The sequence below is a fragment of the Triturus cristatus genome, chromosome 7, assembly GCF_964204655.1.
Source record: "Triturus cristatus chromosome 7, aTriCri1.1, whole genome shotgun sequence".
Taxonomy (NCBI): Eukaryota; Metazoa; Chordata; class Amphibia; order Caudata; family Salamandridae; genus Triturus; species Triturus cristatus.
This window is the reverse complement of record NC_140590.1, coordinates 527966651-528543366: the sequence shown is the minus strand read 5'-3', so window position 1 is coordinate 528543366 and position 576716 is coordinate 527966651. Positions and strand designations below refer to the sequence as shown.

The window sequence follows — 576716 nt, the reverse complement described above, 5'->3', positions numbered from 1 at the left end:
AGACATGGGTCCTGTGCTCTCCATGCCGCTGGAATCAAGCTATCCTGGCTGAAGAGGGTGTGAAACCCCGAAACCTGTCCTAGGATGCTTGTTTCCTATCCAGAGAGGACCTGGCTTGGCAGTTCGGGCTGGACTGTTCCCATGAGGCACAGGGTCAAGACTGATTTGTATATGGCTGGGTTAAAACTGGAATGGCATGGAGAGCAAAGAAACTATGGATTTAGGCCCAGATCTCTGTACTGGGGTGATTGTATGACATTGTTCTGCATTCTGTCCATCAACTGTTGTTTTTGCATTTGTCACCCTGAGTGGGAAGGCTATGCTCAGACGTGGGTCCCGTGCTCTCCATGCCACTGCAATCAAGCTATCCTGGCTGAAGAGGGGTGAAGCCCCGTAACCGTTCCTAGGATGCTTGTTTCCAGTCCAGGGAGGACCTGGCTTGGCAGTTCGTGCTGGACTGTTCCCAGGAGGCACAAGGTCAGGACTGATTTGCATATTGCTGGGTTCAAACTGGAATGAAATGGTGAGCAAAAAAAACGATGGATTTAGGCCCAGATCGCTGTACTGGGGTGAATGTATGACATTGTTCTGCATTCAGTCCATCAACTGTTGTTTTTGCATTTGTCACCCCGAGAGGGACGGGTATGCCCTGACGTGGGTCACGTGCTCTCCATGCCACTGGTATCAAGCTATCCTGGCTGAAGAGGGGTGAAACCCCGAAACCGGTCCTAGGATGCTTGTTTCCAGTCCAGGGAGGACCTGGCTTGGCAGTTCGGGCTGAACTATTCCCATGAGGCACAGGGTCAAGACTGATTTGCATATGGCTGGGTTCAAACTGGAATGGCATGGTGAGCAAAAAAACGATGGATTTAGGCCCAGATATCTGTACTGGGGTGAATGTATGACATTGTTCTGCATTCTGTCCATCAACTGTTGTTTTTGCATTTGTCACCCTGAGTGGGACGGGTATGCCCAGACGAAGGTCCCGTGCTCTCCATGGCACTGGAATCAAGCTATCCCGGCTGAAGAGGGGTGAAACCCCGTAACCGGTCGTAGGATGCTTGTTTCCAGTCCAGGGAGGACCTGGCTTGGCAGTTCGTGCTGGACTGTTCCCATGAGGCACAAGGTCAAGACTGATTTGCATATGGCTGGGTTCAAACTGGAATGGCATTGTGAGCAACAAAACGATGGATTTAGGCCCAGATTTCTGTACTGGGGTGAATGTATGACATTGTTCTGCATTCTGTCCATCAACTGTTGTTTTTGCATTTGTCACCCTGAATGGGACGGGTATGCCCAGACGTGGGTCCCGTGCACTCCATGCCACTGGAATCAAGCTATCCTGGCTGAAGAGGGGTGAAACCCCGAGACCGGTCCTAGGATGCTTGTTTCCAGTCCACGGAGGACCTGGCTTGGCAGTTCGGGCTGGACTGTTCCCATGAGGCACAGGGTCAAGACTGATTTGCAGATGGCTCGGTTCAAACTGGAATGGCATGGTGAGCAAAAAAACGATGGATTTAGGCCCAGATCTCTGTACTGGGGTGAATGTATGACATTTTCCTGCTTTCTGTCCATCAACCGTTGTTCTTGCATTTGTCACCCTGAGTGGGACGGGTATGCCCAGACATGGGTCCTGTGCTCTCTATGCCACTGGAATCAAGCTATCCTGGCTGAAGAGGGTGTGAAACCCCGAAACCTGTCCTAGGATGCTTGTTTCCTGTCCAGAGAGGACCTGGCTTGGCAGTTCGTGCTGGACTGTTCCCAGGAGGCACAAGGTCAACACTGATTTGCATATGGCTGGGTTCAAACTGGAATGGCATGGTGAGCAAAATAACGATGGATTTAGGCCCAGATCTCTGTACTGGGGTGAATGTATGACATTGTTCTGCATTCTGTCCTTCAACTGTTGTTTTTGCATTTGTCACCCTGAGTGGGAAGGCTATGCCCAGACGTTGGCCCCGTGCTCTCCATGCCACTGGAATCAAGCTATCCTAGCTGAAGAGGGGTGAAGCCCCGTAACCGTTCCTAGGATGCTTGTTTCCCGTCCAGGGAGGACCTGGCTTGGCAGTTCGTGCTGGACTGTTCCCAGGATGCACAAGGTCAAGACTGATTTGCATATGGCTGGGTTCAAACTGGAATGGCATGGTGAGCAAAATAACGATGGATTTAGGCCCAGATCTCTGTACTGGGGTGAATGTATGACATTGTTCTGCATTCTGTCCATCAACTGTTGTTTTTGCATTTGTCACCCCGAGTGGGACGGGTATGCCCAGACGTAAGTCCCGTGCTCTCCATGCCACTGGAATCAAGCTATCCTGGCTGAAGAGGGGTGAAACCCCGAAACCGGTCCTAGGATGCTTGTTTTCAGTCCAGGGAGGACCTGGCTTGGCATTTCGGGCTGGACTGTTCCCATGACCCACAGGGTCAAGACTGATTTGCATATTGCTGGGTTCAAACTGGAATGGAATGGTGAGCAAAAAAAACGATGGATTTAGGCCCAGATCGCTGTCCTGGGGTGAATGTATGACATTGTTCTGCATTCTGTCCACCAACTGTTGTTTTTGCATTTGTCACCCTGAGTGGGACGGGTATGCCCAGACGAAGGTCCCGTGCTCTCCATGGCACTGGAATCAAGCTATCCCGGCTGAAGAGGGGTGAAACCCCGTAACCGGTCCTAGGATGCTTGTTTCAAGTCCAGGGAGCACCTGGCTTGGCAGTTCGGGCTGGACTGTTCCCATGAATGAGTGACAGGGTCAAGACTGATTTGCATATGGCTGTGTTCAAACTGGAATGGCATGGTGAGCAAAAAAAACGATGGATTTAGGCCCAGATCTCTGTACTGGGGTGAATGTATGACATTGTTCTGCATTCAGTCCATCAACTGTTGTTTTTGCATTTCTCACCCCGAGAGGGACGGGTATGCCCAGACGTGGGTCCCGTGCTCTCCATGCCACTGGAATCAAGCTGTCCTGGCTGAAGAGGGGTGAAACCCCGAAACCGGTCCTAGGATGCTTGTTTCCAGTCCAGGGAGGACCTGTCTTGGCAGTTCGGGCTGGACTATTCCCATGAGGCACAGGGTCAAGACTGATTTGCATATGGCTGAGTTCAAACTGGAATGGCATGGTGAGCAAAAAAGCGATGGATTTAGGCCCAGATCTCTGTACTGGGGTGAATGTATGACATTGTTCTGCATTCTGTCCATCAACTGTTGTTTTTGCATTTGTCACCCTGAGTGGGACGGGTATGCCCAGACGAAGGTCCCGTGCTCTCCATGGCACTGGAATCAAGCTATCCCGGCTGAAGAGGGGTGAAACCCCGTAACCGGTCCTAGGATGCTTGTTTCCAGTCCAGGGAGGACCTGGCTTGGCAGTTCGTGCTGGACTGTTCCCATGAGGCACAAGGTCAAGACTGATTTGCATATGGCTCGGTTCAAACTGGAATGGCATTGTGAGCAACAAAACGATGGATTTAGGCCCGGATTTCTTTGCTAGGGTGAATGTATGACATTGTTCTGCATTCTGTCCATCAACTGTTGTTTTTGCATTTGTCACCCTGAATGGGACGGGTATGCCCAGGCGTGGGTCCCGTGCACTCCATGTCACTGGAATCAAACTATCCTGGCTGAAGAGGGGTGAAACCCTGAGACCGGTCCTATGCTGCTTGTTTCCAGTCCACGGAGAACCTGGCTTGGCAGTTCGGGCTGGACTGTTCCCATGAGGCACAGGGTCAAGACTGATTTGCAGATGGCTCGGTTCAAACTGGAACGGCATGGTGAGCAAAAAAACGATGGATTTAGGCCCAGATCTCTGTACTGGGGTGAATGTATGACATTTTCCTGCTTTCTATCCATCAACCGTTGTTCTTGCATTTGTCACCCTGAGTGGGACGGGTATGCCCAGACATGGGTCCTGTGCTCTCCATGCCACTGGTATCAAGCTATCCTGGCTGAAGAGGGTGTGAAACCCCGAAACCTGTCCTAGGATGCTTGTTTCCTATCCAGAGAGGACCTGGCTTGGCAGTTCGGGCTGGACTGTTCCCATGAGGCACAGGGTCAAGACTGATTTGTATATGGCAGGGTTAAAACTGGAATGGCATGGAGAGCAAAGAAACTATGGATTTAGGCCCAGATCTCTGTACTGGGGTGATTGTATGACATTGTTCTGCATTCTGTCCATCAACTGTTGTTTTTGCATTTGTCACCCTGAGTGGGAAGGCTATGCTCAGACGTGGGTCCCGTGCTCTCCATGCCACTGCAATCAAGCTATCCTGGCTGAAGAGGGGTGAAGCCCCGTAACCGTTCCTAGGATGCTTGTTTCCAGTCCAGGGAGGACCTGGCTTGGCAGTTCGTGCTGGACTGTTCCCAGGAGGCACAAGGTCAGGACTGATTTGCATATTGCTGGGTTCAAACTGGAATGAAATGGTGAGCAAAAAAAACGATAGATTTAGGCCCAGATCGCTGTACTGGGGTGAATGTATGACATTGTTCTGCATTCTGTCCACCAACTGTTGTTTTTGCATTTGTCATCCTGAGTGGGACGGGTATGCCCAGACGAAGGTCCCGTGCTCTCCATGGCACTGGAATCAAGCTATCCCGGCTGAAGAGGGGTGAAACCCCGTAACCGGTCCTAGGATGCTTGTTTCCAGTCCAGGGAGCACCTGGCTTGGCAGTTCGGGCTGGACTGTTCCCATGAGTGACAGGGTCAAGACTGATTTGCATATGGCTGGGTTCAAACTGCAATGGCATGGTGAGCAAAAAAAACGATGGATTTAGGCCCAGATCTCTGTACTGGGGTGAATGTATGACATTGTTCTGCATTCAGTCCATCAACTGTTGTTTTTGCATTTGTCACCCCGAGAGGGACGGGTATGCCCTGACGTGGGTCACGTGCTCTCCATGCCACTGGTATCAAGCTATCCTGGCTGAAGAGGGGTGAAACCCCGAAACCGGTCCTAGGATGCTTGTTTCCAGTCCAGGGAGGACCTGGCTTGGCAGTTCGGGCTGAACTATTCCCATGAGGCACAGGGTCAAGACTGATTTGCATATGGCTGGGTTCAAACTGGAATGGCATGGTGAGCAAAAAAACGATGGATTTAGGCCCAGATATCTGTACTGGGGTGAATGTATGACATTGTTCTGCATTCTGTCCATCAACTGTTGTTTTTGCATTTGTCACCCTGAGTGGGACGGGTATGCCCAGACGAAGGTCCCGTGCTCTCCATGGCACTGGAATCAAGCTATCCCGGCTGAAGAGGGGTGAAACCCCATAACCGGTCGTAGGATGCTTGTTTCCAGTCCAGGGAGGACCTGGCTTGGCAGTTCGTGCTGGACTGTTCCCATGAGGCACAAGGTCAAGACTGATTTGCATATGGCTGGGTTCAAACTGGAATGGCATTGTGAGCAACAAAACGATGGATTTAGGCCCAGATTTCTGTACTGGGGTGAATGTATGACATTGTTCTGCATTCTGTCCATCAACTGTTGTTTTTGCATTTGTCACCCTGAATGGGACGGGTATGCCCAGACGTGGGTCCCGTGCACTCCATGCCACTGGAATCAAGCTATCCTGGCTGAAGAGGGGTGAAACCCCGAGACCGGTCCTAGGATGCTTGTTTCCAGTCCACGGAGGACCTGGCTTGGCAGTTCGGGCTGGACTGTTCCCATGAGGCGCAGGGTCAAGACTGATTTGCAGATGGCTCGGTTCAAACTGGAATGGCATGGTGAGCAAAAAAACGATGGATTTAGGCCCAGATCTCTGTACTGGGGTGAATGTATGACATTTTCCTGCTTTCTGTCCATCAACCGTTGTTCTTGCATTTGTCACCCTGAGTGGGACGGGTATGCCCAGACATGGGTCCTGTGCTCTCTATGCCACTGGAATCAAGCTATCCTGGCTGAAGAGGGTGTGAAACCCCGAAACCTGTCCTAGGATGCTTGTTTCCTGTCCAGAGAGGACCTGGCTTGGCAGTTCGTGCTGGACTGTTCCCAGGAGGCACAAGGTCAAGACTGATTTGCATATGGCTGGGTTCAAACTGGAATGGCATGGTGAGCAAAATAACGATGGATTTAGGCCCAGATCTCTGTACTGGGGTGAATGTATGACATTGTTCTGCATTCTGTCCTTCAACTGTTGTTTTTGCATTTGTCACCCTGAGTGGGAAGGCTATGCCCAGACGTTGGCCCCGTGCTCTACATGCCACTGGAATCAAGCTATCCTAGCTGAAAAGGGGTGAAGCCCCGTAACCGTTCCTAGGATGCTTGTTTCCCGTCCAGGGAGGACCTGGCTTGGCAGTTCGTGCTGGACTGTTCCCAGGAGGCACAAGGTCAAGACTGATTTGCATATGGCTGGGTTCAAACTGGAATGGCATGGTGAGCAAAATAACGATGGATTTAGGCCCAGATCTCTGTACTGGTTTGAATGTATGACATTGTTCTGCATTCTGTCCATCAACTGTTGTTTTTGCATTTGTCACCCCGAGTGGGACGGGTATGCCCAGACGTAAGTCCCGTGCTCTCCATGCCACTGGAATCAAGCTATCCTGGCTGAAGAGGGGTGAAACCCCGAAACCGGTCCTAGGATGCTTGTTTTCAGTCCAGGGAGGACCTGGCTTGGCAGTTCGGGCTGGACTGTTCCCATGACCCACAGGGTCAAGACTGATTTGCATATTGCTGGGTTCAAACTGGAATGGAATGGTGAGCAAAAAAACCGATGGATTTAGGCCCAGATCGCTGTCCTGGGGTGAATGTATGACATTGTTCTGCATTCTGTCCACCAACTGTTGTTTTTGCATTTGTCACCCTGAGTGGGACGGGTATGCCCAGACGAAGGTCCCGTGCTCTCCATGGCACTGGAATCAAGCTATCCCGGCTGAAGAGGGGTGAAACCCCGTAACCGGTCCTAGGATGCTTGTTTCCAGTCCAGGGAGCACCTGGCTTGGCAGTTCGGGCTGGACTGTTCCCATGAATGAGTGACAGGGTCAAGACTGATTTGCATATGGCTGTGTTCAAACTGGAATGGCATGGTGAGCAAAAAAACGATGGATTTAGGCCCAGATCTCTGTACTGGGGTGAATGTATGACATTGTTCTGCATTCAGTCCATCAACTGTTGTTTTTGCATTTGTCACCCCGAGAGGGACGGGTATGCCCAGACGTGGGTCCCGTGCTCTCCATGCCACTGGAATCAAGCTGTCCTGGCTGAAGAGGGGTGAAACCCCGAAACCGGTCCTAGGATGCTTGTTTCCAGTCCAGGGAGGACCTGTCTTGGCAGTTCGGGCTGGACTATTCCCATGAGGCACAGGGTCAAGACTGATTTGCATATGGCTGGGTTCAAACTGGAATGGCATGGTGAGCAAAAAAACGATGGATTTAGGCCCAGATCTCTGTACTGGGGTGAATGTATGACATTGTTCTGCATTCTGTCCATCAACTGTTGTTTTTGCATTTGTCACCCTGAGTGGGACGGGTATGCCCAGACGAAGGTCCCGTGCTCTCCATGGCACTGGAATCAAGCTATCCCGGCTGAAGAGGGGTGAAACCCCGTAACCGGTCCTAGGATGCTTGTTTCCAGTCCAGGGAGGACCTGGCTTGGCAGTTCGTGCTGGACTGTTCCCATGAGGCACAAGGTCAAGACTGATTTGCATATGGCTCGGTTCAAACTGGAATGGAATTGTGAGCAACAAAACGATGGATTTAGGCCCGGATTTCTGTGCTAGGGTGAATGTATGAAATTGTTCTGCATTCTGTCCATCAACTGTTGTTTTTGCATTTGTCACCCTGAATGGGACGGGTATGCCCAGGCGTGGGTCCCGTGCGCTCCATGTCACTGGAATCAAACTATCCTGGCTGAAGAGGGGTGAAACCCTGAGACCGGTCCTAGGATGCTTGTTTCCAGTCCACGGAGAACCTGGCTTGGCAGTTCGGGCTGGACTGTTCCCATGAGGCACAGGGTCAAGACTGATTTGCAGATGGCTCGGTTCAAACTGGAACGGCATGGTGAGCAAAAAAACGATGGATTTAGGCCCAGATCTCTGTACTGGGGTGAATGTATGACATTTTCCTGCTTTCTGTCCATCAACCGTTGTTCTTGCATTTGTCACCCTGAGTGGGACGGGTATGCCCAGACATGGGTCCTGTGCTCTCCATGCCACTGGAATCAAGCTATCCTGGCTGAAGAGGGTGTGAAACCCCGAAACCTGTCCTAGGATGCTTGTTTCCTGTCCAGAGAGGACCTGGCTTGGCAGTTCGGGCTGGACTGTTCCCATGAGCCACAGAGTCAGGACTGATTTGCATATTGCTGGGTTCAAACTGGAATGGAATGGTGAGCAAAAAAAACGATGGATTTAGGCCCAGATCGCTGTACTGGGGTGAATGTATGACATTGTTCTGCATTCTGTCCACCAACTGTTGTTTTTGCATTTGTCACCCTGAGTGGGAAGGCTATGCCCAGACGTGGGTCCCGTGCTCTCCATGCCACTGGAATTAAGCTATCCTGGCTGAAGAGGGGTGAAGCCCCATAACCGTTCCTAGGATGCTTGTTTCCAGTCCAGGGAGCACCTGGCTTGGCAGTTCGTGCTGGACTGTTCCCAGGAGGCACAAGGTCAAGACTGATTTGCATATGGCTGGGTTCAAACTGGAATGGCATGGTGAGCAAAATAACGATGGATTTAGGCCCAGATCTCTGTACTGGGGTGAATGTATGACATTGTTCTGCATTCTGTCCATCAACTGTTGTTTTTGCATTTGTCACCCTGAGTGGGAAGGCTATGCCCAGACGTGGGTCCCGTGCTCTCCATGCAACTGGAATCAAGCTATCCTGGCTGAAGAGGGGTGAAGCCCCGTAACCGTTCCTAGGATGCTTGTTTCCAGTCCAGGGAGGACCTGGCTTGGCAGTTCGTGCTGGACTGTTCCCATGAGGCACAAGGTCAAGACTGATTTGCATATGGCTGGGTTCAAACTGGAATGGCATTGTGAGCAACAAAACGATGGATTTAGGCCCAGATTTCTGTACTGGGGTGAATGTATGACATTGTTCTGCATTCTGTCCATCAACTGTTGTTTTAGCATTTGTCACCCTGAATGGGACGGGTATGCCCAGACATGGGTCCCGTGCACTCCATGTCACTGGAATCAAGCTATCCTGGCTGAAGAGGGGTGAAACCCCGAGACCGGTCCTAGGATGCTTGTTTCCAGTCCAGGGAGGACCTGGCTTGGCAGTTCGGGCTGGACTGTTCCCATGAGGCACAGGGTCAAGACTGATTTGCATATGGCTGGGTTAAAACTGGAATGGCATGGAGAGCAAAGAAAACGATGGATTTAGGCCCAGATCTCTGTACTGGGGTGATTGTATGACATTGTTCTGCATTCTGTCAATCAACTGTTGTTTTTGCATTTGTCACCCTGAGTGGGAAGGCTATGCCCAGACGTGGGTCCCGTGCTCTCTATGCCACTGGAATCAAGCTATCCTGGCTGAAGAGGGGTGAAGCCCCGTAACCGTTCCTAGGATGCTTGTTTCCATTCCAGGGAGGACCTGGCTTGGCAGTTCGTGCTGGACTGTTCCCAGGAGGCACAAGGTCAAGACTGATTTGCATATGGCTGTGTTCAAACTGGAATGGCATGGTCAGCAAAATAACGATGGATTTAGGCCCAGATCTCTGTACTGGGGTGAATGTATGACATTGTTCTGCATTCTGTCCATCAACTGTTGTTTTTGCATTTGTCACCCCGAGTGGGACCGGTATGCCCAGACGTGAGTCCCGTGCTCTCCATGCCACTGGAATCAAGCTATCCTGGCTGAAGAGGAGTGAAACCCCGAAACCGGTCCTAGGATGCTTGTTTCCAGTCCAGGGAGGACCTGGCTTGGCAGTTCGGGCTGGACTGTTCCCATGAGCCACAGAGTCAGGACTGATTTGCATATTGCTGGGTTCAAACTGGAATGGAATGGTGAGCAAAAAAAACGATGGATTTAGGCCCAGATCGCTGTACTGGGGTGAATGTATGACATTGTTCTGCATTCTGTCCACCAACTGTTGTTTTTGCATTTGTCACCCCGAGAGGGACGGGTATGCCCAGACGTGGGTCCCGTGCTCTCCGTGCCACTGGAATCAAGCTATCCTGGCTGAAGAGGGGTGAAACCCCGAAACCGGTCCTAGAATGCTTGTTTCCAGTCCAGGGAGGACCTGGCTTGGCAGTTCGGGCTGGACTATTCCCATGAGGCACAGGGTCAAGACTGATTTGCATATGGCTGGGTTCAAACTGGAATTGCATGGTGAGCAAAAAAATGATGGATTTAGGCACAGATCTCTGTACTGGGGTGAATGTATGACATTGTTCTGCATTCTGTCCATCAACTGTTGTTTTTGCATTTGTCACCCTGAGTGGGACGGGTATGCCCAGACGAAGGTCCCGTGCTCTCCATGGCACTGGAATCAAGCTATCCCGGCTGAAGAGGGGTGAAACCCCGTAACCGGTCCTAGGATGCTTGTTTCCAGTCCAGGGAGGACCTGGCTTGGCAGTTCGGGCTGGACTGTTCCCATGAGGCACAGGGTCAAGACTGATTTGCATATGGCTGGGTTAAAACTGGAATGGCATGGAGAGCAAAGAAACTATGGATTTAGGCCCAGATCTCTGTACTGGGGTGAATGTATGACATTGTTCTGCATTCTGTCCATCAACTGTTGTTTTTGCATTTGTCACCCTGAATGGGACGGGTATGCCCAGACGTGGGTCCCGTGCACTCCATGTCACTGGAATCAAGCTATCCTGGCTGAAGAGGGGTGAAACCCCGAGACCGGTCCTAGGATGCTTGTTTCCAGTCCAGGGAGGACCTGGCTTGGCAGTTCGGGCTGGACTGTTCCCATGAGGCACAGGGTCAAGACTGATTTGCAGATGGCTCGGTTCAAACTGGAATGGCATGGTGAGCAAAAAAATGATGGATTTAGGCCCAGATCTCTGTACTGGGGTGAATGTATGACATTTTTCTGCTTTCTGTCCATCAACCGTTGTTCTTGCATTTGTCACCCTGAGTGGGACGGGTATGCCCAGACATGGGTCCTGTGCTCTCCATGCCACTGGAATCAAGCTATCCTGGCTGAAGAGGGTGTGAAACCCCGAAACCTGTCCTAGGATGCTTGTTTCATGTCCAGAGAGGACCTGGCTTGGCAGTTCGGGCTGGACTATTCCCATGAGGCACAGGGTCAAGACTGTTTTGCATATGGCTGGGTTAAAACTGGAATGGCATGGAGAGCAAAGAAAACGATGGATTTAGGCCCAGATCTCTGTACTGGGGTGATTGTATGACATTGTTCTGCATTCTGTCAATCAACTGTTGTTTTTGCATTTGTCACCCTGAGTGGGAAGGCTATGCCCAGACATGGGTTCCGTGCTCTCCATGCCACTGGAATCAAGCTATCCTGGCTGAAGAGGGGTGAAGCCCCGTAACCGTTCCTAGGATGCTTGTTTCCAGTCCAGGGAGGACCTGGCTTGGCAGTTCGTGCTGGACTGTTCCCAGGAGGCACAAGGTCAAGACTGATTTGCATATGGCTGTGTTCAAACTGGAATGGCATGGTTAGCAAAATACCGATGGATTTAGGCCCAGATCTCTGTACTGGGGTGAATGTATGACATTGTTCTGCATTCTGTCCATCAACTGTTGTTTTTGCATTTGTCACCCCGAGTGGGACCGGTATGCCCAGACGTGAGTCCCGTGCTCTCCATGCCACTGGAATCAAGCTATCCTGGCTGAAGAGGGGTGAAACCCCGAAACCGGTCCTAGGATGCTTGTTTCCAGTCCAGGGAGGACCTGGCTTGGCAGTTCGGGCTGGACTGTTCCCATGAGCCACAGAGTCAGGACTGATTTGCATATTGCTGGGTTCAAACTGGAATGGAATGGTGAGCAAAAAAAACGATGGATTTAGGCCCAGATCGCTGTACTGGGGTGAATGTATGACATTGTTCTGCATTCTGTCCACCAACTGTTGTTTTTGCATTTGTCACCCCGAGAGGGACGGGTATGCCCAGACGTGGGTCCCGTGCTCTCCATGCCACTGGAATCAAGCTATCCTGGCTGAGAGGGGTGAAACCCCGAAACCGGTCCTAGAATGCTTGTTTCCAGTCCAGGGAGGACCTGGCTTGGCAGTTCGGGCTGGACTATTCCCATGAGGCACAGGGTCAAGACTGATTTGCATATGGCTGGGTTCAAACTGGAATTGCATGGTGAGCAAAAAAATGATGGATTTAGGCCCAGATCTCTGTACTGGGGTGAATGTATGACATTGTTCTGCCTTCTGTCCATCAGCTGTTGTTTTTGCATTTGTCACCCTGAGTGGGACGGGTATGCCCAGACGAAGGTCCCGTGCTCTCCATGGCACTGGAATCAAGCTATCCCGGCTGAAGAGGGGTGAAACCCCGTAACCGGTCCTAGGATGCTTGTTTACAGTCCAGGGAGGACCTGGCTTGGCAGTTCGGGCTGGACTGTTCCCATGAGGCACAGGGTCAAGACTGATTTGCATATGGCTGGGTTAAAACTGGAATGGCATGGAGAGCAAAGAAACTATGGATTTAGGCCCAGATCTCTGTACTGGGGTGATTGTATGACATTGTTCTGCATTCTGTCCATCAACTGTTGTTTTTGCATTTGTCACCCTGAGTGGGAAGGCTATGCCCAGACGTGGGTCCCGTGCTCTCCATGCCACTGGAATCAAGCTATCCTGGCTGAAGAGGGGTGAAGCCCCGTAACCGTTCCTAGGATGCTTGTTTCCAGTCCAGGGAGGACCTGGCTTGGCAGTTCGTGCTGGACTGTTCCCAGGAGGCACAAGGTCAAGACTGATTTGCATATGGCTGGGTTCAAACTGGAATGGCAAGGTGAGCAAAATAACGATGGATTTAGGCCCAGATTTCTGTACTGGGGTGAATGTATGACATTGTTCTGCATTCTGTCCATCAACTGTTGTTTTTGCATTTGTCACCCTGAATGGGACGGGTATGCCCAGACGTGGGTCCCGTGCACTCCATGTCACTGGAATAAAGCTATCCTGGCTGAAGAGGGGTGAAACCCCGAAACCGGTCCTAGGATGCTTGTTTCCAGTCCAGGGAGGACCTGGCTTGGCAGTTCGGGCTGGACTGTTCCCATGAGGCACAGGGTCAAGACTGATTTGCAGATGGCTCGGTTCAAACTGGAATGGCATGGTGAGCAAAAAAATGATGGATTTAGGCCCAGATCTCTGTACTGGGGTGAATGTATGACATTTTTCTGCTTTCTGTCCATCAACCGTTGTTCTTGCATTTGTCACCCTGAGTGGGACGGGTATGCCCAGACATGGGTCCTGTGCTCTCCATGCCACTGGAATCAAGCTATCCTGGCTGAAGAGGGTGGGAAACCCCGAAACCTGTCCTAGGATGCTTGTTTTATGTCCAGAGAGGACCTGGCTTGGCAGTTCGGGCTGGACTATTCGCATGAGGCACAGGGTCAAGACTGATTTGCATATGGCTGGGTTAAAACTGGAACGGCATGGAGAGCAAAGAAAACTATGGATTTAGGCCCAGATCTCTGTACTGGGGTGATTGTATGACATTGTTCTGCATTCTGTCCATCAACTGTTGTTTTTGCATTTGTCACCCTGAGTGGGAAGGCTATGCCCAGACGTGGGTCCCGTGCTCTCCATGCCACTGGAATTAAGCTATCCTGGCTGAAGAGGGGTGAAGCCCCATAACCGTTCCTAGGATGCTTGTTTCCAGTCCAGGGAGCACCTGGCTTGGCAGTTCGTGCTGGACTGTTCCCAGGAGGCACAAGGTCAAGACTGATTTGCATATGGCTGGGTTCAAACTGGAATGGCATGGTGAGCAAAATAACGATGGATTTAGGCCCAGATCTCTGTACTGGGGTGAATGTATGACATTGTTCTGCATTCTGTCCATCAACTGTTGTTTTTGCATTTGTCACCCCGAGTGGGACGGGTATGCCCAGACGTGAGTCCCGTGCTCTCCATGCCACTGGAATCAAGCTATCCTGGCTGAAGAGGGGTGAAACCCCGAAACCGGTCCTAGGATGCTTGTTTCCAGTCCAGGGAGGACCTGGCTTGGCAGTTCGGGCTGGACTGTTCCCATGAGCCACAGGGTCAGGACTGATTTGCATATTGCTGGGTTCAAACTGGAATGAAATGGTGAGCAAAAAAAACGATAGATTTAGGCCCAGATCGCTGTACTGGGGTGAATGTATGACATTGTTCTGCATTCTGTCCACCAACTGTTGTTTTTGCATTTGTCATCCTGAGTGGGACGGGTATGCCCAGACGAAGGTCCCGTGCTCTCCATGGCACTGGAATCAAGCTATCCCGGCTGAAGAGGGGTGAAACCCCGTAACCGGTCCTAGGATGCTTGTTTCCAGTCCAGGGAGCACCTGGCTTGGCAGTTCGGGCTGGACTGTTCCCATGAGTGACAAGGTCAAGACTGATTTGCATATGGCTGGGTTCAAACTGCAATGGCATGGTGAGCAAAAAAAACGATGGATTTAGGCCCAGATCTCTGTACTGGGGTGAATGTATGACATTGTTCTGCATTCAGTCCATCAACTGTTGTTTTTGCATTTGTCACCCCGAGAGGGACGGGTATGCCCTGACGTGGGTCACGTGCTCTCCATGCCACTGGTATCAAGCTATCCTGGCTGAAGAGGGGTGAAACCCCGAAACCGGTCCTAGGATGCTTGTTTCCAGTCCAGGGAGGACCTGGCTTGGCAGTTCGGGCTGAACTATTCCCATGAGGCACAGGGTCAAGACTGATTTGCATATGGCTGGGTTCAAACTGGAATGGCATGGTGAGCAAAAAAACGATGGATTTAGGCCCAGATATCTGTACTGGGGTGAATGTATGACATTGTTCTGCATTCTGTCCATCAACTGTTGTTTTTGCATTTGTCACCCTGAGTGGGACGGGTATGCCCAGACGAAGGTCCCGTGCTCTCCATGGCACTGGAATCAAGCTATCCCGGCTGAAGAGGGGTGAAACCCCGTAACCGGTCGTAGGATGCTTGTTTCCAGTCCAGGGAGGACCTGGCTTGGCAGTTCGTGCTGGACTGTTCCCATGAGGCACAAGGTCAAGACTGATTTGCATATGGCTGGGTTCAAACTGGAATGGCATTGTGAGCAACAAAACGATGGATTTAGGCCCAGATTTCTGTACTGGGGTGAATGTATGACATTGTTCTGCATTCTGTCCATCAACTGTTGTTTTTGCATTTGTCACCCTGAATGGGACGGGTATGCCCAGACGTGGGTCCCGTGCACTCCATGCCACTGGAATCAAGCTATCCTGGCTGAAGAGGGGTGAAACCCCGAGACCGGTCCTAGGATGCTTGTTTCCAGTCCACGGAGGACCTGGCTTGGCAGTTCGGGCTGGACTGTTCCCATGAGGCACAGGGTCAAGACTGATTTGCAGATGGCTCGGTTCAAACTGGAATGGCATGGTGAGCAAAAAAACGATGGATTTAGGCCCAGATCTCTGTACTGGGGTGAATGTATGACATTTTCCTGCTTTCTGTCCATCAACCGTTGTTCTTGCATTTGTCACCCTGAGTGGGACGGGTATGCCCAGACATGGGTCCTGTGCTCTCCATGCCGCTGGAATCAAGCTATCCTGGCTGAAGAGGGTGTGAAACCCCGAAACCTGTCCTAGGATGCTTGTTTCCTATCCAGAGAGGACCTGGCTTGGCAGTTCGGGCTGGACTGTTCCCATGAGGCACAGGGTCAAGACTGATTTGTATATGGCTGGGTTAAAACTGGAATGGCATGGAGAGCAAAGAAACTATGGATTTAGGCCCAGATCTCTGTACTGGGGTGATTGTATGACATTGTTCTGCATTCTGTCCATCAACTGTTGTTTTTGCATTTGTCACCCTGAGTGGGAAGGCTATGCTCAGACGTGGGTCCCGTGCTCTCCATGCCACTGCAATCAAGCTATCCTGGCTGAAGAGGGGTGAAGCCCCGTAACCGTTCCTAGGATGCTTGTTTCCAGTCCAGGGAGGACCTGGCTTGGCAGTTCGTGCTGGACTGTTCCCAGGAGGCACAAGGTCAGGACTGATTTGCATATTGCTGGGTTCAAACTGGAATGAAATGGTGAGCAAAAAAAACGATGGATTTAGGCCCAGATCGCTGTACTGGGGTGAATGTATGACATTGTTCTGCATTCTGTCCACCAACTGTTGTTTTTGCATTTGTCATCCTGAGTGGGACGGGTATGCCCAGACGAAGGTCCCGTGCTCTCCATGGCACTGGAATCAAGCTATCCCGGCTGAAGAGGGGTGAACCCCGTAACCGGTCCTAGGATGCTTGTTTCCAGTCCAGGGAGCACCTGGCTTGGCAGTTCGGGCTGGACTGTTCCCATGAGTGACAGGGTCAAGACTGATTTGCATATGGCTGGGTTCAAACTGCAATGGCATGGTGAGCAAAAAAAAACGATGGATTTAGGTCCAGATCTCTGTACTGGGGTGAATGTATGACATTGTTCTGCATTCAGTCCATCAACTGTTGTTTTTGCATTTGTCACCCCGAGAGGGACGGGTATGCCCTGACGTGGGTCACGTGCTCTCCATGCCACTGGTATCAAGCTATCCTGGCTGAAGAGGGGTGAAACCCCGAAACCGGTCCTAGGATGCTTGTTTCCAGTCCAGGGAGGACCTGGCTTGGCAGTTCGGGCTGAACTATTCCCATGAGGCACAGGGTCAAGACTGATTTGCATATGGCTGGGTTCAAACTGGAATGGCATGGTGAGCAAAAAAACGATGGATTTAGGCCCAGATATCTGTACTGGGGTGAATGTATGACATTGTTCTGCATTCTGTCCATCAACTGTTGTTTTTGCATTTGTCACCCTGAGTGGGACGGGTATGCCCAGACGAAGGTCCCGTGCTCTCCATGGCACTGGAATCAAGCTATCCCGGCTGAAGAGGGGTGAAACCCCGTAACCGGTCGTAGGATGCTTGTTTCCAGTCCAGGGAGGACCTGGCTTGGCAGTTCGTGCTGGACTGTTCCCATGAGGCACAAGGTCAAGACTGATTTGCATATGGCTGGGTTCAAACTGGAATGGCATTGTGAGCAACAAAACGATGGATTTAGGCCCAGATTTCTGTACTGGGGTGAATGTATGACATTGTTCTGCATTCTGTCCATCAACTGTTGTTTTTGCATTTGTCACCCTGAATGGGACGGGTATGCCCAGACGTGGGTCCCGTGCACTCCATGCCACTGGAATCAAGCTATCCTGGCTGAAGAGGGGTGAAACCCCGAGACCGGTCCTAGGATGCTTGTTTCCAGTCCACGGAGGACCTGGCTTGGCAGTTCGGGCTGGACTGTTCCCATGAGGCACAGGGTCAAGACTGATTTGCAGATGGCTCGGTTCAAACTGGAATGGCATGGTGAGCAAAAAAACGATGGATTTAGGCCCAGATCTCTGTACTGGGGTGAATGTATGACATTTTCCTGCTTTCTGTCCATCAACCGTTGTTCTTGCATTTGTCACCCTGAGTGGGACGGGTATGCCCAGACATGGGTCCTGTGCTCTCCATGCCGCTGGAATCAAGCTATCCTGGCTGAAGAGGGTGTGAAACCCCGAAACCTGTCCTAGGATGCTTGTTTCCTATCCAGAGAGGACCTGGCTTGGCAGTTCGGGCTGGACTGTTCCCATGAGGCACAGGGTCAAGACTGATTTGTATATGGCTGGGTTAAAACTGGAATGGCATGGAGAGCAAAGAAACTATGGATTTAGGCCCAGATCTCTGTACTGGGGTGATTGTATGACATTGTTCTGCATTCTGTCCATCAACTGTTGTTTTTGCATTTGTCACCCTGAGTGGGAAGGCTATGCTCAGACGTGGGTCCCGTGCTCTCCATGCCACTGCAATCAAGCTATCCTGGCTGAAGAGGGGTGAAGCCCCGTAACCGTTCCTAGGATGCTTGTTTCCAGTCCAGGGAGGACCTGGCTTGGCAGTTCGTGCTGGACTGTTCCCAGGAGGCACAAGGTCAGGACTGATTTGCATATTGCTGGGTTCAAACTGGAATGAAATGGTGAGCAAAAAAAACGATGGATTTAGGCCCAGATCGCTGTACTGGGGTGAATGTATGACATTGTTCTGCATTCTGTCCACCAACTGTTGTTTTTGCATTTGTCATCCTGAGTGGGACGGGTATGCCCAGACGAAGGTCCCGTGCTCTCCATGGCACTGGAATCAAGCTATCCCGGCTGAAGAGGGGTGAACCCCGTAACCGGTCCTAGGATGCTTGTTTCCAGTCCAGGGAGCACCTGGCTTGGCAGTTCGGGCTGGACTGTTCCCATGAGTGACAGGGTCAAGACTGATTTGCATATGGCTGGGTTCAAACTGCAATGGCATGGTGAGCAAAAAAAAACGATGGATTTAGGCCCAGATCTCTGTACTGGGGTGAATGTATGACATTGTTCTGCATTCAGTCCATCAACTGTTGTTTTTGCATTTGTCACCCCGAGAGGGACGGGTATGCCCTGACGTGGGTCACGTGCTCTCCATGCCACTGGTATCAAGCTATCCTGGCTGAAGAGGGGTGAAACCCCGAAACCGGTCCTAGGATGCTTGTTTCCAGTCCAGGGAGGACCTGGCTTGGCAGTTCGGGCTGAACTATTCCCATGAGGCACAGGGTCAAGACTGATTTGCATATGGCTGGGTTCAAACTGGAATGGCATGGTGAGCAAAAAAACGATGGATTTAGGCCCAGATATCTGTACTGGGGTGAATGTATGACATTGTTCTGCATTCTGTCCATCAACTGTTGTTTTTGCATTTGTCACCCTGAGTGGGACGGGTATGCCCAGACGAAGGTCCCGTGCTCTCCATGGCACTGGAATCAAGCTATCCCGGCTGAAGAGGGGTGAAACCCCGTAACCGGTCGTAGGATGCTTGTTTCCAGTCCAGGGAGGACCTGGCTTGGCAGTTCGTGCTGGACTGTTCCCATGAGGCACAAGGTCAAGACTGATTTGCATATGGCTGGGTTCAAACTGGAATGGCATTGTGAGCAACAAAACGATGGATTTAGGCCCAGATTTCTGTACTGGGGTGAATGTATGACATTGTTCTGCATTCTGTCCATCAACTGTTGTTTTTGCATTTGTCACCCTGAATGGGACGGGTATGCCCAGACGTGGGTCCCGTGCACTCCATGCCACTGGAATCAAGCTATCCTGGCTGAAGAGGGGTGAAACCCCGAGACCGGTCCTAGGATGCTTGTTTCCAGTCCACGGAGGACCTGGCTTGGCAGTTCGGGCTGGACTGTTCCCATGAGGCACAGGGTCAAGACTGATTTGCAGATGGCTCGGTTCAAACTGGAATGGCATGGTGAGCAAAAAAACGATGGATTTAGGCCCAGATCTCTGTACTGGGGTGAATGTATGACATTTTCCTGCTTTCTGTCCATCAACCGTTCTTTTTGCATTTGTCACCCCGAGTGGGACGGGTATGCCCAGACGTGAGTCCCGTGCTCTCCATGCCACTGGAATCAAGTTATCCTGGCTGAAGAGGGGTGAAACCCCGAAACCGGTCCTAGGATGCTTGTTTCCAGTCCAGGGAGGACCTGGCTTGGCAGTTCGGGCTGGACTATTCCCATGAGGCACAGGGTCAAGACTGATTTCCATATGGCTGGGTTCAAACTGGAATGGCATGGTGAGCAAAAAAACGATGGATTTAGACCCAGATCACTGTACTGGGGTGAATGTATGTCATTGTTCTGCATTCTGTCCTTCAACTGTTGTTTTTGCATTTGTCAACCTGAGTGGGAAGGCTATGCCCAGACGTGGGTCCCGTGCTCTCCATGCCACTGGAATCAAGCTGTCCTGGCTGAAGAGGGATGAAACCCCGTAACCATTCCTAGGATGCTTGTTTCCAGTCCAGGGAGGACCTGGCTTGGCAGTTCGTGCTGGACTGTTCCCATGAGGCACAAGGTCAAGACTGATTTGCATATGGCTGGGTTCAAACTGGAATGGCATTGTGGGCACCAAAACGATGGATTTAGGCCCAGATTTCTGTACTGGGGTGAATGTATGACATTGTTCTGCATTCTGTCCATCAACTGTTGTTTTTGCATTTGTCCCCCTGAATGGGACGGGTATGCCCAGACGTGGGTCCCGTGCACTCCATGTCACTGGAATCAAGCTATCCTGGCTGACGAGGGGTGAAACCCCGAGACCGGTCCTAGGATGCTTGTTTCCAGTCCAGGGAGGACCTGGCTTGGCAGTTCGGGCTGGACTGTTCCCATGAGGCACAGGGTCAAGACTGATTTGCAGATGGCTCGGTTCAAACTGGAATGGCATGGTGAGCAAACAAACGATGGATTTAGGCCCAGATCTCTGTACTGGGGTGAATGTATGACATTTTTCTGCTTTCTGTCCATCAACTGTTGTTTTTGCATTTGTCACCCCGAGAGGGACGGGTATGCCCAGACGTGGGTCCCGTGCTCTCCATGCCACTGGAATCAAGCTATCCTGGCTGAAGAGGGGTGAAACCCCGAAACCGGTCCTAGGATGCTTGTTTCCAGTCCAGGGAGGACCTGGCTTGGCAGTTCGGGCTGGACTATTCCCATGAGGTACAGGGTCAAGACTGATTTGCATATGGCTGGGTTCAAACTGGAATGGCATGGTGAGCAAAAAAACGATGGATTTAGGCCCAGATCTCTGTACTGGGGTGAATGTATGACATTGTTCTGCATTCTGTCCATCAACTGTTGTTTTTGCATTTGTCACCCTGAGTAAGACAGATATGCCCAGACGAAGGTCCCGTGCTCTCCATGGCACTGGAATCAAGCTATCCCGGCTGAAGAGGGGTGAAACCCCGTAACCGGTCCTAGGATGCTTGTTTCCAGTCCAGGGAGGACCTGGCTTGGCAGTTCGTGCTGGACTGTTCCCATGAGGCACAAGGTCAAGACTGATTTGCATATGGCTGGGTTCAAACTGGAATGGCATTGTGAGCAACAAAACGATGGATTTAGGCCCAGATTTCTGTACTGGGGTGAATGTATGACATTTTCCTGCTTTCTGTCCATCAACCGTTGTTCTTGCATTTGTCACCCTGAGTGGGACGGGTATGCCCAGACATGGGTCCTGTGCTCTCCATGCCACTGGAATCAAGCTATCCTGGCTGAAGAGGGTGTGAAACCCCGAAACCTGTCCTAGGATGCTTGTTTCCTGTCCAGAGAGGACCTGGCTTGGCAGTTCGGGCTGGACTGTTCCCATGAGGCACAGGGTCAAGACTGATTTGCATATGGCTGGGTTAAAACTGGAATGGCATGGAGAGCAAAGAAACTATGGATTTAGGCCCAGATCTCTGTACTGGGGTGATTGTATGACATTGTTCTGCACTCTGTCCATCAACTGTTGTTTTTGCATTTGTCTCCCTGAGTGGGAAGGCTATGCCCAGACGTGGGTCCCGTGCTCTCCATGCCACTGGAATCAAGCTATCCTGGCTGAAGAGGGGTGAAGCCCCGTAACCGTTCCTAGGATGCTTGTTTCCAGTCCAGGGAGGACCTGGCTTGGCAGTTCGTGCTGGACTCTTACCAGGAGGCACAAGGTCAAGACTGATTTGCATATAGCTGGGTTCAAACTGGAATGGCAAGGTGAGCAAAATAACGATGGATTTAGGCCCAGATTTCTGTACTGGGGTGAATGTATGACATTGTTCTGCATTCTGTCCATCAACTGTTGTTTTTGCATTTGTCACCCTGAGTGGGAAGGCTATGCCCAGACGTGGGTCCCGTGCTCTCCATGCCACTGGAATCAAGCTATCCTGGCTGAAGAGGGGTGAAGCCCCATAACCGTTCCTAGGATGCTTGTTTCCAGTCCAGGGAGGACCTGGCTTGGCAGTTCGTGCTGGACTGTTCCCAGGAGGCACAAGGTCAAGACTGATTTGCATATGGCTGGGTTCAAACTGGAATGGCAAGGTGAGCAAAATAACGATGGATTTAGGCCCAGATTTCTGTACTGGGGTAAATGTATGACATTGTTCTGCACTCTGTCCATCAACTGTTGTTTTTGCATTTGTCACCCTGAATGGGACGGGTATGCCCAGACGTGGGTCCCGTGCACTCCATGTCACTGGAATCAAGCTATCCTGGCTGAAGAGGGGTGAAACCCCGAGACCGGTCCTAGGATGCTTGTTTCCAGTCCAGGGAGGACCTGGCTTGGCAGTTCGGGCTGGACTGTTCCTATGAGGCACAGGGTCAAGACTGATTTGCAGATGGCTCGGTTCAAACTGGAATGGCATGGTGAGCAAAAAAACGATGGATTTAGGCCCAGATCTCGGTACTGGGGTGAATGTATGACATTTTTCTGCTTTCTGTCCATCAACCGTTGTTCTTGCATTTGTCAACCTGAGTGGGACGGGTATGCCCAGACATGGGTCCTGTGCTCTCCATGCCACTGGAATCAAGCTATCCTGGCTGAAGAGGGTGTGAAACCCCGAAACCTGTCCTAGGATGCTTGTTTCATGTCCAGAGAGGACCTGGCTTGGCAGTTCGGGCTGGACTGTTCCCATGAGGCACAGGGTCAAGACTCATTTGCATATGGCTAGGTTAAAACTGGAATGGCATGGAGAGCAAAGAAACTATGGATTTAGGCCCAGATCTCTGTACTGGGGTGATTGTATGACATTGTTCTGCATTCTGTCCATCAACTGTTGTTTTTGCATTTGTCACCCCGAGTGGGACGGGTATGCCCAGACGTGAGTCCCGTGCTCTCCATGCCGCTGGAATCAAGCTATCCTGGCTGAAGAGGGGTGAAACCCCGAAACCGGTCCTAGGATGCTTGTTTCCAGTCCAGGGAGGACCTGGCTTGGCAGTTCGGGCTGGACTATTCCCATGAGGCACAGGGTCAAGACTGATTTCCATATGGCTGGGTTCAAACTGGAATGGCATGGTGAGCAAAAAAAACGATGGATTTAGGCCCAGATCGCTGTACTGGGGTGAATGTATGACATTGTTCTGCATTCTGTCCACCAACTGTTGTTTTTGCATTTGTCACCCTGAGTGGGACGGGTATGCCCAGACGAAGGTCCCCTGCTCTCCATGGCACTGGAATCAAGATATCCTGGCTGAAGAGGGGTGAAACCCCGTAACCTGTCCTAGGATGCTTGTTTCCAGTCCAGGGAGCACCTGGCTTGGCAGTTCGGGCTGGACTGTTCCCATGAGTGACAGGTTCATGACTGATTTGTATATGGCTGGGTTCAAACTGGAATGGCATGGTGAGCAAAAAAAACGATGGATTTAGGCCCAGATGTCTGTACTGGGGTAAATGTATGACATTGTTCTGCATTCAGTCCAACAACTGTTGTTTTTGCAATTGTCACCCCGAGAGGGACGGGTAGGCCCAGACGTGGGTCCCGTGCTCTCCATGCCACTGGAATCAAGCTATCCTGGCTGAAGAGGGGTGAAACCCTGAAACCGGTCCTAGGATGCTTGTTTCCAGTCCAGGGAGGACCTGGCTTGGCAGTTCGGGCTGGACTATTCCCATGAGGCACAGGGTCAAGACTGATTTGCATATGGCTGGGTTCAAACTGGAATGGCATGGTGAGCAAAAAAACGATGGATTTAGGCCCAGATCTCTGTACTGGGGTGAATGTATGACATTGTTCTGCATTCTGTCCATCAACTGTTGTTTTTGCATTTGTCACCCTGAGTGGGACGGGTATGCCCAGACAAAGGTCCCGTGCTCTCCATGCCACTGGAATCAAGTTATCCTGGCTGAAGAGGGGTGAAACCCCGAAACCGGTCCTAGGATGCTTGTTTCCAGTCCAGGGAGGACCTGGCTTGGCAGTTCGGGCTGGACTATTCCCATGAGGCACAGGGTCAAGACTGATTTCCATATGGCTGGGTTCAAACTGGAATGGCATGGTGAGCAAAAAAACGATGGATTTAGACCCAGATCACTGTACTGGGGTGAATGTATGTCATTGTTCTGCATTCTGTCCTTCAACTGTTGTTTTTGCATTTGTCAACCTGAGTGGGAAGGCTATGCCCAGACGTGGGTCCCGTGCTCTCCATGCCACTGGAATCAAGCTGTCCTGGCTGAAGAGGGATGAAACCCCGTAACCATTCCTAGGATGCTTGTTTCCAGTCCAGGGAGGACCTGGCTTGGCAGTTCGTGCTGGACTGTTCCCATGAGGCACAAGGTCAAGACTGATTTGCATATGGCTGGGTTCAAACTGGAATGGCATTGTGGGCACCAAAACGATGGATTTAGGCCCAGATTTCTGTACTGGGGTGAATGTATGACATTGTTCTGCATTCTGTCCATCAACTGTTGTTTTTGCATTTGTCCCCCTGAATGGGACGGGTATGCCCAGACGTGGGTCCCGTGCACTCCATGTCACTGGAATCAAGCTATCCTGGCTGACGAGGGGTGAAACCCCGAGACCGGTCCTAGGATGCTTGTTTCCAGTCCAGGGAGGACCTGGCTTGGCAGTTCGGGCTGGACTGTTCCCATGAGGCACAGGGTCAAGACTGATTTGCAGATGGCTCGGTTCAAACTGGAATGGCATGGTGAGCAAACAAACGATGGATTTAGGCCCAGATCTCTGTACTGGGGTGAATGTATGACATTTTTCTGCTTTCTGTCCATCAACTGTTGTTTTTGCATTTGTCACCCCGAGAGGGACGGGTATGCCCAGACGTGGGTCCCGTGCTCTCCATGCCACTGGAATCAAGCTATCCTGGCTGAAGAGGGGTGAAACCCCGAAACCGGTCCTAGGATGCTTGTTTCCAGTCCAGGGAGGACCTGGCTTGGCAGTTCGGGCTGGACTATTCCCATGAGGTACAGGGTCAAGACTGATTTGCATATGGCTGGGTTCAAACTGGAATGGCATGGTGAGCAAAAAAACGATGGATTTAGGCCCAGATCTCTGTACTGGGGTGAATGTATGACATTGTTCTGCATTCTGTCCATCAACTGTTGTTTTTGCATTTGTCACCCTGAGTAAGACAGATATGCCCAGACGAAGGTCCCGTGCTCTCCATGGCACTGGAATCAAGCTATCCCGGCTGAAGAGGGGTGAAACCCCGTAACCGGTCCTAGGATGCTTGTTTCCAGTCCAGGGAGGACCTGGCTTGGCAGTTCGTGCTGGACTGTTCCCATGAGGCACAAGGTCAAGACTGATTTGCATATGGCTGGGTTCAAACTGGAATGGCATTGTGAGCAACAAAACGATGGATTTAGGCCCAGATTTCTGTACTGGGGTGAATGTATGACATTTTCCTGCTTTCTGTCCATCAACCGTTGTTCTTGCATTTGTCACCCTGAGTGGGACGGGTATGCCCAGACATGGGTCCTGTGCTCTCCATGCCACTGGAATCAAGCTATCCTGGCTGAAGAGGGTGTGAAACCCCGAAACCTGTCCTAGGATGCTTGTTTCCTGTCCAGAGAGGACCTGGCTTGGCAGTTCGGGCTGGACTGTTCCCATGAGGCACAGGGTCAAGACTGATTTGCATATGGCTGGGTTAAAACTGGAATGGCATGGAGAGCAAAGAAACTATGGATTTAGGCCCAGATCTCTGTACTGGGGTGATTGTATGACATTGTTCTGCACTCTGTCCATCAACTGTTGTTTTTGCATTTGTCTCCCTGAGTGGGAAGGCTATGCCCAGACGTGGGTCCCGTGCTCTCCATGCCACTGGAATCAAGCTATCCTGGCTGAAGAGGGGTGAAGCCCCGTAACCGTTCCTAGGATGCTTGTTTCCAGTCCAGGGAGGACCTGGCTTGGCAGTTCGTGCTGGACTCTTACCAGGAGGCACAAGGTCAAGACTGATTTGCATATAGCTGGGTTCAAACTGGAATGGCAAGGTGAGCAAAATAACGATGGATTTAGGCCCAGATTTCTGTACTGGGGTGAATGTATGACATTGTTCTGCATTCTGTCCATCAACTGTTGTTTTTGCATTTGTCACCCTGAGTGGGAAGGCTATGCCCAGACGTGGGTCCCGTGCTCTCCATGCCACTGGAATCAAGCTATCCTGGCTGAAGAGGGGTGAAGCCCCATAACCGTTCCTAGGATGCTTGTTTCCAGTCCAGGGAGGACCTGGCTTGGCAGTTCGTGCTGGACTGTTCCCAGGAGGCACAAGGTCAAGACTGATTTGCATATGGCTGGGTTCAAACTGGAATGGCAAGGTGAGCAAAATAACGATGGATTTAGGCCCAGATTTCTGTACTGGGGTAAATGTATGACATTGTTCTGCACTCTGTCCATCAACTGTTGTTTTTGCATTTGTCACCCTGAATGGGACGGGTATGCCCAGACGTGGGTCCCGTGCACTCCATGTCACTGGAATCAAGCTATCCTGGCTGAAGAGGGGTGAAACCCCGAGACCGGTCCTAGGATGCTTGTTTCCAGTCCAGGGAGGACCTGGCTTGGCAGTTCGGGCTGGACTGTTCCTATGAGGCACAGGGTCAAGACTGATTTGCAGATGGCTCGGTTCAAACTGGAATGGCATGGTGAGCAAAAAAACGATGGATTTAGGCCCAGATCTCGGTACTGGGGTGAATGTATGACATTTTTCTGCTTTCTGTCCATCAACCGTTGTTCTTGCATTTGTCAACCTGAGTGGGACGGGTATGCCCAGACATGGGTCCTGTGCTCTCCATGCCACTGGAATCAAGCTATCCTGGCTGAAGAGGGTGTGAAACCCCGAAACCTGTCCTAGGATGCTTGTTTCATGTCCAGAGAGGACCTGGCTTGGCAGTTCGGGCTGGACTGTTCCCATGAGGCACAGGGTCAAGACTCATTTGCATATGGCTAGGTTAAAACTGGAATGGCATGGAGAGCAAAGAAACTATGGATTTAGGCCCAGATCTCTGTACTGGGGTGATTGTATGACATTGTTCTGCATTCTGTCCATCAACTGTTGTTTTTGCATTTGTCACCCCGAGTGGGACGGGTATGCCCAGACGTGAGTCCCGTGCTCTCCATGCCGCTGGAATCAAGCTATCCTGGCTGAAGAGGGGTGAAACCCCGAAACCGGTCCTAGGATGCTTGTTTCCAGTCCAGGGAGGACCTGGCTTGGCAGTTCGGGCTGGACTATTCCCATGAGGCACAGGGTCAAGACTGATTTCCATATGGCTGGGTTCAAACTGGAATGGCATGGTGAGCAAAAAAAACGATGGATTTAGGCCCAGATCGCTGTACTGGGGTGAATGTATGACATTGTTCTGCATTCTGTCCACCAACTGTTGTTTTTGCATTTGTCACCCTGAGTGGGACGGGTATGCCCAGACGAAGGTCCCCTGCTCTCCATGGCACTGGAATCAAGATATCCTGGCTGAAGAGGGGTGAAACCCCGTAACCTGTCCTAGGATGCTTGTTTCCAGTCCAGGGAGCACCTGGCTTGGCAGTTCGGGCTGGACTGTTCCCATGAGTGACAGGTTCATGACTGATTTGTATATGGCTGGGTTCAAACTGGAATGGCATGGTGAGCAAAAAAAACGATGGATTTAGGCCCAGATGTCTGTACTGGGGTAAATGTATGACATTGTTCTGCATTCAGTCCAACAACTGTTGTTTTTGCAATTGTCACCCCGAGAGGGACGGGTAGGCCCAGACGTGGGTCCCGTGCTCTCCATGCCACTGGAATCAAGCTATCCTGGCTGAAGAGGGGTGAAACCCTGAAACCGGTCCTAGGATGCTTGTTTCCAGTCCAGGGAGGACCTGGCTTGGCAGTTCGGGCTGGACTATTCCCATGAGGCACAGGGTCAAGACTGATTTGCATATGGCTGGGTTCAAACTGGAATGGCATGGTGAGCAAAAAAACGATGGATTTAGGCCCAGATCTCTGTACTGGGGTGAATGTATGACATTGTTCTGCATTCTGTCCATCAACTGTTGTTTTTGCATTTGTCACCCTGAGTGGGACGGGTATGCCCAGACAAAGGTCCCGTGCTCTCCATGACACTGGAATCAAGCTATCCCGGCTGAAGAGGGGTGAAACCCCGTAACCGGTCCTAGGATGCTTGTTTCCAGTCCAGGGAGGACCTGGCTTGGCAGTTCGTGCTGGACTGTTCCCATGAGGCACAAGGTCAAGACTGATTTGCATATGGCTGGGTTCAAACTGGAATGGCATTGTGAGCAACAAAACGATGGATTTAGGCCCAGATTTCTGTACTGGAGTGAATGTATGACATTGTTCTGCATTCTGTCCATCAACTGTTGTTTTTGCATTTGTCACCCTGAATGGGACGGGTATGCCCAGACGTGGGTCCCGTGCACTCCATGTCACTGGAATCAAGCTATCCTGGCTGAAGAGGGGTGAAACCCCGAGACCGGTCCTAGGATGCTTGTTTCCAGTCCAGGGAGGACCTGGCTTGGCAGTTCGGGCTGGACTGTTCCCATGAGGCACAGGGTCAAGACTGATTTGCAGATGGCTCGGTTCAAACTGGAATGGCATGGTGAGCAAAAAAAGATGGATTTAGGCCCAGATCTCTGTACTGGAGTGAATGTATGACATTTTTCTGCTTTCTGTCCATCAACCGTTGTTCTTGCATTTGTCACCCTGAGTGGGACGGGTATGCCCAGACATGGGTCCTGTGCTCTCCATGCCACTGGAATCAAGCTATCCTGGCTGAAGAGGGTGTGAAACCCCGAAACCTGTCCTAGGATGCTTGTTTCATGTCCAGAGAGGACCTGGCTTGGCAGTTCGTGCTGGACTGTTCCCATGAGGCACAGGGTCAAGACTGATTTGCATATGGCTGGGTTAAAACTGGAATGGCATGGAGAGCAAAGAAAACGATGGATTTAGGCCCAGATTTCTGTACTGGGGTGATTGTATGACATTGTTCTGCATTCTGTCAATCAACTGTTGTTTTTGCATTTGTCACCCCGAGTGGGACGGGTATGCCCAGACGTGAGTCCCGTGCTCTCCATGCCACTGGAATCAAGCTATCCTGGCTGAAGAGGGGTGAAACCCCGAAACCGGTCCTAGGATGCTTGTTTTCAGTCCAGGGAGGACCTGGCTTGGCAGTTCGGGCTGGACTGTTCCCATGAGCCACAGGGTCAAGACTGATTTGCATATTGCTGGGTTCAAACTGGAATGGAATGGTGAGCAAAAAAAACGATGGATTTAGGCCCAGATCGCAGTACTGGGGTGAATGTATGACATTGTTCTGCATTCTGTCCACCAACTGTTGTTTTTGCATTTGTCACCCTGAGTGGGACGGGTATGTCCAGACGAAGGTCCCGTGCTCTCCATGGCACTGGAATCAAGCTATCCCGGCTGAAGAGGGGTGAAACCCCGTAACCGGTCCTAGGATGCTTGTTTCCAGTCCAGGGAGCACCTGGCTTGGCAGTTCGGGCTGGACTGTTCCCATGAGTGACAGGGTCAAGACTGATTTGCATATGGCTGGGTTCAAACGGGAATGGCATGGTGAGCAAAAAAACCTATGGATTTAGGCCCAGATCTCTGTACTGGGGTGAATGTATGACATTGTTCTGCATTCAGTCCATCACCTGTTGTTTTTGGATTTGTCACCCCGAGAGGGACGAGTATGCCCAGACGTGGGTCCCGTGCTCTCCATGCCACTGGAATCAAGCTATCCTGGCTGAAGAGGGGTGAAACCCCGAAACGGTCCTAGGATGCTTGTTTCCAGTCCAGGGAGGACCTGGCTTGGCAGTTCGGGCTGGACTATTCCCATGAGGCACAGGGTCAAGACTGATGTGCATATGGCTGGGTTCAAACTGGAATGGCATGGTGAGCAAAAAAACGATGGATTTAGGCCCAGATCTCTGTACTGGGGTGAATGTATGACATTGTTCTGCATTCTGTCCATCAACTGTTGTTTTTGCATTTGTCACCCTGAGTGGGACGGGTATGCCCAGACGAAGGTCCCGTGCTCTCCATGGCACTGGAATCAAGCTATCCCGGCTGAAGAGGGGTGAAACCCCGTAACCGGTCCTAGGATGCTTGTTTGCAGTCCAGGGAGGACCTGGCTTGGCAGTTCGTGCTGGACTGTTCCCATGAGGCACAAGGTCAAGACTGATTTGCATATGGCTGGGTTCAAACTGGAATGGCATTGTGAGCAACAAAACGATGGATTTAGGCCCAGATTTCTGTACTGTGGTGAATGTATGACATTGTTCTGCATTCTGTCCATCAACTGTTGTTTTTGCATTTGTCACCCTGAATGGGACGGGTATGCCCAGACGTGGGTCCCGTGCACTCCATGTCACTGGAATCAAGCTATCCTGGCTGAAGAGGGGGGAAACCCTGAGACCGGTCCTAGGATGCTTGTTTCCAGTCCACGGAGGACCTGGCTTGGCAGTTCAGGCTGGACTGTTCCCATGAGGCACAGGGTCAAGACTGATTTGCAGATGGCTCGGTTCAAACTGGAATGGCATGGTGAGCAAAAAAACGATGGATTTAGGTCCAGATCTCTGTACTGGGGTGATTGTATGACATTGTTCTGCATTCTGTCCATCAACTGTTGTTTTTGCATTTGTCACCCTGAATGGGACGGGTATGCCCAGACGTGGGTCCCGTGCACTCCATGCCACTGGAATCAAGCTATCCTGGCTGAAGAGGGGTGAAACCCCGAGACCGGTCCTAGGATGCTTGTTTCCAGTCCACGGAGGACCTGGCTTGGCAGTTCGGGCTGGACTGTTCCCATGAGGCACAGGGTCAAGACTGATTTGCAGATGGCTCGGTTCAAACTGGAATGGCATGGTGAGCAAAAAAACGATGGATTTAGGCCCAGATCTCTGTACTGGGGTGAATGTATGACATTTTCCTGCTTTCTGTCCATCAACCGTTGTTCTTGCATTTGTCACCCTGAGTGGGACGGGTATGCCCAGACATGGGTCCTGTGCTCTCCATGCCGCTGGAATCAAGCTATCCTGGCTGAAGAGGGTGTGAAACCCCGAAACCTGTCCTAGGATGCTTGTTTCCTATCCAGAGAGGACCTGGCTTGGCAGTTCGGGCTGGACTGTTCCCATGAGGCACAGGGTCAAGACTGATTTGTATATGGCTGGGTTAAAACTGGAATGGCATGGAGAGCAAAGAAACTATGGATTTAGGCCCAGATCTCTGTACTGGGGTGATTGTATGACATTGTTCTGCATTCTGTCCATCAACTGTTGTTTTTGCATTTGTCACCCTGAGTGGGAAGGCTATGCTCAGACGTGGGTCCCGTGCTCTCCATGCCACTGCAATCAAGCTATCCTGGCTGAAGAGGGGTGAAGCCCCGTAACCGTTCCTAGGATGCTTGTTTCCAGTCCAGGGAGGACCTGGCTTGGCAGTTCGTGCTGGACTGTTCCCAGGAGGCACAAGGTCAGGACTGATTTGCATATTGCTGGGTTCAAACTGGAATGAAATGGTGAGCAAAAAAAACGATGGATTTAGGCCCAGATCGCTGTACTGGGGTGAATGTATGACATTGTTCTGCATTCTGTCCACCAACTGTTGTTTTTGCATTTGTCATCCTGAGTGGGACGGGTATGCCCAGACGAAGGTCCCGTGCTCTCCATGGCACTGGAATCAAGCTATCCCGGCTGAAGAGGGGTGAACCCCGTAACCGGTCCTAGGATGCTTGTTTCCAGTCCAGGGAGCACCTGGCTTGGCAGTTCGGGCTGGACTGTTCCCATGAGTGACAGGGTCAAGACTGATTTGCATATGGCTGGGTTCAAACTGCAATGGCATGGTGAGCAAAAAAAAACGATGGATTTAGGCCCAGATCTCTGTACTGGGGTGAATGTATGACATTGTTCTGCATTCAGTCCATCAACTGTTGTTTTTGCATTTGTCACCCCGAGAGGGACGGGTATGCCCTGACGTGGGTCACGTGCTCTCCATGCCACTGGTATCAAGCTATCCTGGCTGAAGAGGGGTGAAACCCCGAAACCGGTCCTAGGATGCTTGTTTCCAGTCCAGGGAGGACCTGGCTTGGCAGTTCGGGCTGAACTATTCCCATGAGGCACAGGGTCAAGACTGATTTGCATATGGCTGGGTTCAAACTGGAATGGCATGGTGAGCAAAAAAACGATGGATTTAGGCCCAGATATCTGTACTGGGGTGAATGTATGACATTGTTCTGCATTCTGTCCATCAACTGTTGTTTTTGCATTTGTCACCCTGAGTGGGACGGGTATGCCCAGACGAAGGTCCCGTGCTCTCCATGGCACTGGAATCAAGCTATCCCGGCTGAAGAGGGGTGAAACCCCGTAACCGGTCGTAGGATGCTTGTTTCCAGTCCAGGGAGGACCTGGCTTGGCAGTTCGTGCTGGACTGTTCCCATGAGGCACAAGGTCAAGACTGATTTGCATATGGCTGGGTTCAAACTGGAATGGCATTGTGAGCAACAAAACGATGGATTTAGGCCCAGATTTCTGTACTGGGGTGAATGTATGACATTGTTCTGCATTCTGTCCATCAACTGTTGTTTTTGCATTTGTCACCCTGAATGGGACGGGTATGCCCAGACGTGGGTCCCGTGCACTCCATGCCACTGGAATCAAGCTATCCTGGCTGAAGAGGGGTGAAACCCCGAGACCGGTCCTAGGATGCTTGTTTCCAGTCCACGGAGGACCTGGCTTGGCAGTTCGGGCTGGACTGTTCCCATGAGGCACAGGGTCAAGACTGATTTGCAGATGGCTCGGTTCAAACTGGAATGGCATGGTGAGCAAAAAAACGATGGATTTAGGCCCAGATCTCTGTACTGGGGTGAATGTATGACATTTTCCTGCTTTCTGTCCATCAACCGTTCTTTTTGCATTTGTCACCCCGAGTGGGACGGGTATGCCCAGACGTGAGTCCCGTGCTCTCCATGCCACTGGAATCAAGTTATCCTGGCTGAAGAGGGGTGAAACCCCGAAACCGGTCCTAGGATGCTTGTTTCCAGTCCAGGGAGGACCTGGCTTGGCAGTTCGGGCTGGACTATTCCCATGAGGCACAGGGTCAAGACTGATTTCCATATGGCTGGGTTCAAACTGGAATGGCATGGTGAGCAAAAAAACGATGGATTTAGACCCAGATCACTGTACTGGGGTGAATGTATGTCATTGTTCTGCATTCTGTCCTTCAACTGTTGTTTTTGCATTTGTCAACCTGAGTGGGAAGGCTATGCCCAGACGTGGGTCCCGTGCTCTCCATGCCACTGGAATCAAGCTGTCCTGGCTGAAGAGGGATGAAACCCCGTAACCATTCCTAGGATGCTTGTTTCCAGTCCAGGGAGGACCTGGCTTGGCAGTTCGTGCTGGACTGTTCCCATGAGGCACAAGGTCAAGACTGATTTGCATATGGCTGGGTTCAAACTGGAATGGCATTGTGGGCACCAAAACGATGGATTTAGGCCCAGATTTCTGTACTGGGGTGAATGTATGACATTGTTCTGCATTCTGTCCATCAACTGTTGTTTTTGCATTTGTCCCCCTGAATGGGACGGGTATGCCCAGACGTGGGTCCCGTGCACTCCATGTCACTGGAATCAAGCTATCCTGGCTGACGAGGGGTGAAACCCCGAGACCGGTCCTAGGATGCTTGTTTCCAGTCCAGGGAGGACCTGGCTTGGCAGTTCGGGCTGGACTGTTCCCATGAGGCACAGGGTCAAGACTGATTTGCAGATGGCTCGGTTCAAACTGGAATGGCATGGTGAGCAAACAAACGATGGATTTAGGCCCAGATCTCTGTACTGGGGTGAATGTATGACATTTTTCTGCTTTCTGTCCATCAACTGTTGTTTTTGCATTTGTCACCCCGAGAGGGACGGGTATGCCCAGACGTGGGTCCCGTGCTCTCCATGCCACTGGAATCAAGCTATCCTGGCTGAAGAGGGGTGAAACCCCGAAACCGGTCCTAGGATGCTTGTTTCCAGTCCAGGGAGGACCTGGCTTGGCAGTTCGGGCTGGACTATTCCCATGAGGTACAGGGTCAAGACTGATTTGCATATGGCTGGGTTCAAACTGGAATGGCATGGTGAGCAAAAAAACGATGGATTTAGGCCCAGATCTCTGTACTGGGGTGAATGTATGACATTGTTCTGCATTCTGTCCATCAACTGTTGTTTTTGCATTTGTCACCCTGAGTAAGACAGATATGCCCAGACGAAGGTCCCGTGCTCTCCATGGCACTGGAATCAAGCTATCCCGGCTGAAGAGGGGTGAAACCCCGTAACCGGTCCTAGGATGCTTGTTTCCAGTCCAGGGAGGACCTGGCTTGGCAGTTCGTGCTGGACTGTTCCCATGAGGCACAAGGTCAAGACTGATTTGCATATGGCTGGGTTCAAACTGGAATGGCATTGTGAGCAACAAAACGATGGATTTAGGCCCAGATTTCTGTACTGGGGTGAATGTATGACATTTTCCTGCTTTCTGTCCATCAACCGTTGTTCTTGCATTTGTCACCCTGAGTGGGACGGGTATGCCCAGACATGGGTCCTGTGCTCTCCATGCCACTGGAATCAAGCTATCCTGGCTGAAGAGGGTGTGAAACCCCGAAACCTGTCCTAGGATGCTTGTTTCCTGTCCAGAGAGGACCTGGCTTGGCAGTTCGGGCTGGACTGTTCCCATGAGGCACAGGGTCAAGACTGATTTGCATATGGCTGGGTTAAAACTGGAATGGCATGGAGAGCAAAGAAACTATGGATTTAGGCCCAGATCTCTGTACTGGGGTGATTGTATGACATTGTTCTGCACTCTGTCCATCAACTGTTGTTTTTGCATTTGTCTCCCTGAGTGGGAAGGCTATGCCCAGACGTGGGTCCCGTGCTCTCCATGCCACTGGAATCAAGCTATCCTGGCTGAAGAGGGGTGAAGCCCCGTAACCGTTCCTAGGATGCTTGTTTCCAGTCCAGGGAGGACCTGGCTTGGCAGTTCGTGCTGGACTCTTACCAGGAGGCACAAGGTCAAGACTGATTTGCATATAGCTGGGTTCAAACTGGAATGGCAAGGTGAGCAAAATAACGATGGATTTAGGCCCAGATTTCTGTACTGGGGTGAATGTATGACATTGTTCTGCATTCTGTCCATCAACTGTTGTTTTTGCATTTGTCACCCTGAGTGGGAAGGCTATGCCCAGACGTGGGTCCCGTGCTCTCCATGCCACTGGAATCAAGCTATCCTGGCTGAAGAGGGGTGAAGCCCCATAACCGTTCCTAGGATGCTTGTTTCCAGTCCAGGGAGGACCTGGCTTGGCAGTTCGTGCTGGACTGTTCCCAGGAGGCACAAGGTCAAGACTGATTTGCATATGGCTGGGTTCAAACTGGAATGGCAAGGTGAGCAAAATAACGATGGATTTAGGCCCAGATTTCTGTACTGGGGTAAATGTATGACATTGTTCTGCACTCTGTCCATCAACTGTTGTTTTTGCATTTGTCACCCTGAATGGGACGGGTATGCCCAGACGTGGGTCCCGTGCACTCCATGTCACTGGAATCAAGCTATCCTGGCTGAAGAGGGGTGAAACCCCGAGACCGGTCCTAGGATGCTTGTTTCCAGTCCAGGGAGGACCTGGCTTGGCAGTTCGGGCTGGACTGTTCCTATGAGGCACAGGGTCAAGACTGATTTGCAGATGGCTCGGTTCAAACTGGAATGGCATGGTGAGCAAAAAAACGATGGATTTAGGCCCAGATCTCGGTACTGGGGTGAATGTATGACATTTTTCTGCTTTCTGTCCATCAACCGTTGTTCTTGCATTTGTCAACCTGAGTGGGACGGGTATGCCCAGACATGGGTCCTGTGCTCTCCATGCCACTGGAATCAAGCTATCCTGGCTGAAGAGGGTGTGAAACCCCGAAACCTGTCCTAGGATGCTTGTTTCATGTCCAGAGAGGACCTGGCTTGGCAGTTCGGGCTGGACTGTTCCCATGAGGCACAGGGTCAAGACTCATTTGCATATGGCTAGGTTAAAACTGGAATGGCATGGAGAGCAAAGAAACTATGGATTTAGGCCCAGATCTCTGTACTGGGGTGATTGTATGACATTGTTCTGCATTCTGTCCATCAACTGTTGTTTTTGCATTTGTCACCCCGAGTGGGACGGGTATGCCCAGACGTGAGTCCCGTGCTCTCCATGCCGCTGGAATCAAGCTATCCTGGCTGAAGAGGGGTGAAACCCCGAAACCGGTCCTAGGATGCTTGTTTCCAGTCCAGGGAGGACCTGGCTTGGCAGTTCGGGCTGGACTATTCCCATGAGGCACAGGGTCAAGACTGATTTCCATATGGCTGGGTTCAAACTGGAATGGCATGGTGAGCAAAAAAAACGATGGATTTAGGCCCAGATCGCTGTACTGGGGTGAATGTATGACATTGTTCTGCATTCTGTCCACCAACTGTTGTTTTTGCATTTGTCACCCTGAGTGGGACGGGTATGCCCAGACGAAGGTCCCCTGCTCTCCATGGCACTGGAATCAAGATATCCTGGCTGAAGAGGGGTGAAACCCCGTAACCTGTCCTAGGATGCTTGTTTCCAGTCCAGGGAGCACCTGGCTTGGCAGTTCGGGCTGGACTGTTCCCATGAGTGACAGGTTCATGACTGATTTGTATATGGCTGGGTTCAAACTGGAATGGCATGGTGAGCAAAAAAAACGATGGATTTAGGCCCAGATGTCTGTACTGGGGTAAATGTATGACATTGTTCTGCATTCAGTCCAACAACTGTTGTTTTTGCAATTGTCACCCCGAGAGGGACGGGTAGGCCCAGACGTGGGTCCCGTGCTCTCCATGCCACTGGAATCAAGCTATCCTGGCTGAAGAGGGGTGAAACCCTGAAACCGGTCCTAGGATGCTTGTTTCCAGTCCAGGGAGGACCTGGCTTGGCAGTTCGGGCTGGACTATTCCCATGAGGCACAGGGTCAAGACTGATTTGCATATGGCTGGGTTCAAACTGGAATGGCATGGTGAGCAAAAAAACGATGGATTTAGGCCCAGATCTCTGTACTGGGGTGAATGTATGACATTGTTCTGCATTCTGTCCATCAACTGTTGTTTTTGCATTTGTCACCCTGAGTGGGACGGGTATGCCCAGACAAAGGTCCCGTGCTCTCCATGACACTGGAATCAAGCTATCCCGGCTGAAGAGGGGTGAAACCCCGTAACCGGTCCTAGGATGCTTGTTTCCAGTCCAGGGAGGACCTGGCTTGGCAGTTCGTGCTGGACTGTTCCCATGAGGCACAAGGTCAAGACTGATTTGCATATGGCTGGGTTCAAACTGGAATGGCATTGTGAGCAACAAAACGATGGATTTAGGCCCAGATTTCTGTACTGGAGTGAATGTATGACATTGTTCTGCATTCTGTCCATCAACTGTTGTTTTTGCATTTGTCACCCTGAATGGGACGGGTATGCCCAGACGTGGGTCCCGTGCACTCCATGTCACTGGAATCAAGCTATCCTGGCTGAAGAGGGGTGAAACCCCGAGACCGGTCCTAGGATGCTTGTTTCCAGTCCAGGGAGGACCTGGCTTGGCAGTTCGGGCTGGACTGTTCCCATGAGGCACAGGGTCAAGACTGATTTGCAGATGGCTCGGTTCAAACTGGAATGGCATGGTGAGCAAAAAAAGATGGATTTAGGCCCAGATCTCTGTACTGGAGTGAATGTATGACATTTTTCTGCTTTCTGTCCATCAACCGTTGTTCTTGCATTTGTCACCCTGAGTGGGACGGGTATGCCCAGACATGGGTCCTGTGCTCTCCATGCCACTGGAATCAAGCTATCCTGGCTGAAGAGGGTGTGAAACCCCGAAACCTGTCCTAGGATGCTTGTTTCATGTCCAGAGAGGACCTGGCTTGGCAGTTCGTGCTGGACTGTTCCCATGAGGCACAGGGTCAAGACTGATTTGCATATGGCTGGGTTAAAACTGGAATGGCATGGAGAGCAAAGAAAACGATGGATTTAGGCCCAGATTTCTGTACTGGGGTGATTGTATGACATTGTTCTGCATTCTGTCAATCAACTGTTGTTTTTGCATTTGTCACCCCGAGTGGGACGGGTATGCCCAGACGTGAGTCCCGTGCTCTCCATGCCACTGGAATCAAGCTATCCTGGCTGAAGAGGGGTGAAACCCCGAAACCGGTCCTAGGATGCTTGTTTTCAGTCCAGGGAGGACCTGGCTTGGCAGTTCGGGCTGGACTGTTCCCATGAGCCACAGGGTCAAGACTGATTTGCATATTGCTGGGTTCAAACTGGAATGGAATGGTGAGCAAAAAAAACGATGGATTTAGGCCCAGATCGCAGTACTGGGGTGAATGTATGACATTGTTCTGCATTCTGTCCACCAACTGTTGTTTTTGCATTTGTCACCCTGAGTGGGACGGGTATGTCCAGACGAAGGTCCCGTGCTCTCCATGGCACTGGAATCAAGCTATCCCGGCTGAAGAGGGGTGAAACCCCGTAACCGGTCCTAGGATGCTTGTTTCCAGTCCAGGGAGCACCTGGCTTGGCAGTTCGGGCTGGACTGTTCCCATGAGTGACAGGGTCAAGACTGATTTGCATATGGCTGGGTTCAAACGGGAATGGCATGGTGAGCAAAAAAACCTATGGATTTAGGCCCAGATCTCTGTACTGGGGTGAATGTATGACATTGTTCTGCATTCAGTCCATCACCTGTTGTTTTTGGATTTGTCACCCCGAGAGGGACGAGTATGCCCAGACGTGGGTCCCGTGCTCTCCATGCCACTGGAATCAAGCTATCCTGGCTGAAGAGGGGTGAAACCCCGAAACGGTCCTAGGATGCTTGTTTCCAGTCCAGGGAGGACCTGGCTTGGCAGTTCGGGCTGGACTATTCCCATGAGGCACAGGGTCAAGACTGATGTGCATATGGCTGGGTTCAAACTGGAATGGCATGGTGAGCAAAAAAACGATGGATTTAGGCCCAGATCTCTGTACTGGGGTGAATGTATGACATTGTTCTGCATTCTGTCCATCAACTGTTGTTTTTGCATTTGTCACCCTGAGTGGGACGGGTATGCCCAGACGAAGGTCCCGTGCTCTCCATGGCACTGGAATCAAGCTATCCCGGCTGAAGAGGGGTGAAACCCCGTAACCGGTCCTAGGATGCTTGTTTGCAGTCCAGGGAGGACCTGGCTTGGCAGTTCGTGCTGGACTGTTCCCATGAGGCACAAGGTCAAGACTGATTTGCATATGGCTGGGTTCAAACTGGAATGGCATTGTGAGCAACAAAACGATGGATTTAGGCCCAGATTTCTGTACTGTGGTGAATGTATGACATTGTTCTGCATTCTGTCCATCAACTGTTGTTTTTGCATTTGTCACCCTGAATGGGACGGGTATGCCCAGACGTGGGTCCCGTGCACTCCATGTCACTGGAATCAAGCTATCCTGGCTGAAGAGGGGGGAAACCCTGAGACCGGTCCTAGGATGCTTGTTTCCAGTCCACGGAGGACCTGGCTTGGCAGTTCAGGCTGGACTGTTCCCATGAGGCACAGGGTCAAGACTGATTTGCAGATGGCTCGGTTCAAACTGGAATGGCATGGTGAGCAAAAAAACGATGGATTTAGGTCCAGATCTCTGTACTGGGGTGATTGTATGACATTGTTCTGCATTCTGTCCATCAACTGTTGTTTTTGCATTTGTCACCCTGAGTGGGAAGGCTATGCCCAGACGTGGGTCCCGTGCTCTCCATGCCACTGGAATCAAGCTATCCTGGCTGAAGAGGGGTGAAGCCCCGTAACCGTTCCTAGGATGCTTGTTTCCAGTCCAGGGAGGACCTGGCTTGGCAGTTCGTGCTGGACTGTTCCCAGGAGGCACAAGGTCAAGACTGATTTGCATATGGCTGGGTTCAAACTGGAATGGCATGGTGAGCAAAATAACGATGGATTTAGGCCCAGATCTCTGTACTGGGGTGAATGTATGACATTGTTCTGCATTCTGTCCATCAACTGTTGTTTTTGCATTTGTCACCCCGAGTGGGACGGGTATGCCCAGACGTGAGTCCCGTGCTCTCCATGGCACTGGCATCAATCTATCCCGGCTGAAGAGGGGTGAAACCCCGTAACCGGTCCTAGGATGCTTGTTTCCAGTCCAGGGAGCACCTGGCTTGGCAGTTCGGGCTGGAGTGTTCCCATGAGGCACAGTGTCAAGACTGATTTGCATATGGCTGGGTTCAAACTGGAATGGCATGGTGAGCAAAAAAACGATGGATTTAGACCCAGATCACTGTACTGGGGTGAATGTATGACATTGTTCTGCATTCTGTCCTTCAACTGTTGTTTTTGCATTTGTCACCCTGAGTGGGACGGGTATGCCCAGACGTGGGTCCCGTGCTCTCTATGCCACTGGAATCAAGCTATCCTGGCTGAAGAGGGGTAAAGCCCCGTAACCGTTCCTAGGATGCTTGTTTCCAGTCCAGGGAGGACCTGGCTTGGCAGTTCGTGCTGGACTGTTCCCAGGAGGCACAAGGTCAAGACCGATTTGCATATGGCTGGGTTCAAACTGGAATGGCATGGTGAGCAAAATAACGATGGATTTAGGCCCAGATCTCTGTACTGGGGTGAATGTATGACATTGTTCTGCATTCTGTCCATCAACTGATGTTTTTGCATTTGTCACCCCGAGTGGGACGGGTATGCCCAGACGTGAGTCCTGTGCTCTCCATGGCACTGGCATCAATCTATCCCGGCTGAAGAGGGGTGAAATCCCGTAACCGGTCCTAGGATGCTTGTTTCCAGTCCAGGGAGCACCTGGCTTGGCAGTTCGGGCTGGACTGTTCCCATGAGGCACAGTGTCAAGACTGATTTGCATATGGCTGGGTTCAAACTGGAATGGCATGGTGAGCAAAAAAACGATGGATTTAGACCCAGATCACTGTACTGGGGTGAATGTATGACATTGTTCTGCATTCTGTCCTTCAACTGTTGTTTTTGCATTTGTCACCCGGAGTGGGACGGGTATGCCCAGACGTGGGTCCCGTGCTCTCCATGCCACTGGAATCAAGCTATCCTGGCTGAAGAGGGGTAAAGCCCCGTAACCGTTCCTAGGATGCTTGTTTCCAGTCCAGGGAGGACCTGGCTTGGCAGTTCGTGCTGGACTGTTCCCAGGAGGCACAAGGTCAAGACCGATTTGCATATGGCTGGGTTCAAACTGGAATGGCATGGTGAGCAAAAAAACGATGGATTTAGACCCAGATCACTGTACTGGGGTGAATGTATGACATTGTTCTGCATTCTGTCCTTCAACTGTTGTTTTTGCATTTGTCACCCTGAGTGGGACGGGTATGCCCAGAGGTGGGTCCCGTGCTCTCCATGCCACTGGAATCAAGCTATCCTGGCTGAAGATGGGTGAAACCCCGAAACCGGTCCTAGGATGCTTGTTTCCAGTCCATGGAGGACCTGGCTTCGCAGTTCGGGCTGGACTGTTCCCATGAGGCACAGGGTCAAGACTGATTTGCATATTGCTGGGTTCAAACTGGAATGGAATGGTGAGCACAAAAAACTATGGATTTAGGCCTAGATCTCTGTACTGGGGTGAATGTATGAAATTTTTTTGCATTCTGTCCATCAACTGTTGTTTTTGCAATTGTCACCCTGAGTGGGACGGGTATGCCCAGACGTGAGTCCTGTGCTCTCCATGTCACTGGAATCAAGCTATCCTGGCTGAAGAGGGGGGAAACCCCGAAACCGGTCCTAGGATGCTTGTTTCAAGTCCAGGGAGGACCTGGCCTGGCAGTTCGGGCTGGACTGTTCCCATGAGGGACAGGGTCAAGACTAGACTGATTTGCATATGGCTGGGTTCGTACTGCAATGGCATGTTGAGCAAAAAAACGATGGATTTAGGCCCAGATCTCTGTACTGGGGTGAATATATGACATTGTTGTGCATTCTGTCCATCAGCTGTTGTTTTTGCATTTGTCTCCCTGAGTGGGACGGGTATACCCAGATGTGAGTCCCGTGCTCTCCATCAATCAATCAATCAATCACTGCATTTGTAAAGCGCGCTACATACCCGAGAGGGTCTCAAGGCACTGGGTAGGGGGTGCTACTGGTCGAAGAGCCAGGTCTTGAGGAGTCTTCTGAAGGCCAGCAGGTCCTGGGTCTGTCGTAGGATGGTGGGGAGAGTGTTCCAGGTCTTGGCGGCGAGGTAGGAGAAGGATCCGCCGCCGGCGGTGGTTTTTCGGATGCGGGGGACTGCGGCGGGGGTGAGGTTGGCTGAACGGAGGCTTCGGGTGGGGGTGTGGAAGCTGAGTCGGTTGTTGAGGTAGGTGGGTCCGGTGTTGTGCAGTGCTTTGTGTGCATGGATCAGGAGCCTGAAGGTGATCCTTTTGTTGACGGGGAGCCAGTGCAGGCCTCTCAGGTGGAGTGTGATGTGGCAGCGGCGGGGGGCGTCGAGGATGAGTCGGGCCGAGGTGTTCTGGATGCGTTGGAGTCGTCTCAGGAGCTTGTTTGTAGTTCCTGAGTAGAGGGCGTTCCCGTAGTCGAGTCTGTTGGTGATGAGGGCCTGGGTAACGGTTTTTCTCGTGTCGAGGGGGATCCATTTGAAGATCCTGCGGAGCATACGGAGGATGTTGAAGCAGGATGCGGAGACGGCGTTGACTTGCCTGGTCATGGAGAGAGTGGAGTCCATGCCACTGGAATCAGGCTATCCTGGCTGAAGAGGGGTGAAACCCCGAAACCGGTCCTAGGATGCTTTTTTCCAGTCTAGGGAGGACCTGCCTTGGCAGTTCGGGCTGGACTGTTCCCATGAGGCACAGGGGCAAGACTGATTTGCATATGGCTGGGTTAAAACTGGAATGGCATGGAGAGCAAAGAAACTATGGATTTAGGCCCAGATCTCTGTACTGGGGTGATTGTATGACATTGTTCTGCATTCTGTCCATCAACTGTTGTTTTTGCATTTGTCACCCTGAGTGGGAAGGCTATGCCCAGACGTGGGTCCCGTGCTCTCCATGCCACTGGAATCAAGCTATCCTGGCTGAAGAGGGGTGAAGCCCCGTAACCGTTCCTAGGATGCTTGTTTCCAGTCCAGGGAGGACCTGGCTTGGCAGTTCGTGCTGGACTGTTCCCAGGAGGCACAAGGTCAAGACTGATTTGCATATGGCTGGGTTCAAACTGGAATGGCAAGGTGAGCAAAATAATGATGGATTTAGGCCCAGATTTCTGTACTGGGGTGAATGTATGACATTGTTCTGCATTCTGTCCATCAACTGTTGTTTTTGCATTTGTCACCCTGAATGGGACGGGTATGCCCAGACGTGGGTCCCGTGCACTCCATGTCACTGAAATCAAGCTATCCTGGCTGAAGAGGGGTGAAACCCCGAGACCGGTCCTAGGATGCTTGTTTCCAGTCTAGGGAGGACCTGGCTTGGCAGTTCGGGCTGGACTGTTGCCATGAGGCACAGGGTCAAGACTGATTTGCAGATGGCTCGGTTCAAACTGGAATGGCATGGTGAGCAAAAAAATGATGGATTTAGGCCCAGATCTCTGTACTGGGGTGAATGTATGACATTTTTCTGCTTTCTGTCCATCAACCGTTGTTCTTGCATTTGTCACCCTGAGTGGGACGGGTATGCCCAGACATGGGTCCGGTGCTCTCCATGCCACTGGAATCAAGCTATCCTGGCTGAAGAGGGTGTGAAACCCCGAAACCTGTCCTAGGATGCTTGTTTCATGTCCAGAGAGGACCTGGCTTGGCAGTTCGGGCTGGACTATTCCCATGAGGCACAGGGTCAAGACTGATTTGCATATGGCTGGGTTAAAACTGGAATGGCATGGAGAGCAAAGAAAACGATGGATTTAGGCCCAGATCTCTGTACTGGGGTGATTGCATGACATTGTTCTGCATTCTGTCAATCAACTGTTGTTTTTGCATTTGTCACCCTGAGTGGGAAGGCTATGCCCAGACGTGGGTCCCGTGCTCTCCATGCCACTGGAATCAAGCTATCCTGGCTGAAGAGGGGTGAAGCCCCGTAACCGTTCCTAGGATGCTTGTTTCCAGTCCAGGGAGGACCTGGCTTGGCAGTTCATGCTGGTCTGTTCCCAGGAGGCACAAGGTCAAGACTGATTTGCATATGGCTGGGTTCAAACTGGAATGGCATGGTGAGCAAAATAACGATGGATTTAGGCCCAGATCTCTGTACTGGGGTGAATGTATGACATTGTTCTGTATTCTGTCCATCAACTGTTCTTTTTGCATTTGTCACCCCGAGTGGGACGGGTATGCCCAGACGTGAGTCCCGTGCTCTCCATGCCACTGGAATCAAGCTATCCTGGCTGAAGAGGGGTGAAACCCCGAAACCGGTCCTAGGATGCTTGTTTCCAGTCCAGGGAGGACCTGGCTTGGCAGTTCGGGCTGGACTGTTCCCATGAGCCACAGGGTCAGGACTGATTTGCATATTGCTGGGTTCAAACTGGAATTAAATGGTGAGCAAAAAAACCGATGGATTTAGGCCCAGATCGCTGTACTGGGGTGAATGTATGACATTGTTCTGCATTCTGTCCACCAACTGTTGTTTTTGCATTTGTCACCCTGCGTGGGACGGGTATGCCCAGACGAAGGTCCCGTGCTCTCCATGGCACTGGAATCAAGCTATCCCGGCTGAAGAGGGGTGAAACCCCGTAACCGGTCCTAGGATGCTTGTTTCCAGTCCAGGGAGCACCTGGCTTGGCAGTTCGGGCTGGACTGTTCCCATGAGTGACAGGGTCAAGACTGATTTGCATATGGCTGGGTTCAAACTGGAATGGCATGGTGAGCAAAAAAAACGATGGATTTAGGCCCAGATCTCTGTACTGGGGTGAATGTATGACATTGTTCTGCATTCAGTCCATCAACTGTTGTTTTTGCATTTGTCACCCCGAGAGGGACGGGTATGCCCTGACGTGGGTCCCGTGCTCTCCATGCCACTGGAATCAAGCTATCCTGGCTGAAGAGGGGTGAAACCCCAAAACCGGTCCTAGGATGCTTGTTTCCAGTCCAGGGAGGACCTGGCTTGGCAGTTCGGGCTGAACAATTCCCATGAGGCACAGGGTCAAGACTGATTTGCATATGGCTGGGTTCAAACTGGAATGGCATGGTGAGCAAAAAAACGATGGATTTAGGCCCAGATATCTGTACTGGGGTGAATGTATGACATTGTTCTGCATTCTGTCCATCAACTGTTGTTTTTGCATTTGTCACCCTGAATGGGACGGGTATCCACAGACGAAGGTCCCGTGCTCTCCATGGCACTGGAATCAAGCTATCCCGGCTGAAGAGGGGTGAAACCCCGTAACCGGTCCTAGGATGCTTGTTTCCAGTCCAGGGAGCACCTGGCTTGGCAGTTCGTGCTGGACTGTTCCCAGGAGGCACAAGGTCAAGACTGATTTGCATATGGCTGGGTTCAAACTGGAATGGCAAGGTGAGCAAAATAACGATGGATTTAGGCCCAGATTTCTGTACTGGGGTGAATGTATGACATTGTTCTGCATTCTGTCCATCAACTGTTGTTTTTGCATTTGTCACCCTGAATGGGACGGGTATGCCCAGACGTGGGTCCCGTGCACTCCATGTCACTGGAATCAAGCTATCCTGGCTGAAGAGGGGTGAAACCCCGAGACCGGTCCTAGGATGCTTGTTTCCAGTCTAGGGAGGACCTGGCTTGGCAGTTCGGGCTGGACTGTTGCCATGAGGCACAGGGTCAAGACTGATTTGCAGATGGCTCGGTTCAAACTGGAATGGCATGGTGAGCAAAAAAATGATGGATTTAGGCCCAGATCTCTGTACTGGGGTGAATGTATGACATTTTTCTGCTTTCTGTCCATCAACCGTTGTTCTTGCATTTGTCACCCTGAGTGGGATGGGTATGCCCAGACATGGGTCCTGTGCTCTCCATGCCACTGGAATCAAGCTATCCTGGCTGAAGAGGGTGTGAAACCCCGAAACCTGTCCTAGGATGCTTGTTTCATGTCCAGAGAGGACCTGGCTTGGCAGTTCGGGCTGGACTATTCCCATGAGGCACAGGGTCAAGACTGATTTGCATATGGCTGGGTTAAAACTGGAATGGCATGGAGAGCAAAGAAAACGATGGATTTAGGCCCAGATCTCTGTACTGGGGTGATTGCATGACATTGTTCTGCATTCTGTCAATCAACTGTTGTTTTTGCATTTGTCACCCTGAGTGGGAAGGCTATGCCCAGACGTGGGTCCCGTGCTCTCCATGCCACTGGAATCAAGCTATCCTGGCTGAAGAGGGGTGAAGCCCCGTAACCGTTCCTAGGATGCTTGTTTCCAGTCCAGGGAGGACCTGGCTTGGCAGTTCATGCTGGTGTGTTCCCAGGAGGCACAAGGTCAAGACTGATTTGCATATGGCTGGGTTCAAACTGGAATGGCATGGTGAGCAAAATAACGATGGATTTAGGCCCAGATCTCTGTACTGGGGTGAATGTATGACATTGTTCTGCATTCTGTCCATCAACTGTTGTTTTTGCATTTGTCACCCCGAGTTGGACGGGTATGCCCAGACGTGAGTCCCGTGCTCTCCATGCCACTGGAATCAAGCTATCCTGGCTGAAAAGGGGTGAAACCCCGAAACCGGTCCTAGGATGCTTGTTTCCAGTCCAGGGAGGACCTGGCTTGGCAGTTCGGGCTGGACTGTTCCAATGAGCCACAGGGTCAGGACTGATTTGCATATTGCTGGGTTCAAACTGGAATTAAATGGTGAGCAAAAAAAACGATGGATTTAGGCCCAGATCGCTGTACTGGGGTGAATGTATGACATTGTTCTGCATTCTGTCCACCAACTGTTGTTTTTGCATTTGTCACCCTGCGTGGGACGGGTATGCCCAGACGAAGGTCCCGTGCTCTCCATGGCACTGGAATCAAGCTATCCCGGCTGAAGAGGGGTGAAACCCCGTAACCGGTCCTAGGATGCTTGTTTCCAGTCCAGGGAGCACCTGGCTTGGCAGTTCGGGCTGGACTGTTCCCATGAGTGACAGGGTCAAGACTGATTTGCATATGGCTGGGTTCAAACTGGAATGGCATGGTGAGCAAAAAAAACGATGGATTTAGGCCCAGATCTCTGTACTGGGGTGAATGTATGACATTGTTCTGCATTCAGTCCATCAACTGTTGTTTTTGCATTTGTCACCCCGAGAGGGACGGGTATGCCCTGACGTGGATCCCGTGCTCTCCATGCCACTGGAATCAAGCTATCCTGGCTGAAGAGGGGTGAAACCCCGAAACCGGTCCTAGGATGCTTGTTTCCAGTCCAGGGAGGACCTGGCTTGGCAGTTCGGGCTGAACAATTCCCATGAGGCACAGGGTCAAGACTGATTTGCATATGGCTGGGTTCAAACTGGAATGGCATGGTGAGCAAAAAAACGATGGATTTAGGCCCAGATATCTGTACTGGGGTGAATGTATGACATTGTTCTACATTCTGTCCATCAACTGTTGTTTTTGCATTTGTCACCCTGAATGGGACGGGTATGCCCAGACGAAGGTCCCGTGCTCTCCATGGCACTGGAATCAAGCTATCCCGGCTGAAGAGGGGTGAAACCCCGTAACCGGTCCTAGGATGCTTGTTTCCAGTCCAGGGAGGACCTGGCTTGGCAGTTCGTGCTGGACTGTTCCCATGAGGCACAAGGTCAAGACTGATTTGCATATGGCTGGGTTCAAACTGGAATGGCATTGTGAGCAACAAAACGATGGATTTAGGCCCAGATTTCTGTACTGGGGTGAATGTATGACATTGTTCTGCATTCTGTCCATCAACTGTTGTTTTTGCATTTGTCACCCTGAATGGGACGGGTATGCCCAGACGTGGGTCCCGTGCACTCCATGTCACTGGAATCAAGCTATCCTGGCTGAAGAGGGGTGAAACCCCGAGACCGGTCCTAGGATGCTTGTTTCCAGTCCACGGAGGACCTGGCTTGGCAGTTCGGGCTGGACTGTTCCCATGAGGCACAGGGTCAAGACTGATTTGCAGATGGCTCGGTTCAAACTGGAATGGCATGGTGAGCAAAAAAACGATGGATTTAGGCCCAGATCTCTGTACTGGGGTGAATGTATGACATTTTCCTGCTTTCTGTCCATCAACCGTTGTTCTTGCATTTGTCACCCTGAGTGGGACGGGTATGCCCAGACATGGGTCCTGTGCTCTCTATGCCACTGGAATCAAGCTATCCTGGCTGAAGAGGGTGTGAAACCCCGAAACCTGTCCTAGGATGCTTGTTTCCTGTCCAGAGAGGACCTGGCTTGGCAGTTCGTGCTGGACTGTTCCCAGGAGGCACAAGGTCAAGACTGATTTGCATATGGCTGGGTTCAAACTGGAATGGCATGGTGAGCAAAATAACGATGGATTTAGGCCCAGATCTCTGTACTGGGGTGAATGTATGACATTGTTCTGCATTCTGTCCTTCAACTGTTGTTTTTGCATTTGTCACCCTGAGTGGGAAGGCTATGCCCAGACGTTGGCCCCGTGCTCTCCATGCCACTGGAATCAAGCTATCCTAGCTGAAGAGGGGTGAAGCCCCGTAACCGTTCCTAGGATGCTTGTTTCCCGTCCAGGGAGGACCTGGCTTGGCAGTTCGTGCTGGACTGTTCCCAGGAGGCACAAGGTCAAGACTGATTTGCATATGGCTGGGTTCAAACTGGAATGGCATGGTGAGCAAAATAACGATGGATTTAGGCCCAGATCTCTGTACTGGGGTGAATGTATGACATTGTTCTGCATTCTGTCCATCAACTGTTGTTTTTGCATTTGTCACCCCGAGTGGGACGGGTATGCCCAGACGTAAGTCCCGTGCTCTCCATGCCACTGGAATCAAGCTATCCTTGCTGAAGAGGGGTGAAACCCCGAAACCGGTCCTAGGATGCTTGTTTTCAGTCCAGGGAGGACCTGGCTTGGCAGTTCGGGCTGGACTGTTCCCATGACCCACAGGGTCAAGACTGATTTGCATATTGCTGGGTTCAAACTGGAATGGAATGGTGAGCAAAAAAACCGATGGATTTAGGCCCAGATCGCTGTCCTGGGGTGAATGTATGACATTGTTCTGCATTCTGTCCACCAACTGTTGTTTTTGCATTTGTCACCCTGAGTGGGACGGGTATGCCCAGACGAAGGTCCCGTGCTCTCCATGGCACTGGAATCAAGCTATCCCGGCTGAAGAGGGGTGAAACCCCGTAACCGGTCCTAGGATGCTTGTTTCCAGTCCAGGGAGCACCTGGCTTGGCAGTTCGGGCTGGACTGTTCCCATGAATGAGTGACAGGGTCAAGACTGATTTGCATATGGCTGTGTTCAAACTGGAATGGCATGGTGAGCAAAAAAAACGATGGATTTAGGCCCAGATCTCTGTACTGGGGTGAATGTATGACATTGTTCTGCATTCAGTCCATCAACTGTTGTTTTTGCATTTGTCACCCCGAGAGGGACGGGTATGCCCAGACGTGGGTCCCGTGCTCTCCATGCCACTGGAATCAAGCTGTCCTGGCTGAAGAGGGGTGAAACCCCGAAACCGGTCCTAGGATGCTTGTTTCCAGTCCAGGGAGGACCTGTCTTGGCAGTTCGGGCTGGACTATTCCCATGAGGCACAGGGTCAAGACTGATTTGCATATGGCTGGGTTCAAACTGGAATGGCATGGTGAGCAAAAAAACGATGGATTTAGGCCCAGATCTCTGTACTGGGGTGAATGTATGACATTGTTCTGCATTCTGTCCATCAACTGTTGTTTTTGCATTTGTCACCCTGAGTGGGACGGGTATGCCCAGACGAAGGTCCCGTGCTCTCCATGGCACTGGAATCAAGCTATCCCGGCTGAAGAGGGGTGAAACCCCGTAACCAGTCCTAGGATGCTTGTTTCCAGTCCAGGGAGGACCTGGCTTGGCAGTTCGTGCTGGACTGTTCCCATGAGGCACAAGGTCAAGACTGATTTGCATATGGCTCGGTTCAAACTGGAATGGCATTGTGAGCAACAAAACGATGGATTTAGGCCCGGATTTCTGTGCTAGGGTGAATGTATGACATTGTTCTGCATTCTGTCCATCAACTGTTGTTTTTGCATTTGTCACCCTGAATGGGACGGGTATGCCCAGGCGTGGGTCCCGTGCACTCCATGTCACTGGAATCAAACTATCCTGGCTGAAGAGGGGTGAAACCTTGAGACCGGTCCTAGGATGCTTGTTTCCAGTCCACGGAGAACCTGGCTTGGCAGTTCGGGCTGGACTGTTCCCATGAGGCACAGGGTCAAGACTGATTTGCAGATGGCTCGGTTCAAACTGGAACGGCATGGTGAGCAAAAAAACGATGGATTTAGGCCCAGATCTCTGTACTGGGGTGAATGTATGACATTTTCCTGCTTTCTGTCCATCAACCGTTGTTCTTGCATTTGTCACCCTGAGTGGGACGGGTATGCCCAGACATGGGTCCTGTGCTCTCCATGCCACTGGAATCAAGCTATCCTGGCTGAAGAGGGTGTGAAACCCCGAAACCTGTCCTAGGATGCTTGTTTCCTGTCCAGAGAGGACCTGGCTTGGCAGTTCGGGCTGGACTGTTCCCATGAGGCACAGGGTCAAGACTGATTTGCATATGGCTGGGTTAAAACTGGAATGGCATGGTGAGCAAAGAAACTATGGATTTAGGCCCAGATCTCTGTACTGGGGTGATTGTATGACATTGTTCTGCATTCTGTCCATCAACTGTTGTTTTTGCATTTGTCACCCTGAGTGGGAAGGCTATGCCCAGACGTGGGTCCCGTGCTCTCCATGCCACTGGAATCAAGCTATCCTGGCTGAAGAGGGGTGAAGCCCCATAACCGTTCCTAGGATGCTTGTTTCCAGTCCAGGGAGCACCTGGCTTGGCAGTTCGTGCTGGACTGTTCCCAGGAGTCACAAGGTCAAGACTGATTTGCATATGGCTGGGTTCAAACTGGAATGGCATGGTGAGCAAAATAACGATGGATTTAGGCCCAGATCTCTGTACTGGGGTGAATGTATGACATTGTTCTGCATTCTGTCCATCAACTGTTGTTTTTGCATTTGTCACCCCGAGTGGGACGGGTATGCCCAGACGTGAGTCCCGTGCTCTCCATGCCACTGGAATCAAGCTATCCTGGCTGAAGAGGGGTGAAACCCCGAAACCGGTCCTAGGATGCTTGTTTCCAGTCCAGGGAGGACCTGGCTTGGCAGTTCGTGCTGGACTGTTCCCATGAGGCACAAGGTCAAGACTGATTTGCATATGGCTGGGTTCAACCTGGAATGGCATTGTGAGCAACAAAACGATGGATTTAGGCCTAGATTTCTGTACTGGGGTGAATGTATGACATTGTTCTGCATTCTGTCCATCAACTGTTGTTTTAGCATTTGTCACCCTGAATGGGACGGGTATGCCCAGACATGGGTCCCGTGCACTCCATGTCACTGGAATTAAGCTATCCTGGCTGAAGAGGGGTGAAACCCCGAGACCGGTCCTAGGATGCTTGTTTCCAGTCCAGGGAGGACCTGGCTTGGCAGTTCGGGCTGGACTGTTCCCATGAGGCACAGGGTCAAGACTGATTTGCATATGGCTGGGTTAAAACTGGAATGGCATGGAGAGCAAAGAAAACGATGGATTTAGGCCCAGATCTCTGTACTGGGGTGATTGTATGACATTGTTCTGCATTCTGTCAATCAACTGTTGTTTTTGCATTTGTCACCCTGAGTGGGAAGGCTATGCCCAGACGTGGGTCCCGTGCTCTCCATGCCACTGGAATCAAGCTATCCTGGCTGAAGAGGGGTGAAGCCCCGTAACCGTTCCTAGGATGCTTGTTTCCAGTCCAGGGAGGACCTGGCTTGGCAGTTCGTGCTGGACTGTTCCCAGGAGGCACAAGGTCAAGACTGATTTGCATATGGCTGTGTTCAAACTGGAATGGCATGGTCAGCAAAATAACGATGGATTTAGGCCCAGATCTCTGTACTGGGGTGAATGTATGACATTGTTCTGCATTCTGTCCATCAACTGTTGTTTTTGCATTTGTCACCCCGAGTGGGACCGGTATGCCCAGACGTGAGTCCCGTGCTCTCCATGCCACTGGAATCAAGCTATCCTGGCTGAAGAGGGGTGAAACCCCGAAACCGGTCCTAGGATGCTTGTTTCCAGTCCAGGGAGGACCTGGCTTGGCAGTTCGGGCTGGACTGTTCCCATGAGCCACAGAGTCAGGACTGATTTGCATATTGCTGGGTTCAAACTGGAATGGAATGGTGAGCAAAAAAAACGATGGATTTAGGCCCAGATCGCTGTACTGGGGTGAATGTATGACATTGTTCTGCATTCTGTCCACCAACTGTTGTTTTTGCATTTGTCACCCCGAGAGGGACGGGTATGCCCAGACGTGGGTCCCGTGGTCTCCGTGCCACTGGAATCAAGCTATCCTGGCTGAAGAGGGTGTGAAACCCCGAAACCTGTCCTAGGATGCTTGTTTCCTGTCCAGAGAGGACCTGGCTTGGCAGTTCGGGCTGGACTGTTCCCATGAGGCACAGGGTCAAGACTGATTTGCATATGGCTGGGTTAAAACTGGAATGGCATGGAGAGCAAAGAAACTATGGATTTAGGCCCAGATCTCTGTACTGGGGTGATTGTATGACATTGTTCTGCATTCTGTCCATCAACTGTTGTTTTTGCATTTGTCACCCTGAGTGGGAAGGCTATGCCCAGACGTGGGTCCCGTGCTCTCCATGCCACTGGAATCAAGCTATCCTGGCTGAAGAGGGGTGAAGCCCCATAACCGTTCCTAGGATGCTTGTTTCCAGTCCAGGGAGCACCTGGCTTGGCAGTTCGTGCTGGACTGTTCCCAGGAGGCACAAGGTCAAGACTGATTTGCATATGGCCGGGTTCAAACTGGAATGGCATGGTGAGCAAAATAACGATGGATTTAGGCCCAGATCTCTGTACTGGGGTGAATGTATGACATTGTTCTGCATTCTGTCCATCAACTGTTGTTTTTGCATTTGTCACCCCGAGTGGGACGGGTATGCCCAGACGTGAGTCCCGTGCTCTCCATGCCACTGGAATCAAGCTATCCTGGCTGAAGAGGGGTGAAACCCCGAAACCGGTCCTAGGATGCTTGTTTCCAGTCCAGGGAGGACCTGGCTTGGCAGTTCGTGCTGGACTGTTCCCATGAGGTACAAGGTCAAGACTGATTTGCATATGGCTGGGTTCAAACTGGAATGGCATTGTGAGCAACAAAACGATGTATTTAGGCCCAGATTTCTGTACTGGGGTAAATGTATGACATTGTTCTGCATTCTGTCCATCAACTGTTGTTTTAGCATTTGTCACCCTGAATGGGACGGGTATGCCCAGACATGGGTCCCGTGCACTCCATGTCACTGGAATCAAGCTATCCTGGCTGAAGAGGGGTGAAACCCTGAGACCGGTCCTAGGATGCTTGTTTCCAGTCCACGGAGAACCTGGCTTGGCAGTTCGGGCTGGACTGTTCCCATGAGGCACAGGGTCAAGACTGATTTGCAGATGGCTCGGTTCAAACTGGAACGGCATGGTGAGCAAAAAAACGATGGATTTAGGCCCAGATCTCTGTACTGGGGTGAATGTATGACATTTTCCTGCTTTCTGTCCATCAACCGTTGTTCTTGCATTTGTCACCCTGAGTGGGACGGGTATGCCCAGACATGGGTCCTGTGCTCTCCATGCCACTGGAATCAAGCTATCCTGGCTGAAGAGGGTGTGAAACCCCGAAACCTGTCCTAGGATGCTTGTTTCCTGTCCAGAGAGGACCTGGCTTGGCAGTTCGTGCTGGACTGTTCCCAGGAGGCACAAGGTCAAGACTGATTTGCATATGGCTGGGTTCAAACTGGAATGGCATGGTGAGCAAAATAACGATGGATTTAGGCCCAGATCTCTGTACTGGGGTGAATGTATGACATTGTTCTGCATTCTGTCCTTCAACTGTTGTTTTTGCATTTGTCACCCTGAGTGGGAAGGCTATGCCCAGACGTTGGCCCCGTGCTCTCCATGCCACTGGAATCAAGCTATCCTAGCTGAAGAGGGGTGAAGCCCCGTAACCGTTCCTAGGATGCTTGTTTCCCGTCCAGGGAGGACCTGGCTTGGCAGTTCGTGCTGGACTGTTCCCAGGAGGCACAAGGTAGAGACTGATTTGCATATGGCTGGGTTCAAACTGGAATGGCATGGTGAGCAAAATAACGATGGATTTAGGCCCAGATCTCTGTACTGGGGTGAATGTATGACATTGTTCTGCATTCTGTCCATCAACTGTTGTTTTTGCATTTGTCACCCCGAGTGGGACGGGTATGCCCAGACGTAAGTCCCGTGCTCTCCATGCCACTGGAATCAAGCTATCCTTGCTGAAGAGGGGTGAAACCCCGAAACCGGTCCTAGGATGCTTGTTTTCAGTCCAGGGAGGACCTGGCTTGGCAGTTCGGGCTGGACTGTTCCCATGACCCACAGGGTCAAGACTGATTTGCATATTGCTGGGTTCAAACTGGAATGGAATGGTGAGCAAAAAAACCGATGGATTTAGGCCCAGATCGCTGTCCTGGGGTGAATGTATGACATTGTTCTGCATTCTGTCCACCAACTGTTGTTTTTGCATTTGTCACCCTGAGTGGGACGGGTATGCCCAGACGAAGGTCCCGTGCTCTCCATGGCACTGGAATCAAGCTATCCCGGCTGAAGAGGGGTGAAACCCCGTAACCGGTCCTAGGATGCTTGTTTCCAGTCCAGGGAGCACCTGGCTTGGCAGTTCGGGCTGGACTGTTCCCATGAATGAGTGACAGGGTCCAGACTGATTTGCATATGGCTGTGTTCAAACTGGAATGGCATGGAGAGCAAAGAAAACGATGGATTTAGGCCCAGATCTCTGTACTGGGGTGATTGTATGACATTGTTCTGCATTCTGTCAATCAACTGTTGTTTTTGCATTTGTCACCCTGAGTGGGAAGGCTATGCCCAGACGTGGGTCCCGTGCTCTCCATGCCACTGGAATCAAGCTATCCTGGCTGAAGAGGGGTGAAGCCCCGTAACCGTTCCTAGGATGCTTGTTTCCAGTCCAGGGAGGACCTGGCTTGGCAGTTCGTGCTGGACTGTTCCCAGGAGGCACAAGGTCAAGACTGATTTGCATATGGCTGTGTTCAAACTGGAATGGCATGGTCAGCAAAATAACGATGGATTTAGGCCCAGATCTCTGTACTGGGGTGAATGTATGACATTGTTCTGCATTCTGTCCATCAACTGTTGTTTTTGCATTCGTCACCCCGAGTGGGACCGGTATGCCCAGACGTGAGTCCCGTGCTCTCCATGCCACTGGAATCAAGCTATCCTGGCTGAAGAGGGGTGAAACCCCGAAACCGGTCCTAGGATGCTTGTTTCCAGTCCAGGGAGGACCTGGCTTGGCAGTTCGGGCTGGGCTGTTCCCATGAGCCACAGAGTCAGGACTGATTTGCATATTGCTGGGTTCAAACTGGAATGGAATGGTGAGCAAAAAAAACGATGGATTTAGGCCCAGATCGCTGTACTGGGGTGAATGTATGACATTGTTCTGCATTCTGTCCACCAACTGTTGTTTTTGCATTTGTCACCCCGAGAGGGACGGGTATGCCCAGACGTGGGTCCCGTGCTCTCCGTGCCACTGGAATCAAGCTATCCTGGCTGAAGAGGGGTGAAACCCCGAAACCGGTCCTAGAATGCTTGTTTCCAGTCCAGGGAGGACCTGGCTTGGCAGTTCGGGCTGGACTATTCCCATGAGGCACAGGGTCAAGACTGATTTGCATATGGCTGGGTTCAAACTGGAATTGCATGGTGAGCAAAAAAATGATGGATTTAGGCACAGATCTCTGTACTGGGGTGAATGTATGACATTGTTCTGCATTCTGTCCATCAACTGTTGTTTTTGCATTTGTCACCCTGAGTGGGACGGGTATGCCCAGACAAAGGTCCCGTGCTCTCCATGGCACTGGAATCAAGCTATCCCGGCTGAAGAGGGGTGAAACCCCGTATCCGGTCCTAGGATGCTTGTTTCCAGTCCAGGGAGGACCTGGCTTGGCAGTTCGGGCTGGACTGTTCCCATGAGGCACAGGGTCAAGACTGATTTGCATATGGCTGGGTTAAAACTGGAATGGCATGGAGAGCAAAGAAACTATGGATTTAGGCCCAGATCTCTGTACTGGGGTGAATGTATGACATTGTTCTGCATTCTGTCCATCAACTGTTGTTTTTGCATTTGTCACCCTGAATGGGACGGGTATGCCCAGACGTGGGTCCCGTGCACTCCATGTCACTGGAATCAAGCTATCCTGGCTGAAGAGGGGTGAAACCCCGAGACCGGTCCTAGGATGCTTGTTTCCAGTCCAGGGAGGACCTGGCTTGGCAGTTCGGGCTGGACTGTTCCCATGAGGCACAGGGTCAAGACTGATTTGCAGATGGCTCGGTTCAAACTGGAATGGCATGGTGAGCAAAAAAATGATGGATTTAGGCCCAGATCTCTGTACTGGGGTGAATGTATGACATTTTTCTGCTTTCTGTCCATCAACCGTTGTTCTTGCATTTGTCACCCTGAGTGGGACGGGTATGCCCAGACATGGGTCCTGTGCTCTCCATGCCACTGGAATCAAGCTATCCTGGCTGAAGAGGGTGTGAAACCCCGAAACCTGTCCTAGGATGCTTGTTTCATGTCCAGAGAGGACCTGGCTTGGCAGTTCGGGCTGGACTATTCCCATGAGGCACAGGGTCAAGACTGATTTGCATATGGCTGGGTTAAAACTGGAATGGCATGGAGAGCAAAGAAAACGATGGATTTAGGCCCAGATCTCTGTACTGGGGTGATTGTATGACATTGTTCTGCATTCTGTCAATCAACTGTTGTTTTTGCATTTGTCACCCTGAGTGGGAAGGCTATGCCCAGACATGGGTCCCGTGCTCTCCATGCCACTGGAATCAAGCTATCCTGGCTGAAGAGGGGTGAAGCCCCGTAACCGTTCCTAGGATGCTTGTTTCCAGTCCAGGGAGGACCTGGCTTGGCAGTTCGTGCTGGACTGTTCCCAGGAGGCACAAGGTCAAGACTGATTTGCATATGGCTGTGTTCAAACTGGAATGGCATGGTCAGCAAAATACCGATGGATTTAGGCCCAGATCTCTGTACTGGGGTGAATGTATGACATTGTTCTGCATTCTGTCCATCAACTGTTGTTTTTGCATTTGTCACCCCGAGTGGGACCGGTATGCCCAGACGTGAGTCCCGTGCTCTCCATGCCACTGGAATCAAGCTATCCTGGCTGAAGAGGGGTGAAACCCCGAAACCGGTCCTAGGATGCTTGTTTCCAGTCCAGGGAGGACCTGGCTTGGCAGTTCGGGCTGGACTGTTCCCATGAGCCACAGAGTCAGGACTGATTTGCATATTGCTGGGTTCAAACTGGAATGGAATGGTGAGCAAAAAAAACGATGGATTTAGGCCCAGATCGCTGTACTGGGGTGAATGTATGACATTGTTCTGCATTCTGTCCACCAACTGTTGTTTTTGCATTTGTCACCCCGAGAGGGACGGGTATGCCCAGACGTGGGTCCCGTGCTCTCCATGCCACTGGAATCAAGCTATCCTGGCTGAAGAGGGGTGAAACCCCGAAACCGGTCCTAGAATGCTTGTTTCCAGTCCAGGGAGGACCTGGCTTGGCAGTTCGGGCTGGACTATTCCCATGAGGCACAGGGTCAAGACTGATTTGCATATGGCTGGGTTCAAACTGGAATTGCATGGTGAGCAAAAAAATGATGGATTTAGGCCCAGATCTCTGTACTGGGGTGAATGTATGACATTGTTCTGCATTCTGTCCATCAGCTGTTGTTTTTGCATTTGTCACCCTGAGTGGGACGGGTATGCCCAGACGAAGGTCCCGTGCTCTCCATGGCACTGGAATCAAGCTATCCCGGCTGAAGAGGGGTGAAACCCCGTAACCGGTCCTAGGATGCTTGTTTCCAGTCCAGGGAGGACCTGGCTTGGCAGTTCGGGCTGGACTGTTCCCATGAGGCACAGGGTCAAGACTGATTTGCATATGGCTGGGTTAAAACTGGAATGGCATGGAGAGCAAAGAAACTATGGATTTAGGCCCAGATCTCTGTACTGGGGTGATTGTATGACATTGTTCTGCATTCTGTCCATCAACTGTTGTTTTTGCATTTGTCACCCTGAGTGGGAAGGCTATGCCCAGACGTGGGTCCCGTGCTCTCCATGCAACTGGAATCAAGCTATCCTGGCTGAAGAGGGGTGAAGCCCCGTAACCGTTCCTAGGATGCTTGTTTCCAGTCCAGGGAGGACCTGGCTTGGCAGTTCGTGCTGGACTGTTCCCAGGAGGCACAAGGTCAAGACTGATTTGCATATGGCTGGGTTCAAACTGGAATGGCAAGGTGAGCAAAATAACGATGGATTTAGGCCCAGATTTCTGTACTGGGGTGAATGTATGACATTGTTCTGCATTCTGTCCATCAACTGTTGTTTTTGCATTTGTCACCCTGAATGGGACGGGTATGCCCAGACGTGGGTCCCGTGCACTCCATGTCACTGGAATAAAGCTATCCTGGCTGAAAAGGGGTGAAACCCCGAGACCGGTCCTAGGATGCTTGTTTCCAGTCCAGGGAGGACCTGGCTTGGCAGTTCGGGCTGGACTGTTCCCATGAGGCACAGTGTCAAGACTGATTTGCAGATGGCTCGGTTCAAACTGGAATGGCATGGTGAGCAACAAAATGATGGATTTAGGCCCAGATCTCTGTACTGGGGTGAATGTATGACATTTTTCTGCTTTCTGTCCATCAACCGTTGTTCTTGCATTTGTCACCCTGAGTGGTACGGGTATGCCCAGACATGGGTCCTGTGCTCTCCATGCCACTGGAATCAAGCTATCCTGGCTGAAGAGGGTGTGAAACCCCGAAACCTGTCCTAGGATGCTTGTTTCATGTCCAGAGAGGACCTGGCTTGGCAGTTCGGGCTGGACTATTCGCATGAGGCACAGGGTCAAGACTGATTTGCATATGGCTGGGTTAAAACTGGAACGGCATGGAGAGCAAAGAAAACGATGGATTTAGGCCCAGATCTCTGTACTGGGGTGATTGTATGACATTGTTCTGCATTCTGTCAATCAACTGTTGTTTTTGCATTTGTCACCCTGAGTGGGAAGGCTATGCCCAGACGTGGGTCCCGTGCTCTCCATGCCACTGGAATCAAGCTATCCTGGCTGAAGAGGGGTGAAGCCCCGTAACCTTTCCTAGGATGCTTGTTTCCAGTCCAGGGAGGACCTGGCTTGGCAGTTCGTGCTGGACTGTTCCCAGGAGGCACAAGGTCAAGACTGATTTGCATATGGCTGGGTTCAAACTGGAATGGCATGGTGAGCAAAATAACGATGGATTTAGGCCCAGATCTCTGTACTGGGGTGAATGTATGACATTGTTCTGCATTCTGTCCATCAACTGTTGTTTTTGCATTTGTCACCCCGAGTGGGACGGGTATGCCCAGACGTGAGTCCCGTGCTCTCCATGCCACTGGAATCAAGCTATCCTGGCTGAAGAGGGGTGAAACCCCGAAACCGGTCCTAGGATGCTTGTTTCCAGTCCAGGGAGGACCTGGCTTAGCAGTTCGGGCTGGACTGTTCCCATGAGCCACAGGGTCAGGACTGATTTGCATATTGCTGGGTTCAAACTGGAATGAAATGGTGAGCAAAAAAAACGATGGATTTAGGCCCAGATCGCTGTACTGGGGTGACTGTATGACATTGTTCTGCATTCTGTCCACCAACTGTTGTTTTTGCATTTGTCATCCTGAGTGGGACGGGTATGCCCAGACGAAGGTCCCGTGCTCTCCATGGCACTGGAATCAAGCTATCCCGGCTGAAGAGGGGTGAAACCCCGTAACTGGTCCTAGGATGCTTGTTTCCAGTCCAGGGAGCACCTGGCTTGGCAGTTCGGGCTGGACTGTTCCCATGAGTGACAGGGTCAAGACTGATTTGCATATGGCTGGGTTCAAACTGCAATGGCATGGTGAGCAAAAAAAACGATGGATTTAGGCCCAGATCTCTGTACTGGGGTGAATGTATGACATTGTTCTGCATTCAGTCCATCAACTGTTGTTTTTGCATTTGTCACCCCGAGAGCGACGGGTATGCCCTGACGTGGGTCACGTGCTCTCCATGCCACTGGTATCAAGCTATCCTGGCTGAAGAGGGGTGAAACCCCGAAACCGGTCCTAGGATGCTTGTTTCCAGTCCAGGGAGGACCTGGCTTGGCAGTTCGGGCTGAACTATTCCCATGAGGCACAGGGTCAAGACTGATTTGCATATGGCTGGGTTCAAACTGGAATGGCATGGTGAGCAAAAAAACGATGGATTTAGGCCCAGATATCTGTACTGGGGTGAATGTATGACATTGTTCTGCATTCTGTCCATCAACTGTTGTTTTTGCATTTGTCACCCTGAGTGGGACGGGTATGCCCAGACGAAGGTCCCGTGCTCTCCATGGCACTGGAATCAAGCTATCCCGGCTGAAGAGGGGTGAAACCCCGTAACCGGTCGTAGGATGCTTGTTTCCAGTCCAGGGAGGACCTGGCTTGGCAGTTCGTGCTGGACTGTTCCCATGAGGCACAAGGTCAAGACTGATTTGCTTATGGCTGGGTTCAAACTGGAATGGCATTGTGAGCAACAAAACGATGGATTTAGGCCCAGATTTCTGTACTGGGGTGAATGTATGACATTGTTCTGCATTCTGTCCATCAACTGTTGTTTTTGCATTTGTCACCCTGAATGGGACGGGTATGCCCAGACGTGGGTCCCGTGCACTCCATGCCACTGGAATCAAGCTATCCTGGCTGAAGAGGGGTGAAACCCCGAAACCGGTCCTAGGATGCTTGTTTCCAGTCCACGGAGGACCTGGCTTGGCAGTTCGGGCTGAACTATTCCCATGAGGCACAGGGTCAAGACTGATTTGCATATGGCTGGGTTCAAACTGGAATGGCATGGTGAGCAAAAAAACGATGGATTTAGGCCCAGATATCTGTACTGGGGTGAATGTATGACATTGTTCTGCATTCTGTCCATCAACTGTTGTTTTTGCATTTGTCACCCTGAGTGGGACGGGTATGCCCAGACGTGGGTCCCGTGCACTCCATGCCACTGGAATCAAGCTATCCTGGCTGAAGAGGGGTGAAACCCCGAGACCGGTCCTAGGATGCTTGTTTCCAGTCCACGGAGGACCTGGCTTGGCAGTTCGGGCTGGACTGTTCCCATGAGGCACAGGGTCAAGACTGATTTGCAGATGGCTCGGTTCAAACTGGAATGGCATGGTGAGCAAAAAAACGATGGATTTAGGCCCAGATCTCTGTACTGGGGTGAATGTATGACATTTTCCTGCTTTCTGTCCATCAACCGTTGTTCTTGCATTTGTCACCCTGAGTGGGACGGGTATGCCCAGACATGGGTCCTGTGCTCTCTATGCCACTGGAATCAAGCTATCCTGGCTGAAGAGGGTGTGAAACCCCGAAACCTGTCCTAGGATGCTTGTTTCCTGTCCAGAGAGGACCTGGCTTGGCAGTTCGTGCTGGACTGTTCCCAGGAGGCACAAGGTCAACACTGATTTGCATATGGCTGGGTTCAAACTGGAATGGCATGGTGAGCAAAATAACGATGGATTTAGGCCCAGATCTCTGTACTGGGGTGAATGTATGACATTGTTCTGCATTCTGTCCTTCAACTGTTGTTTTTGCATTTGTCACCCTGAGTGGGAAGGCTATGCCCAGACGTTGGCCCCGTGCTCTCCATGCCACTGGAATCAAGCTATCCTAGCTGAAGAGGGGTGAAGCCCCGTAACCGTTCCTAGGATGCTTGTTTCCCGTCCAGGGAGGACCTGGCTTGGCAGTTCGTGCTGGACTGTTCCCAGGATGCACAAGGTCAAGACTGATTTGCATATGGCTGGGTTCAAACTGGAATGGCATGGTGAGCAAAATAACGATGGATTTAGGCCCAGATCTCTGTACTGGGGTGAATGTATGACATTGTTCTGCATTCTGTCCATCAACTGTTGTTTTTGCATTTGTCACCCCGAGTGGGACGGGTATGCCCAGACGTAAGTCCCGTGCTCTCCATGCCACTGGAATCAAGCTATCCTGGCTGAAGAGGGGTGAAACCCCGAAACCGGTCCTAGGATGCTTGTTTTCAGTCCAGGGAGGACCTGGCTTGGCATTTCGGGCTGGACTGTTCCCATGACCCACAGGGTCAAGACTGATTTGCATATTGCTGGGTTCAAACTGGAATGGAATGGTGAGCAAAAAAAACGATGGATTTAGGCCCAGATCGCTGTCCTGGGGTGAATGTATGACATTGTTCTGCATTCTGTCCACCAACTGTTGTTTTTGCATTTGTCACCCTGAGTGGGACGGGTATGCCCAGACGAAGGTCCCGTGCTCTCCATGGCACTGGAATCAAGCTATCCCGGCTGAAGAGGGGTGAAACCCCGTAACCGGTCCTAGGATGCTTGTTTCAAGTCCAGGGAGCACCTGGCTTGGCAGTTCGGGCTGGACTGTTCCCATGAATGAGTGACAGGGTCAAGACTGATTTGCATATGGCTGTGTTCAAACTGGAATGGCATGGTGAGCAAAAAAAACGATGGATTTAGGCCCAGATCTCTGTACTGGGGTGAATGTATGACATTGTTCTGCATTCAGTCCATCAACTGTTGTTTTTGCATTTGTCACCCCGAGAGGGACGGGTATGCCCAGACGTGGGTCCCGTGCTCTCCATGCCACTGGAATCAAGCTGTCCTGGCTGAAGAGGGGTGAAACCCCGAAACCGGTCCTAGGATGCTTGTTTCCAGTCCAGGGAGGACCTGTCTTGGCAGTTCGGGCTGGACTATTCCCATGAGGCACAGGGTCAAGACTGATTTGCATATGGCTGAGTTCAAACTGGAATGGCATGGTGAGCAAAAAAGCGATGGATTTAGGCCCAGATCTCTGTACTGGGGTGAATGTATGACATTGTTCTGCATTCTGTCCATCAACTGTTGTTTTTGCATTTGTCACCCTGAGTGGGACGGGTATGCCCAGACGAAGGTCCCGTGCTCTCCATGGCACTGGAATCAAGCTATCCCGGCTGAAGAGGGGTGAAACCCCGTAACCGGTCCTAGGATGCTTGTTTCCAGTCCAGGGAGGACCTGGCTTGGCAGTTCGTGCTGGACTGTTCCCATGAGGCACAAGGTCAAGACTGATTTGCATATGGCTCGGTTCAAACTGGAATGGCATTGTGAGCAACAAAACGATGGATTTAGGCCCGGATTTCTTTGCTAGGGTGAATGTATGACATTGTTCTGCATTCTGTCCATCAACTGTTGTTTTTGCATTTGTCACCCTGAATGGGACGGGTATGCCCAGGCGTGGGTCCCGTGCACTCCATGTCACTGGAATCAAACTATCCTGGCTGAAGAGGGGTGAAACCCTGAGACCGGTCCTATGCTGCTTGTTTCCAGTCCACGGAGAACCTGGCTTGGCAGTTCGGGCTGGACTGTTCCCATGAGGCACAGGGTCAAGACTGATTTGCAGATGGCTCGGTTCAAACTGGAACGGCATGGTGAGCAAAAAAACGATGGATTTAGGCCCAGATCTCTGTACTGGGGTGAATGTATGACATTTTCCTGCTTTCTATCCATCAACCGTTGTTCTTGCATTTGTCACCCTGAGTGGGACGGGTATGCCCAGACATGGGTCCTGTGCTCTCCATGCCACTGGTATCAAGCTATCCTGGCTGAAGAGGGTGTGAAACCCCGAAACCTGTCCTAGGATGCTTGTTTCCTATCCAGAGAGGACCTGGCTTGGCAGTTCGGGCTGGACTGTTCCCATGAGGCACAGGGTCAAGACTGATTTGTATATGGCAGGGTTAAAACTGGAATGGCATGGAGAGCAAAGAAACTATGGATTTAGGCCCAGATCTCTGTACTGGGGTGATTGTATGACATTGTTCTGCATTCTGTCCATCAACTGTTGTTTTTGCATTTGTCACCCTGAGTGGGAAGGCTATGCTCAGACGTGGGTCCCGTGCTCTCCATGCCACTGCAATCAAGCTATCCTGGCTGAAGAGGGGTGAAGCCCCGTAACCGTTCCTAGGATGCTTGTTTCCAGTCCAGGGAGGACCTGGCTTGGCAGTTCGTGCTGGACTGTTCCCAGGAGGCACAAGGTCAGGACTGATTTGCATATTGCTGGGTTCAAACTGGAATGAAATGGTGAGCAAAAAAAACGATAGATTTAGGCCCAGATCGCTGTACTGGGGTGAATGTATGACATTGTTCTGCATTCTGTCCACCAACTGTTGTTTTTGCATTTGTCATCCTGAGTGGGACGGGTATGCCCAGACGAAGGTCCCGTGCTCTCCATGGCACTGGAATCAAGCTATCCCGGCTGAAGAGGGGTGAAACCCCGTAACCGGTCCTAGGATGCTTGTTTCCAGTCCAGGGAGCACCTGGCTTGGCAGTTCGGGCTGGACTGTTCCCATGAGTGACAGGGTCAAGACTGATTTGCATATGGCTGGGTTCAAACTGCAATGGCATGGTGAGCAAAAAAAACGATGGATTTAGGCCCAGATCTCTGTACTGGGGTGAATGTATGACATTGTTCTGCATTCAGTCCATCAACTGTTGTTTTTGCATTTGTCACCCCGAGAGGGACGGGTATGCCCTGACGTGGGTCACGTGCTCTCCATGCCACTGGTATCAAGCTATCCTGGCTGAAGAGGGGTGAAACCCCGAAACCGGTCCTAGGATGCTTGTTTCCAGTCCAGGGAGGACCTGGCTTGGCAGTTCGGGCTGAACTATTCCCATGAGGCACAGGGTCAAGACTGATTTGCATATGGCTGGGTTCAAACTGGAATGGCATGGTGAGCAAAAAAACGATGGATTTAGGCCCAGATATCTGTACTGGGGTGAATGTATGACATTGTTCTGCATTCTGTCCATCAACTGTTGTTTTTGCATTTGTCACCCTGAGTGGGACGGGTATGCCCAGACGAAGGTCCCGTGCTCTCCATGGCACTGGAATCAAGCTATCCCGGCTGAAGAGGGGTGAAACCCCATAACCGGTCGTAGGATGCTTGTTTCCAGTCCAGGGAGGACCTGGCTTGGCAGTTCGTGCTGGACTGTTCCCATGAGGCACAAGGTCAAGACTGATTTGCATATGGCTGGGTTCAAACTGGAATGGCATTGTGAGCAACAAAACGATGGATTTAGGCCCAGATTTCTGTACTGGGGTGAATGTATGACATTGTTCTGCATTCTGTCCATCAACTGTTGTTTTTGCATTTGTCACCCTGAATGGGACGGGTATGCCCAGACGTGGGTCCCGTGCACTCCATGCCACTGGAATCAAGCTATCCTGGCTGAAGAGGGGTGAAACCCCGAGACCGGTCCTAGGATGCTTGTTTCCAGTCCACGGAGGACCTGGCTTGGCAGTTCGGGCTGGACTGTTCCCATGAGGCGCAGGGTCAAGACTGATTTGCAGATGGCTCGGTTCAAACTGGAATGGCATGGTGAGCAAAAAAACGATGGATTTAGGCCCAGATCTCTGTACTGGGGTGAATGTATGACATTTTCCTGCTTTCTGTCCATCAACCGTTGTTCTTGCATTTGTCACCCTGAGTGGGACGGGTATGCCCAGACATGGGTCCTGTGCTCTCTATGCCACTGGAATCAAGCTATCCTGGCTGAAGAGGGTGTGAAACCCCGAAACCTGTCCTAGGATGCTTGTTTCCTGTCCAGAGAGGACCTGGCTTGGCAGTTCGTGCTGGACTGTTCCCAGGAGGCACAAGGTCAAGACTGATTTGCATATGGCTGGGTTCAAACTGGAATGGCATGGTGAGCAAAATAACGATGGATTTAGGCCCAGATCTCTGTACTGGGGTGAATGTATGACATTGTTCTGCATTCTGTCCTTCAACTGTTGTTTTTGCATTTGTCACCCTGAGTGGGAAGGCTATGCCCAGACGTTGGCCCCGTGCTCTACATGCCACTGGAATCAAGCTATCCTAGCTGAAGAGGGGTGAAGCCCCGTAACCGTTCCTAGGATGCTTGTTTCCCGTCCAGGGAGGACCTGGCTTGGCAATTCGTGCTGGACTGTTCCCAGGAGGCACAAGGTCAAGACTGATTTGCATATGGCTGGGTTCAAACTGGAATGGCATGGTGAGCAAAATAACGATGGATTTAGGCCCAGATCTCTGTACTGGTTTGAATGTATGACATTGTTCTGCATTCTGTCCATCAACTGTTGTTTTTGCATTTGTCACCCCGAGTGGGACGGGTATGCCCAGACGTAAGTCCCGTGCTCTCCATGCCACTGGAATCAAGCTATCCTGGCTGAAGAGGGGTGAAACCCCGAAACCGGTCCTAGGATGCTTGTTTTCAGTCCAGGGAGGACCTGGCTTGGCAGTTCGGGCTGGACTGTTCCCATGACCCACAGGGTCAAGACTGATTTGCATATTGCTGGGTTCAAACTGGAATGGAATGGTGAGCAAAAAAACCGATGGATTTAGGCCCAGATCGCTGTCCTGGGGTGAATGTATGACATTGTTCTGCATTCTGTCCACCAACTGTTGTTTTTGCATTTGTCACCCTGAGTGGGACGGGTATGCCCAGACGAAGGTCCCGTGCTCTCCATGGCACTGGAATCAAGCTATCCCGGCTGAAGAGGGGTGAAACCCCGTAACCGGTCCTAGGATGCTTGTTTCCAGTCCAGGGAGCACCTGGCTTGGCAGTTCGGGCTGGACTGTTCCCATGAATGAGTGACAGGGTCAAGACTGATTTGCATATGGCTGTGTTCAAACTGGAATGGCATGGTGAGCAAAAAAACGATGGATTTAGGCCCAGATCTCTGTACTGGGGTGAATGTATGACATTGTTCTGCATTCAGTCCATCAACTGTTGTTTTTGCATTTGTCACCCCGAGAGGGACGGGTATGCCCAGACGTGGGTCCCGTGCTCTCCATGCCACTGGAATCAAGCTGTCCTGGCTGAAGAGGGGTGAAACCCCGAAACCGGTCCTAGGATGCTTGTTTCCAGTCCAGGGAGGACCTGTCTTGGCAGTTCGGGCTGGACTATTCCCATGAGGCACAGGGTCAAGACTGATTTGCATATGGCTGGGTTCAAACTGGAATGGCATGGTGAGCAAAAAAACGATGGATTTAGGCCCAGATCTCTGTACTGGGGTGAATGTATGACATTGTTCTGCATTCTGTCCATCAACTGTTGTTTTTGCATTTGTCACCCTGAGTGGGACGGGTATGCCCAGACGAAGGTCCCGTGCTCTCCATGGCACTGGAATCAAGCTATCCCGGCTGAAGAGGGGTGAAACCCCGTAACCGGTCCTAGGATGCTTGTTTCCAGTCCAGGGAGGACCTGGCTTGGCAGTTCGTGCTGGACTGTTCCCATGAGGCACAAGGTCAAGACTGATTTGCATATGGCTCGGTTCAAACTGGAATGGAATTGTGAGCAACAAAACGATGGATTTAGGCCCGGATTTCTGTGCTAGGGTGAATGTATGAAATTGTTCTGCATTCTGTCCATCAACTGTTGTTTTTGCATTTGTCACCCTGAATGGGACGGGTATGCCCAGGCGTGGGTCCCGTGCGCTCCATGTCACTGGAATCAAACTATCCTGGCTGAAGAGGGGTGAAACCCTGAGACCGGTCCTAGGATGCTTGTTTCCAGTCCACGGAGAACCTGGCTTGGCAGTTCGGGCTGGACTGTTCCCATGAGGCACAGGGTCAAGACTGATTTGCAGATGGCTCGGTTCAAACTGGAACGGCATGGTGAGCAAAAAAACGATGGATTTAGGCCCAGATCTCTGTACTGGGGTGAATGTATGACATTTTCCTGCTTTCTGTCCATCAACCGTTGTTCTTGCATTTGTCACCCTGAGTGGGACGGGTATGCCCAGACATGGGTCCTGTGCTCTCCATGCCACTGGAATCAAGCTATCCTGGCTGAAGAGGGTGTGAAACCCCGAAACCTGTCCTAGGATGCTTGTTTCCTGTCCAGAGAGGACCTGGCTTGGCAGTTCGGGCTGGACTGTTCCCATGAGCCACAGAGTCAGGACTGATTTGCATATTGCTGGGTTCAAACTGGAATGGAATGGTGAGCAAAAAAAACGATGGATTTAGGCCCAGATCGCTGTACTGGGGTGAATGTATGACATTGTTCTGCATTCTGTCCACCAACTGTTGTTTTTGCATTTGTCACCCTGAGTGGGAAGGCTATGCCCAGACGTGGGTCCCGTGCTCTCCATGCCACTGGAATTAAGCTATCCTGGCTGAAGAGGGGTGAAGCCCCATAACCGTTCCTAGGATGCTTGTTTCCAGTCCAGGGAGCACCTGGCTTGGCAGTTCGTGCTGGACTGTTCCCAGGAGGCACAAGGTCAAGACTGATTTGCATATGGCTGGGTTCAAACTGGAATGGCATGGTGAGCAAAATAACGATGGATTTAGGCCCAGATCTCTGTACTGGGGTGAATGTATGACATTGTTCTGCATTCTGTCCATCAACTGTTGTTTTTGCATTTGTCACCCCGAGTGGGACGGGTATGCCCAGACGTGAGTCCCGTGCTCTCCATGCACTGAAATCAAGCTATCCTGGCTGAAGAGGGGTGAAACCCCGAAACCGGTCCTAGGATGCTTGTTTCCAGTCCAGGGAGGACCTGGCTTGGCAGTTCGTGCTGGACTGTTCCCATGAGGCACAAGGTCAAGACTGATTTGCATATGGCTGGGTTCAAACTGGAATGGCATTGTGAGCAACAAAACGATGGATTTAGGCCCAGATTTCTGTACTGGGGTGAATGTATGACATTGTTCTGCATTCTGTCCATCAACTGTTGTTTTAGCATTTGTCACCCTGAATGGGACGGGTATGCCCAGACATGGGTCCCGTGCACTCCATGTCACTGGAATCAAGCTATCCTGGCTGAAGAGGGGTGAAACCCCGAGACCGGTCCTAGGATGCTTGTTTCCAGTCCAGGGAGGACCTGGCTTGGCAGTTCGGGCTGGACTGTTCCCATGAGGCACAGGGTCAAGACTGATTTGCATATGGCTGGGTTAAAACTGGAATGGCATGGAGAGCAAAGAAAACGATGGATTTAGGCCCAGATCTCTGTACTGGGGTGATTGTATGACATTGTTCTGCATTCTGTCAATCAACTGTTGTTTTTGCATTTGTCACCCTGAGTGGGAAGGCTATGCCCAGACGTGGGTCCCGTGCTCTCTATGCCACTGGAATCAAGCTATCCTGGCTGAAGAGGGGTGAAGCCCCGTAACCGTTCCTAGGATGCTTGTTTCCATTCCAGGGAGGACCTGGCTTGGCAGTTCGTGCTGGACTGTTCCCAGGAGGCACAAGGTCAAGACTGATTTGCATATGGCTGTGTTCAAACTGGAATGGCATGGTCAGCAAAATAACGATGGATTTAGGCCCAGATCTCTGTACTGGGGTGAATGTATGACATTGTTCTGCATTCTGTCCATCAACTGTTGTTTTTGCATTTGTCACCCCGAGTGGGACCGGTATGCCCAGACGTGAGTCCCGTGCTCTCCATGCCACTGGAATCAAGCTATCCTGGCTGAAGAGGGGTGAAACCCCGAAACCGGTCCTAGGATGCTTGTTTCCAGTCCAGGGAGGACCTGGCTTGGCAGTTCGGGCTGGACTGTTCCCATGAGCCACAGAGTCAGGACTGATTTGCATATTGCTGGGTTCAAACTGGAATGGAATGGTGAGCAAAAAAAACGATGGATTTAGGCCCAGATCGCTGTACTGGGGTGAATGTATGACATTGTTCTGCATTCTGTCCACCAACTGTTGTTTTTGCATTTGTCACCCCGAGAGGGACGGGTATGCCCAGACGTGGGTCCCGTGCTCTCCGTGCCACTGGAATCAAGCTATCCTGGCTGAAGAGGGGTGAAACCCCGAAACCGGTCCTAGAATGCTTGTTTCCAGTCCAGGGAGGACCTGGCTTGGCAGTTCGGGCTGGACTATTCCCATGAGGCACAGGGTCAAGACTGATTTGCATATGGCTGGGTTCAAACTGGAATTGCATGGTGAGCAAAAAAATGATGGATTTAGGCACAGATCTCTGTACTGGGGTGAATGTATGACATTGTTCTGCATTCTGTCCATCAACTGTTGTTTTTGCATTTGTCACCCTGAGTGGGACGGGTATGCCCAGACGAAGGTCCCGTGCTCTCCATGGCACTGGAATCAAGCTATCCCGGCTGAAGAGGGGTGAAACCCCGTAACCGGTCCTAGGATGCTTGTTTCCAGTCCAGGGAGGACCTGGCTTGGCAGTTCGGGCTGGACTGTTCCCATGAGGCACAGGGTCAAGACTGATTTGCATATGGCTGGGTTAAAACTGGAATGGCATGGAGAGCAAAGAAACTATGGATTTAGGCCCAGATCTCTGTACTGGGGTGAATGTATGACATTGTTCTGCATTCTGTCCATCAACTGTTGTTTTTGCATTTGTCACCCTGAATGGGACGGGTATGCCCAGACGTGGGTCCCGTGCACTCCATGTCACTGGAATCAAGCTATCCTGGCTGAAGAGGGGTGAAACCCCGAGACCGGTCCTAGGATGCTTGTTTCCAGTCCAGGGAGGACCTGGCTTGGCAGTTCGGGCTGGACTGTTCCCATGAGGCACAGGGTCAAGACTGATTTGCAGATGGCTCGGTTCAAACTGGAATGGCATGGTGAGCAAAAAAATGATGGATTTAGGCCCAGATCTCTGTACTGGGGTGAATGTATGACATTTTTCTGCTTTCTGTCCATCAACCGTTGTTCTTGCATTTGTCACCCTGAGTGGGACGGGTATGCCCAGACATGGGTCCTGTGCTCTCCATGCCACTGGAATCAAGCTATCCTGGCTGAAGAGGGTGTGAAACCCCGAAACCTGTCCTAGGATGCTTGTTTCATGTCCAGAGAGGACCTGGCTTGGCAGTTCGGGCTGGACTATTCCCATGAGGCACAGGGTCAAGACTGTTTTGCATATGGCTGGGTTAAAACTGGAATGGCATGGAGAGCAAAGAAAACGATGGATTTAGGCCCAGATCTCTGTACTGGGGTGATTGTATGACATTGTTCTGCATTCTGTCAATCAACTGTTGTTTTTGCATTTGTCACCCTGAGTGGGAAGGCTATGCCCAGACATGGGTTCCGTGCTCTCCATGCCACTGGAATCAAGCTATCCTGGCTGAAGAGGGGTGAAGCCCCGTAACCGTTCCTAGGATGCTTGTTTCCAGTCCAGGGAGGACCTGGCTTGGCAGTTCGTGCTGGACTGTTCCCAGGAGGCACAAGGTCAAGACTGATTTGCATATGGCTGTGTTCAAACTGGAATGGCATGGTCAGCAAAATACCGATGGATTTAGGCCCAGATCTCTGTACTGGGGTGAATGTATGACATTGTTCTGCATTCTGTCCATCAACTGTTGTTTTTGCATTTGTCACCCCGAGTGGGACCGGTATGCCCAGACGTGAGTCCCGTGCTCTCCATGCCACTGGAATCAAGCTATCCTGGCTGAAGAGGGGTGAAACCCCGAAACCGGTCCTAGGATGCTTGTTTCCAGTCCAGGGAGGACCTGGCTTGGCAGTTCGGGCTGGACTGTTCCCATGAGCCACAGAGTCAGGACTGATTTGCATATTGCTGGGTTCAAACTGGAATGGAATGGTGAGCAAAAAAAACGATGGATTTAGGCCCAGATCGCTGTACTGGGGTGAATGTATGACATTGTTCTGCATTCTGTCCACCAACTGTTGTTTTTGCATTTGTCACCCCGAGAGGGACGGGTATGCCCAGACGTGGGTCCCGTGCTCTCCATGCCACTGGAATCAAGCTATCCTGGCTGAGAGGGGTGAAACCCCGAAACCGGTCCTAGAATGCTTGTTTCCAGTCCAGGGAGGACCTGGCTTGGCAGTTCGGGCTGGACTATTCCCATGAGGCACAGGGTCAAGACTGATTTGCATATGGCTGGGTTCAAACTGGAATTGCATGGTGAGCAAAAAAATGATGGATTTAGGCCCAGATCTCTGTACTGGGGTGAATGTATGACATTGTTCTGCCTTCTGTCCATCAGCTGTTGTTTTTGCATTTGTCACCCTGAGTGGGACGGGTATGCCCAGACGAAGGTCCCGTGCTCTCCATGGCACTGGAATCAAGCTATCCCGGCTGAAGAGGGGTGAAACCCCGTAACCGGTCCTAGGATGCTTGTTTACAGTCCAGGGAGGACCTGGCTTGGCAGTTCGGGCTGGACTGTTCCCATGAGGCACAGGGTCAAGACTGATTTGCATATGGCTGGGTTAAAACTGGAATGGCATGGAGAGCAAAGAAACTATGGATTTAGGCCCAGATCTCTGTACTGGGGTGATTGTATGACATTGTTCTGCATTCTGTCCATCAACTGTTGTTTTTGCATTTGTCACCCTGAGTGGGAAGGCTATGCCCAGACGTGGGTCCCGTGCTCTCCATGCCACTGGAATCAAGCTATCCTGGCTGAAGAGGGGTGAAGCCCCGTAACCGTTCCTAGGATGCTTGTTTCCAGTCCAGGGAGGACCTGGCTTGGCAGTTCGTGCTGGACTGTTCCCAGGAGGCACAAGGTCAAGACTGATTTGCATATGGCTGGGTTCAAACTGGAATGGCAAGGTGAGCAAAATAACGATGGATTTAGGCCCAGATTTCTGTACTGGGGTGAATGTATGACATTGTTCTGCATTCTGTCCATCAACTGTTGTTTTTGCATTTGTCACCCTGAATGGGACGGGTATGCCCAGACGTGGGTCCCGTGCACTCCATGTCACTGGAATAAAGCTATCCTGGCTGAAGAGGGGTGAAACCCCGAAACCGGTCCTAGGATGCTTGTTTCCAGTCCAGGGAGGACCTGGCTTGGCAGTTCGGGCTGGACTGTTCCCATGAGGCACAGGGTCAAGACTGATTTGCAGATGGCTCGGTTCAAACTGGAATGGCATGGTGAGCAAAAAAATGATGGATTTAGGCCCAGATCTCTGTACTGGGGTGAATGTATGACATTTTTCTGCTTTCTGTCCATCAACCGTTGTTCTTGCATTTGTCACCCTGAGTGGGACGGGTATGCCCAGACATGGGTCCTGTGCTCTCCATGCCACTGGAATCAAGCTATCCTGGCTGAAGAGGGTGGGAAACCCCGAAACCTGTCCTAGGATGCTTGTTTTATGTCCAGAGAGGACCTGGCTTGGCAGTTCGGGCTGGACTATTCGCATGAGGCACAGGGTCAAGACTGATTTGCATATGGCTGGGTTAAAACTGGAACGGCATGGAGAGCAAAGAAAACTATGGATTTAGGCCCAGATCTCTGTACTGGGGTGATTGTATGACATTGTTCTGCATTCTGTCCATCAACTGTTGTTTTTGCATTTGTCACCCTGAGTGGGAAGGCTATGCCCAGACGTGGGTCCCGTGCTCTCCATGCCACTGGAATTAAGCTATCCTGGCTGAAGAGGGGTGAAGCCCCATAACCGTTCCTAGGATGCTTGTTTCCAGTCCAGGGAGCACCTGGCTTGGCAGTTCGTGCTGGACTGTTCCCAGGAGGCACAAGGTCAAGACTGATTTGCATATGGCTGGGTTCAAACTGGAATGGCATGGTGAGCAAAATAACGATGGATTTAGGCCCAGATCTCTGTACTGGGGTGAATGTATGACATTGTTCTGCATTCTGTCCATCAACTGTTGTTTTTGCATTTGTCACCCCGAGTGGGACGGGTATGCCCAGACGTGAGTCCCGTGCTCTCCATGCCACTGGAATCAAGCTATCCTGGCTGAAGAGGGGTGAAACCCCGAAACCGGTCCTAGGATGCTTGTTTCCAGTCCAGGGAGGACCTGGCTTGGCAGTTCGGGCTGGACTGTTCCCATGAGCCACAGGGTCAGGACTGATTTGCATATTGCTGGGTTCAAACTGGAATGAAATGGTGAGCAAAAAAAACGATGGATTTAGGCCCAGATCTCTGTACTGGGGTGAATGTATGACATTGTTCTGCATTCAGTCCATCAACTGTTGTTTTTGCATTTGTCACCCCGAGAGGGACGGGTATGCCCTGACGTGGGTCACGTGCTCTCCATGCCACTGGTATCAAGCTATCCTGGCTGAAGAGGGGTGAAACCCCGAAACCGGTCCTAGGATGCTTGTTTCCAGTCCAGGGAGGACCTGGCTTGGCAGTTCGGGCTGAACTATTCCCATGAGGCACAGGGTCAAGACTGATTTGCATATGGCTGGGTTCAAACTGGAATGGCATGGTGAGCAAAAAAACGATGGATTTAGGCCCAGATATCTGTACTGGGGTGAATGTATGACATTGTTCTGCATTCTGTCCATCAACTGTTGTTTTTGCATTTGTCACCCTGAGTGGGACGGGTATGCCCAGACGAAGGTCCCGTGCTCTCCATGGCACTGGAATCAAGCTATCCCGGCTGAAGAGGGGTGAAACCCCGTAACCGGTCGTAGGATGCTTGTTTCCAGTCCAGGGAGGACCTGGCTTGGCAGTTCGTGCTGGACTGTTCCCATGAGGCACAAGGTCAAGACTGATTTGCATATGGCTGGGTTCAAACTGGAATGGCATTGTGAGCAACAAAACGATGGATTTAGGCCCAGATTTCTGTACTGGGGTGAATGTATGACATTGTTCTGCATTCTGTCCATCAACTGTTGTTTTTGCATTTGTCACCCTGAATGGGACGGGTATGCCCAGACGTGGGTCCCGTGCACTCCATGCCACTGGAATCAAGCTATCCTGGCTGAAGAGGGGTGAAACCCCGAGACCGGTCCTAGGATGCTTGTTTCCAGTCCACGGAGGACCTGGCTTGGCAGTTCGGGCTGGACTGTTCCCATGAGGCACAGGGTCAAGACTGATTTGCAGATGGCTCGGTTCAAACTGGAATGGCATGGTGAGCAAAAAAACGATGGATTTAGGCCCAGATCTCTGTACTGGGGTGAATGTATGACATTTTCCTGCTTTCTGTCCATCAACCGTTGTTCTTGCATTTGTCACCCTGAGTGGGACGGGTATGCCCAGACATGGGTCCTGTGCTCTCCATGCCGCTGGAATCAAGCTATCCTGGCTGAAGAGGGTGTGAAACCCCGAAACCTGTCCTAGGATGCTTGTTTCCTATCCAGAGAGGACCTGGCTTGGCAGTTCGGGCTGGACTGTTCCCTTGAGGCACAGGGTCAAGACTGATTTGTATATGGCTGGGTTAAAACTGGAATGGCATGGAGAGCAAAGAAACTATGGATTTAGGCCCAGATCTCTGTACTGGGGTGATTGTATGACATTGTTCTGCATTCTGTCCATCAACTGTTGTTTTTGCATTTGTCACCCTGAGTGGGAAGGCTATGCTCAGACGTGGGTCCCGTGCTCTCCATGCCACTGCAATCAAGCTATCCTGGCTGAAGAGGGGTGAAGCCCCGTAACCGTTCCTAGGATGCTTGTTTCCAGTCCAGGGAGGACCTGGCTTGGCAGTTCGTGCTGGACTGTTCCCAGGAGGCACAAGGTCAGGACTGATTTGCATATTGCTGGGTTCAAACTGGAATGAAATGGTGAGCAAAAAAAACGATGGATTTAGGCCCAGATCGCTGTACTGGGGTGAATGTATGACATTGTTCTGCATTCTGTCCACCAACTGTTGTTTTTGCATTTGTCATCCTGAGTGGGACGGGTATGCCCAGACGAAGGTCCCGTGCTCTCCATGGCACTGGAATCAAGCTATCCCGGCTGAAGAGGGGTGAACCCCGTAACCGGTCCTAGGATGCTTGTTTCCAGTCCAGGGAGCACCTGGCTTGGCAGTTCGGGCTGGACTGTTCCCATGAGTGACAGGGTCAAGACTGATTTGCATATGGCTGGGTTCAAACTGCAATGGCATGGTGAGCAAAAAAAAACGATGGATTTAGGTCCAGATCTCTGTACTGGGGTGAATGTATGACATTGTTCTGCATTCAGTCCATCAACTGTTGTTTTTGCATTTGTCACCCCGAGAGGGACGGGTATGCCCTGACGTGGGTCACGTGCTCTCCATGCCACTGGTATCAAGCTATCCTGGCTGAAGAGGGGTGAAACCCCGAAACCGGTCCTAGGATGCTTGTTTCCAGTCCAGGGAGGACCTGGCTTGGCAGTTCGGGCTGAACTATTCCCATGAGGCACAGGGTCAAGACTGATTTGCATATGGCTGGGTTCAAACTGGAATGGCATGGTGAGCAAAAAAACGATGGATTTAGGCCCAGATATCTGTACTGGGGTGAATGTATGACATTGTTCTGCATTCTGTCCATCAACTGTTGTTTTTGCATTTGTCACCCTGAGTGGGACGGGTATGCCCAGACGAAGGTCCCGTGCTCTCCATGGCACTGGAATCAAGCTATCCCGGCTGAAGAGGGGTGAAACCCCGTAACCGGTCGTAGGATGCTTGTTTCCAGTCCAGGGAGGACCTGGCTTGGCAGTTCGTGCTGGACTGTTCCCATGAGGCACAAGGTCAAGACTGATTTGCATATGGCTGGGTTCAAACTGGAATGGCATTGTGAGCAACAAAACGATGGATTTAGGCCCAGATTTCTGTACTGGGGTGAATGTATGACATTGTTCTGCATTCTGTCCATCAACTGTTGTTTTTGCATTTGTCACCCTGAATGGGACGGGTATGCCCAGACGTGGGTCCCGTGCACTCCATGCCACTGGAATCAAGCTATCCTGGCTGAAGAGGGGTGAAACCCCGAGACCGGTCCTAGGATGCTTGTTTCCAGTCCACGGAGGACCTGGCTTGGCAGTTCGGGCTGGACTGTTCCCATGAGGCACAGGGTCAAGACTGATTTGCAGATGGCTCGGTTCAAACTGGAATGGCATGGTGAGCAAAAAAACGATGGATTTAGGCCCAGATCTCTGTACTGGGGTGAATGTATGACATTTTCCTGCTTTCTGTCCATCAACCGTTGTTCTTGCATTTGTCACCCTGAGTGGGACGGGTATGCCCAGACATGGGTCCTGTGCTCTCCATGCCGCTGGAATCAAGCTATCCTGGCTGAAGAGGGTGTGAAACCCCGAAACCTGTCCTAGGATGCTTGTTTCCTATCCAGAGAGGACCTGGCTTGGCAGTTCGGGCTGGACTGTTCCCATGAGGCACAGGGTCAAGACTGATTTGTATATGGCTGGGTTAAAACTGGAATGGCATGGAGAGCAAAGAAACTATGGATTTAGGCCCAGATCTCTGTACTGGGGTGATTGTATGACATTGTTCTGCATTCTGTCCATCAACTGTTGTTTTTGCATTTGTCACCCTGAGTGGGAAGGCTATGCTCAGACGTGGGTCCCGTGCTCTCCATGCCACTGCAATCAAGCTATCCTGGCTGAAGAGGGGTGAAGCCCCGTAACCGTTCCTAGGATGCTTGTTTCCAGTCCAGGGAGGACCTGGCTTGGCAGTTCGTGCTGGACTGTTCCCAGGAGGCACAAGGTCAGGACTGATTTGCATATTGCTGGGTTCAAACTGGAATGAAATGGTGAGCAAAAAAAACGATGGATTTAGGCCCAGATCGCTGTACTGGGGTGAATGTATGACATTGTTCTGCATTCTGTCCACCAACTGTTGTTTTTGCATTTGTCATCCTGAGTGGGACGGGTATGCCCAGACGAAGGTCCCGTGCTCTCCATGGCACTGGAATCAAGCTATCCCGGCTGAAGAGGGGTGAACCCCGTAACCGGTCCTAGGATGCTTGTTTCCAGTCCAGGGAGCACCTGGCTTGGCAGTTCGGGCTGGACTGTTCCCATGAGTGACAGGGTCAAGACTGATTTGCATATGGCTGGGTTCAAACTGCAATGGCATGGTGAGCAAAAAAAAACGATGGATTTAGGCCCAGATCTCTGTACTGGGGTGAATGTATGACATTGTTCTGCATTCAGTCCATCAACTGTTGTTTTTGCATTTGTCACCCCGAGAGGGACGGGTATGCCCTGACGTGGGTCACGTGCTCTCCATGCCACTGGTATCAAGCTATCCTGGCTGAAGAGGGGTGAAACCCCGAAACCGGTCCTAGGATGCTTGTTTCCAGTCCAGGGAGGACCTGGCTTGGCAGTTCGGGCTGAACTATTCCCATGAGGCACAGGGTCAAGACTGATTTGCATATGGCTGGGTTCAAACTGGAATGGCATGGTGAGCAAAAAAACGATGGATGTAGGCCCAGATATCTGTACTGGGGTGAATGTATGACATTGTTCTGCATTCTGTCCATCAACTGTTGTTTTTGCATTTGTCACCCTGAGTGGGACGGGTATGCCCAGACGAAGGTCCCGTGCTCTCCATGGCACTGGAATCAAGCTATCCCGGCTGAAGAGGGGTGAAACCCCGTAACCGGTCGTAGGATGCTTGTTTCCAGTCCAGGGAGGACCTGGCTTGGCAGTTCGTGCTGGACTGTTCCCATGAGGCACAAGGTCAAGACTGATTTGCATATGGCTGGGTTCAAACTGGAATGGCATTGTGAGCAACAAAACGATGGATTTAGGCCCAGATTTCTGTACTGGGGTGAATGTATGACATTGTTCTGCATTCTGTCCATCAACTGTTGTTTTTGCATTTGTCACCCTGAATGGGACGGGTATGCCCAGACGTGGGTCCCGTGCACTCCATGCCACTGGAATCAAGCTATCCTGGCTGAAGAGGGGTGAAACCCCGAGACCGGTCCTAGGATGCTTGTTTCCAGTCCACGGAGGACCTGGCTTGGCAGTTCGGGCTGGACTGTTCCCATGAGGCACAGGGTCAAGACTGATTTGCAGATGGCTCGGTTCAAACTGGAATGGCATGGTGAGCAAAAAAACGATGGATTTAGGCCCAGATCTCTGTACTGGGGTGAATGTATGACATTTTCCTGCTTTCTGTCCATCAACCGTTCTTTTTGCATTTGTCACCCCGAGTGGGACGGGTATGCCCAGACGTGAGTCCCGTGCTCTCCATGCCACTGGAATCAAGTTATCCTGGCTGAAGAGGGGTGAAACCCCGAAACCGGTCCTAGGATGCTTGTTTCCAGTCCAGGGAGGACCTGGCTTGGCAGTTCGGGCTGGACTATTCCCATGAGGCACAGGGTCAAGACTGATTTCCATATGGCTGGGTTCAAACTGGAATGGCATGGTGAGCAAAAAAACGATGGATTTAGACCCAGATCACTGTACTGGGGTGAATGTATGTCATTGTTCTGCATTCTGTCCTTCAACTGTTGTTTTTGCATTTGTCAACCTGAGTGGGAAGGCTATGCCCAGACGTGGGTCCCGTGCTCTCCATGCCACTGGAATCAAGCTGTCCTGGCTGAAGAGGGATGAAACCCCGTAACCATTCCTAGGATGCTTGTTTCCAGTCCAGGGAGGACCTGGCTTGGCAGTTCGTGCTGGACTGTTCCCATGAGGCACAAGGTCAAGACTGATTTGCATATGGCTGGGTTCAAACTGGAATGGCATTGTGGGCACCAAAACGATGGATTTAGGCCCAGATTTCTGTACTGGGGTGAATGTATGACATTGTTCTGCATTCTGTCCATCAACTGTTGTTTTTGCATTTGTCCCCCTGAATGGGACGGGTATGCCCAGACGTGGGTCCCGTGCACTCCATGTCACTGGAATCAAGCTATCCTGGCTGACGAGGGGTGAAACCCCGAGACCGGTCCTAGGATGCTTGTTTCCAGTCCAGGGAGGACCTGGCTTGGCAGTTCGGGCTGGACTGTTCCCATGAGGCACAGGGTCAAGACTGATTTGCAGATGGCTCGGTTCAAACTGGAATGGCATGGTGAGCAAACAAACGATGGATTTAGGCCCAGATCTCTGTACTGGGGTGAATGTATGACATTTTTCTGCTTTCTGTCCATCAACTGTTGTTTTTGCATTTGTCACCCCGAGAGGGACGGGTATGCCCAGACGTGGGTCCCGTGCTCTCCATGCCACTGGAATCAAGCTATCCTGGCTGAAGAGGGGTGAAACCCCGAAACCGGTCCTAGGATGCTTGTTTCCAGTCCAGGGAGGACCTGGCTTGGCAGTTCGGGCTGGACTATTCCCATGAGGTACAGGGTCAAGACTGATTTGCATATGGCTGGGTTCAAACTGGAATGGCATGGTGAGCAAAAAAACGATGGATTTAGGCCCAGATCTCTGTACTGGGGTGAATGTATGACATTGTTCTGCATTCTGTCCATCAACTGTTGTTTTTGCATTTGTCACCCTGAGTAAGACAGATATGCCCAGACGAAGGTCCCGTGCTCTCCATGGCACTGGAATCAAGCTATCCCGGCTGAAGAGGGGTGAAACCCCGTAACCGGTCCTAGGATGCTTGTTTCCAGTCCAGGGAGGACCTGGCTTGGCAGTTCGTGCTGGACTGTTCCCATGAGGCACAAGGTCAAGACTGATTTGCATATGGCTGGGTTCAAACTGGAATGGCATTGTGAGCAACAAAACGATGGATTTAGGCCCAGATTTCTGTACTGGGGTGAATGTATGACATTTTCCTGCTTTCTGTCCATCAACCGTTGTTCTTGCATTTGTCACCCTGAGTGGGACGGGTATGCCCAGACATGGGTCCTGTGCTCTCCATGCCACTGGAATCAAGCTATCCTGGCTGAAGAGGGTGTGAAACCCCGAAACCTGTCCTAGGATGCTTGTTTCCTGTCCAGAGAGGACCTGGCTTGGCAGTTCGGGCTGGACTGTTCCCATGAGGCACAGGGTCAAGACTGATTTGCATATGGCTGGGTTAAAACTGGAATGGCATGGAGAGCAAAGAAACTATGGATTTAGGCCCAGATCTCTGTACTGGGGTGATTGTATGACATTGTTCTGCACTCTGTCCATCAACTGTTGTTTTTGCATTTGTCTCCCTGAGTGGGAAGGCTATGCCCAGACGTGGGTCCCGTGCTCTCCATGCCACTGGAATCAAGCTATCCTGGCTGAAGAGGGGTGAAGCCCCGTAACCGTTCCTAGGATGCTTGTTTCCAGTCCAGGGAGGACCTGGCTTGGCAGTTCGTGCTGGACTCTTACCAGGAGGCACAAGGTCAAGACTGATTTGCATATAGCTGGGTTCAAACTGGAATGGCAAGGTGAGCAAAATAACGATGGATTTAGGCCCAGATTTCTGTACTGGGGTGAATGTATGACATTGTTCTGCATTCTGTCCATCAACTGTTGTTTTTGCATTTGTCACCCTGAGTGGGAAGGCTATGCCCAGACGTGGGTCCCGTGCTCTCCATGCCACTGGAATCAAGCTATCCTGGCTGAAGAGGGGTGAAGCCCCATAACCGTTCCTAGGATGCTTGTTTCCAGTCCAGGGAGGACCTGGCTTGGCAGTTCGTGCTGGACTGTTCCCAGGAGGCACAAGGTCAAGACTGATTTGCATATGGCTGGGTTCAAACTGGAATGGCAAGGTGAGCAAAATAACGATGGATTTAGGCCCAGATTTCTGTACTGGGGTAAATGTATGACATTGTTCTGCACTCTGTCCATCAACTGTTGTTTTTGCATTTGTCACCCTGAATGGGACGGGTATGCCCAGACGTGGGTCCCGTGCACTCCATGTCACTGGAATCAAGCTATCCTGGCTGAAGAGGGGTGAAACCCCGAGACCGGTCCTAGGATGCTTGTTTCCAGTCCAGGGAGGACCTGGCTTGGCAGTTCGGGCTGGACTGTTCCTATGAGGCACAGGGTCAAGACTGATTTGCAGATGGCTCGGTTCAAACTGGAATGGCATGGTGAGCAAAAAAACGATGGATTTAGGCCCAGATCTCGGTACTGGGGTGAATGTATGACATTTTTCTGCTTTCTGTCCATCAACCGTTGTTCTTGCATTTGTCAACCTGAGTGGGACGGGTATGCCCAGACATGGGTCCTGTGCTCTCCATGCCACTGGAATCAAGCTATCCTGGCTGAAGAGGGTGTGAAACCCCGAAACCTGTCCTAGGATGCTTGTTTCATGTCCAGAGAGGACCTGGCTTGGCAGTTCGGGCTGGACTGTTCCCATGAGGCACAGGGTCAAGACTCATTTGCATATGGCTAGGTTAAAACTGGAATGGCATGGAGAGCAAAGAAACTATGGATTTAGGCCCAGATCTCTGTACTGGGGTGATTGTATGACATTGTTCTGCATTCTGTCCATCAACTGTTGTTTTTGCATTTGTCACCCCGAGTGGGACGGGTATGCCCAGACGTGAGTCCCGTGCTCTCCATGCCGCTGGAATCAAGCTATCCTGGCTGAAGAGGGGTGAAACCCCGAAACCGGTCCTAGGATGCTTGTTTCCAGTCCAGGGAGGACCTGGCTTGGCAGTTCGGGCTGGACTATTCCCATGAGGCACAGGGTCAAGACTGATTTCCATATGGCTGGGTTCAAACTGGAATGGCATGGTGAGCAAAAAAAACGATGGATTTAGGCCCAGATCGCTGTACTGGGGTGAATGTATGACATTGTTCTGCATTCTGTCCACCAACTGTTGTTTTTGCATTTGTCACCCTGAGTGGGACGGGTATGCCCAGACGAAGGTCCCCTGCTCTCCATGGCACTGGAATCAAGATATCCTGGCTGAAGAGGGGTGAAACCCCGTAACCGGTCCTAGGATGCTTGTTTCCAGTCCAGGGAGCACCTGGCTTGGCAGTTCGGGCTGGACTGTTCCCATGAGTGACAGGTTCATGACTGATTTGTATATGGCTGGGTTCAAACTGGAATGGCATGGTGAGCAAAAAAAACGATGGATTTAGGCCCAGATGTCTGTACTGGGGTAAATGTATGACATTGTTCTGCATTCAGTCCAACAACTGTTGTTTTTGCAATTGTCACCCCGAGAGGGACGGGTAGGCCCAGACGTGGGTCCCGTGCTCTCCATGCCACTGGAATCAAGCTATCCTGGCTGAAGAGGGGTGAAACCCTGAAACCGGTCCTAGGATGCTTGTTTCCAGTCCAGGGAGGACCTGGCTTGGCAGTTCGGGCTGGACTATTCCCATGAGGCACAGGGTCAAGACTGATTTGCATATGGCTGGGTTCAAACTGGAATGGCATGGTGAGCAAAAAAACGATGGATTTAGGCCCAGATCTCTGTACTGGGGTGAATGTATGACATTGTTCTGCATTCTGTCCATCAACTGTTGTTTTTGCATTTGTCACCCTGAGTGGGACGGGTATGCCCAGACAAAGGTCCCGTGCTCTCCATGACACTGGAATCAAGCTATCCCGGCTGAAGAGGGGTGAAACCCCGTAACCGGTCCTAGGATGCTTGTTTCCAGTCCAGGGAGGACCTGGCTTGGCAGTTCGTGCTGGACTGTTCCCATGAGGCACAAGGTCAAGACTGATTTGCATATGGCTGGGTTCAAACTGGAATGGCATTGTGAGCAACAAAACGATGGATTTAGGCCCAGATTTCTGTACTGGAGTGAATGTATGACATTGTTCTGCATTCTGTCCATCAACTGTTGTTTTTGCATTTGTCACCCTGAATGGGACGGGTATGCCCAGACGTGGGTCCCGTGCACTCCATGTCACTGGAATCAAGCTATCCTGGCTGAAGAGGGGTGAAACCCCGAGACCGGTCCTAGGATGCTTGTTTCCAGTCCAGGGAGGACCTGGCTTGGCAGTTCGGGCTGGACTGTTCCCATGAGGCACAGGGTCAAGACTGATTTGCAGATGGCTCGGTTCAAACTGGAATGGCATGGTGTGCAAAAAAAGATGGATTTAGGCCCAGATCTCTGTACTGGAGTGAATGTATGACATTTTTCTGCTTTCTGTCCATCAACCGTTGTTCTTGCATTTGTCACCCTGAGTGGGACGGGTATGCCCAGACATGGGTCCTGTGCTCTCCATGCCACTGGAATCAAGCTATCCTGGCTGAAGAGGGTGTGAAACCCCGAAACCTGTCCTAGGATGCTTGTTTCATGTCCAGAGAGGACCTGGCTTGGCAGTTCGTGCTGGACTGTTCCCATGAGGCACAGGGTCAAGACTGATTTGCATATGGCTGGGTTAAAACTGGAATGGCATGGAGAGCAAAGAAAACGATGGATTTAGGCCCAGATTTCTGTACTGGGGTGATTGTATGACATTGTTCTGCATTCTGTCAATCAACTGTTGTTTTTGCATTTGTCACCCCGAGTGGGACGGGTATGCCCAGACGTGAGTCCCGTGCTCTCCATGCCACTGGAATCAAGCTATCCTGGCTGAAGAGGGGTGAAACCCCGAAACCGGTCCTAGGATGCTTGTTTTCAGTCCAGGGAGGACCTGGCTTGGCAGTTCGGGCTGGACTGTTCCCATGAGCCACAGGGTCAAGACTGATTTGCATATTGCTGGGTTCAAACTGGAATGGAATGGTGAGCAAAAAAAACGATGGATTTAGGCCCAGATCGCAGTACTGGGGTGAATGTATGACATTGTTCTGCATTCTGTCCACCAACTGTTGTTTTTGCATTTGTCACCCTGAGTGGGACGGGTATGTCCAGACGAAGGTCCCGTGCTCTCCATGGCACTGGAATCAAGCTATCCCGGCTGAAGAGGGGTGAAACCCCGTAACCGGTCCTAGGATGCTTGTTTCCAGTCCAGGGAGCACCTGGCTTGGCAGTTCGGGCTGGACTGTTCCCATGAGTGACAGGGTCAAGACTGATTTGCATATGGCTGGGTTCAAACGGGAATGGCATGGTGAGCAAAAAAACCTATGGATTTAGGCCCAGATCTCTGTACTGGGGTGAATGTATGACATTGTTCTGCATTCAGTCCATCACCTGTTGTTTTTGGATTTGTCACCCCGAGAGGGACGAGTATGCCCAGACGTGGGTCCCGTGCTCTCCATGCCACTGGAATCAAGCTATCCTGGCTGAAGAGGGGTGAAACCCCGAAACGGTCCTAGGATGCTTGTTTCCAGTCCAGGGAGGACCTGGCTTGGCAGTTCGGGCTGGACTATTCCCATGAGGCACAGGGTCAAGACTGATGTGCATATGGCTGGGTTCAAACTGGAATGGCATGGTGAGCAAAAAAACGATGGATTTAGGCCCAGATCTCTGTACTGGGGTGAATGTATGACATTGTTCTGCATTCTGTCCATCAACTGTTGTTTTTGCATTTGTCACCCTGAGTGGGACGGGTATGCCCAGACGAAGGTCCCGTGCTCTCCATGGCACTGGAATCAAGCTATCCCGGCTGAAGAGGGGTGAAACCCCGTAACCGGTCCTAGGATGCTTGTTTGCAGTCCAGGGAGGACCTGGCTTGGCAGTTCGTGCTGGACTGTTCCCATGAGGCACAAGGTCAAGACTGATTTGCATATGGCTGGGTTCAAACTGGAATGGCATTGTGAGCAACAAAACGATGGATTTAGGCCCAGATTTCTGTACTGGGGTGAATGTATGACATTGTTCTGCATTCTGTCCATCAACTGTTGTTTTTGCATTTGTCACCCTGAATGGGACGGGTATGCCCAGACGTGGGTCCCGTGCACTCCATGTCACTGGAATCAAGCTATCCTGGCTGAAGAGGGGGGAAACCCTGAGACCGGTCCTAGGATGCTTGTTTCCAGTCCACGGAGGACCTGGCTTGGCAGTTCAGGCTGGACTGTTCCCATGAGGCACAGGGTCAAGACTGATTTGCAGATGGCTCGGTTCAAACTGGAATGGCATGGTGAGCAAAAAAACGATGGATTTAGGTCCAGATCTCTGTACTGGGGTGATTGTATGACATTGTTCTGCATTCTGTCCATCAACTGTTGTTTTTGCATTTGTCACCCTGAGTGGGAAGGCTATGCCCAGACGTGGGTCCCGTGCTCTCCATGCCACTGGAATCAAGCTATCCTGGCTGAAGAGGGGTGAAGCCCCGTAACCGTTCCTAGGATGCTTGTTTCCAGTCCAGGGAGGACCTGGCTTGGCAGTTCGTGCTGGACTGTTCCCAGGAGGCACAAGGTCAAGACTGATTTGCATATGGCTGGGTTCAAACTGGAATGGCATGGTGAGCAAAATAACGATGGATTTAGGCCCAGATCTCTGTACTGGGGTGAATGTATGACATTGTTCTGCATTCTGTCCATCAACTGTTGTTTTTGCATTTGTCACCCCGAGTGGGACGGGTATGCCCAGACGTGAGTCCCGTGCTCTCCATGGCACTGGCATCAATCTATCCCGGCTGAAGAGGGGTGAAACCCCGTAACCGGTCCTAGGATGCTTGTTTCCAGTCCAGGGAGCACCTGGCTTGGCAGTTCGGGCTGGAGTGTTCCCATGAGGCACAGTGTCAAGACTGATTTGCATATGGCTGGGTTCAAACTGGAATGGCATGGTGAGCAAAAAAACGATGGATTTAGACCCAGATCACTGTACTGGGGTGAATGTATGACATTGTTCTGCATTCTGTCCTTCAACTGTTGTTTTTGCATTTGTCACCCTGAGTGGGACGGGTATGCCCAGACGTGGGTCCCGTGCTCTCTATGCCACTGGAATCAAGCTATCCTGGCTGAAGAGGGGTAAAGCCCCGTAACCGTTCCTAGGATGCTTGTTTCCAGTCCAGGGAGGACCTGGCTTGGCAGTTCGTGCTGGACTGTTCCCAGGAGGCACAAGGTCAAGACCGATTTGCATATGGCTGGGTTCAAACTGGAATGGCATGGTGAGCAAAATAACGATGGATTTAGGCCCAGATCTCTGTACTGGGGTGAATGTATGACATTGTTCTGCATTCTGTCCATCAACTGATGTTTTTGCATTTGTCACCCCGAGTGGGACGGGTATGCCCAGACGTGAGTCCTGTGCTCTCCATGGCACTGGCATCAATCTATCCCGGCTGAAGAGGGGTGAAATCCCGTAACCGGTCCTAGGATGCTTGTTTCCAGTCCAGGGAGCACCTGGCTTGGCAGTTCGGGCTGGACTGTTCCCATGAGGCACAGTGTCAAGACTGATTTGCATATGGCTGGGTTCAAACTGGAATGGCATGGTGAGCAAAAAAACGATGGATTTAGACACAGATCACTGTACTGGGGTGAATGTATGACATTGTTCTGCATTCTGTCCTTCAACTGTTGTTTTTGCATTTGTCACCCGGAGTGGGACGGGTATGCCCAGACGTGGGTCCCGTGCTCTCCATGCCACTGGAATCAAGCTATCCTGGCTGAAGAGGGGTAAAGCCCCGTAACCGTTCCTAGGATGCTTGTTTCCAGTCCAGGGAGGACCTGGCTTGGCAGTTCGTGCTGGACTGTTCCCAGGAGGCACAAGGTCAAGACCGATTTGCATATGGCTGGGTTCAAACTGGAATGGCATGGTGAGCAAAAAAACGATGGATTTAGACCCAGATCACTGTACTGGGGTGAATGTATGACATTGTTCTGCATTCTGTCCTTCAACTGTTGTTTTTGCATTTGTCACCCTGAGTGGGACGGGTATGCCCAGAGGTGGGTCCCGTGCTCTCCATGCCACTGGAATCAAGCTATCCTGGCTGAAGATGGGTGAAACCCCGAAACCGGTCCTAGGATGCTTGTTTCCATTCCATGGAGGACCTGGCTTCGCAGTTCGGGCTGGACTGTTCCCATGAGGCACAGGGTCAAGACTGATTTGCATATTGCTGGGTTCAAACTGGAATGGAATGGTGAGCACAAAAAACTATGGATTTAGGCCTAGATCTCTGTACTGGGGTGAATGTATGAAATTTTTTTGCATTCTGTCCATCAACTGTTGTTTTTGCAATTGTCACCCTGAGTGGGACGGGTATGCCCAGACGTGAGTCCTGTGCTCTCCATGTCACTGGAATCAAGCTATCCTGGCTGAAGAGGGGGGAAACCCCGAAACCGGTCCTAGGATGCTTGTTTCAAGTCCAGGGAGGACCTGGCCTGGCAGTTCGGGCTGGACTGTTCCCATGAGGGACAGGGTCAAGACTAGACTGATTTGCATATGGCTGGGTTCGTACTGCAATGGCATGTTGAGCAAAAAAACGATGGATTTAGGCCCAGATCTCTGTACTGGGGTGAATATATGACATTGTTGTGCATTCTGTCCATCAGCTGTTGTTTTTGCATTTGTCTCCCTGAGTGGGACGGGTATACCCAGATGTGAGTCCCGTGCTCTCCATCAATCAATCAATCAATCACTGCATTTGTAAAGCGCGCTACATACCCGAGAGGGTCTCAAGGCACTGGGTAGGGGGTGCTACTGGTCGAAGAGCCAGGTCTTGAGGAGTCTTCTGAAGGCCAGCAGGTCCTGGGTCTGTCGTAGGATGGTGGGGAGAGTGTTCCAGGTCTTGGCGGCGAGGTAGGAGAAGGATCCGCCGCCGGCGGTGGTTTTTCGGATGCGGGGGACTGCGGCGGGGGTGAGGTTGGCTGAACGGAGGCTTCGGGTGGGGGTGTGGAAGCTGAGTCGGTTGTTGAGGTAGGTGGGTCCGGTGTTGTGCAGTGCTTTGTGTGCATGGATCAGGAGCCTGAAGGTGATCCTTTTGTTGACGGGGAGCCAGTGCAGGCCTCTCAGGTGGAGTGTGATGTGGCAGCGGCGGGGGGCGTCGAGGATGAGTCGGGCCGAGGTGTTCTGGATGCGTTGGAGTCGTCTCAGGAGCTTGTTTGTAGTTCCTGAGTAGAGGGCGTTCCCGTAGTCGAGTCTGTTGGTGATGAGGGCCTGGGTAACGGTTTTTCTCGTGTCGAGGGGGATCCATTTGAAGATCCTGCGGAGCATACGGAGGATGTTGAAGCAGGATGCGGAGACGGCGTTGACTTGCCTGGTCATGGAGAGAGTGGAGTCCATGCCACTGGAATCAGGCTATCCTGGCTGAAGAGGGGTGAAACCCCGAAACCGGTCCTAGGATGCTTTTTTCCAGTCTAGGGAGGACCTGCCTTGGCAGTTCGGGCTGGACTGTTCCCATGAGGCACAGGGTCAAGACTGATTTGCATATTGCTGGGTTCAAACTGGAATGGAATGGTGAGCAAAAAAAACGATGGATTTAGGCCCAGATCTCTGTACTGGGGTGAATGTATGACATTGTTCTGCATTCTGTCCACCAACTGTTGTTTTTGCATTTGTCACCCTGAGTGGGATGGGTATGCCCAGACGAAGGTCCCGTGCTCTCCATGGCACTGGAATCAAGCTATCCCGGCTGAAGAGGGGTGAAACCCCGTAACCGGTCCTAGGATGCTTGTTTCCAGTCCAGGGAGCACCTGGCTTGGCAGTTCGGGCTGGACTGTTCCCATGAGGCACAGGGTCATATCTGATTGGCAGATGGATGGGTTCAAACTGGAATGGCATGGTGAGAAAAAAAACAATGGATTAAGACCCAGATCTCTGTACTGGAGTGAATTTATGACATTGTTCTGCATTCTGTCCTTCAACTGTTGTTTTTGCATTTGTCACCCTGAGTGGGACGGGTATGCCCAGACGTGAGTCCCATGCTCTCCATGCCACTGGAATCAAGCTATCCTGGCTGAAGAGGGGTGAAACCCCGTAACCGGTCTTAGGATACTTGTTTCCAGTCCAGGAAGGACCTGGCTTCGCAGTTCGGGCTGGACTGTTCCCATGAGGGACAGGGTCAAGACTGATATGCATATGGCTGGGTTCAATCTGGAATGGCATGGTGAGCAAAAAAACGATGGATTTAGGCCCAGATCGCTGTACTGGGGTGAATGTATGACTTTGTTCTGCATTCAGTCCATCAACTGTTGTTTTTGCATTTGTCACCCCGAGAGGGACAGGTATGCCCAGACGTGGGTCCCGTGCTCTCCATGCCACTGGAATCAAGCTATCCTGGCGGAAGAGGGGTGAAACCCCGAAACCGGTCCTAGGATGCTTGTTTCCAGTCCAGGGAGGACCTGGCTTGGCAGTTTGGGCTGGACTATTCCCATGAGGCACAGGGTCTAGACTGATTTGCATATGGCTGGGTTCAAACTGGAATGGCATGGTGAGCAAAAAACGATGGATTTAGGCCCAGATCTCTGTACTGGGGTGAATGTATGACATTGTTCTGCATTCTGTCCATCAACTGTTGTTTTTGCATTTGTCACCCTGAGTGGGACGGGTATGCCCAGACGAAGGTCCCGTGCTCTCCATGGCACTGGAATCAAGCTATCCCGGCTGAAGAGGGGTGAAACCCCGTAACCGGTCCTAGGCTGCTTGTTTCCAGTCCAGGGAGCACCTGGCTTGGCAGTTCGGGCTGGACTGTTCCCATGAGGCACAGGGTCAAGACTGATTTGCATATGTCTGGGTTCAAACTGGAATGGCATGGTGAGCAAGAAACGATGGATTTAGACCCAGATCACTGTACTGGGGTGAATGTATGACATTGTTCTGCATTCTGTCCATCAACTGTTGTTTTTGCATTTGTCACCCTGAGTGGGACGGGTATGCCCAGACGTGAGTCCTGTGCTCTCCATGTCACTGGAATCAAGCTATCCTGGCTGAAGAGGGGGGAAACCCCGAAACCGGTCCTAGGATGCTTGTTTCAAGTCCAGGGAGGACCTGGCCTGGCAGTTCGGGCTGGACTGTTCCCATGAGGGACAGGGTCAAGACTAGACTGATTTGCATATGGCTGGGTTCGTACTGGAATGGCATGTTGAGCAAAAAAACGATGGATTTAGGCCCAGATCTCTGTACTGGGGTGAATGTATGACATTGTTCTGCATTCTGTCCATCAGCTGTTGTTTTTGCATTTGTCTCCCTGAGTGGGACGGGTATACCCAGATGTGAGTCCCGTGCTCTCCATCAATCAATCACTGCATTTGTAAAGCGCGCTACATACCCGAGAGGGTCTCAAGGCACTGGGGAGGGGTGCTACTGGTCGAAGAGCCAGGTCTTGAGGAGTCTTCTGAAGGCCAGCAGGTCCTGGGTCTGTCGTAGGATGGTGGGGAGAGTGGTCCAGGTCTTGGCGGCGAGGTAGGAGAAGGATCCGCCGCCGGCGGTGGTTTTTCGATGCGGGGGACTGTGGCGGGGGTGAGGTTGGCTGAACGGTGGCTTCGGGTGGGGGTGTGGAAGCTGAGTCGGTTGTTGAGGTAGGTGGGTCCGGTGTTGTGCAGTGCTTTGTGTGCATGGATCAGGAGCCTGAAGGTGATCCTTTTGTTGACGGGGAGCCAGTGCAGGCCTCTCAGGTGGAGTGTGATGTGGCAGCGGCGGGGGGCGTCGAGGATGAGTCGGGCCGAGGTGTTCTGGATGCGTTGGAGTCATCTCAGGAGCTTGTTTGTAGTTCCTGAGTAGAGGGCGTTCCCGTAGTCGAGTCTGTTGGTGATGAGGGCCTGGGTAACGGTTTTTCTCGTGTTGAGGGGGTTCCATTTGAAGATCCTGCGGAGCATACGGAGGATGTTGAAGCAGGATGCGGAGACGGCGTTGACTTGCCTGGTCATGGAGAGAGTGGAGTCCATGCCACTGAAATCAAGCTATCCTGGCTGAAGAGGGGTGAAACCCCGAAACCGGTCCTAGGATGCTTTTTTCCAGTCTAGGGAGGACCTGCCTTGGCAGTTCGGGCTGGACTGTTCCCATGAGGCACAGGGTCAAGACTGATTTGCATATTGCTGGGTTCAAACTGGAATGGAATGGTGAGCAAAAAAAACGATGGATTTAGGCCCAGATCTCTGTACTGGGGTGAATGTATGACATTGTTCTGCATTCTGTCCACCAACTGTTGTTTTTGCATTTGTCACCCTGAGTGGGATGGGTATGCCCAGACGAAGGTCCCATGCTCTCCATGCCACTGGAATCAAGCTATCCCGGCTGAAGAGGGGTGAAACCCCGTAACCGGTCCTAGGATGCTTGTTTCCAGTCCAGGGAGCACCTGGCTTGGCAGTTCGGGCTGGACTGTTCCCATGAGGCACAGGGTCATATCTGATTGGCAGATGGATGGGTTCAAACTGGAATGGCATGGTGAGAAAAAAAACAATGGATTAAGACCCAGATCTCTGTACTGGGGTGAATTTATGACATTGTTCTGCATTCTGTCCATCAACTGTTGTTTTTGCATTTGTCACCCTGAGTGGAACGGGTATGCCCAGACGTGAGTCCCATGCTCTCCATGCCACTGGAATCAAGCTATCCTGGCTGAAGAGGGGTAAAACCCCGTAACCGGTCTTAGGATACTTGTTTCCAGTCAAGGAAGGACCTGGCTTCGCAGTTCGGGCTGGACAGTTCCCATGAGGGACAGGGTCAAGACTGATTTGCATATGGCTGGGTTCAATCTGGAATGGCATGGTGAGCAAAAAAAACGATGGATTTAGGCCCAGATCGCTGTACTGGGGTGAATGTATGACTTTGTTCTGCATTCAGTCCATCAACTGTTGTTTTTGCATTTGTCACCCCGAGAGGGACAGGTATGCCCAGACGTAGGTCCTGTGCTCTCCATGCCACTGGAATCAAGCTATCCTGGCGGAAGAGGGGTGAAACCCCGAAACCTGTCCTAGGATGCTTGTTTCCAGTCCAGGGAGGACCTGGCTTGGCAGTTTGGGCTGGACTATTCCCATGAGGCACAGGGTCAAGACTGATTTGCATATGGCTGAGTTCAAACTGGAATGGCATGGTGAGCAAAAAAACGATGGATTTAGGCCCAGATCTCTGTACTGGGGTGAATGTATGACATTGTTCTGCATTCTGTCCATCAACTGTTGTTTTTGCATTTGTCACCCTGAGTGGGACAGGTATGCCCAGACGAAGGTCCCGTGCTCTCCATGGCACTGGAATCAAGCTATCCCGGCTGAAGAGGGGTGAAACCCCGTAACCGGTCCTAGGATGCTTGTTTCCAGTCCAGGGAGCACCTGGCTTAGCAGTTCGGGCTGGACTGTTCCCATGAGGCACAGGGTCAAGACTGATTTGCATATGGCTGGGTTCAAACTGGAATGGCATGGTGAGCAAGAAACGATGGATTTAGACCCAGATCACTGTACTGGGGTGAATGTATGACATTGTTCTGCATTCTGTCCTTCAACTGTTGTTTTTGCATTTGTCACCCTGAGTGGGACGGGTATGCCCAGACGTGGGTCCCATGCTCTCCATGCCACTGGAATCAAGCTATCCTGGCTGAAGATGGGTGAAACCCCGAAACTGGTCCTAGGATGCTTGTTTCCAGTCCATGGAGGACCTGGCTTGGCAGTTCGGGCTGGACTGTTCCCATGAGGCACAGGGTCAAGACTGATTTGCATATTGCTGGGTTCAAACTGGAATGGAATGGTAAGCACAAAAAATGATGGATTTAGGCCTAGATCTCTGTACTGGGGTGAATGTATGACCTTGTTCTGCATTCTGTCTATCAACTGTTGTTTTTGCATTTGTCACCCTGAGTGGGACGGGTATGCCCAGACGTGGGTCCTGTGCTCTCCATGTCACTGGAATCAAGCTATCCCGGCTGAAGAGGGGTGAAACCCCGAAACCGGTCCTAGGATGCTTGTTTCAAGTCCAGGGAGGACCTGGCCTGGCAGTTCGGACTGGACTGTTCCCATGAGGGAAAGGGTCAAGACTGATTTGCATATGGCTGGGTTCATACTGGAATGGCATGGTGAGCAAAAAAAGGATGGATTTAGGCCCAGATCTCTGTACTGGGCTGAATGTATGACATTGTTCTGCATTCTGTCCATCAACTGTTGTTTTTGCATTTGTCACCCTGAGTGGGACGGGTATGCCCAGACGAAGGTCCCGTGCTCTCCATGGCACTGGAATCAAGCTATCCCAGCTGAAGAGGGGTGAAACCCCGTAACCGGTCCTAGGATGCTTGTTTCCAGTCCAGGGAGCACCTGGCTTGGCAGTTCGGGCTGGACTGTTCCCATGAGGCACAGGGTCAAGACTGATTTGCATATGGCTGGGTTCAAACTGGAATGGCATGGTGGGCAAAAAGCAATGGATTTAGACCCAGATCACTGTACTGGGGTGAATGTATGACATTGTTCTGCATTCTGTCCTTCAACTGTTGTTTTTGCATTTGTCACCCTGAGTGGGACGGGTATGCCCAGACGTGGGTCCTGTGCTCTCCATGTCACTGCAATCAAGCTATCCTGGCTAAAGAGGGGTGAAACCCCGAAACCGGTCCTAGGATGCTTGTTTCAAGTCCAGGGAGGACCTGCCCTGGCAGTTCGGACTGGACTGTTCCCATGAGGGACAGGGTCAAGACTGATTTGCATATGGCTGGGTTCATACTGGAATGGCATGGTGAGCAAAAAAAGGATGGATTTAGGCCCAGATCTCTGTACTGGGGTGAATGTATGACATTGTTCTGCATTCTGTCCATCAACTGTTGGTTTTGCATTTGTCTCCCTGAGTGGGACGGGTATGCCCAGACGAAGGTCCCGTGCTCTCCATGGCACTGGAATCAAGCTATCCCGGCTGAAGAGGGGTGAAACCCCGTAACCGGTACTAGGATGCTTGTTTCCAGTCCAGGGAGCACCTGGCTTGGCAGTTCGGGCTGGACTGTTCCCATGAGGCACAGTGTCAAGACTGATTTGCATATGGCTGGGTTCAAACTGGAATGGCATGGTGAGCAAAAAACGATGGATTTAGACCCAGATCACTGTACTGGGGTGAATGTATGACATTGTTCTGCATTCTGTCCTTCAACTGTTGTTTTTGCATTTGTCACCCTGAGTGGGACGGGTATGCCCAGACGTGGGTCCCGTGCTCTCCATGCCACTGGAATCAAGCTATCCTGGCTGAAGATGGGTGAAACCCCGAAACCGGTCCTAGGATGCTTGTTTCCAGTCCATGGAGGACCTGGCTTGGCAGTTCGGGCTGGACTGTTCCCATGAGGTACATGGTCAAGACTGATTTGCATATTGCTGGGTTCAAACTGAAATGGAATGGTGAGCACAAAAAACGATGGATTTAGGCCTAGATCTCTGTACTGGGGTGAATGGATGACCTTGTTCTGCATTCTGTCCATCAACTGTTATTTTTGCATTTGTCACCCTGAGTGGGACGGGTATGCCCAGACGTGGGTCCTGTGCTCTCCATGTCACTGGAATCAAGCTATCCTGGCTGAAGAGGGTGTGAAACCCCGAATCCTGTCCTAGGATGCTTGTTTCATGTCCAGAGAGGACCTGGCTTGGCAGTTCGGGCTGGACTGTTCCCATGAGGCACAGGGTCAAGACTGATTTGCATATGGCTGGGTTAAAACTGGAATGGCATGGAGAGCAAAGAAAACGATGGATTTAGGCCCAGATCTCTGTACTGGGGTGATTGTATGACATTGTTCTGCATTCTGTCAATCAACTGTTGTTTTTGCATTTGTCACCCTGAGTGGGAAGGCTATGCCCAGACGTGGGTCCCGTGCTCTCCATGCCACTGGAATCAAGCTATCCTGGCTGAAGAGGGGTGAAGCCCCGTAACCGTTCCTAGGATGCTTGTTTCCAGTCCAGGGAGGACCTGGCTTGGCAGTTCGTGCTGGACTGTTCCCAGGAGGCACAAGGTCAAGACTGATTTGCATATGGCTGGGTTCAAACTGGAATGGCATGGTGAGCAAAACAACGATGGATTTAGGCCCAGATCTCTGTACTGGGGTGAATGTATGACATTGTTCTGCATTCTGTCCATCAACTGTTGTTTTTGCATTTGTCACCCCGAGTGGGACGGGTATTCCCAGACGTGAGTCCCGTGCTCTCCATGCCACTGGAATCAAGCTATCCTGGCTGAAGAGGGGTGAAACCCCGAAACCGGTCCTAGGATGCTTGTTTCCAGTCCAGGTAGGACCTGGCTTGGCAGTTCGGGCTGGACTGTTCCCATGAGCCACAGGGTCAGGACTGATTTGCATATTGCTGGGTTCAAACTGGAATGGAATGGTGAGCAAAAAAAACGATGGATTTAGGCCCAGATCGCTGTACTGGGGGGAATGTATGACATTGTTCTGCATTCTGTCCACCAACTGTTGTTTTTGCATTTGTCACCCTGAGTGGAACGGGTATGCCCAGACGAAGGTCCGTGCTCTCCATGGCACTGGAATCAAGCTATCCCGGCTGAAGAGGGGTGAAACCCCGTAACCGGTCCTAGGATGCTTGTTTCCAGTCCAGGGAGCACCTGGCTTGGCAGTTCGGGCTGGACTGTTCCCATGAGTGACAGGGTCAAGACTGATTTGCATATGGCTGGGTTCAAACTCGAATGGCATGGTGAGCAAAAAAACCGATGGATTTAGGCCCAGATCTCTGTACTGGGGTAAATGTATGACATTGTTCTGCATTCAGTCCATCAACTGTTGTTTTTGCATTTGTCACCCCGAGAGGGACGGGTATGCCCAGACGTGGGTCCCGTGCTCTCCATGCCACTGGAATCAAGCTATCCTGGCTGAAGAGGGGTGAAACCCCGAAAACGGTCCTAGGATGCTTGTTTCCAGTCCAGGGAGGACCTGGCTTGGCAGTTCGGGCTGGACTATTCCCATGAGGCACAGGGTCAAGACTGATTTGCATATGGCTGGGTTCAAACTGGAATGGCATGGTGAGCAAAAAAACGATGGATTTAGGCCCAGATCTCTGTACTGGGGTGAATGTATGACATTGTTCTGCATTCTGTCCATCAACTGTTGTTTTTGCATTTGTCACCCTGAGTGGGACGGGTATGCCCAGACGAAGGTCCCGTGCTCTCCATGGCACTGGAATCAAGCTATCCCGGCTGAAGAGGGGTGAAACCCCGTAACCGGTCCTAGGATGCTTGTTTCCAGTCCAGGGAGGACCTGGCTTGGCAGTTCGTGCTGGACTGTTCCCATGAGGCACAAGGTCAAGACTGATTTGCATATGGCTGGGTTCAAACTGGAATGGCATTGTGAGCAACAAAATGATGGATTTAGGCCCAGATTTCTGTACTGGGGTGAATGTATGACATTGTTCTGCATTCTGTCCATCAACTGTTGTTTTTGCATTTGTCACCCTGAATGGGACGGGTATGCCCAGACGTGGGTCCCGTGCACTCCATGTCACTGGAATCAGGCTATCCTGGCTGAAGAGGGGTGAAACCCCGAGACCGGTCCTAGGATGCTTGTTTCCAGTCCAGGGAGGACCTGGCTTGGCAGTTCGGGCTGGACTGTTCCCATGAGGCACAGGGTCAAGACTGATTTGCAGATGGCTCGGTTCAAACTGGAATGGCATGGTGAGCAAAAAAACGATGGATATAGGCCCAGATCTCTGTACTGGGGTGAATGTATGACATTTTCCTGCTTTCTGTCCATCAACCGTTGTTCTTGCATTTGTCACCCTGAGTGGGACGGGTATGCCCAGACATGGGTCCTGTGCTCTCCATGTCACAGGAATCAAGCTATCCTGGCTGAAGAGGGTGTGAAACCCCGAAACCTGTCCTAGGATGCTTGTTTCCTGTCCAGAGAGGACCTGGCTTGGCAGTTCGGGCTGGACTGTTCCCATGAGGCACAGGGTCAAGACTGATTTGCATATGGCTGGGTTCAAACTGGAATGGCATGGAGAGCAAAGAAACTATGGATTTAGGCCCAGATCTCTGTACTGGGGTGATTGTATGACATTGTTCTGCATTCTGTCCATCAACTGTTGTTTTTGCATTTGTCACCCTGAGTGGGAAGGCTATGCCCAGACGTGGGTCCCGTGCTCTCCATGCCACTGGAATCAAGCTATCCTGGCTGAAGAGGGGTGAAGCCCCGTAACCGTTCCTAGGATGCTTGTTTCCAGTCCAAGGAGGACCTGGCTTGGCAGTTCGTGCTGGACTGTTCTCAGGAGGCACAAGGTCAAGACTGATTTGCATATGGCTGGGTTCAAACTGGAATGGCATGGTGAGCAAAATAACGATGGATTTAGGCCCAGATCTCTGTACTGGGGTGAATGTATGACATTGTGCTGCATTCTGTCCATCAACTGTTGTTTTTGCATTTGTCACCCCAAGTGGGACGGGTATGCCCAGACGTGAGTCCTGTGCTCTCCATGCCACTGGAATCAAGCTATCCTGGCTGAAGAGGGGTGAAACCCCGAAACCGGTCCTAGGATGCTTGTTTCCAGTCCAGGGAGGACCTGGCTTGGCAGTTCGGGCTGGACTATTCCCATGAGGCACAGGGTCAAGACTGATTTCCATATGGCTGGGTTCAAACTGGAATGGCATGGTGAGCAAAAAAAACATGGATTTAGACCCAGATCACTGTACTGGGGTGAATGTATGTCATTGTTCTGCGTTCTGTCCTTCAACTGTTGTTTTTGCATTTGTCACCCTGAGTGGGAAGGCTATGCCCAGACGTGGGTCCCGTGCTCTCCATGCCACTGGAATCAAGCTGTCCTGGCTGAAGAGGGATGAAACCCCGTAACCATTCCTAGGATGCTTGTTTCCAGTCCAGGAAGGACCTGGCTTGGCAGTTCGTGCTGGACTGTTCCCATGAGGCACAAGGTCAAGACTGATTTGCATATGGCTGGGTTCAAACTGGAATGGCATTGTGAGCAACAAAACGATGGATTTAGGCCCATATTTCTGTACTGGGGTGAATGTATGACATTGTTCTGCATTCTGTCCATCAACTGTTGTTTTTGCATTTGTCACCCTGAATGGGACGGGTATGCCCAGACGTGGGTCCCGTGCACTCCATGTCACTGGAATCAAGCTTTCCTGGCTGAAGAGGGGTGAAACCCCGAGACCGTTCCTAGGATGCTTGTTTCCAGTCCAGGGAGGACCTGGCTTGGCAGTTCGGGCTGGACTGTTCCCATGAGGCACAGGGTCAAGACTGATTTGCAGATGGCTCGGTTCAAACTGGAATGGCATGGTGAGCAAAAAAACGATGGATTTAGGCCCAGATCTCTGTACTGGAGTGAATGTATGACATTTTTCTGCTTTCTGTCCATCAACCGTTGTTCTTGCATTTGTCACCCTGAGTGGGACGGGTATGCCCAGACATGGGTCCTGTGCTCTCCATGCCACTGGAATCAAGCTATCCTGGCTGAAGAGGGTGTGAAACCCCGAAACCTGTCCTAGGATGCTTGTTTCATGTCCAGAGAGGACCTGGCTTGGCAGTTCGGGCTGGACTGTTCCCATGAGGCACAGGGTCAAGACTGATTTGCATATGGCTGGGTTAAAACTGGAATGGCATGGAGAGCAAAGAAAACGATGGATTTAGGCCCAGATTTCTGTACTGGGGTGATTGTATGACATTGTTCTGCATTCTGTCAATCAACTGTTGTTTTTGCATTTGTCACCCTGAGTGGGAAGGCTATGCCCAGACGTTGGTCCCGTGCTCTCCATGCCACTGGAATCAAGCTATCCTGGCTGAAGAGGGGCGAAGCCCCGTAACCGTTCCTAGGATGCTTGTTTCCAGTCCAGGGAGGACCTGGCTTGGCAGTTCGTGCTGGACTGTTCCCAGGAAGCACAAGGTCAAGACTGATTTGCATATGGCTGGGTTCAAACTGGAATGGCATGGTGAGCAAAATAACGATGGATTTAGGCCCAGATCTCTGTACTGGGGTGAATGTATGACATTGTTCTGCATTCTGTCCATCAACTGTTGTTTTTGCATTTGTCACCCCGAGTGGGACGGGTATGCCCAGACGTGAGTCCCGTGCTCTCCATGCCACTGGAATCAAGCTATCCTGGCTGAAGAGGGGTAAAACCCCGAAACCGGTCCTAGGATGCTTGTTTTCAGTCCAGGGAGGACCTGGCTTGGCAGTTCGGGCTGGACTGTTCTCATGAGCCACAGGGTCAAGACTGATTTGCATATTGCTGGCTTCAAGCTGGAATGGAATGGTGAGCAAAAAAAACGATGGATTTAGGCCCAGATCGCTGTACTGGGGTGAATGTATGACATTGTTCTGCATTCTGTCCACCAACTGTTGTTTTTGCATTTGTCACCCTGAGTGGGACGGGTATGCCCAGACGAAGGTCCCGTGCTCTCCATGGCACTGGAATCAAGCTATCCCGGATGAAGAGGGGTGAAACCCCGTAACAGGTCCTAGGATGCTTGTTTTCAGTCCAGGGAGCACCTGGCTTGGCAGTTCGGGCTGGACTGTTCCCATGAGTGACAGGGTCAAGACTGATTTGCATATGGCTGGGTTCAAACTGGAATGGCATGGTGAGCAAAAAAAACTATGGATTTAGGCCTAGATCTCTGTACTGGGGTGAATGTATGACATTGTTCTGCATTCAGTCCATCAACTGTTGTTTTTGGATTTGTCACCCCGAGAGGGACGGGTCTGCCCAGACGTGGGTCCCGTGCTCTCCATGCCACTGGAATCAAGCTATCCTGGCTGAAGAGGGGTGAAACCCCGAAACCGGTCCTAGGATGCTTGTTTCCAGTCCAGGGAGGACCTGGCTTGGCAGTTCGGGCTGACTATTCCCATGAGGCACAGGGTCAAGACTGATGTGCATATGGCTGGGTTCAAACTGGAATGGCATGGTGAGCAAAAAAACGATGGATTTAGGCCCAGATCTCTGTACTGGGGTGAATGTATGACATTGTTCTGCATTCTGTCCATCAACTGTTGTTTTTGCATTTGTCACCCTGAGTGGGACGGGTATGCCCAGACGAAGGTCCCGTGCTCTCCATGGCACTTGAATCAAGCTATCCCGGCTGAAGAGGGGTGAAACCCCGTAACCGGTCCTAGGATGCTTGTTTCCAGTCCAGGGAGGACCTGGCTTGGCAGTTCGTGCTGGACTGTTCCCATGAGGCACAAGGTCAAGACTGATTTGCATATGGCTGGGTTCAAACTGGAATGGCATTGTGAGCAACAAAACGATGATTTAGGCCCAGATTTCTGTACTGGGGTGAATGTATGACATTGTTCTGCATTCTGTCCATCAACTGTTGTTTTTGCATTTGTCACCCTGAATGGGACGGGTATGCCCAGACGTGGGTCCCGTGCACTCCATGTCGTTGGAATCAAGCTATCCTGGCTGATGAGGGGTGAAACCCTGAGACCGGTCCTAGGATGCTTGTTTCCAGTCCACGGAGGACCTGGCTTGGCAGTTCAGGCTGGACTGTTCCCATGAGGCACAGGGTCAAGACTGATTTGCAGATGGCTCGGTTCAAACTGGAATGGCATGGTGAGCAAAAAAACGATGGATTTAGGCCCAGATCTCTGTACTGGGGTGATTGTATGACATTGTTCTGCATTCTGTCCATCAACTGTTGTTTTTGCATTTGTCACCCTGAGTGGGAAGGCTATGCCCAGACGTGGGTCCCGTGCTCTCCATGCCACTGGAATCAAGCTATCCTGGCTGAAGAGGGGTGAAGCCCCGTAACCGTTCCTAGGATGCTTGTTTCCAGTCCAGGGAGGACCTGGCTTGGCAGTTCGTGCTGGACTGTTCCCAGGAGGCACAAGGTCAAGACTGATTTGCATATGGCTGGGTTCAAACTGGAATGGCATGGTGAGCAAAATACCGATGGATTTAGGCCCAGATCTCTGTACTGGGGTGAATGTATGACATTGTTCTGCATTCTGTCCATCAACTGTTGTTTTTGCATTTGTCACCCCGAGTGGGACGGGTGTGCCCAGACGTGAGTCCCGTGCTCTCCATGCCACTGGAATCAAGCTATCCTGGCTGAAGAGGGGTGAAACCCCGAAACCGGTCCTAGGATGCTTGTTTCCAGTCCAGGGAGGACCTGGCTAGGCAGTTCGGGCTGAAACTGTTCCCATGAGCCACAGGGTCGAGACTGATTTGCATATTGCTGGGTTCAAACAGGAATGGAATGGTGAGCAAAAAAAATGATGGATTTAGGCCCAGATCGCTGTACTGGGGTGAATGTATGACATTGTTCTGCATTCTGTCCACCAACTGTTGTTTTTGCATTTGTCACCCTGAGTGGGACGGGTATGCCCAGACGAAGGTCCCGTGCTCTCCATGGCACTGGCATCAATCTATCCCGGCTGAAGAGGGGTGAAACCCCGTAACCGGTCCTAGGATGCTTGTTTCCAGTCCAGGGAGCACCTGGCTTGGCACTCGGGCTGGACTGTTCCCATGAGGCACAGGGTCTAGACTGATTTGCATATGGCTGGGTTCAAACTGGAATGGCATGGTGAGCAAAAAAACGATGGATTGAGACCCAGATCACTGTACTGGGGTGAATGTATGACATTGTTCTGCATTCTGTCCACCAACTGTTGTTTTTGCATTTGTCACCCTGAGTGGGACGGGTATGCCCAGACGTGGGTCCCGTGCTCTCCATGCCACTGGAATCAAGCTATCCTGGCTGAAGATGGGTGAAACCCCGAAACCGGTCCTAGGATGCTTGTTTCCAGTCCAGGGAGGACCTGGCTAGGCAGTTCGGGCTGAAACTGTTCCCATGAGCCACAGGGTCGAGACTGATTTGCATATTGCTGGGTTCAAACAGGAATGGAATGGTGAGCAAAAAAAATGATGGATTTAGGCCCAGATCGCTGTACTGGGGTGAATGTATGACATTGTTCTGCATTCTGTCCACCAACTGTTGTTTTTGCATTTGTCACCCTGAGTGGGACGGGTATGCCCAGACGAAGGTCCCGTGCTCTCCATGGCACTGGCATCAATCTATCCCGGCTGAAGAGGGGTGAAACCCCGTAACCGGTCCTAGGATGCTTGTTTCCAGTCCAGGGAGGACCTGGCTTGGCACTCGGGCTGGACTGTTCCCATGAGGCACAGGGTCTAGACTGATTTGCATATGGCTGGGTTCAAACTGGAATGGCATGGTGAGCAAAAAAACGATGGATTGAGACCCAGATCACTGTACTGGGGTGAATGTATGACATTGTTCTGCATTCTGTCCACCAACTGTTGTTTTTGCATTTGTCACCCTGAGTGGGACGGGTATGCCCAGACGTGGGTCCCGTGCTCTCCATGCCACTGGAATCAAGCTATCCTGGCTGAAGATGGGTGAAACCCCGAAACCGGTCCTAGGATGCTTGTTTCCAGTCCATGGAGGACCTGGCTTCGCAGTTCGGGCTGGACTGTTCCCATGAGGCACAGGGTCAAGACTGATTTTCATATTGCTGGGTTCAAACTGGAATGGAATGGTGAGCACAAAAAACTATGGATTTAGGCCTAGATCTCTGTACTGGGGTGAATGTATGACATTTTTTTGCATTCTGTCCATCAACTGTTGTTTTTGCAATTGTCACCCTGAGTGGGACGGGTATGCCCAGACGTGGGTCCTGTGCTCTCCATGTCACTGGAATCACGCTATCCTGGCTGAAGAGGGGGGAAACCCCGAAACCGGTCCTAGGATGCTTGTTTCAAGTCCAGGGAGGACCTGGCCTGGCAGTTCGGGCTGGACTGTTCCCATGAGGGACAGGGTCAAGACTAGACTGATTTGCATATGGCTGGGTTCGTACTGGAATGGCCTGGTGAGCAAAAAAACAATGGATTTAGGCCCAGATCTCTGTACTGGGGTGAATGTATGACATTGTTCTGCATTCTGTCCATCAGCTGTTGTTTTTGCATTTGTCTCCCTGAGTGGGACGGGTATACCCAGATGTGAGTCCCGTGCTCTCTATCAATCAATCAATCAATCACTGCATTTGTAAAGCGCGCTACATACCCGAGAGGGTCTCAAGGCACTGGGGAGGGGGTGCTACTGGTCGAAGAGCCAGGTCTTGAGGAGTCTTCTGAAGGCCAGCAGGTCCTGGGTCTGTCGTAGGATGGTGAGGAGAGTGTTCCAGGTCTTGGCGGCGAGGTAGGAGAAGGATCCGCCGCCGGCGGTGGTTTTTCGGATGCGGGGGACTGTGGCGGGGGTGAGGTTGGCTGAACGGAGGCTTCGGGTGGGGGTGTGGAAGCTGAGTCGGTTGTTGAGGTAGGTGGGTCCGGTGTTGTGCAGTGCTTTGTGTGCATGGATCAGGAGCCTGAAGGTGATCCTTTTGTTGACGGGGAGCCAGTGCAGGCCTCTCAGGTGGAGTGTGATGTGGCAGCGGCGGGGGGCGTCGAGGATGAGTCGGGCCGAGGTGTTCTGGATGCGTTGGAGTCGTCTCAGGAGCTTGTTTGTAGTTCCTGAGTAGAGGGCGTTCCCATAGTCGAGTCTGTTGGTGATGAGGGCCTGGGTAACGGTTTTTCTCGTGTCGAGGGGGATCCATTTGAAGATCCTGCGGAGCATACGGAGGATGTTGAAGCAGGACGCGGAGACGGCGTTGACTTGCCTGGTCATGTAGAGAGTGGAGTCCATGCCACTGGAATCAAGCTATCCTGGCTGAAGAGGGGTGAAACCCCGAAACCGGTCCTAGGATGCTTTTTTCCAGTCTAGGGAGGACCTGGCTTGGCAGTTCGGGCTGGACTGTTCCCATGAGGCACAGGGTCAAGACTGATTTGCATATTGCTGGGTTCAAACTGGAATGGAATGGTGAGCAAAAAAAACGATGGATTTAGGCCCAGATCTCTGTACTGGGGTGAATGTATGACATTGTTCTGCATTCTGTCCATCAACTGTTGTTTTTGCATTTGTCTCCCTGAGTGGGACGGGTATGCCCAGACGAAGGTCCCGTGCTCTCCATGGCACTGGAATCAAGCTATCCCGGCTGAAGAGGGGTGAAACCCCGTAACCGGTCCTAGGATGCTTGTTTCCAGTCCAGGGAGCACCTGGCATGGCAGTTCGGGCTGGACTGTTCCCATGAGGCACAGGGTCAAGACTGATTTGCATATGGCTGGGTTCAAACTGGAATGGCATGGTGAGCAAAAAACAATGGATTTAGACCCAGATCACTGTACTGGGGTGAATGTATGACATTGTTCTGCATTCTGTCCTTCAACTGTTGTTTTTGCATTTGTCACCCTGAGTGGGACGGGTATGCCCAGACGTGGGTCCCGTGCTCTCCATGCCACTGGAATCAAGCTATCCTGGCTGAAGATGGGTGAAACCCCGAAACCGGTCCTAGGATGCTTGTTTCCAGTCCATGGAGGACCTGGCTTGGCAGTTCAGGCTGGACTGTTCCCATGAGGTACATGGTCAAGACTGATTTGCATATTGCTGGGTTCAAACTGATATGGAATGGTGAGCACAAAAAACGATGGATTTAGGCCTAGATCTCTGTACTGGGGTGAATGTATGACCTTGTTCTGCATTCTGTCCATCAACTGTTGTTTTTGCATTTGTCACCCTGAGTGGGACGGGTATGCCCAGACGTGGGTCCTGTGCTCTCCATGTCACTGGAATCAAGCTATCCTGGCTGAAGAGGGGTGAAACCCCGAAACCGGTCCTAGGATGCTTGTTTCAAGTCCAGCAAGGACCTGGCCTGGCAGTTGGGACTGGACTGTTCCCATGAGGGACAGGGTCAAGACTGATTTGCATATGGCTGGGTTCATACTGGAATGGCATGGTGAGCAAAAAAACGATGGATTTAGGCCCAGATCTCTGTACTGGGGTGAATGTATGACATTGTTCTGCATTCTGTCCATCAGCTGTTGTTTCTGCATTTGTCGACCTGAGTGGGACGGGTATGCCCAGATGTGAGTCCCGTGCTCTCCATCAATCAATCAATCAATCAATCAATCAATCAATCAATCAATCAATCAATCAATCACTGCATTTGTAAAGCGCACTACATACCCGAGAGGGTCTCAAGGCACTGGGGAGGGGGGGTGCTACTGGTCGAAGAGCCAGGTCTTGAGGAGTCTTCTGAAGGCCAGCAGGTCCTGGGTCTGTCGTAGGATGGTGGGGAGAGTGTTCCAGGTCTTGGCGGCTAGGTAGGAGAAGGATCTGCCACCGCCGGTGGTTTTTCGGATGCGGGAGACTGTGGCGAGGGCGAGGTTGGCTGAGCGGAGGCTTCGGGTGGGGGTGTGGAAGCTGAGTCGGTTGTTGAGGTAGGTGGGTCCGGTGTTGTGCAGTGCTTTGTGTGCGTGGATCAGGAGCTTGAAGGTGATCCTTTTGTTGACGGGGAGCCAGTGCAGGCCTCTCAGGTGGAGTGTGATGTGGCAGCGGCGGGGGGCGTCGAGGAGGAGTCGGGCCGAGGTGTTCTGGATGCTTTGGAGTCGTCTCAGGAGCTTGTTTGTAGTTCCTGAGTAGAGGGCGTTCCCGTAGTCGAGTCTGTTGGTGATGAGGGCCTGGGTAACGGTTTTTCTCGTGTCGAGAGGGATCCATTTGAAGATCCTGCGGAGCATACGGAAGGTGTTGAAGCAGGACGCGGAGACGGCGCTGACTTGCCTGGTCTTGGAGAGAGTGGAGTCCATGCCACTAGAATCAAGCTATCCTGGCTGAAGAGGGGGTGAAACCCCGAAACCGGTCCTAGGATGCTTGTTTCAAGTCCAGGGAGGACCTGGCTAGGCAGTTTGGGCTGGACTGGTCCCATGAGGCACAGGGTCAAGACTGATTTGCATATTGCTGGTGTAGGAGAGTAGGGTCTGCTATCCCATGGTCACCCCAAATTTTTGCTTTTTGCTTCACTGGTTTTTGACATATTGAGGCTGTGGGCCTGCTAATCAGACCCCCAGCCTGCTGTTCTCTCTACTAAATTGACACTATGCACTATAGGTGCATAACCAATTGGAATTGGATCACCCTGTGAGCCCCTGTACCAGTGTACACTAGGTACCCAGGGCATTGGTGTATCTAAGGCCTACCAGGGGCTGAAGCATGTATTGTGCCACCCCTGGCCTGGCCTAACAATTTGACACAACTGGCTGATCAGTCAGCTGGGGTAAGTTGGTGTAACCACCTCTTACTTAGGTGTAGTATACCTATACCTAACCTTAAATGGGACACATGTTAACCTATAAGTCACTCCTATGGCAGGCCTTAACAATCCTGAAGGCAGAGTGCTTGGTTCCATGTGAGATGGTGCTCTGGCATGAGCTGAGCCTGTCTGCAGTGGTCGGAACAACTTCCTTCTACCGTTTCCAGATATCGCCATACCATATACTCTTAAGTGCATTATAAACCTCGCGGTTAAATGCTATCTTTGGTTTGGCTTTATCAAAACATATCGAGTAAGGTGTCATACGAATTGGAATACTAACCCCTCGCCAATTCTGGCGACGGGGTTAGCATTCCACCCTTCTAGAGGGACACGACATGTACAGAACCTGAAACCCGGGTAAAATCAGACATAGCCTCAGCTCCACAAAATGGACGCTGCCACCACAGACACAAGTCTGCCCTCCTGCTGCTGGGAGTCCTTCCAGCTTGGGAGACGTGGACAAAGGGTTTCCTGCCAGGGGAGGTGCGTGCACCACCCCAGACAGAATTTTGTGTATTGGTCAGGTAGGGCTTGAATAGAATCAGACATGCCTGAGGCTCACAAGGAGCCTCGGTGCATATGCCAGTTCAAACCGGTCCTGGGGCACACCAGCCCCGGACCTGGGGCGAGCTGGACAAAGGATTGGGGGTGTAACCACCCCCCTTCCTGGTCCCACCCTTAGGGAGGGACCTAGCAGGTAGTCCGGCCCCTAGAATCCGCTTAAAGGTAGGAGCTGTGTCCTAAGACTTCAGACATCCAGGAATCAACTTAACACTAAGAAGAAGAAGGGAACTTCGACGCTCTGCTGCACAGAGGACAGAAGGAATTCTCCCCTATGGTCAGGGAGTGACCATCTTGCTAACGCAAGCACCAACCAGCGAATCGACGTCTGCTTTGCCACCGCCTCCTGCCGGAGCCCGAGCCCAGAGACCAACAAGAACTGGACCTCCAGACCTCTCACAGCCCGATCCACAGTCCCTGCAAAGAAGGAACCCGTGGAGGCACCGAGACCCGTGGAGCCAGCCATCTTGGAAGACACTCGACAAGCTGCAAGCGCAACAACAGAGGCTCCCTCCAAGTTGTGCTTTGGGACCCTAGAAGCCCAACATCCGAGCAGCATCTGCACTAAAGGTGAGCCCTCCAGCATCTCCACGATCTGCGTGGGGCCCCTCTGCACTTTGCATCTCGACGCGCCTGCCCGGTCCCTGGCCCGTTGGCTAGTGGCCATCTTGGCGACCAACTTTGAAAACTACAATGCTGGTCTGGTTGCTCCAGACTGGCCCCTGCTTCTCTCCAAAGGAGCAGCCCCTCTGACCTTGCTGGTCAGAGTAAACAGCTTTCTTCACTTCCTACGACTCCTGCTTTTGCCAAGGCTTGTTTGCTTCTCCTGAGTCGCCGACACCGCCGACAGCGAGAGCCTGCGTGGGACAGCTCGTGAACCGACTCCTGGATGTTGTCGCCCTTCAGGGACCACGTGGCTGCGGAGACAAGCTACACCTCTTCACCTGTTTGCACCCGACATCGCCTGGTACCTACCTGGTGCCACGCCGGTCACTGGCTAGTGACTGTGAACACTGTCCCCTCTGCTTACAGGTCTTCTACAACTCTGATCCATCCTTGGATCCACCGCATCTCTTCTGGACCGGCCGCCTGCAGCATCTTTGTCATCAGGCTCCATTGAACAGATAGACGAAACCCGACGCACTTCGAGACCTATGCACCCGCTTCCTGTGGGTGAGGTAAAGCTGGCACTCTGGTGCACAAGTATAGAGTAACATCTCTAATGTCTAGATCTGAAGTCTTGATTTCGTAGTTCAACCAGAAGACCCTTTTAGCAGTAACTTTTGAACTTTTACGCACCCATTGAAAACCTATGGGAGCCCGCGTGTAACTTTCCTCACTGCACATGCGACCCGTGGACCTCCTGGTCACTAACTGAAGTTAGCTCCTTGTAGGCCCAGCGATTCTAGAGGCCCTAGGCCTTGTTCCTTTCCTAGACGTGGTACTTATACCACTATTTTAGTATATGGTTTGAGTGGCCACCAGGGCCCATCCATATAAAGTGCAACTTCTGTATATTGTGATACTTTCTTGTTTAATGGTTTGTGCTCCTGTGCTCATAAAGAGTCTAGGGGATACTTTGAGTAATAAATACATATATATTTTGAATATATATCTGTGTGGTGTCCTTTCATTGGTATAAAGGGGGGTTGCATATGGTAAAACAGCTTGCTTAACACGCTTAAACGAGTTTAGCCTCAAAGACTGCTTAGCCTACGCTACCACTAGGGCAGCGAGTCCAAAAAGGTTGACTTACAACCACACCATAAGGGTTGCTTGGCATGGTACAAGGTGGTCACTTTAACTAGTGAACATCATATACCAGGCCAACTTCTCACATTGGTGAGCAGCGGTTGGATTTGAGCTTGCTGTGTTTTACCTCTGTAATCTCTTTGTTGCCAATTGAAAGCTCATACAGGTACCTTTAGGTACATATAAAACAAGATTAGTTATATACTTAAGTTCTACTGAACTTAGTTGTTGTAGAGCAAAGGGAGTAGGACACACTGACTACAACTGCTAGATAGGTTTAGTAGGAAAACCCAAGTGTAGGTAGTTGCAACACATCCACCCACACTTAAGAGCAATGGCTGGGGCAGAGGGGTCCAACGTACCCATCTCTGTCGAGAGTGACCCCCAGAGGGCACCATCCATCTTTGCTACCCTAAACCAGAATGAGCTCAGGCAGTTGGCAAATATCAGGGGCCTTAAACAGCCCAGAAACCCTACATCTGCTGAACTCAGAGAACTCTTACAAGCTGATGAAGATCAGAGAGCTCTCAAGAAAGCCTCCCAGTTAGACCCATCAGGGACTGGAACAGGAGGCCCTCCTTCTGAAGATGCTACTGAAGTACCCCTTTCTAACAGTCGCCCCTTAGTTGAGAATCAGACTACAGATGATGAGGATCAGCATAGGGACGGGGATGACAAAGGGGGTGAGTCTGACAGTAGTAGTAGTTCTGATGGGAGAAATAGCCCAGTGCCAGGTGCTATACCTGGCTCAGCTAACTTAAGACTACTTGGGACTGACAATGGGTTCCCCCCATTGAATCTCCCTAGTGGACTTAACCAGGGGTTTGGGAGACAGGGGAATCACTCAGGTGACTCTAATGCCTCTCATGCCTCTAGAGGCTCTCAAGGTCACTCCAAAAGAAGGATGACCAGCCCTCAAAGGAGGGAGCATGAGGCCAGAATGAAGGAAGCCCAGCTGAGGATCAGGAAACAGGAGCTAGAAGTAGCCCTGATGGAAGAGAAACTGAGCAAGGCTAGGCAACCTAGAGAGGGTGGGTCTATACCCACTGGTGGCAGCATTGTCCCTAGGGACAAAGATAGGGTCTTTGACAATAGGAACCTGTCCAAGGTTGTGCCCCCCTACAAAAGTGGGGATGATATCCACAAGTGGATGGCTGCTCTTGAGAGAGCCTGCAAAGTGCAGCAGGTTCCTGAAGACCAGTGGGCAGCAATCTTATAGCTCTCCTTTGAAGGTAGAGGCAGAGATAGACTCCTCACTGTTAGAGAGGAGGATGTCAGAAACTACAGAGCCCTGAAGAGTGTCCTGGTTGATGGGTTAGGGTTAACCACTGAACAGTACAGGTTAATGTTCAGAGATACCCAGAAGACACAGACTCAGAACTGGTCTGAATATATTGAATGTGCCACTAAGGCTTTGGAGGGTTGGTTGCTGGGAAGTAAGGTGTCTGATTATACAGGATTGTACAATTTGATGATGAGAGAACAGATTTTAAATAACTGTCAGAACCAGCAACTGCATCAACACTTGGTTGACTCAGATCTGACCTCTCCCCAAGAATTGGGAAAGAAGGCAGACAAATGGGTCAGAACCAGGGTTAAGCAAAAGAACCAGAACCAGGGCCAAGGGGGTGATCAGAAGAAAACAGACCAAAAGGGTGATCAGAAATCCAAAGACCAGAAGTCTTCAACAGGACCCCAAACTAGTACTAACGAGGGTGGGTCCCAACAACCTAAAGGGAGGAAGAAAGAAGGTCCAAAGAAACCCTGGTGCAAATCTTGCAAGAATACAACTCACTGGACTAGTGATTGTAAGAAGGGTGGAGCCCCCAACACTGTTGCCCCTAAGGCACCTGCTTCCAGTACTACTGTTAGCAGTGTTGGTCCCCAGACAAAGGGTGTAGTGGGAATCACTATGGGAACTGAAGGAGATTCTGACTTAGACAGAACCCTTACACAGGCAGTCTTGATCTGTGATGGGGACATGGATTTGTCCCTGACTGTGAGCCCCAGTAACCTGGGCAAGTAGAGACAGACTCCATTGATTAATACAAAAATGGCTCAAGCCTACAGGGACACATGTGCCAGTGTCACTATGGTGACACCAGGCTTTGTGGATCCTGGACAGTACATACCAGGTGAGAATTACCTGGTGGCCAATGCCAGCAATGCCACTACTTCTCATAGTGTGGCTATTGTTAACTTCTCATGGGGAGGGGTAACTGGCCTCAAAAGGGTTGTGGTTAGTGCAGACCTCCCAGTAGAATGTTTGTTGGGCAATGACCTAGAGAGTTCTCTATGGTCAGAAGTGGAGTACAGGACACATGCAGAGATGTTAGGTATATCACCACATGTCCTTGCTGTGACCAGGTCACAGGCCAAAAAGTGCCTTACTGAACCTCAGGTCTTGGATCCTGGAACAATGGACCAAGCACCTACCAAGAAGAAGAACAGGAGGGTTAAGGCTGTGCCTTCCCCCCTGCCTCCAAGTGATGATCAGTCTTCCCAGGAGGATGATCTAGAGAACCCTGAAGGAACTGTCCCTGAAGAGCTTGAACCTGACCAGGTTGAGTTTCTGGGGACAGGGGGACCTTCCAGGGCTGACTTGGGACAGGCTCAGTTATCCTGTCCATCTCTTGAACCCCTCAGACGGCTGGCTGCTGCTGAGGCTGCTGGAAATGCTCAAGGTACCCATAAAGTGCATTGGGATGATGGGCTCCTTTATTCAGAGGCTAGAGACCCAAAACCTGGTGCAACCAGGAGGTTGGTTATACCTCTGCAATTTAGGGGCTTCCTTCTTACCTTGGCCCATGATATTCCTCTAGCAGGACACTTAGGCCAGGACAAGACTTGGGACAGGCTTGTCCCTCACTTTCACTGGCCTCACATGAATGAAGATACCAAGGAGTTTTGTCGCTCCTGTGTGACCTGCCAAGCCAGTGGCAAATCAGGTGGCACAACAAAGGCCCCCCTAATACCACTACCTGTGGTGGGGGCTCCCTTTGAAAGAGTGGGAATAGATATAGTGGGTCCCATGGATCCCCCCACTGCATCTGGGCACAGATTTATACTGGTGGTAGTGGATCATGCCACCAGGTATCCAGAGGCAATTCCCCTTAGGACCACAACAGCTCCTGTTGTGGCCAGGGCCCTGCTGGGAGTATTCTCCAGAGTGGGGTTTCCTAAGGAGGTGGTTTCTGACAGAGGTACCAACTTCATGTCAGGATACTTGACAGCTATGTGGAAGGAATGTGGTGTCAACTACAAGTTCACCACCCCTTATCACCCACAATGCAATTGGCTTGTTGAGAGATTCAACAAGACCCTAAAGGGTATGATCAAAGGATTACCTGAAAAGCTCAGGCGAAGATGGGACATCCTTCTACCCTGCCTTCTGTTTGCTTACAGAGAGGTCCCACAAAAAGGAGTTGGCTACAGCCCCTTTGAATTGTTGTTTGGGCACTCTGTAAGAGGCCCCCTATGTCTGGTGAGGGAAGGATGGGAGTTACCTCTCAAAAAGCCTAAGCAAGACATAGTGGACTATGTACTTGGTCTCCGCTCCAGGATGGCTGAGTACATGGAGAAGGCATCCAAAAACCTTGAGGCAAGCCAGGCCTTACAGAAAGCTTGGCATGACCAAAAGGCTGTCTTGGTTGAGTTTCAGCCAGGACAGAAGGTATGGGTGTTGGAGCCAGTGGCCCCAGCAGCACTCCAAGACTAATGGTCTGGACCCCATACAATCCTGGATAAGAAGGGAGAGGTTACCTACTTGGTGGACCTAGGCACTCCCAGGAGTCCCCACAGGGTACTCCATGTTAACAGGTTAAAAGCATATGTTGACAGGGCAGACATGGGCTTGCTCATGGCTACAGATGAGGGACAGGAAGAAGAGAGTGACCCTCTCCCAGACCTGTTGTCTCAGAACCCTGAAGAGGGTTCAGTTGAAGGAGTGACCCTTGGAGGCAACCTCACTGAGCATCAGCAGATTGAATGTAGACAAGTTCTACAATCATTTCAGCATATGTTCTCACTGATACCTAGTCAAACTGACTGGTGTACCCATGTGGTGGACACTGGTGACAGTCTTCCTGTAAAGAACAAACTTTACAGGCAACCTGACCATGTCAGGGACTGTATAAAGGCTGAGGTACACAAAATGCTGGAACTGGGTGTCATTGAGCCCTCAGAGAGCCCTTGGGATAGCCCAGTGGTTCTGGTCCCCACACCTCACACCAAAGATGGCAAGAGAGAGATGAGGTTCTGTGTGGATTACAGAGGACTCAATGCTGTCACTAGGACAGATGCACATCCTATTCCAAGGGCAGATGAGCTCATAGATAAACTGGCTTCTGCTAAGTTTTTGAGCACATTTGATTTGACAGCTGGCTATTGGCAAATCAGGTTAGCTGAGGAGTCAAAGGCCAAAACAGCATTCTCAACCCCAGGAGGACACTATCAATTTTTGGTGATGCCCTTTGGTCTGAAGAATGCACCTGCCACCTTCCAAAGGTTGGTGAATCAAGTCCTTACTGGGTTGGATGACTTTTGCGCAGAATATCTTGATGACATTGCTGTCTTTAGCTCCACCTAGGAGGATCACCTGATCCACCTGAAGAAGGTACTTGAGGCTCTGCAAAAGGCAGGCCTCACTATCAAGACTACTAAGTGCCAGATAGGGCAGAGTAAGGTTGTGTACTTGGGCCACCTTGTAGGTGGAGGCCAAGTTCAACCACTGGAGAGTAAGATACAATCCATCAAGGACTGGTCTCCTCCAACCACCCAGACTCAAGTTCGAGCTTTCTTGGGCTTGACTGGGTACTACAGGAAGTTTGTTAAGAACTATGGGTCCATTGTGACTCCTCTTAATGATCTGACATCCAAGAAGATGCCCAAAAAGGTTCAGTGGACAGTAAGCTGTCAAAAGGCATTTGATGACCTGAAGAAGGCCATGTGCTCTGCACCTATCCTGAAAAGTCCTGACTACTCCAAAGAGTTTATTGTCCAAACAGATGCTTCTGAGTTGGTTGTGGGAGCTGTGCTGTCACAACTTAATGTAGATGGTCAAGACCAACCCATTGCTTTTATTAGCAGAAGGTTGACCCCCAGAGAGAAGAATTGGTCAGCTATTGGGCAAGAGGGAGGCCTTTGGTGTGGTATGGGCCCTGAAGAAGCTGAGGCCATACTTGTTTGGCACTGACTTCAAGATTCAGACCGACCATAAGCCCCTCTTGTGGCTAAATCAGATGAAGGGTGAAAACCCCAAACTGCTTAGGTGGTCCATTTCCCTACAGGGCATGGACTTTACAGTGGAGCACCGGCCAGGTACAGACCATGGGAATGCAGATGGTCTCTCCAGGTACTTCCACTTAGGACATGAAGACGAGACTGGTCAAGGCTAGTTTAATGTCCCTGCGTTTGGGGGGGGGGGGGTTGTGTAGGAGAGTAGGGTCTGCTATCCTATGGTCACCCCAAATTTTTGCTTTTTGCTTCACTGGTTTTTGACATATTGAGGCTGTGGGCCTGCTAATCAGACCCCCAGCCTGCTGTTCTCTCTACTAAATTGACACTATGCACTATAGGTGCATAACCAATTGGAATTGGATCACCCTGTGAGCCCCTGTACCAGTGTACACTAGGTACCCAGGGCATTGGTGTATCTAAGGCCTACCAGGGGCTGAAGCATGTATTGTGCCACCCCTGGCCTGGCCTAACAATTTGACACAACTGGCTGATCAGTCAGCTGGGGTAAGTTGGTGTAACCACCTCTTACTTAGGTGTAGTATACCTATACCTAACCTTAAATTGGACACATGTTAACCTATAAGTCACTCCTATGGCAGGCCTTAACAATCCTGAAGGCAGAGGGCTTGGTTCCATGTGAGATGGTGCTCTGGCATGAGCTGAGCCTGTCTGCAGTGGTCGGAACAACTTCCTTCTACCGTTTCCAGATATCGCCATACCATATACTCTTAAGTGCATTATGAACCTCGCGGTTAAATGCTATCTTTGGTTTGGCTTTATCAAAACATATTGAGTAAGGTGTCATACGAATTGGAATACTAACCCCTCGCCAATTCTGGCGACGGGGTTAGCATTCCACCCTTCTAGAGGGACACGACATGTACAGAACCTGAAACCCGGGTAAAATCAGACATAGCCTCAGCTTCACAAAATGGACGCTGCCACCACAGACACAAGTCTGCCCTCCTGCTGCTGGGAGTCCTTCCAGCTTGGGAGATGTGGACAAAGGGTTTCCTGCCAGGGGAGGTGCGTGCACCACCCCAGACAGGATTTTGTGTATTGGTCAGGTAGGGCTTGAATAGAATCAGACATGCCTGAGGCTCACAAGGAGCCTTGGTGCATATGCCAGTTCAAACCGGTCCTGGGGCACACCAGCCCCGGACCTGGGGCGAGCTGGACAAAGGATTGGGGGTGTAACCACCCCCCTTCCTGGTCCCAACCTTAGGGAGGGACCTAGCAGGTAGTCCGGCCCCTAGAATCCGCTTAAAGGTAGGAGCTGTGTCCTAAGACTTCAGACATCCTGGAATCAACTTAACACTAAGAAGAAGACGGGAACTTCGACGCTCTGCTGCACAGAGGACAGAAGGAATTCTCCCCTATGGTCAGGGAGTGACCATCTTGCTAACGCAAGCACCAACCAGCGAATCGACGTCTGCTTTGCCGCCGCCTCCTGCCGGAGCCCGAGCCCAGAGACCGACAAGAACTGGACCTCCAGACCTCTCACAGCCCGAGTTTTTGAACTAGGCAGTTGTATTTTTAATAGAAAATAGGCGCTTGTAGTGAGTACACCCGGTATTAGTGAAGTTCTAAATCAGTGACGGTGCTCAAGGGTAGGGGAGAACCACTAGCCTCCCTAAAGGATTGTGGCCAGAGCCACAAAAAATCATGAACAAAGGTACCCAAGCACACGCAGAAATAAAGTTTACATAGATTATTACGTCAAGTAAAACATGTAACACAATAAGTGAATCTCCGTTTCTTTCTTGTAACTTTCTTCAATTTAATGTTCTTGTTCCCATAGTAATTTCACAGTCTTCACAGTGAAGACTGTGAAATTACTATGGGAACAAGAACATTAAATTGAAGAAAGTTACAAGAAAGAAACGGAGATTCACTTATTGTGTTACATGTTTTACTTGACGTAATAATCTATGTAAACTTTATTTCTGCGTGTGCTTGGGTACCTTTGTTCTCTCACAGCCCGATCCACAGTCCCTGCAAAGAAGGAACCCGTGGAGGCACCCAGACCCGTGGAGCCAGCCATCTTGAAAGACACTCGACAAACTGCAAGCGCGACAACAGAGGCTCCCTCCAAGTTGTGCTTTGGGACACGAGAAGCCCAACATCCGAGCAGCATCTGCACTAAAGGTGAGCCCTCCAGCATCTACACGACCTGCGTGGGGCCCCTCTGCACTTTGCATCTCGACGCGCCTGCCTGGTCCCTGGCCCGTTGGCTAGTGGCCATCTTGGCGACCAACTTTGAAAACTATGATGCTGGTCTGGTTGCTCCAGACTGGCCCCTGCTTCCCTCCAAAGGAGCAGCCCCTCTGACCTTGCTGGTCAGAGTAAACAGCTTTCTTCACTTCCTACGACTCCTGCTTTTGCCAAGGCTTGTTTGCTTCTCCTGAGTCGCCGACACCGCCGAAAGCGAGAGCCTGCGTGGGAGAGCTCGTGAACCGACTCCTGGACGTCGTCGACCTTCAGGGACCACGTGGCTGCGGAGACAAGCTACACCTCTTCACCTGTTTGCACCCGACATCGCATGGTACCTACCTGGTGCCACGCCGGTCACTGGCTAGTGACTGTGAACACTGTCCCCTCTGCTTACAGGTCTTCTACAACTCCGATCCATCCTTGGATCCACCGCATCTCTTCTGGACCGGCCGCCTGCAGCATCTTTGTCATCAGGCTCCATTGAACAGATAGACGAAACCCGACGCACTTCGAGACCTATGCACCCGCTTCCTGTGGGTGAGGTAAAGCTGGCACTCTGGTGCACAAGTGTAGAGTAACATCTCTAATGTCTAGATCTGAAGTCTTGATTTCGTAGTTCAACCAGAAGACCCTTTTAGCAGTAACTTTTGAACTTTTACGCACCCATTGAAAACCTATGGGAGCCCGCGTGTAACTTTCCTCACTGCACACGCGACCCGTGGACCTCCTGGTCACTAACTGAAGTTAGCTCCTTGTAGGCCCAGCGATTCTAGAGGCCCTAGGCCTTGTTCCTTTCCTAGACGTGGTACTTATACCACTATTTTAGTATATGGTTTGAGTGGCCACCAGGGCCCATCCATATAAAGTGCAACTTCTGTATATTGTGATACTTTCTTGTTTAACGATTTGTGCTCCTGTGCTCATAAAGAGTCTAGGGGATACTTTGAGTAATAAATACATATATATTTTGAATATATATCTGTGTGGTGTCCTTTCATTGATATAAAGGGGGGTTACATATGGTAAAACAGCTTGCTTAACACGCTTAAATGAGTTTAGCCTCAAAGACTGCTTAGCCTACGCTACCACTAGGGCAGCTAGTCCAAAAAGGTTGACTTACAACCACACCATAAGGGTTGCTTGGCATGGTACAAGGTGGTCACGTTAACTAGTGAACATCATATACCAGGCCAACTTCTCACAGCTGGGTTCAAACTGGAATGGAATCGTGAGCAAAAAAAACCGATGGATTTAGGCCCAGATCTCTGTACTGGGGTGAATGTATGACATTTTTACCTTTGTTGTTGAATGTATGACATTGTTCTGCATTCTGTCCATCAACTGTTGTTTTTGCATTTGTCACCCTGAATGGGACGGGTATGCCCAGACGTGGGTCCCGTGCACTCCATATCACTGGAATCAAGTTATCCTGGCTGAAGGGGGGTGAAACCCCGAAACCGGTCCTAGGATGCTTGTTTCCAGTCCAGGGAGGACCTGGCTTGGCAGTTCGGGCTGGACTGTTCCCATGAGGCACAGGGTCAAGACTGATTTGCAGATGGCTCGGTTCAAACTGGAATAGCATGGTGAGCAAAAAAACTATGGATTTAGGCCCAGATCTCTGTACTGGGGTGAATGTATGACATTGTTCTGCATTCTGTCCATCAACCGTTGTTTTTGCATTTGTCACCCTGAGTGGGACGGGTATGCCTAGACATGGGTGCTGTGCTCTCCATGCCACTGGAATCAAGCTATCCTGGCTGAAGAGGGGGTGAAACCCCGAAACCTGTCCTAGGATGCTTGTTTCCTGTCCAGAGAGGACCTGGCTTGGCAGTTCGGGCTGGACTGTTCCCATGAGGCGCAGGGTTAAGACTGATTTGCATATGGCTGGGTTCAAACTGGAATGGCATGGTGAGCACCAAACGATGGATTTAGGCCCACAACTCTGTACTGGGGTGAATGTATGACATTGTTCTGCATTCTGTCCATCAACTGTTGTTTTTGCATTTGTCACCCTGAATGGGATGGGTATGCCCAGACGTGGGTCCCGTGCACTCCATGTCACTGGAATCAAGCTATCCTGGCTGAAGAGGGGTGAAACCCCGAGACCGGTCCTAGGATGCTTGTTTCCAGTCCAGGGAGGACCTGGCTTGGCAGTTCGGGCTGGACTGTTCCCATGAGGCACAGGGTCAAGTCTGATTTGCAGATGGCTCGGTTCAAACTGGAATGGTATGGTGAGCAAACAAACGATGGATTTAGGCCCAGATCTCTGTACTGGGGTGAATGTATGACATTTTTCTGCATTCTGTCCATCAACCGTTGTTTTTGCATTTCTCACCCTGCGTGGGACGGGTATGCCCAGACATGGGTCCTGTGCTCTCCATGCCACTGGAATCAAGCTATCCTGGCTGAAGAGGGTATGAAACCCCGAAACCTGTCCTAGGATGCTTGTTTCCTGTCCAGAGAGGACCTGGCTTGGCAGTTCGGGGTGGACTGTTCCCATGAGGCACAGGGTCAAGACTGATTTGCATATGGCTGGGTTAAAACTGGAATGGCATGGAGAGCAAAGAAACAATGGATTTAGGTCCAGATCTCTGTACTGGGGTGATTGTATGACATTGTTCTGCATTCTGTCCATCAACTGTTGTTTTTGCATTTGTCACCCCGAGTGGGACGGGTATGCCCGGATGTTAGTCCCGTGCTCTCCATGCCACTGGAATCAAGCTATCCTGGCTGAAGAGGGGTGAAACCCCGAAACCTGTCCGAGGATGCTTGTTTCCAGTCCAGGGAGGACCTGGCTTGGCAGTTCGGGCTGGACTGTTCCCCTGAGGCACAGGGTCAAGACTGATTTGCATATTGCTGGGTTCAAACTGGAATGGAATGGTGAGCAAAAAAAACGATGGTTTTAGGCCCAGATATCTGTACTGGGGTGAATGTATGACATTGTTCTGCATTCTGTCCACCAACTGTTGTTTTTGCATTTGTCACCCTGAGTGGGACGGGTATGCCCAGACGTGGGTCCCGTGCACTCCATGTCACTGGAATCAAGCTATCCTGGCTGAAGAGGGGTGAAACCCCGAAACCGGTCGTAGGATGCTTGTTTCCAGTCCAGGGAGGACCTGGCTTGGCAGTTCGGGCTGGACTGTTCCCATGAGGCACAGGGTCATGTCTGATTGGCAGGTGGATGGGTTCAAACTGGAATGGCATGGTGAGCAAAAAAACAATGGATTTAGACCCAGATGTCTGTACTGGTGTGAATGTATGACATTGTTCTGCATTCTGTCCATCAACTGTTGTTTCTGCATTTGTCACCCTGAGTGGGACGGGTATGCCCAGACATGGGTCCCGTGCTCTCCATGCTACTGGAATCAAGCTATCCCGGCTGAAGAGGGGGTGAACCCCCAAACCCGGTACTAGGATGCTTGTTTCCTGTCCAGGGAGGACCTGGCTTGGCAGTTCGGGCTGGACTGTTCCCATGAGGCACATGGTCAAGACTGATTTGCATAGGGCTGGGTTAAAACTGGAATGGCATGGAGAGCAAAGAAACAATGGATTCAGGCCCAGATCTCTGTACTGGGGTGAATGTATGACATTGTTCTGCATTCTGTCCATCAACTGTTGTTTTTGCATTTGTCACCCCGAGTGGAACGGGTATGCCCAGACGTGGGTCCCGTGCTCTCCTTGCCACTGGAATCAAGCTATCCTGGCTGAAGAAGGGTGAAACTCCGAAACCGGTGCTAGGATGCTTGTTTTCAGTCCAGGGAGGTCCTAGCTTGGCAGTTCGGGCTGGACTGTTCCCATGAGGCACAGGGTCAAGACTGATTTGCATATTGCTGGGTTCAAACTGGAATGGAATGGTGAGCAAAAAAATGATGGATATAGGCCCAGATCTCTGTACTGGGGTGAATGTATGACATTGTTCTGCATTCTGTCCACCAACTGTTGTTTTTGCATTTGTCACCCTGAGTGGGACGGGTATGCCCAGACGTGGGTCCCGTGCTCTCCATGTCACTGGAATCAAGCTATCCTGGCTGAAGAGGGCTGAAACCTGGAAACCGGTCCTAGGATGCTTGTTTTCAGTCCAGGGAGGACCTAACTTGGCAGTTTGGGCTGGACTGTTCCCATGAGGCACAGGGTCAAGACTGATTTGCATATGGCTGGGTTCAAACTGGAAAGGCATGGTGAGCATAGAAACGATGGATTTAGGCCCAGATGTCTGTACTGGTGTGAATGCATGACATTGTTCTGCATTTTGTCCATCAACTGTTGTTTTTGCCCTTTTGATTAAGCCATTGTAGAAAGCCATGTCGTCTGGTGGTGATGCTTTCAAAGGATAACTGCATACCTCCTCCTCTGGGCTTTCGGTGTCGAGATTGTTCCAGGAATCCTCTAAATTTTCGGAGATTTCCTCCTCATCAGAAAAGTCCCCTTACTCCTCCGGATCTTCGTCGCGAGGTTATGGGGTTGGGGGTGATTCGAAGATACCTTCTTCTCCCTCTGCGTCTTCCGCCTCGTGGGCATCGACGTTATCAGGGTCGGCAACCATGGCTTTGGGGATTCAAAAATCCTTCAGAGACCCATCAAATTCCTTTTTTTTTTTGAAGAGCGTTGCCATTTCGTCCTCGAGTCTATTTCTTTTTGACTTAGAGAGCCCTCTCGGCGTCGGAGGCTGGAGATTTCATGTTAGACCCTTGGCTTCGGCGTCTTCTGCGATTTTCCCTCCTCGGTAACCTTTGGTTGGGTTCTGTGCTGTTCTTTTAATCACGGCTGACCCTCGAACACCTTTTTGCTCGGCGTCGGGGTTGCTGTGGATTGCGCCTTCTGTCCGTGGCCCTTCGTTTCTGGCAGATGTATATGGTGTCTAACCTTATCGGTCTTCTTCGTTGGTTCGCTTACCTTCTTCTGGGCGTGGATTTTTTTCAGAGTCCCCTTCTAGAATTTCGACGTCCGATCCCTCATGTGTCAATTCTGCTGGTACTACACGTTCTTCCTCGTCTCTGGAGAAACCCAGGTCTCGGAGGGATGTCTTTTTCGCGGTCTGCGACATTGTGGCGTAGTGGACATCTCTTTGTTTTCGGAGGGTTCTGAGTGTTTTCAACAGGAACGCCGCGCAGGCCTCACAGTACTTGTCCTGATGGTCTTTGGGCAGGCAGAGGATGCAGACGTTGTGTGGGTAACGTTGACCGTACTTGTGGTGGCACTTGGGACAAAACTTGAAGTGGGTATTTTCCATGTCCCCTACATCGCCATTTGTGGACCGACGAGGTACTCTGTGGTGTCATAGCCGAAGCTCTAATCTTGTCCCCAGTTACGGCGTCAATGAACAATGAGATTTGCGGTTACCTTTTGTCGGTTTTCTTGATGTTTTTGGGGCAAAACCTGAAAAAACTTCGGAATTTCCTGTCTTGCTTCCAGACCCAACGGCGAAAAAAAGAATCTAAAGCATGTCGACCTCCGGGATACCGTGACGTCATACAGGGGACCTGACACCAAATGATGGTCGACAGCAACAAACACGAAAAAAAAAAAAAAAGACAATTGCGGATCCAACCACTAGATGGCGGAATAATGCACAGCATGTGAATCCAGAAAAGGATTCACCCTGCGAAAGTAAGATATTTCTTGGCATGAGTTATAGTTACTGTCTTCCCTATTCAAAACAGTTCAATACAGAACATTTAGGCCTAAAATCTCATAACATGGGTTCCTATGGGAGAAACAGGTCTATCTTTGGTATACCCCACCTTTGGAACAACTGTTCGACTTTTTGATTCGGTTCCCATTCGTGTGTGATGGATACCAGTGTGCTGAGTTTGCCTGCCTCCACGTAGTCTACCCCTCGTAGATGTACTGCTGTTAGAGTGATCAGTCTCAGGGTGGCACACTTGCATGTCTCTTGTGCTAGCTTCAATAGGATGAATGACTTTATTCCCCACCCACCCCCGCTTGTTGTGTGCTTTATAATTTCTTTCATTTTTCCCCGTAGGTGTTTCTGAAAGGCTTTTAAGGCTAGGAACACTCATGAGTTCCAGTAGGTTGATGGGTCGTAGTGCTTCCTCTGGTTTCCAGACTCCTGTGATGTTGAGTTTCTCCATGTGTGCTTCACATTCCGTGTGAGTGGCGCCTGTGATGATGGTCACTACGTTTGTACCCGGAAGGGTCTTACTATTTTTATGTTTTCTCTGTTCCACCACACCATTTCCTTCTGTATTCTTTGCACAACCACCACTAAACCACTAGATCCTCCAAACTCCCAGTCACCTGTGACCATTGGTTCTGAGTTGGTCTCATGTGCTGCCTCACATGTGGGATTAGTAGTATGCAGGCCATCATCCTCAGCAACTTCGCCACTGTCCTTACTGGCAGAGACAGACCCTTCTAGTAGAGGCAAACTTGTTACGCTATTGCTACTAATCTCTTGTCGGGAAATGCTCTTGCTTGCGTTTTTTTGCGATTCCTGCTCCTAGGAAGAGCTCTCTTTTTGGTGTTGGTGATGACTTTCCATATTTATGGATAACTGCAGTCTGTGGAGAATTCCGATCACTGTTTTATGTGGTCACTGCATTTTGAAAAATAATCCGCCTTAACCAGCCAGTCATCTAGGTATGGATAGACATAAATTCCAATTCTTCATATGTGTGCAGCTAGGGCCACTAAGCATTTTGTGTACAACATGGGTGCTGATTTATTTATTTTTTAAATGGTAATGTGACTTGCCCATCACAAAGCGTAGGAACTTCTTGTGTCTGGGGTTCAGTGGGATGTGTAGAAAGGAGCTGTTCAGGTCTATGGATGGCATGTAGTCTGCTTCTCAGAGTTGTGGGATTACTTCTTCCAACAATGTCATCTTGAATTTTTGTGTCTTCAAGAACTTGTTTAGGAAGCAGCAGTCTAGTATTGGTCGTAGTGATTCGTCTGGTTTTGGAACCAGGAAGTGTGTTGAATAATTTCCTTGCTATCTCCTTCAGAGGTACTTTTTCTTGTTTCTGTAACAATGCTCACACCTCCCGATGCAGGAACATTTTTTCCTCCTTCACAAGTGGTTTTCTTTGGTCCCCGCTTCGGCATTTTTATTTCTATGCAATAGCCATGCCAGATGATGTTGAGTATCATGTTTGATGTGACCTCCTTCACTCCTGGAGGAAGGCTCCTATTTTTTACCCCCCCCCCAAACATGTTGTGTGTGGAGGGAGGATCTGACTTTGCAAGTCATTCATTCTTTATTCGATCAGTTTAAAAAGATCATAAAAGCACATAATAAATACAAAGTAACAATTTCATGTCCATAAACTACTTCATGTACCTTGTATAAGAACAAAAAAAATAAGAGGATAATAATATAATAGAGGTACCCGTTTAACCACGACCTTATGTGAGCCACTATCTAAGATGCAGTAGTGGATAACTTTTGCTTGGCCCTTAGATACAAGCCATCCCCCTCTTCCTTTTTCTCATAGGACCAAAGAAAAGAAGCCAGTGAAAAACATGTTAAAAAGTCGGGTAATGATTTTAAAAAGAAGAGTGCAACTCGACACTGCCTAGTGTTCTTCTGCTTTAAAAGGGGCTTAAGAAAGTGATACCTCTCTTTCTTGTAGAGCATGGGTACTCACAAACTTTCTCTCGGGGGCCAAATTTACAGTGTGCTTTGTGGTCGAGAGCCGCACCGGTGGGAGCAGGGTCAGAGGGGGTGGGGCGGGGCTAAAGCAAAAAATAATTGTGACCATGAGGTTGAACACAGGGCCCTGCAGCAGATGCCTTCGTCCACTGAGCCACCAGACCCGGCATACACACACACATCTCTCTCTCTCTCTCTCTCCCCCTCCCTCCCCTTCCCCCTCACTCTCCCTCTCCCTCCCTCCCCCCCTCAATCCCCCTCCCTCCCTCTCCCCCTCCCTCTCTCTCCCTCCCTGTCTCAATCTCCCTGTGTCTCTCTCCCCCAGTCTCTCACCCCCTGTCTCTCACCCCCCGTCTCTCACCCTCTGTCTCTCGTCTCCTGTCTCTCTCCCCCTGTCTCTCTCCCTGTCGCCCTCCCTCTCTCTCCCTCCCTCCGTCTTCCTCCCTCTGTCCCCCTCCATCTCCCTCCCTGTCACCCTCTGTCTCCCTCCCTGTCTCCCTCCTTCTCCCTGTCTCTCTGTCTCCCTCCCTCTGTCTCCCTCCATCTCTCCCCGTCTCCCTCACTCCCTCTGTCTCTCGCCGTCTCCCTCCCACGGTCTCCCTCCCTCTATCTCGCTCCCTCCCTCCCTCCCTCCGTCTCCCTCCCTCCCTCTGTCTCTCTCTGTCTCCCTCCCTCCATCTCGCACCCTTCCTCCCTCTCCCTCCATCTCCCTCCCTCCATCTCCCTCCGTCCGTCTCTCTCTGTCTCCCTCCCTCTCTCCCTGTCTCTCTCCCTCCGTCTCCCTCTGTCTCCCTCCCTCTGTCTCCCTCCGTCTCTCTCCCTCCCTGTCACCTTCCGTCTCTCTCTCTGACTCCCTCCCTCTATCTCTCCCTGTCTCTCTCCCTCCATTTCCCTCCGTCTCTCTCCCTCTGTCTCTCTCCCTCCATCTCCCTCCCTGCCTCCCTCTCTCGGTCTGTCTCCCTTCCTCTCTCTCCCTCTGCCTCCCTCCGTCTCCCTCCCTGTCTCCCCCAGACTGCGCCTCTCTGCCTCCCTCTCTCTGTCTCCCTTCCTCTGCCTCCTTCCCTCTCCCTCTGTCTCCCTCCCTGTCTCCCCCAGACTGCACCTCTGTCTCTCTCTCTGTCACCCTCTGTCAACCTGTCTCCCTCCCTCTCCGTCTCCCTCTCCCTCCCTCCGTCACCCTCTGTCATCTCACCCCATGTGTGTGTCAGCCCTCAGCCGGGGCTGAGACAGCTTCCCAGCGTGCGCACACAGCCGCACTGAGAGAGCTTCCCAGCGCGCGCACACAGTCGCACCAGAGTGCTTCACAGGTCTTTAAAAGACCATTTACATGTTAATAAAGCTTTGTTGTATTTCACCTCTTAGGCCCCTGCATCTCCACTTTGACAATCACTGGAATCCCCCGGCCCCCACAGAGCAGAGTCTCAGAGTCTGGGCTGCTGCAACCGCAGTGTTTGCTAACACTATTTAATTTTTTATTTTTTTTAAACACAGGTAGGACGTCTGCAAGGTCCGCGGGCCGCAAAGGAAGGCTTGCTTGGCCGCTGGCGGTCCGCGGGCCGTACTATGAGTAACCGTGTTGTAGAGAATACAAAATAAAACCAGATGCAGTTCAGTTTGTCTTGAGAGGAAGTCACATGGACATAAGCTGAGCTCCGCATGGTTATACTTTTTCTCAGGGTATCCTAACATTAAAAGAATCGCGTTCATACGGAACCTCAACAGTATAAATCTGTGCTGAGGAATGGTGACATCTACTAGATAGTAAAACCCTCTCTCTGACAATGACGGGTTCAGGCGGTAGGTGACGACTGCAGCTTTTCCTTTGTAGTGCTCCTTCCTCTTGTAGTCCGCCTGTGCGATAAAGATACGGGAGACCTTTTTCTTTGCGACCCTTCTGCACGTTAAGGGTTCCTTAAATAGACTATGGAGGCCAAACTCCTTCAAGACTGTTTCCACATAGCCGAGCCACTGCGAATTTCTGCTTTTTTCCATGCTCAGATAATCCCTTAGCATACGTTGTGTGAGTGGCACTGTTTCCCTGCGCCAAATTGAGTGCCACAAAAGGATTGGGGCCAATTGGATTGCATCTTGTATATACAGGAGGCCCAATTCCTGATGTAAGGTTTAGTTTGATGAAGAGGAGGGAAGGCCTACCAGGGACTTCAAATAATTATTTTCAGTAGTTTGGAGGATATTTGTTGTTACTCGGCCCCATACTCCCGCCCCATACTCCCGCCCCATACTCCCGCCCCATAGGTTGCCGCCGCCGCCGCCTTAACCTTGACTTGATAAATGTTTGTTAGGGGAATCAGTGGTCTTACACCCATTTTCTGTGCAAGGGTTTTTATTGCCGAGAGGCTTCTCTCCATTCCCCTCTTCCTACCTTCCACCAGTTTTAGCCAGGATGAGTCTTTATCAAAAAGGACCCCCAAATATGAAAAAGTGTCAACCACCTCCATTTTCTCTCCATCTACATGTAAGTAGGAGGGGGGTTCATCACTTTTCCTGGCCCCGGCTATGATGGCAAAGGACTTGGTGTGGTTGACCCTTACATCCAGGGAGTCCATAAACGATATATATATGTGTTTGTCAGGCTTTGGAGGCCGCGCCCTGTCCTGGCTATCAATACCGCGTCGTCCGCGTATGCCAAGATAGGAAGGGCTTGGGAACCAAATATAGGGACATCACGAGAAGCCTTAATAGGTGCTTTTTCAACACCATTTGTGTAAATAGAGAAGAGAAAAGGGGCAAGGACACAGCCTTGCCTTACTCCTCTAGCAACTCGAAAAAGGCGTGTGCAGTCGCCATTTTTGGTGTATCGGACCATTGCCGTTGCATTTGTATACATTTGTCTGATAACATTTATTATGGCATGATCAGCCAGTCTCCTCCAATATCTTCCATAGCTTTTCATGAGCAACGCAGTCGAACGCCGCCGACAAATCCATGAAAGCCATGTAGATTTTTCCTCCCTTTATTCTGACATTTTTCTATGGTCATTTCTAAATCTAAACACTGGTCCACAGTGCCCCTTCCTTGCTGGAACCCATACTGGGCCTGCATTAGTATATTATTCTCCTGTGCCCAGCCCTCTAATTTGGAGAGTAAAAGCCTTCCCATCAATTTGGAGGTAGTATCTAGCAGGGAAATTGGTCTGCCCTGTCCCCTTTTTTATATATCGGGATAATGACACCTGTGGACCACGAGGGAGGGGGGCCTATTTTAGCTATAGTGTTTAAAACATTTGTGAGCAAGAGGGCCCATAAATCTGGTATTTCTAGGAAAAAGTCGATTGGAACGCCATCTGGGCCTGGAGCTTTGCCTGGGATGCATGAGCTCAGTCCTTCCTTCACTTCATTTAGTGAGAAGGAAAGGGCACTAGGGGTACACTCTTCTATGGTTGGGGACGGTATTCATGAAGATGTACTAGGGGCAAAGATGTCTCCAAAATGGGTTACCCATGCTTCCTCACCTACATTACTATCAAGGGAGGGATCCTTAGTGTGTTTAAAATGTGGAGCATTCACTATTCTCCAGAACTCCATGCTGTTGCCTGTTCTGGCTGCCTGGTCAAGATCTGCCCAGATTTCGTTCTTCATGTCCTTTTCTCTGTTCTGTCGAGCTAGCTTGTACTTGGCCCTTAATACCTTTATTTGTTCATGATGTCTGGAGCTTGTTTTTTGGGCGTGTATCAGTACCTTCCTGGATTGGGTACAGGACAAATTAAACCAGCCTTTACCTACTTCTAGCTTTGACCCTCCATGGTGTGTCAGCGACGTTTTTACTTGCTCTAGGATGCTGCAAAAGGCCATTAACATTTCACCTGGCTCAGTATCTGTTTCTAGGCATAAAGATACCTTTCTCCTTGTACTTTGGACGATAGCCGAGGTCAGTTTAGGTTTGTCAAAGTGGGCCCACTTTAGCTGTATTCCGTTTCTTCTGGCTGCCAATATTTTGCTTACAAGGGAGATTTTCTGGGAATACATTTAGTTGCAATTGGAGAATGGCGTGATCACTAAAGCTTGAGAACGAATTCTGGGATCTGATGGCCCTTAGACTTTTTGGGGTAGTAACTAATATGAAATCAATAATTGATACTACCCTGTTTCTCTGAAATGTACCCATCGGAATGCCGGTTACTGGTTCGGGGTCATTGGTCATTTCCATATTTCTGGAGGATAATATCCTATTTAAGGCCTTGCCATATTCGTTGTGGGTGAAATGAAGCAAATGATTTCCCCCCCGGATCCTCTGACCCACACACTGGGGCTGTATTATATTTGCAAGGGTGTATGTTGCAGTCCCCCAGCCAAATGATATTTGGAACCTCCTTTCTGGAATTTCCTATGATAAGATTAAGAGTCCTGTCAACCTCACCCACAATGGAGTGGATATTCGTGCCAAATCTATTATTGTAGGTGTTAATCAAGATCCACTTGCCTTCCTGTTTTATCTCGAATGAGAGAATGTGGAAATTTGGATTGGGAGGAATAAACTTTGCTATCTTACCACGGAAACCATTTGGAATCAGTGTCAAAATGCCCCCTTTTGCCCTTCCTGAAACCGAAGGTTTAGCTGGTGTTTGGAATGAGCGGTAACCATTTAAAATATTGGTTCCGTGTATCAAGTCTCTTGAAAACAGGAGACATCATTTCCCTGCCAGAGTTGAAGCCAGTTGGTGTCTCCCAGTTTAGATGATAAACCAGCCACGTTCCATGATGCTAATTCAAACAGATCTTTGTTGGCCTGCCTGGGAGAGATAGAAGGATGGGGGTACTCTCTAGTGACGGGGCCTGGGGTGGCGCAGGTTTCCCTATTTAATGGAGTATTGGTACTTAATTTGTACAGTCAATCGCATGGCTCAAGGTCAGATAGGGGGCAAATCTATTTTCCAAGTTTATAACCGGGATCCCATGTTCCTTCCAAGCCAGATCCTCCCTTTGAAAACAGTTAATTCTGGGTGCCACCCAACATGGAGGCCTATAAAAATAACCTAGGGGAAGCACAATGATCTGCAATCTCTTTGGTGGACCTCCCCTTATAGACTAATAAATATCTGGCAACAGCTTCATCCTTAAAGTTTAGGGCCAAACAATTTCCTATCAGCTCTTTCTTAGCTGGTGTCCTCCTTGCCATGATCAGTCTGTTTGAAAGATTTCTGCAAAAGCCCCCTGCCTCTCTCAATTTCTGTGTCAGCCAATGTAATGCTTTGGTCATGAATTGCTCCGGAGTCTCCATTTGGCCCTCCTTTAGCTCTGGAACATCCCCTAACACTAATACTAAGGGTGCGGCTGCCGGGGGGAGATGAAGGAACTGTAGTCTGTCTTTGTCCTTGGATTACCAGGCTCGCTGCCCCCCCCACTCCGTGGCCCCCCTGACCCGCAAGTAGTGTTTCAGGATTGGCACTCTGTGAGGTCTTGCATCCCTTGTCCCATTCAGATGCTGCGTCGGGGTCTGGCACAGGGCTGCTGTGTTGGGGTATGTCACCAAGTGTGTGTTCATGTTGGCAGGGTCATCGATATAACTATGTGGCGGATTAGACCTTCCAATGGGCATAGTCCCACTCCTCTCCTTTGAATAACTCATAGATGGAATGGTTCCATGCACCTGTATATGGCTTTGGGACGCTTTTTCTGATCTGGAGTCCTGCCGGGGGGGGGAAGGGGGGGGGGGGGGGCGGGGAGGGGGAGAAGTGATTTCAATAAGTGTGTGTTAGTTGTTGCCCGGGTTTCGAGATCTGCTAGGGTCATGGGGGGTCGCACGGTGTGCCTCAGGTTGAGGTAATAGAAAATTCAAGCAGCCTATGTAGCTGGGGATTACGAAAGCTCGTCTACATCTACACACTGTGGGCAACTGGTGCAGAGGGAAAAGAAACAAAAACCCCATAAACTAATCTGCAACAATCCGTAAAACGAGTGGTGACATCAGTCCGCCACAGTGAGAAATCTTGTATGGGACGTTGGCCAGTCGAGGCTTTGGCAGCCAATCCAAACTCCCCCACAGGGGGTTACAACTCCCAGAGGAGAAAGGGCAAGGTCTGTACGACTGGCATGCCTCTCCGACTCTGCCAACCTTGAGCCCTCCTGCCTTGCATTCCTCCATGATTTCAAGGAGTCTGCGGCAACACTGGCAAGCTGGCTAAAGTGGCGAGCATCGCCTGCCTTTCTTTGACCATGGTGGCTGTGTCTGGTTTGTGACTCCCAGGGGGTTCTTTTCTTCTTGTGCCACTGATGCCGATTGAGTCTTTTATCGTCCTGAGAGTTGGACCTCCCCTTCGCAGACGCCTCTTCTTTAAGGCCCACAACCTCAAAAGCCTCCCTAAGGGATTGCAGTTGCTGCAGTCAGCCTTCGTAACAGAAGATGAGGAGGAAAGGGTGCCCCATGAATAGGATTTTCCTACGGGGCACGCGCTTGCATTTTTTGCACAATTGGGGATAAATTCTTTATTTACCAACTCCTGCCATGTACCGCTGCGGCCGATGTGCCGATTGAGCGGTGGGCGTGTCAGTTGCTCCCTGCCTCGCGCTATCGGCATTTCCAGGTTTTGGTCTTCATAAACCCGTGCCGTGGTGGGCGCACAGCAGACCGAGTTGAGGTCAGCCGTTTGATCGCTTTTATATGTGGCTGCCAAATGTTTTTAGGTGTTTTAATCTGTGCTTTTAATTCAGGGGAAAGACTTGTGCTAAACTTGCTTTTCCTACAGGGCACGCACTTGCATTTTTGCACATTTGGGGATTAGTTCTTCATTTACCAACTCCCGCCCCGTACCGCCACGCCTGACGAGCCGATTGAGCGGTGGGCGTGTCAGTTGCTCCCTGCCTCGCGCTATCGGCATTTCCGGGTTCTGATCTTCATAAACCCACGCCGTAGCACGCGCGCCCAAGGCAAGCCCGTCTGCACCCGTCCGCCGCCAGGCATGCTGCCGGTGTTGGAAGAGGTATAGTGCGGTACTCTGTGGATGACCTTTTGGAGATAAGGAAGGGGCTTAGCCCGTGTAGCTGCCTGCCCTGCAACTGCTATGAGGACCCTTTCTGCAGTATACCCTGTGGTTACAATTCCTGGCCACTGGTCGCACCCTCTCCTCCCCAGTCTAGCCACAGGTCCACCATAAAACTTTTTTGCCTAAATTGCTGCTCTTTAGTTAAACACTAGCGGATGTTTATGACCTGCTTTAGAATGAATCCCCTGATGTCCTCTTTTTAACTGAGCGGTACAAAAGGGGGTGGTGATGGACGGAGCATAAGAACCAATCAAACACTCAAACCCAGTCAGCAGATCTGGGTTTGGTCCATCGCCGTTCTTTAGCCCACTCTGCCACCCCAGTTCAGACATGGCCATATGCAAATAAGTCTGACCCTGTGCCTCATGGAAACAGTCCAGCCCAAACTGCCAAGCCATGCCTTCCCTGGACCGGAAACAAGCTTCCTAGGACCGGTTTCTGGCATTTCAGCCGTCTTCAGCCAGGCTTGCTTGAATCCAGTGGCAAAGTGAGCAAGGGACTCACGTCTGAGCTTACCCTGCCAACTGTCCATCAATTGTTGTTTTTGCATTTGTCACCCCGAGTGGGACGGGTATGCTCAGACGTGAGTCCCGTGCTCTCCATGCCACTGGAATCAAGCTATCCTGGCTGAAGAGGGGTGAAACCCCGAAACCGGTCCTAGGATGCTTGTTTCCAGTCCAGGGAGGACCTGGCTTTGCAGTTCGGGCTGGACTGTACCCATGAGGCACAGGGTCAAGACTGATTTGCATATGGCTGGGTTCAAACTGGAATGGCATGGTGAGCAGAAAAACAATGGATTTAGGCCCAGATCTCTGTACTGGGGTGAATGTATGACATTGTTATGCATTCTGTCCATCAATTGTTGTTTTTGCATTTGTCACCCCGGGTCGGACGGGTATGCTCAGACGTGAGTCCCGTGCTCTGCATGCCACTGGAATCAAGCTATCCTGGCTGAAGAGGGGTGAAACCCCGAACCCGGTCCTAGGATGCTTGTTTCCAGTCCAGGGAGGACCGGGCTTTGCAGTTCGGGCTGGACTGTACCCATGAGGCACAGGGTCAAGACTGATTTGCATATGGCTGGGTTCAAACTGGAATGGCATGGTGAGCAAAAAAAAAAAAACAATGGATTTAGGCCCAGATCTCTGTGCTGGGGTGAATGTATGACATTGTTCTGCATTCTGTCCATCAATTGTTGTTCTTGCTCTTTTTAACTGAGACTTGGTTAACCGAGGACACAGTGGCAGAACCTGGTCTCGCTCTTCCCCAGGGATACAGTATTTTGACGCTGAACAGAGGCTCTGGGGGGGGGGGGGGTGGCATAGTGGTAATTTTTAAGTCCGGTTACATGTGTACTCTGGTAAAGGAGCCTGTGGTCGGTGTGAATGCGGACGCTTTCGGATTTTGTTCCACGCCAGCTACACTATGTCTGGGTTATTAATCTACCGCCCGCCAGGACCTTTTTTTTACGAAGTTTAAAGCCGCTCTCATTGAAGTCGTAAGCCCCCTAATTATGAGAGCTGCCAACTTCAGTGTTATTGGTGACTTGAATCTGCACCTTGTTAGTTCTCAGGACATGGAAGTCACCAACTTCCTAGCTGATCGTGCGGCATGCCAGCTGAGCCAACGGGTCCAGGGCTCTACGCACTCCACAGGCCATTTATTAGACCAAGTATTTTCCAACTTGTCTTCCCTTACTGTCCATGCCCCATTACCGGTGTGCTGGTCTAATATCTATGACACTGGCAGAGGTCGAGTCGGTCAAGAGGGTTCCTAAAAAGTTCTCTCTCAGGTGCCCATGGCACTAACTTGATATTGCTCAATTCCATGAGCTCCTTTCTACAACCACGTTTAAGATGTCACTCGATCCAGAGTTGGCTGACAGAGCATTTTCGGGCTGGATCTCCCACGCTATGGATTCCTTGGTCCCTGCAAGGTGGTCTAAATGTCGACGCACCAAATCAAGCGCATGGTACAATGTTAGGTTAGCCTCCATGCGTAAAGGTTGTAAACAGTTGGAACGTGCATGGAGAAGAGATTATGACCCTATTTTAAAGAGATGTTACCAGCTGGTCATTAAGAAACATCATAGGGCGATCCAGTCTGAGCGGGCAGCCCGCTATTCAGATGTGATCCGAAATAGCAGCAACCCTTCTAAAAGCATGTTCTCTATAGTGAAAGATCTTAAAACCTCAGCTGATGTTACAACACCCTCAGTATCATCTGCTGCGCAATGTGAGGCCCTTGCCTCCTTTGTGAAGAAGGTGGAAACAATATATAGATCCTTCCCTCAACACGCAGTTTATCAGGGGCATGTGTCTAGACCCTCATGTAGACATACTCTGGCTGCCTTTCCACCCATCTCTCAAGAGCAGCTTGTTGTGCTCTGCCGCAAGATTAAATCAGGCTCTCCTGCTGACCCCTTTAATCCGGCCCAATTTTTGAAATCTCTATCCATGTTTCTACCATCTGAGCCTTTTGATTAATCTGTCCCCGTCTACATCTGTCGTCCCTAGATCTTGGAAGCAAGCCAGGGCAGTCCCTTTGCTTAGAAAGCCCAATCTTGATACTGCAAAATCGGAGAACTTTCGACCCATCTCTCTCTCCTGTCGTGGGTCTCCAAGATTTTGGAGGCCTATATTAATTCCATACTTACAGGCTATCTGGAGGAGAACAACTTACTGGACCCCTCTCAGAATGGTTTTCGGCCGGGTCACGGTACGGAGTCAGCCCTCCTAGCTGTGACCAAGCATCTGAGGGGGGGGCTCTAGACGAGGGTCGCTCATCGGCACTGATTTTGTTAGATCTCAGTGTCGCGTTTGACACCGTCTCCCACCAGATCCTGTTGCAGAGGTTGGAGAAGGAGGGCATCTTGGACTCTGCCCTGGAGTGGTTTGCCTCCTTTTTTAGCAGTCAGGACTTTCCAGGTTGCAGTTCCCCCTTTTGTTTCCAAGATCCATACCATCAAATATGGGGTACCGGGAGGATGAGCCTAGCGCGCAACCAAGATGGCCGCGTAGGCTTGTGGCTCCCGAGGGCCTCCGCAACCTCCCACGTCTATCCTGTCATAATCCTGATTTTTTCGATGGGCTTTTGTTTATGATCTTGCGCTAAGGTGCCAGTCGTTTTCCAAATCGAAATTGGACTCTGGGAACGTGTTTTTTGGCGATCTGAAGTTTGCGGCCTTCTCCGGCCTTGGTGCCGAACTCGGGTTGGTGAGGTGCCCGGCTGCGAATTGAACAACAGCGGCATGCCAGGCTGGGCCTGCCCCGGACCCCGTGCTTTCACTTTCGGTTTCGAGTTGAGCTACCGAGACTGATGCGTGGGACACTGGGAGAGCTGCGCAGAGTACGGAGTGCAAGGCCTAGTCTTGAACTGTAAACGGGCCTCTTTCAGTTAGCGGCCCGGATCTCCTGGCCTTCCTCCGGGTGCTGGAGGGTGCTGACCTTGCTGATCGCCGACGAGGACGACGAGAGTGGACGGCGACAAACTGAAACCCAAATCTACCCGGAGGGGAGCCTATTCCCAGGCCAACAATATGGACCGCTATGCACAGCCAAAGGGATCCCCTAGTGGATCGCGTAAATCGCCTGAGCCACCCAAGGAGGCCTCGGGCGCATCATCCGAATTGACCCTGTTAGATGTCATGGGGACCATTGAGGAGATGAAGGTGACTGTGAACCAGCAATTGGATACTCTGGCTAACAAATTGGACTCGGTGCTGATTGATGTCACCTTGGTCAGAGCGGACCTGTCGAAAACCAATGACCGGGTCGACTCATTGACCCAAGCAGCGTCGAGCCTAACGGTAGATGTGGCCGCCTTGCAGACGACGGTGCGGAGGTTGCAGCTCGCCAGTGACCTGACCGAGCGTCGCCTTGAGGACTCCGAAGGCAGGGCCAGACGGAACAACGTCTGCATTATCGGCGTGCGCGAACGGTCGGAGGAGTCTGCTGTGGATCTTTTTGTGGAGGATCTAGTGGTGACTCATCTAGCACCCAAAGGGCTGAGCAAGTTCTTCGCTGTGGAACGGGCCCACAGGATCCCGGGGGTGCGCCCAAGGGGGGTGCCCCCCCGCGGCCTATCATTGCCCGACTTTTTAATTTTCGGGATAGAGACGCTATCCTGCAGGCGTCGAGGGTGGCTGGGCCATTACGATTTGAGAACTCTAATGTTAGCTTTTACCCAGACTTTACACAAGCGGTTCAAAAGCAACGGATGGGATTCTCGGCCAAACGGCGCTTGAGAGACATGGAGTTCAAGTATGCAATGCTGTTCCCGGCTAGGCTGCGGGTCGAGTTGGATGGTCGCTCCCACTTCTTCGACCGGCCGGAGGCGGTGGGAGAGTGGCTGGATGCCCTGCCCAAGAGTCGGGATCGGGAGGGTCGGATGGCGGAGAGTGGAGAGGGTTTGACGGAGTGGGAATGGAACTGTGATCCTGGTGATGGACTGTATTGGTAACGTTTTGCACCTGTGGCTGCACTGGACTACAGTTTGTAACGCTTTGCCCCGTGGTATTTGGAGGTTGCGGGGGGCTTGCTGGGGCCCTTTCCTCCTTCTGTGGTTTTTTCTTGTCCTTTCTTCATATTGGGGCGACAGGCACACTGCATGTTGGGGGGGCTGTTCGGGCTCACGCAGGGGTGCAGGGAGGGGGGGGGAGTTTTGTTGGGGTTGATGGGGGGGGTTGGGGTTTGTTTGTTTGTTTCACAAGGCGGGGTAATATTTTTTGCTGTGCTATTATGATTGTGCTCCCCGGGAGGGGGATATTTTGTGCTGGGAGGGATGGGGGGTAGGGGACTGAGACTTCTTTCCTGGAATGTGAATGGGCTTGGGGACAGGATAAAGCGGGGGGTAGTCCTGCAGTTCTTGAAACGTATTTCGCCTGACATTGTGTTCTTGCAGGAAACGCACCTCATAGGGAACTCTTTTCATGCCATGAACAGACGAGGATATCGCCTCCTGGCCCATTCTGGTTTCACCTCTGGCTCGAGGGGAGTGGGCATCTTAGTCAGGACCTCTCTCCCGCTGGTGGTGGATGAGGTGCTCCACGACGACAGAGGGCGCTACACTGCGCTGGTGGGGAGGTGGGAGGGTAGATTGATTTCGCTGGTCGCGGTCTACGTGCCGCCGGGCCTGCAGACGGCCACCTACGCCGATTTGGGGCGCCTGCTGCTTAGGCTCCCGGGGGGGTGTTGGTACTGGGGGGGGGACTTTAATGCGGTGGTTTCCGGTGTTGAGGATCGATACCCCCCTAGGGACCTCCCTCGGGCCCAGAACTGGCTGGGGGGCTTTCTGGATACCCTAGGACTGATAGATTGCTGGCGGTTGAAACACCCTGGACACGCGCAATATACCTTCCACTCCGGGGCCCACGGTAGTCTTTCGAGGCTTGACTATATGCTAGTGCCTGCGGCCCAGGCGGGGATGATCGGAGAGGTGCGACACTTGGCGCGCGGTATATCTGATCACTCCCCCCTTTTGCTGCACCTAGATATCGCCCTGGGGGCGGAGGGGAGGGTGGCTCCGATCAACCCCTGGTACCTCCGGAACCCCACGATTCGTGCAGACCTGGTTAAGTCTTTGGAACACTATTTTAAGGATAACGTGGGGTCGGTGTCTTCCGCCGTCTCCCTTTGGGAGGCCTTTAAGACGGTGCTCCGGGGCCAGGCCCTATCTCTCATTTCCCACACCAAAAAATGCGAGGCGCAGGAGGTTGTTCGGCTAGAAAATTAGATCACCGAGTTGGAGAGTGATTTGGAGCAAGGTGTTACGGATGACAGATTGCATGTGCTGGAGCTTAAGCAGGCCGATTATAAGGCACTGGTTACTGAATCTGCTAGGAGTATGAGCAGGGAGCAACAGGGGCGATTGTAAGATATGGGTGATAAGGCAGGGAAGTTGATTGCCTGGTTGGATAAGAAGGAGAGAGCGAGTCGAGTGGTGCCGGAGATTGAGAGGGTGGATGGTGTGCGTGTGACGGACCCCGGTGACATTGTTGATTGCTTTGCGGAGTATTTTCACGGGGTCTACTCTCCGGTCTCAGAGCGATCGGAGGAAGACTCTCGACTGCTGCTTCGAGATATTACTCTGCCTTCCCTATCTGATGAGGATAAAGTATTGATGGATGCGGCCCTATCGCCAGATGAGATTGCTTTGGCCATTCGCTCCATTGCCTCGGGTAAGGCCATGGGTCCTAATGGACTTCCCATCGAATTGTATAAGCTGCGCCCAGATGCGATTGCCCCGTATCTCCGGGACATGTTCCTTGAGGCTCAGGCGGCGGGCTCCCTCCCTTCTGACCAACGTCTTGCTACTATTGTTGTTATCCATAAGGAAGGGAAGCCGCGGGATCGGTGTACTTCTTACAGGCCTATCTCTTTGTTAAACGCGGAGCCCAAAATCCTCGCCACGGTACTGGCCAATCGTCTGATCCGGGTTGTGGGCGACCTGATTCATCAGGATCAATCCGGTTTTATACCCCATCGCAATACCGCTTTGAACCTGCGGCGACTGCATGGCGTCCTTGCTCGCGCCCCATTCATTCGTGAGCCGGCCATCTTGGCGTCCTTGGACGCTACCATGGCGTTCGACACCTTGGAATGGCCATACATCTGGGCGGCGTTGGCGAAGTTTGGGTTTGGCCCGGGGTTTATCGGTTGGGTGAAATTGCTTTATGACAACCCACTGGCACAGGTAGTGGTCAACGGACGGGTGTCGGCTCCCTTTGTTTTGGGTAGGGGCACCCGACAGGGATGTCCACTGTCGCCTCTTCTCTTTGCGCTTTGCTTGGAGCCCCTTGCGGAATGGTTGCGGTGGCACCCCTCGATACGTGGCCTTAGATGGACGCCGGAATACGAGGATCGTGTCTCCCTATATGCGGACGATATCCTCTTGTATCTTGCATCTCCGCGTAAATCGCTCATTGTATTGGTGAATGTGTTGAGCTCCTTTGGTCGCAACTCCGGATTGGTAATTAACTGGGCTAAGTCTTGTGTATACGTTCTCTCCGGGGAGGCCCCCCCCCTTCCGCGGGGGTGCCCTATCCAGATTGCGGAGTCGGGGTTCACGTATTTGGGTATCTTTATAACCCTGGATCCGGTGGCCCGGTATGAACGGAATCTTCTCCCCCCCTTTCAGCGCCTAAGGGCGGATGTGGCGGGTTGGCGGCGGCTGCCGCTCTCGCCGCTCGGCCCGGCAGCATTGTTCAAAATGATGTCGCTACCACGCTTTTTGTACGCCCTGCAGAACACTATGGACGTTGTGCAGGCCCGTTATTTTCAGGAGGTGGAGTGTCTCCAGCGTCGATTGTTTTGGGATGGGCGGCCGCGGGTTGCTCTTGCTAAACTGACCCTACCGTGGTATGACGGGGGGGTCGCCCTCCCTGACATTAAGCGATATTACTGGGCCTCCCAGTTGGCTGCCGTCAATCACGGGATGTATGGCCCTGCTTTGAACCCGGCTTTTGAGATGGACAAATTGCTACTGCCAGGCGGAGACTATAATCGAGCACTATACTCTGGGTCCCTTGATGCGCGGTTGACGGGCCCGACGTGGGTCGCGGTGCAGGTGTGGCATGCAGCAAATGCGGCGATGGGGTGGAGGGATCGCTTGACTCGGGCTACGCCATTGTACGCGTCCCAGCGTTTGGGTTGTCTGTATACTACGAAAGGCTTCGAGAAGTGGGATACGATTGGTATCAGCACGGTAGGGGATCTCTGGACGAAAGGGAAATTTAAGACGTTCGACATGCTGAAAACGGAATACCAGTTGAATGATAGGGAATACTATCGGTATGTTCAAGTTCATCATGCCTTGTGTTCCGTGTTTTCAGACGTGGCGGCTATTCCGGAGCATTCCCCGTTGGAAGACAGAGTATTGGACGTCTACATGCCGGATAGCACCATTTCGTTGATTTATAAAAAGCTTATCAATGATCGAATGGGTTTGCTGGCCTCATTGCGAGAGACATGGATTGCAGACGGTATAGAACTGGACGAGGATTGGGTGTCAGCGGTGGCCTCCCCGAAAGAGGTGGCTATCCCGGCCCGATTGCGGTTCGTCCAGCTTAAGATACTGCATAGAGTGTACGTCACGGGGCCTGGCCTGATGCGTATGGGGTATTCGGTGGATGGTTTGTGTAAGCGAGGCTGTGGGCTACTGGGGACTTTTCTTCATATCTTGTGGGAGTGTCCGGATGTGACTCGGTTTTGGTGCAGAGTGCATGCGGTGTTAGAAGAAGTCACGCATGTTGCCTTGTTGCCGGAGGCACGTAGATGCTTGCTGAATGTCTGGGAGCCGACTGATTACAATGTGACGCAGACGCAATGGGTGACTCTAGGCTATATGATAGCGAAGCGTGACATCGCACAATTGTGGGGCTCCCAGAGGCCGTCAACGGTATCCGAGTGGAAGGAACACATGGACTGGTGTATGTTTAGAGAGAAAACGGTGTATGTGGCGAGAGGCAAGCCTGGGAAGTGGATTAAGGTGTGGGGTCCCTGGAACTCCTATCGTGGAGGTATTTGCGCCCCGCCCCAGACGCGTGAGATGGATGCCGCTCTGTCTCCCTAGCCCCCGCATTTCTGTATGCTCCTGCGACATGCGACTTTGTCGCTTCTGCCTTGCCCCCCTCCCCCACCCCTCTGACTACCCGGGTTGGTTTACTCCCTCGATACGAGGAGCACAGGTTTCTGCCATTAACCTCCTCTGCCTTGTGAGTTTGATGTTTTCTGTTTTTCAAAAATATGAAACCTTTCCTGTTTGTTTAGGGACTGCGGCTGTGGCTGACTGCGATAATTAGCACTTTAGTAACTCTTTTGCTGCTTCATTGATGTGCATGTTAAGTCGTGCCTAGGTTTACACTGCGTTTAGCGGCCGGCCTGTTGGTTGTAGGCCCATACTTGTATCTTTTCGAAATTGTAATAAAGGTTTAAAAAAAAAAAAAAAAAGAATGTCAATGAAGGAGCTGTTCATGAAACACAATAAAGGTATGGTTGCTCATCATAAAAAAAATAAATAAAAAAAAAGAATATGGGGTACCGCAGGGCTCAGCTTTGAGCCCAACATTGTTCAACCTATATGTTCAACCGTTGGCAGTAATAGCAAAAAGCAGAGGGCTCACAGCAGTGTCTTATGCTGACAACACAGTTGGTAGTGGCACTCTCGGATGACTCTGGGCAGGACACATACAAGTTTCAGAGGGATCTGGAGATCATCTCAGAGTGGATGACTTCCAAATGTCTTCAGCTCAATGCCAACAAGTCCGAGGTACTGCTGGTCAGGAGAGACACCAAGCTGTGGAGTGAGTGCTGGTGGCCTGCCAAACTGGGCTGTGCACCCGTCCCCAAACAGGTGGTAAAAAATCTGGGTGTGGGGGTAGACTCCGCCCTCAGCTTTCAGACACAAACTAGCAGGAACATGCTTTGGCATTTTACAGGGGCTCAAACCGGTGCTAGGGTTTTGCGACCAGTCTATGAGGCAGGTGATTGTTCAGGCTACCATTCTGTCTAGACTGAATTATGCCAATTCGCTCTTCTTGGGAGCCAACAAGGCAGAAATTACAAGACTGCAATGGGTCCAGAACGCTTGTTGGGTCTGCCCAGGACATGCCTTACTTCCAGTGCTATCCATCGGCTACATTGGTTGCCTGTGGCTAAACGCATAGAGTTCAAGATCCTTTGCATGTCATTAAAAATGTTAAATCTCTCCTCTCCAGACATCTTGGCCAATTTGCTTACGCTCTACACTCCCTCCCCCCCAACTCCGGTCTATGGGACAGCATCTGGCAGTTGTTCCACGGGCGAGGAGGGCTCGGGCTGGTGGACACTCCTGTATATTGGCAGCCAAACTTTGGAATGTGCTCCCCATCGCCATTCGCAGCATGAAAAACTACCTGGCATTCCGTAGGCTATCAAAACGCACCTATTGCCTCCACTGTAGGCTGCTTCTGGTGTCTATTGTTCTGTAGTTTTCTGCTTCAGTGCTGGGACTCCCTTTTGCCCGGGGAAGCTGTGCGCTATATAAAACCGCATAACATAACAAATCCCTTTCTCTCCGGGGTACGCCGTGATGGGGCAAAACTCTCTGCGCTTTTGGAGGGTAATCGTGGCCAATTCCTGATACAGCACCGGAGTGCAGCCCCTGAACTGGAACGGATGGGTCTCAGTGCCTCGGCAAAGGATCAACTCCTTGAGTGTAAAGTCGTGCACACAAGCAACTAGGTCTGCAGGAGGGGCGTTTCCAGATCCGTGCAAACAGACTATTCACCCGGTCAATATGAAAGTCTGTTCCTTCGGGGGGGACCCTAGCATTTGGCAGAACAAAGCCCCAACATAGGCCCTCAGGTACTCTTACTCTGCTTGGGCCGGCACCACCCGTATTCGGATGTTGTTCCGGTAGTAAGAGTTTTCTAGTCCCTCTGGGTGCGCCGGAAGCTCAAAATGGTGTTCCTTCAGCCTGAGGATGTCCTGCTTCATCATCTCCAGCTCCTCATCCTTCCCGGATTCATGGTCCTCCAGCGGGGCTACCCAGTCTCCCACCTCCCCCAAATCCCGATGCACCTCTTTTAAGTCCGCAGAGAGCAGAGTCTTCATAGCTCTTAAGCCTTCTCAAAGGGATGAGAAGATTCCATGAAAGCTTTCGTGGCTGACCCGTCCGTATCCTCAACCTCCGCTTGGGGTCTGCTTCGGACGAGGGGGACTAAGATGGAGCCCTGGCAGCCGTAGGTTTGCTAAGCATGTTTCTCAGAGACCAGTCTTTCTTAGCTCGCACAGCAGACATGAGGGTCACCAATCAGCCCATCCGACTCAAGTGTACGAGAGTCCGCTGACATCCGGCCCCAAAACCTCAGGGGAGGCTCCACTTTCAGGCCCTAGTCTCGGTGGTAGGCCCCCAGCAGGGGGGCCAAGGAGCATCCCCACACTTCAGGGGCCCTGACTCCACAGTGCCCGGGGCCCACTCATCTCAAGTCAAAGGGCCAATCCCCTTCTCACACCCCCTCAGGGACTAGCAGCAGGCAGCGTCTCTCCCCAGCAGAGGCCACTCAGAAACAGAGCAGCAACTATCCACACATTGGTCACTTGAGAGAAGCCAGTGCCAATAGAAGACAGAGGGGGTGCAGCGGCGTCCTGGCAGTGCAGGTCTTCTCGGCACCCCTCTGGCTGATTGGCCCTCGCTGCTGAAGGGGGTGGACTCTCCCCGCTCTACAGTGCTGCGCTCTTGCACTGGGGAGACGGAAGGACGGCACTATCTGCAGCTAGTTCTAACCGGAGTCAGAGAGACCCAAAGGAACGTCTCATCCAACCGCCATCTTGGCCATGCCCCATGTGTTGTGTTTTGGAGTCCGATATTCTGGGTATACTTATCCCCTGCTTTTTCAGCTTTACATGTCCACGCTTTTCTTTGTGCTTCTTGTGCTCCAATTTCACGCCGATAACCTCCTTTTCAACATCTGAGCTTTCTCCCTCAGCCCCTTCGGCAAGGTTATCCTCGTCCTCGCTCAACAGCCAGAGCTCTCTTAGTGATAGAGTTTCATTCTGCCCTTGCATAGTGTAGCTTGCCTTACTCAGTTTCTCTCTGGCTCTCAAGCATCTTAGGTTTGAACTCTGCGCAAGCCTCGCAGCCCTCGGTGCGGTGTTCTTTTGGCAGGCAGACGTTGCATACCTGGTGGTCACCCTCAGGACTTACTTGTGGTGACACTCTGGGCAGTTCGAAAAGGTGGGTTCTCCCATCTCCCTCAGAGCAGGGGGCCTCCTGCCTATGCATGCTCCAGACTCCTACAGTCTGCCGCCCACATGTCCCACCTACTTCAGCATGTCTCAGTGGATCCCTCAGCAATTATCCTCCTCTTTCAGGCTCTAAGCTCACTGTAAGCTAACATGTCTCGCAACTAAACACACAGGAGAGGTCTTAGGAAAGACAAAAAAAAAAGCGCGATAATTCATGACCCAACCACTAAAATGGTAGGATGCACAGTTTTTGAACCTGGAAAAGATTCCTCCTGCTGAATTGAGAGAATGGAGCTGCCATTTGGGAGAAAACTGTCACATTGGTTTAGGTTTCATTTTAGTATTGGAAGACTATAAGATTTAGGGGTTTACATTTAGACTAGAATATGGTTGTGTAAATGTGTGGAAAGTGCTTGAAGTGTGGCCATATGGGAGTCTGAAGTAGCTTTTACCTTCCAGTAGTTACTTTAGATTGGCGAGTACAAGTGCTTGGTGTAAGTAGCTTTAAAATAAAAACATACATCAAAGTGGGTCTGATGCGTTACAGTTGTGCCTCTTAGTGTCCTGCTCTGTATGAGGAAAGGTATAATGTGTGGTGTAGCTAGTTCAGAATTATAGTATTTATTTGGTGAAGCTGTATGGCAAGACGGTTAGTGTCGAGTGACCTGGTTCAGTGTTAAGTGATGTGACAAGGTGTAAAGCTGGGTCTTGCAATATGCAGTTTTTATGGTATGATATTCTATGGCTGCATTTATGTGCTAAGGTCTCTGGGTTTGTGTGATGAAGTGGAGGGGAGAAGAAAACAAGTTACTTACCTGTAACTACAGTTATTCAGTATTGGTATCTTTCATAGATTCACATGCCTGAATCATTCCCCGACGCCGAGGCGGGAGTCTCGGTAGATAAAAAAAAAGTAGTGCCAAAAAATAATTAGTAGTAGGCCCAAAGAAAAAACGCCCTAAGGCCTATATCTTAGAAGCATATCTACTTCGTTATGTAAAATAACCCAAGAATTGGTAACAACAAATCCGACATCAGCACCCTTCTAGAACCCTCGCAGCAGAGCCAGCTCTCCTCAGATTTTCCTAGCACGAGTGGGAAGCTTATATCCCAAACATAGAGAACTGACTCTGCGGGGAGGAGGGTGGGTGCATGTGAATCTATGAAAGATACCAATACTGGATAACTGTAGTTACAGGTAAGTAACTTGTTTTCTTATCCAGTATTGGGGTATCTTTCATAGATTCACATGCCTGAATCAGAGTAGCAAGCAGTATGCCAAGCATACAGTCGTTTGCGGATGGTGGGAGACTATTGCTGATACACTCCCAATTACGCCCGCAATTTGATAAGTAGAAGGCATAAGATGTCCTCTCTTAAAATCCAAACATGTATCTTACACAAAGAAAAGACAATGTAGCTTAAAATATAGCAATTATAAACAGTAAATTGAAAAACAAATATCTGACCTTAGTTTAAAAGATGTTGAAGGACGGCCTGTCCTACCGCTGTATCTTCCTGCAGAGTAGATTGCAGACAGTAGTGCTTTGTGAATGTGTGAACATTCCTCCACGTTGCAGCACGACAAATATTTTCCAAGGATACTCCTGCGAACAATGCAGTAGATGCTGCCATAGTTCTAGTAGAATGCGCCTTGACCTTCCTTTGTAACGGTTTATTGGCTTTATCATGACAAAAATGAATTGTAGAAGCCAACCATCTGGCTATAGTCGCTTTAGTCACAGCAGACCCAAGTGTAGCTTGACCATAAGCTATGAGCAATTGATTGGACCGCCTGATGTCCTTAGTCCTTTGCAAGTAAAATTTCAGACAGCGTTTTACATCCAGTGAATGCAACGCTCGCTCAGATGGAGTGGCTGGATTTGGGAAGAAAACTTTTAGTTTTACTGGCTCATTTAAGTGGAACTGAGTCGGAACTTTAGGGATGAATCGTGGATTTGTCCTGAGAGTAACAAAGTCTTTAGAGAACTGCAAAAAGGGCTCTGAGATGGTGAACGCTTGAATCTCACTGACTCTTCGAGCCGATGTAAGAGCCAAAAGAATAGCCACCTTCCATGTTAAAAATTTTAGCTCCGCCTTGTGGATAGGCTCAAACGGTCTTTTCATCAATTGAGCTAGAACTGTGTTCAACTCCCACTCTGGAGGAGGTGCACGAATTGGTGGATAAACACGGAATAGCCCCTTCATAAATTGTTTTATTAATGAAGAGGAACAGAGCGAAGGCTTAGAAGTACTCTTCCTGAATCTTGATAGAGCCGCAAGATGAACTTTAATTGATGAGAATGCAAGCCCAGATTTGGCTAGGGATAACAAATAAGGAAGGATTTGCTCTACTGGAGCTTGTAAAGGATGGACATCCTTCCCCTCGCACCAATGACAAAATCGTTTCCACTTCAAACGATAAGTTTTTTAAGTACTTTGCGCGCGTGATTTAGATAGAATCTCACGGCATTCCTGTGAAATAGTTAGATCTTTGTATTCTAGGAAATCAGGAGCCATGCGTGCAAGTGCAGCGACTGTGGATCTGGATGGAGTATTTGACCCCTTTCCCTTGTCAACATCGTCATTGTTGGTATTAGACGGATGGAGCTGTGAGCTAGAAGAAGCAGCTCCTGGAACCAATATTGCCTTGGCCAACGGGGTGCAATCAGGATGAGGCGGCAATGTTCCATCTTCACTTTGCGGATCACTTTCGCAATTAGTGGTATCGGGGGGAAAGCGTACGCACAAAGCCCTGACCATCTCATGGACAGGGCATTTCCTCTTGATCCCTGTTGAGGGAATCTGCTTGCGTAATAGCGGCATTTCTTGTTTTCCTTTGAAGCAAACAAATCCAGTGCCGGCTTGCCCCATGATTGAAAAATTTCGTCTAGTTGCTTCTGCTCTATCTCCCATTCGTGACAGCCTGCCAGAGATCTGCTTAGGTTGTCGGCCAACGTGTTGTGAAGGCCCCTGACGTGCTCCGCTCGTAAGGTTATCTTGTGTGTTGTAAGCAATTCCCATAGTTCCTGAGCTTCCTGCGAAAGGGACAGTGACCTCGTTCCTCCCTGTTTGTTGATGTAATACATGCTGGTCGTGTTGTCCGTCCGGACCAGCACTGAGGCCCCTGTAATCCTCGGGAGGAACGCCTGCAAAGTGAGAAAAATGGCGCGAAGCTCCAGTCTGTTGATATGCTGTTGGCGGTATTCCTGGGACCATCGTCCCTGAATTTGTAAATCTTGGAGATGTCCTCCCCACCCCTCCATGGAGGCGTCTGTTACCACGAATTCTGGAGGAGATGTTAGAAAAAGGCCCGGAGCCAGGTTTTCCATCTGTGACCACCAATGCAGAGAGACCATCATGTGAGGAGTTATCATGATGGAGTCGTTGAACGACCCCACGGCCTGTTTCCATTGTAGATGTAACTGTTCCTGCAGAGGTCTCATTCGGAGCCGTGCTAAAGGTACAAGATTTATAGTTGATAAACACATCCCCAGAAGAGACGCAAACCTCCGGACAGAAACTGACTTTCTTCTTGCGATTGAAAGTGCTAGCTTTTGTAAACGAAGTTGACGTTCCTCTGACAAGAATGCCTTGCATTGTTTGGTGTCCAGCATTGCTCCCAGAAACTGAATCCTTTGACGAGGGAGCAGTTGAGATTTGCTTTTGTTGAGAGTGAGGCCTAAGTTTGAGAATAGACTTAGGCATGCTGAAACTGCCTCTACGGTAGTCTGCTTCGAAGGGCCCATGAGCAGCCAGTCGTCCAGGTACGTGAATACTTGTATTCCCTGTGATCTTAGAGTCGCTGCTACTGGTGCAAGCCACTTTGTAAAAATTCTTGGAGCAGATTTCAGCCCAAACGGAAGGACTTTGAACTGATAGTGGACGCCAGCCACTACAAATCGCAGGTACTTGCGATGCTTGGGAAGGATAGGAATGTGGAAGTACGCGCCCTCCAGGTCCAGAGAAGCCATAAAATCTCCTTTGTTCAGGCAGCTCAAAACTTCGGCCAGTGTAACCATCCGAAAACTCTGCTTCTTTAGAAATTTGTTGAGCTTGCGGAGATCCAGAATCGGGCGCCACTCCCCTGACTTTTTCTTTATGAGGAAAAATCGAGAATAGAACCCGGTTCCCTTCTGGGGCGAAGGAACCTTCTCTATTGCGTTCTTGCGGAGCATTATTAAAGCTTCTTTGAACAATAAGTGAAGACGAGGGGGAGGGGGACCCCTGGGCGGGGCAGTAGGAGGTTGTTTTAAGAACTCCAGGGTGTGACCGTGTCTGACTAGGTCGATGACCCAACGATCCGAGGTGATCTCCTCCCAATTGTGTGCAAAAGTTGTTATCTTTGCTCCCACTGGGAGGGAAGGAGGGATGACTGGCGTCCAGCGTAAATCATTGCTTCTTGTTGGCGTCGCGACCCTGATTGTTCGATCGCCTTCTTCCTCCCTGACGAGAGAAACTATTCGAGGAAGATTGCCTGTATGATGATCGTCCATATGGCTGTCTATATTGAGACTGATATTGTCTGTTTTGCTGACTTTGATAATTTCCCCTTGATACAAAGCCTCGACCTCTTGCACCACGGAAAGATCCCCGTTTGTATTGGAGAGCAGCTAGTGACTTAGCTGTATCCGTATCAGTCTTGATCGCATGGAGGGCCTCGTCTATATGCTTCCCAAACAAGGATTCTCCATCATAGGCCATATCAATGATTTTGGCTTGAACCTCTGGCCTAAAAGACGTTGCCTTAAGCCATCCTTGACGCCTAAGGACTGCAGCCCCTGCAAGTTGCCTAAAGTTGGTATTTGCAATATCCAGAGGACAGTCTATGATCTCTGATGCGGCTCGTTCTCCCTCTTGAAGTATCTTCCTTGCCTCTTGTTGACGATCTTCAGGAATGAGGTCTATAAATTCAGAGAATTCTGACCACATCTGGCGGTCATAGCGACCAAGTATGGCCAAGGAGTTTGCAGCTTTGATAGAAGTTGCCGCCATAGTAGAGAACTTCTTACCGATCAGATCCAATCTTCGCCCTTCCCTATCCGGCGGCGTGGATATCGGCATAGCCGGATTTTTTGACTTTTGTTGAGCAGCCTGTGATATAACGGAATCTGGTCGGGGATGACCGATTAGACAAGAGGGTGTTTCTGGAGGAGCACGATATTTCTTATCAATACGAGGGAGGACCGCAGGTACGGAAGCAGGTGTCTTCATAATTTTTAACCCCTCATTCCAAATAAAATCGATGATGGGAATTGCTCTGGTAATTTTCCTTTGCTCCTCTTTAAAATCATGGAGGAAACAATCCGTATGCTCCACAGTGACAGGTAGTTGAAACCTGACTGCTGCACGTTGCATTAAATTGTGAAAGCCACCTATATCTTCTGGAGGAGAATCCGATGGCTGCGGAATAGGTGCAGAAGGCATGGGAATGATGTAATCATCCCAAGGATCCAGAGTGGTGTCTTTATCCGGTACTTCACCTTCTTCGATATCTTCCTCATCAGAGGAAATGGTATCATGGTGCGATTGTGTGCCCGAACCAGCAGGGTGAAGCGGCGAATTTGGAATGTCCGTATGTGACTCTTCCGTCGGTTGTAAATTAGGAAGAGGTTGTTGTGGAGGAAAGCGTTGGCGGTAATCCGCCAGCATAGCCTGAAGATCTTGAATCAGTGTAGGCGGGAGACGACTCGTTTCTCTACGATCCCAATCCCTTGAGGGATGCCTGTAAACTGGTGTAGCAAGGCCTTCCTGGTAAGCATGCTCATGATAATCTTCTTCCTCATCCACCTCTTGACACTTTATATGCAACTCCGAGGGGTGCCTAGCTATTCCGAAAGGACCCTCATCATCCTCCTCTTCAAAATCATCCCCTTCCGCATACGAGTCCAAGATATGCGAAGGCAGCAAAGGAGAAATATTACTGTAATCCTGTTTATGATAAGTTTTTAACTGAATATGCGTGTACGCAATAGGCGTAACATGAGTAGTTGGTGGAATCACTTTAAGGACACCTCTCGTCGACGGGCTTCCCCTCGTCGACGGACTTGCTGCCTTCTGAGGCGTCGACGGGGTCTTCGCCGTCGTCGACGGGGTCTTCGCCGTCGTCGACGGGGTCTTCGCCGTCGTCGACGGGGTCTTCGCCGTCGTCGACGGGGTCTTCGCCGTCGTCGACGGGGTCTTCGCCGTCGACGGGGTTTTCGTCGATGTTCTCATCGACGATGCCGTTGACAGAACTTCCTTCAAGCTCGACGTCGACGCAATTGTCAGTCAAAAAGTCTTTATACGGTTTAAGTGCAAAGCATACTACAATAAATACACTTAAAAATACAAAATTCATTATAAAAGATTACTACACCTAAAAAACACATTGACACAAATAAATTTAACAGGGCAACGTGCCCAGTTAAAAGCATTAAAAAGGGTACAGTTCATTTCTTCAAGGAACGAATTACCACAGTTAAAAAATTCGCAATGTTAAAAGTTTCCCATACATCATTTAACATCTGAAGATATAAAAAAGCAGGTCTCACTTGAACAAAGCCTTTGTTTCTTAATATAGGAAATAAAAAGCGTTTCCTAATATCAATAAAGTGCTCACAAAAGAAGAAAAAGTGTGTCAAATCCTGAAGGGAGAAATTATCACAAGAACAAGGGCCAAGGTCCAGGGCCCTTTTCCAACCTTTCTTATCTCCAAACAGGAGATGTAATTGATTATTAAATCTAAATCTAGTTAAAAGAAAACGGTGATTTGCATTTGTGACAAATCCTAAATATGGTTCCATGGAGGGTGTTGTTTTACAGAGCTGGTGGGCCCTAACGGTGCCCTTAACCAGCTCATTCCCTTCCCTGTCCATGGTAGAAATGTACATAAATGTTTCTTTACACCATTTAATGTCACCTTTTACCAGGGTCTCTGGAGATTGAAATAATTCAGGTCTACCAAGCTTAATAGCCAGGTTCCGAATATATTTCAGCCAGGGTATACGCAACCCATAGTCTAGCAATGTGCAGTCTCTCAAAATTGTATGATTCAGGTGTAGATCCGGGTTAAGCCAAATGCTAACCCATTTCAATAGCGGGGCCAGGGCAATACTATCTTCTAGAAAACCGATTCCAAGTTCCTGATGGACATTATAGTTAGCAGTTGAGATCGGGACTGAAAGGTTTTTTAAGAACCTATCCTCGACAGTCTGAATGCTTTTGGCATTTTTAATGCCCCATATCTCTGCTCCGTATAAAGCTATAGAGAGACACTTGGCTTTATAAACCTGGATAAGGGCCCTCATTGGTCTGGCACCTAGCTTTCTGGCAAAACCCAGAACACCCACAGTTGCTCTTGAAAAAAACAATCTTTTTTGCTGTTATTTGGGTTACCCAAGAATCTTGGTAGTCAAAAAGAAAGCCCAAATAAGGAAAAGAAGATACCCTGGATAATTGGTGACCCCCGCATTTAAAAGTTTTAGATTTGGCGGATTTAGGGCCAATAACCATGACATGTGATTTAGCAAAATTAACAGATAAATCCAAAGCCTTCATAAAATCAGCAAATGAATCGAGCAGTAGCTGAAGGCCCTCTCCCGTTCTTGCGACTAGGGCGGCGTCATCAGCATATAAAAGGGCAGGGATTAAACATTTCCCTGCACGGGGGATATCGTTACATGAGGCGATTAGGGTGTTGTCTAGTTCATTTATGTACAGTGTAAAAAGAAGAGGTGCCAAGATGCACCCCTGTCTAACCCCATTAGATATGGGTATATCTTTTGTACAATTACCCCTTTGGTCATAGCGAACTGTTGCCTATAACTCTCTATGTAGATCCGCTAAGAAGTAGACGATGTCTTTGTCTACTCCAAGGGATAGGAGCAGGGACCACAGTTTTGACCTATTTACACGGACGCAATTGTCAACGGAGCCTTAGACGTCCTAGGAGACATGATAGGTGACGATATCGAAGTAGTGGAGACTGTAGCCGTCGACAGAGGAGCAGCAGAAGTCACAGAGATAGTATAAGATGATCCCACTGACAAAGTCTTAACCTGAGATTTACTCACGGTTTTAGTAGTTGAAGACTTCTTGGATCTGTCAGAGTCTTGTGACTTCTGTGAATGGTCAGAAGTTACATTAGAGGCCTTATGACGTTTTCTCCCTTCACTGGAAGAACTATCAATTGATCTAGCTCTCTTGCTAGATGTCGAGGCCCTGTCATCCTCCTCAGCCGAGGAAGATTTCAACCATAACAATACTCTTGCCTCTCTGTCCCTTAAGTTCTTAAGAGGGAAAGTCCGGCAAATTCTACAGTCCTTAGCAACACGCTTAGGATGAAGACAGTAAATACACTCCTCATGCTGGTCGTCTACATGGACCCTCTTCTTATCACAGGTCCTGCAGGGTCTAAACAAAGCTTTTTTGTCAGACATTACTGAAGAAAAGAAGAAACTGAGTAGGCACTCAGGGAGACTCCCTTTCACACGACGTGCGGTGAAAATCTGAGGAGAGCTGGCTCTGCTGAGAGGGTTCTAGAAGGGTGCTGTGTGATTGGTTGTTACCAATTCTTGGGTTATTTTACATAACAAAGTAGATAGGCTTCTAAGATATAGGCCTTAGGGCCTTTTTTCTTTGAGCCTACTACTACTACTAATTATTTTTTGGCACTACTTTTTTTTTTATCTACCGAGACTCCAGCCTCGGCGACGGGGAATGATTCAGGCATGTGAATCTATGAAAGATACCCCAATACTGGATAATGGTGTGTATGCGACAAAAGCTGTCAAATGTTTTTTTCTTGTTGAGCAGGTATTCAGGAACTGTTGCAGTACATTAAATATTGTTCAGGTGTGGAAGCGGTGGCTTTGATAAAGGGGAAACTGACTTAACTTGTAAAGTAAGGTACCTTCTAGGTTTGTCAGTGGTGATGCTTTCTCATGAGGAAATGCAGTCCAGGTAGACTGGTCAGATTGTGGCAAAGGAAGTTCTTGAACTTATAGGCATGATACGGAGTTAACTTTTGTAGCTTTAAATGCTGTACCACTTTGTTTGTGATATATATAGTGTCATCATATGATGGGTGTTCAGCACGAAGGATGGAGAACGCAGGTAAAAGAGGAAGGGGAAAAGTGTACGAAAATAAAGTTTTGTGCTCTATGGTTGGACATACGCTACATTGTTTTTCAGTTTAGTATAAGTGAAAAACAGTGGTGTTTTCCGTCAATAGTACATGGACTGATTTGACCAACTGCTTAATTTTTAAGAATCAAAAGGAGAAAGAAATTGAATATGCTACTTACCAGTATGCATCTGTTCTTGGCATGTAGGGCTTCTGACATTCATATCTGTGCATAGATCGCCGCCTAGTGTTGGGTCCGGATGTTTGCACGTTGTTGTCCTGGAAGAGTCTTCGAAGTATCCTTGGATAGGTGACTCCTCCCCTGGACTACAGTGCGCATGGGCATCCTCTCCATCCTCAGATTGTTTTTCGCCATTGTGGCAGTGATGGAGTAGATACAGAAGGTGATGACCATGCTTACAGTAATTCTGAGAGCTGCAGCTGCTACAGGCGCCGGGGAGGAGGGAGGGCGATATGAATGTCAGCAGCCCTACATGCCAAGAACAGATGCATACTGGTAAGTAGCATATTCAGTTCGAGGCATGTGGGCTGCTGAATTCATATCTGTGCATAGAATACATAGCAGTGCCCTCTATTAGCGGCGGCTACCAGTGCCAGCTGCACCGGTCTGAAAAAGAGTTTTGAGAACAGCCTGTCCTACAGCTGCCTGCTGTTTTGATTGCACATCTACACAATAGTGTTTGGTAAATTAACAGATAAATCCAAAGCCTTCTGTAGTGGACCAGGTGGCTGCTCTACATATATCATGCAGGGGAATGTTTCCTAGGAAAGCCATGGAGGCCCCTAACTTACGTGTTGAGTGGGCTCGTGGGGGAATCGTTAATGTGCGTTTAGCCTTTTGATAGCAAATTTGAATACATTTAACGATCCATCTGGCTATACCTGCTTTGGAGATAGCGTTACCTTTGTGGTGTGGCGCAAAGGCAACGAAAAGTTGTTTTGTCTTCCTAAAGATCTTAGTCCTGTCGATATAATACATGAGGGCTCTCTTCACGTCTAGTGTATGGAGTGCTCTTTCTGCGACAGTTTGTGGGTTTTGAAAGAAAACAGGCAGTTCAATAGTCTGATTCATGTGGAACTGCGATACCACCTTGGGCATGAATTTGGGGTTGGTACATAGTACGACCCTGTTGGCGTGAACCTGTATAAATGGCTCTTGAACGGTTAGTGCCTGGAGTTCACCAACTCTTCTTAAAGAGGTGATCGCTACTAGGAAAGCTACTTTCCAGGTAAGAAATTGAAGCTCGCATGAGTGTAGAGGTTCAAAGGGTGGACCCATCAGGCGTGTGAGGACCAAGTTGAGGTTCCACATTGGAGCCGGTGGGTGGCTTGGTGGAATGACTCGTTTGAGTCACTCCAAGAATGCTTTGATGGCAGGCACTCTGAATAAAGAGAGGTGCTGCCTAGTCTGCAGATAGGCTGATATTGCGGTCAAATGGACACGTATAGAGGTGTACGCCAGATTGCATCGGTATAGGTGTAAGAGGTAACAAATTATGTTTTGTACGGATGCGTCTAGCGGGTTAATGTCATTATTAGTACAATAAATGACGAACCTTTTCCATTTGGCTGCATAGCAAGCTCTGGTAGTGGGTTTCCTGGCTTCCTTAATGATGTCCATACAGTCAGGTGGCAGGTTTAGGTAGCCAAACTCTAGGACTTCAGGAGCCAGATCGCCAGGTTCAGCTGTTGCGGATCTGGGTGCTGAATCTCTCCATGGTTCTGCGTCAAATGCGCGGGTTTGATCCGCAGCCTTTGATGCGGCACCACGGAAAGTTCGAGAAAGGTGGAGTACCACGGCTGGCGTGCCCACGTTGGAGCAACCAGGACGAGTGTCAGTGAGTGTTGTCTGAGTTTGCGTGCCACCAGCGGTATCAGTGGTGCTGGGGGAAAGCGTACGCAAATCTGCCGGACCAGTTCATCCATATCGCATTGCCCTGCGACTGCGGATGTGGGAACCTGGCGGCAAAGCTTTGGCATTTTGCGTTTTCGCTTGTGGCGAATAGGTCTATCTCTGGATGACCCCACTGCTAGAAGTACGGTTGGAGTACTGATGGGTGTAACTCCCACTCGTGCATCTGGTGGCTGTGTCTGCTGAGCAGATCCGCCATCTGGTTGTCCTTGCCGGGGAGGTGTTCTGCCATGAGGAACATGTTCCTCTGAATGGCCCACTTCCACATGCTCTGAGCCAGATGAGACAACTGTGGAGAGTGTGTTCCTACCTGCTTCTGTATGTAGTACATGGCGGTCATGTTGTCCGTCCGGATCAACACGACTTTGTTGCACAAGTGTACTTTGAATGCTGTCATAGCCAGGAAGATTGCCATCAGTTCTAGAAGGTTGATGTGCATCTTCTTTTGTTGTGTTGTCCATAGTCCCTGCACTGTGTAGTGGAGTACATGAGCTCCCCATCCCTGGAGAGACGCGTCCGCTGTCAGTATTATTTGTGGAACAGGCTCTTGGAACGGTCGGCCCTTGCAAAGGTTTTGTGGATTCCACCAATGCAGAGAGTTGTATGCCCGACCGCTCACCAACACTAGGTCTTTCAGCTGTCCTTGAGCCTGATTCCACTGACGTGCTAAGCACTCCTGAAGCGGGCGCATATGTAGTCTCGCGTGTGGGACTATGAAAATGCAGGAGGCCATCATGCCGATCAACTGCATGAACACTGGCGCAGGAAGGGAGTGTTGGGGTTTGAACTTTGAAATCAGCATTTGCATGCTGTTGATCCTCACTAAATTTGGCTGAGCTGTGGCCGCCAGAGTGTCTATAGTCGCACCTAGGTACTGATGTACGTGTGCGGGCTGGAGCTGGGATTTTGGGTAATTTAGTGAGAATCCCAGACTGTGAAGGAGGTGAATGGTGCGGGACATGTGGCTGGCACATTGCTGGGCCGACTTTGCTTGAACGAGCCAGTCGTCCAGGTAAGGGTAGACGTGTATGTGCTGCCTCCGTAGATGTGCCGCCACAGTAGCTAGGCACTTTGTGAAAACCCTGGGTGCTGTTGTCACGCCGAAGGGAAGGACTTTGAATTGGTAGTGCTGCCCCTGAACAGTGAACCTGAGGTATTTTTTGTGTGAGTGGTGAATGGGTATGTGGAAATACGCATCCTTGAGGTCCAGTGTGGCCAGGAAGTCTCCCTGTTTGAGCAGCGGGAGGACTTGCTGTAAAGTGAGCATGTGAAAATGCTCGGAGAGAATGTAGCGGTTCAGGGGTCTCAGGTCTAATATAGGTCTGAGTGACCCATCCTTTTTTGGTATTAAAAAGTACAGGGAGTACACCCCCGTACCCTGCTCGTGGACGGGTACGACCTCTATTGCGCCTTTTAGTAGCATGCTTAGCACCTCCTGCTGTAAGAGCGTTAAGTGCTCTGAGGACATAGGACGGTGTTTTGGAGGTATTGTGGGTGGAGTTGAGGTTAATTCTAGGCAGTAACCGTATTTGATAATGTCTTTGACCCACCTGTCCGTGGTGATGGAGTTCCACGTGGACAGGAACCTTTGTAGCCTTCCCCCGACAGGTGTTAGGTGGTCGGGAGGAAGGGAGAGGGCGTCACTGTTTGTTCTTGGGGGAGGACCTGGTGTTGCCGTAACCGCGTCCTCTGCCCTTTGTGCTTGAGCCACGATAACCACCCCGGGTGTTTTTATCGTAGGTGCTTTGTGTGTTGCCTTTGTTGTAGGTTTGCTGTGACCCCTGTCCTCTACCTGCTCCTCTATTTCCGGGGCGACGAAAGGAGCCGCTCCGAAAGGACTGCGTTTGAAGAGCCCCCATGGACTTTGCAGTGTCCGTGTCCTTTTTTATTTTCTCTAGGGTGGTGTCAACCTCCGGCCCGAATAAGTAGTCGGGGTTGACAGGCTGGTTGAGGATGTTATTTTGTACCTCAGGTTTGAATCCGGAGATTCGCAACCAGGCGTGTCGTCGCAACATGACGCTAGTGTTTATGGCTCTGGCAGCTGTATCTGCGGCATCCAGTGCACACTTGATTGATGCGTTTGTGAGGAGTTGTCCCTCCCTGATGAGGATCTCTGCACCTTCTTTGAATTGGTCAGGGAGATGTTGGAGTAATTGTTCTAGTGTGTCGTAGTGTGCTCGATCGTAGCGGGCGAGGAGCGCCTGAGTATTGGCAATGCGCCATATATTAGCTGCCTGGGCCGCAACCCGTTTGCCGGAGGTCTCTAGCACCTTGGACTCCTTGTCCGGGGGAGGAGCATCACCTGTTTGCGAGTGTGGCCGTTTGCGAGCATTCGCAACTACAATGGAATCTAGAGGTAACTGGCCTCTAATGTAGGTAGGGTCCCCAGGCGCCGACCTGTATTTCTTGTCGATTCTAGGGTTTATTACTCTTGCCCTGGTGGGTTCTTTGAAGATGTCCTTTGCTGGTTTGAGGACCCCCTTTAACATGGGTAGAGTTTTTATATTCCTTTCGGAGGATGCGAAAGTGTCCATGAGAAAGTCGTCCTCCACGGTGTCAGAGTGGAGTTGCACCCCATGATTGGCCGCAGCACGTTCAATTAGGGCGTTGAATGCGGCAGTGTCCTCTGTGGGAGATGTTTTTGCTCCATAGAGTTGCGGGTCCTGTGTATTCATAGGTGCACCAGAGTCTACAGGGTCATCCCAAGCTTGGTCAGGGTCCTGTTGGCCGTCAGAGTCCATCTCTCCGGGGTAGGGGATGTGGTCACCCATGTAGTCCTCCAAAACGTCAGTGTCGGAGTGTGTGGGAGAAAAGGACTGTGGATCCTGGTAAAAGGAATGGAGAGGTTTGGAAAGAACTGGTTCCGAAGTCACCGGCAGCTTTTTCTTAAGCGGGATCCGGTAGGAGTCCAAAGCTGACTCTGAAGTTATTCTCCTATTGTGGAGCACCATCCTGCCGGTGTCGGCGTCGATGACATGTGACGGAGACGACTACGCAGGAGAGCGTTCGGCAGGCGTGAACGTGGTGTGGGTGACCCGTGTTCTGATCTGGAAAAGTTTTGGGGCCGTGGATGGTGGCAGGCCAAAAGTGATATTGGTCGGTGCCGAAGAGGCCGTTGGAGCTTTTATCGGCTCGGAGCCTGACGTGTCCTGGAGGACTGCTTTGTGTTTGGTGCGTTGCGCAGCAACTGTCCGCACCTGGAGTGCCATCGAGTCCTTCGTGCCGGCCGTTTCCGTAGAGGCGGGCATGGAATTCTTCGGTGCCGGCGAGTCATCGAGTCGAGGGGCGGCAACGGCCGTCGACGTCTTTGATGAGCGTGCCTTTGGTGGTGCTGTCGAAGCGGGGTGCGACGCAGCAGGCAGTTTGACCTTTGGGGTCGGAGCCGATTGTGTCGGTGCCGGTAGCCGAGGAGGTTTGGTGGCACCGAAGCTCTTTTTCTGTGTGTCGGCGCCCACGTCGGCTGCTGCAAGCTCGGCACCGAAATCTCGTTTGGTGCGGTCGGCGCCGACGGGTTTTGCTGGCGTCGAAGGTGTGGTGGGCCTCGATCCGACCAGCGTTACTTTCGGTTTCTGGTGAACCAATGCGGCTTTCGGTTTCGAAGAAGGGAAACCAGCCTTTTTGGGTAGTAATGGATGCCGCTGAATGTCCGAGGCCGGGCCAGAAGGCGGGGCCGAAGAACTGCGGGATAGGTCTTGGGTAAGGCCCGAAGGCGATCCCTCGACCGGGTCCATAGACTGGCTCACTGGGATATCCTCAGTCTGTACGGGTAGGCCTGGCTCGTCACCGGAGCTACTCTCTTCGGCCCCTAAGGCCTCATTGTAGTCTCCTACCTCGGTGTCGGCTTCATCTCTGGAAAAGAGTTGTTCTTCGACGTCTTCCGATACGGAGTCGTGTTCGGAAGCGGGGCTGGAGGGTAGGTTCTCCACGTCTTCGACATCTTCGTCGCTGAAGATGTTGGCTGGGGCCGGTGCCGCTTGCTGCGCTTCGAGTCTTGCTGCTCGTCGATTCCGAAGAGTCTTCTTGGATCGGAATCGGGGACAGGCCATACATGTAGATTCGTCGTGATCCGGTGAAAGGCATTTGTTGCACACCGGATGGACGTCGATATGGGGATATTTCGCATTGCATACCGGACACCGCTTGAATGGTGTCCTCGATTCCATCGTCGATGAAGGGTCGATGGTCGGGGAAAATGCGAAAAAGTTGGTTCTGGAAGTTAGTAAACTAACAATATACTATCGATACCGATCGGGAACAGTACCGACGCGAACTAAAGGCCTTTTGGCCTGTAAAAAGGTTTTCCTAACTTGAGTCAAGATAAGCACATCCGAACCCAATGGCGGAAAAAAACAATCTGAGGATGGAGAGGATGCCCATGCGCACTGTAGTCCAGGGGAGGAGTCACCTATCCAAGGATACTTCGAAGACTCTTCCAGGACAACAACGTGCAAACATCCGGACCCAACACTAGGCGGCGATCTATGCACAGATATGAATTCAGCAGCCCACATGCCTCGAACAGACTCTTACAGACCTGTTTTCTTCATTTATTTTTTTTAAGGAAAATATATGTTGCAAAAACGCCTTTGGGGACCCCGTTCCAGGATATTAGAGAAACCCAGAAGTGAGAAGTTGATGTGATGCTACTTTGCAGTGTGTGTGCACCTCTGGATAGCCATTCCAGAAAATCAGAGAGCCCAACAAGCAAAGAACAAATTGCATAACAAACATTGCATCTCTTCTTTTAATAATTGTAGTATGTGAATAAAGTGTTTCAAAGACATGTTTAGCGTATTTATTTATTAATTTAAAAATGTGGCATGGTCAAGGCAGACATTAAATCACTTAGCTGAAACTATGTTCATGTGGTGTCAGAATAAGAAAGTAATGCAACACATTTCCTCATAAAAATTTTATATACAGTTGTCACAAACCTCAAAGTCAAGTACACAGACAACTTCACTTCGGCTGCTCTTGCGTATTTGGCATTATTTACATCACATTTTGAGCTACTGTTCCTTCCTCCGCAATATGCAACTGGTCACTGAAGAACTAAGCAAGTCTCATTTAGGCAACAATATTATCCTGAAGTTTTAGAATACTAAACGGTTTAATCCTGCCAGCAGGGTTGCACTTTATGGGGAGGCCACCACTTACATTAAATTTAACTTACAAATGTTAGATGTTTAGACGAGTTAGGTGTGAGAGAAAGAGCTAGCACCCATCATTATAAATAGACTTTGATTCTGGTGTTTTCATCCACAAAAACCTGACGCACCAGAGCTGAAAGCAACACACTGAATGGGATGGGTAGGGCAAAAGCTAGACTAATGTGGTTAACAAGCACAACTGTCTTCTTTCAGTATTGAACCTTGCCAGAGAAAGAAAAAAGCATCAGGGAATTCGATGTATGTCTAGGTTAGAGATCCCAAAAACGTGGGTCACATTCTCAGAGTTAAAGGGTTTCACGGGGGTAGATATTGGAGCTGATCGATGAAGGGACAAAGGTCGCCCAGTGTAGCATCCAGGAGCAGTTGCAGGCGGGACAGAGGTCCACATACAGCAGTTACTGGCTTTGGGTGGAAAGGGGTGAGATCACAATGCAGCTTCCTGCTGTGTGTTTACAGGACAGAGGGCACAAAGAACAGCCTTCAGCTGTGTGTCGAAGGGACTGAGGCCACAAAGAACAGCCTTCAGCTGTGTGAGAAAGGACTGAGGCAACTTCGTGCAGCCTCCCTGCTGTGTGCGGAAGGAACTGAGGTAACTTAGTGCAGCCTCCCTGCTGTGTGCGGAAGGGACTGAGGTCACTTAGTGAAGCCTCCCTGCTGTGTGCGGAAGGGACTGAGGTCACTTAGTGCAGCCTCCCTGCTGTGTGCGGAAGGGACTGAGGTCACTTAGTGCAGCCTCCCTGCTGTGTGCGGAAGGGACTGAGGTCACTTAGTGCAGCCTCCCTGCTGTGTGCGGAAGGGACCGAGGTCACTTAGTGCAGCCTCCCTGCTGTGTGCGGAAGGGACTGAGGTCGCTTAGTGCAGCCTCCCTGCTGTGTGCGGAAGGAACAGAGGTCGCTTAGTGCAGCCTCCCTGCTGTGTGCGGAAGGAACAGAGGTCGCTTAGTGCAGCCTCCCTGCTGTGTGCGGAAGGAACAGAGGTCGCTTAGTGCAGCCTCCCTGCTGTGTGCGGAAGGGACTGAGGTCGCTTAGTGCAGCCTCCCTGCTGTGTGCGGAAGGGACTGAGGTCGCTTAGTGCAGCCTCCCTGCTGTGAGCGGAAGGGACTGAGGTCGCTTAGTGCAGCCTCCCTGCTGTGAACGGAAGGGACTGAGGTCGCTTAGTGCAGCCTCCCTGCTGTGAACGGAAGGGACTGAGGTCGCTTAGTGCAGCCTCCCTGCTGTGAACGGAAGGGACTGAGGTCGCTTAGTGCAGCCTCCCTGCTGGGTGCGGAAGGGACCGAGGTCGCTTAGTGCAGCCTCCCTGCTGTGAGCGGAAGGGACCGAGGTCGCTTAGTGCAACCTCCCTGCTGTGTGTGGAAGGGACTGAGGTCGCTTAGTGCAGCCTCCCTGCTGTGAGCGGAAGGGACTGAGGTCGCTTAGTGCAACCTCCCTGCTGTGTGCGGAAGGGACTGAGGTCGCTTAGTGCAGCCTCCCTGCTGTGTGCGGAAGGGACTGAGGTCGCTTAGTGCAGCCTCCCTGCTGTGTGCGGAAGGGACTGAGGTCGCTTAGTGCAGCCTCCCTGCTGTGTGCGGAAGGGACTGAGGTCGCTTAGTGCAGCCTCCCTGCTGTGTGCGGAAGGGACTGAGGTCGCTTAGTGCAGCCTCCCCGCTGTGTGCGGAAGGGACTGAGGTCGCTTAGTGCAGCTTCCCTGCTGTGTGCGGAAGGGACTACGGTTGCGTAGTGCAGCCTCCTGCTTTGAAGATAACAGACAGAGGTCTTCTACTGCAGTCTCAGGCTGAATGTCAGATTATATAGCGTGTCCGTCCCACAATGGTGCAAAAAAGTAGGTGAAGTCAAAGTGCAAACTCCTGCTGTGTGCTGAAGAGACAGTGGTCACAGTGCAAACTCCAGCTCCTGAAGGATGCGCAGTTGGATTCTTCAAATTCTTGCTCAGTGCAAAATAGACTGACGTCAGAGTGCAGGCACTTTCTAGTTGTAAATAACACTAAAGGTCAGTGCAACATCCTAAAAGAACCCGAAGCGAAAATAATGAAGCAGACAGGAAACTGCAAGAAAAGTTGGAACCACAGCCTTCTCCTTTTAAATGCAGTAGTGACTATAGTTAAAAAGTGCAGCGTTAACGGGAAAAAGAAACGGAGGCAACAGCCCTATATGTAGGCTACACCAATGTAGCAAAGTGCAAGCTACAGTTGAGTGCAGTAGGGCAGGGTCACACAGGGCCGCATACTGCAGGCACAAGATAACCAGGTCAGAATCAATGCTGCCTTTTACTGGGTTGGTGAAGGAACCAAGGCAACAAAATAGGACTTCTGGATGGATACAACCTCCTTCTAGTTGTGGAAAGGACTGAGATTGGAGTGCACCTCAGGATCAAGAAATAAAGCAACAGCACAACACATGGATTATGAAAGTAGAGGGCAAACAATGTCACCTCCTTTTGGGCAAAGATATTATAGGGTTCAAACCACAGCGTGAAGGAGCAGGAGTCAAAAGGCAAGCCATCTCCAGGTGGGTGTGCAAGGGGTGAAGTTCACAGTATATATTGCTACTGAATGAGCCAAGCACCAGGGTAAATACTAGTACCAAGGGATGTTCTATGTTGCTTTCAGACTGGTGGTGGGATAGACAAAGTGTGGATTTTCAGCAGGTAGGCCATAATTAAACACATGGTTTCCCTCACAACCCAAGTTTTACAGCACAAAACAAGAATTCCTGTCCCCAGAAAAATAAGGTGGTGTGAACTGTCACTTACAACGCCTAAACCATGGCCTAATCTTGCTGGGCAAAATTATTTTTATAGCACTCCTGAAATCTTGCATATTTTAATTACATCGTTGATTGACAAAAAAAAAACAACTTCATCCAATGCCTAAAAGAACACTGGAAATTAGAGGAGAAAAGGGATTAAGACCTGGCTGAAATACAATAAAACATGACTATATATACACACACGTGATAAAAACATTATATAATCTCAGCCTTTAAAATATTGCAATGGATCCCCTTGGCACATATAACCGTCGCCTGGTTTCTAGAAAGAAATTGAAATATCTATTATTTCTGCAAGTCGCCTCCCCAATAACCCCTTGGCTTCTTTTTTCGCTTATGCAGTGTTCAGTCTGGACGCATGCAGTCATCTGGATGAGCTGCGTTCTTTGCTTACACAATCATCCTGTGATACAGTGTCTCCATTTTCAACCATGCTACAAGTTCGTCTCTTCTTCCTGCGATGAGTCATTCCATCTGCTTCAGAACCAGAGTCTCCCTGGAGAACAAAAAGAACCACTGTTAGCCTATCGGTATCTAAATTGTGTCCACAAAATGGTGCCTAACTTGCTTAATGGCAATTCAAAAAACACAGATTCACAATCAAACAATACATAGTATTTCATAAATCTTGTGCTATTTGTCTCTCGTTTAATCTGGAACCCTAGTTAATCTGTAGAAAGAAGGCCCTATTTAAGCAGAGAATACTCACCTCGGAGTCAGAATCGGAGGAGCTAGAGCTAGAAGAGCTGGAGGAATCACTGGAGCTATCTGAAGCAATACCAGTTGATTCTTGCAGGTCCACACAGTCTGCCAAAGCTGCCAGTTCAGGGCGCTCTTGCTTCAGGATCCTAAAATACACAATGAAGTATAAACACAATTGCATTCTGCAATTAGGTAACTGCAATAAGACATCTGGCAAAAAGCAACAGCAAAGCATCGGAGACTGTCTAGAATCGAGAACACTTTCATGAATGGAAACCTAGAATACTAAGTTACCCAACACTTAAAGATTTGAGGCAATGTTCCGTATATTGCATTTGTTTCAATTAAGCAATAAGAAAAATAAAGAAAAAAAAACTCAAAACAAGCACAAACATTTCCAGTAATTACAGAGAAATAACACGAGGCATCATAATTCAAAAATTAAGAGCGGCGCAAGCATGTTTGATATTGTATTTCATCTGATATATAGAACAAGACCCATTACAGTGATTTAAAGACAAAGCCAATACAAGAACAGGATGGAAAGACAACAAATACAAAAGGGGAAAACTGAAATAGCAGACCTTAGGAATGCAATACTAATTGAGCACTACTCACCAATTTCAGTCCTCTCTCAACTCAAAAATTAGAGAAGAAAAATAAAAAATACAGCAGTATGGAAAAAAAGTGTCTGCCCATTTTCCTTTAGGCAGCTTGGCTTACATTTTTCCCCAGACGACTTCGCCACACGGCAGTCACTTTAGTTTATTTTTTTGCTTTAAAAAATCCAAATAAAAACCCAAGCATTCAGCAAGAGGAGGGGCAGTTGTGAATCTGCAGGGATTACCTCATTTGAGATCTACTTTTAAAGAAAGTCTTTTTCTTCTCCGGAAAGGAATCCTCTCCAGATTCATTATCTTAAAATAAATGTCATGGCATTAATCTAAGCCATGAGAGATTGCCAGTGGCTGAGATTAATTGAATCATTAATTCAAGAATTCTATGCATCACCTTGTTTTTGCATTTGCCGCTTAAGTGCGCAGTGTATATCCATATGAGGGTCCTCAACTCACTGTGCCACTGGAACCAACCTATACTTGGCTGAAGAGCCCCAACTAAGGCAAAATCGGCCATAGGTTGCTTGTGTTCTGGTTCAGGGAGGACTGTTCACATGAGGAGCACTGTCAAGACTGATCTGCATACTGAGGTGGCATGGCGGGCAAAAAAACTTGATTGGAATGCAGCCTGAGCGATTGCCAGGGGCAGAGATTAATTCAAGCATTCCAACCATCACCTTGTTGTCTTTGCATTAATCTAACCTCGACATAGAAAAAACATCAGGAGCTGTCAAACTTAAAAAATCAGGGAGGTTACTGAATCAAGAGCCATGACTCCTGTGGGGCAACCTCATAGGTACAAGTCAAAAGAATGTTTTATTAGGAGCGCTGCCACCCCAAATTTAGTTTTTGTTGAATTAGCTCAAGGGCACCCTTGGAAGCTTTATTTGCTTTTGGTTAAGTCTGAATGAAGTAAACCGTGCCCACGCAAAACACTGTCCAAGGTGGGACGCAAGGAATGAAATGTGGCATAACTTTTAGCTCATATAATTGCAACCAGTAAGAGTTTTTCATGTTTCAAAATGGAGGTCACACATGCATGACAAGGAATGAAATGTGGCATAACTTTTAGCTCATATAATTGCAACCAGTAAGAGTTTTTCATGTTTCAAAATGGAGGTCACACATGCATGAGCCAACAGGCAGCCTGCAAAGGGCTACCATAAGTTTCGATGACCAGTTTCACATGGAAGTAAACGCAACCTTTGAGAAGACATTTGAAGCACTTTCATTCAGTAAAGATTGAACCATCCCTTTCTATAATAAATTCAAAACGACCTTCACATGTGTAATAACTGAACAGTTTTTGTTTTCAAAAGTACTGACCACAATAATTGTATACAGTACCTGACAAATAAGTTAAGAATCATGAAGATGTACACATAGTAGGAATTGCATAGTGGAATGCTAAATAGCATACCACAGTTTTGGGAGAATAACGGTAAAAGGTCACTAAATTCCTTGCACAAATCATACCAATCAGCATATCGACAAAACGGACTAACTACCAATGTAAGCATACTCCGACTGAAAAACATTTCAATAGTCTGGAAACCTGTAATTCCATACAGCTGCAGCTGTATTGTAGTACCATTTGTATAGAACTTTTTGCCCCTTATGACGTCCTAAATCACTGGATGGACGAAAGTAATTACTCAATTTGTTATGCATGGTTACGAGAGTGTTCATTGAGGTGCGGCCTATATGTTTTGGAGTGGAGAATGAAGCTCAGATTAGCTCTGAATCTTGTTGCAGAAAGGCATGTTACAGAACATTACCGCATGAGATAAGCAAGAGTGTGAAAGGATCACAATTTGTAAGTACAGACATTAAGTCTAGTATTAGTTTAGTAATCGTATTGAAATCTCTTTAAGCTTTGCTAAACTGTAAGTGAATGGAGATTATCCTCTTTTTCAATTGGAAAGGATTACAGAGTGTGCATGTATGTATTGAGGAGGATGAATAGAGATTTTATTAACCCCTCTCCCAGCCTACCATAACTACGCACCTGAAACACTTGGTTTCGTGGCTTCTAGAACTTTGCCTCCAGGTCCCCAGACAGGCCTTGATAGACTGCGTCTTGTGTGAACTTGCTTCGCGCTAGGATTTAGCAGTGGACGAAGCTCTGCATATTGAATAACAGTGTTGTGCGCAATTAAAATAACTTTGGCAGCCAGCCTTAGTTTGTCTAGCGTCTAGAGCATTGCACTGTACTTCTGCCAGGTCGCGCCAGCTTTCCTTCATTAACGTGCTACCTTTTACTTTATTTATAAAAATACAACTCAGGCAAACAGCCGCGGAGGCTGCACAGAGGCGTCCCTAGCAACACGCAGACCAAGCCTCCAGCGAGCGTCACTCACCACGTGACGCTATTGCCACGCCCCGCACCACGTACCCGGAACTGCACATCATTTATACGGCGGGCAGAGGCTCGCTCGGTGTTCGTCGGGACGCCGTTGCGGGTCGTAAGCTAGGCGTAATAGCCGGTGCCTGGTCTTCATGCAGCGAGTATGTTTGCATGATGTGGGCAGACTCCATCTGGTCCGAGCCTACGCACTGTAGTTTCAGGCAACAACCTTTCTCCCTACTTCCCCTCCCAATTCCAGATAGTGCATAACACCAGCACCACGACCTCGGCTTCCATGAGGCTCGCGATTTTGCGTTAAGTAAGCCATATGTTCTTACCTTCTCTGTACCAACAGTGTTTCTTCCTTTTACGCTATTACCAACATGCATGTTTTCATTTTTTATCTAATGCACTCGGAGCGGTTTGAGAGCGTGGACACCCGCACTTTTGAAACATAATAAGTGTGGATGATGTAGGTATTCACAGTAAGAATACCACCTGGGAGCTAATATACGAACGATACTTTTACACTCCTCCTAACTAGTCACGGTTGTGTAAGAGCGCGCAGACGCGCACTGGTTTACTGTTGTACAGTGGGTTGCAATGCATGGTCATGGAAAGCTGTCACACTGATTAAGCACACCAGCGCCGCAGAGATTTTGTGTCACGTTATATGTGATTACCATTTGGTAGTTACTGGACAGTACATGGTTATACCCACATTGGTAACAATGGATACTGAATAGAGGAGCACCCTTTTTTCCTGTAGACACCCGTTATTCAATTGATGTTGTTGTGTATTTGTCTGTTTGTTCACTTTTACAGATCTCTCTCTTTCAAGAATTGAGAAAGGGAACACGGTAGACGGTTGTGATCCATAGTGACCAAGGGTTGGGTACACCTTAGCGTGTGTGTACCGCCCTGGTCATTTTCACTGGTCCTGACAAAAACCTGGAATTCTCCACCTAGAGGTTGAAACATGTAGACCGTTTTATAACTCACTTTTTTCTACATACAGATACCAAAGGTCCATCACACCTAACACGGTATTGCTAGAGTCCTTTTTAATATTGTCCAGTTAATCCAGAATAAATAAGTTCCCATCAAGGAGTTAAACCTGGCCAATTTTTAATTCACTCACTCTTTTCCTTTTTTCACTCAATCAAAAAATACCCGCTCCACTGTAATCAGGTGTCGCAGCACACCCGAACGGCACTCAGCTGTTTGGGTGGGACCCCGATGATGAAGCACCTCTTATCTGACTTAAGAGGCATTGCCATGTCTCTAGGGTGTACCCCATCTAATGTTTTGATTTTTATTGAGGAGGAGCCAGCTGTACATTCACATGCTTTGAAAAGGAACCTGATAAAGAGTGGATCATTTCTAGATCGGAGGTCAGTCCTTCGAGAGCAGTAATAGCTCCTAAGAAAGGAGTGCCGTCCCTTGGATAGTAGAGTAGGTGATGCAAAGAGCTCTGAATTAGATTCTTTTAGCAACAGATGCTAGTGCAGGATAGGTTACTTGGTTAATCTTAGATTTAAGCGAGAGGTCACAGTTCATGATCACGCCCACGTTGTTTACTTCAGTCAGGCAAACTGCAAGATGTGGTCAATTTATTTTGACCTAATAATGGTAATTTATTTTTACCAGACGAGGATCTCAGTTTACATGTTGTTAAGATACGTAAATACATCGACGTTTTAACTGCGTAGATGTGCTGCCACTACTGCTAGCCATTTTGTGAATACCTTTAGTGCGGTGGTAATTCCAAAGGGAAGAACTTTGAATTGATAATGGTTTCCTTGAAATAGAAAACTTATAAGTGTTCTGTGTGCTGGATGAATGGGTATATGGAAGTAGTCATCCTTTTGATCTAAGACGGTCATGAAGTCGCCTTATTGTAATAAAGGAATGAGTTCCTGAAGGGAGACCATATGGACGTGTTCAGATAGGATGTAATGATTCAGTGGTCAAGAATGGGTTGTAAAGTACCATCTTTTTTGGGGGGAATGAGGAAGTATAATGAATATACCCATTCCTTGATACAGTTTTTGGACTGGCTCTATTGCTCCTTTTATTAATAGAGCTAAGATTTCCTGTTTTAGGAGATTTGTATGTTATATTGATAATTTGTGTTTGTGAGGTAGAATATTTGGAGTTGTAATGAGCTCCAGAAAGTAACCATGTTGGATAATATCTGACACCCATTGATCTGTGGTGATTGATCTCCAGGTTGAGAGAAGTTTTGAAGACGACCCCCAACTGGTGTTAAATGATCGGGAATGGTAAGAAGTAGCTGCTTGGTAGTGGTGTTGGAGTTACGGGTAGTATTCTCAAGACCTCTTCCTTTACAATTGTTTCCTCTGTATGTGCCCCTATAAAAGGTTTTGGTAGTAAAGGTTTGTTCTAGATTTTTATATGCTGACCCTGTGTGGTCTGAGGAGGCAGATCTTGCACCTGGTTTATAGTTGGGCCTACGAAATGAAAAACAATAAGTAGTTGTCTGTAGAGCTCCCATTGATTTTCCGACATCGGTATCATTTTTTATTTTCTCATGGGCTGTGTCCACTTGAGGGCCGAAAAGATGTTCCTTATCAAATGGGAGATTAAGAACGACTGTTGGACTTCACGTATAAGACATGGAGTCATGCATGTCTATGTAATAGTAGACTGGTATTCATATCTCTAGTCACTGGGTCTGCTACATCTAGCGCACATTATTCGCAATGAGCTTTCCTCTTTTTTGTGTGCTCTTCTGGGAGCCCCCTCCATTTCGTCCCAGTGAGCTCTATCATAGGGAGCTAACAGAGCCTGGCTGTTGGCTATATGCCAATGAGTCGCTGATTGGGCAGCTACGCGTTTCCCAGAGGCAACAATCAAATTAGATTCTCTCTGGGGAAGCTGCATCCCCTGTTTGAGAATTTGCTAGATTCCTAGCATTAGATACTACTAGAGTCAGTAGTTATCCGACTTCTAATGTATATAGGATCAGAGGGTGCAGCCTTATATTTTTTGCCAATGCATGGTGTTATTATCCTATCTTTGACCGGGTCTTTAAAAATGTCCTCTGCATGACGTACCATACCTTTAACCCCTTCGGTGCTGATGACGGCTGGGAGCAGTCATGGCACACGGTGGGCGTGTGCTCATGACGGCTCCCAGCCGTCGTGACACCCACCCACGGGGGGAGCGCTGGCGCTCCCCCCGTGGGACACCGATCTTTGTTCCGGCACCGGGGAAGGCAGGGGAAGGGCTTCCCCTGCCTCCCCCCGTGCCCCCCTCCACGTCATCCCAATGCACTGGAAGCCATTTGTTTCCAGCGCGTTGGGAAAGTAAGAGGTAATTTTTGTCTCGTGGATGGTGGGGGGTGTATTTCCAAAGGCATCGGAGGAAAGGGTTTTCCTTTCCTCCGATGTCTTTTGAAAAATGCATTCCTGCTGCTCGATCGCGCCTGGGGCACGATCGTGCAGCAGGAATGCATTTTTTGTGAGTTTGTGGGGTTCGGGCTGGTGTTCTAGGCCTTAGGGTTCAAATTTGATAGGGTTCCCGGAGTCTAGGGCTCAGGGCCCGATTCAGGTTTGTGCATAATGGTGTTGGGAAGGTTTTAGGGTGGTTTGGCAAAATTCCATCCAGATTTGGCTGATTTTTCGGTGTTTTTGTGGGGTTGCGGGAGGCGCGTGTTTGGGTGAAAAGTCGTACCCATTCCAGTGGATGGATGTGTGTAATTCGTGCTGAGATTCTTGGGAATCGCTGGAACTAGTGTCCCAGTGAGTTTGAAGATGATCGAAGCAGTGGGAGTGCCAAAAAAGAGCATTTTTGGGAAGGCCTGGATTGCAATGTTATCCAATGGGCGGTGTTGGGGTGCGAGGAGAAGTGGTTTTTAGGGGGTTCCAGTTGATCGACAGGAACGGGGCTGCTGTGAGTGGTAGGGAGGGGCAATTGATGGGTGTGCAGGAAGTTTGGGAGGAATCTATCGATAGAAAGGGTATTTTTTGTGTGTTTGGGGCGCCATTTGTCTCGGGGAGCGGCCCCTAGGGCAAGGGTCGCTCCCCTTTTGGGGGTAACATTTTAAGTTGGATCAGGGGGGCAGATCCGTTTAGAAAAAGGCCAGAAAAATATATTTTTTAAAAATGTGGGGGGCCCAACTGGGCCTTTTCGGCAATTTGTTTTGGGGAGCGGCCCCTTGGGCAAGGGTCGCTCCCCTGTGGGGGTAAAATTAAAAGTTGGATCTGCCCCCCCTTGGAGGGGAGCAGATCCGTTTGAATAAATACAAAAATTAAAAAAGTGTGGCCCAACTGTGCCTTTTTACAAATTTCTCACCATTTATGGCCAATCTGTTTTAGGGACCGGCCCCTTGGGCACGGGTCGCTCCCCTTTGGGGGGGGAGGGGGGGACGGGGGACATGTAGTGTTTCTTTTTTTTTCCTTCTGGGCTAGTATGACTTTTTTTAAATGCCCTAGCTGTTTTAGGGAGTGGCCCCTTGGGCAAGGGTTGCTCTCCTCGGGGGGCGGAATGTTTTTGGGGAGTGGCCCCTTCAGGAAGGGTGGCTCCATTCTAGGGAGCATTTTTTTGGGCCGTTTCTGATCCCTTGAAGGGCAGATTCAACAATTAATTTTATTGTATGCCCACTAGGCCACCAGGCATTGTTTTGTTGGGAGCAACCCCTTGCGCAAGGGTCGCTCCCCTTCATGGTTAGTTTGTGGACTAGTGCATTATTTGTATATGTGATTGTAATGTTTTATTTCTCCTTTTTATTCTAGTGTAAAGCTTTTGATTCCTGTTTGCGGTTTCGGCAGTGGCTGTTTTGCAGTTTTACATAGTTGACTTGTTTTGGTAAGAAAAACCTTTTGTTGTATTTACTCCAAATCAGTGTTATTGTCATGCATGAATGAATTTTTTTGTAAGTGGTTTCGTAATGGCAGCATATTTTGTTAGTGTTTTGAGCATGTGTTTTATAATGTCTTATGTGTAATTTTCTTTTCTATTTTAGTGGGACATTGTTGATCCTTACTGTGTCTGTGCAGAGTAGGTGGTGGTGAGTCTAGCTGCTTCTGGCACGTGAGTGGTATCGTTTTGGAGTATTTAGGTCTTTGTGATAAAGAGGCATTTTGTTTATAACTTATTTTTCAAAGTGTTTTTTGTTGACTGGTTTGACAAGTTACCTTTATTAGTAAGGATTATGGCTAGCCGTAGAATGACTGCTCAGCAGGTTGTTGGTATGCTGCTTGAATCTTCCTCAGAGCAGGATTATGAGACTGACAGTGCGTCTGAGGGAGAGGAGGGAGGGGAAGATTCAGGCAGTGAGTTCTCTCTCCACATGGAATCATCGGATGATGAAGCTACTCTCAGTGCAGATGAAGCTACTCTCAGTGCGCATGAAGTGCCTGTTTTAGAGGAGGATACTGCTGTGCCGATGGTGCAAGAGGCTTCTGGATTCCAGCCTTCCTACTGGAAGTGCTGGACTGTGGGTTGATCCAAACATGGTGCAGCCGGTGTTGCCTGCCTTTAGTGGTGATGCAGGGTGTAGTGTGGTTGTGAATTTTTTTTGCCTATACAGTTCTTTCAGTTGTTTATGGATGATGTATTTTTGGCTGAGATTGTTGAGCAGACTAATTTGTATGCTGAACAGTTTTTGAGGGACCACAGTGCCACACTTAGGCACCACTCTAGAGCTACCCGGTGGACTCCCACAAATCTGGATGAGATGAAGAGGTTTTTGGGTTTGACTTTTTTGATGGGGCTTGATAAGGAAACCATCCATGGCTTCATATTGGTCTACCAGTCCCTTGATGGCAACAGCCATATTTCCTGCAATTATGTCCCGTTATCGGTATTTACTTTTGCTTCGGATGCTGCATTTTGTTGATAATACTTTGGCATTGCCACGAGATCACCCTGACTGTGACTGTCTTTTTAAGACTCGGCCGTTACTTGATCACTTTGTAGATCGATTTTTCAGAGATCTATACTCCTGGGAAAGAAATATCTATTGATGAGTCTTTGGTCCTGTTCAAGGGCCGTTTGGTTTTTAGGCAGTACATCCCTAGCAAGAGGGCACGGTATGGAATTAAGTTGTATATGTTGTCTGAGAGTAGGACAGGATAGGTTTTTAATTTCCGTGTGTACACTGGGAGGGATTCCACTATTGACCCCCTGGTTGTCAGTCTACTTTTGGAGTTTGAGAAAATTGTGTGGGATCTTGCTAGAAGACTGTTTAACAGAGGCCACCATTTGTACCTTGATAACTTCTACACTGCTGTGCAATTGTTTAAGGAATTGTTCAAATTTGACACTTTTGCTTGTGGCACGATCCGCTCTAACGGTAAAGGTTTTCCAAAAGAGCTGGTTTCCAAAAAACTTCAAAGGGGGCAGAGCAGTTCCTTGCGTAGTGATGAACTGCTTGCTGTGAAATTTGCGGACAGGAGGGATGTGTAGATGCTGACTACCATCCATGAGAGTACTTCACCTGTGGCTGTTTGGGGTCAGTTTGCTGAACTACGCAAACCGGTGTACATTTTAGACTACAATAAGCACATGGGTGGTGTTGATAGAGTAGATCAGAGGTTGGAACCTTACACTGCTATTCGTAAGGTGTGCATTTGGTCCAAAAAGTTGGCCATCCATCTCTTCAATTTAGCAACTTTCAATGCTTTTGTTGTGTACAAGGAGTGTTCACCTGAGTTAAAGTTGACTTTTGTACAGTTTCAGGAGTCGGTGATAGGCAGCCTTGTTGTTGTGGAACAGGCAACTGTTCCTAGAGTTGGAGGATGTGGCCAGATTGAAAGATCGCCATTTTCCTGATTTAATTCCTCCCACGCCCAAAAAAAAACAATCCCTGTAAGAGATATAGAGTCTGCTTGCGAAGAGGTGTGCGGAAGGAGACTCTTATGCAATGTGCCGATTGTCCTACTAAGCCTAGGCTGTGTGTGCCCTCATGTTTCAGATTGTATCACACTAAAGAGAGTTTTTGGGAGTAACCGTGAGTCTAATAGTGTACTGCCTTGTCTGTATGGTTTGATATAGTTCAGTTTCACATTTGGCAATAGAATGATTTCTTTCGTTTCTGCTGTTTTTGTAGTTATAGTTTGGTATCTAGTTCCAATTGGTTTGTGTTTTCTTTGTTAAAAAAAAAAAAAAATTATGACGCTGTGCGTGGACTGGTGTTTTGCTGGCGGTAAGTTGGCTGGCACTTGGCTGGCGTGTGTAAGTAGTGACTAGCTGCTGGTCTCTACACACTGCTAGCCAAACGCCACTCCACGCAATCCGTGAGCTGGTGTGTTAGGAATGTGAGCGTGTGAAAGTGATGGGCCCTTGAATGGCGCTGTCTGCTGGTGTGAGTGTTGTAATGTGCTGGGCCCGCGGCTGGCAGTGTGAATGGTTTTGGATGTGTCACACGTATGAAAGGTGTATGAATGGCCTGTAAAGAGGTTGGTGCCTTGTCGTGGCTTTACAGCTCACGAGCTGCGAGTCAATGGTTCAGTTTCTCGTACTTTCAATTATCAACAGTGCATTTCTTATTTGTGAAATCTCTGGTTAATACAAGTATATATACTGAACCATCGCTCGCCCTCGTGCCAAATCCAACCAGTATGTATGTGTGCTTCAGGAATAGGTGGTTGTGTAGGTAAAAATTTCTATTCTGTTTTCGTCAAGCATGGTGTACCTTGTCCCTTTTTGTGAATGTTGTAATGCGTTGGTTTTCTGCCTGGTGGTGTGAACGTTCGTGTGTCTCATGTATGAAAGGTGTGTGAATGGCCTGTAAAGCGGTTGGTGCCTTGACGTGGCTTTACAGCTCACGAGCTGCGAGTCAATGGTTCAGTTTTTTGTCCTTTCAATTATTGACAGTGCATTTCATTTTTGTGAAATCTCGTTAATAAAATGTTATATACTGAACCATCACTCGCCCTCGTGCCAAATCCAACCAGTATGTGTGTGTGCTTGAGGAATAGATCTTTGTCTGTTTTGTCTCTCTGCCAAGCTGTACATTTCATTTAAGAATAGCCTAACTACTGTAGTTTTTGTTGTAAACTAAACACCCATGGGAGTGCATGGTGAGGTATCTCTTGTGGATCCCAACAAGTTATCTTACCCACAATGTCCTGCAAACCTCAAAATGTGACTGACATTTTCCTTGCATTATTTTGCCTAAATTTTCACGTGGCGGAAAGTAACAACAAATTTCCAACCCCCCTGCATTTCTCCAAGTATCCCAATCGAAATGGTACCTCACTTTTATGGGTGTCGCAAGTACCCGCGGCAGGGAAGGGCCCAAAACCTATTGACGCGATATCAAAATTACCTATCACAAACCAACCTGGTTTTGCCAGGTGGGGGGGGGGGGGGGGGGGGGGGGGGGGTCCCATGTGCTTTTGGTCATGGGCTCGGCGGCCATCTAGGGAAACCTACGAAACCCACACATTACTGAAAACTAGACACCCGGCGGCTTCCATGAAGGTATGGCTTGCGTGGATCCCCCAACGTTTCCTTACCCAGAATCCCCTGCAAACCTCAATTTTTGCTGCAAAAATCACTTTTTCACACATTTGTGTGGGAAAGTTGTGGCATCACCGGGTTCACACAAATTTACCACCACCCAGCGTTCCCCCAGGTCTCCCGGTAAAAATGGTGCCTCACTTGTGTGGGAGGCCCAAGTACCCAATTTGGACGAGGTGTAGGCCCCTGCTGTAGGCTGAACTTTCAAATCCGAGCCAGAGGGCCAGTCTCAGGATTCAGTTTTTTGGTGCACACCATGGCCTTTTTGCAATGGCAGACCGGAAGCAGTCTTTTCGGACGGTGCCAATGTTTTGGACTTTGGATCAGGGGGTAAGTGTACTCACTGTCCGATGCTTTTGTGGCGGCTGGAGGGTGGTCGAAACTTGTTTGAAGCTAGACTCTAAATCATGTGTCGATAGCGATTCACCTTGTGCAGCTGCTGCTGACCTGTCATCAACCGGTTGTCGACCGAAAACATCCGGTACATCGTCCACTTGTACCCGCAGCATTTCTCGGTGTCTGGCGAATCGATAAATACGTTTTCTTCAATCTAAATTACTTACAAGCTTCACAGCTTTTCTCTTGATCAGGCGAGATTCATAGATTACAAATGGCATATTGGTATATTTAGAATGACAGCTAGGAAAGAAAGGAAACCGAGTGCATTCCATTAACAGGTCATTGTCCGATAAAATCGAAATGAAAGAGGCCAGGCACGGCTTGTAAGCCGAGAAGGAGAGTCGAAGACCATTGATGCTTAATGGCGCTGAATGGAAATTTATCTACACGACCAAGACAATACGATCGACTGAATATCTACTAGCTAACCAAAGGGAGCCCGAAGAACTCTTAGAACCGGCACGCAAGATATTACTTCCAAACCAGTCAGTGGAAAAAAGAAGAAAAAAAAAAACACTGTCCGACAATGGAGTTGATGACCATGTGCAGTATTACCAAGAGGAGGAGGCGCACAGCCTCACGATTCGAAGAAAACTTCTTTAAAAAAACAACATGTAATCATCCGAGCCCAACACTAGATGGCGGACTTATGCACAGCATGAGTATCTACAGCACAAATGCCTCGAACATGTGTTTACAAACCCCCTGTCCTCTCTTGATTTTAACCCCATCTCTGAGGGCACCATAATAAATTTAATTCAGCTCACCTAGAAGTAGTTTTATTCCGGTTTTTCTCCCTGCACTCTGCCCTTCACTCTAGACCAACATCTGCTCATCTAATTGAAAACACCTTTGCTCCTCCATCTTGGGGCGATGTAACCCACACAAGGTACCTTGTGATCCTGGTGTGAGGAGGGAACCCAATGATGAAGCATGTCACCCCCGGATGAGTGAGGGTTCTCGCCCTTAAAGAAGTGTTCTTCCTCAAGACACTGATTCCTCCTATTGCGTTTCTTTTTTCATCTTGTTAGATACTAGATGTACTTTGTGCGAGTTACAACTAATAAACAATGACACTGTTTTCTTGGATGAGCAGCATATAAAGTAAGTAATATTGTAAATATATTGGGAGCAGAAGATAATGCTGCTCGGCCACAGAAAATCAAAGATATGGATGATGTTTGGGATGCATAAGTAGGTAGTAGGGCTTGCAAGGTCAAAACATCTCTTTTCCATAAAGGCCTGCAGGGAAACCATCCAGAGTTTGTTTTTGGAGGAATTGGAGGTTGAGATTTCAAATAGATCTTCATCTGTCAGTTTTATTCTGGACCAGGATGAATCTGAAGTAACAAGCTCCATGACGCCTCTAGTGGCATATTGAAGACTTTATGCTGCAGTACCTTTAGGTGCCAGTGCTTCTTGGGGACAGAGGATGGCCTTTCAATCAACACGTCAATTATTCCACATATAGCTGAAACAGATTAACTGTAGCATTTATCAATATATGGTGATGCTCTCCTGTTCCTCTACAGATTATCCAAGTATTCCACCTCCTAGGTGGAGGAGGCCACCTGCAAGGAGGAGTCAGATTCTCTTATTTGCTTCCTGGGTTCTAGCCAGGGTTCCACTTTTGTGATTACTGAAGGGCACAGGCGGACTTTGGTTTGTCGCGGTTCTGTAAATTATTGCTTTACAAATAGTAAACATCTAATGAACATAATGGGGGCACTACATTTGCCCTTTAGGGAAGAGTTTCAAAATTCTTCTAATGTCAAAACAAATGAAGTTTCACAAATACTATTTGGTTTTTGATAAGTGTGCTATGCCAGCATCCTTCTTAATACATTGAAGTGCCTCATCCACATGCTTGCTAACACTGCGGTTGACGCATTCATTGTGACTAACTTTGGCAAAGGGGATCTAACCCTCTAAAACAGGGGTCCTCATAGTACGGCCCGCGGGCCGCCAGCGGCCCGGCAGGCCTTCCCTGGCGGCCCGCGGACCTTCCAGACATCGTACCTGTGCAAGCACCGCCGGTTGCAGCAGCGCGGAGCTATGGGGGCTGGCCGATTCTTTTAAAAGCCAAGTCACTTGTAAATGAGGCTTTGTTGTATTTCACCTCTTTTTAGCGCCCCTGCACCTCCCCTCTGAATGAGTGGAGATGCAGGGGCGCTAAGAGGAGATGAAATACAACAAAGCCTCATTAACATCAGTGTTAAAGGCAGTGCCCCGACACTGCGATCAAAGAACAGACACTGCTGCTACGTGCGCCATCATGAAAGAACAGATGGCAACAGTTGTCCTCTCCTCACGTCTGCTCCACATTAAGACTGAAATGCGAACAAAGTCCAAGATTTATTGCATTGTATTAGTTCAAATTAGCAAGCACATTCTTATGGAAAGTGAGGTTTCAGATCCGGCTCCTTTGGTATTAAAATGCAACATATTTGCCAAATTGATTTCAGCAAGTACACGAAATAACCGAAAATGCCCTGCAAAACGTGGAGAGAATAGCAAGTCAAAAGACAAGTCATGCATATAAACTGTACTTTGTTGACAAATATGATAATTTGCTCTCAGAAATGTCCCCAAGTTCCATTTGCCCTTTTGGTTTAAATAGGATTCATATTTTTCAAATTTCGAGGGTTTATATATTATTGAAAATCCTCACTGAATGCTTCGGTAGAAGAAGAAGATTGTTTGGAAGCATATGGACCTTTAGAAATTACAAACATGTCACCAATTAATATTTTCACTGTTGCTTGCTGACGTAAAGGTCACGCCAGGAATATTTAGGTTTCCAGTTTGAAAGGCAAAACGTGCCACTCCCTCGTTAGATGAAAAGCTAGAAATGTACATAAATTGCCTCATTACCAAGTGAATGATCTTTAAAAGACCCGTGAAGTACTTGGGTGCGGCGGCTGTGTGCGCTCTGACCACTCTGTGCCCTGCCCCGCCTCCCCTCTCTCATCGTGTGCAGTTCAGGAGAGAAATTGTTTGTAGAGTGGCAGATGTAAGGGAATATCGCAAGGACGCCTTTTAGGGCTGAATCGAGGTACTGAATCACTAAAAAAAGCAGAGGCGGAAGACAGAGAGGGAGAGACAGAGGGGGAGGGAGACAGAGTGAGAGAGAGGGAGGGAGACAGAGAAAGGGAGACAAACAGAGTGATGGAGACAGAGGGAGAGAGAGAGATAGAGATAGAGGGAGAGGGAGAGAGAGTGATAGAGAAGGAGAGCGAGAGAGAAGTGGAGAGAGAGGGAGGGAGAGAGGGAGGGAGGGAGACAGAGAGAGGGAGGGAGACAGAGCGATAGATAGGTGTGAATGTCTTGTCTGGTGGCTCAGTGGACGAAGGCGTCCGCTGCAGGGGCCTGTGTTCAACCTCATGGTCATAGTTTTTTTTGGTCTAGCCCCGCCCCCTCCCCCACTGGCACCGCCCCCACCAGTGCGGCCCTCAGCCAGAAACCACACTGTAAATTTGGCCCCCGAGAGAAAGCTTGTGAGTACCCCTGCTCTAAAAGAATGCCTTCAGCAAGTGCCTTCTTCTCTGGAACTAGACCTAAAAATGGGCTGAACCACGTGTTGGTCATATCGTTCCACAATTACAAAGGGCCGGGTAACAGCCACTGTTGATATAAGAGTGCAGCTTAAGACATCCCATAAGGCCCGCCACAGAACTGTTAGGGGCTTTGTCCTTTTCCTCCAAACTCAGAATGACAGCTAGGACTATTGCTGAAACTATGTCACTGGCATGCTTTCCAGACGCAGTATAGAGTGGGAATGGATCAGCAAGTATTTACTTTGAAATAATAAAGTACTATTTTTCTCTGAAATATCTACATGACCTTTCCTCTCTTCTTCCTATATTAATCTTTGGGAGGCCCTGCCCCTTTTTCCTCAACTATTGTCCTCTTCCTCCTCTACAGGACATCTACGAGAGGCGGTGCTGGCAATGTCTGAGGCTTCAACAGTGTCAGAAATCTGAAATTTAATTCAGCCATCACAAACTGGAGCAACATGAAATCAGTTGGAAACTGAGCAATCATGGGTTGTCACACTATCTTCTTGCTTCATAAGGTTCTTAGCAAAGGCCACCCGTTTCCCAACCACCTTGCTCATACCGTACCTCTTCCTCCAATAGGTCTACTGCCGGGCCATAGTCTGGGGCCTCATCCCCCACACCAACCTATCCTAAACCAACCTGCACCCCCAGAACCTGCTCTTTAAGAGCTGTGCTATGGTGTCCTCATTAAAGTTGAAATTTAAAATTGATATCTGAAAAGGTTATGATCAGGTTCATTGGAATTATGCGGGTGGGGGGGGGGGGTTGACTAAACGCAAGAAAGAAAGGCATGTTATGTGGCGCAATGCAGTCCTTTTGGAAGGGGCATTTCTCAGCAATTGCTAGTTTCATACATGTTAGCAATGTGTATGAAAAGTTTCACCTACTAATACCAGTTTAATATCAAAGTACAGTAATCAGCAGTGTAAGGTAACCTGCCTCTGTCTAACAAAAAGCCAACCACTGAGCATTAAGAGGGGTGGTGAGATTTTTAGTAACAAATAGTTTTGCAGCTTGAAGATCTTTCTGGATTCACTATGATGTGCATTATTCCACGGTCTGGGGGTTGGGTCCGGAATCGTAGTCTCTCTTTTGTAGCCCAGGTGGGCGTCGACGTCCCACCATTTGGTGCACTTCTTGTGACGTCGTCCTGCTTCCTGCGGAAGTCCCACCTCGGGGCGCCATCTTCGTTTTTTTTTTAACCCTAGGCAATTTTCAGTATTTCTTCTTAATCCTATCCTCTCTCATATTTCTTTCTATGTCTCTTTTTGTTCTCCATTCTCTGTCTTTCCCCCCTCTTCTCCAGCCTCATCTTTCTGGCGGAGGTGGGTGGGTTCGCTAGTGAATCCAGAAAGATCTTCAAGCTGCAAAACTACACTGACAGGTAAGAAACTATTCGTTTTGCAGCGTTAATCTTTCTGGATTCACTATGCTGTGCATAGATTTTTTAGCAGTTTGTCATCTTTGTGGCGGCTGGGTGGAAGATGAGCGTTGGTCGTTGAATATATGTTGAAGAACCTTCTGTCCTACTTGTGCTTCCTTGTTCATTTGTATATCCACGCAGTAGTGCTTCGTGAACATGTGCACCGAAGCCCATGTTGCCGCCAGGCATATGTCTTGAATGGGTGTGTTCGCCAGAAAGGCGATTGTTGCTCCTTTCTTACCCGTGGAGTGGGCCCGTGCCCCTTCCGATAGTTCTTGCCCTGCCTGTTTGTGGCAGAATTGTATCGTTTGTGCGATCCATCGCGCGATGGTGCTTTTTGTTACTGGTCTACCCAGGAAGCTGGTTGCGAAGGACACAAAAAACTGCTTCGTTTTCCTGTGCTCTTTGGTTCTCTCGATGTAGTGCATCACCGCCCTTCTAGCGTCTAGAGTGTGCAGTGCCCTTTCAGCGCTTGTGGCTGGGTTCTGAAAGAAGCTTGGTATTTGTATTGACTGGTTCATATGGAATGCCGACACCACCTTCGGCATGAAGTGTGGGTCCGTTCTCATTACGACTGTCCTTGTGTATTTGGATGTAAGGCTCTTGCAGCGTTAGTGCTTGCAGCTCGCTGACTCTGCGCAGCGAGGTTATTGCCACCAGAAAGGCTGTCTTCATTGTTAACATTTGAAGCGAGGTCTGGTGGATGGGCTCAAAGGGCGCCTTCATAAGTTCCGTTAGGACTATGTTGAGGTTCCATGCCGGCAGCGGCATCCTCTTTGGTGGCGCTATCCTCTTTGCCCCTTCCAGGAATCTCTTTACTACTCGTGATGTACGGAAACTCTTACCCGTCTCACCTCATGTGTAGGCTAAATTCGCTGCTAGGTGTACCCTTAGCGAGGATGAGAATTGATTAGCCTTTAGTAGGCGCGTGAGGTATCTCAGCACAGTTGATTCCTTTGTCAACTTGTTTTGCAGTTTCTTTTTGCTGCACCATTGGGTGAACCTCTTCCATTTTTCCCCATAGCATTTTCGTGTCGTCAGTCTCCTTGCCTCCCGGAGCACTTGCATAGTGCTTTGAGGTAGCTTAAGGTGTGCGAACTCTATGTCTTCAGGAGCCATTCCGCTAGGCCGAGGCTCTCTGGCTCTGGGTGTAGGACCTCTCCGTTCTGCATGGAGAGCAAGTCTTTTCTTTTGGTGAACTTGTGCGGTGGTCCCTGTGCCATCTCCACTATTTGGGAGTACCATGTCTGTCTTGGCCACTGTGGTGCCACTAGGATCAGTGTCATGTTGCTGGTCCTGCACTTGTTGAGTACCCTGTGTATCAGTGATATTGGTGGAAAAGCGTAGGCAAATGTTTTTGACCAACTTATCCATAGGGCATTCCCCTGGGATAGTTTTTCTGGTTGTCTGGATGCGAAGTTCTGGCATTTTGCATTCTGGTGTGTTGCAAACAGGTCTATTGTCGGTGTACCCCACCTTCTGAATAGCCTTTGCGTTTCATGTCCATTGAGCTCCCACTCGTGGGATGCTGAAGTCTGCCTGCTGAGCCAGTCTGCTTCCACATTGTCCTTCCCTGGTAGGTGTATGGCCAGAAGGTCTATTTTGAGTGGGATGGCCCTCCTCCAAATCTCCTGAGCCAGGTTGGATAGGTGAATTGATTGTGTTCCTCCCTGCTTGTTGATGTAGAACATGGTTGTTGTATTGTCTGATTGTATCAACACCTTCTGGTTGTACAGTTTTTTATGAAAGGCCTTCAGGGTTAGGAATACGGTCTTCAATTTCAGGTAGTTGATATTTCTGACCGCATCTGCTGGAGTCCACAAATCCCTCACTCTGAGCTTGTTCATATGTGCTCCCCATCCTATCTGGGATGCGTCTGTGGTGATGGTTCTCCTTGTTCCACCATGCTATCTCTTCTTGCACTGCGTGCGTTACAACCACTAGATCCTCCCAACTTCCGCTTGCTTGTGACCATTGCCGTTGCAGCCATTCCTGGAACGGTCTCATGTGTAGGTGTACATTGGGAACTAGGTGAATGCATGACGCCATCATCCTTATGATCTTGCTTGCGGTTCTCACTGTCAGAGCTCGCCCTTTCTGGTAGAGGCGTCTCCTTCAGCAGGGCCAGTGTTCTCTTGTCGCTGGGCACCACCGTTCCCTGTATGGTGTTGATCTGAGCCCCCAGGAAGATCTTCACCTGTTCTGGTTCCATAGAGGATTTCCCCCCAGTGTATTGAGAATTCCAGCTTCGTTAGCGTGCTTGTGACCCGTTGAGCGTGTTCCTCGCAACTTTCGCGTGAACTTGCCTTTATTAGCCAGTCGTCGAGATAAGGGTACACATGAATCCCTTCCCGCCGCAGGTACGCTGCCACTGCCGACAGGCATTTTGTGAAGACCCTTGGTGCGGACTTTAGTCCGAATGCCAAGGTTGTGAATTGGTAGTGTTCTCCGTTGATGGCGAACCTTAACAGATGTTTGTGCTGCCTGTTCATTGGGACGTGCAGGTAGGCATCTTTGAGATCCACAGTGGACATGAAGTCCCCGTCTCTCATTTGCGGGAGTACCTCTTGTAGGGACGTCATTTTAAATTTCTGCGTCCTTATGCATTTGTTTAGGAACCGTAGATCCAGGATGGGTCTTAGTGTTTCGTCGACCTTTGGTACCAGGAAGTAGTTTCAGTACACTCCCCTGTTCCTTTCTTTGAATGGTACTGGTTCTATGGCCTCCTTTTGGAGTAGCTCTTGTGCTTCCTCTACGAGTTGCACTAGCTCCTGTCCTGAGTGTTCCCTTCTCTTTGGTTTTTTATTTGGTGGCTTCCTTTTCAGCTCTATGCAGTACCAAAACTGTATGATGTTGAGTATCCACTTGTGTGTTAGGTTTTGCCATTCCTGAAGGAAATGTCTCAGCCTGCCGCCAACCAGTGTTGCATGCTCCTTGGCGTTTGGTCTGTGTAACCCTCTTGTTTTGGATCTTCTGTGCTCTACCCTCGGAGGGATCTTGTGGGTGAGCACTCCTCTCCGGGCGAAGTCACTGAGGCGGGCTGTTCTCCCCATCTTAGTCTTTGCCTTCGTCCGTTCCTCCTACTGCGAAAGGACTGGCCCCGAGGCTGGTACTGCCAGTTTTGTTTTTGCTGCCCCTGCTGTCCGTGATGGTCGCCGTGATGGGCCTGCTGGAATGTCTGGTGTGACGTTCCCAGCTGGTTTCCTCCCCTTCCGTAAGGGCTCCGTGTCGTGGTACTCTCTACGCATCCCTCTGAATTGCAGTGCCCCCATGGATCTTGCCGTTTCGTTCCTTTTTGAGCTGTGTGAGTTTTTCATCCACTGTCGCTCCGAACAGCGTTTCTCCGTTGAAAGGGGTGTTCAGGATGTTGTTCTGGACTTCTTGCTTGAAGCCTGAGATACTGAGCCAGGCTTGCCTTCTTTGTTATTCCTATTGCCATCAACATGCTTGATGCTTGATGTTTCTGCTCCATCCAGGGCTGTTTTAAGGCAAGAATTCGCAATATTTTTCCCCCCCTCAACTAGATGCGAAGCTCTTTGTTGGTATTGTTCGGGGAGGTGCTTGATTAGTTCCCCCATTTCGTCCCAATGTTGGTATTGGTGCCTCTTCAGTAGGGCATTGGAGTTGGCCATGCGCCAGTGCATCGCCGCGTTTCTCTCAATTTTTCTCCCAGTCAGGTCCATCCTCCTGCTTTCCTTGTCTGGTGGTGGTGGTGGTCCAGAGGTAGCCTGGACATTAGCCCTTTTCCTGGCAGTATATGCGATGATGGAATCCGCTGTGACGGATCCTTTGATGTATGGAGGGTCCTGGGAAGAGTTTATATATTTTCTCCGTCCTGGGTGTGATGGACCTACATGTAGCTGGGTCCTTGAACACCTCCTTCCCCTGGTTCATGACGCTCTGTAGCATGGGGAGGAACTTGCTCCTCGTTTGGATGGGGAGCAGTGTCTCCAGTAAAAAGTCAGCCTTTGGCTTTTCTTCCTCCAGCTTAACGCCAAAAGCTGCTGCAGCGCTTTTGACGACCATATTGTAAGCCCCAATGTCATGTGGCGGCGAAGGCCTCGAAGGGTAAGTCTCCACAGGCTCTTCCGGATTTTCGGCGTCAAGGTCCTGCCACTCCAGGTCCTGTGTCGTAGACGGCGCCGAGCCGTAGTACGATTGTTGTTCCTCGTATTCCTCTACCTCATCATAAGGGTCCTCTTCCTCATCTCCGGGAGTCTTCGAAATTTCTTCGGCCTCGAACTCTTCCTGTTCCTCGACTTAAACGTTAATCGACGGTGGTTTCGTTGGAATTGTGAATTTTCTCATCTTTTCGTCAAAACTCCTTTTCCCTTTGTAGGATGCTCTCCATTTCTGACTCGAGCCTCCTCTTCTTTTCCAGTTCGGAGGCATGTTCGGCGTCGAGCGCTGGTCTTTTCGACAGAGCCTTCGTCGACGCGACCTTATCTTTCGAAGTCGAGCGCCCAAGTTCTTGGCCTTGCTTCGACGCTTTGCTTTTCGTTGGTCTTTGGCACCTGGGAGTCCTTTTCGAAGGATCCGCCGTGCCTTTCGTCCTTGGATCCACTCGCGGCCGTCAAAAGTTTCGGCGCCGGTGTTCCTTTCGAGGACTTAGACTGTTTTTCGAGAGTCTGACTCTGTTTTTCGGGGCCCTGTCAAGGGTTTAGTGTTCGAAGTCTCTCCTACCTTAGCAGACGTTTTCTTATCGGTCTCTGCGACCGTGAAGTCATCTGGTCCCTCGGCGACGTTGTCTTAGTCGGTGGAGAGGCCCAGTTCGTACAGCGTCTGGGATTGTCCCTTGCCCTCCATGTTGTAGTTGGCTCTCCTCTGTCTCTCTCTCACCCGGAGTGTCTTCGGTGTAAAGGCGGAACAGGCGTTGCAGTCTTTGCTCTCGTGGTCGACTGGCAGGGAAAGGTTGCAGACCGGGTGTTGGTCCTTCTGCGCATATTAATGGTGGCAGTTACGGCAGAATTTAAAGGGTGTCCTGTCCATTCCTGCGCTCAGTGTCCCTGAGTGCGCATTCTCTGTTGGACGTCGAAGATCTCGAGGTTCTCCATCTTCGTCGTCCCGGCTCGTTGATCTTCCTTCTGTAGTCTTCCTCAACTACTTCTTCGATGAAACTCGTGCACTTTCTTTTCTTCGCAAAAAACTCTGGAGCTTCACGTTGACGATCCAGACCCAACCGCGGAAAAAAGAATCTGAAGATGGCGCCCCGAGGTGGGACTTCCGCAGGAAGCATGACGACGTCACTAGAAGTGCACCGAATGGTGGGACGTCGACACCCACCTGGGATACAATTTTTTTTTATTTTTAAAAAGACAAGAAAGACAACGATTCCGGACCCAACCACCAGACCGCGGAATAATGCACAGCATAGTGAATCCAGAAAGATTCACACTGCAAAACTTGATACGCTGGAGCTAGAAGAACAAGTTACTTACATTTGTCAAAACTTGTTCTGGTGGATACTCTACCTGCAGATTTCACATCTAGTGAATGCCCCTAAGCACCAGACTGAATCTCAGGAATTCCTTTGCCAGCCAGTAGGTGGAGTTGTGTAGCTCTGAGTCTTGGACGTCCCAACCCAGATGTGACGTTGAGGCAACAATATAACCGCCACCTCCGAGCGTCTATGTCATTTTCATTTGGATATCTTTGGCGCAATCCGATGTAAGACTTTATAATTGAGATGTGACAGTGTGCAGATCCTTAAGTTGAAAGCTTTTTGGTATTGACCAGGAGTCCATGCTACAGAATGTGAAGGAGGGTTGGTCAGATAGAATATCCACAGGAAATAACATTACCGAATTGAATGGATATCAAAGCAGTACTTCTCCAGGTGGTGAGTCGGTGAAATGACTCCAGCCAAGAAATCCAACAGGACTAAACGGGAAAGGTGCACTTCGGATCGGACATGGCTACCCAGCTAATAGCATTTTGTAAACTTGCAAATTGACACCCACATCGCAGCCTGGCAGATGTCTAAAACAGGCACTCTGTGTACCAGCAGTGTTGGAAAGAGAGACCAAGTTCCGGTCTCTTTAGCCTCTTGTCACATGACCTACGTTCCGCCCAGTTCTGCTTTTTATAGTACCACATGGAGGTGGTGTGGTCTGAAAAAAGGTGCGCTCATTTCCCCTTGCACAGGAAGAAAGCCTTTAGTGCAAAACAAAATCACCCACAGCTCTAACAGGTTGACATAGCTGAAGAGTGAGAGGTTCGGTTAGTTTGTTGCACCTGGGTGCCTGGACATGGTCGGCCGAATCTTCATCCTCTACCCCGAAAGGCTTGTAGCAGTAAGGCAAACTTGTCATCGCCTCTGGTGCATCCTTCTTCCAATGCCTTGAATGGAGAGATATTGTGGGAAAACTGTTGTACGAGGACTGCAAGGCCAAAAGAGCACGCTGTTGGTTTGCTTTCTTTGAAGCACTGTAATGCAGCCTGCCTTGCCTCCAAAGAGATGGGTGGCATCAAATGTCCAAGAGTCATTCATGGACATGCCATCAGCCCATTGATCTTAACCAGGCATGATGGTTAAGCACCACGCTGGTACCATTTGCCCTATCAAGACATGTCAGAAGTGCAAAGACCTGATCTGATGACGTACTTTGCCCCAGCCGGTGTTATTTGTTGGAAGTTAAGCACGAAGGTATCGCTCACCAGGTTTCACAGCGCATGCACGTAATGCTTCAGGATGAAACTGAAATTGTCAGATCTATGGGCAAGACTGGCAGAGGAAAACATCAGTGTCCCGAATGTCTCCACCGTTTCGACTGTCAATCGGCCTTGTGGGAAATGCATTCAGGTTTGGTTGGTTGGTTAGTTAGAAGCCTGGCCTACGAGGCCTTTTGGTGTAAGGTGCAGGCAGGAGAAAAGTTAGGTCCCCGGAGCTAATGTATTTGCCTTATTATTGATGAACTGTGGTTAAATTAAGAGGGTGTGGGGAAGTTGGGTTGCAAGATCTTGGCTTTAACCAGGTACCCAAAAGTGTGTGTCAGGGCCTCACTGAATAGATGTAGTGGTTCAAAGAGGTCTGCTCTGGGTGCAGAACCTCAGTCAATGCATTTGTTTTAACCTCCACTAATGTAAGTTTGCGGTGAAGAACTTCTGCTGTCCATTTTAATGACCATGATGAAAGAGGCACATTCCTCCATTGAGGGGTCAGTGTAGAAAATTCAATCCAGTATCCGACGCTGTGTCTAAGCCAGTGGCTTCCTGGAGGTCCAGAAAAATATTTTGATCATATACTTGTGAATCTTCCATCTCTATAGTCATGTGATTCCAGAAGAGAGACTCCAGGACTATAGATTTTTACCCTCTGTCAAAATCGGTGCAGTATCTGGCACGAGTCGGAACAGAAGCCATCCTCAAAATCGGTGCGGCTCTGGAATGCGGTAGGATCTGATGGCAGTAACCTCAATGGTGGCCTCCTCGAATCTCTGGGGTCCGAAGGCACAGAGCGCAGCCTCTTCATTTCCCCGGGAGTTCAGGTTGGATCAGGACTTTAGCACTTGAATCTGTTCCATGTTGGGGCCGACCGAGATCTGGAGGTACCCTCGCATCTATATGAGGTCTCCTGATGAGTGTCAGGAAGATGGGAGCCATGTTTCGACTTTCCATCTTTCTTTGACTTATATAATTATTTGGAGTGGGATGCAGAGCCCTCTCTGGACCGGCCTCGTGATTGAGAACACGTCCATAGCTTCAACGATGTGGAGTTTGGCCTCGCATCTCAGATGGCCTTCAGGTTCATATAAGTGCACAAGTCCCGTGACTTTGAGACATGCAAGGAGCTGAGACCAACCTTTTGCGGGTCCGTAAAGTAAATCCGTTTGTGGTAATATTTACAAGATTTGAACCCTGTCATTTTAGGGGAGACATGTCCCTTGCACACTAGAATAATTTTAAGGAATTTTCTGTAAGTGATGGAAATCACTTGGGAAGAAAGCTCTGGATCAACATCGGAAAGAAAAGAACTGATGTAGAAGCATGGAGGTTGTGGCTACATTGTGGCACAGATGTCACTTCAGGGCCTGATGTGGAGCTGCGAGACATCACATACTAGTACACAAGGGACTGCTGGGAAAAATCTCCAGATCCAGTCTGTCACCTGGGGTTATTCACAAGGTGAGGAATCTGTAGTTAGAAGAATGATTTTTTGGTTAAAATCTGCAATTTACGCATGAAATGATGGATTATGGGGCTAGTTCAGCAATTCCATAATTATGCAGACAACGCAATGGCAACAGATTTCCACAATTCCGGAGGCCCTGGTTAGGATCAACATAGTTAATTTAGTGGCAGTGGAAGGCAGACAGTGCCAATGGTTCTTTTACTTTATTACAGGCTTACCAGTGACAGACCTATTGTGTGAATCTATGCTTGTCCTAGAACGAATAAGCCTTTGCACAAACCTGACAATAGAGCTCCATGTCAGCGACTGACAGCAGGAGATCAAACACCTTACCTTTGGTCTGAGTCACAGATCTCATTATGGGCAAAATAGAGCAAGGTGTATTTTGCACAGAAAGCTCTACCGCAGGCAGAATTCAAGAACAGGTGGGAATAAATCAAAGAAGGGAAAGTTACGGCCTATCCTAGCATTTTTATGGACCCCTTCAGTGGATTTTTCACTCCCAGGATATTTTCTTTTTAAATTGGCTGAAACCTTCAGGAACTATGTGCTCAAGGTCAGCCATTTATAGGAAAGATGGAATACCTTACGTTCGAGTCCACAGATCCCACTCTGGGCATCAGAATTCAAGGCGGACAGTCAACCGAAAACCGAAGTTTACCAATTAATTTACAAATGGGTGTAAACAGATGAAGAAAGGAAAAGTTACTTGCAATTATGGATCGTTTTGAAGTAAATCTTCATTGGATATTAATGTTCATTAGCAGGATCCTGGGGCACTTTTGCAACCGTTCCCTTCAAATGCTCAACTTTAACTGTATTTTTTAAATGTTTAAGAGTGCAATCAGAAACTGAGAAAATAGATATTAAAACCAAATTGAGGACTGCCTTTAAAATATGAACTTCAGCACTGCTGCTTGAAGGGACAGTAGACAAAATGTCAAGTAATGCACATTATTGCAGTTGGCGGCCTTGGTGTTTTGAGACATTCATTGGCCGTTTCTGAACTAAAAGGAAATTTCATAAGGGAGAACAAGGTTTACAGGTACGTTAACATATCCAACATATGATCTTCACTTGCATTTTTAAACATTCTATTGCATCGTAAGCTGATGCCTGAAAGAGAAGACAAACCTTATGGTGTGGTAAGAGTAAGGAACGGTATTTAACACAAATGCAGGGAGGCCTGACCAACTTGGGTGTAGACCTGCAGTTGGAATCTGCACAATAGTCCCTGCTAATTTTATGGACTGATTGTTAGGTTTGTTTGCCTCCTGGTAACGTGATGTAACAAACCAGAAAACACATCAGCAGTTCATTGTTTAGATGCTAAAAATTAAAATGGATAAGACGCATAGTTAAAAATGTGCTTTCACTTTGAGGACTTCTGTTTTTTTAATTAAGTGTAAGGAAGGTGGTTTAGAAAAAAGCTGGAAGGCATAAGTTGAATATATAAGGAAATCAATAGCCAACTTATGGTTAATGACATTCATACGAGTGAAGAATGGAGCATGGAACACGAGACCTTACAAGTAGCATGACAAGTAACAGGATACATGTAGCTAACGGACACTTTGAACAGTGGGAAACGAACCATAACAGGAAGGTAAGCTTTCCATGAAGGTTGCAAAGGGAAGATTTGTTCATGTGTTTAAAAAGAAGACCCACCAATTTTGATGTGATGCCAATATTCAACTCCAGCAGAGGAAAAGAGACCCTAAACAGACAATCGCTAAAGAAATGTGTTAACTGCATTTGGAAACAACAGCAAAGCAGATATGCTGTAGGGTCCCAGAACAGGACATGCAATATACCGGTCGGATACTCTGTTCGTAGTTTGTGCAGTTTTATCTACAGCACACTTAACAGAGCATGCAAAAAAACAAATATTGTGGAGTGGGTACGATGGGTCATAGTCGTGGAGAAGACCTCAATGAGAGATTTGCCAGACTGTGGCTCAATCAACTTAGGGCCTGTGGCCCCATGCTACTGAGGACTGTACATGGGTAAGAACACTGAGGGCTCTGGGCAGAAGGGAACACCAGGGGTGTGTTGGGATAGCACAAATATGGAAAAGAGACAAGTGCAGCAAAAATTCAAATGATCACATGCTCATATCTGTGGCTGAAGCCAAATTGCAGTCTGCAGGTAGCATTCACAGTGGGAATGCAAGACTGTCAGGGAAAAGCCCAACTGGGAAGGGTGGTTTGTAACTGCGTTTTAAGTACTAAGGATAGGGGAGAAGAGGACCCACATGTGACCTACTACCAGACTTGCAGGTCTGTTGGAAATTTCAAACATTTACAGCAGGAGCAGGGAGAGGTGGGAGAACAAGAGAACCGTGTGAGTGTAAAAAAAAAAAAACAACAAGAAACGTGCTGAGCAGCCAATGGAAGCAACAAATGAGCTGGGACGAAGTCAATAGTAACAGTGGAGGGCGGGGATTTGAGGGGAGAAGTAGCACATTAAGGAGAGAGCAAGATAAACCCTGCTGAAATACAAAGAAAAAAAGTAGCTCCCCGAATGTTTGGTTAGGACAGATAGATACAAGTCATCCATTCTAAAGGATGGGAAAAAAACTATACTCCAGGTTAGGGGCAAACAAAAGAAGATTAAGGAAAGTCATCTAGTAAGAAGCAAGCAAATAGGAGTGACAAGAATGCCAATAGATAGTGAGAACTTGCAATCCTCTACAATTTTAAACTGACACTGCAGATTTGGAGAAAGCTTTTCTCAGTCCAGTCTAGAGCAAATACAACGGATGTGAGGGTTCTCCCATATGCTTGGACGCATTGCACTCTTTAATCGTACAATGTTCTGTGATAATCCAATAAACTTGCAACATTGCCTTATTAAAAACGTAACAAAACATTTTGCTGAGGGAAAGTGTGATGTAAGGAGAGCACCTAGAGCAAGTAAGATTCATCACTGGAGACATCCCACTCTCAAGTTTGACATATTTATGCTCACTGCATTTCCATTTAATTTCAGATATATTTAGTAACGAGTGGATAAGAAGGAAAATGTTACTTACCCTGTAAGCATTTGTATGTGGCATATAGTGCTATAGATTCACATGCTGTATCTACTCCTACCATCTAGTTTTGGGCCTGGACGAGTGCAAGTTGTTTTTATTCACAGAAGTCTTTTCAAATTACAAGGTACTGCAAGACTCCTACTTGGCCATAATGCGCATGGTCATTGACTCCATTGTTAGATCGTTTTACTGCACAGAGGGTGAGGATGTAATGTGAAGCGAAGTGATATGTAAAGAGATGTCCATGCATAAGAGAAAAGGGAATGCAAAAAACTGCAACGACCACAGGTGTCCGGGGATGAGAGTGGGCGCGTGTGAATCTACAGCACTACATGCCACGTACAGATACTTGCAGGGTAAATAACATTTTCAGTTCAAGGTATGCGTGGCTGCAGATACACATGCTATGCCTAGACTGTAAAGCAATCCTCCCAAAAACCCGTGGCTAGCCAATGGGTGTTGCAGTAGGCTGAAAGAGTGCACAAACAAATGCCTGGTCAACATTGGCTTGTTGGGGGGGGGCTAGGAAATCCACACAGTAATGTTTTGTAATAGTGTGTGGTGCAGGTCAGGTAGCTGCTTTGCATACATCGGCTATTGGAATTTTTCCCGGGCAGGCCATTGAGGCTCCTTTCTTCCGAGCAGTGTGTGCTCTAAGAGGAGTGGGTAGAGTCCTCATCTTGAGCACAACATTTCTGGATGCATTTAACTATCCATCTTGCAATGCCTGACTTGAGTGAAGCCTTTCCTTTGTGGGATTTGGAGAAAGCAACAAACCGCTGTGTTTTTCGAAATGGTCTGGGTTTATCAACATAGTACATAAGAGTTTGTTTTACATCCAAAGTATGGGGAGCCCGCTCTGCATCTGGATTAGGTTGTGGGGGGAAAAAATAGGCAGGTCAATGGACTGATTAAGGTGGAAGTGAGAATCTACCTTAGGGAGGAATTCAGGGTTGGTGTGGAGGACAACCCTATCCCTGTGTACTTTTTAAAGTACTTGGAAAAAAGGTTCTTCCAGCTCACGGACAAGCCTAAGTGAAGTGACAGCAATTAGAAATGCCACCTTCTAAGAGGAATTGAAGGGTTCCGGTGTAGCGGGGATCAAAATGGAGGACCCTTGAGTCATGCGAGTAAAATAATGAGATTCCATGAGCGTTCCAGTGAGACCTGTGGAGGAATGATACTTTTGAGACCTTCCATGAAGCTTTAATGATCGGCATCCTCGAGAGATGCATTGTCTAGTCTGAAAGTACGCAGCCAGGGTGGCTAAATGCAATTGTATGGAGGTAAAGGCTAGACCAGAAAACTGCAAGTGAAGTAAGTAACAATGTCTTGTCTGAGGCTTTCAATGGGTCAATTTCTGTGACAGTAGCAGACAAATCTCTTCCACTTGTCTGCAAAGCTAGCACGGTCGGTAGGTCTGCACGCTTCCTTAAGAATGCTAATGCATTCAGGTGGAACTTTAATGTATCAAAATTATATGACATCAGGAACCAGATCGCAAGGATGAGGGATTTGGGTGCCTGATTTCGCCATGGTTCTGCTGAAGGTGGTCCATCTTGTTGGGGAGCCTCACGTGCAAACTAGTAAGAGTTTGAGGAGTCGTAAATCAGGGCTGGCCCATGTTGGTGATACCAGAATTCAAAACACAAAGGGAGGAAGAGGAGGCTAAGCATAGGCAAATATCCCTGATCAGTTCATCCATAGCGCACTGCCACTGGACTGTGGGAACCCGGAGGCGAGGTATGAGAGAGCCCCAGACCAAAAAATCTGGGAGAGCAGAGACAGCTGTGGCGAGTGTGTCCCTTCCCGTTTCTGAAGGTAATACATGGCTGCCATAATGTCCGCACGCACAAGAACAACCTTGCCTATCAGGTGAGGTAGGAAAGCCTTCAATGTTACATAAATGACTAGGAGTTCATGGTAGTGGATGTGGATGCCCTGGTACTTGGTTTCCCATTGACCTTGTACAGTCAGATCTGATATGAGAACGCCCCAGTCCGTAAGAGAGATGTCCATTTAACAGTCCTTTGTGGAAATGGGTCGAGGAAAGGCCACCCCCGCGACAGGCTGTTGGTGTTCCACCACTGCAGAGAGCAGGGGTGTAGAGGCCAATCAACACTAAATCGTCCCACTGACTCTCCGCCTGAGACCACTGTTGCCCTAAACATTCTTGCAACAGACACATGGGAAGCCTGGCATGAGGTATTATGGCAATGCAGGAGGCTATCTTGTCTAGGAGGCACATGACTGTTCTGACAGTGAGTTGTTGATTTAGTTGAAACAAGGGGAGCAGTGCCTGAAAGGACTGGATCCTGGCGGGAGTTGGATAGGCTATGCCTACCTCTGAGCGGAGGACAGCCCCTAGGGAGGGCTGGATCTGGAATGGGTTGGAGGTGGGATTTTGAGGCGTTGATGGCAAACCTCAAGAAATGAAGCAGATCTATATGACAGACTTGTGTGTGCTTGTGGCACTGCTGGGGGGGGGGGGGGGGGGGGGGGGGGAGTGGGGGTCGTACTTTTGATAAGCCAGTAACACAGCTATGGGAAATGTGGATGCCCTGTCTGCGCAGGTGTGCAGCCACCACCTAAAGGTATTTGGCGAACACCTGAGGTGCTGCTATGCGCGGGTAATGGCTTCCGCTGACCACAAATCTGAGACACCGGCGATGAGCCAGATATATTGATATTTGGAAACAGGCATCCTTTATGTCAAGCATGGCCAAAAACGTCGCCTTGCTGAAAATGCAGAATGACATCCTAAATGGTCACCATGTGAAAATGCTCCAATAGGATATATTACTTTAGGAGGTCCAGAATGGGCTTGAGGAACCAGTATTTTTTGGAGCATTATGAAGTACGGAGTATACTCTTGTACCTTGCTGATGTTGGGGAGGAGTTCTATAGTCCCTTTGAGGAGGGTGGCTTCAACCTGGCTTTGATGTTCCAGTGAGTGTGTGTTTACAAGGTAGAATGGTGGGAAGCATGGAAGTGAGCTCGAGACAAGAACTATGATAATATTCAACACCCACTGGTCTGAGGTGACAGTTTCCCATGTGGGAAAGAAGACTTGTAGTCCCACCTAAACAGGTGTTGTGTGGTATTGGGGGGGGGCAAGTCAGGGTTTGGTGGCGTGTGTTGCTCCTTTTGGTTGCCCCTATAGGAACCTCTGGTGCACTGATAAGATGGGAAGGCTTCAGGGGAAGGGATCATCTAGTCTTCACAGTAAGGGGTGCATGGAAAGGAGCAGCAGAGAGCAGGCGTCTGTAATGCTCCAATCACCACGTCTCCATATCTTTTTTATTTTTTCCAAAGTTTGATCCACTTGTGGACCAAAGAGGTGCTAACCATCAAAGGGTATGTTTAGCAGGTCCTTCTGAACTTCCAGCTTAAAGCCAGAGATACGGAGCAAGACGTTTCTGCATACCAGAATACTAGAATTTATCCCTCTGGCAGGGGTGTTGGCTGTGTCTAGGGCAAAGCGAATAGAGGTGGTTGAGATCAGTGCACTCTCAAACTCTCTTGACCTCACTTTCTATGCTCTTCAGGGAGGTATTGGAGGAGTTCCTCCATTTCGTCCTAATGGGCATGATCATATTTTGCAAGAAAGGCCGACAGAATAAGCAATGCGCCAGTGGTTGGCTGATTGCCACCCGTTTCCCTCCAGCATCTATACATTTGCTTTCCTTATCTGGTGGTGGAGCATCCCTGCTAGCCTGCAGTTGGCTTGCTTTCGCCCTCCCCGCCTGCTTCTACAGGAGACCCCCACGACATCACTTGTCAGGGGTTTCCACACACAGACAGTGGTGACTACAGGAGAATCAGGTGGCAGCTGACCACAAATATACATGGGGTCAGAAGGGGAGGCTTTATATTTTTAATCCATCCTAGGTGTTATAATCATAGCCCGGACAAGTGCCTTCACACCCCACTCAGTGTCAGTGTGTGGAGACCCCTGACAAGTGAGGTCGAGGGGGTTCCCTGAAGAAGCAGACGGGGAGGTCGAATGCGGAGGAACAGGGAGAGTGGATGATGGTGCATGGGTTAAGGGACTGGCAGCTTTATCTGACAGTTGATGTTTCGAGGTGGAGCAGCAGAGAGCCTCAAGTGCAGGCAAGGATGCAGCCCATGTGAAGGTGGATGAGCAGGTGTTTCTGCCTGGAGTCGAGCTGCTCCTGCATCTTATGGAGAACTGGTTCAATTGCGCAGGTGTGGGTTTTGCTGGTCAACGCAAGGTCTTCGGGTGCCTTTAGTCTGTGCCGGTCATTAAAGCGGTCGGTCTCCAAGGCTTCTTCGGCACAAAGCCAGAGCTGGGCGTCCCAAGTAATTGGTCAGTGCCGACCATGGCCTTAAAGCAGAGGCGGTCTGAAAGCCAGTCTCTGGTGTTTAAGAGTGGCTGAGTGCCCTTTTGCTGAAGACTGCTTGGAATGAGAGGGTGCCGTACTAATGGACTGTTAAGATGGTGGAAGGTTCTCAATCTCCAGGTCGGAGCCACAACTTTTTCCAGTTTCATCTGCAGCAGACTGTTGTGGGTGCTGTTCCCCGTCGATGTCCTTGAGACCGAAGCGGCCTGGAGTGTCATTTCTGCATCTACACAACATTGCGAATCGACAGTCTGGAAGAGTCTTTTAGGAGCAGAAGGAACTGAAAGCTCTGCGGGCGGCCTAGTTGTGTTCTGGCGACAGGCACGAATTGCAGCCTCGATAAAGATCGGTCAGATGATATTTTGTGTGGCAGCGAGGACAATATTGAAATGGTGTCCGTTACATCACAATCGAGGCATGGTGGAGAGACGGGAGTAGGCCCTGGTGGCTGAGACCCAGGAGGGGCCGATGTCTACCTAGACCACACTTTTGCAAGTGATAGGACAGAAAGTAAGGGAGACGCGATTGAAGTACAATACCAACGGAGAGAAGTAGATTTGTGAACCAAAAAGAGCACAGAAATAGTGTTGACTCGGAACACACGCCCAAACTTTAAGTCAGAAAGACAACAATCTAACAATGGAGTCGATGACCATGCACATTATTGCCAAGCGGAGGAGTCAAAGTATCTCATGACTCGAAAGACTGATTTGAAGAAAAACATCTTGCACACATCCAGGGCCAACACCAGATGGCAGGAGAATGCACATCATGTATATCTACAGCCCCACATACCTCAAACATGTACTTACTTGAAACAATATTATGCTACAGCCACAAAAAACATAAAACTATCCCTGCCAACACACCCCTTGCTCATTACTTTGCCCCAGGCCCAGTGAATTCTCACAAACTCCAGACGTCATTTGTACCTCACCTGTACCACTTTCTTGACAATTTGGGTCTCCCTCTTACGGTCTTGTGCCACACCACTGGGAAGTTTGTACTACTGGCAAAGTTCTGCGTCAGGGCAATTGTAGTATCCAGATTGAGAACCACATGCCACCAGCCACCTGTGAGATTGAAAGAACCATATAAAATGGCAGTACTTTCAAAACCTAAAATAAGGCACACCCCTACCATCAAAACATACCAAAATGGAAAACACCTGTAATATGCAACTCTTTAAGAAAAGGAAAAGTGAGAAGAGCCCTCCCCCCCCCCCCAATGTTTAAATTCTTGGACATAACCACTCAATGTAGTTCATTTATAAGTGACTGAGTGGATCCTAGATAAAATCCCATCTCCCCCACAAATGCATAAAGGTAAGGAGACTTCTGCCACATGTTTCACCGATAGCGCACCACAACTTAAACTCTACAAAAAAGGTTCCATTGTAACAGCCTTGCTCTAAAAACACAACAGTGAATCAATTGCCATCTGCAACTTTGACGCTTGAGCAAGTTTCAAAGTTATGAGAAACAGTCCCATCCAACCAGTATTCTTTCCAGGTCCTGTGGCCTGGAACAATTGCAGAGAAATCAAAGAAAGAGCTCCCGAAGACAAACTAACATCAGACCAGTTTCTTATTTTAATGACAGCCACCATACTGACAGAGATGAGCCCTTTTTCCAACCTATGCTGGATGAGGTTGATCAACTCCTCAAAGTCAGGTTCACAACTTTGTGAACCTGACTTTGAGGAGTTGATAAAGTTCGCCTTTTGCATTTGGACAAATATTAACAATTTTTCCTTAACGTTTGGTGTGAATACAAATAAATACTGCCATAAACTATGAAAAAATCCACACTTTTATTTGAACTTCGCAAACTTAACATAACTGTTACGAGAAATAATTTAAAGCTTGTGAATGTAGGTCAAGGGAGAATATTGATCAGAGTATAGAGGCAGAAAATGAAGAGACTGGTGAAAGAGGAAGGGGTAAATGAGGAGGCTGCGTGGGAGATCAAAGTCACGGGGAAGCCAGGTGAGGAACAGCAGGGGATGCCAAATAAGGAGACTGATTTTAAACGGAGCAGGTAGAGGTACAGCACACAAGAGGATAGATAGGGATAACAATACAGGGGTAGATCAGTGCAAAAAGAGGCAGTCGAGGAAGTGCAGGAAAATGAAGACAAGAAAAATGTATTGCGTGAAGAATTAACATTTTACTTGTAGAGTGCACCGTCACTCATGATTGAGCATCCGGGCACTATGACGGGAATCAAAAGATATCCTTACGTGTAAGCACGAGACCTAGAATGGATGGCTGAGGTAATTGGTTACATATGGGAGTGAAACATTGGGGGCAAGAAAGAGCCAGGTATTTAGGCTTTTTATTGTATATTTTTTCAGTGTCAATTAAACAGAGCTGGGGAGTTAATTCCAGGCTTCGGAGCCCAGCCCCATGAAGGACTTTCCTTCCCCGGCTTTCAGTCAGTAAAGGGGAGGTGGTGGGGTGTGAGAGGAGGAGTGTGGGGGGGGGGGGGGGGGGACGCTTATAAGACTGGCATCAGACTACGTTAATGTTCTTAGGATCCTGCAATGGCAAAACCGGGCAGTGAGGTATTTGGATACAGTGGACTTGAAGGCTCTGATGATTAGCAGTAGGATCTTGGAAAGGTAACCAGTGGAGTTTTTTAGGTCTCGCCTTGCTATCGCGTAAGCGATTGCAAAGCGAGACTATAGTGAGGGGCACTTAAAAGTGCTCCGAAAAGCGGATTGCATGGCGAGCACGCGCACAATCACGCGCATCGTGCCGCCATGCAATCAGTTTGGCATCGCACTTCAAAGGGTCCGCTCCCCCGCCTGGAATGCGCTCCCCCGCCAACCGCGCGCGCCACGCTCCGCCGGGCTTGTCTTGTTTTGCATTGCGTGCTTAACAGTTTGACAGTCTTTTCTTCGAGTACAGCTGTGTGGTGCAATGCCAGCTGCACGAACAGTTACCAGCCATAATGTGACAGGTCGATTTTGAGGCACTGGCCTGTTTTGTTGTTATTAAGGAACACGAGTGTAACGGGTATATCTTGCTTAACCTGTTAAATCTATCCAGGTGGTCTTTTAAAACTGAAACTTTGGTTGAGCTGGAACATTGTTATATTTTAGAAATTCGGTGTTGCTTTTCTGTGTTGGTAAAACTTCAATAAAAATGACTTTTTATTTAAATATAACAATTGAAAAAATACTTATTTGTGTGTATGATTCACGCTAGAGGTTTTACAGCCTTCTTTGTCAGAACATTAAGCTCATATGCACTACGATCAGCTTGAGTATGTTTCCTCTCGGTTACTTGTGTGAAATAGTTTGTGGTCGCGACTAACTTTTTAAAAAAGTTGCAGAGCGGCATGTTGAGCAGTATTTTAAAGTATGGGAGTCGCGCCGTGCAAAACAAAAAAAAGGCACGTCACCCACCTTAATGTTTTTATTGCAGCCGTTTGTCCTATTATTTACATCAAAATTACTTTGTCCTTATTGGAAGTAAATTGATAATATAACCCGTTTAGTACGTCGCATAAACTAACATGCAATTCCGGGAATATGCTTGCTCACCTCCGGTATACTGAATCTCAAAATGTACCAAACATTTATTCATAGGGTGCATTGTAACATTCAGTCCTGCAAGTTGTGGTGTTTGGAAGTCTCTGTTTTCTGTCTGTTGGATTCGCTCCGACACTGAAGGTTTTAGAAACCGAGCTAATAACATGTTAGAAACAGACAAGTAAAGCAATGCAGTCCCAACACGACAGTTTTAAGTCAGTCAGTGGTGCGCCGCAAATTACCAGCTGTATATTTGTATGCTGCAGGCAGAGCCAGGCACAGTGCAGATGAGTATCTCCTGCCGTTACATGCTGGTACAGCAGCGGAGCCCTAGGGAAAGAGAGGGGGTCCCCAACCCCTGCAGACATGGATTATGATTTGAAAGTGAAACTGAGTTCGGAAGCAAGTGGGTAACAACCTTAGAAGTATTTAATGTATTCTTTTGTATGTTGGTAATAACCCATTAAAATGGAGCACAGAGCCCCAGCACTATTATGTACTGTAAAAAAAAATTTGCCCTCTCGATGAAAAATGCAAGCAGCTTTATCAGCGCTACTTTCACTTTCTATGTTGTGTATTTCACCGGCTTCTCCACCCAACACTCTGCTATCAATCCCCCTACCCCTCCCATACTATCACTCACAGGGCTCCAGCCTGCTCGTGTCTGACACCACCTCTCTTGCCTTCTCACTCATCGCAGCTTGCCCCCTCCTTGTTATTCTTTTTAAGGGAAGTATCTGAAAGGCGGGATCGTCTCTCCGGAGAAATATTGATCCATCTGAGACTTAGTGCGTACGTTACTTGTGTTTGAATGGCAAGCGCTTTTTATAAATATAAGATGTATGAAGTGGACTCGGCAAAAATTCCACCTGTGGTTGTCGTTTACTTCCACCAAAAATCTGACACGTAGCACTTTAAGAGAGGGAGAAAACAGAGTTGTAACTGACAGAAGTTGTGTGATTCCTTATATACTTAAACATCTTTTAAAAGCAAATAAGAAAAGGGAATTAGAAAAATGCACATACGACAATGCTGAAAAACCTTTTCTTCAATGCTGTCATTTCAGTAGTGTTACAGCAAACAAATGATGGACGGAATGCTGACAATGCATACATTCTCCCCCTGTCAAAAGATCTGGGTTAAATCCATTGTTCTTTTGCCCACTACGCCACCCCAGTTTGGACCCAGCCGTATGCCCGGACGTGGGTCCGGTGCTCTCCATGCCACTGGAAACAAGCTATAATGGCTGAAGAGGAGTGAAACCGCGAAACCGGTCCTAGGATGCTTGTTTCCAGTCCAGGGAGGACCTGGCTTGGCAGTTCGGGCTGGACTGTTCCCATGAGGCACAGGGTCAAGACTGATTTGCATATGGCTGGGTTCAAACTGGAATGGCATGGTGAGCAAATAAAAGATGGATTTAGGCCCAGATCTCTGTACTGGGGTGAATGTATGACATTGTTCTGCATTCTGTCCATCAACTGTTTTTGCATTTGTCATTTCAGTAGGTTTTATAAAGTTAGCCTGGCTGTATATGCACATAAAAATAATATCTCGCTGGTGACATTGTCTAGGTGAAGACTGAATCGTATTGTAATTGCATTCATATAGTGGTTCCCTACTCCCGACAAGAAATTAATGCGCTTCATTAGCACATTTTGCCTCCATAGCGTTAAGCGTATTTTCGCAGGTGGCATTATAAGTCCATTTTGAGTTATGTTTAGCTGTGTATGTTGTTCGCTGCACAGCCCAGGATGGTGTATGTTTCATGTGCTTCCCTAGAGTTAGTAACCCCGTTCTTTGCCTCCTGGCCGCCCTGGTTGTAAACGTGGCTAGTAAATGTCAGCACACAGTAAGGAAGCGCAGGGAACTGCAAGAGCAGCACAGAGAGCTCTTTACAATCCTGACCTTTCCCTGCAATCCATTTGGAAAGTCAGAGCCAGCCTCGATCCAGCAGATCACAGCTTTTGCCTACGCGGCCACCTTTCCCATCTTCAGCAAGATTAAGATTCTGGGGCTGGAAGCCGAGCAAGCCTTCAGATTCCTTAGAGATAACTGACTCAAAACACCTTCTAACGGGAAATATCATACATGTATCCGAATCATGCTTGCACCAACACTTGTGTTTTTGAGAGAGAAATATGCTGGTTTATTCACATTTTTACTTCTGGGAATTAATTTGGATAACAATTGTACGCAAAGGCTTATTTTAATGATTTCTTACACAGAGTTTGTTTGAACATGCGTGCTGGGAGTACACTGAGCCATCACGTCAGCTGTAGTACATACGCACCCGTTTAAGGACCTCATTTAAAGTTTGGTGACCTAGATGCCAGATGGCTGCAGTGGCATTATATGGCTGAAACATGGGGCCAGATTCATCAAGCAAGAGGCCATGGTGAAACTGCTGTCACTTACGTGAGGCCTTCAGGTTGACTTCTAATTTTTGGATCTCTTTTCGCCTTGCAGCATTTTCTCCAACATTCAACAATCTCCAGCACATTAAAAATAAGAATTTGCAATGCAATAAGGCACGCATTCGAGAGTTTAAACTATTAGCATTGTAAATGACAATGCTTTTTATTTATCTGTTATGAAAACCAACACATAGATAAAAGTCCTTGTAATTTACAATGCCGATAGCTCAAACTCTCGCAAATGCGAGACCTATTGCATTGCAAATGCTTGTTTTAGGGCAGCTGTCGCAGTGCTCCGCTTAGGGAAGTTCAAGTACCAATCTAGCTGCAGAATGGTGCACCACCTGGAGATTGTAAATTAACTATTTGGAACAGCCTGCATAAAGACTATTGCAGCAGTAAAGTATTTAGGGCAGCGGTCTTCCTGGCGGTGAGGGGGAGAAATGAAAGAATATGTTTAGAGACTTAACCAGATTGAAACACTGCCAGGCTTGTGGGTGAAATGACAGGTTGAAGTCAAATTTGACCTCGGGTTTTTTGCTACTTTCACCATGGCCAGTGTGGGGGTACGAAGTCAGGCCAACCTTATGTAGGGGGGAGAATAGATTTCCACTGCTGAGGCTTGTGGGTGAAACGAGATGAATGCCAGATTTAGCACACTACGGTCAGGTACAAGTTTCTCTTCCTAGTACGCTTTCCGGACAATGTTTCGCGGTTGAAGCACAGAATATATGGATCCTCACCAATTTGAAAGCATCTGGTCTTTACGTAGACCATCGTTTCCCAGACTGTGGGTCGGGCCGCACGTTGATTTTGGTGGGTTGCGAAGGCCAGAGCAATAAAGAGGCCTTTAAAATCTGTGTTGAACTTGTTGGTGATTCAAAGACATGTCAAATGTCAGGCTGCTTTATTCTTTTACCATAGGCGTTTACAGTTCTTTCTCGGACTTAAAAGTGAAAGGAGTTTTTAAAGTGAATTATGTGACGCACATCAGGACCTAATGGTGCTGGATGTAAAGGTCTGTACAACCAGGACTCTCTGGTCACTGTCTGTCCTAACATTCCATACATACAGAGCAGTGTCTAGAAGCATGCACCATAGAAGTCATTAAACAACTTGAAGACAGAACAACTGAGTGGAAAAAAACGTACAATTCTAGATGCAACAAAATCACCAGGCTGACCCAGAGATTTTGATTGGCACTTGCACATCTATTTCACCACCTGTCAATCAATTCATTCCGCACACACCCACCATCACAGGAGAGAAGAGCCTGGGCATATCTGAGGGGTGAAAGTGAATTCCTCTCAGCAGATTTCAGGTGCCCAAGACATGGGTGACACCTCATAGTAGTCATCTTCACAGCCCTTGGACTCTCTAATAAGCTCCGCAGCTAGACATGGCAGCAGCAGAGCACTGACTGATCTCCTCAGGACACAGTGGAGCCAAAAAGCAAGCTGCACTTTACAGTAGCTCCAACCAGGAGCAGGAGTGTTGCCACCTCATTCTAAAGCACTGGGAAACCTAGATCAACTCTAGCCTAAATCGCCAAAAACCCTCAGGAACACCAATACACAGCCAAACACCGCGGAGTCATCAGTAGTGCTGATGAGGCTCTGGTCAGAAAAAAATACGCCGCTTAAGAAGACAAGTTACTTACCTGTAACTTTGGTTCTCCAGTATTGGTAACTTTCATGGATTCCCATAGCTTGTATCATTCCCTGTCGTCGGAATGGGAGTCTCTGTAATATAAAAAATACCATAGCAGTAGGTACAAAAGAGAAGAAAAGGCCTAGGATCATTTTTTAGCTTATCTACCTCTTTTTGTAAAAGAGACCAAAATAATGCAACAACCAATCAGATCAGCCTCACCCCATAGAACCCTCCTGAGAGAACCTAAGATTTTCGTAGCCGTTGTGGAACATTATAACAGAACGTGCTGAAGGCTGAGCTTTCCCAGGGAAGGAGGGCGGGCGCATGGGAATCTATGAAAGTTACCAATACTGGAGAACCAAAGTTACAGGTAAGTAACTGGTCATCTTCCTCCAGTATTGGAACTTTCATAGATTCCCATAGCTTGTATCAGAATAGCTAGCAGTTAGAAAAAACGCACATTTTGTGTAATAAACCATAGAATAACCGTGAGTCTATAGCATCATAAGAAACACAAGCTACCAAACCATTAGTCAGTTATCAGATACAAAATGTGCGAACCAACAACAGGAAGGAGAGTTAGATGGGAAAGCTCACTGCTCACTGGAAGAGATTCCTCAAGACTGCCTGTCCCACTGCAGCATCACTCCACGTGGTAGAGTCCAAGCAGTAATGTCTCGTGAAAGTATGGGCACTGCTCCATGTAGCTGCCCTGCAAATGTCTTTGATCAGCACTCCAGCGAAAAGAAGATGAAACTGATCTTGTCGAGTGCACCCGGACCCACCCTTCTAAGGGCTTACCAGCTGGTTGGTGACAGTAGTGGATCGCGCTGGCAATCCATCGTGCAACCCCTTGCTTTGAAAGGGGAAAACCTTTGCGAGGTGCACTGAAAGCAACAAAAGGAGGTCTCATGAGTTGAGCAAGGACTAAGTTGAGCTGTCACATGGGTGGCGGAGGTCTAACTGGAGGAAAAACCCTAAAAAGTCATTAAAAAAATTGTTTCACAATTCTTGCAGATCAATGGGAAGGGCCAGAAGATGTTCTCTGAACTCTAGAGATCGCTGCCAGGTGCACCTTGATAGAACAGTGGGTGAGCCCTGATTTGGTCAGAGTTAAAATGTATGGCAAGATTTGATGAAGAGCAGAAGAGAAAGGATGAATGTCCTCCTGGCGGCACCACAGGCAGAAATGTTTCCATTTAGAACGATAGGTCTTATTGGTACTAGGTGCGCGGGCCTGAGCTAGCACCTCTACATTCTTGGGGGATATTCAAGCTCTAAAATTCTCTGTGCTCAGGAGCCACGCTGTCAACTGAAGCAAATGTTCCACTTGGCCCTGGGACATAGTCAATAGAGAGGGAATTGGAAGCAGGTGAATTGGATGATCCTGGGAGAGCAGGAGAAGCTCTGTAAACCAAAACTGGTGGGGCCACGCCGGTGCCACTAGAATCATTCTGCAGGGTTCTGCTTTCAGTTTCCTGAGCAGTCTTGGGATTAGCGGAATTGGAGGAAAGGCGCAAACAAAGGCGCCTGACCAGGCCATCAAAAGCGCATTCCCCAATGATCCCTGATGGTATTCCCTGCTTGAGTAGAACCGGCATTTCCTGTTCTCTGGAGTGGCAAACCGGTCTATGGACTGAGTGCCCCAAAGATTGAAAACTCTCTGTAAAGTGCGCTGGTCTAATTGCCACTCGTGACTCACAGATTCGAGACGGCTCAGCAGATCCGCTGTCGTGTGTAGGGCACCTGTAAGATGTTCCGCTGAAAGTGAAATTTGGTGATGGATAATCCACACCCAAAACTTCTGGGCTTCCTTGGACAGCAGACAAGACCTTGTTCCACCCTGCTTGTTCACATAATGCATGGCGGTCGTGTTGTCCGCACAGACCAGGATGGTGGAGTTTCGGATTCTCGTAAGGAAAGCCTGTTAAGCTAGATGAATCGCTTTGAGCTCCAGTAGGTTGATGTGGAGAAGGCGTTGCTCGGGCCGCCAGCGGCCGCTTACTTGAAGGTCTTGCAAGACCGCACCCCAGCCTTCTAGAGAGGCGTCTGTGGTAAGTACCAGAGGAGTTGGAGTGACTGAAGGAGAGACCCTGAGAGATATTGTCTGACCATCCACCAGCTGGCGGCCTCTTTCATAAGAGAAGTGACGAGTACCTGGTCGTCGAAAAGCCTTCTGATTAGCGCCACTGCAAGTCCAATTGTTCTTGGAGCGGGCGGATTCGCAGCCTGCAATGCGGAATTAAGGTAATGCATGATAAAATCGAACCGAGAAGAGACTTGTAAAGGCGAACAGACAGCGACCGTCTTGTTTGCAAGCGACAGGCGGAAGTGATCAATTTTTGCTATCTTTCGTCTGATGGAAAAGCTTTGCAACAAGTTGTGTCCAGAATTGCCCCCAGAAACTTGGCCGACCTGGAAGGACAGAGGACCGACTTCTCCCTGGTGAGTTGAAGTCCCAGATGACTGAATAGTTGAATGCAGCTTTTGACTGCTTCTGATCGTCCAGATCAGGAAAAGCCTCTAGCTCTTGTTTTCAGAGAAACGCTGTGACTGGGCCAAGACCTTCGTGAATATTCGCAGCGCGGATCTGAGTACGAAAGGCAGGACCTTGAACTGGAAGTGGCTCTTGGCTACTGTAAAGCGTAAAAACCTCCTGTGGGCAGAAGGGATGGGAACATGGAAGCATGCGTCCTCGAGATCCAGAGTTGCCATGTAATCCCCTGGATTGAAGAGCCGCAAAATGTCCTGCAGGGATACCATCCGAAGCGAGAGTTTTATGAGATAGGTGTTGAGCTCCCTCAGGTCTAAAATTGGGCGCCATTGGTCTACGGTCTTGCGAACAAGGAAGAACCGGGAATAGAATCCTTTGCCTCGTTGGGACAGAGGTACTGGCTCTATCGCTCCTTTGAGAAGTAGTTGGTGAGCTTCTAGACGTAGAAGGTGCAAATGTTTGGACTTGGTGGCGCGAGGGGCTCTGGAGGGTGGCTGGTGTTGAAACTCCAGTGTATGGCCAAATCGGATGATATTGAGGACCCACCGATCTGATGTTATGAGTTGCCAGTTGTGGAGGCATTGTGATATCCTGCCCCCCCTGGTGTTACAGGGGGCGAAGGAACAGTAGACAGAGCCGGGAAGCCGCTATTGGCGCTTAGAGGAATCTCTTCCCTGGCGCCCCGGTCGTCCTCTAGAGGATTGGCGAGAGAACGACGACGATTGGCCTGGACGTTGAGAATACTGAGGCCTGTAAGACTGAGATGGCTGTGAATAGGAGGAATAGCGTTGTTGCTGGTACCACCCCTGTATGAAGAAAAACTTCTTCCTCTCGCTCCACGGAAACACACTTTGCGGTATTGCAAACTCCGTAGCCAGCCTTGCCGTCTAAGGACTGCCGCTCCTGCCAGAAGGCAGAAAGCTGTAGGAGCAATGTCCATTGCGCAATCAATTTCCGAAGTGGAACATTCTCCCTCCTCCAGGATTTTCTTGGAGTCAGCCTTAGAGTCTACTGGTAGTTGGTCTAAATACAGGGATAGGTCGCACCACATCTGGCGATCATATCGTCCAAGAATCGGCAAGCCATTAGCAGCCCTGACCAGGAGGCTGGACATAGAAGAGAACCTCTTCCCAACATTATCTAGTCATCTACCCTCCTTATCCGGTGGTGTGGTGAGGGGAGTCGACAGATTCTTCGACTTTCTTTGGGCCGCTTGAGAAATCACAGAGTCCGGTTTCAGCTGGCTGACCAGACAAGCGGGGCTGTCCTCTGGAGCTTTGTACTTTTTCTCCAGTCGAGGAAGAACAGGCATGACAGTTGCTAGAGACTTCATAACTTTTATCCCCTCATCCCAGACATGGCCCACAACTGGAATAGAACGGACAGACTTTTTATAAGGTTCTTTGAAATCAAAGAAAACATTCTGATTGTACTGATGGAATGGGAAGATGGAAAGGTTTGGAAGCTCTTTCCATTAAATTGTGAAAACCTCCAATATCTGCTGGAGGAGAGTCCGCCGGATCCGGAGATAGAGAAGCGGGATCCGGAAAAATTTACTCGTCCCATTCCCTATCCAGATCTGGGACCGAGACTGCGCGCTGGTCATCATTGATGAGTCATCTTGAAATGTGACCACATTTTGTGGAGGTTCCGGAGGCTCCGGAACCGGAGCTTGGGGAAGCGGAGGAACCACTGGACCAGGAGATCGAGGCGGAGACACTTGAACTGACTGTTGGCTGGAAGATGGAGTTGGAAATCTCTTTCTGTAATCCAACAACATGAATTGGACATCAGCAATGAGTGAAGACGGCATGGCCACCATGTACTGTTGCGACTGTTCCTGACACCTAGATTGTGGCAGATATTGCTGTTGGCCCATAGAATAGTCCTCAGAGTCTGAGTCCTGATATTTCACATCTAACTGGGATGGGCTATATGCATCCCTGTAAGGACCGTCATCCTCCTCTGAAAATTCCTCCTCCAAAAGGAGCGCCGAAGGCTGTCGTGTGACTCTCCGAGGAGATGTCATTTCCGGGGTAATCCTGCGTCTTAACGAAATTGCCACTTTTTGTATCATCAACGAGGTAGTCGACGGAGACATCGCCAAAGATTGGACCGTCGACGACGAAAGGGCAATCGTCGACGGGACCGTCGTGGAGACAGTCGTCCGTACCATGCTGGAAGCCATAGACGTCGACACCAACATCGGCGGCATCCTCGTCGACGTAGAGGTAGTCATCCTAAGCGTCGACAACATAGTAACAGGTACCTCGGGCTGCAGCATCGACGAAGCTGTCGACGACGAAGGCAATGGAGACGAAGTTCTCGTCGACGGAGCCGAAGTCGACGCCGGTTGAATTTGAGGTTGTCGACGGACCTGATGCGGTCGTCGTCGAAACCGAAGGCCCCAGGCTCCAGGCTCATTTTCTTAGCCTCACTCAAGTACACAGTCTAATATAATTAGACTGTGTACTTGAGTGAGGCTAATGGTCCGGTCTCATTTATTTTCAGACCCCTGAAGAAGGGTCAGACCTCTTTTGACCCGAAATGCATTGGGTGGACATCTAAGGTTGTTATGAAAAATTGTTTTTACCCGATTGGAAATGAATGATGAATGGTCGTCAAGATGAATTGACAAAGTTTCAACTTATCATTTGGAGTTAAAAACTTTGAAAAATAAAAGAAAATTGATGAAGAAACCAGTGTGTTTCATCGTATATTAAGTGCGCCCTTGTCAGTGAGAAGATGTACTTTCTTACAACATACTTATATTGCTAAAGACACGCTGGGACTTCGTGTTTCACAAGGTGCGCCAAAATTATAGTGTTGAACAGTTTATATATCTTGGAGTGCACGGGGATCACACATTTCTACTTTTGTACTCACCTATAATAGAACCACCACGCAAGACACCATCACTACTCTTGATGTTAAAAGTGCAAGGAAATGGCACCAAAGGCCATGCTTTCAGAGGGATAACTCAGTGTATCAGTAGTGCGTAAATTCCAAGGGGGACAATTAAACTGCGTGTGTTCAGGCTAAGGATGTAGCCTTCAGACTGTCGCATTAACCTTCAGCCAACCATACGGCTTCTCCTGACAGCATTAAATGGAAACATTTTGAAAGAGACCAATAAGGTGCCCAGAATCAAACTGAGTAGAAGAAAACAAATTCTAAAAAATATATGGAAGAAATAAAAAGTGCAGAAGCTAAAGATGCATAGCCACAAATTGATCTCTGTTCTATGGATATAAAAATAAATTGGATAGCTGGCCATGTGGAGCACACAGATTGCACAGCTTAGGAAATATCTAAAGGGAAAAAAAAAAAATTCGTCTGAGTAAAAAAGTAATATCTATTAAACACTCTCCTGTGCTGTTTTTCCTTTATTAGAGATGCTTTACAAGGCAAACAAATTGTACCACGCAAACTGCAACAAAAAAAAACCTGGACATGTGTTTTATTAAAAAAATTAATCTTTCTAAAATTGTTCAATCAAAATATTAAAATGTAGAGTGGGATTCAACTTGCAGGTTGCGATGTTCTAGTTTTTATTTATATCAAATCATGAACCAACCTTCTTGGTTTCAGAATACATCAAACATTAACATCTTAACATTAACTCTACAATAGCAATGCGAGGATTCTAAAGCAATACCAAAATCACATTAACACAGCCAAGCACACAACATATCATCCAAAGTAGTTCTAACAGTGTCCTAGCCAATTTTAAAAACGCTTATTCATAACATGAGCCGGTGGAAATATATGCACACTACTGTAGTGCTACCAACCAAGAACAACAGACACACAGGTTTAAAGGAATAAGAACCATAAGATAAAAGGGCAGAATATACTAGCAAAGCAAGCCAGAGGAAGGAGTTGTATCCCCATCATATTTCAACAAGCATTGGCATAGCCAATAGGTCTTGCTTTTGGGACCTTATAAGTATTTAGTTATGCAGCACAATATCCTTGGTGCAACTACATCAACTCTTCATTGGCTAAACACTTAAAAGGTCCCAAAGGCGAGACCTATTGGGTATGCCAATGCTTGTTTATTTACTTAAGAGCCTGCTGTTGCATTGCGGTAAATAATTATTGTGCGTATGGGGAGGAGACACAACATATAGTGCTGCGAGGGCTTGGCGCAGAATGAAGGCGCTATAAAAGCCAGACAAAGTGTAGGTGGAAAAGACAGACCAGCTGAAGGAGAGTGTATGACAGCAAAAAAAAGGAGGGAGAAGAAAACGAATGCAATAGAAATCAGAGCGGCCAAGCTTAGGTTTACCATGGTGAAGTCTGAGTTATTGTTCTGAGCTTATGTTTGAGAGTCTGCAGACTGCCAGAGAGTCTGCAGACTGCCAGAGAGTCTGCCAGAGAGTCTGCCAGAGATTACACACTGACGACATTGTAGTACTGCAAACTGGGGGGGGGGGGGGGGGGGGGTAGCAGGATGGACTCGACACAAGGTACGAGAGGCTGCAGAAATGCAACTGCACTGTGAAGTGAAAGAGAAGACAGAGAAAGTGATGAGCAGGGACACAACTTGTGCCTGGTGGAATCTCTACTAGGTATGAAAGGAGCAGGATCTACAGAGATTTGCAAAAAACTGAAAAAATATATAAAAACACGAGATAGCAAGGGTTTGTGTACGTGACAGGTCCAAACAGCCAAGAGCAGCTAAGATGGTGGAAATCTTAAAAAGGTTAGAAAAGATGGGGGTAAAGACTAAAAGGGTCACAGGCCATTGAAAGTATAGGTTGAGGCTAGTCGAACAAAGTGCAAGGAATGAAAGGGAGCGGGACGACAAGCAAAGATCTCTACAACTTATCGAAATAAAAGAGTAAGGCCATCTTTGTACGGTCTCTGGCAAACTGAATGCAAATGTTTCAATAATAAAAAAAAAAGTTCAAAAAAAAAAAAGTCATGCGCTAGTCTCTGTTTAAATGAACATGAACCACAATACGCAAAGGCAGTGAAGCCCTAAATTGAGTGGCGACGTGCAGCTGCGGGAGCTTCACTGAGCGTGCCTGCAGGCTAATTGTTAGCAAGGTGCATGATGACTGGGATAGTGATTGGGGTGTGGCGATAATTTTTCTAGGCTGGACGGTGATGTGCACCTGCGGGAGCTTCATTGGGAATCATACACGGCTAAGCTCGGTCAGCCGGGAAGCGCTGGGAGGCAGATGGCGGCTGCGCGCGTGAACGCAAGCGCTAGGCCACCAAAAGCCTGCTGTAGCAGCACTTTGAAAAACCCGATACTAAATGTCTCGGAGTAGCGCATGTGCTGGCTCAGCGAGACCTAAAAAGGCACCAATTTTTAAAACTAGTCCCTAACAAGCATTGGCATAGCCAATTGGTCTCGCCTTTGCTTGTTTTTCTTCGTTTCCTGCTCTGTTACTGTTTGTCTGTGTTCAGCTTCAGCACCCTAGCTGCTTTTTTTCAATTTCACATTAAATGTAACAAAAACGCACGTCTTGCACTTAAGTAAATTAATGAAACCCACGGCCAAAGTGCATACTGGCTGTGTTGTTCAAAATAGAATGGAACAGTGCTGCGTCAAAGCAGAGTTCTAAAACTTTCTTGTGACCAAGTCAGCTTACATGCATTGGGGGGGGGGGGGGGGGGGGAAGGGAGGGGTGCTGCAGCTCCTTAGGTGCTTTTAGTAAAGTAAAATACAGCATCTTGTATTCGTGGCATTTCTGCACAGATGGAGCCGGGGAGGTGATGCTGGAGCCGCATGATGCAGATACCAGGGCGCGGGATGCTAGGCTTGCACTGCTGCCTTGCTGGTGCCTCGAATGCTCATCTCCTCTGTAGTGGCGATGAGCTGCTGTAAAATAATGTTTCCCACCATCAGCAACAACAGCCTGAAGCAAGCAATGCTTTAGAATCGTATGCCAACAGGAACCCAAGAAAAAGAGACCAGCAAACGCTTGCGGCCATCCTCCCACACCGATGTTTCACGGACCAGAACAGTTAAGGAGGGCACAGACACTGACAGAATTAAATAAAAAAAAATAATAATAAGGAGCTCTTCGAGCCTCATTTTCTAGCTCGCTTTATAATCAACGAGCTAACTCTTTCAAAATGTTTGGATGTTTTAATCGTACACGTCTAGGTGTTTGCCCGGAATATTATCCCAAGCGAGGCTTGCAGTGCACATGTGTTGTCTTTTACACGAGTCTCCTCATAGTGTCTCTCTCACGAGGTTACGTGATTAGGATGGAGCTGAGTTTTGGAGTTTATCACACAATTAATGCAAGAAATCTTCCAGGGAAAATTATGTTCTGCGTGACTTTTACTTGGTGAGGAGTCATTTTAAGTAACAGGGATTCCGAACGGTGTCTGTATGCAGGAGGTGGATTGCTCACCTTTTGTAGGTGGAACAGTTTAGAGAATGAAGAGCGATGCACCCCAACATATTTACCCTGTCCCTCATAGCCGAACATCAACTCTCGCCATGGCTGCCGGGGGACATTTTATGAATTCAATCTCATTTCTTTTACGCCTAATGGTGGCATGTTGAATAGATGGACGCGTTGTATAAGGCAAATACAATTAAATTGCCATAATGGCCCACCCCTCTGAACCTATACATTTCACTCAGGAATGCACCGGACTTTTCAGTGCCCGAGTGCCGTAAGCACAATCTTATTTTGAAACACAAGTGCTCCCCAAGCGTAAAAGAAAGGTAATTATGCAGGCCGTCAGCTGTTTTTAGTGACACTACTAGATTTAGGAACCTGCCTGAACTTGAGTGTTCTTGTACGTTCTTAGTGACCGTGGGCCCAGACTTATGATGATGGACTGTAGAAATGACAAATCACAACATGCCCGGTAGAAAAAAAGGGGCAGAGGTCAGTACATTAAGGGTGTTAGAGGTCCGATTTGTAAATGGAGGATTTGCCATAAATTAATTTTTATAAGACTGTCAGACTTTATTCCAAAATACGAGGACGAATCTTAGACATAGGATGGATGTGCTTTTTAATTCGGTTATGGTTTTTAATTGAATGTGAACGTAAAGGGAGTTAAAAAAAGGCAATCCTACGTCATACAATTTGTGTTGTGTATTAAATACAAGGTTGCTCTTTTTCCAGACTGACCTACAATTATAACTTACACCTTTGAGCATGTATCAAATAGTTGTTTTTCAAGCTTTGTGCCCATGCAATAACCTTTTCAGAGTAGATGAAAGAAGGCATTAGAAAATCTTTAGCAGAAGTTCCAAGGCTATTAACGGCATGTTTGGTATTTATGGGCAGTTTCTGCTTTTTAGTCAAATACATTTTGTGTTATGTGATTTCCAGTTTTTTTGTTTTTGACCTTTAGATCGGAGGACTGTTATTCTCAGCTTTAAAATTACGTGCCTCTAATTCCCCCAGCAAAGTTTATCACGCATGACATCACACTCGAGCACGCTGTTTTAAAGAGTGAGGGGCGGTATTACCTGCTGGTATCTAAAACAAGCATTGAAAATGCAATAGGTCTCGCCTTTCATTAAGTTAAAGCCATTTGCTTTGCTAATGGTATTGTATAGCAAAGCAAATGGCTTTAACTTAATGAAAGGCGAGACCTATTGCATTTTTAATGCTTGTTTAAACTGGTTTTCTTTCGTCTCCATCATCTTTTCTTTTTCGTACTGTTTCCTCATCTTGTTTTTCATCTGTTTAATACTGCTCACTCCCCATCGGTCCATTTCCTCCCTTTCTTTTGTTGTGTTTGCGCCTTTTTATTTCTTTGTGTCTTTTTTACTGTTCTCGCCCCATCTTTTTTGCTCTGCTCTTCTCGTTGCTAAGCTCTCAATTACTTTTCTGCCTTCTTTTTTTTGGAGCCATTATTTCATGCTCTGTATGTTTAGTGCTTTAAATAGAAATATACAAGTGGTGGTAATTTAACTGGGAGCCCTAATCATGATACACATGTGCATAAAGACACAGCTATGCTGTTTAGCATGTGAAATTTTTATTTTTTATTTTTCTGGTTTGAAAGAGCATTGGCAAAACACATTTGCAAAGCAAATAAGTCTACATTAGCAAAGCCAAGAGGGAAGCCCTAACAATTGGCTATGCTAATTCTTGTTCTGCTGGTGACTCCCTCTCCTCCCGTCTTCCCACACATGTCTCCATCTCCTTTCCCTATTCATGCCTTCATTTCTCATGCTGTTCCTATGTCTTGGCGTCTCTTTTCCAGCCTCTCTTTCTTAACCAGTCTCCAACTCTCTTTCCAGACGAATCTCTGCCTTTCCCTATCTCACTTTTCCGATCTCTTGCGACTTGGCCTAGCTCCTCTTTCCCTATACCTGCGGATTTCTCGGATCTATTTTATTGTCATTATTTTGTCTCCTTCCCTCCCTTCATCGCTGCCTCTTTCACTTTTCCTGACTTGCTTATGTCTCTAGGAATCTCTCTTCTGGTATCCCTCGCTTCTCGGGTCTCTCTTCCTGCCCCACCCCTCACACACATTAGTTTTTTTTTCTTGAAGTCCTCTTCCATCCTTTGCTTTAGTTCTTTCTCTTCATGTCAGCTTTTCTAGTTTTACTCCTATTTCTTTCTCATGTCTTCCTTTTTTCCACCCTTGTCTCTGTCCCTGCTTTTACCGCTCTCTTCAGGTCTCCTTCACCTGTGTCTCATTATGAATCCTCCCCTCTCTTATCCGGTCTCTTTTCCTCCTCATGCTCCCTGTCTCCTTGCCTTCATTTCCTCTCCTCTGGTCCCATCCCTGCCTCCTCTTACTCTACTCCCCTCTCTCCAGGTGTCCATCTCTCGCTTTACCTCCACCTCTGCCTCTCTCGCGCTCCTCTATATTCATATATATTCCTTACGCTGCTAACACCTTGCCTGCGGCTAGCCCATCACGCACAGACCGAGGAACTCGGGTGGGGGGGGGGGGGGGGGGGGGGGGGAGAAAGAGGGGAAACTGTCGCAAAACACGGTATCCCACCTCACGCTCTGCCAAAGCGGAAGTCAGGCAATAACGGGCCAAAAAGCAGGTGGCCAATGGGAAGCCCACATTTAGGAATGAACGATCCTGACAAACGCATGGCTTCAGGTTGTAGATATGAATTATAGTTTGTAAACTCTGGAATTCAATGAAAGCCATGCAAATAGTGGCGATTTACGCTCATTTAGAAAAGGCCAGCAAGTGTAGTGGCACCAGGGCACCACAGCTACAGCAGTCTTTGCACAAAACACACAGGAAGGAAGCATATCCTCCTGGTTCCACTTATTTGCACCCTTGCTAATCTGAGCGGGCATTTGGCCAACCCGAAGAAATTAATTTTCTTACTATGCCAGAGCCCACGTTAAGATAGTTCCTTTTGGGTGGGAAGCAGCCTGGCTCCTGCAACTGCCACTAAGTGAATGAAGCAAGAAGTCTCACAGCGTGTGCGCTCACACTTTGAGTGCCAGGGGTTCTCTCACACTCAAGAGTATCAAGGAGTTCTCACACTGCGAGAGTCAGGGGCTCCCTAACACTCAGAGTATAGGGAGTTCTCTCACACTGAGAGTGAGGGTCCCCCTTTCACTGTTAGTGTCAGGTCAGCGCAGGAGGTTTGTATCAGGCTCTTCTCTCGGTCAAAGTGCATCTGTGGGGTCCTGCCCACAGCCTCCTGTGGCTGTCTCTTTGGATGCAGCAGGTGCCTCTTAAACCATCAAAGTAATTGCTTGGTGAAGTTAGGCAGCCACGGTGACGTCTCTCTAGGCTCTCTCCGACAGTGGATGTCTCCTTCAAGTTGTAGGCAGCTAGTCACTGGGTGTCTCCGTCCAGTTGTAGGTTGTCCGTCTCTCGCAGTGGGCGTCTAGTCTCTGTACAGCTGCAAGTCGCCCGTCTCTAGCAGTGTGCGTCTCCGTACAGCTGTCTGTCTCCTTTCCCTGGTGATCAGTCTATAGCGTGCTAAGAGTCTCGCTGTAGCAGCATGTTTATTTTTCGGTGGAGTTGTGCAGTCTCTGCCAGTCTGCTCTCTCCATACATGCCTGCGGTCTCGGCTGGCAGTCCATGTGCCTCTCTTCATTATCTACCACCCCTCCCCCAGGCCCCTGCGGGCTGTAACCTAACCCCTGTGAGGCACTAAGCAACATTTTGGCTGCCACCCCGAGCCTTGTATCAGATCCCATGCTGGTTTCAAGTAGTGAAACCGAGTGAAATGCAATCTCCAGAGAATGTGCAAGAAGAGGCTGGTGCAGAAACTTGGCTGGAATCTCGGCGTCGGCTAAGCATCGTGTGATTCTGGGCAAATCACTTAATCTCCCCGTGCCTAAAACCCCTGTTTAATTTATCTGGTGCTCACGCTCCAATTCCTCCGGGACCATTTTTCTCTAAATAAAACTACAAAACAAACTAAAAACGGAAGCAATACATTCGTGCTGCTCATGTTTTAGCGCTCGCCAGGCAGCTGATGTAGACTTTACGGTTTCTGCCATCCCACTTGGACGGCCTGCTTTCCTTCTTAAGTAAAAGGTTTATTATCTTTATGGGGCCATGTGTTGCTCATAAAGTTAAGAAACCTTTTACTTCAGAAGGAAGGCAGGCGAGCCAGTCCAAGTGGGACGGCTCAAAAAGAGAAAAGTGTACGTCACGAAGAGCTCTTTCCCAATGGCTGGCCACCGTTTATCATAAACGGTGACGCCGGCCAATGGGAAAGAGGGGTGGGGCTTAAAGCCCGATAATCAAAGCCCCTTAAAATCATAAGATCTCGCCAGCGAGACTGCGCATGTGCGCAGCCTACGCAGGCGAAACCTAAAAAACAAGCCGAACTGACAAGAAGGGCTGGGCAAGAAAGGGGGGGGGAATGCCAGCAGCAGAGGAGCCTGATTAAAGCTGACGAAAAAAGGGAGGGGGAGAAGGGAGTGCGAACAGCAGCTGTGCACATGCACACCATCATGCACTCAAGCTTCAGGCCTGCAAAATCATGTGCAGCACATGCGCACTGGCTCAGCGAGACCTAAAAAGCACTTCAAAGTTTAGACATAGCTGAGAGTACAAACACCCAACTTGGCTGTATACTTACAGACGTTAGCCAGAACATTTTACAAGTCAAAATATACATAGCAGACCATGATTAACTGCAGCACACAATACTGGTCAAGTCATCGCTATGCACTTTCAAAACCTTACTCTTACAAATACTACAAAGCCACTGTTACTGGTGAATAAACGTTCAAACCATGCCAAAAACAGTAGAAGACCTGATCATCATGCTACTCATAAGTTAAACAAAATGCTGGATAGAGGTGGTTAAGGGGCTGGGAACCAGTTTACAGCCATGTTACAGGGAAAAACTAGAGTTTAGGATCACTGTCACAAACCTGACAAACACAATATACATATTTTGTGAGTACTCTGACTGAACAATGTTCAAAATATAACAGCAGCACCTAAAAGAGTACAATACAAAACAAGAACTGGGAAAGCAAATAGGTCCAGATTTAATGCACTAATACATGCAGTATTAGCACAGCAACGTGAGAGACCCTGGAGGGATTCAGCAGGAGCAGAAAGGCAGCTATAGTTCACTCAAGGCAGAAGGATAAGTTAAACAGCCATAAGCATTAGGTGAGACATGAATTATCCCACTGATTTAGGCGCGGTGTGATTTACAAAGTCTCAAACCAATGGCTAAGTAAGGCTGGCTGAAGAAAGCCAATGGTTCAAAACAGCAGACCCAAATCCCACTCTCAAAACATTGTTAGCAAGTTGTCTGCTTAACAGCTACACTGTCAAAACATATACCTAAAAATACCATTACCATGTGTACAATTTGTCTCAGGGGAAAGCAAAAGATCAACGCGAAAGACCACATTACTCTACCTGGTATAAAAACCGTTTCTCCAGGCATCTGCAAAATCTCCAATGGTTTGAACTCTGGAGGCCAAGTAGGGAGTTGGGTGCGAGGGTAGATAATGCTGAACCAGGTGATAGCTTCATCTTGCTGGTTTCCCCCTTCTTCTCTGGTCACTTTTATCAGCTCCCGAGGTGTATTAGTGGGGAAAAGACACCAGCGTTTGTGCCCCTGGACCAAAGCATTCCAAGCACTGGTTCCAAGGGGATCAATATGAATTCCTGTGCCAGAACGAGGAGGTCCCATCACAAACCATCTGCCAAAAAGTACAAACATGATTACTTTTTTGAGAAAGCTATTAACTGACAGAAAAAAAATGTAAGAACACTAAGTGAAATGCAATTTACAATGAGTTCACACAAGATAAAAGTTTAAGAATGAGACTACTCCATTGTCCAAGAACACATGCCACTTTCTGCCCATCGAAATGATACTACTTTTATTTGCCTTGGGATGAAGAAGATATGGGGCTTGCTGGTCCAGGAAGCAAACAGGATGCTGTTCACAGCGATTCTCTGACTGTGTTAAATGAATTTCCCCATTGAGAAAAATAAGTGAGGAGGTGGGGCAAACAGCACACAAGAAAGAGACCAACATGGATGAGGGGGGACAGGGGTTAAGCACACAAAAGAGTGAGCAGCACAGAAAGGATCAACATGGAGGTCATAGGAAGGTACTTTGTGGAGAATACACACAGGAAAGAGTGCTAAACAAAGAAAAGTAGTGGATGAATACAAGCCAACCAAAATGATTGTGAAGAGGATATGCTTTCAGGAGAGGGTCAAACAGAAGAGCAGCAGGGTAAGCCATCAAATAAAAAGCACAGGCAAAGTCAATTGGTCTCGCCTATGAGAACTATTGGCTCCGTCAATGTCTTTTAGCTATGTTGTAGAACATCGCAGCAACTAAACCACCATTAGGAAAGAAGGGGGAAAAAATCGTGGCCAGCACTGACTGTTTTCCCAACAGGTCTGGAGTATGTGAGTGGCCACACCACAGTGCGAGAAAAGGGGCAAGCAAAAAAGAAAAGGGGGGAGCAACAATAAAGGACGAGAGGCGGGTCATGCAACAATTACAGAGCTTTAAATGGCAATAGTGTTATAGGAAACACTATTTAAAAATAGATTGATGGAAGAGGGGTGGACATGGCAAACTATAGGGATTTGCGTCACAGTTTGATCATGGGGTGATGGAAGGTTGAGCGAGGTTTGGGGCAGCTGGAGCAGTGGCGTTTTTTGTGCATTGAATTGGAGTGCATCCGAGCCAGAAAGGTCTACTCATTTTTTGCATCTCAGATGCACGGAGGCCCAAGTAAACTGTGTTTAATTTACAAAAGAAAAACAATTATCTGCATTGCTTACAATGGCAGCAGAGGTCCCTGAAATGCTATGTACAATACTAGTTGGTGGAGTATGAGGTGAATTCCGGTTGAACAGATGGAGTAAATATGTATATTACAGATAGTACATTGTGTCTTATGTCGATCTAATCACTGTACATTACAGCTGTTATGTATACAGTGCTTAGAAGGGCAGAAGTGCAACATGAACACTATTGTATGCTGATCAAAAGGCGGCTGGCATGGGTTTCTATTAGTCATGCGGGGCTGTCAGCCAGCATGATGCAATTTGGCTAGTCGTGGATGGGTTGACCTATAAAATTATTGTAGCATGTGCATAGGATGTAGAGTCTTTTGGATGTGATCAGCCTTGTAAATGTTCCTGTGCTGCCAATGTAAGTAATGAAAATATTTCCTTTGTAGTTAGTCGTGTAGTGAATGTATTTACTTGTGAAATGTGCACCATGCAGGGGAGTGTAGCCTACTTCTTGTAGCTACTCCACAGTGAGCCCAACTCAGTCATTCATGCAGATAGGGAACGTAAAATTAGTAAGCTGAGTAGCATTATTTAGAAAACATATTTACAGTGGGAGATGTTAACAAGGGCTTGTGTTTATGGATTGTATTAATGGAGGACAAGTAAATATGACTGATAGAAAGAGGATAGGTCCAGTGTGAGCAAATCTTTGTGAAGACATGAAGGGAGCAGGGGGAGGTGGAGTCTTATCAGTGCAGCTTGACCAGTGGTTAATGTTTACAGTGTGTGAGCGCCAATGTAGCCCAGTCTTGGTGGTGTACCTTCAATGAGAAGGGAAACAAACTTTTCAGTCATCACCATTTGCTCACAGTTCTTCAAGCCTTAATGAAACTACTACCAGTAAAGAGTAGCTTTAGTGAGCCCTTACATACCAGTGAGGTGTGATCTCCTTATTGGGCATGACTGAGATAGAGAAAGTATAGGACACAGGAGCTGCGCCTCGTCACTGGATGACGAAGTCACCTGCAGCCATAACCGGGGGAGAAGGGGTTGGGCAATGTGACGGGAAGGGGACACTGCCAAACACCTCAGGACCTAAGTGTGCAGCTGAGGCAATGCACAGGAGTGTCTCTCGCTCATTGGGGGAACCCCTGATGCATCTTCAGTGTCCGACAGATCAGTGTCTCCCCCCCCCCAAACAAATTAAACATCCATTGGCAAAGTCAACAGACCTCGGCTTAAGGACACATTGACTTTGCACATGTTGACAGTGCATGAGCTGCACATCATAACACCTATTTTCTTTTTAATATTACAAAGTTTTATTTTAACAGGAAAACAGGTGGGTTGGGAAAGTGGCTGAAGCAACGAAAGCAACAGGGCGCAGAGGCGCACACTGGGTATTGAAAGTAACTGGGACGCGGGTGGGCCTAGGGTAAAAGTGGCTAAACAGAACGTGGAGCGCTAAGGTGCAGAGAAGCACACATGCTGGAGAGAGCTACATGGGTGTAGATGGGGAAAACAGTAGGCAACAGTAAAATGGAGCTTTGCCGTGCAGAGAAGCACAGCGACGAGGAATGGTAACACACACTGGAAGATCGTGCGGGAAAACACATGCACTTTCTTTAAATGCTTCACGAAAATGAAAAGGCAGTTTCAAAAAAACAAGTACTGTGAAAAGGAAAGAAGGAGTCGATCAGAGTGGCAGTAAAAATGGCTATGCTCCAAGGGAGGGACAAACACAAGCAAGATAGGCTAACAAAAATAAAACCATGCCTATCCTCTGCACACGCTCATATTTAAAATTAATATTAATTTGCATTGTATAAGAAAGAGTAATACGTTGTGTTCTTTTCTTTGTCTTTAATTTCACAATGCCCAGCCAACAAGTGTTTCTTCGATAGGCGAAGACCCTACGACTTCTTCAGGGCTGTCAGGCTCTTCACCGTCTTCTATACTCTTTTCCTCTCCGCCGGTTCTTCTTCCGACCAGACTGGTCAAATAAAACAAGTCCTTCCTTATTTGAACTCTCTTATACAACGGAAATGTTAATTTTATTTTCAATAGGAGCTTGTGCAGAGAATAGGCATTTCTTTTGTGGTTGACCTTGGGGTCAGTACTGTGAGGGTTTAGGGTGTGTCCCCTCTCCTCTAGCGCCGCAGAGTGTCACTTTACTTTCTAGCGAACAGACGTAACTGAGATCCTCACATATCCTAAGATCAAATACACCCCAACAGGCCGGCTTCACAATGTCATCGCCGAGGCCCGGCGTTTGGATCGGCCAACCGCTCTGCTCCAAGCGGATATTGATAAAGCCTTTGACTCCCTTAGTTGGACCTACCTGTTCAAGCTGCTTGGGGCGGTGAACTTGGGGCCCCGATTCTTGGCGTATACTCGATTGCTGTACACGGATATTTCGGCATCGGTTCGGGTGACGGGCGCTTGTTCCCCCTCTTTTCCGGTCAAATGGGGGACGCGGCAGGGATGCCCGCTGTCCCCTCTGCTGTTTGCGCTGGCAATCGAGCCATTGGCGGCGTGGTCCCGCTCCGATCCGGTTATTCGGGGTATGGACTGGCCCTCAGGCCACTCTGATCGTATCGCGTTATATGCCGATGATGTCATCTTCTTCATGGCGGACCCGTGGGCCTCCGGGCCCCGGGTGCTTCAGATTCTGCGGGTTTTCGGCGAAACTTCGGGCCTCGTTGCTAACCCTGCTAAGTCCACTTTATTTCCCCTTAATGGAGACCAGAGAGGTCAGGCTTGGGCCTCCCAGTTAGTGCTGGCCCCGGACCATATCAAATACCTAGGAGTGAGGGTCACTCGCACGCCGGATCTTGCTTGGACTTTGAATATCGCGCCCCTGCTGACCCAAGTCTGCAGTGAAACCAGGGTGTGGTCACACCTTCCACTCTCCCTCTATGGCCGATCGGCCATCTTCAAGATGGTGACCTTACCGCGTCTCTTGTACCATCTCCAGCATTACCCCTTCCAGGTGCCCCAGGCGTGGTTCCGTCAGCTGAATGCACTTTTGAATGGATTCTTATGGCATGGCGGGCCGGTGAGGGTCGCCTTGGCGACGTGTGTGCAGTCTACCTACTGCGGGGGCATAGCGGTGGCGGACGTTCAGGCATATTACAGGGCCGCGCATCTCCTAGTGATAAATGACTGGTGGTACGCCTCCCCCGTGGATCCAGCCTACGCATTGGACCGGGCTGCATTGGCGGAGAGGCCTCTGCTGCATTTTCTCTATAGCCGATCCTCGCTGGGACGGTTGCCCCTGCGTGTGCCACGGTGGTCCGGATCTGGCGGCAATCGGTCAACTCTATCGGATGGCGCGGTAGGCTTACGCGGGCCACCCCTTTGTGGCAGGGTACCCTGCTCAAGGAAACAGCGAATTTGGAGGGCTTTCGGTATTGGGACGTAATAGGGATCTCCACGTTGGGGGATGTAATGAAGGGGGTGTCGCTTAAATCATTCCAGATGTTGCAGGCTGACTTTGAGCTGCATAAATCCCAGTTTCATAAATATCTCCAATTGAGGCATGCCCTCACGCCTAGCATCCAACACCTAGACACTCTGCCAGAGTTCCACCCGCTAGAGGGTAGACTGTTGATGGGGGACCTCGGGGATCACAAAATCCGACAGATTTATCAGACACTGACGACCTTCATGAACACCACCCTAGATAACACCAAGGAGGCGTGGCAGCGAGATATCCCCACACTCACGGAGGATGATTGGGCGGAAGCTATCGCGGGTCCGCGAGATGCGGCGGTAGCCACCAAATACCGATTCATACAATTCAAACACTTGCATAGGGCTTATTACACTCGGCACCGCCTTTGGCGCATGCACTTAATTGAGTCCCCCCACGTGTCTTCGCTGCGGCGACGGGGATGGTACATTTCTCCACACGGTGTGGGATTTTGGTCGGCTACACCCGTTCTGGGAGGCGGTTCTGTCCTGCTTGGGGGGGGGTGCTGGGTTGGGAGCTTCCCCCTGATCCCCACTTAACACTGTTGCACTGTACCGAGGAGATAGGGGGCAATATCTATAAGCAACACCTCCTGTTTCTGGGTTTGACGCTGGCCAAGCGACATATTGCGTGTAACAAGAGGGAGAGAGAGGACTAGAAAGCTAGTCCATGTCCCCGAGGGATTTATATGTGATTAAACAAAGAAGACTAGCTTAAGTTGACCAAAGTGACGCAGTACTCAAAGTAGTTCTGTCACAGACACCTTGTAGGTGTATTCATGAAGCCCTCACCCACCAACCTAGTTGGTGGCATGCTTCATCATCGGGCCCACCCAGTGACACCTAGTATGTCCCGGGTGTGCTACGACGCCTGATTACAGCGGAGCTGGTATATTGCTGAGAGTGCAGTGAGGTTGGGTGAATTGTGATTTAAAACGGCTTGGTGGTGGTCCCAGTACCCAAGGGTAAATTAAATTTTAATAACTGGGCCGACACCAGCGGTTAAAAGTAAGGCTACAGGACGTGTAAGGGTGGAGAGTTACTGCCCCCTGCGTCCTTCAGATGGTCGACATGTTTCAGCCAGTGCCTTAGAGTATTCTGGCTTTCCTCAGGACCGTTTTTAAAAGGGTGTGGTGAAAATAAAACAGACTTAGTGTTGTGGTACAGACTATGTGATACACTCACTAAGGCGTTTTTCTATGTGTGAGAGGGGGATTCCCTTCTCATGCATACGCTTTGGGTTATTAGCCAAGGCTTCCTGGAGGGAAGCGGTAAGGGGATGACCAGTCTTTCTGGTCAGTGCCTGCCTTGTACCTGTTGTACCGCCGTCGTCCTCCGGTAGGACAAGGTGTCTGTGACAGAACTACTTTGAGTACTGCATCACTTTGGTCAACTTAAGCTAGTCTTCTTTGTTTAATCACAAGCGACATATTGCCCAGCATTGGAAGTCCTCTGCCCCGCCCCCGGTTCAGGCCTGCAAGAGGGCATTGGATCGCTGCATGTCCGCGGAAGAGGCGGTATTCCTGGCAAGGGGTTGTCCGGCCAAGCATGGTAAAGTCTGGAAGAGATGGGCGCGATATCGGGGCATCGTATTGTCTGTGCGGGAGGGTGCAGTGCCATTGGACCAAATAGAGAGGCTAATCAGAGCCCCGGTGGCTTCCCCTCCGGGGCCCCGGGCCCTAGGAATTGAGGAAGAGTAATCAGAATATGGAGCACATGCTGTTAGGAAATGTTGCATATTTGTGTTGGACTCTGGACTGGTGTGATGTGCGGGCGGGGCGGGGGGGGGGGAAGGGTTTGGGGGGTCTGATGTTTTGCAGACCAGGTGGGGGGGGGGGGGGGGGGGGGGTGGTTGAACAAGGGTGCCAATTCTCACTGTTCTTCTATCCATATTGGTACCGTGTATGGGGACGAGCTACCCAGTGTCCTTATAAATGCCAATAAAGTTTGTTGTAAAAAAAAAAAACACACCAACAGTACAGTTAACAAGAATAAAACAAGCCAATAAAAACCAAGAATATATGAATGACAAAATTCAATGGTAAGGACTGAGACGAATGCATAAGTGTCAGCTTTTTACATGTCCCCAATATGTCTTTCACAGCCAGACAGTTTCGACCTAAAAAGCAAGCGAATGAGTGACAAAGCCAACTAAAGATAAGCAAACGGTGGCTTCTAAGACCGAGCACAAGCAGTGAAGCATCTGGAACAAATGGTGTGATGCCAACACCAATAAGTAAAAGCAAATACAGCCGCCATTGCTAAAGCTGGCGACCCACCAGTGCTGTTTAAATTTATTAGGCAAAGAGTTTGCCAGAAGGGCTAATGCAGGCAATATCGAAAGGACACAAGTAAAAGGTCCAGTAGTCATGGGAGGGTACAAATGGAGACAAGGCGGTACTAAGGAGAGACTAACAAGCCCATTTACAAATCAGACGCAAGCATTTACGAAAGACACATATGGGCAGAGCTTCCATTCCCATGATGTACTCCACTACAAGTCTACCCTATAGCAGGGCTTGCACACGGACTCTAGGCTTGACCTAAAAACATTCAAATAGTGCTCCAAGGCTGTAATTAAAGCCTACTAAGTAACAACACATGTAACAGAGGATGTCCTCATGGGAGGTTACAAAATAAGACAAGGCGGTACTAAGAAGGGCATATTGACCGATGAAATCTACAGTTTCCAAAGGACAATGACAAGCAAATTAAAAATATGGGCGGATACTGGGTGGAGCTTCAAGTCCATACCTGAATACAGTTTGCCTTGCAGAGCCGTGCATGCGCTGCCCAGGCTCGGCCTAAAAAGACAAACTGAAATTTGCCCTCTGTCCTTGAACAGACAGTAAGTCTGTCACGATAAAAATAAAATTTAAGCACATCTTAATTCAGGCCTCGAAAAAAAAAAAATCTTCAAAATGTTAGACTTGCAGATTTAGTAACTTCAATAACCTACTCGACCTAACTAATGTACTTGACCCGTAAACTGGTCCCAAATTGTGTGATCATAGGCAAATATTTTAATTTACATAGCTGCCTTTTTCTTCATTAAACATTTGAGAGCACCTTCAATGAGTTCAGCATTTCTGCTGTACATAAAAAAAACTCTTCTGGTTGATTAAATAGACTAAACGTTTGCTCCATGTATAGTAAGAATCTACCCACATACCGGGAAAACAGTCTGACTTGACTCTTAGTTGACTCATACGATTGCCATCTGGGCAGGAGTGTCTCAATTCATGCTTAGAAACTCTTAATAGATTATTGAAGCGTTGTGTTAGTGCACAGTCGTTTAGACACAGTAAATCACCCATGGAAATGGCTAAAAGCTTTCCCACTAACATGCAGTTTTACTGATAAAACTATACAGTGAATATTGGGTTTCAGCAAACATTTTTCATTTGCACATCACCAAGTAAAGTGTTCAGATTATTTTTCATCCTATTAAACTATTTTTTTCATTATACAGAACTACAAAAAAATGGCTTTCATATCTACTGAAATATATTTTGGAATGGTTGTAAAGTTAATTTTCGATTTAAATAGGTGCTAAAAAAAGTGACCACGGCCTTTCATTTCACACTCTGTACAGCATATCAGACAGTTCAATTTACAAAATCCTGGAAATATGCAGTCAGAGAAAGAAAAGTAATTACAAAAAGATGTAAACTGACTTCTGCCTCTATACACAGAACACATGTGACCAGATAAAAAACAAGATTTAAAGGCATCTTTAATGCTCCTTTACTTTCTAAGGGAATAGAAGACCTGCTCTTTGTCAGCTCGCCAGAACAGGCAAGTAGGCACTACATATATCTTTTCGTGATAAAATCTGACTCTCCATAGCAAGTGGGCAAGTAGATTTCTCATGGCCTGTTACTGCTCATTCACTTTCTGAATGAACAGAACATGTGTTTCTTTCCAGCTCAAGTTCACTCACCAGAGTGGACCAGTAGGTCCAACAATAGCTCTACTTCATGAAATCTGACTCGCTAGAGCCAACGGACAAGTAGATGTCGAGGCCTGCAGTGTATAGATTGGTTTTGATCATTAAAATATTTGTTCCCACCAAATCAAAAATATGCTTCATTTGTACTCCGATATATTCTGAAATATCAGCTCAATATTTGTTCCCACCAAATCAAAAATATGCTTCATTTGTACTCCGATATATTCTGAAATATCAGCTCAGTTCACTTATGTTATGTGCTAGAAAAAAAAAGACCATGCTAAAATGCAGTTTGCAAATATTTTCTAGGAGTAAGATTTCCTGACCTACTTCTGTAAATTCTTGCGCATTCATGGATGCCACATATCAGCACTAATGCAACGACATATACCATGAGTGCATTTGTGCGATTTTCATGGGCCCCTACTTAAGTCTGGCATTAATCAAATAGTTGATTTTATTCAAATTCATTCTCTCCATCTACCGGATGGCTTCACTGAGTGGCCACATTCTGCTCTATCACAAGGAGCCTATCGGCATACAAAGTAGTTTTGTTCAGTGCCAGGAACTACTGTGGCAACGTGTGGCTTTTGAGACCAAAACATTTTTTGCTTTTGCCAATGTTTGTTCTAATGATGTGGTCCTGGCAGCTCCCACAACAATAAAGTTTTACAAGAACCATGTAAAAAAACAAAACCAAAAGGCTGACCACCCAACGTAATACCTATTGGCTTTGCCAATGCTGGTTTATTTTTATGTTTCCTATAATTTTGTTGAAACTGGTTACACTGGTTTTCCATTATGAATATTTTGGGGAAATACTAGCATGGATCAACACATTTTACTAAATGATGCTTCAAAGAAACAGTACCTAAAATTTCACAGAAGTTTAATAAAATGTTTTTCCTAGTTGCATTTTTTATGAGCATTTTATTTTGAAAGCAAAGAATTAATCTTGCTTTTGCATATATTTGCTTCTAACCAGAAAACATCCTGGAAGCATTATACGTACTTTTTTTGTTAAACTTTGCAAGCGTACACCTTTTTATAGTGGAACCACTGTCAGTAGTGCAGTCTGAACTTAAGATTTCCTTACAGAGCTCACCCTAATAGTAACAGCTCTTGTATTAATTAACTATAAATATATTTTCGAACAGCATAAACAAATATTACCTTAACAGCAGACAATGCCCTGCCCTGATCCATATTGTGGTACTGTAATCTGGCAGCCAAAGGGTATGTTCTACAGAGGGTTGGGCATACCTGTCCCAAGGACAAAATTAACTTGAACCCGCTGCCCTTGACCCCAAACAATACGTCCTGGGCTCGGGCTACAGAAATTCCACACCCCTGAAGTGGATCACTTTTTGAAGCGCTCGGCAAACTAAATTGGAATAGGGTGGTTGTTTCACCTACAATTGGCAATTAATTGATTATTTAAGGTTATTTTCATAGCTGTGCTGCTGGACTACAGAAGCTGTAAACTCACTGGATACATGCTTTGCAAACCGTGTAATCTATATTTAGATTAGATGCAACAGTAACTATTCTAAAGAAATTAGAGCTCAGCAACACAATTACAAGTCAGGTCGCAGATTTGTGAACATTGAAATGTGGATCTGTGGATCATTGTTCCAATCCCATATCTAATGCCCCCCCCCGCCCCCCACTGAGCGAATTATGGAATGAGCCTAGGAATGGTGAATTTCCCCTCGCAGTTTCAGAGACAGAATTAACCCTTGCAACAGAGCATTCATTGCAGAACAAAAAACAGGATCTGAGCTCAGTTTAAGGCAATGGTATTTTGCCACATGAAGAAGCAATTGAAGCGTCAAGGATGGATAAAAGTGAATATCACTATATGTAGATTCTTCAGAGGCATGGGCGTCAGGGTTATTAGGCCGGACTGAATCCTCCTGAAAGGGCCATGGTATAATGGCGAGAATGGAGTACCTCTATTTGGTGCATTCATATGCTCTTAATGTACATTATAGGCAGGGCCTCTGGAATTATGCAATGCTGCTGCGCTTTCCCTCATAATTATTAATTTTCTGGAATTACCAAGAAACCCAATGTCTACTGCATGACCTACATATTTTGACGAAAGAACATTGTTTCTAGTTCAAACAGATCAAGAGTTAGTAAAAGTTGAATAGTCACCTTTCAGTTGCTTGTTGCTGTATTTAGATATTTAACTGGCACTAATTGCATGAAATATTTTCCCAGTGTTATGTGATAAAATGACAAAATAATAAAGTAATACCATGTCAAAATATACCATTTGATGTCATTTGAGATGTCATCAGTGATGTCACTGACCAGGTCATGAGTGATGTAATATGTGACGTCATCGGCAGTGCATTGCGGAGGCGAGAGTTATAGTTAGCTGAACTAACTATAACAGGGGAATGAATTTCAATGGTTTTGTACGAGTGAAATGTCCAGCTAAATAACACCCCTGAAACCTTTGTTTTTTTCTGTGAATTTCTAAGTTTTTTTAAAATGCTAATTCCTAACTATAACGTGCCTGAAACCTATGGTTTTTTAAGTGAATTTCAAAGGTTTTTTTAAATGCTAATTTCGAATTTTAACGTAACTGCAACCTATGGTTTTTGTAAGTTAATTTCAAAGCTTTTTAAAATGCTAGTTTCTAACTATGCCTACAGAGGTAGGAAAAATGAAGAAAGAAGAAAAAACAGGACAGAAAGAAGAAAAAGAAATGCAGAAAGAAGCTACAGAAGTCCTCACAGACTGAGAAAATTGCAGGAAGAAGTGCAGAAAGAACAAACAGAGGAGCAGAAAGAGACTTTGCTCAAAATCATCCTGTACCCTCAACTTTTTCAGATGGGTACTGGTAGTAACTGACTGTGTTGGGGTACCCCTGTTATTAGCAAGACCTCCTCTGTAAGCCCATAGTATATAATAGGGCAGGGGTATTAAAACTACCTCTGAAAAACGCGACAGGGCGCGTTTTCACACTGGTGAGGGGGGGCTGAGCTGACGTGTGCAAACACGCCCTATGCCCGTTTTAATTTGGGGGATAAGATAAAAGTCCCCTTGAATCCTGACTGTCCCTTGGGTACAACTAGCCCATCAGGTATCTCTAGTTAGCACCATCGAGCTGCGTTGCAGAGAAAATGGGCACGGCCTGGACCACCTCTCTGCAACGCAGCACAGTGGTGCTTATTGGAAGCACCTGGTGGACTAGTGGGCCCCCATGGGCCCTCGGGATTGAAGGGGAATTATTTCCCCAACTTAAAACGAGCCATAGGGCGTGTTTGCACACGTCACCTCAGGCCCCGTCCCCTCCCTTTCCCACTGTGTAAACACGCCCTGTGCCCGTTTTAAGTTGGGAGATTAACTCCCCTTAAATCCTAGGGTCAAACTATCCCAGTAGGTACCTCCAGTAAGCGCCACAGAGCTGTGTTCCATTCATGTGTAAAAAGGGGCGTGGCCTCTGAACACCTGTCTGCAACCCAGCTCCCTGGCGCATACTGGAGATACCGGTTGGGCCAGTTGGCCCTCAGGGACCCTCAGTATTAAAAGAGTTAATCCCCCAATTTAAAACACGCCACGGGGTGCGTTTGCACAGTGGTGAAGGAAGGAGGCGTGGCCTGAGGTGACATGTCTGCAAACACACCCTGTTGCGCGGTTTAAGTAGAGGAATTAATTCCTCCTCAATCCGGAGGGTCCCTGGGGGCCAACTAGCCCACCAGGTACCTCCAGTATGCGCCAGTGAGCTGCCTTGCAGAGAGGTGTTCGTAGGCCCCACCCCTTTTTACAACTCTGCAACGCACCTGCCTGGCGCTTACTGGGGGTACCTGGTGGGCTAGTTGGGTCCCCAGGGACACTCCGGATTGAAGAGGAATGAATTCCTGAACTTAAAACATGCCACAGGGCGTTTTTGCACACGTCAACCTCAGGCCCCGTCCCCTCCCTTCACCACTGCGTAAACACGCCCCATGGAGAGTTTTAAGTTGGGGGTTTACCCCCCCCCCCGTTTGAATCCTGAGGGTCCCTGGGGTGCAACTACCCCACCAGCCACCTCCATTAAGCGCCACAGAGCTGAGTCGCAGAGAGGTGTAAAAAGGGGCGTGGCCCCAGAAAACCTCTGCAACGCAGCCCCCTGGCGCATACTGGAGGTTCCTGGTGGGCTAGTTGGCCCCCAGGGACCCCCATTATTCAAGGGGAATTCGTTCCCCATCCGCAAACGCTCCAAGGGGCACGTTTGCAGAGTGCTGAAACGAGGGGGCGTGACCTCCGGCGCAATGCCAGTATTTTTTATTTATATCGGCAGGATTCGCGCACCCAGCACAGATTTTGCCGATTTTTAAAAAATGCCCCCCCCCCCCCCGAGGGTCCTTGTGGGACCCCATGAGCAGGCCTAGTGGGTCAGGGTGTTTCTACCCTGCCCCCTTTTTGCGTTCTGCGCGTCTTTGTGCTTTCTTGTGCCTCGGTTCAATCGAGGCACAAGATGGCTACCAACACTTCCTGCTTTGGAGTGTTGACAGCCAATTAGCATCCAGCTCGTGCTCGGCAGGGTGCGCGGATCCACCGCGCCCATAGATGATTTTACTTTTGATTTTCTCAGGAACTACTGAACGGATTTACACCATTTAAGCAAAAGGTACGAGTGTGAACCAAGGGCTATCTTTTTGCCAAATTTGGTGTAATTCCTTTCACCAGTTCGGGCTGTAGCTGCGATTAACTGTTCCTATGGAAAATTGCATGGGGAAAAACACGTTTTGGGACCCCCCCCTTTTTTTCCTCAGCCCCCGCTTGACGAATCACCCTGAGACGTTCAGGATAGGAGCGGACCAGAGCGCCCCACCAGTTTTGAAAATTTTAGCGAATATTCGTCAACCGGCGCCAAAGTTATTCCAAATAGAATGTTGCGGATTCCCTATGGATAATAGGTCCTAACTATAACTACCTACTGGAGACCGCCAGTAGGATGGATATATATATATATATATATATATATATATATATATATATATATATATATATATATATACACACACACACAGTTAGAAGGTGGTTCTGACACTATGAGTCGCCCGGATTTTTCGCTTTTTGAGCACCTAATTGTTGAGCTTTTACTGTGGGGGAGCCTCATAAGTTGGGTCTCACCCACAGTGAACTCAGGATGCAAGAGACTGCATGGGGGTTTTACTGGTGTTCCCCTGGCTTGACCAGGCCACTGTGCAGCAGCTGGAGTAATGAACACCGGCCTGGTTACATGCAGACACATGTGTACATGCGTGTGCACACGTGTACGGGCTGCGCATGGGAGATTCCTAGCATGCGGAGTCCAGGAGCAGCTACAAAGTGGATGGTGTGGCAGGACTTATGCAGTATAGGGTGGTGACATGGAATAGACTTTATACACTGAAAAGAAACATTCCAGGGAAAGTCAGTGTGTTTTACTGTGTTTTTACTTCATTATTCCCCTCTGGGGATGTGGGGCCCATGGCTACATTAACTTCCGTTAGGCCTACAGATTCCAGACACGCACTTAAGTCCAATGTAGCGAATGTGAAAATAAGTATTCTGCAGAGTCCAAAGTCATATTTGTACTGCTTCTGGGTCATCCAGAACTGTCATATTTCTCGGAGCCAGCCATGACCAGACCCAGGCTGAGGGCTGACCTCAGCTGGATGGATTGATAACCTTTCTTCCACAAGCGAGGGCCTCCTCTCCATGAAGAGATGATGGGTGGGGCTACAGACTCATCCATCACTAGGTGCCAGGCACCAGGCTACACCAAGGAGGGAAGGAATTGGGTTTTAGAGGCCATGTGGCCAGAGATACTGGACAACACCATTTTTTAAAAACCCAGAGGCTGGACAAGAAGGAGGGAGCAGGGGCAGGAAAGTGATGAGTCTCTATTTGATAGGACCAACAGGGACTTCCTGCCAGCCCTCTACTCAACTTTTAAAAAGTGCTTGCACAGGAAGAGAAGCTCTCTCTGGGGTGTGGTCTGCTGAGGCTGAAGGTGCTGGAGCCTGGCGCAATGGGCAGTTGGAAGGAGAGACCCCCTGACTGCCCCCAGGACCCTAACAGCACCAGAAGAAGAGCCCAGGACCGGTGCACAGGAGCAGTGGCCTCTGTGCAGGGAGAAGAGAGGCCACGGAGGAGAGCCAGGCGAAAGGCTGGCGCAGGGAGCCAGTGAAGACAGCACCCTGCTGAATCAGATACCCCGAGGGCGGAGGAGTGTGTTCCCAGAGGCTGGGGCTGGTAAAGAGGAGCATGAAGCGCCCCATAATGCCTCGCCAGGCATTTGGAAATCTGCCGTTTTGGTGCTTTGTGGCCCCCAGAGGAGGGGGGGGGGGTCACCCTCACTTGTGAAAAGGTGCTGGGGGAGCTGCTGGAGAAGCGCAGTCTCCCCCCCCCCCCCCCCCCCCGCACAAAGAAATCTGCCGATGTGGTGCCTGGTGGCCCCCAGAGGAGGTGCTCACCCTCATGCGTGAAAAGAGGTGCAGGGGGCTGCAGGAGCACCGCAGCCTCCCTCAGCATAAAGAAGAACAGTCCACCCATAAGTTTCACGGGGCATCTGAAAGAATAACCCCTCAGGGGCTCAGCCAGCCTTTAACACCTTTTAGGCTGGAACTTATGTTCTACAGCTGAGGGTGTACTATGAAGTGCATCATGGAGTGAAGGGCTGAGTTGGGGGATGTCTGGAGAAGGGCATCCCCTGGAGGTGAAGTGGTGTAATTGCACCGAAATGCATTTACTATTGGTTATTTCTTTTTAGGTGGACTGAAAGTCACATGTGTAAAGTGAAGTACCTGTGTAAGGTGATGTTAAGCTAAATGGAGTTCTGTTGCTGGACCTTCCTGCTAGGGGGTCTGGCTGTATTTACGTAATCCCATGCTTTTACCTGTGATTCCTTTTAAAGTGAAGAGGCACACTGCAAGAGAAGGGTAGTTGCCAGGAGTACTTCTTTTGAAGGGACTGTAAGTCACAGGTGTAAGGAGATGTCATAAGCCAAGTGGGGCTATGTTGCCAGACAGTCCTGCTAGGGTGTCTGGCTGTATATGCGCATTCCTGTGATTTCATCTGTGATGCCTTTAGGGGCTGTAATTGCACTGCATTCAAATGATCAACCAAGGTGATGAGTACTGTCATTCTAAAGTGTGCGTAAACATGGATTCTTGCTGCTGCGCTTAGGTGAAGACCCCAGACTGCTAGCCCTTAAGATATAGAGGTGCATACTTTATGGTCAGTAGGAGATGCTCAGTCAGGGTCATGTGTCACCAAGGCAGGTTTACCCCTTTTTAATGGTTGTTGAGGTAATGGGGTGGGTCGCCACTGGGATGGTGCCAGTGCGCAGGGCCCTCGCTCCAGGTTATGTTCAACTATCTGCATTGGGGGCAAGTTGATGTGCATACATGGGAGTGGTGGTACTAGCCCCCACCCCACCTTTGCGGGAGGGGTGGAGATGTTATGCAATGTCTCAAAGTAATTCCAACAGCTTATGTATATTTGTAAATTGGTGCATAGTATTGAGTAGTGTGTGTGTTTAATAAATGTACTCTTACTTTTATAAAGCAAAGTACAGACTGGACAATCAATTATGCAGTGTTATTTTTGTGCACCTGCAAATGGCGATTACTAGCCCACACCACCTCCCTTGAGTAAGCCTCAGACTGCTCTGCAACGCTACCCTCGGAGAGTCAGGTGCTACAATTGGGTGTTTGGTTCCCAGTGAAGGACAAATGTAGTCATGTTATTTGTGCAGGCCTCACAGATGCTGCCTCGTTTGCCAACACATATATATATATATATACACACACACACACACACACATTTTCCAGACTACTTGAGAACACTAATGTATTATACAACCAATGTCATATGTAAACATTGACCACGGCATTAAAAAAATGTAATGTTTGGCAGCCAAATTCAAAATACTCCAGGATCTCACCTGAAAATTTGGTTAGAACACTGCTTATAGATCCAAAACCACACTGTGCTGCACGTCCTATTGAAACAGTTAATTTCCCCCCTATACCACGCGAGGATCATCTGTTGGGGAATTCAAGAAATATCTTCCAAAATACACTGACAGTGCCCCAAAACACTGGATGCACGTCCCAAATGCAATTTGTTTTGTGGAAGGACCGCACGTTGTTCTACTGCTGCTTTTCCTCACATAAAAGGGCTCCAGTTTACTTTTCTTCACATTAAAAAGTGAAACACTCCAACATGCGTCACACTGCCAAGTACTTCCTGGTGAAAACACTGTTAAACACTTTTCTTGGTCTTGCCACCAGCCGATGAATCATCAAAGCAGTTCATGAACCAGCCTCCCAGCTGAGCCGTCACTATGTCAGCCGTACACGCATACCTCACATGCATTTGGCAATAAATTCAGTACGTATTCCCATGGAATTCTCAGGGGCAGCGCACAGCAGCCTTGCAGTTGCTTTCAAACACTGCACTCAATCTTCATACTTGGGAACTGCTGCCGCCAGGAATTCTAACGGCATGCACAACGGGGTAGAGCTTCTCTTTGCAAGGCGTTGATGGTCCTTGCCCTACGCACTCTCTTGAGGCTCGAGAATGCCTACGATAACATCGCTTCTCATGGACATGAGGCACCGTGTGTTCTGTTCAAACCATAACACTGCGGCTTGCTGGTCTTGCGCAGCACAACATCTACACTCCATTACTGCAGCAAAGTTTCAGGTGACTCACCCTTCATCCCCAGACGCACTTACCCGCCACACTGCACCGCAAGCAATGGTTATATCAGTACAAAAATTGCTGAAAATGCCAGCATTTCACACACAGACGGTTCACCACCACTCAAAATTGACACGGATTAGTCTGAATATTTTCCAACTCTGTACATATGGAGTTCAGCAGTTCACAGCCAAACTTTCGTTTTTAGGTCGAGCCAAGGGCAGCGCACATGCGCTGCTCTATGGGAGGCTTCTTGTAAGCACAACTTCCCTGAGACTTCACCATGTGGGTCTGGCAATTCCCACACATTCCATTGGCCTTTGCGTGTGGCTTTTAATAATGAAAGCACACAATTGGCCAAAGACGGGTGCATGTCCCGCCTTTCCAATAAACGTTCACTCCCACAGCGTTTGGTACTCGGGAGCGAGCAGCAGCACGCAGGGTAGGGTGGCAGCTGCATTCCTCATCGTGGATCAGGTTACGCGCGTGCTTTTATCTCGTCGCATTTATTGGGTTTCCTGGAGTGCTTTACAAAATTGCAACAAATCCGAAACAAATTGTTTGATCGCAAGTTGTCCGCAAGTTCGTCACTGTATATTTATACCTGAAATTCCTGTGCCTCAAAAAGGGTGGCAGGCTTTAAAAAAATCTGAGAGGGGAGCGCAAAAACTTTTCTTTTTGGGTGTCAATTAAAACAAGCATTGGCATAGCCAATAGGTCTCGCTTTTGGGACCTTCAAAGTATTTAGTTATGCAGCACAATATCCTTGGTGTAACCACATCAACTGTTGCGTGGCTAAACACTTATACGGTCCCAAAGGCGAGACCTATTGGCTGTATGTGTGGTTGTGTGTGTGCATGTGCGGTTGTGTGTGCCTGTACGGTGGTGTGTGTGCATGTGTGGTTGTATGTGTGGTTGTGTGTGTGTATGTGTGGCTGTGTATGTGTGGTCCGTGAAATTTGGCAATTTCACTGTTGAAATAAAAATATATCCAGTTTGGTAAATCTGTATTTTTCCCCTACTACCTCCGGGTGGAGAGTTGGTTTTGGGAACCTGGCAGCTCCATTACATTATAGTACTCAGAGGCGCAACTAGAAACAAATTTCAGCCGGGGGGGGTTAAGAAAAAGTTTTGGGGGGGGGCTGAATCTTTAAGCAATAGGCAGAGTGGAGCTGCAGGGGCTCTTAGAAGGGGTGAAACAGCAAGGCCTCATTAACATGCAAATGGTGTTATAAAGACCTGTGAAGTGCTCGGTGCGGCTGTGTGTGTGCCCGGGAAGCTGTCTCATCCCGGGCTGCCACACACGACAGGGGGGCTGAAGCCCTCTGAGTCCAATGGGTGTTGCGCGCCTGATAGTACTAACCTGTACTAACCTTTACTTTTCTTTTTAATGAGCGCGTGTTTTGCTTCAAAGTTATCATTTCCCAAGCAGCAGTGGAGGTGGCTCTGAACATTAGCCATACCATTGATCAAGAGGAAGGCTAATCAGTTCAGTTTGCTTGCTGGCAGCGTACCTTTGTGGTTTTGCACATAAAAGTGAAACTTGAGGCTTCAGCGTTCCAGGCTCAAAGTCGCTAGTTTTACTACAGGGCTGCAGGCACGCTGTGCTGCCTCCCCTGTACTTGACCTCCCGTGACCCGGGCAGCGGCGTGCTGGCGCTCCGTGAGCGGCTAGTAGTCACACGCATGACCTTTAATGGTCAATAAAATAAAGATGCCTAGTCTAGATTGGTGTTCCTGTGCTTTTGTCTCCATTGCGACAATTTACCTCTGCTTATTGGCCTTGTCAGTTCATAGCAGGAGGCTTATTCAACAGTAGTAAAGCACTGATTGAAAGTCGACGAAATACACTTAGATTGCTTCAGTGTGTGCCTTTCACCTCGGATTCAAAAAGTAGCTGGAAGCATGGTAACCAAGACACGGGTAAGAAATTGACATTAATGCTGGGAGAGGATGTGGACTAACTGTCAGAGCTGCAGATCTTGGAGCTGGTTATGCAAGTTCGACCCTCGGCTTAACACCCTGTGACTCTGGGCAAATCAATCACGTAATCTCTCCCTGCCTATCAAAAATAAATGTGCCTTGGGTAACGTAACTGGTGCTCATGTAAAGGGCTCCAATACCTTCAGGTCGAGTTCGCGCTATGTAAACCTGAAAAAAAGCGTTAGTCTGAACTTATCAATGAGACGTAAAACGCGAGCTTCGCTGGGAAAAGTCGGCTGTTCGTTTACACTTTTGTCAGCCCCAAAGACCGGGCAATGCACGTCATTGTATTACGGTTCAAAGCGCCGAGCCCAAGCAAGTGTACCGCTGCCAATGCCTCATCATTCGAGCCATGCCTCTCGCCCCTCTTTACTATGAAAGCTATAAAAGAAAACAAATCAGGCCCAAGAACTGTTATTGTTAAAGCCAAAGACTAATTAGCCGTTGCCTCGAGATGTGTTCTGTGAAAAGTCTCTTGAAATAATGGCCTGTTTTTCAGATTTTATAGGTTTACTGAGTGTAGTTTTCGCTGGTATTGCCCGTTTCCCTTGCTAGGAAACTGGCTCACGGAGCACATCAAAGCGGCCGTGAAAGTGAGGGGCGCGCACATGCACTGTAGCTCTAGGCTACAGTGGTAGCACTTTTTGGAGCCCTCACAAAAAGTCTCGCCAGACCAGCACATGCGCTGGGTCAGGCGGACCTAAAAACAAAGGCAGCACGATTACTTTTGTTCTGTAGATATATAGATGCCTCCCAGTCATAGCAAACGACGACTAATGCGAATACCGAAGCGCTTTTAGGTAGAATGCGAGTATGTGATCTGATACGAATCAATTTTTAATTCGTAGTAATTTGGGCCGAACTGACTCGAGTCTTTAAACCTTGCTCTTGCACAGATCTTAAGACCAGATTTAATGACACGTTTAACCATTTTAATTTGAGCTGCGATATTCCCTTCAATAGTGGTCAACATCCAATGTACGAGTGTCTGCGGAAAGTGGTGACATCACACAACAGGTCTCGGTGTTTTCAGAAACTAAGGGCAGTGACTAAAGGGAAGTCCTGCCGCAGACACTAGGTCTCTCTGCTGTAATAAAATACGCTCTGTGTGTAACTCCACCAAGCACTGTGCGTTACAGCCATTTTACCACACACAAGGTAAAGCGGTGATTGACATGGTGCATTGCGATCTATTTTAGAATTTTTTCTTTTAAGCTCCGATGTCTTAAAAGTGACTTTGTAGTTGTCGGATTTTGTAACCGCCACATCCTGAAGCCCTCCAGACACCGTGTCTCGAGTCTGCAGCTTAATAGTAACCTCCTTGAAGTGAGACTTATTAGCAGTGTCTGCAGCATAGCACTGCACTGATTCAAGGAGTGCCCACAGTTGCAACATGCATGTGCACAACAGAAAACGCTTGAGCTCCGGAGAAACTGCACTGATCATGATATGAGCTGTAAGTTACAAAAAAGCATTGGCACAGCCAATAGGTCTCGCTTTTGGGACCTTATAGGTATTTAGTTATGCAGCACAATATCCTTGGTGCAACAACATGGTACGGCTGTGTGTGGGCCCACACACAACGGTACCACCTCCAATCAAGGGTAGCACATGGTAATTTTAGCTTCACCGTACCCTTCCGTTTCTGTATAAAAAACGTCCCTCTAACTTCATACTAAGGGTTTCTTTTGTTGATTCCCCAGGTGCCCCCAGCCCCCCCCCCCCCCCTTCGATTAGTCCTGTGGAAGACCCCGGCGCAAGGATCTAAGCAACCTACCTATTCTTTGGGGGTCAAAACGTCGACTGCGTTACTGTTATATGCCAGCTTTGTTCAACAGTGCTTTTCTCACTGTGACAGTGTACTTATAATCATGGCTACGTATTTTTCCAACATTTGACTGTGAGGCTTAAGAAAAGCTGCTTCTATTGTAAATGATGAGGATGAATATAATGTCACTATCTTTCCTTTGCGCCTTTCCAACCCTCACTTGAAGCACACTACCTTTCCCCCTCACTTTTCTCCCCTATACGTTGGGCACTTGTTTGACATTCTTGATTCATTCGCTGATTCGTAAACATTTGAAATGTTCAATGTGATTAAATAACATTGGACTTGGATTCACGTTGTATTGGTGTATTCGTGCCTATTGTGTTTTGAAACTGTCCTCTTAAGAATTGTTCCACTGGGACCATTTCTCTACTGTACTATTTTACAACCAGGTCCCAGTGACTAATTTGTGTTTACCCTTTCTTTGTAACTAGACCAAATTAGGGGCCCAATTATTAAATAATGTCTCAAAGGTGCACCCATGGTATATGTCCTTGCATTAAGTGCAGCTTTACGGCTTTCATGAATTTCCAAGAAGGTACAGAAGTAGGACAAGAACTAGTACTCCTAGAAAATATTTATAAACTGTATTTTAGCATGAGTAAATATGCATGTGTAAATTTGCTCATGCAAAAATCTGAGCGTTTGCAAGTTCACTTACCCTCCAACCACTTTTTACCCAACTCTGGAAGAAGATTTCCATCTGCCATTGTCAGGAGTAAATTTCCAACATTTCTCAGTTTGGGAAAAGATTAGAGAAGAGTTGATGAAAACCCTTAAAACATGCAAGACTCGAAAGGGCGTTTTGACCCTGGAACTCTTGCTTTCCACTACCTTCAGCCCCAGTATGTAGATCTGCCGAATCGTCGCAACATAAGGGGACTGCAAGTATTCAATACTACAAGGTTATGAGCCCTGGCATAATCAGAGAGGCTAGATCAGACCTCTCATATAAAGAGATTGCTGCCATAATCTGTCGTCACACTACATGGCACCAAAGGGACAAGTGGATTTTGTTACAGGACAAGTAGATTTATGAAGCAACCTGCCCCATGGACAAGTAGATATTTTATTAAATTCCACACCCCTGATACCAAGTAGCAGGGACAACGTGGGAAATGCTGGGAATGTCTAATCATATTGCAATGACCAATAACTTGGATGCCTGTCTCATGTAAGGGTAATAAGCTATGGGTTACAATCATTACCTTTCCATGCTATAAAACTAATTCTTATATGTACAAAGTTTCAAAGGTGCACATTTTGCAAGCGTCTTTATACCTGTTTTCATTTAGAAGTTATTATCCTCGGATTTATTTTAGCTGTTAGAAAGTACCAGACAATGCTAGAGAACTCTAAGCCAGACTGCCACTCTTGCTGTCTATGAACTTGGAACGCGGACTCCATGAATGGAGCACTCAACTCAGCCAGGAAGAGAAATTGCATGAAGCGTGCAGGTAAAGCGCTAGAAATCGGCATATAATATATACCTCTAAATACATACACAAGATAATTTATACATATTGTCTGTGCTAATGTTTTCCCTATGATACCCTCCTATTGAGCCTAGTATTGTGTACATCCAAAAGCAATATTCTCACAAATGTTTGTGCTGTTATGACATAGCGGGCCAAACTATCTGTAGTCAGGGGCAAATTACTAACCAGTGCCTCGCTGTAAACAAATTATGGAATAATAAGAGTATTTCGTTACGCTCTGTGGTGTCGATTTAAAAGGCTTCTTTCGTAAACAAGAAACGGTTAGCAAATCTGCAGCGGATACAGTTGCGGATAGTTTAGGTGCACTTAATCAATGGTGGCCATGATGCACTCTCCCAGCAGAGAAAAAGCCTGCGAACTCTATTTTATTTGAATGCTATTATTCCATTCTGCAATGTGGTAGGAAAAATAAAAAAAAAGACTTATTAGATTAATAACAATAAATTACAGGTACGGTTCTCCAGACTACACTTCCAACAAGCAGAACTGAGCTAATGATAACTTACCTATAGGGGGGGCGACGCTTCTCGCCCGAATACTGGAATAGGTCATCTTGGAAGTACTTAGGAATTGTATAATCGTCCAGAAGCTTCCTTCTCTTGGGGTGCTCTCCATAACTGCTGTCGAAGATATACAGTGGGCTGTCGTCTTGCGTGGTTTCCATGTATTCCATGTAGTACTTCATCTTCATCTTCACGGAGTACCCATCGTTGTCTTCTCCGCACTTGAACTTCTGGTTCCGATATTTGCGCTTTAGTCGCTCGATGGTCCATTTCTCCTGTGCAGCCCAGTCTGAGATTGCGTTTACCAAGACCACTGGTTTGTAAGGCTTTTCGAACCGCTCAATAAACTCTTCAGTGGACGTGGTGAGATAATCGGCACGCTCCACATTATCCTGCCAAGTTTAAATAAACATAAAGAAACGTTATTCATTAAATAGCTTAAAGCCCTTCAGTGTTCGAGAGCAAATAGAATGCGGTAGAAAAAAAATCTGTATCGCGCCCTAGCCAGAGCCCGGCTCTTACATCACCCACACACAAAAAGGTGCCCTCGTGCGTTTAGGATCACCCGTCTTTAAATGCTCAACCCTCTTGGGTACGGTAGCCTTAGATGCTCCAAGCCAACGCAGTCATCATACATCATTCCTCCCCCGGGCACACTTACCCGCACTGTGCTGTGGCTCAGGTCGAAAGTCCGGCTATACTCCCGTCGGCTCCAGTCCTGCGGTTCCCGCAGTTCTGGTCGGGCACTGCGTTTGGCTTCTCGTATTCGCTTCTTAGTCTTGTGGTTCATCCCCGGAATCAGTGGCGTCTTTCAGTAATCCAGGAGTGAAAACTATGGTACACCCTACTGTTTCAAGGTAAAGGCTGAGGTTGCTGGTAAGGCGCTATACTTGCAGATATTTCCTATTCTCCCCGCGCTTCCCCGGGGTGTGACTCCACCGACCCCGGGGTTCACACTCCAGGATTGGTGCGATTCCTCTACCACCAAGCCACTCGACTTCTCGTCGCTATGTTTTCTCGAAACGGTTATTTCTTTCCAGAAACTTCCGCTGACCGTTCCTTGTTCTAATACATCATTACCCAATGTCGCCAAGATGCAGTGACGTAATTCCGTAACATGGAAACAGGACTATCACCCCTACAGAATGGCACGTACAGCACGTGTGCTTCGGCCATATTGGATTTGGTAAGACAGCGTGTGCTGTCCGGGGAAAACAAAACTACGCTACCACATATTTCCAGTTTCGGCCACCTTTGAGTGGGTTATTTAAATAATTCATGTTTACGTATTATATAAATGTGGTAATTAAAATGCATAGACAGCGAAGCTTTCGTATGTTTGGGTCTGTAAATAAGGCAGTGCAGTAATGTACAAACCATAAAGGGCTCGAAGAACTCGCTTTTGTGTATTTTCATGACGACAAAAAAAAAAATCACTCCAAAACGGCAGCCATGATGAAACGATGCTTTTAAATGGGTATGTGAAAGCCCCTAACCAAGAAGCAGCGAGTGATTGAGCAACATATCTGCCTTTTCCAGCTGCAAGGAGCAGAAGCCGGATTTCGTGGGCACTTTGCTGAAAAAAATGGGGGAGACGGCGGCGCTCAGAGTCCGCACAGTGCGCCGCTACACTTTTCAGCAGGGCACGGATGAACTGGAAGATCTACGAGTGTGCATCCCAGAGGTGCGCCGCATTCACAAACCGGCTGTGCTGATGCCCGTAGCTGGGAACGTGAACAGGAAAAGGGGTTGCTAAATATTGAACGATAGAAGGTTGCTCAGTGGGGAAAAGATGTAGGAGGGAATGTGCGACATTTATTGCTTGCAGGTGTCGTAAGATTTTTTTTTTCTTCCAGATTCGTGGTGCTGTAATACTATATAGCATCTTTGCAAAGTAGTGCCCTTTCGCCCCGTAGAATTGTAAACTGCTTGTAAAATATGGTTTTGTCATGGTTGATGAAATGCTTAAAGGTTTATGTCGGGTGATTGTGCAACAACGCTGACATACACGTAGAAATAAACATGTTTATTAAGTAAGCTGTTCGTAGGGAGCACCGGAGTGTGAGTCAAAACGGCAGGAACATCACTTAACTCATCCATTCAACCAACGTTCTACGAGCCAATCCAAAAGTATCAGAAAGGGAAGTGGAGGAGAGGAAATTATCCACCTTTCGGTAACTACAATAAGAAGGCCTAGGTCTAAGGCACTCTGTTACTTGCAGTCTATCCAGTAGATGGGCATAATTAACAACCTCCCAGCACCCCCTCCCCCTTCTGTGAAATATACTGTGGCCTGTCATACTCTCGGGTAACTCCTTACTGGAGTTTGTTGGCAGAAAGCCTGAGCCTTTACCATAATTTGAGATTGGCTGATCATATCATTGTTTTTTGTAGTGGGCCTAGAGATGAAAAATACGTTGCTCACTGTAGATATAACGAGACACAGAGGTAAGGTTACAACATCCTGGGATCTGAGGCTCTTAATCAGACGGTCTAGCAGCATGCCCAAAGCACCCCCTTTACCAAACTCAACAAGCACTGGATTTGCCCTTTAGCTCATTCCCTAGGAGCTAGTTGGCTGTGATCTGATTTCTCAGTGTTTCATATGCCGCCTCCTCTTCCTCGATCATATCTTCTCCCAGTCTGCATACTCCTTCCTGCCAGCCAGGGGCTATCTCCATTTTATTCCCTGTCCACAGTCCTCTAGCCAAACGGCACTTCCACTCTGTGCTTTTAAATTTCAACCCACAGCCATCTGCCTGACCTCCCTTCTCACCCCCATTTACCACCCCCTACACTTGGCTGAAATTCGTAGGTTTTCTTGGTCAACTTCCTCAGTCTCTTTTGGACTCCGTCCAAGCTGCACATTAAACAGAGTGCACCCATTACCCCCAGGTCCCTCCGTCCTCGACACCGTCATGGACAAGTGAGATGTAACTATCTCACTGACAGAAAGAAGAACGAAGGAATGCTGGACCTACCCTTCCCCCTCCCACTGGGAGTACTTAAGGAGTACCGTCCCAGCATTCCTCCTGTTCTTTTTTCTGTCATCCTGACAGTGTGTGGACGCGGCCGGAGCTCCTGCCTTGTTTCTGGACTTACTTGGGGGCTGCTGGTTCTTCCAGGTGCCGGCGGACCTCCGTGGATGGCCTCTCCCTCCCTGCCGGGCTTGGGGGGAGTGGCGCGGGCTTCTTCGTGTATCTCAGCCGCGCGGCGGTGTAATACCGCGTTGGCTTTCTCTTCGCCCGATGGCCGCCCCTCCTGGCCTGCCGGGCTTGCTAGGGGGCGCGGCCGAGCTGCTCCTCGCTATTGGTTGTGGCTCCTTCTTTTTCCGGTTTTCGTCATGCCTGACTTCCGGTTTTTGGGATTGAGGACGGAAGTCAGGCGCCTCGAGGTTCCCGGCTGGGGGAGGCTCGTTAAAACGAGCAGAGGGGGTGAGTACCGCATAGCGGTTGTGATTACCTTGTGTTTTGGCGGTGTTTGGTGTGTTGTAGACGATGGGAAAACATTCCAGGAAACGACATCACAGAGAGAGGTCTTCCTCTTCTTCTAGTGCTTCCAGGTCTCCCTCCCCTGCCAGGTCCAGGCGCCGTGATGCTGGTGCTGATGGGCATATTAAGCGCTTGATCAGGGAAACTTTAACAGAGATGGGTGATGTTGGATCCCGTCGCAAGTGGCCTGCTCCTGCTTCCTCGGACTCTAGTGGCGATGAGTCTGCGTGGTTGGGGGACGAAGAGTTGAAGGGCAAATATGTGGACAAAGAAGCTATGACCAGTATTTTGCAGCATGTTAAAGAGAACATGGGGTTCCCTGACGGGGACGCACCTAGTACCTCTAGGGGCCCTATGTTGCGACAATTTCAGAGTGCTGCCACGGTCGATGTGCCTGTCCATCCCTTCATTAGAGATGTTTTGAAGCGCGAGTGGGCTGATCCGGATCGCATTCTGATTCCGCGATTCATGGCTAAACTTTATCCTCTGCAGGATATGGCTACTGAACTTCCTGATTCGATTCCTATTGACTCCTTTGTGGCTAGTTTGGTGGGGCGTACTTCCCTTGCTGAGGACGCTGTGCTGAAGGATCCTGTTGACAAGAAGGCGGATGTGGCGCTCCGTAAGGTGTATTCTGGTTCCCACCTGGCCTTGAGGGCAGGCATCTACGGGACTTATGTGTCGCAGTCTCTGCTGTCTGACCTGAAGTCTCTCTATCAGTCTATGGATAATGCCACGGACTGTTCTGGTTTGCTTGAGCAGATTGAGCGTCAGGTGGAGCTGCTGTCTGATGTCTCCTTTGACGTTGTGCGTGCTTCTGCTCTGTCCGGGGGGGCTTGTGTGGCTGCGCGTCGCAGTCTTGTCCTTAAGGACTGGAAAACTGACTCTGCGCAGAAGGCATGCGCATTGAGGTTGCCCTTTCAGGGTACAATGTTGTTTGGGGGGGAGTTGGAGGCAAAATTGCACAAATTGTTTAAGGAGAAAAAGCATTCTTCTTCTTTTAAGGTCTCTGCTGCTGCTCCTGTCCCTTCTAAACCCAAATCTTTCTTTCGCCCTGCTTCTCGTAGGCAGTTTGTGAGGGGCCAGGGTAGGCTTGCTTCTGGCCGTGGTCGGGACCGTAAGGCTAAATCCCCTCCGCCTGCCAAGCCGCGTTCCTGACTCTTTGGCGGTGGTTCCCGGTTTGTTGGTTGGATGGCGGCTGCACTTCTTCCTGGATGTCTGGGTTCAGTCTTGTTCCGACGTCTGGGTGTTGGAAATCATTCGCCAGGGTTATGTTCTGGAGTTCACGGCTCCTCCTCCGGACTCAGGTGTTCGGCCGACTCCTTGGCCTTCGAGTCGTGTGAAGCGGTCTCCTCTTTCTCGCGGGATTCTGGACCTTCTTCGGAAGGGTGCCATTCAAGAGGTTCCTCCGTCAGAGAGAGGGGTGGGCTTTTATTGCCTGAGCTTTCTGGTTCCCAAAAACACGGGGGGTTTCCGCTTGGTTTTGGATCTGCGGGTTATGAACAAATGGGTGGCCAGAATTCCTTTCCGCATGGAGACTTTACAAAGGGTGATTCCTTTGGTGCTGCCGGGTCACTTCATGTGTACCCTAGATCTTCAGGATGCGTATTACCATGTTCCGATCCATCCTCGGTCCCGCAGGTTTCTGCGGTTTTGTGTTCTAGGGTGTCATTACCAATTCATGGTGTTGCCATTCGGTCTCCGGTCGGCGCCGAGGGTGTTTACGAAGGTGGTGGCTCCTTTGGTTGCGTGGCTTCATCTCCAGGGGGTGATGGTGTACCCATACTTAGACTACTGGTTGATCCATGCTCCATCTCGGGTCCTGTTGCTGGAGGCCAGGGAGGTGGTGTGCTCGGCGTTGCGGGCCCATGGTTTCCTGATCAACTTGCCCAAATGTCATCTGACGCCGTCCCAGGACATGGTTTTCATTGGGGCCCGCTTCCGTTCGGATCTGAACCGTGTGTTCCTCCCCGAGCCTCGGGTTGTGACGTTGGTGTCCCTTGCTCGTCGTTTCCGGGTGGGGGGTGCCTTTCCGGTGCGCCTTTGGTTGCGTCTTATGGGTCTGATGGCGGCAACAGTTTTTACGGTGGCCTGGGCACGTTTTCATCTGCGCCCCCTTTGGGTGTACCTCCTGTCTCTCTGGGATCCCCTGTCCCGCGATTTGGATGTTCTTATTCCTGTGTCTCCGGTGGTCCTCCCGGTTCTTCTTTGGTGGTCTGTGAGGGATCATCTGTCTTTGGGTCTGCCCCTGCAGTCTTCTCCTTCTCTGGTCTTGACGACGGATGCCAGCGCCTTGGGTTGGGGTGCGACCTTGGGGTCTCACTCCCTTCAGGGTCGGTGGTCCATCGTGGAGAGTCGCAGGTCTTCCAATTGGAGAGAGCTCATGGCGGTGTCCCGAGCTGTGATGGGTTTTCGGGGACTGTTGCTAGATCGGAATGTGTTGGTGCGGTCCGACAACATGGTGATGGTGGCTTCTCTGACTCATCAAGGGGGGATTCGTTCGGCATCTTTGAATGCGATGGTGGTACCCCTGTTTTGTTGGGCGGAGGGCCATCTGCTGTCTCTGACGGCGGTTCATCTTCGGGGAGTGGACAACTGTGTGGCGGATGCCCTGAGTCGGTGCTTTCCGGATTCTCTGGAGTTGTCTCTCATCCCGGTTGCGTTTCGGCTTGTGTGCGGGAGGTTTGGGCGTCCCTATCTGGACCTCTTTGCCTCCCGGCACAATGCTCAGCTCCCCCGGTTCTGCTCCCTGTTTCTGCAGGAGGGTTGCTGGGGGGTGGACGCGCTGTCGCTGCCTTGGCCGTCGCGTCTCCTCTATGCCTTTTCCCCACTGGCTCTGGTTCCCAGGTTTCTGGCCCGTTTGTGTCAGGAGGATCGAGAGGTGGTGGCGGTCCTGCCGTTTTGGCCTCGGAGGTCCTGGTTTCCGACAGTGCGTCTTTTGGCGGTGCAGGGTCCCTGGTTTCTTCCCCTGTCTCCGTCTCCACTTCGGTCTTCCCCGTGCCTGTCACTTCTCCGGTTGCGGTTGTCGGTGTGGAAGTTGAGAGGCAGGGTTGGAGACGGCGCGGTTTCCCGGAGCATTTAGCGGTGGCTCTTCAGCGTTCCCGGCGGCCTTCTACCCTTAAGGGTTATGATAGGCATTGGGGTAATTTTGATCGTTGGTGTTCGGCGTTGGGGGTCTCCCCTTTGTTCTGTTCCTTGCAGGTTGTCCTTCAATTTTTGTGGGAAGGTTTCGAGAAGGGTTTGGCTGTGTCTACTCTGCGGGCCCAGTGGGCCGCTGTTCGGGCTTTTCGTTCCCCGTGGGGGAATCTTTCGGATATTGAAGACTTGGTCTCTCATCTTCTACGCAGTTTTACTGTTTCTCGGCCTGTGCCTCGTCCTTCTTTTCCCCTGTGGGATTTGCCTTTGGTCCTTCGGGTTTTGATCGGTCCTCCTTTTGAGCCTTTGGATGTGGTGGATTTAAAATTTCTCACTCTCAAGGTGGTTTTCCTGGTGGCTGTCACCTCTTCTCGTCGTCTTGGGGAGTTGGGGGCCTTGATGGCGCGGCCTCCTTTTCTTTCCTTCACGGAGGATGGAGTGGTGGTCCGACTGGATTCTTCTTTTGTGCCGAAGGTTTCTTCTCAATTTCACAGGTGTCAGGAGTTGGTGTTGCCTGCCCTGGGCTCTGTTTTGGATTCTCCTGGTGGTCCCCAGTGGTCTTTGTTGGATGTGTGCAGGGCTTTGCGCATTTATCTGGACCGTACGGCGGTTTTTCGCAAGTCGGACTCCCTTTTTGTCTCCTTTGGTGCGGCTTCGCTTGGGGGTAAGGCTTCTTCTGTGTCCATCGGCCGTTGGCTGAAGCAAGTCATTTCCTTGGCCTACTCTCTGTCTGGTTCTCCTCCTCCTTTGGGGGTTCAAGGTCGTTCTACGAGAGGGGTGGCTGCTTCTTGGGCGGAGGTTCAGGGTGTTCCTCTCTCTGAGATTTGTAGGGCTGCCACGTGGGCCTCTTCTAATACTTTCATCAGGCATTATCGCCTCCTCAATCTGTTGGGTTATGATGGAGGTTTTGCATTGGGGGTGTTGAGCTCTGTTCGCTCCTAATGTTTTTTTCTGCTTTCTTTCCAATAAATCTCTGGGTTTGTTTGCTATCCTGGTGGTTTGTTGTGTTTTCTGGTATGAATGCCGGTGTTTGCTTTGGTATTTCTCACTTGTCCATGACGGTGTCGAGGACGGAGGGACCTGGGGGTAATGTCCTATTACTTACCGGTAATCTTCATTACTCCGGGTCCCGTAGTCCTCGACACCGTCATGACTTCCCTCCCTCCCTCCCTGTCTGCCGGCCTTCATTGGGGCTTGGTATTTCAGGAGGAATGCTGGGACGGTACTCCTTAAGTACTCCCAGTGGGAGGGGGAAGGGTAGGTCCAGCATTCCTTCGTTCTTTTTTCTGTCAGAGAGATAGTTACATCTCCCTTGTCCATGATGGTGTCGAGGACTACGGGACCCGGAGTAATGAAGATTACCGGTAAGTAATAGGACATTCTCTATATCTCTAAAGTGATCTACACTCTGTACAGATTGGAATCTTATTTTACCATCTAAGCAAGTATAACCAAACTCCATATACATGCACCCCCCCCATATCTCTTTGGAACAATCTTTGCTCTGGCTTATGCCACAGTATTCAGTCCCCTGTGGGCAGCTGCACAGTTCTTTATGCCATAAATAAATGACCATAAAGTATGTTATCATTTACCTCTGTAGTGATGTATGTAGTGCTTTGCCCGTGAACAGCATCACCACTTTTACCTTCAAACACCATTGACTGGTTAAGCACTTTAAAATAGCTTATGGAGATTAATTACCTGATAATTAAAACTACATGTAGTGAAAACAGGTTCCTTGTCACCTCATCTTCTGCTTTGGAAAAAACACCCCACAACGGTGTGTTTTGTAATGCGTACAGAAATTTCAGCAGGTCGATAATTTTATATAATGTGGCCTGTCTCATTAGTGACAACAAGAATTTCCACCATCGACCAACATTGCCTCTGTCGTTATAAAGTACCCTGCTCAGGTTTTCTCAAATGAAGAGCTCCTTTTCAGAGGTCGCAAAGATGCCCAGATATTTGAATCTGGTCAGTTGCCCTTTTGATGGATAGCCCTAATCACTACTCTGCGCGTCATGCAATAGTGGGTAGGCAACTAAATTGCACTAGTTGATGCAGAGTCCTCATTAAGACCCAAACACTTCCAAAATCTGTAGGATTCTGGGCATGGATTGAACTGGATTTGCCAGGTAAAGTAGAATGTCGTCTGTGTAGAGGGACCTTACATCCTCCTACCCTGGGTCCCACTGCAGGCCTCGGAGGAGCGTGTCCCAGCGTATCCATGCAGGCTGTGGCTCAACTGCCACTACAAATAGCAGGTGGGATAGTGGGCATCCCTTGCAGGTGCCCCTGCACAGGCCAAACACCATAGAGAACGGCCCATTAATGTTTACCCACGCAGCCGGATCCATATAGAGCAGTCTCATCCTGGACAGGTATTTTGGGCCAAATCCCATCTTTTGCAAAATCGGCTACATGTATTGCCATTCTTGGGAGTCAAACACCTTTTTGGCATCTGGGGTGAGTAAAATGGCCTGTTCAGTTGTTTGGCTATTCGGTCCCTATGGGCCGGGCATCCCGCCAGTTGTCTTAGTCGTCTGAATGGTTGGGCAGAAGGTAAATCCAGGAATCCTCCCCCTTAAAGGAACTGCCGTAGGCCGTCCCGTGTGCGGTAGAAGCAGTCATCAACAGAAGAAAAGGTACAGTTTCAGCCTGTAAGGGGTCAGTCTCCACATCCTCGGGGCCAACATTCAAGGGGAGGTTAGGGACCTCGCGACATACCCCTCCACCAGACTGTTCCCGATTGGGGAAAAGGGTACACGGGACAAGAAATCAGCATTACCATTTGCTGTGCCTTTCCGATGGCGGACCTCAAAATGAAAGGGCTGAAGGGAGAGGAACCAACGGAGGACCTGGTGTTATTCCCTTTATTTCGACTCGTCTATAGCAAGGGAGCATGATCCGTAAACAGCGTAAAGGAGGACCCCTCCAAGTAATAGCGTAGTTTTTCGACGGCCCATTTGATTGCCAGACATTCTTTCTATATAATGGAGTATTTACGTTCCAGAGGAAAGAGTTTCCAACTAATAAACAAGATGGGGAACTCGACGCCATCGTCAGAGAGTTGAGAAAGAACCGCTCCCAGCCCCAAATCTGATGCATCGGTTTCTAGGATGAAAGGTTGGTTGAAATTCTGACATACCAATATGGGGCTGGACGTTATTGCTTTCTTTAACTCAAAGAACGCCCTTCTGGCTTTAGGAGGGTGGTTTGTCAGGTCTCTGTTCTTCACCTCTTTTTTTTTAGAAGATCAGTGAGGGGGAGTTGTTATGTATGAATACCCTGATATAAACCTACAATTGTTGCCCACAAGTAAAAACACCCTGACTTCCCGCTTAGTGGTATGGAAGGGAGTGTTTACGACGGCTTTGATTTTTTTTCCTCCTGGGGTTCTATGAGACCCTTCCCCCAGGATTTCTTCACATTAATGTAAAGTCTTGCAGTTTCTAGTGCTTGGAGCACTTGTCAACAATGTACGAGATGCTCCTTCCAGGAGGGGCTGAAGATCACAATATCATCTAGATATGCAGAGGTATACTTCTGATGTTCCTGAAGGACTTTATTCATGAGCCTCTGAAATGTAGCAGGGGCTCCGTGTAACCCAAATGGGAGTACTGTAAACTCATATAGACCATTGGGTGTGGCAAAGGCGGTGTTCTCTTGGTCTTCCTTTCTCTGGGGTACCTGCCAGTAACCTTTGGTGAGGTCTATAGTGGATATACATTGTCTCTCCCCTAATTTCTCAATCAGTTCGTCTATTCGGGGAAGTGGATAAGAGTTGAATTTGGAAATGGATTTGACAGCTCTGAAGTCGATATAAAATCGTATCCAGCCACCCGGTTTCGGTACTATGACTATTGGTGACGACCAGTTGTTCTGAGAGGGGCGTATGACATCCATCAACAACATGTTGTCTATTTCGTCATCAATAGCCTTCCTTCTGGCAGCAGGTATTCGATAAGGTCGTTGCTTTACAACCTACCCTGGGTTGATGACGGTCGTGTGCTCCACCAGGGACGTTCTACCAGGGACGTCTGAGAAGATGGTAGAGAAAGGACGTAAAACCTCATGTAGCTGGGATGCCTCTTCCGATGTTAAGGTCTCATTAATGACCAACTGTTCTATAATAGAAGAGCTATTAGTGGGAGGGGTTTGAACTAGATTAGTGGACTTGGGAATGGGGCCTATCCGTTTCTTTAAGATGTTAATGTGATATCTCAGGGTTCTTTTAGGAGTCATTTGTACCAGATAGGACGTCCGTCCGATTTTCCCTACTATTTTATACGGGCCTTTCCATTCTGTTTTTCCTTTTGCTAGAGATGGCGGAATGAGTACCAGGACCCAATCATCGACTTGGAAGTGTCGCCACTTCTTCCCTTTGTCGTAGAACATTTTCTGTTTTCTTTGGGCTCTCTCTAAGTTGGAATAGGCTAAGTCTCTCAATTTCCCCAGGCGGACCTTAGACCCTTCGTATAGTCGACAAGTTCCTGTGTCTCCTCAGTCTTCTCCTGTCCCATGCTTCTTTTGTCATTTCGAGAAGTGTCCTAGGCTGACGTCCATACAGCATCTCGAATGAGGAACATCCTATGGTACTCTGTACCTGTCCTCGAATGACAGAATAGGGCAAGGGGTAGGAGTCGGTCCCATTCCTTTCCCTCGCTAGTTAACACCTTTTTATTAAGCGTTAGCTTAAGGATCTCGTTATAACTTTCACACAGACTGTCAGTTTGGGGGTGATAGACAGAGGTCTTTATGTGTGATATGTTTAAAGAGCTGCATACCTGTCGCATAACGCGTGATACAAAGGGAGTGGCCTGATCGGTTAATATTTCTTTGGGAATACCAACTCAGGAAAAATACTCAACCAGTTTTTCTGCTATGTTGGTTGTGGTAGGGGCTTTTAGTGGGAAGGCATTGGGATACCTGGTTGCGTAGTCTACAACCACTAGCCCATATTGATTCCCTTTCTTTGACGTAGGGAGGGGACCTATGAGATCCATACCTACCCTCTCAAATGGTTACCCTATAATAGGGAGGGGTTGTAAGGGAACAGCTGGTGGTTTATACATGTTTTTTTCTTCTGGTACACCTCACATTCTTGCCAGTACCTAATGATGTATGCGAAGATACTGGGCCGGGAGAAATGTTTTAGGATATTCTGTCTGGTGTTCTCCGCTCCACTGTGACCTGCTAGTAGATGAGAGTGGGCAAATAAAAGGACCTGGTCCTGGAAGCTCTTTGGAACGACCAACTGGGGAGGGTCATCCTTTTTCCCTATACGATATAGAACGTCATTCTGGATCTGAAAACAGGGATATGTTTGCAGATGATTGCTTTTCTTGGCTTGTTCCCAAGCGGATTGAAGCATAGGATCATTGGATTGGGCAAACCGGAAAGTGCAGTTAGATGACCAGGGGGTTTGGGTCAATAGGTTTGATGAAGGTACCCTACCTAGAGACAGTCTTTGAAAAGCACAATGAAATTGGTGTTGTCTGTCCCTATGATGGCTTACTCTGGGAGTTTATCCATTACTCCTACTCTAAGTAAGGAAACACAACAATCTGGATTTTTAATGAGTACCTCTGCTAAGGGGTACATTTTTATATCCCCATGAACACATCATATTGTGACTCCCAATCCCGGAATGAGCGGTTGCTTCTCAACTAAGTGGGACTGATTAATGGTTTGACAACAACGTGAATCCAGTAGAGCTACTACCTACTTACTATTTAACCAGAGACTTACATAGAAGCTTGCTCCACGTTCTTCCGAGAAGTGGATGGATCTAGGTAGGCAACTGATATCCATAGGTTCTTCTGTTCCTTCCCTTTGATGGCAGAACCGATCGATATGGCCGAAATTACCACACTCAAAACATTGGGGCCCACGTGAGGGGGCGACCTCTGCCTTCTGTTGATGCATCCTTTCGGGTTCTGGGATAGCTTTTGCCACCTTCTTCTCGGGTTTTGACGTTGGGGCTGCCTCATGGGTTTTCTCACTGTCCCGGGGTAAAGAGCGAGGATGGGCCCGTGAAGAGGTGGTGGCCATGTCTACTGCCTGTTCGACGGTTAGGTGGGTGTGTTGCCTTAACCATCGTTGTGTAGGATAGGGAAGGGCCTCCAAATTTTGCTCCAAATAAATGACGTCCATCATCTCTTCTTTCGTCTTCTCATGTGGTTTTAGCCACTTATTGGTGGCTGCTTTCAATTTTAAAAAAAAAGAGTTTTGAGGTTATCTTCAAGAGTTCCTCTCTCCTTTCTGAACTTAACGCGGTATGCTGCTGCATCCATGCCTAGATGGTCCAGTATCAGCTCCTTGATCTCTACGTACGGTGTACCCCCCCCTTCCTCATTGGCAATCTGATAGGCAGTAGGCGGCCTGGGCTTCCCCAGTCAGGAGAGGAGCTAAAAAAAAGCCCATTTGGCTATGGGCCACCCACAAGCCCTGGTGGCCCGCTCAAAATTCAGGAGGAAGGTATACGGATCTTCCCCGGGAACATATTTCTGCAGGGCAATGTTTGGTACCCCAGTAGTCGGTTGTGGGCTCTGTAAGTGGCTGGTGAGTTGGACCTGATCCTTCGCAATCTTGTGGATGCATTCGACTTGCTGGGCCATCGTATCTTTGAACATGTTTCTGTACGCCTGTGCCGAGGACATCAGTCTCTCCAGACCCCATTCTAGTTTTTGTTGTCCCTTTATCAGCTGTTGAATCAAGTTTTCCATTATTGTCTTCTAATGGTATTCCGCCCGCATTCTCCACCACTTGTAGGGAATTAGCTTAAATAATGAGGAGTATCTTGGCTTATTCACTATTTTATTTCATAGTGAGTTTCAACAGTGAAGCTATATATATATATATATATATATATATATACACACACAGGGTCTCATCTATCTTGCTCCTTCTTGACTGGTGTCGTGGGGTCTTCACCTTGTATCTTCCAAGGGTCAGGAGTAACTCAGGGAAAAGAGAGACCTGAATGAATGACCTTTTCGTTGGCCTTAGGGTACGTTGGGTGGGTAGTGATGGGACGGGTTTACACCTTAGTAATCCTTCACCAGTGCCAGGAGGTTTTTCGACCAAGCCCGTAACTCGTATCCCTCTCCTCCCCCTCTAAGTATGCTTTACATGGTGTTGGAAGCCTGCCTCCCCCTTAATTCCTTCAAGCGGTCCTGTACCTGTTTGAGCCACTCTCCTCCTGGAACGTGGCTGGTTTCTGTGTGGGGTCTTGAATCTGTCTCCTTCTCCACCAACGCCGTGGCCTTTGCCGTTGTCTCCTCCGGAACCAAGTCTGGTCTATTCTTCCTAGTGTCCCTCTGACTGGAGACGTCTTTCCGAAGTCGATACCAGGGTTCTGCTCGGACGTCGGTTTCCTTCCCTGCGACTGTCGGCGTCTCCTCGGATCCTGACACTCTGCTCAGTCCGTCCGAATTTCCGGGATTTGAATATGCCGTTCCTCCCTCATCGGCTCCCATTGGCAGGAACGCAGTTGCGACGTAATCTTTGTGGGCGGAAGGTAAATCCAGGACACCCTCCCCCTTCAAGGAACCGCAGTAGTCTGTCCCGTGTGCGGTAGAAGCAGTCTACAATAGAAGAAAAGGTACAGCATCAGCCGGTAAAGGGTCGGCCTCCACATCCTCGGGGTCACCATTCAAGGGAAGGTTAAGAACCTCGTGACACCATGTTAAAAGAATTAGCAGCAATTTGCCAGAAGACATAGCTTGACATTTGACCTCTGTCTTTGAAGCACTGCTAAATGTGACAAGATAAACACAGAATTTAAAGGCATCTCTATTTATTGTTTGGACTTTTCTGACCCACCCAAAATTGTCTGGCGACAAGCAGCACTAATTGACATCATAGCTACTCATTTAAAGGATCTGTTAAACACAGTTTGTGCACTCTGGCCTTTAATTTCTATTGAAATGTGGTGTTCTCATTAAATGAGTGTACCTGCTACACGGTGACATGCTTGGTGCTTTCAAAAGAACCTACAGAAATAAATAATAAATTGTGGCTGTTGCTCTAAGTCCCTCCGCTATACTAATGGTATACCGCAGGGAATTGGATCATTGAAAAACTGTCAACCCATGCAAGGAAAATCCAGCACTGCGCTCTCCCCGCCCACCCTCCTAATAGCATCAGCTCAGTTTCTCTCTGTCCATCCATGCCAAAAGTCGAAGATATTTCTATAGGGAGGTTGGGTTTGACAGATTGCAAGGTGGAAACACACACAGCAAACGAAAAACTGAGAACTAACCTAATACGTTTTTAAATAAGGCATGACTGACTTAGGTGTCTGATCAAGAGTTCCTGTCCAGCACATCTTGTTTGCAAAACACTTTTGAGTATCCCTTGTATCAGTGTTGCAAACGATATAAATGTTATGTGACATTGAAGGTTCACTAACCCCATGCACATCTATGCCTTTAGGAGGCAGAACACCTGTGATAGAAAGCATTCTTAGATGTAGGAAATAACTCTTCAGACTTCAGATACTGTTCAAACCACTTTCCACCATGCTTTATGAAAAGGATGGTAGCATCGAGATTTCTATCTGTATCTACATAATGACATTGAAAAAATACAATAAGACACATTCCCTAGTTGATGTGAAAATAGGACTTTAGTGGAAATAAGCAGTGATAATAACAGCCAGCCTTGGGTTTTGAGGATGAGATCTGGCACGTCAATAAATCTATGGCCAAAGTGACGTATAGAAATAGTTTTCTTCCAACCCATCAATTTTACAACATGGTCATTTTTCTCCAGATAGGCTTTTCAGCAATCTCATCAACACAATACTTATATCGTATATTTAAATACAGAGCATTGTATGATGAACGTTCAAGGAGGTTACATTCCCCTCATGCTCCTACACTGCCTTTCATTGGTAGGCTTTCTGACCACCCTCAGAATTATTTCAGTATTGCAAATGTAGTGCATGGGCTGAGATCGTCCAAGTTAATTTGCTGCCTTTTTTAACTAACCATATGCAGCAAATGTTAGATAAACTTAAATCTTTTTGTAACTAATGACCGCATTGGCTCAATGAATATTAACGTTTTGCTGTGTTTTCACTGTTTCTAGGAACACTATAATACCAAGGTGTAGAAAGCTGGATGCTGTGACCAAAATTGTGGTCTTCACAAAAGCGTTCACACAATATTCAATTTTCTTAAGACTTCTCATCCCTTCATGAATTAACATCACCTCCTAATCACTCACCTGATACCTACCCTCTGTCCTCCTACACTAACCCTGATTGCATTATAATTTCTCATACCCCTCCATAGGCCTCGCACCCTTGACCCCTTATTAGTTGAAAAGACACGTCAAAACACTATCCACCCTCGTGCACATACCATTACCCATCCACTTACATATTCATCTCTCTCCCTCTGTGGTGATCCAGCCCCTAATCAAACAATTACATTTGGTGATCCTGCCAGTCCAGCTTTAAAATACCATTCCTTCCAAAGATCATGGAGCAATGTGTGACCTCTAACGTAGGAAAATTCCCAGTTACTTTAGACCGTTTCAGTCAGGGTTAAAATCAAGTAACTGCATAGAAGCAGCCATGCTGAGATCACAGACCACACTCTTCAGTTCTTTGAAAAAGGCAAATTGAGGATGCTAATTCTACTTTGCCTGTTTGCAGCCCTCCGTCACTTTCATGTACACACTGTAAGTGATAGAAAGAACATTGAAGAACCTGTTCGACATGGATTCAGAACTTACCTATTCAGCAGATTCCAATTTAGTAAAGTAGGCAATTCAGTATGAGCTCCCCCCACTGTGCACAATGACCCCTGTGCTCCGTTGTTACCCCCCTGCTTTTCAACTTCTATGATGATGCCTTGGAGAGATCTTTTGTAAATATAACGCTGATGACACTGTTTCACCTCAAAATAAGTCACACAGAATCTGCTGTCTCCCTTAGCACCCCGAATATCTACGTATACATTGTCACTTAAGCTATTAGACATCTCTATTTCCTAGTCGATAACCTATAACCCTCCATCCAGCCTCTCACAGAAACTTTATTTTACATATGTCCGAGCATTAGAGTCTTTACTGCTTCTCAAAGGCTTTGGATTTAAAAAAGACCGCCCTTATCATGAAATGCTCTGAAAGTATGAAAGACTATTTCCTCTCCCATAAGATTTATACCTCCTTTCAGCATTTAAAAATAAATTACTCATTGCACTCTGCTTGAATTGAACTGTGACACACACCCGACTATTTTTCTAAGCTGTAATACCTTGTACTCTCTATATTCTGATGCATTTACTTTTTGGGACTGCATAATCTTTTTCTATCTGCTTGTTTTAGGACTACCATAAATCTGTACTATGGATTGGGGGGATGTGAATGTAATCTTCCTCTACCAGCATACGAATGTCACACTGTATTCCCTCACATCATTTACCGTCTTCATCCCTGTACTCTCTTACCACCTTCTCATCGTAAACGGCCTTGCTACACACTTTTATAACTTTGGGGTCACGAAATACATTTTCTTGCATTACAGCCTATAAATTACACGATTGAACTAGAAAGAAAAACAATATTTGTTTTAGATAATCTTCACTAGCTGCAGGATATCTCTTCAGGCATCTGCTGAGCAAGTCCAGAAATTGAGGAGAGTGTCAAATAAACAACTCTTCCAGCAGGTAAAGGTAGTTCCACTCTCACCGTAGGGCAGCCGCTGACCTTCAGATGAGCCAGACGCCATTATTTTGTTAACCCACTAGGAGCCACTAGAATCTCTGTGCACACTTGTTGGAGTAATGCTTTTGAATCACTTTTGAAACCAGCATGAAGGGATAGCATTAGTGATCAGAAATACCTCACCTTCGTTAGGCACCAGGAACTTAGTATATCCATGATATAAAATGAAGGCACCTTGCATTCCTCATACTGGCAAAAAGATGTACTGGTGAGGTCACACACACATTTGAAAGAGTAGAGATGCTACTGAATGAAATGCCGAATCAAGATGGGAGAAATCAAGCCGGCTCTGGAAATATAAAGTCCGCTCTTGCCAAGTGAGTAACCAGGAGACTAATTTTCTAGTAAATGACCCAGCTGAACAGTTCAATAATTTGTTAATTAGTTCATGCAGATACATTTAAACTATTGGGCTTCTATTGTTTTAGTAGACGGACAGCCATCTTACTGAAATAAATGCACAGTGCCTGTTTGGTTTTTTTTGTTCGCCCAAACTGCCCATACCACCCTGACTGGGGACTTCTGCCCCACTGACAAAAAAGTAGTGCATTCTTCTACATATACACTAACTGAGAAAGGCCATGCATGGCCAGAAAAGTGTATAACAGTGACATGGAACAGAGGCACTGCCACAGCTCTGTTTTTTTGTGCACGTGGTCCTACTAAAGCCCCACAAGTGAATCCTCGGGACCCTCTACCCCACCTCAAAAGGTGCACGATGGGAATGATGAATAGCTATTTCTAAAAATTCACAAGGATTTTCAAATCATGCCCTCTTGGGAAAGTATGTGAATTTCTAAAACACACAACGACTATCTTTAATTGTGTTACATATTGAACAGAGTGCATTTGTCTTTCCAGGTCCTGGATTCCCAGTATGGCATGCACGTGTGGCCCTCTGCTGTCGTTCTTGCCCAGTACGTGTGGTTCCACAGAGAAATCCTTGCTGAAAAGAGAATTCTGGAGGTAAACACCAGTCTACTATTTTCAGTACACAAATTTACATTCACTCTGCTTTGTGTGGTTATTTGCTCATGAGTCAGGCCACGGTAAGATAAATACATAAGCAACTCATTCACACATTGATCAGTCACTCTGATTGAAAATTGACCTCTTGGCCACTGTTGTCCATTCTCTAATATAATAATTATAATGTAGCGCTGCTGTAGTAAATGGAAAACAAGCATTGGCATTGCCAATAGGTCTCGCCGTTCGGACCTTATAAGTTTTAGCTATGCAGGATGTTATCCTGGGTGCATGTTTTGCCAGGGATGGAAGAGCTATACAACAAATAAACACACCGATGAAAATATGCATGCACTATTTAGAGCAAACAAGAGATGGCCATTAGCACACGTAGGTAGACCGACATGCTTGCAAAGTTTCACACCCACAGGCAGAAAAAACACAGATACACACAAACATACCCCATACACCTCCTCCCATGTACACACAAACACCTTTGGGACCTTCTAAGTCATCAAAATTAAAATTGAAGATATAAGAGGTTTGCATTTACCACTAGTATGATGGTGTTAGGATGCAATTGATAGAAAAAAGGGAGGCAAACTGGTCAGTGTGGAGAGGAACCTCTAAAGCGGTTAAGAGAAGACAGTGTGCAGTGCAATTGAAAATATTTCTAACATATTTGATTAAAGCCTGCATGTGAGATGGTATAATGTTACTTTTAGTCCAGAATGTTTCTTTTTGTTAACTGCTTGTTAAATGTTTCTTTTTGTTCACTGAGTGTGCACTCAGCAGATAATTCGTTTTCAAGTTCCGGGCTCTGCCGGAGGCACCGTGATCAGAGCTACCTTAAAAACTTTCCAGAGGCAGACCGTCTGGCTGAGACACTCATGGTTACACAGCGAGTCAGTTTCATTTTGCAACATTTGTTTTATCAGCCTGATAATTCTTAAATGCATGTATAAATTAACAGGCTGACAGAAGAAGTGTTGCAAAATGAAACGGACACTCTGAGTAACCAAGAGTGTCTCAGCCAGCCGGTCTACCTCGTAAGCCTCTGGAAAGGTAATGAAGGGTTTAGCAAATTAGCAGAAAGGAGCTGCAAAGGAGAAACAGTGACCCCGGCTCCACCCCTGCCCCCTCCTCCAATGGCCGTGCCACAGAGCCTGAGAGGTAGCAACAGAGGAGCAGGATATGTCTGCAGACTAGTCCGGCCCTTAAAGCTAACACGAGCAGCTGCGTGAAGTGAGCACCTCAGCACTTCCAACTCCCATACCCACAACGTTTACCAAGATATTAACACTCGGGCCTTTATAAGAGTCTCATTGCTGTTTGCTGTGGAAAAACAACAGACATATAACAAAGTGTCAAGACTCCAGGTACTGCAAGCAAAAGTGACAGGGGTTACCTTTCTAGAACTAGGATCTGTGGTTTCGGCACAGTGGGCACACTCGTGAGACCATAGAAACAAGAATGAGGATTGTTGGCAGGCATTAAAAGGCTTCTGATCCCTAACAAGATACTCGGATGCTGAAGGAAAGTAAAAAAAATACAACAAAAAAAAACAATGGTGAACAGAGGCCCGTCCCATATGCTATTCAAAGAGGGTCTAGCCCCTCAGAAACGCAGAATGGATCTCGGGGGGAAGCCCCGAGCTAGCTCGGACTGCAGTTTTGAGGAGGGATGTTGGCGCAACTGGGGAGAGCGAAAGGTATGCTTTCTAGACATTGCTGGAGTCTCCTTTGCATACGGAAAAGCACAGCTATGAGTCTTGTGAAGGGCTGCAGCGGGTGCAGAGGAGAGGTATAACATCAGGCCGGCACGTGACTGGAGAATCTGTAACAGGAGGCCTCATCTGCAGGCACCGAGGAGGCTTCTAGAGGGAGCAGCGTGCGTGATTATGGAAGATGAAAGTAACACCAAAGCTCTCTATTTTACTACTTCCTGCAGAAGTGTCTCCATTTCAGCAGAGACGGCCCATTACAGGTGATATAAACATAGTATCAATTATTTAAAGCTCCCTGAAATAGACGGAGGACATTTTATTCTAATTAGCAGCATCGGTCTCTCATATTCCAAGTGAAAGTGGCAGTGCAATTGGCCCTCCTTGGAGAAAAGGAAGATGCGCACACATTCTAAACGAGGGAAGTGTTTGATCAGAGGACCTCTTTAAAACGAGGGAGACCGGTGGGTGCATTAAAAAAGTATTTGTGGCACGATTTAAATGCAGGCATCAGTAAAGCTTATTAATATGCGTTCCCTCAGGTAGCACGAGCGTGGTCCCTATGTAGCCGCATGGCTGAAAGCAGCGCGAGCTGTGCCTCTGCAACGTGTGACCACACAGCATGTTGTACTTAAACCGTTTGCTGAGCGAGAGCCGATGCAAACATAAATGTGGGGATGTGCATTCTAATAAAAGCAGCAAGGCAATCCGGAGCCAAAACAGATGGCCCCTGCGCGCCGCCTATGGCTCCTGAGAGCAAAACGCTCTGGGTGTAAACATGTCCCGAGAAGCTGGGACATCCACACGCCTTTGGCCAATTGATTGCTGAAGCCAGACACAAAGGCCAATAGAGTGTGAGCACAACACGCACTGCTGAAGTGATTTCAAGAGGCTGATTCCTAGAGCAGCGTATGCGCTGCTTCTAGGCCTCACCTAAAAATACCTGTGGAAAAGAGGCTGCAAAAGGGGCCTGGGGGTGCAAGTCCGGCAGAACCCAAAGGTGGGCTCCACTCCTGGGGGTCTCACGGCCACAGAAACACTATTGGTGTCAATGGAGATGTATTGGGAGCTCGGGTGCACAGGTGTTTTGTCTGTCGGATTGTCAAGTTTGAGGCTCCCATGGTTCTCGGAGCACCTGCAGAAGAGGGAGAAGAGACACAGCAAAATGACTTTTCACATGAAACTGGCCTCTTGGGAAGTCCCTCAATGTGCTGGGCGGTTTTGGTGGCGGAGGGGTTCGGACTGAACTCAAACAAGCCTTGGCACTTGCAACAGGCTCAGTACCTCTGATATTGGTGTAGGGCCGCTCCTAGGGGTCCTGACGTCTCCAAACGTGGTGGGGAAGGTGCATCTGACCTCTTGAATCTCGGTGACCTCTTTCTGGGAGGCTGCTGCGTCAGTGGACCCGATGGTCAGAAGATTGGTGTACCGGACACAGGCTGAAAGGAAGTAGCTCCTCCACTACAAGGGAGATGCTGACCGGTTGGCAAAGTGGTGGCAGCCCTTTGAGGCTTTTGGAGGAGGCACAGATGCAGGACAAGTTTGGTCTTTGCAACTGTCGAGACAGGAGCAAGCAGGCAGGGTTTGGCGCCACGTCCACAGCTACTCCACAGGTCTTGCGTTCTTCCGCTCTTCTTTGTCCTTCTTCTTGAGTCAGATGAATCTGCTTTCCCAATGTCAGGGGGTTGAATTTAGGTGCATTAAGGAGAGTGAAGGTAGTATCCAATGGAATACTTACCCTTGGGGTCACCACACCCACTATATGACTACTTTCTGTGGGGAGTGTGCATAACCCTGTCCCATAGTTCCAAATTCCACCAAAATCAAGATGGTGGAATCCTTCTTTCATGTAGCACATCAGGCAGCCCACTTTAGGGGTGCGACTAACATGGTGATGCAACATGCCTACTTGCATAGCTAATTTCCTGCCTGTTCTGGTGCCAAATAGACCTCAGGGGGTGGCAACTCCCAAGTCTTGGGGACGCTGGGGTCGCATATCAAAGGCGGAAGGGGCTTTGAAGCCCCTGCCCTTGATATGCTAAATCACTAACCATCCTGCTGGAGGAGGTGGGAACACCTTTTTCCGTAGCAGGCACTGTTTTTAGCCTCAGTGTGCATGGGCTCTCACCTGCAGGAGGGGTCAGAAACCTGTCTGTGATGGTTGGCTGGATGATACCAGTCAGCCAGCACACGAAGAGGCTGGTAGGGTTTCAGGGTGCACCTCTAAGGTGCCCTCTGGTTGCTTGTTTTAATTAATCCACTACTGTCATCAGTATGGATTTATTAGGACAAGGTGCTAGATACCAAATCTCATAGGTTTCGGTAAAGCCATCATGTAGCTGGGGAACTCGTAATCACCAGTGCCCAGTACATATACTCAGTGGTGGCTGGTGGAATTTGAAAGTGGTGAGGCGTAAGGGCAATTAATCTATTTTTGGGCATGAGCGAATTGAACAAGCCTAACGCTTATCATGGAGTATCGGGGTTCTTCCCCCAAGAAACCTTTTTAAAAATGGTGTATTTTGGTTCAATGTTGGTGCCCTAGTTCTTTCTACATCTCGTGAATGCCCTTCCTTGCATCTCCTTCACTTCCCATCCTCCAAACACTCTATGGACCCACTCAGCTGTAAGCACAAGCTCTTTTACTTTTGCCTTATCAATATTTTGACAACTGTGTACCTCCTGCACATATATTTGCACAGAATCACAACTGCAACTGGAATACGTGACCATTGTTCTGTGCACCCTGCAGCGAGGCCAAGCATTTTGAACAGCTTCCTGACCCTCTGACAGCCACTTGTGAAACTTGCACTGCCTTGAGCCTCAACAGCTGAAGTGAGAGAGAGGAGGAGTTGAAGAGCTAAAATGCAACAAAGGGCTAGATTCTGCAGATAGAGGGGTGAGAAGGACAAGTGCACCAGCCTGGGGTCGATGGTGGTGGGGGAGTGTGAATACGCAGGACAAATGCACTGCACAAAGAACCCACTTGGAAGTCGGAACTTCTTCCTGCTCCAAAGACTTTCTGTTTCCAGATGGTTACTATAATCTTTAAGGTTATTTTATTCTAGATTAGTGGGTAACTGAGAATAGTGGCGACCATTCAGCGATGTCACTGCTGGGCTCTCTCTTTTAGTTATTGAAGGGGCTCTCCCTGGATTTAATGAGGGAGTCGCGGAGGGAAGGCGCCCAGAGGTCTCAGAAAAGCCCAGGAAGACAAATTGCTGGTGTTTAGCTTTTCTGGGCGGGCAGTTGTACATTTCTTCTGATTTCACATGAATACATTGTGCAGACAGACAGGTAGTGGCCAGAGGACACTGCTTCTCTCGTGCCTGTGTTTTACATTGTATTGCAGTTGTGTTCATATAGTGCTTTGCACACTCGGAGACATACTGAACGCATTATAATACAATTATAAGCAGGCTAGCACGCTCATGGTGAGGGTGTGATTGTTATTAAGACTGGGAAGTATTTAGCGCGCTGCTTTTTTGTATGAACACACTCCGTGTCATAGACATCCAGTGGTATTAAGTGACACACTCTTTGACCTCATGGAGAGCTTCTCTATAAATTCCATAAATCGGTAACCCGGTATTACCACTCATTTGCCATATGTGAATTGCAGTGTTTCTCCTAATGTTGCCACAAACTGCGGGTCACAGGAATGTCTAGGGCATGTATGCAGCTGCCGATTCTAGAGCAAGGCAAAGATCACTTACCCAAACAACTTTGGCTGGCTGGTTTCCAAAACGGAGGTCATGCAAACCAGAAGTCCCTTCTTTTCCTCAAGTTGGCAGTTTCGGACATGCTCTCTAGCTGAATTGCTGTAAGCAGAATACACGAGGCGCAGAAGCATGCGCAGTGTATTCTATTTAGAGCATGCAGCACGTGACCCGGCCTTACCAAACTTGCCACCCTTTGACGACTTGAGAAAGGGGGGTGTGGTGATAGGCAGCTTGATATAATTGACAAGCAGCCCTGGGAAGCACAGGGCTGATATTGCACACGCCCTGGGCTGCTCAAAAACATGATGCTGCATCACGTCATTACTGGGCGGTCCCAGAGGACCCGAAGTATTGTAGGTCCGGGCTGGCACCATGTCAGCCTGAGGACCACTGAAAACTCAAAGGCATAGCTGGCACATGCGCGTGCATGTGCCCCAGAGAAAAAACGGACTGTCTGATGTTCGTTTCGGGAGCGTCACTCTAGAAAGGCACTCACACCAATATAATGAAAATATGGATGGAATTGGTTTTTGCAATTACCATTCATAAGGCCTGGAAAACTGCTGGGGCGCATCCCCTCCGCCCCTCACAAGGAACCCCCACTGCATATAGTTAAGAGGTTTTCCTGTCCACCTGTATTATCTAGTAATTTATTTAACTAGACAGCACAGGACATATCTACTCGTGCAGATATGTCCTCACATGTAATATAATGAACCCTGCCTCAGGGCTATAAGGCGTCATGTATAGGTGACTTCCATATAATGCATGCATTGTCTGTAGGCATGGCACAAGCTTCAGTGCACTGTCAAAGTTGAAAAACCAGCATCCAGTAGTTCAAATGGGGGAAAAAAGTGGGTATTGTATTGTGGTGTAATTGCATTTGTATAGCGCTTACTACCCCTGACGAGGCATTGAAGCGCTTTTCGGTGAGTAGCACGCTACTCCGGGACCCATAGAGGATTAGTGTTGAATTAGTATAGCGAAACATGCAAGTAAATTTTAAGTGGTGGATATGTTAGTCGGTTATTTGGATTCGGAAGGATAGCAGAAGGATAGCAGAGGAAAAAAAGGTTTGTATTTATATAGCGCTTCTTACCCCTGGTGGGGTGTTGCAGCGCTTTTTTTTTTGGTGATTAGCACGCTACTCCGGAAACCCATAAAGGATTAGTGGTGAATTAGTATGGTGAAATATGAAAGTAATTTGAGTGGTGGATATTAGTCCGTTATTTGGAGTGAGAAGTATAGTGGGGGGGATAGAAGGGAAAGAAAGGTTTGCATTCATATAGCGCCTGTTACTCCTGATGGGGTATTGAAGCGCTTTTCTGGTGAGTAGCAGGCTGCTCCGGAACCCATAAAGGATTGGTGTTGAAAATTAGTATTGTGAAATATGAAGTAGTTTGAGTGGTAGATATGTTAGTCAGTTATTTGGATTGAGAAGGGTTGGGGAGGGGTAAAAAAGGGAAAAAGGTTTGCATTTATATAGCGTTTGTAACCCTGATGAGGTGTCGAAACGATTTGTTAGCGAGTAGCATGCTGCTCTGGAGCCCATAAAGGATTAGTTGTGAATTAGTATAGTGGAATATGGAATTAGAGAAGTGAACATGTTAGTCTGATATTTTGTTTGAAATGGATAGTGGAGGGATAGAAGAGGTGAAGGATTTCTTTATTTAGGTCATAGCGGTAGGAGGAGGCTTTTGGATGAGTAAAAAGGGTTTTTAGAGGGGAAGTGTCAGAGGGAAGAGTTTAGAAAGGTTTGTTTTGGGTAATCAGTATAGTAAAAGAGGTGTCAGATGATGCAAGGACGGGTAGAGTAGGAGAGAGTCAAGAAAGGGTTATTTTGGGGAACATAGTAGTGGTATGGGGTTTGGGATAAATGAGAGAGTGGGTGTAGATGATATAATGATAGATGTTTAGGGTGAGAGAAAGGGTAGTGCATTGGCAAGAGTAGCAGAAAAGTTTGATATGAGTCAGAAAGTTGGGCTAGAAGATGTACTGAGAGAAGTATAGGCTGAGAAATAGGGTAGTGCATTGGAAATGCTAAATTAGAAGAAAGTGATAAATATATAGATCCATAAGTACATTGAAAGTATATAGATGCACAAAGGAGGTAAGTTTATGCAGATTAAAGATATTGATAGAGGTGCAGGATGAGAAATGGGGTAGTTCATTGGATATGCTTTTTCTGTAGAAAAGTAACAGACTCACAGATCCAAGTACATGGAGGTACATAGATGCACAATGGAAGCATGTAGGCATCGGCAAAGGAGTCCAGCTTCCTACAATTATCCATATGTTTATGGCTCAAAGGCAGTCATCAAGTTTTGGTTTTTGTAGAGATCTTGGGGGCTGTCCATTTTTTAAATGATTTGGGTGGCATCTGCATAGTTGTAACAGGTGAGGGTATAAGAATTATTTACATTTGGTTAGGGGTTAGGTAGGTGTTGAATAATGGAGCCCTGAGGAACGCCACAGTGTTGTGTGTGATGAGGTGATGGGAAAGGGGGTAGGTAGATTTCACTTTATCTGTCTGTGAGATAAGAAACAATACATTTGAAAGCATTTACATAGATTAAATATTGTGAAATCTTTGCAGTAGGGTGTGGTGGTGGACAGTGTCAAATACACATATCACTATTTTAGGGACTATGAGAATGTCTCTGCATCCTTACCCGCTCTTCTTTTCAGCACCAAAGAGAACTAAAAGTCAGGCTTTGTGTCTCTCCTTGTCATGACAGAGTGTCCACCTTTCCATGTCTTTTACCCGGTCTACAGGTGATTTTGTAATTGAATCTGGTAAAGAACAGTAATCATTTTACATGTCTCAGATTCACACACTTCATAGACTTAAAGTCTACATTTTGTGGTACGCCTGAATAATGATCATAATCTAGGCTCCCAACAAATAATGCCTCTAATGGGCAAAATGCTCTTTTATGGACAACAGTTCTTGTTTGTAGATAGTATAATTGTTCTCTGCTGCTGCTAGAGTTCTAGAGAAATATGCTACTGGATTGACCACCCCTGTATCCAAGGGCCACCTGTACAAAATTTAAGAATTGCAATTTCCTAATTGCGATTCTTAGCAAATCACAATAGGAAATTGCAATTCCTAATGTAAGAAAACACACAAATATTAGAGAGAAATTGCTAATGGGTCGCAAATCGACCTACCTCGTGAATATTAATGAGGTAGGTTGCAGCTTGCAACCCATTAGGAATGATAGCCATCACAGGAAGGGTAGCCTGCTGGGGTCAGCATCCCACCATGTCGGTGACTGCTTTTAAATAAAGCAATGTTTTTTAATGAAGCCCTTAAAGAAAAACGAGGTGCTTTAAAAGGAAAAAAAAGAAACTTTGAAATGTCATTTTTTAAGAGTAGGCAGTGGTCTGTTTCCAATCTCAAAGGGGAAAGGGTCACCTTTGTGAATGGGTTACCACCCCCTTCAAGGAGTCAGATAAGTATTAATGATTTGCGACCAGAATTTGGTCGCAAAACATTAATACATCCCATTCAGATTCGTTATTTGGAAGGGACGCCCAAAACATGCGCCTTCCAAATGCCAAATCGCAAACACAAATTGCGATTCGGGTGTCCGAATCACAATTTGTGCTTTGAACATATGAACACATGTTTTATACATATGGCCCCAAATCTCTTTAGGTAAGAATTTCTACATTCACATATGAAGAGGCATCTGTTCGAGAATAAATGGCAACTCCTTATTTGAGTTTTGTAGAATGGGAGTGGTGATTAATACCTCATATAGAGATCTGCAATTAATGTATGATGCAGTATTCGCCCGACTGACTAAAAAGTTACATTTACAGAATGGGACTATTACGCGTTTAGTTTATATGTATTAGGAGGTCACATGATTAACTGTCTTAAAGAAAGAGAACCATCTTCTGAAGCCAGATTATAATATTAAGGCTCACCACACCGATGATAGCAAGCAATTGTTCTATGGAAATTTCAGTTGTTCCATCGCAGGTAGTTTCAACGCTGTAGATTGCATTTTGGTAATTACACCACAATTACCTTTACATAGAGTTTTATTACCAAGCTGTACTTCACATCATCTCACTTTATATCGTATATCTTACATGATAAGTAGTATTTACAAAACACACATCTTTAACATGTCATAAGTGATCCATGTGAAGTCCAAGGCAGAGCATGATAGGGGTGCAAGTTGTAGTTTACACACAAATGCAAATATATAAATATTTTCATATTTGTGAACAGACTCCGGCCAGTTCTCAAATCATTCATCCACCCATCTCAAATAGGCTTCATAAAAGATAGACTAGGTTTGGATAATATCAGACTATTCAGCCATGCCACAGAAAAAGTAAACCTTCTTGATAACCCTTTATGTGTTATAGCACTAGACGCAGAAAAGTCTTTTGACAAGGTCTCATGGACCTTTCTACATGCAACACTAAATTTGGGTGCCAATTTTAACAAACTGGAACTAGCCCTATATAACAGACCCACGGGCAAAATAAATATCAATGGACACCTATCCAACAGCTTTACCATACAACAAGGCACGAGACGGTATTGCCCCCTCTCCTCTTTACTCTTTCTCTTAACATTAGAATCACATTTGTATTGCTTCAAGGGAAAATAAAAAGATAGCAGGAACCCCTTTTACATCAGGGGCATAAAAAGCCAATGCTTATGCATATAATGTTCTAATAGTTATAATACAAGTACAATACATGAATACGCAAAGTATCTGATTATACACTCGATAAAGAGAAAACCGTAAGTGGGAGCATAAAAGAATGAAATATCTAGGAATTTGGTTTGAGCCCGCCTTAAAGCAATCCATAAAATAGAACGAACATTACCTACTTACTACCATTAAGAATAATTGCTGGAAAGTTGGTCAATTAAATACATTTCTTTGTGGGGTCGTATCGAAACCATCAATATGATAATTTCTTCACTGATCAATTTTCTTAAAGGTATGTCCCCTATATCCCTCTCTGACGAGTTCTTCCCAAAAACTTTTTCTCTTCACTCTGTCTTTCTTTCATCATTCAAGAAACCAAGAATTGCACTAAGAAAACGAAGACTACCAAAATCCCTCGGAGATTAATGCAGAACCCAAACTGCCCAGCTAGCAAGACAGAGCGTACAGTGGCTCACAAATTCGCTGGTACACTAATCAACCTGGCTAAAATTAGCACAAAAACTAATAAGTCTCCCATACGTCCATGATTGGCACAATGGAAAAAATCAAAATCCAAGGTAAGCCCCTGTGCTATAAAAAACTGAACTAAGAAAGGAATAGCCTAATTAAATAAAGCCCTAGGTCCCAAAACAAACCCCCCCCTCACATACACACACTGTCATCTATATAAAAAAACTATTTTTACTTCTAAAAATTTAAATTGTCCTTTTCAGACATACACCCCACCCAAACCCAACCTTTCTAACATACTCGCTAAGACGGTCATAGGAGGCCATGTCGCACCCGTACCCTATACATTACCTTCCCCAAAGCTATCAAAACTCAGAGAAACCATACAGTGGGAACATGTACTAAACGAAAACACTGAATCAACTCTCCCCATGTAGACAAGCATCGAACTTGGACAAGACTCACTCAATATAAAATTGCTCCCTACGTGGCACAATGCAGTTTATGGACAGATCACATGGCCAACTGGACACCTTTCAAATTTCAAAAACTAGGCTCGATAGGATCAGGCGTATGTGGGAGCTGCAAGGAAGAACAAGGCAACCTCAAACATGTTACTAGACTGCAGACTAGTCCCTGAATTCTGGAAGGAAATCAGTGACACCAGCTCTCACATCTTATATATAACCTGGACCTCAGACCCAGCCACCGTTGCATTGGGTATCTTGCCTACGAAATTCCACAATCTCTTCAAAAGGGGTGATCCTCTGTTAGACATACCAATAACAATCGGTCTCAAATCCATCCTCTCTGAATGGAAGGACGTTAAGCAACTCTCAATTCACAAATGGTGGGCTTGGACCCAATTTATTAGATGGGCTGATAATTGCCTTAACTCATTCCTTCGTTCAAGCTACCTAAAGAAACCTCTGGAGGAAACTTGGCAAATATAATACATCATAAACCTCTGCAGAATATTCACACACCAAAACAACAATACCACTCATGAATCCCAGTGACTTAAAAGTGCCTCCCACACTGAGTCAGACAGCCAAAACTTTCCCTCCTTCCCCCTTCACAATCCTGCACACCCCACCCCGTGTGCCTGAAATATACATGGAAAATTGCACATAATAATGATTTTTCTTTGTGCTTAGCTTGGAGCAGGTGTGAGTTTGCCAGGTGTTGTTGCGACAAAATGTGGTGCAGATGTAACATTATCGAACAGCGCAGAGCTCCCTAAATGTCTGGGAAATTGTCGCCGCAGCTGTCAGATGAATAACCTCCAGGGGGTGAAGGTTTTTGGATTCACCTGTGGCGACATATCGCCTGAGCTATTGACACTTCCTCCTGTGGATATTATTCTAGGATCTGACGTATTTTATGAACCTGAAGGTAAGTACTCAATATCATCTCTAGATTTATAAAAAAGGTGTTAATTAACTGGAGGCTACAGAATATTTACTCAGCTTTCTTGACAGCTGTGTAGTGGTAATACTGGTCATGTTTTTAAATACCCAGTTATGTGAGTGACGGATGACATGAGTGATCCAGCCTACAGCTTTCGTACTGTTCTAATGTGTTCAGTGCTTAATGTGTAAAATAAATAAATACTTAAAATAAGTACAGGAGCCAAAAAATTTCTTATGGGCCCCCCTCTGCATCCAGGCCTGCCAATTGGCAAGGTTTCCAGGCACCACGGCTGCCTGGTTTAGATTTCACTATCTAACAATCGCTGACTCTTCATCTCACACTTGCAGGTTCTTTTTCATCCCTGCTTTCACTCTTTCCCTGCATTTTCTTCCTGCTTCTACCTCCCTTTCTCGGTGTCTTTATCTGCGTCATAGTCTAATAATGAAAAAGAAGTCCTGTACCCCACATTACCAACAAACTTTACATTCATTTTCACCCAGGAACCAGAACAGCCATCAAACCTACAGAGCTCATGCCGCGTATCACTAATACATGCAGTGACTTGTTAATACACCTTTTCGGGGCTGTGCAACACGTTTTATACTACAAAGTGAGTATGAAACTGCTGCCCGTTCGTAGGTATGCATTGAAGTCAGTCAAAATGTTCTTCTTTCCGGAGGTTTATACCAGCAAGTCAGAGTATGTTTCCTCATATTCATTAAGATATTCCATATTTTTTAAACAGTCAGCAGCCCGTTCTCTTTGGTTTTACCTTTGCTTCGCCGTGCCCTGACGCCACTTCGGGGGAGCCTGCACATCAGGAGAGCCCATCGAGCCCGTGAGCTCACCCCCTGCAACGAGGAACATTGCCCTGCATCACCCGCGCTGCTGCTGGGAGGTAGGTGACTACACCTCCCAGCTAGCCTTGCACCAGGGACGCTATGAGGGATGCGCCAGGAGGCGCTCTCGTCATGAGGGATGCGCCAGGAGGCGCATTAGAGCGTCCATGGCCCGCGCAGCGTGGGAAATAGGGTAATGATGGATGCTCCCCATTCTTTGCAAAATAATGGAAGAGAAATTGGCAATGAATGTACAAACTTTAATAATATAGATATTTATTGCAGAGCATCTAACCAGGAAAATGTTTTAGATGGATTTTCCAGTGAACTAAGTATGGAAAAATGCCATAATGAGCTCAGGCTAAGTTCGTGGAATATTGCAGGTCTGAAAAGAAACCAGGGGGACGAAGTGTGGCAGGAGTACATTGGTCAAAATGAAATAATTTTACTTCAAGAGACATGGATGTTAGAAACACCTCATAAAGTGGGATACAAAACTTATAGTGCGGCTGCTATCCCCTCGGCTAGAGAGAGGCCCTCAGGGGGTCTTGTTATTTGGGTAAAAGTTACCCTAGGTATAGACATAAAACAATTGAAATTTCCGTCCCATGATATTCTGGGGATAAAAATTCCAATACCTAAGAAAAAAGATCTATATATAATAAATATCTATAGTAGACCTGGCATGGCGAGTAAAGAGTCTGAGGTTATCGAACAGTGGCAGGATTTGAAAACATCTTCGAAGACGAAGATATGGTAAATAACATTCCTAAGTTAAATAGTGGTCCAGTAGTATCCTGTACAACTGCAGTTGCGCAGTTGACAAGACTAGCCTCGGGACATGGTCTTCGAGCCTGTAATGTCAGGATGCCATCTGATAGCCCGAATACTCCCACATTTAGTAGGGGTAACTCGCAGAGTTACATAGATTATATACTGGTATCTATTACACTATGGCCTATTCTCTGTGATTTGAAAATCAATGATCGATCTGAGAGTGACCATTACCCATTGTGTCTGACGCTTGCCGCAGATCTTTTCCAGCCAGCTATTCTGAGGGCGGGCGATAACACTGAAGATGAGATAGAACCATTGTTAACAAACAATCGTAGAGCTTTAAAGTGGCCCTCTATAGGGGGCAACGAGGCGGCTATGAAACAGATCTACGATAGTTTTGTAGAAAAAATGTCCTCTTTTATAGGATTACCAGCTGCAAAGATTCCAATTATGAATATACACCAAGATTTGGTAGAGTCCCTTGTCCCAATAATGAGTAGGATCCCCAAGAGAAGTAAAAAGGGGGCAATAGGAGCGAGTAATTCAGGCATCCCGTGGTATAATAAAGAATGCCGTGACGGAAAAAAAGAACTAATTTTGGCAACTAAGGGTAAAAATGTGATGGCCCTAAGGGACAAAAGGAATGCATACAAGAGGTTACTAATCATAGCTAAGAAAAACTGGGAAGATAACATTTGGACAGAACTAATTACTGCAGCAAAAACCAAAGATCACCTAAGCTTTTGGCATTTTATATCTACAGGCAATAGCAGGGGAAGGTGTACTAAAGATCTTTTCTTGGATGCAAACACATGGGTAAACCATTTTTCCCGTCTTTATTGAATAGCCGACTGCGATACAGAATTCAGCCCACTAGAATATGTAATCACTCCTACTTCAGCCCCATTACATTTTAGTTTGGAAGAAACTTTGGCAGCAATCAATGCAATTAAACCGGGGAAGGCACCAGGCCCAGACAAGATACCAGGAGACCTGTGGAAACACAACAAAGAGGTTTGGGGACCTTATATTAACCTTATATGTAACTCAGTGGCTGCAGGTGCAGCTATACCGAAATCATGGAAAGGAGCTGAGATTACAACTATTTTTAAAAAAGATGACCAATATGATCCTTTGCATTACTGACCGATAAGTTTAATAGATGTTTTACAGAAAATATATGCGCGGCAAATTTTAACCAAATTGAATGATTGGATTGAGGAGAATAGTATTTTATCAAGTTACCAGGCTGGTTTTAGATCCAAAACGAGCACTAAATATACAATATTCAAGAAGGGCCATCTGTATATTGCCTTTGTAGACTTAAAGGCCGCCTTCGACCTCATCCCCAGAAATCTCCTTTGGAACGCCCTAAAAAAGCAAGGGGTACCGGGAGAAATACTCGTGCAGATAATAAGGTTGCATGAGGACAATTTTGCAATGGTTAAATGGGGCCCTGGCGGCTAACTAACTGATCCTATTAAGGTTTGCAGGGGTGTAAGGCAGGGTTGTGTGCTGGCCCCCACTTTGTTCTCACTATATGTTAACGATACACCTGAATATTTGTTGGGCTGTGAACATGACTCTCCCAAATTGGGGGGTGTGCCAGTACCGGCACTTTTATTTGCCGATGATACCATTCTAATTTCCCAAACACCAAAAGGTTTACAAAGATTATTAGATACCTTTGGGGTTTACTGTGAGTCTAAAGGCCTGGAAATAAACTCGAATAAAACGAAATACATGGCAATTAATCCTCACAAATTCTTTAAAAAGAATCTAACTGTTAAAAATCAGAGATTAGAGTATGTACATAGTTTTAGCACCAGATCTAAGGATGGGAAAAGAGATGGTCCAGTCTCCTGTTTTAATGCTAGGGGGGTTGAGCCAGGGGTGCGGGGGAGGCCACTGGTCAACCATAGTGGTCAAACCTGTGACAGTAGCCTTAATACCGAGGGGAGTACCCCAATCTTTATTCACTTTCTATCTTGGAATATCGCTGGGTTACAGAAAAAACTTCTCCTACCGGAGTGGAACAACTTTATAGACAAGCAAGATATTTGTCTTTTCCAGGAAACCTGGAGTATTGTCCCCCCTTATAAGTCTGGATTTACCACCTACTTCCTCCCAGCTTTACATTCAGGGAAAGGTCGACCAGCGGGGGGGGGGCTCCACATCTGGCTAAACATTGCTTTGAACTGGTCATCTTGTACACAAACTACTCCCTCAAATGACATTTTACATTTATCAGTGACAGGTCCCAAAAATGGGCGAAACCTGGAAATATTTAATGTATATGCAAGAGGGTCTCCTGGGGCACAATTTTCCTCCACTCTAGCAGTCCTAGAGAACGAGCTGTCCAGTATTAATCCCAAATCTGTTGTCATTGTGGCAGGAGATTTTAACTGTACCTACGAACCCCTCTGTTCTGAGGACGTTTTGGGTTTGGGTGAACAGGATAACATATTCTCAATACCCCCTCTTAGCCTAGCCCCCAATAAAGAAGTGGACACAAAGGGCCGTACAATTGAATGTCCTAACCGCGGCGCATAACTTAAGAGCTGTCAAAGGCAGGACGCGCTCGGATAAGTTTGGGGCTAACACATATAACAGGACTAATTCCCAATCCAGGATTGATTACATTTTATTGGATTTACGGCTTTGGCAGGATCTGGCCGATATGGAAATTTTACCATCACAAGATAGTGACCATAATCCGCTGTGCATGCTTCTAAAAAATAATTGGACAACCTTTAGACCCCACACCGAAGCGAAAGTAGTAACAAAGGAAGTAGTGCCCTCAAACTGTAAGCGACGCCTCAAATGGCATAGGGTCTCCTTGGAGGAAGACAAACTGAGTAAAATAAGAGACCTCATAGAGTTGAAAGCTCTGGAAGCTGCCTCGATCGGCCCAATTTTTGAGGGAGCTCAAAGCTCTCCACTCCCACTCTTCTATCATGAAACCATTGAAAAGTTGGGAATGTATTTTACTATAATGGATCATTCCGCTCCTAAAAAGACCCCCAGGCCCTCCAATTCGTGGTATTCGAAGCCATGTAAAATAAAGAGACGCATGCTGACCATAGCCCTCAAAAGCAATGATATCTCTCAGGTTAGACAGGCCAGAAAAGAGTATTCTAGGGCTATTGATCAAGCCAAGCGAATCTGGGAAGAAGCGCGTTGGCAGGATCTCAAATCTGCTTCCTCCTCGAAGGACGCCACATTGTTCTGGAGTCTTATCCACAAAGGTAGTCAAAAGGGTGAGGCGATACCCAACCACATAACGGAACAACAGTGGCATTTACATTTTTCTGATTTAAATAGCGAGGGTGATGCTCCCATGCCTCTGATTACTGAAAATGCGCTGCTACCTCCGTTGGACCCACCATTAGTCGTGACCCATGAGACGGACTATCCAGCTGCCCATTTTAAAATTAATTAAGTTCTTCTCGCCATCAAAGGGTTAGCCCCGGGAAAGGCTGCGGGTCCGGATGCTATTTCTGGCGATCTCCTCCGTCACGAACCCAAAATATGGGCTAATTTTATTTTATCTATTTTAAATCTTGTTGCTGGAGGCCACCCCATCCCGGACTCCTGGAAGGGTGCTGAGGTGATTACCATATATAAAAAGGGGAATAGGGAGGATCCTGCCAACTACAGGCCGTTTAGTTTAATCGACGTAGTCCAGAAGGTAGTTGGCAGGGTCCTCCTTATGAGGGTGAGGTCATGGATGGATGAGGACAATGTGCTTTCGCATTTTCAGGCTAGCTTCAGACAGGGGGTGGGTACGATGGACCAGGTCTTCCGGTTTTACATGACCTACTGGAAAACAGTGGTTATTGGGAAAGGCAGTCTCTATCTGGCCTTCATTGACCTCAAGACCGCGTTTGACCTGGTCCCCCGTGCCAATTTATGGCAGATACTCCATGACATGGGTTTTCCCCCTATGTTACTCGACATCGTCAAGCGCCTCCACGAGGGGAATTATGCAAGAATCAGGTGGGGAAACCAGGGCCAGCTGACACAAAGGATCGCAGTGAACAGGGGCGTACGCCAGGGATGTGTGCTGGCTCCTACACTGTTTTCTCTTTTTATAAATGGGGTAGTGGAACATCTTAAAGCGGCTCCATCTGATGCCCCTTCTCTGGCCGGTGAAAAATCCCCCACCCTCCTCTTTGCTGATGACACCCTCTTGATGTCCAAGTCCCCAAGCGGTCTGCAAAAGTTACTTGACAGATTTAGCCAATTTTGTGAAGCACGGGGCTTAGTGATTAACACATCTAAAACTAAACTCATGGCACTATCCCCCTCGAAACGCTTCAAGAATGACATTACATTGAATGGCATTTTATTGGATATTGTTGATTCCTTTGATTATTTGGGTATTAGGCTCAACAATAAAATGAAATGGAATAGTCATCTAGACAAAATGCTTTTAAATCACAAGAGGGTGGCGGGGGCCATCCTACGTGAACAACGCCTTTCCTTCAGCAGATTGGTCTCTCCAGCTCTAACAGTCTATGATGGGAAAGCTTTGCCCTCAGCCTTATACGGAGCGGAGTTATGGGGGTTCGAGAATGTCTGCGATCTGGAGAAATCCGAGAATAATTTTTTTAAGAAATCTTGTTTCTCTCCCTCTCTCTACCCCTTTGATTCCATAGGATAGCACAATGTCCTGGTAGAGCGGGGTAGGTCGACCGGAGACACGGACTCGGCGTGTCTAACGCAAGGAACTCCTTGCGTAACCTACCAGGAACTGCAATGTGCTATCCTATGGAATTGATAGGGTAGACCGAGTTGCAGGTAAAATACCAGCTACCAAAACGAATGCTTACTGTAATTTGGATATACAGTTTGAATGTAGATAGAATATACTAGGTCCTGACGAATCGCTAGAGTAATCCTCAGTTAGAGCGAGAAACATGTTGACCCCAGATGAGGCAGTGTCTATAACCTAGCACATTGATCTACGGTACTAACACTTTACCTCATATATATTTTTTAACTAGGTAAGGAGGCTTCATAATAAATTAATTGAGAAAGTACTCCCTTCCCTATTTTATCTCCCACCACCTTCCCTTCACCTACATCAGAGTAGAGCCCCTCACTCCCACCGCACCTAACGGCCGTTTGGATAAAAGATCTCCATAAGAGCGCTCCCTAATCAGGAGCCCGTCGGGTATTGCACCAGCCGACTCGACGTGGAGCAGCCCGATGATGAGGCATTACATCCTGATGGGTGCGTGTGGCATGACATCCTGATGGCTGTGTGAGGGCTTCCATATCCAACCTTGTGGCTTCTATACGAACTTTATGCACACCACATGGTCCGTCTCATTCACTTAAGGAACAGCTTCGATACTTCTTTGGTTGTATTATCCTTCTAAACACAGGCAACAAGATCAAATGGCTTAACAAATTAAAACAGCTGGTTATAGAAATCGGGATTCTGGGAGGCATGGTCTAGTCAGATTCCACCTACTAAGCAAAGCATAAGAAAAGCATACTGTAATTGGGTTTGGAATGTGGAAGTTCGAAAAACTAATCATGGGTCCCTCACTGACCATTTCCTAGAGCACAAGCTTGTGGCCAAAATTGAGCTATACCTCGACTTCATACAATCACCACGAGACAGAATGCTCTATATAAGGCTCAGGTTTGGCACACTACCGCTCAACTCTTTTGTAGCAAATTGGAAACGATCAAGAGTGACATCTACCAACTGTCCTAGCTGCCCCGCTCCCCTCGAATCCATTCCCCATTTTCTCTTTGCGTGCCCGGCTTACAAGACGGCAAGAAGAAAATGGCTCAGACCAATTTGCAGGAATTTGGGATTCATGGATTACAGGGTGGCGTTTCGATTTATTTTAACTGACACGTCTCTACTCGCTACAGTTTGTGGGGTAGCCAAATACTTGGGATGTGCCTGGTTGATACGCACCAAAATTATTAACGCCCCTTTGAGCTAGGCCTTTCGAAGCCTAGGTTTCTTGCCCATGCATTTAGGCCACTATATTCTCGGTTTTATATGTATATGTATATATATATATATATATATTGTTTTAACACACCTTTTACTGATACATGATACATAATATGTCAATTTTATACTGATCCTACTTGGTGTACTTTTATGATATTTTATATCGAATAAAGTAATATGACTTGACATAGTTTTAGCTATTTAGGTATTTCTTTGTACACTAAAATGACTTGGAAATCGCAATTGGAGAAGAGCAAGACTATTTGTTATCAAAATTCCTTAACTATTGCTAAACAGCACGCGAGTTCTACATCTAAAGCGGTTTCCCCTGCCCTTGAGGTATACAAACACAGGGCACAATGGGCATGCTTATATGGGGCAGGATTATGGGGCCCTTCGAATAACAATACTCTCGTGCTGGAGGAGAATACATTTTTTAGAAAGCTACTGAGCCTTCTAAAGCGCATGCCGCTAACTCCCATAGTAATGGACCTTAATGAACAAGTTACTTACCTTCGGTAACGATGTATCTGTAAGAAACATTAGTTAGTTAGATTCCTCACCTTAGAATATCCCCAGGCGTCAGGCTGGATCCGGAAAGATTTTTGTAGCAATACCCCTTGCGCGTCGCTAGGCGTCGTCTGCGGCTCCACATCCGTCGTTGGCGTCGTGTGCCGGAATGACGTAGTCGGAGTACTTAGACGCCGCCCTTGCGCGCTGACATCAGTCCTTGTACATAGCTTTCCGCGCCAGGAACGCAGAGCCATGCAAGAGACCGACACTGGTGCCAAAAAATCTAGGGCCCTGAAGAGGATAGCCTTAACCCTAGATGTCAGTTCGCAGAACGGGGAGAATGGGTGGGGCGGTGAGGAATCTAACTAACTAATGTTTCTTACAAATACATCGTTACCGAAGGTAAGTAACTTGTTCATCTGAAAGAAACACGTTAGTTAGATTCCTCACCTTAGAATAGATACCCCAGCAATACCAACCCCGGTGGTGGGTCTGCGATCCAAGATCACTCCAGAAAGTCCTGGAGAACAGAACGGCCAAAGTAGCCATCTCTCTGGACTTGGCTGTCCAGGCAATAGTGCTTGGCAAACGTGTGCAGTGAAGCCCACGTCGCCGCCTGACAGATGTCCTGCAAGGGAACTCCCCGGCCTAGGGCAGTAGTAGCCGCTGTGGCACGGGTGGAATGGGCCCTCAGCCCAACAGGAGGGTCCTTTTTTTGCCAAGGAGTAACAAAGTTTAATACACAACACGACCCACCATGAGATGGTCCGTTTGTGTACCGCTTTCCCCTTCTTAGCTCCTACGTATCCAACAAAAAGTTGGTCGTCCACCTGGAACTGTTTGGTGCGGTCCAAATAAAAGGACAGCTCCCGTTTTGGGTCCAGACGGTGGAGCCTCTCTTCCTCTTTTGAAGGATGCGGAGGCGGAAAGAAGGTGGGCAACGTGACAGATTGCCCGATGTGAAAGGGGGTCACCACTTTTGGTAGAAAGGAAGGACGAGTCCGAAGGACAACCTTGTCCGGATGAACAGAAAGAAAGGGAGGCTTAGATGACAGAGCCTCGAGCTCACTCACCCGTCTAGCCGAGGTGATAGCTACCAGGAAAGCAGTTTTCAGGGTCAGAAGACGGGACAATTGTGAAGAGGCTCAAAAGGAGCGCACATCAGAAAGGTCAGAACAAGATTCAAGTCCCACTGAGGCATTACGAAAGGGACAGGAGGGAACATGTGAGTAATGCCTTTGAGAAAACGTGAAACAACAGGGGACCGGAAAAGAGAAGGCTGATCAGGAAGCCGTAAGAAAGCAGAGATTGCAGCAAGATAACCTTTCAAGGTGCCCAAGGCAGAGCCCTGCTGGGCCAAAGAAAGAAGAAAGAGGAGAACTACAAATTTGTTCCACCGGCAGGCGTATACCGTCTTTGTGGAGGGACGTCTGGCTGCCAGAATGACATCACAGACTTCAGGAGGCAAGTCAAATGGCATCAACTGCCGCCGCTCAATCTCCACGCATGGAGGTGGAGGCTGGACAGGTTCGGGTGAAGGACCGTCCCCTGCTGCTGCGACAGAAGGTCCTCCTGAAGAGGCAGTCATATCGGGGGATCGATGGACATACTGAGTAGCTCGGGATACCAGAACCTTTGTGCCCAATCCGGGGCCACTAAGATAACTTGGGCCCGGTCGCACCTGATCTTCTTCAGCACTCTGGGCAGAAGTGGTATAGGCGGAAAGGCGTACAACAGACCGCAACTCCACTCGCGACGAAAAGCGTCTCCGAGCGAGTGCTGCCTTGGAAATTCCAACGCGCAGAACTGCTGACATTGCGCGTTCTCTTCGGTGACGAATAGATCTAACCAAGGCTCTCCCCACTGCAGAAAGAGACCTTGCGCCACGTCCGAGTTCAGACGCCATTCGTGATCCATCATGCACCGGCGGCTGAGTTCGTCTGCTCTGGCGTTCAGAGAGCCCGCCAGATGTTGAACCACCAGGGTGATGCCCTGGTGTTCCAGCCATATCCAGAGGCGCAGAGCCTCCTGACAAAGGGTCCACGACCCCACCCCGCCCTGTTTGTTGCATTACCACATGGCGGTGGTGTTGTCCGTGAACACCTGCACGACACTTCCCCGGACAGAGGGAAGGAAGGCTTTCAGTGCAAGCCGGATCGCTCTCCGCTCCAAAAGGTTGATATGGAGTTGAGACTCCGACGGAGACCAGAGGCCTCTGATCTCCGCCTCTCCCATATGGTCCCCCCATCCCAGGAGGGACGCGTCCGTCACTACCACGTGCTCCGGTTGGGGTAGGGAGAGGCATCTGCTGCTGACCCAATCGCGGTCCGTGAGCCACCACTGCAACTGGTTCGCAGTGCCCTCCGAGATCAAGACATGGTCGCACAGGTTGCCTCGATGCTCGGCCCACTGAAACTTCAGGTCCCACTGCAGAGCCCGCATTCGCCACCTGGCGTAATGCACCAACAGGATGCAGGAGGCCATCAGCCCCAGAAGCCGCAGCACCAACCTGACCGAAACCCAGGATAGAGGCCGAAAGATGGGAATCAGAGCCTGAATATCCCGGACCCGCTGTTCCGGAGGATAAGCCCGGAACTGCGCCCAATCAAGAACTGCTCCGATGAAGAGAAGCTGCTGGGAGGATCTCGGGTGTGACTTCGGCACGTTGATGGAGAACCCTAGCAAATGCAGGAGGTCGGCCGTAGTCTGGAGGTGGGAGACGACTTGCTGGGGCGAGCCCGCCTTCAACAGCTAGTCGTCGAGATAGGGGAAGACTGGGACCCCTGATCTGCGCAGATGAGCTGCGACCACCGCCATCACTTTCGTGAACACCCGAGGGGCACTGGTGAGGCCGAAGGGGAGCACGGTGAACTGAAAATGCTCCTGACCCACCGTGAACCGCAGGTAACGCCGGTGGGCCGGCAGGACGGGGATGTGAAAATAGGCGTCCTGCAAGTCCAACGCTACCATCCAGTCTCCAGGGTCGAGGGCAGCCAGAACCTGAGCTAGAGTTAGCATCTTGAACCGTTCCTTCCGGAGGAAGGTGTTGACGCTCCTGAGGTCCAAGCTAGGGCGTAGGCCCCCTTTGCCCTTCTTGGGAACCAGAAAGTAGTGGGAATAGCAACCACGGCCTACTTCTGGACCAGGAACGCGCTTGACGGCCTCTTTGGCCAAGAGGGCCGTAACTCCCTCCCGCAGAAGATTCAAGTGATCCTCCGATATACGGTGGCACTGCGGTGGCATGGCTGGAGGGGTCGTCTCGAAGGGGAGGGAGTAGCCTCTTCGGACGATTTGCAGCACCCACCTGTCCGAAGTGATGGAGCGCCAGTGGAGCAGGTGATGGCGAACTCTGCTGCCCTCTGGCGTGGAATGGGCCTGAAAGCTCGGACTAGGAGGGCTTTGAGGCGGATGCTGCCGGGGTGGATGTGGACTGACCGGCACGTTGTCCTCTAGTACCGCCACGGCGGAACCCACGTCCGCGACCGCGTGCAGGTTGGTTCTGCGGCCGGTGGCTAGGCGGATGTGAGGAGGCGCCCCTTCCTTGGCCACGAAAGGGGCGAAAGTCGGAAGTTTGCGGCCGTGGGGCCGAGAGACCCAAGGACGTGGACGTAGCCCGGGAGTCCTTAAAACGAACCAGCGCACTATCCGCCTTCTCACCAAAAAGGCGAGCGCCATCAAAGGGCATATCCATGAGGGTACTCTGGACATCCCCCGAAAAAGACGTGGACCGCAGCCAGGCGTGGCGCCGGAGCGCCACCGTGGTGGAAATCGCCCTACCCAGCGAGTCTGTGGTGTGAAGTCCACACCGTATGGCATGTCGCACTGCATCTCGCCTGTCAGCAAGTGCCTGGGAGAGGCGTGTCCGGGCCTCCTCCGAACACAGGGGCAGCACGTCCTCCACCGCTTCCCACAGAGAGTGGGAAAACGGTCCAAGAGGCAAGCGGTGTTCAAAGACCGCAGGACCAAACTCAGGGAAGAGAACAGTTTCTTACCGAACTGTTCCAGCCTCTTGGATTTCCGATCCGGAGGAGCGGACGGGAAGGAGGATTGGGAAGTGGAGGCCTGGATAACCAGGCTCTCGGGGGTGGGGTGTTGGGACAGGAAACTGGGGTCGCCCGGAGCAGGGCGGTGGCGCCGGGCCACGTTCCGATCCCCAGGGGGAACTGTGGAGGGCTTGGACCAAGTGCCCTGCAGAACGTCGACGAGGGCCTCATTGAACTGCAGCAGAGGCTCTGTGGAGCTTGCTGACGGTTGAAGCACCTCTGTGAGGATATTAGTCCTCACGGCCACAGCAGGCAACTCGAGCCCCAGGGCTTCAGCCGCCTTCGCAGCACCACTGAGAAATCTGCACCTTCCTCCGAGGCTACAGTCGGAGGAGAGATGAAACCAGCGTCCGGTGAAGTGTCCAGACCACTGGCATCCCCCAGTTCGTCTGCCCAGTCCTGTGAAAGTTGGCCTTGGATGGCCATAGGGTCCACAGACCCCTCCCAGTCGCCCCCGTCATCCGATTCCTGATAAACAGGAGGAATGATCAGAGCCGGACGGTAGATGAAACGCTCATCCATCAGCGTCGGGTGCGGCGCCGGGTCCTGACAGGGGCTAAACCGGGGAATGGCGTTGTCCGGAGACGGCGCCGAAGGCGGAACCGGTGTCGGCGCCGGCGGAGGAGGCGTCGTGAGGTCGACCGGCGCCGACAGAGATCCAGGCCTGGATCCCTCGGGGACCTGCGGCGTCGGGACCGAAGTCGTCGACGGCGCCGGGGCCGCCTGCACGCAAAGTCGCCCAGTCGAGAGCCCGTGGGGCCCGAAGGCGCGCCGGCAGGCGTCGACGGCGGAGCCAGGCCCCTCATGGCCGAGAGGAAGGCACTGACCTCCGCCGGAGTCGCATGAGTCCCAGAGACCGGCGGGTATGGAGACGGACGCGGTACCTGCGGCTCCGATGGAGCCGTGCGGGTGGGACCACCCTGACCCTCGACCGAGACGCGCGACCGGCGAGGGGAGTCCGAAGAGCGGTGTCGCCTCTTGGACTTCTTTGATCGCTTCGACTTACCAGAAGACTTCGAACCCGACGAGCGATGATGGTGACTGCGGCTCCGCGACCGGTCCTTGGACCTCCTCCTGGACCGGGACCGTGAGCAGCGCGGAGCCGAGTGCCGAAGCTCGAGAAGCTTACGGGACCGCTCCCGCCTAGCCTTCGAGGTCAATGCCTGACAATCGGGGCACGACTCCGCGTCGTGGTCGGCCCCCAGGCAGTAAAGGCACCGGCGATGGTGGTCCGTCACCGACATCAGTCGATGACAGGAGTCACAGGCTTTAAACCCAGGCATCCTACTGGCACCAGAGTCGAGTCGACAGAAGACCAAAAAGAGTCAAAAAGTTTAGTCAAAAATTGACTAAGGGGTAAGCTCTTCCCGGATCGGCGCTGTCTGGCGCAGAAAAAAAGAAGAACTGACGTCAGCGCGCGAGGGCGGCGTCTAAGTACTCCGACGTCATTCCGGCGCACGACGCCAACGACGGACGCGGAGCCGCAGATGACGCCCAGCGACGCGCAAGGGGTATTGCTACAAAAATCTTTCCGGATCCAGCCTGATGCCTGTGGATATTCTAAGGTGAGGAATCTAACTAACGTGTTTCTTTCAGATATACGCCGAAGTTCAAAAATAATAAAGGACTAATATGGCTGAAACATATTGGTTACTGGTTCTATAAACTAGGACTTAAAAAATGTTGGGAATTTCCAGCTGATTTAACTATGGCTTCTAAAAAACTACTAAAACAAACTTTTTGGGCTCATATCCAAGACAGTTTATCCCATCGCTCAGCATCAGGCACACTAACATTGCGGTTTCTTTGAATGAAACCAACCTGGAGTTCTGAGCTATTTCTAGATGACGTTCAGCCACAGTTGGCAAAATCTCTTTATCTTAAATTTCTATACGGTGTACTACAGATAAAAGCCAACACGTCGAAATGGGCCCATAAAAAAGACAATGAAAGCACTGAGTGTTGTGATTTATGTTCTTTGGGTGTTAAAGAAAATGAATTACATTTACTATTCTTCTGCCAAGCATACATAAAACATAGAAGTAAATGAATCAAACCCATTTGCCGATTACTGGGTATAAGATCTTGTAGCGAGGCAGAAAGAATATTGAGATCAGATACTTCACAACCAGTTGTCTTCAGTGTGAGCAGGTATCTATTTGGCGTGAGTTTAGTAAGTAAAAGGGAAGGCATGACATTTTAATGGTAATGTATCAAGCTTTTCTCCCTGTTTTGCATCTGCACTTTAGGTTGTTCACACCGAACTTACGACCAACATTGCACTAATTTTGTATCATATCAAAGGAACAGTATTAATTGCACAATGCACTCTGTATATATTATTCAGAATGTGATCCAATGGAAACCTTTAATGTTTTATAAAATTGCCTTTTAAATATATTTATTATTTTAAATTGTTAAGAAAGGTCTATATTGGGTACATACTCCCAATATTAAATGTTAAGGTCTATCGGTACCTTTGAGATGTTTTTATTATATGTGCATGTATATCTTTTATGGTTTTTCAAACCAAAATAAAGATTATTCGAAAAAGAGTCATAGTCAAAACTTTCCCTCCTTCCCCCTTCACAATCCTGCACACCCCACCCCGTGTGCCTGAAATATACATGGAAAATTGCACATAATAATTATTTTTCCTTTGTGCTTAGCTTGGAGCAGGTGTGAGTTTGCCAGGTGTTGTTGCGGCAAAATGTGGTGCAGATGTAACATTATCGGACTGCGCAGAGCTCCCTGAATGTCTGGAAAATTGTCGCCGCAGCTGTCAGATGAATAACCTCCAGGGGGTGAAGGTTTTTGGATTCACCTGGGGCGACATATCGCCTGAGCTATTGACACTGCCTCCTGTGGATATTATTCTAGGATCTGACGTATTTTATGAACCTGAAGGTAAGTACTCAATATCATCTCTAGATTTATAAAAAAAAAGGTGTTAATTAACTGGAGGCCACAGAACATTTACTCAGCTTTCTTGACAGCTGTGTAGTGGTAATACTGGTCATGTTTTTAATTACCCAGTTATGTGAGTGACGGATGACATGAGTGATCCAGCCTACAGCTTCCATACTGTTCTAATGTGTTCCGTGCTCAATGTGTAAAATAAATACTTAAAATACGTACAGGAGCCAACCAATTTTCTTATGGGCCCACCTCTGCATCCAGGCCTGCCAATTGGCAAGGTTTCCAGGCACCACGGCTGCCTGGTTTAGATTTCACTATCTAACAATTGCTGACTCTTCATCACTTGCAGGTTCTTTTTCATCCCTGCTTTCACTCTTTCCCTGCATTTTCTTCCTGCTTCTACCTCCCTTTCTCGCTGTCTTTATCTGCGTCATAGTCTAATAATGAAAAAGAAGTCCTGTACCCCACATTACCAACACACTTTACATTCATTTTCACCCAGGAACCAGAACAGCCATCAAACCTACAGAGCTCATGCCGCGTATCACTAATACATGCAGCGACTTGTTAATACACCTTTTCAGGGCTGTGCAACAAGTTTTATACTACAAAGTGAGTATGAAACTGCTGCCCGTTCATTGGTATGCATTGAAGTCAGTCAAAATGTTCTTCTGTCCGGAGGTTTATACCAGCAAGTCAGAGTATGTTTCCTCAAATTCATTAAGATATTCCATATTTTTTAAACAGTCCGCAGGCAGAGAAGACAAGCTATGCAAGGACATAGTCACTCTTCTTTGAGCAACATGGGTAGTGTAAAATGTACTCCCTATTAATGAGTCGAACCTCAGAGAGACCCTACAACCAGATCTCAGGGCTAGGCTCATTGTTTCTTGCAGGCTTCTCGACTAGAGGTTTCTGACTCTTTCTCCAGTTATTCTGCGCTCTCAAGCCAAATGCAGGAAGTCAAGGTTATCAGAGCTCACCATGGCTATTCCAGACGTGGGTCCCTTGCTCGTTGTGCCACAGGATCCAAGCTACACCTCACTGACAATACCTAATAAGGCAGAAATTGGTCTGGGGTTGTGTTCCGTTTTGGATGGCCCTCACCTGGCAGGTCGGGATGGACTGGCCCCATGAGTAGTGGCGGCTCCTCCGCCAAGGTGGAGGAGCGTCACCACCACTGCTGCAGCTGCAAGCTGAATGCAAAAAATAAAATGATAACGTTTGTTATTATCATTTGTCTTTTGCATTCAGCTTGCAGTTGTAGCCAGGCGACCGGGGCTGGGCTCCCCGCTCGTCACAGGGGTAGGAGTGGTGGCAACATCTAAAGTGCGCATGACGCTTTGGCCGGCCGTCTTGGGCAGGCCAAAGCATCATGCGCACTTTGCATGTTCTCCACACAGGCTGTATTACAGCCTGCATGGAGAACATACACAGCCTGCCAGCCCCTGTCTGAGCGCCGAACCACGGCGCTGAGACCAATCACAACGCTGCTATGGCAGCGTTGGGATTGGCCGGGAGATTCTTGGAGGCTGTGTGCTTCCTGCCGTGCAGAGCGGACGTAGAAAGAAGAGGCTCCAGTTGGCGGTAAAAAGTTGTCTTTTTTTTTTAATGATTTCCCACCCTCCCTCCAACCCCCAACCCCTTGGCCCACTGCTCCTGGTCAGTATGCAGCCACTTCTGCCCACAAGGAGCAGGATCAGTATAGATTTGCATGTGGTGGGCCTCTGTCTAGAGTGGCACAGTGGGGGGAAAATGATGGGTTGGAATGCTACCTGAGGGATTGCCAGTGGGTAGACTATTTGCAAGCATTCCACCCATCCATCACCTTCTGTGTGTTTTACGTAATTGAGTAGATCATTGGTCCTACTCTGTCAAATAAAAAAGGAAAGACTGAAATTGCTCTTTAACAGAGTCATGTAAACGAAAGTTAAAAACTGCTGATCTTTCCCTCAACTGTCCAAAGAGCCGGTGAAGAATGTGTGAAGTGCCTCTCATACTATGTGAGAACAATTACAATGCCTTAACACTCAACACAACACCACACCCCACACTAGTGGACTTGCCCATGGACTACAGAAGTTCTCAACAACCTTAAGAGCTATTTAGCCTTAATGTCAGAGAATGTTCTGGACTTGATATTTTACGCATGGGACTCGTCACAGGGAGAGTGTCCTCAGTGTTGATGTTGTACATGAACCGCTGTGTCAGGCCTGAGATCAGTGAAAACAAACCTGAGAATTGCCTCAGCGCATCCTGCTTTCCTTTTGCCATGAATGTGTCAGATATGGAGAGAGCTGAACAGCTTTTCTGAGCCATCCTTTGGATTTACTTAGTTCAGACCTCACTGCCATTCTGTTTTACACTGGTTACTAGGATTGCAGCCATCTCTACACAACGGTGGTATAGCTTAAGCCTGTTAACAATATGCAGCTTAGAGTTTTCACAGCGAGGTCCCAGGTCAATTAAGTTATTAATTTCACCGATGTTCTTTCCAATAGTAAATAGTTCTATCTGTTTATCCCTAGAACCTATACAGGTTGCCTTACCTGGACTTCTCATCTTTTGTGCAGCCCGTCTAGTTATACGATTTCTGCAGCAGCTTCTACCTCACCCAAACATTGCTTTTCCCTCTATGCATTCGCGGGGTCATCACGCACTTCGGCCATTCCTCCACATAATCTGCAGGAGACCTCAGGTTAATTATCCACCCCTCTTTCACCAACATAGCAGACCACAGACAGGGTGGCTGTGCACGAGTTCAAATGGGCTACAGCCCACACCCCTCTGTGACACTGATAGGCACAAAACTAAGCATGGAAGGTGACTGCCTCACTTCCTCTTTAATTATTGCTCCAAAACCCCAAACATGCTCTTTATAGTTACTTTAAATCTCTCAGTCTGCCTGGTGTTTTGAAGTAAAACCTGTAAGTTACACTAATGTCCTCCTACATGGCCTTCATATAGCTTAGAAACCACATCTCCACATAACACAACTTGCAATGCCAATCGGGGCATCGGCTATCACAAGGATAGTAAGGCTCCTCAATACAACTGCATTCTGGTAGTCCTAATAAGCTAACCACTCTATTCAAAGAATTTGTAAAGGGAAAAAGGGGACCAACTATACCAGCCTCTACCCCCTCAAAAGATACTCCTACCACTTACCCTCTCAAAAGATACACCTACCACTGTAATTTACACTGGGATCACCTTCACCCTCTAGACCTACCACTCATTTAGCAAATAGGACTGGAGCAATAGGAGTGCTCACTTTCTATGCACATTTTAGGTCATAACAAATAAGGGGAAAACACCTCTCCATAGTCTTTTAATTCTGAGGTGTCCAAACAAAGGAACCACGTGGGCAAGTTTTATCAGAATGTTCTGATGTGCCCAGGTAACTAATAGTTCAAATGGTTCATTGTAGCATAGCCCACCCTTGTACACAACTTTGATACAACAAAAATCCTTGCCATGGTCTCGTGCTAATGCAACTCTTCCTAAGTAGGACACACTGAATGTGCTTTAGCAAAGTCAGCATTGTAAGAACAAACAACTTCAAGCAAAGTCTTGAAGGTACTCTTGGTGAAGAGCCTGGCCCACCACTGGCAGCTATGTCTCCTCTATAGAGGTTGACAACTCATACTGGGGCAAGTTCACATCTGATGTACCCTGATCTGCCCCAGACACCTCTTGGATTCAAGGTGAAAGCATCCTCTTACCTCAAATCTGCTGTGGTGGTTGTCTGTTCTCTTGTGATAGCAGCCTTCTCTAGCCCTTAGCTTCTAATGACATTCCCTAAAAGGCAATCTATACTGATGTATTCCCGTAGCCAACGTGTGACCTCTCTGATCTTGCCATCTATTTTCAACTCCACACTTGTGACACAGTGACAGACTGTAAGGTTCCCCCCTGCAATTTGTGTTGTTCTCTATCATATGCTTCCCACAGAAAACACCATCAGGCTCTCTATTGCTCTCTCCTCGTGTGTTTTCTTCCAAGCGCCCACCACTTTCTGTCCTTTAAACAGCATTGGCAAAGTCAATAGGTTCGAAAGGTAAAACCTATTGGCTTTGACAATGCGTGATTTTATTTTTTGCGGAACTCTACTGTCAAGACATGCCCTGAGCCAGGAAACAACAGTTGCCTATTAATGGTAAGCCAGTTGCAGTTCAGCACTTTGGATGTGTGCAGCAGAGACACCTCTGCATGTAGCTGCAGTGGAGGCTACACGTAGTGGGCGAGGGGTCAAACCCACTGTGGTGGAGGGCAGAGGCACATGGGACTCTTTCAAGGTTTCAGCTTTGTTGGCAGTGGGCTCTTAGGTGCTGCAGCGCTCGCTGCAGTACATGGGCCCGCCCACTGCTTCTCTACGTCACCTAGATAACAAAAAAATGCAACCAAGCCTTGCTGTAGTCTTCTGTCTTGAAGTAGGAGTTACAGGTTAAAATCATCAACCTGTGGTTCAATGTAAATTATCTATTTCATGAATGAGGCATTCTGTGTGCGAACTTTGAGCTTTGGCCATGCCTTTGATCCGTCACTATGCAAGCATTGCTTCTCTCTGCCCATAATCTGTGTATTTCCCACATACTAATAAATAGGTTGCCACAGATATATTAATCAAAATTGGGGTAGTAATAGAATACTGGGTTACTATGCACATAAGTGGCTGAAAAGCTGATTGATTAGGAGTCGTAGATATTTACTGGGGGAGGTCAGAACAGAACAACTTGAGTCGCTTGAAGATGTGATCTTTTACACATGGTGGCCAGATTCTGTCAGGACCGGAGGCTTCAGCTTATGCATTATCTTCTCTGCTTTATTAACCATAGCAGCCATTTAACACAAAAATAGAGATAGGGGACAGTAAGTATTCAGACTGCTCAGAGAAAAGAACTTCAAGTACCATGAAACTTACAACATTCAACAGTCACTGTGCTGATGGCCAGATAAACAGTTGGATAATCATGAAATGTGTCTGTTTGCTGCTCAGCGGCCATGTTAAGTATTATTATCATTTTCTATTGAATATTCCCAGGGACATTCTAGGATTTCTGGGGCCCTGGGCAGAATTGGAGGCCCCTGTAACATCGCAGGAAATGACATCACTGAAAGTGACATCAATTGACTATTCATTTTCTGGCATTGTTAAAGCAGCTTTATAAGAAGCTGCTTACCTAGTGTGGATATCACTAAAATGGCTAATATATATTAACTGTAATAAAATAAGTACATGTATTTAAAGATGATTTAGGTGGAAATATATTACATTAATCAAACTGGGTCAAAAGCTAGGCCTAGGTATCTTAAAAACCGATATGATTACGCCATTGTTCACTAATTGTTTCCAGCTCAGTGCATGATAAACATTCAAAGACAGATTGTCCCAAACCTACATAGCGGGACTTGAAGTGACTCTCCAGCCTTCCCTTCACACAAGTTCAAGATAAGGCTTCGTTTTCAGCAGGTATTTAGGTATCAATGTAAAGGAATGCATGCAAGATCAGGAGAGTGACCTGCTAGTACTGCAGCAAACAACAGAGAGAACAGATTGCAAAGCTTTAGGACAGGAGACTGCACAAATGTCATACATGGGTGGGGTAGCTAATATATTGACAGGCAGAAGCAACAGAGGCAGGCCCACACCTGCACACTGAGTGTCTAAACACAGCAATTTCTCTCAGCAAAGAGCTGAACTAACTTAAAGATGTACAGGAGAGATTGCTAAAAAGGGATAAGAATATTTGGCCATGGGAAAAAGACTGCTAAAAGTTACACTGGAAGACCATCACTTAAGAGACTAGTAGTATATTAAAGCAACAAAACACGAGGGACTTACTATAGTACACTCTGTGCAATTTACACCTATATGGAAAGGAAATATAAAATAGGTAGGTTGGGGGTGGTGCTTGACTTGCAAAGTAAAGCTATGGTAACCAAGAGATTTACAGTTTAAGAAATTTGAAGTTGCAAATCCCTAAAATCTGAGAAGACTCTTGCCAGATTGCACAAGGACCACAACTGTACCACTTGACTCCTATTTAGCTTAGTAAGTAATAATCAAATTGCATCTGTCATCGGGTAAATTGATTGGATATTGGTTAAAGAGATAATTGAATGCAAGACCATTTCCATCATCCACGGGTCACTCCAGTCACCCCTCAGGCTACTTAACCAAACACTTTTGCCCTTCCAGACTCCAGTGCAAGATTTGCCTCTCTGAAACGACTCGATAGGCTCAATGATTGGCAGATCACTCTATTGCATTGATGTACTTTATGGAATTCCCTCATCACCTCTCCTCCTCAGCCCTCCGTGCAGCCTTTTTCTCTTGTATACTCCTCCTCGCCTCCCCATTAGGCCAATTTTAACTTTGCTCATGAAAAGCATTAGTTTTCCCAGGCCTCACTTTCACTCCCTGAGGTTTTGGAGTATTTGTTGTAGGGGAGGAGGTATACATTATACTGTGCTTGCCCAGGCCAGCCCATTGCCATTCTCCTAATGATAATGAGCCTGTTGGCTTTGTGAGCACAGTCAGACTGACTCTGTGCACAACACCCCTAGGGCAGCAGCAGTTTTTTACCACTGTGCTCCAAAGGCCAAGCCAGCCCAATCAAGGAGCTCAGGTTATCCACAGTAATAAATATAATTGTCCTACCAGCTGGCCCTGGCCATAGGCCAATCGCTCAACTATAGGTAGGTTCTCCACCTTTCCTATCTGAGCCTAGACCCCTTCCCTGGACCTCACAGCCCTTAAGTCTTGCAAGGTGGCCTACTGTCCGTTATCCCTTTGCAGGACACTTTGCACAAACACAGACATTAAAAGAAGTTTGTTGGATATTAGAGAACTATTAGTTGCAGAATACATGTTTATAACCACCTTCTTCAATTAGTCTGTTTTAAAAGCATAGCTAGGCTGGCTGGATATTGTGCCTATAGGGTATGATTAATGTGACATACTGTATTTGAGTTCCAATACTTTTATCACCTCCTTAGGTAAGCTTTGACTACTCGCTATGGGTACCTTTGGAGAGACAAGTTTCCAAAAGGAATAGCTCTTATCCAAATGAAATAAAATAGTCTTAAGTTCTGAAACCGCAATGTTAAACAACAGCATCCACCTCAGACGCTGCCAATCAATCATGCATAGCCCCTGACCCAAAGTAAAGCTCTCACAATATACTTCTGCCTTTTTCCCATTATATAAAATATTGTGGGATTTGTTGTAGAAAAAGGCAGAAAAGAGATGTCAGAAGATGCTGAGATGTTTTGGGCCTTCTGAAGGTTTTTTGAGCAGAGGAACGACCACAGTTTTTTCGTTTTTTACATTGGTAGGAACCAGTATGAGGCAGGCGAGATATTGCGAAGGAAGGTCAGGGCAGGAGCTACAGTCTTTTGATCTCCTGTCAGCACATGGGCAGGAAAGGTTCCAACTGGAAGCAACATTTAATAGAATTGTCAAGAGTAGTAATAGAGTACACAGAGAGCAGGTTGGAATTCCGCAGACACATTGAGGATGGTTTGAGATCACTTCCCTTTGTGAAGGATGACACGTGCATCTTAAAAAGAAAAACATTTTTTTTTCTATTTCTTTACATGGAAAATAAAGAGATAGGGAATTGCAAATTTTGGCATAAGGCGTAACGCAATTATCATTAGACACCAGTTCAAAGCCATTTTTACCTCTCCTCCAGCCTCTTAATTTTTTGTTGATTCTGCCCATTCACCTCTCCCCTCTATGTTGTACTTTTCAACTCATTTCTCGCACAGCCTTTTACCTACCTTTGCTGGTTCAGCACTTATATCGACTTCAACCCTTCATTATTTCCTCTTCACCTCTCTTCTCTCCCCAAGCATCTTACCACCTCTCTCTGATTCTGCCACTCTTACATCAGTCCTTCCTTTCTAGTTTTGACCTCTCATCTTGACCTCTCTGTTTCTGTCTGGGCCTGCCTCTCTTTCATTCATATCTCCCTTTCCTTCACCTCTCTGCTCTCCACCCAGCCTTTTATATTCTTTGCTGGTTCTGCCATCCTAAATCTACCAATCCCTTTTCCTTCTCCGCTTTCCTTTTATCCTCTCTTGCTGGTTCTGCCTGCTACATATACTTCTCCCTTCCTCCTTCTCACTTTCCTCTTACCTTTTCTTGCTGATTCTGCTTCTCTTACATCGTCTAATACCCTGATTGACTCTTCATCTCTCACCAAGCCTTTAACATTTTCTTGCTCTTAACTAAGATCCTCCTCTTCCCTTCTTTCTCACTCTCCCGCCAACTTCTTACTATCTCTTGATTGTGCTGCCCTCTTCCATCCACATCTCACCACTGTCTGTCTCTTTCCACTGTGCTTATGTTCCCTTGCTGGTTCCGCCTCTCTCTTAGATCCAGGATGTACGTTGTACAGACAGGTCATGCATTTGATGTATTAGACTATTATTTTGATCCATGTATTATAAGAATATAGCCCGCATACAGGGTACACATGTACCCTGATGTGCCCCTTAATACACCAATATCATTATCATCAGGGCTAGGACAGAAATGTTTCTCAGTTTATGGTTAAAAAGTATTTCTTTAAAAAAAATACTTCTCAATGGGGTGATGTAATCTGATGTACTAAGGTGAAATTCTTCTTTGAGTTAAAGAAATATGCTTTTTGGAATTTTGATGAGCCCTTCTAATATTCTAAAATAATGTTTGTTGCCTGATTTACATGCCAAATAATTTTAAGGCTTGACTTTTGCATGGGCTGTTGGAGCCTTTCGACCCTTGTCTATGCGCTGGCTTTGCTCTCCCTGTTAATTTGTTGGCTTGCCCACCTCTACTTTAGCGGTGGGCAGTAGACTCCACTCCTCCGGCGGAGTTCGTGGAAATTTTGCCCAATTGCCGCATGGTGTAGTTTTTTAGGTCTCGCTCTCGAGACCTATTGTCGCCAAGATACCTCTCAAGGGAGACAGACCGGGGCACGCGCAGCGATTGGGGTCGGGGTCTGTGGACGCGCTTCTGAGACGCGCTTGCGCAGACGCACACACAGACACACACGCGCGCGCACACACCAGGCTCACTGTAGAAGTTCTCTTACCTTCTTGATAGAAACGGTGGCTTCTCCCTTCCGACATGTCTGTTGGACTCTACCCCTGACCCGCACTCACTTACAGGTTACCCTGCAGTGGGGCTCGCAGGGGTGGCAGCGTATGGGCTTTTAACTGTGCACAGTGTACCCATCTCTTCGTTAGATGGCGTCGGAAGCAAGTGTATCAGAAGCGATTGGCTCCCAGGTCCCATGGAAATGAAGAGCATAGACTGATCGCTGCCAAGAAGCGCAACATCTGCAGGGAAGTTTGCCATTGGAAGCACTGATGGACAACACTTGTGAATGAGCGCCATCGGCCGTTACAGCGTCTGATCTAAGCTGGAAGTGATCACTCTAGACAGCTTGGCGTTCTCCTCTGCCAGGTGAAGTCACGTGGTGGGAGTCCTGACCTGCTGCCTTGTCACTTCCTGTCTCGCTGCCTCGTCACTTCCTGTCTGGCAATGTCGGATTGGTAAGGCGGGCCCTTGTTTTAGGTCTGGCCTTTGAGACTGCTTTAGCTGTCTTGCCAGACTATTGTTTTAAAAAAAGTAATATATATTAATATACATAGAGGAGCTGTTGGTCAGTGGTGTTCATCCATTGGTCTCCTAAATTGCCTTTCATTGTTTGCTTCCAGCACCACTACAGTGGGACAGCCCAGTTCTGTCATCGGCTTCCTTCTTTGAAAGTGACAGCATTTTGCTTGTGCACAATGTGGACATCCGCCACAAGAATATTTCCCTTCTTGTTAGGTAGGGCTGACGGGACAATGTGTGTGGGTTTGTTAAAATAATTTTTCTTCCTTAAAATATATTTTTTTTATTTTTATGATGGCCCGGCAGCTCCCCAGATTACCAAGGCTTCACTCACTTCTGGCAGTGGGCAACATGGACACGGTTACTTTCCATTTCAGCAGCCTTGATTTGATTGGATTTAACTATTTCAACAACATGGAACAGAGTCACAAGGAACTCTGACCTTTTGAGTCTATTTTTTTCAGCAGCCCGAGAAAGTTCAGGAATAACATTCCTGTTTTTCGATAGCTGTTCCGTCAACACGTGCGCTTCTTTTTTTATCTCCATTTTTATATTACATCTAATTTTTTCAAAAGCGTTTCTCGATAAAGGATTAACTTTTATATGGAGCCACATTCATTTTTATTAAATATTAGTATTTTTATTTTTTTTATTTTTATTGTGCAGAGAAAAAGGGTACAAGCACGGGCCTACAACCTCCTGGGCCGGCCGCTAGTATTCAGAAATGATCAAGCAGTTCAAAAAACACTGACTGGCCCACCGGGGCTCCGCTAAATTACAGGAGATCAGACTGCACATAAGGGACGTCAGGATATACCCTTTTTACATAAATATCAACAAAAGTAAAGAAAAACAAAAAGCAAGGCGAAAAACATTGAAAGGGCGTCTAACCACAGTAGAGGAACTCCACACCCGACCACCCTAGGGTGGTCAATAAAAAGGGGGGGTCTGAGAGGGAGGGGGGGCCACGGGAAAACCAAATCTATACACAGATGAACAAATTAAGCAAGGAACCCTCAAGGATCAGGGGGACAAGGCAACCTCAGACGTATCCACCAGGGGGGGAGAACAGATAGTCCCTCGATACACATTCCACTGACCCCAGATTCTACCCCACGCCCCCGGTTTACCACGAGCCACATACACCGACTTCTCCCTGAACATGCACCAGTCCATGTTCTCCTTCCATACGGACACGGTGGGAGGCCGTTGGGAACCCCAAAGCTGCGCAATATCTCTCTTTGCGATCATGTTCCCAAGGGCCGCCCACCGAGCCTGGCCCGCATTATAGTCATTGGGCTCCCACACATTCAGAACACATCGGCGCACCTCCGGCAGCAGAGCGACCCCAGTGACTCGTTTCATAATATCATGCACCTGGCGCCAATATCCCGCCACCTCGCGGCACTCCCAGAGGATATGGAGGAAGGTGGCACTGAGCCCGCAGCCACGCTTACAGAGCCCGTCATCAGAAAACCCCGCCGAGACCAAACTGGGACCCGTCACATAGACACGATGGAGAATCTTAAGCTGGACCAGACGGAGACGGGCCGGGATGGCAACCTCCTTAGGGGATGACAGCGCAGACTGCCAGTCCTCGTCGTCCAACTCAACCCCATCACCCGTCCACGCCTCCCGAAGACGCACCAAGAGATCAGCCCGATTATTTATTAGTTTTTTATAAATCGGGGAGATAGTACTGTCGGGGACATGTCCGTCGAGTATACGGTCCTCGAGAGGCGAAGAGACAGGGACCGTGGTCCCCTCCCCAAAGACCGAGAGCAGGGCGTGCTGAACCTGGGCATAGCGGAAGAACTCCCTTTCACTAAGCTCGTACTCGCTCTGAAGCGCCGCGAAGGATTTAACCGCGCCTTTAAACTATAGGTCCCCCACTCTGCTAATGCCGATCGTATCCCAGTGCTCAAAGCCTTTCGTTGTCCAGAGGTTTCCCAAGCGCTCTGAGGCGAATAAAGGAGTAGCACACGTTAAACGCTCACTCCAGCCCACAGCTACATTCGCCGCCTTCCACACACGTACCGCAATCCTAGTAGGGCCCGTGAGGGTCCTTCCGGCAGACCGAGAGTAAAGCGCTCTGTTATAGGTACCGCCGGGAAGCAGGAATTTATCCATCTCATATGCCGGGTTCGAACCAGGAGCGTACGTAGCATGGTTAATGGCAGCCAGCTGGGAGGCCCAATAGTACCTTCTAATGTCAGGAAGCGCGATGCCCCCGTCGTACCAGGGAAGAGTCAGCTTTGCCAAAGCGATACGCGCACGACCGTCCCAAACCAGTCTCCTCTGCAAACTCTCCACTTCCCTAAAGTAGGCCGCCGGAATGATATCGAAGGAGTTCTGGAGTGCGTAAAGAAATCTGGGAAGGGACATCATTTTAAACAGTGCTGCGCGACCAAGTGGAGACAAGGGCAACTTACACCACCGAGCCGTATCCACCCTCAAACGCCGGAGGGGAGACAGGAGATTCTGCTCGTAGCGGACCGCCGGATCCAACGAAACGTACACCCCCAAGTATTTAAAGCCGGATTGAGATGTTTGGATCGGAAGCCGAGGCGGCAAGAGAGGAAGGCCACCGGAGATAGGATACATGCAAGATTTGGACCAGTTAATTATCAAACCCGAATTTCTCCCGAAGGAAGTAAGAACATCAAAAAGCACATTGAGCGACTTCCGCGGCGAGGTGAGGTACAAAAGAATGTCATCCGCGTACAACGAGACCCGATCCTCGAAGCCCGGGGCCCACCGGATCCCTCTGATCGAGGGCTCCCAGCGGAGCCAGGCAGCGAGCGGTTCCAAGGCGAGAGCAAAGAGCAGAGGGGACAACGGGCACCCCTGCCTAGTACCCCTCCCGAGAGCGAAGGGCCGAGAAACCCGCCCATTGACAACAACCTGAGCCATTGGTCCAGCATAGAGGAGCTTAACCCAACTAATCAATCCCTCCCCAAAGCCAAACTTCGCCAAGACGGCCCAAAGGAATGGCCACTCGATGGTATCAAAGGCCATCGTGGCGTCTAAGGAAACCAATATGGCCGGTTCAGAGAAGTACTCCGCCCTAGCGAGGACACCATGGAGACGCCGCAAGTTGAGAGCGGTATTACGATGCGGGATAAAGCCGCATTGATCCGGATGTATCAAATCACATCTAACTCTCAGCAAGCGATTAGCGAGGACCTTGGCAAGGATTTTCGGTTCGGCATTTAGTAGGGAAATAGGCCTATATGAGGCACAGCGGTCTCGTGGCTTACCGTCCTTGGGAATCACAACTATGGTAGCCAGACGCTGGTCGTCGGGAAGGGAACCCCGCTCGAGCGACTCCAGAAACATACGACGGAGGAAGGGCGCGATTTTATCCGGGCGTAGTTTATACAGTTCAATCGGCAGTCCATTGGGGCCCATAGCCTTGCCCGAGCGAAGGGAACGAATCGCGGTAGCAATCTCATCGACAGACAGGGAGGCCTCCATCTGCTCACGGTCCTCGACGGATAAGCCGGGCAAGGAGATATCCCGCAGCAAGAGACGAGAGTCATTCTCATCTCTATCAGACACCGGGGAGGAGGTGGTCCGCAAAACACTCCACAATCTCACCAGGGTCAGTCACACACACTCCATCCGAAACCCGAAGCTCCGGGACCACACGATTCACTCTCTCCTTCTTATCCAACCAAGCAATCAGTTTACCCGCCTTGTCCCCGGCATCATACAACCTACCCTGCTGCTCCCTATACATGGTCTTGGCAGCGTCAGTAACAAGAGACTTATATTCAAACTGCTTCAAGCTGAGGGCGTGAAGCCCATCCTGAGTGACACCCGTCTCCAGAGCCGCCTCCAGCCCCGATATTTCAGTCTCCAGCTTCACCACCGCCTCATTCTTAACCCTCTTAGCCTCCACTATCTGGGATAGGGCGTGCCCGCGGAGCACTGCTTTGAAGGCTTCCCACAGGGACACTGAGGACAGCACCGACCCCTCATTCTCGAGAAAATACTGATCAATCGACTTAACAAGGCTATCACGAATCTTGGGGTCTCGCAAGTACCAAGGGTTAATAGGGGCGATCCGCCCAGCGGACCGCGTCCCGGTGTCAAAAAGCAACCACAGTGGGGAATGATCAGAGATACCCCGGGCCAGGTGCTTAACCTCTCGAATCCGGGCAGTCTGGGCCGCGGGCATAAGAAAATAATCCAATCTGGAGAGACTCCCATGGGCCCCAGAGTGAAATGTGTACTGACACTGTGTCGGATGCATTAACCTCCAGCAATCCACCAGACCGAGGGTATCCAAGAGCCCGCCGAGCCACGCTTGGGCAGCAGGGAGGGCCCTGGGCGGGTGGCGATCCAGATCTCCCGAAACAACCAAATTAAAATCCCCACCCATAAGCAAAAGACTGTCAGGAAGCTCAAGCAGCATACGACCCAAGTCTGAGAAAGTGGAGTTCTGGAGGCCCGGGGGAACATAAACCGAAACCAAGGAAAGGGACTGTCCCTCCCACCTCCCAGTCAGGGCCGCATAGCGCCCTCTATCGTCTAGGACAACCCTGGTGATCTCTAGTGGAAGTGAAGATCGTAGGAGAATGCCCACCCCTCTAGAGCCGGTGGTGAAACCGGAATGGGCCACGAGTCGGTAGCCCCCCCTGTTCATGGCATGACAAACATTACCAACCAAATGCGTCTCCTGTAAGAATACCACATCAGGAGTCAAACGACGCAAATATTGCAGCACAACACCCCGTTTGATACGATCCCCCAATCCATTGACGTTCCAAGACAGCAATCTCAACCCGTCCCCCTCCATCCCCTCCAGTAGGTCAAGGGTCCCCCAACAAATAGCGCGACACCTGAAACTGAAACAGAGCCAATACCTCGCCTTGAAAACAAAAAACACAAATCCAAACAACCCCTCCCACCCACCCCCCCCCCCCAAATTCAACTCCCCCCACCCTGCACCCCTGCGGTCCAAAAAACCACCCCAACTTGCAGTGTGCCTGTCGCCCTAGAAACCCCATTCTACGAAAAGACCCCGGAGGAGGAAAGGGACCCGTCCCTGCCCGCCCCCAACACAGATCATATTTAAACAAAATGTACAAAAGAAGTAGAACCCAGCCGAACAAAACAAAATGTCAAAGTCAAGGACCAAAAGTCACTCCGAAAGAGGCCCGCCACCCTCGGTACCACCAGAAGGCCCAGGCCGGTCACCCCGGTCCGGCAGAGAATCCAGCCAGTCACTCACAGTCGCAGGACAGTCAAAAAAGGTAGTCCGGTCTTCGTATTCCACTCGGAGCCTAGCAGGAAAAAGCATAGAGTACTTAAGACCCAGGTCCCGGAGACGACGCTTCACCCCCTGGAAGCCCATCCGCTGCTTCTGGACAAGTTGGGTGAAGTCCGGGAAAAAGTTAACGGATGAGTTCTCATATCGGACCGGGCCATGTACCCGTGAGGCCTGCAGAATCGCATCTCGGTCTCTGTAGTGAAAACGTTTTGCAACAATAGGCCTCGGGGGAGCCCCCGGTCGCGGCCGACCGCCTGGGACTCGATGGGCCCGCTCCACGGCAAAGAACTTACTCAGGCCAGTGGGGGCAAGCTGGTTGAGGATGAGATCCTCAACCATAAGATCAATCGGGCGATTGTCGGAGGTCTCTGGAACACCTATGACGCGGATGTTATTGCGTCGAGCCCGTCCCTCGAAGTCCTCCAACCGCCGTTCCATCAGGTCGTTGGCCGACTTGAGGTCGCCAAGAGCAGTCTGCAGGTCCGACACATCCGTACCAAGGGTGGACGTCTGCAAATCCAGCGATTGAATCCTCTCATTGGTCTTAGAGAGATCCGCCCGAATTAGCCTAACATCAATGGCCACCGTGTCGATTTTACGGGCCAAGGCCTCGTACTGCTTAGCGATGGTCTCCTTGATGCCGTTAATGGCGCCCATGATGTCCTGCAATGACAAATCCGGAGGGACGGACGGAACACCACCAGCGTCATCCGGGAGAACACTGGCCGCCCCAGGGGACCCTTTACCTTGGGTGTAGCGGTCCATGTTGTTAGTCTGGACCGGTCCCCCACGTAGGGATGTCTTGGTCTTACGCCTCTCGGGATCCCCCCTGCCACCCATGTTGAACCACGCTCGCCGAAGGGGACCACCGAGCGAGCGGCGAAGGGGCACAGGCGAAGCAGACACGAGCCGTACCAGAGACCGCAATCTGGCGGTGCGAGAGGATCAAAGTCAATGGGCACACTGGTATCAGGCGGAGGCAAAGGCACCAGGCGAAGGCCGAGTGAAAACCCAGCCGCACAAAGCGACTCCACGGTCCAGCCACTCGGAGATCCAAAAGTGAAACCGAAAGTGATGGGACGGCCACTGGCACAGCCCCGATGCCGTTGTTGTTCAACTATGCCCCGGCTCCACAGTTCACCTTCGCACCGGGCACAGCCATCAGTTGGGCCTCAAAAGTTCAAACCACCATAGATCAGGTCTCCCAGGTCCGATTTGGTTTCTGAAAAGAGTTTAGGGTTCAGCCAACGTTCATCTTCCAGAATCCGTCAACCAAATCAGGATAAAGTCAGGATAAGTTCCGAGGAGCAGCGAGGGTCCGGGGAGCCCTGTGCTCACGCGACCATCTTGGATGCGTGCTAGGCTCCTCTAAATATTAGTATTTGATACAGACCCAACATTCAACATTGCAGAATAATGAAAAAATATAGCACAGCATGCGAAAAGTTTTATTTAAGCAATGACCGAATTTCTGTAACAACTTAAAGATTAACAGAAATTGTGCTAAAAATGTAACAACTTAAAGATTAACAGAAATTGTGCTAAAAAGTCTTATTTTTCTAGAGTTCACAAATAGCCTCTGTGATTCTCAGTGTAATTTCCCTGATTAAGTTTCGCTTTTGCGTTATTTAGTTTTTCCATGACAGATTTTACATTCCATTATAATCTTTCAAAAGTATTTTTCAATAGATTCCCTTGAAAATGGAGCCACGGTCAGTTTGAGATATTAATTTTAATGCAGATATAGTTTTCAGTAGCACAGCAAAAACCTCAAAGTCAGTCAGGTATCCAAAGCGTTCACCCTCATTAACTAATTGCTACAATGGACTTACTTAATCAGGGTAACAAAGGCTTCTTTCTTTGTGCAGCGCTTCCTCCTGCAGGGTTTGACGTTTTATACTATTGTAATGGCGGTTCTTTGTTGATCCTCCCCCTTTTTTGGAAAGTCAACAATGAGTACGTTGCTGCAGCTAGTTATTGCGACGTGTAATTAATACACAGCATTAAAGTACAATTGAATGAATGCATTCACGTACTGTATCAATTATACAGATTGTTTTCTACTTTTTTCAACATTCGAACGCTTTATTTCACAGAAATGCAGAACGAGTAAAATTAGATTTGTGGAATGAAATATATTTTAGGCGAGAATGTGACCGTACAATTGAGTTACTTCCTGGACTTAAGCAGTGACATCTAGATTAGAGTGATGCAAAGCTGTTCACTGTAACATCTGAAGCAAGCAAGCCACTGCTTATGGTTGCAGTAACAGTCACGCTCTTCCCAATTGCCTTTACCTGTGCGTGTTCTTTCATTGAATGAATATTATTAAAGACTGAATAAAAGCTGTGCATCAGCATTAACTCTAAGCAGGCAAAATGGCCGTTTGGATTGTTAACTGATGGACTTTGAAAAGATAGGAAATTGTTTAGTGTATTCAACATGGAAGACATGATGGCTAAGGTACCAAGGTAAGTAAGGAGAGAAAAACTAGGGCCCTAGTTATATAATGGGTTATACAGACAGACCTGATGGGACTTGTTGATTTGTTTGCCATCCCATTAGATGTATTTGACGATTATTGCACTGTGGATTGTATTGACTGGCTTCACCTCTCCTCACCAGTACAATGGCTGCAGAATACATTCCCTCTCAGCTTATCCTGAAAGTGTGGGGTCACCTGCATTTAGGATTGCTTACCTGCATACCTGCAAAATTAGCTTATCACTCTTAATTAGAGATTAATACTGCATCAAAAAAAATTGCAGAACAGACATTTAAATACAAGTAGTTTCCTATATGAGAATACAAGGAGTTTCATCCGGCTTGCTACCCTCTCAAAAAGTACCAAGTTTTTAAACTGTCCAGGCCCAGATGTATCTATATACAGGTCACAAAAAGCATTCACTTTTACAACCAGTGGTGAATTTTGCGAACTATTCATAAGGTAGGCCACAAATGGCACCTCACTCTAGTTGGTGGCAATCTCAAGGACGGTGGCCTACAAGGGTCAGCAGCCCACTATGTATGTGATTGCTTTGAAATAAAGGTGTTTTATACAACAGCCTAATTTCCTCACAGAATAAAAGGGTTATTAAAAAAAAAAGCATATTCTATAAGAGTTAACACTGGTCCTCCGGAAACCTTTTCAACAATTCACAAAGGAGAACGGGTCCAAAGGTACCTCCTTCCCTTTTACTAATATGTTACCATCCAAACTTGGAAGTTAATAAACTTTCAATGTTTTGCACCTGGAATTCTGGTGGAAAACCATTGAGACAGCTGGTACAAATTTGGTGTTTGGAAGGGACACCCACAACACACCGCTTGTAAATACTGAATCAATATCCAGCGGCAGTCACAATTTAGGGGTCAGTAAAGCTTTATCAACTTCTTAAATGGGATTGGTACAAGTCTCTTCAACCGCAAAAAAAATTCTGTGCATCAGACCCCATGTTCAGTTACATCCACATGTACAGATGCAAGAATTAGCAGCATCTTTGGAATTTAGGCTGAAGAGCAGCAGTTGCATGTTCCAGAAATGGCTGAAGAAATGGATTCAGTGGCCTGTTTTTAGGTCGAGCCTAGCGGCTGCGCACATGCGCTGCTCGCTCTGGTAGGCATTCTGTAGTAGAGTATGCTGTGGAAGCCTCACCTACTCTCCTCCCATATTTTTTATTGGCTAGTTTCATTGTCCTTGGTAAAAACTGGCTTCCGATAGATTATGAGGCTTGCTAGTCCCTCCTTGTTACCGCCTTGTTGCTGTTTGTTACCTCCCATGAGGACTGGATCTTTTACTTGTTGTGTTACACAGTCTCTTTCATAAGTCGGTAAGCTCTTTTTTCTTTAATGATCTTTCTTATTCCACCCACGACATTTCAGCAGGCCCTCTGGTTTTACTAATGTATATATTTAAATTATAGCGCATCCGCTTTAACTATAGCGGCTGCGCCTAATTATTTATTTACTTAACGTTGACCGCTTTCATAAATTATTTATTAAAATTGTAGGCGTTCGCTTTAACTATAGCAGACACTCTTAATTATTTATTTACCTAACGCTGGCCACTTTCGTAATGTATTTATTAAAATTATAGCGCGTCTGCTTTAACTATAGCGGACACGCTTATTTATTTATTTTATTAATAGTGCAGGCCACTTTCGTTAGGGCGGGGCAAGGGGGGGCACAACGTTATAACATTTGCAATGTAATAGGACTCGCATTTACGCGTGTTCAAGCTATTGTCATTTTAAATGACAATGCCGTTTATTTATGTTTTTAAAACCAAAACATAAATAAAAGGCATTGTCATTTAAAGTGCCAATAGCTCAAATTCGCGTAAATGCGAGACCTATTGCATTGCAAATGCTTGTCTTGTACGTTGCGCGCCAACGTTAAGCAATGCAGCACCCTTAATGTAGAGACGGGCAAGCCAACAAATTAACAGGGATAGCAAATCCAGATCTTAGCCTAGGTTCGACTGACTCCAACAGCCCATGCACAAGCCAATGTTAAGTTGGCAACCGCAAGCGAGAAAATCAAGCGCGAGACCGCCTCCCGGCTAGATTTCTCAATGTGGACGGTCGCAGCAGGTCACTACCATTCACGTTGAGAAAGCAGTTGCTCAAGTAGAAAATCTACTCAACCTGCAGAAAGAAGCAGCGCTCTCTGGCACGCCATAAGGTTCTGTTTGTGCTGATTTTACAGTGCAGGACAAGCTCCTCGCCCTAAAAATCAGCATAACGTACTAAACCTCTGCAGCTTGTTGAACTCAGCGAGTACCGCCCAGGCCTACCTACATGCTATAAATTTCACCATATTTGCTAAAATATTTGCAATGCTAGACTTGAAGCCAAAAAAATGTGTCAATTCTAACATAGGTTTTTCTACTAGTAGGCTATACTTCCACTACACAGTGCTATGCTTAGTCTAACATTTAAACTTTTCCTACTTTGTATGTGTGCTGTACAGTGCAGCATAAATGCAAAATTGGTAACTATTGGAGAAGTAAAAGCATTTCTCCTCAATTATGCCAGTGTCAAAATGGTGTTATTGTTTTTTCAAAACACTGTCTACTTTTGTTTAGTAGTAAGGGTTTTGCATAAAAAAAAACCACAGGTGTTTGCTTGGGAAAGCGCATTTATCACCCATGGAACGCCACTTTAATGGCGCTGCTTTGTGTTACTTTCAGGCAACTTTCCAGCGCAAATTAAGTTTTGTGCTGGAAAGTAAATTTCAAATAAACATTTTGTGCCACTTTGTGTCACTTTGGCGCAAAATGTTAGTAAATATTTATTTATTGAATTTGTAAAGCGCTGGAATAACCCCCGGAGTGGTATATGCAGAGTTAGGTGGGGTCAATGACTGAACAGTTCAGTCTTTAGGAGTTTTCTGAAGTGGAGTGGATTAGTGCACTTGCGTAAATGGATGGGCAATTGGTTCCAATACGTGGAGGCAAGATATGTAAAAGCTTTGCCTCCTGCCCTGAGGTTTTTGTACTGGGGAAGAGCAAGTAAGGCTTTATCTACTGAGCGAAGAGATCTTCCGGGCAGATAATATTTGAGTTTATTCGGCAAAATAACTAGGACCTCTACCATGTAGTGACTTGTGGACTAAATTGCAAATGTTAAACTTAATTCTCTGGCGTGTGGGAAGCCAGTGAAGCTTCCGTAAAGTGGTCTGGAAGTGGTTCTGGGGGGCCGGTTGAGAGCAAAGCGGGCTGCTGTATTTTGAACCACCTGCAGTCTGTTCAACATAGCTTTGTTGGCAGACATAAGCAGGGCATTGCAGTAATCGGCTAGTAGTCAAGGATTGTATTAAGGTCTTGCGGACAGTTAGGGGAAGGAGGTGGAACACTCTGCAGAGGAGGCTCAGTGTGTGAAAGCAGGTGCCAGTAGTGGCCAAAACTTGGTCTCTCATAGTTAGGGAGTGGTCCAGTCAGATGCCCAGGTTTTTCGCCACAGATTTAGGGGTGGGAGCTGAGCCCAACTCTGCGGGCCACCGGTCGGGATACCACAGGGTTTGGACTAACAGTAGGATTTCAGTTTTGGCTGCATTAAGCTGAAGGAAATTTTGCGTCATCCATCCAGAGATAGCTTGCATTCCTTCCGCAAATAGAGATTTAGTAGAGATCGTGTCATTGTCAAAAGATAAAAAGAGTTGGGTATCGTCCGCATAGTAATATGGGGTGAATCCATGGTCTCTGATGATCTTGGCAAGGGGGGCGAGGTATACATTGAATAGAGAAGGGCTGAGACAAGAGCCCTGTGGTACCCCTTTGTGAGCTCCAGAGTGAGAGACCGAAAAGGGCCCAAATTAACAGTTTGGTTTCGCTGGTACAGGAAACTGGCGAACCATTTGAGTGCCAGTCCCTGGACACCTATCTCACTCAGTCTATGGAGTAGCATCTGGTGGCCATGGTAATAAAAGCCGCGGACAAATACAGAAGTACCAGTAGCGCTGCCTTATTATTGTCCAGGGCATGTTTAATGTGATCTGTGATCCCTATGAGGGTGGTTTCAGTGGAGTAGTTGGGTCTAAAACCGGATTGGAAGGGGTCATATTTGCTGTGGGATTCTAAATAACCCATGAGCTGAGTATTAATAAGTCTTTCCAAGAGTTTACTCATCAGTGGGAGGAGTGAAATGGGACGGTAGTTAGTTAGCTCAGTTATGGGTACGTGTGTCTTTTTTCAATCGGGTATACTGTTCTGCTTGGGTTTTCGGATCAGATAGAACCCGCTCATCAGAGCCTCACTAACCCAGCCAGAACGTTACCCCCTCCCTAGAACCTATTTACAATAGTGCAACCACATATATCTACCACCTAAGGACAGGGGATTCCTACTATACATACCAAGACCTCTTATAATCGGCGGCCTCGCGATCCCATACGGATCCAGACCTCTCTGCCCATACGACAGTATCACAAGTGGCGGCCTCGCGATCCCATACGAATCCAGACCTCTCTACCCAGACGGCAGTCTCAGCACAATCGGCGGCCTCGCGATCCCATACGGATCCAGACCTCTCTGCCCATACGACAGTATCACAAGTGGCGGCCTCGCGATCCCACACGAATCCAGACCTCTCTACCCAGACGGCAGTCTCAGCACAATCGGCGGCCTCGCGATCCCATACGGATCCAGACCTCTCTGCCCATACGACAGTATCACAAGTGGCGGCCTCGCGATCCCACACGAATCAAGACCTCTCTACCCAGACGGCAGTCTCAGCACAATCGGCGGCCTCGCGATCCCATACGGATCCAGACCTCTCTGCCCATACGACAGTATCACAAGTGGCGGCCTCGCGATCCCATACGAATCCAGACCTCTCTACCTAGACGGCAGTCTCATACGACAGTTCATCCTATGATCACCATAACATACAAAAAGGGAATCAGTCTCACTATTCGTCAGATCACACAAGGATTGCCAGTTCGAGCATAGCCTGTTCTCAGGTTCGAGGGGCTCCTCTTTCCCTTATTCAGTTACCACTTACCTGATCAGGGTTAACATCTGTTCATGTAGCCGCAGCTGACTAGAAGAATAGGCTACCCTCTCATACAAGAACACGCAGCACATGTTGGTTCACTACAAACTGGGTACTTTATTACTCATTACATACGCAATCACATAACATTACAATATAACACATAACCTGCAAAGAAAAGTGAAAGATTAAGTTGTACACTCTAATAAGAAAGGGTCGACATCACCTTAGTAGTATGTAGCCTGCACTCAGTGGTCATCTAGGTTCCCTTCTCGTCTGTGCCTCGGCTCGCCTGGAATCACCCTTTGTTGTAAATTGAAACAACGATGTGATTAAGCATTTACTAAAGACATTAATTCCCTTACTTTAGATTATGTTTTCCCTGTTATGTTGACCGAAGTCCGAACTCCATTTTGTATTGTCATGCTTCCACGTGTTCCACACGAGAAGAGTCCAACCTCTGTGTTAGTTGCTCTTGTAATCTGCCTAGTAACAGTCTATAAATAGCTCCTTTGTCCATCTGGCGCATGCCCAGACTTGACCACATCTGTTATCACTTAACCCTGCTTGACCATGTTTTCGCGGGCTCAAGGAGTGTGTTAGCTCCGCCCACATATTGATTCAGTATCAAAAATGACCATAAATGGTAATGTTCTTCGGCCTCATGTTGTATCCACCCACTTATGAGCCCCTCTATTGTGTATAAAAGGGGACCATGTACGTAAGTTCTTTGTGCTACTCTATGCAACACTGAAGAGTGTTGTGTGGATTGTAGGACCACCCTTAAGGGTTAATAAATGCTGTCTTTGTACTTTGCAGTTTCCGTGCCAACTTCCTTATAGATTCCATTACAGGAGAGCGAACCCTTGTGTCCTGCGGGCCTAGCTGGGGCCTGTATTCATCAATTGGCGCCCGTCACGTGGGGCTCATCGGCGACTCGGATGCTCGAAGGACTGGTCGCGACGAAGGTGAGGAATTTGGCCAGGGACGTGATCACTGCCAGCGGCGTCTTAGCCCTGGCATCCCGAGGGTTTTTTCTTCCTTCCCTTCCGAGCTGACCGTCTGGGTGGCGCCGGTCCTCGACTGAGACCTCTTCTGTCGGTCCTGCCGTGAAAGCCGTTTGGGCGATTTCGGAGCTTGGCAGTTGGAATCTGGACTCTTGATTGGTAAGAACCGTTGTACGGTACTTGCTCCGAGTTTTTGAAGCCTGGTCTGGCTATTTGAGTTTGATTTGTGATGACTAGTCATATTTTGTATTTGTCTTTGTGAAAATATATGCGTTGCAACACATATAGGCAGGTAATGTGGAGAGATTTCTCCGGAACTGTGTAACCTTGAACGGCGCAACGATTAAGTGCCATTTTCTTTATAATATTGCATATTTTGCATTATTTCTGAGCATGCCTGCTTTTAGCGCACTCCGTAAGTGGTGTTGCTGCTTTGGAAACCGGTTGAACCTCGAGGAATCTGCTCCGGCTCCCCCAGAGGGGACTCCCAATAGGGATATGTATGTGAAGCATGGTCTTTCTTCCATAATGTACAGCACAGTATGGAGGAAATATACTAAAAAAGATCCTGAGTTGCGATGGCCTTTGTATGGATCGTTTGATATACGTAAGATTGAGTATGTGGAACAGTGTATGCGTAAGCGGCGTGCTCGTCAGGATATGTTTGAGTGTGTGCGGTTGTGGGTGAAGGAGGTGCGTGAGCGAGAGAAGCGTGAGAAAGCGCTGTTCGATAAAGAACAACGGAAGAATGATCATGTGCGAGCACAGGAAGCGAGGCGTCGGGAGGACAAAGAACAAGCGGAGAGACAAGAGAAAGAGCGTAGGCTGCAAGTCTCGGGTCAATATGCTGTTCGGCAGCCACTTTATCCTGTCCTTAATAATCTTGATGATGATTTTTATTTACTAGATCGCTCTCCGCCCCCTTATGTGGGCGCATCTGCTCCGAGGCCACAAGATTCTGACCCGGTTCCGGGTAAGGTAGATACGCGGTCCATGCTGTCGGCTGAGCAAATGGCTGAGCTTCGGCAAGTTTCCTTCCGTGCACTTAAGGGCAAGGTGTCCGTGGATGAATTATTCCATACTTGGGGGCCGTGGCAGGAGAGAGAGAAATTGTATTTTTTGGGTCACTTTGCTGATGAAGTGACTGCTGCTTACCGGAAATATTCCAGTGTTTTTGAGCCTGATGATGTGACATTGGATGCTAAAGCATTGCATAATGGTGTTTTCTCTCCCTCTAAGGCTCCTGACACGGCTCGGCGGCTGTTCGCTTTGCGGGACGCGGTGCTGGCCCTTAAAGGAAAAGCGCGCCAACAAGCAGGGGAGGTGAAGCAGTCGGATCCGTGTACAGCAGAAGGCCACTCATCCACCTCCCAGTCAGATAAGGATGGCACAGTGCATGTTAAACCAATGCGAGAGGCGGCGCCTTTGTATGTTCCTCCTAAAGGAGCGGGGACTAGCTCGGACATTACCTCCGCCGATGCTAAGGGATATTTTGTGTATAATTGGGTTTATACTCCCTGGCACAGGGCTGACGTCATGGCATTAAAGAATGCGTTGCCTGATCCCCGCAAGAATCCAGCGGCCTTCTACGAAGAAGTCGAGGGGGCCTTGAATTCTTGCGTTATGACCTTAGCAGATATAGACCTGTTCTTTGGCCTTATTCTACCACCGGATATGTGGCGATCTGTCCGAAAGGTAGATGATATAGTTGCCTTTAAGGCTCGGTGGTCTGACCTTGAGGATGAGGATAGGGAACGGAAGCCCGCGCAGAAACCACCCCAGAGTATTTTAGATCTCCCTGCTGCTATTCTGACTAAGTTGAAGACAATTATCCCCCCTAAAAAGATTGATTGGAATATGTTAGCTTCATGTAAACAGAAAGTTGACGAGTCGGTTGCGGACTTCTTTACGCGTTTTGAGGAGACGTTTCATGATTTTAGTGGCCAGTCGCTTACTGATGATACGGGTCGCCACCTTTTTGCGGATAAATATGTGGCTAATCTGCTGCCGGCAGTTGCGGCCCGTTTGAAAGCGAGTGAAAGTTCTTGGTCTTCCGCAACACCGACGGCCCTCCTGACTATTGCTCAGTATTATGAGCGTCAGGAGCAAGAAGCAAAGGGCCAGGAGGAAAAGAAATCGAAAGATTTAAAAACAAAGGTGATGTTGGCACAAGTGTATGGCCCGCCCCGACGGGGTAGTAATAGAGGTAGGGGAGGATCTTATGGTCCTCCCTCGGGTCGATCTGATTTGAATAAGAACCAATGTGCGTATTGTAAGCAATTGGGTCATTGGGCTAGGGATTGCCCGGTGTTGCATGCTTCGCGTCAGGGGCATACTCAGGGTGGCCCGCGAGGTCGAGGGGGTTTCTCGAACTTTAGGGGGAATTCCAACGAGCAGGCTCGTTTTGACTCTGCTGGGCAGCACCGAGATAGATCAAATGTTTTCGATCGCCAGCATCAGTATCAAGTGTCGGGGATTGACAGATCAGGGTACCATGACTCTCAGCATGCATAGGAATGCGTTGGATGGGGGTTAGAATCAGTTGAGGTGCCGGTCGATCAGAAGGGTCCTTATGTATCGGCTGAGGTTTTGGGCTCTACTGATCAGTTCCTAGTGGATACAGGAGCGACACGTAGTGCGCTGTCTAAGCAATTGGTTCCGGGGGCTCCCCCATCCGGCTTAATGGTCACATCGGTAGGGTTTGACGGTACACTCTCCCGAAGCCCTCTTTCGCAGCCCCTCATGTTTAAGGTTGATTCTTTTTCTACACCCTGTCCGTTTCTGCTTGCCCCGTACACACCGGACAACATTATGGGCCTTGATATGTTAAAGCATTTTAGGGCTACGATCCGCTGCTCCCCTGCTGGTGTGCGGGTAATATTGAATGACAATTACCCCCGATCTGAACGGATGTGTGCGATGTCAGAGGATGCGCTGTTAGCTACCCTCCCTCGTGCTTTGTGGGCAACTTCGGATACTGATGTGGGACAGATGGTGATTCCACCGGTCCACATTAGTGTCCAGGAGGGGGCGGTGTTACCACGCCTCCCACAGTACCGTATTTCCCAGGAGGGCGAGGAGGCTCTCATACAGATAGTGCAGGATTTGATGGCGGTAGGGGTAGTGGAGGAAGTCCCCTACAACATCTGTAACAGTCCGATTCTTCCCATATTGAAAAAGGATACGGATGCCAGAGTTTATCGGTTTATAATTGATTTGAGAGAAGTAAACAAGATCGTGATACCTCAGTACCCAGTGGTTTCCGATATCACGGCGTTGCTTACTTTGGTCCCGCCTACGGCGACTATGTTCTCAGTGATCGATTTGAAGAATGCCTTCTTTTCCATTCCCATTCACCCTGATAGCCGATATCTTTTTGGGTTTACATTAAATAATAGATCTTATCGTTTTTGTAGGATCCCCCAGGGCTACACAGAAAGCCCTAGCATTTACAGTCAGGCTTTGAAAAGACAATTGGATTCCTTTGTTCTGCTCGAGGGGGTCGCCCTCATTCAATATGTCGATGATATCTTGCTGGCGGCTGACACCCTGGAGTTGTGTGAAAAAAGTACGTTATCCTTACTTTCCTTTTTAGCATCCCACAATCATAAGGTATCTAGGAAGAAATTGCAATTCTGTAGACCAAAGGTGACTTATTTGGGTCACCTTTTGTCTAAGGAGGGACGTGCACTCACACCGGATCGTATCCAAGTAATTTTGGACACACCGAGACCGTCCACGCAGAAGGACGTGCGTGCATTTTTGGGTCTTGTTTCTTTTTGTAGACAGTGGATATTGGGGTTTTCACATATAGCTAAGCCATTGTTAGCCCTCTTGACAAAGGACACGCCTATCCCAATCCCTTGGTCAGATGAGTGTGATACCGCTTTTCAGCAACTACGACAGGCCCTTTGTTCAGCACCAGTGTTAGGGACCCCTGATTTTGCAAAACCCTTTTCGTTGTATGTGCATGAGAAAGATGGATGTGCATTGTCAGTTTTAGTGCAGATGCACGGCGACAAGCAGCGCCCTTGTGCATATTTTTCGGCTGTACTTGATCCTGTTGCCCGAGCATTACCAGGGTGTTTTCGCTCGGTTGCGGCGACAGCTGTGTCAATACGCCAAAGTGAGGGAATTGTGTTATCTCATAAGCTGTTGGTATTAGTCCCCCATGCTGTCGATGCCCTGCTTAATCAAACAAAGACGCAGCATTTGACCAGTGCCCGCTTGACGGGATATGAGTTGACGCTTTTGGCTCCTCATATTACGTTGAAAAGGTGCGTAACGTTAAACCCGGCAACATTGTTGCCATACCCCGAAACCCAGCCTGAGGCGCGAAAAGCACATGATTGTATTCTCGTGACTGAGGAACAAACAAAGGGTCGTATTGATCTCCAGGATACGCCCTTTCCAGATGTAGATGGAGAACTGTGGGTGGACGGATCATGTCTGAAGCTACCAGATGGTACGACTTCAGCAGCGTATGCAATTACCACGTTGCAAACGATAGTGGAGACTGCACGCATACCACAGAAATCAGCTCAAGCAGCGGAACTGATAGCATTAACACGAGCATGTGAGCTCAGTACAGGATTATGTGTGAATGTTTATACAGATAGCCGCTATGCCTTCGGAGTAGCGCATGACTTCGGCCTACTCTGGAAGGAGAGAGGGTTTTTAACGTCACATGGAGTACAGATAATGCATGGAGAGTTAGTTCACAATCTTTTAACTGCATTGACATACCCAAAGAAAATTGCCATCGTTAAGTGTAGCGCCCATAGGAAAGTAGTTGACAAAGTTGGAGAAGGGAATGCGTTAGCAGATCGAGTAGCACGGGAGACTGCGATGCAGCCCGGTGCTACTGCCATGTATGTAGTAAAGTCACAGGTGGAAAGATGGCATGATGCGAAGGAGGAAGTGCGGGAAATGCAAAGGACCGCTTCTGACAAAGAGCGGGAACAATGGGCTAGTGAGGGAGAGCTGGATGATGAGGGCTGCTGGAGAAATAAGCAGATGGATAGATGGAAATTACCCACGGCTTTTGTACAACCTATGGTTCAGATGGCACATGGGCTAGCACATGTTGGAGCTTCCGCAATTGTAAAATTGCTTACCCAAGTCTGGGAGCATCCAGAGATTGCTAGCACGGCAAAGAGGGTGGTGCAGACTTGTATGATCTGCTTGAGGTATAACCCAGGAAAGGGTACTCGAACTCCAGCAGGAGGATTCGTGACACCCACTGCACCCTTCGAGGTTTTGCAGATGGATTATATCCAGCTTGAGCGCTGTAACAATTTGAAGTATGTTCTAGTAGTGGTTTGCGCCTTCAGTAAATGGGTTGAAGCGTACCCTACGAAAGACAATACTGCAATGACTACTGCGAAGCTGCTGCTGAAAGAGTTCTTCCCTCGATATGGCGTCTGTAGACTTTTGTGGAGTGATAATGGGCCTCACTTTGTAGCGGATGTTATAAAGTATGTCTTGAAGGGCCTGGGTATCACCCAGAAGTTTCACGCGGTATTCCACCCTCAGTCTGCGGGACTAGTCGAGAAGTATAATGGTACACTGAAGCTCAAGATCGCTAAAATTCTAGCTTCGACGTCTTTGACTTGGCCAGATGCTCTACCACTGGCGTTATTGTCAATTAGATCGGTACCACACTCTCGAACTGGCCTTACACCGTACGAGATTGTCTTTGGACGCCCAATGAATATTTGGGGTCCACCAAAACCTAAAGCTGTGTATGATGTACCTTGTGTAATGATGAACGATTATCTGGCACAGTTAACGGATAACTTGGTTTCTATTCATCAACAGGTCCGAGAGGCGCTCCCTGATCGGTCCACCGGTGAAGGACATGGTCTCCGACCTGGTGACCACGTGATGGTGAAAATCTTTGACAGAACAAACAGCTTGGAACCGAGATGGGTGGGTCCTGAGCAGGTCCTCCTCGCAACGAGGACGGCTGTGCGAGTCTCCAACCGAAAGAATTGGATCCATTCCCTGCACTGTAGGAAGGTGCCGCCCGGATTGGTGGAACCTGCCGTGCTGACCGATCAACGAGAAATCTTGGCTGCAGAGACAGGCCGTGCTGCGGAGCCAAACGCCACTGAGGAGCTCTTTCCGGACCACGCGACTCCTGGAGGAAGGCGATATCATCTTCGACCAAGGAAGTGAGTTCTCCAGTACCGGGACATACTGTCAGAACGGCCCTTGGGTTAGTGAAACGGAGAGCCGATGAGGCAAGGGGGGGGATCAGCCCTGCATTAGTGTAGCGACACCCGTCTTGGCCCGCTGGTGAAGAAATCGACCGCTGCCCAAGGGGAAGAGTTCTGACAGACTTTTAGTTTCAGGAAGATATTGGGTTTTTATTTTTGACATGGAGAAAAAGAAAATCCTTTGTACATTAGGGTTCATGTTGACAGTAGCCATTGTTGGGATAACCACATGGTTTGTGGAGGATGTAACTCCCGCTCGGAAAATACTTGTGTTGACAACTCCGGTGCCTGAGGAGCACTACTTTTATACATTACCGTATCAAGAGTTGAAGCATCGACAGTCTTACTTGAATAACACTTTCATCCAGATGCTGCATCATACCCACGTTGCTACGAACGCTACGAACTGTTGGATATGTGGGATGATGCCAGCCCATCAGAAGAAAGGAGGAACGCCATTTATACCACTTCCTTTCTCTCATAATGGCTCTTGTAGAGCATGGTATACTTTGCTTTTCGCCACTCGAAAACCCACAGTGGGACGATTGCTCTTCAGACTCAATAAAGAATGCCACCAAGATAAAAATGGGTATCCGCAAGCGAATGGGACAATTTGGGAGTGGGAAGAGTACCGACCAGACAATGAATCCATTCCCTACATCTTCACGAACACAAGAGACACTGTGGGAAAGGACAAATTTGTGATTCAAGTAGCACAAGCTCAAGCGGACCTGTGTGTCCAGAGTGTGGGTTTTATTCCTGTTGGTGTTAGTGATTGTATTACTGTTCTGAACATTGATGGGTTGAACAATAGTACCTTTTTAGCCTCCCATAATACGTACTTTGTGTGTGGAAATAAAGGTTATTACCGTCTGCCGGCTGGGTGGTCTGGGGTATGCTATGTATCATTTCTATTACCTCCTGTATTCCTAGCACCCGCATCTTATCATAAGGATCTGAAATTATTGAATAATGTGACTGTAAATAGGTATAAACGTACTTTATCAATTGATGATGTAGATCAGACTGATACCAGTCTGCAACAGTATATTGATTTTAACTTAGGACTGTTTTTCTTTGTTGGAGCTGCTCTGAACAGTAGAAAGATCCGAAGATTAACAAGAGTGGTAGAGGCTGTGACAAATCAGACTGCTGCTGCTCTTGGGAATCTTACGGAGGAATTGCAAATTACTAGAATTGTTGCATTGCAGAATCGTATGGTATTAGACGTTATGCTAGCTGACAGAGGAGGAGCATGTAAAATTATTGGAAGTAGCTGTTGTGTGTTTATCCCTGATCATACGCCATCAGTTTATAATGCCATCAATAAATTACATAAAATTGCAGCTGAAATCCATACAGAAAACGGCACTTGGTCCTTTTCTGGATGGTTTTGGGCATTAATTACTGCCTGGGGATGGAAGGTTTTAACTGGTCTCTGTATTATTGTAGCAGTTCTGTTTTCATGCTGTCTCTGTGTTCAGTGTGGTCCCTTGCTCTGTTCTGTATGTGTATCATTTTGTATCCCCGATAAGAAAGCTATTGCCAATGTCACTTATCAGAAACGTTTAGCTAAGGAAGTAGAAGAAATGATGATAATTGATATATATGATGATTATCCTAACAAACCGGATGTCTTCAGTAAATGCTGAAAGGGTCGTCTGTTGTAAATTGAAACAACGATGTGATTAAGCATTTACTAAAGACATTAATTCCCTTACTTTAGATTATGTTTTCCCTGTTATGTTGACCGAAGTCCGGACTCCATTTTGTATTGTCATGCTTCCACGTGTTCCACACGAGAAGAGTCCAACCTCTGTGTTAGTTGCTCTTGTAATCTGCCTAGTAACAGTCTATAAATAGCTCCTTTGTCCATCTGGCGCATGCCCAGACTTGACCACATCTGTTATCACTTAACCCTGCTTGACCATGTTTTCGCGGGCTCAAGGAGTGTGTTAGCTCCGCCCACATATTGATTCAGTATCAAAAATGACCATAAATGGTAATGTTCTTCGGCCTCATGTTGTATCCACCCACTTATGAGCCCCTCTATTGTGTATAAAAGGGGACCATGTACGTAAGTTCTTTGTGCTACTCTATGCAACACTGAAGAGTGTTGTGTGGATTGTAGGACCACCCTTAAGGGTTAATAAATGCTGTCTTTGTACTTTGCAGTTTCCGTGCCAACTTCCTTATAGATTCCATTACAGGAGAGCGAACCCTTGTGTCCTGCGGGCCTAGCTGGGGCCTGTATTCATCACCTTCTCCGAGTCACTGGGACCTCTTCCTTATCGGCTACTCTCTCCTCTCTGGCTAGGAGAGCATCTGTCTCTCGGTTCTTCTCCGCCTTCAAGATGGCGTCTGTCTTCCCTGGAATAAGTAGTAGCTTTACTGCTAACGGCTAGATGCCGCCTACGGACTGAACATGTAACTGCCTCAGACTTTCACTAATATAGAGGTGCGTTTCCTCATGGAAAATTCCGGCCTGTAACCTGCCGCCCACCAAATTCTTGTACCTCCCCGTACCAAGGACACGTTCCCAGCCGGCCGGCCTGATGTAGTGTCTTCGGCATGAAGAAAAATACAATCCTTCGATAAGGGCCGGCCTGAACCGGTTCTCTCCAAGCGAATAACACCTCATAACTAAAACATTACATTTGACCTAGAAGCATCCCAAGCTGTCGGAGCAGAAAGAAAGATGGAGTCTCTCCCGTTTGAGGCCTACCAGGCCTGAATTCAGCACAGCTCCATGAAATACCCTCACTACAGGACAGGTTATCCCTAATACTAACGAATCTATCCCCTAGGCTATGTGTGCAAGCCCTGATCTATGGGGAAGAGCACAGAATCATGTCGAAGTGCCTAGTAAATAGGCTCCATTCACTACTCTAACCCTTAGACTTGAATGATAAGAGACTGAAGTCACATTCCATCATTGTTCCTCACAAGAAGGCCGGGAAAATCGAGCAGAACATATACTTGTGCTGCCTTCCATTCGCGCTGGAGTTTCCCTTCCTTAAGGGAGGCATTTAATATAGTGCAGATAGTGGGGGATAGTTGTGGAGCTAAAGAAGCAAACAGGTTGGCTGGCAGGATGTCGAGGGGGGAACCAGATTTTGCTTTTTCACCATCTCCTCAACTTGAGAAATCTGCAAAACATGAAAGCTCTCGAGGCAGCCCTCACTCTTTCTCTGAGATGTAGACAGTGGGACGGAGATATCCAGGGGTACATAGTCTTTTGGAGATTGGTCATAGATGATATTAATTCTTTCCTCAAAATAGTTGGCAATACTATCACATAATGTCTGAGAGGGGGGATCTGATTAGTTTAAGCTATAGGGTTGGTGAAGGAATTAAGGACTTTGTAGAAAACTTTGGTGGAATTGCCAGCCTGGTGTAGCCGAGAGGCAATATGAGCTTTTCGTGCCTTTTTAATATTCCTATGGTAGAGTGTAAGAGACGTTTTATAGATTATTTTCTCTTTCTCTAATTGTGTTTTTCGCAATCAGATTTTTCTTTCAGGAGTTCGGAGGTGTACCAGACTGCATGTGTCCTACGGGAATTGGTATACAGTAGTTTTGAAGGTGCCAGTGAGTCTGTGACTAATTCTACGGCCGTGTGGAATGTCCTAAGCTTGCTCTCTATATCAACCCATAAATACCTCCAGACTCTTCCCTTCTCTCACTCCCGCCATTCTCCCGCTCAGTGCCCACCCGCTAGCCCCTCCCAGTACTTCTTATGGAGGCTGCAGAGTGGCTTCTGTGAGTAGCACCGACCTCTTGGGTCAGCGTGCCGCTCCCCTTCGCTGCTGCCAATCAATCACTGGTATATGGGGCTGCCATAGTCCAGTTGCTTTGTACTGCTTGTATTTTGTTATTGTTCATTTGTGTTTGCCCCCACCATTCTCCCGCTCTGTGCCCTCCGGCCTTCCGCTAGTCCCTCCCACCTCTCAGGACTTTTTATTGAGGCACAGCACGGAAGCGCCACCAGCGCGCCAAATGCAAGCCCATTTGTGTCCATAAGCGAGTGGACCGCGCCAAGCGCCATGGACCCTGTGTTTTTTCACCCCGTGCATCTACACCACCACAGACTTATAAGCCCTGGATCCCGGGCGCATCACCAACAACAACTGCTGCCTCACATCTCCACACACCACCAGAGGACGGTTCTCCTGCCAGCATTGCCACTTTACCTGTAACACCGAAGCAAACAACAATACCAAAGACCCGGCAAACATGACCCACCATGCCAACCGAGCGTGCCAAAGCACAACTTCAGTGCATTCTACTCAACGCAGGATCACTCGGTTAATGCAACAGAGATCTGGGATACGATCTCATCCCTCACCCCAGATGTCATTGTCCTGCCTCCGCGCCGGACATCACCAATGCCACCCCCAAAGGCTACATGATAACACAAGACCGAACCAACAAACACAGAAGTGGAATTGCCATCATCTACAAGGACACCATCCACTGCAGGGACCTCCTCAGACGACTGACCCCGATAATTGAGCATCTCAACTTCCAACTTCACACAGATGGAAAAAGCACCATCAGATGCACCATCACCTACAGACCACCAGGACCACCATCCCTGATCTCATCCAGTCCAAGCACGACATCTTCTTTGGGGATCTTAACTTTCAGGTTGACGACACCAACACAACCGACCTCCGGGACAGCTTGAGCAGCATCGGTTTCAAGCAACATGTCACCGACTCTAACCACATTGCAGGACACACACTTCGTTTCACATTCAGCGACAGAGTCAAGTACAACCACATCTAACAGCTCACCTGGACCGACCACTACAGCATCCACTTCACCATCTCAGGGCCTACCAACACTGACACCATGTCCCCCAGCTTCATGTGCAGACACCGGCAAAAGATATAAGAAGACCAGTGGAACAAGGCTGTCAACTCCCACCTTCCAGGCATAACATCCAACCCATAACAGGCTGCGAAGGGACCTGCCAGAAGAACCTGCAGGTGTACCGCAGAGCTGAACTCTACAAAACGCAACTGCCAGCAACTAAAAAGGAAGTGGCGCACCAGCAAAGACACAGGAGACCATACCGCTTTCAAGAAAGCGCTCAACCAGTACCAGCACCTCCTGAAAGTAACAAAGAAGAACGCCCTAGCAGACCGCATAGAAGCCAGCACAAACCACAGCAAGGAGCTCTTCTCCATCATGAAAGAGTTCTCCTACCCTGCAGCTGCCAAGAACAACATCACCCCTTCCCAAGAACTGTGTGACACCCTGGCAGACTTCTTCCAAGACAAGAGCTCAGGCATCTGCGAAACCTTTGAACCCCAACCCTCTGCCACCAACAGCATCAGATTAGATTAGAAGATTAGAATAGACGTTTGTAAAGCACTTGCTTACTCCAAACGGAGCTAGGATTTCTTCCTGACCATCAATAGAGAACCGCAACCACACTCTAAGACAGTTAAGTGGTCAGGAATTGCCTGAAAAGCCAGGTTTTCAAATTCCTACAGAACAGCACTTCTGAGGGCTCCATCCTAAATTGGAGAAGATTCAATATTTTAGCTGCAAGAAAGCCAAAAGATCTGCCTCCCAGGCACTTTCGGGATGGTCAACCTCCCGGTTCCCGATGATCGAAGACTCCGATGAGGCCGATAAGGTTTAATCAAGGGGAACAGATATCTAGGACCTTTCCCATTAATGATTCTATGGCAGAAACACGCAGCTTTGCAAGTCAATCTGGTCTGCATACGGAGCCAGTGAAGTTTTACAAGAGACTCACCCAGAGGGGAGCGTCTCGTGATGTTGAGTAACATATGAGCCACAGTATTCTGTACCCTCTGCAACATTCTCATTCTGCCCTTGGCAGCTACAAGGTACAGAACATTGCAGTAGTCCAAGCGGGATACAATCACCACCAGGATGATGCTTGTTTTTGTTAGCTGACCGAGGTAGCAAATCTAGGTTTTTCTAACCATCTTCAAGATGCCGAAGCAAGTGCCAGCCAGAGATGAAATTTGCTCTTCAAAAGACAGTGTAGTGTCAAACCACACCCCTAGATTTTTTATCTTGGGCTTAGGAACCAGGACCAACCCTAGTTCAGGAGGCCACCAAACATGGGACCAGATAGAAGGTTGCCTACCCTCCACCAAAATGTCAGTCTTTCCTGCATTTAATTGCAAATAGCTGCTCTTCATCCAGTTAGCCAGATCCACCAGGAATGCTCTCAGCTTAGGAGCAGCATTAGCTTCATTCTGTTCCAGGGTGATAGCCAGCTGAGTGTCATCCGCTTATGACACTAACTTCCCCCTATGGCTTGCTACTATGTCTGCTGGTGGGCACATATAAACTTTAAACAGGGTCGGACTTAGCGCTGATCCCTGCGGTACCCCTTGGAACTAGGAGCGAGTCTCCGGTTTGAAGGGCTGTTGAATGACTTGAAAGGATCCGTCTTGGAGGAAATCCGTAATCCAGTTCAAAGTGCCACCCCTCACTCCTATGTCCAACAGGCATTCCTGAAAGAGGCCGTGGGAAACCTTATCGAAAGCGGCACAAAGATCCAACAGGATCAGGGCTGCTGTCTTACCCTCATCTGCCACTATTTTCAGAGATTCGTAAGCTAAGTGCAATGCAGATTCGGTGCTATACATGGGTCTGAAACCAGATTGAGTCTCATGTAGCATATTCTTTTCTTCAATAAACTTCGTCAGTTGGAAATGTGAAAAAATGTCAGCTAATTTGGCAAAGAAGGGAAACAGGGAGACCGGTCTAACATTTTCTGTAAGCGCAGGATCAAACGAGGGTTTCTTAAGTAGAGGAACCACCATAGCATGTTTCCAGTCCTAGAGGTAAAAGAAAGATTCAAAAGTTTAGAAAGAATTGGAGCAATGGCTTCCTCACCTCGTAGCAACATGTTTGGGGGGGATAATATCGATAGGCAAGCCCGATTTTACCACTGAGAGAAGATGTAGCGTATCCACCACAGTAGGAGCTTGGAGATTGAAAAGAACTTCACAAGGTAGCGTATTCTCCGGGGGAGTAAATTTAAAATGCCTACTGGCTTCAGGAAAGGTAGCATAAATCCTATCTATTTTTCCAGAGAAGTAACAGGCCACTTGATTACAGTGTTCTATAGAAGAGGGGATGGACACCGTAACACGCTCAAGAGAGGAGAGCTTTTTAACAATCTGAAAAATCTCCTTAGAAGAGCCCTTAGAGGATTCAATTTTGAGCGTGTAAAATTCCAGGCTTGTTCTCCTAATCTGTTTGGGATCGTTTTTTAATGCTGCTCTGTCTGATAGTTTCTTCTCCAAAAAGCGTTCTAATCTTTTGCAGTCCTTTTTTAAGACCAGCAATTCCTCGCTAAACCATTCCGCTGAAGGTAAGCGGCGGGTGCTATTGCATGGCTTCGAAGGAGCTAGAGTGTCCAGGAGGCTATTTGTTTGTTGGCTGTCTGTGGACAGGCCTTAAGTACAGCAGTGCTAACAGCCAGTTTGGTAGTAAAGGGACACCAGGAGTAACTAGCGACCATTTCCGAGTTTTTTTTATACAAAGGGACTTGGTTTAGAAAGTCTAGTCTATACCAGGATTCCAAAATCTGAAAGGTAAGAATGAAATGGTCGGACTGGCAACAGGTTCCAGAGGCAAGATTTTTATCACAGTGCTATTGGTGAAAATAGTGTCAAGGGTATGTCCTCCAATATCCGTAGGAGAATGAACTAATTAAATCAGTTCCAAAGCCTCTAGTTCTTTCGTTAACGCCAATGCTACAATGCAATGTTTGTCATCCAAATATAGATTAGGAACGCCCTAGACCATAATGGTCGAGTAGCGAATAGCATATGGCGGTAGAACGTCCACCAGGGCGTTCACAAAAACCCTAGCAGGACCCAGAGGCCAATAAATAAGAAAGCCTGCAACAGAGTGCGAACTGGCAAATGCTAGGGAAAAGAAGGCTGCTTCACAGCCAGGAATCCTGGTTTCTGTAAGTTTGACTTGGAAGCTCCTTTTAAAAATAACTGCTAGCCTCCCACCCCTTTGTTTGGGCCTATCAATTCTCAACATAGCTTAACCATTGGGTACTGCATCCAACATACCATGTGCAGACGGCACATGGAGCCAGGTTTCCACTAGGAACATGGATACTGGTTGTTGGCTAGTCAGCAAATCTAACATTTCAAATGTATGCTTACTGGGCTACCTACAATTCAAAAGAAGGCATTTCGAGAAGCTAGTGCCAGACAAGGCATACGCTGCAGTTCTATCGAGCGGGGTAAAAGTATTAAAGGAGAAATTCCACTTACCGCAACCCTTTCCCCAGAACAACGATCGATTGAATGTAGGCAATACTTAGCCAACGCTGGTCAAGGAAACATAATCTCAGAGGCCCCGCAATGAACTGGTTCCGCTCTGGAACTGGCAGGGAGCTTGGCCCCTCGCACTGTCCAGGCGCGGACGGGCACAGATGGGCTTGCCTGCGCGCCAGCGGCGCGGCTGCTCAGATGCCATATTTTTGTGGCCCACCTCTAAGGGCGTGGCTAGGCACCAATAAGGAGAATGGAGGGGGGCAGATAACTGCAAGCCCCGTTGCCCACTCCACACTGGAATCAAGTTAAAACAGGTAAGCAAAAATATAGAAAGAATATAAAACGAAACACTCTTAGAAAGCAAAGGGCAGTTTTTAAAAGGTCAGTGGAAGCCACCTAGTATGGCCACCAGCATGGTCAGGGAGCCAGGCACCTCCCCATGCCTAGCCTCCCCGCACCTAGTGCACTACAAGGAAACGAAAACTAAGGTGGGGGTGTGTCTCTGGAGCCAGGCATCTCCCCGTGTCTAGAGCGCTACAAGGAACAAAAAAACGTCAAAACCTGGCTTCCAGAGCGGATTAAACAGTGCGATGAAACAGGATTAAACAGTGTGAGTCTTTCACCACGGAGGAGCCTGCTCACACCCTCAAACACAACCCCGAACCCCTGTTCACCCATTGGGACTCACTCACTACTCAAGCCACAGTCTCCATCATGAACTCCATGCACTCGGCAGCACCCACAGACCCCTGTCCCCACCACATCTTCAACCTCGGGAGTAAGATGATTGGAGAAGAGCTCAAGAAGGTCATGAACACCTCAATCACCTCGGCCTCCTTCCCTGAGGACTGGAAACACACTAACCTCTTCGGTGCTCAGGACGACCCCTGGCCATCTGACGTCACGTGGGCGTGTGTGGAGGACGGCCAGAGGCCGTCCGAAACACGCCCATTCATTCTACTGCACAGCGGGAGAATTCGCGCAGCGCCAAAAGGGCTAGAGTGAGGCCCTTCCTGAAGAAACCATCCGCTGACCAAGCAGAACTGAAGATCTACCGGCCCATTTCCCTGCTCCATTTTCTAATGAAGGTTCTTGAGAAGGCAATCAACCAGCAACTCACCAAACAACTAGAACACAACAACCTCCTGAACCCCTCTCAATCCGAACTTCCGAACAAACCACAGCACCGAGACAGCCCTGATCGCAGCCACTGATGACATCGGGGCACTCCACACTCCTGGACCGTGGTGAAGCGGCAGGCCTCATTCTCCTGGACCTGTCAGCCACCTTCAACACCGTCTACCATCACATCTTGATCAACAGACGCCACCACATTGGAATCCAGGGAGAAGCCATCAAATGGATCGCCTCATACCTCACCGGAAGGACCCAGAGAACCCGTCTCCCACCATTTACCTTGGAACCCAAGAAGATCATCTGCGGCGTCCCCCACAGATCGTCCCTCAGCCCACTTTCTTCAACATGTTCATGACCTCCCAGGTTAACACAGTCAGATCGCAGAGACTCAGCATCATCTCCTATGTCAACGACACCAAGCTCATCCTCTCACTGTCAGAAGACCCCTCCACCACCAGAGCTAACTTCCACAGATGTATGATGAACATCGCCGTGTGGATGAAGGACAGCTGCCTCAAGCTCAACACCGACAAGACGGAAGTCCTCATCTTTGAGAACAACACCTCACCATGGAACGATGCTTGGTGGCCTGCTGAAGTCGGCCCATCCCCTGTCCCAACAGACCATGCCCGCAACATCGACATGAATCTTAGACAGCAAGCTATCTATGAAGGAAACAGGTAAACACAGTCTCATCCGCCTGCTTCCACACCCTACACATGCTCCACAAGATCTGTAGGTGACTCCCAGTCAACACCAGAAGGACTGTCATGCAGGCCCTCGTCACCAGCAAGCTGGACTACGGGAACACACTTTACGTAGGAATCACAGCAGGCCTCCTGAAGAAACTACAGACAATCCAAAACTCAGCAGCAAGACTCATCCTCGACCTCCCCAGACGGACCCTCCATCCAGGAGAGATGCCAGTTCAAGATGTTGATCCACGCATACCAAGCCCTGCACAACGAAGGACCAGCATACATCAACAAACGTATGACCTTCCACCAACCGAACAGACACCTATGATCCGCCTCCCTCTTCCCCGCAGACACTCCCGTGGATCCGCCGAGGCAACAGCGGAGGACACTCTTTCTCACACCTGGTGACCAAAGCTTGGAATTACCTATTCCTAAACCTTAGGACCTCCTCATCACTCTGGGAATTCAGAAAAGGATTCGAGACCTGGCTGTTCGAATGAACACATCACCACAAAGCAGCTAGCAATGCTGGCGCCTTGAAACCCTAACGGGTGATTTGCTGTGCTCTACAAATTCTTGATTGATTGATTTTGCCCATCATATACACTGGTCCTGTTTTCTCCAGTCTCTTGCTCTTTGTTGCTGATTCTGCCCCTTTTATATTCAGCTGCCACCTATCTGCTGTACTTTTCCTCTAAAATTTCTCACCCACTGCTTAAGTCATACCTCCTTTATATTCACTACTCCATTCTCTGTTCTACCTTTTCCGTCATCCTAGCTGAGCAATGCCCATTGTGATGTGACGTGGTTATTTTTTTATTGTGAGCCCTGCATGATACGCTGATTTTCATTCAGGTAGGGGATTGGCTGTCTTCACCCGAGGGTACTTGAAGTGCCCATCACATAGCTGTTCTCATGCAGAAGCAGGAATTAGATATCTGAACCACTTTCAGTCCTTGGCTGCGGGGCCCAGAGAAGAGCCCCGCTACTTTGGCCTTGCAGCATTGCCCCACGCTGCCGCCTGGCCCTCAAGTCTTTTAAAAGGTGGTGGGTGCGCACCGAGGTGAGGCCCTGTGCATGTGAGTAGGCTGGGGCCCAAGGCAGCTGCCCACACTGGCCTTGCAAAGCGCAGGCCCTGAATATTCTGTGCATGTTTTCACATTAACAGTGTGTTCATTGCTAAAAAAATAATATTGCTTTGCAGACTTCTGATCCCCTTGTTGGTACAGGTGTAATAATGTGTCCTTAGAGCACTCTCAATGCTTGAGTCGGTCCCGTGCCGCCGCCATTTTCACCTCAACTTCTCGGAGATCCGGCGGTGGTTGCAGAGCTCAGTTTGCCCAATTTAAGGAGAACTTTTCTCCCCTTTAATTACACCCAAACCTGTGCCCCCTCAGGAGCTCGTCTCCTAAAACCTCATCTGCCTGCAGCCCAATCCCAGTGAGCCTTCTAGTCTGTTGTCTTACTCTATCGTTCCACCCTGATAACCTGCTCTTCCAGGACTGGCGTTGCTCTTTAAGGTGATGCCTTCTCACGTCCCCATAGTTTCATCATAACCCTTTACTTTCTCCCGTTTCTGTCTGCTTCAATCGATGCCCTTCTTCAGTGCTGTATTAATATTTGATTTACAGACGCCTTGTGCTTTCTCAAAGGTCTGCAGCAGTCATTGATATTTGAGATCCTCTACAGGGGAAATGTATTTACTATCCTTAATAGCATTATTACATTCATGTATGTGTTTTTCGACTATTAATGGTCTTGTTCACGCCTGCGTCTGTGTCGTCTCTGTTGAGAGGCAAGCCATGGAATGCAAATTCGGCTGCTCACCGGATTACTGGCTGCTATCGCAGAAGCAAGCACTACCCTAGAAATCAGTACGGGTGTGAGTATTACTGGGGCTTAAATTGATTCAGCCAGATTGCCAGATATCTGACCTTCTTTATGTCTCAAGGGAATTCGACAAGCATTCCAAATGCCTTGCTGGTGGCTAATGCCTCAAACTCTGTCTTTGGCTCAACCTGCTTGGCTGTTGATCAGATTCTACAGAGATATGTTGCCGAAATCTAACTCTGCCTCTTTAGGTGCTGTGGACCAACAATTAAAAAACTTTTTTAGCAGGACTTCTGGAACACCTACTCCTCTGCCTTCTCTGATTTCCCTATAAAAGGGTAAAACAAAAATCCAGGGCAAAGCTGGATGCTTTAGAAAATGTAAAGGACACATAACTGGATTCCTTGGTGTATGACCCAGGTGAGGGAGGGTGAGGAAGACATAGCAGGGAGTGTAACCTCTATGGTTCACCCTTGCTCTTCAGAGTGAATGCCGCCCTGAAAACTGAACCTTACCTACAAATCAGAGTACGCAAGCCCCCTTCCCAAAGAAGTGCGTAACCGACTTTGGGCAGAGTGCCCTCACCCTTCTCTGAAGAGAAGTTAGCCTTGACACCAGATATTGACCCTTAATTGGCTACCTTTTTAGGGACGTTTGTGAAAGAACAAAAAAAAGGTACTGTCAGATCACGGAGAGCTTGCCAAGATAAGCTTTTGAATCTAACTGGCCCTCTCGCTGACATCTTGAATCTAGCATTTGCTGCAAAGGACAAAAATACTCCCATCGACCCAGATATCCTGGAAGGTTAGGCTCATCATGCTATTTGCCTCATGGGTAGTGCAAATTGTGACTTTTCTTCAGAAGGTCACCACTGCATACTACTACGACTGGATCCCAAACTCAGTAATCTGATGATCAACAAAGCAGACCCAGCAGTAGATAGTCTTTTGTTTATCGATCCCTGTGTTAAGGAGGTAGCATGATTGGTAAACACTTTTACGTCCCGAGACAAAGCCCAATCAGCTTTAAAGAAAGCCTTCCAGCCGAACCTTTTCTCCATGAAAGGCAGAATCAAGGGTCAGTTTTCCTATCAGGCTAATCATACAGAGGCAATTCTTGACACCGATCCACCTGGAGTGACAACCAAAGGGTAATCCCCTTTTTCCCTTCAGCAGCCAAGGGCTGTAGAGGCCTCTTCCAGTGTGGAGGCTTCATCATATCAACTGCAAAAACATCCTATTAAGGTGAATTATTTCCCTTCTTAACATCCTGAACATGAAGGAGGGGGGATGTTGTGTTATTATTAATTAATATAACACAATGACTTGCACCCGTAGGTGTATCTGAGTGCTGTGCTAACACAGGGCCCTGCAACTGACTAAAACAACCAAGTCTTCAAGAGTTGTTTAAACCTTGCAAAGTCTTTACAAGTGCAAATGTAGTACAGAAGTTGATTCCAGGCCGGAGGGGCGGTGAAAGAAGAGGATCTTCCTCCAAATCTAAAAGTGCGAATCCAGGGGACAATCAGCACAGCATTGTCCCTAGATCTCAGATTTCTAGCAGGCAATAATGACTTAGTTTCTTCTTTAGGTAAGTGGGGCCTGTAGGAACCTACCTCTCTCTATAGTGTACTAAAAAGAAGCACACTGTGCGTAGAGTCCAATGGTTCCTCAGTTGGTTTACAGAGGCTAAAGTAGATAGATAATACTAACGCTGTATTTTGTGGAAGTTCAGGCGAGCAGTTAGACTTATCAGAGGGTAGTGCTAAGCATTTGTTGTACTCCGAGAGGCAATAAATGTGGCACACACTCAAAGAATAAATCCGAGACCAAATTAGAAAAATAACACTTCTTTTTATATATATTTCAAACTCAAAAACTGAATTTCAAAGTAAGTACAGTTTTCAATAAAAATATTCACAGGTAAGTAAACATTTCAAACCTGTGTGCTTTTACGCACATTGCAGTCCTATGGGAGGAAAAGTCAAAGATGCATAAAGGTAGGTACAGTCGGTTTCAGGGGATCACCTTCGGGATTCGAAGTAGTAGTGGACCAAGGTTCAAAGTACTACCAGCAGTTCTTTGGGAACCACCTGGGTTCTACCGGGAGCAGGGTGCTGGTGAGGCTGGTAGCTGGCGCACTACGGAGAAGGGGGGCCACCTGAAAATAGACTACATAGGGGGACTTGTGGGCAAGTCCAAGGGCTCCCAAATGGGGGCTGAGGTGACAAGGGGTCTTGGAGCACAGGGACACAGCCGGTTCATCGGGACCTGGGCCAAGGGGTTCAAATACAGAGTGGTTAGTTCAGCTGGGCTTGTGCGCAAAGATGCACGTCGCGGTCTGGGAAAAATCAGAGCAGCGGAGCCACACTCGAAGTGAGTCTCAGTGATGCTGACGTCCCTCGACAGCTGCTTGGTCTGGTGCAGTGAGGATCTGAGCTGAATAGTCCCAGTCGGATTCTGGTGCAGGACATCCCGTACCACCAGTGTTGGTGCTGTACGGCTCCGGTTGGTACTCGTGTCTTCACACTCAGCGGTGGACCGGACTCTGCTTGTCGGTGTCTGGGGGCTTCAGGGGAGTAGCTTCTCTATTTCAAGAAAGACGTTTGGTGTTTGTCAAAGTGCTGGCAGGCCACCCAAAGCTTTGGTAGTTCTCCAGCTCTCAGGACAAGTCACTTTGTCGTGATTGTCGAGAGTGGGCTGAGGACAGCAGGGTTTTGCGCCAAAGTCCTGTTACAGTTCTAACCAGGCAGTGACTCTTCTTCGTCCTTCTTCTGTTGATCCACTAAACCTGAGTTCTTGGGTTCAGGAGTGATACCTAAATACTTAATTTTGGGGCGTTATGGGGAGTGACAGGTAGTAGCAAATGGGCTACCTACCTTTAGGGTGTCTACACCCTATATATGATGACTTCCTGTAGGAAGTGGGTATAATCCTGACCCTAGAATGCTAATTCCATCCAAAACAACATGGAGGAATTTGAAAAGTGGGGTGCACATCAGGTGTGGGGCTGGCTGAATGTGGGCACACTTCCTAATCTAACTAATTTTCCCACCTGTCTTGCCGCCAAAAAGGGGGGTCCGGACAGGTGGTTGCAGCTCCACTATCTGGAGACGCCCAGGGTAGCATAACAAAGGCAGCAGGCCTTTGAAGCTTTTCGCCCTGCAATGCCCATCCTGCTTGGAGGAGGTGTGAATAACTCCGCCCAGAGCAGGCTTTGTTCCTGTCCTCTAAGAGTGAAGGCTCTCACCACAGGAGGTCAGAAACCTGTCTAATGGTGGCTGGCTGGTAATGACCAGTCAGTCAACACAGTAGTAGTCAGTAGGTTTTCAGGGTGCACCTCTAAGGTGCCCTCTGTGTGCATTTATTAATAAATCCAGCACTGTCATTAGTATGGGTTTATTAAGATGAGGTGTTTGGTACCAAATACCTTGGGGTACCGTGGAGCCATCATGCAGCTGGGGACCTCGCAATGGCGAGTGTCCAACCCATGCAATCCTTATGGCTTCCCTGTGCACTAGTGATATCTAAGTGAGAACTTGGATATCACCGGGACATATCCATTCTTGCAGATAGGCCCTCACATCGGTATAGGGCACCCTGTCTTAAGGCTGTAAGGGTGACTTACTATACCTCATGTAGTGCTAGCAGGCATGGCACACAGGGATGTGTGCCATGTCGACTCTTCGGTTAGCACGGACGATGAACTCTGCTCCGTTTGTGGAATTTTCTGCACTCTGCGCTCCATTTTTCCTCGCTTGCACTCCACAACGTCAAGTTGGCGAGCGAGAAAAAATCACCTCCCGGCGAGATTTCTTAACGCGGGCAGTCAGATTTCTCAATGCGGGAGGTCGTGACCACTCGCATTGAGAAACCTTCTGTTCGAGTTGAGAAAGTTGCCGCTAGAGTAGAAAACCTACTCGAGCAGCAGAAAAGAAGCAGCACCCTCTTGCCATTCACGCTGCTTTTCAAGCGCAGGACAAACACCCAGCGCTGAAAATCAGCGGGAATAGGCATGACAAAGCGCACTCCGCCCGTCACTTGAGTTTTTGGGTCACTCAAAACTCCACAAACTCCACCCAGGCTTACTCTTCGGTTTTCTCTGCACCAAAACACACAGACTTGTTGGAATAAAAATGTTTTAGCTGTGCTGTTTATGTATTGTACAACTTAAGTTAGCATTCGTGGCACCATTTTATGTTTAGCCGCCATTTTGAGCCATGATCGAAACTCTTTTTTTCTCTGCCTCTGCTGAAAGCAGCTGTGATAGTTAAGTTTCTCCAAGGTTGAATGTTGCTGTACTAATAAATACACAGTTCTTATTAGCGCAAACCTTTCACACTAGATAGAGGCCTTAAGAGCGGCGGGCACAGGCAGAACGACCTTGGCGTTAAGATAGCGTCTGCCCAGTTTCAGTATCGAAACTCATCCTTATGTACCTTCTTTGTCTAGGCTGTCTCCAACTGGAAATTTCCAGTCAGTGCGTGCCTTTATTGGTTCTGAATTGTACATAATGTATCACCATGTTTACTGAAGTCAGTCCCTCTGCAGCAATCTCAGGAGGCTGGTCAGACTGAATGCCGCTCGAGTGTACCTGAATGAATATACTTGGTTTGTATTCTCTACTGTCTGACCGACTCTTCATTTGTATGGAAGGCTGAGAGGTGGTCGCGATTCACCCGAGTGGCCCTAATCGGATCACTTCCTTCAGTTGGCACCCCGAACAGGTACTCCATCTATCCTCGCCAGCGGACGGGTGAGGAGGTTGGGTTAGACGGGCTGGCCAGGTATCCCTGCACAAGAGTTCCTGAACTTGCAGCTGCCCCGCCTGTCTGACTGGTTGGTGCCTCGCCCAGCGGTCATTCCGACTGGGGTCCTGGACGGCGAAAGCCTTCGATCTGACCGTTTGGTCCTAAGAGTCGGCAGTGGAGAATAAATGTGTTTGACCTGTGTGCACCAGGTGAGTTTGTTTTGTTTAATTGTGGATATGGTACCCTTTTGGTTCGTCTTTGGTAGGGACTGAGGACTGATTTGGATACAAAGTGTTTGTGAACACTTTGCCAGGCAACATAAGGAATTTGGCTTACTTTTGAAAATGCCTGGGTTCAGCCGGCGTATGGTTTCCTGTTGTCGTTATTGTTCTGCTGATGCTCAACTGGAAGAAAGTCAGCCAGCACATCCTCATATGTATGTGAAGCATGGCCCTGGCCCTATTATGTTTAGTACACTATGGCAAAATTATACGAGGGACAATGCCAAGTTGCAGTGGCCGTTGACGGGCACTTTTGATGAACAAAAAATTGCTTTTTTACAGGAGAAGTTGTTTACAAAAAGAAGTAGGCAGTCTAGGTTTGATTCCCTCAGAACATGGCAAAAGGAGGCTAAACAGAGGCGAATGAAAGCAGAGAAAGAGGCCCAAAAGGGGAGAATGCAAGCATTGACTCAGAAAGCTGTAGCGCATGACAGAGAGAAGCAAGAGATAGGTATTGAACGTAAAGATAGGATATTCCGGTTACAGACTGATAAATCTTATGTGGCCCAAGAAGAAAATGATACGTTCGTGGAACAATTGTTAGATACTCGACCCCCACCTCCGTATGCCTCGCAGAGTGTATATCCCGCTCATCCCTCACAGACCCAGCTGCCCGGATCTTCTGTCTATGCTGTTTCTGCTTCTGTTATTTTTTTTCTTTCACTTTTCACCAAGTGCCCGATCTGCTTCTGTTATTGTTGATCAGACTGCCTAGGCCACAGCACCTCCTGTCCTTTCCTTGCCCTCGCTGTCTGTGGCAACTGTGACTGTTAGTACTCCTGCAATGCCTATTGCTTCGGCGTCTCTTTCGCCAGCTCTTACACCCGCGACACAGCCAGCAGCGACGTTAGTGCCTATTGCCTGTGCCGTCACTCCCTTTGTGTTCTTCCATTCTCCGACATTGCAGAGTAGTGGGACACCAGTACGTAGATTTGATGATAGAGACTGGATGAAATTTAAGGAGCGTATGGGGCGGACGTTAGTCCGATCTGATATGGGAGATGAAGAGAAAAGGTGGTGGCTAATCAGGCTGCGCAATGGGCCCGAAATCCTATTTATGGTGTGACAGATGTGTGGAGTGTGATGAAAGATTATGAGCCTTTTGTACAACAACATGCCCTTAAGCATATGTCAGCTACTTTGATCAGTCTCTGGGAGCAGTATTTCAAGGGTGCAGCAGCGCAGATCATATACAATATTAGGGATCATGTGTATGTTACTGATGTAGAGCCTGCTCATGTCTTTAGTAATGTTGCGACGTTGGTTGCTTATCGGGAAAGGCTGCTTGAGAAGGGCCCCACCCTGGTACCTCAGTTTCCGATGTGGGAGGTTCATCCTATTTACCATCCTGAGATACCAGAGCTAAGGGATCAGCATGATCATGTTACTAGGCCAAGAGTAGAGGCCCGTTTCCAAGAACAATGGGTTTATACTCCATGGAAAAAGAGTGAAGTTTTGTCCCTTAAAACTCAGTTACCTGACCCTAGAAAATAATTATAAGGAATTGACTGACAGCAGCCTCTTCAACAGTAATGACACTTGCTGATATTGAAATGTTTTTTGGCCTACTAGTTCCGGTCGATATTGCGAGACAAGTGCAAGCACAGGATCAAGTTGCGGAATTGGGTGGTACCTGGGATCAAATCAAAGCATGGAATCAGGAATGGAAGCCAGGTGATTAGCCTATAGCAGAGATAATTGCTTTGCCCGGCCGTATCATTACGTATATGCATTCTCTTATTCCTCCGAGGAAGGTTGATTGGGACAAGTTATCAGCTTGTCGTCAGAAGAAAGATGCGAGTGTGTCTCATTTTTTCACTGAGTTTGAAGGTGTGTTTCTAGATTATAGTGGACAGGATTTGTCGATTGAAGGTGGGGTGCGACTATTTGTTAACAGGATTGTTTACAATTTGCTTCCTGAGATTGCGACCCGATTGCAGGCTTCTAAAGCACCTGGTCCACCTCTTCCCCTTCAGTTATTCTGAATATGGCACAGTATTATGAGCATAGGGAAAATGAGGATAAGGAGAGGTCAGAAAAGAAGCATTACGATTTAAAGACAAAAGTGTTGTTGCAGCAGGCTTCTCTGGGAAATGGTGGAGGACGTGGTGGTTCGGCCCGACAGCTTCCACTCACTAGCAGGTCCGTAAATAATGTGCCTTTAGGGGCGAATCAGTGTGCGTGCTGTAAATAGGAGGGACACTGGCGTAGAGAGTGTCCGGTGCTGTTGCAGAAGGTTGCGGCTCCTAGAGGACGAGGTTCTCGTGGACGGGGTCGTGGAGCTGGTGGGCAGGACAGGGCTCAGAATGCTGTGGCCTCTCAGGGTCGCTCAGATCAGAAATATTTCAATGAAGCACGGGGTGGACAGTATTATCATGATGGTTATGATATGGATGAGGTGACAGGAATGTCTTATAGCTAGGACTGCCAGGGACAGAATGAGGGACCAGTTTCGATACCTGTAGATCAGCGCGGTCCTTGCATGGCTCAGCTATACAGGTACTACGAACCGTTCTATTTCTCGCTCTTTGGTCCCTGGGGCGGCTCTGTCTGGCCATAATAATGTTTCGGTAGGTTTTTCTGGTGTACCGGTTGTGAGCCCATTTTCAAAACCCCTGGTGTTGAATATTGGTCCTTTCACTGTGGATTCACCATTCTTGTTGACGCCCAGTTGTGGAGAGAATTTGATGGGGTTGGATTTGTTGAAGAAATTGCATGCTACGATTTATTGCTCCCCAGCAGGTGTCTATATAACAATAGGTACTGATGTGGTGTGCGCTAAGCAGTGTCTATCCAAAGATACGGCCCTCTCCACTGCATTTACTGATGTGCCACCCACGCTGTGGGCAACGGGCGACACAGATGTGGGTTTGTTGCATATATCGCCTGTTTCGATATGTGTCAGGGAAAATGCTATTTTACTCCGTATCCCTCAGTATAAAATGGCGCAGGCTGGTGAGCGAGCTTTGATACAAATTGTGCAGGATTTGATTGAGAAAGGAGTGGTTCAGGAGACGACTGCTAATGTTTGTAATGGCCCTATTCTTCCCATTCTCAAATGGACACATTCAGGTCCCTTTGAGTATCAAGAAGATGTTTAGCCCTTTGTGATTAACTTGCATGAAGTTAACAAAATAGTGATTCCCCAGTTTCCGGTGGTCCCTGACATTACGACTCTCTTGACAATGATTCCTTCTTCTACTAAATTCTATTCTGCCATTGACTTGAAAAATGCATTCTTCAGTATTCCCATTCATCCTGATAGCAGATATCTGTTCAGGTTCACCCTAGCTGGTAGAAGCTTTGGATTCTGTACCGCTCTTCAAGGCTATACAGAGAGTCTGAGTATCTATAGTCAGGCATTGAGAAGTCCGCTGGATTCCTTGTCATTCCCTACAGGTAATGTATTGCTTCAATATGTCGATTACTTGCTCATTGCCTTGGATACAGAACAAGGTTGCAGAGACAGTACAGTTAAATTGTTGCTACAATTAGCTCAACATGGCAATAAAGTATCCCTTTCCAAATTTCAGTATTGTCGACAGGAGGTCACCTACTTAGGTTACCTACTGTCGAAGGAGGGTAGGAGATTGACCCCTGAGCGCATCAGTACCATTGTTAAAATGCCCATTCTGCAAACTCAGAAAGATCTGCGCGCTTTCATAAGTATTACTTCTTATTGCAGGCAGTGGATACCTGGCTATTCGCTGCTTATTAAGTCCCTGCTTGCGTTAACACTAAAAGATGTGCATGGACCCCTGACTTGGACGCCAGAGTGTCAGCTGTCTTTTGAGCAATTAAAAACTGCGCTTTGCTCGGCTCCAGTGCTTGGTACCCCTAACTATGCTAAATACTTCGTATTGTAAGGCCATGAGATGGGTGGTTGTGCGCTTTCTGTTTTAACACAAAAATTTGGGGATAAGCAACGACCGTGTGTTTATTTCTCTGCTGTACTTGACCCTGTAGCACGAGCCCTTCCGAGCTGTCTAAGAGCGGTCGCGGCTGTGTCTGTCTCAGTAAGACAATCGGCTGGACTTGTACTTGATACTGACTTCACAGTTATGGTACTCCATGCTGTGGATACACTTTTGAATAAGACAAGGACACAGCACCTCACCAGTGCACGTCTGACAGGTTACAAGCTAACGCTCTTTGCAAAGCAGATTACGATCAAACGCTGTGCAACTCTGATTCCAGCCATGTTACTACCCCTCCCTTCTGAGAATGAGAACATTGACATACATGATGGTATCTTCCGGACGGAAGAAGAGACAAAAGGACGGGTAGACCTAACTGATGTTCCCTTATCTGACCCTCAAGGGGAACTATATGTCGATGGCTCTTGCTTTAAGTTACCAGATGGCACTACAACTGCTGCGTACGCCATTACTACACTGCATACGGTAATTGAGACATCACAAGTTCCCTATCAGTCGGCCCAAGCTCCAGAGGTTTTGCCCTTATTCGAGCCTGTGAATTGAGTGAGGGACTAGTTGTTAATATTTATACTGACAGTCAGTACGCCTTTAGAGTCGCCCATAATTTTGGGCGGCTCTGGGCAGAGAAAGGGTACCTTACTTCCTAAGGGACGAAAATTCAGCACATCCCTCTTGTATATAGGCTTCTGTCCGCTTTGACACGCCTTAAGAAATTGGCAATATTTATTTATTTATTTATTTGTGTATTTTGTAAAGCGCACAGCTGCCCCTACGGGGCGTCCCGGCGCTGAGAACTCTGGAAACAGAGAGCATAGGATCAGAAAGCCTGTTTAAGAAGAGAAGAGATGGGTCTTCAAGGATTTACGGAATGCTGATTCTGTTTGGCAGGTGCGTAAGGCTAGCGGGAGCTTGTTCCAACGCTGAGTGGCACAGACCTCAAAGGTTTTTCCACCTGCACGAGATCGTTTAAATCGTGGAGTTTCCAGGAAAAATAGGGAATTGGAGCGTAATGTCCTGGAGTTAACATACGGTCGCAAGGTGTTTTTCAAATGGGCCGACCCATTGCCTTTTGACGCTCGGAAGGCCAGCGTCATGGCTTTGAAAACGCATCTTTTAGCACTGGGTAGCCAGTGCAGTTTACGAAGGTGTGGAGAAATATGATGTCTAACAGGGACTCTCTCCACCAGCCGGGCGGCGGCATTTTGGACCGTCTGAAGTTTATGACAAAGGCCTGCTGTGATACCAAGGTAAAGGGCATTGGCATAGTCAAGATGGGATGTTATCAATGCCTGGATCACAGTCTTACGGCAGTCCGCCGGCAAGTAATTAATAAGCCGTTTAATAGTCCTGATCTTTGCGAAGCAGGAGGCTGCTACTGTTTGTACCTGAGTGTTGAAACTGAGGTGGTTATCCCAACGTACTCCTAGGTTTCTCACCGAGTCTTTGGGGGTGGGGGCTTGGCTCAGATCTTCTGGCCACCACAGACTAGAATCCAGAGGGGATGGTGAGTTGAAAAACAAGATCTCAGTTTTTCCGGCATTAAGTCGGAGGGAGTTAGCATCCATCCAACTAGAAATGTCCCTAAGGCAGGATTTCAGCGGATCAAAGGCTGAAGCAGAGGGGGTATCGAAGGTGAAGAGTAGCTGGATGTCGTCAGCATAGGAGGTGGATTTAATCCCAGTCTGGTCGATCAGCTTGGCCAGGGGGGTGAAATAAACATTAAATGGGAGCGGGCTCAGGGAAGAACCCTGTGGGACTCCCCATTTGAGTGGTCTGGCGGGGGAAGTGTAGGGAGGGGTGAAAACCTGCTGTGTGCGGTCCAAGAGATAAGATGAGAACCATTTCAACACAGCGCCGCCCAAACCTAAGTCCTCCAGCCTTCTCAGCAAGATCTTATGAGAGACGGTGTCGAATGCTGCTGATAGATCCAGCAGCACTAACACCGCCCTCGACCCCCGGTCAAGCGTCCACCTCACCGAGTCAGCCATTTCAATAAGGGCTGACTCCGTGTACCAGCTTTTCCAGGATCTTAGCTGGGGCAGGCAGGAGAGAAATAGGCCTATAGTTGCAGGGGTGGTCCGGATCCAGATTGGGCTTCTTAAGGATGGGGACCAGAGAAGCATGTTTCCATTTAGCAGGGAAACTGCCCGTTCTGAGGGAGTCATTCCAAATGTGGTTCAGGTAGGGATTAAGTAGGGGTGCTAATTTTTTATATTGCTTGGCTGGCCAAGGGTCATTTGGAGAGCCTGATTTGCATTTAAGTAGTTCGGCCATGGAGTCGACTTCTGAGACGGCTGCAAATTCGAATAGGGTGGACAGCGGTGGCAAGAGAATAGTGGGTTCCTCTTCCCGTCCTTCTGTGTTGGGGGTGGGGAAGGAGGAATAGATAGTCTCGATTTTGTCCTCGAAAAATTGTGAGAGTTTATCGCATAGCGACTGTGAGGCGGGCTGAGTTCGAGTCAACGCGTTGGGGTCTGTGAAGGATCTAACTATATTGAAAATCTCCCTGACGCCATTGCTGGCGAGTTTGATTCTAGAGGCCAGAAAATCCCGTTTGTGCTCCTCGATCATTCTCCGGTATTCTTTGAGGGCTGTTTTGTAGGTGATTTTGCTATCTGGGGAATAATTCTGTCTCCAGAGGCGTTCAAGAAATTTACAGGAGGCCTTTTTCTGCCGGAGCTCGTCAGAGTACCACGGTGCTGAAGGTACAGCCCTGTGGGTTTTGATGGGTTTAAAAGGGGCCAAAGCATCTAAGGCCTGACCTATCCATGCGTCCAAGTGGTCAATCTGTAGGTCAGGATCAGACGACAGGCAAGGTTGGGTATTTTTTAGGTATTCCAGGAGCGTTTCAGGGGTGATGCGACTCCAGTTTCTGCCTGATGATTTGGGGGCGATAACGGGTCTAATGTGGCAAGGAATGCCAATCTCAAAAGGGATGAGGAAATGGTCCGACCAAATAACCGGGGTAGGGGGAGTCGCCTGAATAGATGGTAAGTTGGAACAGATCAGATCCAGTGTGTGACCCGCTTTATGCGTGGGTAGGGTTATTATTTGGACTAGGTTGCAGGCCGCTAGCGTAGAGATGAAGTAGTTGCTGTGCGAACAGGAATCGTTGTTAACATGGAGGTTGAAGTCTCCTAACGCGGTGAAGTTAGCGTAACGTGTGCTAAGCTGAATAACATAATCCGCCAGAGCCGGTAAGTGAGAAGTATTGGAATGAGGGGGGCGGTAGATAAGAATTCCCGAGCAAGAGGAGGACGGGGAGATTTGAACACTGAAAGGCAGGCCTTCTATACATTCAATTTGGTCAAATGGGGTGAGGGTAACCGTCCATTTGGAATTGTGGATTAAGGCGACACCACCTCCCGGTTTACCATTGGGTCTGTTGGCACAGATAATACTGTAACCCTCCGGTAAGGCAAGGGTGATAGCGGGGTTCGTGGTATCGTTCAGCCACGTTTCAGTTAGGAAGAGCAGATCCCAGTTGTTGTCCCGAAGGGACTGCCAGATGTCAATGGCATGTTTGCTCAGTGATCTACAGTTGATCAGCGCAGCTCTGAGGGTAAGGGAGGACTGAGCTCTACGGGTGGAGGCAGGGTTCAGAGCGTACGCCGTACTGATAGTGTGATCTGAAGCAGGAAGGGAGAAATTGCAGACTGTGCAGGCAATAACCTGGTTCCGAGCGTCAGAGGTGGGACAAGGGCAGGTCACGCAAAGGGGGGGTCTCAGAGACATCAACTCAGTCCGAGTGTATGTCGCGGTGTTATGGCTGGTGGGTCGGGGAAGGGGACCGGCCCCGGTCGCGTCCTGATCGCGGACGAGCGCAGATGAGCTTGCCTTAAGCGCGCCTTCGGCGCGCCCGCTGCACTCGTCCGCTGCGCTTCCGGTACATGCACATGTTTATGGAGATGTGACGGAGGGAGTGGGCGTAGCCTCGGAGTGGGCGTGTCCCAGTCAGGGCGTGGGGAATGGCGGTTGAGGAAGATCGGCGATTTCACCCTTACCAGCGCTCGTTTTGCTGCGTAAAGGGGTGCCTGCACACTGCAATCGTGTGTCAGGAGGGGTGAGTGAGATTTTAAAAATGCTACGTTTTACAGTTTTAAAAACAGTGAAGTGCTCGATCTGTCTAGCTACTCCCGGCTGTGCCTCAGGAGGTTTCAATAGTGAAGTGCAGCGCCCATAGGAATGTTACTGACTATGTGGGTACCTTTGCAGATCAGACAGCTAAGGAAACAGCCCAAACTAAGATGAAAAGAATGTTTGTAGCAGGTCCCGCTAGGTGGGTGCCCCTAGGTCACCATGTTTGAGGATACACTAGAGAATATGAAAGAAATACACCCTTTAGGATCCCTTGTAAGTGAGGCCACGGTGGAGGAATTAGCAGTGGCAAGAAAGTACAGCAATTTGAACGATGAGGGATGTTGAATTGACAAGTCAGGGAAGCAGAGATGAATGTTGCCAGATGCATTTGTTCTTCCTGTAGTCACAATAGGTTGAGGCCTACCCACCTAAAGAAAATACAGCCATTGCAACTGCAGAGGTACTCCTGAAGGAGTTCTTTCCTCGCTTCGGCTTGCCCCGTTTGATCTTGAGTGATAACGGAAGTCACTTCAATGACATGATTATCCAGTTAGTTTGTGAGGGTTTACACATAAAACAGATATTTCTTGCTGCGAATCACCCCCAGTCAACAGGTTTGGTCGAGAAGTACAATGATACACTCAAGCTGAAATTGGCAAAGATTCAGGAGACGACAGGGTTAAAGTGGCCAGACGCTTTACCATTAGCTCTTTTGTCAACGAGAACTACTGCACATTCTAGAACAGGATTGTCCTCCTACAAGGTCGTGTTTGGACTCCTGACAAAGGTCTGGGGCGCCCCGTGCCCGCGTAGGTTTTCTGAGATTGAGTACCCTATATTGACAGACTACCTGTGCAAGATAACTGAAAGTTTGCGTTCTATTCACCAACAGATTTGTGAGTCACTCCTACCCACACCAGAGGGGCCTGGTCACAACATCCAGCCTGGGGACTGGGTTCGGCTGTGTACTTTCCAGCAGAAGAAGAGCTTGGCGCCCCGGTGAAAGGGGCCCAAGCAAGTCCTCCTTGCAACTCGGACTGCTGTGAAAGTCGCCGGCGGAAACCATTGGATCCATTCCAGCCATTGCCGCAGGATACCCTTACCCTATGACCAGTGTGTGAGGGAAGGCATTGGGAACGCTGAGGGTGAAAAAGTGCCTAAGTTCGTCTCTTTTGGTGATGCAAAGCTTACATGGACCCAAACGGATGCAGAGAATGATGACATGCTAAATGCCGTGGTCCCTCCAAAAATTCGAGCCATTAAGGAACCGTTATTTCCTGACCCCTCTGTGCCTGGAGTCACCAGGTACAATTTGAGCCCTCGGCTGAGGAATGGTGCACTAAAGGAGAATTCAGATTAGTTATGGACGGACTGTGCAAGTTAGGGTGTACTTTGCTTTAGTACCAACGTTGTTAGTTTAGGGTGTTGTGAGATTGGTGCACTGTTCTGACATTGGACAGGATAAATTGAACGTGCTCCCTTGGTAGGGGGTACATTATCCTGAGTGATGTGGGATTCATCGAGAGTTAGGACTGAGCAAGCTCCACCGCCGGTGCTCAAGAGGGCCAGCGTTGATGAACAATAGGAGCCTGTACCAGTGAGGCTCAGACGGACACTGGGAACAATTGCCTTTGTTATCAGTTTTATTGCATTCTCTTTCTTGCTTCATAATGCATCCATTTGGTCGGCATATTAATGAGGAGGAACAGCCATATTCACCTCCGCATCTAGCGCGGGGTTAGTCCACAAAGAGCAAAATAGTTTTCACATTAATAGTTGTGATTGCACTAATAACTGTATTTGGAATATCCTGGTTTCTGTGGGAAAAGTATCCTGTACATTTCTTGATTGGTACAACGCCCACTTTCCCTGAGCACGTTTTTGTTACTTTGGCCCCTCACAAAGAAGAGCATAGAAAGTCATACACAGACAATGTATTTATACAAATGTTGCATCAAGCCCACGATGTGTCCAATACAACTAATTGTTGGGTTTGTGGATTTCTTCCCTCAGCTACTCATAGGAGCGATAATTTGTTGTCCATGTCATTGTCATATATTAGTAGCTGTGAAGGTTGGTTTGAATTGTTCGTTATGTTGCACTATCATTTCCAACTCTCTACCCAGGTTATGACATCTGCTGACTCCCGCACTGTGGTAGAGTATATACGATTTCATCACGGATTTACTCCCATAGGACAGGCAGGAAATGGGGCCTCCGGTACATTATCCACAAAATCCTGTATGAGAATCTATGAAAAAGTGAAGAACGAAACATGGCTTAGAATGGAAATGGCTGATTTTCAAAGGTTCAACACCTCTGAATATTTCCAATCTTTGCAAGATCATAATGTTACTAAGGACAAACTGATGCCGGTGTCCGTGGTCAACACAACAGCTAGTTTTTGTGTCTATAGGACAGTGAAGGTAAAGGTGGGGGAGAGTAAATGCAATTTCACCTACAGACTGAGCACGATTAATAGTCCACCCTTGATCCTATCCCAGAATGTCTATTTTGTCTGTGGATCCCAAGCTCATGTGTGGCTTCCTACGGGGTGGTCTGGCAGATGTTACCTCTCTTTCCTTCTTCCCCCTGTGTATGTTGCCCCATCCAATTACCATAAAGACCATCTGCTGCAACGTAGGAGTATATACATGCCCCGAGTCAGAAGGGTTGTTGACACTGAGGATATAGATCAGACAGATACCACCTGGCAACAGTTTGACGATGCTGTAAGGGGTCTTTTACCTTTCTGGGGCCCCATGGCTAATAGTCTTCAGCTTCGTCGGCTAACAAGAGTTGTGGAGGGGGTTATTAATACAACAGCTGGGATACTGACAAACATCACTGCTGAGCTCCAGGCTATGAGATTAGTTACCTTACAGAACAGGATGGTGTTAGACGTCATCCTTGCTAATCAGGGAGGGGCCTGTCGCATCATTGGCAGCAGCTGTTGCGTTTACATACCTGATCACGCCCCCAGTGTGTATACAGCTATACAAAAATTGCATAGGCTTTCGTCAGACATACGCCAAGAGACAGGTATTTGGACATTATCGGGATGGTTCTGGAATATGCTAACAACATGGGGTTGGAAGATCCTTATCTTTTCGGTTGCAGTTGCTGGTATCTTTACAAGCTGGCTCTTTATACACAGATTCCCGGCTTGTTGTACCTGCTGTGTACGTGCTGTGGCCCTTAAACCAAAAATATCAGTTCATTTTTTGTAAACCTATTTTATTAATTTATAACACATCCATCAGTATTATCATTAGACAGAATCATTGCCCATACATCAATGAGTGACTTCTTTTACATGTATTAGTATATATTCTTGGGGGCAACTTCTCCTTTGATGTCTCCGCCTCCCACACCGTACCTGCGACCATCCACCTGGACAGCAGTTCTAGGATAGTCATGATCTATATCCCTACCTGGAGGATCAAGTCCATAAGCATCTCTGCTAGGCCTCGCTCTGATCTATCTCAGCAGTTAACGGGTTAACAAAACACCCCCTACCGTCCCTCCTCCCCTCCAACTTCACCCTCCCACCGTCAGACATGTCGTTCCATCCGTCATCTCTCAGTGTTGAGAGTGAGTCACACTTGTTGGACAACTGGTATCGCAGTGCTAGGGAGCAAAAGGGGGGAGCCACCACATATTGCCCGCTGCCCATCGACTGAGCCACCCGCTCAAGAAGGGCAATGCTGCAGTTCATATGCGCAAGTCTCCTCACGCAGGGGATCAGTCATTGTCGTCTGTCGGGTTCTTGAGTAAGTCTACCATCGCATCCAAAAATATCAGTTCATGACACTAATGCTGCGATCATGATGCAAAAATACATTAATGACATCATGCAGCTTAACGAAGTTATCTTTGAATATTATGTATGTATCAGCTTATAGTGATGTTTCTTATCCTTGCAATATGTTATCAGTTTCTAGATAGCAACATAAAAGTTGTTTATGAATGCTAAAAGGAGGGCCTGTTGGAATAAAAATGTTTTAGCTGTGCTGTTTATGTATTATACGACTTAAGTTAGCATTTGCGGCACCATTTTATGTTTAGCCGCCATTTTGAGCCATGATCAAAACTATTTTTTCTCTCTGCCTCTGCTGAAAAGCAGCTGTGATAGTTTACGTTTCTCCAAGGTTGAGACTTGTGTACTAATGAACACACTGTTCTTATTAGCGCATACCTTTCCCACTAGATAGAGGCCTGCTCCCACCTTTAGAGGGGCGGGCACAGGCAGAACGACCTTGGCGTTAAGATAGAGTGTGCCCGGTCTCAGGTTCGAAACTCATCCTTCCGTACCTTCTTTGTCTAGCTGCCTCCAACTGGAAATTTCCGGTCAGGGCGTGTCTTTATTGGGTCTGAATTGTACATAATGTATCACCATGTTTGCTGAAGTCAGTCCCTGTGCAGCAGTCCCAGGAGGCTGGTCAGACTGTACTCCGCTCGAGTGTGCCTGAATAAATATACTTGGTTTCTATTCTCTACTGACGGACCGACTCGTCATATGTATGCAAGGCTGAGAGGTGGTCGCGAGTGACCCGAGTGGACCGAATCAGGTCACTTCCTTCAGTCTTCAATGTCAGTTTGTATGAGCTTGGGGAAGGGTCCCTTAGGGTGGCACAATTCAATCTGCAGCCCTTACGGACCCCCTTTAGGTCCAGTGCCCTAGGTACCAGGGGTACCACTTACTAGGGACTTGCACAAGGGCTCCTAAAGGGCTGGCAGCTGTGGAACAATCATACAGTTTAGGTAAAGAACACTGGTGCTGAGGAGCCCGGTTAGCCGGAACCCAGCACACCTTCAGTCACTTGCACCAGATACCAGGCGGAAAGTGGGGGCTAACCATGTCAAAAGGGGCACTTTCCTACAGGGCCCATACATATAAGAGACTTATGGGTGAGACAGCAAAGTTTGAAAATGCACGCTCCTTGACCGGGAGTCAATGCATGGCATTCCGCGTGGGAGCCAAGAGAGAGCCATCAGGAAGGTTACAAACCAAGCGTGCAGTAGTATTCTGCACCACCTGAAGTTTGGCTTACAGAATGTCATTGGCGACCATTAGCAGGGCATTACCATAGTCAAGTCTACTCATCACTAAAGCTTGAAGCAGCGTTTTCCTAGCAGGAAATGGCAGCCAAGGAAACCCTTTCCTCAATATCTGCATGGTGGCAAAACAGGCACCACAGATTCAGATGTGATCTTTCACAGAAATGGCCTGACATCAAGATTTTTCACATTTCTGTATCTTCCTTCAAGTTTGGGAACAATTCACAAAAGATGCTTGGGTACTTCAGACGGTTGATGTGTTTCACCTACAGTTGCACGCAATCCCCATTCAGACATCACCCCATTTAGATTTTTATCTCACCTCAGAGAAAGAAGAAGCAACTGATAGCTCAAGAGTTCTCATCTCTACTCCAAAACCACGCCATATTTCCCTATCCCCATCCCTGGGGTTTCCTGAGCAATGTCTTTCTTGTAGACAAAAAACAAAGGCGGCTCTCGTCTAGTTATCAGCATGAAGAAGTTCAATGCCTGCATCCTTTACAGGCACTTCAAAATGGAGGGAATGCATTTGTCGAGAGACCTCGTAAGAGAATGCAACTTCATGGTCAGGTTAGACCTGAAAGATGCTTACTTGGAGGTTCCTATCTAACTTTCTCATCACAGATTTCTCCAGTTTCAGTGGTGACAAACTATATATTATTTATGTCACTTTAGCTCCTCGGTACTTTCTCAAGTTGCTCAAACCATTAACAGTGTTTTTGAGAGCCAGGGGCTCCCTTACTCATCCCTGGTTTGTAAGACTGGTAGATCTTCTGTCACCGTCACTACAGTCAATCTTTCCAGGCCCACTGCATTATCAGACCCTGCAGAGTCTCAAGAAATGCCATTTACAGGGGGGCATTTCTTACTCAGACCAAATCCAATTAACCACCAAGGTTCGACAGGAACTATAATAGTGGCTTGATCACATGGATGCCTGGAAAAGGAGGGCCATTTTTGGTCTTTTACCATACCTGGTGATAGAGTTGTACGTGAGCCACCTCAGCTGGGCCGCAAGATGCTGAAACCTTTGTATTGGGGATAGGTGGTCTAAGACAAATTCTTCCTTCACATCAGCTGCCTCAAACCTTTAGCAGGCTCTTTCGTGATCTGTTTATTCTCCCCTCAGTGGAGCAGCTGTTGTATTCTTTTAAAAATGGACAATATCAGTAGTCCAATATATCAGCTGTCTTGGAGCAATGAGGTCCCATCTTTTAGCAGAGATTGCCAAGGATTTGTTATCACTAATGCCTGACCCTTAAGTTCTCAGTAATGGTCATGTATCTCCCAAGCAAACATAATTCTGTAACAGGTTGGAGCTCTTGGTTCCTCAGGAATTCCAGCAAATGGGAGGTGAACTCACCCTTATCCTCCAAGGTAATGGTGAAATGGAACTCTTGTCATATAGATCTCTTTGAATCTCTGCTGACTTTTTAGTTGCCCTTGTTGTATAGCTGGAGACCAGATCCTCTTAGCAGTGGCAATGGGTCAGAATTGGACCGGACTGATTGATGTCTTCCCACCCTTCTCCATGATCCTGAGAGTACCCTCGTAGTCTGGATACAACTACCAGAATTGATCTTAATCTAGCCATTGTGGAGAACACAGAGTTGGTTTCCTCTTCTTCTATCAATCGCATGTGATCTTCCTATCATTCGTCCTCATTTTCCAAATCTACTCCTCTGGGCAACTGTCATTCACTGGCCACTCATCACCACCTGAGATTAGTAGTGTGGACACATTCCAGAGACTATGGCAAGTGCCATGACTTTCAGAACTTGAGCTCATCGGCACATCCTGGTCATATGCAACTCATAAAAGAAATAAATCATCATATAACAGGTGCTCTCGCTTGGGCGTAGAATGACGTTGGGATCCGTGGCAGTGTTTCAAACTTCTTAGCTTCTTGAGCATTTCATGCCCTATTCTACAGAACGATGAATTCATACAGACTAGCAGTTCCTGCCATTCATATTCCAATTGCTAACAGACCTGTTGGTGAACATCCCTTGGTGTTCAAACTTCTAAGAGATAACAGATTTTCTACTCCACCGCAACCTAAATATTCTAACCTTTGGGATGTCTCAGTGGCATTAAGATACCTTCAGCCCTAGCCTGATAACTCTCTTCTCTATAAAAAACATGTTTATGCCAATCTGGCTTTACTACTCTGCTTAGCATCCTGTACACGAGTATTTAATTCTTTAGCACTTGACTTGGCAGTTAGCTACTTTACTCCGGAAGGATCATTCATAATCTTCAAAGAACCACATCGTCTTCCAGACATGCCTCACTTCCAGCCTTCCTAGGAGTCCAGAAACTATGTGTTGTACATTGTCTGAGAGTAAACAAAGCAGACACAAGGAGATGATGAATGTAGCGCTGACACTTTTCAGACACTCACCCCCAGTCACAGATCTGGGTTGAATCCATCATCGTTCTTGCTTTATTGTCTGACACACCATGAAAGAGTCACTTCTTCCCTCAGAACTTCTACTTTAGGACAGCTATTAATTTCTTTTTTTTTTTTTGATAAACACATTTTTATTGATTTCACAAAAAGCACCAGCCAATCATCAAGACACCATGATAACAGAGAAATATATGCGGTGATCTGGACAACACAACGGCCAAAGGCATATAAAATCAAAAGGACACATTTTGGAGCATCCCCAATGAGATTAAACCATTCCCCCCAACCACTTCCCCCAGAACCTACAAAACTTTTTGGGGCAGCCACGCGCTGCATACATAGTCTTCTCCTGAGTGGCGCACCAGTCAACCCCGGCCCGCCATTTCCCAACGGTGGGAGGATCAGGGCACTTCCATGCAGTCGCTATGTCCGTTTTAGCCACTACCATTGCTGTGGTGTAGAATAGTTTTTCGTTTCTGGACCCATCCAGCCCGTATGTGATGCCCAAGAGCGCATGCTTCGGGTCATGCGGGATCTCCCACCCCAATACCTCAGTTAGTTCCTCCTCAATGTCCACCCAGAATCGTACCAGGTGGGGACACTTCCATACCATATGGAGAAAGTCGGCTGGCTCATAACCACATCTAGTGCAAGCGAGGGTCGGCTGGAGCCCCGCACAGTGTAAGCGCGCCGGAGTCAGGTAGGCGGCGTGTAAAAAATAGAGCTGTATCATGCATAATCTGGTGGAGGCAGTGATGGTCATGGGGGCCATAAGGGCATCACGCCAATCCTTCTCCCCCAAAGTGCCCACCCACTCCTCCCATTGAGTCCGCAGCTGATTGAGTGATGTTGGGTGCTATTAATGAGTGTCCGATAAATGCAGGAGATGCCCCCCTCCCCAGATCCCCCAGCATGATTTGAGCCTCAGGAGGGCTGTGATCCGGGAGTCGTGTGCCGGTCGTGAGGTGCGCTTGAAGGGCATGGCGCGGCTGTAAATATCTATAGAACTGCAAGGGATGTAGGGAATACCTAGCTTGAAGGTCCTGAAAGGAGCACATGTGATCATCCACCCAAACATCGCCCAGTTGGGAAATGCCTATAAGGTCCCAAGACCAAAAGCCCTGAAGCCCATTGACCTCCTGGAGCCAGGTACCCTGCCACAGGGGTGTGTACTGGGTCAGTGTTTGAGTCCATTTGGTATGACGCAACGCGGCCTGCCAGGGCAAGAACACAGAGCGCGTCACTTCCGGCAGACGGGATGGGACAGGTACCCCATACAGCATCGACTGGATATTGGACAGGCCCAGCTCATTGAGTTCCAGCCGATACGCCGGATCAGACCATCCTCCGTTAAACCAATCGTGCAGGGAGAGCAAACGAGTGGCCAGGTAATAAAGATATAAATGGGTCATCCCTAGGCCTCCATCGAAAGAAGGGCTCCGGCAAACGTTTAGGGCCAGTCGGGACCTTCCCTTCCCCCATAGGAATTTAAAGGCCAGGCTGTCTAGCTCCCGGAACCACGCTCTCGGGAAGTTGAGGGGGGTATTTTGAAGCATACAGAGGAATCTGGGAAGAATCATAATTTTAAAAAGAACGACTCTTCCCATGGGATTCAGAGGCAGGTATTGCCATTTCGACAGGTCCGCCCTAGTCCGCTTCACCAGGGGAGTGACATTAAGAGCCCAGCTGAGTTCAGGGTGTAAAGACACCCATATCCCTAGATACTTAAAAGATAGGCGGCGGAGTGATATGGTGGACTGCCAGTCGAAGCAGTCTCTGGACATGTGAAGGGGGACCAAGACCGATTTATTGGGGTTAAGCCGGAGTCCTGTTCAAAAGATCGGAGGATCCAGAGGCAGTGAGGGCCCAATTTCACAGGATCCGCCAAGTAAATCAGGACGTCGTCCGCGTAGAGAGCGATTTTGTCAGTTTCTGTATTGGGCCACTCCCAACCCTGCACCTGCCCGCTTGAGTGTTCAGGGCCGCTAGGGTCTCCATCACCAGAGCAAAGAGCAGGGGAGAGAGAGGGCACCCCTGCCTCGTTCCCCTGCAGATCGGAAAGGGTTCTGATAGGACCCCGTTCAACAGGACTTGTGCTCTTGGACGAGCATACAGGACGCATACAAAACCCCGGAAGCGGGGTCTGAAACCCATCTCAGCCAGGACGTCTTGCAGGAACCCCCAATCTATAGAGTCGAAGGCTTTCTCGAAATCAACCAGGAGGAGTGCGAGTTAGGGGGTGATCAAGTGTCAGTGGGCCAGGGCTGAGTAAAGCCTCCGCAGACAATGTCCGATACCGCGCATTGGCATGATACCACATTGGTCTGGGTGGACCAGCGTGTGTAAGTGGGATTTAAGGCACTGAGCAAGTATTGTGGCGTACAGTTTTAGCTCCGTGTTTATGAGGGAAATGGGATGGTAATCCATGCATTGGGATGAGGGTGGCTGGGATTTAGGAAGGACCACGATAGTGGCCATATCGGTCACGGAAGGAAAGGAGCCCTTCTCAACTGCCTGACGGAATAGCTGAGCGAGGTATGGAGTGAGCGTCTCGCGGTACAGGGCAAGTATTCCTGGGGAAGACCATCCGGACCCGGCGTCTCAGCTATTAATTTCTTAAGTGAACCCATATGGTCCTGTTTCTTGTCTAAGCCTTGCTCATTTGATCAAATGGATCTTGTTTGAAGCTTACACTTCCATGTTTGGTACCCATTCTGTCAGAGGACCCTTAACTATAAAAACTTTCAGTGTTGGGGCTCAATTGGAGGTCTTCATCCGCATGCCAGATTTTTCATCAGACTCAACGTTTAAGGAGTTAGATTAAAAACCTTTAAGTAATCTGTTTTTTATTATTGTTGACAAGTTTTGAGTTTGCATAAGCTGAAGCATTCATTTGTGATAGAATGGAATATTTTATAGCATACGTGAACAAGAATTTTCAATTCAGTCAAGGACACAGAGATAGTTGCTAGATTGATTAGTCTGATATAAACATTGAATTGTGTGTGTACGTGTCCCAGAATTTTACTGAAATGGCGATTTACTGGCTGAATGGTCACTTGGTCCTTATTTTCATTCTGGTTTAGAACAAAAGCAATAGTAATTTCTTTGGTTGTTTTTTCAATGGAATGCTACCTTGCAGCAAGAAGAGGCTGATTATGATCATACAACTGTTTATATGACTATCAGAACCCTAATTTCTGGATGTTGCATAATGTTTTCATGAAACTTGTCATTGTTTTCTGAACATTCTGGGCATCGAAGTCGGGGACTTACTGCACCCTTATCCTAGGGCTGTGTTACATGGCTGCTATAGTTAAAAAAGCACAGCAAGGAATGCATTATCCTCATCTTGTGAACCTTAATAGTATTCTTCAAATATGCTATATACAATTCAATTACTGTAGCGCAATGGTCAAGTAATAGAAGTTTTCCCTTTGTTCCTCCATCCATTATGCCTACCAGGAGCACACCACTTCTCATGTACCCATGCACTCTCACACACACCATTCACCATCAGGTGGGATCAGGGGCAAAGCCATGAGACACTACACAGATTCAGACAGATAGAGCGGGTATGGAGTTCCATCATTGGGTACAAGTAAAAAGTCCTGTACCCTAAGAGTGTTAATTAGCTGCTTCTCTTGTTGTGACTTGATCATAGGGGACAGTAGTGACCCATGTTAGAAGGGTTACCACTCTTGATGTCTGCCTTTCACATAACAGACTATGGGGCGCTGTGTTGGTGCATAACAGTTACAACATGTGCAACATGTCGGAGGACTCCTGCACAAGAATCTATACCATGGGTACTCACAAACTTTCTCTCAGGGGCCAAATTTACAGTGTGGTTTGTGGCCGAGGGCCGCACTGGTGGGGGCGGGGTCAGAGGGGCAGGGCTAAAGCAAAAAAAAATTGTGACCATGAGGTTGAACACAGGCCCCTGCAGCGGACACCTTCGTCCACTGAGCCACCAGACCGGGCATACACACATCTCTTTCTCACTCTCTCTGTCTCCCTCCCTCTCTCTCTCCCTCTCTCCATCCCTCCCTCTGTCTGTCTCTCTCTCCATCCCACCCTCTGTCTGTCTGTCTCTCTCTCCATTCCTCCCTCTGTCTGTCTCTCTCTCGCATCCTTCCCTCTGTCTGTCTCTCTCTCTCTCTCCATCCCTCCCTCTGTCTGTCTCTCTCTCTCCCTCTGTCTGTCTCTCTCTCTCCCTCCCTCTGTCTGTCTCTCTCTCTCCATCCCTCCCTCTGTCTCTATCTCTCCATCCCTCCCTCTGTCTCTGTCTCTCTCTCCATCCCTCCCTCTGTCTCTCTCTCCCTCCCTCCCTGTCTGTCTCTCTCCCTCCCTCTGTCTCTCTCTCTCTCTCTCCCTCCCTCTGTCTCTCTCTCTCTCTCCCTCCCTCTGTCTCTCTCTCTCTCTCTCCCTCTGTCTCTCTCTCTCTCTCTCTCTCTCTCTCTCTCTCCCTCTGTCTCTCTCTCTCCCTCCCTCGGTCTCTCTCTCCATCCCTCCATCGGTCTCTCTCTCCATCCCTCCCTCGGTCTCTCTCTCCCTCCCTCCCTGTCTCTCTCTCCCTCCCTCCCTCCGTCTGTCTGTCTGTCTCACTCCCTCCGTCTGTCTCTCTCTCTCTGTCTCTCTCTCTCTCTCCCTCCCTCTGTCTGTCTCTCTCTCTCCCTCTGTCTGTCTCTCTCGCTCCTTCTGTCTCTCTCTCCCTCTGTCTGTCTCTCTCTCTCCCTCCCTCCGTCTCTCTCCTTCCCTCCATCTGTCTCTCTCCCTACCTCGGTCTGTCTCTCTCCCTCCCTCCGTCTGTCTCTCTCCCTCCCTCCCTCCCTCCCTCCCCTCTGTCTCTCTCGCTCCTTCTGTCTCTCTCTCTCTTCCTCTGTCTGTCTCTCTCTCTCCCTCTGTCTCTCCCTCCCTCCGTCTCTCTCCCTCCCTCCGTCTGTCTTTCTCCCTACCTCCGTCTGTCTCTCTCCCTCCCTCTGTCTCTCTCCCTCTCTCCCTCCCTCTGTCTCTCTCTCCCTCCCTCTCTCTCTCTCTCTCTCTCTCTCTCTCCCTCCCTCTGTCTCTCGCTCTCTGTCTCTCTCTCTCTCTCCCTCCCTCTTTCACTCCGTCTCTTTCCCTCCCTGTCTCTCTGTCTCTCTCTCTCTCTCCCTCTCTCTCCCTCCATCCCTCTCTCTCCCTCCATCCCTCTCCCTCCCTCCGTCCCTCTCCCTCCCTCCCTCCCTCCGTTGCCCTCCCTCCGTCTCCCTCCCTCGCCCTCCCTCCTTCTCTCTCCGTCTCCCTCTCTCTGTCTAGGCGAGGTGTAATAATTGTATTAGAAATGCCTCGAAAAGCAAGAGCTCTTTGCTGCACACATTGAACCACCTTCCCCAGCCTTTCCAAAATCTGCAGCACGTTATTAATGACACCCTAATGTAGAGGGTGCATGAGAGCTGGCTGGACCGCCGCGGCAGAGATCAGGTGTAATCCGGAGGGCAGAGATTCCAAGAAAGGCTGGGCCGACTCAGACTTTCATCCCTTCAGTGTCGATAAAACAAATGCCACTCAGGGGAGCACGAGCTGCGCAGAGTGATCTCAGAGTTCACCTCAGTTCAATCAGTCACAGGGTTTGTCTTCGAGTCCTGGTCACTGTAATTGTGCAACAATTCCCGGATTACAAGAGAGCAGAGAAAGAAGCGAAGTGGGAGGACTGCTCCCCCCAACCGCAGGGGTGACCCCTGAGTCACAGAACCAAAGGGGCTCCTGGTCAGATGCTTCCCAAGGCCCGGCTCCAGCCATGCACTGGGTGTAAAGTGAAGCTTTGGACCCTTATTAAGAGTAGGTTGTGAAGGACAGCCCTGCCGTCAGCCAGGGACAAGCAAGCTTATGTATGTGACCACCATAAACCTGCGTGCCAGGCCAAAGCCCTGCAGGAAATATGTGTGCCACATACAGGAACGCATCGCCCATTAAGTTCAAAGGGCTTCGCACCCTCCCCCCCCCCTCCCCTTTCGAGTGTCAGCGCAGCTGAGACCGCTCCGGGCGCGCACACAGCCGCACCAGAGTACTTCACAGGTCTTTAAAAGACCATTTATATGCTAATGAGGCTTTGTTGTATTTCACCTCCTCTTCCCGCCCCTGCATCTCTACTCTGAATATCGCTGCCCATAGAGCAGAGGCTCTTGGACTCGCACTGCTGCAACCGACGGTGTTTGCTGACACCCTTTCAAACATTTTCTAAGAAACAGGTACGATGTCAGTAAGGTCCGCGGGCCGCCAAGGAAGGCTTGCCGGGCCGCTGGCGGCCCGCGGACCGTACTATGAGTACCCGTGATCTATACCGTACTATTCAGAATGAGAAAATGAGGTGCAACTTGCCACTACCATTACCCCAGGAATGTTAGACCTTACACCTTGCACTTTTATACACAAAACACATTTACCCTGTACCTCTTCACTTCAACCCAGGTTGTTTTGCGAAACTATTTTGGTTTTATTTGGTACCGATCCAGTGTTTTAAATCATTTTAGATTTTCATACATATAGTCTTTGTTTTTATGTCTTTTTGTTTTTCATTTTAAGCGTCTTGTGTAAGGGAAATTGAGAAAAAACTGGGCCTAAGAAGCACATTGGGTTTTCTGATTCTCAGCTAAGGCCAGTGCAGGAAGCTTGGTCTTTCCTTTGAAATACCGCTTCCTAGACGCAAGTCAAACCGGAGGGAGAGCTGCCAGATGCTGCTTTTGAGTGAAAATGTCTCCTCAAAAGACTGGACAGCATTAGCTTACTGAAATGAAATCTGAGATAGAGACAGAGCGGAGCATCCGAACTTTGCTTTAACCGTGGCTATATTGCATTGCTGAAACGCCTCATCCTCTACTAGATTAGTCACATCGAACAGCAAGTTGATGACTTTGGCCTGTAACCCCTGTTTCTAGGCTAAAGACTTTAGCCAGGATTCAAATCTAAATTGTATTTGTAAAGTGCTGCTTATCACCCCGGGGGTATCCAGGCGCTGTGCTACTGTTCTCAGTCAAAGAGACAGGTCTTGATTTCCTTCCTAAAGACATTCAGTTAAGGTACGTAGGTGGAGAAGGGAGGGTGTTCCAGGCTTTGGCAGCGAAGTGAGAAGACTAGCGTCTTACAGTGCGGCTGCGGCAGGATGCGTGTCATCTGTGCGAGGGCGAGGTGTGCTGAGCCCAAGTTTATGGTGAGTTGGCGGAAAGTCAGGCGGTGGTTCATGTAGAGTGGTCCAATTTTGTGGAGGGCTGTGTATGCTTGCGTCAGGAGCCTGAACTGGCATCTCTTGTGGTCGGGGAGCCAGTGGAGGCCCCTGCGGTGTTGGGTGATGTGTGTTCTATTGGGTAGGTTGAGTATCAGTCTGGCTGCTGTGTTCTGTATCGTCTGGAGTCTTTGCATGTGTTTGGAGTTTTTTGCTGGCATAGAGTGTATTGCCGTAGTCGAGTCGGCTAGTGATCAGAGCCTGTGTCACAGTTTTGCTGGTGGGGAGCCATCTGAAGATTTTTCAGAGCATGCGGGTGGTGTTGAAGTAAACCTATAGGGCATCGTTGAATTGGCGTCTCATTGAGAGTTTGCTGTCTAGAATTATGCCAAGGTTCTGTGTGTGGTCTTTTGGGGTGGGGTAGGACCAAGCTTCATTGGCTACCATGAGTCGTTCCAGAAGGTGGTGTGTCTGCCGAAGATAAGGACTTCTGTCTTGTCTGTGTTAAGCTTGAGGCAGTTGTCTTTCATGCATGTCACCACATTCTTCATGCAGTTGTGGAAATTGGTCTTTGGGTGGGATTTGTTGAGAGTGAGAGGACAATTTGGGTGTCATTGGCATAGGAGATGATGCTGATGGTGTGTTCTCTGACTATGTCTGCGAGTGGTGCCATGTAGATGTTGGGTGGAGCTGAGAGATGAGCCTTAGGGCACTCCACAGATGTTGTGCTTGGTGTGTGAGATGAAGGCAGACTCTGGGTATGTCCTGTGAAGAAGGATGCCATCCATCTGAGTGTGTCATTCGTAATTCTGATCTGGCAAAGTCGTTTGATCAGTGTGTGGTGTGAGACAGTGTTGAAAGCTGCAGAAAGAAGGATGAGAGCAGCTGTTTCTCCTCTGTCCAGTAGTGCCCAGATGTCATCAGTTGATGCGGTGAGGGCAGGGCCGGACTGGCCATAGCGGGTACCAGGCGTTTCCCGGGTGGGCCGCCAGGGAGGGGGCTGGATTTGGACCCATGGGGGGCTGGTTTTATCGGCCCCCTGTAACAAAAGCAGTTGCAGTGTTTTCCACTCTCACAAAAACCTGCCACCCCCCCCCACGGCTGGTCCAACTCAATTGCCAGGGTTGCCTGGATGAGGGCTATCTCTGTGCTGTGGTTGGCCCGGAAGCCTGATTGTGATGGATCCAGTAGGTTGCTTGTTTCCAGGTGAGCAATGAGTTGGATGTTGATGGCCTTTTCAAGGACTTTGGCGGGGAACGGGAGGAGGGGTATTGGACGGTAGGTCTGTGGATCTTTTGGGTCTGCTGATGGTTTCTTGAGGAGGGGCTGACCTCCGCGTGCTTCCATGCTTTGGGGGAAGCTCCTTCGGTAATGGAGGCGATGAGGATGGTGGTGAGTTGGTGGCTGATCTCGTTGCTCTGAGGTTGAAGATCCGATGGGGGCAGGGGTTGGTGGGGGTGTCACTGTGTGGATAGATTTAATCAGGGTGGTGGTTGTTGGTGTGCTGAGGTGATTTCATGGTTGGTGGTTGTGGTCGATGTGTTTCTGAGGATGTTGGCTGGTTGAGGTTTGAAGTTTGTGTAAATGGTTGCTATTCTGTTGTGGAAGTGGTCGGTGAGTGAGTCGCAGAGTTCTTGTGAGGGAGAGATCACATTTCCTGTGGCTGAGGAGCAGGAGAATTCTCTGACTATGGGGAAGATTTCCTTGGTTTGGTTGGTGCTGGTTTCAGTGTGGTTTGCGAGGGCCTCCTTTTTTGCAGCTCTGAGCTGGCCGTGGTTTATTTAGGAAATGCCAGTGTACTTGGACCAAGTTGCAGTGTCAATGAGGGCCCTTCAGAGTTTCCGTTCAACTGCCACTTTTGTAAGGATGAACTTGGTCTGTTCTTGGAATTGTCTGATGAACATGGAGATAAAGCAATCAAGCTCATGGCACAAGTGCAAGTCAGAGCTGTCCCTGATCACAGTGGCATTGTCCTGCCTCAGTGATAGACACCTTGGTTGACACCACCTCCATTGATTGTTCTGAGTCTGACCTTCGGCATTGGAACCTACCAACTGTCTGGTGTCATTATCAACTCCCTTGGCACCACAGACAATGCCAGTTGTGCCACAAACCAGTCCACTGACGCCTCCGCTCCTATATTGTAAACCTTTTCTCAAACTCCTCAATCGCCTCCGGCAGAAAATCTCCCTAGAAGGACCCACCACTCAAGACGAGAGGCTCAACGACTAAAAGTAGAGGGCAGACATTTCTTCTGGAATGACCCTTGATAAGATTCAAATAAAGGCGATGTTGTAGATGGCCAGTCTGTGTTGAGCTTTTCTCACCAACGGGTATTCCTCAGCCAGAAGTGACCTCATATTACAATGTGGGAAGACTAGCAGTAGACATGCTTGATCTGCAATTTCCATGCACTGAGGTCAAACCTAATATCCTCACGGATGTCTTTCATGCATCCTCTCATGCCGAACCCCACTTTCCGTTCAGTAAAGCCCTTTTTGGCCATATGCAAGAATCAGACACTTCAACTGCGGTTTCAAGGACTATTGTTTGACAATATAAGACAGCACCATTGATCCGGACTTCTTCTCGGCTCATCCATCTGCAGAGAGTTTAGTCAGGCAGGCTTTTTGTTAATTCAAGATGACTCCAGGACTTTTCCCATGAATACCGTCAGATAGAGAGTCAAATAAAATGGAGCAATTCACCAAGAAGATATTCTCAGCAGCGAGCATGGCACTTAAATCATTAAATGCCACTTACCCGTTGGTCAGATATCTACACGCCCTTCTTGACTCAGCACAGGCAGTCATTGCCACCCTTTCAGAAGATCTTCTCTCCCATTTACTGAACCTACTTAGGATGGTCAAGCAGCAAGTTATGCAATCAGTTATGGACATTGCCGAGTCAGTGGCAAGGGCCAGGGAGACCTATATCTCCCTAAGATGTCATGCGTTGGTACCAAACTCAGGTTTCTCGCAAAATGTCCAAACCACACTAATGGATCTGCCATTTGATGTATCCCGCCTCTTTGGCATTAAAGCAGACTCTGCTCTGGAGAGGTTTAAAGACAGCAGGATACACCTAGATCCCTCGACCTGCAGACATGGATGAGGGATTGTAGACAATTCAAAATGTTCAAGGCTTTAGCCAAGATTTTTCCTTTCAGAGCAGTTAGCAATACAGTCCTCAGCAAAAACAAACAAACCCCCTCTATAAACAGTTTTGAGAGCGTGGCAGAGGAAGACAGCGTGTTCTACCTCTTCCTCCCTCCTCTTCCACCTCCTCCCCTTACCTAGCTACTATAGGGAAGCAGCCCTACTTCTTCCCTACCCCCTACCCTTACACACTCAGCCCTTTGGAGGATGTGTCTTCCTTTTCACATTCATTAAGGACCATTACTTCAGACCTTTTGGTCTTACAGATTGCGGGAATGGGGTATGCCCTACCATTCCAACAATAACCAGCTCCCATCCCTTCTCGACAGGAGGTACTTCCACAGGGCAACCTGTACATCTTTCAACAGGAGTGTCAGTCCTTACTCGTAGAGGACACAGTGGAGTTGGTTCCAGAGCTGGAGTGGGGTTAAAGATGTTGCTCTTGATACTTCTTGTTCCCAAAAGGGTGGCAATCTTAATCCAATCATAGACATCCGGGTTTTAAACTGGTTCCTCAAAAATGAAAATTTTAAAATTCTGTCCCTGGCCCAGGTACTACTTGTGCCGGAAGCAGAAAACTAGATGGTTTTTGGCAACCCGAAGAGTACTGTCACAGGAAATTCCTTTGCTTCATAGTCACATCCAAACATTACCAGTTTGCAGTCCTTCTGTTTGGCTTCACTTCTGCAGCTCGAGTCTTCACAAAGGTGATGACGGTGGTTTGCGGACCATCTCATACTAAACACTACAGTGAGTTGAGCCTTCCCTCCCCATCAGAAGATTCAAGACAATCAGGCTATAATTCTGATGTTTCAGGATGGCGCAATCGTTCCAGTCCTGACAGCCATAAGTCGGCTTGATCTGCTAGCCTCCTGCATTCTGTTGGTCACCCATGCATGCTGGCACATGAGGGCCCTCCACTGTTGCCTCTGAAGGTAGTGGTTGCAGTGGCGGCTGCCTCTGTATGGAGGGGAAGAGGCATGGTCGCTGCACGTCTCTCCTCCGTCCTTGCTTTCTGCCACCGGAAGCACACAGGCTCTCATACTCTCCCAGCCAATCATGGTGCTGCAGGAGCAGCATCGTGATTTATCTGAGCGGCCTGTTTGGCCGCTCAGGCAGTCCTCGGAGGCTGGGCATGTTATCCACTAGAACATGCCAAGTGCGCATGACTGTCTGGCCTGCCCCAGAGGGCTGGCTAAGCCATCATAAGCACTTATGGAGGGAGTGTAAACCACTCCTTCTCCCTCTGACAGCAGCGAGCCCAACCCCGCCCTTCCCTACCTGGCTGGAGTCCGCAAAGAAAAATAAAATGATAATTACTTCTTATCATTTTATTTAGCACTGCTCCTGAGTGGTTTCAATATAATGGAGAGCTACAAGCCTGTATCAAAATCTGCAGGGACACTACAGTGGATCTACAATTAGTGGAATGCAAACAACCTTCCTCAAGGAAAGCCATTTCACCCTCCTTTTCCGGTGGCATCAGTGATCATGGATGCCTCCGCTCTCTGGTGAGGATTTCATCTGAAGAAACTGGAGATCAGAGGCCTGTGGTCACCAGAAGAAACAATGGTGCACATAACTCTGTTGGAATTATGATATCTGGCTCTCAAGGCCTTCTTCCCTTCCCCTCACTGTTAGTGGAAAATAGTAAGCACTGGGATGCCTAAGGGTAGCCATGCTCTCTATCAAATGTTAATTAATAATAATAAATCGCTGTGTTAGAGTGCTCAACTTGAGAACGAACAGTTGGCTAGCGCCATCATGCAATCACAAGTGGCGTCTTCATCCGACTGTAGTCCAGAACATCTTCCAGCTTTGGTAGACTTTTCAGATAGACCTGTTTGCCACTAAGGTGAACTCTCACTGTCTGAATTCTGTGCTCTCCAGTATCCGGTGGCGGAAGCATTGGGGGACGCATTTCACTTGAAGTGGAACTTTACATTGTATTACGCATTTCCTCCCATGCCCTTGATTTCTCTTATTTTGAGGAAGATTTGCCTCAACTGGGGCCAAGTAATCTGATTGCACTGGACAGGGCACAAAGGGTTTGGTACGCAGATCTTATTCACCTCTCCCTATGCCTGCTGCTCTTTTTTACTCCCAGGGTAGACCTTTTCTTGCAGTCGCAGAGGCAGGTTTTATATACCCCCCTCCAGAGCCTCCATTGACTTGCCTGGGCATTGTGTGGAGCAACCCAAGTGCCTTTTCTTTACACCCTGAAGTGAAGAATCTTTTTTTTATGTTCTACAAGACACTGTCTGTTCTGGAAGATGGGTCAATTGTTTTTAAAATGGTGTATAGACGATTCCATAGATCCTTTTCGGGCCCATCTGTGTGTCATGTTCTCTGTTCTACCATCTCACTAGCCTACCTGGCTGCACAGTTGCTACTGTTAAAGATTATTTGCTAGCCTTATTGGCTTCCCTATGCCTTCCAGATCAACCATCTCTCGTTAAATCTCCAGATTTTGTAAGATTCCACAAACAAGTAACCCTCTAAAGCGTTACAAAAGTAAATCACTTGTTCTGCTTGAGGGAGAAGACTGGGCCATGCTGCATACTGAGGCCATCCTGTTTTTCTTACTGTGCTTGAGAGCTCCGTGCATAGATGACTGTACAACAGAGTCTCCAGTGAAGGAAGACTTTCAGTTTTTGGTTGAAAACGGGGTGTTATGTCCAAAGAAGCTAACTGTAACCATGAAGGGACATTCTTATGCATAATGGTGAATTTACTGGTCCGAAGGTTACTAAGAACTTTGCAGTGGGTGAGGGGAAGCTCCTATAATGGAATGCTTCGCTCCCTCACTGGACGATGAGGTGCCTAATGTACTTCGCTCCGGACTGCCTATTCAGAATAAAAAAGCATTGTCTCCTGTGGGAGCAATCCTTGCTTATCAACAACCACCACTACTGGACGGCTGTTCTTTTGACAATCATACTGTATTTGTGCTGGGGAACTGCTGTAAACTGCTTTTGGCATTAAAAACATATCCCGAATCAGCAGCACTGTAGCACTGAATGTTTGAACTAAAGGAAGAAACGGACAAAAATAAATGCTGGGAGTAAGAAAGAATGATGCATTGGGGTCTTGTAGCACAGAAATGAGAGGAGCAGATTCTAGTTGAGTATTCAGCTGAAAAAAGGAATTGTGAGAGGAAACTTGAGATGAAAAAGACATAGTTGGCAAAATGCCTCCTAGTGTTCAGGTTCTTAACAGCTTTGACTTTCTAGGATTTAGAATGTATTAAAGTAAGCTCAATAGATACATTCCCATGCCTTGTAGCATTTGTTAATATCGTTAAAATCAAATCAAAAATCTTTATTTTTTGTGGGCCATGGCCTAGCGGTCCAACACGGTGAACGGTGTCAGGCGAGCGCCACAAGCCCGATAATACTTCCGCCTATTATGCTGCTGAAATGCAAACATCATAGCCCATACTGCCCCTAGAGCCGTCCTGCTATTGTCGTGTAGTTCCTATAAACCTATATAGGATCTGCGCGTTTAGACAACATACACTGTAGGATTGGTGTCCAGACTGATTCTAGACATCCCCTCCGGGTATGTTAGCCTGTATATCAGCTATCTCACAGTGCCACTAGAAACTCCTCTTACCAAGGAGAGAATAGTTATTGGCAACTACCGAACATGACAGCCCTGATCCCCCAAGATCGTGGAAACAGTGTATTACTTTTCGCTCAGTCACTTGTGCTCACCTCGTCTCCAAGAGATACACAGTGGGGACATTTTTCGATTAGCAGTTATTGAACCAGCGTCATTCTAGTGTAAAATAGGTTTGCTGAAACAACCATTAGACAGAAACAGATATAAATGATTAGAAGCACTAACAGAGTAAAAGGATGGTAGATTTCTGCCATCGTGCTAAAACAATGAATACAGGCAAGTATATAAAATACATGACAGTAGAATGCGTACTCCTACAATGTGACCCAAACTAGTGTACCTAGCATGTAGGTGGGTGTAAAGCCAAGAATCCCTCTTGGATAATGTCAACCCCATTACCTGAAGTGAGAGACTGTGGGACCCCGTCTTGGTCTCGGGATGGACACCCCACAAGGGAGGTCAGACCACTGCGAGCTGGAGTGTCTGCGTGCAGGAACCTCAGCGTCTTGCAGCAGTGCCTCAGCATGGAAGTCTTTTTCTCCTCTGACTACCTCAGCAAGATATGGTGTTTATATACCCAAAGTGGTACCCTCAGGGGTTCTACCTTGCTGTGTCATGTCGGACCTAGGATGATGGAGGAATGACCCTTGTACATCATTATTATGCAGGAGATGGTAGTCGTGCTGAGTTTCCAAGAATCCTCATGCATAATAGATATGACTCGTTTTCACGGAAAAACCCACATCCTGTATGCAGTACAGGAACTAGGTAAAGGGTCAGTCCCAAGAACCGTAATGTAGTGTAATGGTAGGGTAGAATATAGGTGAAACATTAAGTTGCTACCTGAGCCTATATTGGGGAACTTTATGAAATATAACAGCCACTCCTCATCCGACTGGACGACATATTAAAAATTCTAATGTACGGCTAAATGTTGTACGCAAACTATTAATAAGTCCATTAAAAATAGCACTTAAAAACGTAACATTGCTAAAAAATGATAGAAAAGAAAAAATAATGCATGCGATAGAAGTCTGTACTAAATAGGTTTGTATGTATAGTCTGAACAATGAGTGACTGAAAGCCATGCAGTTTAGAAAAAGTGTATTGTTTAAAATTCCAAATTTGGTTGTTTAGAAAAAGGCCACATTTTTCCCAGCAAACGATGAATCAAATGTTTGTGTCCTGGCTGGGAAATGCAACATCACTGTTGCCTGGAATCGCAGACTATGGTCCCTGCAACACCTTGCAGATCAGGTCAATCGAGCACGGATGTTCTTCTGCATTATCCACAGCCGATGCTGGGGAAGCCTGTGTGCCATCCAAGACCTGAGTATGTTGAGGAGCCGGTATCCGTTCCAGCAGGAACTGAAGAATCCTGTGGTGGCTCTAAGAATGCAGACATCAACATTGGAATTCGCTGAGGACGCTGCAGAACATGGGCCGATATCCGGTCCAGTAAAGCATCAACAGCAGGTGGCGCAACTGATGGAAGTGTTACATAGAGGTCCAGCACTAATTCTTGTCAGCAGAACAGGCATCGGAGGACAGGCAGAATACAGTCGATCCAGACTGGTCTAAATGATAAGAGCCAAGATTCACTTAGTTTGCGAAGGCGAGGTGTGCCCAGATGGAGTACCATGCGATCACCGTATTGGTGCTCCAAGAGCGTTTTTTCATCTCCTTGGTGACTGGGATGTCCATTGCGTAGCAGAAAAATGACGATCATGATACCGGCTATTAGGAACAGAATCAGTGGAAGCCCTCCAAAAATGCTTCAGAATATGGAGTGTATGAAGTTGGCAATAACTCAGAGGATAGTCTGAAAGGTGCTTAACAGTCCAGAACCTATGATCTTAAATTGGTGTACTATACCCTTCGTATCAGACATGTTGAAGATATGTTGTACCATTTCTGTGAAATGGAAAGGGCAGTTTGTCCGTACTAGTGCCTATATCTCAGCCAAAGACCTTGCAACCTGGAGATCATTAGTTTCCCGGGCAGAGGTTAAGGGCACGGTTTGCTGTAAAAGCATGGCTTTCATTTGGCTCAGAATATCAAACCGTATAAAGGAAACATTCAACGAAGGCCATAATGGTGTCTCCCTGACTGTATAGGTCGGTGGAAACAATACTTGCATTCATCAAGTAACCCTGGAGCTTACAGTGACAAGATATGCGATGCCACAACAGCCTTGATTATTCAGCATCAAGTAACTCCCATTTTAAAGCAACTTGATCACCGGATTAATCACGGCAGCTGGGGACCTTTTCAAGTGACAGGGTAAGTAAACAACTGAACCATTACAGGCCCCGTGAGGCATGATATCCTGGCATATGAGAGATCCACTAAAGGAATTCTCGCAGTTGGTACCGCTAAGGAACACTTCCATGTCCCCATTCCTGCATCGAAATCTGTATGGTAATTCCCAAGATTCATTGATGACTTCCCTACCCATCGCTTCATATCTGCCCGCCTGTTGTTGTTCAAGGCAATACTGAAGCTGGAAAGATGTGACCGGTAGTGTTATATGGCCATTGATTAACCAACCTGTGGATGGTGACTCTGCCACAGTAAAAGGTAACTTTTCGAGTTTTTCAATATGCAGCATTGTATATTTTGCTCCCGTTTGTGCCATCGTTATCTGCTTCTCAGTTAGATTGTATGTAAAAAAATAGGGAGGTACTGTTGATAAATCGCCAGGGCACATAACCAGCGCTCAATGATTGCAGCTCCAGCTTAATAACATAATAGAACGTACCTGTGATTGTCCCTGCTGTAGTATGGACAAGTCCTGTTCTAGTATATCTATAGCAGAAGATACAGTGTTGCCCAGTGAATAAATTCTGGATGTTAATGTAGTCATACCATTGTCAACTACAGCTAACGCCTTTGCTAGGTTAATCCTATCTAGTCTCGCTGCAGTTTCTTTTTGAGAGATTTTACAGATTTTATTATAGGCCGCGTAATAGAAATGTTTCTGACGTGGCTTTCCAGATGTTCTCTTTGTACATAGCGTTGGTCCGGCCTTTGGATACTAAGCCCTTCGGTTGTACCCCTGAATCATGACTGACATCTGTTTGTGTCTGTGGGCCAAACTAACCATCCCTTTCAATTGGGGTCTGATGTATTGTACTGCATGATGTCATGTATTAGATCCCCTCCATGTGATGTAAAATTGATGTGTGAAGGTGTGGGAATCTGAGGTGTGGTCAAATCCTTGTTCTTGACTTATCCACGTCAGGAAGCCTGTTGCATAGTGCCATTCAGAAATATTATCTGCTGTGGAATGAGGCACGCTTTAAACAAGTGCTTCCTGAACTTGCCATTTCTTAGAACCCCAGACTGATTTTATATCTATTGTGTCCTTCCATAAGTCGAAACCTTGTTCTCACAGTTGGGAAATAAAGGATGCAGAATAAATCTGTTTGGTGTTAGTCAGCATATTTTTCTGTGCAGGTGTAGGTGCAACCTTATAGTAATATGAGGTCAGGTAAACATGTTCAACCCTGAAAAATAATAAAAGTTCTGTGCAAACGTTTTCAAACTACCTTTTGGTGGTGTCGGGCAATGTTTTCATTAGTCGTATGTGAAAACTTTTTTGTGGGATACTGGATTTGTGTAAAAAGTGATGGCATAATGATGGTAACAGTACATAGTATTATAGTCTGATGTGTCTTCTAACATTTCAGTGCTTGAAATGCAGCGGATTGTTCTAACTCAGACAACATATTATTTACCGTTTCAAAATTCCAATCATCAGAAAATGTACGGAGATAATGTTATCATTTAGAGAAATTTTAAATAAATGTGGTATTTTCCAAAGTTCAGTGGGGCCAAATACATCATAATCAACTTTGTCCCAAACTATACCATCAGAAATTGGACCAGCTGTAATGTTCACGTAAAGCAGGTCTCTTTGTTCACAATGAGATGATGTATGATGTTTCAGAACCAAGTTCACATTTGATACTGCAGAGCGTTCTGGGAGATATTTTCCATTTATGAGTAAGCAAAAGACAGTCACTAGGCAAATCCAGAACAGAAAAAACAATATTCCAGTTATGATCCAGAGCTGGAGCCAAGGTGATACTAAGTAAGCGTTTTCCAGAAAAGTGTAAAAATCACAAATTTGTTGCTTACGGGAAACTGGAGCTAGCGTTGTTTCGGGTTCATTGGGATCCAGAGAGAAGGTATCAAAATCGATGAGATAGCCAGATTCAGTTCGATCTCTCTCTGGTAGCTCAGCAGGTTTTGTTGAACTGGCAGGTGTCTCTTGTAGAGGCACATTGATGTAGACATCGGTGTTAGGTCGAATTGATATTTGTCTTTCATTAGTGTTTTAAAGTTCTGTTTCAAGAGGAACGAGTTCCATTTCATTGTTAGAAATTCCACTACTTGGTATTGGTGACTCTTTGAATGGTATGAGTCTTTCTGTCTGAACTTCCCATATAGTAGCGAGAGGAGAGCCTCGGCTACCCTGGAGCCCATGAGGCCTACTATTTAGTATCAGTCACATAGTGTGGTTTGATCAGATCAATGGAGACAAATCTCTTTTCTTTTCTTCCGGCAAGAGGCGAAAGTAGTCCTGTTCTTGTTCCTTCGACTGCTAGGACAGGTACAGGCTTTCTGTATGATGGCCCAAATTCTTTCTTGTCCTTGATCTTTTCTCTGACCAGATCGCCGACTTTTGGGATCCAGACAGGTCTTGCCGTGACTGATTTGAGTTCCCCAGTGGCGGTGCGGTTTACTTGCACGTTGCTTAGTAGTGCTTGGGATTCATTCAGATCCTGTAAAACAGCCAAACGTTTATTGATATCAAATGGTTTTTCATCCGCCACTGTGCTTTCATAATCGAGATCAGGTACTCACATTCTCGTCCTAAATAGGGCCTCCTAAGGAGTGACACTCCTAGAGAATTTCTTGCCATGTTATTAAGGGCACGTTGGACCCCGTATAAGTGATTGACCCATCTACCACCCAAACCTAATACTCTTGCTGTAAGATACAATGTTGCCCAGTGAATAAATCCTGGATGTTAATGTAGTCATACCATTGTCAACTACAGCTAACGCTTTAAGTCCCGGTTTTTCCTCTCCATGACCGAATTTCCCTCGGGATGGTACGGAGAGGAGTATCGCAATGCTACACCCAAACCTTCCATGGCTTCCTTGTGAGCGCTAGAGCTAAACGTGGGGCTGCGGTCAGAATGTAATGTGCCACCTGCGTTTGTCCCTATAAATACTCGCAAATCTTTTATAACAGTTCGAGTGTCAGCCGAGCGCTAAGGTCATACCCATAGGAATCTGGAGCATGAATCCACTGCCACCAAGATATACTTTTAAGCTCCATCTGATTGTAGAGGGCAGCAGTGGTCCAAATAGACACAAGCGAGTGGTCTGTCTGACATTAGTAATGGTGTCTGTGCTGGACGTGCCATGGTCGAGCCCTTCATCTTCTGGCAGATGTCGCAATTTAGGACAAAATGCTTCATCTGTTTAGTTATTTAAATTTGTTTATTGGCATTTCAAAATAGGCGATACATAGTGTAAATCAGGATTGCTCAGATATATAGCATGAACAATTACATTTAAATAACACAACAATCCAAAACCGAGGCATCTGATCAATTACGAAAAAGGCAAGCACCTAAATCGCAGAAAGAGTCAATATATTGGGCGGGTGTGTACATGGCTGTGTATTGAAATTGGGAAATCTACCAGTGGCACAGTAGCGCGTCATATGAACAGTTGGTGGCGTGTGGCCAGCAGGAAGGTATGAGTTGGGAGGCTGTTAGTGGGTTGCGTCAGAGATTTCCGAGTTTGGCGCAGTGTCTGCTTTACGAAAGGATAGCCAAGCAAGGAAGGGACTCCAAATATCTTTAGGTCGAGATGCCTGGGGCAGGAGCCCCCAATATGTATTAAGCTGTTCTTGGCAAAATGTGTCATCCAGAACCCAGAGTTTGGCAGTAGGTGGGCCCCGTTTACCCCAGTGCATGGCAATTCGGTGTTTGTCCAGTAGGAGCAGTATGGCTAAAAGCCTACGATGCCCCGGTATAACGTCCTGTACGTAGCCTAAAAGACATAATTTAGGGAACGGGGACAGCTGTGTATCAAGGATTTAATTGATAAAGCTGAGAATCTTAGTCCAGTAGCACTCAACCCCAGGACAACTCCAAGCCATGTGTAAGAAGGAGGCATCCGGTGCTGCAATTCTCCAACCTTCGTCTGTTTAGTTAAACCTGGACACCAATAGCGTTGTTTCGGGAATGAAACCGTCGCTCCAATACCTCTGTGTGTATGCAGAACCTAGACCCTTGTGTGCAGCTAGTATTAAGCCTAATCTGTGATTCATGTTTAGTATTACTCTTTCCCCCACTCCTGGAATCTGAGCATATAGAATGTTGTTTGCATCTAACTTGTAGGAGTATTTGAGTGGAAAACCTTTCAGCAAAGCTGTGCTGTTTTTGCATGAAGTTATGACAGCTACCATTATCTGTCTGTCTATTCTCGTTTTTGAATGAGTGATTGCAGCTACGGCAGCAGTACGTACTGCCCCCTTTGCGGCTTCATCGGCCAATTAATTCCCTTCAACGTGAACGCCATCACGTTGATGACTCAGCATGTGTATCACGTGAGCTCTTGGTAGATTCGTTTTTCAACTCGGCTACCTGTTCCCATAACATTTTATGCTTGATTGTGCCACTTTTTGAGTCTTTAAACCCATTTGGACCCCCGTAGTGAAGATATTCGTTGTATGACTGGACACAGTAAAAAGAATCACACACAATCAGTGTGGGGAATTGTCGATCCGTATTTATCAATGCCCTTAATAGGGCTTTTCTTTCTGCCAGCTGAGCCGTGCAGTCTCTCAGAGACTGTGGGCCAGATGTGCGACTCACCAATTTGCAAGTCGCAAATTGGGATGCACAACAGTGTCTGAGAAACTGTTTGCGATTCCCAAAGGGGTTGCAGATTGCATGCCTCATGCATACTAATGAGGCTGTCGCAGTTTATAACCTCACTAGGAATGGCTGGCACTCCCAGAGATGGTGGCCTGCTGGGGTCAGCTGACGTCCATGTCTGGGACTGTTTTTAAATAAGGCCGTTATTTTTTTTAAATGCAGAACGGGATGCATTTATAAAATAAGAATGAAACTTTTCAGTTTCATTTTTTAAGAGCAGGCAGTGGTCCCACTGCCTACCCTTAAAAAATATTTGCTCATGCATTCACAAATGGGAAGGGGTCCCCTAGGGGCCTCTTCTCATTTGCAAGTGCTTTACCACCCTTCTGAGAAGGGTGGTAAATTGCGAGTGTTAAGCAACTGCATTCGCAAAACATTCTAACATAGCTTAAGGAGTCGCTATTAGGAAGGGACGCCCTTGGAACGCCCCTTCCTAATAGCGAGTCTAATCCTATTTTGCGAGTCGCAAATTGATTTACGACTCGCAAAATAGGATTAGTATATGGGCCACAGATTGTTTGCAAGCGCGAACAGATCTAAAACCCATTTGCTCATGCAAAAAAACCTTTGTACATCTGGCCCTGTGTCTTTGTATCGCTGGGATGGAACTTGCCATCCTGCATACGACCTTTCACAATCGCACAAGCAGCAAGCAGTATTGTTGTTTACTTCCTATGGCCGGCTTAGCAGAACAATAAGTGTTAACAATGTATTCATACTGATCTAGAGCCATAATTTCATTTGGGAGAGGATATTCGTGTTCATATTGCAGAACAATGCCTCTTCATCCATATTCTGAAGTAACTCTGTTACTCTAGCGCAGAACAACCCATTTGGGGAGTCGCGAAAATTGACCCTGGGAACCTAGCACGGAAAATGCTGTTAAATACCTGCTTTCAGGCGCTATATTTTGGCAGAAAAATCCATTTGAAATATCTAGTGTTGTTTTTTATTTTTACCGCACAATGTTATTCATTAATGCGTCAGTATGTGCATTCTGTGCTGCAAAAGTTTTAGCGCATGTGTTCAGATATATGCAGTCTAAAACTAGACGGTATGAATTATCGGGTTTCATTACGGTTAACAAAGGATTATTCATTGGAGAGGTGCAAGTTTCAATTACACCTTGGTATTCAAGTTGATCTAAGATCTCCCTGACCTGTTTTTTGCTTCTTGTTTTATTGGGTACTGTCTCTGTGGAGTTGGAGTAGTTTTTACTGGGATTATATGATGAGGTGACTCAGCATCCAACCCAACACGGTTGCGATAAAGTGCTGGAGCAAGGGCTACCGCCCATTCCTGCGCGTATGTGTGTTTAGATTAAATTGGAACGAGTTCGGAAAAGGGCGGTAAAATCAACGTTTCTCCCTTTGGGCAATCCAATTTCAGGCTGCCAATCTTTTTCAGCTCAAAGGATGTCATTGCCGTAAGTCCGGTTCTCCCAAAAGAGACCTTTAATTTTTCAGTGTTTGTCCCCTTCCATTTGGAGTGTTATCTCATGTAACCTATGTAGGACACTCACCCTTGTATCAGGTGTTTACACTGTGATATGCTCATTCAACTCTGCTGTCACCAGAAATTCCAACAGATTCTGGCGAGCTATTATTACGTCTGCTGCACTGTCTATCATCGTCAGAGCTCATTTCCCGTTCAGAAGTTGAGTCCTCTGAATTCAGAGTATGTCTAACTTTAAACCTGCTACTTTCTTCTTTTTAAATTGAGGTTTTGATTTTTGCTTCTCTTCTTTCTTCGAAGTATAATCTGATGTGCGTGGCGTATCTCTGGACTTTTTCGCTCTTCTTGTCTGTGTTCTGACCGTCCTTTTCTCTCAGAGTGTCTTGGTGAACCCTGAAAGGAACGAGAGGAACGTGTATGAGTATCCTGATACCTATCCGGTTTTTTAATGGTATCACAGTCCCTAAGGTTGTACCTTCTTTTGGAGTGCTCCTGCTGAGGAGACCCACCTGTGGATTGTGGCCAATTCTCGCTATATTTTTGTTTTTTATTGTTCTTATCCCATTTAGTTTTGGAAGAATCAGGTAGGAAGAATCAGGTGCTTGCCTGGTGTTATCCTTTTCAGGACCATCCATGAGTTGAGGTTTTGTTGCTCTAGCTCCCAAACTATCTATACCTAATCCTGCATAGGGGTCTTCCCCAAGTTCAGAGCCGGTTCTGCTCCATACACATTCGGTGTCTGTCTTAATATATCTGGTATTACTACTAATGTCGGGATACAATGAGTTCTGGTATGTATGCCAGCGAAAACTGTACCCCAAGTGGTACAATCCTCCATTTGAGGAGCTATCCAGATTGGCAATCAGATTGTTAACATTCAGTGTTTTTCTTCAGGGCTTGTGTGTGGAAATATTGCCTCTAGCGGTCTTATTTTTTTAGCTATCCAGAATGGCATTTGCTCACGTTTAGTGGGCATTTTACCCATAACTGCATGTAGCGTTTGTGGTGTTATTTTAGTTGTAGATCCCTGAATTTGTCCTGTTTGTGTGGCACTTGTTGGCTGAAGTGTGAGTGTTCTCATCACGAACTGTGTCAGGTTTCTGTAAAGTTTTATTATTTCTTTATGAAGTGGACGTAAGTCTGCCACTGGCATTGAATCAATGTCTGGATGTGGTGTATCAGCTGCTAGGACAGGCCAAGTGGCTCCATCTCTTCCGAGCGGACCTACTCTTACTTTGTCTTTTGTGTGGGGGAGGGCGCCTTTAACCCAGTTTATGCGCTTCTGGTAGGTGAGTGGAACTTCAATGTACTCATACGGACAGTATTCATCTGGAGTTTCATCTTCAGTGTAAGAATGAAATGTTTTTGATTACGGATCTGCTTGTGGGAATTTAACCCATGATAGAGTACCTCTGTTCTACATAATTCATATGCCTCAATCACAAATGTTACTGTCCCACCCCTAGCTAAGTCTGCTAGTTTTATAGTAAGGGCAGTCCTAAAATTTTCTGAAATGTTGATTTCCCCTTCTAGTTCTTCCTCAACTACAGCACGTTGTGCTCGCACAGCGGCGTCTTCGTCAGCCATTGTTGACGAAGGTTTCTCAAGGAAGAGTTTCAAGGAAACTGAGATAAGGTTTATGCACAATATGAACTGTTTGCCCTTCAAGCTTGATAAACCTACAGCCAATATGTAGAATATGCCTAATCAGCTGTGGCGGATAGTTTCCTTCCCACTCCAGACGTCTCTGCGGAAATGTGAGTAGGGGTCTCTGAGAATAGCACAACTGTATTTCTCAGATTTGACTGTTAAATAAGTAGCAAACCAACGTTGGCGGTGCCATGTCGTGTAGGTCCTATAAACCTATATAGGATCTGCGTGTTTAGACAACATACACTGTTGAATTGGTGTCAAGACTGATTCTAGACACCCCCACCGGGTATGTTAGACTGTATACCAGCTAGCTCACAGTGCCACTAGAAACTCCTCTATAAAACGTTTTCATTGTGACGCTAAGGCCTCTGTGCATTATGGCACAAGGGGTGATTGCTCAGAAGCCTTCCCAATCAGGAGCGGATTCAGACAGGGATGTGTCTTGGCTCAGTTCCTTTTTAATCTGTATATAAACGGGTTGGGGGAGGCGCTCCCGAACGACAATCAGGACTTCCCTACAGTAGCGGGCCGTCCGATTCCAGAGCTTTTGTACGCGGATGACACAGTGCTGATGTCCCGTACTCAAGTTGGCCTTCAGCGAGTCTTAAACAGCTTCTCTCATTTTATGAATCAGCTAGGCCTAAGGGTGAACACAACTAAAACCTTTATTATGCGTTGTGGTAAAGGCATCAAGAAACAAAGGATATGTTTATTGGAGGCCCAAAAATCGGGGTCAATACAAAATTTTCGTACCTTGGTATTCTTTTTGCTTCTAATGAAACATGGGTACAAGCAGTCTCTGCTAAAAAATTGGCACTTGTACGCACCACTTCTGCTCTAATTTCCTTCTCAAGAAAAAAAAGACCACCGGTGGAACTTTTAAAGATCTACAAGGCTAAATGTGTCTCAGTGGCAATTTATGGGAGAGGAGTCTGGGGATTTGCTGACCCTTTACCAATTCAAAGAGTAGAAAACTAGTTTTTAAAATATATTTTATCTGTACCAAATAGCTGTGCCACGAGTGTTTGTCATGCTGAATTAGGCCTGTCATTTATTTCTGACCTAATCACGATTGAACCTGTGCTCTTGTGGCACAGATTGTGGCTTAAAGAAGAGGCCAAATTGAATAGAACCTTCCTCTCAGACATTATGAATTTGGAGGGAGCAATGAGGATACCATGGCTTAAATATGTTTTTAACTTTTTAAACGACCTCAGCCACCCAGAATTATTTACTAATCCTAGTACCCAGGGCACTATATCAAGGAACGAACTAAAAAAAGAGGGTTTGTTTCTGTTCGAGTCTGCCAGAATGACCACAGAGATTCTAAAACCAACAGTCTTGCATAACCAGTACTTTTAATATTCAACCTTATTTAATTATTGTTCAAAGCGCCTATGAAAGGTTTTTGCTGACCCGCTTTAGGATGGGAACTTTTCACCGCCTTGTTACATTTCCCACAATGAACGAGTGGTCTCAAAATCTTTCTCCTTGCCCTTGTGATAACATTTCATTACAGACCATGATTCATGTTATTCTTTTCTGTAAATATTATTCTGTATTACGGACCACATTTTTAAAACCTATTTTTAAACAGTTTGGATTACGTCAATGCCAACCTGCCTTATTGGCCTTGCAATTACTTGACAATGAGTACAGAATTGATAGTGTCACTATCTTCTTGAAAAAAACTCTCTTTTATAGGAAACAATTGTTCAATATTTGATTAATTCTTACCAAAAGCTCCTTAAGTTTAATACTATTTTATTCACAAAATGTTTTTAATGAACAAGTGGAAAGGCTTTTTTTCTCCTTTTATTGTGCTTTTATGATTGTTTTTGCTCAAACATTCGAATAAAGCTTTCTTGATTGATTGATTGAAACTCCTCTTACCAAGGAGAGAATAGTTCTTGGCAACTATCAAACATGACAACCCTGAGCCCTCAGGATCGTGGCAACAGTATATTACTTTTCGCTCACTCACTCGTGCTCACTTTGTCTCAGAGATATACACAGAATAAACAGCGGGGACATTTTTTTATTCTTTTATTTATTTATTGATTTTATTGAATATAATATAAATGATTAGAAGCACTAACAGAGTAAAAGGATGGTAGATTTATACCATCGTGCTAAAACAATGACAGGCAAGTATATAAAATTCATGAGTAGAATGCTTACTCCTACGATGCAACCCTAACTAGATGCAACTAAGTGTACCTAGCATGTATGTGGGTGTAAAGTCAAGAATCCCTTTAGGATAATGTCAACCCCATTACCTGAAGTGAGAGACTGTGGGACCCCGTCTTGGTCTCGAGATGGACACCCTGCAAGGGATGTCAGACCACTGCGACCGGGAGTGACCTTGCTGTGTCATGTCGGACCTAGGATGACAGAAGGAATGACCCTTGTACATAGTTATTATGCAGGAGATGGTAGTCCTGCTGAGCTTCCAAGAATCCTAATGCGTAATGGATGAGGCTAGTTTTCATGGAAAACCCCCCGTCATGTATGCAGTACCATAACTAGGTAAAAGGTCAGTCCCAAGAACCATTATGTAGTGTAATGGTAGGGGAGAATATAGTTGGAAGGTTAAGTTGCTACCTGAGCCTTTATTGGGGTACCTATATGAAATATAACCCTATCTTTTGGGGCCCCTGATGTGGGGGAGATGGGCGCTGAGGAGCTGAGAAGAGCAAGTCGGTGTGGCCGCTGAGATGTGGCGGTCTCGCGGCCATATCGAGCCGCCGGAGTGGCTGAGGCCTGACACATAGTGCTCCACTCAACATTTAGACGGGATTCTTTCATAGACAGGTCTACCCAGAATGTATCAGATTGAGCCAAGAAGGACTCTGGACTGCCTTTTCCCGGGCCGCGGCCCGCTGATATTGGTGTGGAAGGCAGTTCGTGATTCGAACTGGTGGAGTGGTGGAGTGGGGCGAGCTCTCCTCGCTGGGCTGGTGTGTTGCTGACGGTGGGGCTCCGGGGCATGGGCCTCCGCCTGTAGGAGGCCGGAGACCGGCGCATCGCCCAGGACCGCCTGTCCGTGAGTCGAGTGGGGAGCGGACACCCGTGGAGAGAGAATGGCCTGCCAGGGGTGCGCCTCTCCTGTTTTCGGCTACCAGGTCAGGCTGCGGCATCCGCTACACAGTTGCAGGAGCCCACTACACCTGGTGGCTACATTGGGCCATAAAGATATCTGCACCTTGGCTGGGATGGGGTCGCCTCCGATGCTGAGCCCCCCGTGATGCCTATACGGCCCCTGGGGTGAGCGGCCTGGTGTAGAAGAGTCCTTGGCGGCCAAATCGGGCCTCAGCGGTGGGGGTGATCTGGCGGTGGTGAGCCTAGCGCAGGACCTTATTGCTTACTGTAGACATTGCGGGGACCTTGGGCTGTAAAGAGAGGAAGCCCTAGCAGGCTACAACATGGGCCCATGCAGGGCGGCGGGCCCCATAGCACATAACTATCCTGACGACAGGAGGCTGCAGCGCCCCGCCGAAGACCTACCATTAGCTGGGGAGAGCAGATCCCGCGAGGCCACCACTGAACGAAGACCACAGGTGAGGCACCCATGGGGGGTGGGTAGGGGTGTGGGGGGGTTGCACCTGCTTGCGGAAGCGGTAGGCCTAGGTCCCAATGCGGCCTGCGGGTGGTGGGTCCACCCCCCCCCTCATGGCCTTTGCCTCATGAGGCGGGGGCTGTGACTTGCCGTTTGTCCCTCTCCCCATCCTCCCACCTCCCCCGCAGGAAATATGAAGACCCCAGAGAGGCCATCCCCTCCCTCTGCTTAAGAGCCTTACCTACGGGCGGTGAATTCCGCATCGGCCCGGTCGACGGGTGCAGCATTGGACCTGGGAGTTCCCCCGCAATGGCACGGGATAAAACGCCCAGTGCTACCTCTAAGCAGAGCAGGATGGACCGCTACACTGGAACTGGCGCCCAGACGACAGACCCTGGAGGATCTACTGATGCCTTGCCGGACAAATGGGATGGTGGGGTCACCTGACACAGAAGACCCCGCTGTGGTAGAACGGTCTTTACAGACAGGGTGTTGAAATGCACACCGTTGTACTCAAGCATAGATTGGTATCAAAATGTACTCCACTGTTTTAACTTTGTCGGCGTGCTCGCTCACTTCGCGCTCTGCCCATTTGCGCTGCAAATTAGTAGAGAACACAAGGGCACCTCTTTACGGTACCCATTGAGCTGCACAACCTATTAGAATGAATCCAAAGGATCGAACTCATAATCAGCTCTATTTTTCTTCAACTGTTTATCCAATATTTATTCCATTTTTTCTCTGGTAATTGCTTCAATCCGTTTTACCCATTCATTTTTCCATACTGGTTAAAGAAACGCAGGAGAATAACTGTTTCCACATGTCGCGTTTTAATTAAAATCACCCAATGCATTTCGGGAATGAATCCCTTCTTCAGGGGTTTCTGCGATACAAAAAGAATTAATTACAATCACTTACATGAATGATGTTTAAAATACAATGTATCACGACCGTGTAATACAACAACATTATTTCTGTAGCTTTAATTCCGACAACGTTATTACTATAGCTTTGTTACCAACAATGTTAGCACTAGTAGAAAACTACACATCACAAAAAAACTGTTTTCAAAGATGTTAATTTGTCCCTCGATTTTAGTGCCTCCCTTTAACTGAGTTCTGCTCTCGGTTTTAGTAATCCTCCAATGTGCAATCACCGTTACACATGCTACTGAACTAGTCACTCGCTTACTCTGCCCACTAAAGGAATACTAAACTCTCAATTCAAAACCTTCACTGCGCGCTTACCGTCACACGTACTGATGGAAACTTTACATCTCGGAGCTTTAAACTGAATGTCCCAATTCATTTTTCTAGGATGCCTGTATCTGAAAAGCCCAAGCGCTGTTGCTCTGTTCACTTGAAGATGCAAACTGGAACTCACTTGAAAATAATTAACCCCAGCCTTGATATCCCACACTACCATCAGCTCAAATGTCACGTGTCTGTAGGCAAAAGCTAAACTGCGCGCTGAACTCCGGGATTGTTCATGTGATTCATTTATTTAATGCTGACATAGTGCACCTCCCATCCCACAATACCCCTGTAAGGAATACGAGATTCTAATCTTCTACAGTGCCTGATCTAGATTGGCTGAGACAAAAAGTTGGAAACGTAAAACTGAAAACGGAATAAATTGCAACTCTAACACATTTTCATTAACTGCTCACTATTCAATAATCACGATCGTGTTACAAAAAAACTGAACTGTTTTATCAAAAACACATAATTTCTTGTCAGGGAAACGAAACTCCTGCGCAAACGATGTTTGTCGATGTAATCTGATGTACTGGTTCCTCTCAACATTACTCCTTGGGTGCAAAATCAACGTAGGGCAGAAAGTTCATTCAACATCACAGACAGGGTGTTGAAATGCACACCGTTGTACTCAAGCATAGATTGGTATCAAAATGTACTCCACTGTTTTAACTTTGTCGGCGTGCTCGCTCACTTCGCGCTCTGCCCATTTGCGCTGCAAATTAGTAGAGAACACAAGGGCACCTCTTTACGGTACCCATTGAGCTGCACAACCTATTAGAATGAATCCAAAGGATCGAACTCGTAATCAGCTCTATTTTTCTTCAACTGTTTATCCAATATTTATTCCATTTTTTCTCTGGTAATTGCTTCAATCCGTTTTACCCATTCATTTTTCCATACTGGTTAAAGAAACGCAGGAGAATAACGGTTTTTTACCTCAGATGTCCACATTAGCCGGGTTTCGAGGATGGGACGATATTGAGATATCCACATTGGGAGTAGTCATGCACGGCTAGACTCTCAAATCCTTCCAGGAGCTCCAAAGGGAATTTGCTATGCTGCACAATCAGTTCTATAAATATCAACAATTTTGCAACGCCCTATCCCCATACATTAAAAACCTTAAGACTCTTTCGGAGTTTAATCCACTGGAAGGTAAGCTGCTCATGGGAGACTTTGGAGAACATAAAATCACTAAGATCTACCAGTCTCTTGTTACTAATAGCCCTACCACACTTGATGCCCTCAGAGAGACCTGGCAGGGAGATCTGGGTCCGTTAGAGAACGATGGCTGGACTGAGGCCCTATAGTCCCCATGCAGTGCGGCTATTGCTTCTCGTCTACGCCTTATTCAGTTCAAATATTTACACTGCGTATACTTTACCAGACATTGGCTCTTGTAGGCCGGACTAGTAGCATCCCCTACATGCTTGCGGTGTGGTACCTTTATGCACACAATTTGGGTATGTGGTGCCCTCACAAGGACCTGGGGGGAGGGTCATGACAACCCTTTCCGAGGTGTAGATCTGGGATCTCCCCATGTCACCAAAATAGTTTATTTACACGCTACAGATGAAACTGCGGGCAACAGGTATAAATGGCACCTACTGTTCTTGGGCCTTAACTTAGCAGATATAGCCAGATTGTGGAAGGCTACATCCCCTCCCTATGCTAGGCCTATGGAAAAAGGGTATGGACTTTTGCAAGGACCTGGAACTGCCCATATTCAAAGCAAGAGGAAGCCCACAGAAACACCCCAAAATCTGGCAGCGATGGCCAGATTACCGTGGCCTTCATTTGGAGCCGCTGAACCCTTTGGTATTAATTTCAGAGAATGAATGTAGATGGGGATGCTGGCTTGTACACTACTTTATGATTTAATGGCATTGGGGGACTTTAGGGTGCGAGAGGGAGAAAGTTGGGGAGCATAGCAGGGACATGGCATATTTAGTTTTATTGAATGTTATTTTGTTTTTAATACTTACTGACGTAGATATTACTGCCATACATATGTACATTGACCTGAATATGCATGAACAAGGCCTGCGGGGCCATATGTGCCTGTCAGCACAAATACAATTTGTTTTGGAAAAAAATATAACTTTTTTTGATTTGCAAAAGCAATCCTAGAAGTACAATACAAATAATGTTGTATCATTAATACAAACCGATTCGGTCATGTCAGTATTATTTTATAAATAATCATGAAACACCACGATAAAACCCAACAAATAAAAAACAGCAAACATAAAAATTATCTAAAAATTGTAAATACAGTAACACCGTTCTTATTTGCTTGAAATTCAGAGGCAAGAGAACAGGGCGAACATACTTGTGTTGCAAACCAGCCCATTTAGGGCTGATATGGATAATATGTAAAGTGTCTAGTGCGTAAGTCATATTACATGTACAAAGGGGGGATCTGAAGACTAATGCCAGCCCACTAACAACTGTGGGAACAAATTTAAAGGGAAAATATGTTAATAATCTTCTATGCAAAACCAGCAGGTCCAACGTTAAACTCAATTCCACTTTACTTATAGATTTTACCATTGCATATTGCATGTAGCTGTTTTTATGCTGGGAAGCCAAGGACCTAGCTTCTTGTGTATGCGTTGTTAAAGCCCCTTTGGTCCATGCAGTATCTGATTTGCAAATTATCTATGGTGCACTAAATAATTGGGTTTTACCCAGTGCTCCCAGAACAGCTTTAATGTAACTCAACGTGGTATATGTTGACTATGATTTATATTCAAGCAATCACTTTTAAACCAAATGAAAAGTCATAGGAGTATTAGGCGGATTTGTATAAAATCTTAAATAAAACCTGCTCCCAACTCTTCATGCACTTTTTTTTCACCCACTTGTATTGGAGGACAAGGTTTATATCCCCAAATCTCTGCACCAAAGGCCACAGTAGAAGAACATTTTGCATTATAAAGATATAATAAGGACTTTATGTGGCTACATCATAGGTGCCTAGAAACAGCATCTATACCATCAGCTACCCTATTAAAGGATTGGACATGCACTCTTATGAAATGGTCCTAATTTATTTAATTATCCAGCAAGGTGCCTAGACAACCCAAATTCTTAATAAATCATAAAAACAATTTAATAACAACTGTAAGCTATTAGCTGTACTCACAATAAGAATTGGAATCGTTTGCATACTTCAGTGCCAGAACTATTCTATTTCCTGCTATCAGCACATCCGTACAGTATTCTCTTAAAAACTGATTCAGCCTAATAATATTTAGACTAAAAAGTATGGGGGCCAAAATGCATCCCTGTCGGACCCCCCCCTGCCTAACTGAAAGTACATGGTGCATTTCCTCGAGGGACTGTATCTTACCAATGCTCCCAGTCCCATGTGCAAATGATGCATGAAAGCTATGAGGGCTTCGTTCACCCCCATGTCCCTCAGCATAGCCCACAGTTTCAATTTAACCACTGTTTCAAATGCTGGGCTGAGATTCATGAAGGCCAAATGTATACATCCCTTTTTAACAACTGTATACTTAGTACTTAAAAGGTAGAGGTTCAAGTTTTGTTCTATTGTCCCTCATCCTGGCCTGAAGCCGTACTCAATGTCTGACAGAGTTTCTTTATTATTTGCCCAATTTTAGGAGGACCCTGCCCAAAACCTTCATCTCAACATCTATCAATGAAATGGGACGATAGCAAACTGGGCATGCTCAATTCCACTTTTGAAAATCTTGTACAATAACTGTTTACTTCCAAGATATTGGAATGTGCCCAGGTTCTACAGCATTCGAATGCTGGGTGATTAGTGGGGCCCAGAGATCCTTACATAATTTAAAAATATCCCCAGGCACCCCATCTAGTCCGGGCACCTTCTCTGATTTAAGATCTGCTTTACCTTCCCTTACCTCGTCGAATTCAATTTGCAGCATCATCTCACTCTCTGGCAATACAGTAGGGCTAAAATCACAATTATTTGAATGGATATGTTCAAAGTGAGCTACCCATTTCTTAGCTGGTATAGATTATCTCATGTCCTTTGCTGCTACCTCATTAAAAAAGTGGCCGATTCACAATTCTTCAGAAAGCTGAGCTATGCCTATCGGTGCAAGTCTCCTTTAGATCTTCCTAGTCTACTTTCTTCAGATACCTCTCCCGATTCCTACGTGCCTGTACATAAGTCCTTCTGGCCTCTTTTACAGCTATTGTGGACCTTGGCTTTTGTTCGAGAGCCAAATTTAAATCCTTGTGAGCCCTCAAACAGGCCTTGTCGAACCATTTAGGGCCATTACTATTGGACCTAAAGCTTGTTCTAGTAAGGGCTAGCTGCACCTTATTACAAATGCTAAAAAACACATTCGCAGTAGCATGATCAGGATAATCAAGATTTAAGCACACCTCAAATCATGATTGCAGACCTTGACCAAATTCCTCATAAAATGCCCCAGCCAATACGTCTGCCTTGACCTTGAGTATTAGGGGGCCTTTGTATGAATTTGAGGTCTTGGCCACAAAGTCATACCAGCCAAACTCAGCCATCAGAGGATTATGGTCTCAAAGTCCTCCATACTGTTCTAAACTCAATTAAAAATGAATTCTTCCTAGCCAACACGAGAGGCTGCCTGCAAAGATCTGGAATGGTCGGGTGAGGGGGTAAGGAGGTGTAAAAAAAAAGAGAAAAATACACTTACATCTTCACCGCTCTCTCCCACGTCGTCTCGCCTCCATCGGCCAACCAGGAAGCAACTAAGCTCCCCTGAGCCAATCACAATGCAGAAATGCAGCATTGTGATTGGCTCTCCTAAGCCAATCATGACGCTGCAATTTTGTGTTGTGATTGGTCTGAGGGCCGTAATTCAGCTCTAAGATGGGAACTAGAGGCCTGGGCATTTTCTCCACCCAGGCTGTAATACAGCCCGGGTGGAGGGCATGCTTAGTGAGCATGACTGTTTGGTCGGCCCGAGACGGCCATCTAAAGCGTCACGCGCACTTCAGTGTGCCCACCACTCCTCCCCTGCCATACTCTGTAAGCAGAGCAGCCCACACCGCCCCCATGCTGCTGCAGCAGGAACAAATAAATGACAATAACATCAAGTTATTATCATTTTATTTTTCCTTTCCTTCTCTGCTGCAACGCAGTGAAGCGACGTTCCTCGGCCTTAGAGGAGGAGCTGTCACTGGCGGACACTAGAATATAATCCATAGCTGAATTCAAACCTCTGCCTTTGAATGTAGGTACTGTCATGGGGGAGTCCTATTCCTCTGTACTAAATAAATGAATAACATCAAATTCCGATATCATAAGGTTAAATATATCTCCCTGATAAGAATGACTAAAAGGAACCTGATCCCTCCTATTGGGGATGCATGCAGAACAAGGATGTAGATTGAAATCCCCAACTAACATGATAAGTGGCAGAAAGGGCCAGTCTAACCAAATCTTTTCCCAAAATCTTCTTAACTCAACTTCCAAGGCAACCTCTGAGGAGGGTTGGTTATAGATAATATAAAAACCCTGACCTTTTGTGGAAAAGATAGCAGGACTCCCAAAATAGGTCGGAATTGAAGACTACCTGCTCCCTATCTCAACCTAAACTCAAACTCACAAATGTTGCCAAGCCTCCACTTAGCCCTACCATGTGGGGAGGCAACGGCATATACCCAGAAAACAGTAAACCTATCCATAAAGGACAAACCCTCTACATCAAAGGTCTTCTGGAAGCACTCTATCTAGAAAGATTTACACAAATCCTGCCCCTTTTCATCCCCTAACAACAGCGTTCTAGCTGAGTACGTTCAAATTACTCTTGTAGGACTTCTTTCGGCATCTCTATTTTGTTTATTTCCTCCAAACTCACCCTCTCACAAAATGCTCGATGATGATCGATCTCTTCTGTATTCATTCATTCAATATCTGCTAATGCATCAAATCAATTATATGTAGGGATGGAAAAAGAACTAGGCCAGGTAGCACAACCCCTATTTGGCATTGTGGATGTCATTCCTGCATTCTGCCCTAATTGTCTGCAAGCTCGAGTAGGGGGTGAAATCGCTTGAGCGTTAGGCCTATAGAAATACCCCAAGGGCAACAGTTCAATATTGCTGGATTCATAAAGGGTACTCAAATTTCCAAATAATACAATCCCTTTGGCGATCCACCAGTCCAGTGTCAATCCAACCCACCCTCCTTAACATCAAAATGTTCTTAGCCAGTGTGGGTGTGAAACGTGTATGCTGACCCAGCCAGTTTATGATCATGTTGAACAGCTCTTCACAGGACCCCTTTTGTTCTTTCCTTAAGCTAGGGACCCCTGAAAGAATAATTATGTATGGACATGCAGCAGGAGCGAGACCTATTACTGACTGTTTTTCAACAGTATGTTTCTCCCTTTAACTATTCAATCCAGCTCTTTCCCCCCGACTGAGGGTCGATCGCATCCCTTCTAGTATGAATTCATGGTTGATTTCTTTGACCACGCCCTGAGTATGAGGCTTAACTTGGCTTTTTGAGCTATTGAAGTCCACAGTTACAGTATCTTGCTTAGGGTTTGTGATGGGTATACATGTCTCCTTAGATTTTGCTCTAATATTCCTGTACGACCTGCCACATCAGTTCCATCCTTATCTGAGCGAGGATAGACCAATTCCGACTCGTCCTTCATGTTTTTGAGTTCCAGTAAGGCGCAATCTATAGCATCCTATCTAGACTATATCAGACGCAATTCCTCCCACAGAAGAGTTGAAATTTTCTACAAAATCCCTCCATCCAAAAACTATTTCACCCTCATGTCATTCTTATCGGGTTCAACCCCCATCCGGGAAGGGTCAAGCTCTGTTTGGGATAAGACACTATCTGAGCCCTTTAATATCTGAGTGCCCTGGGTAACATTTTTACTAGTTTTAGATTTAGTGGATTGCTTAGAGCGCTTTTAATCCCTATGAAGATGGGAGCTGTCAGAGGAGCATGGTTTTATTGACCATGAAATATCATCAGAAGTTGCGTCTGGGTGGCCGAATCTAAATTATCATAACTAATTTGTGCAGGAGCTGAAGTACAAGGAGAAACATGGCTGTTACTAGTGCTTAGCCCCATGGCTGTAATGAGGGACAGTCTTCTTTCCATATGATCTATTTACGAGTTATTAGCTGTCATAGCATGCTGTAACATTTTATCAAGCGAAGTAGGAGCAGGGGAAGAATGTACTGTATTCGAACAGCCACCCAATTTCCTCTTACCCATCTTGCCACTTGAAACTGTTTGAGTCCCAGGAATCCAAAAACTGGGCTCTGGCTTTCAAATAATCAACAAGCCAATATACCAAGGGAAGGTGGCCCAGCTCATCTTCGTCCAGGCGCGGATGGGCACAGAGGGGCCCACTCGTGGCCTGGTCTTCACCAGGTCTTCAGCGTGACCCTCGCTGCAGGACATCCCTGTCGATTTTAGGGCACTCCGGTGCCTAGCCGCTCGCATCACAGCCGGGGAAGTTGGGGCATGTGGTTCCCATCCCAGTGATGCGGCCAAATTCCCGGCAGCAGGAAAACAGCAGGGCAAAACACTCTGTGCCAGTGAGTGAGGGTCCCACGCTGCGGGGAACCTCTGTCGATTTTATGGTGCTCCGGCACCTAGCAGCTTGCGTCACGGCCTGGGAATGTGGTTCCCACTCCAGTTATATGGCGAAAGTCCCGGCAGCAGGAAAACACCAGGGGCAAAACACTCTGTGGCAGTGAGTGAGGGTGGTAATATTGTTCACAAAAACATAATTTGAAAAAATCATATATCAAAAACATTTTATAATACTACTGGCATTTAGAGAAATATAATCATTGATAAAAGCAATACATGAAAACTAGCAAAAATTGGCACTGCAATATTCGACTATCAATGTTATTAATGCTTTAAACGCATTGTATCCCACACCCGTCTCCAGTCAAACTCTAGATATGATGTAAATCTCAAAATTTGGTAGTAACTTCTGTTGAGCCTTACTTTCAATGTGTTACTCCATCAATCCCTTTCCCAATATTAAGTCAATTTTTGCCACATCCTCTTTCGCGGGGATCTTCTAGTTTTGTAAATCAAGAACTCAAGAATGTGATGGGTGTCACCCTGGTTTTCCATCTAGTGATGCTTGGGCTTCTGTTTCTTCCAGCTTGTGCAGTATCCCTTTCTGGTAGCACTAGCCATAGCCCCAGCAGGGCTCTTTCTACCTCTGTACACCCTTAGTCTTCCAGGATGTTCAGTACTGTCCCTTTTTGCGTTCTGTCGACTGGGCGACCCATGACTGTGTTTCCCCTATGCCTGCCTAAATGGGGCAAATGCAGTGGTGTAACAAACCTTGAGGGGGCCCCCTCTGCAAAGTACAATGAGAGGGCCCCCTTCTCCGAGTCACCACCTACCACTTTCTATGAGGGGGTCCCTGGAGCTCGGGCCCCTCGCACCGCAAGGGCTTATGTTACGCCACTGGGCAAATGATTATACAGGGCCAGATTGTATTCCATAGCATGGCATCTAAGGTAGTTGAGAATGAATCTTCTTTTTATGTGCCTAGCGGTAGTGTGGTAATATAGACCCTGTGAAGGTATTTCAATTAAATCAGGCTATACGTAGTGGTGATCACAGCCTCTCTTTCTCTCCATTAGCGCAAACATTCTCTCATTATCTGGTAGAGGGTCTAGATCTGCCTCTAATACCAGTCATAAGTTTCCTAAACATATTCGGTTAGTTATGATGGGACCTGTAGGATCTAGAGATTGTATCCTTTTCCTGCACTTGAGAAATGATGATTTTGGCCCTAAAATGGGTTGAAGGTCGGTAGCATCTCAGTGGCAGCCAGATATTGAGTAATGCCATGTCTAAGCTGTAAATAGTGTTAGTTTTGTGAGTGCATTACCCCGAATTCTTCCTAAATCTCCATGAAAGGCCGAGCATATTTGGGAATGGCTGTTGCCCCTACTGTGGAGATCCCTAGTTTGTTCCATCCTTCAAAGCTCTGAAGAGCGCCTACCTGGCAACAAAAGCTTCCCACCCTCAATGGGGATCTGATGTTGGGCCATATAGCCATTCGTTGATCACAACTAGATTAGGGTGACCATATTTTGAGGAGAAAAAACCGGGACAGTGCAGCTATGAAAAGAGGACTAAAGCTTTTACTTTTAGTTCTATATCAGGCATGTCCCATTTTTTGCGTAGCCTTGTATGTGTGTGTGTATATGTATGTATGTATGTATATATATATTCACTGAAAAATCCATAGGTTTCAGGCACGTTATAGTTAGGAATTAGCATTTAAAAAACCTTAGAAATTCACTGAAAAAACCATAGGTTTCAGGGGCGTTATAGTTAGCTGGACATTTCCCTCCTACAACACCCTAGAAATTCCCCTGTTATAGTTAGTTCAGCTAACTATAACTCGCGCCCCCGCAATGCACTGCTGATGACGTCAGATATTACATCACTAATGACATGGTCAGTGACATCACTGATGACATCTCAAATGACATCTCAAATGACATCACTGATGACCATGTGCTAAGGCCTGGCTCAGTGCATGAATACTTAGGCACTGACTGAATGATTAGAGTACTGCAAAGATAGTATCTTGGTGAATTTATAAGTGTTTGAGTTTTCGCACAGTGAATGGATTAGTACATGATGCTGAATGGGTCACTAGAAGACTGCAAAGGAAGTGACAGGGTGTTTCCTGGAAGTGTATGGATACTGCCTAGGGAATTGAAGGTGTGAAAGACAATTGTGTAGGTGGTTAGAGGACTGCATGCATAGTGGATAGGGGTTTGAAGCATTCCATATACTAAGGCCTGGGTCACTGGATGAGTACTTGGGTACTGACTGAATGATTAGAGTACTGCAAGGAGAGTGCCTGGGTGAATTTATTAGGGTTTGGCGCAGTGAATGGATTAGTACATGGTGCTGAATGGGTCACTAGAGGAGTGCAACAGGAGTGACAGGGTGTTTGCTGGAAGTGAATGGATACTGACTGGGGAATTGAAGGCGTGAAAGACAAGTGTGTAGGTGGTTAGAGGACTGCATGCATAGTGGATAGGGGTTTGAAGAAGTCCATGTGCTAAGACCTGGCTCAGTGCATGAATACTTAGGCAGTGACTGAATCATTAGAGTACTGGAAAGAGAGTGTCTTGGTGAATTTATAAGTGTTTGGGTTTTGGCACAGTGAATGGATTAGTACATGGTGTTGAATGGGTCACTAGAGGACTGCAAAGGGAGTGACAGGGTGTTTCCTGGAAGTGTATGGATACTCACTAGGGAATTGAAGGTGTAAAAGACAAGTGTATAGTATGTTAGAACACCACATGCATACTGCATAGACATTTGAAGCAATCTATTTGGTACTTAGAAACTGACCAAATAATCAGACTACTTCTAGGACATTGCTTAGGTAAAACTTTTAAATTTTCAGTTCTGCCACAGTGAACAGAATAGTACATGGTACTGCACCTTAGTGTCAAACCCTGACTCATTTTATCAATGCATAAGCAAAGACTAGCTTCTAATGCTACTAAAACTTGACAACGTGACAGGTTTTAAAACAGTTATCTGTCAGCAAATACACGATGTTACCAAACGCTTCTCTCACAGTGGTTCCCAAATGCACACAGACTCAGTGTGATTCTAGATAAGCACCACTATCCCTAGGAGTTTACCAAAAATCATTCACTACTGTGGAAGTGGTAAGGGAACTGCACACAATCTTCATATTTCAGGACTGCACTTTTGTATCAAAGCCTGACTCATTTAATCAAAGCATAAGCAAAGACTGGCTTCTAATGCTACTAAAACTTGACAACATGACCGGTTTTAAAACAGTTATCTGTCAGCAAATACACGATGTTACCAAACGCTTCTCTCACAGTGGTTCCCAAATGCACACAGACTCACAGTGTGATTCTAGATAAGCACCACTATCCCTAGGAGTTTACCAAAACTCATTCACTACAGTGGAAGTGGTAAGGGAACTGCACACAATCTACATATTTCAGGACTGCACTTTAGTGTCAATGCCTGACTCATTTAATCAACGCATAAGCAAAGACTGGCTTCTAATGCTACTAAAACTTGACAACATGACAGCTTTTAAAACAGTTATCTGTCAGCAAATCCACGATGTTACCAAACGCTTCTCTCACAGTGGTTCCCAAATGCACACAGACTCACAGTGTGATTCTAGACAAGCACCACTATCCCTAGGAGTTTACCAAAACTCATTCACTACAGTGCAAGTGGTAAGGGAACTGCACACAATCTACATATTTCAGGACTGCACTTTTCTGTCAAAGCCTGACTCATTTAATCAAATCATAAGCCATAACTGTCTTCTAATGTTACTAAAACTTCACAACATGACAGGTTAAAACAGTTATCTGTCAGCAAATACACGATGTTACCAAATGCTTCTCTCACAGTGGTTCCCAAATGCACACAGACTCACTGTGTGATTCTAGACAAACAACACTAACCCTTGCACTATACCAAAACACATTTCTTCATCTAGATGTAGTACTACATTTTAGTATAGAAACATAACATAACTCATTTCACAAATTCATAAACAATGACTGGTTTCTAATTCTACCAAAATATAAAAACAGCACAGTTATCTGTCTGCAAACACATGAAAAACACAAATGCTTATCTCAGAATGGTTTCTACATGCACACACACTGTCAATAAAATTGTAGAGAAAAAAAGTACTCCCTACACTTTAGCAGGAGAAATACATTAGTCTGATTAAAATCAAAATAGTCTACATACATCCCCTCACAATTAAATAACTCATCTTTCTTTTTTTAAAAAATTTTATTTAGCCAAAAGTGAAAAGGAAAAAAAGACAGCAAGAAAAGAAATGAATTAGAGAACGTATCATGACATCAAGGCAAAAAGAAACATACATTTACAGTCTATAACACTTAACACTTAATCCCATTGCAGACAAAGCCACATACGGTCTGTTCTGTTTTGAGCCGAGGGACCCCTAGCTTTGGCTAAAGCAATCTCCATCTCCTATACCCCTCTTAGTAGCTGCCAAAACTCTGCAAGCGTTGGAGGTTTTGAGTCTATCCATGCTCTAGCAATGCATAACCGACAGCAAGCCATTATAATGGAAAATAAAGAAATAGAAATAAAGCCTGAATCTTCCATAATCCCCAAAAGAATCTCTTTCTCAGAAATAATAATGTTACGACCCGACATGTTGCATAACTCCTTAGCAATCAAAGACCAAAAGGTAGAGAGTGTTGGGCATGTAATAAACATATGCCTAATATCTGCAGCGTACAATAAACATTTAGGGCAATGGGTTTTAGATGTAGCGTTAGAGACCGCCCATTTAGAAATAATATCGGGCGTGTAATACAAAAGAAATAACATACGATGCTGCTGGAGTTTTAAATTAATAGAGGTAACAGAAGTGTTAATAGTTAATAACGACCTGTACAGATCTGTTGTGGTAATGCTAATACCAAAATGCCGATTTAGTTTTTCTACAGCCTGAACAGCATCATCGGTTAACCCTATAAGTAAATATTTATAAATTTTCCCTATGCAGCCCCTACCATTAAATTGTAGAATTGCCATTGCAGACTTGCCCAGTGTATTGACGGACAGTAAGCCTTCCCCGTTAATAAAAAAATCCCTAATTTGCAGATATTTAAAAAAAGAATAATGTGGGATCCCAAATTCGTCTCTAAGGGAAGAAAAAGATCTGAATCCATCCTGATCATACAGTTGCCCTAGCTGAAGTACACCGCAACGGTGCCAGATCTTCCAGGCAGAATCCCCAAAAAGAACCCCCAAACGGGGATTCTCCCTTAAATAGGTGTTTGAATGCAGATCAGGGATATTGCAAGACTTTGCAATGTCACGCCATATCCAGAAAGCGTGTCTCAGTACCTTAAAGCGAACACGTTTAAAGTAGTTCGGGTCGAACATCCTAAATAGTACAAATTTATACTCTGACCCACAAACTACTTCATATACAGGCCACGTTTGAAATATTCCAAAACCTGCCGTCAGGCTCTGTAGCCGCGTAGCAAAAGCAGACCAGAAGTATAATTTAAAGTCAGGTAGACCGAAGCCCCCCTTTTCGTATGGTAGTTTGAGAAATTTAATAGCCCGTCTGGCCCTTTTGTACCCCCAGATAAAACTGCCTATGATGCCATCCAATTTTTAAAAAAATGCATGTGGAACCCGTAAAGGAATACTCCTAAACAAATACAGGAATTTTGGAAGGACATCCATCTTAATAATATTACAACGCCCCCAAATGGTTAAAGGAAGTTGATGCCACTTGCGTAGATCTGAGGCAACTTTCTTCATCAACGGTTCATAGTTAAGTTTTACTATTTCTTCCGTGTGACTGTTAAGGCAAACACCTAGATATATAGCTTTTTGAGTAACGCCGAGCCTAGGTAAATGTGGGGTATGTTCGATATTAGTTATGGTTTGAGTTTTATTAGTATTGAGTTTATACCCAGAAATTGATCCAAATTGCTGTGCTTCCAGAACTATCTCCCTCATCGCTTGAACCGGTTCTGTTGTAAAGACGGCTATATCATCCGCATAGGCGGTTACCTTTATATGTACTTCATTGTAAGTAACCGGGACAATGTACTGGTTCCGTAACAGATGACGAATTAACGGTTCAATATATATTGCGAAAAGTAAAGGTGAAAGAGGTCACCCCTGCCGGGTGCCCCTCTGAATAGAAATTAAATCCGATGTCAATCCATTAAGCCTAATAACGGCCTGTGAATTTGTATAAATTTTCTGGATAGCCGAGACAAACTTACGACCGATACCCACTTCCAGCATTATAATCCAAAGTGCTCTCCAAGAAACTCGGTCGAAAGCCTTCTCGGCATCCAGCATTAACATTGCTACATTACCGCCCAAACATTGGGCAGCGTCAAACACTGATATAGCTGTGTTAATATGCATTGTAGTGTCCCGCCCGGGGACGAAGCCGTGCTGTTGATCGGACACTATTAACTGTATAAGAGGGGCAAGTCGAGAAGACAACATTTTTGAGAAGATTTTTGCGTCATGGTTAATAAGTGAGATTGGAAGATAAGAGCCTCTCTCGACTGGGGGTTTCCCTTTTTTGAGGAAAACAACTATATTAGTCTGTTTCCAAGATAAGGGAGCGTCTTTGCCATTCAGTATGTCATTGACAACCTTCATAAAGATCGGGCTCAGGGTTCCTAGGAAGGTTCTATAAAACTCCAAGGGCAGAGCGTCGCCCCCAACAGCCTTTCCTGAGGGTAAAGCCTTAATAGCTTCAAAAATTTCAGATCCATCCACGTCCCTGTCCATTGATAAGGTAGCTAAAGAGTTTAATACATTCAAGCCACTCTCCTGTAGATAAGCTGCCAACGTTTGTAAATTACATATCGTATCGTCTCTGTAGAGATCTGAATAAAATTGCCTAAATTGCTCCAAGATCTCTACAGGTTGGTGATAAGTCAGGCCATCCCCCCCAGTAATGCACTTGATTTGCGTATGCGCCCTGGAGTCCGCCAGCTGATAGGCGAGTACCCGTCCGATCCTTTCCCCGTATTCATACTGACGCTGTTAAATGGTAGCGGCAGTCGTAGTCGATAACCTTTCAAGTATTGCCCGGCGGTAATCGCCTCTTATACCATTCGATGCTAAACCAACAAAGAGGCAGGCGCTGGAGACTGGAAGGCAGGAAACAAAGTTTTATTCCGTCGGAGTGGAACAAATCAGATCAGACAGCGAGGTATCGTCACGAGGTGCTCTCCCTGCATCTCTGAGGCCTGGCCTCTTATACACAGGTTTATGACTTTATTGCAGGTTTATCATACATGGCACATTCTTGATCGCTTTGATACATGAAAGAACATCCTCAGAATCCCCACTTCAAGCTTGTTCCCACACATATCTACAGTGGAAGTCCCCACCCCACCCACAGTAGGAGATGGCTATCACACAGCTGGACATTCCGCCAATTCCCGGGGGTGTGTGCGACCGGTCGGGTCTCAGGGGGTGGGGGGCCTTGATCTACTGTAATCCCTTTGATGTGGGGTGTTTCCCTTACAGTAGGGGCAATAAACTGCAACCGCAGGGCTAGGTGATGGCCTGGGATCGGTTCGGACAATGGGGCGCAGAGGAAGGGGGTTATCAAAGAGATGCATGATCATGTATGGGATGTCGGTCAGGTGTGGGATGGGGTTCCATGGCAGGGTCGCGCAGAAGGAGAGGGTTTATGGCCCGTGTATGAGAGAGCGGGGGTGGCCGGCGCGCGGGGGAATGCTCGCAGCGCCAGGGGGACGCGCTGGCGATCGGCAATGAGCAGGGAGAGACCAGGATGCCTAAAATGGCTGCCGTGCGCTTTCCTGTGTGTCGCGCTGGGGAGAGACAAGATGGCGCAGATGATGTTCAGTTCGCAAGCTAAATTTCCACAACGCAGCCTAAATTTGTGATACTGGCTAGCAGCTTTCTCCTTTAACTCTCGAGTGATCTTGGCTCTTGCTATTATAAGCTGTTTATACGTATCAGCTTCCCGAGGGTCTTTATTCATTATGTCTTGGATATGACGCTGTTCAAGTTCCAAACCTGCCCTACGCCCAGCTTGTACGAGCCGCAATCTAATCTGATTTTGACGGAATAGATACTGTTGGGTAATGCCCCTGATATAAGCCTTAAGGCTATCCCACACCATAGACCATGCAGCAGAATCGGCATTAAACTCTAAAAAGTCCGTTAATTGTTCTTGCATAAATTGGATATAATTATCATTTATAAGCAAACTCTTAGGAAAAGTGAAGCCCCTCGGCGTCCGCTGTGTTATTGATCCTAAGTGTATTGAGAATAATAGAGGATTATGATCCGATGTGATTTTTTGACAGACCTCAATATTAGAATTTGCCAAGCGGACTTGTTTGACAAATACCATATCTATCCTCGAATATTGGCGGTGGGGTTGTGAAAAGTATGTAAAGCCATTAACTAAAGGATAAGACTCCCTCCATAAATCGACCAACTGGTGTATACGCATCAGGTCTTTAATAGCCGCCCTAGTGGATACCATTCTCACCCGACCTGTGGTATTTGAGGAGTCTATCTTCTGATTTAAAACGCAGTTAAAGTCTCCCATGAATATAAGTTCGCCATCCCAGCCCAGCAGCTCTGAATTTAAAAAAGAAATATCTGCTGGGCAGTCATTGTTCGGACCATAAACCACACAAATTGTAATTTTATGATTATATGCCATTAATTGAGCAATCACCCAACGTCCCTTACTATCGCCAAGTGTACGTAATGGTGTGAAATTTGTATTTCGAGCTTGTAAAAGAGCAACGCCACGAATTGAGACAGTCTGGGAAGTGCAAATTATCGGCTCGAATCCCATTTGCTTAAAAAGGTTACGATCCTTAAAAGCCAGGTGAGTCTCGGTAAGACCAATGATCTGTGGTTTGTATGCTTTTAATTCCTCCGAGACTAATCGACGCTTAGCAAGAGAATTCAAACCGGCTACATTCCAGCACATTATACGAATTCTAGACATAAATTCCCTATTATTAATCTTAGCCACCGTCCCTCCAAACCCCTATCTTGTCCTACAAAAGGGTTCCTATGTAGACCTTTGACACTCTTTTGGCTGTTTTAATTTATTTTAACCCCCACCCACCCATCCCACCCCCCCACCCCAAACCTACCTACTCGGATGACTCCCACTTTGACCAGTACAATCAAACAGATCAAATCAAACAGTTCCCCACACCAAAATACCTGTGGCCACCCAGTCACACCCCTGTGCCTACGGAGCGGAATCACCCCCTTCCCTGCTGTCATCAAGACAGCACTACGCCGATGTGCACCCCCAAGAACCCCCCCCTGCATCCGACTGAACACTGGCATTGAAACACAAAAGTGTGTATTACAAAAGCCCCCACCAAAATAAAGTACCGCATATATCATGACTCATGAAGGCAAAGTCCAATAAAAAAACACCCCCCCGTGTGTATAGGCCATAGCAGTTCCCACCTTTATTTCTTCGAAAATTGTTGCCACTTAAGTAAGCTTATTTTAGCCTCCTGTTCGTTAAAGAAAATATGCGAGTGGCCATCTTTGATCACTTTAAGGCGGGCAGGATCCTGCAGAAACACTGAAGCTCCGACATCCTTAAATGGGTCCATGAGCTGCCTTAACTGCCACCTTCTATCCATAGTTTGTCTACACAGATCAGAACGGACAAAAATCGACATGGATTCATATTGTATTGGAGTAGTTGGTCGAGCCTTAAAGAAGATAGCTTGCCTCAATAAAAAGTTCCCTATATAAACCAAGATTGGTCGAGGAAATTTTGAGGACCGGGAAGCTCACTGAGAGGGGGAGCCGGTGCGCTCTTTGTACTTGTGAATCCATGTCCCAATCAGCAAGATCTGTAAATACTTTAGAAAAGAGATTGACAATGAATACCCGGGCGTCGGTACCCTCTTTCCCTTCAGGTACCCCAAAAACCCTCAGGTTCTGGCGTCTCTGCCGGTTTTCCAAATCCTCGACTTTAGATTGCATGGACGACATCAGCTGCTCTTGAGCCTTAATTGAGGCACTTGTAGTAGCATTAACCTCCTCCACTTCAGCGACCCGTTGTTGAAGATCTGTAACTTCGATGCCAAGATTAGAGACTTTCGTGGCAACCTCTTCCAGGGCATGTTTGATCTCCTGCCTGTCTGTACTAGCCTTTTGAAAGTAACGCTGTGTCTCCTCGTGTTGAGCTGCCAGTACTAAGAGTACAGTAGAGAGAGTGGGCTCCGGTTGCGGAGCTGTCAAAGAGTCCGAGGGTAAACCACTAGAGTCCTTAGTAGGCCGGGAAGCCGCCACCGGACACACGGGTAACAGGCCCGAAGTAGTTAAAGTTGAAGTGGTTGAGGATGATTGCAGTGCTGCAGCTTCATTCAGCTGGTCTTCTTTTTGTTGTGCATGAGCTGCAGGAGCCCCATCGCCTTCCAAATCTACACCATAGATAGGGGACGTTAATCCGTCGGTGTCACCATTACTAAGTTGGTCGCTCGTCGGAGAGCATCGTGCTACAGAGGTGTCCGGGGTAGCAGGGGCTGAACTCGGTTTCTCAGGCCGTGTTACTGATCCTGTAGATGAAAGACCCTGCCCAGCGGGTAAGCCGATATTCGAGAGTCTGGCAACCAGAGATTTCACCTCGCCTTTGGTAGAAACCCATTTACGTAGTGGACTTATTCCTGGATCTTTGTTCGGGGTGTTAGCAGATAATTTTCTAGAGCTCTTACCCCCGATAGTGAGTCCTGCTGCCTGGAGCTTCCCCTGCCCGCGACCCCTTCCGCCCCTGCCTCCAACACCATGAGTTTTTACGCTTTTACTTTTATGTATTTTTGACGACTCCAAAGACTCTGTTGGCGGTGAGACTGGATTTTTCGCTCCCCCAGCCGCTCCTGGTGATTCTAAATACTCGACACCGGCGCCAGCACTATCCAAAATTACGTTGCAGGGTGGGGACAAGCCAGTGTTTTCAACATCTACGCTCCCGGGCAATGGACCCGCGGCAATATGACTATTATCAATGCTTTCAGGGTGGTGAGTAGTACAAGATTCGCCCCTATCTATAGCCATCCCGCTTTCAATAGCAGTGTTTAGAGTCTCGGCAATTGGAAAACCCGGAGTGGAAACTTCCAAGCCGACAGCTTGAAATAAAACTGAGGCTTGCCCGGACTTCAAAAAGTTCACTATAGGCTTGCCGAGGTTGCTAGTAGTGCTAGTAGTGCTTATATTTGAAGAAGGGCAACCGGCAGCACCACTATGACCCCCCCTGTCTTCTCTGAGGGACCATACAGGGCTGCGTATTGCAGCGGTGCTTACCGCCATTAGCTCTTCCTCCTCGTTAATCTCCGTGGCGGATTCATGGGGAGGTTCTTGACCGACCCGGGCTCGCCGAGTGCTTCGAGGGGGGGCCATCCCAGAATAGTAAGATGCACGCTGCGCTCCCCTTGGTTGAATCTTCGTGGGTCTGCAGCCGGGCCGCCACCTCGCGCTTCGAGCGCCGAAAACTGTAGACTCATCTTTCAAGTTCTTTTGTAGATTAAGAAGTATATCAGTCACTTACCATATTTTCTTTTACAGAATCTCTGCACTGTGCACCTCTCAGCAAAAACAAAGAATGAAAAAGATTCCCTTTCATTTTCCACACATATACATGTAAACATCAAATCACAATCCATAACACATAAACTCAAAAGCAAACACACATTTCTATTGGATAAACATTTCAACCCTTTCCAACTGAAAGACATTTCAACCCTTCCCCCAATCTGCCTTCTGCCTGTTACCATAGAAACAGGTCATGGAACACTGCACTAAGCACACAGGTCAGAAGTTCAGCACACAATGTTCCTACACAAGAGAGGAAGTGTGCTTCACTTTTCAACATATCAGCTAATCATATATAGTGTTCCTTACAATCTGTTTTTGTTAACCAATAAGAATCATACTTTTAAAAAACAGAAATATACACCCTACCTTTCAGTGTACAAAGTAGTCATACAACCAATGATTTCTTGTCTTTAAAAAAAATTAATTCCGTGGATCCGCGTACCCAACGCGATAGGATGCGCGCACTATGCGCGCATTTTGCAGTTTTTTTTTTTTTAAAAGGGGGCCCCAGGGGGTCCTTCTGGGACCCCCTAAGCACCTCTAGAGGGTCAGAGTATTTCCACTCTGCCCCCTTTATATGTTTTACACACTTATTCCCCTTGCTTCTTCAGCCTCGCTTCTACCGAGGCAGAAAATGGCCGCCAACAGTTCCTGGTTTCGAATGTAGAGAGACACTCGACAGCCAATTAGCATTCAGCGCGCGATCGGGAGGGTGCGCGCTCGGTTCGTGGAGGGTGCGCGCTCGGTTCGGGGAGGGTGCGCGTATGGTGCGTGTACGGTCCACGGATCCTCCGCGGCCATAGATATTTATGTACTTTTAACTCTAATTTTCTCAGGAACTACTGAACGGATTCACACCATTTATGCAAAAGGCACGAGTCTGAACTCAGGACTACCTCTTTGCCAAATTTGGTGTCATTCCGTTCAGCGGTTCGGGCTGTAGCTGCGACAACAGATCCTATGGGAAATTGCATGGGGACAACGCGTTTTGGGACCCCCCTTTTTTCTCGGCCCCCGCTTAACGAATCACCCCAAAACTTTCAGGGTAGGAGCGGAGCTGGCCAAAAGTTAGGAAAATTTCGCGAGGATTCGTCAACCGGCGCCAGACTTATTGGGAATAGAATGTTGCGGATTTCCTATGGAAAATAGGTCCTAACTATAACTACCTACTGGCGACCGCCAGTAGGTAAAATATATATATATATATATATATATATTCACTGAAAAAACCATAGGTTTCACACATGTTATAGTTAGCTGGAAATTTTACTGATAAAAAACCAATGAAATTCCCCCGTTATAGTTACTGTAGGCAACTATAACTCACGCGACCGCAATCCTCTGCTGATGCTAATACTGTATTTAGACACTTATTTGCCCATGTCTTCTTCCAATAAATTTTAGCTATACATATATTACAAATATTTTTTTTTCATAAAGACACATATGTCATCAGCAGAGGATTACGGTCGCGTGAGTTATAGTTGCCTACAGTAACTATAACGGGGGAATTTCATTGGTTTTTTATCAGTAAAATTTCCAGCTAACTATAACATGTGTGAAACCTATGGTTTTTTCAGTGAATTTGTACGGTTTTTTAAATGCTAAGTTACTTTACGCCATTTGTGGCGTGCGCGCCCACTTAACGCAGTTCGTTCCATGCGCGCACCGTGCGCACATGGAGGACATATGATGAGCAAACTCTTAAATCTGCTTTTCATTTATTTTTTTTTATTTTTTTTACCGTACGCTTACCGTAAGCTTACGGTACGCGTACCCCGTGATTTTTTTTAAAATCAATAAATGTTTTTTTTGTACTTTTCTGTCCTTCTTTGACCCCCTTACAAATGTTAGGGGGTCTGTAACTCTCCTCATTGCCCCCTTTCCTTGTTTTCTCTGTTTTTTTTCTGAGTGAAACACACAAAATGGCGGCCGCCGCTTCCTGGTTTCGGCCGATTCGAATGTTTACTAAGATCTAAGAGCCAATCAGAATCGCGCTCGCGCACGCCATGTTTCTTCCGTACGCTTACCGTAAGCTTACCGTACGCGTACCCCGTGATTTTTTTTAAAAATCAATAAATGTTTGTTTTGTACTTTACAGTCCTTCTTTGACCCCCTCACAAATGTAAGGGGGTCTGTAACTCTCCTCATTGCCCCCTTTTCTTGTTTTCACTCTTTTTTTTTCAGAGTGAAACACAGAAAATGGCGGCCGCCGCTTCCTGGTTTCGGCCGATTCGAATGTTTACTAAGATCTAAGAGCCAATCAGAATCGCGCTCGCGCACGCCACCGTACGCTTACCGTAAGCGTACGGTAAGCGTACCGTAAGCGGGCTCAGATATATATATTGATTTAAAGGCTATTTTCTCAGAATCTACTGAACAGATTTACACCAAACCTACAAAAGGCACTTCCTTGACCTAGGGACTACCTCTCTGCCAAATTTTGAGTAATTCTGTTCAGCCGTTCGGGCTGTAGCTCGTTCTAAAGGTCCTATGGAAAAATGCATGGGAAAAACGCGTTTTGGGACCCCCCTTTTATCTCAGCCCCCGCTTGACGGATCCCCCCGAGACTTTCAGGGTAGGAGCGGAGCGTAGCGCCCCACCTATTTTGAGAAATTCGCGAGGATTCGTCGACCGGCGCCAAAGTTATTCAAAATAGAATGTTGAGGTTTTCCTATGGAAACGTGGTCCTAACTATAACTACCTACTGGCGACCGCCAGTAGGTAATATATATATATATATATATATATATATATATATATATATATATATATATATATATATAACAAATCCAATTGGCCGCACTCTGCTCGTCTTACCAGCAAGTTGCCCCAAGGAACTATGGTCCATGTAGTGGCGACGGCGAGTACGCCTGTGCCACAGTGTTAGAAGAAAGTAAGTGTTGCATTAGCCATCCCTGGGCACGTGTTTCGAGGTAGTTGCCTCTCGTCAGCAGGGAGTAGGTGAGTGTATGGGGGTGCCGCGTAGACTGCCAAAGACGTATTAACAGGTAACGTACCACTCATGGCGCGCAGGTGCTGGTCCAGGGCTCGTCAGCCCAATGGCCCAAGGGAGCCTTAATACAACAAATCCAATAGGCCGCACTCTGCTCGTCTTACCAGCAAGTTGCCCCAAGGAACTATGGTCCATGTAGTGGCGACGGCGAGTACGCCTGTGCCACAGTGTTAGAAGAAAGTAAGTGTCGCATTAGCCATCCCTGGACACGTGTTTCGAGGTAGTTGCCTCTCGTCAGCAGGGAGTAGGTGAGTGTATGGGGGTGCCGCGTAGACTGCCAAAGACGTATTAACAGGTAACGTACCACTCATGGCGCGCAGGTGCTGGTCCAAGGCTCGTCAGCCCAATGGCTCAAGGGAGCCTTAATACAACAAATCCAATTGGCCGCACTCTGCTCGTCTTACCAGCAAGTTGCCCCAAGGAACTATGGTCCATGTAGTGGCGACGGCGAGTACGCCTGTGCCACAGTGTTAGAAGAAAGTAAGTGTCGCATTAGCCATCCCTGGACACGTGTTTCGAGGTAGTTGCCTCTCGTCAGCAGGGAGTAGGTGAGTGTATGGGGGTGCCGCGTAGACTGCCAGAGACGTATTAACAGGTAACGTACCAATCATGGCGCGCAGGTGCTGGTCATGTGAACAAGGCTCTTGGGAGCCGAAACGTCAGGACGACACTGCCAGCAGAATAAACAGCACTTAACTGGAGGTCCGTGTCCGTGTGATCTTTGGAACAGAGGGAGTGACACTGCTTTCTCCAAATTTCTTATCGGTTCCTGTGATATATATATCCAAAAACTGTTCCAGCCCCGCAATATACGAGCGAGCGGGGATCATCTTGCGATGACCTCTTGAAGAACATCCTTTCAGGAATCACATCAGGAACACACCAAAATAAAGTGCAAAGTGCATATTTAATGATCAGCACAGTAAATCCAAAGATTATTCGGACATATTGCCCGCCACTGACGCGTTTCGCTCGCCTCCGCGAGCTTGATCACATGACACGCTTTGGGACAGGAAGTACTAAATAAAAATTTTTTAAAAATGCACTATTTCCTGTGAAAAAGTGACTACAAAGTGAATGGCAATACAAAAACAGACTTTAAATACTTGGAATTGTCGAGGAGCTACCAACAGTTCATTATACAAGCGCAATTATATGTGTTAGCTCAGTGATTATAACATCATCGGTCTGATTAATTATAGCATATCGGCGTGAGCCGCGCAATGGATTTACGCACCCAATCTGCACATTTACATTTGTGAACACATCAAATCTATTAAAGCACATTGCAAATGCCGATATGTACATGCTGACAGCGCCCGATTCTCATATATTCCTCACATATAGCAGTCCGTTGCCATTGCATAATAAATACATGTAAGAACATACAAATGTCCACAATAGTCCTTTAAATGAAATGTTGCCTAAGCACGTGATATCCACAAAATATTATACCAGGCAATGTATTGTACATTATACCTTTATAAAATACTGCAAGGACATTTAGGTGCCGATTCGGATCCTGGAGAAACCGGGTACGAACCGTCGGTCGGAGCGTTTTCTGCGTCCGACTCGTTCCCGGGAAATAAACATTACAAACATGGAAGTACGATTCCCACGGAAACACCATATCCGTACAAATCGTAAAAAACACCGACCGACCAAAATATACATACCAATGTGATCCGGGAATGCTCCGACGTGACGTCGGGACGCAACCAGGCTGCGGTTCACGAACCAGGAAGTACGATCCGCACCGTCACCCCGCACGGATTATATTTTCCGGCTGCCAAAAACTGCCGGGAAATCAGAACGACGCGCACAAGGAGCACCTGTACGCGACGGACAGCCATGGACCCGAACCTACGTGTCATCCCAGCCCTCATAGCAGTCCACCTGCTCTACAGGCACCGACGCAGACGCCGCAGAAGGTCAGAATAACACCCAGGGGCAAAGGGGGGGGCAGGGGCAGGACACATAACCCCCACCCAAGTCACAAATTACACATGCCCTGGACATACCTGACCTGCAGGACCTGGTCACCTCGACACCTCGAGGGGGTGGGGGCGTGTCCAGCAACGCAAGCGTCCGCCACAACGGAAGTGGATGTTGACGCGAACCGGCAACACCACAATACCGGTACGTACCGTACCCACGCCTAAAGAGCGTGGGTACGGGCCGTACCACGCCCACCACTACGTCACCCCAACAATGGCGGTACGGCCCGTACCCACGTACTAAAGGCCTGGGGACGGGCCGTACCAGCATTGTTGGGGTGATGTAGGGGTACGCGTGGTACGACCCGTACCTGCGCTCTGAAGGGCACGGTGCGTACCCCTACGGCACCCCATTGGGGGTCTGCACTGTACCCAGGCCCTCAGAGCGTTATTACGGGTCGTACCACGCGTACCCCTACATCACCCCAACAATGCTGGTACGGCCCGTACCCAGGCCATTAGAACGTGGGTACGGGCTGTACCGCCATTGTTGGGGTGACGTAGTGGTGGGCGTGGTACGGCCCGTACCCACGCTCTGAAGGCCTGGGTACGGTACGTACCCAGGCCTGCAAATCGTGGGCACGGGAATGTACAGAGCGTACCCCCACCCGTGTATGAATGGAGCGTACCCACACCCCACCAGTGTATGTACGGAGCGTACCCACACCCGTGTATGAATGGAGCGTACCCACACCCCACCAGTGTATGTACGGAGCGTACCCACACCCGTGTATGAATGGAGCGTACCCACACCCGTGTATGAATGGAGCGTACCCCCACCCGTGTATGAATGGAGCATACCCACACCCCACCAGTGTATGTACGGAGCGTACCCACACCCGTGTATGAATGGAGCGTACCCACACCCGTGTATGAATGGAGCGTACCCCCACCCGTGTATGAATGGAGCGTACCCACACCCCACCAGTGTATGTACTGAGCGTACCCACACCCGTGTATGAATGGAGCGTACCCACACCCGTGTATGAATGGAGCGTACCCCCACCCGTGTATGAATGGAGCGTACCCACACCCGTGTATGTCCCGACCGTACATGCCCAGACACAGGAGGGGTGTGTGCAGAGTCCTCCCAGCAGTGTCCAGACACAGGAGGGGTGGGTGCAGAGTCCTCCCAGCAGTGCCCAGACACAGGAGGGGTGTGTGCAGAGTCCTCCCAGCAGTGCCCAGACACAGGAGGGGTGTGTGCAGAGTCCTCCCAGCAGTGCCCAGACACAGGAGGGGTGTGTGCACTGCCCAGACGCAGGAGGGGTGTGTGCCTATCACTCCCAGCAGTGCCCAGATGCAGGAGGGGTGGGTGCAGAGTCCTCCCAGCAGTGCCCAGACACAGGAGGGGTGGGTGCAGAGTCCTCCCAGCAGTGCCCAGACACAGGAGGGGTGTGTGCAGGGTCCTTCCAGCAGTGCCCAGACACAGGAGGGGTGTGTGCCTATCACTCCCAGCAGTGCCCAGACGCAGGAGGGGTGTGTGCCTATCACTCCCAGCAGTGCCCAGACGCAGGAGGGGTGGGTGCAGAGTCCTCCCAGCAGTGCCCAGACACAGAAGGGGTGTGTGCCTATCACTCCCAGCAATGCCCAGACGCAGGAGGGGTGTGTGCCTATCACTCCCAGCAGTGCCCAGATGCAGGAGGGGTGTGTCCCTAGCACTCCCGGCAGTGCCCAGACGCAGGAGGGGTGGGGGTGTGTGCCTATCACTCCCAGCAGTGCCCAGACGCAGGAGGGGTGTGTGCCTATCACTCCCAGCAGTGCCCAGACGCAGGAGGGGTGTGTGCCTATCACTCCCAGCAGTGCCCAGACGCAGGAGGGGTGTGTGCAGAGTCCTCCCAGCAGTGCCCAGACACAGGAGGGGTGTGTGCAGAGTCCTCCCAGCAGTGCCCAGACGCAGGAGGGGTGGGTGCAGAGTCCTCCGAGCAGTGCCCAGACACAGGAGGGGTGGGTGCAGAGTCCTCTCAGCAGTGCCCAGACACAGGAGGGGTGTGTGCCTATCACTCCCAGCAGTGCCCAGACGCAGGAGGGGTGTGTGCCTATCACTCCCAGCAGTGCCCAGACGCAGGAGGGGTGGGTGCAGAGTCCCCCCAGCTGTGCCCATGGAAAGAAAGGGGTTGAGTACACACAGATACAATGGCCACAATTGTCAGGCAGGTGCTCAAAGACCCAGCAGAACACGAAACACATGTGTGCGAGGCTTGGAGTACACACATGCATAGTGCGGAAAAGGGAACATGTACACATGAAGTCCTGTCAATATACTCCAGTCACAAGTACAGTGACCCCCAAGGATGACACAAATGATGCAGGTGGAGACCTTGGCCAGCATGCATGGCCAAAGTTGAAGGGGTCCGTCACACACCCAGCAAATGTAGACACAGCACTGCACAAATGTCTTCACAACACCCTGCAGGGAAGATGTCAGGGTCCACAGAGGAAGGTACACACCTTGGGACAATGTCACCATGCAGTAACAGCTAACATGAGCAAAGTTTGATAGCAAATACCGTGTGATGGCACACAGATAACAGGGTCCACCCCACGAACAGCACACTAAAACATATCCCAGACACCTAACACATTATCGCCACCCCAAATCATGGAGCAGCACCACCAACAGCAATGCCAGAAAAGCAGTAGTGTGCCAAGGAAAATAAAATAGCTTTATTCAGCAATGTTCTAAAATGAATTGTATGAAGAGTTCCATATGCACAAGGCCCATAGGGCAGTCCATAGTTCCAATCCAGGTGGGGGACACATTGGGATGCGTGTCCCCTAGCTTGCCTGCACAGTTCAGACTACCTTGTCATCCACAGGGGGGGCATCATGTGGGGGGGAAGGACCAGGCACCGCAGGGACAGGAGGGGCAAGGGTAGGTGTTGTGGGTGCAGGGACGGATGACTCCAACACAGGGGGTGGGGCAGCGCCAAAGGTGGATTCGAGCACGGCGCTGCACACTACTGCCAGGCCGCCCAGCGTCTCCCCTGCACCCAAAGGAACCACAGGCCCCAAGGAGGGGGGGAGGGCGCAGGGATGGGTCGCAGCGCTACCGGGGGAGGTTGTGGACAGGGGGGGGGACTCAACCACCTTGACCAGGGACTCCTTTGACCGCTTGCGGGGTGGTGTCACCTTGGGGCTCCGGGACAGAGCGGCCAAGAAGGAGTCTTTGGTGGAATCCTGGCCAGGAGAGCTGAGGGGAGTGGATTTGGAGGGTGGTGGTCGTGAGGAATGTGGACTCCCACTCTGGCTGCGTGTCTTCCGTTTCCCCCCCGACCCAGTGGGTGTGCCTACTTCACCCTGTGTGTGCGTGCCAGGAGGTGTGCGCTTTGCCTTCCCTGGTGGTGTGGTGCCTGTGTCTGGTGGTGTGCGTGCATGGGGACGTCTGGGTGTGCTTTGGACAGGCATGGGAGTGGGAAGTGTGGATGGTTCAGGGGTAGGGGGGGACGTAGCGCTGCAGGAGACCCACTGCTGCAGTCAGTGTCGAGTCTATGGACCTCAGCAAGTTGCGTTGGTCAGACTGCGCAGATGAAATGCCCTCAATGTATGCCTCCATCTGTTTGAGCACTCGGCTGTGGCCATGGAGGACATTAAGCATCGCAGTCTGACCAACCTGCAACTGCCGCAGGATGTCCACAGACTCTGCATTGGTGGCAGCAGTGGAGACAGGGGCAGGGGGTGCGGTGCCTGGCAAGAAGGAGACACGTGGTGACCTAGCACGACGGGAAGGGCCACGAGCAAGTGGGAGGCCGGTGATAGGAATGGAGGGGGCGGGTAGTGATGGAGTGCTGCTGTCAGCTGTGGGAGCAGCCTCCGCCCCCACGGAGTGCTCAGCCTCGGACCCGTCTGCGTCATAGTCGGTGGTGCTCCGCTGCACTCCCGTCGGCCTCCGTGTCACTCGATGTGCCAGCCAACTCAGCACTGCTGGCACTGGTGCTCGCTCCCTCCTCACGGTCCGTGCCAGTGTCTCCCTCGTAGTCCCCCGACGATGCTGTGGGCAAGGTGAAGAGACAGGAGAAATCAGACACCTGTATACATATGTCACATGATGCAACTCTACATAGGTCACAGTGCATAGCCTGAAAAGCAACAAGAGTAACATCTACAATACAAGGTACATATGTAGTCCCTGCAACACACAGTTTGTTGACCCACCATGCCACAGTTAAAATATGGAGAGCATGACACAATAGCAAATAACTTGATATCAAATTGTACAGAGGAGCCAGGCTCTGGGGACAATCTAGCACAGCATCAGCGACACACAGCGTAGCCAAGAAAGGGATGAGCAGGAACCATGTCTATCAACTCTTGGGACATGCTGCGAAGGTAATACTGAAAACCATGGCCAACATGACTGGGGCACTGCACCTTGAGTGTTTGGCCACACAAACATCACACACTGGCCAGACCGAGCAAGGAGACTTCAGGTTTGGACATGTAGACCTTGCCCGCACCAACCCCCCCCTACTTGAGACAATGTGATTGAGACAGAGGAAGTACTTACACCTCTTAGTCTGGGATGAAAACACATGGCCTGCAATTAATCCTGATCGCACACAAACTACCCCTGGTGCGCCTGTCCACATATATCACTGACAAACAACCATCATCAGATAGTTGTACCAAGACACACAGGCACTGGCCCCTGTGAGTATGCACCAGCTAAATCAGGTCACCCTGTACAGTGGACACATGTAGCACAGTATACGTGAATACAAATGATGCCAGGGTACTATGCCACAGGGCCCAAACTATGCTGAAGACACAGAGAATGTCCACATTGTCTGATGACACACATGATACCTAGGAAAAGGTGCCCCAGGGGACTGTAGTGGCCACACTACTCCATGGCCCTGGATGGATATGACTGGAACACAAGCCAACATCCCTGCACTATGCATATCTCACATTCAAGCACATCATGTCAGAGGGCACAACATTCGACATGCAGGCAGTAAGGCAGTACACATGAAACACACACTCCCATGTCGGGACTCAGCATCAGTGCCAACTAACATGGACCCCACAATGACAGAACTGGGCAGGGCACAGGCAACGTGCAAAAACCTGTTACACACTCCACCCCCACACATGATGCTGCAAGCATTGGGCGCTTGGAGTAACTGCCAGCCTAGATGACCTTGTGCAAGAGTGACTACACACAGACCAGGGAACACATGGCAAGGAGGGGAAGGGAGGAAGAACAGCACCGCTTTACTTTGGGGAACAGGATATGCACTGCACATTTAAACCCTGGCAGTGTATCCATGCAACTGCGCACTTCCAAAAGCTGGTCACACACAACAAACACACATGTACCTACCCCCTTCCTGCTGCTGCTTCTCCAGTAAGCGCCTGTCCAAGTCGGGGAAGACCACCGCCAGCACACGCTTCTGGATGTGGGTCAGACGCCGGCGCCCGCGGTTTTTCTGGCTCACAGGTGAGTCCCCCAGCAGGACCCGTGCGATCCCCTGCGTCCAGCACCGGATGTCCTGCCAGCGTTTCCTCACCTGGGCTAGGCGCCGCTTCCGACCATCCGTCCTCCTCACGGCACTGACGGCTTGCTTCCAGATCTCCCCCTTGGCACAGACGCCTACCTGTGAGGATGCAAAAGTGACAATACATTAATCCACCTTATCAATGATACAGAGACACACATATTACAAATTATTCATGTTTGAACTGGCCATAGTATGCAGCCAACTCATTGCACCTTTGTCATAGTGACATCATCCTCCTGGGAATGGGCGAATGCAGTAGGTGCCATTGAAAGTACACAGGTGGCATGAGGGGTGCAACACAATCAATGATGCAGGCTCACACTGTGCATCCCAAGCTACAACAGGAATCTGAACAGTACCCCTAAGCAGTCACATGCCCCAGCCCACTTACGCTACCTCAGCAGAGTACACAGACACACACAGGCACTGAACAATCACCTGGCATAGGCAACTGCCGCTACAAACCTCACTCTGCACATGTGCCACTAGCCTGGGGGTGTCACAGATGTGGGGCTGTCTCAGCACGGCAGACATCCAGCACAGCTCCCTGCTCACATCAGATGGGCAGAGTGTGTCCATCCCACATGCAGCTGGGGTGCAACACTCCACATATGCACACACCCACATGACAGGGGACTCACACACACACACCAATGTCCAGGGTACGACCACATCATTTGGACACTCTCACCACAGGTACACTGAACAGACACACATCAGTGGGTCCTGGCACCTGTCACCCTGGGGGGAGCACAGACTCACATCAGGACTGTAGAAACAACATTTCCAGGAGGATTAGGCAGTCCAAAAGAGGCATGCACCATGCAGTGATCGTCACAGTAAGTACCATGCTAGTGCGTTGTGCACACAGGAACTACAGCATGCTCTGCATGGGAGACATGAGCCCTTCCTCCCCCCCCCCCCCCCCCCCTGGGAACCACTATGAAGAACCCTGCATGTCTGTTACACCTGGACACAATGCCAGAAGTCACAGTCACAAAAAGGGGCACAGTTTAAGCTAGTGGAGTCTGCACTCACCTGCTCCCCTGGTCGACCATACAGCATGGTGTACTGTGGGAGGATCACATCCACCAACGCCATATTCTCCTCCATGGTGAATGGCTGGGCCCTCTCCACAGACCTGGACATGGTGCCAGAGGAATCACAAGCAGCAGCAGTGTTGTGGAATGAAAGGATGTGCAGGCAAGTGCTCTCTCAAGGGACCTGGCTGCCTCATATCTTCCTTGCTGGCCTGTTTCATTTACAGGAGTACAGAGTGATTGGCTCAGTCACATTTGCATCCTACGTGTCGTCCAATCATTTTAAAACTACCCCAGTGACAGGCTTTGCATGGTCTTAAAATTGAGCATGATGTAATGTCAACAACCACATTGCAACAAAGTATATTGTCTCCAACCGACTTCTGCTGGCCACATGATGCAAAATTCAAACCTCAAACTCGGTCTCCATGACAACCAGCATGCATTTAGGCCCCTATACTTGTCCCTCATGTGTCCCCTATGTCAATCCTATGTCACAACACAGGTATGGTGCGTTCCACAGCCCTAGGGCACCCCAAATGAATTGCAACGGACCGTACACGCGTGTGTACAGTCCCCATCACTATGGGAGTGCTGGTGAATGCGTACGCCATAGTGATACGGACCGTACACGCGTGTGTAGGGTCCCTATCACTATGGTGGTGCTGGCGTATGCGTATGCCATAGTGATAGGGACCGACCCTACACGCGCGTGTGTACGGTCCGGACTACTATGGCGTACACGTACGTGAGTACCACCATAGTGATAGGGACCCTACACACGCGTTAACGGTCCGTATCACTATGGCGTACGCATACGCCAGCACCACCATAGTGAGAGGGACCGTACACACGCGTGTGTAGGGTCGCTCCCTATCACTATGGGTGTGCTCGCGTACGTGTACGCCATAGTAGTCCGGACCGTACAGACGCGTGTGTACGGTCACTATCACTATGGGTGTGCTCGCGTACGTGTACGCCATAGTAGTCCGGACCGTACACACGCGTGTGTACGGTCCCTATCACTATGGGGGTGCTCGCGTACGTGTACGCCATAGTAGTCCGGACCGTACACACGCGTGTACGGTCCCTATCACTATGGCGTACGCATACGCCAGCACCACCATAGTGATAGGGACCCTACACACGCGTGTACGGTCCGTATCACTATGGCGTACGCATACGCCAGCACCACCATAGTGAGAGGTACCGTACACACGCGTGTACGGTCCGTATCACTATGGCGTACGCATACGCCAGCACCACCATAGTGATAGGGACCCCACACACGCCCTCGGAGCGTATGTACGGTGGGATTCACACCTGACAGTGGTGACAGGCGGCACACAGGAATGAATTGAGCTGTCTTACATGGCCAAGGCTGGACATCAAGGCATTGTCGTTGCAGTACTACATGTGTCGGGCACAGGTGGGTCAGGCTGTGATGTGGCACCATACTCCTGAGGTGTGAAGCAAATTACAGTATGATGAGCTGTGTACACATGTCACGTGTGATGGTGCCCTATGTGCCACACATCCCCTTCACTCCTTTGACATGTGTGCATGTAGTACTGAGTTGGTGGGCCATGCGTCACTGGCATGGCACAGTCACCGACACCCGCAAATGTCCCCTGATGCCAGGTACACGGAATGTTACCCCTGACAAGTGAATGCCCGCGTTGCACGCTGTAGCTATGTCATGTGTGTGTCATGTGTTCCCATAGGTTTGCTGTAGGTGTTTGGTCAAATGCATCTGCAGTTGCTGCAACCAACATGTGTCTGTGTGTAGATGAGCATGGCACGCTGTTACGCACACCAGCACACATGTGTAATCCGACGTTAGGTGTGTATGTATGCATCGACACGGAGTTCCAAAACAAGGACGTATCTGCATACTCTCAATGTATGTGTGATCAGTCTTGACATGTAATCCTTCATGGCAAGGTGTGTGGTCTGTCCTTATTCTATGACTTGTGACCTGTGCCTCTAGTGTTCAGCAACCTGTCTGTACAATAAACATCCTTCTTCTGCACATATTTGGATGTCTGTAACTCCTGTAATGTGTCTGCCTGCTCACTTACACTGGCCCACAGCTAGTTTCATGGCATGGCATGTTGAGGTTGAGAATCAACGTTTGTAGCTGGCTCTTGGTAGGAGTGTCACATGCCTGGCATACGTGTCCAGGGCATATTGCACAGACCTGACTCTGTATGTAGCATATGTGTATTGCCTGTTGAGCATGTGCTCTGTACATTGACATTGGTGGTGTACTGTACTCACTCTTCGTTGTCCCTTCTAATTCACTGCAGGGCTCCGCCTCTCCTTCGACCAATTCCGGACTTGGCTGACATGCGGGAAAATGACTGTATACGCCGCTACCGCTTCCCCCAACGCTTGATTGAGGACCTGACGACACGGCTGGCACCACACCTCCAACCGCTACACAGGTATCCTACTGCACTGACACCCAAGATGAAGGTGATGGCAGCCCTACATTTCTTGGCCACGGGTACCTTTCAACATACCATTGCCCATGTCGGTGGCATGTCCCAAACCATGTTCAGCCGTGTTCTGCATGATTTTTTAGAGGCCATGTTGGAGCACCTGGATGAGTTAATTAAATTCCCAACTCCTGAGCAGTTGACAGCTGTCAAGCGTGAGTTCTGTGCCCTGGGAGGGATGCCCCATGTCATTGGGTCCATAGATGGAACACATGTGGCTTTGGTACCACCACAGGCACAGGAGGTAGCCTTCCGTAACCGCAAGCATTACCACTCCATTAATGCCCTTGCGGTGTGTCTTGCCAACATGGTAATTTCACATGTCTGTGCTCGTTTACCAGGATCAGCACACGATGCGTACATCATGAGGCGTAGCAGGGTGCCTGAAATGATGCTGCAGCTGCGCAACGAACGAGCATGTATTGTTGGTGGGTATACTCTGGCAGTCCTGTATTTAACGTCATCTTCCTGTCTTACTGCTGCTCCTGACCCACTCTTGTCCATGATGTTTCCATGTAGGGGACGCTGGCTATCCCAACATGCCATGGCTGATCACGCCTCTCCGCAACCCCAGCACAGCTGCCGATCACCGCTACAACAACGCCCATGGGCGGACCAGGCGAGTGATAGAGAGGACGTTTGGCCTCCTAAAGAGCCGATTCCGTTGCCTCCACAAGACCGGTGGCGCACTCCCATATGCACCGGTGAAGGTCTGCAAGATATTCCTCCTGTGCTGCATGCTGCACAACATGGCAGTGGAGAAAGCTGTGCCACTCATCCTGGATCCAGATGAGCAGGACCATCCACCCGTGGAGGATGAAGGGCTTGGTCACGACGCAAGTGATGTGGAGGAGGAGGAGGCGGTAGAGGACATGCGGAGTCGGCTCATACGCGACTTCTTTGCTTAGTGGTGAGTTCCAGTGTCTGAGTGTGCACGCATTGGGCTGTGTGTGGCAAGTGTTGCAATGTGTGTGTCCATCTGCATGTCTTCCAAGTGAGTCAGAGGTGTGTTTGGATGTGTCACTCGAGTGATGGTGCAATAGAAGAATGTTTTTCCAGAGTCATCATTGTCACCTAGCATGTTGACAACCTAATACGTGTCGAGTACATGCACATGCATGCGGATGTGCTTCTTTTGGCTGACTTCTGGTGTGTCTCCCATCCACAGGTACTTGCGCATGCTGTCTGCTGGTGGCATTGTTGTGCTCCTGCTATTCCTCATGAACACAGCAACATGTGCTGAATCAGCGTTACATGCACGGACAAGTTTGAAAATCGCCTTCGGGTAAGGGATGCAGCACGGCTTTTTGGGAGTGGTATTTGTTTTGAATGTGTGTGCACTGCTCCTGTTCATGTTTGGATACTTTACATACATGTAGAATCACCATGGGGCACATGACATGGAGCAGAATTCACCTGAATTGATGGTCAGACTTGGTGACAGTCATCTGTAATGGGATTGTGGATTGTGATGGAGCCATCAATGTGTGTAACACTGCCCTCGGAAACATACGGGTTGCACCGGGTTGACATGGTGTGTGAATTCCCCATTAGGGGCTCAATGGTGTATAGCAGCCTCTCCGTGAGCAGCAGGGGGTGTTTAGCTGTAACCCGTCACTTGTGTGCCAGTGCCATGGATTTCCAACATCTGTGGTGGTAAGGGAGGTGCCAGTGTTGGTCCCACGTGTTCATCCACATGACCTGTGTATGTGTTGACAGAGTTGCATTAGCATTCCGACACACATGAGTAATAAAGGTGTCCCTCTGCCTCCAAGGTGCCTCATCTCTGTCAATGGTGGTCTGTTGCCACTGTGCATGCGGCATGTTTGGCATTGTTCTCAGAGATGGTGCATATGAGTCTATGTGTAGAGTAGCAAGATGCAAGCTGTTTGTCAGGGATTAGATTCTGTCTTGTGCATGATGTCCATGGCTGTGTAGGTATTGTGGCATGTCAGTCTCCAGGAAAGGCCACTGGGCTGCATGTGAATCCATTGTGTGTGTGTGTGCCATGTTGAACCAGACATTCCTTCCTTGACATACACCTTTTGCATAGTTCCTTCCTGAGATCCTTGTCTTTGTGTGCTACTTGTGGCATTGTTTCCTTGACATGGCGCATGTTGCTGCAGGCCCTGCAGCAAGGGCACCCAGTGTTCACGCAAACGAGCTGGTGTTCATCATGGATTGCTTGCTGACATGTGCTATGCTGATCAGCAGCATCCGTGCCTCATGCGGCAGCACACTCTGCATTATGCACAAGATCCCCAGTTCCATCCACCTCAAGGCAAGAGGGAGACCATCCCCCAGGTCAACTACGACATCCGTGTCTAATCCTACCCTGCACTCTACGGACATGTGCGTTAGAAATCCCATGATACTTGTCCACATCCAGGGTGCATCTGCACAGCTCTGCTACTACATCCGGCGACCAGGCCACATCAACGTCAAACAGAGATGGGGGGAGTGGATCACTGCCAGCTGCAGGATGACCTTCTCAATCCACACACACACTCAGGATGCAGCCCACAAGCACAACACAACCTTGTGGCACTGTGATCCAACACCCAATTGTGCCATCTCCATGCATCCAACCTTGGCTGGCCCACCATTCTCCACATCCACCTGACTCAAGCATGCAGGACATGGTTCTGCCACGTGTCTACACATACCTGGGACTCCCACCCCAGGACACTCCACATGATCCCTGACCTCTGCGCATGACTGTTGCTCTTCTAAATAGGTCTGTAGGCACAGTTGTGCGGGCACCCCCTCAGCTGGTTGGGCCCATCACGGGTGAGTATGGTGCTCCATGTCTGTCTTGGATGGTACATTGTGACCCATGTGTGTCCTGTGCCAGACTCAGACCCCAGGGTATGGATGTTTGGAGTTACTTCAGAAATCAGGCATGGTTTGACTTTACAACACACACATGTAGTGGATTCATGCAAAATGACGGCATCATCTTGTGATTGTGATGATTTTTATTTGTGCTGGGGAACGTGTTTGGGGGGGTGACGAGGTGCTTGGCGGGAGTGTAGAATCCAAAGTTCACAGGGGGAGTTGGTGTCCTTGCCATTGACAGTCATCAGAGTCTGTGCCACAGTCTTTGTCAACATTGGTCAGACAGTGACCAGCAAGGCCATGTGGCAGAGAATGTCCTTAGCTGCTGTGCTGCTGTTGGGCCAGAGGGCCAGGTGCCAGGCCAGGTGACCTGGGAGATGGTGATGTTCCGCTGACTCTCACGGTCTTTTTCGTGGACGACCCTCCTTCCTGCGGGGACCCTCAGAAGCAGGCCTTGACGATGCCAGGGACACTCCGTCAGATGAATCCTCCTCCTCCTCCCTCCCTGTTTCTGGTGCTGCTCTACGCCTGGTGGCACAGGGAGGGTTTGCCAGGCTTTGGGCGATCTGACGGAGTGATTGGCTCACGTCCCTGTGCACCGCCAGGAGCTCATCCAGTCTTGCCTCCATCCTGGCATGATGCTCGACCTGCATGGTCTTCATCTCATTGAGGGTCCCCACTACCTGGTCGATGACTCTGGAGTCACGCTGGTATGCGTCCAGGATGTTTCTGACATGTGACATAGCCAGGTCCTGAGCCAACTGGGCAGGTTCGCGCCTCCGCCGTCCTCCACTCCCACCACCCCTGCCCACTTGCGCCTGGCCTGCCGTTGTGGGCACATCGGGTCTCCGGGACCCCTGAGGGATGGCATTTGCGGTGTCGCCTGCCTCCTCCTGGGTGCCCGGAGAACCTTGTCCCTCCTGGACAGACTGGCTGCGTTGTTGTGTGCGGGCAGGGCTCCTGGGTGTCTCCTAGGATGTGGCAGGAATGGGGGTGGTGGTTGGCACAGTTGTACCTGACGCAGGTGCTGCAGGTGATTGGACACCAGAGGGGCCAGGTTGGTCTGGGTCATCCACGGAGTGGTGAGAGTCGTCGCTGCCGGTGGGGTCGTCTTCATGCAGAGCCTGGTCCTGTGAGTCTTCCCCCCCAGTGTTGGGGGGAGATCGACTACGTTGACCTGTGTGTGAGAGAGACAGTGTTAATTGTGTTACATGTGACATCCATGTTTCATTCAGTTTTGATTTGGCACAGTTCCTCTGGGTGGTTGGATTTGGCTAGCATTCCTCTCACAGTGCACTTGTGCATGGGTATTTCCCTTGGCCACAGCTTTCGACACTTTACCTATGTGTGACACAATCTTAGTTGATGCATCTTTTGTGAACGCAGTCAGCAGTGTAGTGAGCGGGCTATTTGAGAATGCAGATAGGTAACTTAACAATTTGTGACAGGGTTCTGACAAACACAGTGGGTGGGTATACTGGGTGTAAGGTTCTGTTTGTGCCTGCAGCACGGATGTACTCGTGCACAGATTGACACATGGCCTAGTGTTCATCAAAGGTTGAAGGGGGGGTTCACGCACTGCGAAACCTTGTCTACATGCACACAGTCCACCTGCTGACGAGCGGACATGGCCACACCACCCAAGGGTGATTTGGTCTCCCTCTGTCTCCCTTTCTCCCTCCCTCTGTCAGCCTCCTCCCTCTGTCCGTCTCCCTTTCTCCCTCCCTCTGTCAGCCTCCTCCCTCTGTCCGTCTCCCTTTCTCCCTCCCTCTATCAGCCTCCTCCCTCTGTCTGTCTCCCTTTCTCCCTCCCTCTGTCAGCCTCCTCCCTCTGTCCGTCTCCCTTTCTCCCTCCCTCTGTCAGCCTCCTCCCTCTGTCCGTCTCCCTTTCTCCCTCCCTCTATCAGCCTTCTCCCTCTGTCCGTCTCCCTCTATCTCCCTTTCTCCCTCCCTCTGTCAGCCTCCTCCCTCTGTCCGTCTCCCTTTCTCCCTCCCTCTGTCAGCCTCCTCCCTCTGTCCGTCTCCCTTTCTCCCTCCCTCTGTCAGCCTCCTCCCTCTGTCCGTCTCCCTTTCTCCCTCCCTCTGTCAGCCTCCTCCCTCCCTCTGTCTGTCTCCCTGTGTCCACCTCTGTCTCTGTCCCTCTCTCTGCCCCTCTCCATCCCTCTGTGTGTCACCCTCTGTCACCTCAGCCCAGCTTCCTGGGCACACACAGTTTGCAGGTCTTTCAAAGGCCATTGGCTTGTTCATGTGGGTTTGTTTCTTCTCTGCCGGCACCCATTGGGCGGAGTGTCTGAGTCTGCGCTGCTGCTGTGGCGGTGTGTGCTGACACTCTTTCAGTGTGCTGCGTCTTCATTAGCTGCTGTTAAGTGCAAATTGTGCCTTCATACCCATGTCGTCCTGCAACGCGGCCACCATTAGCAGGCAAAACAGTACTGTGTGGGGACACAATGTTTGTATGGCTGTGCCCTAAGCCATATGGGCTGAGGGCATTGTTGTGTGCTTCAGAGTTGCTCTATGTTAGTTTTGAGGCCCACCCTCCCGGCATCGGGGACATCCTGTCTTGTGTTGGTGTTTTGTGTGGCCTGTGACTTGGCATGGCCTTGCTTGGGGCATGGAGGCGCTAGTGGCACGTGTGTGTTTTTGGAGTGTGGTTGTGTCCGGTGCTGGCTTTGGGGGGGTTGCGTGCATGATTGGTATTTGGGTTGTATATGGCGTTCCCCCCATGTGAGGTGAGTTGTTTGTGTACTCACCAGGCTCTCGGACTCCTTCTAGTCCGTCTACTCCCAACGGCGGCAGCGTGGCCATCACCTTCTCCTCCCAGGGATGGTAGTGTACCGGTCTGCGGGACGGACCTCCTCCAGTGATGTTGGCCTGGTTGTGCTCGTCCGTCATTTTGCGGCGGACCGTCCTCCGCAGATCGTACCACCTGGCTTGGCACTCATGCCTGGTCCTTCTGGTGGCCCCAACAGCATTCACGGAATTGACTATCCTCTGCCACATGTCTGATTTTTCTGATATGCTGGTCCGTCTGACCAATGTTCCAAAGAGCTGTGGCTCGACTCTGATGATTTTGTCGACAAGGACCTCCAGCTCGACCTTTGTGAACTTTGGATTCTTGTTGGTGGGCATGGTGTGTGGTGTGGGTGTGGATGGTTGTGGGGGTGTGGGTGTGGATGGTTGTGGGTGTGTGGGTGTGAATGTGATGAGGGTGTGTTTGTGATGGTGGTTGTGTGAAGGAGTGCAAGTGTAAGGTGTATTGATGGTTGAAGTATGGTGCAGTGCGTTGTCTCTGGGGTCTGGCAGCAGTGGACCTGTTGCAAAGGTTCATGGTTTGTGTGTGTTGGGCCTTTTTATTGGTCCATTTGTGGGTGTGGCTGTGTTTGAACTTTGTGTGGGTGTGTTATAAGGAGTGGTAGTGGTTTGGGCCTCTGTTTAGCTGTTTGTCAGTTGCAGGTCAGTGTATAGGATGTATTTGGCCTTATTGGAAATGTTTTGTGGTATTGTGTGCATCGAATTGACTCTCCTTGTGTTTTTTTGGTTTGCCCTGGTTCAGTAGGAGTGTTTTTTGCGTCTGTACGGTGCGTACATGGGCCATGTTGTTGTACAGTGCTGTCCTTTGCTATGGCTTAGTACGACTCGTACATGCCCGATATTGGGTGAGGGTGCTGGTGTGTGGGCCTGGGGTAGGGTGCGTACGAACACGGGCAGGGTGTTGGTCCGCACAGTCCATCGGTGGTGGTGTTTCGCACCGTACATACAGGGGGGGCTGGGTGTAGGGTCCGTACATACACGGGTGGGGAGTGGGTACGCTCCATGCATACACGGGTGGGGATACGGTCCGTACATACACGGGTGGGGTGGGGGTACGGTCCGTACATACACGGGTGGGGAGTTGGTACGCTCCATGCATACACGGGTGGGGGTACGGTCCGTACATACACGGGTGGGGTGGGGAGTAGGTACGCTCCATGCATACACGGGTGGGGGTACGGTCCGTACATACACTGGTGGGGTGGGGGGTACGGTCCGTACATACACGGGTGGGGAGTTGGTACGCTCCATGCATACACGGGTGGGGGTACGGTCTGTACATACAGGGGGGCTGGGGGTACAGTCCGTACATACATGGGTGGGGAGTAGGTACGCTCCATGCATACACGGGTGGGGGTACGGTCCGTACATACACGGGTGGGGGTACGGTCCGTACATACACTGGTGGGGTGGGGGGTACGGTCCGTACATACACGGGTGGGGAGTTGGTACGCTCCATGCATACACGGGTGGGGGTACGGTCCGTACATACACGGGTGGGGAGTTGGTACGCTCCATGCATACACGGGTGGGGGTACGGTCCGTACATACACGGGTGGGGGTACGGTCCATACATACACGGGTGGGGAGTTGGTACGCTCCATGCATACACGGGTGGGGGTACGGTCCGTACATACACGGTGGGGAGTAGGTACGCTCCATGCATACACGGGTGGGGGTACGGTCCATACATACATGGGTGGGGGTACGGTCCGTACATACACTGGTGGGGTGGGGGGTACGGTCCGTACATACACTGGTGGGGTGTCGGTATGCTCCATTCATACACGGGTGGGGGTACGGTCCGTACATACACGGGTGGGGAGTTGGTACGCTCCATGCATACACGGGTGGGGGTACGGTCCGTACATACACGGGTGGGGAGTTGGTACGCTCCATGCATACACGGGTGGGGGTACGGTCCATACATACAGGGGGGGCTGGGGGTACGGTCCGTACATACACAGGTGGGGAGTTGGTACGCTCCATGCATACACGGGTGGGGGTACGCTCCATGCATACACTGGTGCGGGTTCGGCGCGTACATCCGCGGCCGGGGGGCGTTTTGCGTGTACATGCGGGGTCTGTAGTGGGGTGTTCGGCGCATGCGGGCACGTGTCGCCATGGTTGCTATAGGAGTTCGGTCCGTACGGTGTTTTTTCCATACAGATGTAAAATCGAAAGGACGGGAGTGATCATACTTGCGCGGTCGGACTTCATTTTTCTGATTCGTACGGTGAATCGTCCGGGGATGTGTCGGACACAATTTCTGACCCGAGGACGTGTGGGGAAATGTTCCCGATGTGATTCGTATGGAGTTTTTCCCATGCGAATCGTACTTGGCAGTTTGTACGCTACTTGTACGATTCGGACGGAAAAAAGTCCAGAATCAATTCGGAGGGGGGAAATTTTTCCAGGATCGGAATCGGCCCCTTAGTGAAGTGCAAGTACAGAATTAGCTATTAAACTATCAATTATGAGGATACACTACTAACCACTAATAAAATGCAAGTGCATGAGGATATCAGAGAATCGAATAGTTAAAGATGTAAAGAAATGTGCAAAGGCTACAGCTGTAGAAGAAATAAAACAGCTTTCAAACACAGAGACTCTCTGTGTTTCTATGGAAGTGTGCAAATTAACGCATTGGTCAACAGTGTGCAAAATGTCGCAAATTCAAGTATATATCAATGATAGCTTTGGATGAGAGCTGTCTGGTCTAACATTCGACATTATTGCCAAGTAAGTCTGTAAAGTGCTCTAGTGTCTATATACGTGAAAAAATAGTGCAAAACATAATAAGTTTAAATACCAAAATTGAATAAAGCAGCTAGTCAAGTCTGTTCAAGCCTGAACAGGAAATCCTTAAAAAATGCCTATAAGTGGCAGACGGTAAAACACATTTGTACACGAGATTAAGTAAATCCCAGTTTTGTCTCAATTAAATACCAGCAACTAGAGAAAAGGACGTTATATTTTATCAAAATCAGAATACACATGGTGGATCATAAGAAGTTATATAGATGTTCGCTGTTAATGAGGTCTGTGAGAAGTTGGCCTGGCATATGCTGTCTCCTAGTTATAGGGGACACCTTGCACCAGTCCAATTCGACTCTTATTGATGATAGGTTTAAGACAACCTTTAAAGAAAGCTATCCTAGTGGTAGCTGTGGAGAACAGCCTTCAAGCTAAGTCTTGAAGGAGTGTTAAGCTTATTGTTTTACCATAGATAACCTCTTGAATGACCAAATGAAAGAGTAGTCCACACAGGTATATATATATAAAATATATGTATTTATTCTAGACAGAATCCCACAAGTCTCTTTATGAGGCTGAGGCAAAGTTACAATTCAAACAAGCATTGATAGATACAATAAATAGCACTGGAATCATAGGGCCCCAGGGGGGGAGCAAACCATATATTAAAAAAGTGGTATAAGAACCACGACAATTCTACAGACAATGCCTAGGGCATTTAGGATCGCTGGCCCCTTAAGAATCCACCCCAGGTTATGAGGAAGGGTACCCACGGGAGGCGCGTGCAGTGGAAATAGCTGCTATCGGGATCTCTATTAAAGCCTATGGAGAATGTCGCAGTTTGATTTAAACAGATTAAAGACACTTCTAGCAGGAGTTCAAAGTTAAAAACTTAGAGTTAAGCTTTTGAGGAGCCCACTACCACGGGAGTACCGAGGTACCACTGTTACCTGCCCCAGGGAAGCCGGGTGCATAGGTTGTTTTCGATGTCGGGTCGCGGGCTGATTTTCAATGGGAAAATGTACAAAACTGCTGCTAGCCAAAAGCGTCGATGATGCCGTGAAGATTGAAGTTGTAGATGTTGTAGAGAAGAACCTGAAAGCAGAGGGGACAGAGTCTGGCTCACGGCACAGTGACCAGAGAGCTCAAAGGAAAGAGCCCTTCAATGTCGGGTGCTTCAGGTGGAAAGAGGTGTAGCTTGGATCTGCAGCCACGGGCTCCGGGAGGCTTCAAGGAAGGCCAGCTTCTGGAGGGCGACTGTCCCACGTCGGATGAGGGTCGCTACGGTGTTAGTGTCCGGATTGGATCCACTAAGCCTTGGCAACCGCAACCCACGCAAGATGAACAAATCAGCTACTGGTGCAGACCCACGAGGTCTGTGAGAGGTCTCCTTTGGAGAGACTGTAGAGCAGGCCTGGAGCAACCAGGGGAACTCTTGGAAGTCGAGATTGTCCTCCGCTAGGGCCCACAAGTCGAGAGACAAGGGACCGCGGAAGGCAGCAAAATGGAGTGCGTAAAAGGGAGCCCACGGGCCACCGGAGGGGGCTAGGGCGCTGATCTTTGGCACAATTGCTGCTTGGTGGTTGGCTCAAAAATGGGCCAAAGCACAACTTCCCCACTGGTCAGGGTCGTGTGCTATGCAAGATGTGGCCGGTGTCCTGGGGTATTGGGAATCTCGGCACCCACGCGGTCCACGGTGCTCAGACTTGCTGTGCACACTCACTGGCCTCTGGGATGTTTAGGAAACCCACCTCAAGGTGGCTGGAAGTCGACGAAGTCCGTAGGAGCAGCGAAGTTCCAACCGGGTCACTTGCAGTGTTTCAGGTGCCTGCCAAGCAGGGGGGTAACTCCTTTACCCCAAGGGAGATTTCGTCAGTCAGCTGGGCAGCAGCTCGTCGAAGGTCAAGTCTGTGAAGTCCAAGATTAATCTGAGGCTCTGGGGCCACGTTATTCACCTTTATCCCCAAGATTAGGGGAGTGTCCAGAGTAGTGTCCACCAATGAGAGGTGAGGCAGGAAAGGGTGGCTACACCCTCTCCCCTTTGTGTGTTTCCCGCCTGGGCGAGGGGCAGGATGCCCCTGAACCGGTTCCAGGCAGTGTATGCAGAATGTAGGCGCTGTAGCAGCCTACGTGCAACTCTGAAAGGCAACATATGGTGCACCCACCCAGTTCCAATCCACATATCCTGTCTGGGGAGGTGCTAGCACCTCCCTGCCACAGGAGCCCTATTGTCCAGCTGCGAGGCTGGGATTTTCCACAGCAATAGCCAGCCAGAGTCGTGTGGGTGGAGGGTAGTAGCCATTTTGTACTACGTGTGCACTTTTAAATTGGTGTCTAAATTCTGCCGCTTTTCCCATATCGCCCCTCTAGCAGGGGGGAATCGTGCCCTCATGCCCATGACTGGACTGGGGGTAGGATTCCTACACGATATGGTCCTGTGTAGCCATTCTCAAGTTATCACGCTATCGCGAAAGACTTATAATGCGGTTAAGAGTATATGGTATGGCTACACTACAAACAACCCAGCAATGATTTTACGAAGGTTGCAGAGAGGCCCTACTCAGGTAGGGGTCCCCCCTCACACATACCTCAGCACCCTGCCTTGTAGGATTAGCAAGGCCTGCTGTAGGGGTGACCTATGAGAGTATATGTGTTGTAATGGGGTGGGATATAGGGTACCTATATCCCTGTAAGGGGTGCTAGCACCACCTTATCCAGACTACAGTAGTGGTCTGGTGGTGTCAGTTTGTATGGCTGTCCCAGGTAGGCCTACTGAGGGACCCATGCCCTGGGTACCTAGGGTACCATCTACAAGGGACTGTCAGGGCATCCTCAATGTCCAATTGGTTTGTACCTAGGGTACGCACATCAGTTGTAAGGAGAAAGCAGATAGGCTGGGGTCCTGGATAGCAGGATCCCAGCCAGACTAGTCAAAAACCACTCAAATACCAGGCAAAAAGTTGGGGGCAACCATTAGTCAGATTCCACCTTCCTACAAGGCCATTAGGCATTTTGGTATCTAGGGACCGTATAAAGTGACTCTCCAGCTGACGGAGAGTTTTTTCACGATTCCCACCCCGTCCGGAAATTGGAACTGCCCCTAGAACAGTATATTCTAGGTCCTTGAGTTTGTTGTTGTGAACCAGCTTGAAATGCCTAGCCACTGGGTAGTTAGGGTCCGAGTTGACGATGGCCCTCACATGCTGTAAAATACGCTTATGTACGGGGAGTTTTGTACTCCCAATATAATCAAGACCACAAGTGCTGCAGAGTTTATATACAGCATATTCGGTGCGGCATGTCAAGTGTTCCTTAATAGGATTTCTTTTGTTGTTGAATGCCGTGGTATAGTCAACACTGTTGGTAGCAAAAGTGCAAGCACAGCAGGAATTACACTTAAAGAAAAAAACTTTTTGGTCAGCCAGGTAGTTTTAAGAATGATTTCTGTGGCAGACAGATATTGAGTAATGCGATGTCTAAGCTGTAAATAGTGTTAGTTTTGTGAGTGCACTACCCCAAATTCTTCCTAAATCTCCTTGAAAGGCCGAGCATATTTGGGAAAGGCTGTTGCCCCTACTGTGGAGATCCCTAGTTTGTTCCATCCTTCAAAGCTCTGAAGAGCGCCTACCTGGCAAAAGCAGCTTCCCACCCTCAATGGGGATCTGATGTGGGGCCAAATAGCCATTCGTTGATCACAACTAGATTATGGTGACCATATTTTGAGGAGAAAAAACCGGGATAGTGCAGCCATAAAAGGAGGACTAAAGCTTTTATTTTTAGTTCTATATCAGGCAAGTCCCATTTTTTGCGTAGCCTTGTATGTGTGTGTGTGTGTGTATATGTATGTATGTATATATGTATATATGTATATGTGTGTGTGTGTGTGTGTGTGTGTGTGTGTATGTATATATATATTCACTGAAAAAACCATAGGTTTCACACACGTTATAGTTATGAATTAGCATTTAACAAAACCTTGCAAATTCACTTAAAAAACCATAGGTTTCACACATGTTATAGTTAGCTGGACATTTCACTCGTAAAAAACCAATGAAATTCCCCCGTTATAGTTACTGCAAGCAACTATAACTCACGCGACCGCAATCCTCTGCTGATGACGTCAGATATTACATCACTGTATTTAGACACTTATTTACCCACGTCTTCTTCCATTATTCTTTAGCTATACATATATTACAAATATTTATTTTTCAGAAAGACACATATGTCATCAGTGATGTAATATCTGACGTCATCAGCAGAGGATTGCGGTCGCGTGAGTTTTTTTAAAAATCGCGAGGTGCGCGCACCCTGCGCGCACGGTGCAATTCGCGCCCCGTGCGCGCGCTGTGGGCGCTCGGTGCGCTTCGCGCACCGAGCACCCACGGTTCGCAGTGCGTGCTGTGCGCGCAGGGAGCGCGCACCTCGCGATTTAAAAATAAAAAAAAAATTGTTTTTTTCTCCCTTGGGGGTCCTTCTGTGGCCCCCTGACCAGGGCTAGGGGGTCAGGAACTGTCCACTCTGCCCCCTTTTCACGTTCTCCACCTTTTTGTTTTAACCCCCTCAGACTGCGAGAGACAAAATGGCGGCCAACACTTCCTGGTTTCGACCGATTCGAATGTTTACCAACATCTAACAACCAATCAGAATTGCGCTCGCGCACGGCAGGGTGCGCGCACGGTGCGCGCGTATAGATATTGATATGCTTTTAAATGCTATTTTCTCAGGAAATACTGAACAGATTTACACCAGACCTGCAAAAGGCACTTCCTTGACCTTTTTGCTACCTCTCTGCCAAATTTCACGTAATTCTGTTCAGCCGTTCGGGCTGTAGCTGTGTCTAAAGGTCCTATGGAAAATAACATGGGGAAACCGCGTTTTGGGACCCCCCTTTTTTCTCGGCCCCCGCTTGACGAATCACCCCGAGACTTTCAGGGTAGGAGCTGAGCGGAGCGCCCCATTAGTTTTGACAATTTCGCGAGGATTCGTCAACCGGCGCCAAAGTTATTCAAAATAGAATTTTGAGATTTACTATGGAAACTAGGTTGTAACTATAACTATCTACTGGCGACCGCCAGTAGATAATATATATATATATATTCACTGAAAAAACCATAGGTTTCAAGGGCGTTATAGTTAGCTGGACATTTCCCTCGTACAAAACCCTAGAAATTCCCTGTTATAGTTAGTTCAGCTAACTATATCTCGCGCCCCCGCAATGCACTGCTGATGACGTCACATATTACATCACTCATGACATGGTCAGTGACATCACTGATGGCATCTCAAATGACATCACTGATGACGTCATCCATGTGACAAATTAGTGCACCTTCTCACACCCTAATATAACCTTTGATACACCGACTCAAAATTTGAGACGGCCATTTTGACAAACCTAGATACTCCAATACCAATAACTACACACCCACTCATTGACTTTTAGGTCTACATACATGTCCACTCACTCACCTGTACAGTCACTCATACTTACAGTCACTGTGTGCATTTATACACCTATATAGACACTCACACACCACCACATCATCCATTGAGGTACTGACACATCTAGTCAGTCATGCAAATAATTAATCACAGTCCAATTTACTCACCTATACAGTTAAACACACTCAAGTTCACTTACTCATAAAAATACTAACAAATTCTGTGTCTTCCTGCAGAAAAACAAACAGCACATGACACAGATATCCTTGCACTATGGCGCATACAGCCACTCCCAAAATCACACACTCTCACATATAGATAGTTATATACTCTTACACACATAAAGCCTGCGTTTCACGTATGTAGTTACTGACACATGTACAACTGAGATATACATTCAATCACTAACACACCCTTACATACAGTCACCCAACCATACAGTCCATCACAGGTGCACTCTTAAAAACCATGCACCCACTGAATCACCCACTCACACATCTAGTCACAGAGTCACACACACCCTACCCACACAAACACTCAGGCACCCATACAGATACTCAGACAACCAAGGAATAACCCATATAGACACTCATATAGCTATTCACAAAACCATGCAGCCACTTATACACCAACACACAGACACATACAGACATTCACACAGTTTAGTCACTAATCTGCAGTAAGATACATTTAATGACTCACTTATAGAGTCAGTTACGCACCTAGAAAATCATCCATTCACACACTTTTACACCCACTTATTCTTCAACAGGCCTTTCCCTATATGTATTAAACATATTAAAACTATTCAGAAACACATACTCAATGGATGATGTCATCAGTGATGTCATCAGTGGTCATTTGTGATGTCATCAGTGATGTCATCAGTGATGTCACTGACCATGTCATGAGTGATGTAATATGTGACGTCATCAGCAGTGCATTGCGGGGGCGCGAGTTATAGTTAGCTGAACTAACTATAACAGGGGAATTTCTAGGATTTTGTACGAGGGAAATGTCCAGCTAACTATAACGCCCCTGAATCCTATGGTTTTTTCATTGAATTTCTAAGGTTTTTTAAATGCTAATTCCTAACTATAACGTGCCTGAAACCTATGTTTTTTTCAGTGAATTTCAAAGGTTTTTGAAATGCCAATTACTATCTATAACTTATCTATGAAGATTTCATGTTTAATGATTTTGATTGGATTTCTATATTTTTCAAATTCAGTGTGTCAATTTCATTAATTATCTTTTTTTTTAAATACTTTTTTATCACCATTTTTTAAACTTATTTTTTCAATTAATTATTTTAAAAATTAAAAAATGTTATTTGAACTTAATGGGTTTTACAAACATATTTTATTATATTTTTCAAAATATTTTTTTAACTATATGTTCAAAACTGTATTTTATATATTTTTTTCAATGTTTTTGGATCCGCGCACCCTATGCGCACGGTTCTCGATCCCTACGTGATAGCATCCGCGCATGGTACGAGTTGGGTACGTGTTTAGTACGTGATCGCAATGCGACAGGTACGCGACTCCCAGCCTATACGCGACACGTTCGATGTACGTAACGCGACATTTACACGCTTCCGCGATGCGTCATCTGCATCTATGACGCGGTGGGTGCGCGGATCCTGCGAAATATTTAATATTTTAAAAAACATATATATTCATTGAAGACAAACTCTAAACTAGTCTTAAAAGTAATATATTTTTACATCTAATCCTATATTTCTTTTTAATTCAATTTCACGGATGCGCGCTGGGTGCGTGCTGCGTACGCGCAGGGTGCGCGGATCCCATGTGACCTGCAAAAAAAGAGATTTGATTGGTTCATTACACTGCCTCTTCTAACTATTGAAAGACCCCACCCATTTCAATCATTCTTCTTTGACCTTCTTTAGAGCACTATCTCTTTGGAGAGAAGAAGATTTTTTAGAGTAAGTTTACACTTAGCTCTAACTTTTTTCAACCAAAAATGGCTTCAGGGCAGCAGGCATCACCTGCATCACCTCATACTTCTGAAGATGAATTTTTTACAACCCAAAAAACGTTTTTCTTCAGTGGTGTGGAAATTTTTTACTTTTCCCGAGGGGCAGAATAAGACCAATGCCACCTTGGTCACGTGCAAGATTTGCAAAAGAGTCCTATCGAGAGGGGATCCTAACAAGAAATACTCTTGCGGCACGGCAAGTATGATGAAGCACATGAGGACCCTTCATCCGAACAATCTTGCACAAGAAGAGTGCCGACGGATGAGAAACACTCCTGCTCCTGCGCCATCCACCTCATCGCAGCCGAGCACATCAAGAGTGCATCCATCAGCCCAAACCTTGGACATCCGTCTTCAATTTCAATTTTTAAAAGTGCTCTGCACTAAGTGCAATGCGACTTTGTGCTATGGTGAGCAGTCGATCGATCTGATCTGCCGCCGACAAGAAAGTCACATTTGCTAGTTTTTTAATTTTTTTTTTATTGTTCCCTGAAGTTCATTGCTTGGTTTCTCCTGTTTTGTTTTTTGGGGGGTTTTTTTGCAGAAAAAAAAAAAAATTGTTCAGAAACCCCAAAAAAACTTATAAAAGAAGAAAGAAGAAAAAAAAAAGTTCTTGTAAGAACTAACTTTCCTGGTTTAAAAAAAGAGATACATTTCTTTGTTAGTGTTAGTTTAGATGAATGTATGTGTAGTATGTAATTGGCTGAATGAATGCATTAGTAGCGTATGGTGAATGTTTAAGTGCAGAACTATGAGGAAGTGCTGCAGCATCACACAGTAACCTCTTTAACTGCAGTGTGCTGTAGTACTTCCGAAGCACAGGGATGCAACATATGTACATAAATATGTTGCAAATCTTTGCTTCTCTCTGCACGGCTGCTTAAACTGCAGCCATGTGGTGACACAGGCACCCTTGCACCATAGTGCAAGGATATCTGTGTCATGTGCTGTTTGTTTTTCTGCAGGAAGACACACCTTCCTGCACAAAAACAATGAGAAAATGCATTTTTCTTCTTCAATGTATGCTGAACATTTCAGCATGCATTGAAGATATAAAAATGTGGAGAAATTAAAACAATTCTCCTTGTTGTGCTTTCCTACATCAATTTTAGAATGGTGCAGCATTCACACACATATCGAAATTTATGATTTCTGAAAAATCTCGACATGTGTCTTGTTCGATGAGTATTAAGTGCAATCATGTACAACAACACTTATAGAACACCCTTTCAACACAAAGTGGTGTGCATGATGAGGTTATATTTACATGGAGTATAAAAAGTGCACAGAGTGCCTTTTCCTCTCTTTGTAAATATAAAAGAGTATCTTGCACAATAACTATGTTACAAAAAGTGACATATTTCCGTTTTTAAATTTCCTTGCATATGATAGAAGGTAAGCACAGAGTTTTGTCTGCAAAGATGTTCAAAGAAGAATGATTGAAATGATTGCGGTCCTTCAACAGCTAGAAAGGTGAAATATTATGAACCCCTCAAATCTCTTTTTTTGCAGGTCACATGATATCTGATTATGGTCAGATTTCAAAACTACATAAACTGAGTGTTTTTAGAAACGTGTTTCAACCTTGTAGCTTCTTGCAGGCCTCTTCATTCTGCATATTGAGACTTAGTTAAACTTACCTTCACAGTAATAGGAATAAAAAATGGTATACATTTTTTTCTGTTTTTCATTTAAATATAAATTCATATAAATTGCTTATTTTAAAATGTGGATCTGTGAAAGAAAAGGAAAAAAAAATTATAACATGTAATAATACATTTTATACAACAGAGCATCATTTCCACAAAGTAATTTTTTTGCCTTTTTTGCTGTTCTCAGAATATATTAAATTTCACTAAAAATAGTGATTTCAATCGTACTCATCACTTAGGTGCCAATTCCGATCCTGTAAAAGCCGGGTACGAATGGTCGTACGGAGCGTATTCTCCGTCCGACTCGTCCCCGGGTAAAACACCTTACAAACCCGCAAGTACGATTCATAAAGAAATACAATTTCCGTACGAGTCGTACAAAAGACCGACCGACAAAAAAATACCCACAATTCCGATCCGGGACACCGCGTACGTGACGTCTGGACAGAGTCAGGCAGCGTTTTACGAACCAGCAAGTACGATCCGTGCCTACGTCACTCCGCACGGATAAAATTTTATGGCAGCCAAAAACTCCCGGGAAATTGAGGACGACGCGAACAAGGATCACCGGTACGCGACGGTCAGCCATGGACCCCATCCTACGTGTCATCCCGGCCCTCATAGCCTACGACCTTGTGTACAGAAACCGACGCAGACGCCGCAGAAGGTCAGAACAACCCCCAGGGGCAAAGGGGGGGGCAAGGGGCAGGAAACATAACCCACACCCCACAAAAAACAAATATATCCTGCACATTAATTACCTCCATGGTCTGGTCACTTCGGGGGGCGTGTCCACCAATCCCACGTCCCGCCACAACGGAAGTGGACGTGGACGCGTACCCGTCACCACCACAATGGTGGTATGGTACGTACCCACGCCCCTCAGAGCGTGGGTACGGTCCGTACACGCGTACCCCTACATCACCACTACCATGGTGGTACGGACCGTTCCCACGCCCCCCCAGAGCGTGGGTACGGTCTGTACACACGTACCCCTACATCACCACTACAATGGTGGTACGGACCGTACCCACGCCCCCCAGAGCGTGGGTACGGTCCGTACCACCATTGCAGTGGTGATGTAGGGGTACGCGTGTACGGACCGTACCCACGCCCCCCAGAGTGTGGGTACGGTCCGTACACGCGTACCCCTACATCACCACTGCAATGGTGGTACAGACCGTACCCACGCCCCCCAGAGTGTGGGTACGGTCCGTACGCGCGTACCCCTACATCACCACTACAATGGTGGTACGGACCGTACCCACGCCCCCCAGAGCGTGGGTACGGTCCGTACCACCATTGCAGTGGTGATGTAGGGGTACGCGTGTACGGACCGTACCCGCGTACCCCTACATCACCACTACAATGGTGGTACGGACCGTACCCACGCCCCCCAGAGCGTGGGTACGGTCCGTACCACCATTGCAGTGGTGATGTAGGGGTACACGTGTACGGACCGTACCCATGCCCCCCAGAGCGTGGGTACGGTCCGTACATACGCGATGCTGGGTGAGGGTGCTGGGGTATGGGGTGCTGCACATACATGCAGTGGGGGTACGGCGCGTACAGGTGCGGGCCTGGGGCGGTGGGGGTACGGCGCATACAGGTGCAGGCCTGGGGCAACGGCGCGTACAGGTGCGGGCCTGGGGTACCCGCGTATATGGGGGGGGGGGGGACGGCACGTACATGCAGGGGTACCGCGCGTAAAGGTGTGGGCCTGGGGCGGTGGGGGTACGGTACGGCACGTACAGGTGCGGGCCTGAGGCGGTGGGGGTACGACGCGTACAGGTGCGGGCCTGGGGTACCTCCGCGTACATGGGGGGGTACGGCGCGAACATGCGGGGGTACGGCGCGTACAGGTGCGGGCCTGGAGTACCCGCGTACATGGGGTGGGGGTACGGCGCGTACATACGGGGGTACGGCGCGTACTGGGGGGGTACAGCGCGTACACGTGCGGGCCTGGGGTACAGTGCGGACAGGGGGGTGTACGGTGCTGACATATTGGGGGGTTGTACGGCTCGTACACGGGCACAAGTTTACCCGTGTACATGTGTGCTATTGCGTTGGCTCCGTACGGGGCCTTTTACATGCGGTTGTATATTCGGACGGGCGGTACGAATCGTTCTTGTGCGTTCTGACTTTTGTTTTACGATTTGCACGTAAAAATGTCCGGCTCCCTCTCGTACACTTTTCACGAGGCCATTCGGATGTAAAAAATTCCGACTCCCTCTCGTAGACATTTCCCGACGCTATTCGTAGGTATTTTTCACGTCCGAATCGTACTTGGCCGTTTGTACGGTACTTGTGCGATTCGTACGTAAAAAAATGCGGATACGAGTCGGACGGTAAATTGTTTTGACGGATCGGAATCGGCACCCTAACAGCGGGCAAAAAAAACACAATCTCAAAGATTGTTAAAAAAAAAACAACATGCCATTCTCAAAATACAAATCACAGAAATATAAAATGCACACAGCTAACAATTTTCTTTTTAACTTTAACTTACAAAAACTGTAAATGATATCGCTATAAAATATTCACCAAATCTAAAGTTGAATTTTTGGAGGATGCACCACGCCCACAACGTTTTCCTTCAGTGATGTGGTAATTTTCTACTTTTCTCGAGGGGCAAACAAAGACCAATACCACCTTTCTCATACACAAGATTTTCAAAAGAGTTCTGTTACGCGGGGTTCCTAACAAAAAATACTCACAGCAAGTATGATGAAACACCTAAGGACCCTTCATCCAAACAATCTTGCACGAGAAGAGTGCAAACAGATGAGAAACACTCCTGTTCTGTATCTGTAAAAAAGAATCACAAATAAATGTATATTAATAACTTTCAAAATTATACTATTCCATTACTGTACAAACACATTTTATATAAATACTGACTAAGAAACTATGTCCCTGAACCACAAGTGTGACGATGGTTAAAACACTACATGCATAGTGCATACTACTTTGAAGCAGTTCATGCCCTAAAGCCTACCTCACTAAAACTCTACATGCTAACTGACTAAATGATTACAGTACTATAAGGAGACACACTGGGTGAGTGACAGGGTGTTTGCTAGAAGAGTATGAATACTAACTAGGGAATTGAAGGTGTGAAACACAACTGTGTAGGTGATTAGAGGACTGCATCCATACTGCATAGGCATTTAAAGCAGTCCATGTGCTAAGGCCTGGCTCACTGCATGACTACTTGGGTACTGACTGAATGATTAGAGTACAGCAAGGAGAGTGCCTAGGTGAATTTATAAGTGCTAGGCTTTTCGCACAGGGAATGGATTAGTACTTGGTACTGAATGGGTCACTAGAGGAGTGCAAAGGCAGTGACAAGATGTTTGCTGGACTGTATGGATACTGACTAGGAAATTGAAAGTGTGAAAGACAAGTGTCTAGGTGGTTAGAAGACTGCTTGCATAGTGGATAGGGGTTTGAAGCAGTCCATGTGCTAAGGACTGGCTCAGTGCATGAATACTTAGGCACTGACTGAATGATTAGAGTACTGCAAAGATAGTATCTTGGTGAATTTATAAGTGTTTGAGTTTTCGCACGGTGAATGGATTAGTACATGATGCTGAATGGGTCACTAGAAGACTGCAAAGGGAGTGACAGGGTGTTTCCTGGTAGTGTATGGATACTGACTAGGGAATTGAAAGTGTAAAAGACAATTGTGTAGGTGGTTAGAGGACTGCATGCATAGTGGATAGGGGTTTGAAGCAGTCCATATACTAAGGCCTGGGTCACTGGATGAGTACTTGGGTACTGACTGAATGATTAGAGTACTGCAAAGAGAGTGCCTGGGTGAATTTATTAGGGTTTGGCGCAGTGAATGGATTAGTACATGATGCTTAATAAGGTCACTAGAGGAGTGCAAGGGGAGTGACAGGGTGTTTGCTGGAAGTGTATGGATACTGACTGGGGAATTGAAGGTGTGAAACACAAGTGTGTAGGTGGTTAGAGGACTGCATGCATAGTGGATAGGGGTTTGAAGAAGTCCATGTGCTAAGGCCTGGCTCAGTGCATGAATACTTAGGCAGTGACTGAATCATTAGAGTACTGGAAAGAGAGTGTCTTGGTGAATTTATAAGTGTTTGGGTTTTGGCACAGTTAATGGATTAGTACATGGTGTTGAATGGGTCACTAGAGGACTGCAAAGGGAGTGACAGGGTGTTTCCTGGAAGTGTATGGATACTGACTAGGGAATTGAAGGTGTAAAAGACAAGTGTATAGTATGTTAGAACACTACATGCATACTGCATAGACATTTGAAGCAATCTATTTGGTACTTAGAGACTGACTAAATAATCAGACTACTTCTAGGACAGTGCTTAGGTAAAACTTTTAAATTTTCAGTTCTGCCACAGTGAACAGAATAGTACATGGTACTGCACCTTAGTGTCAAACCCTGACTCATTTTATCAATGCATAAGCAAAGACTAGCTTCTAATGCTACTAAAACTTGACAACATGACAGATTTTAAAAGAGTTATCTGCTAAAAAATGCACGATGTTACCAAATGCTTCTCTCACAGTGGTTCCCAAATGCACACAGACTCACAGTGTGATTCTAGACGACAACCACTATACCTAGGAGTTTACCAAAAATCATTCACTACTGTGGAAGTGGTAAGGGAACTGCACACAATCTTCATATTTCAGGACTGCACTTTTGTGTCAAAGCCTGACTCATTTAATCAAAGCATAAGCAAAGACTGGCTTCTAATGCTACTAAAACTTGACAACATGACCGGTTTTAAAACAGTTATCTGTCAGCAAATACACGATGTTACCAAATGCTTCTCTCACAATCCTTACCCAAATGCACACAGACTCACAGTGTGATTTTCAACAATCAACACTATCCTAGGAGTTTACCAAAACTCATTCACTAGCCTAGAAGAGTTAATGGAACTGAAAACAATCTACATATTAAGTACAGCACATCGGTGTCAAAGCATGACTCATTTAATTAACGCATAAGCAAAGACTGGATTCTAATGCTACTAAAACTTCACAACATGACAGGTTTTAAAAAAGTTATCTGTCAGCAAATACACGATGTTACCAAATGCTTCTCTCACATTGGTTCCGAAATGCACACAGACTCACAGTGTGATTCTAGACAACAATCACTATCCCTAGGAGTTTACCAAAACTTATTTACTACTATGGAAGTGGTAAGGGAACTGCACACAATGTGCATTTTTCAAAAGTGCACTTTTGTGTCAAAGCCTGACTCATTTAATCAACGCATAAGCAAAGACTGGCTTCTAATGCTACTAAAACTTGACAACATGACATGTTTTAAAACAGTTATCTGTCAGCAAATACACGATGTTACCAAACGCTTCTCTCACAGTGGTTCCCAAATGCACACAGACTCACAGTGTGATTCTAGACAAGCACCACTATCCCTAGGAGTTTACCAAAACTCATTCACTACAGTGGAAGTGGTAAGGGAACTGCACCCAATCTACATATTTCACGACTGCACTTTAGTGTCAATGCCTGACTCATTTAATCAACGCATAAGCAAAGACTGGCTTCTAATGCTACTAAAACTTGACAACATGACAGGTTTTAAAACAGTTATCTGTCAGCAAATCCACGATGTTACCAAACGCTTCTCTCACAGTGGTTCCCAAATGCACACAGACTCACAGTGTGATTCTAGACAAGCACCACTATCCCTAGGAGTTTACCAAAACTCATTCACTACAGTGCAAGTGGTAAGGGAACTGCACACAATCTACATATTTCAGGACTGCACTTTTCTGTCAAAGCCTGACTCATTTAATCAAATCATAAGCCATAACTGTCTTCTAATGCTACTAAAACTTCACAACATGACAGGTTAAACCAGTTATCTGTCAGCAAATATACAATGTTACCAAATGCTTCTCTCACAGTGGTTCCCAAATGCACACAGACTCACTGTGTGATTCTAGACAAACAACACTATCCCTTGCACTATACCAAAACACATTTCTTCATCTAGAAGTAGTACTACATTTTAGTATAGAAACATAACATAACTCATTTCACAAATTCATAAACAATGACTGGTTTCTAATTCTACCAAAATATAAAAACAGCACAGTTATCTGTCTGCAAACACATGAAAAACACAAATGCTTATCACAGAATGGTTTCTACATGCACACACACTGTCAATAAGATTGTAGAGAAAAAAAGTACTCCCTACACTTTAGCAGGAGAAATACATTAGTCTGATTAAAATCAAAATAGTCTACATACATCCCCTCACAATTAAATAACTCATCTTTCAAGTTCTTTTGTAGATTAAGAAATATATCAGTCACTCGCCATATTTTCTTTTACAGAATCTCTGCACTGTGCACCTCTCAGCAAAAACAAAGAATGGAAAAGTTTCCCTTTCATTTTCCACACATATACATGTAAACATCAAATCACAATCCATAACACATAAACTCAAAAGCAAACACACATTTTTATTGGTTAAACATTTCAACCCTTTCCAACTGAAAGACATTTCAACCCTTCCCCCAATCTGCCTTCTGCCTGTTACCATAGAAACAGGTCATGGAACACTGCACTAAGCACACAGGTCGGAAGTTCAGCACACAATGTTCCTACACAAGAGAGGAAGTGTGCTTCACTTTTCAACATATCAGCTAATCATATATAATGTTCCTTACAATCTGTTTTTGTTAACCAATAAGAATCATACCTTTAAAAAACAGAAATATACACCCTACCTTTCAGTGTACAAAGTAGTCATACAACCAATGATTTCTTGTCTTTTTTTAAAAAAAAATCCGTGGATCCGCGTACCCAACGCGATAGGATGCGAGCACTGTGCGCGCATTTCGCCATTTTTTTTTTTTAAAGGGGGCCCCGGGGGGTCCTTCTGGGACCCCCTAACCACCTCTAGAGGGTCAGAGTATATCCACTCTGCCCCCTTTATATCTTTTACACACTTATTCCCCTTGCTTCTTCAGCCTCGCTTTTACCGAGGCAGAAAATGGCCGCCAACAGTTCCAGGTTTCGAATGTAGAGAGACACTCGACAGCCAATTAGCATTCAGCGCGTGATCGGGAGGGTGCACGCTCGGTTCGGGGAGGGTGCGCGTACGGTGCGTGTACGGTCCGCGGATCCTCCGTGGCCATAGATATTTATGTACTTTTAACTCAAATTTTCTCAGGAACTACTGAACGGATTCACACCATTTATACAAAAGGCACGAGTCTGAACTCAGGACTACCTCTTTGCCAAATTTGGTGTCATTCCGTTCAGCGGTTCCAGCTGTAGCTGCGACAACAGATCCTCTGGAAAATTGCATGGGGAAAACGCGTTTTGTGACCCCCCTTTATTCTCGGCCCCCGCTTGACGAATCACCACAAAACTTTCAGGGTAGGAGCGGAGCGGAGCAGGCCAAAAGTTTGGAAACTTTCACGAGGATTCGTCAACCGGCACCAGACTTATTGGGAATAGAATGTTGCGGATTTCCTATGGAAAAAAGGTCCTAACTATAACTACCTACTGGCGACCGCCAGTAGGTAATATATACACATATATATATATTGTTGCACAATCGGATTCGTTGAGCAGCGCACTCAGGCTACGGGTGCAATCACGGTGGGGCTGAATCCAAGCCCAAAATTAATTTTATACACAAAGATGCGACTCACTCCAATTCCAGTTTCAAGCTTTTATTCTCAGCTGTACTGGCTCAAACCAATGCGTTTCAGCCCTGTGAGGCCTTTGTCACGGTTAGTGAGTCTCTTTTTTAAGTCAGTCTCTTTTCTTTTTGCTTCTGATTGCACAATAGTGTCTGTTCACGGTTCCGTTTTTCAGTTGTTCCATGTTACTATTCAAATTTTGGGATTAGTTCCCAAACTAATCCCAAAATTTGAATAGAAATAGAATAGACTGACTTAAAATAGTATAACGAACAGTCACTATGGTCAAAAAAAGACTTACTGAATGTACTAAACATAATATGAATGTAATTTCGAATTACTTTTGCAATGATCATTAACTATAATGTAAAGTAAGGAATTGACTACTGAAAAAAACTAAAAAACTGTGTAAATATTGTAAATATCCATGTATAATATAAGTAAGGACTACGTTTCCCACAATGCCACATTATAGGCAACATGTGATTGGTTTAAATAGTGAAACAAAAAAGAGACTCACTAACCGTTAAAAAGGCCTCGCAGGTCTGAAACGCGTTGGTTTGAGCCAGTTCAGCTGAGAATAAAAGCTTGAAACTGGAATTGGAGTGCGTCGCATCTTTGTGTATAAAATATATATATATCATTTTGCCCTGAGTCTAACTTTTCATATACACAGTCCTGTATTGATGTGTACAAGTTTATAAGGAAAATCAAGCTCAAAAAGTTTTTCCAACTTAATAAATCTCCAAATGTAACCAATAATGACAACACCACGTATGACAATCTTCAAGCCAGAGATCTTGATACTTTAAGAGCAATGCAATCATTGGCCAATGAGGATTCTGATATCTCAACATCTGATTTGGATGCCAACAATATTGAGGGGATTAATACAGGCATGGCGGCTGCCAGTCCATTAAGTCCCCCTTCTCTATTTTGTCCCACGATGCCAAAAGATTCTGTGGATACATTCAGCGAAATGGTCATTGGTGACTTAAAGAAATTGAATATTAAAATTAACTCCCAAAAACGCAAACAGAACTATCGAGCAAAGAGTTATTGGACACTGATGAAAAAACTACCTGATAAGAATGAGATTGTTGTTATGGGTGCAGATAAAGGTGGCAACATTGTGTTATGGCCGAAAAGTGATTACCTTGAAGAGACTGAGCGCCATCTTTCAGACTCCAACTGTTACTCTAAAGTTGGTCGAGAACATTTGGCCCAGGTAAAAATGATTGTGACTAAACAGTTACAACAATGGAAGAGAAAGGGTCTTATATCCAAAAATGATTTTTTATTTCTGAAAAATGATTTTCCAACTGTAGCTACCCTGTACTTCATTCCCAGAGTTCATAAGGGCATTTCCCCTGTTCCTGGTAGACCAATCATCTCAGCCAGAAACAATGTGCTAGAGGTTATGTGTAAATATGTAGATTACTTTCTCCAGCCACACATGACAACCCTACCCTCCTTTATAAAGGACACAGGTGATTTTTTGAAAAAGTTACATGACGTGATATGGCAACCTGGGTTTGTGTTAATCACACTTGACATAGCCTTGCTGTATACCAGCATTCACCACACGCAGGGTCTAGAAGCAGTAAAATATGTTTTAAACTTTCGCGCCATAAATCTGCACCATCATAACTGCATGCTACTTCAAATGATTGTTTTGTGTCTGAACAACAATTAATATTTATTCAACAAGACTATATAAACAACTAAGAGGGGTTCCCATGGGGGCTTGTTTTTCTCCCACCTATGCCTGCCTTTTGGTGGGCTAGTGGGAGGAACCCATCCTCAAGGTAACCCACAAACATGCTTGGGACACCCACATAAAATATTATGGTAGATACATTGATGATATTTTCATCATATGGAAAGGCACTGAACTTGATTCTGCCCATTTTGTTAATTCCATCAATGATAACAGCATGAGTCTACAATTTACTGCCACCTTGAGTACTCAAAGGGTAGAATTCTTAGATGTGGAAGTGTACATTTGGGAGGACAAGATAGAGACCAAACTCCATAGGAAGTCCACCACTGGTAACTCCACGTTACACGCCACTAGCGCCCATCCTCCCCATCTTATTCACAGTATACCATACGGTGAATTTCTTCGGTTACGACGTATATGTAGTTGTGAATCCGACTTAGTGCGTTGTCAAAATGAGGCGTTGAAACGTTTTTTGTCCCGAGGGTATCAACTGTCAAATTTGCAGATGGCCTTGGACAAGGCCAAGTCCCGCACTCGTGAGTTATGTTTAGTAACTAGAAAAGAACAGGATATAAAAACCATGAATGAGATCCTTTTGACTGAGAAACAACCCATTAGACTTATCATTACATTTTGTAAACAGTATAAGATTATTCGCAAAATATTTTACAAGCACTGGCCTATTGTCCTTACTGATCTAACTCTGAAATTTTTGTTACCTGATCTCCCTGCCATCACATTCAGAAGGGCCCTCTCCATGAGGAATGCCCTGGTGAAATCCAGTCCTGAACTCACTAGTAACACCACTTGGTTATCTCAATTTGGCTTTTTAAAATGTTCTTCTTGTAGGGCATGTAAATTTGGAATCAGTGTATCCGAGTATTGTACAGCTTTTTGTGATATTCCGGCCCCTATCAGAGTGCACTACACATGTCGGACGGAATATGCGTTAGATACATCGCTAGCACAAAATTACCTGTCCTCATTCGAATATTGCAACATCTGCGTGCAATTGTCAACTCAGATCCACACTATCCAGTTGCCCGACATTTTAAAGCAATTCATGCCAACAGAGTTAGTGATTTGAAGTATTTAGTAATCGGGGCAGTCCCTCCGTCCATTCGGGCGGGCAACAGGGAGAGACAGTTGCGCCAGTTAGAATCAATATTTATTTTAACTATGGACACTAGAATGCCTAATGGCTTGAATACCAGAGAGGACCTTCACAATTTTTTGTAAATATTAGACAATGAAGGTACTTCTATTAACATGTGACACTACATTGCTTTATACCATCATGCCACTGTACGATTAATATCATTTTATTCTTTTTTAAGAACTGCTCTATGGGTATTTATGCAACTTAGTTATGTTTATCTAGGAAAAACGTTCCCCCTTCCCTTCTTTTCATGAGCTACCTGCACTGAGAAATCATTGTACTGTATTGTTGAGGATAACAGCAATTTAAGCATTAGCACTTTAATGGCAAAGCGTGACAAAATTAGCAATCCTCTGCATTTGCCCTACCCCTTTTTTATCTGTGTGTTTTATCAACTATCACTGTGGGTTTCTCCTGCACTTTATCACACGATTTTTGCACATATTTTGATAGGGAGCTTCTGTTTTAGTCTTATTTAGTGCCCGGGGCCTCTTTTACCATTGTACATTTAAAATGCATATTTATGTATTTTATGATGCCTATTTATTAGCAATTTTTTAGCATTCATGGGTTCAGTACGGTATTTACATCTGAGTATATACATTTAGGAATTGATAACTTTTTTTGATTAGGCACTTGCCATTATTTCAGCCTCGAGAGGCAAACTCGACACCACCATCATCTAAAAAACGCACAGTTGGTGGAATCAGTACCCCTTGTATATGTTTAAATATAGATCTAGTTGGGCATAGTTACATTATGTATTCAATCGTTTTTGTTCATAATTACTATTTTGTTTTGATAAACATCATGATTATTGTGAGCATTGTGAATTGCTACATTGTATCTTTAAGAAGGCTATTTTCCAATAATGTGCTCATTATATAGTATTTTTTTAATGTTTACCCTTCACTATGACCGATCACGTTGCTGATTGGGCGCACTGTATTCAAAAGTGGTGGTCCGGCACCAGCGCGTCAAGTGAGCAAGATCGCGGAGGCGATCAAAACGCCTCTGGGGCGGACACTTGTCTGCATTCTTTATGGAATAATTAAATAAATCTACTATGCATCTGTGAGCCTGCTTACCTGGATTTTGTTGGAGTGTGTGCCTGTTTGTGGTCCAGACCTGTGGTATATCCCCTCCTAACAATTGGAGGATCAGGACTTTGGAGATATATATATATATATATATATATATATATATATATATTTCATTACATCTGCAGACAGCAACACAGCAAAAGAAGGGGATATGAAGGCCCTGTTAAGGAAATTGGAAAAATGCATGAAAGCAGAAATTACGAAGTGGTGGGAACAAAAATCTTTGTCTAAATATGTGGAGGCAGGAAGAGTCCCAAGAGGTCTAAGGATTTTATTGGCACCAAGCTACGAAAGCCCTAACCCAAACATGCTAAGGGAGTGGGGCGAGAGCAATTTACAGGCATCAACGAATTTGGTGAAAATATTGGTGAATTACGCAGACATTGACAGAGAAGCTCTTATGCGAGAAATTGAACAAATTAATTTGAGCTTAAGCAAAATAGAACCTAACGAGTTTATTTCCAAAACACGGGCAGAAATAAAGGAGCAGCTACAAAAACAGGAAGATAAAATTAAGGCTCGCAAAGATTTCAAACTCGCCAGAGATAAAGTGGATTATGAACATGGCCGCATTTATACTTTTGCTCAAAAGTACGAAACAGCCAAGCAAAATAAGATCAGCAATAAAGGAAATAAACCACAAGAACAAGGCTCCAGTACTAATTCCAACTTTGAAATAAATGAACCAACAGTCATATCAGATATAGATTCACTAACAAGTGAGAAATCATCTGATAGATGAAGCAGTGTGGATGATCAAGCACACAATAGGGTGCTAGATCTGGGAGAGGAGGTGGATTTTTTAGCATTGGATCGGCGCCAGACGCTAAGACCGAGGCAACCAACGAGGAGAGAAGAAGAAAAAATATACGAAAACAAAGCCGATACGGAGCTACAAGCCAAGGATGTTCCGGCTCTTTTAACCTTGCATCATCTGTTTGAGGACAGGCCCAATGTAGTACAGGAGGACATTGAAACTTCTACTACACAGGAAAGATTGACTGCATTTGAGATCAAACAAATCGGAGCAGGCATTAGTCCTTTCAAACTCAAATCACGGTTTATTCCCATGATTCCCAAAGATGCCATTGACATTTTCCATGAGGTCATAATAGATGATATCAAAAAATTGCATCATCAAATTAAACACAAAAAACGCCATAGGAGCAATCAAGAATTGCAGTACTCCCAACTTATGAAGAAACTTGGGACGAATCATGAAATCATACTTACCAAATCAGACAAAGGCCTCAAAAAGACTACAAAGTTGAAGCTCGCAGACATCTTGATGACCATTCATGCTATGAAAAAGTAGATCTTAAAAAATATAATATAGCCAAGAATAATTTAAAAACTAAGCTGCTACAATGGAAGAGAGATGGGTGTATATCATCTGAGGAATATACATTTTTATATGTTGAACATCCAATATTACCAAGGCTATATTTGATTCCAAAAGTTCACAAATTAACTACCCCGGTGCCCGGAAGACCAATCATAGCAGCTATTGGCAGCATGGGAGAACATATCACACAGTATGTAGACTTTTTTCTACAGGATCTGGTCAAAGAACTTCCTACTTTTATAAAAGACACCGGAGATCTATTGAACAAACTAACTGACATACAATGGGTAGAAGATTTGTTGCTCATAACGTTAGATAAAGAATCTCTATATACTAGCATCGAACATGAAACGGGTCTAAATGCCCTAGCACATTTTTTAGGCACTAGACCTTTGGAAATGTATACTCATAATAAGATGCTATTAGATCTAGTAACCTGGTTACTTTTTAATAACTTTTTCATGTTTGGTAATGAAGTCTTTTTGCAAAAGAGATGTGTGGCGATGGGGGCCTGTTTTCCCCCCCAGCTATGCATGTTTACATGTTGGCTGGTGGGAGGAGCAGGTCCTCAAACACACTTTTCAAGATGAATGCCGCAACCACGTAGTTCAATGGTGGCGGTATATTGATGATGTTCTTATTGTCTGGAGGGGGGATGAGCAAAGTGCCAATGATTTTATTGACAAAATTAACATTAACTCTATCAATCTTAAGTTCACCTCACAAATAAGCAAACATCAAGTGGATTTCTTAGATGTTAAAATCTACGTTAAGAACGGCCATATAGCTACCTCTCTCCATAGAAAGGTTACAGCTGGCAATACCATCTTACATGCCAGCAAAGCGCATCCTCACCATACTATCAAGAGTATACCTCTTGGAGAACTAACACGCCTCAAACGCATTTGCAGTACAGAAGAGGACTTTGAAGTTTGCAAACAAGAGGCTCTAGAAAGATTCTGGAACAGGGGTTATAATAAATCAACACTGATTGAGGCTGTATTAAAAGTAGATACAAACCGAGGGAAACACTCCTTTCTACTAATGACCATTTGGAACAAAATAACACCATTAACAACACACCTAGACTCATCACTGCCTACAATAGACAGGAAAGGAAAATTAGATCGATCATCAAACGCAGTTGGCCCATCATTATGACGGATGGAGTTCTGGCTCCTATCCTACCGTCTCAACCCATGATTACACATAGGAAGGGACCTTCCATGACTACACAGATTGTTAAGACTTTCCCCGAACTTGCCACAGCAAGACAATGGTTACAACCTAAGCAGGGGTTCAGTAAATGTTCCTCCTGTAGAGCTTGCAGGTTCGGAGTCAACACTGCCTCATATTCTACTCCTTTCAGTCCTGATTTGGTTAAAATTCGGGGCAGTTTCAATTGCAAAACTGAATTTGCTGTGTATGTTCTGACGTGCACCTGTGGCCTAAGGTATGTGGGTAGTACCAAGCTGCAGGTGCACGTCAGAATATTACAGCATTTGCGAGCCATTGTGAATAACGACTCCACGTATCCTGTGGCTAGACATTTTCAAGCTATTCACAATAATGATCTGAGTTGTTTAAAATATTTTGTCGTGGCAGCCGTTCCCAAACCCCACCGAGGAGAGAACAGAGAAAAGAATTTGAGACAACTGGAATCCAAAATGATTTTAGAGCTGGACAGCAAAACACAGAATGGCCTCAATAATACAGATGAGATGTATAATTTTCTATAAAATATGTTTCAGGACAGAGATTTCCCCTTACATGTAAAGCTCGTGGAAGGTTCCGGAGTGACTACTGTTCTAGAAACGCCTGTAGTTTTTTAAGGTTTTAAGCCCTGTTTTTAACTTTGTTGAATAGGGTTTTTAACTTTTTTTACTTGGGTGTTTTTAGCCGTAACACATTTTATTATATAGCTTGTAGCACCAGCACTTTATGGGGATCCATTAAGGATCGAATGATTTGCACTTAATAATACTCAGGTATGATATGTTGCGAGGTTTGCACATTCTAGTTATGGAATTATTTCCATTTATTTACAGCATTCAAGCTGAAATTAGAAGATAACTCAGGTTCTTATATGACTACCTTGAGAGAACAGTTACTCTTATGCTTTCATATTATTTGCAGTATTTGCACATGTTTTCATTTTATAAGCCTATGTAGGAACATCATCTTGCCATCCAAGTTAAATATGTAGCACATAATATATGTTTGCACAACGTTAAATTTTCTTAAATGATATTGCAAGCATCATATGTGAATTATACATAAGTGATTTGCACACATTTTATTCTATTTATATGAATATTTATATGCTTTTAGAACAAATTCAATATTTATTTACATATTTATTTATTTGTTGATTGGTTCTAAATAGATACTGCAATAAGAGAATATCGCATTAGTTGCATTTAAGCAGCAATGATTTTGATTTGTGGCGAACTGGCAATGATTTATAAGCTATGTTGTTTTCACTGTTTGAAAAACAGACTCATGACAGCCTGAGCAGAATCCAATAGAAGTATTTTTTCTATGTTGTTATATCACATGGTGTTGGCACTTGAATACTGATTTGCATTTAAAAATGATGACTTACGTGTTTCAAAATGACTTGTGAGCAAGGGCACTTGTTGCCCGAAACGCGTCAGGTTCGAGGTTCTGAAATAAATATCTTTTGGCCTCACATCGCTGGGTTCGTGTCTCTGTTCACCAGTGCTCGGAGGTTCAGAGAATCAGGATTTATATATATATATATATATATATATATATATATATATATATATATATATATATATACAAAGATTGTCCAAAAGCACGAGGACGCACTCAGCAACAGATGTTCAAACTGAACCTTTATTCTGAGGGGAGACGATATTGCAGTCCTGAAAATAATGATGCCTAACCGGTTTCGGAGCCCCCTGCTCCTTTCTCAAAGGCGTGGCGGTCAACCGCAGGTCTGCTCAGGCATTTTAAAGCTACATACAAATAAATTAGATATTTGCCCTTCAGTGGGCCGGTGCGCTGTTATTCCAATACATGCTGGGCTTTGTAGTTGGCCTGAACTCAATTATTACCCATCGGTGGGTCCTGTGTGCAAAACAGTGATTTGTCCATATTTTCTGCCCTCTAGTGGGCCTCAGGACGGCAAATATAAGGTTCATATTTCATATTCTGCTGCTCCATATATATATAGATATATAGATATATATATCTATGGGGAGAGGAGTTGGCCCTACGACTAGGAAGGGCGACCTCAAATCTGGGGAACCGGGTTTGAGTCTCAGCAATGACGCTAAACATCCTGTGATTCTGGGCAAATCACTTAATCTCCCCGTGCCTTACAAAAATGATGAATGTATCCTCATGTAACGCAATTGGTGCTATGTAAAGCGCTCTGATACTCAATACCGGGTCAAGTTCATGCTATATAAAACTCTGTAAAAAAAAAAATATATATATATATTTCTCATACGATAAGCTATGGCAGGACCTCGACCCTGTGCCTCCCTGCTCTCCTTCCCAGTCTCTCCTCTGCAGGGTGGGCCTCCTCCTGTGCTGCCTGACAGAATCAGATGCATTACTTTAAATATTTGTGACTGCAGAGGCCCCTGGGAAAGGAGAGCATAGCTTTCTATTCTGCTTTGCAGAATGACCTGACCTTTGCCCAAAAACCAGGACAAGTATTTAAAACTAAGAAAAGTGTTGGATCCGAGGAAATCCGGGACATCTTGTCACCCTAAACTCGTTGAGGGGCTCATGAAGTAAAGCCTCTATCACAGGTGGATATGTAGCAGTTTCCCATTGCCATCCTTAGAATTCTTTTTTGCCAGAGGAAGGATTTTACCAAAGAGTACATGTTTTACAGAAAGGAGGAGGGAAGTCTGATGGGTAATTTTGCCCCTTAGGTAGGGCCTCCATCTTTATTCGACCTATTCTCTCGATCAGTAATAGTGGAACAGAGGAGCAGTTAAGAGTATCTCTTTCCAAGGTAATCTAGTAAAGGAAGGAGATTCTGCATCCACACCACTGTCTTCTTGTCCCCTATTTTAATGCCAAAGCGTAAAAAATAGTGCATGTTAACCTGAATTCCTGTCCTGTCCATCCAGGTAGTATTGTAGGTTGTAGCACCAGTCTAGATGACTCCAAGCCCAGAGTAGCTCCCAAAACACCTAGAATTTGTAAGGCCTTTAATCCTGCTACAAGCTCAGGTATCTTAGGACATTTTCGGCATATAAGGACACTTTGTCTTTCCTGGTTGTTGACCAGTGAAAGCCTGTCAATTGGTCATCCAATCGTAGCATTCTCACCAAGGGCTCAGTTGCCAGAGGGAATAATATATGTGAGACTGGGCATCCCTGGAGGGCGACTCACCTGAATGGAAAGAATACGATACAATAACCTTACTTTTACCTGTTCCATAGGTCCATTAATAAAGCAGGTGAAAAAAGAAGATAAAAGTTTTTCCAAACCCCAATGTGTGAGGAAAAGAAATAGGTAGTCTCATATAAGAATATATTTGCCTTTTTAAAGGCTCTTTTAAAGTCAATTAGGAGTATTGCTGGTGGTCGCTTTAGTCTCTCCACCAAGACCAGCATATTGAAAATTGAATGGATGTTATGGCACTTAATCTATGCGTCATGAAGCCATCTTGATCATGGGTAAACCAAGTCACTGATTACCTCAAGAAGAAAATTTGCTATGCTTTTGGTTAGAATTCTGACCTCCGAATTGATAAAGGAAATTGGCCTGTATCGATTTGCCAGGCAATCTGGTTTCAAAATACCTGTGATGACAGTTTCCTCCACCCATGTTGCACTGCCATGAACAATGCCTGAAGATGTTCAGATAGGAACCCTGCCAGACGTTTAAAGAATTCATCCGAAAGTCAGTTGGATCTTTGAGCTCCACATGATGACAATTGTGTGTCATCATGGGCTAGATTTTTTGGGTGGGTTTATGAGCTCATCATCCTCATTCCAAAGCTGACTGATGGGTCTAGCTTCTTCCTAGTTTAGTAGTATTGCTGCCTTGGTGGTATAGTCTGCTTTAGGATGCCAGCCATATCTTTTTTAATTCATGTAGCTGGCCTTGCTGGTGTTGCATTTTCATCAATAAATTATCTAAAATGATAATAAAAAATGATGGCACAGCAAATAAAACCTTCTGCAACACCCTTGCCAGATTCTTTCAAAGTAAAGTCATTGAGGTCTTCGATTCCTTCATATTAAATCATAACGGAGAATCCACACCTCCTAGGAACAACTCCCCTACAATTCTTGATAGGTTCTCTCCCCTTAACAAAGAGCAGGTTTTGAAACTTATAACGGCATGCAAATCAGGGTCCCCACTAGACCCCTGCTCCCCAAATCTATACATTTAAGCTCCAAAGGTTTTTGAAGAACAACTCACACAAATCCTCAACAAAGTGCTCAGTATAGGACATATTCCCACCAAATGGAAGGTGGCATCCATCTTGCCCATACTGGAAAAAAGCAATCTTGACCCCAGAGAACCCAGTAGTTATAGACGCATTTCCAGACTCTCTTTCCTGGCCAAACTACATGAAAAAGCATTAAATAATGAACTGATGGCCCACATCAATAACAACAATTTGCTTGGCCCCTCCCAATATGGTTTTAGAAAGGTTCACAGCACGGAAAAAACAAGTTACTTACCTGTACACTGTGGTTCTCCAGTATTGATATCTTTCACAGATTCACATGCTTGTATCTTCCCCGTTGTCATGATGGGAGTCTCTCGGTAGTTAGAAAAGAAGTACCATAGAAGTACATAGAAACCATCCAAATTTTGTCAGTCGTCAGCCTCCTTATGTAGGTCCAAACTTCGACAAATCACAGACCAGCCCTAGACCTCAGCTTCCCAGTCAGAGCCATCAGACCTCAGATTTCACGCACAAGTGTGCTAAGGTAAGAATACCATGAGATCAGAAGTGGCAAGCCTAGACGAGGAGGAGGGAGGGCCGCATGTGAATCTATGAAGGATATCAATACTGGAGGACCACAGTGTACAGGTAAGTACCTTGTTTTTTCTCCAGTATTGAATCTTTCATAGATTCACATGCTTATATCAGAGTAGTTAGCAGTGTAGTTCTATCAGCTTGCGGCTAGGTGAAGGCCTTCCTATGCCTTAAAAGAGACATATTGACACATACTAATACATATGAATCATAAAACCGATTAAATCGTAAAATGTTCAATAAACAGTGAAAACCAAATACACAAAATCATTTGAATTAAAAGATATGAAAGACTGTACCTTAAGCAAATAGATGTCTCAGGACAGCTTGATCCACAGCAGCATCCTCTTTCCATGCCGAGTCTAAGCAGTAGTGCTTAGTAAATGTATGCACGTTGGACCATGTTGCTGCTCTACAAATGTCTGGAAGCGATACAACAGCAAACAATGCTGTAGAGGCTGCCATCTTCCTCGTGGAGTGTGCAGACTCTTTCGCAGATAAGGCTTGCCAGCCTTGGAGTGGCAGAAAACAATCGCAGAGGAAATCCAACGTGCGATACTGTTTCTTGAAAGGGCGTGACCCTTTCTTGGTGATGTAAAGGATACAAATAACTGATCCGATTTTCTGAAAGTCTTTGTCCTGTGCATGTAGAACTGGATGCATCTCTTCACATCTAAAGAATGCAATGTTCTTTCCGCGTTGGTTGAACGATTTTCAAAGTACGTAGAAAGCACAACTGGTTCGTTCAAGTGAAATGAATTTGGAACTTTAGGAATAAATTGAGGATTTGTTCTCAAGAAATGTTTATCCTGTCTGATTTGAAGGAAAGGCTTAGCAATCTTGAAAGCTTGAATCTCACTGATTCTTCTAGACGACGTGAGGGCTACGAGTAGAGCCGTTTTCCAAGAAACATATTTCCAATCAGCCTTATGTATGGGCTCGAACGGCGATTTCATCAATTGAGCCAAAACTGTATTCAATTCCCACCGGACTGCAGGGCGTTTTAAGGGTGGGAAAACCCTGAAGAGTCCCTTCATAAACCCTTTAACGATTCTTGTTGACCACAAAGAAAGTTCACCTGGTTTTCTGGGAAACCTGGAAATTGCCGCCAGGTGTACCTTGATTGATGAGTGAGCTAATTTTGAATTAGCTAGATGAGGTAAATAAGGCAGGATTTGTTCCGGAGTTGATAGGAAAGGATGTAATTCCTTACTCTCGCACCAATGACATAATCTTTTCCATTTTGCAACATAAGACCTGTTATAGTGGATGGAGCTCCGGCTCGCTGGAGAATGGACCTGCAATCAGGAGAGATGTTTAAATCTGTGAATTCATAGTCGTGAGGTTCCAAGCTGACAAACTTAGGAACCTTATTTGCGGATGAACAATTTGACCGTTGATCATCGAGAGTAGATTTGGCAGCGGAGGAAAGAGAATGTGTGGAGATATCGAATACAGGAGAAGCTCCATGTACCAAACTGCCTCGGCCATGCCGGAGCTATGAGAATGATATGGTATGGCTCTCTCCTCATCTTGTTCAACACTCTTGGGATGAGGGAAAACGGTGGGAACGCATAGGCGAATGTCCCCGTCCATTGCATCTGAAGAGCATTCCCCCAAGAATTCCTCTGAGGAAACCTGCTGGCGAAGTTTTCGCGCTTCCTGTTTTCTGTTGCAAACAGATCCAGTTTTGGAGTGCCCCACAATTTGAAGACCCACTTCAGCTGGACCACATTCAATTCCCATTTGTGACATAGTGAATTGGTTCTGCCTAGAGAATCTACCCAATCGTTGTCCAGGCCCGGAACATGCTCTATCTGCAATGTTATGTGGTGATTGATGAATGAGCCACTAACAAATTTCCTGGGCCTGTTCTGAAAGTGTGAGAGACCTGGTGCCCCCTTGTTTGGCAAGGTAAAAAATTGCTGTGGTATTGTCTGTTCTTATTAGAACGGAGGATCCCTGGATCCTGGGAAGAAAGGCCTGCAGCCCCAAAAAACACTGCCTTTAGTTCTAAAAGGTTGATGCGGGAACCTGTTTCTTGATGGGACCATTTTCCGTGTATTTGCAGCTCCTGAAGATGTGCCCTCCAACCGTCCATTGAGGCGTCTGTCGTCAAAATGTAACGAGGCTGAGTTGGTTGGAACGAGAGGTCTGGAGAGATATTGATTTCTTTTTCCCACCATGACAGAGACTGTTTCATTGCCTGGGAGAGAGAAATGATGTCCTCGAATGAGCCGTGCATCTGCACCCACTGCATGTCCAACTGCTCCTGAAGAGGCCTCATGTGCAACGGACAATTTGGAATCAACGGGATGCATGATGACAGCATCCCCAGTAAGGACTTGTATATTCTCACAGAAGTGTACTCTTTTGCGTGTAGGAGGGATGCTAAGCGCATTATCTTGAGCTTCCGTCCTGAAGTGGGGTACGCCCTCATTGATCTTGTGTCTAGATGCGCTCCTAGAAAAACACGCTTCTGGCTTGGAACCAAATGTGACTTCTTCACGTTGATCTGTCCCCAGAAACTTGAAGAGACACCGACAGGCCTGCGTAGATTTTCTGGCAGAGTGAAATGTAGCCCCTTTCACCAACCAATCGTCCAGGTAGGGGTAAACCTGGTGTCCCTGCCTTCTCAAAAAGGCCATACATTTCGTGAAGACTCTGGGAGGTGAGCGAAGGCCGAATGGCAAAACTTAGAACTGGTAGTGATCTCCAGCCACCTCGAACCTCAGAAATTGGCGATGTTTTATATGTATGGGGATGCGAAAGTAAGCGTCCAGGAGATCGAGGGACGGTAGATAATCTCCCTCGTTTATTAATAAAAGAATCTCTTGGAGGGACAGCATTCTGAACGACTGCTTTTTGATATATTTGTTTAACTGCCTTAGGTCCATTACTTGCCTCCATTTCCCGCATTTCTTCTTTATTAAAAAGAACTTGGAATAAAAGCCTTTCCCTCGCTGTCCGAAAAGCACTTTTTCTATCGCCCCTTTCTTTAGTAGAGTTGAAATCTCTTGCCTTAACAAGGACAAGTGATGATGATGTCTTTTCATTGGAGGCGGAGTTCGAGGGGTTTGTGGACAAACTCTAAGGTGTGGCCGTGTTGGATGATGTCCAGCACCCATTTGTCCCTTGTGATGGATTGCCATTGTTTCAGAAATGGAGAGAGGTGATGAGACCGAAGATGTTGAGAGCGAAATGAGGTCACCGAAGGAGGAGAAACATCACTGACGTCTTGAGGAACCTGTAGTTTTCCTCATCCTGCAGGCTTACGTCTAGCTGATTGCTGATTGTATGAAATGTTGGAGGTACGAAACTGGTGGTGTTGTTGTCCTCCATATTGTGATCTGTAGCCTTGTTGACCATATGGCTGATATGTGTAAGACTGGTAAGATGGTCTTTGCTGGAATTGACCTCAACCTCTTCCTCCTCGAAAGGACTGGAATCGCCTTTGTTGCAGTGTGCCCAATGAACGTGCAGTCTCTGTATCCTTTTTAATGCCCTGTAGCTCTTTGTTTACATGCTTTCCGAAAAGATTTTCCCCATCGAAGAGCATGTCCGGCACCTTGGATTGGATCTCAGGGTGGAAAGACGTCACCCTCAACCAGCCCTGCCTGCGAAGGACTGCGGCACCTGCCATTTGCCTGAAGGCAATGGAAGACAAATCCATTGCGGAGTCAATCACCTCTGAAGACTCTCTAGCACCCTCCTGCTGGAGGTCCTTTGCTTTTTTTCTTTTTATCCTCCGGGAGGAATTGGAGAAGAGGAGCCAGATCAGACCATAACTGGCGGTCATACCTTCCTAAAATTGCTAAGGCATTAGATGCCTTGATACCACTAGCCGCCATAGTCGCAAAACATTTGCCTATGCTGTCCAGGCGTTTGCCTTCCCTGTCCGGAGGCACTGCACAAGGAGATTGGGGATTCCTAGAACACCTCTGGGCACCCTGCATTATAACGGAATCCGGACGAGGATGTCCAATTAAACATGCTGGTGCGGAATCAGGTGGCTTGTATTTCTTTTCCATCCTCGGTAACACAGCCGGGGCGGAAGCTGGATTCTTCATTACCTTTAAACCCTCACTCCAAATAAAATCGACAATCGGGATGGATCGAACCGATTTCTTTGATGCATCCTTAAAATCGTAAAGGAAACATTCGGTTTGCACCACAGGTATTGGCAAATGAAACCTCTTGGCGGCCCCACTCAAGCACTTCATGGAATCCCCCGATGTCTCCTGGGGGAGAAGTCGCCGGAGAAGGTGAAGGCAACGGAGAAGATGGAGCCACACAATCATCCCATTCTTGGCCAAGATGGTCCATGTCCTGCGTGAGCTCGCCTTCCTCAGGTTGATCGTCTGCTTCACTCTCGATGTAATCATCTAGAATTGTAATACATCGAAGAGCCTGTTTCTCGACCTGCGCAACAGGCGGCAGAGCAACCGCAGGAGGAGGCGGAGCCACCTGAATACTCGGACCGCCGGGCGTCAAAGGAACTGGAGCGTGCGAGTCCGGAAATCTTTTATAGTAATCATTTACCATATGTCTCAGGTCCGTGACTAGAGAGACTGGGACAAGCATGGAATCCCTCCGAACCACCTGACGCTCTTCATAAGCCTCATAAGGGTAGTTGTTACAAAGAAAAAGGCAGCAAGTGAAGGTAAGATATGTCTTTATTCTACCTCCACAAATCCACATCCAGCAGCTGCTCTGCCATGAACAGGTTCTGTCACTAACATTCTAAGGTAGCCTCTTGCCCAACAGTAGGGTTGTACCAACAGTGGGGAAAGAAGGAGGGGAGGAGAGAGAGAGGGAAGGAAGGATAGAGGACGGTACCAATGAAGGAGAGAAAGGAAGAGTGAATGGGAAGAACAATTAGATGCATAAGATACAACACATCTTCCTCCCAAAATGAAGAGGAGAAACATTTATGCATAAGTAGAATCAACAAGAAAAGGAGAAAATGATGAAAAAAAGTCCATAGAGAGAACCAGGGTTTCACATTGTCTCTTTGCGGTGTTGCGGGAGGTCGATTATGGAATCCGATGAGCTGGAGGTGCCTACTACAGCTAATTCTGGGGCAGGGGATCTTGACAATGTGTCCATGCTCCAGCTTTGGCCGTTCTTGAGAGTAACAGTGTTCTGTTTTACTTCCACAATTTTCTTAGGGTAGAAAAACTTGGATTCATTTTTCCCACCACGTGTGGGTCTTTTTACGGATACCCAGTCTCCTACCGCCCACTTCTGTTTCTTGGTTCCATGTTTGATATCATAGGAACGTTTATATTTGGTTTGATGAGTATCGACCTTTGTACTTGTTACTCTCACATCGTGCTCCACGGCTTCCCCGCCCACCAATCCAATTGGGGAAGAACTTAGTACCAGGTTTTCTCCCTCTGAGGGACGAAAATGGGGAGGTGCCAGTGATTTGGTTTGGTGTAGTATGATAGGCCCATAACATGTCTTGTAGAGCCCTTTCAACTGGCAACTGGTTGATGCAAGCAAGTGGGATTTGCTCCTTGACCATTCGGTTGACCCTTTTAACCAGGCCGTTGGCCCTTGGACAGTAAAGAGCTGTCTTTAATTTAGTGATGCCTAAGTTAGAAAGGAATTATGTCATAGCTGTTGAAGTGAATTGCACCCCGTTGTCCGTCACTATATTCGAGGGATGCCTTCAGATCCGAAAGTGTCTTTTAAGAAGTTTAAAAGTTTCCCTGTAGTTGTAAGGTTAACCATCCTGATGACCACCCAGTGAGATTGATAATCAGTTAACACAAATGCAAAACGTTTTGTAACTCCTTTTTTTGTTGTTTTTGGGACCTATAATATTAAGGGCTAGTTTGTCCCATGGTTTGCATGGGGTCGATACCGGAGACAGTGGTGCTTTTTGTTTGACTTTAGATTGATCACTGTTTGCGCATATGTAACAGTCCTTGACTTTGGCTTCCACTAATGAATCCATACCAGGAAACCAATAGCGTTCTCTGAGTCTGGATTTGGTCAGACGACGCCCAAGGTGGCCTTCATGAACAAGATCAATAATTTTGCTCCTTAATCCTTCCGGTGGTAGTATCTTGTTGTTTCTCCAAATGCAGTCTTGGTGTAGATTAATTTTGTGTCTGACCTCCCAGAAGTTACTTAATTTTTGATCAACTTTATTGCGCATGTTAGGCCACCCTTGCAAGGTGTAGTTTTCCAATTGAGTCAGGACAGTATCGTGGCTTTGGCAAGCAGACCATTTAGTAGGACTAATGGTGGACGAGTGAATTTCTAAAATTGGGTACTCTGTGGTTTCATATTTTTCTTCTACATTTAGGGGTGCTCTTGAAAGGAAGTCGGCAGCTGAGTTGTGTTCACCCGCAACGTATTCAACCTTGAAACAGAACCCTTCTAGACCCTGTACCCACCTGCCACCCTAGGGGTGCTGTTAAAAGATCCTTTAGGATTGAGCATAAATACAACAGGTTTGTGATCTGTACGCACTGTAAATTTGATGCCCCATAAATTGAATTTGAAGTGCTTGATAGCCCAGAAGTATGAGAGTGCCTCTTTCTCGAGTACAGAGTAATTATTTTCTGACTTGTTAAGGGTGCGTGAGGCAAACGCTACAATTCGCTCCTTGCCATCAATAATCTGTGATAGAGTGGCACCAAGTTCCTTATTGCTGGCGTCAGTGGTGAGAATGGTCTTTCTACTAGAGTCAAAATTGCAAACATATGGGGTGGAGAGTATGGCATATTTTGGTTTTTTCAAAACTAACTTGGTGCTCCTCTAGCCAATTGAACTGTATGTGGTTTCTGTTTAGATCTCTGAGATTACTTGTTAAGTCAGCAAAATATTTGAAGTATTTAGCCTCGTATTCCACCAGCCCTAAGAAGGGCAACTGTTCTGTTTTTTGTGGTGGGAGCAGGGGCATTCTTTACTGCTTCCACAAGGCACATTTTTGGTTTGAAACCTTCCTTGGTAATAGTGTGCCCAAGATAATCGACTGCACCTACACCTACTTGGCATTTTTTTTTTTTAGAGTAAGACCTGCCTCTTTAAATTTCGAAAGGACTTGGAGAAGATACTTACTGTGTTCTTCTGTGGTGGCACCGTAAATTAAAACGTCATCCTGGAAGCATAAGGTCTTTGGTATGCCCTCAAGAATGTGCTGCATGATCTTCTGAAATACAGCAGCCGCTGAGGCCAAACCAAATGGCATCCTGCGGAACATGAATGTGCCTAGGGGGGTGGTGAATGCAGTAAGTTCCCTATAATCCGGGTGTAATTCCACCTGGTGGTATGCCATAGACAGATCCAGCGTTACAACAAACAACATAGACAGATCCAGGGCACTAAAGCATGTTGCCTCACCCATAGTGCTAAGAATTTCGTGTATGCGGGGCAAAGGGTGTTTCTCAATAAGTGTGCTGTCATTAAGATCTCTAAGATCAATGCAAAGTCTGATATCTTCCCCATGCGCCTTCCTAGCAATGACAATGGGGGCAACTCACTAGGAACAGTCAACAGGTTGGATGATGACTAACTCCTGCAACTTGGTTAATTCGTGCTTAAGTGTTCCCCATAGGAGGTGTGGTATGGGTCTAGTTTTGTGTACTATAGGTTTTGCATTACGTTTTAACTTGATGCGGTATTTGAAGTGTTTGAGAAGCCCTAACTTACTAGAAAACACTTCAGGGAACAGACTACAAATCTCTTTTCTTGTTACCTCTTGGTCTATGACAAGCACCTGTTCTGGATTGTTAGGGCCAAGAGTGATACCAAGTTCCTTCTGGTGTTGCCAACCAAGGAGGTTAGACCCTTCTTCCACAATGTAAATCTTGCCTGTAGTGGAACGGTCTTTGAAAGTGATAAAAGATTTCACCATCCCTCTTACTGGGTTGGAATCCCTGGTATAGCTACTAGGGGAAATGTCTGCAACAGTAGTTCATTTTCCTCACAAATCTTCATGATCTTGAAGTTAGAAATGTTGAGAAACGCAAAGGGCGAGCAAGAGTCCGCAAACATCTTTATTATTTTTCCATCTAAACCAATCTCACATTGGGAGTACTTAATCTGATTTACCCCATTGCACTCATGAATCTGAAAAACAATTTTCTTCACACTCTGCATTTTGTTTTCAGACGTGTCCAGAACACCAGATGGTTTATTGGAATTACTGTGGCATACTCTTGCTATGTGCCCTTTCTTGTTGCACTTTCTGCAAGTCGATGTTCTGGCTTGGCAATTAGGGTGGTTAGCGAAGTGGTTGCTACTGCCACATCAATAACATTTGAGTCTACTCGTTTCGTTAGTGCGTGAGAGATCAGGACTCTTCTCTTTCACTTTTCAAACAGTATCTTCTATAAATGAATCTGCAATTTCTGACACTTGTTTGTTATTTGTTGGTGTTTTCATTTCTTTTATGCATAACGCTGTGTGTTCTATTGATTTCGCTATTTCGATCGCATCCTGCAGATTAGGTTGCTTCTGTAACAGTTTTTCTTGAATTCTAGGCCTGTTAGTACACTTAACGACTTGGTCTCTAATAAGGGAATCCTTAAGATCCCTGAATTCGCAGAGTTCACTTAACCCTCTTGTTAGACCTGCCAACCCTTTGGCTGTCCCCTCCTCATTTTTCTTCCTTTACCCTCCAATTTTTCTGTCCACTAGTTTTTTTGGTGTTGACTTAGAGGCTCTGGGCGCCCCATTATCACTAATTGATGGTGTGGTGCAAGGTGCTTCCCTAAAATGGAGGGAGAGAAAGAGCTCCTCCACAAAATGGTGGCCTAAACTGTCACCCCAGATCCTGGGCCATAGGCTGGCATGAGTGGTTCCAGAACCTTCTGGGCCACTCTAGACAGTCAAGGCCCAGGCTATATATAGAGGTGAGGTGCGACGGCCATTTTGTGTGAAGTGAGGTAGTCAGGAGCAAGGCACCTGAGTGGGGAGGTAGGTGCGCTGGAGGGGGGAACTGACTGTTCTTAGGGCCTGCTTATTCCCCCCCCCTCGGTTGACACTACCCCCTATCTAGTGACCTATCCCTGCCGTCAGCCTCTGACCCTGGGATCACGTCAACCTTTTGTGCTCCCCGCCTAGCCAGGACCCCTGAAGAGAACCGGGAAAGAGAGTTACCATCTCCGACTTTATCCTCTACATCCCTGCTGTTGCCCGGGGCCCGGCCGCTGCCGTCACAGCCTCCGCAACGCGGCCCTCCGTGAGGAGAGGGCCGCCGAAATTCCAAGTAGGCCGCGCGTAGGACCCCCAGTAGTCCTGTTGGTGGCAGCGTACAGAAAGAAGTTCCCAGGGAGCCTAGACCCCACTTACCAAAGGACGTAGTTGCCAGCTACGGTGTTGGGGACGACATCGCCAAGTGGTTGGCTGCCTATGAGGTCTCCTTGCGAGCCCATGGGATCCCGGAAACTCAGTGGGGGGGTGGTCTGTACAGGTACATGCCTCCGGTGGGGAGGGATTTCCTTTTAGCCCTAGAACAACGGGAGCAGACCAACTACCCCACCATGAGGGTCGCCTTGATTAGGAAGTTTGGGCTGACCCCTGAGAAGTACAGGCAGAGATTCTGGGGTAGCCAAAAGCTGGCCACCCAGAACTGGGTGGACTTCCTGGACTACGCCAAAAAGGCTTTGGAGGGCTGGGTGCAGGGCAGTGAGGTGAAAGACTACGAGGGGTTGTATAACCTGTTTTTGAGGGAGCACCTCCTCGAGAAAAGTTTTCCGGAGCTGCGTCAACACCTGGTGGACAGCAAGCTGACTAATCCTAGGAAGCTTGCGGAGGAGGTGGACATCTGGGCTAGTACCCGGGTGTCTTCAAAAGGAACTGGGGGGGATTCCCAAAGGACTGTATAGGGCGCTCCCCAGAAGAAAGAGGGGGGAGACAAAAAGAAGGAGTTCCCTAAAGGCCCCCAAAAGAGTTCGCAGGGAAAGGGATCAGGATTCCCTCCTAAGGTTGGCGCCCACAAACCCCCTTTTCCTGACCGTGGTCAGCAGCCTAGGGTTGTCCGTTGCTATGAGTGTGGTGAGATTGGGCACTACAAGGGGGATACCAAGTGTCCCAAGAGACCACACCCTCCCACTGGAGGAAAGACCCCTGGGGTGGCGAGTGCAGTGCTCGGGAGGAGTTGCCCCTAGATAAGGGAGGTGAGTGGGCAGGGCTAACATTAGTGTCCCTGGGAGACTGCGAGATGGTTCCTAAGACCCATGTGCCCTCGAATACTACCAAGTACCGGCAATGGGTCACCATCAATGCCCAGAGGGTGGAGGCTCTGAGGGACACAGGAGCCAGCATGACTATGGTAAAGAGTCAGCTGGTGTCCCCAGAGCAGGTGGTTCCCAACGTAGTCCACCCGGTTGTCATGGCTGACAACCAAGAGGGTCACTATCCGGTGGCTCAGATTCCCTTTGAGTGGGGAGGGGTTGCGGGTCCAATTCGAGTTGTGGTAAGCCCTGCCATGCTGGTCGACTGTCTGTTGGGAAATGACCTTGAACATACGGCCTGGAAGGAGGTCGAGTTCAAGGCTCATATGGAGATGTTGGGGTCGCCTGAGTGGACTTGTGCCAACACGCGGACCGTGACTGCCCGGAGGGGGAGTTCACAGAGGTTGGAGCCTGGGACAAAGGCCCAACCAGCTGACAAAAAGGGTAAACGGGGACAGGGGAAGCCTGCCCCGGCATCTGCACCTCGTAAGATGGATGGGGCAACTGAGGTGGTCCCGGAGTCCACAGAGGGGGATGTGACTTCCCTGGAGGGCTTACCTACCCCTGCAGAATGGCATGTGGAGGGAGGACCTACCAGGGAGGAGTTTTGTCGGGCCCAGAAGGAGTGCCCCACCCTTGAGGGCTTACGGCGGCAGGCCGAAGTCCAGGCAGCGGGTAACGTCTCGGGGAACTTCCACATATATTGGGAAGATGGTCTCCTCTATAGCGAACCCAAGGCTCCGGTGCATGGATCATCCCGGGCCTTGGTGGTTCCCCAGCGTTACCGAGCCTTCCTTTTGGAATTGGCTCATGAGATACCCTTGGCAGGACACTTGGGACAGGACAAGACCTTTGCTCTGCTTGTCCCTCACTTCTACTGGCCTCAGATGAGGATTACGTCCGACACTTTTTGTAGGACGTGTGTCACCTGCCAAGCTAGTGGGAAAACAGGGGTGAAGCTGAAGGCTCCCCTGGAACCACTGCCTGTCGTTGGCACCCCCTTTGAGAGGGTGGGCATCGACATTGTTGGGCCATTGGATCCACCAACGTCTGCCGGTCACAGGTTTATCCTGGTTCTGGTGGATTATGCCACCCGGTACCCAGAGGCTATTCCTCTGAGGACCATTACCGCACCTGCGGTGGCACGGGCCCTGATGGGGATTTTCACCCGGATGGGTTTCCCCAAGGAAGTTGTGTCCGACAGAGGTGCCAACTTCATGACGGCATACATGCGGGCTATGTGGAAGGAGTGTGGAGTCACCTACCGGTTCTCCACCCCTTATCACCCTCAGACCAATGGTCTGGTGGAGAGGTTTAATAAAACCTTGAAGGGCATGATCAGGTGTCTGCCCGAGAGCCTGCGGAGGAAATGGGACGTCCTCCAGCCTTGTTTGCTGTTCTCCTACAGGGAGGTACCGCAGAAGGGAGTGGGCTTCAGCCCCTTCGAGCTGTTGTATGGGCACCCTGTTCGTGGACCCCTCAGCCTGGTGAAGGATGGATGGGAAAAGACTCCCAGAAAACTTACCCCGGATGTGGTGAGCTACATGCTGGCCTTTCGTAGCCAAATGTCTAGGTTGTGGAAGCAAGCTTCCGAAAACCTAGAAGCCAGCCAGACGGTCATGAAGGAGTGGTATGACCAAAATGCTCACCCGGTGGAGCTGGAGCCTGGCCAGAAGGTGTGGGTCATGGAGCCTGGAGAGCTTAGCACCCTCCAGGATCGCTGGTCAGGCCCCTTTGAGGTGATTGAGAAGAAGGGCAAGGTCACCTATGTGGTGGATCTTAAGACCCTTAGGCAGCCACATCGGGTGCTCCATGTCAACCGCCTCAAGCCCCACCAAGAGAGATCAGAGGTCACTTTGATGATGGTGACTGATGGGTCAGAGGAAGAGGAAATTGAACCTCTCCCTGATCTTTTTGCGTCCCAAGAAAAGGATGGGTCGGTAGAGGGAGTGATCCTCTCACCATCTCTAACTCCCGAACAGCGGAGAGACTGCCGCCAGGTTCTGGAGCAGTACGCTTCCCTGTTCTCACTTATCCCGGGAAGGACTCATCTGTGTACCCATGATGTGATCACAGGGGACAGCCCACCTGTGAAGTCCAAGTCCTACCGCTTGTCGGATAAGGTGAAGGCTAGCATCCATGGTGAAGTCACTAAGATGCTGGAGCTGGGAGTAATTGAACCTTCAAGCAGTCCCTGGTCCAGTCCGGTGGTACTGGTACCTAAAGCTGCCCCACCGGGCACCACCCCAGAACTCAGGTTCTGTGTGGAATACAGGGGACTGAACTCTGTGACGAAGACCGATGCTCATCCTATCCCGAGGGCGGATGAGCTCATTGACCGGTTGGGAGCTGGCCAATATCTGAGTACCTTTGACCTTACATCCGGGTACTGGCAGATCTCCCTGACAGATGGAGCAAAGGAAAGGTCAGCCTTCTCCACACCTGAGGGTCACTACCAGTTCTGTGTGATGCCCTTTGGGCTCAAGAACGCCCCGGCCACTTTTAAGCGGCTGGTGAACAAGGTCCTCTCCGGGATGGAGGCTTCCTCGGCTGCTTACCTGGATGACATCGCCGTCTTCAGCAGCAGCTGGGAGGACCATTTGTGTCACCTTCAGGCTGTCCTCCAGGCCCTGCAGCAGGCGGGTCTGACGATCAAGGCCAGCAAGTGCCAGATCGGGCAGGGGTCGGTAGTGTACCTCGGTCACTTGGTGGGTCGGGGCAAAGTGCAACCCCTCCAGGCCAAGATTGAAACAATCATGGCCTGGGAACACCCCAAGACTCAGACGGAGGTCCGAGCCTTTCTGGGCCTCACCGGTTACTACCGACGCTTCGTCAAGGGGTATGGTACTATCGTGGCTCCCTTGACTGAGCTTACATCAAAGAAGCACCCTCGACGGGTAATCTGGACCGAGGTGTGTCAACGAGCCTTTGACACCTTGAAACAAGCAATGTGTGCGGCGCCTGTCCTCAGGGCCCCCGACTTCTCCAAAGAGTTAATCGTCCAAACGGATGCGTCGGAGCATGGCACTACTCCCCCGGGAACAGAGGTGGAGTGCGATCGAGCGGGAGGCTTTTGCGGTGGTGTGGGCTCTGAAGAAGTTGCGGCCATACCTGTTCGCACTTCCTGGTTCAGACCGACCACTGGCCCCTCAGGTGGCTGATGCAAATGAGGTGCGAGAATCCTAAGTTGTTGAGGTGGTCCATCTCCCTACAGGGAATTGACTTTAGGGTGGAACATCGCCCAGGAGTGGACCACGCCAATGCTGACGGTCTCTCCAGGTATTTCCGCCTTAGTGAAGAGAACTCCCAAGGGATTGGGTAGCTCTCCCCACTTTCAGCTGGGGGGGGATGCGTGTTAGACCTTCCAGCCCTTTGGCTGTCCCCTCCTCATTTTTCTTCCTTTACCCTCCAATTTTTCTGTCCACTAGTTTTTTGGGTGTTGACTTAGAGGCTCTGGGCACCCCATTATCACTAATTGATGGTGTGGCGCAAGGTGCATCCCTAAAATGGAGGGAGAGAAAGAGCTCCTCCACAAAATGGTGGCCTAAACTGTCACCTCAGATCCTGGGCCATAGGCTGGCATGAGTGGTTCCAGAACCTTCTGGGCCACTCTAGACAGTCAAGGCCCAGGCTATATATATAGAGGTGAGGTGCGACGGCCATTTTTTGTGAAGTGAGGTAGTCAGGAGCAAGGCACCTGAGTGGGGAGGTAGGTGCGCTGGAGTGGGGAACTGACTGTTCTTAGGGCCTGCTTATCCCCCCCCCTCGGTTGACACTACCCCCTACCTAGTGACCTAGCCCTGCCGTCAGCCTCTGACCCTGGGATCACGTCAACCTTTTGTGCTCCCCGCCTAGCCAGGACCCCTGAAGAGAACCGGGGAAGAGAGTTACCATCTCCGACTTTATCCTCTACATCCCTGCTGTTGCCCGAGGGCCCCGCCGCTGCCATCGCAGCCTCCGCAACGCGGCCCTCCGTGAGGAGAGGGCCGCCGAAATTCCAAGTAGGCCGCGCTAGGCCGCGCGTAGGCCTGAAGCCAAGGACTCTGATCACCTGACGGGGGCGGACTGCCGAACGCCGCCCCCGCTGTTGCACCATTGGTCAATTGGGCCGCGCCCCGCAGACCGCACTAGCAATGGCGGCTGCGGGCACGGGCCTCTGCAGCCGCAGGGAGATCCCTGGAAGCGTCGGAAAAACCCTGCGGAGCTCCCCGGCCACGTCTGGCCCGACCGGGAGCCACGCGCCATCCCCCTCGACCCGGAGGTCGCCGGGAGGGGATCCGGAGTGCACGCGTCCCCTGGCCCGAGTGACGGAGCCGACTGCACTGACCCGCGAGGGTCGAAGAGCCAGGTAACCCCCGGGGGAGGCGGGCGGGAGGCCGGAGAGAGGCCCAGAGTTTGCCCCTCCCCTGGGGAAATTACTCGCCAGGCCCAGCACGCCCCGACTCTGATCCGGGACCCTGGTCCCCAGACCTCTCGCCCTCTGAAGGGCTCCAGGAAAGTACATTGGCCCCGAGGACCCCGCCCCATACGGAGTGGCCCGTGAAAGCCTTGTGCACTTGCCAGAGGGGGCGCTCCGATTAGAGGCCATATTTGGAGACACTATTGCGGGGCTAGGCGCTATGCTCAGGTGTCAGTTTCAAAGCGCTAGTGAATTCCCCATTTGAAGCGCCATTGAGGTACTGAGGACACCGCTATGTTCAGATGTCCCATTTGAAGCACTATGTGCCTGCACCCTGTTTAAAAGGCTCTATTTGAAGCGCTGTAAAATTGCTATGTGCAGCGCTATGTTGAATGACCTGTTTTAAAGCGCTATGAAATGGCTATGTGCAGCGCTATGTTCAAAGGCTCTATTTAAAGTGATATGGAATTGCTATGTACAGCGTTATGTTAAATGCCAGGTTTTAAAAGCGCTATTGAATTTGCTGTGCTGTCTTTGACGCTCCCCAGGATCACCAGGTGGCGCGCTTGATTCCATGCCAGGTTTATGGTATTTATGTACTGCCAATCTGAAGTGCTGTTGATCTTAATGTGATTTAGATAAAACTGATTGGTTTCATTTGAAAAAGAAGAAAAACGTGATAAAAGGAAAGATAAAGCTTTTCTAACTCTTCTAATTTCTTGGTGTGGCGTCGTTTTTAGTGATGGTACGCTGGAGTGCTGAGGTGAGTGTGACGCAAGCACGACATGTTACTCTGGAACGAGGCCTTTCCACCTGAGCCAAGCTACCGTAGGTCTCTAGGTCCAACACCTCTTAGCACAGCAACGTAGTTAGAAACACTCTCGTGCTTACCTTGGACCCTGCTAAAAAACTTGTGTCGTTCAAGGACAATGTGCACCTTGTCCCTGAAATGTAATTTTAACTTAAATAGGGCCAAATTGTAAAGATCTATTTCTTCATCAGTAACATTTGAACCTTGGGGTATGTCGGGTAGTGTGTCAGAAAATGTTCTGCCGTGAGTACCAAGATTATGCAGTAAAATATGCTACTTCCTTATTGGGCCAAACTTCTCCCCCCCAATAGCTATTAAATAAAGATTCAAACATTTTCACCCACTCCTTCCAAGGGCTATTTGGTTCCCCAAACTCATTTAGAAATGGCGGAGGTTGAGCCATACTTGCCGCCATCATAGGAAATGCTAGAGGATGTCAGATGTAGCTGAAAGAGTGTTAAGGAAAATAATATAAGTAGAATTTGAGATTATCACTGTAGCAGATGTGACACGCGCCAGAGTGGGTGTGTCACCGCGTGAGCAGGTAAGAAAATAATCAAAAAATCTGTAGTGAGCCTATCACTAGGATAAGGGTGCGCCTATCACTGAGATAAGGGTGACAGGCTTGCAATCCATTCGGTAAAGAAGCTAGCAGAAGTGTGCCTGTCACTAAAAACACTGAAAGTGCGACAGGCCAAAATACTTGAAGACAAAATGCTTGCCCTGGGAAACTTCCCCCAGAAGACGCGACAGGCTGTACAAGAAATACAGAGGTGTGCCTGTCACCGTTGTGTACAAGATACGCAGGCAGAGAAAGCAGATATGAGGCTGTAAAACAACATGTAGTTAGAACAGCGTTGACTCAGAAAAGCAATAAACTTTCCCTCCTCAGTCCGTAACGGGAATGCGAGTGTCTGATGCGGACGATCTGAGGAGGGCGTGTACTCAAACGGGGCTATGCCTTTTAATTGGTAAGGTGCGCCTCTGAAAACACAGCCTCATAATACACCACACAGGCTGCTGAGACCGGAGGCGTGGCAATGGGCAACAATGGGCGGGCCACAATGATTTGCAATGTGCTCCTGAAAATGTTTTGCGAACTCTGGTTCCCCATTCACTAAGATAAGGAAAGGAGACGGAGAACAAGTACGCTCGCAATGTCTAAGGCGATGGATGTTCCACAGACGGGCATGCCCCAATGAGTTTCGATGCGCACCGGGACAGATATGAGACCCCCGGGTCTCCGTCAGTACAATGAGGAAAGGACACGGAGACCAAGTAGGCTCGCAATATCTAATGTGCGTGACTGGAATTCGGACGTCTGATGGGCCCCAAAGTGAAGAATCTGTTAGTTCAATAGCTGCGCATGAAGGAAAGGCGGCCCCACAGTCCCGACAAGAGAGAAACGGACTGTTAACTCGCTGCTGTGCCCGCGACTGGCGTTGAAAAGGAGTGAAAAACAGAGTTCAGCAGACCCCACTTGTAACAGCAGAATACCAGTCAACTGCCATAAAGTTTGTTCCCAGGGGGAAATGATACAAATATCTTGACGGGCTTAGGAGGAGTCATGGACTCCGTTGGCTGCAATGATCTTGTCAGGGTGTCGAACAAATGGTTGAATGGTTACTTACCTCGTGGGCCACAAGGTAAACCTTCTCCCATGTACAGTACAGGGCTTGTGGATGTACGCAGAAGGGAAGGAGGTAGAAGCTGCTCCCTTACGCAGAGGGATCATCACCAGTGTTACAAAAACGAAGGCAGCAAGTGCAGGTAAGATACGTCTTTATTCTACCTGCACAAATCCACATCCAGCAGCTGCTCTGCCACAGACAGGTTCTGTCACCAATATTCTACGGTAGCCTCTCGGCCAACAGTAGGGTTGTACCAACAGTGGGGAAAGAAGGAGGGGAGGAGAGAGAGAGGGAAGGAAGGATAGAGGAAGGTACCAATGAAGAAGAGAAAGGAAGAGTGAATGGGAAGAACAATTAGATGCATAGATTACAACAGTAGTGCTCTTGAAAAAAGTCGTAACGTTGAGCTTGAGAGCGCCCTGAAAATGAATAGTCCCCTTCCATATATTCAGATTGTGCTTGCGCTTCCTCTTCCTCATCAGTATCTTGGCATTTGACTCTGAGCTGTGAGGGACTATAAGCAGGACCAAAAAGACTGTCATCACCTGATTCCTCCGTATCAAGGAGGTGAGAAGGAAGTAATGGTGAAACCTTGGGTAAAGGTGAAAATCCTGGTGACTTTTTTTTTTTTTAATTAAAATTTTTATTGAAATTAACACAAAGTTACATACTGTAACCAACAAAACAAGCCAGTTAGTGTTACAGCCGCTTTACAATTGTGGTACATGCCAGATCGTTCGTGCGTATACATCCTTATCTGTGGGGTTTCCTGTCACCATGATAGACACACACATAATATACCCCTCTGTTCATGGTCGGGCCAGACCGACTGACGTGTCTACTTATTTACATGTGCAATCATGACTGGGTCCTTCAGATACAACTGGGGTGAAAAAGTAACCGCCCATGCTCTCTCCCGACTATCATTAAGCAAACATACTAACCACTTCCTCCCCCATGTCGACAGAGCACATATCTTACCTTCCCAGCCTCACTCATCCAATGCAGCCCTCTCACCCTCCATCCCTCGTCTCTCTTGAGCCCATTGCACAAATGGTTCCCGGATGTCCCGCGGGCGGGAGGCCGGCGGCATCAATTCCCAAAATGTGTTCAACTGCGCATGGCCATAAGTCACGTCCGCCAGCCATCCCTTCACCGAGGGCACCCGGTTTCTGCCCCAGTGTAGTGCCACCTGCCTTTTAGCAAATAGGAGGAGCAAAGCATGTAGTTTACGTGTTTTAGGTGGAGTGTTCTTTACATAGCCCAGTATCCCCAACTCAGGGGATGGGGCATCAGTTCGCCCTATTATCTGATTAACCAGAGTAAACACCTGTGACCAAAATTCCGCAAGGCTGGGGCAGGACCACGCCACGTGCAAGAAAGAGGCAGGTTCACATCTCCAACACCCGCCATCCTCCCTGATGCCCATCCTATGTAGAGTGATCGGTGTTCTATATAGTCTATGCAAATACTTAAAATGTATGAGACACAGTTTATAATTTGGAGAGAGCTCTGCTAGCTGTCCACAGCAAAAGGTCCACTGTTCTTCCGATAGTGGAGAGCCGAGCTCCTCATTCCAGTGTTGAAGGGACTGAGGTCGGACCGCCGGCGCCACACCTTGCATCGATTTATAAAGTCTAGTGATCAATTTCCGGGGAGATGGGGAACCCACCAAGCCCTCCAGTGCCGGGAGGACCGGGGGGGGGGCCGCCGGGAAGTTCTCAATCAGCGCACGGCAGGCCTCCCGCAGCCTGTGGTATAAAAATAATTCAGAAAAATGCACCGCCTGCCCCTCCGCCGCCACCGGCGGCTGCATGAAGTTATTGTCTGGAAATAGGTCTGCGAATGTATAGAGGTGCATCCTCCGTAGCAAGGGCGGGCTAATTCCATCCCCGATGCAGGGCAACAGCGGGTTACGCGCCAGGGACAGAGACGGGGCATACAAAAGCGGCATCCCCGTCCTGAGTCTCAGTTCCTCCCAGACCCAGCGTAGCATCTCAGCAGTGTCTACATCTCCTCGGGGGTGTCATGCCTTCACACAAATGGCCACTCTTAGCGGAACTGGCCCACAATGTCCCGCTCAACAGCCACATGCGGTTGGAAGGGCGTCGGATGCACCCAGAAGTGCAGAAATTGGGCTTGTGCACACAGGGCATATAAGCGCATGTCTGGCGCTCCCAACACCCCTTGTTTTAATGGCAAGGTCAGCATATCCCAGGATGCGCGTGCCTGACCGCCAGCCCATACCAGCGTGAGCAGATGCGACCGCAGTGTTGCAAAAAATTGTGATGTCAAAGGAACCAGTATATTCGCAAATAAATATAAAAATGTAGGCAGAATAACCATTTTAACTAGTGCAATCCTGCCCGTTAGAGACATAGGTAATCTCACCCATATCTTTACCTTCTCCTCCAGCCACATAACAGCCCTCCCGTAGTTCAGATTCCAAATTTCCTGGGGTACGCGACTCAAACATATTCCTAGATACTTAACAGCTTCCGTTTCCCACCTTAAGGGGTATTCTGATATTATCCTCGGGGTACTCTCCGTCAATGGAAAGACCACCGATTTGGACCAATTCACCGATATTCCAGCCAGACCTTCAAAACGGATGAATTCGCGTAAGACTATGTCCAGGTTTTCTTCTGGTTTTGTGAGATAAAGTGTCACGTCATCTGCGTATAATAATATCAGCAGACTTCGGGAGCTGAGCCCTATTCCTCGCGCCGAATGGTGCTGTCTAATGCGAGCGGCTCCATCGCAATTGCGAACAATAGCGGGGATAGCGGACAACCTTGACGCGTACCTCGCGAGATAGGGAACGGGTCCGAAACCATACCGTTTACCCTGACCCTGGCGCTTGGCATAGTATATAACAAGCGGATCTTTTTAATTAATAGCTGGCTAAAGCCTATACGACTTAGTATTGCAAATAAATATGGCCATTCAAGAGTGTCAAATGCTTTGGTAGCATCTAAGAATACCACCGCAGCATGCACGTCCGGATGTAAGTAGTGCAGGATAGAAAAAATTGTGCGGAGATTGTGGGAGGTGGACCGCCCCGGAATAAACCCGGACTGGTCCGGTAGGGCTATCAGGGGTAGCATTGGTTGTATTCTATTGGCAAGCAGTTTGGCAAGTATTTTCACATCCACATTTTTTAAAGAGAGAGGCTTGTAGGAGTCTATCTCCTCCATTGGTTTGTCTGGTTTAAGCAGGGTAATAATCAATGCTTCGCGCATCGTTGCAGGAAGTATCCCCACCTCCAAAGCCTCCTCATACACTGCCAGTAGACAGGGAGCTAGTTCCTCAGCGTACGCCTTATAGAAGGCAGTAGTCAGGCCATCCGGGCCAGGGGCTTTATCGAGGGACAAACTCTTGATCACTTGGGCCACATCTTCCGCCGTTATCGGAAGATCCATATATTCCCTATGTGTGTTATTAAACCAGACCAGCGCTATGGATTCTAAGAATGAGTCCATCCCTTCCGGGCACTCCTTCTGAGAAGCAGTGTACAGACCGGAGTAGAAGCCCGAGAAGGCATTCAGGATACCCTCTTGCCCTCTGATTGTGGCCCCGGGTTTCAAGTGTAGTTCATGAATGTATGTCGTGGATCTGGACGGTCGTATCATATTTGCCAGTGTGCGACCCGGCCTATCCCCTTCCCCATACCTCCTGGCCTCGGCATATTTGCCTAGAAACTTAACTTCACGTTGTGCCTCTGCAGCATACTCTAAAAGCTTAGTTTTTAGTAGACCCATGATGTCAGGAGTGCTGGTTTCGTAAAAGCTTTTTTCCAGATCTTTTATGTTCGCTTCTAGGGAAGCAAGTGTGCCTCGTATCGCTTTCAACACCCCGGCCTGTCGAGCAATGCATTGGCCCCGTATAACCACTTTGAATGCTTCCCATAGGGAGGACTCAGTATCCACTGAACCTGTGTTCAGCGCAAAGTATTCGGTAATGTCCCCCCTGATCTCTTCCTTAAATGCTTCGTCAAGCAAAGCATGCGGCGGGAGGCACCAAGAGAAACCGCGCGGGGGCAGACCGGGCAACGACAGCCGCAATAGTCATGGCGCATGGTCAGAAAGCGAGCGCAGCATGTGCTCAAACTCCGCCGCCCACAGAGCAGCATCACGAGAGAGTAACCAATAATCCAGGCGGGACCAAGCGCAGCGGTGATCAGCGATACAAGTACCCTCTCGCAGCCCACCATGCCTGACCCTGCACACATCAACCAGCCCCCCCTCTGCTAACAATCGACCCCGGGGTGGCGCCTGCCAGTGGGTGCAGGCAACGAGCAGCACCCTGTCTATCAAGAGTATCGTCTAAAACTGCATTAAAGTCACCACCCCAGAGAATGGTACTACACCCAGCCACCCGCACCTTCGCCCAGATGCCATGAAAGAACTCAGGGGAGTCCACATTCGGGCCCTATACAGCCGCGATGGTCACCAATATCCCGGACTAATATATATCGTCCCTCAGGATCACTTTGTGTCAGTTCTTCCTTCCAATCCAACCCTCGCCTAACCAAAACAGCCACTCCTCGAGTGTAGGTTGAATACGTGGCTGAGTATATATGCCCCCACCTGGCATGGCGAAGCCGGGGAGATGAGGAGGCGCCCAGATGTGTTTCCTGAAGGAGGCATATATCTATATTGTGGCGGACTAAGTAAGCGTGTACTAATCTGGCCTTTCTGCAGTCATTCAGACCTCGCACGTTCCATGTTAAACAGTTTAAAGCATTAGTTGGCTTGTGTGTCATGTCTATAACAGAACGATATACCAATTAGCCTCCACAGTGCCTAAGTACGATTGCGACCACTTAGTAGATTGCATGAATACTGGCAATAATTACCAAACCAGAACACCCCACTACCCGCCCGCCACCCACTCCAACCCCCCAACCAGGTTGTGAATTACCCATCCCAAAACAAACATCATCCAACAAGGTCGGGAACCTTCCCATGGGGTCGTGCCTACGCCAGCGTCTACCCCGTGTAGAACAGGGTGGCCAGAAGATCTGCAGACCCCATGGCCCGCCTAAGACAACATCAACAAAGGTAGGTACCTGGCATCGTGGCACTGCATTATGAGAAAGGGAGCAAATATTCGCAAATGTTCGGCACAAGTTTATCAAGTGGCAAGGGCAGCCGAGGCACTGTACATTAATACGATACCCATATTAGTCATTGTCACTCAAATTTCCGTCTGCCGCCGCTGCACCCTCAGTCGGTCTTTTGGGCCTCCTTCCACCCACGTGTTTGGCAAATTTCATCGCCGACTTGGCATCCGTGAAGAAGTGTGTGGTGCCCTCATATGCCACCTTGAGTTTCGCCGGATACAGCAATGAGTATGGGACTTGCGCTTGAAGGAGAAGTCTCTTGGCTGGTAGGAACTCCCTCCTTGCTGCCTGTACAGCTGGAGTAAAGTCCGGATAGAAAGAAACTGTGTTTCCCTGGTGCGTAATCTTGCCCTTCTCTCTAGCGAGCCTGAGGATAACGTCTCTATCTTGGTAGTTGAGAAGCTTGGCAATAATGGGTCTCGGAGGCGCCCCGACCGGCGGTTTCTGGCCCAACGATCTATGCGCCCTTTCCACCACAAAGACCGCGGAGAGATGTGGGTGAAATAGCTCATGAAGCAACTCCGTAATGTAGGTCTCCATTTTGGATATAGCAGTCGTCTCCGGGATCCCCGTAACTCGGAGGTTGTTGCGCCGCGATCTGGCTTCCAAGTCATCATTCTTTGCTCTGATGACTCCTAGCAGTTTGTCCATATGCAGGAGTTGCTCCTTAGCCTCAACCTGAAACTCATGAAAGTCCGTGGCGTGATTATCCAGCGAGTCTAAACGCGACTCATGCATGGTAACCTGCGACTTAACCGATTCGAGCTGCAATGTGAGGGTGTCTAGTTTAGTATCAATATTGCGGAGACTGGATCTCATCTCTAGCATAAGGGTCCTCAGATCCTCACCTTGATCCTCCGTAGCATGCTCATGCCTGCTCTCCGTCTGCGCCTCGGCCCCGGACTCCGCTTGTCACGACGTGTGCTTATTCTCGAAAGTAAGTTTTGGCTGCTTTGCGTCGTGTTTCCCCATCTCAGCTGCTACAGAGCCCTCCTCCGAACTACGAGACGAAGAACAGCCGTCCTCTCCCAAAGCGCTCGCCCTCCTTCCCTCCGCAAATCAGCCGCAATGGTTCGTCAGGCGGATCCAGTGCCCAATCATTCAATAGTGCCTGAATAAGCTTTCGTGGGCTTCGCAGCGCCGCTGGAGCAGCAGTTAGCACGACTGAGTCCACGTCAGGGCCGCTCCTCTGCCCCAGCCGCTCCACGGCCGGAGATCCCTCGCACGGTCAAGGAGTGCAGCTCTCACCTCGTAGCTTCAACCGGGCTCCGATCGGCTCTCCCGCCGTTCCCGGCGGTCGCCACAGCAGACCTGTGGGGCAGCGGCAGTCCCGGCAGCTATATTCCGCGAGTTCCTTCTAAACCTCCAGCCAAGCCCACATCGAGTTTCGGGCGATAGAGGCCCCCTCCAGCAGCTGGGCCCTCGGCCGCGTGGGCGCCCGGGCTCAATTTTCGCAGCGCCGCTCACGGGTCGGGACGGCGTCATGTCCTCGAACCGCCCAAAGCTTCAGCGAGCCGTATCTCTGCTTCCCGATGTTCCGTTTTTCCAGAATTATATCATTCTACGCAGCGCCCCACACGCTATCTCCACAGCGGGTCCGGGCGGGCTCAGCCAATCCAAAGGTGCAGGATGTTTACAAGGATTTGATTCTGGCCAGCGGAGCTCGCTTAGATGGCGGCCATTCCGCGGCTCAGCAAGCCACGCCCCCCAAAATCCTGGTGACTTTGGTATCAGATGCAAACTTTTAGTATCCTGTTTATGATCCGTCGAAGACGGAAGATGCCGGATAGTGATCGTCGTTGATACTGGCCGAGGGGGTAATTTGAAGACTACCGACGACGGAGCGTCCGTGGACGGGGCCATCGACGCCCTCATCAACGGCGACGATGGTTCCGTCGACGTCATTGACACGATCGTCGACGTAGAGACCGTCGTTGCCGCCGAATCCGTCGTCGATGCCATCGACTAAGAAATTGTCATCACTGTTCTCGTTGACGATGCAGTCGCCACGGCCGTCGACAAAGCAGTCGTCACCACAGAAGTCATGGATTTAGAGGAAGATCTCGATGACGGGTTCATCAATGGTGCCTTCTTCATCGACGAAGCCTGTTTGAGAGGAGTGACAGGCAGAGAGGTAACAGATGACTTCTTCAGGCCTGGTTCTGTAGGCTTAACAGCTGTTTTTTTGGCAGTGGTGAATTTCTCTGCCTTTAATTTCTTCACATCAGCCTTTAATGAGGTAGAACCCTCATTTTTACTCTTCCTCTCAGCCGAGGATGGCCAAGGGCGCTCTTCAATATCAGATCCAGATTCTGTTTTCGATTTCTTTTTCTGGAGCCTTAACAATAACTTGGCCTCTCTATCCTTTAAAGTTTTTGCTGAAAAAGTTCTACAGTATTTACAGAATTTGGCCTTATGCTTAGGATAAAGACAATTTTTATGTGGATCTTCAGAAAAAAGCCTTCCCTTTCCACAGGATCTACAGTGCCTGAATAGCCTCTTCTTAGAACCCTCAGACATCTTAAAGAAGAGAAGGTTGAAAAAACAGTACCTTGAGGTGAATTCAAACAAGGTCAAAAGTTCACCACTGGAAAAGTGAACAGAACTCAGTTAGACTCCCTTACACACCGTGCGGTTGTAAATCTGAGGTTCGATGGCTCTGACTGGGGAGCTGAGGTCTAGGGCTGGTCTGTGATTGGTCGAAGTTTGGACCTTCATAAGGAGGCTGACGACTGACAACGTTTGTCTCTCCTTCTGGATGGTTTCTATGTATTTCTATGGTACTTCTTTTCTAACTACCGCAAGACTCCCACCATGACGACGGGGAAGATACAAGCATGTGAATCTATGAAAGATTCGATACTGGAGAAACGGCCTTGCTGCTTGTGAAGAACTCAGATGAATTAGATTCGCTTTCAAAAAGTTAATCTTTCAATTTGCCATTAGTTGAATGTAACTGAAATTTATTCCAATTGTATTTCAATGGTGCAAAACTTTCATTCCATAAGTCAAAATCTGTGAAAATCTAAACGGTTTAACAATCCATTATACGAGCTGTTATGTAATCACAGGAGTATAAATCCCCAATGCATTTTGGGACTAGCCCTTCTTTAGGGTTTTCTCCCTGTAAACAAAGATAAATGCTCTTAATAACCCTATAGCAGAATGCGTCATGAAAAATAAAGTAACATGATATGTTACAGTCATTTTAAACAAAGGATATAGTAATTCAATGGGGTTCGTGATGACTGTGAATATAGATACTAGATGTTATACCAAACATTGAAGTGAGTGGTTCAAGAAAACGTAAAATGTGCTTGTGATAAGAGTGCTGGAAAATGAAAAACCGTCCAACATGCGCTCGTTTCCATCGGCGAAAGCGAATAAAGTGCAAATAATCCTGTGCTTGAATATAACGGAAAGCGGTGCGCAACCCAGAACCTGCGGAAAGAAAGCCTCCCCAAATATCGGCGTGCAGATGTGCAGATATTTTAAACAAAAGCGTTATGCGGGTGCCATAGAAAGAGATACAACGGAAAGTGCAAAAAATATGTTGCGTGAGCCCGAGAGATGCATACCTGTGAGTTGTGGCAAATGTGTCCCGTTTGCTCGCATCCATAATCCAGTGTGTCTGCTGGCCCGGAATAAATACTAAGAATCCCGGAAGTAAATGCTGTGAGCGTGAACAAAACTGAAAACGGACTCTGGAGAGAAACCATACCCAGAAGTATGTTACGCTCCATACCGTGATACAAGAGCCTGATCTAAGCACATTCAGATAAGTGAAGCAGTGTTTGTATCACGTTAGTCAATAAAGTTGCAAAGGTTACCGGCCAGGCCACATCTGAGTTAAAAAAAAGTGTGAAATACACAATAAACACGTGAATCTGTGAGCGAGAATGTGAACAGAAATACGGTTGTGAACCAGGAGACAATAATACAAACATAATCTGGCCAATTTAAAAGTCAATATGTATGGAAAATAAACGTGAACTAAGCTAATGGTAGGATAAGGAACATAATAATGCAATGTGTCCTAAGTGTACATGCTAACACAGCAATGATACGAAATAATAATTTGAAGAATACTGTACATGACTTAAACAGTTATAGGTAACAGCTAAACTCCACACGGTCATTGAGTCCCTTCGGATGTAAAGAGTTCAATTTGTGTATCCAAAATAACTCACGTTGCAGTAAAAATTTCTTATTGTCTCTGCCTTCTTTTTAAGAGATTTGTTCCAAAATTAGGTAACGGAGTTGACTGATGTTATGACTTTACTTTTTTCTTGATAATGCATTGCTATTGTGGATTTAGGGTTTTTTAACCTTATATTGCTCTTATGTTCGATTAGACGAGTTTTAAAGGAAGGAACTTGGGAGTTATCTTTGATGATAAGCTCCACTATGACCACCAAGTAAAAGCACTCTCTTCTTCTGGGTTTTAGACACTAAAACTAATAAAGAAAATGTGTCCATTTATCCCGAACGAACTTCAAAAAACAGTTGTTACATCCCTGATCCTGACGAAGTTGACTTTGGAAATGTTCTCTTTATTGGTATTTGAAAAAAGTGTTTACAAAAACTCCAAACATCACATTATGCATAACCTTTAAAGCACTGCATACTTCAGGACCAAGCTATATTCACGAAAAGTTTACCGGGTACTCCCCAGGCAGAAAGCTCAGATCCTTAGACACAATGCTAGTAACCCACCCCCTTTCCCCCCAGAGCAAAGCGTACTGCCTGGGGTGATAGGAGCTTTCTACTGAAAGCAGCTACACTCTGGAATGGCCTACCCCTGGAGATAAGGAAATGTTCCGACTTCCTGATTCTTTGGAAGCAAATAAATACTTGGATGTTTACACGTCATTAATCAGTAGCAACTATTCTCCCTGCTGCATCGCACTAGTCAGCAGCAGCGCCAAGACGCCTCCGGGCATTCAAGCGCTAAACAAAACTCAAATCAAATCTTATATTTATCCTCTGACTCCAGCATCATTATTTCTAGGTTGGCAGTTTTGTTATGTTGCTCATGCTTTGAATATGAAACCAAACTAATAATGCTGCCCCTCATTACTTCCGTGTATGTTTCACAAAGGGTAATAGGGGAGTCTACTCTCTCTGTCTTGGTTTGAAAGTACTGATTGGTTCCTTCCTGTAGTTTAGCTTCAAATTCCACACTGTTGAGCTACTAGATCGTAAGCCTCCATTACAGAGTTCTCTTTGAGGACACTCCTTGAACCTGTATTCTGGGGGCATGCTTTGACAGGCCTTTGGGCAAACTGACACACAAGTATTGTAGATAGGAGAAGGACTCGTGAGCCCTAGAAAAGAAGTAGACCCTCACAGTGGAGTGAAAGGATCCTCCATCACATAGCCCGAGTGTGTGAGATAAGTGTGCAGGATAGGATGGACCTGGTAGTGGAGTTCATAAGCAGGGGACCTAACATGTTTAAGTCAATGTTGATTAAGTCATTAAATTCTCCCTCCAGTATGGTCAACCCTAGGGGGTTAGAGGCTGCCTACAGGACAGATCCTATTAACTGAAAGAAGGTTTGAAAGGGTGGTGGTGCATAGAAAGCTATCAGTGCAGAGGTCTTCAATCTGTGGGGCACGCCCCCTTGGGGGGCCCTGACTATGTTCGCTGGAGGGCGCAAATGCCTTTGTGAGAACTTGTAGAATAAGACTGCCTAGAAGGGCAACTTTATTTATTGCATTTCCAGGCTGTCTACATTTACATCCAGCAGGTAAAGTTCATATAAAAATATGGCAACTGTGATTCTGGGCGCTGTTGGGCGGTGTCAAAGACTTGACTAATTGGCAAAAAAGAAAAGAACTACATTTTCTGTAAGTATTTTGTTGTTTTTCACAGTTAGCAAGCTGCATATAAAGTAATGCACATACCTTAAACGAAAAATAAATGCATTAAACTAATCCTTGGGAACACTTTCTTTAATGTTATAAAACCTCAATTTATTAATGTTATCACTGCAGATGTCTGTTTGGGAAACCAGAGAGTCAAACAATTGAATCCTGGTTGGTACAGTGCGGAATCGTGCTTTGTGTCTTTATAATGCTATGAAGTCCCACCCTGTAATACAAAGCACTGTGAATATGCATATCATTATATACATTTTTTTGACTATACACTGTATAAGAAAGGCTGTTGGAATTATGCAGCGGGTTGGACAAAATTATGTGGCAGGATTGACAAAAAGCCAACATATGCAGCTTAATGCAGCACTTTTTGCGATAATGTTACTTCAATATTTTATCAGTTTTACACATGCTCATACTGTGTGGGCAAATGTTTCACCTCATTAGTGCCAGATTAACACCCAAATTCAACAATAAGCAAAAGAAAGGTGACTGTAAACCTTTGCTATTGGCCTTCCACTGCGTGGCAACATCTGTTATTTCTTTTTTAGTAACTTTTGATCTGTTTGAGCTAGAAACACATTTTTGTTTAAAATCTATAGCATAAGTAGCAGATGGTGAATTATGTGGTAAATGCAGCAGATCCATAATTATGTGGAAAGGGCTGCAGCTACAAAATTGCATAGTTTCAGTGAGTATGAGTATAAGACAGGTTGCCACAAAATGATTTAGCTTTTAACAAATGCTTTCAAAGAATACCTTTTGGAAATAGGTAATTACACTCGACTTATTGAGAGGGCTCCAAAAAGTGCTACCAGGCCAGCCTAGAGCTACAGTGCATAGCCAATAGGTCTCGCTTTTGGGATCGTATAAGTATTTAGTTATGCAACTGTTGCATGGCTAAACACTTATAAGGTCCCAAAGACGAGACCTATCGGCTATGCCAATGCTTGTTTCCTTGTTGTCATTAGAGATGAGGTTACCTTGCTGCCCAGGGAGCAGGTCCAAAGTAACAAGCGGCAAGATGTGGGACTTACTCCCTTTTTCTTACACAAAGGGGAAGAAAACCTGCTTTGAGCCTCATGTCTAGGAGTGATGGGCCAGTGGAGAGAGTGGGCAGAGTGGTAGGTATAATTTGTGCCGTAGATGCTGTGGCACAGGGGCCGTGAGGTGTCAACTAGACCCCAATTAGTATTGTTTTGTTATCTTTTCTTGCTTATGTTAGGGCTCAGTGCAACATTGTTGTGCCAGTGTGCATTGGGCCTCGGACCAATGGCCAAGAGACGAGGAAATTGAAGCCACACATTAAATTAGGCCTCAGAGAGAGTTCAGAATGGGTCATGGGACAAGAAGGAGGCCCATTTTTTTTCAATAAGGGGCAGAGAAGACCACCACTTAGCAAGGCAGTCGATCTCACTTTTCTTACTAGCATTACAGGTGACGGCACCCTTGCTGCAAAGCGGTGGGCAACATGCCGGTGCTCATTTTATTCTATAAGGAAACGAGAATCTGTTTTAAGATTGGAGTGATGTCCATACATGGTGAGGAAGTGGTGAAAGAAGCAGGGGACACAGTCTGCTACTCAGGGATGCAGCAGATGCAGTTGCATTGGGTCCCAGGAGTGTGAGGGGCTCACAACACCCCAATTATCAGGAGTCGTGCTTTTGCTTGATATATTTGCTCTTTTATAAGTCTTCCATTTGGTGTGAATTATCAGCTACAGAAAAAGTACATGAAATGGTAATTCTGCCCCCTGCACTCAGCCCTGACCCTTCCCCTCCCTGAAGTACTGCCAAAAAGGTTTGGACGGAAGCCTGCCTTGAAAACATTTTGCTCAGGGGAGCTCACGGCTAAAAAGGTTTGTAGACCTCAGCATCAGTGTTATAGATATGCCATACAAGAATCCATTTACAATCATGTATCAGCTTAGCTAGTCTATCCATGTGTGGGTCTCCTGAAGCAGAAGACTGCAACCTCTCAGGGTTTAGGTGACATTACATAAACACACAAACAAAAAAGCAGGTCTTTTTCATGAGCATCCTTTGATTGTGGTGCAGATAGGGAATATCCGAAGTACCACTTCCAAGGTGCGATCACAAGGGTGACTCACACTGGGTGGTGTGCTAACGACAGTTGGTTTAAACACATGACTCAACTAAGCTACACCTCCTCCTTTTCTTTCTGCTTGACATTGACACACCTGGAATGTTTGGATACTTCAAATGTATGGTTATTTTATATGCCAATGTTTGTCAATACTCAGCATGTTATAGTAACTTCTAATATCATAGGTACTTAAAACACTTTCTTTTAATCAGTGACCTAGCTATACGATCCATAATCGACCTGCCCTAATATGGGACTCCATTAGTTGTTGTTGCTTTTTCAAACTCTGGGGCTGATTAGGATGGCGTGCGGACGAAAGTCCACCAGACACCCTATCGGAAACGGGACCGCCCAACAGGCTGTCAGCGGTCCTGACAGAGGCACTACAATGCGACCGTCACCACAGCGGTCACAAGCCTATCTTTTGCATTGCGGCGGGTGCTGATGCGTGCAGCACCAGATGCAATGCAAAATGGGGACACCTGACATATCCCTGCACTATATGGCAGGCACCATGTGTTGCCTGCCACATGGTGCAGGGATATGTAGGGGAGCACCACACAGCTTAGGGCCAGGGGGGAGAGGGGGCTTGCTACGTGCCCCCAAAGTCCCTTTCCGCCTGCCTTTTCATGGCTGGTTAACCGCCATGAAAAGGCGGGTGGAAAAGGACATCATAATACCCACGGTGGTGTCTGGTAGGCACCGCCACCGTTGTAGGAATATGATTTCCCTCCGACGCACCAGCGGGCTTAAGGAGCCCGTTGGAAGAGTGGCGTCCGGTCTTTTCGCGTGCCATCCATCAGCCCGCCATGGTAATATGGCAGGCGGTTATCATGGTTGCGATGGCAGTGGGACCACCATCGACGGGCTGTCGGTGGCGGTCCCACAGTCATCTTAATCGGCCTCTTAATTTTTAGGTCTCGTCTGGCGTTTACAGCGAGCATGCGCTGCTCTCGCCATGCGAGGGCCTTTTGGAATCGATACAGATTCTCACTTGACTCAAAGCCACGCCCTTGTTTGTAATTGGCGCGCGTCATCGTTTATGGTAAACGCTAACACATGATTGGAAAACGGCCCTTGTGGTGACCGCCATGTCCACTTTCAGGATGTCCCATGTGGACAAGCCGATGCCGTTTTGTTTGTGCTTTAATTTGCTTTGTAATTTGCATTTGTTTTTCCAATGTACGCGTTGTTTCAGCGTTCCAGAATATTTGCTTACAAGCTGAGTTTAATTGCATTTGGGTTTCGCTAAAAAAGGATTTGTATTCTGTTAGACCTGCCAGTCCTTTGGGTGTCCCCTCCTCATTTTTCTTCCTTTACCCTCTAATTTTTCGGTCCACTAGTTTTTTTTTGGTGTTGACGTAGAGGCTCTGGGTGCCCCATTTTCACTGATTGAGGGTGAGGCGCAAGGTGCTTCTCTAAAATGGAGGGAGGGAGAGAGCTCCTACACAAAATGGTGGCCTAAACTGTCACCTCAGAACCTGGGCCATAGACTGTCATGAGGGGTTCCAGAACCTTCTGGGCCACTCTGGCCAGTCAGGGCCCAGACTATAAATAGAGGTGAGGTGCGTCGGCCATTTTGTAGAAGGTGTGACGTGAGGTAGTCAGGAGTAAGGCACCTAAGTGGGGAGGTGGATGCGCTAGAGAGGGAAATTGACAGTTCTTAGGGCCTGCTTTTTCTTCCCCCCTCGGCTGACACTACCCCCTACCTCTTGACCTGACCCTGTCCTCAGCCACTGACCCTGGGGTCACATCAACCTTATGCGCTCTTTGTCTAGCCAGGACCCATGAAGGGAGACAGGGTAGAGAGTCACCATCATTGGCCAAATCCTCCACATCCCTGCTGTTGCCTGGAACCCTGGAATAACCCAGATCTAGTGACTGACAGTTTTTCTTGACTGAACAAGAATGTGATCATCGCCACAGACCCAGGAAATTGGCTGTCCGATTCGACTGCCCCTGAGCTACAGATCACCCCCCTTAATTTTGGCCACCCCCGCACTGAGATCCCAGAAGGAAACACTCACCGCTGCAGCCCAGGGTTTGAAAGATCGTCTCTTCTGTCACCTGGGGCTTATGAGGAATACCGAGGCCCCACTGTGACTGGATACGTTAGCGCGGCGCAGCCCAGAATTGTGAGGAAGCCACCGGAGGGGAATAGAAGGCCGCGTCAGGCCTTGAAGCCAGCAACACTCGTATCTCGTGTTGGGGGCGGACTGTGGAGCGCCGCCCCTGCCCGATTGTGTGAGGAGGCCGCGCTGCTTCTGGCGGCTGCGGGCGCGCCTCCCGGCAGCCACTAAGGCCGAGCAGAGTAGCGCCTGGCCTTAGGAAACATTGTGTGGCCCGAGGACGACTCCACGTCAGCGCAACACCCCCCCCCCCCCTCCGCCCCCGGACACCGCCAGAGAGTGAGGCCTGCCGGCGTGTGGAGCTCTCTGAGGAGCAAGTCCTCAACCGGCCGAAAAGTCCTACCAGAGGCCCACAAGTAAGGAAACCCCTGGGGTGGAGGGCGGAAGGCCGGAAGGCCGGAGTGGCCCTGGATTCGCCCCTCCCCCGGGGAAGTCTCTCCTTGAGCCCGGTGAGCCCCCACTGCCCAGCGGAAAGAATAACTCGGCTTGTGGCCCCCTCCATTCTCACCCTGTGGAAGACGTGGTATTCACCTAGTAAGCCGGGCACTTTAGGGATATACAGGAGTCTGCTATTGAATGCCAGTTTAATGTCCTGAAAGGCCAGATTTCCTGTTTCAAGGGAAAGCCATGTTCTATGCTGCAAAGACCAGCCAGGTGTCATGAGCATATTTAAGGTTATATTCATGCATAAAGGTATTGCCAGAATTGAAGTGCTATGTGCAACGCTTAATGGAATAACCTGATTTCAAGCGCATTGTGATTCCTATGTGCAGCGCTTAATGTAATAACCTGATTTCAAGCGCATTGAGATTTCTATGTGCAGCGCTTAATGTAATAACCTGATTTCAAGCGCATTGTGATTTCTAAGTGCAGTGCTTAATGTAGTAACCTGATTTGAAGAGCATAATGTATGCTAAGTGCAGCGCTTAATGTAATAATCTGATTTCCAGCGCATTGTAAATGCTATGTGTAGCGCTACGTCTAGTGACTTTATTTAATGCGCTATTGAGTTTACTGTGCTGGACTGAATCACCAAGTGGCGCGCTTAATTTCATACCAGTCTAAAGCAGAATAGTACTGCTAATTTAGACACAATGATATGTTTTGATCCTGATATGCAGAAGATAAGAACTGATTGACTTCACTTGAAAGGGAAGGAGATACATGATATAAGGAAAGATAAAGCTTTTCTACCTTTTCTAATTATTTGGTGTAGCTTCATTTTTAGTGATGGAACACTGGAGTGTGAAGTGGGTGTGATGCAAGCACGACATATAACTCTGAAGTAAGGCCTTTCCACCTGAGCCAAGCTACCCTAGGACTCCTGGTCCAACATATTCCCACTGCGTTGTGATGGTGCCTCGTGTCTCCCCCTGGAATGAATAAAGTTATCCACAGAGGAGGAACTAGGATTTCTCTCTAAAACAATATTGAAGAAGACATTTAATTCTATTAAAATAATACACCGTTTTTCGGAAGACCAAGCCCAAAGGGATGCCCAGGCATTAGCTCTCGTTAAGCTCCTTGCCGGCCTATTCCCCGAGGCGCTCTACCTCCACTCCATCTTGGCGACGCATATGGATGCACAGAGCTGTCAGTCCCAGGTCCTAAGTTCATTGGTGGACAGTAGGACGGTGACATGGGGTGAGTGACTATTGGGGTGAGCGACTATTACCAGTTCAGGAGTCAGTTCTGGGCACGTGGTGCGAAGGGTCGCGAGCATCAGTTCTTTGATTTCTTATGGGGGGGCTTCATACCGTAAATGTTGGCCCAAAGCCTTTGTCCTATGTCTTGCGTGTCGTGGTTTGGGAGCATAGCCACAGCCCAATAACTGGGGGCCACCTGAGGGGCATGAGGTAACTACCCCCCCTCGCATCTTGAGCTAGCGCATAGAATAGGTGTTGTACGCTGGCAGCACAGAGGGGCTAGCCCCCTGTGCCCAGCTAGTGCCGCATAGCCACCAGCGCTGAAAGAGTGAACACACTAGTGTCCCTGTGAATGTTGTGGCCAGGTGTCTGGCGAGCTGTGGTCGCCTTTCTAACATTTTATCCGGCTGCGAAATGAACACTAGAGAATAGAGTTGCCCTTTCTGACGTGCGCCCCCTACCGGTGCATACGTGGAGTTCCCTCTTGGGAAGATACAAGATAAAGAGGTTTGTGTCCATACGACCGGAAGAGAGACATGGATACTGTTCACGAGGGCACGTGCTGGGAGTGTGCCACTCGTGTCCACGAGTAGACGTGCGCCGTCTGAGAGGGTTACATCACACAGGTGGGAAAGCCACAACTCTGTGTGTGACTGTCACAGAGGCGCTCACTCAGAAGGGAAAGATTGCGGAGTGCTGACGAGTGTTTAGGGTGCAGAGAAGGTACGTTTTGAGGGCAGACATACATTTTGTTTTGAAGGCGTTATTTTATCCTTTTGATGTGGCTTCCCTTGGGCTTTCTATGATAAGTCAGGAATCCGAAGCCAATGTTACGATAGATAGATAATAATACTTTATTCGAGTTCAAGATTCATGAATTCATAAAAGTAACATGTTCATATAGACAAAAGTAATCCACAATAAAATATCGTTACACAGAACATAAATAAGTTACTTTAAAAACTCATTAAACGTTTCCTTTTCCTTAAAATACTTTTTAAAAAGCCCAACATTATTGACACACAGTATTCGTTACGAGATCCTGACCTCGCCTTTCAATGGTCAGTACCTTTAACCCCTGGTTTGTCGTTATCTCTGGCTGCATCTTACTGGGCGCGAAGACCCTTTCAAGCACACAGAGGATGTCCGTCGGCTCTACTGCTCACTCGTGCACACAGCTTGGGGTCTCTGACCCCTTCTGATAGTCTTGGTTGATGGCCGCCCAGCTGTGTGTCCACAGGTGCCCCTCTCTATACTCTTCCGCAGATGGTTGAGGCGAGATGGCCAGTTTGCCTGCGATAAGCGCAGCCGCAGTGGGCTCCGGCCATTAGGAGTTCCTCTTAAAGGCACTGAAGCCACGTGTCCTGACTGAGCAGGTACTGGTGAACAGGGAATGATGACATTATCCTCCGAGTTATGTCTATGCATGGATGCAGGGTTTTGTCTTGCCGCTTAGATGCACCCAAGGGCAACTTCAGAACACTCTTCACAGACATGGCTAGAGCATCCATCGCTGAAGGACTTTTAGAATGTCTTTGAGTCACAGAGTGAGGAGAGACAGAACCATGAAGCATGGGTCTGAACTGAGGTCCATGTGTACATTTAGGGAGGTGTTGCTCAACTCCGAGTACCCACTTCTGAGATGGTACAAGCCACGGTCGCTCCAGTAAAAAACAAGCATTGAAAATGCAATAGGTCTCGCCTTTGATTAAGTTAAAGCCATTTGCTTTGCTAATGGTATTGTATAGCAATGCAAATGGCTTTAACTTAATTAAATGCGAGACCTATTGCATTTTTAATGCTTGTTGTATATGTGGCTATTGCAGATTATTTGTTTAAGAGCCAGGCACTCACAATACTCACTGCCTGAAAGTCAATTGTGGACATGTAATACATGTATTAATTAGTGCATACCAGTTTGTAGATGCGCTGACACTGACAAATCACTTTAAAAAGAAACCTTTGTACAACGCATTGAAATTGTTCTGGGTGTTGTTAAACTCAATAATCATGGTTAATTAACGGCCAGTAAGGGCATGTTTTGTAGATTTAAAATGGGTCCCTTTCTCATGAGTCTTATCAAGGTTCTCCCCGTATTGGTCCAGTGCTGGGTAGATCGCTGACTGTCCCACGGATAGGACTGAAAGGAATTATTGATGGAAGCAAATCGAGTACCACCAATTTCAGGCATTTGCAGTCTGTCTTTCTCTGTTATCACGGACATGTAACTATAGGGCATATAGAAAACAGCTTTTATTGCATTTGCTCAAGTATCACGATCTCTTTCTGTAACTTCAGTTTCAATTAATATATTTAATTCTTTTTTTATTTGTATTTTACATATTTTTGCAAGTGTCATATTTTTATTTTGCATGTAGGGGCCGTTGCTTGTGAAATTAAGAAAATGTAATTATTCTTCTCAGACTTTGAAGATATTCTGATAACTGTGAGCTTCCTGTTGGAAAAGAATCCCTGTGCACAGTTCTGGACGTCTTACCAAGTCAGAAGGTAAATATATCTAGAAGATGCTCTCCCAGTTGTCACTAACTTTATTCACAATGCACTGCAACCTTTGCAAGGCAGACAGAAGATGTCCATTCTTCTCTACAGATGATGTATTTAATTTACACACACAAGAGAGTTAGATTGCTAAAGTTATAAAGTGAATTTTCAAACATTCAAAATCTGTGACCATGATTACCTTTCCAACATCCAATAAATTGGAGAGTAAAGTAAAAACAGTAAGGCATTGCTCTTTAGTCAATTGATAATTTTCTAGTGCTCACGTTAGCATATACTGTCTGGTCACATGGGAACTCAACCAAAGCATTTGTCAAGCAATGCTAAACAATTACCCATAGTGCTGAACGAATTTCGCTGGAGGTTATCATGCCTATACCGTATTGATAAATGTTACCATATGGAATAATACAAATTACACTTGGAAATTCAAAAGATGCTGGTTGATCGACTTGTGGTGTAGAAAATAGAATCCATATACTAATTGTAAGCCCTGATGAAGCAATATAAATATTATTCATGTCACGAAACACGCATTGGCTCATAATTAATTTTAGGGTGGACCATAAAATGTAATAAAGAATAACAGTAAAAAAGAAATCTTTTTAATCTCGCATTCCATTTTTTTAACTAAAGAAAGCCTCAATGGTGTCTACCATACTTATTCTAGCTCTCCTATCCCACTATCTCTTCCATTTCAGTCTTCTCTGACCATCCATTCACACTACTCCCATCTAGTGCACCAGAAGTAGGTTCACTTCGTTTCCCTCTTGAACATAGTGATGCATAAGAGTGGTGTGGCTGTGAAAAAATTGTGGTCAAAATGCAGACTTTTAAAACTGTGTTGCTATTAATTAGTAATAGAGACATTGACAAAATGGCCCCTGCTGTTGTGAGGTATTCTTGGAAAAGCATTTTAACTGTTTTGCTACTTGAAGTGGCACCATTTAATTTTAATATTTATCTTTCTGTGATCATGGTAGCAAAAGCAAGTATCTATAAAGGGAATGGAATACGGAGGCACCTTTCTATTTCAAAATGTACAGCGTCTTCTGAATACATGTTTTTTATTATTTTTATGGAAAACCTTTGTATCCTTTATCCTTAGCGCTGACTGGTCAATAGAGGATCTGCTTCATAAATGGGATTTGAAGTGCGTCCACATTCCACTGAAGTCCTTTGGTGCTGATAGTGCTACCTTGGCCAGCTCCGATCTTCCAGGAAGGCACACTGTTCAGATGATCGTGTTAACTGCGTCAGACAGTTCAGTAACACCTATGTAAACTGTCTTTGATAAGTATGGACACATTTCAGATTCCGATGCAGTGTATTTACAAGCTTGACTTAAAAAATGTGAAATCAAATGTATAAGTATGTGTTACAGGAAACAGACCAAACTACTTCCGCAGCAAAGGTTTTAGTAGCATTGATCTTAAGTGATTATGTTTAAGTTCTGGATGTGCGTTCTTGTGTGGAGTGTTCAAAACATGCTGGTGGGAGCATCAAATGTTTGTTAGCCCCTTGCCCGTAAGGTGGACTGATTTTCTATGTGAATTTAAGAATATAAAAATTAAACTCTTTTTGTCTCCTGCATTTTTATTGACTGAACTCGAGGACTTTACAATATTAATAGACTGGTTAAAATACTTTACTTGGCATGTTGTTCTACAATATTGCTCCATAAATCTAGCTAACAATTTTGTTTCATAAATCTAGCTTAACCATAATATTAGTCAATTTTCTGCAGATTGCAAAGAACCTGTGCAGGGGGAGCTCTCCTGTGTTAAGGAAACCTGGACTGAGCAGATGCTGAAAAGCGTTCAGGACTACAGCGAGCAGAACAGTCCTTCATAGTTTTCCCACAGGATGATTTTGTGAGTTTTAGACAGTGTCCCTCTGGATTTCCCTTGGAAGGTAAACCAAGAGGAGGAGCAAATAATTAGCATTAGATGCATTTCTTTGTATGGTTACAGCATTTAGCCAGACAAGAAATGTGCCGTTTAATGGTTTCAGCGAGTTCCGCAGCAGCCAACTTTTCCCACTTCTTTTGTTTTAATTTAATGTGTTAACGGCAACATTGTTTTCATAAAGTGAGACCTGGATTTTACCATCTAGGCAATCGTGGCCACTTAATTTATTTAACTTTTTGTTTTATTGAAGCATTATGTTTGGGAACATATGTGATATTTTTATAAACATAGACTAGGCTTTCATCAGGCAACACTTTAATTATTTTATAATTAAGATAAATGGAAAAGAAATTAAAATTATGGTTTGACCCTGGGAAAGTTCTGGATGATTTTATCACAAAATGTATTTGAGAAGTGGTTGAAGGAGTAAGAACTACACAAAGAGGGTATGAACACAATTAGCTGTATGCGTCATTCATGTTGTCGTGTTGCATATACGCTGGGCTCCACTGGAGTTTTGCGTGAGGAAATGTAATGTCAGAGTGTATGTAGGAAGCAGAGAAAAAGTGATATTCAAATGGTTGCAGCACATAGGGATATCTTAACTATTTTGGGGGCCCGGGCCCAATGTATTTTGGAGGTCGCTGTTTTTAACAACTTTAACTTTATTATCCAATTTCAGCGCACTCACACCCTCTTACTACAGTTCACAGGCAGTGCCATCTGAAGAATTATTGGGGCCTTGAGGAAAACATATTTTGGAGGCCCCTGTTTAAACAATTTATACTTAATAAGGGGTATAAATCTTACATTTCCAAGATGCAATTACCCACACCAATTCATTGTTAAGCAAGAAGGACTACAATTTGCAGATATCTTACAAGAACTACATTTATAGTTCATCAATGCAGAGACTTCGGTCAGTGGATTTAAAAACAAGACATTAAGAATTTGTATTTTTTATGTCATATGTTTAAGATAGATGTGGGGTGTATGCAGCATTTTCAGGAACATTTTATGCTAATTATACACATTTTCTAAACATCTAACTACTTTACACCTTTTTGAGATAGAGCTAGATGAAAGCAACACAAATGTCAAAAATTCCGAATTTAAGAAGCTGAGCTTTAACTGATCATACACTTTCTAGTTTTTATCAGAAAAACCATTTATCCAGTTATATAGATCTCAATACAGGCTCAGGTGTGTTACCAAAGAAAGAAAAAAAAAGACACAGGTCATTGGCTATAGAAAATAGGTTTACTTAAAATATGGCTTGGAGACAGTCAGCCCCTCAGGACTGAAGAGTGTCAATTTGCTACATGCAGGCAGCGTCTTATATACTCACTATCAAGCTGACTTCATACATATCATCTTAAAAAGCAATAACAAGTCATTGAATAATATGAGTTAATGATATATTTCAATGTAATCACCACACCACCTGCATCCTTGAACTCGTGTCCTCTCCTCATTTCTCCTTAACATTGTCCTTTAACCTCTCCATCCCAAGTGTGTGTTTGTTGTGCTGTTCTCAGGTTTTCTTATCTTGCCTTCTATACTATTGACTGAAACTACCTTTGACCTCATATTTTCTGAACCATGTCTCTGCTAATAATGAGGATGGAGTATGTGCTTGTGCGCTGAGATCGTGAATTCTTCAAGCTTTGTTAGTCATGTTTTAGTTTTTAACTAAACTAGCTGATCTTGTGTTTTACTCTCCTCACAACCTTTACTCTGCGTCCTTGTGTTATCTGGGTCTGTATCTGTTTTATGATTACATAGAATTTTACAGGTTTTTTGTCAACAGCATTGATGTTTTTATTTGTCTGTTTGTTATTTTCTTTAACTTTCCCCCCCTCTAGTTGATATTTCAACTACTTCTTTTAACTCCTGGTCCTAACTGAATGGCATCTGTTATCCATGCTGGTGATTTAGCTATGAACATCCCTCCCAGCTTAGCGCAAACTCTTTTACAGCATGCTATTATTAATTGAAAAATACAATACATCAAAAGCAAGACCACAATGAGGAGCAATAAGGCTTAAACAGTCCTGACATCCAGGATGGTAGCAAATCAAACCAACACAAACTATTTATCTAGGGCACCTCCTTCGCTCACCATTGTAGATCATGTGGAGTTTGTATCGCATTGGTCAAAGTTCTGTTGTCCTCATCATTTGCACAAGCACAACTCCCCTCCATGGCCGTCAAACGGTCTAGCACATATCAGTGCAATATGATTTTTATTCTCACTGTTCGCAACTGTTCCTTAAATGCATTGAATCCTTTACCTGTAGCATTGATCTTCTTTATTAGTATCCATTTTATTTGGAGCTATCAAGCTGTTGCCTGTGCCTGGACGAATTACAACACGTTTCCAAAGGACAGTTGGGCATCATTGAACGGTCTGAACTCTTGGGTTACAGCCTTCCAAGAGGTGATGCCCTAAATAATATGGGCTATATTTTAACATGCTGTGTCTGATCCCTCATCCTACACAGGAAAAGATTTAACAGGCAATGAGCGATGTTCGGGGTCACTTTTTTAGGCACTACAGACCAATGAGGAACCTGTATTTGTCCTCTGTCAGCTACTGTGTGTCCCAAAATTTTGGAAAGTGAAATATGGAGGCCGGGCCTTTTGAGGTATTGGTTGCACAGCTGTGAAATAAGCCAGTGGCAGCTCCTCCGCTAAGGCGGAGGAGCATCGCCCCCACTGCTTGCAGCAGTAAAATAAAGAAAACCTAAAATCATAACTCGTTATCATTTTATGTTTTCCTGCTGCGGCTAAGGTGGAGGAGCATCGCCCCCACTGCTTGCAGCAGTGAAATAAAGAAAACCTAAAATCAGAACTCGTTATCATTTTATGCCTTCCTGCTGCGGCAGCTTTGTGGGTGGGTGAGCGGGGCTGCTCTGCTTACAGCGCAGGGCGGAGGAGGAGTGGTTTTGACTCCCAACCTGCGCATGAATGTTTGGGCCGGCTGCATTACAGCCTGCATTGAGAAAATGCTCAGGCCTCCATTCCCTGGCTTAGCGCCGATCTACGGCGTCGAGACCAATCACAATGCTGCATTGCAGTGTTGTGATGGGCTCCGGAGAGCCTGGGAGCCGTGGGCTTCCTGCTTCCATGTTCCGGCTGGAGAGACAATGGAGGGACGGCAGAGAAGAGAACCCAGTAATCAGGTCCGTTTTTTGTTGTTTTTTTAAAACCCACTCCGACATCCCCCACACCACCCCCATCCTTGCCGTCCGCCACTGGAATATGGTGCAAGCCCCCCTCAGAGCCATTAAAAGTCTTATGCACTTTAGGAGATATCTAAAACCTTGGCTTTTCCCTAAATAGCCAGATCTATATCAGGAAGGGACATGAAAGATGTATCGTAAATAGGGAGGAAAGTGTCTTTGTTCTTGACTTTGCAAGGTTTACATAGTACCAGGATACCTATTAGGTTAATGCTGTGCTTTTCAAATGTTATTAATAATAATAACTTCTCTTAATGACTGCAACCTATCTGATGCGGTGGCATGAGGAGTGAGAGAATACATTACTCATCCAAGGAATTGTATCCAATCACAAACAGGTGCTGATACCTCATATTATCTAGTGCCGTTCAGTGAAATTTTCTTTGTTTACACTTGTGGGGGCTCTATGTATGGGTCCCTCCATCAGGTGGCCGAAACTAAACATACCATTGCGAAAACATACAAGATAGTTATCATTAAAACAACCAGACCCCCCCAAAAAAGGAAAAAGATAAAATACATAACCGTCCATTGGTAGAGTTAAAGAAATTTTGAAAGCACAGTGGAGGGGGGAGTTTTACAGGTCATCATCTTTTCTGCCCTCTTTCCCCTTTTGTGTATTTTGGGGCGCTTGTATTGATGGGTCCGTGCGGACATCTGTGAAGTGGATCGATTGTTTCCTTTCAGCCACTTTGGTAGCTGTGGGCGTGGTTCGGTTAATGTCACTGTGAAGGGCCGTTCCAATTTCTGACCTTCCACTTGCTAACATAGTTGCGAATGGAGACTTGTTGGCCAGTTATCATGGGGTAGACCTGCTAGTCGTCGTTTGGTGCCTTTCTCCAGGATACCTGTTTAGGGAAGAACTTAGCAGTCTTTGCTTGTTAAGACTAATATGCCCCCTGTTAGAAAAACACCCCACTCCCACACCTGAAGAGGTTGGTGGTAATGGGGTCTTTTCCCAGACATACACATTGGTAGCTTGGCTCGAGTGGTCAGGGGTCAGGCACCGTGTTAAGCATACGCAATACCCACACAATAACCATGCGTGCATCCGTTCCAAAAACGACACTACACCTTAAAAATTATGAAAATATCTCTGTGTTTATCTTCTTTTCTCTTAGTTACTGATTAAATAAATAATAATACAATCACAGTACACAAGCTTCTCCTTAGAAAGTGCAGGTCAAATAAATAATAACACTTTACAGGTGCAATAAATAGGATCAGGTCAAATAAATACTGTGAGGGAATAAATACTGTGCAGGAATAAGTTAGCTCAGGACAATAAATACATTACAGGAATAACTTAGATAAATACAATAAATACAGTACCCTCAATAAATAATATCAGCCAACAATGACATTTGTAAAATCAGATCACATTTAAAATACTATGGGCTGATTTGGCCCAGTCACAGCTTGTGGTTAGGTGGATGGCCTGAGGGCGTCTCACCTAGCTTGGGTAAGGCTGAGGCTAAAACTGAGGTAGATCAAGGGTAATCTAGGAATCTGGCTCTCCCAAACTACACAACCCCTCACACAGGTCACTGTATCAGTCTCAGTCCACCCCTGGCACTTCCAGGCTGGTCCTAACACCTCTTTATCCCCTAGGATGGTCTCTTAGGGCTCCACAGGGCCTTAGGCGCCCTCTATTCCACTTACTGCCCTTTTTATGAAGCTCCGACGCCGCTGGAGTCGTGTCGACGCCGTGAGGCGGTTCCGGTTCGATGTCGGCGGCCTCGGCGCAATGTCAATTCTTGACGACGCCGGTAGGCGGTTCCGGTTCGATGTCGGCGGCCTCGGCTCGATGACGACCTCCGGTTCGAGGACGTCGGGCAGTCTTGGCTCGATGTCGACCTCGGGCGGCTCCGGTTCGATGACGTCGGCCAGCCTTGGCTCGATGTCGACTTCCGTCGGCTCCGGAGCGCGATCTCCACTCCCGACCTCCGGTGCTCCTCTCCTCGGGTTCCGGCGACTCCGGAGTGCGATCTCCACTCCCGACCTCCGGCACGATTCTCTTCAGGTTCCGGCGACTCCGGAGTGCGATCTCCACTCCCGACCTCTGGCACGCTTCACCTCGGTCTCCGGCGACTCCGGAGGGCGGACTTCACTCCCCCGTCGACGCCGCTCACTCGACCTCGGGTGACTTCCTCCTCGACCTCTGGTACTCTCCACGACCTCCGTCGGCGCCCTCTCTCGACCTCTGGCGGCTCCGGGTACGACGTCTGCTTTCCAGTCAGCGCCGCTTCTCCACCTCGGGCTCCAGGTCTCAGGCTTCTCGACGTCGGACTCCAGGGAAACCAATAAACAGGTCAGATTCTTGCTTTTCTTTTCTTCTAAGGCCTGTTCCTGCTGTCCAGGTCCTTAAGATGGTTTTTCTTGCTTTGTCCCACACAGGGCTCCAGGCGGGCTCAGTCAGTAGGGACTAGTATCAAGGGTGGGTTTATGGACCCCACTCCAGGCACAAGTTTCCACCCCTGCTGCCTCACTCCTTCCTCCTTCAGGTTTCTGCTCCTCTCTCTTCACCAGTCAGGTGCCAACTGCCAGCTCCAACTGTCAACTCTGGCTTAGCTTCCCAACATTCCAAACCGCCTCCAACTGTCACAGGGTTCTGGAATGTTCTGGAAGGTTCTAGTAGGTTCCAGTGGGTTCTGATGATGTCACAGGTGGCCACCATTTTGTGCTCCAGGCCCTCAGACAGAAGTTCCAGGGGTAGATAAAATGGCTCCCTGAATCTGCATCAATACGAAAAAGTCTGGTGGTTCCCAAAAAGGAAAAAATACTAACAGGGTTTGAGGCAAAAGTGGGACAAAATAAATAATGATGAGGAGGGACCACCCAAAGGGCTGACAGGTCTAACACGCGTCCCCCCCAGCTGAAAGTGGGGAGAGCTACCCAACCCCTTGGGAGTTCTCATCACTAAGGCGGAAATACCTTGAGAGACCGTCTGCATTGGCGTGGTCCACTCCAGGCCGATGTTCCACCTGAAAGTCCATTCCCTGTAGGGAGATAGACCACCTCAACAACTTGGGATTCTCCCCCTTCATCTGCATCAGCCAACGAAGGGGTCTGTGGTCGGTCTGAACCAGGAAGTGCGAGCCAAACAGGTATGGCCGCAACTTCTTCAGAGCCCATACCACTGCAAAGGCTTCACGCTCTATTGAACTCCACTTCTGTTCCCTGGGAAGTAGTCTCCGGGATAGGAAGACCACGGGTTGATCCAGACCCTCTTCATTGAGTTGCGATAACACTGCCCCAATGCCATGTTCTGATGCATCCGTCTGGACAATGAACTCCTTGGAAAAGTCTGGGGCCCTTAAGACCGGGGCCTCGCACATGGCTTGCTTCAGCTTCACAAAGGCCTGCTGACAAGCCTCCGTCCAGACTACCCGTCGAGGTTGTTTCTTGGACGTGAGCTCCGTGAGGGGGGCTACGATGGTACCGTACCCCTTCACGAAGCGGCGGTAGTATCCCGTGAGGCCCAGAAAAGCTCGGACCTCAGTCTGTGTCTTGGGGGGTTCCCAGGCCATGATGGCCTCGATCTTCGCCTGGAGGGGTTGCACCGCTCCCCTACCCACCAAGTGTCCAAGGTACACTACCGACCCCTGCCCGATCTGGCACTTGCTGGCCTTGATCGTCAATCCAGCTTGTCTCAGGGCCCGGAGAACAGCTTGCAGGTGACGCAAGTGATCCTCTCAGCTGTTACTGAAGACGGCTATGTCATCCAGATAAGCAGCAGAGAAACTCTCCATTCCGGTGAGGATCTGGTTTACCAGGCGCTGAAACGTGGCAGGTGCGTTCTTGAGCCCAAAGGGCAAAACACAGAACTGGTAGTGGCCATTGGGCGTGGAGAAGGCTGACCTTTCCCTTGCTCCATCAGTCAAAGAGATCTGCCAGTACCCAGAAGTAAGGTCAAAGGTACTTAGATATTGGGCAGCTCCCAGCCGGTCAATCAATTCATCCGCCCTAGGGATCGGATGAGCATCAGTTTTGGTTACTGAATTCAGTCCCCGGTAGTCCACACAGAACCTCAGTTCCGGTTGGCCACCCGGTGGTGCAGCTTTCGGTACTAGTACCACCGGACTGGACCAGGGGCTACTAGAAGGTTCGATCACTCCTAGCTCCAGCATCTTAGTGACTTCACTGTTAATGCTGGCCTTCACCTTGTCTGACATCCGGTAGATCTTGGACTTCACAGGTGGGCTGTCTCCTGTGTCCACATCATGGACGCACAGGTGAGTCCTACCCGGAACAAGGGAGAACAACGAAGAGTACTGCCCCAGGACCTGGCGGCAGTCCTCCTGCTGTTCAGGAGTTAGAGATGGGGAGAGAATCACTCCCTCCACCGTCCCATCCTTTTCTTGAAACGTAAACAAATCGGGGAGAGGCTCGCTTTCCACGTCCTCTGCTCCGTCAGTCACCATCATCAAGATGACTTCGGGCCTCTCGTGGTGGGGTTTGAGGCGGTTGGCGTGCAGCACCCGTAGGGGCTGACGAGGGGTTTTAAGGTCCACCAAGTAGGTAGCCTTACCCTTCTTCTCCAACACCTCAAAGGGTCCTGACCAGCGATCCTGGAGGGCGCTAAGCTCCCCTGGTTCGATCACCCACACCTTCTGGCCAGGCTCCAACTCCACCGGGTGAGCGTTGTGGTCATACCACGCCTTCATCACTGCTTGGCTGGCTTCCAAGTTGTCAGAAGCTTGCTTCCACAACTTAGCCATTTGGCTCCGGAAGGCCAGCATGTAGCTCACCACATCCTGGGGAAACTTTCTGGGAGTTCTTTCCCATCCGTCTCTCACCAGCTTGAGAGGTCCACGTACAGGGTGCCCATACAAAAGCTCAAAGGGGCTAAAGCCCACTCCCTTCTGTGGCACTTCCCTGTAAGAAAAGAGTAGACAGGGTAGGAGGACGTCCCATTTCCTCCGCAGGCTTTCAGGCAGACTTCTGATCATGCCCTTCAAGGTTTTGTTAAACCTCTCCACCAGACCATTGGTCTGGGGGTGGTAAGGAGTGGTGAACCGGTATGTCACTCCACACTCCTTCCACATCGCCCGCATGTACGCTGACATGAAGTTGGTCCCCCTGTCGGACACAACTTCCTTGGGAAAACCCACTCGGGTAAAGATTCCCATCAGGGCCCTAGCCACAAAAGGTGCGGTTATGGTCCTCAGAGGTATTGCCTCTGGGTACCGTGTGGCATGATCCACCAGTACCAGGATAAACCTGTGACCAGCTGTCGTTGACCCACAATGTCGATGCCCACCCTTTCAAAGGGGGTGCTAACGACAGGAAGTGGTTCCAGGGGAGCTTTCAGCTTCACCCGTTTTCCCACTGGCTTGGCAAGACACACATGTCCGGCAGTAGGTATCGGACGACACTTTCATTTGAGGCCAATAAAAGTGTGGGACAAGACGGGCGAAGGTCTTGTCTTGCCCCAGGTGTCCTGCCAAGGGGATCTCGTGAGCCAACTCCAGAAGGAAGGCTCGATAACGTTGAGGGACTACCAAGGCTCGTGACGATCCATGTAGGGGTGCCTTGGGTTCACTGTAGAGGAGGCCATCCTCCCAGTAAACACTGTAGTTCCCTTCAACGTTCCCTGCTGCCTGGGCTGCGGCCTGACGCCTCAGCCCCTCAAGGGTAGGGCACTCCCTCTGGCCCTGGCAGAATTCCTCCCTGGACGGGCCTCCCTCCATGTGCCACCCGGGATGGGTAGGTCCTCCAGTTCGGTAACATCCCCCACCGCAGACTCCTGGCCCACCACCTCCGGTGGCCTATCCGTCCTACGGGGTGCGGACGCCGAGGCAGGCTCCTCCTGTCCTCGGTTCTTCCCTTGACTGGCAGCTGGCTGGGCCTTTGTTCCAGGCTCCAGCCGAAACGAACTCCCTCTCCGGGTAGTCGCGGACCTTGTGCTCACACAGGCCCAGTCAGGTGTACCCAGCATCTCAGTATGAGTCCGGTATTCCACCTCCTTCCAAGCATTGTGCTCCATGTCATTCCCCAGCAGACAATCAACTGCCATGGCAGGGCTTACGGCAACTCGAAGTGAACCTGCAACCCCCTCCCATTCAAAGGGAACCTCAGCCACCGGATAGTGGCCTGTTCTGCCGTCAGCCATCGCGGCTGGGTGGAGTACATCGGGAATTACCTGCTCCGGAGACTCCAGTTGGCTACGCACCATAGTCATACTGGCTCCTGTGTCTCTCAGAGCCTCCCCTCTTTGGCCGTTGATGGTGACCCACTGCCCATACTTTACAGTATTTGCGGGCACCTGGATCTTAGGAACCATCTCCCGTTCTCCCAGGGACACTAAAGTGACACCCGCCCACTCCCTTCCCTTAATTAAAGGCATCTCCTCCCCGAGCACTACACTAGCTACTCCGGGGGTCTTTCCTCCAATGGGAGGGGGTGGTCGTTTCGGGCACTTCGCATCTCCCTTGTAGTGTCCAACGCCACCGCACTCGTAGCAATGGACAACCCTTGGCTGCTGACTCTGGCCAGGATTAGGGTTTCTGGGTGGGTTAGCCCTAGGGGTGAATCCTGTTCCCTTCCCTTGGAAATTATTTTGGGGGCCTTTGGAGAACTCCTTTTTCTTTTCCCCTCCCTATTTCTTCTGAGGGGCGCCCTGTCCGGCCTTTTGAGTATCCCCTCCAGTCCCCCTTGTGGACACCCGGGTACTAGCCCAAATGTCCGCCTCCTCAGCAAGCTTCCGGGGATTGGTCAGCTTGCTATCCACCAGGTGTTGACGCAGTTCAGGGAAACATTTTTCGAGCAGGTGTTCCTTCAGTACTAAATCAAACAACCCCTCGTAGTTCCTCACTTCACTGCCCTGAATCCAACCCTCTAGTGCCTTCTTTGCATAGTCCAGGAAGTCCACCCAATTCTGTGTGCCCAGTTTGTGACTACCCCGGAACTTCTGTCTGTACTTTTCGGGTGTTAGTCCAAACTTTCGTATGAGCGCCACTTTCATGGTGGGGTAGTGGGTCTGCTTATCCTCCTGTAGGGCCAATAAGGCATCCCTACCAGCTGGAGGCATGTACCTGTACAATCCCCCTCCCCAATACTTCTCTGGAACCCCATGGGCCCTTAACGAGACCTCATAGGCCGCTAGCCACTTGGCAATATCGTCGCCCACCCCATAGCTAGCTACTATGTCCTTTGGCAGGTAGGGTTTGGGTTCCCTGGTGAACTCTTGGTCTTTGCTGCCACCATCAGGAACAGTGTGTGCCCCGACTCTTAGGATCTGAAGATCTATCTCTTTCAGCCTTAGCTCATGAGCCATCCTCTGTTCCTCCTTCTCTTTCTCCAGCCTTGCTAAGTCCCATGTGAGCTGTCTTTTCTCCCTCCGGTCTGTTAACTCCACTTCAGATAAGCCACCGCTAGAGACAGTGCTGCCCTTCCTGGAAAGTGTTCTGGGCCCTGCTAACAGGTTCCCCACCTCAGGTTGGTACAACCCAGCCCCCTCGCTATCAGGCTCTCCATCCCTGTCCTCCTGCTCAGCCTTACTTTCCCGTCGTGCCTCCCCCCAAGCCCTCAAGCTGGTCTGGAGTTCAGCCTTCTTGGCACCTGGGGGACAATACACCCCCTCTCGCAGACAAAACTCTCTGAGTTGGGCCACAGTGTAAGTTTCCACATCTTCCAACACAAACTCCATTTTGCCCACTCAGAATAGAAGACAGGTGTTTACAGAAGCTATGCAGGGGGGTACCTTTTGTAATACCTCCTCCCACCACCAGAGTAAATTTGGAAAAAACAAAACTCAGAATTAGGAAGTCCGCTTTGAGAGAACTCCCGGTGTAGGCCTATGGACTACCCACAGTTATTGTCGAGTATACGTAGGCACAGCTCTATCCCGCCGCTGAACACCAATTATGTTAGAAAAACACCCCACTCCCACACCTGAAGAGGTTGGTGGTAATGGGGTCTTTTCCCAGACATACACAGTGGTAGCTTGGCTCGAGTGGTCAGGGGTCAGGCACCGTGTTAAGCATACGCAATACCCACACAATAACCATGCGTGCATCCGTTCCAAAAACGTCACTACACCTTAAAAATTATGAAAATATCTCTGTGTTTATCTTCTTTTCTCTTAGTTACTGATTAAATAAATAATAATACAATCACAGTACACAAGCTTCTCCTTAGAAAGTGCAGGTCAAATAAATAATAACACTTTACAGGTGCAATAAATAGGATCAGGTCAAATAAATACTGTGAGGGAATAAATACTGTGCAGGAATAAGTCAGCTCAGGACAATAAATACATGACAGGAATAACTTAAATACAATAAATACAGTACCCTCAATAAATAATATCAGCCAACAATGACATTTGTAAAATCAGATCACATTTAAAATACTATGGGCTGATTTGGCCCAGTCACAGCTTGTGGTTAGGTGGATGGCCTGAGGGTGTCTCACCTAGCTTGGGTAAGGCTGAGGCTAAAACTGAGGTAGATCAAGGGTAATCTAGGAATCTGGCTCTCCCAAACTACACAACCCCTCACACAGGTCACTGTATCAGTCTCAGTCCACCCCTGGCACTTCCAGGCTGGTCCTAACACCTCTTTATCCCCTAGGATGGTCTCTTAGGGCTCCACAGGGCCTTAGGCGCCCTCTATTCCACTTACTGCCCTTTTTATGAAGCTCCGACGCCGCTGGAGTCGTGTCGACGCCGTGAGGCGGTTCCGGTTCGATGTCGGCGGCCTCGGCACAATGTCAATTCTTGACGACGCCGGTAGACGGTTCCGGTTCGATGTCGGCGGCCTCGGCTCGATGACGACCTCCGGTTCGAGGACGTCGGGCAGTCTTGGCTCGATGTCGACCTCGGGCGGCTCCGGTTCGATGACGTCGGCCGGCCTTGGCTCGATGTCGACTTCCGTCGGCTCCGGAGCGCGATCTCCACTCCCGACCTCCGGTGCTCCTCTCCTCGGGTTCCGGCGACTCCGGAGTGCGATCTCCACTCCCGACCTCCGGCACGATTCTCTTCAGGTTCCGGCGACTCCGGAGTGCGTTTTCCACTCCCGACCTCCGGCACGCTTCACCTCGGTCTCCGGTGACTCCGGAGGGCGGACTTCACTCCCCCGTCGACGCCGCTCACTCGACCTCGGGTGACTTCCTCCTCGACCTCTGGTACTCTCCACGACCTCCGTCGGCGCCCTCTCTCGACCTCTGGCGGCTCCGGGTACGACGTCTGCTTTCCAGTCAGCGCCGCTTCTCCACCTCGGGCTCCAGGTCTCAGGCTTCTCGACGTCGGACTCCAGGGAAACCAATAAACAGGTCAGATTCTTGCTTTTCTTTTCTTCTAAGGCCTGTTCCTGCTGTCCAGGTCCTTAAGATGGTTTTTCTTGCTTTGTCCCACACAGGGCTCCAGGCTGGGCTCAGTCAGTAGGGACTAGTATCAAGGGTGGGTTTATGGACCCCGCTCCAGGCACAAGTTTCCACCCCTGCTGCCTCACTCCTTCCTCCTTCAGGTTTCTGCTCCTCTCTTCACCAGTCAGGTGCCAACTGCCAGCTCCAACTGTCAACTCTGGCTTAGCTTCCCAACATTCCAAACCGCCTCCAACTGTCACAGGGTTCTGGAATGTTCTGGAAGGTTTTAGTAGGTTCCAGTGGGTTCTGATGATGTCACAGGTGGCCACCATTTTGTGCTCCAGGCCCTCAGACAGAAGTTCCAGGGGTAGATAAAATGGCTCCCTGAATCTGCATCAATACGAAAAAGTCTGGTGGTTCCCAAAAAGGAAAAAATACTAACAGGGTTTGAGGCAAAAGTGGGACAAAATAAATAATGATGAGGAGGGACCACCCAAAGGGCTGACAGGTCTAACACCCCCCATTTCATTTTCTAGAACATCTGTTGTGCTGTGTGTATTTGTGGTGCTTCATCTACAAAGGCATTTTAAAACTGGCATCTAAAGAGGCAGATAAATGTGCACATATGTAAATATTTTGTTTATGCTTGTCCTCGGTAAAAACCACAATAGCACACCTTTCAAATTCATGAATAAAGAGGTGAAAATTGTTAATATAGTCAGATAAGACATCAAGTGGGAGATTTGCACAGAGCATGATGAAATGCAAGAAAGCTGGTTACATGATCTGATGTCCACAGCAGTGGCTCAGGTGTGTTCTTGTAGGTTTAAGCTAACAATGCTTTTGCTAAGAAGAGAAATGTGCGACCCTGAAAAATTGTTTATGTGCTCCAAATGCAATTATCTCCGCCCTTTCAACAAGGTCACTATACTCAATTCTTAATTGGTTGTATTTAAACCATTACTATATGCATTCATCATTTGTACTGCTGCTTTTTTATGTCTCTACTTTTAGTGATGTTCATTAGGTTTCTCATGAGCCCACTTGGAATATGTCGTATAACTTTTGTGTTAATAGAACTAATTCTTTATTATTTATCTGTTTCATTATTTCCTACTTGTCCCTGTGTTAAAAAGCATCTCAGTTATGTACAAGAAACAACATGCAATGAGAAAGAATAGCTGTCAGTACTATTGTAATCAATAACTTTCCCTACAATGTCCTTTGTAATCATTTGTAAGTGGTCAGGCCACTCTTCCAGGTCGAGGCGGCACGGCGTGGGTTGGTCAATGAATACATACTAACGTTCCTCACCATTACTAATCCGATTGCTCCTCTAGAAGATACCTCACCATTGGTAAGACAACTGTAACAGGCTTAGTAGAATTTGCAACGAACTTCTCTATTCTAGATGTATCATGGTTACACTCAATTAGTTTTAACCCCTTGCATGCCCGCCCCTTTCCCCGCCCAGTGCCGCGCCTTCCATTAGCGGGCGGAGTTCATGACGAGCTGGACTCGTCGTCATGGGCACTGAAGGGGTTAAGAACTCCTCTATCTCAGTTGTATGGAAGTACCGCTCAAGATAGCAATTTATATCCTGCATTGCCTATACTGTTCAATAATTTTTCTTCTTCCTGTGTGTCTTGAGGTGTTAATTCTCCTAGCCACCAATATCAAGGAAGCACAATTACAGTTCTATCATGATTATAATTGGTATTGTCACGATTTGTGATGGTATTCAAGAGATCACAACACTATAAACCTATAATATTGATGACAATGTCCTTTTCTGAATGCTGCTGTGTCACAAGCACTTGGTCTTAAAGAGGTGTTTCAAATCGTCCCTCTAAGAGTTAATCTAATTACCTGTGGGATCTACACCCGTCACTTTGATGTATGCTGTCTGGAGACCTAAAAGTGATGTACAGTCAATACCTTAGTGTTCGAGAATTTCTCCTATAAAGGGTTATTAGACGGTACTGGTGCTCTACTGTGGTCAGTGCTATTGGAGAAGGTGACAATCCGACAATTATTAAGATGGATAACTAATTCGAGATCTGCTGCGATTTATCATTTTGCTGACTGTTTGAGACATATGCCTAGCTTAGTTATTTTGTCCACATCAAGAACAATTGTACCTTGACCAGACCTGATGATATCACCGAGATCTTTCAAAACGTTTCTCTTCAATAATCTCAACATGCTTGGTATGTTGCTGTCTAATAGTGATACCTTTATGTATGATGGTATTCTCTTCAGATGACATGCATATCTGGTCCTGGTGGTTACTGCATTTAATGTCTGCCTGTGTGGTTCGCAGAATTTGCTTTGGCCCCTTCCACCTTTTGTGTAGTACCATCACAAGTAGTTTATTTTGCCACAATCTATTTGGGTTTATGCTATTATTGTTTCTCATTTAACTAGTATGATGGTCACTGTTTACGTTTTTGCAGGAATCCCTGAAATTTGAACAGGGAGGCTACTCTCAGTAATACATCAATATTTACTCCATTAATGGATCTTCCGAGTCGAATGTTCAGGTTCTTCTGTGTAACTTTCGCTTTCTTTACAACCCTTCTTGTGCAATGTTGTACTGTGGTGTTCTTGGCAGGGCAGAATTTTACTGGTTCGATATGCATTTTGGCCACGTTGTTTTAGAGTTTGACCCATACTCTATCATAGATCGCATATGCGGTGCTTCAGTCTGTAATCCTAATCTGACAATACCCATATAAGCAAACAATTCAAACCCAGCTTTTACCTCCCAATACACTATAAGGCTAGTCCCAACAAATCATATGCACATTTGTCTAACCATAGAAATTGGTGTGTATTTGTTGCACATTTACAGTGTGGTTCTGGCTCCCTCTTGCATGCCTTCGGACCTCAGGGAATCAGTCGGGATATCTTCTGGTAAGTCCCTCCATGGTGCAGTCTGCCCCCTTAGAACGCATTGCCCAACCCATAGTAGAGACTTCCATTCCAGCACAGGCAATGCTGGTTCCTTCAACTCGGGTCTCAGCACCGGATCATCCAGCAGCGCCAATGTTGAATCCTGAAGCGATGTTGGCTTGAACTCACTTGATGCCCTGCTGCAAAATTACACAAGCAGACTGTTGTAATGCAGCCGGACTCTAACCAAGTGCCTGTACTGTTGCGTATACCAGCAGTGGGTCCTTTATCCTTTGTTCTTGCTCTGATCACGTGCTAGAGCAAGGTGCACCCCAGGAAGGGCACTGATAATGGTGAGGGTTTGGCCTGCACTACTGCATGATGCTTTATACCTCTAGACTTAACTTCCTGAGACAGAACTTTACTTGCCACATGGGCCATCAACGGAAGAAAGTGCCTCATTTGCAGTGGTGGTGTAAAAGGCAACTGAGGTACTTGAATTAAAGCCGCCTTCCGCTGGGACAAGGACCAATGCCAGCTACATTTGAACCATTACTCAAATTGAATGAATCCCAGACAGATACCCTGATGGCTACCAGGTCGCAACCATGTTTTTGCCTACCAGATGTCAGACCGGCACCCGGTAATCTGGATTTTCTCACTAAGCACTCTACTCCGGATAGTCTCACTGTACAGGCCTTGACTGTTAAGACAAGGTGAACCCAATTCCTTTCTGACCAAAATCTGGACTGTTTACCCTTGCAAAACATTTCCACGCCAGTTCCAGTAATGTAGGGCTATTCTAGCGGGCTGGTGTATAGGCAGAGAGCCTTTCCAGTCAGGGATGCAGTAGGTAGTCGAGTCCTTTGCAAGTGCACAGGCCAGCAGGGGAACACGTCACTTTACTATTCCCTAAACAGAGCAAGCTCAACCAATAACGGGAAGGATCCCGCATTTCAACCTGCGTAAGCATTCCAAAATACAGTCGTGCCTTGCAAATTGTTCAGAATTGTTTCCTCTCCATCGAACATCCATCCCATGCCAGAATGAAAGACCACCAACCGGAGCGGCGTGCAGCTCAGCTGCAAAATTCTCTGGCTCAAATCTGTCCACTGGTTAATATTCTAAGGGGACAAATCTGTGGTTAGATAGAGTATCCTCTTAACCAAAGGTAATTTGTTTATCTGCCCAGTGCATACCAGCAGGTGAAGTTGGGCGTGCATGGGAGCTTTGAGGGTGCACTGTAATCCCGTACTTAATTCCATACAATGGTGTGGACGCCATTGTATAAAATTAAGTACAGGATTAGTCTAGGTTGGCCTGCTATATTTACAATACTTGATCTGTCAAATAGAACCCACCAAATGCGATTGGATGGAGGGTAAGGTAGTATAAGGTGTCCTATAATAGGGTCGAGTTTTTTCCTATTCGGAATGCCACACACGTTTATTCTGGGGGAAGACGAATGCACTGTTTACCAGAGGAAAATGAATGAAGTCATGCAATTTCAGCTGATGGCGAGAGGAAGCATTTTGCAAGGGGTGTATGTGCGGGCTTACAAAGCAACAGCCGAGATAGGCTGATGTAGACTGCTAAATAGGACTATAGAGTTCAAAGGTAGTGTAGGTATCTTATTGCAGACATAATTATGGGTTAGCCGAATTGTATGCCAGCACTATCATTTTTGCAAAACTTGAAACCTGCGAGTCAGACAGAATGGCTTCAACATGGAGCTGGAGATCTGTTCCCATATTTTCTGGACTATTCAACATTTTTGACAGTGTGCCAAGGAAGACATGTGCCTTCTCCCAAAACTACAGAATTCAAGTTGTGCCACAAAAGTGCAGGTAGCAGTTGTCGGTCACGGACACACAAGGAGAGGTCCTGTTTAAAGTAGTGCTCCCGGTTACTGGCCAAGTCGCGGAATTGGTTGTGCTTCATATCACAGGCTCACTCTTGCCACTAAAAGTCAGATGAGACGCAGGCACCCTTCTCTACCAGCGTCATCCAACCCAGTCCATTCTGGGGCTGCTGAATAATGCTTATTTTGTTAGCATTCCCTAACGCACACCGGCGACTATTAGAGCCAGTCTGCGCCTGGACTGCACCCAGTGGCAGAACCCCTGGACCCCGCGAATGCCACGACACCCGACTCAGCTACGATGCCAACACTCCACACACAACACCGGACCATCATACCCCAGGGTTCATCCCTCTGCCCAACACTGAACACCTACATGGCACCGCTCGCCTAATCTCAACATAATCGTACGTTGATGACACGCAGCTGATTCCTCTCCCTCACAAAGGACCCCCCCACACTGCCAAACAAGGGAATCAAGGCCATCGCCAAATGGAAGAGGAGTCGACTGAAGCTGAACTCTGACACCGACCACGCATGCAAGCTGAGGGGTCATTCTCTACCCCACCCTCTCCATGACTAAGCAGGTCAACCCGCTTCAACGCCCTCTGCATGCTCCACAGGACCTGCAAGTGGATCCCCACGAAATGAGAACGGTCTCCCATGCCCTCAGCAGCAGACTGGACTACAGAAACGCCCTCTACGCAGGAGCCTCGGCCAAACTCCTGAAACTGCTTTAATGCACCCAGAACGCCTCTGCACGCCTGATCCTAAACATCCCTCGCCGCAGGTAAGTTTCTGCCCAGCACAGAGTCAGTCCAATATCCTTACTCAACTTGCAATGGAGGTGATTAGGAATGGGGTGGCATGGCTGGTGGGCATCCTGCCCACCCCCACGATCTCTTACAAGCTGCCCTGCCAGTGTCACATCTGGACATAAGGTGGTATTGATTGAAGGCAGATCATGCTGTGTTTAGTTAGCTTTGATCAGCGTCCGGGGTGGGGGCCTCTGGCTCCTGGGTGGATACCTACGCAGCATGACGTAAAAGGCACAAGGGAACTTTATACTTTCTTTTTCAACATAAGCCCTTGTGCTGCATAATTCAATACTTATATGGTCCCAAAGGCAAGACCTATTGACTATGCTAATTTAGCTTGAAGCTGCTGGTCTTTAAACAGTGCATTGCCATTTCTTCCGTACTAGAGTCCATCATGCACTTTAGATCATTGACATGTGCCCACCTCCACATCTCTGCAACAGCCTTGCATACAGCTTTTAAAATCTGCCATGGAGGCAATTTTTTTGTCTATGTCTGAGGAATTGGGCAATGTACTGAGTGATCTGTGACGTTGTAAAGGGCTGTGGTTTTTTTTTTAGAGAAGGATCCACTTTGGACTGTTCATAGAAAAAACTTGAACCACAAGGAGACCAGAGCTGTCTAGAAGTTTTACCCATTGGCATAACTTTGTTAAGCCTGACAGCTGATGAATGACACATGAAGGCCACTACCGATCAAGTGACCAGGCAAGTCTACAGGAGGCAGCCTACGTTTTTGGGAGGAGGATGGGGACCCATTTCTAGGTGAAAGGATTCATGTGACAATCATACTGGCTACAAGGGGTGTCTTTTCCCCAGCACACAATTAAAATATCTGTAAATCAACTGTGCACCTCGTTCAGAATGTGCTTAATTTGTCTTTTAATTGGGAAGTGTGGAAATAACAAATAGTGTAATACTACCAAAACAAATTGACGCACTAGGTGACTACTGTGCTGTATAGGTCTGTGCAAAGATGTCAATTTCATCACAACGCTACAACAATGCTCTGCCACTGAACTCTAACTACTGTCAAGGCACTGCACCGCTATCCTATAAACCACTACATTACTGAACACCACGCTATTCTAAGCACCATTACGCCAATGCACCCTAAACACTACATAATCCCAGTATGTTACCCCTCTACACTACGCTCTATGCCACTAGCCTTTACAGTCTACACTACTCTCCTGGAGTCAGGTTATAAGGGCAAGCTATTTTTAGGGCTAGCAGGCCGATTCTGGCAAGAGCTCAGCCAGCAATGAACAGGCGTTCTTACAGGAAAGTGCACGCGCAATACAGATAAATTTAAATCGTTTGACATGTTTGCTTTACGTTCAAGGGTCAAACGTCCACTTGTTTTCTTACGAATTGCTAGTTTAATCCATACTAATTGTTACTCATTTTATCCTGGGGACGGATCTTTATTTTTCTTCAGACAGTCAAGTTAGGGGATTTTGAATGGAAAGGGACTGGGGTAGTGTGCTGATGGAGTTTAACTTAGTCCCCGTTTGCCTGAATTATGACAAATTACTATTGAAACTCCAACCCCGCCCAGGATCGTGGCCATGCAGTCAACTGCATGATACCACCAAATCTGAATGCGAACACTGCAAATAAAAGTGATACAAAATCGAAATATAGCAATACACTTTATTAACAATGTACAGTATTCGAAATATTCCAGTCTGCTTTTATGCACAGGCCATCAATTTATTCCATTTTCTGTGCAAGTCTTCGAAGTAGCAACGTTGTGAACTTGACTTGCAACTTTGACATTCACACCAAGGCTAACAGGCAATTAAAAAAGTTAACATTAAAAAATTGTGGAAATGTTTCAACACCAAGAAAAACGTGTAAAGACTACAGGAAGTGGTTTTGGTACAGAATGTCTTGATCACGGCATGAATACTTACAAAGGAATGAATCACTTGCCATAACATTCATACAGCAAGTTTACTTTGGATTCAAAATTACCATCCTGTAAAAAATATATAAGGGGTGTAATATCACCAGCTACAGATGCTCACTGTAAGCTCCGTTTTAGGCAGGGCCCGGCTGTGACTGGAAATGCAGTAGGTCGGGCACTTAAATTAGCAGGACCGCCATTTGTTTCTGCACGCCAATGCACCGTTTACACAGGAGCAATCAGGAGAAAACAGGAAACAGCCAAGCACTCTGCACTGCAACACGCCACCTTAACAGCTAACCAGCATTACTCAACTGCTACACAACTGCGCCTAGTGCACAAAAATACACAAGAGAAGAGATTAGATTCCGGACCACAATCCCTGTACAAATTTGAAACATTTTATACAGTGAGCTCTTACCACTAAGTTGAAAATGACATTTGCAATTTAACTTTCAGATTTTTGTAAACCAAGGGAGAATGTCAAAGTGACTCCATAGGACTACCAGTTTAACTATTTTCATCTATCAGAACTCAGTGTATAAACAAAGTTGAATTTTACCTCAAATATCCAAGCCAATAGAGATATCTGTAGTCGTTCACTTCACTAAATTACAAAAAATTGGAACAGCGACAATGGCACATGAAAAGCAATGTCTATCACTTGAGGCGCAAATTTAAAGTAAAAGGTTAACAGAACTGTTAGCAAAATGTTACAAATAACCACCTTTTAAACAGGTTACTTGTGTCACGGGGCTTGACAACTGACTGATCGGTCCTGTGATCTTTATTCTCCAGAGTCCATTAAGTAGACGTCTTTCGTTGTTGAATCTAAAGTGGAAGAGATAGAATGTTAGGTTACATAGTATATACATGGTGCAAGCGTGCCACATGATGCCAATCTTCTATGGTTATGTAACTAGTGATCCCCAGCACTTTAAGAGAGCCGGGCAAAACATCGTGCTGTGGTAAGTGACCCAAGTGATCACGCACGTCGGTGAAAAAAGTACGCGCGTACAGTAGACACTTGTCCTCCAATCAAGGAAATTGGATGACAAAACGGTTCAATAAGAACATTTAGTGTATCAATTCAGGGCCCAAATAACTAAGGCACGCGCCGTCTGATATCTTGGTCAGCTTTCCAATGCCATTTGCGACTGTAACGGGGGTGTTCATCAATGCCATTTTTTTTTTTACATTGTACATATTATAAGGGACGCGAAGAAAGCTCATTGATGGAGCTGAACGCCCGCCATAACCAGCTTTCGTAATTATAGAATGTACAGTTGCGATTAGAAGCGTAACCCGATCAGTGGCAAGCGTGTGCCTGAATCAATTGTACCCGGGATTGATTTACTGACTCCCACTCAACTCGTAGTGATAACCAAACACGTGGCTCGACAGGCTGATACCTTTATGGCTGTATGCAGCCACTAAAATCGGTCAAGAATGCTACCTAGAGACAATACTTACTGGAAGGGTATCTGAACTCAGCTGGGTACATGTACATACATATACCAAACAATGAGGTATGTACAGACGCACTATCCTTTCGCTATCTCGCTGTACGCCTACTCAGGAGATGACCCTCGCTACATCCCTCAGTACTTGCTTGCTGCTCAATACACCTAACTTCTGAAAACGATGGATAGTGCTTCTTTAGCATGTGAACACAAACCTGCTCCAATATACGCCCACAGAAACTGGTCCCTGGAAGATCAGGTCAAATCAGTTTAAAATCTGCAATACTGGCCAATATTCTGTTAGCAAACAGGAGACCCGCAAACAGGAGACCCGCAGCTTTAAAGGGGGAAAATGCAGATGTTGGATAAAAACAGTAAAATAGCATTGTATTTAAGTCAGTCAGTATAAATTAAACAACGGCAAGGACATTACTAAAGACACTCAAGCTCGTCTTGCGGCCTTACGCTTAGGCAGCCAACCAATGCTTTGGAGCAACACTCACGGTTCCTCAAGCATTAGTCTTAATGCCACAAACGATAAACTGCGCTCAATTCGTCACTAGAAGCGGTGCATTTACCGTGGTCCTACGAAGACACCGCTCCCTCTTCCTCTGGCGATTTGGGAGGGGTCGCAGAGCGCGATCTGGACTTTGACTCTTTCTTGGAAGGAGGCGGCGTGACTCTGGATCGGGATCTCGAGCGGGACCTGGAGACGGTGGAGGACTTAGACTTCGATCTTCGGACGGACCGGGACTTCGAGGTGGAGCGAGACCTTGATCGTGTGCGGGACCTTGACTTGGAGCGGCTGTAACGGCTCCTGCTGCGGGACCTGGAGCGGCTTCGACTGCGGGACCTCGACCGACGACGCCTCCTGGGACTGTAAAAAAAAAAAAAACACAGCAGGACAGTAAAACAGTGTACATTGAGCTGGTCGAACGCAGCCAACTGTCAAAACTAGCGCAATAATCTTTAAACTCAAAACTAGATCTACATTAAAAATACACACAACATAAATTAGATATACAATAACATAAAAGATTATCTCGGGGACTAAAGGAAAAGGAGCAGCATTAACTGCCTCCGCTGGTCGCCCATCAGACCGAAGCAGCCATTTTGAACACCACGCGCAGAGTAGAGATGGAGGCCATCTTGCGGGAGCGGCACGTGTGACTGAGACTATTGTTCTTGCTAAATTGCTAACAGAAAAGGGAAGCAGGTCCTATTCTGTTTGCGACCCGTGCCCCAAATATTATACTAAATATCTATAGTATCGAGGAGGCCAAAACATTCAGCCGCTTAAAAAAACCAAAAGCATACCACACGGAAAGGTACATTTAGCTGCATCGTTCCCACCCATAACTCCTCCCAGCGCCATTTTAGCCATTACAGAATTAAGTCTCACCTGCGACTCCGGCGTCCATAACTCCCTCCACTGCCTCCATATCTTCGGGGTGGTGGTCCCCTACGGCTATGATGCGAGTCGGGTGGCCTTCCATAACGCGCCATCTGCACCCTGAGTTCGCGCCCATCCAGGACGGCTCCGTCCATAGCGTCCATCGCATCTTCGGCATCACGTTTATCGTGGAATCGTACGAAGGCAAACCCGCGGCTCTCCTTCGTGTATCGGTCGCGGGGAATATAGACGTCGCCTACTCGCCCATACTTCTCAAAAACTCTTCGCAGTGTTTCGGGCGACGTCCTGTAGGTAAGATTGTCCACCTTCAAGGACGTCATGCCTTCAACGTCAGGCGGCGGCCTGCCGTAACTCATCTCCGGGGAACCCGTGAGAGGCGTCGGGCGGAACCTAAACTATCAGGAAGGTGAAGGAGACAGCCGTAGGCACCCACACTGCCAGAAGCTTCGGCAAAAGTTCGTTACAAATAAAAGCAAAAAAAAGAACCTGCTACAAAACGGCGCTGGGTATGCGCGTTGGAGACAAAAGGCGTTGCTCCACACCTGACTTCAAGATGACGGTTTGATGGAAAATGCGCGGGGAATGGCGCGCGCCCTCTCTTCTTAACTCCTCGGGAGCCTACAAAATGGCGGACAGCCACGCCTCTTGGCGCCAAGACCCAATAAGAAGGGCGCTGGAGGGTAGAGGTGGAGACCATATTCGAAAGTAGGCGCGAGCCCCGTTCTTAAATATTCGTTGTGGTTTTTGTACATAAACATTTATCAAAATGTAGACCGACATTTAATATTTGGAGCTATATATAATATCGACATTTAATATTTGGAGCTATACTTAATATCGATTAAAGCGATTATGGCAATTTACATTTATTCGATTCACATTTTGAGCAATGAATAGATTCTCCAATTTGATCATCTGTGTGTATTAACTTACCTCGGCGTATAGGGGCCGAATATTTAGCTGTTTTGGTTACACGTTTCATTCGTTTTAAGATGGCAGCTAAAGTGGTTACTGTGAAGGACGCTGGGGTCCAGTCTGAAACACTCTCCCTCACCCCGGAAACTGACGAGGAGCACCGCCTCTGAGAGAGAAGGGGGGCGGGGTTATTGTACCGAACAATAGAATGTGTTAATTATTGTGTTTTATTTAGTTTTACGTTTTCATAAAAAATAATGTGATTGTTATGCGCATCAGGTACTATATATATATCAGTCTATCAGTAGGTAGAACTAGAACCGAGCAACAGTTCACCTTTTACCGAGTAGTCACTCTCTCAGAAGGTAAAATGCCACGATTATAGAGAACGGTAGACGTTTTGCTTCGGATAAATTTCATTTTTTTGCCTCTATACAATGGTCTCATGCGTGCCTTACTCGAGTTGCGCATGGTCCCCGAAACTGACGTCATAAAAGTAACAGATTGCCATGAGGTAGGAGGAGTACCCGCAACTTTGTTTAAGTATTGGTATTTTATTCTGAGATATAAAATGTTAAAAAAAACAACAGTTCATAAAAAAGACAGCTAACTCACGAGGATGTGTGTCGTAACGGAATAAAAGGTCCGTATTCTCGATGGTATGTTCATGTAGTTTATTAGGTAACCAATAAATGAAGTAAGGTGCAATGAACGAACCCCAACAGGAGCAGCCTGATTGCTGCTCAGCCCTACTCTCAACTGACATTCATGCACGCACACAACACTCTATGACATCATACACTCATGCTAACATTCTACAACATACACTGGCTGAGCAGCAAGCTGGAAGCAGACACCACACTTCTCCCCCCTTTAATAAAACACCAAAAATGCAAATGCAAAGATAAGCATAATAGCGACATCAAAAGGAAGAAGCAAACAGTCTGAATGTCAATAAAGGAAAGTAACTAAAAGAGAACATATTGCAATTATTATGATAGAGGATTCTGCCCTAAAACAATGGAATTAATAAGCAGACTAACGATGAGAAGATAACACTAAAATAAGAAAGCAAAAAGGGAATGCAAACCTCGGCAAGGAATAACAGGAATAATCCAAATAACACACACCCATCTTCCCCCTTTAATAGAACGACAAAGAAAACATGAATAGGAAGCGCAAAAGAAGAGGAAAAGTAGGAAATGTCAACAATCTAAAAAGAACGGAAAAAATACGGAAGGACAACACCACCGTAGCAATAGAAATGAAACACACATAACAAAAGGAATGACGCTCCAAATCACCACCCAACATACTAGTTGGCCATACCAGAATGAAGATGGCAAGAAGAAACAGCAAAAGAAACAAACAGAGCGAAGTAAAAGACAAGAAAAACACTCTCAAATGAATAAGAGATGTGTAAGGAAAACAGACTAGTAAAATAGTAAAGTGTTACAATGTAAAATCAACGTACAGGTACCATGTAAGATGAAATACAAAGTGACAACCAGAATATGTAGATAAGATACCAGAATTAACAAACATAAGCTATTACAACACAATTACATACACAACATATGCCATAAAGAAAGGCACCGTAAGTAAATGCAACGTAAAGTAATGTAACCACTAATGTATGAAGAAACATTGTGAATGACAATCACGAAGGATAAGGAACATGAAAAATAAGGTAAATCTTGGATAACCTAGTAAGTGACTTGACGAATCACGAAAAAGGAATCACGAAGGATAAGGCACATGTAAAATAAGGTAACCCTTGGATAACATAGTAAGTGACCTGACGAGTCACGAAACATGGCAAGGAAACATACCATAAAAGATAACAGTGTTGGTGACCTGGCAAGTCACGTAACATAGAAATGTAACATACTAAGATCCTAAACTTGGTGACCTGACAAGTCACGTAACATAAGAGCAAAATCACTCTTCAGATTTCCATGAGAAAATCCCTATGGAATTTTTAACCTATAACATTGCAATAAAAATTATGATAAAACACTATAGATTCTCCAACAAAAATTGAGAAAGAATCACTGTAAAGTAAGGTACACAGCCAGTAGGCTATTAAAACAAGCAGACACCACAATGTGGCCTAACGGCCTGCCGATTTAGGAGCTGGTAAACCAGGTTCCTGTCTCAGCGTCGGCTCACCATCCCAGTGACTGCGCAAATCTCCCTGTGCCTAACAAAAATATATAAAACTGCAATGAAAACAAAAAAAGATATTTGGTTTAGTCGATTGCACATATTAAATCACATTGCGTCTGGAGCGTGTAATAAATAAGGTGGTCCAGACTCGGTGAGTAAAATAGAAGATCCTTTATTGTAGAGCGGAGATAGGCGAGAGCAGACTCTTCCAAGCAGGAGACAGGAGTCTAACTGCCTTGGAACAGAACGTCAACTCGAGGAGAAACATAGAACAGGAATGTGAGATGATTATTACATCAAAGTATTCTACAAAGACTAGACCATGTACTACACATCTTCCTTTCCAATGACAACAAGCATTTACAATGCAATAGGTCTTGCAGTGACACTGTTTAGAGCTATGAGAATTGTAAATGATATTTTTTTTAAATATTTTTCTTTTCTAAAAAGCATACAGTATATATTAGTAATTATGCACCATCAGACTTTAGATGAATTTGGGAGAAAAAAACAATAAAAAAAAACACAAAGCAATAGGACATGTTATCCATATTATACTGATAACAAAAAACTGGATTATATGCATTTGTGATTGTTGCATTTATTTGAGAGGGGTCTGTGTTCGACTGACAAATTATGTTAAAGTGACAGTGATTATAAATTGCTAAATTATAAGGTGTTTTTGCTTAGAATTTTGCCGCACGTCCTGGCTTTTGATAGACCCGGTGCGCCCGATGGGTGTTGCGCGCCTGGTTAGTATCATACAACGATCACACAGCGAACGAAGTCATCTCGTTGGTGCCAAGGCACAGTATCACACAGGAGCCGATAATCTAAAGGACATTGTCAGAGGCTTTTACTGGGAGGAAAACAAGTCAGCCGTCCTCCATGAAGCGCCATGTGGTTTCTAGGGCTGGAGCGTTAGGCATGGTGTCCTTTGAGCCTCAACGGAAGTGAGTGCCAGGAACTTCTTGAACCTTCGAACTCCTCCCGGTTTTTAATTGGTTTGGAGATCTGTAAGAGCCCTTGGGCAGGTGACCCCAAACTCCTGAATGGCGTATACATGGTGGAATCCAAAGTTGGCAATCAAAGCCTTAGTTTACACTGACATGCTATTTGTAGCGCTTAGAAACAGTACAGGATGCAAATATTAATAATGATTGTCAAGTCTTGTAGATCTATCAAGGTCTTATAGTAACATTCTTCTTCAAGCGCCAAGAGGGTATTATGGTGGTGGGGGGCACAATATAAATAAAGTGCTGTATTATATAGCACAGCCAAACCCCCGGATCTATTCTCGCCCCATGTCTTCGGGCACATATATTTTTCTTTTGGAAGGGGCGGTCGGGAACTAGGCTGTCAGCATCATCCTGAATCAGCAAAAAACTGAAGGCAGCGCATCCCTAAAAAATCCAAAGTGCTGAAATCTGCGTTTGTGGGGAGGCGGCAGGGGCGGGGTTTGAAACAATCGTGAATTGAATCTTTGTTCCAGACACACACCTCCTTCTCTATAGAGGAACCTTATATAGTAACAGCTTCACAACGGGTAACTTGTTGAGGGAATGTGCTTTTTCCACCCCTGTGGAAATTTAGCCTGCAAACTGAACATTATCTGCGCCATCTTGCCTCTCCCCAGCGCCACGCACAGCGAATGCACGGCCGCCATTTTAGGCACCCCACTCTCTCCCCGCTCACTCTCGACCGCCAGCGCTTTCCCCTGGCGCTGCGAGCATCCCCCCGCGCGCCGGCCACCCCCGCTCTCTCATACAGGCCATAAACCCTCTCCTTCTGCGCGACCCTGCTACGGAACCACTTCCGACCGACAACCCATACATGGTCATGCCTCTCCTTTGATAACCCCCTTCCTCTGCGCCCCATTGTCTGAACTGGTCCCAGGCCATCACCTAGCCCTGCGGATGCAGTTTATTGCCCCTACTGTAAGGGAAACACCCCACATCAAAGGGATTACAGTAGATCAAAGCCCCTACCCCCTGAGACCCGGCCGGTTGCACACACCCCCGGCAATTAGCGGAATTCCCTGCTGCGCGATAGCCATCTCCCACTGCGGGTAGGGTGGGAACCTCTACTGTAACCATGTGTGGGATCAGATCTGAGCCGGGGGGCTTCAGGGGATGTTCTTTCAGGCATCAAGGGAATCTCAAGAATATACTATGTATAATAAAGCAATAAACCAGTGTATAAGAGACCAGGTCTCAGAGATGCAGTTAGAGCACCTCGTGACGATACCTTGCTGTCAGATCTGATGTGTTCTGCTCCGACGGAATAAAACTTTGTTTCCTGCCTTCCAGTCTCCGGCGCCTGCCTCTTTTATTGGTAAATTATCGAGTGGTATGAGAGGCGATTACCGCCGGGCAAATACTTGAAAGGTTATCGACTGAAACTGCCGCTACCATTTAACAATTGGCGTCCCAAACGTGGGGCCCATCAGCGACACGTGGATCCAGTGGGAGAGGTCCCGACGACAGAGTGAACGACTGCAACGATCGGGAGAGCTCCTGCCCAATAGACCCTCGTCTGGCAGCCGATCATCCGAACTTCACTGGTTCCGAGCAGACCTCTCTCGAGTGATCTACGGTCCTGACTGGGAACCATCAGGAGTGCCGCGGCAAATACGGAGAGTAGAGGACGATCGGGCGCTGGAGGCGGAAGACGAGAAACTGTCCACGCGGTCCGGGTAAGGTCGTGAAATACGACAAAAGTGCGAAATAATTGATTGATTGTTTGAATACTAGTATTGCTCATTGATTGTTCTCTTTGAGATATTCGCTGTCTACAAACGGGGAGGAGTAGAAATACTCTCTCTCTCTCCCTTTGCAGATAGTGAAGGGTAGGTAACGCAGACTTTTGTCCCCGTTGAAACCCGTCGTGCCTATCTTTATCTCCCCATTGATTGTTTGTCCGAACATTGATTGTTTTGAAGAATAGTGCTTTTTGAGATATTCTCTGTTTGCAAATAACGTAGAATAGGAATATTCTGTCTAGTCTTTGCAAATAGTGAAGGGTAGGTAACGCAGACTTTTGTCCCCGTTGAAACCCGTCGTGCCTATCTTTATCTCCCCATTGATTGATTGATTGATTGTCCGAACACTAGTTGTTCGATATTGGTTCTTTGGAGGTATTCTCTGCTTACAAATAACGAAGAATAGAGATATTCTGTCTAGTCTTTGCAAGCAGTGAAAAGATAGGTAGTGCTGACTTTTGTCCCCGTTGAAACCCGTCATGCCTATCTTCTCCCCACTGATTGGTAGTTGGTTCTGCCCGGACCGCTTATTAGAGGTGAACCACCCGGCTCCACTGGAAGGCACCCCTAATAAGGACATGTTCACTAAATATGGACTAGTCGCCGTAGCTTATAGCAAGCTGTGGCATAAATATACCAAGAAGGACCCCGAAAGTCAGTGGCCACTGATGGGATCCTTCGACGACCGCAAGATAGAAGCGCTAGAAGTAGCTCTGCGTAGCAATAAGACGACGCCTACTATGCTTGACAGTATTGGCATGTGGCGCAAAGAAGCGACGCAACGGAAAAAGAGGGAAGAAGTAAAAGCAGAAAAGGAATTACGAAAGGCAGCTCACCTTGCCGCTAGAAAGTTAGAAGAAGACATAAAGGAGAGAAGGGAAACTAAACTAAGACAGGAGCCCGAAACCTCAGGCCAGTACGCTGTTAGGACCCCTTCTTTGCTCTACCCTGAGTTGTCCTCCAAGCAGCGAACGAATGACGAATTACTGTTAGGTCCCCCGATCATTTACATGCCCCCTCCGTATGCACCCTCCCAATCAGTAGTGCAACACCCACAACCCCCGAACACGAGCGAAAGCAGTACAGGGGCCTCGGCCCTCACGGCCTCCGCGCCGGCTGAGCCTCTTGTACTGAACCCAATGTCGACTACAACGCTAGATGACCATGAGATGGGAAAGAAAGAGTCCACCAGAATGAATCGATTAACTAAGGATGAACGAGCAGGAATCGATAGGATAGTAGGGACGCTGGTGGAGCGAAAAGAAAGTGAGGAGTATATAACAGACGTGTATAGCTCGTATGCCGACAGCCGCAGACGACACTTCGTCGTACGGCTCTGTTATCACGCCCTGAATGCATATGAGGACAGATACCACGATAAAGGTCCCGAAGGCTTAGCGGCCCTATATAGAAAGGTAGACATTGGGGAAGAAGGAGAGGGCGATGTAACGAACCTCTTCACTCGTACACTCGAGGTCTACCGACACCTTAAAGAACATGGACAGACCACCAAAACAAAAACCCCCATAGCAACTAAGCCCCAGGGAGGAAGGGCCGATGCCATGATGCCCATTAAAGAAGCTGCCCCCTACTGGGTCCCCCCACGGGGTCAGGGAACACACGACGACATCAACCACCAAGATGCGAAGGGAAGGGTTGTATATAACTGGGTCTACCAGCCGTGGGACCGGCAAGATATTTTGACCTTTAGAAAGACTCTACCCGACTTGAGAAAGAACCCGACTGCCTTCTACACTGAATTGGGTACAGCCTTAGGCTCAACGATAATGACGTTAGCAGATATCGACTTGTTCTTTGGGCTATGCCTGCCGGCTGATGTGTGGAAACAAATCCGGAAAGTTGACCACGCTGAGCCGTTCGGATATACCTGGATACAACTCGATACCATAGATAAACAGCGAGAACCAGGACAGAAACCCCCGAAAGCCATCTTAGAGCTCCCAGACAAGATTGTACAAAAGCTGAAGACTCTAATCCCAGAAAGAAAGGTAGACTGGTCGATAGTGACGGCTTGCCGCCAGAAACCCCAGGAGGATGTGTCTGAATACTTCTCCCGATTCGAGACTGTGTTTTCCGATTACAGTGGCCAAGACATGACCACCGCAACCGGACACCACCTCTTTGTCCAGAATTATGTAAAGGGTCTGTCTCAAGAAGTTTCCCAGAAGCTACAGACCAGCGAGAGCAGTTGGGCAGCCTCCAAACCCGCAGCGATTCTCCAGATGGCCCAATACTACGAAAACCAGAAGAACGAGAACGATAGGGCGTCAGAGAAGAAGAAAAAGGAATTAAAGGAGAGGGTGATGATAGCACAGTTGCAAGGGGTGACCATAGGAAGGGAACCCCCAAAAGAGAATTACCAACCAACCGCCCCTAGAAAGCTACCCCCTAGAGACCATACACCTACACCCTACAACGGACGGAGAGACTTAGATGGAAATCAATGTGCGTTCTGTAGAGGGTTCGGACACTGGAAATCCCAGTGCCCGGTCCTTCTGGAAATGAACAAGAATAGGGACCCCAGAGACACAGCATATGACCCCAGAAATAGAGGACAGGGACGAGGGCACACGAACAACACCATCAACGACAGGCCAGGCAGACCAAACACCTTTGATCGCCCCCGCCAAAACCAGTGTCAGCAGTCCGACTATGAGAGCACTCATGACTTCGCATAGGACCGCCAGGGGCAAGGGAGGGATCCAGTCGAACTCCGTGTTGACCAGCAAGGTCCTTACGTCACCGCTAAGGTCTTGGGCACAAAATCTCCATTCCTGGTAGATACTGGGGCGACACGTAGTGCGTTATCTAAACGACTGATTCCTAGGGCACCCTTGTCTGGCTCACACGTAACCTCAATAGGCTTTGACGGAACGCCCTCCACTAACCCCTTATCAGCACCAATCTCCTTTGACTTAGAAGATAACACCACTGACACGACCTTTCTGCTCTCCTCCAACACCCCCGATGCTATTATGGGACTTGATTTGCTAAAACATTTTCGAGCCACCATCAGATGCTCCCCAGACGGAGTTCGAGTCATCCTACACGATAACCCAGATCTGTCCAGACCCTGTCACACACGGCGTATGCTCTCTATAACCGATGCTGATATGTCCCTACTCGACACATTACCTTCACATCTATGGGCTAAAACCGACTCAGATGTAGGGCGCATGGTGATCGACCCGGTACACATAACCGTCCGACCGGACGCAGTGCTCCCAAAGCTTCCACAGTATCGGATATCACCCGAAGGCGAGAAGGCATTGGTGGAAATCATCGAGTCCCTGGTCGAGGCAGGAGTGGTAGAAGAAGTAGTCAGTAATGTTTGCAACAGCCCTATCCTACCCATTGTAAAGAAGCAAGGCGAGGGGGATGAGAAAGCCTACCGTTTCATTGTTGACTTGCGAGAGGTTAACAAAGTAGTCATACCCCAGTACCCCGTAGTCTCAGACATCACCACCATCCTCACCCTGATTCCATCCACTGCCACCATCTTTACTGTTATTGACCTCAAGAACGCATTCTTTTCCATCCCCATCCACCCAGACAGCCGCTACCTGTTCGGCTTCACTTTAAAAGCCCGTTCGTACAGATTCTGCAGGGCACCCCAAGGCTACACTGAGAGTCCCAGTATTTACAGCCAAGCCCTCAAGAGGCAACTGGATGCAGTCCAACTACCCGATGGAGTGGTGTTGATACAGTACGTCGATGACATTCTTTTGGCGGCCGACACCACTCCTCTTGCCGTCACAGCCACCATTCACCTCCTCCGCTTCCTTGCGGAGAACGGTCACAAGGTCTCCAGAAAGAAATTGCAATTCTGCCAGCCCCAGGTAACGTATCTAGGCCACCTACTATCCAAAGACGGGAGGAAACTTACCCCTGACCGAATTCAAACCATCCTAGAAACCCCTGTTCCCAAAACTCAGAAGCAAGTACGATCCCTAGTGGGCCTCACCTCCTTTTGTCGACAGTGGTTGCCAAACTTCAGTCTTACCATAAAGCCTCTGCTTTCCCTGCTGGCTAAGGATGTCCCCTTCCCCCTCCCCTGGACACCTGAATGTCAATCCTCCTTCAAAGAATTACGAAACGCCCTCTGCTCGGCCCCAGTCCTAGGAACCCCAGACTACACTAAACCTTTCTCCCTCTACACCCACGAAAGGGAGGGATGTGCGTTGTCTGTCCTAACCCAGTCCATAGGCCCTAAGCAACGCCCTTGTGCCTACTTCTCTGCCACTCTTGACCCCGTAGCCAGAGCTTTGCCCGCCTGCCTTCGAGCAGTAGCCGCCGCTGCTGTCTCTATCCGACAAAGTGAGGGGATCGTGCTCTCGAACCCCCTCACGGTATTGGTACCCCATGCTGTTGACACCCTCCTGAACCAAACCAAGACTCAACACCTGACTAGCGCACGACTGACTGGTTATGAACTGACTCTGCTTGCACCCCACATCACATTGAAACGATGCACCACTCTGAATCCAGCTACACTACTGCCTCTCCCTGACGCTGACCCCAATGCATCCCCTATACATGATTGCGTGACCCTCACCGACGAACAAACCAAGAGTAGGGTTGACCTCCGGGATACTGCCTTCCCGGACCCTGACGGAGAACTGTGGGTGGATGGCTCATGCATCAAGCTCCCCGATGGCACCACCTCAGCTGCCTATGCAGTCACCACAGCCCGAACAGTTGTTGAGACAGCCCGCATCACACAGCGATCCGCACAGGCGGCGGAACTAATTGCTCTTACACGAGCCTGCATCCTGGCAGCAGGGACAACCGCAAACATTTACACAGACAGTCAGTACGCCTTCGGGGTAGTTCACCACTTTGGGCTCTTATGGAAAGAGAGGGGATTCTTGACTTCTCATGGCACACCCATCCTGCATGGAGATCTAGTCTCTGCCCTGACCGAAGCAGTCCTCCTCCCCACACGGTTAGCTGTGATCAAATGCCAGGCACACAAGAAGGTGACAGACATTATAGGACAGGGAAATGCACTGGCTGACATTACTGCCCGAACCACAGCCGAGAATAGGTCCACGACCCGTATGTACGTGACCAGGTCACAAACTGAGAAATGGAAGGATGCTAGGGAAACAATTAGGGATATCCAACTAGCCAGCACACCACACGAGTTAACTGAATGGGCCCGGGTGGGATTGAAGGACGATGACGGTTGCTGGCGAACCAAAGACTTGAACAAATGGTTGTTACCAGATTCATACTTGATCCCCATGCTGACCATGGCACACTCCCCCGCACACATAGGGTCTGCCCCCATGATCGAACTCATCTCTAAAGTCTGGCACAACGACAAAATACCAGACTCAGCCAAACGTCTAGTCCAACAATGCCTAGTATGCCTCCAACACAACCCTGGGAAAGGAACTGCTGTACCCCGGGGAGGGTTTGGGGTCCCCAATCACCCCTTTGAAGTCCTACAAATGGACTATGTCCAGCTAGAAAGGTGCCAAGGTTTGAAGTATGTACTTGTCATTGTGTGTGCCTTCAGCAAGTGGGTGGAAGCCTACCCAACCCATGACAACACCGCTATGACTACCGCAAAAGTACTACTGAAGGAGTTCTTCCCCCGATACGGCCTTTGTCGAATTTTGTGGAGCGACAATGGCCCCCACTTCGTAGCCGAAGTTATCCAACTCATCTTAAAAGGGTTGGGTGTAAAACAGAAGTTCCATGCGGTCTTCCATCCCCAATCTGCAGGCCTGGTTGAGCGACACAATGCCACATTGAAGCTTAAGATAGCAAAAATAGTCGCCACCACAGGGCTAAGATGGCCAGACGCTCTCCCACTAGCATTGCTATCAATGCGTTCCACCCCCACCAAACACCACTTAACCCCCTACGAGGTCGTCTTCGGGCGGCCCATGAACCTTTGGACTGCACCAAAACCGACATCCATCCACGACGTCCCGGACGTCCTCATGTCTGATTATCTGTACAATCTAACTAAAACGTTGTCTATCATCCATCAGCAGGTGCTGCACGCCATCCCCGATGTTTCCAGGGGCCCCGGACACGACATCCAACCTGGTGACTTCGTCTTAGTGCGTAACTTCCAGCGCACCAAGAGTCTGGAGCCCCGGTGGACGGGCCCCCTGCAAGTCCTGATCACCACCCGAACAGCTCTTCGAGTGGAGGGGAAACGCAATTGGCTGCACGCACACCACTGCAAGAAGGTATCACCGACCCTGACAACCACGGACAACGTCACCGCCCAAGAGGAACTTCTGGACAAAGACCGACCATCCCTGAGCCGCTGCCCGGATACAGAGACACTTGAATTGATTGAATATCCCGATCCCACTGTGCCATCCAAAGAAGGGTATAACTTGCGACGAAAGGAGAGGACTTCGGCTAAGCAGACCACAGGCTAAGTGGAAATCTCAGAGCGGTAGCCTAGTCACCTCAAAGGCCACCAGGAGAGAAACTAAGCAAAGTCTGTGGTTCTGCCCGCTACCGAGTCTCTCGAAGGTGATGGAAGCGCCCGACATGAAGGTGATGGAAGCAACCGGACGTCCGAAGATCCCCTACAAAAACCCAAAGACTGACCGAATGCACAGCTTTAAGACTATAACACTTTTTATTACCCTTCTCTTTTGCCTTCTCCTCATGGTCACCTTCTGGATCATGGAGGAGAACACACCCGCTCATAAGACATTGCTGACCACCGTTCAACCTACCACCACGAAGGAGCACCATCTGATCTCACTTTCACCCCAACTCCGAGAAAGGCGTAAGGAGTTCTGGAATAACTCTTTTGTGCAGTTGCTCCACCAACACAATCTTGCCACCAACGCCACTAACTGCTGGATCTGTGGATTGCTACCACATGCCACTGGGCACTCAATCCCTTTCATCCCTTCACCTTTTTCTGTCCATGGTTCCTGCCTCGCCTGGCTGATCCTTCTGCAGGAGAGCTACAAGGACAATGCCACTTCCGGCAGAACCATGTCACACTTCTACCATGGGTTCTGGATGAACAAAACTGGTAGAACTTCCGCCCTCTTCTGCCCTCTGAGATCGAACGCTTCCTTTCACATGGACATCCCTGCCAAAGAACGAGTTGAAATGCAAGTGTTCAACAATCCAGCCAGACCCACCTTCTCTTACCTCCGAAAACGGACCGCCGCCACCCTAACAGTGGCCCTGTCCGTCATCAACATCACTGGATCTGTATGCCTCGAAGGCCTGGGGGCACAGCTGGTGGGCCACAGCTCCTGCCTCATCACCCGAACATTGGATTCAGTTGACCCACCCTCCTTTGTTGCCTCCCCGAATATGTACTTCGTCTGTGGTACCAAGGCCTACACCTGGCTCCCGAAAGGTTGGGGAGGCACCTGCTACATCGCCTTTGTCCTTCCTCCGACGTATGTGGCTCCAGCAAACCATCACCGACAGAAACGGGCCAAAGACATTGTGCAAGCCGACTCCACTGGAGCACAGTTCATGGATGCAGTAAAGGGTCTTGTTCCGCTCTGGGGTCCGATGGCAAACAGCCGTGCCATCCGCCACTTAACCCAGGCAGTCGAAACGGCAATGAACATTACGGCTGGCGCCCTCGCCAACAACACCGCCGAGCTCCAGGCCGTCCGCTTAGTGGCCCTTCAGAACCGCCTCGTTCTAGATGTGGTCCTGGCTGATCGTGGAGGAGCATGCCGCATCATTGGGTCCAGCTGTTGTACCTACGTACCAGACAACTCACCCTCAGTCTACAAAGCAATTGAACACCTCCACAGACTGTCCACAGAGGTCCATCAAGAGCAAGAAGAATGGTCGCTGGGGAGTTGGTTTTGGGACACTATTAAAAATTGGGGATGGAGGCTGTTTTCATTTATCCTAATACCGATTGTGATACTATGTGGATGTTGTTTGGGGATTCAGTGTCTGCCACCTTTATGTTCGCTTTTTATGAACTGCATCTGCCCTAAGACTTCGAACTTTGAAACAGAGCGGATGAAAGCCCTCTATGAGGTGGAAGTCCGCAGTATTATGGGGATAAATCCGAACTAGACAAGCTGGCGAGATATGTTAAAAGGGAGGACTGTGGAAATTTAGCCTGCAAACTGAACATTATCTGCGCCATCTTGCCTCTCCCCAGCGCCACGCACAGCGAATGCACGGCCGCCATTTTAGGCACCCCACTCTCTCCCCGCTCACTCTCGACCGCCAGCGCTTTCCCCTGGCGCTGCGAGCATCCCCCCGCGCGCCGGCCACCCCCGCTCTCTCATACAGGCCATAAACCCTCTCCTTCTGCGCGACCCTGCTACGGAACCACTTCCGACCGACAACCCATACATGGTCATGCCTCTCCTTTGATAACCCCCTTCCTCTGCGCCCCATTGTCTGAACTGGTCCCAGGCCATCACCTAGCCCTGCGGATGCAGTTTATTGCCCCTACTGTAAGGGAAACACCCCACATCAAAGGGATTACAGTAGATCAAAGCCCCTACCCCCTGAGACCCGGCCGGTTGCACACACCCCCGGGAATTAGCGGAATTCCCTGCTGCGCGATAGCCATCTCCCACTGCGGGTAGGGTGGGAACCTCTACTGTAACCATGTGTGGGATCAGATCTGAGCCGGGGGGCTTCAGGGGATGTTCTTTCAGGCATCAAGGGAATCTCAAGAATATACTATGTATAATAAAGCAATAAACCAGTGTATAAGAGACCAGGTCTCAGAGATGCAGTTAGAGCACCTCGTGACGATACCTTGCTGTCAGATCTGATGTGTTCTGCTCCGACGGAATAAAACTTTGTTTCCTGCCTTCCAGTCTCCGGCGCCTGCCTCTTTTATTGGTAAATTATCGAGTGGTATGAGAGGCGATTACCGCCGGGCAAATACTTGAAAGGTTATCGACTGAAACTGCCGCTACCATTTAACACCCCCGCCTGGGAATGTAGATAGTTCCATTTGGCCTTCCATTCCTACTTTGAAAACAGATTTCAATAAATTGAGCAGACTCAAAGCTCTTTTGTTTCAACAGGAAATGGCTCTCACTTCGGCTCGAGAGACCTTCGAATTGCAGGTGGCTAAGAATATCTAGTGAGATTCAGTCACTGCTGAACAAGAATCTCGCACTTCATTTTGGGGAACTGATACATCAACTATTTAATGCGTCTGACGCAGAAGGCCTTGCTCATTTTTTTAAACTTGTGGGTTCCAGCCTTGTGACTTTTTTTCAGATGATTACCGACTTTTATTCATTCTATTTTTTCCAGCGCATTTGGAGGGTTTCCCTTTATCCTAGCGGTGGTGGGTGGCGTCCCGGTTCTCCTGCTCCTGTTGTGCAATGGCTGCCCAGCATGTGGTAATGCACAGTCCCGGCCAGGTGCAACTGTACCGTGACCGAATGCAACAACTTTTTGGATGCTTGCCATTAGCAACGCTTAGCGTAAGTTATGGACTAACGTATCACTTTGCCTACTTCACTTGCGTGCAACCTGTGTTCTACTGCCAGCGGTGCCCTTTCAATTGGGCCTTGGATTTATGCCTCTCCAATTCATCGTACGCGGACCCGGATTATGATCTGTTAGTGGGTCCACTACTGGTCCACGACCAGGCCTGTTCTCGGGATAACCGTATGGTGGGTGCGGCTGCACTTGGAGTGTTGGCTGGGTGGGATATCTGTGCGGCTGCGCAGAACCTCTTGCAGCGGAGTTTCATCGAATATCATGCAAGTTGCACGGATATGCTCTTGGAAGCATCGGATTATGAGGAGCACGTGTGTTCTTTCGAACTACTTGATTGGATGGCATCCCTATTTGCTATGAACTATAGGGATGGCCTTCTGGAACAAATTGCATTCTTAAATTTATGTACTTTGATGGATATTCCACCTCCTAATTAATCCCGTTCTCCGTGAATAACAAAATTTTAAATGACAAAGTGTTTTTTTTTTTGTTGTTAAAATTTTCCAATTTAGTATATTTTTCTAAGCGCTTTTAGACTCTGTTTAACTTTGAACTCTGGGTCTTTTGTCTATATACTATGACCTTACCAGGGGGAGGGTGTCATATGACCGTTAGGGTCATTGTCGACATTGCTAAGTTAGCTTGAGCTCTGCTGCCATGATGCTGTTTTTGCGCACATTACTACATTACTTTATTTTGCAAGACTCTGTTTGTGCCTTTCACATGAGAACCATTTGATTTCAGCGTTCTCTGTCTATTCCTGAAGTTTAGTCTGAACACGATGTGCAAGGTCCATAAACAATGCCCCTTGTTATTCTGTTCTGGTCAGTCCCTAGCACCTGGGCAAAACATGCTAACACATCTGCTACCGCTGGAAACTCGTGCTTCGATATTATGGGGATGCATGTTGTTCTAAAACACACTAGGAGAGGGACCTTTCCAGGGAGAAGAGCTTTGCAGTTCCTATGATGAAGAAATACCATCTAGGCACTAAGTTATGGGGTCTGCTGACAAAGCCCAGAGATCTTCTTTTATATAATAAAACTTCTTCTAGCCAAGGGGAGGGTGGTTAGGCCTTATAGGGCCATATGTAGGTAATTCCGAAATACCGAGTCCTTAATAGCGTATTTTACTGATTCGCTATTAAGAAGTCGGTATTTCCGATGTAGGTAATAAATCGCTAAAAATTACAGATTCGTTGAAAATCGGTAATATTTAGCGATTACGTAAAAATCGCTAAAAAAATACAGATTCCCCATTACCGAATCGGTATCACCGATTCCTTAATACAGATTCGGTAATTAGCGATTCGGTATTTTTAAAAAATCGGAAACTGTTGAATCAGCCAATCCTGTGCTTCCTCATTACCTCAACCAAGAAGTGGCCACACCCATGCACCTGCACTGATCCTGAAGCTGTGGGAGGGGCAGGGAGCACAGCAAACAACCCAGGAGCTACTCTTCCAAGTTTTTGCTGACATCGCAGCCAAGATATGGACAAACAGGAGAGGGAAAAGGAGGCAGCTGAACGCAAGAGGAAACACAAATTTAGTGAGAGGGGCCTGGAGGTCCTTATTGAGGAGGTTACTAAGGACCATGACAAACTCTTTGGAAAGAACTCCCTGCACGTGCCTGAATCTCAGATGAGGCAGATATGGCTGGTCATCCAGGAAAGGATTAATGCTATCGGAGTAACCCAGCGTGCCATTGAAGAACTTAACAAACGCTGGTATGACCTCAGGAAGCGTGCAAAGGAGAGGCTGGCAGAGAGAAGGAAGCAAGCCAACCAGACAGGTGGAGGGAGAAACACATCACCTGCACCAACTGCACTGGATCTCCTGGTTGAGTCCACCCTCCAGCCGGAGAGTGTGAGTGGAATTGGAGATGCAGACAGCTCAGCCAGAGCTGGCAACAGGCAAGGTAAGATGCATGCACAGCATGCTGTGCCCCCCACTACCTAACCCCAATCCCCAATCTGCAATGAGGCAGTATGAATCCCACTCCAGTACATGTTTTACTACAAACCTGCAATGCATAATGGGAGATGTAGTCAGAAGTAACACATATCATAACAGTCAGTCCACTGAACCCAAAGGCATGTGACACACATCAGCAATTAGCAAGCAGAGGACAGTCAGTTTGATTGGCAGTCATGAAATTTATTATTACGCAAATGCTGCCAGATAAGTGAGCAAATTTACATTCTGTCTCCACAGGCGAGCCATCGTGCAGTGCTGCAGCAGGGGACATGGGAAAGGCACCCAGGAGAGAGAAAACACAGGAGGAGGAGGTCTTGTTGCCTGCAGAACACACCACACCACCACCAGCATCACCACCGCCACCATCACCGCTACCACCACCGAGTGCCAGGAGGCATACTGTGGCTAGCCTCCAGAAGATGGAGGTGCCCGAGGATGACAGCATGGGAGGCCAATAGTTCACGGTGGCAGAGGATGCCAACAGTGCAGGCACACAGTCCCCCACTGAGCGCGCCCACACAGGTGCCAGACGCCGCAGAGCAAGGCCAGCCAGTCCAGTTTCACAGGGCGATGAACAAAGTGTATTTGCCGGTCTTGAGGGGAACATGCTCAAGGTGCAGCGCCTGCAAGGCAAAGCAATAAGATCAGTCCAAAGTCAGATGGTACACATGAATAGACACGCTGCAAATCGAGAAGATCATCAGCAGCATGAACAATACTGTGGCTGAGGGCATGAGGGACATGTCCGAGGCAGTGAGGCTGCTGATCAGCAAAATTGATGAGGACCGTTTGGCGAGGCGCAGGGAGAGGCAGAAACTTGACAACTACACTAAGGCAGTGAACCCCCTCTCCACTGCCACATCTTCTCTGCAGGCGGTCAGTGGCCATGCAGGAGGAGATGGCCCACTGCAGCTGTGACGTGGCAAGGGGGCTGGTCCCAATGACCAGTGCACTGGAAGTGCTACAGACAAACCAGATAGCCACTACAGGTGCAGGTGATGGGGGGATAGTGAAGAGGCTACTAGCCGCAGTAGCATCATGCCACCTATAACTGAGTCCAGGAGGAGCAGCGAACGGCACAGCGCTGCCACAGGACAGACTGCCAGTGAGGACAGTGTGCCCAGGGAACGCAGCAGTGCTGCACGTGGGCGCAGGAATTAATGCCAGCCATCACATGGTATAGCGAAATGGGTGATGTAACCCATTTAGCCTTTGTAATCTGCATTGCATATTGGCCTGGCATGTTAAGCCCTTCATGTTGTGGCGGTGTGCTATGCTAATAAAACACAGTCACACAATTACAGTAACTGGCTGTGTCTCCTTACTTACTTAGAAATAGTTGCGTGTGATCTCAGCCCGTCTGTGTCTCCCATCTGGTGCTCCTGCCACACCTGCTGCGCTGTGCTCTGGCTGTGGACAATCCTCACCCTCATCCACGGAGTCCGTTAATTCCACTGCTGTTTCTTTCTTTGTGGCAAGGTTATGCAGCATGGCACATGTGGCTATTATTTTACAGCAGATGATGGGGCGGTACTGACGTGCACCTCCACTTTTGTGGAGGCAGCGGAACCTACTTTTTAAGAGTCCAAATGTGCGCCCCACAACGTTGCGCGTAGTTCTATGTGCCACATTGTATCTTCTCTCACTTGGGGTGGATGGGTTGAGGTATGGAGTCAGGATAAATGCCCGCATGGCATATGCGCTATCACCTGAGTGAGAAAGGAAGTGCCATTAATAGCAGTCACCAACACAATCATCCAAGGTATACATCAGGGTGTGTCACATTCATTTACCTAGCAGGTATCCTTCTCCAAATTCGACCCCAGCCAGACGTGTGTAGATCCCACTGTTCCTGAATATGTAGGAGTCATGGGTACTCTCTGGAAATTTGGCTACTATATCAGTGATGATGTGGTCCGCATCGCATATACCTGCACGTTGATGGAATGTGTAGATTTGTGGTTCCGATATATGTACTCTGTAGCTGCAGGTGGGCAGATTGCTATGTGTGTCCCATCAATGCACCCTATTACATGAGGGAACTGTGCCTTTTGGTAAAAATCCATCTTTGTTTTCTGCAGTTCCGCCTGTGTGCTGGGGAAGCGTATGTAGTGATGCATTCTTTGCATCATGGCATCCAGGAAAGTGTTGAAGAAACAGGACAGACAACTCTGTGACACACCACCTGCCACAGCTATCACCCCCTGGTAACTACCTGATGCAGTAGGTGCAGGCTACAGAGCACCTGAACATTTGTTGGTATAGCGTGCGCCCTTGATGTCTGATGCTCCAGGAGTGAGTGCAGGTCCCGTATCAGGTATAGGATGGTTTGGGGGTCTAGCCTGTACCTCTCATGGATTTCAGCCTCATTCAGTTGGAACAGTGTAACGTGCAGTCTGTACACGTGCTCCTCCCGTCTCCAGATCCTCAGTCCTGCTGCTTGCATACCTAGCTGCCTTGCAATGACGTAGAGGGCCGCCATTGTGTTCACACTGTTGCATTTTGGGGCTGTTTAAATGCAGTGCACCTGATTACCACCTTCTTTGAGTCAGTGGCAGTTAGCGACTCCTAAATACCGAAAAATGGAAAAATCGGTATTATCGAATTTTGGTACATCGATTTGCGAGTTTTTAAGGATTTCTTATTTAGCGAATCGGTATTTGGGGGTTTCGGTGTCTGCTAATCGCAAATTAAGGAGTCGGTAACTGGTTTCCCTTATTTTTACCGATTCCTTATTTGCGATGGCGTTTGGTGTTACCTACATTGTACATGGCTAAATACCGGTCGGTAATGCAGAAATTCGCAGATTTTCTGCGTTACCGACCGGTATTTAGCCACCTACATCTGGCCCATAGTCCTTTATCCACTGTCTGTATACGATGACATCCCCCTTTATAATCTATGCAATTGCAACAATGCTAACTGTTTTAGGTTTATGCATTTTGCTGCTGGTAGTGGCTCGTATACTGCATTTTAGAGCACTATAAACAAAATAAACATTTCTGACTATAATGGTGACTCTGTCAATTGTTAATGTGGACAAGAATGAGTGAGTAAGCAAATGGGTATGTCTTGCTACCACAATTCCTGAGAGAGTTGGGAGTGTTGTGTTCTGAGTTGTATAATCATTTGTAGCTTCGTGATTATGTAGGAGAGCGAATGAGACACCATAGCTAGTCGGTTTTTTGGATTTTGGGTACTGAGGTGGTAGGAAGGCTCAGCCCCTACACACAGAGGTCCTGTTTTCCTGCGCATAGTTCTGTGTATGTACAGAATCCCGCAACATGCTGTCACGCTCCCCTCCCTGAAAAGAGCCCTTTCCAGGTGTGTGTGTGTTGCCAATCCGTGTATACCTATAAGACCAAAGTACATGTTCCCAAACAACAGCTGCATCTGCATGTTTTATCTAGGTGCTAGGGCCTGACCAAAACAGAATAACAAGTGGCATTGTTTTTTTTTTTTACAAAGTTTTATATAGCGCAAACATGACTGGAAGGTATCGGGTATCAGAGCTCTTTACATAGCACCAGTTGCGTTACATGAGGACACATTCATTTTTTTTTGTCAGGCACAGGGAGATTAAGTGATCTGCCCAGAATCACAGGGTGTTCAACGTCATTGCTGAGACTCGAACCCGGTTCCCCAGATTCGAGGTCGACCACCATAGCCATTAGGCCAACTCCTCTGCCCTGTTTGACTATATCTGCAATGACTAAATCCCAGGAAAGAGCAGAACGCAAAAACAACAGCATGTTCTATGTGAAAGTTGCAGCATTGCACAAAGCAAAATAAGTTTGCGTAGTAACGTTCGGAAAGCAGAAGACAGTCTGCAAAGGCTCATGTTAACATAGGGAAAATGACAATGGCTGAATGGACCACGTGACACCCTCCCCTTGGTCAGGATAGTAGCACAAAATGGCGACAGAAGTCAGGTGTAAGCAGAACCAAAGCGTTCCTGGCGAGTGTCCAAGGCAAAATATGACTGAAAGAAAAGAAAGGAAAGAAAGTACACAAAAATATTATCCAATTACAGCGTATCGTCAGGACCCAATATGTAGGATGCCAAGTGGAACACCATCAGCTCTAGTAAGCGATCTGAACCTGCCGAAGTAAAAAGCATAGCCATCCAATTGAGCAGGTCAAATGAACAGATGGGCTCCTCATATTCAGTTGTCGCTAGAACCATCCAAGGAGAACCTGTGTTGACTTTAATGAAACGGAGAGACGCTATGCTTGTGCACAGGGAGTCGCTCCGGCCTTTGGCCCCAATGATGGATTGTACACAAGCTGCATACCCAAGGAACAGTCCTGGTTATGGGACATCAAAGGGCCCATCAACAGATCAAAATCCAGGGCAGCGTGTGACGGTATAGCCGAGCAGCTATACAGGGCCCACTAGAAGGGGCACCGGATGCAGTAAAACACAGGTTGCACACAGTGGAAATACGTATAACAGAAGGTTAGACATAAATCGACATCAAGAGCTTCCAATGGCATTAATCCAAAAAGCTTTCGCATCCACTTATGGTACAGCTGCAGCTGTTCCTGGCCTGGTAGAACCACAGATCGAGCAGCCATTGCGGAAGAGAAGCAATAGAACAATGATGCCACAAATCAAGATGAGCTGCAGCGGGAACCCACTAAACACGCTGGGAAAAATAGAATGTAGGCAGGGATTACTCCAAACATTGTTTGAAAAGAGGTCACGAGGCTGGAGCCCATGAGTTTCAGACCAAAATGGAGGGGGAGATTCATGTTTAGCAATGATTGTATTTCACTGGACATTCTCGCCACCTGCAATTCGAAGGTCTCATGAGCTGACATGAGAGCCACATCTCATTGAAACCATAGCGCTTTGCGTCTGCTTAGCTTATTGAAATCTGTTTTCAAAGTCGGAATGGAAGGCCACAATGAACTATCTATACTCTCATGTGGAGGGGGGAAACAAGATGTTGTTTCAACATGTAACTACCTGGAAGTCCCGTCACTACATACGGGATTCCTCCCCACAGACTAAAGCAGTTTTTATTTTTGCCATTGGAAAGCAATGTGAGAGTGGAAATATTGGGGGAACAAGAGTTCCTTTTAGAAAACAAGCCAAATTAGGGACAGAAACATTACATGCACCGTGGAGTTTTACTTGGTGACACACAAGGGAATGTCCGACATTGGAATCACAATCTTCACCTGTAAGAAAAACTTCTCTTTCAGCTCGCTGACAAGGATATGTAAAAAGCAAGGACCATAACTCATGTATGTAACTGCTCCCAAGGAATTTGTAGCTACCTACGGGGAAATGTTTCATACAGGCAGTAAACTGAAACAACAAGATGGGCAACAAAAGAACCCTGTGAATTAACCAGACGGCAGAATGAGTCTCTGCCACAGTGAAGGGTATTTGTTTGAGTTTTTCTATATGCAGCATAGTGTATGTAGTGTCTTTCATGGCCATTAATTTTTGTTTGCTCGTTAAATTAAAAGGTAAAAACAACGCACTGGCATTCGGTAATCCCAGGGAACTCGCCCATTTTGAAGTGTTTGTAGTCTCCACTCAAATTGCATAACTGATCTAAGTTGATTCTGATCATCATACAATGTAGATACTTCATTTTGTACAATATCAACAACAGAAGAATCAATCTTGTCCAAAGAATAAATATGAGATGATAATGTGTTAAAACTGTTATCGACGAGGGGAGGAGCCTAGCGCGCATCCAAGATGGTCGCGTGAGCACAGGGCTCCCCGGACCCTCGCTGCTCCTCGGAATTTATCCTGACTTTATCCTGACTTGGCTGATGGAACCTTGAAGGCGAATTCTGGCTGAACGTTGACCTTCTTTCAGAAACCGAATCGGACCTGGGAATCCTGATCTAAGGTGGTTTGAACTTTCGAGGCCCAATCGATGGCTGTGCCCGGTGCGAGGGTGACCTGTGGAGCCGGGGCGTAATTGAACAACAGCGGCAGCGGATCTGTGCCAGTGGCCGCTCCATTACTTTCGGTTTCACTTTTGGATCCCTGAGGGGCTGGAAATCGTAACTGCTTGGAGCGGCTGGGTGTTTATCTCTGCTGGGTGCCCTTGTCTCCGCCTGCCACCAGTGTGCCCGTTGACTTTGGTTTCCTCGCCCGGCCGCATCACGGTATCTGGTGCGGCTCCTGACTGAGTGGCCGGTGCCCCCTTGACGCTTGGCCGGTGGTCCCTGTTGGTGAGCGTGGTTCTCATGGGTGGCAGGGGGGGCCCTGAGGGGCGTAAGACTAAGACATCCCTCCGCGGGGGACCGGTCCAGACGAACAATATGGACCGCTATACTCAAGGAAGTGGGTCCCCTGGAGCGGCCGGTGCCCCCTCGGACGAAGCTGGTGGTGGCCCGTCCATTTCTTCAGATCCGTCCCTGCAGGACATTATGGGCGCCATTAACGGCATCAAGGAGACTATGGCTACGCAATACGAGGCCTTGGCCCGTAAAATCGACACGGTGGCTATTGATGTCGCACTGATTCGGGCGGATCTCTCTAAGACCAACGAGAGGGTTCAATCGCTTGACGTGCGGACATCCACCCTGGTTGCGGATGTGTCGGACCAGCGGGCCACTCTCGGCGACCTCAAGTCGGCCAACGATCTGATGGCCCGGCGGCTGGAGGACTTTGAGGGACGGGCCCGCCGCAATAACATCCGCGTCATAGGCGTCCCGGAGACCTCCGACAACCATCCGGTGGATCTCATGGTGGAGGAGCTCATCCTCAAGCAGCTTGCCCCCGCCGGCCTGAGTAAGTTCTTTGCCGTGGAGCGGGCCCATCGAGTTCCGGGCGGTCGGCCGCGGCCGGGGGCCCCCCCGAGGCCTATTGTTGCCAAACTTTTCTACTACAGAGACCGAGATGTGATTTTGCAGGCCTCGCGGACCCATGGCCCGGTCCGCCATGAGAATGCGTCTATTAACTTTTTCCCGGACTTCACCCAACTTGTCCAGAAACAGAGGATGGGCTTCCAGGGGGTAAAGCGTCCCCTCCGCGACCTGGGTCTCAAGTACTCCATGCTTTTTCCTGCTAGGCTCCGAGTGGAACACGACGATCGGACAACCTTTTTTGACTCTCCCGCGGCTGTGAGTGACTGGCTTGACTCGCTGCCGGGCCGCGGGGACCGGCCTGGGCCCTCTGCTGGTACCGAGGGTGGCGGGTCTCCCTCGGAGTGACTTTGGTCCTTGACTTTGCCATTTTGTACTGTTCGGCTGGGTTCAACTTCTTTTTTGCATTTTGTCTCATTATGATCTATGTGGGGGGCGGTCGGGGACGGGTCCCTCTCCTCCTCCGGGGTCTTTCCGTAGAATGGGGTTTATGGGGCGACAGGCACACTGCAAGTTGGGGTGGTTTTTTGGGTCACAGGGGTGCAGGGTGGGGGGAGTTGGAAGTGGGGGGGGTTGGGGGGTTTTGATTTGTGTGTTTTGTTTTTAAAGCGAGGTCTTTGTTCTGTTCCAGTTTCGGGCGTTGCGCTATCGGCTGGGGGACCCTTGATCGATTGGAGGGGATGGGGGGGGACGGGTTGAGGTTGATGTCATGGAACGTCAATGGATTGGGGGACCGTATCAAACGGGGTGTTGTGCTGTCTCCTGATGTGGTGTTTTTACAGGAGACGCATCTGGTGGGTAACGTTTGTCATGCCATGAACAGGGGGGGTTACCGACTCGTTGCCCACTCTGGTTTCACCACTGGCTCTAGAGGGGTTGGCATTCTCCTGCGTTCTTCACTTCCGCTGGAGATCATCAGGGTAGTCCCGGATGATAGAGGGCGCTATGTGGCTTTGACTGGGCGGTGGGAGGGGCAGTCCCTTTCCTTGGTCTCTGTCTATGTTCCCCCGGGCCTCCAGAACTCCACCTTTTCGGACTTGGGTCGAATGCTGCTTGAGCTGCCTGACAGTCTTCTGCTTATGGGTGGGGATTTCAATTCGGTAGTCTCGGGCGACCGGGATCGCCACCCGCCCAGGGCCCTCCCGGCTGCCCAGGCGTGGCTTGGCGGATTCTTGGAGACCTTCGGTCTGGTCGATTGCTGGAGGTTAATGCATCCTACACAGTGTCAGTACACCTTTCACTCTGGGGCGCATGGGAGTCTCTCCAGATTGGATTACTTTCTTATGCCCGCGGCCCAGACTGCCCGGATTCGAGAGGTCAAGCACCTGGCCCGGGGTATTTCTGATCATTCCCCACTGTGGTTGCTTTTTGACACTGGGACGCGGTCTGCTGGGCGGATCGCTCCTATTAACCCTTGGTACCTGCGGAACCCCACGATCCGCGATAGCCTGGTCAAGTCGATTGACCAATACTTCCTTGAGAATGATGGGTCGGTGATGTCCGCAGTGTCCCTGTGGGAAGCTTTTAAGGCAGTACTCCGTGGGCAGGCCCTATCCCAGATAGTGGCGGCTAAGAAGGTTAAGATGGAGGCGGTGGTGAAGCTGGAGACCGACATCTTGGGGTTGGAGGCGGCCTTGGAGACGGGTGTCACTCCGGATGGGCTACATGCCCTCAGCCTGAAGCAGTTCGAGTATAAGTCCCTTGTCACTGACGCTGCCAAGACCATGTATAGGGAGCAGCAGGGTAGGTTGTATGATGCCGGGGACAAGGCTGGTAAATTGATTGCTTGGCTGGATAGGAAGGAGAGAGTGAATCGTGTGGTCCCAGAGCTCCGGGTTGCGGATGGAGTGTGTGTGACTGAGCCTGGCGAGATTGTGGAGTGTTTTGCTGACCACCTCCGGGCGGTGTATTCCCCGGTGTCTGATAGAGATGAAGACGACTCCCGTCTTCTACTACGGGATATTGCCCTGCCCGGCTTATCCGTCGAGGACCGTGAGCAGTTGGATGCCCCCTTGTCCGTCGATGAGATTGCTACTGCGATTAGCTCCCTTCGCTTGGGCAAAGCCATGGGCCCCAATGGCCTGCCGATCGAACTATATAAATTACGCCCGGATAAAATCGCGCCCTTCCTTCGTCGTATGTTTCAGGAGTCGAACGAGAGGGGTTCCCTTCCCGCCGACCAGCGTCTGGCGACTATAGTCGTGATTCCCAAGGAGGGTAAACCACGTGACCGCTGTGCTTCGTATAGGCCTATCTCCCTCTTAAACGCAGAACCCAAAATCCTGGCTAAAGTCCTCGCCAACCGCTTGCTGAGCGTTATCTGTGATCTGATTCATCCGGATCAATGCGGCTTCATCCTCCACCGTAATACCGCTCTTAATCTGCGGCGTCTGCACGGCGTCCTAGCTAGGGCGGAGTACTTTTCTGAACCAGCTGTATTGGTTTCCTTGGACGCCGCGATGGCCTTTGATACCATCGAGTGGCCATTCCTCTGGGCTGTCTTGGAGAAGTTTGGCTTTGGGGAGGGATTTCTTAGCTGGGTGAAGCTTCTTTATGCCGGACCAATGGCTCAGGTGGTTGTCAATGGGCGGGCTTCCCAGCCTTTTGCTCTCGGGAGGGGCACTAGGCAGGGGTGCCCGTTGTCCCCTCTGCTTTTTGCTCTTGCCTTGGAACCGCTCGCCGCCTGGCTCCGCTGGGAGCCCTCGATCAGAGGGATCCGGTGGGCCCCGGGCTTCGAGGATCGGGTCTCGCTGTACGCGGATGATATTCTTCTGTACCTCACCTCGCCGCGACAGTCGCTTAATGTTCTCTTTGATGTCCTTACTTCCTTTGGGAGAAACTCGGGTTTGATAATTAACTGGTCCAAATCTTGCGTGTACCCTATCTCTGGTGGCCCTCCCCTTTTGCCGCCTCTACTTCCTATCCAAACGTCTTCATCCGGCTTTAAGTACCTGGGGGTATATGTTTCGTTGGACCCGGCGGTCCGCTATGAGCAGAACCTCCTGTCTCCACTCCGACGTTTGAGGGTGGATACGGCGAGGTGGTGTAGGTTGCCCCTGTCTCCGCTTGGTCGCGCGGCCCTGTTTAAAATGATGTCCCTTCCCAGATTTCTTTACGCACTTCAGAACTCCTTTGATGTCATTCCGGTGGCCTACTTTCGGGAGGTGGAGAGTCTGCAGAGGAGACTGGTTTGGGACGGGCGGGCGCGTATCGCTCTGGCAAAGCTTACTCTCCCCTGGTACGACGGGGGCATCGCGCTTCCTGACATTAGACGGTACTATTGGGCCTCCCAACTGTCGGCAATTAACCATGCCACGTATGCTCCTGGTCTGAACCCGGCGTATGAGATGGATAAATTCCTGCTTCCCGGCGGTAATTATAACAGAGCGCTTTACTCCCGATCTGCTGGTAGGACCCTCACGGGCCCTACTAGGATTGCGGTACGGGTGTGGAAGGCGGCGAATGTAGCGATGGGCTGGAGTGAGCGTTTAACGTGTGCTACTCCCTTGTTTGCCTCAGACCGCCTGGGGAGCCTCTGGACGACGAAAGGCTTTGAGCACTGGGACACGATCGGCATTAGCAGAGTGGGGGATCTGTGGGTTAAAGGCGCGGTCAAGACCTTCGCGGCGCTCAGGAGCGAGTATGAGCTTAGTGAGAGGGAGTTTTTCCGCTACGCTCAGGTTCTGCATGCCCTGCTCTCGGTTTTTGGGGAAGGGACCACGGTCCCTGTTTCTTCGCCCCTCGAGGACCGCATACTCGACGGTCACGTTCCCGATAGTACTATCTCTTTGATCTATAAAAAATTGATAAATAATCGGGCTGACCTCTTGGTGCGTCTACGGGAGGCATGGACGGGGGATGGGGATGAGTTGGACGACGAGGACTGGCAGTCCGCGCTGTCATCTCCTAAGGAGGTTGCCATCCCGGCCCGTCTCCGTTTGGTCCAGCTTAAGATTCTCCATCGCGTTTACGTGACGGGTCCCCGATTGGTCTCGATGGGGTTTTCTGAGGACGGGCTCTGTAAGCGTGGCTGTGGGCTCAGTGCCACCTTTCTCCACATCCTGTGGGAGTGCCGCGAGGTGGTGGAATACTGGCGTCAGGTGCATGAGGTTATGAGGCGAGTCACCGGGGTCACGCTGTTGCCGGAGGTGCGTCGCTGTGTTCTGAATGTGTGGGAGCCCAATGACTATAATGCGGCCCAGACTCGGTGGGCGGCCCTGGGGAACATGATAGCAAAGAGGGACATAGCGCAGCTTTGGGGTTCGCAGCGGCCCCCCACCGTGTCTGTCTGGAAGGAGAACATGGACTGGTGCATGTTCAGGGAAAAGACTGTGTATGTGGCTCGTGGTAAACCCGGGGCTTGGAGTAGAATTTGGGGGCAGTGGAATGTGTATTGTGGAAGTATTTGTGCTCCCCCCCTGGTGGAAACGTCTGAGGTAGCCTTGTCCCCCTGATCCTTGATGGTTCCTTACTTGTTAGGCACATCTGAGTATAGATTTGGTATTCCCGTTTCTCCCCCCCCCCCCCCCTCTTAGTTCCCCTTCTTCTTGACTGCCATCGGGTGGTCGGGTATGGAAGTGCCCCTGCTGTGGTCCGACGCCCATCTCATGTTTTCTTGCCTCGCTTTTTGTTTTAAGTTGTTATTTATGTTAAAAGGGTGTATCCTGATTTCCTTTATGTGCAATCTGATCTTCTGTAGGGTGCGGAGCCCCGGTGGGCCAGTCATTGTGTTTGCACTTTTTACCTACTAGCGGCCGGGCCAGGTGGTTGTAGGCCCGTGCTTGTACCCTTCTTTCTGCACAATAAAAATTTTCAAAAAAAAAAAAAAACTGTTATCGACAACGGCAAGAACTTTACTAGATTGTCCTGATCTATTTGGCGTATACGTACAGCAGCTTCCAGTTGTGACAATTTCCAAAATTCATTATAAGCAGCATAAACAAAGCGCTTCCCATGAGGAGACTTTGGACCCAAGAGGAAATAAACAAGGTAGATGTTTCCAGACTAAAGAAAAAGATGTTGTTTTACAGAAGAAAGCGTGGAATATTCTAACCATTGTTGATATAAAATACCAACCGAATAAGTGGTAATAATATTGGAATGGGGGGGTTGAGGGAATCGTGGATCAGGTATATGTAGTGTAAACCCAGAAGTAGTATTCATGAAACGTGAATGACAAGCATTTGTGTCTTCCGGCCACAAAGCCCACTCAGGTGGATTTACCATAGGAGAATTAAATGTACAGTTTCCTATAATGCAATTTAGTTGATCTACAGTATAATTTGTATAAGCCTGCCAGTTATCATAAAGGGCCAGGGACGGAATAGTAGTATTAATCAATTCATTCATTTTAGCCAATCCCAGACAAGTAGTTTGTTGGACTGAAAGATTATTTGAGTTGGTATCAGAAATGCACGGGACTAGGACTCAGTACCTTGCACGTGCCAGAACTTAGTGCCCCACACTGATTCCAATCAATGTTATCTCTCCAATAATAATATCCCTTCAGCACCACATTTTCAATAAAAGAAGAGGAATAAATTAACCTGGTTTGGGTTAACATATATTTTTATCAAGGTGTGGGAATCAATTTAAAGTAATATGAGGCCGGGTCTGAAAGGTTATAACCGTTAAAATAAGTGTACTTCTGCTTTTGCATGCCCGAACTACCCTAAGATGGAGTAGGGCAATGTTCCAATTGTGTATAATTGAATAAGGGACGCTGTCCGCTAGTTCTGTGTAGAAAATGATATACATAATGTTGGTAACAAAATAAATCGGCATAGTTAGCAGAATTCAAATACAAATCTTCTGTATCAAAGACAGTGTAATATTGTAATTCGGAAAACAAAGAATTCACACCATTGACATCCTGATCATCTGATTGTAACCCAGGTATAATCACATCGCCTGTAGAAACACAGAATACATATGGTATCTGTGGGGCTCCGTAGGACCATATACATCAAATGGTATTTTATCCCATACAATTCCAACAGTGACTGGAACTGCTGAAATGTTAACATGGGACTGGTTTCTTTCATTTTATACGAGAAGGAATGTGGGGCCAACACCCCATCGACCAGTTTCACTGCAAAGCGTTCTGGGCGGTATTTTGCCATTAATTAAATGGAAAAACACAGTCACGAACACAATCCACATGAACAGAAAAACCATGGAAAACACGATCCAGATATACGTCCAAGTTGGGACCAGATAAGTGTGCTTTAGCCAAGCGAAGAAAAAAACCCAGGCTGGTGGTGAGGATAGAACTGAACACAACAAAAAAGTATGTGATGAAAAATTATCTTGATGGATATAGTAACCTCTAGAACTCAGCTAAAACAAGGGCAGTTGGGAGTCTGGATTTAGATTTGAGGCTTGCCCTTCCACCGGGGAATCAAGAGGTGTATCAGAATAAACAATTTCCATTGTAGAATGTGAAGAAGGTAAAGCTGATAACTGGTCAACTGATGACTCGACATTCCCCCTCTGGCAGCCGGGGAGAATCAGAACAAAGGGTGCTTACAGGCTTTAAAGAAATATCCCGATGTGGGACCCTCCTAGACATACTAGTAAGCATTGGCCATACGGCCAATTGAAACAAAGTGATTGTCTTTGTATTCTGGTGGCAGAGGTAAAATCACAGTTCGGGTGCCCTGATGACCAACAACTGGGACAGGAGCACTATACGAGGGACCAAATTCTATCTTAATCGCCACTTTTTCACAAACCAGATCACCAACTTTGAGGAGCCAGCCCGAAACAGGAATCAGAACTGCCGCATCCGCTGGCAAGATTGAGGGCAAATGTGTTTCCACCAGAGCGTCGCGACTCTTTTGTAGATCCTGTAATACAGCACAGTGGTGTCTACGTCAAATGTAACGGCAGCCGCCACAACGTCTAAACCCTCAAGGTCTGGAACAATTATGTTAAAACCAAAGAGCATTTTGTATGGGGTCCACCCACCCAGAGATCGCCGTGGGAGATTATTAAGAGCACGTTGAACCCCATAGAGGTGAGTCAACCAGCCACGCCCATACCTAATACCCTTGCTGTTAAAGACTGCTTTAAGTCACGGTTGAACCGCTCCACAACAGAATTGCCCTCAGGCCTATATGGAGACAAGAAATGCACCTGCACCCCCATGGACTTCATTGAATCATGGTAAGTCTTAGAGGCAAAAGCCGAAACTTGGTCTGAATGAACAGTGCCACAAGCATAAGTCCTGACAAAGACATGCAAATCTTTTATAACAGTACGAGCGTCAGCAGAGCGCTGCGGCCAACCCCAGAGGAATCTAGTGCATGAATCCACTGCAACCAAAATATATTTGAAAGCATTATCGGATTTTAATGGACTGCAATGAGCAAGATAAATACACCCAGACGGATGGTTAGAAATGAAAAGATGAGTCTGAGGCTGACGCGACACAGTAGAACTCTTAATTTGTTGACAAACATCACAACAAAGCACCTATAGTCTGCTGGTATGAACCCCGCCACCAATAGGGTTGCGGTAAAAGAGAAACTGTAGTCGACACTTCTACATGAGTAGAAGCCAAGCCTTCAGGACGGCCACAATGAGCAATAGTCTGCAGTCATCATTGGGAATCTGGTGATCACCAACTGTAGGAATAGTTATAAATGGTACTTTGTCAGTAGTCATCTGATAAGTATAGCGGGAAGGGAACCCCCTAGAGAAAAAAAGTACCCTACCTAGTTGGGGCTATATCCGCCAAAATGTCATCGTCAATTTTATGTATGGACCTAGTAATTGACGCTACTTTAACAGTGGCTATTACAGATATGGCTGCTTCATTAGCCATAGAATTACCAACTGCATGTGCTCCCGCAAGTTAATGTCCGAATATATGGATAATGTGTGTAAGTGGCTATGGGTCTTTAAGAGCGGCCACTTGGACTCAAAGTGCTTTATGCTTGATTGTGCTACCTTTAGAATACTGAAAATCATTTTGTTTCCAAAAAAACAAATTGTCATTGAAAGACTGTACACGATAAAAAGAGTCACACACAACAAGGGTGGGCAACTAAGGATCAGCAAATTTGAGAGCTAAAAGTAGAGCTCGCAACTCAGCCAACTGGGTCGTGCAGTCCCCAGAAGACTGCGTCTGAACCAAAGAAGAGTGAAAAACTCCATCTACTACTGTACCTACTACAATAGTGCAGGCTGCAGAATAAGCCTGTTTAGAACCAATGGCCGGGTGAGTGGAATCATCAGCGTAAATGATGCATTTGTACTGATCAAGTGGAAGAAATGAAGTAGGGAGAGGATGAGCATGTTTATACTGAAGAAATTCTTGTGCTTGTAAAGAAGGATCAAAAACAAAATTGACATCAGCCAATGCCAAGGACTAAGCCCATTGTATCCAATGAGGATGCAGTGCTTAAGAGTTAGGAACACTAGCCTTTGTGACTGCTTCTAAGGCAGGCACCTGGGAAACACAAAAATGCATTTAACTTGTGCAGGAGGGCATTCCTTTAGAATCGCCATCTGTACAGCAGTCAGTATTTTTTCAGTAGAATAAAAATGCAACTCTGTAGGAGCATACAGATGCGATTTGTAGGCTATGGAACTGTGTCACCCTCATTAAAAGTCACATAAGTGAATCCGGTCACTCCGGGCAAAATCCGGATGACCAAATTGGTAGTATTCAATCTATTTTGTAAGTATAGTGTCGCAAGCAATTCAGACTGCAAAGCGTGCAACACTGCGGTGTGTTCCGGAAGCCAGTAGGAAGCAGAAATGGAACAGTGTATCAATGCATAAAGTGGCTTTATAAGCTGAGCATTGTCCAGATTGTAAGTCCTGCTGAAATTTTAAAAACCCAGCAGAGATTGCAATTTTTTTATGGGTAGGAGGATGCTGCAATTGTATTGTATTGTATTGTAATTGCATTTGTATATCGCTTACTACCCCTGACGAGGCGTCGAAGAGCTTTTTCGGCGAGTAGCATGCTCCTCCGGGACCCATAGAGGATTAGTATTAAATTAGTATAGTGAAACATGCAAGTAAATTTTAAGTGGTGGATAGGTTAGTCAGTTATTTGGATTTGGAAGGATAGCAGAAGGATAGAAGTGGAAAAAAGGTTTGTATTTATATAGCGCTTGTTAACCCTGATGGGGTGTTGAAGCACGCTACTTCGGAAACCCATAAAGGATTAGTGGTGAATTAGTATGGTGAAATATGAAAGTAGTTTGAGTGGTGGATATTATTCAGTTATTTGGAGTGAGAAGGATAGCGGAGGGATAGAAGGGGAAAAATGTTTGCATTCATATAGCACCTGTTACCCCTGATGGGTGTTGAAGCACTTTTCTGGTGAGTAGCGCGCTATTCCGGAACCCATAAAGGATTATTGTTGAAAATTAGTATAGTGAAATATGAAGTAATTTGAGTGGTGGATATGTTATTCAGTTATTTGGATAGAGAAGGGTAGGTGGCGGGATAGAAGCGGTAAAGAGGTTTGTATTTATATAGCGCTTGCTACCCCTGTTGGGGTTTTGAAGCACTTTTTTGGCGAGTAGCACGCTACTCTGGAACCCATAAGGATTAGTGTTGAATTAGTATGGTGAAACATTAAATTAATTTGAGTGGTGGATATGTTAGTCAGTTATTTGGATTGAGAAGGGTTGGGGAGGGGTAGAAAAGGGAAAAGGGTTTGCATTTATATAGCGCTTTCAACCCTGAATGGGTGTTGAAACGCTTTATTGGCGAGTAGCAGGCTACTCTGGAACCCATAAAGGATTAGTGGTGAATTAGTATGTGAAATATCGAATTTGAGATGTGAACATGTTAGTCTGTTATTTTGATTGAAAAAGATAGTGGATGGATAGAAGAGTGAAGGATTTTTTTATTTGTTTTATAGGTAATAGCAGTAGGAGGATGCTTTTGGATGAGTAAAAAGGGTTTTTGGAGGGGAAGAGTCAGAGGGAAGAGTTTAGAAAAGTTTGTTTTGGGGGATCGGTATAGTATAAGAGGTGTCAGGTGATGCAAGGATGGTAGAGTAGGAGAGAGTATAGAAAGGGTTATTTTGGGATTCATAGTAGTGGTATGGGGTTTGGGATAAATGAGAGAGTGGAAGTAGATGATATATTGATAGATGTATAGGGTGAGAGATAGGGTCGTGCATTGGAAAGAGTAGTAGAAAGAAGTTTGAGATGAGTCAGAAAGTTGGACTAGAAGATATATTGAGAGAAGTATAGGCTGAGAACTAGGGTAGTGCATTGGAAATGCCAAATTAGAAGAAAGTGATAAATATATAGATCCATAAGTACATTGAAAGTATATAGATGCATAAAGGAGGTAAGTATATGTAGATTAAAGATATTGATAGAGGTACAGGATGAGAAATAGAGTAGTGCATTGGATATGCTTTTTCAAGAGAAAAGTAACAGACACACAGATCCAAGTACATGGAGGTACATAGATGCACAATGGAAGCAAGTACATGTAGACCAAAGATGATTTTTTTTTAAACAACATAATTATTCTACATGTTTATACAATGCAATACACAAAGATAGGTACATATCTATAGTGAAAATAAATGCTTATACACAGAGGGATATGCTGTCAATTTCTGTTTGCGTATGGTGCTTATGTGGGGAAGAGCCAATTCTTGAGTATTTTTCTGAAGATAAGATGGTTTTCGGTGGATCTTATGTTGGGGGGTAAAGAGTCCCATAGTTTGGCTGCTTGAACACAGAATGATGTGCCACCCATGTTTTTTTTCTTGTATCTTGGGATTTTGAGGCGAGATTCCCCTTTAGAGCAGAGGTTCCTTTGTTGAATTTGTTTGGTGATTTTATTCCTGATGAAGAGCGATCCCATTCCATGTATTGCTTTGTGGGTGATACAAAGTAGGGCTTTCAAGGCAGGGGAGATGTGGTCTCGCGGTTTGATATGCAATAGTAGTCTGGCAGCCGAGTTCTGAATCCGTTGTAGTCTTTTCATGGTCGTTAAAAGGTGATCGTGGTAGAGGCTATTGGCGTTATCGAGTTTGGACAGAACAAGGGAGATGGTAGCTTGGACTCTGTGTGAAAATCCCAAATGAGGGAAAATTCGTTGCAGCGTTTTTATAGTGACAAAGTTTGATCTTGCTAGTTTGTCCACTTGGGCATTCATCGACAGCTTGAAGTCCATGGTCATTCCGAGGTTTATGACTTCCTTCGATACTTTAGGCGGTGATCCCAGTTCATCAGGCCAGGCGGCAAGCGGGTCATAATGTTTCCAATCGCCACACGTGAGTATTTCCGTTATGCAAGCATTCAATTTGAGATGGCTCCAAGTCATCCACTGATCCACGGCTCTGAGACAACTGCAAATTGGGGATTTTCCAATGTCTTTGGGGCATTCCATTTGAAGGAGTATTTGCGTGTCATGTGCATAGCTATAGCACGTGAGGTGAAATTGATTGATCAGTGCTGGTAATGCCTTCATGTAGATGTTGAAAAGGATGGGCGAGATGATAGAGGCTTAAGGGACCCCTGCTTTTGTGGAGTACAGTTTGGATGAGAAAGGTGGGATATGGATGACATTTGTTCTGTCACGAAGGTAGGATGCGATATAGTCTAGAGCAGTCCCCTCGGTTATAAAGACACACATCTCCAAAAAGTGGGGTGCTAAACCCCTACCCTCAGGGGTCAATTCATAAGAACAACCAAAAATGCAATATGCGATTTCACAAAATTGAATTTGTAACCTAAAGTGGCGAAATGCATGATGATGCGATCCACTCGCGCAAGATGAGAATTTTACTCATAATCTGTCAGGTAAATGTCATCAACATATGAAAAGGCATCAGGGTCAATTTCATTCAAAAGTGAAACACTACGTGCCGCAAAAACCCCAGGGCTATTCTTATACCCCATAGGCAATCTCCCATAGCGCCTCTGGGAGCTGAGGGTGCTGAATGCAGACAAGTAACGGCTCTCAGGAGCCAAATTGTGACTGAAAAATGTATTTGAAATATCTAGAGTAGTTTTTAACTTTTTACGCATAATATTATTGATCAGTGATGTACCATGCATTTTCTGTACGGCAAAGATATGGGTATGGCTATTTAAATGTCTGTTATCCAAAGCAATGTGATATGAACCATCTGGTTTTAAAACTGGAAAAAGAGTATTATTCACCGCAGAGACACTGGGGTAAAATAAAAACCCTGATATTCCAATTGAATGAGAATTTCTTTAACAAATGCCTTATCAGCAGGTTTATTTGGATATTTAAGTTGCGGCTGAGGAGTATAACGAATAGGCACAACATGTAAAGGAGAATCCTTATCCCAATCAGCCTGGTTGCGCTATAAGGCAGAAGCTAAGGCAAGAGCCCATTCCGAAGCATAGGAATGCTTAGTCTCATCTGGGACATATTGCGAAAAGGAAGGAATAATCACTTTCCCACAACGAGGTAAAGCTAGAACAAACATGGAAGGGCAATCTACGCCCGCCAGTAAAATGTCATATGAAGACATCAGGTTGCCCCAAAAAATAGCGTTCATGGTGCACTTAATATCACCTTCAATCTGAAAGTCTACATGATAAAGTCTATCATGCGGAGCTGCGCAGGTGTCCGCAGTTTCGACAGTTACAAATGTGTCCGTTGCTTTCGCCTCCAGAAACTGGTGGAGTGTCTGCCGCACTACGGTAACTTCCGCTGCGCTGTCGAGGAGAGTCACAGCCCAACTCCTGTCCAGGATGAGGATTCTCACCATCTGGGACATATTTCGATGTCAAAGCGGCAACTTTCTTCTGAAACGGGGTTTGATATAGAGGTGGTTCCTTCTGTTAGACTTTCACTTTAAACTGGCGCTATGGGTCCCGCTTAGGTTGCGTGGACTTGCCTTGTCTGTGATCCTGTCACCCCCCGCCACGAAATTGTTGATCCAACGATTCCTGAAAGGAATAAGAAGAATGAGGATCAGGAACCTGAAACCTCTCTGGAGTTTTAATTTTAGAGCAATCATGTAAATCCTATCTATGTTCAGAAGTGTCAGATGGTGGTGAACCAGCACTAGACCTAGGCTTCTGTTGCTGCTTTGTTTGTCCCATGTCTTTTTAGTAAAGACCGGACATCCCTCCTTTTCAGGATGGAGTTCATCCTGAGACTGGGTAGAAGGTCTGACTCCCAAATTATTGCCACCCAGGATGTTTAAACATCAGCAATAATAATAATAAAAGGCAACTCATGTTCCTGATCAATGTCAGCCACTGCCGAAAGGCGCTGGCAAACCTGTAAGCAGACTGCTTCACCCTTAATATTAGAAAGAATCATTTCGGAGACAACGGTAAAAATATCCACAAATTTCATCCCCAAATCCAGGGCAGGACCTGCCCCGTATTCATTCTGTACTTATTTCAGAATGCTCAGAAGAAAGCTCAACAAGGGAGTGTCAAAACAAAGTTTATACACTGAGGCAAACACCTTTCCTTAGGTGTTGCAGTCCACTAAAGGAGGAATCAGGCCACTTGGAAAAACACATAGTAAGGATCATGTGTTTCTCCACAGGACCAGTGTGAGGGAAGACAGCATCAAGCTGTTTAATTTTCTGAGCATTATAAAGTGAATGTCCTCATGAGCACGAGGACATGTGCCCATCACTGAATTAATAAAAACAGGGCTAATCACAAGGCCCCCACCATGCACCTGTAACGGAGGCGCAGCTTCAGGTGGAGCCACCAGAAAAGCACGGGAAATACATCTAATCAAACGTCTATGTACTGATGTACTTTGACTGAGTGTGCCCTGGGTTCCTGCCAAACAGGTACCCAGGACCTATGTTCTTTTTCTAAAGCTGCATTTAAACAAAACCCAATTGGCACTCTTTGGCCACAGTCAGCCCCTTGTAAATGGTACCATAGGTACCAAGGGCACTGTGGCCAGGGAAGACCTCTAAGGGCTGCAGTACTTATTGTGCTGTAGTGGAGACAGGGTTTTATGTGCACACATTGCTATGTTAGCATAAGCGCTTTAGAAGTAAAACGCCATCTTGCCATTTTGCTGCTTTTTGCACACGACACTACAGGTAGCTGTTATTACAAGTAAAACTGCTTGCTTGCTTTTTTAGGTCTCGCTGAGCCCCAGCTCTTGCGCTGGCTCGAAGAGACATTTTGTATGTGGGATTTTCAAAGTGCTGCTGGCTGGCCTAACGCTTGCGTTCACGCGATCGTGCACGCGCGCAGCCGGCCGCCAGCAGCACTTTGAAAACTCGTGTGCGTCATCGCGATCACTTTCGCTTTCAGAGCGATCGCGATGACGCACGCGCACACACAACTCCTCCCCCACCACATTTTGCATCTCTGGCCGCTCGCGCGCGGCCAACGCTTGTTTAATTAATTGGCGAGCAACTTGTCTTCGTATTTTGTGCAGTGGTAGGTTTTTTAGGTCAACGGAAATACTGGCGCGTGACTGCTCTGTTTAGCAGGGCCTCCCGTTACCGTGCCTTTCACCCGCACTGCAGTTTGACTGTGAAAACACTGATGGCTGCAGCGGGGCTTCTTGGTAGCACAGATTAATGGACCAGACTTCAATGTTCTAATAATAGGCTCCGAATACTTGGGGAAAGTGTGTTTTCCAGACTCCCTGCCATAGCCGAGGGATCCCGAAAAACACTCAATAGCATGCCCATGTCACATCAGATTGGTCGCACACTGCTACACCTACCAGTCGTGTTCCCCCAATGAAAATGGTCCCTGAAGGTCAGCGTCGGAGGATACACCTATGCTCAAGAGTGCGTGCAAGTATGCGTGGCGTGTGCCATCCCTGGACACGTGTTTCGAGGTAGTTGCCTCTCGTCAGCAGGGAGTAGGAAAATGAGAGTGGGGTTGCTGTGTAAGCTGCTAAAAACATAATCAGGTCTAGTACCTCTCTTAGCGCGCAGGTGCGTAACCATGAGTCCGTCGACTCCACCGGCTCAAGGGAGCCTGAATATAAAGTTACATCAGATTGGTCGCACACTGCTACACCTACCAGTCGTGTTCCCCCAATGAAAATGGTCCCTGAAGGTCAGCGTCGGCGGATACACCTATGCTCAAGAGTGTGTGCAAGTATGCGTGGCGTGTGCCATCCCTGGACACGTGTTTCGAGGTAGTTGCCTCTCGTCAGCAGGGAGTAGGAAAATGAGAGTGGGGTTGCTGTGTAAGCTGCTAAAAACATAATCAGGTCTAGTACCTCTCTTAGCACGCAGGTGCGTAACCATGAGTCCGTCGACTCCACCGGCTCAAGGGAGCCTGAATATAAAGTTACATCAGATTGGTCGCACAGTGCTACACCTACCAGTCGTGTTCCCCCAATGAAAATGGTCCCTGAAGGTCAGCGTCGGCGGATACACCTATGCTCAAGAGTGCGTGCAAGTATGCGTGGCGTGTGCCATCCCTGGACACGTGTTTCGAGGTAGTTGCCTCTCGTCAGCAGGGAGTAGGAAAATGAGAGTGGGGTTGCTGTGTAAGCTGCTAAAAACATAATCAGGTCTAGTACCTCTCTTAGCGCGCAGGTGGTAACCATGAGTCCGTCGACTCCACCGGCTCAAGGGAGCCTGAATATAAAGTTACATCAGATTGGTCGCACACTGCTACACCTACCAGTCGTGTTCCCCCAATGAAAACGCAACACATACTGTTCTATTTACATTTCGTGGCATAGGCGTACCCGCCGTCGCCACTACATTTCCCACAGTCCTTTGGGGCAACTTGCTGGTGTGACGAGCAGTGTGCGACCTACTCTTCCACAATTTAAACGGCTTCCTTGAGCTAACGGGCTGACGAGCCTTGGTCTGCACCTGCGCGCCAGGAGAGGTACTTGACCTGCTTTTAATTACATTTTGGCAGTCCATACGGCACCCCTTTACATTGACCTGCTCCCTGCTGACGAGAGGCAACTACCTCGAAACACGTGTCCAGGGATGGCTAACGCAACACATACTGTTCTATTTACATTTCGTGGCATAGGCGTACCCGCCGTCGCCACTACATTTCCCACAGTCCTTTGGGGCAACTTGCTGGTGTGACGAGCAGTGTGCGACCTACTCTTCCACAATTTAAACGGCTTCCTTGAGCTAACGGGCTGACGAGCCTTGGTCTGCACCTGCGCGCCAGGAGAGGTACTTGACCTGCTTTTAATTACATTTTGGCAGTCCATACGGCACCCCTTTACATTGACCTGCTCCCTGCTGACGAGAGGCAACTACCTCGAAACACGTGTCCAGGGATGGCTAACGCAACACATACTGTTCTATTTACATTTCGTGGCATAGGCGTACCCGCCGTCGCCACCACATTTCCCACAGTCCTTTGGGGCAACTTGCTGGTGTGACGAGCAGTGTGCGACCTACTCTTCCACAATTTAAAAAGCATGCCCATGTCAGTGCACGCGCGTTTCCTGTGTCCGCACGCTTGTTTCCTGCGTCGGCGCAGACCCCAACCGGAACTGGGATGCCGGATTCGGAGGTAGAGGCTGGTGCCGTCTTTTTTGATGTTGTAGTTTTACATATAGTGTTACTTTGGGGCATCACCCCATAAACAAACAATTACTTGGAGCTTATTCAATGCGCCCCTCCATTGATCTTCCAACATCTCTTCCTTCATTCTTTTAGCCCCTCCCCAGCCTTTCTGTCGTTGTTTCTTTCTTCCCTCCTTCTTGATCCGTCACCCACATCATTGCTTCCTTTCTTAGTTCCCCTTTACCTCCTTTAGTTCCAGGATGCCTCTCCGCCCCCTTTCCTCCATTTTCCTGCTTCGTTCCTCTCCTACATCTCTTCCATCCTCCCTTCACCCTCCATCCTGCGATATTCACCACCTTTCCTTTTTTCCATGCTCTCTCTTAACTACCTTCCTTTCTTCCACCCACAATCTTACTCATACCTCCTGCCTTACTTTCCTTAATGGCTTACTGTCATTACTTCCTTCCTTCCACTTTCTCGTGCTACTTGCATAGCTCTCTCCCTTCCTCCCTTCATTTCTTCCTTCCTGCCGCCCCTCCCTTCCTTTTTCTCTCTCTTGCTCTGCCGTTCTTTCCTTCAACCCATCCTTTCTTCCTTCGTACCTTAATTTCTTGCTCGCTTTCATCTTTCCTCACTTTCCTTTGTTTCTTCCGTCCCCTAAACCTCGGTCCCTCCATGCATCCCACTTTTCCTTTCTTCCTTAATCTTTGGATCCCTCCCTCTGCCCCTCCTTTTCTTCTTCCCTTCCTCTGCCGTTCCTTCTTCCTTCCATCTTCTTTTCTTTCTCTCTTACTCCTCCATCTTCTCTTCCACTCTGTTTTCCTCGCTTCCATTGTTCCTTCTTCATTCATCCTTCCTTCCTCTCTCATGCACCTCCTACTTCAGCCTTTTTATATTTCTTTCTTTCCTTCTTTCTTTACATAGAGCCTCACCCTTTTCCTACCTCTTAAGGTCCCCTGTATGGTAATATCACTTCTTTACTTGCCAACAGGGCCCGGCACCAGCGCGGGCCCTTGCTCGGACACATACCACGGGCCCAGTGCTGAGTCTGAAGTCGAGGTGAGGTCTGTCGCAAACTTCATAAGGAGTCACAGAAACTTCAAGGCCTTCCTCACCATCCACAGCTACTCCCAGCTCCTCATGTACCCCTTTGGATACAAATGCACCAACCCGGCAGACAAGTCCGAGCTGGTGAGTGACCCCCAATCCGGCTACTGGCCTACATGCACAAATTAAACGTGTACGTCTGTGTGTTATTTGTATACCCTTCACACCAAGTGCTTGTGTAAGGTATTTTTCGTTTGTTGCAGTACTAATCAAATGAAGTTGTTCCTGTTATTGCTGTAGGGCTCATTTAGTGGAAGAGTACACATGGGCATGCTTTGTACAGATTGAAACAGATATGCCTACGTGCCTGTATTCTTTGTATACCTTCCAGATGAGTGTGTGAGTTAAGTGGATTTTACTGATGGTTTATTATAGTGTACACAGGCTACAATGCCAGTGTGACGTCAGAGTTCAGGTGGTTGTGCCAGCGCGCTGTAGTACACTGCAGTATTGACAGATCTTATGTACAGATGTTTAAACATACCTATATATATCTGTGTTGTTTGTCAAATCCTCAGAGCAGGTTCTGCTGTAAACCAGATTTCATCGTTAGTTTATTGTATTGTACACATGTGATGTCAGTGTTCCACATGTTTTGGGTGGTTGGTTGGTGCACCGCGGCAAAAAATAGGCCTTGGCACCAAAATAAAAGTGCCCCCCATTAGCAAATATATAGCCGAAAAAGGGGCCCAAATTTGAAAAGCAGGCTACTTTTAAACTTGTTAAGGCAAATTTATGGGTATTTTGCAAGGTAAGGGAAACTGTGTGCTTTTGTGCTTGCGGCAGGCTGTGCATGTGGCAATATCAGTGAAATCAACGGGAAAGACCGGCCCAGCTGACCATTAAGCAGGCCCAAAAACTTCTAAAAACCAGCCCACACACTTATCTGTGAGACCAGCCCATCGGGCACTGCCTGGTTTGCCAGTAGGCCAGTCGGACCTTGGGTATACTTTGACTAGTTTAATAAAGTCATACACCAATCACACCCTTTTAAATAACTTTCAGATCGAGTGTTTGTGTTAAGTGAATTTAATGTTGGTTTATTGCATTGCACACATTACAGTACTATAGTGTCAGTTTTGAGGTTTTGTTGGTGGTTCGTTAAATTGTCTGTTAAAAGGTGGATTTTAGCAATCTACAAACCCAGGTTAGGTTAGGCGTGGTGCTTATGGTGCAGTGGGCAGTTCTGCAGTAGGGGTCCAGTTGGTGCCAAAGTGTGCCCGCCCATATTTTTGTTGTGCAGTATTTCTTTCAGAGATTTGTTCAGTGGAGACAAGTTAGATGGTGGAAACTTCAGAGTAGAAGGATAAACTGGGGCTTATTTACAAGCCCCTTGCGCAGCTAGAGCGTCACTTGTAATATGGGAAAAAGTGACATACCGGTGGCGCAAGGGGCTTGTAAAGGCCCATGATGTCATGAGATCCGCTAGTTTTTTCGAGCGGTCAACTAAACATCTTTAATATAACTTAGTTGTTTTGTAATCAGTTACTGTTTATTACTTAGAGAGTATGGACTGATGAGTTAGTAAGATATGTTATTTTTTTAGTTATGCTCAGGCATTCTGAATTTGGTTGAAAATGTTTGGGATGAGCAAGGTTATTGAAAAGCACACACACACCGGGCAACCAGAGACCACCCTCTACCCAGGGTTGTTTTTTTTCTGGTATACTTCACTGGTTGCTTTTTTCACCTTTGTAGCATTCTGCTTTTTTTACTATATATGTTTAAACGCAGAATTTTAATATAGGCCAAGGCACTTACCGGCTATGTCCTACTCCTCTGGTGTGTGTGCTGGATGTCTGTCTGAGTGATTGTACTGTGGTTGATTCATGCTTGGGCCTAAAGTGTGTCTCTCTCTCTGGATGAGGGTGTAACAAGGGTTTAGCACACTTTGTTGGTCAAGTGCACAGATAGAGAGACCTACTCTTCAAATGAATGTCTGAGAAAGGTGGCAGAACTGGCTGAGTACAAGCTGAGTGGGTGGTCATGTGTATGGATTTTGTTTTTAGGTCAAGACTGGGCAGCACGTTTGCTGCTCTGTGAGGCATGCTGTATTCGGGTAGGGACTCGAAGCTCCACCAACTCTCCACCCATATTTTTAATTGGCTTGTGTCATTGTCCACTGTAAACTGTGGCTGTTAATTGGTCAATAGGCTTAGTAGTCCCTTCTTAGTACCGCCTTGTCTCCTTTTCTAACCTCCCATGGCGACACCCCCTGTTACGTGTGTTGTTACTTGGTAGGCTTTAATTACAGCCTCCAATCACTATTTTCTTAAATAACTTTGTCCTGCCTGCTGCTGCAGCCAGGACACGCTCTCTCCTAATGCTTTTTAAAAAGTTTTATAGCATGGGCGCCAAATGCATTTGCATTGCAATAGGCCTCGCATTTGTGCAAGTTTAAGCTAATGGCATTGTAAATGACAATTCCTTATATTTATCTGTTTTAAAAACAACATATAAATTAAAGGCATTGTCATTTACAATGCCAATAGCTCAAACTCTCGTAAATGCGAGACCTATTGCATTGCAAATGCTTGTCTTCATATGAGAATGGTCTGTTGTTCACCTCCCTAGACGTGCACCGCTGAACACTGTGTGTGTCGAAGCCGTCAAGGTCAAATAACAATGTATGCTGTTGAATTTAGGTTGATCGGCCCATGCTTTAGACACAACACGCACACAGCTGCAAATATCTGAAACTCGGGTGCCTTTAATATTGCATTTGCATGCATGATTCAGACACTTGGAGAAAACCTTTCCAGACACAGAGAGCAGAGCTGGTCCTGTGATGGGATTCACCTAAGCTGATCTTTGAGGTATGGGTTTCCCCATACCAACCTAGAGACCTTCTATTAGTTTATAAAACTAGTTTACTAGCCAAGGGAGGGTGGTTCACAAAGTATTATAGGACTTGTTTTCCACTATCATTTTTAATAGGATTTCTCCCTTCATTTTCTATGGTATTGTAACAATGCTGATGGTTTTATTTTTTATCATTTGCCTGCTTGTATTAGCCAAAGTACTGCACCTTAGAGCACGTAGTTAAAAATAAACATTTTAAACTTTTCCGTGTCTCTGATTACTCTTGTTGTGGACTGATATGAGAATAATAACGAAAAGGTGTTTCTTATTCCCACCATTCCTGAGAGTACTCTAAGTCGCTTGTTCTGGGTTGTCTAATCATTGGTAGCTTCGAGATGATACAGAGAACGAATGAGACACTGATGCTAGTCGGATAGTGTTCTGGGTACTGACGTGAGTTTTTTGGTACACCACAATTCACTGAGGTCCTGGATTCCTGTGCATAGTTCTGTGCATGAGCAGAATCCCCGCAAGATGGTGCACCCAACGTAATTTAGTAGTGCTTATATTTGTCCACAACACCCTCACTCTTGCTTCCGGTTGACAGGAGTGACGTAAAACTACCTAAATGGTTAATATATAAGTTCTCTCAAGCTTGACAATTAGAAAGGCTTCATTTTAAATTCTACCGTTTTTGTGCTACGGTTTAATATAGATTGTTTTTCTTCTCTGTATCCTTATGGCTGAAGTAGCTATTGCAGCGCATAGTCGCGCACCTCTCTGGCGTCATTTGACGCAGTTTGGTGTGCCTGACGATGGGATGGCTATTATCTTTGTAGTGAGTGCCGATGCATCGTTTCCCTATGAGTTATTTTACTCTTGGGTTACTTTGCCAGAGGTGAATGCGGATGATAAGACGTTTCACACTTGACCTGCTTTTAATTACATTTTGGCAGTCCATACGGCACCCCTTTACATTGACCTGCTCCCTGCTGACGAGAGGCAACTACCTCGAAACACTTGTCCAGGGATGGCTAACGCAACACATACTGTTCTATTTACATTTCGTGGCATAGGCGTACCCGCCGTCGCCACTACATTTCCCACAGTCCTTTGGGGCAACTTGCTGGTGTGACGAGCAGTGTGCGACCTACTCTTCCACAATTTAAAAAGCATGCCCATGTCAGTGCACGCGCGTTTCCTGTGTCCGCACGCTTGTTTCCTGCGTCGGCGCAGACCCCAACCGGAACTGGGATGCCGGATTCGGAGGTAGAGGCTGGTGCCGTCTTTTTTGATGTTGTAGTTTTACATATAGTGTTACTTTGGGGCATCACCCCATAAACAAACAATTACTTGGAGCTTATTCAATGCGCCCCTCCATTGATCTTCCAACATCTCTTCCTTCATTCTTTTAGCCCCTCCCCAGCCTTTCTGTCGTTGTTTCTTTCTTCCCTCCTTCTTGATCCGTCACCCACATTATTGCTTCCTTTCTTAGTTCCCCTTTACCTCCTTTAGTTCCAGGATGCCTCTCCGCCCCCTTTCCTCCATTTTCCTGCTTCGTTCCTCTCCTACATCTCTTCCATCCTCCCTTCACCCTCCATCCTGCGATATTCACCACCTTTCCTTTTTTCATGCTCTCTCTTAACTACCTTCCTTTCTTCCACCCACAATCTTACTCATACCTCCTGCCTTACTTTCCTTAATGGCTTACTGTCATTACTTCCTTCCTTCCACTTTCTCGTGCTACTTGCATAGCTCTCTCCCTTCCTCCCTTCATTTCTTCCTTCCTGCCGCCCCTCCCTTCCTTTTTCTCTCTCTTGCTCTGCCGTTCTTTCCTTCAACCCATCCTTTCTTCCTTCGTACCTTAATTTCTTGCTCGCTTTCATCTTTCCTCACTTTCCTTTGTTTCTTCCGTCCCCTAAACCTCGGTCCCTCCATGCATCCCACTTTTCCTTTCTTCCTTAATCTTTGGATCCCTCCCTCTGCCCCTCCTTTTCTTCTTCCCTTCCTCTGCCGTTCCTTCTTCCTTCCATCTTCTTTTCTTTCTCTCTTACTCCTCCATCTTCTCTTCCACTCTGTTTTCCTCGCTTCCATTGTTCCTTCTTCATTCATCCTTCCTTCCTCTCTCATGCACCTCCTACTTCAGCCTTTTTATATTTCTTTCTTTCCTTCTTTCTTTACATAGAGCCTCACCCTTTTCCTACCTCTTAAGGTCCCCTGTATGGTAATATCACTTCTTTACTTGCCAACAGGGCCCGGCACCAGCGCGGGCCCTTGCTCGGGCACATACCACGGGCCCAGTGCTGAGTCTGAAGTCGAGGTGAGGTCTGTCGCAAACTTCATAAGGAGTCACAGAAACTTCAAGGCCTTCCTCACCATCCACAGCTACTCCCAGCTCCTCATGTACCCCTTTGGATACAAATGCACCAACCCGGCAGACAAGTCCGAGCTGGTGAGTGACCCCCAATCCGGCTACTGGCCTACATGCACAAATTAAACGTGTACGTCTGTGTGTTATTTGTATACCCTTCACACCAAGTGCTTGTGTAAGGTATTTTCCGTTTGTTGCAGTACTAATCAAATGAAGTTGTTCCTGTTATTGCTGTAGGGCTCATTTAGTGGAAGAGTACACATGGGCATGCTTTGTACAGATTGAAACAGATATGCCTACGTGCCTGTATTCTTTGTATACCTTCCAGATGAGTGTGTGAGTTAAGTGGATTTTACTGATGGTTTATTATAGTGTACACAGGCTACAATGCCAGTGTGACGTCAGAGTTCAGGTGGTTGTGCCAGCGCGCTGAAGTAGACTGCAGTATTAACAGATCTTATGTACAGATGTTTAAACATACCTATATATATCTGTGTTGTTTGTCAAATCCTCAGAGCAGGTTCTGCTGTAAACCAGATTTCATCGTTAGTTTATTGTATTGTACACATGTGATGTCAGTGTTCCACATGTTTTGGGTGGTTGGTTGGTGCACCGCGGCAAAAAATAGGCCTTGGCACCAAAATAAAAGTGCCCCCCATTAGCAAATATATAGCCGAAAAAGGGGCCCAAATTTGAAAAGCAGGCTACTTTTAAACTTGTTAAGGCAAATTTATGGGTATTTTGCAAGGTAAGGGAAACTGTGTGCTTTTGTGCTTGCGGCAGGCTGTGCATGTGGCAATATCAGTGAAATCAACGGGAAAGACCGGCCCAGCTGACCATTAAGCAGGCCCAAAAACTTCTAAAAACCAGCCCACACACTTATCTGTGAGACCAGCCCATCGGGCACTGCCTGGTTTGCCAGTAGGCCAGTCGGACCTTGGGTATACTTTGACTAGTTTAATAAAGTCATACACCAATCACACCCTTTTAAATAACTTTCAGATCGAGTGTTTGTGTTAAGTGAATTTAATGTTGGTTTATTGCATTGCACACATTACAGTACTATAGTGTCAGTTTTGAGGTTTTGTTGGTGGTTCGTTAAATTGTCTGTTAAAAGGTGGATTTTAGCAATCTACAAACCCAGGTTAGGTTAGGCGTGGTGCTTATGGTGCAGTGGGCAGTTCTGCAGTAGGGGTCCAGTTGGTGCCAAAGTGTGCCCGCCCATATTTTTGTTGTGCAGTATTTCTTTCAGAGATTTGTTCAGTGGAGACAAGTTAGATGGTGGCAACTTCAGAGTAGAAGGATAAACTGGGGCTTATTTACAAGCCCCTTGCGCAGCTAGAGCGTCACTTGTAATATGGGAAAAAGTGACATACCGGTGGCGCAAGGGGCTTGTAAAGGCCCATGATGTCATGAGATCCGCTAGTTTTTTCGAGCGGTCAACTAAACATCTTTAATATAACTTAGTTGTTTTGTAATCAGTTACTGTTTATTACTTAGAGAGTATGGACTGATGAGTTAGTAAGATATGTTAATTTTTTAGTTATGCTCAGGCATTCTGAATTTGGTTGAAAATGTTTGGGATGAGCAAGGTTATTGAAAAGCACACACACACCGGGCAACCAGAGACCACCCTCTACCCAGGGTTGTTTTTTTTCTGGTATACTTCACTGGTTGCTTTTTTCACCTTTGTAGCATTCTGCTTTTTTTACTATATATGTTTAAACGCAGAATTTTAATATAGGCCAAGGCACTTACCGGCTATGTCCTACTCCTCTGGTGTGTGTGCTGGATGTCTGAGTGATTGTACTGTGGTTGATTCATGCTTGGGCCTAAAGTGTGTCTCTCTCTCTGGATGAGGGTGTAACAAGGGTTTAGCACACTTTGTTGGTCAAGTGCACAGATAGAGAGACCTACTCTTCAAATGAATGTCTGAGAAAGGTGGCAGAACTGGCTGAGTACAAGCTGAGTGGGTGGTCATGTGTATGGATTTTGTTTTTAGGTCAAGACTGGGCAGCACGTTTGCTGCTCTGTGAGGCATGCTGTATTCGGGTAGGGACTCGAAGCTCCACCAACTCTCCACCCATATTTTTAATTGGCTTGTGTCATTGTCCACTGTAAACTGTGGCTGTTAATTGGTCAATAGGCTTAGTAGTCCCTTCTTAGTACCGCCTTGTCTCCTTTTCTAACCTCCCATGGCGACACCCCCTGTTACGTGTGTTGTTACTTGGTAGGCTTTAATTACAGCCTCCAATCACTATTTTCTTAAATAACTTTGTCCTGCCTGCTGCTGCAGCCAGGACACGCTCTCTCCTAATGCTTTTTAAAAAGTTTTATAGCATGGGCGCCAAATGCATTTGCATTGCAATAGGCCTCGCATTTGTGCAAGTTTAAGCTAATGGCATTGTAAATGACAATTCCTTATATTTATCTGTTTTAAAAACAACATATAAATTAAAGGCATTGTCATTTACAATGCCAATAGCTCAAACTCTCGTAATTGCGAGACCTATTGCATTGCAAATGCTTGTCTTCATATGAGAATGGTCTGTTGTTCACCTCCCTAGACGTGCACCGCTGAACACTGTGTGTCGAAGCCGTCAAGGTCAAATAACAATGTATGCTGTTGAATTTAGGTTGATCGGCCCATGCTTTAGACACAACACGCACACAGCTGCAAATATCTGAAACTCGGGTGCCTTTAATATTGCATTTGCATGCATGATTCAGACACTTGGAGAAAACCTTTCCAGACACAGAGAGCAAAGCTGGTCCTGTGATGGGATTCACCTAAGCTGATCTTTGAGGTATGGGTTTCCCCATACCAACCTAGAGACCTTCTATTAGTTTATAAAACTAGTTTACTAGCCAAGGGAGGGTGGTTCACAAAGTATTATAGGACTTGTTTTCCACTATCATTTTTAATAGGATTTCTCCCTTCATTTTCTATGGTATTGTAACAATGCTGATGGTTTTATTTTTTATCATTTGCCTGCTTGTATTAGCCAAAGTACTGCACCTTAGAGCACGTAGTTAAAAAAAACATTTTAAACTTTTCCGTGTCTCTGATTACTCTTGTTGTGGACTGATATGAGAATAATAACGAAAAGGTGTTTCTTATTCCCACCATTCCTGAGAGTACTCTAAGTCGCTTGTTCTGGGTTGTCTAATCATTGGTAGCTTCGAGATGATACAGAGAACGAATGAGACACTGATGCTAGTCGGATAGTGTTCTGGGTACTGACGTGAGTTTTTTGGTACACCACAATTCACTGAGGTCCTGGATTCCTGTGCATAGTTCTGTGCATGAGCAGAATCCCCGCAAGATGGTGCACCCAACGTAATTTAGTAGTGCTTATATTTGTCCACAACACCCTCACTCTTGCTTCCGGTTGACAGGAGTGACGTAAAGCTACCTAAATGGTTAATTTATAAGTTCTCTCAAGCTTGACAATTAGAAAGGTTTCACTTTAAATTCTACCGTTTTTGTGCTACGGTTTAATATAGATTGTTTTTCTTCTCTGTATCCTTATGGCTGAAGTAGCTATTGCAGCGCATAGTCGCGCACCTCTCTGGCGTCATTTGACACAGTTTGGTGTGCCTGACGATGGGATGGCTATTATCTTTGTAGTGAGTGCCGATGCATCGTTTCCCTATGAGTTATTTTACTCTTGGGTTACTTTGCCAGAGGTGAATGCGGATGATAAGACGTTTCACACATACACTCCTACGGCGGTCCCAGCTAATTACATGCCGTATAGGACGCAGGAAATTCCAATTTCCGCCTGGCAGCATCGTATTTGGTTCAATGGCGCCCTCCCCCACACGGTTACACCAGTTCGTTTGGGTCCCTTGTCCATTCCAGGGGCCACTTGGCTAGCCTTGGACAGGTTTACACCACATCCACGTTATTTGCAAGCCCCGCCGGATGACTTACGTCAACTCCATACTGCCTTGATTACGGTACATAGGGCTTTAGTGCAATGCATTTCTCACAATATCCAGGTGGGGGCACCTGGAGTTGCGGCGCTACCAGCTGGCCCGGCCGGGATTACTATTAGTCCCGTCATGGTTAATTCGGTAATGGGCAAGTGCCCCCAGAATAAGGACGATATGCCTTATTGGCTTGCTGAGAAATTTGACCAGCTGGAAGCAGTATTTCCAAATTCTACTCCTGTGGAAAAACACAGGATCCTTACCATTAGTTTGCAGAAAGACTTGGTCCCAGAGGTAACTGATTGTGAGAACTGGGGTAAAGTGTTTGCAGCAGTCTACTCGAAGTGCTTCGGCACTCCGTCTATGACTGTACTGCCCTCCGTGATCAAGCGTATTCAAGATAAACACGGTCTGGAGGCGGCGGTCGAGTTAGGAATGAGGCTTGTCGGTGTGTTCAACGTAGTTGCTGATCTCATCCTTGCTAGTGTCAAGGGAGATGCGGTTAACTGTCAAGTGTCGAATGAACTGCGCCTCGTCGCCGACGTCGATAAACCCCGACAGTTACCGAAGATTATTGCGAAGGTTTATAAAACCATTGGCCGCAATAGTTTGGGGCTTAAGCCTTTTGCTAAAACAATAGCGCAACCGCAAACTCAGACGGTTGCGCCTCCTAAAGACGACCGTCCAGCTTTTCCTAAACAAAATTGGAAAACTAAGAACCAGGGGAAGCAGCAACAGAAATAGGGGTCTCGGCCTGCGTCACCAGTACAAGTGACTACTGAACGCACATATGAATTGCGCGATCGCACTAGAATTAGGTCTCCTGATAGATTTCAGGTTCCTGAACAACGTTCTCCTCGTTCTTCACAGGAAAGATCGGTCTCACAGTCCGGTGGAGGAGAACGTGGCAAATGCCGGGGTGCCCAACAAGGACGTGAGCAGCCCCGCCCAGCTGACGGTAAAGGCAAGCAGGAAGAGTTTGCACGTCAACGACCCCCTTTTCAGAAAAAGAAGGTTGCTGCACTAACAGCGAGGTATGCCACAGATAGTGAGAACACAGCTTCGGAACCTGACATGGGCACTAATGCTGCTAGACAGCACGGCAGAAGTTACAATAGTGCGGCAAGCACTGCGTCCATATCTGAAGGCGACAGCAACTGACACATTTATTACTGTAAAAACTGCTGACACTAGAGTGGCTCCCCCTGACAGACTATATGACATAGTAATTTTAATTGAAGGTGACATACAACGTACCATAAAAGGGATTTTTTGGGAAAATCTGACCTCTACATCTGACATTCCTTTAGCGGAGGCAGACTGGCCCCCAGCTTTCGTTTTGGCAGCTCCCAGAGGGGAGGATGTAATCATCCCATCTTTCGCACACACTGTGCCGAAGGAGCAAGCTCAGAACTTTTCGGAAGAGTGGGCACAGGTGCTTGCTCTGGCGTTGTACCGTACTCAGGTTGGGTGGGATAAATTGTCGCCTAGCCATGAGACTCCATTACGGTCTATGCCACAGCCACAACCCCAATATCCCATGCGCCGCGAAGCTAGATCTCACGTCGAGAAATCCTTGAGCAATTGGAATATCAAGGTGTAATTGAAACATGTGTGTCACCCATGAATAATCCTCTTTTCACTGTAACCAACCCTGATGGGTCGTACCGCCTAGTTTTGGATTACCGGCATTTGAACTCTCATTGTCGGACCTGTGCGGTACAGAATACCCACAGTTCTGACCTCATTGATAGTCTTGTGAGAAAAAGGTTTAAGACCACACTTGACATCTCCAATGGCTTTTATAGGCATAACCTGTCCTCTATTAGTAGTCAATGGACAGCCTTTACTTGCGGCGGCAAACAGAAACAGTTTAAAAGATTAGCCATGGGCTACAAAAACAGTCCAGGTGTCTTTGCCGCACGTGTAGTCTCTCTGTTAGAGAGCATTAACCCTCATGTGTATTCATATGTTGATGATATCTATCTCACAGATGACGAATTATGGCCGCATCTGTGTCGCGTTGACCGCATCATTGTTATGTTTGCGGACTTCGGTTACAAATTCAACTTTGCAAAATCACACATTGCAGAGTATACAGTGTTGTTTTTGGGTTATGAGCTCAATAATGAAGGTCGAGGTTTAGCAACTCTCTTCCTGGAGAAATGCGCATGCTTGCGCGCTCCCACAACCCTGAAAAAACTACAATCTTTGCTGTTTTTTAAAAATTTCGGGTGTACTTACATTCCCGATTATGCCCAGCGTATTAAGCCGCTATATGCCTTGGTACAACCTATTTTATCCAAATCGAGCTGGCTGCCAGAACATACAGCTATCCTGCAATCTTTGCAGGCTGATCTTCTTGCTTCTAAATACTTACTGACGCGTGATAACCACACAAACCTGGTAATAAGTATTGTGCCTGGCGCAGTGGGTTTCACGTACTTAACGTTCAATGAGGGCGACACAGTCCCTATTGCTTACAAATCACACCTGTACACTTCGGCTGAAATGCGCTTTTTTACTGTTGAAAAAGTTTTGACTGCAGTGCAGATGGCGATTCTGAAAGAGAGAGCGCTGTAGTAAGGGAAACGCATGTTGGTTGTCACACCGTATCCTTCCCTAGAGGCAGTAACGAAAGTCAGTGTACCAAATTCTAAAGCTTTACATCCGTGTTGGATACAATGGGCCACTTCTTTGACGTCTCCGGATGTCACTTACATCTTTGATGCCTCATTGCAGACTCAGGAGTATTTGCAGTATGAATTTGTTCATCCGGCTCCTCTGTCCTTGCACCCGCTTGAGGATTACCATTGTGTCATTTACACTGACGGTTCGGCGCAACCGGCAACGGTTCTAAGCATGCTTATTCGGCGGCCTGTGCAGTAGTGGCTGGTACTTTCATGACTGGTGAATTCAAATCTGATGTCGTGCATATGCAGACATTGGGTGATTGTACCGCCCAGTTGGCAGAGCTTCGTGCTCTGGTGCTTGCACTGGAGTTTGCCGATCCTTGAGTGACTACTCTTATAGTGAGTGCCTCTTTTTACTGTGTTCAGTCTTACAAGGACAATTTATTCTTTTAGTCTCAAAATGAGTATCGTGATTCCAAGGGTAGCACAATCAAGCATAAAATGCTTTGGGTACGAGTCACAGAACTTAATCAACATCTGCCACTCGTGAATGTGATTCACACTCTTGGGCACCAGCGCGTAGGTGTCCACGCTGTTGGAAACAGTTTAGCTGACGAAGCAGCAAAAACAGCAGTGGCAACATATCTAGTAGCAGCAGTTACAAGATCCAAAAGTAAGATTGATGATGACATCTTGGCAGCAATTGCTGCAACAGAGAAGGGTGATAATTACCCTTGGGATTTCCCTTCTAAATACTCTTATCATTTAAGTCCTGATAAAGTTCCCTATGTGAGAATTAACGACGTTGGTGACAGATTGATTCCCAACGCAGACTGCAGACTTTCCTTGATAACAGCAGCTCATGAAGGTATGGCTTCTGTCCATGCCGGCGTTTCAGCGACTGTTAGTATCTTACAACAACGTTACTGGTGGCACGGATTGTATAAACAGATTCGTGCTTATGTCCTTAATTGTGACATTTGCCAGCAGATTAAACCTTCGACTGCTGCGCGTCCACCACAAACACAGTTGTACATATCTAATAAACCACTTGGGTGTGTTCATTTAGATCACTGTGGTCCTTTCTCCTCTGATACTGCGTATAAGTACATCTTAGATGCAGTGGATTAGTGCACACGTTTTCCATGGGTCTGGCCACAACGGAGTGCTGATGCTCGAACTGTCATCAGGGATTCGCGTGTCTTTGTGGGAATTTTTGCGTGTGGTACCCTCCATTCAGACCAGGGTCCAGCGTTCGCCTCTAAGGCATACAAGGATGCCATGAGATCTTTGGGGGTCCAAGTCAAATTTTCATCCCCATACCGGCCTGAGGGCAATAGTGTTGTGGAGCTAATGAACCGTGACTTAAAGCAATCCCCGACAGCTAGGGTTTTAGGTACTGGCAGGAATTGGTTGGCCCATTTGTATAGCGTTCAACGTGCACTTAATAATCTCCTTAGAAGGTCTCTGGGTGGGCGGACCCCATACGAGTTGCTCTTTGGCATAAAGATATTTTTCCCGGACCTTGATGGTCTAGACATGGCGGCCGCGGCCGCACCATTTGACGTAGATGATCATTCTGCTGTATTACAGAATCTACAAGAGACCCGAGACAGTCTTGCAAAGGAACACTTGCCCTCCACAACTGATGCTGCACTTCAGATTCCGGTAGTCGGCTGGCTACCTCGAGTTGGTGACCTGGTCCGTGAGAAGGTGGAAAACAAGAAGGAGTTCAGCCTCTCTTATCGTGCTCCAGTTCCAGTGCTTGGTGTGCAGGGTACAAGAACAGTCATTTTACCTCCACTTCCTGGTCGCAAGGGTAACAGGTACATCTCCATTGACGATGGCAAACTACAATGAGTGGCTGATTCTTCTTAGTATGACTCTAGCGGTCTCTTGTCCAGCAATGCTAAGAAATTCTGTTTTGGCTCCGGCAAATACCAACAGGCCTGACGTTGCCATCGAAATGCATACGGTTACTAATCCTTTATTTACTCCATCGGCTGGTGGTCCAGTTGAAGACACTGAGTATACTTATCCCACAGATGTGTCGTTGCCTGGATTACAATCAAGTGCAGTTGACCAGTCACGTTTTTCATTTGACACTAACTCTATTACTTCGAATGCCCCATTGAAAATGTCTATTTTTGCTGTTTGTTTAAAAAGTCATTTTTTAATTACCCCTTGGACTTACATTTGGCTGGTGCTCATATCTATTTTTTTGTTTATGTCGATTGGATTTGTGGTTGTATTTTTTCGTCTAGTAAATGGACACTATCTCACCGAAAGATCTACAATTATATTAATTGATGGAACTTTGGCACCCCACTCCTCATCACACATCATGAAGAGGGACCAGACTTTTGTAAATATTACTGCCTGGCCTGTGTTGGATGGGATTGTATGGGATGCTGTCAAATTTCAAATTCATGGTCCCACAGAGGTGATAAATGTCCCCAATGTACTTGGTGTTTCTATGGGGGATGTTGTGAAGCAAAACATACGCTCTGATTATTGGGATGTCCAAGCCGTAGAGGCTCTATTTTCTGATTTGAAATATTATGCTGCTTTCGATGCTGAAGATTTGTATTTAGACACAGCAAATTATGGAGAGTTGTTTTGGCACCAACACTATGGCAATCATTTCCTGCATAAAGCAAATACATTTAGAAATTTCGTCAATTATACACAATGAGAACATTGTCCTGCACCAATGGAAGTGTGGAAATTTAGCTTGCAAACTGAACATTATCTGCGCCATCTTGCCTCTCCCCAGCGCCACGCACAGCGAATGCACGGCCGCCATTTTAGGCACCCCACTCTCTCCCCGCTCATTCTCGATCACCAGCGCTTTCCCCTGGCGCTGCGAACATCCCCCCCCCGCGCGCCGGCCACCCCCGCTCTCTCATACACGGGCCATAAACCCTCTCCTTCAGCGCGACCCTGCTACGGAACCACATCCGACCGACATCCCATACATGGTCATGCCGCACCTTTGATAACCCCCTTCCTCTGCGCCCCATTGTCCGAACTGGTCCCAGGCCATCACCTATCCCTGCGGATGCAGTTTATTGCCCCTACTGTAAGGGAAACACCCCACATCAAAGGGATTACAGTGGATCAAAGCCCCTACCCCCTGAGACCCGGCCGGTCGCACACACCCCCGGGAATTGGCGGAATTCCCTGCTGCGCGATAGCCATCTCCCACTGCGGGTAGGGTGGGAACCTCTACTGTAACTATGTGTGGGATCGGATCTGAGCCGGGGCTTCAGGGGATGTTCTTTCATGCATCAAGAGAATCTCAAGAATGTACTATGTGTAATAAAGCAATAAACCGGTGTATAAGAGACCAGGTCTCAGAGATGCGGTTAGAGCACCTCGTGACGATACCTTGCTGTCTGATCTGATGTGTTCTGCTCCGACGGAATAAAACTTTGTTTCCTGCCTTCCAGTCTCCGGCGCCTGCCTCTTTCATTGGTAAATTATCGAGTGGTATGAGAGGCGATTACCGCCGGGCAAATACTTGAAAGGTTATCGACTGAAACTGCCGCTACCATTTAACAATTGGCGTCCCAAACGTGGGGCCCATCAGCGACACGTGGATCCAGTGGGAGAGGTCCCGACGACAGAGTGAACGACTGCAACGATCGGGAGAGCTCCTGCCCAATAGACCCTCGTCTGGCAGCCGATCATCCGAACTTCACTGGTTCCGAGCAGACCTCTCTCGAGTGATCTACGGTCCTGACTGGGAACCATCAGGAGTGCCGCGGCAAATACGGAGAGTAGAGGACGATCGGGCGCTGGAGGCGGAAGACGAGAAACTGTCCACGCGGTCCGGGTAAGGTCGTGATACACGACAAATTGCGAAATAATTGATTGATTGTCCGAAGCTTTTTGAATACTAGTATTGCTCATTGATTGTGCTCATTGATTGTTCTCTTTGAGATATTCGCTGTCTACAAACGGGGAGGAGTAGAAATACTCTCTCTCTCTCCCTTTGCAGATAGTGAAGGGTAGGTAACGCAGACTTTTGTCCCCGTTGAAACCCGTCGTGCCTATCTTTATCTCCCCACTGATTGATTGTCCGAACATTGATTGTTTTGAAGAATAGTGCTCTTTGAGATATTCTCTGTTTGCAAATAACGTAGAATAGAAATATTCTGTCTAGTCTTTGCAAATAGTGAAGGGTAGGTAATGCTGACTTTTGTCCCCGTTGAAACCCGTCATGCCTATCTTTATCTCCCATTGATTGATTGATTGATTGATTGTCCGAACACTAGTTGTTCGATATTGGTTCTTTGGAGGTATTCTCTGCTTACAAATAACGAAGAATAGAGATATTCTGTCTAGTCTTTGCAAGCAGTGAAAAGATAGGTAGTGCTGACTTTTGTCCTCGTTGAAACCCGTCATGCCTATCTTCTCCCCACTGATTGGTAGTTGGTTCTGCCCGGACCGCTTATTAGAGGTGAACCATCCGGCTCCACTGGAGGGCACCCCTAATAAGGACATGTTCACTAAATATGGACTAGTCGCCGTAGCTTATACCAAGCTATGGCATAAATATACAAAGAAGGACCCCGAGAGTCAGTGGCCACTGATGGGATCCTTCGACGACCATAAGATAGAAGTGCTAGAAATAGCCCTGCGTAGCAATAAGACCACGCCTACTATGCTTGACAGTATTGGCATGTGGCGCAAAGAAGCAACGCAACGGAAAAAGAGGGAAGAAGTAAAAGCAGAAAAGGAATTACGAAAGGCAGCTCACCTTGCCGCTAGAAAGTTAGAAGAAGAAATAAAGGAGAGAAGGGAAACTAAACTAAGACAGGAGCCCGAAACCTCAGGCCAGTACGCTGTTAGGACCCCTTCTTTGCTCTACCCTGAGTTGTCCCCCAAGCAGCGAACGAATGACGAATTACTGTTAGGTCCCCCGATCATTTACATGCCCCCTCCATATGCACCCTCCCAGTCGGTAGTGCAACACCCACAACCCCCGAACACGAGCGAAAGCAGTACAGGGGCCTCGGTCCTCACGGCCTCCGCGCCGGCCGAGCCTCCTGTGCTGAACACAACGTCGGCTATAACGTTAGACGACCCAGAGATGAGAAAGAAAGAGTCCACCAGAATGAATCGATTAACGAAGGATGAACGAGCAGGAATTGATAAGATAGTAGGGACACTGGTGGAGCGAAAGGAAAGTGAGGAGTATATAACAGACGTGTATAACTCGTATGCCGACAGCCGCAGACGACACTTTGTCGTACGGCTCTGTTATCACGCCCTGAATGCATATGAGGATAGATACCACGATAAAGGTCCCGAAGGCTTAGCGGCCCTATATAGGAAGGTAGACATCGGAGAAGAAAGAGAGGGCGACGTGACGAACCTCTTTACTCGTACACTCGAGGTCTACCGACACCTTAGAGAACATAGGCAGACCACCAAAGCAGAAACCCCCATAGCGACTAAGCCCCAGGAAGGAAGGGCTGAGGCCATGATGCCCATCAAAGAAGCTGCCCCCTACTGGGTCCCCCCACGAGGTCAGGGAACGCATGACGACATCAACCACCAAGATGCGAAGGGGAGGGTTGTATATAACTGGGTCTACCAGCCGTGGGACCGGCAAGATATTTTGACCTTTAGAAAAACTCTACCCGACTTGAGAAAGAACCCGACTGCCTTCTACACTGAACTGGGTACAGCCTTAGGTTCTACGATTATGACTTTAGCAGATATCGACTTGTTCTTTGGGCTATGTCTGCCGGCTGATGTGTGGAAACAAATCCGGAAAGTTGACCACGCTGAGCCGTTCGGATATACCTGGGTACAACTCGATACCATAGATAAGCAGCGAGAACCAGGACAGAAACCCCCAAAAGCCATATTAGAGCTCCCAGACAAGATTGTACTAAAACTGAAGACTCTAATCCCAGAAAGAAAGGTAGACTGGTCGATAGTAACGGCTTGCCGCCAGAAACCCCAGGAGGATGTGTCTGAATACTTCTCCCGATTCGAGACTGTGTTTTCCGATTACAGTGGCCAAGACATGACCACCGCAACCGGACATCACCTCTTTGTCCAGAATTATGTGAAGGGTCTGTCACAAGAAATTTCCCAGAAACTACAGACCAGCGAGAGTAGTTGGGCAGCCTCCAAACCCGCAGCAATTCTCCAGATGGCCCAATACTACGAAAATCAGAAAAACGAGAACGATAGGGCATCAGAGAAGAAGAAAAAGGAACTGAAGGAGAGGGTAATGATAGCGCAGTTGCAAGGGGTGACCATAGGAAGGGAACCCCCGAAAGAGAATTACCACCCAACCGCCCCTAGAAAGCTACCCCCTAGAGACCATACACCTGCACCCTACAACGGACGGAGAGACTTAGATGGGAACCAATGTGCGTTCTGTAGAGGGTTCGGACACTGGAAATCCCAGTGCCCGGTCCTTCTGGAACTAAACAAAAATAGGGATCCCAGAGACACAGCATATGACCCCAGAAACAGAGGACAGGGACGAGGGCACACGAACGACGCAACCAACGTCAGGCCAGGCAAACCAAACACCTTTGACCGCCCCCGACAAAACCAGTGTCAGCAGTCCGACTATGAAAGCACCCATGACTTCGCATAGGACCGCCAGGGCAAGGGAGGGATCCAGTCGAACTCCGTGTTGACCAGCAAGGCCCTTACGTCACTGCTAAGGTCTTGGGCACAAAATCTCCATTCCTGGTAGACACTGGGGCGACACGTAGTGCGTTATCCAAACGACTGATCCCTAGGGCACCCTTGTCTGGCTTACATGTAACCTCAATAGGCTTCGATGGAACGCCCTCCACTAACCCCTTATCAGCACCAATCTCCTTTGACTTAGAAGATAACACCACTGACACGACCTTTCTGCTCTCCTCCAACACCCCCGATGCTATTATGGGACTTGATTTGCTAAAACATTTTCGAGCTACCATCAGATGCTCCCCAGACGGAGTTCGAGTCATCCTACACGATAACCCAGATCTGTCCAGACCCTGTCACACACGGCGTATGCTCTCTATAACCGATGCTGACATGTCCCTACTCGACACATTACCTTCACATCTATGGGCTAAAACCGACTCAGATGTAGGGCGCATGGTGATTGACCCAGTACATATAACCGTCCGACCAGACGCAGTACTCCCAAAGCTTCCACAGTATCGGATATCACCCGAAGGCGAGAAGGCATTGGTGGAAATCATCGAGTCCCTAGTCGAGGCAGGAGTGGTAGAAGAAGTAGTCAGTAATGTTTGCAACAGCCCTATCCTACCCATTGTAAAGAAGCAAGGCGAGGGAGATGAGAAAGCCTACCGTTTCATTGTTGATTTACGAGAGGTTAACAAAATAGTCGTACCCCAGTACCCCGTGGTCTCAGACATCACCACCATCCTCACCCTGATTCCATCCACTGCCACCACCTTTACTGTTATTGATCTCAAAAACGCATTCTTCTCCATCCCCATCCACCCAGACAGCCGTTACCTCTTCGGCTTCACCCTAAAAGCCCGTTCATACAGATTCTGTAGGGCACCCCAAGGCTACACTGAGAGTCCCAGCATTTATAGCCAAGCCCTCAAGAGACAGCTAGATGCAGTCCAACTACCCGATGGAGTGGTGTTGATACAGTACGTCGATGACATTCTTTTGGCGGCCGACACCACTCCACTTGCCGTCACAGCCACCATTCACCTCCTCCGCTTCCTTGCGGAGAACGGTCACAAGGTCTCCAGAAAGAAATTGCAATTCTGCCAGCCCCAAGTAACGTATCTAGGCCACCTACTATCCAGGGACGGGAGGAAACTTACCCCTGACCGAATTCAGACCATCCTAGAAACCCCTGTTCCCAAAACTCAGAAGCAAGTGCGGTCCCTAGTAGGCCTCACCTCCTTTTGTCGACAGTGGTTGCCAAACTTCAGTCTCATCGTAAAACCTCTGCTTTCCCTGCTGGCTAAAGATGTCCCCTTCCCCCTCCCCTGGACACCCGAATGTCAATCCTCCTTCAAAGAATTACGAGACGCCCTCTGTTCGGCCCCAGTCCTAGGAACCCCAGACTACACTAAACCTTTCTCCCTCTACACCCACGAAAGGGAGGGATGTGCGTTGTCTGTCCTAACCCAGTCCATAGGCCCTAAACAACGCCCTTGTGCCTACTTCTCTGCCACTCTTGACCCTGTAGCCAGAGCTTTGCCCGCATGCCTTCGAGCAGTAGCCGCCGCGGCTATCTCTATCAGGCAAAGCGAGGGGATCGTACTCTCAAACCCCCTCACGGTACTGGTACCCCATGCGGTTGACACCCTCCTGAACCAGACCAAGACTCAACACCTGACTAGCGCACGACTGACCGGTTACGAACTGACTCTGCTTGCCCCCCACATCACATTGAAACGATGCACCACTCTGAATCCAGCTACCCTACTACCTCTCCCTGACACTGATCCCAATGCGTCCCCTATACACGACTGTGTGACCCTCACCGACGAACAGACCAAGAGTAGGGTCGACCTCCGAGATACTGCCTTCCCGGACCCTGACGGAGAACTGTGGGTGGATGGCTCATGCATCAAGCTCCCCGATGGCACCACCTCAGCTGCCTATGCAGTCACCACAGCCCGAACAGTTGTTGAGACAGCCCGCATCACACAGCGATCCGCACAGGCGGCGGAACTAATCGCTCTCACACGAGCCTGCATCCTGGCAGCAGGGACAACCGCAAACATCTACACAGACAGTCAGTACGCCTTCGGGGTAGTTCACCACTTTGGGCTCTTATGGAAAGAGAGGGGATTCTTGACTTCTCATGGCACACCCATCCTGCATGGAGATCTAGTCTCTGCCCTGACCGAAGCGGTCCTCCTCCCCACACGGCTGGCTGTGATCAAATGCCAAGCACACAAGAAAGTGACAGACATTATAGGACAGGGAAATGCACTAGCTGACATTACTGCCCGAACCACAGCCGAGAATAGGTCCACGACCCGTATGTACGTGACCAGGTCACAAGCTGAGAAGTGGAAGGATGCTGGGGAAACGATTAGGGACATCCAATTAGCCAGTACACCACACGAGTTAGCTGAATGGGCACGGGTGGGATTGAAGGACGATGATGGTTGCTGGCGGACTAAGGACTCGAACAAATGGTTGCTACCAGACTCATACTTGATCCCCATGCTGACCATGGCACACTCCCCCGCACATATAGGGTCTGCCCCCATGATCGAACTCGTCTCCAAAGTCTGGCACAACGACAAGATCCCAGACTCGGCCAAACGTCTGGTCCAACAATGCCTAGTATGCCTCCAACACAACCCTGGGAAAGGAACTGCTGTACCCCGGGGAGGGTTCGGGGTCCCCAATCACCCTTTTGAAGTCCTACAAATGGACTATGTCCAGTTAGAAAGGTGCCAAGGTTTGAAGTACGTACTTGTCGTTGTGTGTGCCTTCAGCAAGTGGGTGGAAGCCTACCCAACCCACGACAACACCGCTATGACTACTGCAAAAGTACTACTGAAGGAATTCTTCCCCCGATACGGCCTTTGTCGAATTTTGTGGAGCGACAACGGCCCCCACTTCGTAGCAGAAGTTATCCAACTCATCTTAAAGGGGTTGGGTGTAAAACAGAAATTCCATGCGGTCTTCCATCCCCAATCTGCAGGCCTGGTTGAGCGACACAATGCCACATTGAAGCTTAAGATAGCAAAAATAGTCGCCACCACAGGACTAAGATGGCCAGACGCTCTCCCACTAGCATTGCTATCAATGCGTTCCACCCCCACCAAACACCACTTAACCCCCTACGAGGTCGTCTTTGGGCGGCCCATGAACCTTTGGACTGCACCAAAACCAACATCCATCCACGACGTCCCGGACGTCCTCATGTCTGACTATTTGTATAACCTAACTAAGACGTTGTCTGTTATCCATCAGCAGGTGCTGCACGCCATTCCCGATGTTTCCAGGGGCCCGGGACACGACATCCAACCCGGTGACTTCGTCTTAGTGCGTAACTTCCAGCGCACCAAGAGTCTGGAGCCCCGGTGGACGGGCCCCCTGCAAGTCCTGATCACCACCCGAACAGCTCTTCGAGTGGAGGGGAAACGCAATTGGCTGCATGCAAACCACTGCAAGAAGGTATCACCGACCCTGACAACCACGGACAACATCACCGCCCAAGAAGAACTTCGGGACAAAGACTGACCATCCCTGAGCCGCTGCCCAGATACAGAGACACTCGAGTTAGTAAGATATCCTGATCCCACCGTGCCATCCAACGAAGGGTATAACTTGCGACGAAAGGAGAGAACTTCGGCTAAGCAGACCACAGGCTAAGTGGAAATCTCAGAGCGGTAGCCTAGTCACCTCAAAGGCCACCGGGAGAGAAACTAAGCGAAGTCTGTGGTTCTGCCCGCTACCGAGTCTCTTGAAGGTGATGGAAGCGCCCGACATGAAGATGATGGAAGCAACCGGACGTCCGAAGATCCACTACAAAAACCCAAAGACTGACCGAATGCACAACTTCAAGACTATCGCACTTTTCATTACCCTTCTCTTTTGCCTTCTCCTCGTGGTCACCTTCTGGATCATGGAGGAGGGCACACCCGCTCATAAGATATTGCTGACCACCGTTCAACCTACCACCACGAAAGAACACCATCTGATCTCACTTTCACCCCAACTCCGAGAAAGGCGTAAGGAGTTCTGGAATAACTCTTTTGTGCAGTTGCTCCACCAACACAATCTTGCTGCCAACGCCACCAATTGCTGGATCTGTGGATTGCTGCCACATGCCACTGGACACTCTATCCCTTTCATCCCTTCAACTTTTTCTGTCCATGGTTCCTGCCTCGCCTGGCTAATCCTCCTGCAAGAAAGCTACAAGGACAATGCCACTTCCGGCAGAACCATGTCACACTTCTACCATGGGTTCTGGCTGAACAAAACTGGAAAAACTTCTGCCCTCTTCTGCCCTCTGAGATCGAACACTTCCTTTCACATGGACATCCCTGCCAAAGAACGAGTTGAAATGCAGGTGTTCAACAACCCAGCCAGACCCACCTTCTCTTACCTCCGGAAACGGACGGCCGCCACCCTAACAGTGGCCCTGTCCGTCATCAACATCACTGGATTTGTGTGCATTGAAGGCCTGGGGACGCAGCTGGTGGGCCACAGCTCCTGCCTCATCACCCAAACATTGGACTCAGTTGACCCACCCTCCTTTGTTGCCTCCCCGAATATGTACTTCGTCTGTGGTACTAAGGCCTACACCTGGCTTCCGAAAGGTTGGGGAGGCACCTGCTACATCGCCTTTGTCCTTCCTCCGACATATGTGGCTCCAGCAAACCACCACCGACAGAAGCGGGCCAAAGACATTGTGCAAGCCGACTCCGCCGGGGCACAGTTCATGGACGCAGTGAAAGGCCTTGTTCCACTCTGGGGTCCAATGGCAAACAGCCGTGCCATCCGCCACTTAACCCAGGCAGTCGAGACGGCGATGAACATTACAGCTGGCGCCCTCGCCAACAACACCGCTGAGCTTCAGGCCGTCCGCCTGGTGGCTCTTCAGAACCGCCTCGTTCTAGATGTGGTTCTGGCTGATCGTGGAGGAGCATGCCGCATCATTGGGTCCAGCTGTTGTACCTACGTACCGGATAACTCACCCTCAGTCTACAAAGCAATTGAACACCTCCACAGACTGTCCACAGAGGTCCATCAAGAGCAAGAAGAATGGTCACTGGGGAGTTGGTTTTGGGACACTATTAAAGGTTGGGGATGGAGGCTGTTTTCATTTATCCTCATACCAATCGTGATACTATGTGGATGTTGCTTGGGGATTCAGTGTCTGCCACCTTTGTGTTCGCTTTTTATGAACTGCATCTGCCCTAAGACTTTGGACTTTGAAACAGAGCGAATGAAAGCTCTGAATGAGGTGGAAGTACGGGGTATTATGGGGATAGATCCAAACTAGGCAAGCTGGCGAGATATGTTAAAAGGGAGGACTGTGGAAATTTAGCTTGCAAACTGAACATTATCTGCGCCATCTTGCCTCTCCCCAGCGCCACGCACAGCGAATGCACGGCCGCCATTTTAGGCACCCCACTCTCTCCCCGCTCATTCTCGATCACCAGCGCTTTCCCCTGGCGCTGCGAACATCCCCCCCCCCGCGCGCCGGCCACCCCCGCTCTCTCATACACGGGCCATAAACCCTCTCCTTCAGCGCGACCCTGCTACGGAACCACATCCGACCGACATCCCATACATGGTCATGCCGCACCTTTGATAACCCCCTTCCTCTGCGCCCCATTGTCCGAACTGGTCCCAGGCCATCACCTAGCCCTGCGGATGCAGTTTATTGCCCCTACTGTAAGGGAAACACCCCACATCAAAGGGATTACAGTGGATCAAAGCCCCTATCCCCTGAGACCCGGCCGGTCGCACACACCCCCGGGAATTGGCGGAATTCCCTGCTGCGCGATAGCCATCTCCCACTGCGGGTAGGGTGGGAACCTCTACTGTAACTATGTGTGGGATCGGATCTGAGCCGGGGCTTCAGGGGATGTTCTTTCATGCATCAAGAGAATCTCAAGAATGTACTATGTGTAATAAAGCAATAAACCGGTGTATAAGAGACCAGGTCTCAGAGATGCGGTTAGAGCACCTTGTGACGATACCTTGCTGTCTGATCTGATGTGTTCTGCTCCGACGGAATAAAACTTTGTTTCCTGCCTTCCAGTCTCCGGCGCCTGCCTCTTTCATTGGTAAATTATCGAGTGGTATGAGAGGCGATTACCGCCAGGCAAATACTTGAAAGGTTATCGACTGAAACTGCCGCTACCATTTAACAGAAGGCAGCTCCAAATCTCTAGTATAATTTTTTTACATATTTTACTGCTTTTAGTGTATCTGAACCTGAAGCTTTTTATTTTAAAATGACTGCTGAGTCAGCTTCCAAAGTTAGACTGACCCACACTAAATGATTGTATTCCAAGTCCTTTATGGATGAATTAGCTATAGGGGGCTATGAGCTGTGGAAAGATAACATTGATCTTAAATCTGTTTGGGGTTCTAAAGCATGGCAGGTACAAGGTACAGAAGCTCTGCATCGTGCTTGCCTTATCCCAAACCACATGTTGTTTTTGAATTCTACCATTTTTCAAACCACCTGCTTTGGATTGGCTACTTCTAAAAAGATGAATTCCCCTACTATTCCTGATCTGGGCACATATAAAAATTGGGATAATCACACGGAATTGTCCCTTGATGAATTACAGTCATTCATTACTAATTCATCCTTCAACATTTCTAACTTAGATCCTGAAGGATGGTTAATATGGCAGAAAAGCTCAGATTCCTGTCAACATATTTTCTGGGTCTGTACCAAGGCTATACACAGGTTAGGGTAGACCCCCAATTTGAATCTTTCCATTCTGTTACTACCTATTCTGTAGGAAAGTTATGTCAAACCTGGCTGCAACATTCCACGTTGGCATCTGTTAAACTTCATTTATCCAAATTGAATGACAAGGTAGATTTAAATGATTTTGTTAAAGGCCCTGTGGGTGGCAGGTCCAAAAGATGGGTGTATGCTGTTTACAACAAAGTTTGGAAATTAGCTCAGATTGAGGCTGCTTCTAGATTGAGAGCTATTGATCAAGCAAATTTGGAAAAGGTGCTTGCTGTCATTGATAATAGTAATCAATCAATCAAGCTTTATTTGACAATTGAGTCATAAAAGCACATTACAATCACGGTATAATACAGTTAATAAATTATCTAAAACATTTAAAATTACAATTAAATCTCTAAACAACCATTGAATACAGTACTTAAGAAGCATTAAGCCAATCTAAAACCAATTCGTTTTAATTTTATGACAACTTGGCACAATTCACGGGGCATACTATTTTGATTACCAGCCGAGGTTAACTACATTTGATAAATGCTACTGAATATGAGTATATTAAGAGCGGTTTGCTTCATAACTCAGGGCTTTTAACCGTATGTACCAAGCCCACCCTAAAAACTTGGCCACAGCTATACATATCGGGGGAGCAGAATCTGTGCACAAGATACGCAGAGCTATAGCGTAACTCCTAATGCCCAAGAGTCTACAAATGGGCTTTATCCAGATTTTTCGAGGTACTACATACATGGGACAAAAAAATAGTACATGTCCTACTGTTTCACATACATCTACACATCTATAGCACTTATCGTTTTTACTGTGTCGACCCCCCCATCTGGAGGTAAATTCAGCAACGGGTAGAGTACCCACCCTTAGTTGGAAATACAATTTACGATCAAAGGTTTTTTCAATTATATCCCAATACCTCTCTAAAGATGGACAAACTTTTAGGTCGAGAAAACGACATGTTAGATGGGTGGAAAGGCCTTGTGTAGTTTCTACCTTGAACACCCATTCCCAATATATTATTTTCAACTTTTCCTTTGTAGGGAAAACCACATTTGATGGGTCATTCCAAAGATCGACCAGGCCTATGTTACCAAGAAGAGATTTGATCCCCCGCAACCAATGTATTTTGTGAAACAAATCTGATTTTATAACATCCATAAAGCCACTCCTATAGTGGTTGAGTTCTCCTGTGCACCAGAGCCGACGCCAATAAAGTATTGGGCGAAGCTTCACAAGATATTCGAGTGGCTTTTTGCCAAGATCCAATAATAGGGGTCGCAACGGCGTGCTTGAAGGAAGATTTGTAATCTTGCGTAACAAGGCATTCTCAAGCACTATCAGGCTGCTCAAATTTCCGAATCCCCAGAGCTCAGCCCCATATAAGCATGAGCTCAAAACCTTCATCCCATAAACTTCTAATACTGGGGAGATCGGTTTTGTAAATGAGGCTTTAAATCTGGAGAGGAGAGCACCTGATTTTTGTTTGTGTATTAATGCGGCACGATCTAATTGGCAGCCCCAGCGCATATCTTTCTGTAATGTAATACCCAAATATGTAAATGAAGTGACCTGCTCGAGGGGTAAGTTATTCATGTAAATCCTCCCCTTATATGATTTATATTCGTTAAAGGACATGAACTTAGTTTTTTCAGTATTAACTTCCAGACCCCTTGCTTTGCAGAACTCTTCAAAACACCCAAGAGCCTTTTGTAAACCGCTTGGGGTCTTGCAGATAATCAGCGTGTCATCCGCGAACATGAAGATAGGGACACGTGACCCTGCCAATACCGGCGCGTCGGTGGGGGTCAGCGAGAGTAAGTCGGCCACCCCGTTGACAAAGCGCGAGAACAGGGTCGGCGCCAAGACGCATCCCTGCCGCACGCCCCTGCCAACCGGAAAGTCCTCCGTCACCTCTCCCACACCCCCCCACCGGACCCGAGCGACATTACCCTCATGTAAGCGGATGACTAGGGAAAGAAGTTCAGGTGCCATTCCCATTTCTCTCAAGACCTGCCAGAGCTTTCTTCGCAGGACTAAATCAAAAGCCGCTTTTAGGTCGACAAACACCGCATATAAAGCACCATTTCCTAAGACCACCGTCTTCCAATATAAAGTAACAAAACGGAAAACTTGGTCAATTGTGCTTGTCCGACGTCGGAATCCAGCCTGCATTGGGCTTAGGATTTCCCGGTCTTCTATCCATGTTAGGATCTCGTGTAAAAACATACGACCAATGATCTTCTGTATCGAGTCTATTAGGCTAATTGGTCTGTAGTTGCCAGCTATAGACTTATCGCCCTTTTTGAATACCGGGACAATTTCAGCTCCCTTCCATGAGGAGGGGATATCGGCTCCCTGGGCGATTGCATTAGCAAGACGTGTGATATAACTACACCAGAGGTGTCTATCACTAATAAACACATCTGCTGGGATCCCATCCATGCCAGGTGCTCTACCCCCAGTCACTGTATCTAGGGCCCTTTCTACAACTGCTGGTGAAAATATTGCCTTATCGTAATATACATGGCTAAAAGTATCACAAGAATTTTCTTCACAGATTGCTGCATACTGTGGTTTAAAGTGATCAACCCACGCATTCTGGGCCACGTTATTCTGTGGTCGCTCTGGGACACCACCCCTATCCCATTTGTATATGTCCCAGAATAGCTTGCCATTCTTACGTTTGCAAGCATCAAGGAGATCCTTCCACT

The 576716-nt window shown here is 47.9% G+C and overlaps 3 protein-coding genes across 10 annotated transcripts; 1 reads left to right on the top strand and 2 right to left on the bottom strand.

The window, feature by feature from the left end:
- Positions 1–158331: 158331 nt before the first annotated feature.
- On the bottom strand, positions 158332–240863 carry JMJD6 (jumonji domain containing 6, arginine demethylase and lysine hydroxylase). Its single transcript, XM_085616899.1, has 6 exons — positions 240408–240863; positions 239750–240138; positions 216468–216754; positions 195493–195628; positions 162192–162330; positions 158332–161978 (listed from the first exon to the last, which is right to left on the bottom strand). The coding sequence occupies exons 1-6, from the start codon at positions 240534–240536 to the stop codon at positions 161847–161849; spliced, it is 1212 nt and encodes a 403-aa protein (XP_085473025.1). The 5' UTR covers positions 240537–240863; the 3' UTR covers positions 158332–161846.
- A 318-nt stretch (positions 240864–241181) lies between these two features.
- Positions 241182–483884, top strand: METTL23 (methyltransferase 23, arginine). Of its 6 annotated transcripts, none has more exons than XM_085616900.1 (5): positions 241182–241430; positions 257977–258081; positions 284920–285157; positions 482209–482293; positions 483414–483884. In XM_085616900.1, the coding sequence occupies exons 1-5, from the start codon at positions 241332–241334 to the stop codon at positions 483586–483588; spliced, it is 702 nt and encodes a 233-aa protein (XP_085473026.1). In that variant the 5' UTR covers positions 241182–241331; the 3' UTR covers positions 483589–483884. The 6 variants fall into 6 exon arrangements, with proteins under 6 accessions (XP_085473026.1, XP_085473027.1, XP_085473028.1 ...); XM_085616901.1 differs by lacking the exon at positions 284920–285157 and adding an exon at positions 269840–270077; XM_085616902.1 differs by lacking the exon at positions 241182–241430 and adding an exon at positions 241445–241574.
- A 20100-nt stretch (positions 483885–503984) lies between these two features.
- SRSF2 (serine and arginine rich splicing factor 2) lies at positions 503985–507708 on the bottom strand. Of its 3 annotated transcripts, none has more exons than XR_014966535.1 (4): positions 507120–507708; positions 505933–506594; positions 504982–505085; positions 503985–504585 (listed from the first exon to the last, which is right to left on the bottom strand). XR_014966535.1 is itself a non-coding variant. In XM_085616898.1 (3 exons), exons 1-2 carry the CDS (start codon positions 507485–507487, stop codon positions 506303–506305), a joined length of 660 nt encoding a protein of 219 aa, XP_085473024.1. In that variant the 5' UTR covers positions 507488–507708; the 3' UTR covers positions 503985–505085; positions 506296–506302. The 3 variants fall into 3 exon arrangements, 1 of the variants encoding a protein (XP_085473024.1); XR_014966534.1 differs by having other exon boundaries at positions 506296–506594; XM_085616898.1 differs by having other exon boundaries at positions 503985–505085; positions 506296–506594.
- Positions 507709–576716: the final 69008 nt, after the last annotated feature.

Excerpts from the sequence above, each read along its gene's own strand:
- JMJD6 (XM_085616899.1), bottom strand. The coding sequence starts at position 240,536 with ATGAACCACAAGACTAAGAAGCGAATACGAGAAGCCAAACGCAGTGCC. Across the intron at positions 240,139-240,407 it reads TGAGCCACAGCACAGTGCGG|GATAATGTGGAGCGTGCCGA; the intron begins GTAAGTGTGCCC and ends TAAACTTGGCAG. Across the intron at positions 216,755-239,749 it reads AAGCGTCGCCCCCCCTATAG|ATGGTTTGTGATGGGACCTC; the intron begins GTAAGTTATCAT and ends ACTTTTTGGCAG.
- METTL23 (XM_085616900.1), top strand. The coding sequence starts at position 241,332 with ATGGGGGAGACGGCGGCGCTCAGAGTCCGCACAGTGCGCCGCTACACT. Across the intron at positions 241,431-257,976 it reads TACGAGTGTGCATCCCAGAG|GTCCTGGATTCCCAGTATGG; the intron begins GTGCGCCGCATT and ends TTGTCTTTCCAG. Across the intron at positions 482,294-483,413 it reads ACGTCTTACCAAGTCAGAAG|CGCTGACTGGTCAATAGAGG; the intron begins GTAAATATATCT and ends CTTTATCCTTAG.
- SRSF2 (XM_085616898.1), bottom strand. The coding sequence starts at position 507,487 with ATGAGTTACGGCAGGCCGCCGCCTGACGTTGAAGGCATGACGTCCTTG. Across the intron at positions 506,595-507,119 it reads TATGGACGCCGGAGTCGCAG|TCCCAGGAGGCGTCGTCGGT; the intron begins GTGAGACTTAAT and ends TTTTTTTTACAG.